The 576716-nt window shown below is 45.2% G+C and overlaps 1 protein-coding gene and 2 long non-coding RNA genes across 5 annotated transcripts; 2 read left to right on the forward strand and 1 right to left on the reverse strand.

The window, feature by feature from the left end:
- Positions 1–109070: 109070 nt before the first annotated feature.
- COQ8A (coenzyme Q8A) lies at positions 109071–439919 on the reverse strand. Of its 3 annotated transcripts, XM_085613035.1 has the most exons (16): positions 378222–378367; positions 376291–376385; positions 355294–355493; positions 331066–331467; positions 315748–315814; positions 296843–296917; positions 259561–259683; positions 229332–229417; positions 224925–225065; positions 222033–222114; positions 201881–201974; positions 193883–194024; positions 164765–164872; positions 130888–130953; positions 129034–129120; positions 109071–112088 (listed from the first exon to the last, which is right to left on the reverse strand). In XM_085613035.1, exons 3-16 carry the CDS (start codon positions 355468–355470, stop codon positions 111798–111800), a joined length of 1941 nt encoding a protein of 646 aa, XP_085469161.1. In that variant the 5' UTR covers positions 355471–355493; positions 376291–376385; positions 378222–378367; the 3' UTR covers positions 109071–111797. The 3 variants fall into 3 exon arrangements, with proteins under 3 accessions (XP_085469161.1, XP_085469159.1, XP_085469160.1); XM_085613033.1 differs by lacking the exons at positions 376291–376385; positions 378222–378367 and adding an exon at positions 439683–439919; XM_085613034.1 differs by lacking the exon at positions 376291–376385 and having other exon boundaries at positions 378222–378418.
- LOC146821947 (uncharacterized) lies at positions 263910–274361 on the forward strand. Its single transcript, XR_014963208.1, has 2 exons — positions 263910–264150; positions 272515–274361. It is a non-coding gene; the product is annotated as an uncharacterized LOC146821947 (long non-coding RNA).
- An 18588-nt stretch (positions 439920–458507) lies between the features above and the next one.
- On the forward strand, positions 458508–471212 carry LOC146821948 (uncharacterized). The gene is made up of 3 exons (XR_014962792.1): positions 458508–459182; positions 459269–459505; positions 470548–471212. It is a non-coding gene; the product is annotated as an uncharacterized LOC146821948 (long non-coding RNA).
- Positions 471213–576716: the final 105504 nt, after the last annotated feature.

Below are 576716 nucleotides of genomic sequence, written 5' to 3' on the forward strand. Positions count from 1 at the left end.
AGTTATTTTAATAAGTGTGATACCTACAATGTAATTGGTAATGTATTTGATAATGCAATGTTCACACATGATCATGCAGTAGTATTTTCTCTACCTCCATTTATAATTCAATCACATGCTTGAACTCTGTAAAATTTGCACTGTCACTTTAAATTCTGTGGTCTAACGCATTCACATTGTCATGTGAACAAGGCTCGGACGAGCCGAAACGTTATGGCGACATACCGCACGAAATAAATCTTTTGCACGAATTACCTGGTCCGTGTCCGTGAATGCTTCGAGGCTGATCTACGGAAGTTGGTGATATATATATATATATATACACGACAGTATATATCACCAATACCCCAAAATGTTATTTAATAGCTAGTGTTTACTCATTAAATCTGGGTGATACACTCAGAGGTAGTCCTAACAGCACCTGAGGTGAAAACACCTCGCTATCCTTTCAACTCTATATGCTATCACTGTTACAACAATATTTGGAATTCATAGAGACTCCGCTATACGAAGCTGTCGACGCGGACGCGTTTCAGCCGTCTATTTCTTCTGGCTTCCTCAGGACAAGGGCAATGAAACCAATCTAAAATATCCATGAAAAATGTAATAACATAAATATAGAGAATCCACATCTGTCCCATATATTACACACAGTGTGCTGGTATAGTACCACTATCAACCAAAGACACAGATACGGGTTCACCACCGAGTGAAAAACTAAAGGAAGGTGAATTAATAAAAGTGATGGTAGTGATAATAACACCGACTCCGTGTGAGGGCCAAGAAACACATAAATTCTTTGGTCCAAGATACTACTATGACCTGGACATCCACCCTCTGTATGTGCTCCCCTAATGGTCAAGCTGTATGTATCAACAAAACCGTACCTACAATACTGGATTGCGCTTTAAAATTCACACTGCAAACCTTCTTCTATCAGGTCGCGATCCATAAGTACAAACACCCTTACTCGTGTTGCACTTCTACCCACGGTGTGGTCACCTATACATGTGGGAACAAACGAAAATGTAGGACAATTCCCTACTAACCACTGTTGGACATTGAGAGTTTATGGTTGCATAATATAAAAACAGGGAGGTTACCTCTTCCGATGGTGGCCGTATGCTCTATATGGGCCTCCATCTCCCATACGCCAACTCCCTTTCCTAATCAGCAAACCGGGACAGAAACAAGAAAAAAGAGAAAAACTAAATCGCTCAGTCTATAAAGCCTATGATCTGGCTCTTTACTCAAACGCCAAGAGTGCAGTAAATGCCACAAACTCACCAATTTTTAAGACAGTCTGCATCCGCAATAGTCAGAGCCCTCTCCTTAGTGGCAAATCCATGTGTGCCAGCTCAAGCCCCGGGAAAACAAATATTTAAAGGCTGGCCAGCCGATGTAACCAATCGCGTGCCGGCGCTGGCTGAAATGAACATAGAAAACAGACTCGATAGAATCTGAGCCGTCACAGGTTCAAAAGCTATCTACTACCTGCCACCAGCAACTACAAGAGAAATCGCAACCAGACTCCACGGGTCTGTACTGTAAAAGTGCCCTCTACCGCAATTCAATACTATAGTGTCCGTAGGCTCAGTCAGGAACTGTCTTAAAATCCTCTCGTGATGCCGGCAAATACAACGCGGGACTGACAAATCAGGGCATTAGATGCCTAGGAGTAACAACAGACTCACTTAAGACTCTGATGCGGGTGAGCTTCTCTGACCACCCAAAATTAATAAAAACCCCAAAATGATGTGTAATAATAAAGTACAAATGATGCGCATGTTGATGTTATGTATGCATGCCTCCTAAACATCCGGTCTCCCAAGTCCCTAACACAGTGAAAACAAACCGGGGAGGAAGAGATCAACGTGCACAAGTTGAATACAAATAATAAATGAACCACTACTTAGCATCTACTTCACCAGCGCACTCTGTGTAATATGGGCTTACAGTCTAATACACAAACCTACAATATATACAAAAAATACACAATAATGTATTTTTTATATGTGCACATATATACAGAGGTCACACCTAACATACCAGGGAAATAAAATAAATCTTCTGATAGTCCTCCACAATGGTAACAATATCTTATTCTTACATTCCCCGTACTACTACTGCACATTTTAATATGAATGAATGAATGAATGAATAGACTTTTATATAGCGCATGGCTACCCGGAGGCATCCCAGCGCTGTGGCAGGACTGAGGAGGAGGGGGGGAGGCCCTTAGGGGAAGAGCCAGGTCTTCAGTTGTTTCCGGAATGCCAGGTGGCTGGGTTCTTTCCAGTGGGAGAGAGGTAGGGAATTCCAAAGCTTGGCCGAGTTAAATGAGAAGAGACGACCACCTGATCTGGCCCTCGTGATTCTGGGGACATCTGCCAGGTGGAGCTCGTCGGAACGGAGTCTTCTGGGGGCCTTGTATGATCTAACTAGGGCCTTGGTGTGGGGTGGGCCATTTCCCTTCAAAGATTTCTGAGTGATGCATAGGGCCTTAAAGTGGATTCTCTCCTGTACCAGGAGCCAGTGGAGGGAGCGAAGAGCGGGTTTGGCTGAACAGCGATTGCTCGTTCCTGTGAGTAATCTGGCTGCCGAGTTCTGGACGACCTGCAACTTGGTGGTTACTGACTTTGGGGCACCTAGATAGAGTTGCCAAGATCTATTCTGGACAGGATCAGAGTCTGAATCAGAAGCTTTTTAGTTTGACCGGGGAGCAGGGGGAGGACTTTCCGGATCGTTCTGAGAAGGCCATAGCACACAGCGGCAGTCTTTCTCGCTTGGGTCTTGAAAGAAAGATCTTGGTCCAGCCAGATTCCCAGGCTTTTTATTTCAGTTTTTCAGATGGGAGCTGGGCCCATACAGGCTGGCCACATGGTGTTAGATTTGAAGCTAAGCTGGTTGCCGAGCACCATCAGCTCGGTTTTATCATCATTGAGCTTTAGATGTGATAAGGTCATCCAGTTGGTGACCTCCTTAAGGCAGGTGTGAAGATCTCTGGGTGACTGTTCGGCCTGATTCAGTGCTACAACCAGATGGGTGTCATCGACGTATGTAACTATATGCACACCGAAGGGGGATACAATATCCGCCAACGGGGCCATATATACGTTAAAAAGAGTGGGACTCAGGGACGAGCCCTGAGGAACTCCAAACTGCAAAGGGGGGGATTTAGATAAGGTATCACCATTGAATACCTGAAAGTATCGGTTTTCCAGGAATGATTGAAGCCATGCAAGGGCTGTTCCTGACACTCCCACCTTTTTGAGGCGGTGAACCAAGGTACGGTGGTTCACCGTGTCAAAGGCTGCGCTTAGGTCGAGGAGGATTATGGCAGACGAACTGTCAAGAATTCCTGTCATGCGAGGGGAGGAAAACGGTAACCAGCGAAAACTGACTACATCTCCCAGGATGCTTAGCGGTTGAGAGTTATGTAAACAGGAGAGCTGTTACATAACTCAAGGAAAACACGCCCTTATGTAAACAGGAGAGCTGTTACATAACTCAAGGAAAACACGCCCTTATGTAAACAGGAGAGTTGTTACATAACTCAAGGAAAACACGCCCTATAAAGGGAGGAACCGGGAGGTACAACGCTGTCGGATATTGTGTTTACACCGACGTACCTGCTTAGTGAAGAGCAGTGTTCCAGAGTGGTGCTCCAGTAAGGCAAGAACGGAGGTAGGTTGAGTTGTTACTCCCTGGGCCGTGTCTTGCCCCATCGTCACCTGTGAAGGACCCGGAAGCTCTACCGGATAACCATTGAGCTTCGCTTTTTGACTCGGCTGAGTCAAAGCGCAGTGGCGCTTTTGCTGGTTGGAGTCGTAACTCCCAGCCCGACCAGAGATACAGGGACTGCCAGCTGTAACGCACACCAGGAGGTGTTTGCCGCGTTACAGACTCGGAAGTCCACAAGATCGATCGAGCGGCTGCTCTCGGTTCAGTCTTCTTTGCTTGTGATTGGGGTATCGGTGACGCATCACCAGGAAGTGACTCCGCGTCCCGGTGCAGTCTGAGGAAGAGGTTGAGCGGCTGCTCCCTTCAGGTAGAGACCCCGGCTGGGTGTTTCCCTGACTCCTCGATTCTCCCCAACACTCTTCGTGCCCCTCACAGCCTACCGATTGGCATTGTCGGCCATTTCATTTCTGCCCTCTGTTGGCATACGCCGGGATCGGCGTATATGCAGAGGACGGTTAGGACCATCCGTGCTGTGGGCTGGTAACGTACTTAGCCTGGAGGATTCCAGTGACTATAACCTTTGTTTATTCCTTGTATTATTTTTGCCTTCATTAAAATAACTAAACCTTCACAAGTGGTTGCGTTCTCATTATCGTGTCTGTTAAACGATCCTGAGACGTTCAGGGCGTTACACGACCCTCCCCGGTCGAGGATCTTTCTTGAAGTTTCCACGACCGCTAACAGGGCTGTTTCGGTGCCTTGGTGGGGCCACAAACCTGTTTGTGAGGGGTGGAGATGGTTGTGGAGTTCAAGGAACACCGAAAGTATGTTGTTAACGTGTTTTTCTGCCAGTTTGCTAATGCCAGGGAGAAGCGAAATGGGCCGGTAATTGCCGAGTTCGGCCGGATCAAGGTGAGGTTTTTTTAATCAGTGCCTTGACCATTGCTTTTTTCCATTCAGGAGGGACTGTTCCCGATGTTATTGAGGCATTGATCAGGTGAGTGATGGGGGGGAATAGTTGTGGGTAGAACCCGTTTGAGAATGTTGAGTGGTGCCGGGTCGAGTGGAGACTCGCTCTTAACAGAGGATAGAATGGGTAGGAGGGATTCATGGGTGAGAGGGGTAAAAGTATCCAGGAGAGGCTTATTCTCATGCTGTTCCGGGTCTTCAAGTTTAAGTGTGGGTGTGGTGTCTGGGGGGAAATATGTTTCAGAATGTATTGAACTTTGGTAAAGAAGAAATCTGCTAGTTCATTGCAGCGTCGTTCCGAGAGGTCTGGTGCAACCGGAGGATCAGGGAGTTTGATTAGTTTTTTAATAATGAGGAACGAGTCTCGAGGGGAGTTGGCTGAGACCTGGGCTGTTTTTATTTCAGCCTTATAAGTTGCTATGGCTGCCCTATAATCTACTTTCTTATTAGGTGCGAAGTCTTTCCTCCATGTCCACTCCAATTTTTTGCGTGTTGTATCAGGAGGCGAAGCTTGGGAGTGAACCATGCGTGTTTATTAGGTCCGGTATTCTTCCGGATTGATTTTTTTGGGAGCACCGTGTTTAGGGAGTTCTCGATCCAGTTGGAGAAGTTTCTGTAGGCTACGACTGGGTTGGTAACGGTGAAGGGTGTGGTCTTATCTAGTTCACGAATCCAGTCTTCTATGGGGAGTTTGGACCAGGGGCGTGTTTTAGTGAGTGTTGTCGTAGTGTGAGAACCCATTTTAGATTATTTCATTGTCAGGCACCAACCTTAGATTAATGACCAAGTTTTGTCACGGTCGTTTAAGCCTTCAGTCGCTGTTTGATATCTTTCAATCATACGTGCTTCTGATCGATTCAACGTCATTTGGAGTTGGGCTTTGTTTTGAGCTTTCACTACTAAGAGTACTGACCAGCTTAAATCATTCTCATTGTGTCCACATTGTACATAATGCTGAACTAGTGGGGCTCCATGAGTTCTACATCTTATGCGTGATTTATTTTGTAATATTCGCATTTTAACAGCCTGGTCGTGTGTCTGATGTATGTCTTCCCACATAGACATATCACAGAGTACACAACATTTTTTGTGTTACTATTTGATAACGTCTGTTGGATATGTTTCTTGTTATTAATCATCACAAACTTTGACTCATTCGTCTGTTGACATGCAGTGCAATTATTTCATCGGTAATGCCCTACCAACGCTGGGAGACCCAATAAACCCCTCACATCTTTCTTAACAGGTTGTAAACGTGCTGCTCTTACCAAATATTGTCGTAGGTGTTTTCCTCCTCGGAACGAGGAGAGTGGTTTGGGTATATTGAGATGTTCAACCAACCTCAAGTTACATGAGATGATTTGTTTTACTTTATTCGCTTTAGGGATAAAAGTGAGAACGCTTGTCAATTGTTCAGAGCCTTGTTTACTCTTAGGTGTAAGAAGACTTTCCCGGGGTGTGTACCATGCCCTTTTAAGAGCGGCCTGAACCAACTTTTTTGGATACCCACTATCGCACAATTTATGTTGTAAAGATTCCGCATTTTTAAAGTAGTCATTTTTAGGTCTCGCCTAGCGTTGCAGCGCACACATGCGCTGTTTGCTCGGCGAGATTTATTGCTAACAAGGACTTTCAGAAGAGGGCTTCAAGCCCCGCCTCTCATTTCCATTGGCTGGCTTCACCGTTTATACTAAACGTTGGCCTGCCATTGGAAATGGGGTATATTGGTTGCAGCTCTTTCGCTTTTTGGTCCGGCCCATCCGGACTGGATTGCGTGAAGCAATTTCTTATCTGAAGGCGGCGTGGGATCCAGCCTGGATGGGCCGTCCCAAAAGGAGACAGGGCATTGTGTGTTTATTTTTGCATCGTGCTTTCACTTAGTGAAAGCGCGATGCAAAATAAACAGCGGGAATGGCGAGCGCTTGTTATTTAACGCACAGCGCTAACTGGCTGTAAGGAAAGCATAAGACGCTATACAAACCGAGCCAAGCCTGTGGAACGTAAGCGCATACATAAGTATTATTATTTTTTATGAAACCATAGAATTGAACGTTAAGGAATTACTCGCACAGTTTTATGGGAAATAGCAAAATCTGAAGCGTGAAATGGACCTGTGTGGTTCCTCCTTCCATTCCATGTAGCGCCTAGGGGCGATGTAGCTTGCTGGGGGCGTAACATACCATGCCATAACGTAACTAGTGGGAGACAGAATCAGGAGTGCGTTGGGCCACGCTGGGAAGAGAGGATTAGAAATATTAGCGGACGCATTTCATCAGCCGTGCCCCAAACGCACAGCTACCCGACGAGGCGCTATAATTTATGATGGGAGGTTTTCTATGGCGCTGCGACCACTGGGGACTATTTGACTCTGTAATATATTCACGTTGGGTGCTAGTATTGCGCTTTGTGTCATCGTGGCTGCCTCGCTGCACTGGGTGTGGATTCGTGCAGGTGGGGGCCAGATATAGGGCTTGGGAGGGGCGGATGATACAACATGACTCCCACCATAGGGGGCTGAGGGCAGAGGCTGAATACACACACGAATGTGATGTATGGGGCACCACTGAGAGAGTTTTGTTGGGTGGCGGTGGGGGCCACAGAGGGGAGTGGGTTCAGGGAAACTTTCGCCACCGGGTGATGGGGTGTGGTGCATGGGCACGGGTCAGCGCCCTCTATAAGTCCAGCCTGAGAGAACAATCACTAGTGTCACAGCGCGGGGGTGCTCTGGGGTAGGATGTGACCGGATGGGTCTTACCTTAATTAAACACTGCGGGTCGCGCCCTCCGTTTCGGGGTGTGCCGTTTTCGGAGCTACAATCTGCGTGCCCTCACTGCAGTGCCAGACCAGGGGTTTTAGACCTTCGTGCTTCGGGGCTCCAGGGGTCCTACAATCCGGGGACCCAGGGCTCTGGTGACCGGTGAGAAAAGAAGGGCTCTGGGATCTGACAATCCAGGGGTCTTCAGTGCAGGCCTGGGTTTCTGGAGTCTGGGGGCTATTTAGCGGCAATTTACTTAGTGGAGTGTAGCACCGTCAACCGACACGCCTCAAGGCGCTTTCTAATAGACAGCACTATATAACCTCACACCTTACAACCATGCAGAACAAATGCAGTAGCATATTACAGTACTACCCAAAAGCGCTTCGAGACTTTATGAGGGTTCCACATCGCTATACATTTGCTACACTATCACTAGGTGATGGAGGGCAAAGAATGAAAAAAATGGCCACGGCGATGACTGCCAGCAGCGAGGGCAGCCACAGAAAGCCACACTTCTCTATTCCAAGAAAGAACCTCTATTCCCTGCCCTGTAACACAACAGTCTTTTCTTACCCACCCCTCCCCGCCGTCTCTCCCACAAGCGCTTCCTCTGTTCTGGACAAGCAGCCCTACCCTCGCCTCCTGTCAAAATACTGGTGGAAAATAACGCGCCAGGACTTGCCCTCGACAACGGCTTCTGTGCGCTAGGCAGAGCAGACAGGAGGCCTGTCTCCACTCGGCTTACCGAGACCCCACTCAGTGGCAAAACTACTATAAAACAAGGGTTCTCTGGCATACACCCTTCAAATCAGGTCTGTTCGACTACGTGTGGTCTGTTTACAACACTGACGTGCAGGAAAAAAACATGAATTTAGTAAAGTTCTTCACAGGGTTTAACTATAGCACTGTACACTTTAAGCAACATTTGTGTAGCAGCATTTAGGGGACCGACAGCCTCTGGCTAAGAGGAGCATGTATTATGCTGCAAGGGAGCAGAGGGCGTAAAGCAGGGCTGTCTCTAGTGAAACAAGCATTTGCAATGCAATAGGTCTCGCATTTACGCGAGTTTAAGCTATTGGCATTGTAAATGACTGCATTTTAATGATGTTTCAAAAACCAAAACATAAATAAAAGGCATTGCCATTAACAATGCCAATAGCTCAAACTCGCGTAAATGTGAGACCTGTTGCATTGCAAATGCTTGTTATTTGAGCAATTCTGGCAGATTCTCATTCGGTATTGATGTGTTTTGGAATAATTTATGGTGGGAGATCAGTCCCATGGCATATATGTGTGCTAAATTAATTTTGATAAATTGTCCATGGTCCGTGTAGAATTATATACTCATGTTAGGGTAATTAACTGTGCCCTACATTGAAAATAAATTGGATATTAATCCCTCCGTACTCTTTTTCTCTGTCTTTGTATGATGTTCTATGTCCTGGTATAGGAGGGTAATTTGGGTTTACCCCGGGTCTTTTGTTCTACTATCTTTAAAGTGCTGTAGTGCCGAGTCTGCTTTGGTACCAAAAAGACGGGAGCCATCAAAAGGCAAGTCCAATAGGGTGGCCTGTACATCAGAAAGACCCCCTTAGGCATGCCTCCTGGTGGCCTCTGAGGAACCCATAACTCTAGCAACACAGTCCGCTGTATCAAACCCTGACTGTATGACTTGATGGGCCAGAGCTTGTGTGTCCGATAGAACGCCCGCAAAATGGCGCTGAACGTCCTCCGAAAGCTTGGGGATCACCTCCTTTGCAGAATCAATCAGGGCATGGATATATCGATCCAGCAGGCACGTTGCATTCGTGCATTTCAGAGGCATGCTGGCTGAAGAAAACACCTTTTTAGCCGATTGCTCCATCCTCTTAGATTCTCGATTTCCAGGGGTGGCTGGGAAAGAGCCTGTAGACTGCTTAGTAGAGCATGATGCCTGGACTACTAAACTCTCAGGAGAGGGGTGTGTGGAAAGGAAAGCTGGATCTCCAGGTGCTACCTTATATCTCCTTGCAATGATCTGGACACAGCAGAGGCAGTCATTGGCTTCTGCCAAACCTCTAAAATGGTCTTGGTCAAAGCCTCATTAAATGGAAGCAGGTGTTTCGACGGAGAAGGAGACTGAAGTACCTCTGTTAAAATATTCGACTTTATCTCTGCACTAGGCAATGGCAAGTCCAACAGATAAGCTGCCTTTCTTCTTTTAGATTGGTATGAGGAAACCTCCTGCGACGGAAGGCCTTTTGGTGAAGAGAGCTCCCACTCTGTCGGTGGCTCTAAACCACTATCCTCCTGCAGTCCCTCAAATTCCTGCATATGGTCAATAATTTCCCTTTTCAGCCTCTTCCTGCTGCTCCTGATATTCTTCCTACTCAAGCAGCCTCTGTGCCTCCATTCTAGATCTCATCCTGGGTGCCGGTGTCAGGAGCGGCACCGGTGACTTCGGACCGGCAATGATGGAGGCTCCACAGCATTAGATCAAGGCACCAGGCAAGGCTGAGTGTGCACCGGAGAGGACTCCAACTGCACTCTTTCCTCCAGGGATTTCACTGGTGTCGAGAACCTCAGCGTCGGGAGAGGCCACTACACGGGGTCATTGGCATATAAGGCATGAGTGGCACCTGTGCAAAATGAGGTGGCAAACCTCCAAGGTTGTATGAAAGCGGTCCCATGGGGCCAAAAGGCACACCAGCAGGGCTAGCCGCCTTGGCAAACATGCCGAACATTGCGTTCAAGAAATGCGAAGGATCCGTACCTGGAGCTGGAAAGGGTGGGTTTGGATCTGGTACTGTCGGTTCAGAGACCGCTCGAGAAGGCTGTTTTACTGGCTCCAGTTGCGGTGCCGGAGACACTGGAGCCGGGGATGGAAAGGATGGTGGTGAAGGCGTCGCTTCTCTGGGCACCGGAGAGACTCTCGGATTTGTAGAGTGTGCTGGAGTCACCTGAGGCGACAGTGACGCCGAAGTACGTGCGACCCCCGACTTCGGTGATTTATCCTTAGATGAAAGAAGTCTGGATCCATGACGCCTCTTCTTGTGCTTCCTCGACAACTTCAAGGTATGTGGAGTCGTCGACTTGGACTTAGATCTCATCCTTAAACAGCCCCTTTTCTGTTTCTTCGCCCTGGCCATAAACAGCTTGGCCTCCCTCTCTTTCAGGGTCTTCAGATTCATGCTTCTACATGACGAACACCCTTCGACATTGTGGTCTGACAAGAGGCACCAAAGACAATCTTCATGGGGGTCAGTGATAGACATATGACCCCCACATTCCCTGGAAGGCTTAAAACTGGACGTCTTCTGGGCAGCCATATCACTGCTACAATTTCAGGAAGAACCTGCAACAATGAAACTCCAGAAATGGAGAGCCTTGGAAAAAAGCGTTACACAACGATGGCGCGGAAAAAAGGGAACTGACGTCAGCACCCCGACAAGACCTTCTGGCTCTGATGACATCACGCGGAGTCGCTTGCGGAGCCGTTCCGTTGTGATGTCCTCGACAATGTGGGAGAGCAATGGAGAAAGGTTTCCGTGGAATGCTGTGCATGGAGTAGTTCAAAAGGTGAGGAATCCACAGGCAGGTGTATCCATCAGAAATATTTAACCGAAATCCATCACCTGCACATACTCTACCACAAAAGTAAGATGGAAACCTCTAAAAAAAACAAAAAACTGCTAGAGACATCGAGCTGCAGATTCCTTACTTTAGTATCCTACAGGCGCGAGACTGGATCTGGAAAGTTTTTCACAGCACGCCCGCCCGCCCGCCGACAGAAGAGGGTGCTGCGTGACTCCGCATCGACATCATCATGTGATGTGCAGTCCACAGAGTCTATATAACCCCCTTGCCAACACTCTGACGTCAGTTATTTCTTTTCTGAGCTTGCAACGTGGATCCGGAGCATTTAGGGGGCTGTTTTCAGCCTATCTCCACATTCTGTGTGAGCAATTGTGTGCTTTTTGGGATGCCTTCAGGGTTTCAACCCTGTGGCTCTTGTGACAGCCGGTCACAAATCCCCATACCATCTGTTGTAGCACCTGGGAGACCACCATGATTCCGAGGAGTGTGGTTCCTAGCAGTGTCTTTGGCCGAAGGCTTTGAGAGAGCGCGTCAAATGAAAATTCTGGCAGCACTACTATCTGAGGCACTGTTGCATTATCAGTCCTCGACCAAGTTCAGAGGCTGGTTGAAGAGCCTTCTCCGTCGACGGAGGCTCCAAAGCACCAACCACCAAAACGTAAGTACATTTGTAATGCAGACTCTCGACCTTTGGTTGAAGAACGTTCTCCGGAGTTCACCTCACGCCTCCCTAAATATCCTGGATCCGGGCAGACTCTAGCCCAAATGCAGGAAAATTACATATCCCTGCATAAATCCCCCTCTGGTGCGGTGGTGCCCCGACTGAATCCTCACTGGCGGGTTTGCCTTGAGAGCCAGTCGGGCCCTCTGAATCCGTTATTCGTACAACATTTCGAGGTCTTCACGTTTGGCGTTGGGTCAGCCAATTATTCTTCCCAACGTTGACATATCGCCTCACTGGCGCTGGACACTGCGCTGATTGAGGCATCTGCTTTAGGTAGCTCTGTATCTGTCCCTACCCAGCTGATTTCTGCTGCTCCTACGGAAATGCACAGTTTGTCAGGCGAAGAGGAAAATATAGGGTGTCAAAACCCTTTGGGCAATAGTGACCACCTCCCAAGGAGGAAAATAGGCTGACTGAACTGGTTGAGGCTAGTCCTCCCCAGTTACAGATTTACTTTCTCCCCCTGCTATGGCAACAGAGGTGAGTTCCTTGTATGCTGTGGTATTGAGGAGGGTAGCTGTTGTTTTAGAATGTTAGCTTCCCTCAGTGTAATTATCCACAGACCCTTTGGTGGATGTTCTTCATCAGGGTAACACGGGGTGGAGCCCATACTCACTTAGAATGAGTCTTTACACAACATATTGATAGGGGCTTGCGCAAGGCCGGTAATGGACCTGCCTGTAGACCGGGCTACATCCCGTAGGCATCTGCCCGACCATGGGGATACGGATTTTCCGGATTCTTAAATATCTCTCCACAAAAGGTATGGTTGTGCAAGTAGCTACAGCCTCTGCTGACACAAATATCCCACCTCTGCTTCCCCTGAGGACAGATGACTGGAAACTTGTGGGAGGAATATTTTCTCATCTGTTTGTCCAGAATTACAGACAAACGAAAATGGGTGGAGGGTCTGAGGGAGTTTAAAGACCAGCACGGACAAATCCCCAAATACTAAGACTAGGACAACAACAGAGTCCGTGGGTCTATACAGGTCTACCTAAAAATGAGCAGAAGATGCCAGCTACAAACCTAGATAAGGGAATCCTTTCAGAAAGGACCAAGTCCCATCACCCACCGAAGTGGCATGCTTCATCATCTGGGACCTCCCTTAACCGCACCTGGTGCGGTTAAAGAGCTACTACTCCTTAAGTTACTATAAAAAGGAGGAGCTCAAGGATGTTTTAACTAATAAACTTTGAGGGAATTACTCCCAAAATAGGAGGAAGCTGCCTATAGTGTAGTGAAGTGAGGTGCAGTGTGTGAAAACGTGATATTAAAATTGATTATCACTGGAAAAATCCTTTATTCAATATCCGGTGATATCAACAGTAAAAGACGCAGAAATGGTAGAGTAAAACGTGTACACCAAACAATAAGGAACACGTACTCTAGGTGTAGGTCTACATGTTTCAGCCAACTAGCGTCTCAAAGAGATGACCGTGGCTTTCTTCAGGACCATAATAAAACACTACTGCAATGTGATAAAGTGTGCACAGGGACTTAAAAGGAACGATACAACCAACAATGGTACCTGCTTATCAATTGATATACGGCACCGTCGGGAAGTATTAAGGTCACCTGTTGAGAAAAACAAAATAGTTTCTACTTGGATAAAATCAACTTTGACCTGGGACAAACATACAAAATATTGAGAGCTCATTTTTAGGTAGACCTGTATAGACCCACGGACTCTGTTGTTGTCCTTGTCCAGAATTACAGTCTTTGAACACTTCATGTGTTCTCTGCAGGTATTCCCATGCGTTATGGGACTCAGTGGAGAGTTTGCTGCCTTCTCTTCGTGGAAAAATGAGCTGCTACACTTGGTGGCAGAATTCACCATAAGATGTAGTATGGACACAACCGATTTCGTGGGTAGAGCTATGGCTCAGTCAGTTGCACAGTGCAGGCATGCATGGCTGCATCAGTCTGGGTTTTCAGAGCCTGTACAGAATAACCTGGAAGATATGCCATTTGATGGTGTACATTTATTTTGTGTACATGCTGATTCGGCTTTAGGGTGATTTAGAGCTGCACGTTGTGATGAAAACAGGTAGACATTTCTTTGCAGGATCTGGTTGGATCTTTCTGACTTGTGTGGACAGTAGTGATTATAAATGACTTAGTTGCAATGTGTATTCATCTAGTTGCAACCTGTGTGGTGTTTCTGCTTACTGCAGGAGTTTATAGTTGTTTAACTAACCTTGTCGTTCTTTACACGTGTTTACTTGAGCCTTACTTCCAGTCAGTTACAAATATAGTAGAACATTTATTCTGCAGAAATATTTCAGTAAAGTTTTACTCTAGCGAGTATATTTCACATCAAGTCACTTTCTGGATTACTATTTTCTGCTTGGTGCAGTAGTGCTGACTTTCTCCTTCAGCTTTGTCGATGACAGTTTTCAGACGCTTCTTTATGTTTGATTTTTTGATTACCTGATATACAGCTCTTGCATTTCGCTCCACTCGGCAGAAAAGCTCATGCTCAAGGGTTGATACCCTCATGGTACATTCCATACTCTATGTGAATTATGTTTTGTATGCTTTGTGAGCATTTCTTAATATATATATGCTGAGTTGAGTTTCTAGGCTTGTGCACTTTTGCACCCTCATAGGGGGGTGCAGAGTTGACATATATTATCATACACTTATGAAGTTTGGTACCCCTTCTTAGGTACTTTTAATATTTGTACCTCCATGGGAGTCTCAGTATGTGTGATCATTGTTGGCCACAAGAATATCATCTTGTGAACCTCACAACACTTTGTGTTTTGCTTCTTCAGGTTTATCTAATAGCCATTGCTATTTGATTGACTCTTCCACCCTTTCCTGTAGGCATGTTTGGTTTGTACATGTTTCTTGAACACGATTGTTTATTTTCCTGGGAATGTGGCATGCTTTTGTTGGTCTCCAGGGAGACCTTGTCTCCCCTTGGAAACTATTCCTTCTATCATGAAGGGCCCTTGATATTATTGACTCTTTGTTGGTTGTTCCAACACTTTGTGTTATTACTAAAGATTTATTCTTTCTCTATTTCTCTAATGATATACCTTTTCATCTTTATGAAGGTATTTATATGAGGGGACTCATAGCTTCTACTTTTTTTAGATGGCTTTTATTCTTTTCTTACTGGATCATTGCTCTTCTAGGGGGCAACTCTTTTCCTCATTTACCTAACTGTAGTTGTTTGTAGTTAGGTTCACACTTTGCAAAGCGTGGTCCCTAGATGATATTTATATATTGATGTTTATTTATATATCAGTCAGATCCTTTTAATATGGAATCCTTTAACTTTTCCTGTTCCAATATAAGGGACTTTTTCTAGATCATCTGAAGATGGGTCTCTATTCATAGCGAATTATCACACATTTCGCTAAACTTCAAGATTTCTTTTTTATACTTATTCAACTTTAACTCTATTGCTTGTTGATGCCGTCTCTGGCGACTGGCATTTCGCTAAAGTGTTGGATGGATGTTGCTTTCCTACTTTGTATTATACTCATTATGGTTTCCATACTGTTATGTCAGACCTGTCTGACTGATTATTCAGTTTTACTTCTAGCTATATGTTATACTTTCTCTTGTTGGTACATAGGAGGTTCTTTATTTTACTCCTCAGTCTGTGCATATCTTGGAGATATCCTAGTGGTATATGTATTGTCCCTATAACCTAGGGATATTACTAGTTCTATGCCACTACTTGCTCTTTCCGGTCTGGTGTCTTAGTGTGTGGAAATGAGCCTTTTAATGAGCACACCGGTGCAGGGGTCACCATTCTCTGTCCACGGGTCCGTAGACCAACAAAATAGAGATTGGCACTGAAGCTGGAATTCAAATAACAAGTTTATTATTTCACTCGTGAGTGGGACTACGTCCACACAGCACTCTCAAGTGCTGCCTGAGGTAGTACATTGAATACACAGACCATGGTGCTTATATACAGAGTTTGCTGTAGAGTAAGCATGTAGATACAAATAGAAGGTACAAGCCTACAGAGTAATAATTACAGCCAGACATGGGCAGATGGGTAATCACTTAGTCAGCAAAGTGGGAGGGAGAACAGAACTGTTTACAACAGCACAAATGATTGACAGTTACATCTTTAACCAGGTGTATTTTAGCAGCTACAGGCCTTTTCTCAGCACGTACATTGATTTGGCTCAGTACAGAAGGAGTTAACTAGAGCTGATGACACAAGCAGAATAGAAGAGCAAGCAACAGTAAAGATGGGAGAATTACACAGCTAACAAAATGGATGACAGCTTATGCTAACGGAAATTATTTCCGATTTCCACAAGTGGACTTGGCGTCCACAGTAGGGGCATGTGTAAGATCTCCGACCCTCGGTCTAGGTCCACTCTCTCCCTGCAGCTCTGCTTTGCCGTCTCTTGCTTCCAGACCCTGACCTCCTCCTTGGGAGGTTCAAGGCTGCTGCCCACTCCTGCGCCTGCTGCCCGCTCCAACTGGGACCAGACTACCTGCAACCACCGTAACCTTTCTCAGCCATTTTGTTTTCTTAATTTTTCCCTGTTGTTCCACTGTTATTGTGCCCATCTGTGTCGTGCTCTAATTTCATCACAGTTTTTATTTTCTCGTGCATGTCTGTTCCTTTTCCCGCTGCTGCCACTGCGGACCCTCCCCTCCCGAAATTCTCCCCGGGAATTCCCCCGCTCCCGCATCCCAGCCTCTCCTCCCTCCCATCTTCCCTACTTAATGGCGGCCGCTGTGCGGTCACGCAGCGGACGCAACGGCAAGCCCGTCTGCGCCTGTCTGCGGCCAGGAACCCTGGACCTCCCACTACCCATCGCTATGACACCACCACCCTCCTCGCACTGAACCCTGGAAGACTTAGAGTATGCCAACAGGCCTCGCCGAACACGACCCACGGCCAGTTCTCCTGCCTCCACTGACGCCAGCCCCTCACTGCCACCCTGGCCTCCAACACCGCCGACGCCAGCACCGACGACACCCTAAAATGCATCCTCCTCAACGTATGCTCCGTACACAAACATGCCATGGAGATCTAGAACCTACTCGACTCTCTCACAGAGACCTGGATCAACGCATCCTCCGCCCCCGACATCAGCACCGCCATCCCAGACGGATACAAGATCCAGAGGAAAGACCGCCCCAACCACCCAGGAGGGGGCCTCGACATCGCCCACAAGAGCACCCTCCGCCTAATCACCTCCAGCGAAACCTTCGCCTCTGCCGAACACCTGCACTTCCAGATCCAGACCACTCCCAAAGCCACACTCCGAGGAACCCTCATCTAAAGACCCCCCGGCCCCCGAACACCCTTCGCCACACCCATCACTGACTTCATCGCACCCCACGCCATCACCTCAACAAACTACATACACATTGGAGACCTGAACTTCCACCTCGATAACCCCAGCGACCCCAACTCCACTATCCTTTGTGACAACCTCACCAGCACCGGACTTAAACAACTCATCAACACACCCAGCCACAGAGCAGGACAAAGCGTCGACCCCATCTTCACGGCAGGAAACAGCGTCCAATTCAGCCACACAACGCAGCCGGCATGGACCGACCACCACTGCGTACACTTCGCCATCAACAAACCCAAGGCACCCAAACCAGCCCCACCAAGAAGGAACTGGAGCAAGGTTACAGACGAGCAACTTAAATCTACCCTCACCTGACAAAACCACACCTGGGCACCCGACGCAAATGACGCAGCCAGAGTACTCCACACCTGGATCTCCAACTGTGCAGACGAGCTCGCCCCGCTAGGCAACCCCGACAGACAACGCCCCAGGAAAGCCGCCTGGTTCACCACCGCTCTTCAAGAAGCCAGACGCACCTGCAGATGCTTGGAGAAGAACTGGAGAAACACCAAGACAACCGAAAACCACACCACCTACAAGGACGCCATGATGGACTACCACAACCAGATCAGAGCCACCAAGAGGAACTTCATCCATAACAAAATCCTGGCCAACTCCACCAAACTTCCCAGTCTTCAGTGCAGCCATTATGGTGCTGTGGAGTTCGTAATGACAACCTCCCAGCACCCTATACTCTTAATGGCAGCACTGCACTTACAGGGCCCAGGAATGGACCTGGGCACTGTAGGGGTACAGGGCTCATGCACCTGTACCCTCACATCTGGCATAGGGCACCCAGCTAGAGGGGTGACTGGTGGGAGGTGATGAAAGACTATGAGCCTTTTGTCCAGCAGCATGCCCTTAAGCACATGTCGGCTACTTTGATGGGGCTATGGGAACAGTGATTTATTGAGGCAGCGCCACAGATTATCTATGAAATTAAGGATCATGTCTATGTAGCTGATATAGCGCCTGGTCAGGTGTTTGGTAATGTTGCGACGATGGTTGTCTACTGGAGTAGGCTACTTGATAGGAGCCAGATGAAGGTGTCTCAGTTTCCGATGAGGTAGGTGCACCCCACATAGCACCCAAAAATACCAGAGCAGCGAGACCAGCATGATGTCTCTATCAGACCAAAGGTAGAGACTCGGTTCCAAGAACAATGGGTTTACACTCCATGGAAGAGGAGTGAGGTTTTGTCCCTTAAGACTCAGTTACCCGACCCTAGGAAAAATCCAACAGCATATTATAAGGAATTGACTGAAGCAGCTTCTTTGACTATAATAACGCTTGCAGACATTGAAATGTTCTTTGGTCTGCTGGTGCCTGTCAACATTTGGAGGCAGATGCACACGCAGGATCACGTTGTGGAATTGGGTGGTACCTGGGAGCAGATTGAACAGTGGGACAAAGACCGGAAACTTGGGAAGAAGCCTAAGGCTGTGATACTAGCTTTACCTGGTCGAATTATTACATATATGTATTCTCTTATTCATACCGAGAAGGGTAGATTGGGACAAGTTAACGGCATGTCGCCAGAAGAAAGATGAAAGTGTGTCTGATTTTCTCACTCGGTTAGAGGGTGTGTTTTGGGATTTTAGCAGACATGATCTGTCGGTGCAGAGGGGAGTCAGACTGTTTGTTAATAGATTTGTTACGAACCTGCTTCCTGTCATCACAACTTGGTTCCAGGCTTCGGAGAGTATGTGGACTACCTCCTCCCCTTCTGTAATACTGAGTATGACGCAGTACTATGAACACAGGGAGAATGAGGAGAAAGAAAAGGTCTAGAAGAACCACAAGGAGTTGAAGACGAAGGTGTTGTTGCAGCAGGCATCTATGGGGAATGGCAGGGGACGAGGTACTGGTCCGGCCCAGCAGCTTTCTCGTATTAGTAGGAACGCTCCCCCAGTAGGTGCCGAATCATTGTGCCTACTATAAGGAGGAGGGGCACTGGCGCAGTGAGTGCCCGGTGTTATTGCAGAAAGTTGCGGCACCCAGAGGACAAGGTTCTCGTGGATGGGGCCATGGAGCAAGTGATCAGGTTGGGGTTCAAGAGGATGGTACACTGCAGAGTCGCTCTGACCAGAACTATTTTGATGACCTCGAGTTAGACCGTATTATCATGATGATTATGATCTGGACGAGGTGACAGGGATGTCTCACAGTTGGGAAAGCCAAGCGCAGGGTGAGGTACCAGTTCAGATACCTGTAGATCAGTGCGGTCCTTAAGTCACTGCGCATTTGCAAGGCTCAGTTAAGAAATTCTTGGTGGATACAGGTGCAATGATAAGCTCTGTTTCTCGTTCGCTGGTCCCCGGGGCAGCTCTGTCTGGCTAAAATAATGTTTCGGTAGGCTTTTCAGTTGTACCGGGTGTGAGTCCCATTTCCACACCTCTTGCCTAGACTAGCTGTCCTTTTACAGTGGATTTGAAATGTCTATTGACATCCAATTGTGGAGAAAATTGAATGGACCTAGATTTATTGAAGAAGTTGAATGCGACAAATTTTTGTTCTCCAGAAGGTGTCTATATGACGATGGGACCAAATGTAATCAGTTCCAAGCAGTGTGTGTCTAAAGATGTGCCCCTTCCTGTTGAGTTTAAGGATGTGCCGCCCACTTTGTGGGTGATACGGATGTGGGACTCTTGCAAATTTCCCCAGTTTCCAACAAAGTTAAGCACAACGCTGTTTTGCCCCGTGTTCCCCAGTACAAAATTCCTCAAGCGGGGGAGGGAGCTTTGTTATGCATTATACAAGATCTGATTGAGTCAAGGGTTGTTGAGGAGATAGCAGAGAACGTGTGTAACAGCCCTATTTTTCCTATTCCCAAAAAGGCATCCCCAGACTCCCCCGATGACAATGCAGATGTTTAAAGTTTTGTGCTTGATTTGCTCGTAGTTAACAAAATAGTAGTTCCTCAGTTCCCGGTGGATGCTGACATTCCTGCCCTTCTCACAATGATTCCTTCCTCTGCCAAATTTTAAATGCGTTCTTCAGTATACCAATTCAACCGGATAGCCATCATTTATTTGGTTTTACACTAGCTGGCAGAGGTTTCAGATTCTGTTGGGCTCCTTAGGGCTATACTGAGAGCCCTAGTATATAAAGCCAAGCCTTGAAAGCCCAATTGGATTCCCTCACGCTGCTCCTGGTAATGTATTGCTCCAGTACATGGATGACATATTGATTGCTTCGGACAGTGAACAGGGATGCAAAGACAGTACGGTTAAGTTGTTGCTCCATTTGGCTCACATTGGACATAAAGAGTCCAAATTTCAATATTGTCAACAGGAGTTCACCTATTTAGGTCACCTACTGTCGAACGAGGGTAGGAGATTGACACCTGAGCGCATTTGTGCCATTGTTAAAATGCCCATCCCTAAAACACAGAGGGTCGTACACGACTTCATTGGCATCACTTTCTACTGTCAACATTGGATCCCTAATTATTAATTATTGATAAAGAGTCTGCTAGTGCTAACCACTAAAGATGTGCATGAGCCCGTGCCTTGGACCTCTGAATGTCAGCAGTCTTTTGAGCAATTAAAGGTTGCACTATGCTCTGCTCCTGTGCTTGGCACGTCTGACTATATGGAGCCATTCGTGTTGTCCGTACACGAGACGGCTGGTTGGACGCTTTCTGTTTTAACACAGGCCTTTGGAGGTAAGCAACGGCTGTGTGCTTATTTTTCCGCTTTGCTTGACCCAGTCGCCAGAGCCCTCCCGAGCTGTCTAAGAGCGGTCGCGGCTGTGGCCATCTCTATAAGGCAATTGGCTGGGCTAGTCCTTGATACTGACCTCACAGTCATGGTCCCCCATGCTGTGGACACTCTCTTGAATAAGACCAAGATGCAGCACCTTACTAGTGCACGTCTGACCGATTATGAGCTAACTCTTTTTGCCCTGCATATTACGATAAAAAGATGTGCCACGCTGAACCCTGCCACGTTACTACCCCTCCCTTCTGAGAGTGCGGAAACAGACATACATGATTGTCTCTTTCGGACAGAAGAAGAGATGAAGGGACAGGTAGATCTGACTGATGTTCCCTTATCTGACCACCAAGGGGAACTATATGTCGATGGCTCTTGTTTCAAATGACCAGATGGCACTACCACAGCAGCATATGCACTCACTACACTGCATATGGTAGTTGAGACATCACGAGTTCCTTATCAGTCTGCCAGGCTGCTGAGTTAGTCGCCCTTATTAGAGCTTGTGAGAGCGAGGGATTCGCTGTTAATATTCATACTAACAGCCAGTAAGCCTTAGGGGTCGCCCATAATGTTGGGCGGCTCTGGGCAGAAAAGGTTTCTCACATCCCATGGGACACACATCCAGAATGGGCCCTTTGCTCATAGGCTTTTGTCTGCCCTGACCCTCCAAAGTAATTGCCCATGATTAAGTGCAGTGCCCACAAGAAAATTACTGATGATGTTCGAAGGGGAAATGCATTTGCAGACCAGACAGCTAAGGAGACAGCTCGAACAAAGATAAAAAGGATGTTTGTAGCGGGTCCTGTTAGGTGGGTACCTGAGGACACCATTTTTGTGGATACTCTAGACAATGTGAAGGAGATACAGAGTGAGGCACCGATTGAGGAGTTGGCAGTATGTCAAGAAAGTTCAGCACTCTTAGATGAAAATGGATGTTGGACAGATAAGTCCGGAAAACAGAGATAGATGTTACCAGATGCATATGTGCTCCCTGTAGTCACTATGGCCCACGGGTCAGCCCACATTAGTGCGAAGGGCATCTGCAAATTGTTATACCCTGTATGGCAGAATGACAACATTCCCAAAGTTGCTGCTCACTTACTGAAGTACTGTATGGTATGCATGATGTATAATCTGGGAAAAGGCACCACTACACCTTCTGGTAATTTTGCACCACCTTCCTTCCCATGGAGATTCTCCAGATGGATTTCATCAAAATGGAACGAGTCAACAATCTGAAATATGTGTTCAAAGTTGTTTGTGCATGCAGTAAATGGATTGAGGCTTACCCCACTAAAGAGAACACAGCCATGGCGACGGCAAAGGCACTCCTAAAGGAGCTCTTCCCGCGTTTTGCTTTGCCCTGTTTGAATTGCAGTGACTTCCGTTGTCACTCCAAATCAAAGGTTATCCAGCTGGTGTGCGACGGTCTGCACATCAAGCAGAGATTTCATGCTGCGAGCCACCCCCAGTCGGCAGGTTTAGTTGAGAAGTACAACGGTACTCTCAAACTGAGACTGGCAAAGATCAAAGAGAGCACAGGATTGCAGTGGCTAGATGCTTTACCATTAGCTCTTTTGTCTACAAGAGCTACAGCTCACTCTAGGACAGGATTGTCACCGTACAAAGTCATGTTTGGATGCCCGCTGAATGTATGGGGCGTCCCGCGACCTCGTCGGTTCTCTGAGATAGAATACCCGTTAGTTGTGGATTATTTATATGAGTTGACTAAAAACTTGCGCTCTATTAACCAACAGATTTATGAAGCCTAGCCGCCAGCTCCCAAGGGGCCATGCCTTGATATCTGGTCCGGTGACTATGTCCTGGTGAGGAATTTTCAGAGGAAAGGCAATTTGGAGCTGCGCTAGAAGGGGCCTGTCCAGGTCCTCCTGGCCACTCGCACGGCAGGAAAGGTGGACGGCTGGAAGAATTGGATTCATTCTAACCACTGCTGGAGAGTGCCCTACGATCAATGGGCACTTGATGGGATCGGTGACTCTGAAAGTACCTTGTTTTGTTCCCTTCTCAGATGTCCGACTGATGTGGGCACCCACGGAGGAGGAGAGCAACGCAGTGTTGAACGAGGCAGTGGCACCTGAGATCAAGGCTATCCAGGAGCCCCATCTGTGTTTGAGTCCCTTGGCCCCTCTCTGTCTGAGCCCCTCTTTGCAGACCCATTTGTCCCTAGAGCAGTTAGGTACAATTTGCGCCCCCGAGGGAGTAACAGTGCACCAAAGGGAAAGTCAGATTAGCAGGGATGGACTCGACAAGTTAGGCCACAGTAGAATAGGGAGAGGTGACATTGGTGCATTGTTCGGACATTGAATAGGATTGCTTGAGTGTGCTCCCCTGGGAAATGGAGTTCCTCATCCTGTGCGCTGCAGGATTTCTTCAGAGAGTTAGGATTGGCTAGCTCCACCGCTGGTGCTCAATAACGCCAGTACTTGATGAACAATAGGAGTCTACCAGCGAGGCTCTGACAGATGCTGGGAACATTGCCTCTTTCTTGTTTTTCTCATCGTTGGCTCCATTGCATGTCCTTTCCTCTGATTTAAAAATGTACCTATTTGGTCACCCTATTATGGAGGAAGAGCAGCCCTTTGCATCCCCACGTTTGAGGCAGGGTGGTTCCGGCTGGTCTACCAAGAGAAAGATAGTTTTCGTAGTAATTGTCCTGATTTTTTTTATAACAGTACTTGGAATAGCGTGGTTCCTTGAGGAGAAATATCCTGTGCACTCTTTGATTGTTACAACGCCCGCTCCCCCTGAGCACATGTTTGTTACCTTGGTCCCTCATAAGGGCAAGCACAGAAAAACATATGTCGATAATGTCTTCTTACAGATGCTTCACCAGGCACATAATACATCGACTGTTACTAATTGTTAGATTTGTGGACTACTCCCTTCTGTGACCCATAAGAACAATATATTACTGTCCATGCCATTTTCTTATCTTGGGACTTGCGAGTCCTGGTTTCAACTGTTTAATATGGTGTATACTCACTACCATTCTGATGCCATGAATATGACATATGCTGATTATGACACTGTGTTAGAATATATTCGTGGTCACCAGGGGTTTACTCCAGGAGAGCAAGGGGCCCCTGATACCTTGTCTCTGACAGCCTGTATGAGCGTATATGAGAACAAAAAAAATTTAACATGGCTTCAAAACGAAATGATGGATTTTCAGGGCTTTAATGTTACTGAATATTTCAAGTCTTTCCGGATGCGCAATATTACTCAGGAGGAAGCAATGCCGGTGCCGGTAGTTAACATGACAGCCAGTTTTTGTTTTCAAGGTTTTGGGAATGTTAACGTGGGAAGGAGTAATTGCAATTATACTTATGTGTTGAGCATGACCAGTAGCCCACCTTTACTCCCACCCCATAATGTTTATTTCGTTTGTGGGTCCCAGGTTTATGTGTGGCTTCCTAGGGGGTAGTCTGGCATATGTAATGTCTCTTTCCTCCTTCCCCCAGTGTATTAGCACCGTCCAACTACCATATTGATCACCGATTGCACGGTAGGGGTATCCATCTATCCCGTATTAGAAGGGTTATCAATACAGAAGACATTGATCAGACACCACTACTCTGCAGCAGTTCACTAATGCTATGAAGGGTATCGTTCCATTCTGGGGCCCTATGTCCAATAGCCTAATATCCTTCGTCTCACCAGGGTGGTGGAAGGAGTCAATAATACTACGGCTGCAATTCTGACCAATATTACAGCTGAGCTCCAGGCTACGAGGCTCGTTGCTCTTCAGAACAGGATGGTGTTAGACATCATCCTTGCTGATTGGGGTGGGGCCTGCCGTGTCATCGTCAGTAGCTGCTGTGTATACACACCGGACCACGCTCCTAATGTATATGCTGCAATACAGAAGTTGCACAGGCTTGCATCCGACATTCACCAGGAGATTGGCACTTGGACTCTTTCTGGTTGGTATTGGGGTTTAATAGCATCCTGGGGTTGGAAGGTCCTTATCTTTCTAGTAGTCATTGCGGGTGTCATTTTTACTTGTTGACTGCATCCATTGCCTTCCTGTCTGTTGCACATACTGTGTTAGAAAGTTAACACCTACACCAAAGGCCCCAGAACATGATACTAAGTCCTCAACTATGATGATGCAAGCTGTCCACAATTTAATGTCAATCTTGTTGGCAAGTGCTAAGAGGAAGGGTCTGTTGGAATGAAAATGTGTCTAGCTGATCTCCTTCTAGCATTGTGCGAGTTAAGTTAGCATTTGCGGCACCATTTTGTATTCAGCCGCCATTTTTTTACTATGATCGAACATAAGCTTCTTCTCATAACGTTTGCCTCAACAGAAAGCAGCCTCGATTGTTTCTCGTCTTCATATTCAAGGTTGAGCTTCACTGCACTAATGAATAGATTAGTTCTGTCTCTGCATGCCTTTTCAATGGAGTAAGCCCTGCTCCCACCTCAGAGAGACAAGCACAGGCTGAGTAACCTTGAAGCTAAGACAATGTGTACCCGGTCTCAGTATGATAGCTTGTCCGTCTGTACCACCTTTGTTCATCAGTGCCCAGGCTGGAAAATTCTAGTCTGGGCGTGTTTTAGGGGTATTGGAAATGTATATTTTACTTTACCTTGTGAACAGGGGTCAGTCCCATGGCAGCTATCCTGAGGCTAGCCAGACCGGACTCCGCTTGAGCGAATACTAATAAAATAACGTTGATTTGTATTCTCTACTGTCTGACCGACTCTTCATTTGTATAGAAGGCTGAGAGGTGGTCACAAGTGACCTGGGTGGCCCTAATCGGGTCACTTCCTTCAACAGCCTGATGCCTTCTCAAATCTTGAGGAAGAGAGGTAGGTTGAAAATGATCTGAAGGCTGGTTTGCGAACTCCAATCGATACCCTTCAGTTTTTAGATTGACTGACCATAGATCTGTCACAGATTGAGCCAAGTAATCCTTTAAAAGGGACAGCCGCCCCCCCCCCCCCCCACCTGCAGCTGAGGCTGATTGTTATGCTTTTGATGGACCAGGTGTGGCTGGGATCAGGGCATCTCGATGGGCTGTGAAACTCCTGTTCCAGTTTTAGATGGGAAGGCCCTTTTGAATCCAAAACCTCACCCTTTAGGATAAGACTTCACTGGAGTAATCCGCTTATTTATTTTTAAGTTTTCTTCATCATATCCTCCAATTGTTGGCCAAAGAGTGAACAACCATCAAAAGGTAATTTCATGAAGACTATTTTCTGAACAGAATCCGCCTTCAAGGACTGCATCCATAGGTGCTTCCACCGCTGCTCCAGATTCAGCCTCTGATGTACACGATTGTCAAATCTGTTAGAGAAATTAACTGTTGCTCTATCATACCATCCAAAACTGAGGCCAAAAGGGGAACTCCTCAAGGAGGGATTGCACTGTATACGTCATATATATTAACCCACAAAGCGAAATTTCAGGCTGCATATGCTCTTTTAACCACTAGAAATGTTTTCTTGATGGTAAGCAGCCAGAGGGGACAGTTGTGTAAAGGCTCGAAGGGAGCACACAAAATAAGTGAGGACCAAAAATAAGGTCCCACTGCGGCATAACAAAGAGCGAGGGCGGAAACAAATGAGCCAGCCCCTTCAAAAACCTATTTACCATTGGAGACCTAAAGAGAGAGGGTTGGACTGGGAGTCGCAAAAAAGCAGATAGAGCAGAAAGATAACCCTTGAGAGTTCCCAAAGCAGAGCCCGGTTGGGCAAGGGTAAGAGTGGATTGAAGAACACTAGAAAGAGAACAGAAATAGAGTCAATAGACCTTTCTTTACAGTATAATCCAAATTTCTGCCAACGACTGGCATATACTGTCTTAGTGGAGGGCTGCCAAAATAACGTTACATACTCCAGGAGGAAGGTCAAAAGCTTTAACTGCCGCTACTCAATCTTCATGCATGGAGGCGCAGAGTTGACAGGTTTGGGTGGAGGACCCTCCTGTGCTGCTGCAACAGAAGATACTCCCAAAGGGGCAACCTGGTCAGAGGATGGATGCTCATTTTCAGAAGCTCTGGATAACACTCTCCTCGCTCAGTCTGGAGCCACAAGAATGACTTAGGCCCGGTCGCTGCAGACGATCTTTAGAACCCTAGGCAGGAGTGGTATGGGCGGAAAGGCATACAGCAGGCCTGAGCTCTACTCGCAACGAAAGGTGTCGCCGAGCGATAGCCGCCTTGGAAACTCCAGTGCGCAGTATTGCTATTGCGCGTTCTCTTTGGAGGCAAACAGATCTAACCAAGGATCCCCCCCACTGCTGAAAGAGACCTTGTGTCAGCTCTGACTCGAGACGCCATTTGTGATCCGCTAGGCATCGACGGCTGAGTTTGTCCACCCTGCTGTTCAGGGAACCTGCCAGGTGTTGAACCACCAGGGCTATGCCCTGCTTTTCCAGCCACGTACAGAGATGCAGGGAATCTCGACAAAGGGTCCACGTCTCCACCCGCCCTGCTTGTTGCAGTACCACATGGTGGTGGTGTTGTCCGTGAACACCTGCACTAACTTCCCCTTGACAGAGGGAAGAAATGCCTTCAATGCCAACCGAATCGCTCGAAGCTCCAGCAAATTGATGTGAAGCCCCAACTCCACCAGAGACCCTGATCTCCACCTCTCCCACATGGCTACCCCATCCTAGACGTGACGCATCTGTCACGACTGTGAGCTCTGGTTGGGGAAGGAAGAGGGATCTGCCATTCGTCAACCACCACTGCAGATCTCTCGCAGTTCCTTCCGAAATCTGGACCAGGTCGGTGAGATTTCCCCGATGCTGTGCCCACTGGAACTTCAGGTCCCACTGCAGAGCCCGAAAACACCACCTGGCATGCTTTACCAACAGGACGCATGAGGCCTAACAGTCTCAGTCAATCTTACCGAAATCCAGGATAGAGGCTGAAACATCGGAATCATAACCTGAATATCCTGGACTCGCTGCTCGTGAGGATAGGCCCGAAACTGCACTGTGTCCCGAACAGCCCCGATGAAAGGGAGCATCTGAGAAGGATCAGGTGTGACTTTGGCATGTTTATAGAGAATCTCGTCGAATGCAGTAGGTCCGCCATAGTCTGAAGGTGGGAGACGACAGCCTGGGGCGGGGACGCTGGCAACAACCAATCGTGGGGGTAGGGGAAGACTGACACCCCTAACCTGTGCAGATGAGCTGCGACCACCGCCATCACCTTGGTGAACACCCAAGGGGCACTGGTAAGACCGAAGGGGAGCACGGTAAACTGAAAGTGCTCGTGGCCTATCTTGAACCACAGGTAACGCCTGTGGCCAGAAGGTCCAATGCTACCATCCAGTCTTCTTGGTCTAGGGCAGACAAGACCTAAGCTAGAGTGAGCATCTTGAATGTCTCCTTCCTGAGGAAGAGATTGACGGTCGGAAGATCTAAAATGGGCTGCCACCCTTTGTTCTTTTTTGGAATCAGAAAGTAGCGGGAATAACAGCCACTGCCTACTTCTGAATCTGGGACCCTCTCTATAGCTCCCTTGGCCAAGAGAGGTGTAACTTCCTCCTAGAGCAATTTTAAATTACTCTCCGACAGCCGTTATTGATTTGGCAGAATGGGAGAAGGAAAAGAAAGGAAAGGCAGAGAATAGCCCTCCTGAATGATCTGCAAGACCCACTTGTCTAATGGCCCTTCAGCGGGGGAGATAATGGATGCTCCCACCAACTTAAGTGGTGTGGTCGTTCAGAGTCAGACTAGGAGTGCTTGGAGGCTGCTGAGGGCAGGGTGGCCAATGACTTCTGGCTTCCATTTCTTGGTCGGAATGAACCGCGTCCTCACACAACTTGGGAAGTCTGTGCAAGATGGTGGCTGCGATAGGGCTGACGCGGCTGGTATCCTCTTCCATTGCCACGAAAGGGACGAAAGCTAGACTGGCCACATCTTGAGAGTCCTTGAACCTCAATAGGGCCGAGTCTGCCTTCTCCCCAAAAAGGCGGGTTCTGTCAATTGGCATGTCCATCAAATTTGCCTGGACATCGCCTGGGAAGCCAGTTGTCCTAAGCCAGGCCACTGTTGAAGAAGGCACAGCGAATCAGTCATGTCAAGGCCACACCTTATGGTAAATTTTGCTGCATCTCTCCGGTCATTAACCGCCTGAGCGAGCACAGCCTTGTGGCAGAACTTGCGCAACAGTCTCCCAAAGGGAGTGAAAGAAATGGCCCAATAAGCATGCGGTATTCACCAACCGCAATACCAGACTGCAGGAAGAAAACATCTTCTTCCTAAGTGAATCCAGCCTCTTGGATTCCCTATCAGAAGGGGCAGAAGGGAACGAGCCCTGGGATGAAGAAGCCTGCACCACCAAGCTTTCAGGGGTGGGTGTTGGCTGAGGAAATTTGGGGCGCCCAGAGCTGGCCGATGGAGGCGTGCACTATTCACAGGAGCTAGGCTTGGACCACATGCCTAGGAGGACATAAGTTAGTGGCTCATTGAAGGGCAAAAGGGGTTTAGAGGTGGAAGCCCCAGGCTGAAGCACTTCGGTCAGGAGATTAATCCTGACAGTATCTGGGGAATTGCCCAGCCTACTGGCCTCCTTAAGTTCCCCATACCAGGCGATCTGCTTTGCAGACATACCCTGGTGTTCCAAAGGGTCCATAGACCCCTCCCATTCCTCTCCCAACCCCAAAACATCTTCAAAGTGTTCAGGCAACACAGAACCCCTGGTTTCAATTGACGTTGGAATCGGCGTCGAGTGATGCTGTTCCGACTCCGTGTCATCGGGGATAAGGATTGGGTCCAATGCCAGGGGAGGTCACGATGGCACGACCGGCATCGTCCTGAATCCAATCCCTGAGGCCCCCCGCCCCCGGTGCTGTGCAGAGCCGACGGTGTTGAATCCAATGGGGCTCCATCCAACCTCGCGCGGCCCAAGGGCTCACCATAGGGGTTGGCCTGCTCAAAAACACCGTGCATGGCCTCGTAAAATTCTTTAATTTGAGCGGAGGTCACTCCAGCTCCCGGAAAGGGAGGGATGCACGAAGTCGACCCCGGCTCTGCAGGACCGTACCTAGAGAGTTGGTGCTCCTTCCCTCCTTCATTGAGGCAAAGATGAAGTCCGTTTGGCTCCTACCGCTTGCCTCTTCCCCGAGTGTCTCAAAGACCTCGAGTGTGATAAAGAGGACTTGGGGCTCCGGGAGCAGTCCTGCGACCTCCTCTTCTTTGACTGGGATCCCTGCAGAGTCTTGCTGGACAGTGTTGTCTGCTGGGCCGCAAGAAGCTTCATAGCCCTCTCCAGCAAGGCCTTCGGAGCCATGGCCCAAAAGTCCGAGCATGACTCAAATTGTGGTTGCGCTCGAGACACCAAAGACAGACGAGGTGGGGATCGGTACTCGACACCATGCGGTGACAGGCACCGAACGGTTTATACCCTGTCTTCCTCAAAGGCATCCCTACACACAACGCTGGAAAAAATTCAGAAGTCGACAAAAAGTAAAAAAAAATACCTGTCACAAAGCGATAGACGGGTAGCTCTTTTCTGATCGGTGCTTAACTGGTGGGGAAAGAAAAGAACGGACGTCTGTGCACCTGGGTGGTGCCTATATAGGTGACTACGACATCATAAACGACCCCGACATCACGGGGAGCTGAATGGAGCCACCTGACAGGTAGCGCAAGAGGTTTTGCTCGAGCAAACATTTCCGGGTGCAGGCGGTGGGCTGGGGAATTCAAAGGTAAGGAATCTGCAGCTAGAAGTCTCTATGAAATCTTTACAAATTACTGTTTTAATTTTCTTTAGCCCCAGAATTACCAAGAAATCAGAATCTCTGGTAAGACAATGGTTCAAAATGAATACTCTTAACTTGGTGTCCACAGTAAAAGTATCACCGTTCATGTACTCCTGTGATACCACCTCTGCTGCTCTATTGTTCAACAAATACCTTCTCAATGTCGTAAAGGAAATAGCACCATATAAGGTATTCAGCATCCACCATCAGACCTTTCCCTTGGTACTGAAAGGACTTAGATCAGTGTATGCAAATACCTGGAATGTGCATGGTGCCAATCTTATGCTCCAGTGCATATTCTGAAAGGCTTGCGTAGAGTAATACGCTAAAAAGGTAGAATCCTTTGGCAACGCCCCTCAGGAGATTTTCTCTGTTAAAAGTCTCTTTAATCCAGCTGCATGCACGAACACTATTCAAACCTCACAAGAACTTTGTTCTTAACTCACTGACATCTTCCACAACAAAATCGCAATCGTCTAAGTTATGTTTTATCCTTAAACTTCTCCCATCACCTTACTTTCTAGTGCAGTCTGAGCATCCTGGTACTGTTTTCATACTGCTTTTGACACTATCCTGCGAGAACAAATGAAACACGCCCTTCTCTTGTTAAATCTAGCTCTGCTTTTGACCAAAAATCCCCGACATCCTAGCTCGTGTTCTGATGGACCTGTGTAACCTCTCTATTAGATCTGCTGTGGACAAAGCATGAACATGTTCTTTCACTTCTGAAAACATCTAATGCCAACTCCATGGTTTACAATTACTAATGACACATCTCTCTTCTTCTCTCCACCTAGATCTTGGAGAAAAATCTTAGCTTCCCAACTTTCCCACTGCCTAGAAAGCAATATTTTACTTGACTTCCCTCAGTCAGGCTTCCATCCTCTCCACAGCACAGAACCACCTCTGGTCTCCATAGCCGATTACCAGAGAATGCTGGTGGTTGAGGGAAATTCTAAATTACTTGACCTGTCAGCACCATTCAACACTATCACTCAGTGTTCTGAATCAGTGGCTTTTCAGTTAGGAGTCTGTAATGTGCCTTGAAGTAGCTTGGATCCTTCCTCCTCAACAGATCTCCATTCTCCCTGCCAGGCTTCTTTCAAATCTATCTAGCAGCAGATTCCTCCCCTCCCCTCATTCTGTGGTTGGCCTCTTTCTCCTAATAATATCCCAACTTTAGGAATCTGCACACTGGTCACAGCAGTTTGCTTTTGGGGCTCTGCGTCTGGGGACGCAGATAGTCTCGATAGCAATCGATGTCAGCGCATGGGAGTGATGCCTATATAAGCCCTGCACATCATTTCTGAAACAGAACAGCATTAGTGCAGCGCCATACGGCAACACCTACAGGCACATAGAGGTACTACAGAAAGGTTTCCGGATACAGTCTGATGCCAGGGAAATATTTAAAAAGTGAGGAATCTGTGGCTAGATAGAGTCTCTACCAGAAAGAGCCTTATCGAAGGTAAGTAACTTGTTCTTTACATTTGCTGAGGAAAGTCCGCCCTCCTCTACCTGACTCAGCCTTCAAAACTGTGGTACACTGACTTACCCCTTTGTGACTAAAGTATGGCAACATAGAGACTACCTTCTCCATTGGTTGCAAATTGTGTAAAACTCAGCGGCAGACTCATTCTTCATCACCCAGCAACAGCTTCCGTTTCCCTTTCTTCATTGTCTGTGTCTACCTAACTGGCACTGCATACCTTAGGAGGAACATCATCTGCTATCTTATGTAATGCCACACACAAACATTTTCTACTCTTACTCGAACCATACCATCTACTTTTTTCACACATTTTTCAGTGGGGAGGGCCAGGCAGCAAAGTGCAACCAGTCCTTCCGTTTTACAAATCGCTTTTGTGCTAGTTCATGTAGATATTTGTTTTGACCGCATCACACAGATACATCACGATGCATGGACGCCTAGAAAATGATGCAGCATCATTATCATTGCACTTTTGTTCATGCTGTATAGCCGGTGCTTTATTCCTGTACCTCGACGACTGGCTTTTGAAGGCAGGCCCTCCGCAGTCAGTCGTGGACCACTTCTGGATGGTGGTGCAGCTCCTGACTTCATTAGGTTCACCATAAACGAGCCAAAGTCCCACTTGACTCCCTATCTGAGGCTTCCATTCAGTGGTGTGATGTGATCCTGAATATAGTGGAGTTCAAGGCCTTTTCTCTGAAGCAATGAGTACAGACTATTCAGACTATAGTCTCCATGTTTCAGGATCCCTTCTGGATCCAAGTAAGGTTGGTTGTGAGGCTTATTATCGTCTTAGCCTTGTGCATCCCCCTGGTCATTCATGACAGATGGTGCATGCATATCTCTACATGTAACTTGAGGTTCTAGTGGGTTCAGTACCAGGGCTGCTTATCCTACGCCATCCATATTTCGGAGGAGGCAGCTCAAGATCTACAAAGGTGGCTGACCAGCCACAGTTGGTTCTGTGGCAGGCCACTTTCTCATCCCCATCCAAAGCGGACAGTGGTGATGGAAGCATCACTGCGGAGTGTATTGGGGGAGTTGTCACCTCGGGAAGGTGGAGGTCAGAGGACTCTGGTTTCCAGTGGATGTCTGGCTCTGCATTAATCTTGGCATTTGTCGGCCTCTGAAGGCCTTCTTGCTGTTCAGCAAGAGATCGGTGCAGTTTCCCCCTTATGCCACAGCCATGTGGTACTGCAACAAGCATGGTGATGTGGGGTCCTGTGCCAGCAGGCTTTGCATCTCACTTAGTGGTTGCAGCAGTGATGGCATCATTCTAATCACAAATCGCCGAGCAGAGGCTGTGAATGACAGAGTAAACAAACTGAGCAGACGTCATCTGGCAGATCACAAATGGTGTCTGCATTCCAAGGTGGTTCAAGGCAGATTCCAACAGTGAGAAGAACCCTGCCAAGATCTTTTTCCACCTATTCAGAATATGCAGTGCCAACAGTTTTGTGCATTGCACTTTCCACAAGAACATTCATTAGGAGGTGCTTTCTGCTGGAATGGAACAAGGGACTCCTGTGTGCCTTCCTGTATCTGCCTATCCTGCCCAGAGTTCTGAAAAAGATCAAGAACGACCTGGTTTAAGTCATATTAGTGGGTCATTTCTGTGTACGTCCTTCAAGCTGATGGACAGCTGCTCACTGCATCGCCTTACTCTGAAAAGTCTTGCTAATTGAGATTGTCAGCTTGTCGAGTGAGCAAACCTCAGGAACGTTCAGTACAGTTGCCCTACTCCACCTTTTTCCTGGACAAATGTATTTATTTAATGAGTTTTATATAGCGCTGGCTAGACCCGTAGGTATCACAGCGCTTTACATTAGGTTACACAATGTTACAGAAAATTATAACAATTACACATTACATCAAAAATAAGCAACTCATTGAGAGAGGAAAAAAGGTGAAACAAATATAGCGGAGAGGGGGAAGTGTGAAGGGGGAGGATGAGGGAAAAGACGGCAGGAGAGACGAAAGGAAGTGTGCCCAAAGACCAACTGGGTAGGTGACATACGTGGAGAGAATCCAGAATCCAGGTAGCTTCATCGGGCATCAATCAACTAGCTAGGTCTCAACGGACGAGGGAAAGTTCACAGAAGAAAGTCCAGTGGATAAACAGGATGGGCACTATGAGCAAGGACGGGTGGGGGCAAAGGTCAATAGCTGGAAAGAGGAGAAGAGTAGAGCGGAGAGGGGTAGAGTGAAGGTGGAGGAGGGAGATAAGGTCAGGAGAGACCCAGGAGAATTTGCACAAAGATCGGCTGGGTAGGTGATGGTCAAGGAGGGAATCCATTGCCCATCTCCCCTTTAGCTCACGAGGTAGCTCCACCGGGCATCAGTCAAAATGGCTAGATCTCAGCTGTAGAGGGAAAGTTCTCAGGGTAAATGTCATGGTGGGTGAGCAGGAACAGGGTCGGGTGAGGGCTGATCAAGCTCAGGACGATGACCAATGATTTTAGACCAGGAGAGATAGAGCATCGAGTAGGATCCCACTGAGGCGGCCATCTTGAGTCAGGCAAGGGGATGAGTCCTTGAAGTTCGAATTCAGTCGGTCCCCATTATTCTCTATAACCAGGAGGAAAGTGGGTGTAAGCTAAGCAGTGGATCGGTAAGGGGACAGAGCCAGGGTCCGCATGTCTTCAGAGGGGGGGGGGGGCATGATGTCGAGAATATCCGCCCATGGAAGAGACAGCCGCCATTAGCAGGTCAGGCGGGGTGCCTCCGGGGTCTTTCTTGCTTATTCATAGCGCTAATCAGGGTCATCCCCAAAGGTCAGAGCAGTAGTTGCAGTTTCAGTTCAATTTTGTGGCCTTTACGCTATAGAAGGAAACGGGGGGGGTCTCCTTTGGGTGTTGCTATGACCCCTGCCGACGATCGACTGCCGGCGCCATTTGGGAGTCAGACGCGATACGAAAGCGGCATTCGATTAAAAATACTTTGCGCAAAAGGTCTTAAGGAGGACAAGGTCAAGAGCCCCAGCCTTCTGGGCTTACCATCTGGACTCCCAGTGCTCACGGTGATGTTAACAATGTTCCCGCTCACCGTCTTCCATCTCCCGATAAGTGTTAGAAATGGCGGGGGCTCAGGGGATCGGTGTTGTCTCCATTCCGCGTTGTGAGCGTCCCCAACCTACCGGCAGGCTTCTCACTGTGCCTCCGCCGTGTATCTCTTTGGTGGGCCGCTGTTCAATAGAGAGCGATGGTGCTGCGCTTCAGTTGCTCCATTAGCTCGGGACAAATGAGCCCCGGCGAAGTCGATGCGCCGTCAGCACTAATATCTCCGCGATGATAGCACAGAAGATTCGGGCAGCCTTGTTACCAAAAGCGAAGACTCTTCCACATTGATTGATCAATCAACCAGCACTCTTTTTTCCCATTCACCTCTTGAAGGAGGAGAGGCTCCATCGGTTGGACCTTAAAAGTGCTTTAGGGCTTTTACAATTATCGTAACAAGAAGGGAGCTGTGCAAAAGAGGACCTCATCGAAGTGGACAGTCCTCTGCTTTAAGATCTGCAACACGCTGGCCAAGAAACAGCTTCCGGAAGACCCAAGTGCCCATTTCACCAGCGCTTTGGCTCATTACCACTGCATTGGCACAAAGAATGCCACTCCATGACATCTGCCAGGCTGTGATGTGGGCTTCAGTGTATACGTTCACAAAGCACTACTACCTTGACAGACAGGAAGGACATTTTGCCTGCTCAATCCAGCATCACTTTTTGGTCTGAAGCCACTCCAGAGACCTTACACCTTGGAAAGGTATTACTTTGGCATCTATTCCATGTGAAGAATTTACAGTTAGAAGTATCCATCAGAAGGACAAGTTACTTACCTTCAGTAAAGCTCTTTCTAGTGGATACTCGAACCACATTCCATACTGCCCTCCCACATCCCTGTTCTGTGGAAAAGGCCTGAAAAGGTCCAAAGTTAGTATTCGTACACTGTAACCAAACATTATCCACCGTCTGAGGCAGTGGAATGGGTAACAAAACTGATATCAGTGGCGCTTAGATGTAGCACTGCTTCATGACAGTGTGGAGCCAAAGCAGAGCCGCCGGACGCCTCCTAGCAAAATGCAGAAGCACTGCTATGACGAACATCTCTGGATCAAGTCTGGCTTCAGGAGATATTCTACGGTGAAGAATCTGCAGTTAGATTTTTCCACCCGAAAGAGCGTTATCACACTTAATATCCAATTCAGGTTTGTTGTACCACATTGATCGCACAACAGCCTTCAGCACATCAAATCAGCTATTTGTGGGCTCACAAGCAGGAAGCATGTTGAAGACTGAGCCTAGACCAGTGAATCGTACACTGTACCCAGTTATGTTTCTAAGCGGTGGATCCCCAAATCCTTTTGAAACCTTGCTCACTCGCCGACTATAGGAAAAGAGGCGCTGAGGCTGCCTTTGGGGTCATATCGTTAGCGGACGTTGGTTAACCTGGACCATCGTCTTCAGTGATGCACTTTCACAGAATTTTTTTGTTGTTGATATTCATGCCAGATGGGCAACCTTTTGTTTACCATTTCATAACTACTCCATGCTATGTAGACCACATTAAAAGAGCAGGGTTACTGCTTTTGTAGTCAATGCAAAATATATATAGATACATGATGCAACAGAAATAATCTGTAACTTTGAGTTTGTAGATAGTTTCTATGTTAGATTCATGTGACCAGCCCTGCTTCGAAGGAAGTGGACACAATCTGCAATATTGTTACACACGCATGCTTTGGTCACAAATGCGCCACTGAGTGGGGATACAAACATAACCAAAGTGGAGCATGTCCAGAGACATTCAGGGTGACAGGGAGGAGTCATTGGGCTTGGAACAACTTGTAACACTGGATGGCAGGATTACTGGCTGTATTGAATGTACAACAGAATAAAATCTGCACAGAAACTTTTACAGGTAGGTAACGTTTTCCTTAATGATAATGTTGGGCTTTCCTACCAAGAAGAGATTGAATTTGCCTTTGTAATCGGTGTGCTTGAATATGTGTCTGTGAGTTTGAGTTTGAGTTTAAAAATTCTTATATAGCGCTCTTACACCAGCGGTTTCATGGCGCTGTAACTGGCAGATCTCCTCAATAGGCAAGGAAGGGAGGTCGGGTAACAGAGGATTAAATGAAAATTTTGCTGAAGAAGTAGGCTTTAAGTTTCTTTCGAAACTGGGAATATGGGGTTAGGGATCTGAGATCAAGGGGTAATGAGTTCCAAAGGGTTGGGGCAAGGGTCGCAAATTTTGAGCCCCCCCACTTTTTCCGGCGAAACCGGGGAACTATCAGGAGGGATTGGGAAGAAGATCGGAGCTCCCTAGTTGGCAAGTAGGGGATAATCTCCGAAGAAATGAATGCAGGGGCCGTACCCAATCGAGCCTGGTAAGTGATAGATGCAAGCTTGAATTGGATACGTTCCCGAACCGGAAGCCAATGTAAAAGTTTCAGAAGGGGGGTGACATGTGAGGGTTTAGGAAGGTTAAAGACCAGCCGAGCCGCCTGGTTTTGGATCATCTGCAACCGCCTGAGACTATATGCAGGTATACCTGCATATAGGGCGTTGCCATAATCCAGGCGGGAGATGACCATCGCAAGGACGATCAACTTCAAGGCCTCAAAGGTGAAAAAACGAGAGACCCTGCGGATGGTGCGAAGAGACAGAAAAGAGGAAGAAACCACAAAACTAACCTGGGAGTGAAGGGTAAGGTGAGAGTTGAGTTTAATACCAAGGGTTTTGACCGAAGTAGAGGGCACCGGAGAGGGACCAAGGGAAGGGGGCCAAAAGAGTGAAGACCAGGGACTGGAACAACCACCCGTCAAAACCAACTCGGTCTTATCAGGGTTGAGTTTCAGGTGGTTGAAATCCATCCAGTCCCTGATGAAAATCATAGTGGACTGGAAATTAGAGATAGAGGCAGAAGAAGAGGACAGATTAAAGACAAGTTGGAGGTCATCCGCATAGTTGTATACGGAGACCTCCATTTGTTGTAAAGAAAAAATGAGGGGAGAAATGTAAAGATTAAACAGAAGAGGTGAAAGGGAGGAGCCTTGGGGGACCCCGCCCAGAACTTTCCGAAAGTCCGCAGTGAAGTCACCCAGGCGAACTGCCTGGGTGCGGTCCCTCAGGAAGGAGGACAACCAAACCAGGGCCGTACCCCCGATCCCCGCCGCCGCGACACGGGAAAGTAAGATGGTATGATCCACCGTGTCGAAGGCGGCAGAGAGATCGAGGAGGACCAGTGCCTGGAATTGATTGGTGTCCCTCCCCTCCCTGAGGTTGTCAAGGACCGAAAGAACTACGGACTCCGTAGAGTGTGCGGGGCGAAAACCGGCCTGGCGGGCAGCCAAAACCCCATTTTCTTCCACAAAGGTGCTCAGAGACCTGGTGACATGGCGCTCGAGCACCTTAGCCAAAAATGGTAGGAGAGAAATGGGGCGAAAGTTGGCTGGGATCGAGGGGTCTGCGCCAGGTTTTTTTAAAATGGGTAAAATGATAGCTGATTTCAAGGGGTTGGGAACAACCCCCTGAGAGAGTGAACTGTTTAGTAAGTGAAGGGGAGGATCAGGGCAAGAAATGTAAATGTGACGAAGTATTTGAGCGGGACAGGTGTCAAGGGGAGAGCCAGATTTTACAAGGGGGATTAAGGATGTGAAGGATTCCTTGGTCAGAAGAGGGAGAGAGTTTAATTGTCCTTGGGAAGGAGGGCACTGAGGATCAACAAAAGACGGGGAAGGTGCAGGGATATTAGCTTTAATGGCAGCAATTTTATCAATGAAAAAGCTGTTCAGAGAGTGACAAAGGGCAAGGGAAGGAGAGGGCTTAAGAGAGGTACGATCTGAAAAGGCTAGGTTCTGAACAATCGAGAAAATTTCCCTAGATTGGTTCTCGGCTGTGAGGATCTTGGAGGAGAAATAGGCCGTTTTAGCGGCCAAGATGGCATTCTTATATTGAGCTAAAAGGGTGGTAAAATCAGCTCTTAAGATGGGACAATAGTTTCTCCTCCAGGCCCTCTCAGCACGGCGTACCGATAATTTGATGGTTTTCAAGTCATCGGTAAACCACAGGTTGGCATCTTTCTCTCGCTTGGAAGTCAGACGTTTCAAGGGGGCAATGGACTCACTGGCTGAGGAGAGCCATTGTTCAATGCTATTAACCTGAGCCGAGGTGGAAAGCCCGTGTAAGACGGGATAGGAAGCACTTAAAAGAGCTGATAAGTTCGCCGGGTCAACTCTACTCCACGAGCGGACCCAGACATTATTAGGAAGGGGGGCCCTAACTGGAGAACTGATAGGAAGAACAAAAGAAATCAGGTGATGATCAGACCAAGTGCAAGGAGAGATAAGAAGGGAGTCGACAGGGCAGTTCAAGGACCAAATCTGGTCCAAGATATGCCCCTTGACGTGAGTTGGGGAAGATACGTGAGAAACAAAATTAAGAGATAAAAGTGTGTCTGAAAACTCTCTAGAAGATGAACACTCTGCTGGGTCGGAGGGCCAGAAATTAAAATCACCCAGTAATAACACTGAAGAGTTATTGACAGAGAGGGTGGCTAACACCTCCTGGAAATCAGGGAGAAATCGTAGAGGCGACTGGGGAGGTCGATAAATGAGAAGACAGGTGAGAGGGGGGGATGTGGACGTGGTTCGAATAGCAAGATACTCTGTGGTGGCAATATCGGGGAGAGAGAGCAGTTGAAATGGAAGATCAGAACGGGCAATGACCGCGACGCCACCCCCCGTTCTGCCGGATGAACGATCGGCCCGAAGTGCATAGTAGGGGGCGGGCAATGTAGCTAGCAAGGTGGGTAGGGAGTCATCACAGAACCATGTCTCGGTTAAAAGAAGAGGATCTGGTGCATGATGATCTAACAACACTGATAGTTCATGTGAATGAGCCACCGCCGATCTGGTATTCAGATAATACGCCTTAAGGGTCTTAACTGGGGCAGTATTGACGGCTTCTGTGGAAGGGGGGACCGGGATAGGAGAAGTGAATGAACAGGAACAGTGAGAAGGAGGGGATAAATCTAGCTGGGATATCCGTGAGTGTGTGGAGGCAGATAGAACCCACGGACCCTGTAGCCTGTGAAGCTGGGAAGGAGTGTAAGAAGTGATTTGGGCAGGGAATTGTGCCCCTGGCCCCGGACGGGCGCGGACGGGCTTAACTTAGGCGCAACTTCGGCGCGCCTTCGTCGCGCCCGCTGCGCCCGCCCGCTGCGCCGTCGGTGAGGGGAAGTGATTATATAGGGACACATGTGGGGGGAGTTTTGAGTGGGGCGTGGCAGGGGGTGGAGGAGCCAGAGTAGTGCACGCCCAGCCCAGACCCGCCCAAGGTGTACTGGCCGCCCGTCCCACTCCCCACGCGAGGCAAGGAGGGGGCGATCAGCGGAGGCGGTCTGGCTGTCTGGGTCGTGAAAGCAGGCGAAGGGGCAGCCAGGAAGTTGCTGGCGCTGGTTCCTGAGCGCTGAGCGAGATGCGCAGGTAGGCACAAGTCAATTAAAACAAGACGTCAGGGAAGTAAAAGAAACACCGTTGCTCCCGGCGAAGCCTCGGGAGATCTGCAATCCTGCAATCCTGTGAGCCATGCATTGTCTAAGGTACCCTCAGCTTTCTATTTTTGGTAGCAGACTGGAGTAGAAGACTTTACTGTAAAATCGATGTAGGAAACATAAGTGTATTAACTAATCTCGACAAAAATTTTAAAGGAACAATAATAACCCTATCTAAAATTGTCTTAACACTCCATGTTGTTTTAGAATATATATATTCAGGCTGATGGGTCCATTAAAAGCTATAGCTGTCGTAAAGTAATTAAGAAAATGTCTATTTAGATAGAATTCCTTATTTGGTGAAGACTCAGTCTACTTGGCCACGCTGGAAAGACTGGGAAAAATTACTTTCACATTGAGCCTTTCTTTTACAGCAAACATTATGTGCTTCTAATGCAGATGCTAATGGTCTTCAGAGATGTTTGCTCATTTAAGAGATGCAACTGGCGAGGGGCAAGTAAGAGTTTTCAATTAGCAATTGCGGTTCTGGTAGTCATGGAGGGGAAAATATTTAGATGGTTGGTCCTGGCTTTAAGTCTCTAATAAAGCGGGTTTCTCCCTAAAATTAAAAATACTTACTTGGCTTACTACGCAGCCATGCTGTCTCCAGATGCCAGTCTGCTAAAATGCCTGGTTAGATATGGATCAGTGAAATAGTTAAGATTTCAACCTGTTTGAAAATTCCACAGTTAGATTCCTGTTTTCTAAAATGAGCCTAAAGATGATCATAAGCAGTGGTGGAAAAATTCAAATGAGTTTTGCAACTAGAACTTTGGCCTCATGATCTCAAAAGACAAACAGTTTTATTAGGGGCTATCAAGTCAAGAAAACAAGACAATAAGCAATTACATATAGCTCTACTGACCACTGGAAACCATCGGTGCTTCACCAAGCTAGTGAGATGGGATAACTCTTTCAGAGGGGTGAACAGGAGCCTACCCCCCTGTAGTCTGTGCATGCCTAAATTTGCTAATTTCATTCCTGTAGATTACTAGATCAAAGCTGTTTGCGAAGCCTTATCAGGAGTTAAGTAGCCCTCCCTACCAATCAACTAAAGCCAGAGGGGAATATGTTTGTAACTGGAAAGTTAGGCTATAGTTCTAAATGTGTTTTTACCGGCTCAATGTAATCGTGGATCCAGAGCAAGGGCCTTCAACTAGTAGAAAGAGTGGAGAATCTGATCCCAATGAGCATGTGGGGTGTCACTGGAGAAACAAAAATGCCTATTTTGAGCATTAACCCTGTAACCAGCTTCAACTCATTCAGCCATTGGTCTGAAAGAAACACTTGGCAAGATTGTTTCATTGGTCTTCTTCGCTTGTGACCTCCACACAACCATGGGTGCCTTAGCCTTTGACTTAAAGTGGAGATTTAAGCACTAAACAAGTTTGATCAAAATTTTAATATAAACGTTTGGCAAAGGTGAAACCGGTGGCACACCATAGTTAATCTAAGAGGGTGAGGTGTAAAGGGACCTGGATTTAACAACCTGCTTACAGTCTGTAGAAAGCGAAGAAGAACATGGTGCTGCTATTTCGGCGACGCCTGCAATCATATCCAGATAACAATGCAGCATAGGTTGATCCACTTGACCAGTAAAGTGGACCAAATACAAGTGGCTATCATCCTGCTGCCTTCAGCAAACCATCACAGCTCTCAGCCAATTGCGTTAACTCGTATTCGATCTGCCACAAGCTTCTGAAGAGGGATGGCAATAGCAGGATGATTGTTATGGATATCTGATGTGTGAGGCTGATTTATTTTAAGCAATGTGGTGATTTTGACCTTTTTCAAGCCACTGTATCACCACCTTCCAGGCAGTGGTGGTGATGCCAAGGGAAGCAGCAACCCTATGTGGGCCAATCCAATGGGTTTAAATCATATTTAGGGCTGACGTTTTTATGGTATTTATATTTTTGTCATTTTCGTCTGCGTTTATATGTATTTTTTGCATATTTTACCTGTATTTATCCATATTTATTGTATGTTTTGTGAAAAAATGAAGCTGAAATGTGTATATTTCTGCATTTATTTAACTAGTTAATGTGCACTCGTGCCTGGTGGTAAAATATGCACTGGTAAGAAAATATGTAATTTTTAGCATCAAGGTTGTGGAAATCTACTGCTGTTTAAGGCTCTTTACTAAAATCCCTATATTTTTTTTAATCCCCTTATCTGTCAATCCGCACAGAGTTTGGCCTGGCCGTCATAATTGACCGCATTTAGAATCACTGAAAAACAACCCAATTTCTGTTTTTATCCACAATTAAAAATAAATACAGACAGGAAAATAAATGGTTTTCTGCCTGTATTTATCTGTACAAATCAGTGAAAACAGGGAGCCTTAATCATATTTAATAACCAGGTGCAAACCTTAGATCTGGAAACACCTTGGGGTAATGACACAAAATAGGGCTCTGAAACAGAGAAAGAGAATATGCATTTTCAAACAGCCTCAGCTTTTGTATTTACCCTGATGTCATCTATACACCTAACCTAATTGCCAGAAAATCATGTCATAAACAGGCTAAGGAGAGGTGACTTTACCTAAAAGCAAATGTACTGGATTTTTGGGCCAGTCACAGAGGTAAATATACCCATGTATATTTACACGCATGTATATGTGCTCCTACCCAAAAGTGTACATTTCCACTTTACAACCATATTTTACGTTCCTACTACTTGCGCCCATGTTTGCAGAGACCTCCACAATGGAGATGGAGAGCTCCTCATAGTAAAGTATACAGAACTTCAATAAAGTTTGTTTAAAAAAATGCTTTTTAATGTAGAATATAAATGTAAATTAATTTAAAATATTTATTAACCTGGGGAAAATGTAAATATCCAACTGAATGCATTAAAAAGAAGAACGTTCCTGGTTTTTAGACTGTTTTAGGATATATTTGTTTGTATATTTATTCACAGCTTTTTTGTTTTATGATTTGCGTTATACTGTGTTTTCAATTGTACTTTTATGATTATTAATTAATAATCGAATAAAGAATGTGATTGATTTAGCCTGGGGGAAAACATTTTACAGCACAGTAACAAATTAAATAATATATTATAAATATATTCATTTTACAAATATTTTTTTAAGAAGATAAAACAATTACTCTCCCGAACTAACATGTTACTAACTTCAGTGATGCTCTTTCTGTTGCATACTCTAACTACAGATTCTGTACTTTTGAACACTTCCTAGGTGCCAGACTGGATCTGGAAATTCTTCTCCAGCAATTCTCCCTTCCGCTAGGCGGCGCTAGGCTGCTCCACACTGGCTTCGTACCACGTCGAAAATGAGAGAGGGTTGCATATAAGTGCCACCCCTAAGTGCGGACGTCAGTTTCTTGTTTTTCCCTTGACGCGCCAACAAATGTGGAGAGTGAACAATTGTTAGTACAAGTACACTCATTCCTAACTTGAGACCTTTTTAGATGTTAAAAGAAGACCACTGTACAGAATGGGAGTTGGGAGGGCAGTGAGATATCTGCGGTTCGATAGTCTGTACCAGAAAGTGCATTAGCAAAGGTACGCGATTTGTTCTTCTGATGGATACTTACTTTCCCCCTCCATGTTTATTCATTTTGATGGATACTTCTAACAGCAGATACCTCACCTTAGAATAGATACCAAAGCAGTACCTCCCCTACATATCACGGGCAGGCACTCCGTGTGTCAAGGCAGTGGTAGCAGCCTTAGCCCTTGTGGAATGAGCAGCAATATCTTATGGTAGTTGCTTTTTTTGTCTAGTGCTTAGCCGCTCTTAATGCAGAGGACTATCCACCTCAGAGCCTTCTTCTGCACAGCCTTCCCTTTCTTTGCACCAGAGAACCCTACAAAAAGCTGATTTTCCTCTCGGTGTTCCTTTGCTACGATCAATATAAAAGCTTAAAGCCCTTGTGGGGTCCAGCCGATGTAGTCTCTCCTCCTCTTTTGAGAGTGTGCAGGGGTGAAGAATGCTGGTAAGGTGACAGAATGGCCAGCGTTGAAGGCTGTTCCAACTTAAGGTAAGGAGGACACTCAAGTCTTCGGCTCCAGTTTGTCTGGGGGAAAAGGTGCTTTAAAGCTGGTCCTCTCACATCACAGGCTGAAACTCTTGTAATGAGGAAGACTGTCTTAACACTCAGGGGACGCAGCTGTGTATCGGCTTGAAGGGAGTAAAACCTAAGAACTGTCAACTCCAAGTTAAGGTCCTACTACCCGGCAAACCTTTTATAAATCTCATCACAACAGGCGATTTAAACAAGTATGGTTGGTCCATCAAATGTAGAAAGGCCAAAAGGGTTCTACAAAGGAGTCAGGTGAGACATCAGAATGTATGGCATCATCTGGAAGTGATCTGTGGTGATCCAGCCTTCAAGTGCAAGTTGTCCGGGTAGCGGAAAAGTAATATCTAATAGGTGCTTAATTTCAGGCGGAGGTTTCCAGTGCTCGGCACCAGCACTTAATTCTTAACACCAGCACTAATGCAGAGTGCCACCAAGTGGTGTACTGTAAAATTTTGAGATGAGCACAACATCAGTATTTAATAATTCATCATACATAAAAAATGACGATTCAGACTATTCCAAGCCATTCTTATTACTTTGGTTGGCCTAAACTAGTTTGAATTCTCACACTTGTAAGTGTGTAGTGGTTAGTAGATTTGCTGATACTTGCAGAGGCAATGGGTGGTGCAGGCTACAGTGTTTTTTGTGTGTTTTGTTTTACACAAACAAAGCATTGGTGGGTGACGACCACAGCCCTCACTTTCATGAATACTGGAGAGGCTCTGGTGAGGCCAAAAGGGAACAACAACCTGAAAATGTTTCTGGCCTAACTTGAACCACAGATAATGTCTATGGGACTGCAGGATCCATATATAGATATATATGGATAGACAGACAGTTCTCCTGCAGGTGCAAGAACAGCATCCTGTCCGGAAATCTAAAGCAGACAAGATCTGGGCCAGCATAACCATTTTGAATTTGTCCCTCTGCAGGAAGATAATCATGTCGAAAATTTGAAACAGGGAGGAGACCCCGTCCTCCGTCAGCACAAGGAAATATTAACAGTAAAAAAGCCCTCTCCTTTTTCCGAGTCCGGAACCCTATTGATAGCACATTTTGTGTGTGCAACCTTTCGTAGGAGAATGAGTATTGTATTGTAATTGCATTTGTATAGCGCTTACTACCCCTGATGAGGCATCAAAGCGCTTTCGGCGAGTAGCATGCTACTCCGGTACCCATAGAGGATTAGTGTTGAATTAGTATAGGGAAACATGCAAGTAAATTTTAAGTGGTGGATATGTTAGTCAGTTATATGGATTTGGAAGGATAGCAGAAGGATAGAAGAGGAAAGAATTGTTGTATTTAAATAGCGCATCTTACCCCTGATGTGGTGCTGAAGCGCTTTTTTTTTTTTGCGAGTAGCACGCTACTCCGGAAACCCATAAAGGTTTAGTGGTGAATTAGTATGGTGAAATATGAAAGTAATTTGAGTGGTGGATATTAGTCAGTTATTTGGAGTGAGAAGGATAGCGGAGGGATAGAAGGGTAAGAAAGGTTTGCATTCATATAGCGCCTGTTACCCCTGATGGGGTGTTGAAGCACTTTTCTGGCAAGTAGCAGGCTACTCCGGAACCCATAAAAGATTAGTGTCGAAAATTAGTATAGTGAAATATGAACTAATTTGAGTGGTGGATATTAGTCAGTTATTTGGATTGAGAAGGGTTGGGGAGGGGTAAAAAAGGGAGAAAGGTTTGCATTGATATAGCGCTCTTAACCCTGATGAGGTGTTGAAACGCTCTGTAGGCAAGTAGCACGCTACTCTGGAACCCATAAAGGATTAGTGGTGAATTAGTATAGTGGAATATGGAATTAGAGAAGTAAACATGTTAGTCTGTTATTTTGATTGAAAAGGATAGTATGTTCTTTTACCCTTTTGTCTTTGGCTGCAAAGCGCCCTGAGACCGTTTGGTGATATGCGCGCTATATAAAAATATCTGACATTGACATTGACATAGTGGAGGGATAGAAGAGTAAAGGATTTCTTTTTTTAGGTCATAGCAGTAGGAGGAGGCTTTTGGACAAGTAAAAAGTGTTTTTGGAGGGGAAGAGTCAGAGGTGTTGTGTTTCGATTTAGATACCCGTATATAGGTTTCCCTGAATCATGTCCTTATATAGGCACAATTCGTATTGCCCTTATTTAGGCATAGAATCCCTGTCCTAATTTAGGCATTAGCCATGCTAACCAAATACAGGCATGGGTACCTACATCCGTCCATCCCACATCACAACAAGTTCTTAGAAACCAGACCCTTAAGCCGAACGGGACTTTCCCTAGCTAGGATTATTGATTTCTCCAAGAACTCATCTATTATGCATGAACTATTACTTAGGGGTTCATCCATGACGTCTTCCTCTGCCCGCATTTACGTCAATGCTAGCATTCCTAAACACCTTCCAGGTATAAATATACCTTCCCTTACCATGGCAAACCACGGCACGACTCAGCATGACTTGACTGCACGGTTCGCCACGGCAAGTTCGGAAGAGACCATTTCCCGGCCTGACGCACTGACCAGACGCTGTCATCCCTGCTTGCAGAGAATCCAGCTTCCAGTGTTCTGACTCCCTTCGCGGGGTGTTAGAGTTTGAAACCCAGAGAGAGATTCCCACCTCGCTCATTCTAAAGGTATGGAGCTGACTAGAACCTAGAGGGATTCTTGGCATATAAACTTAGTATATACCATACTATAGAAAACAGCCCCTACTTCTTACCTCGTACTACACTTAGGTTAGGTACACTGGGGTAGGACGATTTAGAAGCATCAGAAGAGTATTCACTTTGTAGCATGTGTTATTTATGTATGTATATATGAATATATGTCATAGCTAAAAGACAATGCTATTGCAGTATTTCTTGTTACTGCTTACACTGTGCGTATTATATCTTGCTTACTGTCTAATGATTGTAATAGCTCATATCTCTTACACGAGAAACAAGACTGTTCAATAAACCCTTTTATTGAAACGCCTGTCTATCGTCATGTTTATGCGGTTGTCAGAAACTGATCCCTTCTTGTTCATTCGAGAAGTTTCTAGTGACCTCTGAGTTAGCTGGCACACATAAGTAAATAAGTTTAATGTACTCGATAGGAGCAAACTGACCTTACTCCCATGCAAAAACTATAGTGTATATTATTCCAATGCGTAGAGCCTAGAAGGGAAATAGGAACTACACTACATGGCGCCCAACTGTTTGGTAAGGCACTAATTTAACGCTAGATACTGAAGTAACTCAGTTGTGCTTTTCTCAGAGACCCCTACTCATAATACTCCATAAGACGTCTGGAGTGGGTAGGGATAATATCCACCATAGCTGAGTAGGATGAGACTCCTATGTATTGACTGTTTGGTTTGTTCAACGTTGAAGGATACAGTGTTCCAAAATATTGTGCACCTTATCTTTGTTCCCTTGAAACTTGTTCTACATTTTTCATCAAAACAAAATGCCTGATACAGAGACTGCGTCTGACCAAGTCACAACAGGTTTAAATTCTACAGGTTTAAATGAAACCGATGAGGGTGTTATAAACATCCATCCATATTTAAGGCAAGCCATCACTCTAAAACTTATAAAACATGGCCTAACGCCAAGAGGTGTTAGAGCGGTTTTTGTGATAAAGGCACATGAATCTTTTCAGACAGAGGTATTCTATTCATGGATAGTATTCCCAGAATCAAATCCAGTAACAAAAATGTTTCACTTCTTCAAAAAAGATGAACCACCTGAGGAATACATTCCCTTTGAGGATTTAGAAATTCCACTCACATACCAGGAGCATCAGCTCTGGTTTAAAGGCGCCCTCAAACATTACAATTACATAACCAGGCTCGGTCCACTAGGTAGACAAGGAGCAACATGGCCGATTTTATCCGGCTACACACCTCATCCGGATACTGAAACAATGTCAGACGAGGAGTTACTCACTCAACTTAGAGTTGATAAACATTTACAGGCAGTTAGTACCATATGTCATGCAGACTTTAACAGTCCAACCACCATTAACCATTCCAAATCGAACCCCTCACCAGGGGAATACACTGAAAATTACTCCACAGACATTACACGCAGTCATGGATAAAATGCCCACAAAACGTGAACAAATTCCATTCAAAAAATTACTCAAATCGAAGCAGTATTTCCTAATATTAGCCCTTACGAGAAACACAGAATCCTAACAATCTGTTTACCAATGGGGATCACACGACACCTGGAAGACTGCACCACTTGAGGCCCATCTTTGCTGCCATCTATTCTAAAACACATGATGTTCCGTCTATTGCGGTAATACCGGATATCCTGAAACAAATTCAAAACGAATACGGGGCAGAGCCTGCTCTGAACTTAGGTATGAAATTACTGTAAAACTTCGACCAGGTCTCAACAATAATATTATCTAATATTAAAGGGGAGGCAGCATCAGTGGCGATCCGCCAGAAATTAAGGGATTTGATGTAACAGAACATCAACATAAACTACCCAGAATAATAGAAAAATCCTATGAAGAATTAGGCAGAGACAGTTTAGGTGGGAAACCAGTTAAACCACAACTGTCTGAAGGTCCTGAAAAAGACTATTAAAAAAAATCCTACAGCTTCTAAAAAACGAAGTGGGGAAACAAAAAACAACATTCAAAAGAGAAACGTTCTCAATCCCGAGGTAGGTCTCCTCAAAAGGAGCACTCTGAAAGGAGGTATAACCTCGGGAATAGGGATAATTTGAAAAAACCTGACCGGTATCAAGATACTGATGCACGTTCCTCTCGTACCTTTCAGACGTCTTCACAGACATCCGAAAGAAGAGGACGGTCAGATCATAAAAAAGAACGCGTGAAGTCCAGAGACGATCAGCACGTTCAGAACAAACCAAAACCTCAATTCACTAAGAAAAAGGTAGCTGAAGATCAGACATGCTGAAAATCCTGAGGACACAACTCAACGGAGAATGGGCTCAGACAATGCTGGACAGTGCAGCAGAAGTAACAATAGCTCGCCAGAACCTGAAGAAACTTCTGGAGACAGTGGACTTGAATGAGTATATAACAGTTGAAACTGTAGACACCAGGGTTAGTTCTCAACAAAAGTTATATGATATAACACTTCGGATGGAGGGAGACATACCAAGAAAAGTGAAAGCACTCTTTATGGAAAAGCTTTGAAGGGGTTATGACATACTTCTAGCAGAAAGAGACTAGCCACCAGAATTTGTCAGGGAGTGCCCACATTGTGAAGACATCATTATGCCAGCCTTCTACAACCATGTTCCTATACATTTAAAATATACTTATGCCAGCAAACAAATTGGCAGTAGCCCAGGCCCCAGCATTATACAAAAATCATGTATGATGGGATGAGGACTCACCTCACCATAAAATCCATTTAAAATGTCAACCTACTGCACAAAGGCAGTACCCAATTAAGCAAGAAGCTAAAAAAAACAGGTCAGGGAGATCTTAGATCAACTTGAATACCAAGGGGTGATTGAAACATGCACCTCATCAATAAACAATCCTTTGTTTCCTGTTTCCAAACCAGACAATACATATTGTCTAGTTTTGGATTACAGACACCTGAACACTTGTTCTAAAACATTTGCTGTACAAAATGCACACAGTACAGCATTAATGAATAACATTGTGCATAAAAAATATAAAACCTCGTTGGATATTTCAAATGGTTTCTTTTGTCAAAATATAGCACCTGAAAGTAGGTACTTGACAGCTTTCTCAATAATGGTGTCACTTCTGTCGACTCCCACAAGGGTTCAAGAACAGCCCAGGGTTATTCTCAGCAACAGTAACAGAGTTACTACAAATTTATGATGACGAGGCATTGTCATATGTCGATGATATCTATCTGAAAGACAATGACCTGGATAGGCACTTGAACAGGGTGAACACCATTATACTGGGCTTTGCCTCTGAGGGCTACAAATTCAATTTTAAGAAATCAAGAATTGCCCATCACAATGTCCTTTTCCTAGGATATGAACTTTCAAGTGAAGGCAAAAGCCTGGCAGCAAACTTTTTAGAAAAGTGTGCACTGCTCCAACCTCCAAAAACGCTGAAAAACCTAGTCGATTCTAGGTTTCCTCAATTTTGGAAGAATTTACATTCTAAATTACGCAGAAAGGGTTAAACCTCAACAAATTAATCAAACCTGATTTCAAAAACAAAGATTGGACACAGAGACACACAGAAATTCTGCGTTCACTACAATTTGACTTGTTAGCAACAAATCACTTACAAACACGCGGAAATACACGTAATCTAGTGATCCGAATAATTTCGGGGCAATGCGGATTCACCTACTTAACTTTTAATGAAGGTGAAGAAGTACCAATTGCATACAAATCACATTTGTACACACAAGCGGAAATGCGCTTCACTTCAACAGAAAACATTCTGACAGCAGTTCAAACCTATGTAGTAAAAGAAAGAACTCTAGCTCAGGGTAAACGCATCATAGAGGCGGTTACAAAAGCGAGCATTCCGAATGCAAAAGCTTTACATCCAAGATGGATACAATGGGTTAATTCTCTTGCTGAAACAGATGTTGAATATGTTTTTGATCCTTATTTAAAGACACAAGGATTCCTGCAATTCGAACAAGAATGCCCTCTGCCTATTGAGATTCTTCCTCTTGACCAGTATGAATTCATAATTTATACTGACGGATCAGCACAACCCACTACGGGGAGTAAACAAGCTTACAGTGCAGCCTGCACGATCGTTAAAGGTCGTATGCGCAATGGTAAATTCTGACCGATGGTCACTAAAACACAATCTTTAGAAGATTGTACAGCTCAGCGAGCTGAACTACAAGCATTCAAATCGGCACTTGAAAATACGGATCGCCAATTCCCCTTACTTATAGTGTGCGATTCTTTTTACTGTGTACAATCATACAATTAATATTTACCGAATTGGCTTCAAAATGGTTTCAAAGATGCAAAAGGTGGCACATTCAAGCATGAAATGCTTTGGGAACAAGTAGTTCAGTTGCGAGACGGACTACAAAACACTCACGTCATACACACGCTGAGTCATCAACGTGATGGCGTTCACATTGCAGGGAATTCATTGGCTGACGAAGCCGCAAAGGGGGCTGTGCAAACGGTTTACTTAGCTGCGATCACTCGTTCAAAAACGAAAATAGACAGTGAGATATTGTTGGCTGTCAATGCTTCAAGCAAAGGCAGTGGTGCAGTGTTAACAAAAAAGTTTTCACTCAAATACTCGAATATAAGTGATGCGAACAGCGTTCCGTTTGCTCAAATCCCTGGAGTGGGGGATAGGGTAATTCCAAACATGGAACGTAGAGCAGCTTTGATTTATGAAGCACATCTGGGAGAGGGTTTGTCACATCTGGGGATCTCTAAAACAATCTTAACATTAAAAGAGATGTACTGGTAGCCTGGAATGAATACACTTCATCAATAACTGCATAGACTGCAATAGAGATCTCAGCGCAGAACGCCACCAGACTACGAAGTAGCCTGCCCAGTACAGACACCATTGTTAGACAACATTAGACTATCTACATGCAGACGTCCTCTTGGACGAATGCAATCCCACAAACACTAAGTCAAGGTTCCTATGGATGTGGCCTCAGCGCTCGGCTGACTTTCGAACTGTTATAAAAGATTTGCGAGTCTCTATCGGCACATACGCAATAGGCACGCTGCACTCTGACCAGGGCCCTGCATTTAGCTCTCGGGCTCACAAAGAAGCCATGGCCAGTTTGGGTGTTGCATTGCGGTTCTCCTCTCCATTCCATCCTGAGGGAAATTTGGTTGTGGAAAGGAAAAACCGGGACATAAAGCGGTCTATAACAGCTAGGGTATTAGGTTCGGGTGATGGGTGGGTCAAACATCTTTATGGGGTCCAACGCTCATTAAACAATTTGCCAAGAAGTTCTCTAGGGGGTCACTCCATATGAGGTCCTATTTGGGACAAGAATGTGGGTTCCTGATCTCGAATGTAAAGGCACAGTGGTGGAAAATAAACCATTTGATATCAAAGATCGTTTGGCTGTTTTACAGGACTTAAATGAACTAAGATCGAAACAAAGTAATGTGTTCCTGAAGCCAACCATCACTGGGGATAATCCAGCCGTCCCAGCAAGGCCTGTGTCAGGATCTCACAGCTCGGGGATCTAGTCAGAGAGAAGATCGCAGACAAGAAGGAATTTGGGCCTTCTTACAGACAATCAGTACCTGTCCTAGCAATCCACGGATCAAGAACAGTACTGCTGCCGCCCCTTGCTGGTAAAAAGGAGAAAAGATTGGTGTCCATTGACCTGATCAAACTACACTATGTGGCCAATACTAAGCACTAGGCCATGTGGACTCTGACCAAGTAGCAGATGCACTCCTCTAGCTACTATCCAAGAGGTTCAAACTGAAAGACCCATCACCACTGAGAATCCAACAGTAAGAAATGAAGGACTAAGCAACAATGCTATGGAACTCATTTCTCTTGAAACCCAAATAACAGTTCGTCCTGATACACCGGTCTACACCAACGTCGCAAGTGATCCACTGGTTCCAGCGATTTCAACAAATCCTGATGCAATTTCAACCATTGACAGAACTGCTTCTGGCTATTTCATTAACTTTGATACGTTTTCTGAGGATCCCAGGGAGCCTGAAACGACGCCAGCGAAAAGAACTTTCAAAGATCAATCACAAGACTTTTTTCAACACGTAAAAAAGACTTATCTGGTTTCACCATGGATTATTTCTGGTATATTTTTCTTTCTACTTTGGCTAGCTTTAGTAATAACTCTGAGCATGTTGATAGATGGACGATATAGTCATTTGGACACAGGAAGGAAGTAAAAATGTGAACTTACTTTTGAAACCACACAAATCATTCCACCGTGAAGCAAGAGACTTGCCAGCAGTGAACATCACAGCTGTTCCTATACAAGATGGTATAGTTTGGGACAAAACGGATTATGATATATATGGTCCGTCGGAACTTTTGAAGATTCCACACTTATTCAAGATATCATTAAGTGACTTTATTACCTCTAGTACCTATTCTGATGATTGGGACTTTGAGACTGTTAATAACATGCTGTATGATCTAGAAAGATCTGCTGCATTCTCTAACCACGAATACTTAGAGGGTTCAACAGACTATGAGCAGCTTTTTTGTTACAACCACTATGGTCATCATTTCTTAGATAAATCTGCAACACCTAGAAATGTATTTATGTATAACCAATGAGAACATTGTCCTACACCACCAAGGGGTAGCTCAAAAACGTTTGAAATTAAGTTTCCATATTTTTCAGGGTACAATAAATCCAGTCCAGAAACATTTTACGTTAAAAATGTGAACAAAACGGGTACGAAGAATATGTTAACAAATACCAAACAGATTTATTCTGCAGCCTTTATTGCCCAACACTCTAGACAAGGTTTCGTCTTTTGGAAAGACACAATTGACAAAATATGTCTGGGGTACAAAAGATTGGCAAGTGCAGGGGATAGAAGCTTTGTTTAGAGCCTGCATCATCTCACAGCAGATAATGTTTTTGAATGACACTGTCCAACAAACATCTTGCCTTGGGTTAGCCAAGATCAAAGACATGAACAAACCGTCCATACCATCACACACAAGTAATAGCACTACACAGGGGGTGGTCGACGTACATACTATCTTACAAAACAACAGATCAGATTCCGAATGGAAAAAATAAATGGTTGCTCTGGCCCACAGTCACAAACATCTGTCAAAAAAGATTCCTGAACAAAACACAAGGGTTCACAATCAATAGGCCAGACCCACGCTATGTTCAAAGACAGCATCCAGGGGTAGTAACAACATACTGTGAAGGAAAATTCTGCCTTGATTGGCTGCAGACATTTACACTAGAGGATGTGAAACAACACTTATCTTTACTTATAGAAGACGCAAACCGTAGGGAATTCTTGCTAGGTCCAAGAAAACCGCATCAAAAACGTTTAATATATGCCGGCATCTATGCTGCTTATAATGAAATATGGAAGGTTACCCAAGCAGACGCTGCTGAAAGAATACGAGAAATTGATCGTATTAATTTAGAGAAATCTCTCGCTGTGGTTGACAATGGTTTAACGACTGTCATCCAGGATATATTCATTGGGCAACATTGTATCCTCTGCTATAGACATTGTGGAACAAGATTTGGTCCTGCTGCATAAAGGCCAGTCTCAATTACGTTCTATTCTGTTATTAGGCTGGACGCTACAAAACTTGCGTGCAGGCTATGTGCCTTGGCGTTTCATCAACACGTCTTCTCTGTTTTCTGATTACAATCTCACTGAAAAACAACTGGCACAAAGGGGAGCAAAGTACACAGTACTGAGCATTGAAAAACTGGAAAAATTGCCATTTACGGTAGCAGAAAAACCAGCTACAGAATGGATCATACATGGCAAAATAACTGCCTGTCACAACTTTCCATTTTCAGTATTGCCTTAAACACATGCCAATAGGAAAATATGAAAGGTTGGGTAAAGAATACATCAGGACATCCTGGGATTTACCTTACACACACAGATGTTGGAGTGGGGGGCGTGAAGTGTTTACTAGCGGTACACACTGTTAAAATGCACGGAGCGGTTCACTCATATGTTGGGATATTAGTTTACACGGTGCCTGTAGCGGTTCCACTGCAAATTTGTCCTGCCACCTGCAAGGTTCACCAGCCGCTGTGATTAATCCAACGTTTGGACAACTTTCAAATGGGAGTTACCTTATGTTGAATGATCAGTGCTGTTGTGGCATGTTGACAGGTATTCCATATCTAGTAACGGTTACTTCCAGGGTCACTTGCTGTATGCAAGTCTTGCCCCACCAAATAGACACCTTTATGGCCTTCACTGAACATCTCTTCCATACGAATGGATACTTTAAGCAGAATAAAAGCCATTCTTTTACAACAAACAGTGCCTTTGACCTCGGACAAAGAAACCTATGATCTACAAGTCACAAGAACGTCGGCTGAGATACAGGCTCTGTTATAGACAAATTGCCCTACACATTTTACAGAAATGTTGGGACGTATCTTAAACATGTCTGACCTAAGCGGTATTGTGCATGTATTTAAGACAGTATGTTCGGGACTGTTAACACCTTTTCAGGCAGTCCTCGGAATCATTCCAAACTTCATGCACTCGGTGTTTGGTGGTCTGCTGCTAATTCTAGCACTCGTTGCAGGAATCCTGTTTTTATTCCTTCTGCTTACGCTATGGCAAGCCAATCCACCAGCGTCACTCCCAGCACCTTGGAGAATGCTCTACTGGAAAGGAAGTGTCATGAGCGCATAGTGCAACTATTGGGTTTACCTCGTCTATGAGAACTAAATACCACATGGTTTCTGTCGTTCAGACCAATCTGGCAAGATTGCATCTTACCTGTTCTATGCTGCCTACTTTGCAATGAAGAATGCGTGTTCATCAGTCTAACACGCCCATCAGTCGTGCCAACGGATATCGATACTCTGCTGGACCCGATAACGGCCCATGCTCTGTGTTGTCCCCAGAGGCTACCGATCCTGATGACGTCATTCATTGAGATCTCACAGATGCAACATGCTACTGCTGAGGTACAATATGGATCAACAGGCACACCGGTATCAACGAACACTGCTACTGACGATGCATCACATCTATGTGCAGTTAGTCTTCTAAACGAGGTAATCGACCTATCACCGACAACTTAGACGACTTTTTGTCTACAGGATTAGAGGATTTCATGTTTTACCCAGCATCCTCAAATAACTTTTGATTTGGCTCACAGTGTACCATATAATCTATGAATTTGGCCTTCATTTTTTCAAAACAAAAGACTAAATTTGGAACTTTCCTAAGATCACTATTGTAAATATTGACTTTTTCTTTTTTGGCTGAAAAACTCTGCTTACAGTAGAGCTATTCAGGGAGAACAGACTTCTTTGAAACACTTCCAGGGACACATTGTCACCTCTTTCCACATTTATGTAATCATGTCGTGAAATGGCTCTAGAATGTTTTTTTTCCTTACTGTACAACTAGCCTATGTAATTACATATGTGTATATATTTCTGTTCATTCACTTAAGCATTCACTGTAAATATATGCTTAGAATGCAACATTGCTTTGATATGTACAGCACCTTTGCATTCCATGCGTAGCAAACTTTTAACAACAAATTATTTTAGTATGCTTTTACAAATGTTTTTAGTAATCATGTGATACTCAATTTTATGTGCTTAGCATGTTTAGCATTTAGTAATATCGATCATTCGTCAATGGAGTGGGTGCTGTGTTTCGATTTAGATACCCGTATATAGGTTTCCCTGAATCATGTCCTTATATAGGCACAATTCGCATTGCCCTTATTTAGGCATAGAATCCGCGTCCTTATTTTAGGCATTAGTCATGCTAACCAAATACAGGCATGGTTACCTACATCCGTCCATCCCACGTCACAACGAGTTCTTAGAAACCAGACCCTTAAGCCGAACGGGACTTTCCCTAGCTACGATTATTGATTTCTCCAAGAACTCATCTATTATGCATGAACTACTATTCCTTAGGGGTTCATCCATGACGTATTGCTCTGCCCGACTTTACGTCAATGCTAGCATTCCTAAACACCTTCCAGGTATAAATATACCTTTCCTTACCATGGCAAACCACGGCACGACTCAGCACGACTTGACTGCACGGTTCGCCACGGCAAGTTCGGAAGAGACCATATCCCGGCCAGACACACTGACCAGATGCTGTCATCCTTGCTTGCAGAGAATCCAGCTTACAGTGTTCTGACTTCCTTCATGGGGTGTTAGAGTTTGAGACCCGGATAGAGATTCCCACCTCGCTCATTCTAAAGGTATGGAGCTGAGGCGGAAGCCGGGAGACGCTTTGTGTTTTACTCTGGAAAATTGTGTTTTAAAACTGTACCTTGCTGCTATTTGCTCTTTCCACACCGAGGGCTCCGTGTAGCGGTTCCAGCGCTCACGTGACGCCCTCCTGCCGGCTGGCCACGCCCACATCCAGGCCACGCCCCCTTCCCGCCCTTCTTAAGCGCCAGCTACCGAGCGCTCACTTGGTTCTTTGCTCCTGAGGCGGAAGCCGGGAGACGCTTTGTGTTTTACTCTGGAAAATTGTGTTTTAAAACTGTACCTTGCTGCTATTTGCTCTTTCCACACCGAGGGCTCCGTGTAGCGGTTCCAGCGCTCACGTGACGCCCTCCTGCCGGCTGGCCACGCCCACATCCAGGCCACGCCCCCTTCCCGCCCTTCTTAAGCGCCAGCTACCGAGCGCTCACTTGGTTCTTTGCTCCTGAGGCGGAAGCCGGGAGACGCTTTGTGTTTTACTCTGGAAAATTGTGTTTTAAAACTGTACCTTGCTGCTATTTGCTCTTTCCACACCGAGGGCTCCGTGTAGCGGTTCCAGCGCTCACGTGACGCCCTCCTGCCGGCTGGCCACGCCCACATCCAGGCCACGCCCCCTTCCCGCCCTTCTTAAGCGCCAGCTACCGAGCGCTCACTTGGTTCTTTGCTCCTGAGGCGGAAGCCGGGAGACGCTTTGTGTTTTACTCTGGAAAATTGTGTTTTAAAACTGTACCTTGCTGCTATTTGCTCTTTCCACACCGAGGGCTCCGTGTAGCGGTTCCAGCGCTCACGTGACGCCCTCCTGCCGGCTGGCCACGCCCACATCCAGGCCACGCCCCCTTCCCGCCCTTCTTAAGCGCCAGCTACCGAGCGCTCACTTGGTTCTTTGCTCCTGAGGCGGAAGCCGGGAGACGCTTTGTGTTTTACTCTGGAAAATTGTGTTTTAAAACTGTACCTTGCTGCTATTTGCTCTTTCCACACCGAGGGCTCCGTGTAGCGGTTCCAGCGCTCACGTGACGCCCTCCTGCCGGCTGGCCACGCCCACATCCAGGCCACGCCCCCTTCCCGCCCTTCTTAAGCGCCAGCTACCGAGCGCTCACTTGGTTCTTTGCTCCTGAGGCGGAAGCCGGGAGACGCTTTGTGTTTTACTCTGGAAAATTGTGTTTTAAAACTGTACCTTGCTGCTATTTGCTCTTTCCACACCGAGGGCTCCGTGTAGCGGTTCCAGCGCTCACGTGACGCCCTCCTGCCGGCTGGCCACGCCCACATCCAGGCCACGCCCCCTTCCCGCCCTTCTTAAGCGCCAGCTACCGAGCGCTCACTTGGTTCTTTGCTCCTGAGGCGGAAGCCGGGAGACGCTTTGTGTTTTACTCTGGAAAATTGTGTTTTAAAACTGTACCTTGCTGCTATTTGCTCTTTCCACACCGAGGGCTCCGTGTAGCGGTTCCAGCGCTCACGTGACGCCCTCCTGCCGGCTGGCCACGCCCACATCCAGGCCACGCCCCCTTCCCGCCTTTACGGCCGCCCTTATTAATGTGTCAATACAGAACGCGCAGCGGACGAGCGCAGCGGGAGCGCCGACTTCGCGCCGAAGTCGCGCATAAGTCAAGCCCGTCTGCGCCCGTCCGCGGCCGAACGGGGCAAGGGGCACGACGCTATGCTCAAATAATATCATACTCCTCTAAAGACCTTATCGCCCTCCAAGGCACCTGGCCCCTTCCGAACCCTGTCCGTAGACTCGTCGATTCATTGGACCTTGCCCCCACCCTCCCTGCACTGCCGCACTCCCCACCGCAATCTCCCCTGCCACCTTGCCTCCCCTGCCCTGACCCACCCCCCTCCACCCCAGCTCTGTCCGTTATTCTACTCAATACCAGGTCGGCGGTCAAGCATCACCACGAGCTGTTCGTCTTACTCGATACCGAGAAACCTGACCTACTGCTCTTGACCGAGACCTGGTACTGCGATACCTCCCTTCCCGCTCTCCTGGCCACCCTTCCACCGTCTTATGTGGCCCTACGTGCCGATCGACCGGCCGGCAGGGCGGGCGGTGGGGTCGCGCTAATTACTAGGTCAGATCTGCACTTCCAGTTACTTCCCTCTTCCCCTATGGCCCCTGTCGACTTCCTGGTGGCCCGTTCCCTCCAGACCGCCCCTCCCATCACTTGTCTCCTCATGTACCGCCCCCCTCAGCCCTCGCCTTCATTTCTACCTGCCTTCCAAGACCTGCTGGCAAACCTGGCGGTCAACTTTGCCTCGGTCTTGGTGCTGGGGGATTTTAATTACTGGCCCTCAGACCCACACGAGTGCTCCGCCTCAAAAGAATTTACTGAATCTCTGTTTTCCCTCAACTTTGTCCCACACATTTCTGTCCCCACTCATCTTCACGGGCACACACTTGATCAGGTCTGGGCTCTTAACCTCCCACTGGCTTCGGTGGCGGTCTCCCCTTGTCCTTGGTCCGATCATGCCCTCATCTCTTTCTCCATTCCCCACAACTTGTCCCCCAAAACCCCGCTTGCCAAAAACACCTGGGCGCGGAACTGGAACAGGTTGGATCTCCCCTCCCTGACCTCCCTGCTTCACAATTCCATCCCCCCCCTCTCTGGCTTATCATCGGCCTCACAGGCCAAGGCCATTAACACCTGGCTGGCTGGAGCCTGTGATTCAGAGGCCCCCTTACGACGCATCTCCATCCGCCGGCTTAAGGACTCTAACCGATGGTTTAACGACCATCTAAAAGAACTCAAACTGGGCGTCCGGAGGGCGGAGAGGCAGTGGAGGAAGGACTACTGCCCGTTATTAAAAACCTACTTTCTGACACTGTTGGCTGATTACAAATCAGCAATTCTAGCTGCAAAGACCGACTACTTCTCTACGAGAATAATGTCGGCCGCCAACAAACCCAGGGCTATCTTTGACATCGTAAACGACCTGGCGTTCTCAGATCGAGCCTCGCCCCTAATCCCTCCCTCCCAGCTTCTCTGCGACCAATTAAACAAATACTTCGTGGATAAGATCACCAATATCAAGGCCAATATCCCTTTACCCTCGCCTACCTTCGTCGATCCCTCCCCCCCCCCAGTACAAAATCATCTCACTGTCATCCCTCCCCTTACTCAGGAATCCTTTCTGTCGATTCTCCCCAAAGTTAAATCAGGGTCCCCGGGGGATGTCTGCCCCGCTCGCATCCTACAGCAAATCTATTCTAGCTGCCCTGATCCCCCGATTGCCTTCCTCAACAGCGCCTTGGCACAGGGTGTGGTGCCCCCGGTACTAAAAGCAGCCACCATAGTACCACTGCTGAAGAAACCCGGCTCGGACCCTTCTATCTCGTCCAACTTTCGCCCCATCTCCCTGCTGCCCTTTCTGGGCAAGGTGATGGAACGCCATGTTACCGCGGTTCTGAGCACCCACATTGAGGCTAATGGGGGGCTGGCTTCTCGTCAGGCAGGATTCCGCCCCAGGCACTCAACAGAATCGGTCGTAGTCGCCGTCCTAGACAACCTCAGAAAGGGCATGGATGACAACAACCACCAGGCACTGGTCCTCCTCGATCTTTCCGCCGCCTTTGACACGGTGGACCATACCATCCTACTCACCCGTGTCAAGGCGGCTGGCATCAGGGGATCAGCTCTTGTCTGGCTCTCCTCCTTTCTGAGGGACCGCACTCAGGCGGTCCGTCTAGGCGACTTCACCTCCATTCCTCTCCTTGTCACCTGCGGTGTTCCCCAGGGTTCCTCTCTCTCCCCTCTTCTCTTCAACCTCTATATCTTTCCTCTCATCTTTGCTCTCCAGCAGCTGGAGGTCACCGTCTTTAACTACGCGGATGACCTCCAGCTCATCTTTGATCTATCCCCCTCTTCTCTCTCGGTCTCCAATTTCCAGTCTACTATGACATTTATCAGGGACTGGATGAATCACAACCATCTTAAACTGAACCCTGATAAAACTGAGCTGGTTCTCACTGGTGGTTCGTCCAGTCCCTGGAACTCTCTTTTCTGGCCCCCCTCTCTCGGCCCTGCACCCTCCCCCTCCACCACTGTCAAAACACTGGGTGTCAAAATGAACAATCAGCTCACTCTTCACTCACACATTAGCTCCGTGGTCTCCTCCTGTTTCCTCACTCTTCGAACCATCCGCTCTGTCTCCCGCTTCTTCACCCCTCAGGCCCTCAAGACCATCATGGCCGCCCTGGTAATCTCGCGTTTGGACTACGCCAACGCTCTTTTTCATGGCATCCCTGCCTATAGTTTGCGTAGACTCCAAGCCATCCAGAACCAGGCGGCCAGACTGATATTTGGCCTCCCACGTTATCACCACTCCACCCCCCTCCTAAAGAAACTCCACTGGCTCCCCGTGAAACAACGTTCCCTCTTTAAAATCGGGTGCATGGTCTTCCAGGCCCGTCAGGGCACTGCCCCTGCTTTCATCACTTCACTCATCAAACCCTACGTCCCCGCAAGAAATCTCCGGTCCTCCTCCAAGTCCCTTCTTCTGATCCCCCGTTTCTCGCGCAAAAAGTGGGGTGGATCCAATTTCTCTACTCTGGCCCCTTCCTTCTGGAACTCTCTCCCTGATAACCTCCGCTCCGCAACTCAGTACCTTTCCTTCCGTGGAGACTTGAAAACCTTCCTATTTAGCCAGGCTTTCCCCGCCTAAATTTTCTCCCCGGTCTTCCTTCCCCTCAGCCACTGAACCTTCAGCGCCAAGAAACCGCAAGGTGTATGCTGCGCTTTATAAGCATTTTAAATTAGAAATTAAATTAGAAATTACAGGGACTCTTGGCAAATAAACTTAGTATATACAATACTATAGAAAACAGCACCTACTTCTTACCTCGTACTACACTTAGGTTAGGTACACTGGGGTAGGACTATTTAGAAGCAACAGATGAGTATTCACTTTTTAGCCTGTGTTATTTATGTATGTATATATGAATATATGTCATAGCTAAAAGACAACGCTACTGCAGTATTATTTCTTCTTACTGCTTACGCTGTGCGTATTATATGTTGCATACTCTCTAATGATTGTAACAGCTCATATCTCTTACACGAGAAACAAGACTGTTCAATAAACCCTTTTATTGAAATGCCCGTCTATCTATTTTTGTGTAAACTCTGGAGAAACTAAGCATGCACGATTGACTGAGTGAAAGTGTTCTCTATTGTTTCCACGATTCTGAGACGCGTTCCGATTCTAAGGGAAACAAAGTTGTCATGTTTATGCGGTTGTCAGAAACTAATCCCTTCTAGTTCATTAGAGAAGTTTCTAGTGACCTCTGAGTTAGCTGGCACACACAAGTAATTAAGTTTAATGTACTCGATAGGAGCATACTGACCTAAGTCCTATGCAAAAACTATAGTGTATATTATTCCAATGCGCAGAGCCTATAATGGAAATAGGAACTACACTACAGAGGGAAGAGTTTAGAAAGGTTTGTTTTGGGGGGGGATCGGTATAGTAAAAGAAGTGTCAGATGATGCAAGGAGGGGTAGAGTAGGAGAGAGTCAAAAAAGGGTTATTTTGGGGAACATAGTGGTATGGGGTTTGAGATAAATGAGAGAGTGGGTGTAGAGGATGTAATGACATATATATAGGGTGATAGATAAGGTAGTGCATTGGAAAGAGTAGCAGAAAGAAGTTTGAGATGAGTCAGAAAGTTGGGCTAGAAGATATATTGAGAGAAGTATAGGCTGAGAAATAGGGTAGTGCATTGGAAATGCTAAATTAGACGAAAGTGATAAATATATAGATCCATAAGTACATTGAAAGTATATAGATGCATAAAGGAGGTAAGTATATGCAGATTAAAGATATTGATAGCGGTACAGGATGAGAAATAGGGTAGTGCATTGGATATGCTTTTTCAGGAGAAAAGTAACAGACACACAGATCCAAGTACATGGAGGTACATAGATGCACAATGCAAGCAAGTACATGTAGAACATAGATTTTTTTTGTTTTTATAACATAATTATTCTGCATGTTTATACAAAGCAATACACAAAGATAGGTACATATCTACAGTGAAATGAATGCTTATATACACAGAGGGACACATACATAGGGTGGGTATTAATGAATGGGAAAATGGGCAGCATTTCTGGACCAGGGTCCAACCAGTCTCGAACAGGCTCAAACAGGCCCTCACCATTGTCCTCTCCACCCTTAGCCTCGACGCCCGGGCTGGGACTCCTTAAGCCTTGGCCGTGTATAGCCCTAGTAGTCAAGTGATCCGTACAGCCAATGGGAACCCTAGCCCTAACACTATCTAATCACAACACTAGCCCTAAAATCTAGAACCAATAGGAGACCAGGACCTTACAGCCAATCTTAGCACTAGTCCAAGCTCCCAATCAGTTTCGAAAACTCTGATCTCTACATCCAATAGAGGCCCTAGTCCTACCAGTAGTCCCAACCCTAGCTGCTCTGAAAGGTAGGTGCTGCTCAGAAATTCACTCTGACTGGGGGAGGAAGAGTTGTGAGTATACAATAGACATACTGAAGAACAAGTTACCTACTTTGGTAACGATGTATCTGGTAGAGACAAGTTAGTTGTAGATTCCTTACCTTAGAATTTCCCTCAGGCGTCAGTCTGGAACCGGAGAGTTTATTCAGCAGTACCCCTGCCAGTCATTAGGTGGCGACAGTCAGCTCAGCGGCCATCGTCGGCATCTTGGGCACGGGGATGATGTTGCGGGACCTACATAGATGCCGCCCACTGCCGTCTGTTTTTTTGTTTTTTTAAACATGTTTTTATTGGCATTTGCAGTTTCCAGAAACATGATGCATTAGGATACATTTAGTTTGCTTGCATTCTTTGCATTTTATAGCATTATACATTTCACTGACGTCTAGTGCCCCTATCCATAGAAATCAGTTTGCAGGGCGGGGAGGATGGGTGGGGCAGTAAGGAATCTACAACAACATATGTCTCTACCAGATACATTCTTGCCAAAGGTAAGTAACTTGTTCATCTGATAGATACTGTTAGTTGTAGAGTACTTACCTTAGAATAGATACCCCAGCAATGCCATCCCCTTAGGAGGATGTGCGAAGCAAGATCATACCAGAAAGTACTGAAGGACCGAATGGGCAAAGTAGCCATCCCTCCAGACTTGGCTGTCCAGGCAGAAGTGTCTAGGTAAACGTGTGCAAGGATGCCCATGTTGCTGCCTGACAGATGTCAAGGACTTAAACTCCACGTGCTAATGCAGTGGTTGCCGCCATTGCTCTGGTAGAATGAGCACTCAACCCCACAGGAGCGTCCCTCTTCGCCAAAGCACCGTCTAATTTGATTTCAAAGGAAAACCCATCAGGAGATGGTACATTTTTGAATAGCCCGAACTTTCTTGGCACCCACAGAGCCAATGAAGAGTTGATCATCCACCCATAAGTCTGTTGTGCGATCAAGATAAATAGACAATGCACGTTTTGGGTCCAGACTGTGGAGTCTCTCCTCCTTGGATGGATGAGGATAAAAGGAGGGCAGAGTGATAGATTGTCCCACATGAATTGGTGGACCGGCCTTAGGAAGGAATGAAGGCTTGGCTCAAAGCACAACTTTATCCACATAGACAGATATAAATGGGGGCTTAGAAGATAAAGCCTGCAGCTCGCTCACCCTGAAAGCAGAGAAGATGGCAACAAGAAAGGCAGCAACCAGAGAGGACAGTTATGAAGAGGCTCGAAGGGAGAACACATAAGAAAAGTGAGAACCCGATTTTAAGTCGCATTGGGCATTACAAAAGGAGATGGAGAGAACAAATGAGTTAGGCCCTTTAAGGAAGTAGAAATGGCTGCAAGGTATCTTTTCAGAGTGCCCAACGCAGATCCCTGCTGTGTCAAGGAAAGAACGGACAAAAGGACCTCAAAAGAGGAGCAGAAAGGGGGTCTACAGCCTTTGCTGTGCACCATGCCATAAATCTGTCCATCTAAAGGCATATAACAATTAAATGGAGGGACACCTGCCTGCCAAGATAACATCACAAACTTCTGGCGAAAGGTCAAATGCTGTCAACTGCCACGCTCAATCTCGATGCAAGGAGGTGGAGGCTGGACAGGTTCGGGTGAAGAACCCTCCCCTGCTGCTGAGATTCTCCCAAAGGGGCAGTCTGATCGGACGATAGATGGCCATGCTCAGAAGGTCTGGGTACCAGACTTTTCGAGCACAGTTCGAAGCTACTAGAATGACTTGAGCACACAGGAGGCCGAAGCTCCACTTGCTACGAAAAGCGTTGCAGAGCGAGCGTCCCCTTGGAAACTCCAACGTGAAAAACTGCTGACATTGCGTGTTCTCTTTGGAGGAAACCAAGGCTCTCCCCATCGCTGAAAGAGACCTTGCGCCATCTCAGGATGGAGACGCTATTCCTGATCAACTAGGCACCAATGGCGGAGTTTGTCCACCCTGGAGTCTGCCAGGTGTTTAACCACCAAGGTTATGTCCTGATTTCCAGCCATGTCCAGAGGAGGAGAGCCTCTTGACAAAGGGTCCACAAGCCCAACCTGCCCGGTTTGTTGCAGTACCACATGGCAGTGGTGTTGTCGGTCAACACCTGCAATACTTTCCCCTTGAGAGAAGGAAGGAATGCTTTCATTGCCATTCTGAACGGCCAGAGCTCCAAACGTCGATATGGAGGCCTTAATCCACCTGAGGCCAGACGTCTCTGATCTCCGCCTCTCCTGAGAGGCTGCCCCATCCCAGAAGTGACACATAAGTCACCACAGTTAGATCTGGTTGGGGAAGGGAGAGGAATCTGCCTCTGACCCAATCTTGGTTTGTTAGCCACCACTGCAGTTGGTGCGCAGTTCCCTCCGAGATCTTGACGAAGTCGGAAAGATTCCCCTGATGCTGCGCCCACTGGAACTTCAGGTCCCATTGCAGAGCCACCTGGCATGATCCACCAGCAGGAAACAGGAGGCCATTAGGCCCAGCAGCCTCAGTCATTCTCACTGAAATCTTGGATAGAGACTGAAACGAATATCCCAGACTCGCTGCTCGGTACAATAGGCCCAAAACTGCACTTTGTCCAGAACTGTCCTATGAAAGGGAGCCAGGGAGAGGGAGCCAGGTGTGACTTTGTCACATTGATAGTGAACCCCAGGGAATGCAGGAGGTCTACCATAGCCTGGAGGTGGGAGACGACAGCCTGGGGCGAGCCTGCCTTCAACAGCCAGTTGTTGAGAAATAGTTAGACTAGAACACCTGATCTGCGCACATGAGCTTCGACCACCGCCATCACCTTTGTGAACACCCGAGGGGCACTGGTAAGGCCAAAGGGGAGGATGGTGAACTGAAAGTGCTTGTGGCCAACGGTGAACCAAAGGTAACATCTCTGAGCGAGCAGGATGGGTATATGAAAATTAGCGTCCTGCAACTCCAGTGCCACCAGCCAGTCTCCTGGGTCGAGTGCAGACAGAACTTGGGCTAGGGTGAGCATTTTGAACTTTTCCTTCTGGAAGATGAAGTTGAGGGCCTGGAGGTCTAAGATAGGATGAATGCCTTTCTCCTTCTTGGGTACCAGAAAGTAGCGGGAATAACAACCATGACCTACTTCTGGCACAGTGACCCTCTCTATAGCTCCCTTGGCCAAGTGAGCTGATACTTTATGGCTGGTGATGGGCCTAGAGCGTCGGACTAGGAAGGTTTGGAGGCAGTGGCACAGGGGCAACTGGCTTGCCCGCTGGCTTCCTAACCCACAAGGGTTCCACGGCTACGCAGAGGCAGGACAGCTTGCAGGACTTGATGGCTAGGCTAGTTGTTGAAGCCGGTACTTCACTGGGAAGTCCTCGACGCACCAGGAGTCTACGACTCGAAAAAAACATCAACAAAAAGTAAAACAAAATGTTAGCCAAAAAGTGGCTAGGGGTAACTGTCTCTGCATCTGCGGTTGGCTGGCGTGGAAAAAAACTGACATCAGCGTGCATGGGCGGCGTCTATGTAAGTCCTGCGACGTCATCCCAGCGCGCACATCGCTGATGAGGGACTGGGCTCAGCGGTATGGCAGTTGGGCAACTGGCTGGGTACTGTCAGGACAAAGAAGCAGCTGCATGATGTAAAGAGGGAAAGGATAGGACAAGTTTCAGATGTCTTGTAAACTACATCTCTATAACATGACCATTACAATGTGTGGTTTGAGACTAAAATCTACAGGATGCATAGGTTGAAATATTCAACCAGTTCAGCTTCTGGAGTGGAGATGGTTTGGTCATTCAAAGATGGAGGTCTTCATGAGTGCTGGAAAGTATCTATCAGGTTCTTTAGCTGGAATACCCATAACCTGATGGGCTCGTACGAATCTACAACTAGAAGTCTCTATCAGATTAAGTTATTTATTAATATTCTGTGCACCCCAAAGTGAGCAACATAAAGGTAAGCTTGGGTGTGGGGATGGGGGTAGAAGAGGCAACACCATATAGGCCACCAAAGGGAAAATGAACCATTGCAGAATCCACTGCCACAAATGCAAAGCCTCCAAATATAGGAGTAAACAACTCACACCATCATCTGCCTGTTGATTAAGCAGACAGTGGAGGTGCTGGTCGAAAGCACTTCAATAAATGGCACCCCGATATGGAGGCAGGAAAGACTGTTAGGGCTATCTAGACAACCGAGGGGAGAGGAGTTGGCCTAATGGCTAGGGCACTCTACCTCGAACCTGGGTTCGAGTCTCGGTAATGACGCTGAACATCCTGTGATTCTGGGCAAATCACAATCTCCCCGTGCCTAAGAAAAAATGAATGTGTGTCCTCATGTAACGTAACTGGTGCTATGTAAAGCGCTCTGATACCTGATTGGATTCGGGTCAAGTTAGCGCTATATAAAACTCTGCAAAACTCTGCACTGAGGAGCTCAAGTTGTTCCAATGAGGACTATAGGGTCGCACCATCATTACCCCTGATGAGTACCCGACCTCAACGTGGAGGGATCCATGTCAACATTGGCCTTTGTAAACATAATAGCTTTCTGCACTGTAGGAACCCGGTCTATGTAGCCGTTCCTCAATGGAATGGGACTAGAGGTAGAATGTGGGCAGAGTGATGGACTGACCCACATGGAACGGGCTCAACACCTTTTGCAGAAAGGATGCCTTGCTCAACATCAGCTTATATGAAAACAAGGATATCAGAGGCTGGACACAAAGCTCTTATAGATCACCGATGGGTATCAAAATCACCACCTTCAACTTCAAAAGCTATGACTGGCAGCTATGAATTTTCGCAAAACAAAGCTCCGACTGAGAATTTCAGAACTATGAAAAGACGCCACTAAGGCACAATAAAAGGGAAAAGGTGAATCATCTGGCAGCCCCTTCAGAAATCTCATAATGATCGGGGACTTGAACAGAGCTGGCTAATCTGGCAACCCAATGAAGGCTGATAAAGCTGAAACATAAGCTTTAATTATGCACACTGCACAAACTTGCTAGGGAAAAGAAAACAAAATGCATCAGAAAGTTGCACTTTTTGAGAGTCAATACCCTCTCGGGACACCTGGATGAAAATGGTTTCAAAGCCCGCAAAGACTGACCTTGTGGAAGGATAGCTCGCCAACAGGAGGCCTTCCACCACTCCAGACAGCGAATGGAACTGAAATGTCCTGGTCAATCTCCAGAAATGAAGGTGAAGGCACTGGAGGTTGCGTTGCAAAACGTGTCCTCCCAACTGCAAGAGGAGGAGACCCATCTTGAGCCAGAGCAGAAGTTGGAGGAAGCATGGTGACGTCAGCAGGAGGTCTGCATACCACACCCTATGTCGCCAGGCCAGGGAAACCAGTATCACTTGTGCTCATTCTTGGTGCAGTTTCCTAAATCAATTGAGGAATCCAGTGAATGGGGGATATAATGTACTGCGGTGCTGGGGTTCCATGTCAGAAAAAAACATATCTCCAGGTCTCCTTGCACCAGAAATTAGAAGGCACAGGATAGTGGGCAATGCACAGTCTCACAAGTGCCAAATATTCACCTAGGGGTACCCCATAGGATAAAGATGGCTTGTACCACTCCCGGGTGGAGAGACCACGAATGGTCAGGCAGCTTTTGTGTTCAAGAAGCCTATTAGATGGTTGACAGACAGACCGATCCAGTGCGTAGTGAGGTTGCTAAAGCACACCCAGCCCTTCTTGGTTGCATACCACATTGCCCTCGTGTTTTCAATATGGATTTGGACAAACCAACGGCAAAAGTGGGGTGTGTGTGGGGGGGGGGGCATAAGTCATTCAGGGCCAGGTTAACTGCAAACAGTTTGAGTAAGTTGCAATGCAATTTTTTCTCCTTTGGAGACCAGACATTTGACCAGAGTTCCTCAGTCCCTAAGGTGGTTGCATCCATGACTACGGTGGCCTATGTGGGTGGTGGTTAAAAGGAATTCTAACAGTAGAGGTACTCCTGTCCCATCCACAGCTGGAGATCCATTGTGGTGCTGATGGCTCAATGTCAGTCACCCACCCATGTTGGAACCATATGCATATGGCAACACAACAGCAAAGCAGTCATGCGTCAACATGCATGAGTGACCAACAGTTAGCAAAAAAGCAGGCAAACCAGCATGCAAAGGACCATCAGGGCTAGACTCAAACAATGGAATCCTATCAGAATGCCCTGAATTTTCTGGATAATCAGAACCCAGACCTATGAAGATATGCCACAACTACAGCCATCACCTTGGTGTCAGTAAAGTGTGAAAATCTAGGACAATGTTGTGAAAGCCTTGTGAACAGAGTCAAGATTGACATTACAGAAGAACCTCTGCTGATAGTTGTTTTAGTGTACTCTGGCACAGCAAGATATTCATAAGTTAGGCTTTCCTGTTTTCACTGTTTATGTGTTGTGAATTCCGATTGTTTTTTGTTTTATAATGTTTTTCAAAATTGTAAAAATCAGTGGTTAAGAATGTTTATTTTTTTTTTATCAAAAAACTAAAATATCAGGGCTGGTGTTTTCCCAATGCTAATAAAGGCCTTTTGCTTTTATTTCCTTCCTTCACTCGTTCATTCTTCATCAGTTCTACCCTACTTAAATCTTGTGGCTAGCTCCTTTCTTTGTATCCTTGCCTTGAATTTGTTCTTAGAAGCAGTCAGTCGTTCCCCATGTAAGGATATGTATGGATAAAGGTATATTGCACCTCATTTCAGATTTGGCTGCAGCACATAAAAGGTTAAGGGTGGGCATTTAACAACTATTCTTCAAACAAATCGCAAAGATTAGCTAAAAGCAAATTTTCTATTAGGACAGGATATTTATAAATTAGGGGGCATCTAAGGCTCTATTATTGCAAGCTAACATCATACGGTCCTGTTGATTTCGAGATGCGAGAAAGAGACTGGGATAATTCATGTATTATAAAATAAATTAATAAACAAAGGTTATAAACCTGCTAAAGAATTAATGCAGAACAATCCGGATACCCGAGTTTTCAGAAAGCAAATCTCTGTCTTAAGTGAAGGAGGGTGACATCATTGTGATACCGCTTACCCTGGACTCGGACACTGCTCAGAGTTCGGCTAAGAACTTCTGACTACTAGACATCAATGTGCAGTCAACAGTGATGGAAAGCCACAGGACGTGAACTTACTATCCAGAAAGGGAGTACTAGCAGTATCTGGAACTCCAGGGACATTGGTTTCTTAGTATGATGTTCTGGTCATCTGCAATCATGGCCCGAGTGGGTGATTTCGGGAGCATCCATCATAGACGAGTACAGAGTACATGATGAGAACATTGTTAACAAATCAACTATGTTAAACTGTTGTACTTAGCGTTAAAAATGCTAGCAAATATTAAAATAAAATATTAAATTATTATGAAGGGTTTTGTTACAAAGTTCTTTTTTGTATGTGTTATAAAGTTTGTAAAACCTATGCAATGAACATATTTTATAAATCTAATACCCTTGTTCTTGGACCGACCACCATGGTATTCTTCTCCCAACTAATGCACAGCCTTACTATAAGCACACAACAAGCAACCAACCTTCTTCACTAGCCTAGATGCAAATATGATTGCCACTGCCCCAATTCTGACCCCATACCCAATAATGACAATCTCTTGGTTAGACCACATGCTCACCGAAGCCCTGAACTCACTTAACCCATGTAGCCAAAATGTGCCATCAAAAGACCAGCATCACCAATACGTTCCAAAGACTTGGCCGCATTAAACACCATGAACGACTTAGGCAAACTAATGAAACGGCAATGGATGAAGAGAACAAACTTGGCATTACTTTCAACACAAATTCATAGAGAGTCCATCAAGGAAAATGGCAAAGCTGTAGTTCCATACACATTACTAAGACAGAGTGCACTTCCAAGGAGTTGTCAGAATTCAGGGATGGTATCAAGGAAGACATCACACCTTAAGAGAACTTGACACATTCCTGTGGTCTGAAGTACTGCTTCTACATGCATCGTGACCTTCTGATCTATGAACGGACATGATCAACTCCAGCATCAACTAATGTTCTTTCTTTGCTATGTCGGCATCTGAATTCACGACCTTGTAAAGCCCTGCACAATGTCAGACTCTCCAATGGACGCTTACAACATACATTAGCTACACCATGATAATCTCCCCCACTCAAAATGGTACAGTTTATTTATAACTTGGAATCATCTTACATCAAATCCTCTCACTAAAATCACAGGCTATTAACAAAGGAAACTATCAAAACTTTTCAAAGGATTATTCTTGGCTTCCTTGCAAGTTTCTGGATTCATTGAAGATAACATCTAATTCAAGTGAAAAATCCCTGTCGTAGGGCGAAGTTGGCATCCGTATTGTGTGGAATGATGTCCCTGTAGGAAGGCGTAAAAACAACTGCTAATTAAAAAGGGGAAACTACCGTCCTACCTGTAGATTTCTCAGCACCTTTCAACACTCTATGCCCAACCTATGCTTTTCTGCCAACAGGACCAAAAGGGCACCCAAGGAAAGGAGTCGCATTTTATTCATGTAAGATTCAGATGTTCAACCTCTCATCACACTCACCCCCCTAAAGTACATCCCGCTTGAAGAACATCCTGCCTGAAGTACACTCAGGTGTTCCACAAGGATCCATGATTTGATCTCTGCTGCTAAAAGCGCAGCTGATCAGTTCATTTTAATTTGCTCCAACTATTCCTGCAGCCACATAATTTCAGGACTAACAAAAGTCTCAAACACCAAACATTACACTCTGGGACAATGCCTGCTGACACATGGAAATGGAATGAGCCAGGACCACCTTAACTTAATTTAATCAAAATCCTCACTTGCACAGCATGTTGTTGGAACTGTCCTCTTTACTGTGGTTGCCACAGCTTGGAGAACCACCATTACTTGACATCAGCGTCAGAAGAAAATAAGTTACTTACCTTTAACTTTAGTTCTCCAGTATTGGTAACTTTCATAGATTCACATGCTTGAATCATTCCCTGTCATTGAGATGGGAGTCCCGGTATATATAAAAATAGCAATACAAACTGTAGTAAGGAATCCCTTAATACGTACATACATTGTTAAGTTAGCATAACCACGTTAGATGTTAGAAAGCCATCTTGCTGCTTTTGCGCACGACACTGCATCTACATGTTATTGTTTAAACAAACTGCTGGCTCGCGCTTTGCCTCACACGAGAGCAATCTGTTGTTACCATCCCGAGCTCTGCGTAGCGACCTTGGTCTGTACATGGTGTAACAAGAACAGTCTGGGTCGTTAGACAATGCATGTTTTCCACTCTAGGTTGATCGACTCACTATTTAGCCATAACATATAGGCAGCTGCGAATACCTGAAAGTTGGTGCTTTTAATATTGTAGACATCATGTTTAATATTCAGACCGAAGACGAGCCTTCCTGCGAGAAGACTTCTGATGCTCCTGTGATGTGATTTCACTAAGCTGATCTTTGAGGTATGGGGTCCCCTATTCAAGCCTAAGAGACCTTTTATTAGCATAATAATAATAGTAGCTTCTTAGTAAAGGGAAGGTGGTAGTATCCACTGTCATTTATAACATGATCACTCCCTTTATATTCTATGGTATTGTAACGATGCTGATGGTTTTAATTTTAATCATTTGTCTGCTTGTATTAGCCAAAGTACTGCATCTTAGGACACGTGGTCTATAAAATAAACTCTTTTTATTTTCACCGTGTCTTTGTTTATTCTCGTTGTGGACTGATGTGAGAATAATATACGAACAGGTATTTCCGATTCCCACCATTCCTGAGAGTACACTGAGTCGCTTGTTCTGGGTTGTCTTTTCATTGGGACCGCCGAGCTAAATCTCGGATAACGAATGGGACACTTATGCTAGCCGGATACTGGGTTCTGTGTTCTGAGGTGAGTTTCTGGTACACCACAATTCACTGAGGTCCTGGGGTTCTACGCATAGTTCTGTGTATAAGCAGAATCCCTGCAACAAAACCATTACAATTAGAAACTAGGCCTAGGCCCAATATAGTTTTGTAACATATCCACGTCATTTTGTAAAAGAGACCAAATAAAATCAAAAATCAATCAGATCAGCCTCACCCTCTAGAACCCTCCAGAGCCTCAGACCATCAAATTTTCGTAGCCGTAGTGCCACAGGATAACCATAAAGAAGCAGAACGTCGAGCTTTACCAGGGGAGGAGGGTGAGTCACATGTGAATCTATGAAAGTTACCAATACTGGAGAACTAAAGTTACAGGTAAGTAACTTTTTTTCTTACTCCAGTATCGTAACTTTCATAGATTCCCATGCTTGAATCAGAGTAGTTAGCAGTCATGAGCACACTTCCTTTGTATCATCTTCATCTAAAATCCTGGTAAATACCTGTAGTTTCGTGCTACCAATATATTTGAGTTTACAAGAACACTCAAGTACATATACTGCATGGTCAGATTTACATGTGTACAGACCTTTGAGACTGATAGGGGTATGATCAAATGCACTCTCAAATTCAGAGGTGTTAATGCCGAATTTGAAAGCTCGACAAGAGCTGCATTTGAAGAAACCCTTGCGTTTGGATAACCAGGTATTAGTAATGGTTACCTCAGGGCTGGTTTTCACCAGGGCATCCCTCATGGATGGTGCTCTTCGAAATGTGATTTGGGGTAGGTCTGGTACCATTTGTGACATGGTCAGATCCGTTTTCACTATAGGCCAATTTTTATATATAAGTTTCCTTATATCTTTATCTTGACTACTGAAAGTAGTTATGAAGCGCAACAAATCCCCCTTGTTGTGGGGTAAACTGCTTGTGTTGTCAGTAGTAGTATGTGTAGTGGTTTTGCTGACTGTTGCAAGATAGGCATTACGATTCATCATTTTTGCTTGCACCATAGCTCGTTCTAAGTCTTTTCTTTATATCCCCGAGCTAAGAATCTTGAAAAAGATTCTGCTAGACAAATGTTGCAGTCAGACTCTAAGCTGCATATACGTCTGATGCGCAAAAATTCTCCATAGAGAATGCTCTTTAGTAGATGGTAGGGATGGGAGCTTTGCGCATGGAGTATAGAATTACCAGCTGTGCTTTTGCGATGTAGTTTGGTTTGTATCTTGTTGTCACTAACATACAATTCTACATCCAGGAATTCTACTCTTTCTGCATTGATCTGAGCAGTGAATTTTAAATTCAACTCATTCACATGAACCTTTTTTACGAATTCGTTAGCTGATTCAATTGAGCCATTCCAAATGATACATATATCATCAATGAATCTCCACCACTGTATAACATGGGCCCTGTAAGTTTCACCATATGTGTGGTTGAGGACATGCTCCTCCCACCAGCCAACGTGTAAACACGCATAGCTAGGGGAGAAGCATGCTCCCATCGCTACGCCCTGAAGCTGTTGGAATAACTCATTGTTGAACATAAAATAGTTGTTATACAGACATAGTTCGATCTTAAGTATTAACATGGCGTTATGTTTGAGGAAAATAATGTTTCTCTTGTCCAGGTAGTATTTCACTGCCTGTAAGCCATCAGTATGGCGTATGCTTGTATACAGGGAACAAATATCCATGACAATGAACACATATCCCTCTTGCCAGGATATGTTCTGTATGGTGGAGAGAAAGTGTCCAGTATCTTTGATGTATGATGGCAGTTCTTCAACAAATTCACATAGAGAAAAAAAAACGTACTTCGAGATGTTTTCACATAAGCTGCGTTGAGCAGAGATGATAGGTCTGCCCGGAATGGGATTTTGTTGTTTATGTACTTTTGGCACAAAATATAAGGCCGCAGTGGTAGGAAACTCAACCTTCAGATAGTTGTACTCATTTTTGTTGATCAGGCCGACTCTTTTCCACTGTCCAAGTTCACCATGGACTTGATCTTTCAACTTCATTATACCATTGACGTTCGCCTTCCTATAGCATAATTCATCATCTAGATGGCGATAAGCTTCAAGTAAATAAAGATTTTTAGCCCACAGGACGATGTTGCCTCCCTTATCAGCTTTTGATATGATAACCTCAGTCTCATTTTTCAATTTTTTCATTAATGTGAAGTATTTCTGGTTCTGGTAAGATTGATGTTTATTCTTGGCCAAAATCCTTTTATTGAGTATTTTGAGGTCTTGAATAACACAATCGCTGAATATATCCAGTGCGTCTTTCGGCATAAGTGGGATGAATGTGGAGTTAGGTCGAAATGGGCGCGTGATAGGGGAATTACCACTGGTGCCTAGGCTGAGTAGTTGTTCCTGAGTTGAACACTCGACATCATCCAAGTTGGTGTCTAAGGCATATAGAGTTTTGAGGTTGGTTACATCACTCGTGGTCAATCGTATGTTGGGTGTGTCCAAAGTAGTTATTCTTGCAGCTGCATTTGATGCTTTATTTAGTTTGAAGTGTTTAAGCAATTTCAATTTCCTAATGAATTTGAAAATATCTATTCGAGTTTGAACATATTTGAAACGGCTTTCATAGATTCCCATGCTTGAATCAGAGTAGTTAGCAGTCATGAGCACACTTCCTTTGTATCATCTTCAAAAGAGATCAAACAATACATTAGTAAGATTAAAGAAAGAAAAGAAATTGCCTATCTCGCAGTTTAGATCTTATTTTTTCTTTCTTTTTTTTTTTAAGTGAAATAAAGAAATCACTAAACATTGAAATGCGAATCAAATAAATGTATATATATATATATATATATATATATATATATTATATACACACACCGGTGATCAAGGCTTAATGGAGAAGCCGAAACGTGTAAGGAGGAAGAGTGTGTGCCTTCTTAAAAACAAGAATAAAACGCCCTGTTTGTCTATAGAATCTGGCTTCAGCGCTTTTCTTCTGTTGTGTGTGCACAAGTAACAGGAAGCTCCGTCCCTGTAAACCATCTGAGGTCGCCCTGCAGGGTTGGTGGCTCCCGACAATGGAGGTGTTTCGTTTGTGTGTATGTGTATATATATATATATATATATATATATATATATATATATATATATATATATATATATATATATATATATATATTACCTACTGGCTGTCGCCAGTAGGTAGTTATAGTTAGGACCGTGTTTCCATAGGAAATCTCAAAATTCTATTTTGAATAACTTTGGCGCCGGTAGACAAATCCACGCGAAATTTTCAAAACTAATGGGGCGCTCCGCTCAGCTCCTACCCTGAAAGTTTCGGGGTGATTCGCCAAGCTGGGGCCGAGAAAAAAGGGGGGTCCCAAAACGCGTTTTCCTAATGCATTTTTCCATAGGGACTTTAGTCGCAGCTACAGCCCGAACGGCTGAACAGAATTATGTGAAATTTGGCAGAGAGGTAGCCATAAGGTCCATGAAGTGCCTTTTGCAGGTTTGGTGTAAATCTGTTCAGTATTTCCTGAGAAATTAGCATTTAAATCCATATATATATCTGTACACGCGCAGCGTGCGCGCACTGAGCAAGTCCTGTGCGCGCACCCTGCCGTGCGCGAGCGCACTTCTGATTGGTTGTTAGATGTCAGTAAACATTAGAATCGGTGGAAATCAGGAAGCGGCGGCCGCCATTTTGTCTCTCGCATAAAGAGGGGGTGATAAACAAAGGGGGAGAACGTGAAAAGGGGGCAGAGTGGGGAGATATTGACCCACTAGGCATTGTAAGGGGGTCACAGTAGGACCTTGTAGGGCAAAAAAAAAGATTTATATTTTGAAAAAAAATATCGCCGAGTGCGCGCACCCAGCGCGCACCCAAAATTTTTTTAAAAACAAAAAAATTATAAAAATTCGCAATTAAGTGAAAAGATATAAGGTGGCTCTAAAAAGAGCCCTTGTGTTTGTGTGTTTTTTGGTACCTACAAGTAAGTACCGATGCAGTCTAAAGTTCAAGAGGAAGACTCTGTTGCCTTCATCAGTGAAGTGTACACCATCTCCTCTATAAATGTCTTGCATGTTGTAACGCAAGTTGTTGTGGTATATAGAACCCATACCATAGTCTCTGAGGAAAGCAGAAATAGATTTGTTGACGTGCTTCCTTGCTTTGTCAATCTGCGGACAAAATTGGTTGGACCAGTTCCACTTTTGCCTTTGGCATATGTTAGAATATACAAAGGCAGTTTGTGGAAAAAGCGACATCAATTGCACAAAGGTGTCCTTAATAAGCATTTCCAGACCTACCCCAGTTAAAGTGCCTAGGTCATTACCACCACAGTGCACAATAATAAGGTTAGGCTGTGGGAGATGTAGAAAGGTTTTCACCAAAGGCATTAACTGGTGCCACTTTAACCCTCTCTGACCAATCCATTTAATGTCTACATTTGGCAAAGCAAGATCTCTCACCATACCTCTTTTTTCTACACATTTTTCACTCCAGAAGACATAGCTGTGACCTACAATCCACACTGTGAACATCTTCCAAGGAGATCTGGATGCACTCAGGAGGTGTCTTTCAGTAGAAAGGCAATATGAAATGAAAGACAGTTGAAAAATGGAGGCACACATAGTTTTTTTTATATAAAAAAGAACTCATTGGCTGTTTCAAACCATTCTACACTAAAAACTAGGCTGTATGTTTAAATTTTAAAAAGCATGTTTTGTATTGGTTCAGAAAAATGTGTTACCAAAGAACATTACTATGGATTTGCTGTTAGGTTTGAAAAGTCAAGCACTCTTGCTCTTTGGATATGAAACATTGTCTGCTGAACTTCTGACCTCTCTCCTCACAGCAGTGTTCCATGACCTGTTGCTATGGTAGCAGGCAGGAGACAAGTTGGGGGAAGGGTACATTTGGAAAGGGGATGAAGTTTTCAACCAATAGAAATGTGTGATTTCATTTGAAAAAAAGTGGGAAGCACTGAGATTTGAAATTAACATGTATATGTGTGAAAAAAGAGAGGGAAACATTGCCATTTACTGGTTCTGGAGAGAGGAGAGAGGTGTGGAGCTCTGATATTCTGACTCTGATAGTCTGCTGTTTGAGTGGCACATTTCTTTCTCAACTAACTATTTTAAAAGGTGAGTTATGAGTTTGAGAGGGGATGTATGTGGTGATTTTTTAGATAAATATTAGAATTGTGAATCTTCTTCAAAAGTTATGTTTTACATTTTGAGGTTTGCGAGATATTTAACTGTTTTGAACTTGTAAGATATTATGGAGTATGTTTTCACAATAAGTTTATGTGTACTGGTAAGAATGAGGAATACTGTTTTGTGCCTACCATCAAACCATGAGTCTGTGTGCAGAGAAGAATTGTTGACAGAGATTTAATTTGCGTTGCTGTTGAAAAGTAAGACTTGCAGTTGAAAGGAAAGGACAGCTTGTTTTTAATTGTGATGGTTAGGATTTAGCAGAAATCACTTTGAAAGAAAAGAGAGGAAAATGGCAGCACATTTGAAATTAGCATTAGTTCTGTAAGAATTGCTGACCCAGGAAAGGGGCAGCCTGTGTTTTGTGCCTACCAACACAGCATGAGTCTGTGTGCATATAGGAATTGTTGTCTGAGATTTAATTTGTGAATTTGTTGTTCTGTAAGGATTGCAGACCCAGGAAAGGGGCAGCCTGTGTTTTGTGCCTACCAACACAGCATGAGTCTGTGTGAATATAGGAATAGTGGCCAGAGATGTATTTTGTGTTGCAGTTGATTTGTAAAACATGCACTTGCAGGAAAGGGGCAGCTTGTTTTCTTCAAATGTGGTGGTTAGCACTCAGCAGAAATCACTTCATCGCAAATGAGAGGCAAAAGCTAAAACATTTGAAACCAACAGGGTAGATTTCTCTTTCTAAATAGAAAAGGCACAGGTAGTTGCCATATGTTCAAAACTGAAACTAACCTTTCGCACACATGCACTGTTCCATACATCCCAGCAGTCTTCATGCAGTTTTGAAGTCTATTTGCTCATCTGTCTTGCAGCTGACAATACATAGTCTCCAGAAACACACTCTTGGCACACACGCAGCAGCTTCTCCAACACTCATGTGTAGTACTCAGCTCTGCGTGATGTTTCAGATAGCATTGTGTAATGCAAACACATTCAACGTCACCAAGGCCTCATTTTCATTGATCTAGTCTAATCACTCACCCTGTAACACATGGTCATGGTCTCAAGGAGCTGTTAGGACATGTGCTGTTTTCTGCCTCTGTAAATGATAAGGGAAATGTGTCAGGCTGTAACTGTAATTTGGTACTATTCAGGAACACTGTTTTGTTCCAAAAAACATAGCATGAGTCCGTGTGTATACAGGAATTAGAAATCACTTAATAGCAAATGAGAGGCAAAAGCTAAAACATTTGAAACCAACAGGGTAGATTTCCCTTTCAAAATAGCAAAGGCACAGGTAGTTGCCATATGTTCAAAACTGAAAATAACCCTTAGCACACATGCACTGTTACATACATCCCAGCAGTCTTCATGCAGTTTTGGAAGTCTCTTTGCTCATCTGTCTTGCACCAGACAATACACAGTCTCCAGAAACACACTCTTGGCACACACGCAGCAGCTTCTCCCACACTCCCATGTGTAGTACTCAGGTCTGTGTGGTGTTTCAGATAGCACTGTGTAACGCAAACACATTCAACGTCAACAAGGCTCATTTCCTTTGCTCTAGTGTAGTCACTCACCCGGAATGCACATGCTCATGGTCTCAAGGAGCTGTTAGGACATGTGCTCTTTTCTGCCTCTGTGATCTACAAGGAAAATGTGTCAGGCTGTAACACTAATTATCACTTGCTCTACCATAGTAGTAAATGTGCTTTGAAATTGCAAATCAAATTCTGTTCTCTGCTTAGAAGCACACTATGAGGCTGTGTGCATATAGGAATTGTGGCCAGAGATGTAATTTGTGTTGCAGTTGTTCTGTAAAACATGCACTTGCAGGAAAGGGACAGCTTGTTTTCTTCAAATGTGGTGGTTAGCACTCAGCAGAAATCACTTAATCGCAAATGAGAGGCAAAAGCTAAAACATTTGAAACCAAAAGGGTAGATTTCTCTTTCTAAATAGCAAAGGCACAGGTAGTTGCCATATGTTCAAAACTGAAACTAACCTTTCGCACACATGCACTGTTACATACATCCCAGCAGTCTTCATGCAGTTTTGAAGTCTCTTTGCTCATCTGTCTTGCAGCTGACAATACACAGTCTCCAGAAACACACTCTTGGCACACACGCAGCAGCTTCTCCAACACTCTCATGTGTAGTACTCAGCTCTGTGTGATGTTTCAGATAGCATTGTGTAATGCAAACACATTCAACGTCACCAAGGCCTCATTTTCTTTGATCTAGTCTAATCACTCACCCTGTAACACATGGTCATGGTCTCAAGGAGCTGTTAGGACATGTGCTGTTTTCTGCCTCTGTAAATGATAAGGAAAATGTGTCAGGCTGTAACAGTAATTTGGTACTATTCAGGAACACTGTTTTGTTCCAAAAAACATAGCATGAGTCTGTGTGTATACAGGAATTGTGGGCAGAGATTTAATTTGTGAAGTTGTTGTTCTGAAAGAAATGTAGTCCCAGGAAAGGGGCAGCCTGTGTTATGTGCCTAAAATGACGATATGAGTCTGTGTGCACACAGGAATTGTGGGCAGAGATTTAATTTATGAAGTTGTTGTTCAGTAAGAATTGCAGTCCCAGGAAAGGGGCAGCCTGTGTTATGTTCCTAAAATGATGGCATGAGTCTGTGTGCGCACAGGAATTGTGGGCAGAGATTTAATTTGTGAAGTTGTTGTTCAGTAAGAATTGCAGTCCCAGGAAAGGGGCAGCCTGTGTTATGTTCCTAAAATGATGGCATGAGTCTGTGTGCGCACAGGAATTGTGGGCAGAGATTAAATTTGTGAAGTTGTTGTTCAGTAAGAATTGCAGTCCCAGGAAAGGGGCAGCCTGTTGTCTTTACACAAATTATCCCTTAGCACACATGCACTGTTACATACATCCCTGCAGTCTTCATGCAGTTCTGGAAGTCTCCTTGCTCATCTCTCTTGCAGCTGACAATACATAGTCTCCAGAAACACACTCTTGGCACACATGCAGCAGCTTCTCCAACACTCCCATGCGTAGTACTTAGCTCTGTGTGATGTTTCAGAAAGCAGTGTATAACGCAAACACATAAAAAACATAATCAAGGCCTCATTTTCTTTGCTCTACTCTAATCACTCACCCAGGTTGCAGATGCTTATGGTATGAAGTAGCTGTTAGGAAATGTGCTCTTTTCTGTCTCTGTAAACTATAAGAAAAATGTGTCAGGCTGTAACAGCAATTATCAGTTGCTCTACCACAGTAGTAAATGTGCATTTAAATTGCCAATCAAATATTGTTTTCTGCCTAGAATCACACATTGAGGCTGTGTGCACACAGGAATTGTGGGCAGAGATTTAAAGTCTGTTGCAGTTGTTCTGAAAGACTTGCAGTTGCAGGAAAGGGGCAGCTTGTTTTTTTTCAACTGTGGTGGTTAGCACTCTGCACAAATTAGTAAATTACAAATGAGAGGCAAATGGTAAAACGTTTGAAATTAATGAAAAGCTTAAAAAATATTTTAATGAATTATAATTACAAAAAAGATTTTTTTTTAAGTTTCTTGCAGGTATTGCTGAGCAACAGTGTAAAAATTAAAAAATGCCTTTAAGGACAAGAAAGAGGAAAGAAAAGCAACAACAAGTATATCTGGACAAACTGGGAAAAAAAAATAGGAGGAGAAGCATGTGATGGAAATAAGAAAAACTCTACTGGTAAGAAAAGTAAAGTTTTCTTTAAAAATATCTTCAAAAAAAAGAAAATGGCAAAAATAAATGTAAAACAAACAGTGTTTTATGTACAAAGCAACAACAGAGTCAACAGCAAAAAACAAAAGCTAATGTACAATCAGAAGTATGTAAAACTGATTTAACACGAAAATTAGATTTTAAAAACATTCGTCGAAAAATGTTTCAGAGAAGAGTGATATTAAATTTGCTAAAGGATGTGAAAAAATATAAGAAAAAATCAAAAATTATTAAGAATTTTTTTTTTTATAGAAAATATTGTAAGTAAGTCTTTGGAAATAAAAAGAAAACTTTTTATTCTAATTTTGAATAGGATGCGTAGATTAGATAAATTAGTCAATGCAATGAAGTCACAAAGCAAAAGGAAAAGAGAAGTCAAAAAAAGTAACTTTTGTAAAGTGTTCTTGGGAGAATGGAAACACAGTTCAAGTACTGAACCATTTTTTAATGGAGAGAGTTATCTTCAAAGTAATAGTTTGTTGCATGCAGTTGACACCAATGGTAGAGCATATGAAGTTAAGGATGGTTGTGTGATGGAAAAAGAGAAAATGGTTCCAAGAAATGAGGAAGAAGTAATGGCTGCTGAGGCTATGGGGAGACGTCCAAAAGCCCCAGTGTACACTTGGAACTGTAGTAGTATTTGTACTGTGCGTCAGGAATCTATTGATAAATTACGTGACTTTCTAAGAGAATATAGTAAAAAGAGTGTAAAACAGAAGATGAAGGTGCTTCAAACACTAGATCCATGCAGAGTGAGAGAGAACACTGGTTTGCAAGGACATTCTCTGGCTTGTCTATCTAGAAAAGTGTGTAAAAGTGTTTTTCATCATTTTAGGATGCTGGCTGTTCATCATACTGAAATGAGAAAGTTTGTGAGAACATTGTATTTTGCTAAAAGTCCAGCAGTAAAGTTGAATGAGTTGAATAATGCTCTGTTCCGTGGATCTGTATCAGATGTAGTGAAGGTTACTGATGAGATTCAGTTTTGTTACTTTGGTCCAGAACAAGAAAGTGCAGAAAAGGACACAGTTAATGAGGAAAATGAGGAACAGAATGTAGAACTCATTATTACTAAAAATTTTGAGGATGAAATGACAAAATTTACTATCATCTCTAATGAAAGACAAAATATTACTTGTATTTGTTGCCGCAGAAGCCATTATAAAATTCAAACAAGGAATGTTGATCTGTATAAAAAAAGTGAAAATGAAGATAATTATAAGTGGAAGGATTTTGCAACATATATAGTTCTGGAAAATTGTTTTGAATTGGGTGAAGATCAGCGTATTTGTAAATACTGTTATAACAAGTTAGAAGAAAATAGAATGCCGACCAGAGCTGTACATAATAATTTAGAATTGGATGCTATTCCTGCCGAACTTTCTGATTTAAATACATATGAGTCTATACTCATTCAATGTGTTCATCCGTTCCAGACCCTAGTACGTATGGAGCCCTAAACTGGTAAATTACCTCCTTCAGATTTACTGAGAGGTTTAAAAGGAAGAGTGGTGTATTTGCCCTTGGATTTGAAAAAAAATATGAAAACTATTGATGCAGATACTTTGGAAACTGAACCATTAGTTATTCTGGTTAATGGTGTACCTACAAAGAATAAGAAGATTTGGCAGGAGCTGGTAGATGTACGGAAAGTACAAAGAGCAAATTTATATTTGAAAAGGAATAATAAATGGTATGAATCAATTTATGTAGATGAAGAAGAAGAAGATTTACAAGAAGACACAGAAACACCAACTGGACAAATTGAAAAAGTGGACAAGTCAAAGGAAGAAGAAATTTATGAACATTTTAGCATACATCCTCTTCATTCAAAAGAAGTTATGGGAGACAATATTGATCTGTTTCAGATGAAGAAAGCAAAAGGAACTCCCGTGAGTGTATGGGAGAAGAGCTTGGAAGCTCGATGTTTTCCTCAGCTGTTTCCTACAGGAAAAGGTGGACGATACGATGAACGCCCAGAACAGATTCCAGCTTCTGAGTATCGGACTACAAGACTATATGCTGAAGATTCAAGATTTCGTCAAAGTATTCCTTATTTGTTTCATCTTTTATTTGAAAGCGACTTGTCTGCATTATCTTATGCAGTAAATCACATTTTAAAAAGTGGAGTACATCTACATAATGTGTCTGCTAAGGATTTTATGGAGAAAGTGCAGCACCGAGATGATCATTTGGAAACACAACTGATCAATCCGATGGCTTGTCAGCGTGGGACAAATGAATATTGGTACCGACGCCATGGTGAATTAAATTGCATGTTACGGAATTTAGGAACTCCTACATGGTTTGTAACCCTAAGCTGTGCCGAGTACGCTTGGGATGATTTATTGGATTTTCTACGAGAGGCAAATTCAAACATTAAAAACATTGAATACAAGACAGCAGGAGAACTGTGCTCATTGGATCCGGTTAATGTTTGCAGATATTTCAATCATAGATTTGAGGCTATGATGTCCTTCATCTGCAATAAAAAAAATCCACCTCTTGGAGAAGTAGTGGATTTCTTTTGGAGAAAAGAGTACCAGGCAAGAGGTGCTCCTCATATTCATATGCTGTTGTGGATCAAGGATGCCCCAAAATTTGGAACAGATGCTGATGAAGCAGTGTTATCTTTCATTGAAGAATATGCAACATGTGCTATACCTAATAGCACAGAAGAGAAAAAGTTAAAAGAACAAGTTTTACGTTTCCAAAGTCATCAGTGTGGAAAATACTGTCGACGGAAGTACAAGACCAAAGATAAATTCTACACAAAGTGTCGATTTGGATTTCCTAGACCTGTTCTTTCTAAAGTTTTATGTCAGCTGTGCGACATACTATAACCAGAAAATCTCCCAAAAATACATACAACCTAAGAAGAAAAGAAGAGTCAAAATTTATAAATGACTTCAACCCAGTCATTTTATCCATGTGGAATGCTAACATGGATATTCAGTATGTGGCAGACAATTCTATTGCTGTTGCTCGGTATGTCACATCTTACATCACTAAATCTGAGAAAACAGAATTGAAGGAAATGTGGGAAGAGATTTCTCACGAGAAGACTGTCAGTAAGAAGCTGTACAGTTTCAGTTTAAAGATGTTATCGCATCGAGAAATTGGATCCTACGAATGCTCAGATAGGTTATCATCTGCAAGTCTTTACTCGAAATCCAGAAGAATAATTTGGGTAAGCTTAGGCCTTGCAGGAATGAGAAATCGGGTACTGAAATCTGTTGGAGAAATTGAATATTTGGCCGAGAATGACCCAGAAAGTACAGATATTTTGAAAACAAACATGTTGGACACATATTACCCAAAAAGAAGTCATCATCTTGAGAACATGTGTCTCTATGAAGTGCTGCAGAACTACATTTTTTCACGGAAAGCCACAGAAGACATCAACAATGGAAAATATAAAGTCATTGGTGAGGAAGGATGTTTGGTCAAGCAAACGAAAGGAAGTTTGATAAATCACAGGAAGCTGAGTTGCGACACTACTGACAAAAAGGAATTTTACTACTTGGCTCTTTTACAGCTGTTTAAACCATGGCGTTCAGAGGACGAACTACTGGGAGAATTTCAAAGCTATGAAGATTCTTTTAATGCTAGCAAAGATAGCATAGAATGCAGTACTTTCACAACTTATGTCCAAATGTTAAATGAAGAAAATGAACAGGAAGCAAAAATTGCAGCTGAAGTAGCTAGAGACAGTTCTCAAGACAGCCAAAGTTCAGGAACACTTAGTCAAGATCCCCTAGGACAGTGTTTCCCAAACTGTGGTCCGCGGACCCCCAGGGGTCCGTGACACATTCCCAGGGGGTCCGCAGGAGGCAGTTTTAAAAGCACTGCAAAGTTCCTTGTCTAATTAGTTTTCGAGCAGCAATAAAAGTGTCAAAATAAAGCCAGTGATTAATGCACCTGCTGGAGAGATGAGAGTTTGTCCAGTGGCAGCTTTGAGTTATCTAGTGTAGCACAGAGGGTTAATATGCCTGCTGCAAAGAACGTGTACCATGCATTTTGAAAAACAGTATTTTATGTGCATAGGTGAGTGTGTTACTGCTTTTTTCACAGAGATTATTTTGTTACTGTGCAGTGCATAAGTGACAACCAAAATCTATCACAGTGACCTATAAACTGTCATCAAAGAGCTGCTTGCAAACTGCATGGTACAAGTTAGTAACCTATGTTTTTTCCCAGTCTTTCATTATCCTGATGCTGCTAAAAAGGTTTATTTGGGCGGAAATATATTTTTATTGTTAAAGTCAATGCTGACCACTGGGTGAAGAGAGGCACTGTTGAAGGGTGATAATAAGGGAATCGTTGAAGAACCCCAACAAAGAATGTCATATCCTAGTGTAGAGTAAGGTCTTCATTTACTATTCGTTAAAAGCTAATACAATTTAATATACAATGATAAATCTGTTTTAGAATGCACCATTGTTTCCTACACCGTATGGCGACTGGTTTGAAAACATTTGCCAGGGCTGCTTTGGGTTTCCAGTCTGGCCCAGGGCTGCACCATATTTACAAGAATATGGTGAAGCCCTGCGTTTCCCCCAATGCTGGCGCTACACTTAGCAGTTTAGCGCCAACGCAGGCTCCCTTGCACTATGTGCATGCAGGGGAAGATTCTTTATGTACAGGAAGGTCCCACTTCCTGCACATAAACAATCTTGAAATGCCGTTTTGTCACTTCTATGTGTGCTGCCTAATGGTATTTTTTAAAAAGATTGTTTATGTGCAAGAAGGGTCACCTTCCTAAACTTAAACAATTCAAGGCGTTTTGCTTTTTCCATGTGTGCTGTACAAGGCAAGCCACATGGAAAAAGCAAAAACGAGGAGAAATAAGGGATTTCTCCTTATTTTGCCAAGTTAAGACCTGGTTTTCCCTGGTCTCAATTTTGGCGCTGCCTATTTATGCTGCCCTTGTAAATAGGGGGCAATGTCAAAATCAATGGGTGTTGCGGTGGCATTGCCTGACAGGGGGGCCTTATTTAAAAGGCAGTATTAAGCCATGTTATGTGGCTTAACGCTCCCTTGTAAATAAGACAAAGCCTCTATCGACACGGTAATGTCGCAAAAAGTGTGCACATGTGTGTTTATTTTTTGGGAATTACTGTTTTAATTTTGACAAATTGCTTGGGGGTCCCCGACTTCCAGTGGTGACTCAATGGGGGTCCTCAGGAGTCAAAAGTTTGGGAACCACTGCCCTAGGACAACCAATCATAGAAAATGAAGCTGCAGTAGCCATGACTGAAGTAGAAACGGCTATGAATCAAGCACAGGAAGATTCAATCGACTTACTAAATCTGGAACAACAACTGAATGAAGAACAAAAACAAATTTATGAAGAAGTCACCAAAAAAATTGATCATGGATTACTACATGAAAAAAACAGTGCTCATGCACATCATTTGAACCAATCAGGATGTATGTGAGTGGACAAGCTGGAACTGGTAAAAGTTTCTTAATAAAAGTCATCAGAAGCTACCTACAGCAAAAAACAGCTTCAAATTTCTCTTGTGTGGTAACTGATCCAACTGGGTTAGCAGCCTATAACATAAAAGGAATTACCTTACATCGCTTTCTAATGTTACCAGTGGAGCATGAGAACAAAATAGAATACCACAAGCTAACTGGAGAAGCATGCTTCGAAGTTTCAAGAGTGTTGAAGAAGATGCAAGTTCTCATTATTGATGAGGTGAGCATGGTTTCAAACTCAATGCTTGCCTTTGTGCATTTAAGAATGCAACAAATTCTTAAGAGAAACTATGACGTGTTATTTGGAGGTAAACACGTCATAGTTTTTGGAGATCTTTTACAGCTCACTCCAGTTAAAGGACAGCCAGTGTTTAATACTGTAACACATGAAGACACGAAGTCATTAGGAAGCATTGGTAATGCGAATATTTGGTCGTTCTTTGAGTACAAAGAACTCACTACCAATATGAGACAAGCAAACGACGAAGATTATGCAAGTATTCTGAAAGATATCAGAATTGGACTACTCACAGAAGTTGGCAAAAAAGCATTACAGAGTAGGATGCTACATAATTTATTTCCAAATGAAGAAATAGTTGCAGAGAAAATATACAAGAACATTGCTGAAAAAAATACTGTAATCTGCTTAATGCCAACACTACGTGAGTGCTCAATATTCAATGAGGAAATTTTGAAATTGGAAAAGGAAGAGATTAAGAAAATGGAAGCAGAGGACAAAATTCAGCATGAAAGAATTACTTTTACATTAACAGGCAAACTGAAAAATAAATTGGATTCACTAGAGAAGAACATTTCCAAAACAGCTGGATTAGAAAAAAATCTATATGTTTGCATGAATTGTCGAGTGATTTTAAGGAGAAATTTGGATGTAGAAAAAGGTTTAGTGAATGGAGCTATGGGAAGAGTTGTGGGTTTTATTAATTATCAGAAAAAAGAAGGCATTGAATGTTTAAAAATAAAATCTGATCAGATAGAAGAAGTTAAAGACATTTGTCGTTGTTCAGTTCGATTCATGCTTGTGAAAGACTTATATGTGCGTAGAAAGCAGTTTCCATTTTCTCTAGCATATGCTGTAACTATTCACAAGTCTCAAGGATTGACTGTAGATAGTGCTTTTGTAAACATTGGTTCTACTGTGTTCAAAGAAGGTATGGCATATGTTGCTCTGTCACGAGTAAAAACGTTATCTGGTTTATTTATGATAGACTTTGATGACTCAAAAGTTAGTGCTGATACAAACTGTGTAAAGGAGTATAATAGATTAAGAAGAACCTATGCTCCTCATTTAGGACAGTATCCTGTGATTGAAAAACATGTTTCTCGGAAAAGGAGATTTGAAAATATCTGTAATGTGGATGAACAGAACAAAAAAAACAAAAAAAGGACAGTGATGTGATAGCAAGGAAAAAGAAAAAGGACAGTGTTGAAGAGGTTGTTGGTTGCCATTTTGAAAATAGCTCTGGTGTCAACTGCTATGCAAATGTAGTGCTGAATGTTGTATTTTATCTTGAAAAGTTGCTAGAACAGATAATAGTAAATCATGGAAAAAGATTGTGTTCTCTGCTGAGTCTCCTTTATGAGAAGCTGAGTACTGATAAAACTGAAATAGAAAGTGCTACTGATGTTAGAAATCTTTTAGATGTATGTTGTGGTTCTACACAGTTTAAAGAAAATGTCCAGCAAGATGCACAGGAATTCTTAATATATATTTTGAGTGTACTTGAAGATGGAGTAGAAGTAGAAAACTTATTTGTTGTCTCTTACAAATGGGAACATTGCTGTGAAAACTGTATGAACACATGTAGTAGTAATGTTGATTCAGAAAGGTTCATATTTTTACCATTACCACAAAGTAAATCAGTGACTTTTAGTAAATTAGTTAAAGATGCCAATCACAACATGGAATGTTCTGAATGTAAATCTGACATGTTTTCAACGTTATTTTTACAGAAATATGGTCAGTATGTAATTTTAATGATGCAACGTTGTAGAGCTGATGGTTCAAAATTGGATACTTTAATAAAGAAGTTTACAGGACAACAATTATCAATTTCTGGAAAAACTTTTGTTACAGTTGCAATAATTTTTCATGAAGGACCTACTGTAACTTCTGGACATTACACAGTTTATCTTAAATGTGAAAAAGGCTGGACACTGTGTAATGATTCCCAATTGATTTTCAAGCAACGTTTGCCTTATGATTTACCCAATTCTTACTTAATTTTTCTGAAACCTAAATTTTGAAAAATAAAAACTGCATCTGAAGAAAGCATTTTTTGTAATTTTAAAGGATTAAAATTGAAGATATCACTTAAAAAGAATTTTTAAATTACTATTTGGCCTAAAGGAAAAGTAATAAAAACAATTGTGGACTCCTTTGACAGAAATTATTTTGGCATGTGTGCTTTTGCGACAAGGTTTAAAGACGGTTTATCTAGAAAATTTTTATTCATCTATAAAAGTACTTGTAATATATATGTAATATTTCTAACAAGATATATTTTAGTGAGGATAGTTTTGGGGCTTTTTTTAAACAATCTTTTAGATTGTTTTTTTTTGCCCGCTGTTAAATGATGAATACAATTGTTTTCACTATTTTAAGTGAAAATTAAAAAATTCTGAAAACAGCAAAAAAAGGGCAAAAAATTGCTTTGTAAAATATGTAAAAACATGTAATGCTTTTTGTAATGTATGATTGAATATTAATACTTTTTTTCTTTTTTTGCAGAACTAGAAATAAAAAATAAAAAAAAGAAATTCTGTTTCCTTGCAAAATACAAAAAAATTATTTTTTACAAATAAGTTATTTTTTTAAAAAAATAAGTGAAAAATATTTGTATTTCTCAATCCTCCCTTTTCATGCTTCCATTTCTTCACCTCTTTTTGTACATTAAATTGTTTTTTGTTTTTTTAAAGTTTTTTTAAAAAACATCCTTGGGTGCGCGCAGGGTGCGCGCACCCAAAAAAAAAATAATAAAAAAAAATTCCCCAAAACTTTTTGGGGGTTTAGTTTTTAAGTGGCTCTTAAAAGAGCCCTTGAGTTAATGGAGGGAAACAGGAAGAGAAAAACGAAAAAAAAGAAAAAACATCTATGGCCTACTGCACTCATGCGCATCAAATTTTCTCTGAATGAGATCAAGACTGGTCTCACCCACAGAAATAAGTCGACCGCAATCAGTGCAGCGTGTGGACAACCTCGCCAAACAAGGTGGTCCAAAAAGAGGTGTGGAAGAAGGCAAAGGCACCACTGCAGAAGAAGTGCTCGCCTGAGCTGCCGAAGATGTGCTCGGCTGAGCTGCTGCAGATGTCGTCGGTTGAGCAGGTGGAGGGTTTGCTCCAGAAGCTCGACGAAAAGATACTGGATGCATTGCCTCAACATGCCTCGTCATTGTGTGTATGCTAAAAGAATATTTCTTGTTAGCATTCCCACGTGATAAGACTTTTTGACACAATGTACAAGTAACTTTCGGTGCATTTACCTTTTTTTGTCCCTCTGGGAAAGTAAAAAACTGCCATATAAAGTTGTCTTTCTGCTTCCTGTTCCTCTGCCTCTCAAGAGTGTCCTGCTCAGTGTCTGAAGATGGTTGCTGTTCAGCCATTGTCTCTCAACAACAGAATAGCTCTTTCTCCAAAGGAATCAGAACTAATAATGAGGGGAGTAGGTGTGGTTTGGGAAGAATCTGGAACTGAAAGTACTTCAAACCAATCAAAAGTGATGATTCATGATCACATGACTTGCCATGAGGGGATTGGGTGTGGTGTTGAAACAATCAGAAACTGAAAGTAATGTAAACCATATAGAAGTGTTGTTTTATTATGCATATAACCCGAGGTGCGCGCACTGAGCAAGCTCCGAGCGCGCACCTTGTGTTTACGCATGCGCGAACGCCTAGGAGCGCATGTGCATACGTCATATGCGCGTACGTAACGCGCATACGTTGCACACGCGTATACGCGAACGTTAATGCGCGTAATTTAAGCGTATGCGGAAGTGAACCGCGTGGAGCGCGTACGACGCACACACGCATGCATGCATACGTACGTACGTACGCATACGTACTGGGTGCACGCTCCCAGTGCACACTAGAACGTATGTATGCGTACATAAATAACGTACGACGGTATTCATAAAAAACTTACGAAAACGTACTAGGTGCGCGCTCTGAGCGCGCACCCCAAGAATTTATATAAAAAAAAGTGGAGAAAAATTAATTGAAAAAATTAAATAAACTGTTCAACTTTATCCTAATTGAAAGTTAAAAAAAAAGAGCAAAAACAAATAAAAGGATACAGATAATATATAAATGAATACATAGGAATTTTATTTTATTAAAAAAAAAAAATGTTATTTAATAATTCAAAAATTAGCATTTAAAAAACCGTACAAATTCACTGAAAAAACCATAGGTTTCACACACGTTATAGTTAGCTGGACATTTCTCTCATACAAAACCATTGAAATTCCCCCGTTATAGTTAGTTCAGCTAACTATAACTCGCGCGCCCGCAATGCACTGCTGATGACGTCACATATTACATCACTCATGACATGGTCAGTGACATCACTCATGACATCACTGATGACATCTCAAATGACATCACTGATGACATCACTGATGACATCATCCTTGTGATAGAGTGGTAGACCTCCTCTCACCCTAATATAACCTTTGATACACACATTCAAAAATAGAGACTAAAATTTTCAAAACAATGGACATACCAATACCAGTTACAACAACCTCTTCAGTAATTCTAAGATCCACATACACATCCACTCATTCACCAACAGTCCTATACAGTCACTCATACATGTACTCACTCATCATATGTACTCATACACCTATACATCCTGTTACACAATGCCACTCATCCATAGAGTTACTCACACACAGTCACTCATGCTAATAAAGAATCAAACATACATTTACTTGCATATACAGTTATACACACACCACCACACTTACTTCTATGCAAACTTACACATACTTAGTCTTTTAAACAATCACTTATAGAAACACATACTTATTCATACAGGAACTCTTTCAATCTCTCACTCTCACATATACTCACTTATATACAACAATAGTAATAATAATAATAATAATAATAATAATACTTTATTGCTTAGTTAAAATAACCTTTGCAATCCACTTCATTATACAATAACATAAGCCCAAATAGATTGGCAACGTTTTTTGAGTAAAAAAAAAAAAAAAGATTTAATTAATTACTTTAAGAGGTTGCGATATTACCATAAGACTGTACTGATTCTTAAAATGACATTCTGTGCAATCAATACAGTGCATTAAGTGACTAAAAGTGCAGCCTTTCAGGTTCGGAGTCCATTCTCCTTTCGCTCTTGCTAAAACATTTTCAAAATTCTATAATAAAATTTTTTGCAAAGTTTTGGTGTGGGGTGCTTTCAAGTTCATTTAACCTCGCCCCTCAAGAACAGCCACCCAGCTAAGTCCATGATGATGATTTCAATTTTTTGACCCTTTCGTTATTCTTTTGTCGGCCTGCTCCATGAACCTGACTAAGGCGTAATTTAGCTCCGGGTTATGTGAGTTGAAACTTGCTAAAACTGCGGCTCTGCAGGATCTGATTTCCAAATTTTCCTTAGGAGGGACCTTCTATCCTGCATCAGGCATGTGCATAAACAGAGAATATGGATTATATCTTCTCTGTGTTTCCCACAAAGGCGGCATAGCTGCTGTGTTTGATCTCTTTTCCACTTCGGCAGATGACAAAGCAGGTTGAGTACTCCCAGTCTTAGTTTTAAGAAACGAAGTTTAGTATGTGCCGAGAATGGTAAAGTTAGGTACCCCTGAGAAGACAATTTGGAGTACGTGTTGAGGGTTAGCCATCCATGTGACCTTTTTGCGAGGCATGATTTGTCCTCTACTACAGAAAGTTTTTTCATGCTTATTTTTGCCAATCTTATACAACAATAGTCACATATACTATTTTAAAACATATGTAGTTACTCATGAAGACACTATTGAGACAGTCATTCACTCACTAACACACCCATACACACACTCATCCACCCATACAGTCCTGCACACATGCTGTCTTCAACACATACAGTGAGTCACTCATTCATGCACCTATGCACTACGTAATACCCCTCACCGAACCATGCAGACACTCAGACTGATACTCAAAAAAACAACTAATAATGGTAATTGTAATGGTAATTGTAAAGGTATTTCTAAAGCGCTAATATTCATCCCAAAGGATATCATTGCGCTAAGATTGAACAATATACAGCGAGCGTTTTAGTGAGTGTTAGGGAACAACATGGTTTTAAGTTTCTTTCTGAAGATGAGGTAATAACCTATATAGACACCCATGTAGCTACTCAGCAACCCATACAGCCACTTATACACAAAGTGAGAGACTGATACAGATATTTACATATTTAAACATTACTCACTAAGCCATGTATTCACTATTAGAACATTGGAATGTTGGTAGCTCCATTGAAAACAATGGAGTGCTCCGGGCTTATAATGGCTGGTATAAGCCCGGAGCTCCAACATTCCAATGTGTCTTTGTTCACAGCTCTGGCTGTGAACAAAGGCTTCAGGGAGCCGGAGGGGATTTGAATCCCCTCGCGCTCCCTGAAGGCTTCGTTTTGTTAGAACATTCTGCCCTCTAGTGGCAGAATGTTCTAATAGCCTTATAGCCCTTCGTAGCAGGGCTATACCGGCTTTTAAAGTCCCGCTGCTGTTGTTAAAGTCCCTCGCCTTCGGCTCGGGCCTTTAACGCTGCAGCGGGCCTTTAACAGCCGGTATAGCCCGCTACGGCGGGCTATAAGGCTATATGATACACTTAATCAGTCAGTTACACAATCAATTTTTCAAAAACAAATCATCCATTTAGACACTTATATACCCATTTATTCTTCCATCGACCTTGAGATATACATATATAAAACATATTTAATTTTCAGAAAAACACACATTCACTGGATGATGTCATCAGTGATGTCATTTGAGATGTCATCAGTGATGTCATGAGTGATGTCACTGACCATGTCATGAGTGATGTAATATGTGACGTCATCAGCAGTGCATTGCGGGCGCGCGAGTTATAGTTAGCTGAACTAACTATAACGGGGGAATTTCATTGGTTTTGTATGAGAGAAATGTCCAGCTAACTATAACGTGTGTGAAACCTATGTTTTTTTCAGTGAATATATATATATATATATATATATTTTATCTACTGGCGGTCGCCAGTAGATAGTTATAGTTAGGACCGTGTTTCCATAGGAAATCTGAAAATTCTATTTTGAATAACTTGGGCGCCGGTTGACGGATCCTCGCGAAATTTTCAAAACGAATGGGGCGCTCCGCTTGGCTCCTACCCTGGAAGTCTCGGGGTGATTCGTCAAGCGGGGGCTGAGAAAAAAGGGGGGTCCCAAAACACGTTTTCCCCATGCATTTTCCCATAGGACCTTTAGTCGAAGGTACAGCCTGAACGGCTGAACAGAATTACTTGAAATTTGGCAAAGAGGTAGTCCTCAGGTCAGGCATGTGCCTTTTGCATATATGGTGTCAATCTGTTCAGTAGTTCCTGAGAAAATTGCAGTTAAAAGTACATAAATATCTATAAGCGCACACCGTGCACGCACCTTAACGTGCGCGAGCGTAATTGTGATTGGTGGTTACATGTCAGTCAACATTCGAATCGGTCGAAATCAGGAAGTGTTGTCCGCCAATTTGTGTGTGACAGTGAAAAACAAAGGTGGAGAACGTGAAAAGGGGGCAGGGTACAGAGTTCCTGACGCCCTAGCTTTTGTCAGGGGGTCCCTGAAGGACCCCGAAGGGTGAAAAATACATTTTATTTTTTTTAAATCGCGAGGTGCGCGCGCGCACCTTCGCGAGGAGCGCGCACCTTCGCGAGGTGCGTGCAAGGCGGAAAAAAATCATTAAAAAAATGGGAATTAAAAATCAAATTTAAGTGTTTAGATGTTAGGTGGCTCTAAAAAGAGCCGTTGTGTTAATTGAGGAACAAAAAAATGAAAAAAATTATGGGGTGCCGCATGTGTGCTGTTGTATCTTGCTCTCTATTAGGGGAATGCTGGTGTCACCATAAGAGAGAAGAGCATTGCATGCATTGCACCGTATATGCACCCTCTTGAACAGAGGGTGTATATCCAGAGGAACAGAAGCAGGTGAAGCTGCGGCCGCAGATGAAGTGCTCGGCTGAGCTGCCGATGTGCTCGGCTGATCTGCTGCGGATGTGCTCGGCTGAGCTGCTGCGGATGTGCTCCGCTGAGCTGCTGGAGGGTTGTCTCTAGCAGCTCGAGCAAAAGCCACAGGATGTACTCCTTTAACGTGCCTGATCATAGTGAAAATACTAAAAGAGTATTTCTTTTTAGGATCTCCTCTTGATAAGACAACACCACAAATAGTGCAGGTGACTTTTGGAGCATTCACCTTCTTCTGCCCCACTGGAAATGTAAAAAATTGCCATATAAATGAGTCTTTCCGTTTCCTCTGTCTCACAAGGGTCTCCTGCTCACTCCCAGAAGATGACTGCTGCTCTGCCATTCTCAAGTACTGGAGTACTGGAAAAGCTGCTCAGCTCCTTCTCCCAGGGAATCAGAAGAAATAATGAGGGGAGTGGGTGTGGTGTTGGAAGTTTCTGGAACTGAAACTACTATAAACCAATGAAAAGTGTCGTTTCTTAATCACATGATCTGAAACTACTATAAACCAATGAAAAGTGTTGTTTCTAAATCACATGACTTGCCGTGCGCGCACGGAGTACGCGCGTTTGGAGCACGCGCCCATGCGCGTACGGAGCACGCACAGTCAAAAACCCTTAAAAAAAAAAAAAGTGTTTATAAGTTTATAGAAGATATTAACTATGCTGTTCAACTTTATCCAAATTAAAAAAAAAAAAAAGAGCTGAGCCATTCTATATTACAGGATAAAGTCAATCTATAACTATATACAGGTAGCTTATTGTAAAATAAATATTTAAAAAATATAATACATTCATAAATTAGTATTTAAAAAACCTTACAAATTCACATAAAAAACCATAGGTTTCACACACGTTATAGAGTTAGGAATTAGCATTTAAAAAACCTTGCAAATTCACTGAAAAAACCATAGGTTTCACACGTTATAGTTAGGAATTAGCATTTAAAAAACCTTGCAAATTCACTGGAAAAACCATAGGTTTCACACATGTTTTAGTTAGCTGGACATTTCACTCGTACAAAACCATTGAAATTCCCCCGTTATAGTTAGTTCAGCTAACTATAACTCGCGCGCCCGCAATCCACTGCTGATGACGTCACATATTACATCACTCATGACATGGTCAGTGACATCACTCATGACATCACTGATGACATCTCAAATGACATCACTGGTGACATCACTGATTACGTCATCCATGTGATAAATTACCACATCTTCTCACAACCTAATATAACCTTTGATACACCGACTAAAAATTTCAGAGTTCCATTCTCAAAACCATACATACTGCAATACCAATAGCTACATACCCACTTATTAACTCTTAGGTCTACATACACCTCCACTCATTCACCTGTACAGTCACTCATACTTACAGTCACTCCATACAAGACTATCAAATGCATTTATACACCTATATAGACACTCACACACCACCAATCATCCATAGAGGTACTCTCACACCTAGTCAGTCATGCAAATAATCACACTCCTATTTACTCACCTATGCGGTTATACACACTCAAGTTCACTTACTCATAAAAAAAGTACCACATTCTTACGCTCTTATAGAATCATTGATACAAGCACACTCATCCATACAGTCACTCTCACAATCACACACTCACATCTACCCACTTATATACTCTTACACGCATATATACTGCCTTTCACATATGTAGTTAGTCACAAATGTACCACTGAGATATACATTCAATCCCTAACAAACCCATACATACACTCACTCAACCATACAGTCCATCACAGATGCACTCTTAAAACCATGCACCCATAGAATCACCCACTCACACATCTATGCATAGTCACACACACCCTACCCACACAAACACTCAGGAACCCATACAGATACTGAGACAACCAATCAATAACCCATATAAACACTCATAGCTATTCACAAAACCATGCAGTCACTTATACACCAACACACAGACACATACAGACATTCACACAGTTTAGTCACTAGTCTGCAGTAAGATACATTTAATGACTCACTTATAGAGTCAGTTACGCACCTAGAAAATCACCCATTCACACACTTGTACACCCACTCATTCTTCAACAGGCCTTTCCCTATATATATTAAACATATTAAAATTGTTCAGAAACACATACTCAATGGATTATGTCATCAGTGATGTCATCAGTGATGTCATTTGAGATGTCATGAGTGATGTCATGAGTGATGTCACTGACCATGTCATGAGTGATGTAATATGTGACATCATCAGCAGTGGATTGCGGGCGCGCGAGTTATAGTTAGCTGAACTAACTACAACGGGGGAATTTCAATGGTTTTGTACATGTGAAATGTCGAGCTAACTATAACGTGTGAAACCTATGGTTTTTTCAGTGAATATATATATATATATATACACATATATTTATATACACACACACACACACACACACACACACACTTACATGCACACACACACAAATAACAAGAATCAAAGTAAATGATGTGCAAGCGCAGGACCAACTGTTGGGAACAATCGGGAAGGGCACTGAAAGCGTACTAAGGCAACAATTTACTACAAATCCCAGTATGCCGCATTTGTGGATTCAGCAGATGCCTAATGAGGGGTGTAATAAATTACGTGCTGGCAGAAGTGCGCTTTCTGTTTTCTTGCGCTTACATTTGGAAATGCCTATGAACAAGAAAAGATCGCCCTCGTGGAGTGAGCACAGGCTTTTCCTTCAAGGGGCTTACCAGCCGCTTGATGACAATATTGGATAGCGCTGGAAATCCACCATGCAATCCCATGTTTGGAAAGGGGAAGACCTTGACGAGGGGCGCTGTAAGCCACGAAGAGCTGTCGTGACTTTCTGAAGTCTTTAGTCTTATGAAGATAGAACTTCAGGCAACAATGAATGTCCAATGAGTGAAGTGACCTCTCAGCCGGGGTCGGAGGTTGAGGGGAAAAAGGTTTTAAGTATCACAGGTTCATTTAAATGAATGTCCAAGGGTACCTTCTGGATGAACTTTGGATTGGTACGGAGTACTACTGTTTCATTTTTAAATTGAAGAATAGGCTCTTGAATGGTGAGAGCCTGCAACTCACTGACCCTTCTAGCTGAAGTCAAGGATAAAAGAAGGGCCACCTTCCAGGAGAGAAATTTCAAGTTTGCTTTATGTATCGGCTCGAAGGGATGCTTCATGAGCTGGGTTAAGACCAGATTAAGGTGCCACAGTGGTGGAGGAGGCCTCACTGAAGGGAAGACTCGAAAAAGACCTTTCATAAACTGTTCAATTATTCTTGCCGACTAGAACGAAGAGCCTGAGGAGGTCATCCTGAAGTGAGAAATGGCCGCGAGATGCACTTTAATAGATGAATGCGCAGGGCCCGCCTTTGCCAAGGAAAGAATGTAATGAAGGATTTCATGCGCCGAAGAAGCGAAAGGGTGAACCCCTGAATCTCTGCACCAGTGACAAAACCTCTTCCATTTCATCCAGTAGGTTTTGTTTGTACTTTGAGCACGAGCCTGAGTCAGGATGTCTCTACATTCTGCAGAGAGCTTTAAGTCGAGAAACTCTCTGTGCTCAGTAGACACGCCGATAATTGAAGGGATCTGGGATCCGGATGCAATACTTGTCCCCGGGACATTGTCATCAGCGATGGAATCGGTTTCAAAGGAACCGGATGCTCCAAGGATAGGAGAAGAAGCTCCGTGTACCAGTACTGGCGAAGCCAAGATGATGCTATTAGGGTCATCTTGCAGGGTTCCGTTTTTAGCTTTCTGAGCAGCCTCGGGATCAGAGGAATGGGGGGGAAAGCGTAAACAAAGGCGCCTGACCATGCCATCGAAAACGCACTCCCCGAGGATCCCGGATTGGTGATACCAGCTAGCGTAGAACCGGCATTTCTTGTCCTCTGGTGTAGCAAAGAGATCTATGGCTGGCCTGCCCCATAGTCGCAAAATCTCCTCCAGAGTCCTCTGGTCTAGCTCCCATTCGTGTCTGACTGACTTTAGTCTGCTCAGTGTGTTTGCTGTCTCATTGAGATTCCCTGGGAGATGCTCCGCTTTTAGTGAGACTTCATGCAGGATCGCCCACTCCCAGACAGCCTGAGCTTCCGCTGACAGCAGACGAGATCTTGTGCCGCCCTGCTTGTTGATATAATGCATGGCTGTGGTATTGTCTGTTCTTATTCGAACAGACATTCTTTATCTTCAGGAGGAAAGCCTGTAGGGCTAGGCGAATTGCTCTGAGTTCCAGTAGATTGATGTGCAATAGGCGATGGTGGTGTAGCCATTGCCCGCTTATCTGGAGGTCCTGCAAGACTGCTTCCCAGCAGTGACGTTGTGTCCATTAGGGCGCTGGGGCGTTGACCCGCAAGCCGCCCATGCCCGCAGCTCCCTCGGCGGCTGACTGAAGCAAACTGACAATTCATGTCAGTCAGCATGACGCCAGACTGCCCACAACCCTTCAGAGTCTGAAGGGGGTGGGCAGTCCGGCGTCATGCTGACTGACATGCATTGCCAGGCCAGGGGGTGGCGCGGAGTGCACAGCAGCACAAGTGCGCATGCTGGGTTTAGGTCGGAGATTTTTTCCGACCAGCCCAATCATGCACACTAGTGTTGAGTCTGTTGATCAACGCCGCAACCCTCGGTCTCCTATTGGCCAGGCGGACAGCGAGTATCCCTGCTAAGCCAATCCTGGCGCTGCAAGAGCAGCGTCAGTATTGGATGAGAGGGGTTGTGACGCGGCTGTTCCTGTACGCGCCAACACGGGACCCCGGTCCAGGAGCAGTGGGCATGTCAAGCCCTCTGCCCGGAGGATACAGTATCTACCCCCCCCTCCACCCAACCCTTCGGGTATGTAATGCGTGTATGTACTATTTCTCTACCCGCAGATACAGACCCTTGTGTTCACACTTCCCGTCATTAACATCGCATGACGGGAGCTGCGAAGAACATATGTGTACATGCTGGTATATAAAGGTGGGAGTTGCTTTTAAGGTCCGCTGTATTCTGGCACTCATTACTTTCAATTTATAATAGGACAGTACAAAACCACCAGTCCCAGAATGCAAAGCGAATAAAAACGTGTGGGTGCGAATAAATTGCAAGAGTCGCAGAGACAACGCATCTCTAGAAAAACTGCCAGTTTCTCCCTCGAGCCTCTGTTGTAACGTGCAACAAGAGCAGGCAGGATGCACCTCGGCAGCAGGGGAAGTCATTTGACGCAAACATAACATTAGGATCTCAAGCAAGTAACGGTTCTTGAGTCATACTAAGCGTCTCTACAGGGAGGTCTTGTGAATGTCTGACAAAACGGGGGGCATAACTCGGTTTTTAAACTGGGCCCCGTCCGCTGCGCCAGATAATCCAGGCTGTTGACGGCGTTCAGCTGCATAGAGGCCTGCATTTGTAAGGCAAAGGCACACTGAAAACCGTGAAAAGGAATCCCCTAGACTGGGTGAGCTGCGTATAGCTCGCACAGAAGAACGTATGCGCATCTAGCTTATGTCTCTTTTATTATGGTGTAACCACCACAACCGCATGTCACATAAACGCATGCAGAGCCATGTACGCTGATCACAGCACACATGGGCTAGCTTGGCATTTTTAACAAGTCATTGTAAAGGTTGGGTGTCAAGACTCCAAAGTGCTGATGGCTGAAAGGCCAAAGTCTACTGAGATGGCACACAGGACAAGGGTCCGTCCAATGCAAAGTAGCGAAAGCTTAAAAAAATATACCTGGCAGATGTATACAATCGCTAGACCTGAATGAATGGCTATAAAAACATGAACATATGTGTGACCTGTGTCAAACTGCCAAGACAGGCACATTGCAGCAGACAAGGCTTGGTGCTATACGTCACCTATAGGGGCAAGACCACAAGTACCAGAATGCAATGTGATGAGAGGTAACAAGATGTCGCATGCTCCCCAGGGTATCTTGGCAGCTATGAATGCAGGACTTCCCACTAGGCCCTCCCTATGAGACCACAACAAAAAAACAGCGGCAATGGAGAGCGTAAATAAGGTCGTTTCATTATTGTGTTTAAAACAGATAACTGCTCACCTGATGACAAGCACTTCACACCCTTTTTAAATGTTATTTTGAGAAGTTGAGCATCTTCCCAATAGTGCAGATTTATATATACTGGGCTTAAAACTACTACTAATAATGGCCAGGGCTATAGAACACAACAGAATCCTGCTTAGAAGAATGAAAGATTAATTTCATTTTGCAGGGGCGCAAGCTTGTGCCATTTGTACCATACGTACACTTTAGCATTAGGTGTAAAATGAAATGTAACCTGCAGATTATACACAATGCACTTTGGCAGATACATTAAGCTCCGAGGTATTTTACAAGTATTAAAAGTTAGCTTGAATCCACATCTCTTCAGCAGGTGTGGTAACCCACTGAGCTGCATTATTCAATGTGCTAATGAACTTGGGCGCGCAAGTCCTTATTTCAAAGATGACAACCGAACAGTGACTGTTAATAATGTAATTGCGTGGCGCTTCATATATTTTACACGTACGTCTGTTGTCCTACTGCTATAGGCCTAGGACAAGGGTGCCATAAAATGGTAAAAGGTATGATGCTTATAGAGTCCAGAGATTCTCCTTGTAAACAAAAGCTTAATTTCCCCCCCATCCCCCTCTTTAAAAAAGGGCTTGATAGGGTCACTCACCCAACGGAGAGCCCACATACCCTTTTCATCCACTTTCAGCACTGAGTACCACACAGATTTAAATTCAGCAGTACAAAATCCCAGAATACAACTTGATGTGGGTTAAAAAGACAAGTGTGTGATACTGAACCACTTACAAGTACCCAGGGCAGGGTGATACGAGGTAAAAAGCCAGTCTGTGACAGAGCCGCCGGGGAGGGGTAAGGACAGGATTACAAACACAGTACAAGTGATGCAAGCAACAAAGGCAGGACCGGCAGACATCCATGTCCCTGTGAGAGCTGCCACTTCCTGCGCAGCAGCAGGTGCACTCACCTTGCACGCCAAGCAGCGAGCTGTTCAGGGCCCCCTTGAGCTGCGGGTCCCCCACCCGCACCATCAGCCGGAAGAGCCAGCTGAGGTGCGCCTTGAGGCCCTCGTGGCGCCGCACCTCGGCCCAGATGGCGTCCGACCTCTGCTGCTTCTGGGCGTTCATCCCGCCGGCGAGGGCATCGCTGTCCCAGGTGTCAGGGCCTGCCCATCGGAGCCCCGGGACCAGAGGCGGCGCGCAGTGTCAGGTAAGTTAGTTTTCTTTTTATGGCATGAGAGTTCTTATTGGTCATGCAGAGTGTGTGAATGTATAGGCAGTGCTTATATGGCAATGGCATGGAAGATGCTAGTATGTATAGGACGTTCTAACGAGATGGAGAATACAAGTATGTACAAGGAGTGGTTATGTGGCACGGGGAATGCTTGTAGTTCTGTAGAGGTGGTTATTATATGGCAAGGAAAACCCTTGCAGGTATAGGGAGTTCTTACGTGGTATGAAGAATATTGTATCTATGGGTAATTGTTATATGGCAAGGAGAATGCCTTTATGCATAAGGAGTTCTTATACTGTACAATCAGCAAGTGCATGGTGTAGAGAATTCTTCTATGAGTGCGCACTTGTGCTGAACCGGCTCTTCTGAGGAGCGGAGACAGGGTTTACATGACATGGATACTTCGTATGTGATAAAGAGCATTTTTATGTGGTGTGGACAATGTTGGGGGAGGTGTTGCTGCTACTCTGCCATCTAAGTGTAATAGTTTTATGTTCATGAGCGAACCGTGACTAGTGTGCCTGGTTTATACCTGGTCCACCATAAACGACCCGACGCTCACATTTCGGTCCACTTTCTAGAAACACCATCACATTAAAAAACATACACAGAATATGTCATAGGATGTTAAAGCTGGGCAGGACAGCAGACACGTTCCGGTGCAGGCATGGTCTAACTCTAGTTGCAATTGATATGTGCATAGAAGCAGACTGTGTAGATCTGTGGGATGTGCCGCAAGCGGCTAATGGGGAAAGCAGCTGTGGTGTAGCATGCAGTGGGTGCCTGCACAGGCAGTAATGATGCAACAGTTTGCAGCACAGCCATACGGTGGGTGCAGGCAGATTTTAAACAAGCTGTCATGGTTCAGCAAGTCATGGATGGGGGCAGTGCTCGTATTGCTCTATTAACGTTCCTGCTTCCTCAAATTTGCTTGAAAATGCACCATTTATCCACTCTTTTTTTCCAAAATTTTCTCAGGGGGAGAATCCCTCCGAACCCCTCGTAGGTTGTTCGGGCGCGTTCGCTGCACTCGCCCGCCACGGTGCAGTACGCCAATAATTTTACGCCTCACCACTTTAAAATGTCACCAGACGCCACTGCTCCCCAGCCTTCCAGAGACACATCTGTAGCAATAATCTGAGGAGCCGGAGTGACCATGAAGGAGAGACCTTGGGAAATGTTCTCCTCGAGAGTCCACCATGAAGCAGTCTCTCTCATTGACAGTGATTGTGATCATGTCTTCGAAAGACCCTTCCACTTGGCACCACTGAAGGTCCAGTTGTTCCTGAAGAGGGCGCATTCGTAACCTGCAGTGAGGAATCGGAGGAATGCAGGACGAAATGGACCCTAGAAGGGACTTGTAGTGGCGAACTGAGAGTGACCTTTTTTGAAGTAGACGGGCCATTGACATCAATTTGGCTTGTCTTTCCACTGACGGAAAAGCTTTGTTCAGGGATGTGTCCAATATGGCTCCTAGGAATTCGGCTTTCTTTGAAGGGTACAAATTTGATTTTTGCCTGTTGAGGGTAAGACCCAGACAGTTGAACAGCTTTGCAGAAGCTGTCACTGACCTCTCGGCCGCTGTCATGCTAGGAGCCTTTAGCAACCAGTCGTCCAGGTAAGGGAAAACCTGGTGCTGTTTCTGTAGAAAAGCAGTTACCGGAGCCAGTATCTTTGTAAAAATCGGAGGCCGAAGGGAAGAACCCTGAATTGAAAGTGGCTCTTGGCTTCTGTGAAGTGAAGAAACTTCCTGTGGCATGGATGTATGGGAACATGAAATTATGCATCCTCTAGATCCAAAGTGGCCATGAAATATCCTGAAAGTCGAAGTATGTCCTGCAAAGAGATCATCCGAAACGACTGCTTTATGAGATAGGTGTTGAGCTCCCTCAGATCTAGAATAGGGCGCTACTTTTCTACAGTCTTTTGAACTAGAAAGAACCGGGAGTAGAAACCCTCTCTTCTTTGCGAGACCGGGACCGCCTCTATAGCCCCCTTCTGCAGCATCTGTTGGACCTCAAAGCTCAGGAGACGAGGATGTTTTGTTATGTTGGCACGAGGGGGCTTGGTTGGAGGAGGATGGACAAACTCAAACGTGTGACCGAATTGGATTAGATTGAGAACCCAACAATCCGATGTTATCCCTTGCCATTCCTGGAAGTAACGTGAAATCCTGCCCCCCACAGGTGTTAAATAAGGGGTAGGAACAGTAGACAGAGCCAGCAGGCCGCCACTGGCGCAGAAAAGACTCCTTCACCTGGCGCCCCCCTCTTCCTCTGTTTGATGATCTCGAATATGACGAGGAATGCCCCTGCCACTGGTTATATTGCGGGTGGTAAAATTGCGAAGCCGGCGTATACGAGGAGTACCGATATTGCTGGCAACCTCCCTTGTATGAGGGAAGACCGCTGCCCCTTGTGCCACGAAAAGGGACCTTTCGGTATTGAAGTGTCCCTAATCATTTTGCTGTGTATCTTTTTTAATGTCCTGAAGCGCATCGTCTATGTGCTTCCCAAAGAGCGCCTCCCCATCAAAGGGGAGGTCCAGAATCTTGTTCTGAAACTCAGGCGTAAATGAGGTCGCTCGCAGCCATCCCTGGCGACGGACTGCCGTTCCAGCTAGGGAACGGAACGAATTGTTGCAATGTCCATTGCGCAATTAATCACTTCTAAGGAGGCCCTCTCCCCTTCCTGGAGAATGTTTTTCGTTTCGGCCCTGCTGTCATCAGGCAACTGGTCAAGGTAGGAGAGAGGTCACACCACATCTGGTGACTGTAGCGCCCCAAGATGGCTATAGCGTTAGCCGCTTTCATGAGAAGGCTTGACATTGAAAAAAACCTTTTGCCAGCATTGTTCAGGCGTCTGCCTTCCTTGACTGGAGGTGTTGTTAGAGGAGCTGCTGGATTTTTAGACTTTCTCTGTGCTGCCTGTGATATCACTGAGTCCGGTTTAGGCTGACTCACCAGGCATGCTGGGCTATCCTCCGGGGCTTTATACTTTTTCTCTAAACGAGGAAGCACCGGAACCACTGTAGCCAGGGTCTTCATAACCTTGAGCCAGTCTTCCCAAACATGACCAACAATAGGAATTGATCTCATAGATTTCTTAAAGGGCTCTTTGAAATCGTATAGGAAGCACTCAGACTGGACCGAAGGCATAAGAAGCTCAAATCTTTTTGCTGCTCTTTCCAACAAATTCTAGAAACCGCCCACATCTCCAGGCGGAGAATCCACTGGCACCGGTGAAGGTGATGCAGGAGTAGGGATAATATACTCATCCCATTCCCTGTCTGGATCCGGGGGAATTGCATTTTCCTGGTCGTCTTCAAGGGTATCCTCCTGAATAATCGGAGTCGACGGTGGTGGAGCCACAAATGATTGCAGAGGGGGTGGTGGGTCTGCAGGTGGAGCAGCCGGGGTTGAAACCTGCTCCTGATGTTGTTGGAAACAAGATGTAGTTGGAAATCTACTTTTATAGTTTGAAAGCATGAGCTGCAAGTCCGAAATCAAGGAGGATGGCATACAAACCATCTCTTCTGGGTAACCTCCACGATAGTCCTGAGGAGGATCATATTCCTGTTCTTCATACTCTGAATCTAGGTCCTGGCACTTCATGTGCAGTTCAGAAGGGCTATGAGCATACCCAAATGGACCTTCATCCTCCGAATACTCCTCCTCTAGAAGGGGAGTAGGCTGGGCGAAGTGAGATCTGGAGAAATGCAACGTTTCCTGATGATTACTCCGGAAATTTGTACCGGTCGACGATGAAGGTATCGCCATCGTCGCCGATAGTCGTCATCACCGTCGACGTCACCACGGCCGTCGTCATCCTCATCGGAGTTGTCGACGACAACTTCACCATCACCGTTGCATCCGTCGTCGCTGGCATCGACGATGAAAACTGCATCGCCGTCGAAGACCAGGAAACTCGTCGACGATCCAGTCACTGGAGTATGACAAGACTGAGAAGACTGTACCTTTTCGCTGCACGTCGACGAAAACGATGACTGTTTCTCTGTCGACGGTATCGTCGACAGCGGAATCCCCTCAGAAGGTACAGAGGAGGACTTTTTGAAGTCCTTTTTCCTGTCAGGAGGCGAAGATGGAGGAACAGAACTCTACTTCCTCACTGCAGAATCTCCTTTAGATAGTCCTTCCCTCTCCTTTACACCTCGGTGAGGAGATTTGCTTGGACTTGGCCTGTCAGACCTATGAGAGGTCTTTTTAGAGACTTTACCAGGTCGTTCTTCAGAAGAAGAGGGGTCAGATCTCTACCTCTTCAGGGATCTCTTGGAAGAGGAAGCTGATGAGGCCTCATCACTATCCTCACTGGATAAAGGGTCCCTCCTGGATTTCAGCTTTTGGAGCCAGGTCAGAAGACGTCTCTCAGGGTTTTTGTGGAAAAAGTACGACAAACCTTGCAATCTTTAGCCTTGTGATCTGGATAAAGGCAAAAGATGCAGTCCTTGTGAGGGTCATCTATGTTAAGCCTTTTTTTAGAGCAGGTGCAACAGGCTTTAAACTGTCCTTTCTTCTCCTTCTCAGACATGTTGACATGAAGCTGAAGAAGTTGTTGAAGAAGTTGTTGAAGAAGCTGTTGAAGAAATCAGTTGAAAAAACTAAGAGTAAGGTAATTAGGAAACAACTGAGCAGAGCTCAGTAGAGACTCCCTAACACAACACGCAGTAGAAAATCTGATGGTCTGAGGCTCTCTCAGGAGGGTTCTAGAGGGTGAGGCTGATCTGATTGGTTGTTGATTTAATTTGGTCTCTTTTCCTTAAAGAGGTGGATATGTTACAAAACTATATTGGGCCTAGGTCTAGTTTCTAATTGTAATGGTTTGTATTGCTATTTTTATAAACACCGGGACTCCCATCTTCACAACGGGGAATGATTCAAGCATGGGAATTTATGAAAGTTCCAATACTAGAGTAAACCTTGGATTTATTATGTGGACACTAAACCTCTTGGGATCTCTGGCTGTCTCATATTACATGAAAAGAGGCCAAACTGAAAACAGTGTCCAGCCCTCAATATCAAAAGAAGTAAACTCCACACACATGGAAGACATTTCATAGCTATCAGAGAAGATGGGCTCAGATAATCGCAAAAACAATAGGGGTTCACAACAATCCCAGGTAAGTCAAAACTAAAGAGGACAAACAATTTATAAGCACAACTCATAGGTCATACAAAATTACTAGATCAATTACAAAAAACAAGCCAACAAACAATGTTAATCACCCATGCCTTTCTTCTCTTACATTTGCACTACTTTTTAATTTTTTTAGATTTACTTCTCCAAAATGAAGTGGCAAAATAAATGAGGAGGCAGTTCATTTTAACAATGAAATACAAAAGGAGTTTAAACTGCAATTAAAATGTAATGTAAGCAGTGTTACTATAAATTTGAAAAAATACACCAGGCAAACTTTTTCATAAGTACTTTTTAATTGAAATCAAGATCCATAATGTTACAATAATTGTACAAAAACCTTCCAAAAATACATTCTTTGCCTATGTGACTAAATCATTTAAAATTGTGCGCAGTACAACCTTTCGTTGAAGCATAACCTTGAAATGCCCCATCGACAGGAAGAAAGAACATCTTACTTAACTTTTAACAGTTCTTTATTTTTCACACTTTACCAATCATATAAATCATTACACTGCCCAAGAGGATGACACATTAGAATAAAGAGGAAAATGCCACAATGCCATTACCTATTACCGCTCACTTTTCCACTGCAGAAATGGATAAAACTGCAATTTAAACCACAATTTGGGTGCACACTTCTCCATTAAGAATAACTACACAAGTGTTAGTTATGAGCCTAAATTAAGGAGAGACATGTTAAATGTGCACTCCAATTAAAGTCTATGAAACAGCAGGATACTTTGAAAAGGTATGTGGACTATGGAAAGAAATGCTAGAATGAGTTTCAACAGATATCCTGTTGATCTATTTAGCAAACTCAAAGCTTGCAGATCTCCACTAATAGAGGCTATAATACAGATTTCTGGTAAAAGGAAATCCGATGCTGGTTGAACATCACATAAAATGGTTTTCACCAGTTAGTAGCTATGAAAAAAGCCAAAAGTAGGACACTGACAATCAAACAGGTGGACGGCATTAAGCAAGTCTGCCTTGCAGCATTAAAGGATAATTTGAGATTATTCTGCGTACATGCAGAATTTGAACTCTGCATACATATTAAAGAAAAAAAATCAAATGAAAAGCACAATCCACTCCCAATAATGGGGCAGAAATAAACACAGAATATATTGGTCTTGCCAAAAGACTGTTTAGGCAGGCAGATCACCACTTTCTCCAAAACGTAGCCATCACCTTCCATGGCCAACCATTTATAAAAATGACTTGTCGTGGAATCTCTATACTTGATAAAAGAGGTGTAAAGGTATGTTGCCATCCTTCACGCCAATCATACACATGTAGAGCTGAAAAAGATTGTATTGCTCCTACAATACAATAAGGAGCCAAGACAATCTCCTTGAGTAGCCAGAAAAAAGGACCTTCCAGGCTAGAACAATGACTTGTATATAATTCTGCATTTCTGGTAGTAAACACGAAAAGCACGAGTGATGTAGTGCTCTGCAGAGAACCTGCTAAACAAACATGTAGTAGGTACAAAGGGAAAACAAGGATACAAAAGTAATCCAACGGTTCTTGAGAACTTAAAACCCAACAATTGGACTGCTGGGGGCTCAATTACAATCCACCATCCCAATAAAACTAAGAGTTCAGAAACCGATTCACTGGTCTGGAAGAACACCTGTACACTACTGCAGACCGATTCAATAAGCAAAGACAAACAGGACATTTTCATCTATCTTTTAAGATTACATCCACAGCCTCTTTAGGCAGTGGAAGAATTGAGAAGGCAATGACCAGAAAAGAGGATATTAGGAGATAAAGAAAGCTAAATAGAAAAAATAGCATTTCATCAGAACAAAACCTCCATGGTGCAGCGTTCACTGCACAATGTGATGCAAGCAAGCACCATCACCGGCAGTTTACTTACAGATTGATAGTTTTAATGAAAACATCACGCTTTTTGGGGACCCAAAACTGATGCTAAGTTACAGCTCTTCTTTTCCCTATTCATATACATTCAACTGTCAACACAAAATGACAGCTGCCATGTTCCCTAGCATATATACAATATCCATCTAAGTTTTTGGCACAAGTCGAGATTAAAGCTTTCTACTGTCAATGAGATCAATTCACCAGAGCATATAAACAGATAACCACTCACTCTATACTATATGCCGGGTCAATGTACGAGTAGGATTTCAAAAACAATCACAAAGTCGTTCCTCTTTTAGATTTATCCTATACAATCCATTGAATTAGTGGGTCTGGAGGGAGTGTGTATCAATTAATATACTTTTGGAAGAGTCACCAGTACCCTGCCATAAAAGGGTGGTTCTGGAGAGACCACATCAACACAAAAATGCAAACATAAAATGATTTCTATTTACATCTGATAGACCAAAAGCCATAAAATTCCTAGCTGTATCCTAGTTTTATTTTAAACACCTTTTGGAAGCCGCAACATTTGTTGGTTTGTACAAAAATAGGGCTCCTTGCCAAAAACAAAAAAAAAAAATTATTGATTTTATCAGTATCCGTTTTTTATGCTGAGTTCACATTAATACACCTACAGTCTAACTCATGAGAGAAAAGCAAACAAATAAGTAAAACCCTAAGTTTTAAGTAGAATACCGGTTAGTAAATATGTTCTTTTTCCTGCAGTACTTCTCTCAAGCAAAATATCTTCTCATGGAAATCCATAATCACTGTAAAATCTGCATACAATTTGCAATAGCTTTGCTTCAATGATAATTTTAAAGTCCTTTACAGTGCCAGGAAGGATAAAAACGTACATTTGGGAATTCATTAGTTAATACAACTTCATTAACTCGAGACTACCATAAAGTCCGCAGAACTGCAGCAAATACACATAGGCACTGTACGGGGAATACGTCTCTTAAAATCCTCTACTGCGGGGTCTGGGACACATGATTTAGTGCACCTGGAAACAGTCAGCAGGGCAATGCCAACAGGATAGTATAGCGTACTGTGTAGCATCTCTCTGTATAATGCGGGTCTAAACACGCACACATCGATGGACTCGCTATTCGGGTTTATCATCTCTGCCGTCCCAGTACTTTTTATAAGCCTCGTCAAACATGTTCTTGCATGGGATCTCGGCTTTCAGCTTGGAGCAGATGAGGAAGGAGCCACCCATCTTTCGGTGCAGAGAGTAGGTTTCCTCAGGTGGAGGGATGAGACGGTGTTTCAACATAACCGGTATTAGGCGGTGGATCCGCTCTGTGGTACTCTGGGACCCAAAATTAAATGGTACATCCGATTTGAACGCCTCTCCCAGGATTAATATTGCCTCCAAATGAGCATTTTCCATAACCTGAACAAATGAAAACATACAGTCAAACAGAAAAAAAGTAGTAAACACACAAAGCATAGCTGTATAAAGTGTATTAAACTCAAAATAGAGAATCCTAAAGTTTAGGATGGGTTTAAAACGTTCAATAATTCTATATGACAACTTTTAAGGAAGGCTCAAATTCTAACACTCATAGAAAACACCCACAGAAAATATATACCGGAAGTGCAATTCATTAGTAAGGCAACGTGACAAAACTGATCATATAAACCTCCCCTGACTCCAGAAAGCCACATGTATGGAGGAAGTAAACAAAGCGTAGTCTAGCTATAAAGAGCAACGGAGGGAAAACACTACATGTGTACTTTCCTGCCTGTTGGGATGAAAATGTCCTCTGCCTGGTGATGGACGTGTCCCCCTGTTCCGAATGCCCAACTATACTGCTGCCTGGATCCCTAGAGCTGATTTTTGTTGTTTCATACAATCAAGGGTCATGTGTGTGCACCATATAATAGGCCTGTCTCAAGGATTGCAGTTGTGTTGGTATGGTTACCCAAAGCGCTACCCTCATAATGGTGAAAGGCTACTGCCTTCACCAGGAGTTAAGCAGCACATTCGTGGTGGTGGCAGAATATCATTTAGTGATCAGTAGGAGTGAACAGCTACTTTTTAACCTGTGTCACTGGAGTGACGCTTACAGGCTCACTCACTTTTTAAAAGTCCCGCTGCTGTGTGCTTAACTCACCCTTGGCCTACATCAGGTAGATAATTGCAGTGCAGGAGTGGGGACTCTGCACTGCTTGTATGTATGTATGTATGTATGCCTAGGAAGGGGACTGTACATGAATAGTGCTGTGCAGTGTATGCATGAGTGCATATGTAACTGAGCAGATCAGTACATGAAAGGTGTAGTGCTATGCAGTGCGTGTATTGTGAGAAGTACAGAACATAAAGGGTGTAAAGTTTTGCAGGGCGCACAGGGCGAATGTGTGCTTGAGGGTATGTTTGACTGTGGTGGTACAATACATGTAGGTAAGAGTACTGGACAGTGTATGCACTGTGTACATACACTGGGTGCAAGTGACACTGTAAGGGTACATTACGATGAAGACCCTTGATTCACTTTTGGGAGGCCCTGGTCTGCCTGGTGCAGACATGAGGAGGTAGAGGATCCCCCAGACAGATGTGTATTGCTGCATTCTTGGCAGTTGAGTGCGACACATGGGAGAATGTAGAGAGACACTCCCCCTGTACACTTCAAAGGACTCACTGATAGATCACAATGAAGCGCCAGGACACATCTCAGGAAGGAGATGGGGCTGATAGGGCAATGATACAGAGTGCGACTGGGAGGCATAGATTAATATTTTAATGCACATATCACTGTGACTGACATCCGTGTGTCAATTTAGTCACTCCAATGGCCTGTGTTGTGGGACTATCAGCTTCGTAGTCTCTCCTGCTGTGACAGACTGCTTTTTAACAGGAATAGGAGAAGATGTACTTCAAATAAGCAGAACCCCAACATAAAACTTTAAAGACCCGGACCCTAAATCACAGTTGGTGTCTGGCAGTGAACTATAAGAAGGGGAGGTTGAGACCCCAAAAACGGTCATCTGCCAAGCAGCCAGATGGGCAGTGAGAAGGAGAAGCTCTACGAGACTTTTGCCTGTGACCAGGGCTCCGGGAGCTGGGGGAAGGGGGTTGGGGAGGCTAGGCAGGTAAGGCCTGCTAGTCTCCCTGCTGGGTCAGGGGACATCATCAAGGGAAAACAAAATCACCTGCTCTGGTGTATCAGCGCCTGCCTGATTGCCAAGACCATCGTGCCCGGTCATGAAGAGAGCGTTTGAGGGAGAAAGGTCCAGTGGAGAGGCCTGTTGAGTTGAGTCCTGGCATGAGCAGACAGCTGCTGCACCGATTGGGCTGTTGCCCTAGTATAGACTTAAGTCGGTGACCTCCACATGCTATGAGAGGGCCGCCGTGGCAAAAATGCCATGTTGCAAGTGCATAGGTCTGCATGGCACCGTTGCGGTGACTCCAAATGCCAGGAGGGGTTGCTGTGGTAAGGACCAAAGCCTTGTGTGACACTGATGCAGCAACCCCATATGACAGGAGGCACAATCTGGAAATGTGGGGAAGCCGGGATTAACCTCCTGTTTTCTAGTTGTACATTGTTTCCCAATTCAGCCACTAAATGTATATCCTATGTATATCCTTTGCTTCACCGACACCTAACTTACCCCCAAGCCCTCACCCAACCGCCATCCCGCTGGCATCAATGCACCCCTTGGGCTCAACATGACCAAACATTTTGGCCCTTGGGAAATGGTTTGAGAGTACCCAGGATTAGACGTTAAAAATAAAATGCTTATTTTTATAATTAAAAGTATTTAGTTGGACAGTCATTTATTGCTGCTGCGAGCTCTTTAGTGAATAAGGATCGTAACTTAGTCTGTATCCCCAGCTGCCAACCATCCCATGCCCCCAAAGGTACCTTTGATTGCTCGTCCACAGCTACTGCTGAGAGTTAAGTGCAGAAGACGTGCTTGGTACAGTTGCTGGGGATCCAAAGTAGGACGGGCCCCAGGACAACAGGAGCAAAAGGCCTCAACCCCCCACGGTTGTTACAAGTAACCTCTGCGTACCCTTCTGATGCTGCTATTCTCAGATGTCTATAAACACAGCATTACACATGTAGAATAAAAATATATTAAAGCATTTATAAAAGAGCATACAAGGAATTTAATGTAAAGGTTCCAGACAGACTGTACTGATAAAGGAAGTAATTTTGTACCAGCCAGTCAGTTTTCAGATTGCAGTAGTCATGGGTCACCCTCAAGGTGACCCATGACTACTGCATTTTAAGGGTGGAATTTTTTGTAAATTTTTTTTTTTGATTGTTTTCACAACAGTTAGAACAGGAGGACATCGAGACAGACCTTGTTCAGAAATCTTATGACAAATTCCCACCCAAATGCACAATTCCTCAACCAAGCCCACTTCCAATGCAGTGAGAAGGACCATATTTCCCCGTCTCCCCACAAACCAACCTAACCATCCGAATCAGAGGAGTCCCCATCAGACACAGGCGGCGGATCACATAGTCCTCCCCTGTACCTGTTCCATGCCCCCCAAACCTTGGCCCACTTGCGAGGGCATCCCCGCCTGACGAACACTGACCGCTCAGCAAACATGGCTGCATCCATCTCCCTCCTCCACACAGACAGCAACGGCGCCTCCGCCGCTCCCCACCTCTGGGCTATATTCCGTTTGGCCGTCATGATCCCCAGAGTCACCCAGCCCTGCGCCTGACGATCAAGATCATTGGGCTCCCACACATTCAGCAAACAGCGCCGGGGCTCCGGCATCAGCGATATCCTACACACCTGTGACATTGTACGCAACACCCGCTTCCAGAACACCTGAAGAACGGGGCACTCCCAGACAGTGTGGTAAAAGGTTCCCTCCTCCCCACAACCCCGCAGGCAGAAGGGGTGAGTCGCTCTACCCATCTTGTGTAGCAAGCATCTGGTGAAGTACGAGCGATGCAAAATACGTAGCTGCACCAGCCGCAGTCGTGAAGATATACCCGCCTCACGCGGCGAGGCCAGCGCCTCAAGCCACTCCGGATCATCAAAGTCACCGATCTACGCAGCCCACCGTTCCCTCAGGAGCCCCAAAGGGTCTGGCAAGTTGTTGATCAGTTTGCGGTACGTGAAGGACGTAGCCTTCTTTGGCATGTACTCCGTCAACAGTCTATCCTCTAACGGGGACGCCTCCGGAACCTGGGCGCCAGGAGTCAATTGCGCCATCAGTGCATGCTTCATCTGGAGGTATCTAAACCATTCTGAGGGAGCCAGCTCGTATTGCTGTTGTAGACATGAGAACTGGACGACCGCCCCTTTTTGCCACACGTCGCCTACCACCGAGATTCCGATATTATCCCAAGCGTCGAACCCTTTGCTATCCCTTAAACGGCCCAGCTGCTTGGCGTCCCAAAGGGGCGTAAGTTGAGTTAAGACCCCTCGCCATCCCAACCTGGCCTGTGCCGCATGCCAGATAACTACAGTCTGCTTAAGGGGGCCAATCAGCTGCGAGGCCAGTCGGGCATCATATAGAGGGGACAGCATACCCCTCTCCCCCAACACATCCCTGTCCGCCTTAAATGCGGGATCAGACTGAGGCGCATGAAGCCACTGGTTGATCACCTTAAGCTGCGCCGCCCAGTAATAGAGTTGGATATCCGGGAGCGCAAGTCCCCCATCGTACCACCCGCGAACTAATTTTGATTGCGCAACGCGCGCCGGTTTATTGCCCCAGAGTAAGCTGGAAACCTGCGCTGCTATCGTGCGGAAGTAGGTCGGAGGCACCGGGTACGGAGTATTCTCCAAAACATAGAGAAACCGCGGCAGGGCCATCATTTTGAAGAGCGCCGCCCTCCCCACCAGGGTCAGAGGCAACACTCCCCAGTGCTGCACATCGCGCCTGAGGCGGTCCACCTGAGTGCCTAAGTTACGCTTGAAAAACTCCACCTGATCCATCGTCACCTGCACCCCTAGATATTTGAAGACCCCTCCACCCCACCTGTAGCCGGCATCCCGCCGGTAGCCGCGGAGGGGGGCCCCGTAGCACCAGGAGGAACGATTTCGACCAGTTTATTGTATAGCCCGATGCCCGGCCAAATATGTCGCAGATGTTCAGCAGTGTCAAAATGGAGCGTCTAGGGGAAGACAGGTAAAGCAGTATGTCATCCGCATAGAGGGAGACTCGGTCCTCCCAGTCGGCGGACCACCGAAGGCCCCTCATCCCAGGCTCCCACCGTATCCAAGCTGCGAGCGGTTCGAGCACTAGGGCAAAAAGCAGTGGCGACAGTGGGCAGCCCTGACGCGTGCCAGAGGGAAGTCCTCCGACATGTGTCCTTTGGCCGCAACATGGGCCAGCGGTTTAGTGAAGAGGAGCCGGACCCAGGCACAAAATTTCGGTCCAAACCCTAGGTGCGCCAGCACCGCAAAGAGAAAGGGCCATTCCACCATGTCGAACGCCATGCGCGCGTCAAGGGAGAGAATGACAGCCGGTTCTCGCAACCGCTCCACCCGGGCCAGCACACCATGCAGCCACCTCAGATTGTGGGACGTACTTCTCCCGGGCATAAAACCCGACTGATCCGGGTGCACTATGTCAGCTAAGTGTGGTGTGAGCCGGAGGGCCAACAATTTCGCACGGATCTTGGCCTCTGCGTTGATCAGCGAGATGGGACGATAAGAGGTACATTGGTCTGGGGGCTTACCCGGTTTCGGTATCACCACGATAGTGGCCGTCCGTTGGTCAACGGGGAGCTCTCCCATCTCCAAGCTGTGCGTGAACATGTTTAGCAAGTGCGGGGCCAGCGTCTCCGGCAGCCGCTGATAAAGTTTTATCGGGACACCATTTGGCCCCAACGCCTTACCGGGCTGTAATGCGCCAATAGCCGCCTGTAGCTCCTCTAACGTGAGCTCGGCCTCAAGAGTCTCCCGGGCCTCCGGGGAGAGCTTGGGCATCTGCAAGTCCTGGATATAAGTCAGTGCCATCTCCTCTGACATGGAGGAGGTGGAGGAGTACACTCCCCGAAAGTGCTCCGCCAGGGCGCGCACTATGGCTCGTGGGTCCGTCGTAGTCAGCCCTTCTGCAGTGTCCAGCTGCACAATGCTTCGGGAGCCGTCGTCACGTCTGTCAAGCCACGCGAGCAGCCTACCGGTTTTATCGCCTACATCGTAGACTGTGTGCCTCGAGGCCTCTAGGCGCTGTCGGACACGCTCGGTCAGGTACTCTTTGTATTTCATCTGCACCACATGCAGGGCGTGCGAGGCCTCACGGGAAGGGGCCTCGGCCTGGCGTGCCTCCGCTGCCTGGAGTTCAAGCTCCAGCGACCTCAATTCCGCCACCTGTTTGCGCTTATACTCTGCGACCATCGCCCAGCTCCGCACCATTGTCTTATACGCCTCCCAAAGAATCGTAGGGGAGTCGACCGAGGCGGCATTTTCATGAAAGTACAGTTTCGACGCTCGCGCTAGTGACTTACCAATCTTCGGCAAGCGCATGTAGCTGGGGCGTATCGGATAGATGCGGCGACGCATCATGTGGTAGCAAGTGTATTGCAAAAGAATTGGGGAGTGATCCGAGATACCCCTGGGTCTAATATCAATACTTTCAATATTTTGGAGGCAACCCGGGGAGCCCAGAAAGTATTCAATGCAGGTTAGACTATCGTGCACCCCGGAGTGGTACGTGTAGCACTGCGCCGTCGGGTGATGCCGCCGCCAGAGATCTGTGAACCCGATCGCCGCCGCAAAGCTCGCGAGGCGGGACACCCCCCCCCCACCCCGCACACGAGGCGGAGACCGGTCAATGAGGTCATTCATCACCGCATTAAAGTCGCCCCCCAAGAGCACCTCTCCCTCCGGTAGTGCAAGCAAAAATTTGCTAAGCGCCGGGAATGCCACAGCATGCAACCCAGGTGGGATATAGACGGACACTATATTGAGGGACCTCCCCTCCCATTGAGTGTGGGCCGCCGCGAAGCGCCCGTCCCCGTCCGTGTGCACACTGAGCACGCTGAGGTGGGACTGTTTGCGCAGTAGTATGCCTACCCCCCGGGACCCCGAGGTGAATTCAGAGTGCGCCACCATCTTGTACCCCCACCTGTTCAGCGCTTTAGTAGTGGTGCCAGTGAGATGGGTCTCCTGGAGTAAGACCACTGCCAGGGCACATCGCTTGATACTATGCAAAACCAGGCCCCGCTTGATCTCGTCTCCCAATCCCCGCACATTCCACGTAAGCAGAGAGAGGGGCTGCACCGGGGTCAGAGCGGTGTCAGGGGATGTGTCATGCATCGAGCCAGACATTATGGTGGCTGGAAGACGGGACGGAGCCGGATGTGGACACTATGGAGTGAGACACAAGACGCTCGGTGGGATCGCGCATGGTGTAGGTCGTGAGCCTGTGTCCTCCAGAACCCAAACATAAGAACAAAACTAGAAAACTTTCCCCAATCCCCTAACCCCCTCCCTGCCACACAGACTCAAAACTGCCCGCCACCCCAACTCAGCAGAGTGCTCAATCCCCATAACCCCAACCAGTACTTGCGCTTTAAGGAGCGTGGAGTCCGAGGAAGACCATGACATCCCCAATCCCCAGGTCCCATCGTTCATGCCCTGTAACTACAAAAAGTAGGCCGGTCCAGCAGCGCCATGCCATGGAGGTCAGTCCCCAACTTCGCGTCGAAGGCAGTTCAGGCCAGGATTTCATCCGGCAGGTTCCTCCCCAACCTCCTCTAGTCGCCGGTCGTGACCATCAGAGTCTTCCGCACCTCCGGTGTGCCTCGTCCTGCGGCTCGAGCGCCTGGCGCCCTTGGCCGGTCGCCACCCCTCCAGCCAGTCATGAGCCTTCTCGGGCGTGTTGAAGAATACGGTTTTGCCCTCCGCCACAACACGAAGCCGCGCCGGGAAGAGCATAGCGTAAGGTAGTTCTCGGGCCCTCAGTTTCCTCTTGACCTCCAAGAAGCTTCGTCGCTGCGCCTCCACCGCCGCCGTATAATCCAGGAAGAAGGACACCGTGGAGTTTTGGAGACGGAGAGGCGACCACCCGCGCCGCCTGAAGAATAGCGTCCCTGTCACGGAAGTTGAACATGCGGGCCAGGACAGGCCGCGGAGGCGCACCCACCCGTGGTCGGCCACCTGGTACCCTGTGGGCTCGTTCCACCGAAAAGACGGCCGAGAGGCCCTTGGGCTGTAGCTTGGACTTAATCAGGTCTTCAACATAGAGGTCCATGGCTTGGTGCCCCTCACTTTCGGGAATCCCGGTGATGCGCACATTGTTGCGGCGGGAGCGCCCCTCCTGATCGTCCAGCCGGGCCGCCATACGTTTGTTCTCCGTCTCCAACTGCGACACCTTTTGAAGGAGGTAGTTCGAGTCTTTAGCTAGGGTCTCCGTCACCTGCTCCACGTCCGCGACCCTGGCGGACATTTTCTGGAACGCGGAGCAGAGACACATCCGTAGAGATTGACCCCCACAGTGGATTGTACTTGTGCCAGGGCCGCCATAATGTCTTCGAGCGTCACCTTCGGCGCCTCCTTATCCGCTACCACCTTCTCTGTGCGCCCGCCGCGGTCCGGCAATGCGGGGGAGTCCTTGGTGTAGGCAAATTTATCAAGCTTGCCTTGCGAGTTCCCTTTGGCCCCTTTCCCGCTCATGGTCCCGGCAGAAGGCGTCTCCAGATTCACCCTCCCCCAGACCGCTGGAGAATCGGCGGAGCGGGTCGCCCCGATCAGGCCGCGGTCTGTGCAGGCAGCACGGGCACGTCCTCCGTCCCAGGTCGCGCACCCCGGGGTCCGCAGCGGCGTCCCAGGCAGGACCGCGCCCGACACAGGGCAGGGTCACCGCTCGCGTTCCTCCCCGCCACTCCCGGCCGACGGCGAGCGCTCCGGAGGTCCCACCGGCGTCGGTCCAAGGCAGCAGTAGTTGCGTCCCAGGCCTTCGGGACGGGCGGCAGATTTCGCGCTTCTGCGCATACACGGCAGTCAGGCCCCGCAGCGGGGGCTAAACCGGATCTCCAGGCTAGGATGTGCCTCCTCCCAGGGGGACTCGCCTCAGTGCCGCCCAGGCAGCGTCCCTCCACTCGGGCGCCGTGTCCGCCCCGGGCCGTCAAAGCTCCGCCCTCGCTTCAAGGCCGATCCCGTCCAGCCGCGCTCTGCCCGGGGTCCGCTCGCCACTCGAGGCCCCGGCTCACCACGCCAGGGTGGGCCACAAATCCACGGGACTCGTCGCCCCTGCCCCAGGCGCCGGAGAGACTCGGGAGTTGGACCAGGCGTCGTCGTTTTCTCTCTGCCACATGCTCAAGGACCCTGGGGCCGGATCAGCTTACGGATGTCCGGGGAGTCGATCTCACCCTCGGAGCCCAACTAGGATGCGGCCATCTTGCTTGGCTGCAAGCCACGCCCCCCAAGGGTGGAATTTTTAATACATTTTTTTTTATTTTGGGCTGTACTGAACCAACATTTTGAAGGCCCATACCTTTTCAGGGGAAATTTGCAAATCAGGTGCATAAAGAGAAGGGATCTCCTTAGAATAACATTGTGCTGCACCATGCATAATAGTTCTTAGCAGTCAATGCCGTCGTAAAGGGCATTACAATATACTATTGCAATAACGTTCCCTCCCTACCCAAGATTTATTCGCAGCACAAACATTCAGTTGTGTGGTCTCTTGTCAGTACAAACTAATTGCAAAAACCAGGAAAGAGACAATAACCAAATCAGTCTAATCTCTGTGGACGGTAAAAAAACAAAACAAAACAAAAACTCCTTCATGCGGCTAACGGGTTGCAATAACCGTACTGAAATGTGATGCTATTTGCAGCTCATGTGTGTTTGAATAGGTCTCCCACGATTTATTTAATCCTAATGGCTGCCTGCTTTTTTTGGTTTTATTCAAGAGACTCCTCATCTCACCCGCTGCTCACCTGCCTCCTGGTCCCTGCATGTTTCACTCCAATCTGCCATATCTCCCAAACATTCTATAATAGTAACAGTGGCTCTCATTGGTATCCTTTCAAAACATTTTCTTACTAGAGAAACCTCTGCAATAGATACAATACCAAAATAGAAAATTAGCAGCCAACACTCTTTCTTTGTTATATATAAAAGAAAGTGAATCCAAAATTGCCAACTAGTAAGACTTGACCTGGACTTCCAACAATAGTGCAATGTGACCCATGTGAAAAAAAACACCTAACAAGCATAGAAGACAGAGCCTCGGTGAGACAAAAAAGTATTTGAGAGTTCTTTTAGCAAAACGTATATTGTCCACTGCCCATATTAGCAGAATCGCTTGTTTGTTAATCTTGCAGACAGTGTTTTGACCCATAGGCTGGATAAAAGAGTATCATCGGAAACTAAAAAGATGGGCATCATAACAGCCCGTATACTATGTGGATACGTAAAATCTAGCTCAACCTAAACGGGGTACTGGGGGAAGTGCTCACTCGTCAGTGGATACTATTGTACTTACTCAGGGTGGTCGTAATACCCCCAAGTAAGAGTAACCAGGACCCGCGGTAACTGCCTGATATGTTTGTTGTTAAAAATACGTTTTCGTAGTATGGAGAGCGAGTCCAGCTGTGGGGACTGTCGCCGTCTGGCTGGGCAACCAACTTTGTTGGACATCTATTTAGATGCCCAGCAGACAGAGACATTCGCTGCGCTGCTGCAAGTCAGGAGGATTTGCTGCTCCTTTTGTGCCTGCCCCGCAGTACTTGTGGGTGGGGGATTTCTCTGGGGTTTGGCTGGCCTTGCTTAATCAGCTGCCCCGTCATTTTGAGTCCTGATGAGACCCTCATATACAGCATAAGGGTCAATTTTAACAAACAAATAACTTGGCTAGTATGGCCAATGGACTATCAGTAAAATTAGAAGTTTGTTAAAAGAACATTAAAATAATGTTCTGCCTCCCTAAAGGCCTGTCAGCTAGGTTTGTTTTGTGGTTCTCTCACAGGGGGCACATTACACTATTGTTGGAAGTCTATTTCACATCTTTGTAGTTTCCAGTTGTGTATAAACTTTTTTTATATTACAAAACTAATGTGTTGGCCACCAATTTCTATTTTGGTATTGTATTTATTGCAGGAGGTGATTTAGTCTCTTATGAAAAAATGTTTTGAAATGATACCAAAGAGAGCCCCTGTTAATTTTGAAACTTCCCTTACCCAGATCCCATGGGTTTAAAGGCAGCTCTTGTAACACATATAGCATCTCTCTCCAACATGGCCCCACTTTACCCCCAGATTATACAAACCTGGGCCTACACCTTGACATTTTTTCGACAGGTTTTAACACAACAAGACTATCTGCTACCAAGTGTACACTTATGCTTCAAATGATCTGCATTGTCTCATTGCTTCCCCTCATGAATCGGAAATGCCAACCAGCGCCCCCATGTCGCCCTCACTGTTAACATTGTGCCCTCCCTCCTGTCTCACTCCGTATCCCTTCTCCGGAGGTCCCAGGCAGCTCTGAGTGCATTTTCACCCTGCCTTAATCATCCGGCGGATTCCACTACCCTCGGACCGGAACTCCAGGCCCGCAACAGCCAGTTTGCCTCGCCTCCTTACCGTCCTCTCGACTGGATTAACCCTTTACGGCATTGGTTCCGTGGCTTGGCTCAGCTCTCCTGCACTGCCAGTGAGCCTTCTTCCGACCCCTTGGTTTCCCTACCCTTGGACAGGAACTCCCTGCCTGTCCTCACACAGGTCAGCTACACCTGACTTTGCCCCCGGTTGAGCCCTGCTTAATTCAGCCGGCCACCTGGCCCTGCTCCCGCGACCAGTGGGCAATTTCTTATGCTCAGGCCAGCTAATTATTCTTGTCCTGATGATGATCCTAGTATTTTAGACAGGATCGAAACGTCGTCGACCCAAGTTACCAACTTGCACATTAAGCCAGTGTGTTAAAAAAGTGCAACTGTTGTTACTCAAAAAGCTTCTACATTGGATTTGTAACAAAGCTCATCACGTCTTGCCTGAAATGCCCCTTTGTATGTAATTGTTTTACATGTATTGTCTTTTTTTTCCCCAAAGGATACAGGATTGTGTCCCACCATTAGTATGTTATTGTAATTGTTATTTTTAAATTCTAGAAATAAATAGGGTTGTCCGGCTGGACATCCCATAATATAATATAGCTTCGATTCTGGACTATATTTATCCCAAGTGTATTTTCCCTCTCTCCAAGGACCACTGTTTCTTTTAAAACTCCCTCCTGTCTCAGCCACTTACATTTTGAAAACATTGGACAGATCAGGGCATCATCACAGTATTCATGAACCATTTCTTGTCAACAACAGTTGGACTGTAAGCACAAGGGATTGTTTTTCAGAACTTCGTACCACTAGGTTTAGAGACTCTAAGAAGTTAATTGCCTTCGGTAACATTCTTTCTAGTGGAACTCTTAACTACAAATTCCTGCCTTTTTGCAAATCTTCAGGTGTCAAGAGGATTCATAGACGTTTTAGCCACAGCTTCTGCGTGCCGAAGAGTGGCATCCTCAGACTCTGCATTCGCTGCCAGCCACTCTGAGAGGGACATCGGGGAGCAGAATATCAGGGTCTCCCCCACACGCTGAGGTTAGTTTCAATAACCCATTCCAAGTGTCTGTAATAGACAGAGAACCGCAAAAGTGTGCAGCATCTAAAAAGGAACCTTATTAATACGTAGACGTCTGCTCCACTGAAAGGGAAGGGATGCAGATCAGTGCCGAGTCCTGCAATTAAAATATTCACTTGAAAGAGCTTTGCCGAAGGCAATTAACTTTCTTCCGATTGATGCTATTAACTAAAGATTACACTTCATTTGAATGGATACCAAAGCAATACCTCTAAAAAGATGGAAGGTCTGAGGAGTGGAGTTAACAAGAGGAAACTCTGCAGGATTAAGCAGGATCTGAGTGCCACAGTTATGCCTTGTGAAGGTGTGGCTGGACGCCCAACATGGCAACTTGGAAGATGTCTAGAACTGGAAAACCCCTTGCGAAGGCCACAATGGCAGCCTTAAGTCAGGTCAAATGAGCCAGATGTCCCTCTTGAGGCATTACTTTATTTAATGCAGAGGATCATAAACGTGGACATGATCCATTCCTGGACGGACTTTCTCTCCTTAGATCCACAGAATTCCACAAAAAGTTGGTCATCCACTTGGTGCTGCTTATTCTGATGAATATAAATACAAAGGGCTCTTTTGGGTCCAACGGGTGCTACCACTCCTCCTTAAAGGGATGTGGAGAGGAGAAGAAATCAGGGAACATGAATGACTGCATCACACGGATATAGAATTCCACCACCTGTAGAATTGATTCTTCAGTCTGAAGCACCAGCTAGTTTGGAAAAAGGGGTATATGGCCGTTGCACTGACAGTGTCTGCAATTCACTGACATGGAGGGCAGATGTAGTTGCAATGAGGAAGACAAGTTTTTTGGCTCAATAGCCTCAAAGGACAGGTGTACTCAGTTTCTAAAGGTGTGCAGATGAAAAAAGTAAGAACCATATTAAATTCCCACAGCAGTATAACAAAAGGCGCAAGAGGAAACATGTATGTAAAACCTTTCAAGAAAGCATTCCTACTAACAGGAAGGGCTGATCAGGTGAACTTAAAAGTGCCAAAAGGACTGACAAACTTTAAAAGGTGCCCACAGCAAAGGTTTGCCAGGCTACAGACCGGGCAAACAGAAGTACATCACAAAGGTTAGTCTACACCAGATCAACCAGACAGTCCTCACACCAGGCTGCAACTTTTGCCCATCGTCCAGAATAGACTGACACAGTGGACAGATGCCTAAAGGACATTCACCATCTCCTCAGGCAGAACAAATCTGCTCAGCTGATTCTGGTCAATCTCCATGCAGGAGGTGCAGGTTGTGGCAGTTCAGGTGCAGCACCCGGGCCAGCGACTGGGACAGTAGGTAGCCTCAAAGGGATAGACTGACTGGGTAGCAGATGCTCAGACTCAGTACATCAGAGTAACAAATCCTCGGAGCCCAGAATGGGACTATCAGGATAAACTACAACCAAATCTCCTCTTGATCTTCAGAACCCAGGAAAGAAGCAGCAGAGGCAAGAATATGAAGAGGAGACCACAGTACCACTGAAGACAGAACGCAATCCCTAGGGAGCACTGTGGTAGAAACACTAGCATGTAAAAGGCTAGACAAAGAGTTCTTTGCGGTAACTGAAGATCCATCCCAAGGCACACTCCACTGAGAAGAGAGGCCTTCAACTACCTCTAGGTGCAGATGCCACTCGCAGCCTGCTACATGGCGTCTTATGAGCTTACCTGCCCTGGTGTTCAGAGGCCTTGCTAGATGGCTAACTGTCAAATTCCCTTAAGGTTCAGCCAGTGCCACAGCCTCAGCGCCTCCTGGGCATAGACACACAACCCCCACTCCGCTCCATTTGGTGCAGTGACATCTACCATTGAATTTTCCAGGCTGCCTTGTCTGACACCTGGATGCTGACATGGGAGCATTGTAGCATAACTTGCAATCACGCTCGGATCTGAGACACCAGGCGGGTCTGTAACATACATTTGCTTCCTGCAGGCGCAACATGCCTTGAAGCCTGTAGTCATTAAGGGTACAGTTGGAGAGGGGGTGCAGTCCCTTAGCATTTACTCCCCAAAAAAATTATTTTTAAAGTTGGTAAAGCACCACTGAATTCAGTAGCAAAGCTCTTGATACACATCAAAAGGCACTGGAAAAAAACGAAACATCAGCACGCGGGGTGATGCCTTTATATGGGTCTGTGCCATCACTTCAAGAGGCAGGACAAAGCTAAAGTTTGATGGCACCACTTATCTGTGCAGTAGAGCAATGTAAAAAGGTTTCCACATACAGTGTGGCTCCTGGGCACAATCAAAAGTTGAGAAATCCATGGTTGGAAGTCACCATCAGAATTTGGATTTGCTCATACATAAAATCGTTTTTTCCTCACGCTGAACTGTTTTGCTGAGCTGTTTGTATCACTGATTTTTCTCATGCATTTCCACCACTGGGTTACCTCTTAATTAGCAAATGTATTCCTAAGCATAGATTGGTTTTCTTGAGTGTTTAACTGTTCATGTGTATCATTAGTATTTTTGCATCCAACGTACAATACTGTTCGGATTTGTTTGCTGAATTGTTGTTTTCTCTGCTCAGGCTCTCTGCCTAGCTAATAAAGCCTTTAAGGGCACTGGCCCTACCCAATTGTCTAGAAAAGTTTGTCTTTATAAGCCAGGTCGGGCTTCCCACTTCTCTGGTTCTATGCTTCTGCTGGTGTCAAAGTTTCAGAGAAACTGAATCAGAACACGTTCATTTTCTCACGGCAGCTCAAAACTGGAAATACTTTCCCTCTCTTTGAGGCTTACCCTAGACTATGCTGGATTTAGAAAGGGTCTGTAAACGTGGTTATTCCAACAGGTAATTGACTTGCTCTCTTCTAGGATTTAGGTGCCAGGATGCCCTTTTTGTGGGGTAGCAGTGCACCTAAGAATTATTCATTCATTTAATGTGCAACCAAGTCCACTTAAAGGTCACACCCCATAACACATTGGGGCACAGGGGTAAAACTGTACATACCTAATGAGCCTATACTCAAAAACACGGAACGGTGGGACAATTAATTAAGGAATGTACTACACTTGTGTTTGAGAACTGCCAAGATATTAACGTTTGATAAAGGCTTCAAGGAACAAATGTGCATAGAATGATATGAATCAAGAGACAAATATCAATATAGATCTGTGCTTTAAGAGCATCAGGAGTAGCACCTAATTACTAGGGGCAGCTACTCGTTGCAATGGCTGAAACATGAGCAAGCGAGCTGGCAGATGTGGGAAGGACCTGCAGCTGGACGGTGAGTGGTGGGACTATACCATTCCATAGAAGACCACTGCGATATATGGTACAGACAGTGGTGGTCTGCCTGAACCCGGAGTTCTGCTGTGTTAAAAATAACCATCTGGAAGCAGTAGACCGTGGAGAACAACTATGTCACAAAAGCATAAGAAGGTGCTAAGGTGAAGCCTTCTTCAAACCATGAACTCGTATGCCTAAAAAGCCCTTGCAGGGTGCAGGGTAGACGGACTTCGCCAATGGTGCAAGATTTCCTAAGGTGTGTAAATTCCTCACAAAATCACAGCAGCAATCAAGACTATGGAATCTAAAATGGATGCTCAAAGTGGATTAAAACGTACATAACACGTAAGCTTGAGCAAATGCCCTGAAGCGCTGTTGCGCCAGGGCATTCTCATTTGAGGTATGCAAGATTCTAGTGACAGTCGTGGGCACCCTGTTTAACGCCGAGGCAAAAATGGGAACTTTTGAGAGCACTCAAGCTTGGATATACACATTGTGGAAAGCACCCAACATAAAGACAGAGGTGGACGATATGGTCTCTACCCTGCCGAATGATGTACAACGGACCAGGAGGATTATGGAGAGGCACGCACACAAAGCCTTCAGGCTGCCCATGAGAGTTCCATCAGGGGAAAGAGGGTGGTGGTACCATTATGCTGGTCTTGCAATCAGCCGGCCATAGAGAGAAAGACTTCTTAGGCCGGTAGTGAGTCAGGGGAACCTAATCTTTACAAGCCACTAGATTTAAACTTTTCCTCACCTGTGCCCAGCGACTCTGCAGATGCAACATGAAACATTACTGACACTGGAGGTACCAGCGGCTGTGAACCGCCACGTTGGAGGGGGGGGAGGGGGCGGGAGGGGGGAGGTGGGGTGAAGGGGTCGTACTCCAGTTAGTTGTCAAACTGTACTCTAGAGAACTACTATCCATTGGAATGCAGTTGGGACTCTGTCCTGATGTTGGCAAAGTTCAACCCCTCTCCCGGCCGCACCTCTCAGGAGCACTGCAAGTATTCCAGCTTATACATCACGTTTTATTTCGATTTACTTTTCCCCTCATCTACTAGTGCTCCAGGCAAAGCTTTACACCGTAGTTATACAGAACAGAACCTTGCTACATGACCGTTGCCCGGTGGAGATACCCGGATAGCTATAGGGGAGATGGGCTGTGAATTCCCTCCTCGGCTGTCACCTACCCAGCCGGACATTGAGCAGACCTTCCTTCGTCTCTCCTGCAGTTATCTCCCTCCTTCCATCTACACCCTTCCCCCTATCTGCCCTATTTATCCTTCCTCCATACTATTTAAATGTGTTTCGTATAACCGATGTAACCTGTAACTGTTTTTAACTGCGTACTAATGCAATTCCTAATGTAAAGCGCTCTGATACCCACGGGTCTAGCCAGCGCTTCTTGTAACTTCTAGTAACTGATGTAACTGATGAAATTTCTGTTGGAACCTTATGTAAAGCGATCGGATACCTCCGGGTCTAGCCAGCGCTATATAAAACTCTAAAAAAAGAATAACAGAACAGCAGACTGTATTCCATACCTTTGTCTCATAACCGCTGAGAAATTTCATATCTATTGACTTCTTCAGCAGCAGGTCTCGGTTTTGGTCAGCAGCTGCCTTGATTATCTGTGAATAAGTAAGAAAATAACAGCCCACGTTTCAAAAAGAATAACTTTTTTGTTGCAAAGAATCAAAGTTGAGGCTCTTCCACATTTAAAAGCATTTGACATCCATTACTGTTCAGTGATGTACTGATCTCGTTATGAGATTTTGAAGACTGCGCACCACATCACCAACTTAGCCAGTCCCCTGGTATCCACTACACTCCTTTCATTTCCAATGCTCTCACACTACTCCTTGTGGTTGCCTTACAGGCCAGCTTCAATTTCTATGGCCCTCCAGAAAGTTTCAGGTTGAGGAAGATCAGCAAGTCTCTTCTATTACTAGTGTAGCAAGTACTATCTCTATAACCTTGACAGAGAAAAGCAGTGAGTGCCTCTTCTATTTTTATGCTTCAAGCTCCAATCTGAGGCACAAAATGCCAGTGTTGTAGGAGGGCAAATGGCTGCCAGTGAAATGTAAACTGTAAATTCCAAACGGGGACATGTAGAGTCAAAGAACTCCAGGGGCGACGTGTCAGTCCCTATTCCGAAAAGCAGTGTAGAACATACCCAATGTATAGCCGAGGAATACCCAGAGCAGAGTTTAGACAGCGTGAGCCCAGGTACAGCCACAGGATTCAGGGAGAACTCCTGGTCATCCCGATGCTCTTGCTCACAGAAAAATGTAATTGGGATTAGTAGAGTGAGATACACATCCTTATAGTGTCGATACCTCAAGGAACCCTGGTTTACTACAACATCTGGCACCATTAAACAATATAGTTTTGGTCTTTAACTGGTTGTTAAATCCTAGTAAACTTTCATATAGACTGGACTCCTTGGCTCCAACAACTATGAACAGTGAACTCCAGCATCAGGTTTGGGAGGTGGTTTTTAGGGCCTACACATTTTTAAACCATTTATATTTTTGGTGCTGGAAATCTTCTCACCTAAGACTTCAGTCCTCCAAGATGTTCAGCCTAATTAGTGCTATGTTGTACTGGAGAGGGGTCACCATCTAATCCGCACATTTAAATGTACCACAGCAGCACATTTTATAGATTGTAAACAAACTTGGGGAATCCTTTGTAGTTGCAGGTCTAGAAGACTAGTGAGGTAACTACCTTTCACACCCCATCATGGAGAGAGCTGGTGCAACTCCCATCACAGTCTCATGCCAACTCTGGGTGCTAGATCAATAAGGAGTAAGGCAACAATTACTCATACAAGTATATATGGGACCAGTGCCCCCTGCCCCTCTTAGCGCCAATCCTCCATGTATCAGGCTTTGCTTGTTATCCCTATTTTACAAAGGCAAGCGAGGATGGTGATGAGGCAACTATCTAAAGCTACTGTCTCAGCTGATTTGAGGACATATCATGCAGAGTGGATTAAACTGCACTTGCAACAGGGGATGAGGATGGAGGCCTAGATTTGCCAGATGTCAGAAAATAGCATGTGTTTGAAAAGCCATATGCTTTTGCATATGTTTAAACCTACCAGAATGTGTCAACCCTTTACCAGGTAGCTCAGAGAATCAACACTGCCAACTGACCTCTGAAGACTGTAGTGATGCATTATATAAAAATAGGAAAACAACCTTCTGAAATGTATCTAATAGGGTTATGTTTTCTGCTCACTTTGGCTTTGGGAATTGACATTTACCGGAGGCATGAACAGAAGCGGTGTCTCTCTGACAACAACTTTCTACTTCTTTTTCTACTGTACCACTGCACAACATGCTTGATCATTGCCAGAGCTCTCTCGTGATGCTACAAGGGTGCTCACTCACCTCAATGTATAGATCGGTGAACTCTTTATCGAACCCCCTGGTGGCTCCAAAGTCCAAAAGTGCAACCTGAAACAATTGAGAATGTTACATTCAGGAAACTCAAATGTGTTTTCAAGTAAAAGTAGATGGCAAAATAAATGTAACGTTTTAACAATTATTGGCATTTCAATTTTCGAACTTTGGATGTAAACACAAAGATGCTTTGTTGAGTTCCTGAACACTGCCGGCATTAACTGATCCAGCTACTCTAATACACAATCAAATCTATTCCCCTTGCTCAGCTTACTAGTTGAAAATGATTCATACACCAGTCAGACCAGTTACAAGGTAAGATGCCCCTTCACGCGAATTGACCTGATGCTTCGTCACTTAATGTTTGAGAGTGAACCAATCTATAAGGGAATACTAAACCCATGGGTGTGTGATCTCTTTTACACTGATAAACAATATTCTAAAACAACTTCATAGTACGCTTTTTGGGTGTTTATGCAAATGTTCACTAGAACACACATTCTGGTTACAGCCAAAGCACAAAAATTGTAGTATGCCAGATTAATGACAGTCCATAAAATATTCCAAGCTACTACATGCTTACTCATGCTAAGGACGGCTTGATACTTTATATGTCCTAAAATAGGCTAACAATACTTCACTTTTAATACTAACTAAGGATATTATGAAACTAGAAAATGCATGCACCATAGAGCCTAGACTACTGGTTCTACCAATCCAAAACATTAAGAAAAATACCATGGTTCCTTGGAACAGCTATAACCAATTTTCTATCTTTAGGCAATGGGGGCCAAAAGAATAATAATGATGCTAATAACGACAATAATAATTATAAAGTACATCAGATTCTTCCCTCATGAAAACACCAACCACAATGTGTAAAAACATGCCCGAAGTCTTCATATTATAGGCAAAAGTAGCGAGAGGAAGTATACCAAGGCGACTCTCTAGGTTGAAACATTTTGCAATTTGGGGCTTAATCCAGATAACATTAAAAAATGGCGCTGCATTTAGTCACCCTAAATTATTCACCCCCAATGCCATATAGCCCTTCCGTAGGGTGAGAGCTCATTAGCTGACCTGTTAGAGGCACAGTAGAGTAGAGGTCTAATGCTAAAGTAAGGTATCTGAATTTCTGAGACCAAGTTCTAAGCATAAAGGAATCGCCAAGGCATTGGTAAAGTCACAGCAGGAATTTTATGAATCGATTCACAGAAATGGTCAGCCCTCAAACATTCTCAAATCCACGAACATGGGCTTTGACCTTCTAAATCTTTAAAACAGCAGAAATAGCTCTTTAAAACAGCAGAAATAGCTCTTTCAACTCAATGTAATGCATTTCATATTACCTAGCTGGGTTCACCAGTTCCTATTAGCACTCACTCTAATAGCAAGCTAGTTTATTTCAGACACCTTATCTAAAACAATGCCATGAGAAGATACTTATCTTTAAGAGACTTGTGTGGATTAATTACTAAGAGTTTAGTCTTGGTAGCATGCATAGAAAAATAGACAACTATAAAAAATAATGAATAATCAATAGGTTTTGCGGATCCAACAGCGAGAGTGAGACTACTGCTTAAAGTATTTGCATCTTTAATGCAGTCAGCCAGGAGGGGAAGAGAAGTGAAGGGAAGAGAAGTGAAGGGACGCGGCGTGCAAATTTCAATGTCGAACACTCTTGTAGAAATAAGTCTTTCTTGTTTCACCAATAATGCTCCACACTACCTCACTCTAGAACAATTATGTTCATAGGAACATAATATAATGTATATGAGGCCATCAGGGATATACATATCTCCCAGTACATTTTAAAAAACGGTGACACAAGGACTTTTAAAGAAGTGGTTTCCTGATCATTCACGAAAAGAAACGCTATGAAGGATGGTTACAACCAATGGTAACAATCACCCTGATCTCAAACAATGCTTAAATGAGGCACCACAGCAATTTGCATCTTCATGGACATAGCATTCTTAAAGACATAGTGGTAAAGGTACGCTTATTTGTGTCAATATTTTAACTGTCACATTATGAAGATTCAGAAACCTAAAATGCTACACTTATGATCCCTGAAAATGGGTGAAAGGCAAGTAGTATGTAAGGCTCTTGCCTTCCTTCCCTATGCTTAAAAATGAATATGCTACTTACCAGTATGCATCTGTTCTTGGCATGTAGGGCTGCTGACATTCATATCTGTGCATAGATCGCCGCCTAGTGTTGGGTCCGGATGTTTGCACGTTGTTGTCCTGGAAGAGTCTTCGAAGTATCCTTGGATAGGTGACTCCTCCCCTGGACTACAGTGCGCATGGGCATCCTCTCCATCCTCAGATTGTTTTTCGCCATTGTGGCAGTGATGGAGTAGATACAGAAAGTGATGACCATGCTTGTAGTAATTCTGAGAGCTGCAGCTGCGACAGGCGCCGGGGAGGAGGGAGGGCGATATGAATGTCAGCAGCCCTACATGCCAAGAACAGATGCATACTGGTAAGTAGCATATTCAGTTCGAGGCATGTGGGCTGCTGAATTCATATCTGTGCATAGAATACATAGCAGTGCCCTCTATTAGCGGCGGCTACCCGTGCCAGCTGCAGCGGTCTGAAAAAGTGTCTTGAGAACAGCCTGTCCTACAGCTGCCTGCTGTTTTGACTGCACATCTACGCAATAGTGTTTTGTAAATGTGTGTGTAGTGGACCATGTGGCTGCTCTGCATATATCATGCAGGGGAATATTTCCTAGGAAGGCCATGGAAGCCCCCAACTTACGTGTTGAGTGGGCTCGTGGTGGAATAGTTAATGTGCGTTTTGCCTTTTGATAACAGATTTGAATACACTTAACTATCCATCTGGCTATCCCTGCTTTGGAGATGGCGTTACCTTTGTGGTGTGGGGCAAAGGCAACAAACAGTTGTTTTGTCTTCCTGAAGGGTTTAGTCCTGTCGATGTAGTACATGAGGGCCCTCCGCACATCTAGTGTATGTAGTGCCCTTTCTGCAACAGTTTGTGGGTTTTGGAAGAAAACGGGCAGTTCAATTGTCTGATTCATGTGGAACTGCGATATTACTTTGGGCATGAATTTGGGGTTGGTACGTAGTACGACCCTGTTGGCGTGAACCTGTATAAATGGCTCTTGAACGGTTAGTGCCTGGAGTTCACTAACTCTCCTTAGGGAAGTGATCGCCACGAGGAAGGCCACTTTCCAGGTAAGGAATTGAATCTCGCATGAGTGTAGAGGTTCAAAGGGTGGACCCATCAGGCGTGTGAGGACCAAGTTGAGGTTCCACATTGGAGCCGGTGGGTGGCGTGGTGGAATGACTCGTTTGAGTCCCTCCAAGAATGCTTTGATGGCAGGCACTCTGAATAGAGAGAGATGCTGCCTGGTTTGCAGATAGGCTGATATTGCAGTCAAATGGACACGTATAGAGGTGTACGCCAGATTGCATCGGTATAGGTGTAATAGGTAACAAATGATGTTGTGGATGGATGCGTCCAGCGGGTTAATGTCATTATTACTGCAATAAATGACGAACCTTTTCCATTTGGCTGCATAGCAAGCTCTGGTAGTGGGTCTCCTGGCCTCCTTGATGATGTCCATACAGTCAGGTGGCAGGTTGAGATAGCCAAACTCTAGGACTTCAGGAGCCAGATCGCTAGGTTCAGCTGTTGCGGATCTGGGTGTTGAACCTCTCCATGGTTCTGCGTCAAATGCGCGGGTTTGATCCGCAGCCTTTGATGCGGCACCACGGAAAGTTCGAGGAAGGTGGTGTACCACGGCTGGCGTGCCCACGTGGGAGCAACTAGGACGAGTGTCAGGGAGTGTTGTCGGAGTTTGCGAGCCACCAGCGGTATCAACGGCGCTGGGGGAAAAGCGTACGCAAATCTGCCGGACCAGTTCATCCATATCGCATTGCCCTGCGACTGCGGATGTGGGAATCTGGCGGCGAAGCTTTGGCATTTTGCGTTTTCGCTTGTCGCGAATAGGTCTATCTCCGGATGACCCCACTGCTGGAAGTATGGTTGGAGTACTGATGGGTGTAACTCCCACTCGTGCATCTGGTGGCTGTGTCTGCTGAGCAGATCCGCCATCTGGTTGTCTTTGCCCGGGAGGTGTTCCGCCATGAGGAACATGTTCCTTTGAATGGCCCACTTCCACATGCTCTGAGCCAGATGAGACAACTGTGGAGAGTGTGTCCCTCCCTGTTTCTGTATGTAGTACATTGCGGTCATGTTGTCCGTCCGGATCAACACGACCTTGTTGCATAGATGTACTTTGAATGCCTTCATGGCTAGGAAGATTGCCATCAGTTCCAGAAGGTTGATGTGCATCTTCTTTTGTTGCGTTGTCCATAGTCCCTGCACTGTGAAGTGGAGTACATGAGCTCCCCATCCCTGGAGAGACGCGTCCGCTGTCAGTACTATCTGTGGGACAGGCTCTTGGAACGGTCGGCCCTTGCAAAGGTTTCGTGGATTCCACCAATGCAGAGAGTTGTATGCCCGACCGCTCACCAACACTAGGTCTTTCAACTGTCCTTGAGCCTGATTCCACTGACGTGCTAGGCACTCCTGAAGCGGGCGCATATGTAATCTCGCGTGTGGGACTATGAAGATGCAGGAGGCCATCATGCCTATCAACTGCATAAACACTCGCGCTGGAAGTGAGTGATTGGGTTTGAACTTGGAGATCAGCAGTTGTATGCTGTTGATCCTCACTAAATTTGGCTGAGCTGTGGCCGCCAGAGTGTCTATAGTCGCACCTAGGTACTGTTGTACGTGTGCGGGCTGGAGATGGGACTTTGGGTAATTTAGTGAGAATCCCAGACTGTGAAGAAGGTGAATGGTGCGTGACATGTGGCTTGCACATTGCTGGGCTGACTTTGCTTGAACGAGCCAGTCGTCCAGGTAGGGGTAGACGTGTATATGCTGCCTCCGTAGATGGGCTGCCACCGTAGCTAGGCACTTCGTGAAAACCCTGGGCGCCGTTGTCACGCCGAAGGGAAGGACTTTGAACTGATAGTGCTGCCCCTGAACAGTGAACCTGAGGTATTTTTTGTGTGAGGGGTGGATGGGTATGTGAAAGTACGCATCCTTGAGGTCCAGTGTGGCTAGGAAGTCTCCCTGCTTGAGAAGCGGAAGGACTTGCTGTAGAGTGAGCATGTGAAAGTGCTCTGAAAGAATGTACTGGTTCAGGGGTCTCAGGTCTAATATAGGTCTGAGCGACCCGTCCTTTTTTGGAATTAGGAAGTAAAGGGAGTACACCCCCGTACCCTGCTCGTGGATGGGTACGACCTCTATAGCGCCTTTTAGAAGCATACTTTGCACCTCTTGCTGTAAGAGCGTTAAGTGCTCTGAGGACATAGGACGGTTTCTTGGTGGTATTGTGGGTGGAGTGGATTTTAACTCCAGACAGTAACCGTATTTTATAATATCTTTGACCCACCTGTCTGTGGTGATGGAGTTCCACGTTGACAGGAACCTTTGTAGCCTTCCCCCGACAGGTGTTATGTGGTCGGGAGGAAGGGAGAGGGCGTCACTGCTTGTTCTTGGGGGAGGACCTGGTGTTGCCGTAGCCACGTCCTCTGCCCTTTGTACTGGAGCCACGATATCCACCTCGGGTGTTTTTATCGTAGGTGGTCTGTGTATTGCCCTTGGTATATGTTTGTTGGGACCCCTGTCCTCTACCTGCCCCCTTGTTTCCGGGGCGACGAAAGGAGCCGCTCCGAAAGGACTGAGTTTGGAGGGCGCCCATGGACTTTGCAGTGTCCGTGTCCTTTTTTATCTTTTCCAGGGTGGTGTCAACCTCTGGGCCGAATAAATAGTCTGGGTTGATGGGCTGGTTCAGTATGTTGTTTTGTACCTCAGGCTTGAATCCTGAGATTCGTAGCCAGGCATGTCGGCGCAGCATGACGCTTGTGTTAATGGCCCTGGCAGCTGTGTCTGCAGCATCTAGTGCACACTTGATGGAAGCGTTTGTGAGTAGCTGTCCCTCTCTGATAAGAATTTCTGCACCTTCTTTGAACTGGTCAGGGAGATGTTGGAGTAGTTGCTCCATTGTGTCATAGTGCGCCCTATCGTATCGAGCGAGGAGCGCTTGAGTGTTGGCTATGCGCCAGATGTTGGCAGCTTGGGCGGCAATTCGCTTGCCAGAGGTCTCCAGCACCTTGGACTCTTTGTCCGGGGGAGGAGCGTCACCTGTCGTTTGCGAGTGTGCCCTCTTGCGAGCATTCGCCACGACGATGGAGTCGAGTGGTAATTGTCCCTTGATGTAAGTAGGATCCCCAGGTGCTGATCTGTATTTTTTATCAATCCTGGGGTTTATCACACGCGCCCTGGTGGGTTCCTTGAAAATGTCCTTAGCAGGTTTGAGGACCCCTTTCAGCATTGGCAGAGTTTTCACATGTCTTTCTGAGGATGCAAAGGTGTCCATGAGAAAGTCATCCTCGATGGTATCTGAGTGAAGCTGTACCCCATGGTTATTAGCGGCACGTTCAATAAGTGCGTTGAACGCCGCAGTATCCTCCGTGGGAGATGTTTTTGCCCCATAGAGTTGTGGGTCCTGTGTATCGAGAGGTGCACTGGGGTCTGCAGGGTCGCCCCAAGTTTGATCAGGGTCTTGCTGGTCATCAGGGTCTGTGTCTACATGGTAGGGTGCTTGGTCCCCCATGTAGTCCTCCAAAGCATCCGTGTCGGAGCGTGAGGGGGAGAACCGGTGTGGATCCTGGTAGGGTGAATGGAAGGGTTCGTAAAGGAGAGGTTCTGACTCTAAAGGCAACTTCCTCTTTAGTGGGATCCTGAAAGGGTCCAGTGGCGGCTCCGAAGTTATCCTTCGGTCGTGGAGAATCATCCTGCCAGTGTCGGCGTCGATGACGCGCGCCGGAGACGTCTCAGCGGGTGTGACCGTAGTTTGGGTGACCCGTGTCCTGAGTTGGAACATCTTCGGGATCGTTGACGGAGGCAAGCCGAAGGTAATGTTGGCTGGCCCCGTAGAGGGTGCTGGAGCTCCCATCGGCCCGGAACCCGACGGGTCTTTGAGTGTCGCCGAGGTTTTGTTGCTTTGCGTCGCACCAGGCCGCACGTGGGGCGTCGTTGAGGCTTTGGCACCGGGCAGGGCCGTAGAGCCGGGCGTGGATTTTTTCGGTGCCGGCGGGTCTTCGAGTCGAGGTGTGGAGATCACCACCGACGTCTTCGACACGTGAGGCTTCGGCGTCGGCGAGGGAGCGACGCGTGGCGAAGCAGGCGGTATTGCCCTCGGTGTCGTTGGCGTCGGTAGCCGAGTAGGTTTCTCGGTGCCGATGGCCTTTTTCCGTTTGTCGACCCCGATGTCGCCCGATTCCAGTTCGGCACCGAAGTCCCTCTTGGTGCGGTCGGTGCCGACGCGTTGCGCTGGCGTCGAAGGCGTGGAAGGCCTCGATCCGACCAAGGCCACTTTCAGTTTCGGTTTCGTTTGAACCGGAGCAGCTTTTGGTTTCGGTTTTGTGGTAGGGAAACCAGCTGGCGTATGCAGCAATGGCTGCCGCCGAACGTCCGAGGCCGGGCCCGAGGGCGGGGCCGAGGAACTACGGGACGGTACTCGGGTAAGGCCCGAAGGCGATCCCTCGACCGGAGCCAAAGGCTGTGGCGCTGGTGTTTCCGTGGTGTGAACAGGTAGGCCTTGTTCATCATCGGAGCTACTCTCCTCGGCCCCTAAGGCCTCCTCGTCGTCTCCTACCTCGGTGTCGTCTTCACCTCTGTGGAAGAGCGACTCGTCGCCCTCGTCCGATCCGGGGTCGTGTTCGGAAACGGGACTGGAGGGTATGGTTTCTAATTCTTCGACGTCGTCCTCGTCGAAGATGTCCGTTGGGGCCGGTGCCGCGTGCCGCGCCTCGAGTCTCGCCGCTCTTCGGTTCCTCAGGGTCTTCTTAGAACGGAACCGGGCACAGGCCATGCATGTCGATTCGTCATGGTCCGGTGAAAGGCATTTGTTGCACACCGGATGGACGTCGATGTGTGGGTACTTCGCATTGCATACCGGACACCTTTTGAACGGCGTCCTGGATTCCATCGTCGAAGTAGTCGATGGACAGGTGAATGCGAAAGAAGTCGGTGCTGAAAAGTTAGTAAACTAACAAATTCTATCGAAACCCGATCGATAAACAGTACCGACGCGAACTAAAGGCCTTTTGGCCTCGACCCAATATTTTCCTAACTTGAGCTAAGATAGCACATCCGAACCCAATGGCGGAAAAAAACAATCTGAGGATGGAGAGGATGCCCATGCGCACTGTAGTCCAGGGGAGGAGTCACCTATCCAAGGATACTTCGAAGACTCTTCCAGGACAACAACGTGCAAACATCCGGACCCAACACTAGGCGGCGATCTATGCACAGATATGAATTCAGCAGCCCACATGCCTCGAACACATCAGTCTGCATATTCGTTACAATGTTTTACACCTGCTACGAATTATCCTCGAGTGCACTTTCTCCATGAGGTGACCATTTATTCGTTTTAGTACATCTTTATACGTCTTAGCACTGTTATAAAATGAAATCTGACATTATATGAAACAATTTGTTTGTGGCATTCTGCTCCAAGGAAGTTCTAATGATGTGTAACAGTACACTAGCACTACATTTCAAAACCTTCCATCTTTACTATTATGTATGGATTGCTTCTCTCATTTTTCTACTCCGATTTAAAGTAGAGACCATAATAGCTACCTGTGTGAAAGATGTTAGTCCCTACTTTAATTGACAATTTGATACTCATTCGAAGAATGTTATCTGCCTAAGAGTAGAAGGCGGACAGTGGATACTCAATATTATTCCAAAGATTCTTGAAACTTCAACCCTTCTTGGTAAATCCAAGAAGATTTCACTCATCTTGTTACTCATTGGTGGCAACAATTAATGGTGTACGTGTTGTTACTGCCACTAACAACTGTGTGGGTTCACTTTGTGTGACAATAAATTGTTTCTGGTGAGGCTCTGCAGTGCACTCATCATAACTTCAAAAATATTGGATTCTGAATCCTGGGTATTGGAAAACATCAAAAACAAATGAAGTCTAGCGAAATAGATAATACATCAATAAAGCTCACTGTCACCAAATCTTGACCCATTCCATACGAAGAGCAGTGGGGCAAACTATCATTGAAGACCAGAAGGTCAAACACCAGAACTTTCTTTGCTTGGAAACTAGAGTCCGTTCCAGATTTGAAGAGTACGCTTTCACCCTGGAGGTCATCCTGGGGCTGAGCCTGTGTGAGTCTAGTCAAAACTAAGGCCTACACAAAATGCCCAGTCTTCAGTTCCTTGTAGAAGTCAATCAGTAAGGAGGAGGCTCTTACATATAGTGACAGATCGTTCCACACCTTAGGAATGACGTAGGAGAATGCTTAACCTGCCACCTGGTCTTCCATATGCGTGGGATGTGTTCAAGTAGTAGTCTGGATGAGCAGAGGTGTCTGGAAAGTTTGTAAAGGAGACCAAATTGCTGAGATATGCTGGGCCAGTGTTATGTAGTGCCTTGAAAATGTGCGTGAGGAGTCTGAATTGTAGTAATTTCTGTATGGAGAGCCACTTGATCTTCAGGTGCAGTGTGATGAAAGTGTGGTGTGATGAGAGTGTGGTGTGGGAGGTTGAGAGTGATTCTGGCTGCCAAGGTCTGTAACATTCAGGTGAGTTTTTAGTTTATCCCAGCTTAGTGGGATTTCCCGTAGTCCAGCTTGCTTGTGAGAAGGGCATTTGTGATTTTGTGTGTGTGGAAGTGTGAGGCAGTGACGCTGTTGACTTGGGCAGTCAAGCTGAGTTTGCGGTCCATGACTATCCAGAGGATCTTGGCATGGGTGTCATGTCCGTGTTCTGCTTCAGACAGCTGGTCTTCATACAGTGGGCGATTTCAGTCAAGCAGGCACTCAACTTGATCAGGGTACTGGGAGTCTTGTCCAGATAGGAGAAGAGATAGGAGAAAGGTGGCACATGGGAGGTCTTATCACTTCTAAAAGCATACAGCATTGTTGCAGCATATTTATATCACCATTTATCTTCTGCACACCAAGGGACTACATGCCCCAGGATGCATCGTAACTTTTGTAAACCTGCCTAAAGGTGCCAGTTGTTGCACCTGAAACCATAACATCCACTGTATTAAGTGTGCTTATGAGGCCAGCCGCGCGCCCTCACTCTCACTCGGTCACCATCCATATACATATTTATTTTTGTTTCATGCACCCTTAACCAGGCCACTTCACATTGAAAAAGGCCCACTTTAAAACGTTCTTAAACAAAGTTTTCTTGTATTGTTGTTGGTGTTATCCTGCAACAGATAAAGATATGTTGTTCTAAAATGCAATAAACATTTTCTCACAGCTCAAATGCACCAGCAATTGGCCAAGTTTAGGTCCCCTGTTTAGAAAAGCACCCCTACATAAATGTTTATTATAAGCTGTACATTCCCATCAAGTTCAGTGGTCCCTCAACCCGCTCCATCTAATTGTAATTTATTAGGAATTATTTACCGGGGCCAAATAGTATATTCAGCTTTTCACCAAATCTATTCTAACAAGAGAATTTTATAAGTTATACTTGCTTTCAGTTATCTATTTAAAGTTTGCAGTGTTGACAACGAGAGAGGTGCACATTGGCAAGCATGTAATGATCATACTAGGGGATAAACTTAGCCTGGTTTAAAATGTGCCATGAATTCAGTTTTATTTATAGCAATATTTAGTGGTGCCCCTAAGGAGTCTCACAATGATGTGCAGGAATTAATATTTAACAAGTATTTTTTAAGAACTGTTTTTTTTTTTAATTTAGCTTCTGAACTAATGCCTTGTGGTATATACACAATATATATTGCACACACCAACTTGCACTTTCCCCAGACCCTAGCTAGGAATAGTTGAGCTCTCGCTTCAGCCGAGTTGTTTAAATGTAATCACGTTGCATGTATCACTAATTCACAAAGCAGCAATTCTAAGTATTTGGTTTCCTGCTTAGTGTCAGTCACTTAGCCCGTCAACATATAGTTGGGCCAGTTACATGTTGTAGGGACAGTTTGAAAGGCAAATAAGGTGTGCATTTTGAATACTGTGCTCATGTTCCTGGGTCTTGTTTAGCAGGCCTCAGCCACTAGTGCCAGGTGTCCAATAAATATTTGAGGGGGGAGGGGTGCGTACAGACCAGATGGAATTATTCACAGTAGCATACCAAATTCTAGGTACAAAATAAAACAGTGGAGGTGCTGTGCCTTATGTGACCCATATGTAAACTTCTTAGATTTAAATGCTCTAGAAATATTAGCATTCCACTAGGAGAAACTGAAGACTGTACGCTATAACAGCAGATGATCAAGGGCTGCTTGCACTTTCTATACGGCTCAAAATCCAACTAACGCTTGCTATACATAGATACTTTACAGATTACAGTCTTGGAATATTTTTGATGAGATCAGTATGCAGCTTCATCATATGAAGCACTTCAAATGACCAATGGGAAGCATTTCATCCTAAAAAGAAACTTTTAGGTATGAGACAAACCACCCAATTGCTTCACTTATGCACCCTCAGCCACAAGTACAATCAATTAATCCTAAAATGATGTGTTCGATCCGTGTAAAATAACCTCAACATCCAAAGTACGCAGTCTCCTAATGGGATCAAGGAGCAGTGACTGCTAATTAACTTGAATTTCACTAAATCATGTAACCTAAGTGAAAACTATAACAAATGCTACTTTACAAGGCAACACTTCTAATTCAGCTCAAAGTGAATTTTAACAGAAACATTAGGTTGCCAAGTAGAAACACAATTGCAAGGCATAAGAAAATGCTTTCAAACATTCCACATCACTAAAAACTGCAAGTCAAACTTGACAATATACAAAAGGTACTGAGAAACTCTGTGTGACCGGTAAGAAGGCCAACTTCTTCCAAAGACCATATGTGCAACTCTTCTACCTGAATGCATGACAAGCAGGCAGGTCACCTTTCCTTCCTTAGTTCACGTAAGTAGTTTAGAGACTTGTATATATGTTCAACAGTGATCAAGCTGCCAAAACTGATGCAAGAACCCTTTCCCAACCTCTTCTTTATATATCGATAGAAGATGCTTGCACGGACATTTGATGCTAACTATTTATTGAAGGAGTAGTCAATGGAAAATCAACTGTGGTTCAGCTCTGGAGGGACAATGAAGCAAAATACTTAACACTGTTATTTGGAAAATCACCGAGGATGAAGAGATAAATTCACAAAGGGCACTGCCCTCAAGCATTAACAGGCAGGACTGGAAACCACAATCTGTCCTGGCAAATACTCCCAAACTGTGGTTCTGACATGGTCGAACAAATTGCTCTGAGAGCAATCCCCCCTTGCCAGCAGCCCACCTGGAAAGTGCCAGTGTCGCCAGTCTGGCCATGATCATCTTTCTGGGAATCAAGATATAAAGCTTTGAAATTTGTGTTATAGAAGTTGACAAACTAATTAATTGACAACACTATCAACTGTGTTCACAGGATCTCTGATTTAAAGCATTTGTGCCTCCAAGAGATCATAGTAAGAGACTGTACCTCTCTGCCTCCTAAAAACACAATGCTCTTGTAAAGTATGAACGAGAACGGTTTTGTTTTGTAAAGAGGAATCCCAGACAATGGACTGAATAGGCTCTCCTGCCACCAACCCATTCCGTCATATCTTTCCACATCCTGCAGTCAGCACACCTCGTTACTATCTCCAGAGAAGCCTATTCTTCTTTGGAAGCGGAATTAAAGGAATTCATTTGGTTGTGCTGCCCACCACTTAACTGGACCGTTGCTTGAAGAGACCAGCTAATCCCAAGATCTGGTGCTTGGAGTCAGCCATTGGAGGCAGCATTACAGAAGTGACCTTTCTCTGAAGACGGGAATGAGATCGATGCAAGAAGGTATGGAACTTCACACTCCTATGCAGCAATAGCCCATATGCCTTGAATGGCTAGTTTGTTGTTCAAAGCACCAAAATCATCTACTCCATAGGGAGAAGAAAATCACCAAGACTGTTGGACATCACAAATTATGCAGGCAGCACAGATTAGAAAACACGAAGCCAATTCATCTTGGTGTAGACCAAAGCTTCCAAATGACAAAGGCAGTAGATTTTGCCAGCTGACTAAAGCAAGAACCTGAAAAATGTAGGCGAGTGGAAACGTTGAGAGAGAAAGCGGCATGCACAAACGTGGCTTCCCATCAATGGACGATAGGAGTAATTTTATAAAAAAAATTTATAATTAGATCATTTGCAAAAGACGGATGTATTGCAGCATTTTCCTGCAACCCAGAAAAGATTAAGAAGATTATCGCCACTTAGATACAATATTGGAATCACCAGCCTGACAAGGATGTATCACAAAACATGGAACACGGGAAAGGAACAACCTCTACTAAGGGAAAGTCGTGTGTTGAAGGGAACAAGGTAACTATTTGGAATAAGTAACTTGGTGCACACTACTTTGAAAGTGTGGGGCACACCTGAAGGTGGATTGACCACACAGGCTACAAAACTAGCTACAGGGATTATAAATTAATTACTGTACATTTTGTTCTTTGGTTACAGACTTTATACTTCAGTCGAGCTTTTCACTTTGGCAAAGGAGTTGGCTGCGAGTGTAAACCAAAGCGTTGTCTGTAAACAGTGTGAAAAGGTCAGCTGGTGCTCAACAACAGGTGCATGAACTAACTACAAATAACACTCTCACCTCCCTAACCTCTAGGCCATTCAGAACAAGATTAAGTCTTTTGGAAGGGACCTGAAATGTCAGACGGCATTGAGATGCTCAACGCCCATTCCGGAGACGACTCTGATTAAGCGGCATTGCAAGGAAGAATTACTGAATTGGCACAGAGTCTTGAAGAAATTGGAATCACAAAGTTGAGATGAACCTGCCAATGTCACTTACACAAACAATGTGATGAAAATTAGATTTGTGGGAAGTCCAAGAGCAGAATAACTGCCCACATAATAGACAATATATCAAATTCTCTTATTGTCCTTTGTTGGGTCCGAGGCCATTTCCTACAAGCTTACAATAACACAATTCATTATAAACAAAGGCTTATTTATCACTGCATTCTTTCTTCAATAAAGTGAGTTTGGCCTGCCACAGCACGTTCAATACAGAAACAAAGTGTGCCCTGATAATGATGCTAGCTGGCTGGAGGTTAAGGGCTGGTCTACCTGTAGATTTTCTTGTTCCAAGGTGGAAGCAGAATGTACCACAGCTCACCTACAAAGTTATCTCAGCTGGTGGTTAATTTGTCAGAAGAATCCGGCGCCTCAAACATCAACCACGATAACACAATTTGCTATTTTTAACAAAGGAAAAATTATGAATCACGCCGCAGATGAGAAAAATGTGACAAACATTTCAGGACACTCTGGAACTGCTTGGATGGTTGACTCACTTCTTTACCTACAAGAGCTTGCAATCCTCTCACACTGTACTCATCCAAGGATGCAGAGAAGTTAGCCATGGATGTGCCTCACCCTGGCTTCACCACAATCCCCAAATTTGGCATATGCAACCCTTCTCAAAATATCTCAAACACTTCCTGTAAATATCTAATCATTTAGGAATTCTCAAGCCTTTGCTACTCTGGAATCCCGCACTGCTTGAACCTTTACGTCCCTACTGCCCTCAGCTCCTTGACTTTCTTCTTGTAAAGCCACAGCATACCATTTGCTCTCTCTGGGTAGATAATCCTCCCCATCAACTTCTACTACCAACCATCTCATCTTCAAATGCTTCTGTGCCCTCCTTATGACTTCTCACACATCTTGAATTGTATGGTAATAGTACTGTTTTGAGTTCCTCACCCTCCAGTTCAGGCTCTAGCCAGGTCGCCGTTATTCCACCCTGCTCCATCCTTGCACACACACGCTCAAGCTAACCCCATGTCTCTCAACAGCTCATATAATCTTCAGTTCTTTTAAAAGCTCGGACTCCCACTCAAATGTTTACTGTTATGATAGCCACTTTAAGTTGCAATTATCTGCAGAGGTACCTCGACTTATGTCAGGGAATAAAACACTCCGTATACTGCTCAAAAGTAATTTGCATTTCCAGGGATTCTGAACTCTGTGTGACTAACACTTCAAATAAATGGTTGCCCAGCTGTAAGATTCCTCATATGAAAACCAAACTCCTGGTGGCGTCATGGGACAATCTGTAGCTCATACACAAATCTAATCAGCAACGTGTCGCTATCAAGCAACCACATTTCTTCTCAATGAAGAGATTAATGCACTACTGGATGTCTATATGAAATGCCGAATGATTAAACAGGTCTTAAGACATGTAACACAGATTTTTCCGATCTTGATTGCTATGGCTCCCGAACACAGACTAAGCCTGGTTTCCAGAATATCCCGTTCTGGTTGAAGCCTCATGTAGCTGTCTCCAGCAGAAAAATTCAATGTGGTCTCACTGGAATCTTTCACACTACAACATCATCACATTCATCAAGGCTAAGTTATGTGTCACAACAACAATAAAACAGGGAGTGACCCCACTGACCAAGAGACAGGGTACCACTGTGTGAGAAAGTGCCATCTTTCTTACATGGTATGCCCCCACTTTTTGCTGAATTGCTGAATGCACTTTGACTGAGTGTGCCCTGGACTCCTGCGAATCAGGTGCCCAGGGCCTATGTTCCTTCCCTAAAAACACAAAACCCAAATTGGCAAACCCTGGCCACTTGTCAGACCCTGGTAAATGGTACCCTAGGTACACAGGGCCTTGTGACCAGGGAAGGCTTCTAAGGGCTGCAGCACTCATTGTGCCACCCTTAGAGGCCCTGTACCCTTACACACACACTGCCCTTGCAGGCTGGGTGTCTGGGTGCGAGACAAAACAAAGAGTCGACATGGCACACATCCCTGTGTGACATGCCCATCACCTACACTGCCATGGCAGATATCAGCCACCCCTCTAGCTGGGTGCCCTATGCCAATGGTGTGGGCACAGGAGCAGGAGCCCTGTGCCCCTACAGTACCCAGGTCCATTCCTGGGCACTGTAAGTGCAGTGCTGCCATTTAAGAGTACATGGTGCTGAGAGCTCGTCAAACACGAACTCCACAGCACCATAATGGCAACACTGAAGACTGAGAAGTTTGGTATCATACTTCTCAGCATATTAAACCCACACTGATGCCAGTGTGGGATTTATTGTACCAAGCACCCCAGAGGGCATCTTAGAGATGCCCCCTAAAACCTAACCTACAATCCACGTCTGTTCTGAGGCTGCCTAGGCTACCACACAGCAGACATGTTGCTGGACCCCTAGGTAGGAGAGCCCCTGCTCTCCTGGTCCTGCAACAATGCACATCCTGGGTGAGGTGCTAAATCTCCTCCCCCAGGATGGGCAGGGGGGGAAGCTTCAAAGGCATGCCGCCTCTGTGAGCTTCCCCAGGCCACTGCAACCCCCCACTCTGGCAGGAAGCTTGGCCAGAAACCCCAAATAAGGACAGGGGATGTGCCAGCCTGCCAACCCCACCCCTCAGGTGGGGGAGGCAAGGTGAAGCACATCTCCAGGCTTTCGCCATCTTGAAGATGGGAAGCCCTGACCAATCAGGACTAGGCTACTGCCCCCCCTCCCACAGGAGAGAGGCAGGATAGGGGGTGTACCCACCCCAGGACAAGGACCCATTGGTCCCTGGCCTTCACCTACCTGTAACGCCCCTAAATCTAGTATTTAGGGGCACCCTGAACCTTCCTTCCCCAGATTCCAGATTCCAAAGAAGAGCTAGAAGAAAGATGACCTGCCCTGCAGCTGCTAAGAAGAGGAAGACACAAACTGCTTTTGCCCCAGCCCTACCGGCCTGTCAACCCTCGAACCTGCTCCTGCTCCTGCTCCAACCCGGCATCTCTTGTGGCCAGCAACCTCACAAACCCCGGAGGACCTGGCTACCTTTTGACTCTAAGCCCCTGGGACTCCCATGAGTAGAGGCTCTACTCAAAATCTACTTCTAATCCCTGGCAGCAGCCCGGAACCGTGAACCCAGCACACTCTGCACCAGCCAAGCCTGGCCTGTGCCGGAGTGAACAAAGACCACGAGGACGACCCCACGGCGACTGTGACCCGAGTCCGGCACCCAAGGACCTCCCTCGACACTCCTGAAGAAGCCTGCAGCCTCAGAACAAGGTGCCCCCCAACCACGATCAACACAGGGTAAGATTTCCAGACACCAAAAGGCACCCCTGCACCCGGCGCCCCGCGGCCCCAATCCCGGGGTACCTACCTATCCTCCAACTACCCAACTTACCTCTCGAAGTGGTGGTGGCACCTGAAGAATCCTCGTCCCCGAGCTTGCAGTCTTTTTCTAAACCGGAGATTTCCCATTGAAATCAATTGAGCGCCCGAAGGCTCAAAAGCACCATGCACCCAGCCGCCCAAGTGGCCCTGGCAGTGCAACCTCTACACCTATCTACTTCCCCACTTGCCCTGAGTAAGTGACCAGGAGCCCAGCTCCCACAGCTGCGTGGCCTGCTAGTCAGCAGCCACCAACCAAGACCGCCCCTATCCCTCATAGGATAACATTGGGCCTAACTCTTTCTGCACCCGGCCGCCCTAGTGCCGCTGAGGGTGAACCAACTGTACCTACCTGACCCTGGGAGACCTCTGAGTCTATGCCCAGAACCTTAACTCTGCCAGTCGAGTACTTACCTTTAAACCGATAACTCAATTTTCTCCACAGGGTAACATTGACTGGCTTTTCCTGAAATTTCTTCTAAGTGTGGACTTTTCAAAACTTAAAATATTCATCAAAAATCAGCCGAGTAACGAAAACGAAAATACTCACCTGCTCTTAGGTGAGCTCCCAGTGCTGGATCTTGGTGCCCAGCACTGACTCTGAAAAATACTTACAACTGTACTTACCAGTAACCCAATTTTCTCCCATAGGAAATCATTGACTGTTCTGTGAAATTTGTTCTGTGTCAATTTCTGCAATCTTTAAATATTCTTTAAAAATCGTATAATATCTAAAAACATAATTACTTACCTGTTTTGGATAAAGGTCCCAGTACGGAGCCTAGGCACCCAGTACTGGATTACAAAAGTAACGAGAACATACTATACCTGCAACTTGAATATTCTGCCATAGGGAATCATTGACTGTTTTCTATGAAATATTTTCTAAGTATCAACTTTTAAAATAGCAAAATATTGTCTAAAAATCCTCACACTAATTAAGTCAACTTTCATCACTTGATTCCAAGTACTGACCCAGGACTGAATCTAGGATCCAGTCCTGGAATTCCAAAAGTAATCCTCAAAGTAATCTGTGACAAATAACTTGAAACTTCCATTGAACTCAATGCATTATTGTGTTTAGAATTGTGTTGCCTATTGCAACCACTTGTAACTTTCTACAAAAGTCAATTGCATATTGCAAAAGTGTTTATATCAAGCATCTCATTCTGAGAAAGTATATTTTAATACCTATTGTTGGTTCTAAAATAAAACCAGCATATATTTTTTTATATAAACCATTGGCCTAGAGTTCAGTTATTGAGTGTGTGAGACCATTTGCTGGCTGAGTGTGTGCAACAAATGCTTTACACTGGCCTCTGATACTGCCTTACTGCTCGACCAAGCTACCACTTTAGAGAGAAAGGTTATATCTAACTTTAGCATCTGCCAAACCTCTGGGGACTGTGGAATCTGTACACCCTGTACCTATTTGGGAACAGTATATACAGAGCCACTTTCTCACACACTGGTAAATGTGAAAGAAGAAATTCTCTTGGACCTATGTATTTATAATTCAATATTCACACATACCCAACTATACATACTTGTGTTATCTAAACAAGGCCATCCAAGTAGGGACAAAGATTTAAACCCAAAAAGACAACCACATAGTACACAAAGATAAAAAAAACTACAATATATACTGCAGTCAAGGTTTATTAAAAAATAATATAAAAAATGTTTTACAAAGTTAATAATGACCAACAATGAATAAAATACACAAATGTATACTGAAAATAAAAATAAAAAAATCATTATGAGAGAAACAAACTTATATGTGAAACACTTAAATTCATCAAGTGGAGGTTATTGCTACCAACAGGAATCGAACACATAAGCACCATCAGTCTATTAATTCATGTTCGTTTTTAGACATGAGTCCAGCCAATGGAGAAGAGGGGAGAAGAGGGGCGGGTGCAAGCCCCTCTTCTCCAAAACATTAATTTTCCGACTTCCGGTTCTGCCTTCGGCAGACCAGACGGTCCTCGACCTAAAAAAACTACAATATATACTGCAATCAAGGTTTATTAAAAAATAATATAAAAATTGTTTTACAAAGTTAATAATGACTAACAATGAATAAAATACACAAATGTATACTGAAAAGAAAAATTAAAAAATCATTGAGAGAAACAAACTTGTATGTGAAACACTTAAATTCATCAAATGGAGGTTATTGCCAACAGGAATCGAATACATAAACACCATCAGTCTATTCATTCAAGTTTGTTTTTAGACATGAGGCTGTTCCTGGATATAACCCAATACAGAAGTAGGCGTCGACGCGTTTCAGTGGTGAAAGATTATTGCAGTACCACCTTCACCAGGACTTAAAGAATACTTGTCTCTCTCGCAACAAATGTTATTAATTATTTGTTACACCGCTAATCGTGTAGGAGGACGGGATGTTGATTACATCACAGATCCTGTCGCTAATGGTTTAAAAATTGCACGTGGTCAATCTAGATCCAACTGTTTCTACAACGTAGCAATAGTTTTCGGCCTTCATAATTCTGAGAAATGCATGCGAATTTGCTGATCAAATATCCACAAGTAGTTTAAAACGAGGTTACATTAGTAATCTCCGCTGAGTATATCCCGAAATAGGGCCACGGGTTTCACACCTTGAAATGCGGTGAACACAGAAAACCGCGTGTAGCTGGATCGTCTGCCTTTCGTCTCGTGTATGGAAATGAAGTGGACTTCATTTCCATACACGAGACGAAAGGCAGACGATCCAGCTACACGCGGTTATCTGTGTACAATAACCTCCACTTGATGAATTTAAGCGTTTCACATGTAAGTTTGTTTCTCTCATAATGATTTTTTAATTTTTCTTTTCAGTATACATTTGTGTATTTTATTCATTGTTATTCATTATTAACTTTGTAAAACAAAGTGGGCTTCATTTCTATACACGAGACGAAAGGAAGAGGATCCAGCTACACACGGTTATCTGTGTTCACCGCATTTCAAGGTGTGAAACCCGTGGCCCTATACTCAGCGGAGATTACTAATGTAACCTCGTTTTAAACTACCTGTGGATATTTGATCTGCAAATTCGCATGCATTTCTCAAAATTATGAAGGCCGAAAACTATTGATACGTTGTAGACAGTTGGATCTAGATTGACCACGTGCATTTTTTAAACCATTAGCGACAGGATCGGTGATGTAATCAGCATCCAGTCCTCCTGCCCGATTAGCAGTGTACCAAATAATTCTTAACATTTGTTGCGAGAGAGACAAGTATTCTTTAAGTCCTGATGAAGGTGGTACTGCAATAATCTTTCACCACTGAAATGCGTCGACGCCTACTTCTGTATTGGGTTATATCCAGGAACAGCCTCATGTCTAAAAACAAACATGAATGAATAGACTGATGGTGTTTATGTATTCGATTCCTGTTGGCAATAACCTCCATTTGATGAATTTAAGTGTTTCACATACAAGTTTGTTTCTCTCAATGATTTTTTAATTTTTCTTTTCAGTATACATTTGTGTATTTTATTCATTGTTAGTCATTATTAACTTTGTAAAACAATTTTTATATTATTTTTTAATAAACCTTGATTGCAGTATATATTGTAGTTTTTTTAGGTCGAGGACCGTCTGGTCTGCCGAAGGCAGAACCGGAAGTCGGAAAATTAATGTTTTGGAGAAGAGGGGCTTGCACCCGCCCCTCTTCTCCCCTCTTCTCCATTGGCTGGCCTCTTGAATGCTGGCCAGCCATTGGAGAAGAGGATCGTCTCTCCGAACAGGCCCCGTCCTTTTCGGATTCGGGGGCGTGTTTTTTGCTACTTTTCTCATTTTCTCCTCCAGCCAATGGCAAGAGGAGAGAAAAGAAAAACACGCCCCCGAATCCGAAAACGCCGCTGCCTTTCTCCGAGGCAATTCTGCTTCGCCTCGGAGAAAGGCGGTGGTGTCTTCCGGTGCCCTCGGCTTGTTTTACACTAGCTACCTGCGGCTAAGAGACTCCTCTGCTTTCAAGTGCACACAAGGGACGAGAAGATGGGAGGGGCGAATACTCACGTGAAGAGGTTACCGGCACTGAAGTCCGCGTACACAAATGAAAGCCTCCAGCATACAGAGGCCGGAGCCAGCGAGGGATGCGAATCTTGGGGCAAAACAAAAAAAAAAAACGGAAGGCCTTGGAAAGGTTGTAAATAAACGCCTCTCAAACACGGGCTGCCTCTTGGACGGCTGACAACGCGGACACGAGGCTCCGCTCGAGCCTGTGATGGCGACTGTTCATTTATCACATTACCTCAGTACACCGGGAGACCGCAGCAGAGGAATCCCCTGGAGACAATCCCCTGAAAGAGGGCCCCACGTTCGCCCTGCCCTGAACCTGCTTTTGTTCTGAATGCACTCCTTCGGTCACCCAAGCCCCTGCAGCCAGTGGGCATCTGTTCCCCCTCCACCCAGCACAATCTGCCAGGGCGGCCTGGCAGCCATCAATCACGCGGCAACGTGTGGACCACAAGACGCACTGGGACGCGATTTTCAAGTCAAATTCAGTAGTTAGCATAAATAGAGCAGTGCCCCGGTTTATGATTCCTTAGCTGCCCCTATAGAATCCGCCTGAACAAAAAGTGAAAAAAAAAAACGAAAGCTAGCGGCCGGGCAGAAGCGCGTCCTTATATGAGTCAGAACCAGTGTGACGTCGAGAGCAGATCCTGTCAGGCGGCCATTAGCAGGCCCCCGCCCGCACCCCCAGGGAGAGAAGCAACCAGGAACAAGATTATCAACTATTAGGATGCACACAGGGAGCAGGCATCGGATCTGACGAGCCTTACCATGTTTTAACAATGGGTTCATACACATTAAAATGGTAAAATTAAATCAAGTCACAACTATTCGACAGCTCCTTAACCAGGCGACTGTGCCTGCATTAAAGGCCTGCACACTGATAACTGATCAGCCATGGTACGTTGTACCTGTGTTTGGTAAAGCCAGCGCTTTAAAACATACAAGTGCAAGGGCCCAAGGTGTCTTAGGAGGCTTTCGAATGTCACGGCGTCTGTACCAAAACTGCTTAGTCTTGATTCTACCACAGGCTGCCCCCTAGTGATGGCGCTAGAACTGCCCTCCCGCATGAATAGGCCTGTTCATTAGAACAGCTGTTGGTCAGCAGCACCTATCAGCGGTGCAACACTCGCTAGTGCAGCAGGTGCAGTGGCGCCAGTGCCCGCGGGTGTGAATGTCCAGCTGCATCCCGTTCGTGACTGCCCTTTATGACCCACCAAGAGGCGAAAGGACATATTTAGTTACATTAAAGCCCACGGCATCCTTGCTGAGCCAGCGGCCGCCAATCCCAACAGTGCCCGAACGGATCCATTCCATGAAAGGTCCGCGTGCCTCAGTCCGGGCCGCTTCAGATGGAATACCTCAGTCACGACTTGAACCCAGTCTCACGGACTGGACCAGAGGCCTCTCGAGAGACCCGCCCGGACCGGGCTAACCCCGATAAGGAAAGAGGATGAGTTAACACCCCAAGAAAGGTGCTCTGATTCAACCGGCCTGCACGGAGAGCCGCTCGCCGTCTTCCCAGGCCGGACGAGTCACGGGATTGAATGTCCTCACGTTTCATCAGACTGACTGATGCATTTATTAATCCTGGAGACCTCACCGAGGTGCTGGGGGTTGAGGATGGGGAAACATGTGCAGGGCCCCTCTCACAAGGATTGAGTCATGTCACTTGGAATGAATCATGCCCAGGATTACGCGGGGGGCGGGGTGATTATGTAGTAGTGTTCAGTAAATGATGTGAAATATGAAGGGCAAATTGTTCAACAAGGCAAACGGCAAACTACAAGTCATGTTGTTTGATGTAATGCAAACATGTGGCGTATTATGTGATATTAATAGCTATTTACGATACATCTATACATTGGCAAGACGAGGCATATCCAAAATACACAGAAGTTTAATAAATAAAACTATGAACGTTCACCAGACCCTATTCAAAACTGCATTCACAAACAATTTATAATGTTAGCAGTAGTAGCAACCTCGAGTAATATCAGCATCGTTTGTTTGCACCACTTAGAATCCTCAGAAGTCTGGCGCGAAGCGTATGTAAGAAGTAATATCAAAAACCAATGCCTCACTGTGAGCACTGGACTGAGGAGCGTTTTGTGTGGGCGCTGCTGAATTAATCTAACGTTTGATTAAAGTGAACCTCAGTAAACTAAAATTGAAACATTGCGGTGGTTAGCAACCAATTGCATCCATTAACTCTCGATGCAGTCAAGTGTTTTAATTGTATTTCAGATTCAGTTTAATTACATTTGGCTACCTGCCCTTTCCGAGAAGTCAGTGTGCCCTTTAATGTATCTTTACATATAGCTCCACCGAGGGCTCGAGTCGGGGTACCACTATCACGCGGGTGGACGGCATTCCCCCACTTAATTTACCGGGAGCTCGATAACTGGAGCAAATGGAGCCACACATTCACTCTTTGGCCTCTCTGGGGTGAGATCGGAGCTCATTCAGAACGCTGCTCACACGCTGGCTTCTCTGATGCCATCGCATCTAACGGAGTGAGCGAGGGGAGGCAATGAAACGGATAGTGCAAGCCACCTTTCGTGACGTCACTTCCCTAATGTCATGAGCAATGCCAATAGCTCTAACTTTAACAATGCCGAGACCGTTGCATTGTAAATGCTTGTTATCTTTGTGTGCTATGTGGTTGTCTTTTTGGGTTTAAATCTTTGTCCCTACTTGGATGTCCTTGTTTATATAACACAAGTATGTATGGTTGGGTATGTGTGAATATTGAATTATAAATACATAGGTCCAAGAGAATTTCTTCTTTCACATTTAAGTTGTGTCAGACAACTACAAGTCGGCAGTCAAACACTGTATTGAGATCACTGATCCAATAGAGGGCTCAGATCTCAAACTCATGATTCCAACAGAAACCCCACTCCAGAAAGAATTCCCATCTCTCATGGTTTTCCTTATTCTGCTTGACTACTCCAGTTTATGTCTTGAGAAAACTGGAGATGGGATCACCGTGATCTACACAAATTCTATTCACTGTCAGGCTGTGGCTTCTGCCACTCTCCCTGCATTAAGACATCTCAATGTTGAATTAAAGTCTCACATTTAAACTTACTTGAATTTCTAATCATAGGCCAGGTGATAATTGCCTGTTTGTCTAACATAACCATTCAAGTTAACTCCGCCAACAATAATCACATCTTCGTCGGCAAGGAATATGCTACTTACCAGTATGCATCTGTTCTTGGCATGTAGAGCTGCAGATCTACACACTATGCATAGATCGCCATCTGGTGTTGGGCCCGGATGTTTGCACTTGTGTTTGTCCTGCAAAGTCTTTGGAAGTCACGAAATAGGTGACTCATCCCTAGGATGCTAGTGCCCATGGGCTCCATCCTCAGATTGTTTTTCGCCAGCAGGGAAATGATGAAGCTTAGTAAGAAACAGTAAATATGCCCATGTATGGTGTATCTAAATAAGATCTTACTGGAACAGATCAAGGTAGCCAGGGAGGTGGATGGGCGTGTGTAGATCGGCAGCTCTACATGCCAAGAACAGATGCATACTGGTAAGTAGCATATTCCGTTCGAGGCATATGAGCTGCAGATTACACACTATGCATAGATTGTATAGCAGTACCCCTCCTTAGCGGCGACCACCAGTATCTGTTGCAGTAGTTCGAAATAGTGTTTCGAGTACAGCCTGGCCCACAGTAGCTTGTTTTGTTTGCACATCTACACAATAGTGTGTTGTGAATGTGTGCGGTGTAGACCATGTAGCTGCTCTGCAGATGTCATCTAAGGGAATGTTCCCTAAAAATGCCATGGAAGCCCCTATTTTCATGTAGAGTGGGCTTTAGGAGGAACAGTTAAAGTACGTTTTGCTTTGTGGTAGCAAATTTGTATACATTTAACAATCCATCTATCTATCCCCAATTTTGATATGGGGTTGCCTTTGTGAGTTGGTGAGAAAGACACGGAAAGTTGTTTTGTCTGACGAAAGGGTTGTGTTCTCTCGATGTAATATAGCAATGCTCTTTTAACATCTAAAGTATGAAGAGCTCTTTCTGCGACTGTGTGGTTGCGAGAAAAATACGGGCAACTCTACAGACTGATTAAGATGGAAGGGAGAAATGACTTTAGGAAGGAATTTAGGATTTGTTCGGAGAACAACCTTATTATGATGGATTTGCAGAAAAGGTTCCTGAATAGTTAGTGCTTGTAGCTCACTAACTCGCCGTAGAGAGGTAATGGCCACCAGGAAAGCAACTTTCCATGTGAGGAATTGAAGCTCACATTTATGTAAAGGTTCAAAGGGAGGACCCATCAGATGTGTGAGAACGATGTTCAAATTCCACACAGGTGAAGGTGGTACTCTGGGAGGAATTATTCTTTTGAGGCCTTCCATAAAGGCTTTTATAGCAGGTACTCTGAAAAGTGAAAGAGGCCATCTATTTTGTAGATATGCTGCTATGGCAGAAAGATGTAGCCTGACAGATGTATAAGTTAAGTTGCATCTTTGGAGGTGTAGCAAGTAACCTATGATGTGTTGGATAGATGTTATTGTTATGGCAATATATCACAAAATGTTTCCACTTGGCTGCATAGCAGGTTCTAGTGGTGGGACGTCTAGCTTCTTTAATGACGTTCATACAGTCAGGAGGAAGGTTAAGGTAACCAAATTCTAAGACCTCAGGAGCCAGATCGCAAGGTTGAGCTGAGCTGGGTCCGGGTGTCTGATCTCTCCACGGTTCTGGGTTAAGAGGCGTGCTGAGAGGTAACTTTTGGTGCGGAACTACTGACAGTTCCGGCAATGTGGTGTACCACGGTTGTATGGCCCAAGTTGGAGCAACTAGAATGAGAGTTCGTGAATGTTGCTGTAGTTTGTGCACCACCAGTGGAATGCGTGGGAGAGGTGGAAAAGCGTACGCAAATCTGTCTGACCAGTTCATCCATATTACATTGCCTTTGGACAATGGGTGTGGATATCTGGCGGCAAAGCTTGGGCATTTGGCGTTGTCGTGGGTGGCGAAGAGGTCTATCAGTGGTTGCCCCCACATTTGAAAGAATGGCTGAAGTACTTGCGAATGAAGTTCCCACTCGTGGATCTGTTGTGTTAACGACTTAACAGATCGGCGATGGTATTTTGGACTCCCGGGACATGTTGGGCAAGGAGAAATATATTCTGTGGTATAGCCCATCTCCATATGCTCTGTGCTAGCTGAGAGCTGCAGAGAGCGTGTCCCGCCTTGCTTCTGTATGTAATACATGGCTGTCATGTTGTCTGTGCGGACCAAGACAGCTTTGCCTGATATTTGCTTTTGGAATGCTTTTAAGGCTAAGAATATGGCTAGTAACTCCAGGTGGTTGATGTGGAGTAACTTTTGTTGAGGTGTCTATCTGCCCTGCATGGTGTGATGTGATAGGTGAGCTCCCCATCCGGAGAGTCGATGTGTCCGCTGTCATGACAATTTGCGGAACTGGCTCTAGGAGCGGTCACCCTTTGGAAAGGTTCTTAGTGTTCCACTACTGCAGAGAGCGATGAGTGCGACTGTCTACCAACACCAGATCTGTTAGCTGACCTTGAGCCTGGTTCCATTGGCGTGCTAAGCACTCTTGTAGCGGACGCATCTGGAGTCTTGCATGAGGCACAATAAATATGCAAGAGGCCATCATCACTATGAGTTGCATGAACACTCGAGCTGGAAGGGAGTGTTGAGGTTGAAATTTGGAGAGGAGAGCCTGCATGCTTGCTATCCTGGCTGGAGTGGGATAGGCTAGCGCTTTTGAGGTGTCTATGGTGGCACCGAGGTATTGTTTGTGGGACGGTTGCAGATGAAACTTGGTATGGTTTACTGTGAACCCCAGGTCGTGGAGTAGATGGATAGTCGTGTGAGTGTGGTGTACACACTGGTTGTATGAGCTGGCTTTTATGAGCCAGTCATCGAGATATGGGAAGACGTGAATTTGCGGTCTTAAGTGGGCTGCTACTACCGCTAGGCACTTGGTGAATACCCTTGGTGCTGTTGTGACTCCGAACGGGAGTACTTTGAATTGATAGTGCTGCCCGTCCACTACACACCTGAGATACTTCCTGTGAGCTGCGTGAATGGGAATATGGAAGTAGGCGTCCTTGAGATCTATGGTAGCAAGGAAGTCGCCTTGTGAAAGAAGAGGAAGGATCTGCTGAAGTGTGACCATGTGGAAATGGTCTGAGTGTATGTATAGGGTTAGGGTCTGAGGTCTAAAATAGGTCTCAGAGAGCCGTCCTTTTTTGGTATGAGAAAATACAGGGGGTAGACTCCCGTGTTTTGTTGGCGCAGGGGAACCAGTTCTATTGCATTTTTTTGTAGAAGGGAGATTACCTCCTGCTTCAGCAGAGATAGATGTTCTTGTGACATTGGACGCTGTTAGGGTGGTATGTTTGGGGGGGGGGGGTAGAGGGGAGTTCGAGACAGTAACCGGATTGAACTATCTGTCGCACCCACCTGTCTGTGGTGATGTTGTTCCAGACAGGAAGGAACTGTTGTAGTCTTCCCCCGACAGGAGTGGAATGGTCCGGGAGAAGCAGAGGGAAGTCATTGGGTAGGGGTGGAGGCAGAGCGGGTTAGTCTTGCCTCTGCCCTTTTTATTGTTGCCTCTGTACCCTCCTCTCCGGTAACCTCTGGTGAAGGTTGACTGGGTGGAAGCCTTGTAAGAGGTGGAAGGGTTGTCTGATGAGTATCCTCTGGATCTGCCTCTGTAGGAGGAGCGACGAAAAGAACGTCTGGGAGCTTGCGATTGCAAGGCTCCCATTGACCTGGCTGTGTCCATGTCCTTTTTCATTTTCTCCAGGGAGGAGTCTACATCAGGGCCAAAGAGGTGCTGCTGGTCGAATGGCTGGTTCGGGATCGAACTTTGTACCTCAGGCTCAAAGCCTGAAATGCATAGCCAAGCGTGCCTACGAAAAAGCACACTGGTATTTACAGCTCTGGAGGCGGTATCTGCCACATCAAGAGCGCAACGAATGGAGGTATTGGTGATTAGTTTACCCTCCTGTATGAGGTCGTTGGATTTGTTTTTATATTTTATATTTGTAGGGACTCTAACTCGTCATAATGTGCCCTATCATATCTGGCAGTGTTGGCGATGTGCCATAGGTTAGCCGCTTGTGAGGCTGTCCTCTTGCCGGAGGCATCCAAGAGTTTAGACTCTTTATCGGGTGGGGCTGCGTCACCTGATGTTTGAGAGTTAGCTCTCTTCCTGACATTGGATACCACCATGGAGTCTAATGGAACAGGGCCCTTAATGTAAGCTGGGTCTGTAGGGGCAGCTTTGCATTTCTTTTCTATGCGAGGGTTGATGACCCGAGCCCTAACAGGATCTTTGAATATATCAGGAGCATGCGTAATAACCCCTTTTAGAATGGGTAAAGTAGATGTTGACCTTTGTGTGGTGTCAAAAGTGTCCAACAATCCTCCTCGACGGGTCTGTGTGTAGGTCGACCCCGTGGTACTGGGCAGCTTGTTGTACGAGCCGATTAAAGCCCATGGTGTCCTCTGGTGGTGAAGGACTCGAGGGGTAGATGTCTTGCGGGAGATTTGGGACATCTGGTGTATTATAGTCATCCCAGGGGTCAGGGGAACCAGGTGGGCTGGGATCCCCTAGTGGCACATTGTCCGCTCACCCCCCCCCCCCCCCCCCCCCCCCCGTGTCAGAGGGGTCATCTTCATCTACCGGTGTAGGAGAGTGAGGTGGTGGAGGGGGAGGAAGGGGGTGGAGGAGGTGAAGGGACTCTTAAGAGGGGACGTGGCAATGTCCCTCTTTTTAGGTGGTAGAGCAGGTATAGGCTTGTCCAGTGGTCTTTCCCTGGAGCTTAGTTTTAGGGTCTTTAACCAGAGTCTTTTGTGCAGGATCTGGTCGAAAAAGCTCTTCTGATGAATCTTGGTTTTTTGTCGCCGAGTGTTTCGGTTCCGAGGACTTTTTAGGCATCGACTCCGGAGTGTCCTTGGGTTTGGACCAGTGTTTTACAGTCTCTGAATGTTTTTTGGGTCCCGATGATTTTTTCGGCTCCGAAGAGTGCGTGTCTGAACTCTTGGGGAGTGGCTTCTTGGTCATCTTGGTCGGCTCCGAGAGCAGCGGTTGACACGAAGGAGGAGGGCGGTTTCTTTTTCGGTGCCGAAGATTGAGTTTCGGCACCGGATGTAGGCTGGCTCGAGCCAGAGTCGCCTGAAGGCTTGGTGGGCTTCTTTGCCGGGCCCGAGGGCAGGGCGTGGGAAGCGGTGTGTCGGTGTGCACCTGGGGCCGAAGGTGTGACCGAAGCCTTTTTTGTATGGAGGGGGTAAGGGGTCGACGTCTTTACTTACGACCCTCTGCGCCGGAGTGATTTCTTCGATGTCTGAGTCATCGGCTTCGGAAGCGCTGACAAGGCCGCCTTCAATACTCTCCGGCACATCGACGCCCTCTTGGAAGATGTCGTCCAGGATTGCTGTCGACGAGCAAGCCATGGTCCTCCGAGCTCACCGATCCCGAATGGTCTTCTTGGAGTGGAAAGAGGCACAAGCTGGACAGTCTCTGGCCTCGTGCTCCAGTGACAAGCAGAGGTTACACACCTCATGCAGATCGGTGTGGGGAAACTTCGACCCACATCGAGGACACTTTTTGAATGGTGTCCTTTCCATGAGCCAGATGCTAAGGCTCAGGTAGGCCCGAAGGCCTTCGTCGACAACCGGAATCGAGGACTTCGACATGGAGAGATACGCGACGAGTAGAGTTCGCGAGCGAGACAATACCGTAGAAAGGGTGAAGGATTGCGCGTCGAAATGGAATCGGTAACGGTTCCGAACTGGAGCGCGAGAAACACATCCGAGCACGATGGTGGAAAAAAACAATCTGAGGATGGAGCCGATGCCCATGCGCACTAGCATCCTAGGGTGGAGTCACCTATCTTGTGACTTTCAAAGACTTTCCAGAACAAATACAAGTGCAAACATCCGGTCCCAACACCAGATAGCGATCTATGCATAGTATGTAATCTGCAGCTCATATGCCTCGAACATACAATTAGTTTGAATGATGGGACAAGATTCCTCTATGGTTAAAGCTGAGCACCATCAGGATGGAAGATGATCTTACGAAGCACACATCTTTGAAGCTCAATCCCTATAAATTCAGACTCTTAAATTGTTAAATCTCTGACTAACTTCTTGCCTTCTTAATACAACAGGTCCAGACCAGAAATGGTAAGAATGTAGTTTTTTTTCTGATAACTTCAAAAGAGCTAAATTTTTCTTCCATGTTTCTCCAGGTTCTTCTGACCCTATTAAGGCCAGAAAATCCCCAAACAATTGGTCTTTTTCAAAGAAATACTGCATACTGATCTTGCTTACGTTATTTCTAATATTCTACAAACCTTCTAACCACATAGCTGTACAGTTACCATCAAAATCGGCAAATGTCATGCGTTCTAACCTTATCCTTCACTGGTCAAACACAACTAACCTCACTCTAACTCAGTTTTCGGATGGCTAAAAATAAGCCAGGTAGATAGCTGCCAAGGTTTCAGATTGCTTATGGGTGACATTGTCATAATTTCAGTGTAATTATGAGTGACATTCAATGACTGAGTGACACTTTCTCGCGAACAGTATAATGTCACCCACACTTAATAATGGCATGGCACAGTCCACAGAATAGGTGGGACACCTGTTGCCAGTTGAGGCGGCAGAGAAACAGTAAATTAAACAGATACCCAATCTTAGCCAGCCTGTGCCTCCCTGGCTGGCAACCAATCAAATCAAATTAATGGCATAATCAAATCATGATCAATTGAGTTTGTCCAGGCTCTCTGCCACGAGGGACCCGAGGCAGACTACAGGATATGAGAGGGTCCCCAGCGGGGATCTTCGCCCTGTAAAATTCTCAAATAGGCCCTTCTTTTACAGGAGTTTAGACTAGACCAGGTTTAGGCATGTATTTAGACGCTTCGTTTTACGGCTGGACAGCCACATCTGTTTGATATTAAGATTGAGCAGGGGGTGCTTTCTACATTAATTAGGGGTGTGCGTGATTTTGTGTTTCGGTCTTCAAATCTCTGAAGTTAGTTTGACTTGTATGAGTTTCTGTGATAGCTGGATAGTTCCACATTATAATATATTGAGACTCCCGCTGTACACTAGTGCCATCTTGTGGCTTTTGAAAAACAAGCTCAGCTTTTATGCGCCCATCCCAAATAAACGAGAAACTGGAACTACACTGTTTTATCGAACTTCGGGACACTGTTCTTTTGCGTGACAATCTCTGCAATTGTGGTAATGTGGGAAAATTATCCGAAATGCGTTATTCAATGTGAGCTGCGTGGCACTTGGCAGGGCTGCATGCATATCCTCTCAAAGAATCCCTATGCAGGTCCAAGAAACCATAATTTTTTACTTTTTATTTATTTTACAGAGTTTTATATTCCGCTAACTTGACCCGAAGGTATCGGGTATCAGAGCGCTTTACATAGCACCAGTTGCATTACAGGAGGACACATTCATTTTTGTTAGGCACGAGGAGATTAGGTGATTTGCCCAGAATCACAGGATATTCAGCACCATTGCCGAGACTCGAACCCGGTTCCCCAGATTTGAGGCCGACCGCCCTAGCCGTTAGGCCAACTCCTCTCCCCAACATTGTCCTCCTTTTTGTCAAATTGTTGGAAAGCTGTTTGAACAACCGACTGAAACAGTTCCTAAAAGGGAACTATCTCCTTGGCAATTTCCCTTCAGGCTTCAGAATTGGTTGAAGTACTGAAACTGCTATCCAGATAAATGTAAATGCTTTATACATTCCCGCAAATGGAGACTCCTGTTTGTTGATATTTCTAGAATGGTCTGTGCTCATCAATATTGTTGACCAGAAGATTTTTACAAGAACTTAAAATGAATGCATTGATTTTCAAAGACCTGGTTTTGTTTAAATTGTAACCAATTAATCAAAAGACATGACTCATCCTACATGGCTGCCCTTCTTCAAACTTCTACAGGGTTTAGTTTTAGTCCCTTCACTCCTAAACCTTAATCTCTTATCCTTAAAGACAGTAGCAGAGTTGAGCATCTTCCGTCATCAATACGCTGATGATACCCTTCTTTACCATAACCTTTATCTCCTGCTAATATTTCCATAGCAGCTTCAACAACTGACAATACACTATCCTGGATGACTACTCAAAATCTCAATTTCAATACTTCTAAAAGTGAGTTTTTACTTCTCTTCTCAAGCCAATGCCACTAATAGTGCTGCATCCTTTTTTTTTCTCATGAGTAGCAGCTCCATCTTCACAAACGTATACGCTCTTGCCAACAGGGCTAAATGACCAATGGAGACTTATTGGGGGATAAAACCTTTCCTCCCAGGATCTTGACCTCCATGATTTTGGTGGTCACTTTGATCATATCACTCCGGTATTCAGCTCCAAGTTGGCTCCCTGTAGATGGGAGACCCACCTTTAAGCTTGCGGGTCTAGTGCACAAATGTCTACTTGCTAATCAATCACACTACTTTCCCAATAAACTGAAGACCTTGTCGGCCAGGGAGTGGGTGTAAATAGGGCTGTTCAAAGTCTAATTTGTAGCTCAAGACACTCTTCTCCTTGAAACCCCCATCTCCAACAAGAAAAGCACCATGAAACACTTGTTCTGATAGCAGTCACAACTCTGGGACTCCATTCCACTTAATATCTTTACCTCTGCTTCAATTGCCACTTAAAAAAAGAACTAAAACTATTATTACTGTCCATTCTCTTAATAAGTACTTGACCCAACCCCCTCTTCCCCTCACCTATAAAATGTTACTGGCGCTTTTGCAGTGATACAGATGCTATTACTTTTGGAAGATAATTCCATGTATTGTGGCTTGTTCTGACCTCGGATCGAACAGAATTCTTATACCTCTATACACACGGATGTCCTAATGTCCTGATATTTGAACATTTCTAAAATGTGACTATCTATTTTGGTACACTACTATCTTTCACAGACCTCTGTTTTTGAGACAGCAGCCTTGGTCACTGCCACTATTATCATTTGGTTTGTTGCTCTGCATTCGTTCATTCACTCCTAAGTGCTCTGAGACTCTAGGACCTTTGAATGTGCTATATGAAAGAAGCATAAATAAATAAAAAAAATACAAGACCAGAAAGAATGCTTCGCACCAGCAGATGACTTGATATCCATGACCAGTTTTGGAATAAACCGGTCAAGTTGTTAAAACTTCTCGAAAGGAAAGAACAGCAGAGATTCACAAAGCCAGAATTCCTTAATTGAACTGTCCGATTGTTTAGGAGAAGAGGCACATTTTGGCTTCAGCAGCCACCTTGGACACAACCTGGGTTTTGGAGGCTTACTTTCTGCAAACAGAGGGTACAATGAAAGTAGATCATATCATTACAAATGCAGAGTGATACTAAGTGTTATTTGGGATGCCATGCGTGAAGTCACAACTAATGCACGCTGGATGAGAGGTATATTTTGACTTAGATAATGGTACACTGAGAATCTTGGGCGTTTTGAGAATTTACACTAACCATAATCTCTTTACAACACACGTTTTAAGGGAAGAGTTAACAACCACTTACCTTGTGCAGGTCAGGGTCATAGAAAAAGTTGGACCAGTTTGGATCGGTTTGCATGAAACGAAACTCAAACAGTTCCCTTAGACACAGGACCAAGATGTTGTGGCATATCTACAATGAGGAGACACGAAACAATTGTAAGTACAAGTTGCAACTTTGACAGTGTAGATTAAAAACGTATTGTACAGTGCTGTGTCAGTTAATTCTGTGTTCTACTAGTTTTGAGCATACTCAACATTTGTGGCTACAAAGGGGTACTTCGTTATTGCACAGTCCACCACATCTGCAGAAAAGCAGACATTTATATCCCCCCTTCATAGTGTTCGTAACCCCTCTGTCCCTTCTCAGTCTATACTAATGTCCCGGTGTCTACCGGTTTCCAGTTATAGCGTAGGCGCGACCTAACTTGATGTAAAGTTTACCCTTGACCTAATGTTGGTAAAATTCAGTCCTAGTACACTTGTACACCCTCTCCTAGCGTATGCACCTACTCTCACTCATGCCCAGTTTTCATTCACTATGTCAATGTGATACTGGTATTATTGTTTACCTTTTCTATGCAAATGTGTTCTACTGCCTCCCTGACTCTCCCTGTTCCAGTGTCTGAGCTAGGCCCTTTGTAGTGCTTCTCTCTATCCCTAGTGTACAACTCATTATGTTCAAGTGTTTATGTCTGTGCCTTAATTATTTTGATCTCTGGTTGAATTCAGTATTGTGATGCAAACCCAGTGTCCTAGTGTTGACACAGTACCACCACCCCAGTGTGCAATCACCACAGCTTGTTAATCTTCACCAACTGATATTGATTCATAAGAGCGCTTGACAAACTGTTCATGTCAAGTGCACTAATTTTGAATTGAGCTTGACGTGAATAGTTTGTCAAGCATACTGAAAAAGAAAGACCTTCTGGAGCTTGGTGCACGCACCGGAAGGATTTTCTGTTAAAAGAAAATATTGGGATGCAAGACCTCCTCAACGATATATTTTCCCCCAATCAGTGACACATGCAGCTTGTGGACGTAACACTGATTGGAAGCAAAACCAATCTGGATCTAATGGGGTAGACTGGTTTTACTTTCATTGGTGCTCGGGCACAACTTCACCAGATTCAAGCAGGAGAGATAAAGCTGGAAAGAGGACAATGTTATTCCCCAACAGGGCAGAAAGCCCACTAAGGATCTATTTAAAAAAAAAAAAAAACAACAATTCAGAGTGGTCTACCCAGTCCATACCCCCACTCTATAACCACCACAGCAGTCTTTCTGTTTCCCGCCCACAGATGGGGGTGGGCAGATTGGGGAGTGTTTATTCCCAATCTGCCACCCAAGGAGCAAAGGGTTCCAAACATCAAAAAATGGGTGTGTGCAGAATTTCCATCGCCGACGCCCAGTAAATTTTTTGGGGTCAAAGACATCAGGTTTTCATGTTTATTTTGTCCACTAAACAATGGTCCAACTGACTTAAGTCCCTACGGTCTGACTCCATCTTAGGTAGGCCCCGACTCCATCATAGCTCCCGGAGGCCGCCATCTTCCTCAGCTTAGACAATGGATACCACCATATTCTTCGATTTATTCAGAATCATGGTCATGCCCGCCTGACTTTTAACACAGTTGTCGCCAGACCTCATCTTTCTAGGAACTGTGATATCGCAGAGTTCTTCGACAAATGACACAGATACAGCTTGGATCCCACTGGGCATTGCAAGACCGGCCCTACGAAGAGCTGCCCAATGAAGCATGACACCCATTTGGGTGTGTAAAGGCTCTTGCTTCTGAGAAATTGGATCCCCCGATCTGCTTGTTCAGGCATTTCCAGACCTACTACTTTATCGGTTTCTTTTCTTGGTAACTTGAACAAACGGGATATTCAGTTGTATTTAAGTAAGAACACATACAGACATAACCAAAATAATGTAGTCTGAATTGACGTCCTTTTGCCTTAAATGTCCATAAGGAGAGGACAAACGCAAACCTTGATGCACATAATCTATATCCGACATACCTAAACTAATGTCAGAAACAGGTTGTTCTCAGGAAGCATGGTAATATTTGACCCTGGGATTATTCTTTGAGGGGCAGGAGCATAGGAGGATGCGGACATATCGGACATGATGTGACCTTGCAAGCTCGGGTAAGTGTTTGCAGTAATCCTGTAACGTGCCCTGTAGGTCTAGTAATAGAGCGACATGAAGCTGATGCATGCTCTGAATTTGGAGGCGGAGTCAAGTGGTGAAATTGCTCCACATATTGCCTCTGCATATATTGCTAACTGTTGTAGACATGCTCATATTATTCCCCTCAATTCTGGACATTAAGTTATTCTGGATTATGGGTCTTTTATTCTTGTTGATGACTACAGTGCTTTCGCCGTCACTTTTATTGTCATCAAGATCGTAGTCGACGAGGCGGACATAGGCTACTAGGATGACGTTGACAATGTTTGTCATCAATGAGGATTCTGTCGTAGAGGAGGCCATTGAAGACGGGGCCGTAATAGTCTACATTGTTGTGGTTGTCGACGCGGTCATCGTAATTGTGGTTGACGATAATTTTAACTGTGGTTTTGCCATAGACGCCTCATTGCCAGGTTATGAGGATTTCCCGGATGTAGTGTCAGGGCTGAAGATGGAGTTGTAGGGTTTGCCTCTGAGGAAGTTTTCCCTCCCACCATCCCATATTCTCTCTCTGTGAGAAGTGCCTTATCAAGACTCATGGTACTCATGGTAAGTCTTTTTTATGGCTTTTCTGCATGCCTTCTGGAGAACCTTGGTGCGACCTCTCCCTTTGACGAGGTGAAGGAATACTCCCTGTCCTCATCAGAAGAGGCAGTTTTAAGTTTGTTTTTTCAGTAATAGCCTGATATTTCTGAATATGAGTTTTTGAGGAAAAGGTTAGACAAATTTTGTAGTCCATTACCTTGTTTTCTGCTACTCTGGCATTAGTGCCAGGAACAGAGAAATGAAACACCAAATATAGTAATGGATGATCCAAAAAGAAGAAATAGCTGAAGAAACTGAGCAGAGCTCAGGAAGACTCCCTTCACATGACGTGCGTTAGAAAATCTGAGTGACTCCGCATCTATTAGGAGTGTTCAAGAGGGTGCCATCGCCTGATTGGTTGTAGTTCATGTTTGGTCCTTTCTTAAAAACATAGGTAGGCTGTTAAACTTTTTCTTGCTATTGTAGACTAGGATAGTGATACATACTGCTTTATTATGGTACTGTGGGACTACCAATTCTACGACGGGGAATGATCCAAGCATGTGAATCTATAAAAGATCCAATACTGGAGAAGATTTAGGATATAAAGACTGTAATATGACAACTTTCAGGAGATGTCCTTCGCCCAGATTATTGCCCCAGATTTTGCCTCACCAGCAGTCAGCACATTTCACAGATGAGGAATCTCTCCTGAAGAATGAAGCTGATAAAATCAAGTTCTGTAAGAAGACCGACTGACCGCTACTGGTTGCCCTTCACAGGGAACACTGTCTTCATGGCTCCGCTGATGAAGACAGCCTTTGTGTCAACAAGGTATGCAGTGTGTCTCTTTTCCCTAAGAAAACTCTGGACTGCAAGATGCTCTGCCTTTCATGCTCTCATAGTATAGCGCATAGAAGTAGACATCAGGGTGTTAGGTTCTAGATGGCATGTTAAGGACATTCTAACAAAGCTAGAAGTTTTCATTTTATTCTTGCGGTTTAGAACATGCCTTGTTGCTGTTTTCAGAATATTCTCTGCAGTTGTTTTAGAGGTACTGAGAAAGGAGTAGTTTCTTACCTGTAACTCCAGTTCTGTAGTAGGGGTATCTCTGTTATAGTCATAATCTATGAATAGTCCCGCCCATGTGCGGGGACCCCGGAGCAATCAAAATATCTCTTAAGCTGTCCTGCATTTGCAAACCTGCAAAGACACTTAAGAGACAGACAAAATAATACAGCCTAAGAACAACATGGCTGCACTGGCCAGCACTTCCTCTGAAGTGAACACAAAAGCCAAAATAAAGTTTAAATGACATGTTCCTTTATTGTATCACACTCCCTTCACCAAAATCCCTTTAAACAATAGAGAGGAAGGGGTGAACGGACAAGCCCTATAGGCTGTCATTATGTGTCTGCTAAAGGGATACCGTGCCTTTAAGAAACTCTCCAGAGACCCCCGGTATCCCAGGATTCACAGCCAAAGCAAGTTACTTTCAGTTCTTTTTGAAGGTGTACAACAACATGCCTGATACTGTCAGTTTACTCCACCGGGGAGGAGGGAGGGTCGCTTATGACTATAACAGAGATGCCCCTACTACAGAACTGGAGTTACAGGTAAGAAACTACTCCTTCTGTAGTAGGGGATCTCTGTGTATAGTCATAATCTATGAATAGAATGGCAAGCCCATCCCAACCAACAAACAGCGGTGGAGTAAGACCAAACACCAACAAATCACTGTGCAAACAAATTCCTCAGCGAAGCCTGTCCAACCTGCGCATCTGCCCTAGCATCAGAGTCCAGGCAGTAATGCTTTGTAAACGTATGGACCGACTTCCAGGTGGCAGCCTTACAAATGTCAGCAATAGGAACATTCCTAAGCAAAGCTGTAGTAGCTGCTTTGCCCCTAGTCGAATGCGCTGTAGGCTTACCCCCTAACGTCTTATCAGCTTTCTGATAACAAAGCTGAATACAGGACACAATCCATCTGGAGATGGACTGTTTTGAGGTAGCTAGACCAGTTCTTACCGAACCATAATTTACAAATAGTTGATCCGACCTGCGGATGTCTTTTGTCTTATCTAGATAGAATTTCAACACCCTACGCACATCTAGTGAATGCAGAGACCTCTCCGCCGGAGAGGAGGGATGCTGAAAAAATGTAGACAAAGTTATCATTTGATTTACATGGAAATCAGATATCCCTTTAGGCAAAAATTTAGGATGAGTACGCAGCACTACTTTAGACGCATGGAATACAGTATACGGCTCTTGACAACACATAGCCTGAATCTCACTCACCCTCCTGGCCGATGTAATGGCCACAAGGAAGGCAGCCTTCCAGGACAAATGCTGCAAAGAAGCCTTATGAATAGGCTCAAAAGGCTCCCTCATCAATCTGGACAACACCACGTTCAATTCCCATGGTGGAGAAGGTCGTCTAACAGGGGGAAACACCTTACGCAAACCCTCCAAAAAATCTTTAATCACAGGGATTTTAAAAAATTAGGTTTGGGAAGGGCCCTTTCTATACGCAGTCAAAGCTGCGAGATGAACTTTAATAGACTGAAAATTAAGCCCAGATTGAGCTAACTGCAGCAAATAAGGCAAAATATCTTCTTTACAGGATGTAGGGTCAATGTCCTTCGCCTTGCACCACAAGCAGAACCTCTTCCACTTATAGGCGTAAGAAGTCCTTGTAGACGGTCTCTTCGACTCTTTCAAGATCTCCATACAGTCCTGAGGTAGGTTCAAGTGTCCATACTGCACTAGCTCAGGAGCCATGCTGCCAAACTCAAGGACGAGAGATTGGGGTGAACCATCTGTCCTCCGAACTTCGTGAGAAGGTCCGGCCGACACGGCAGGCGCCGGTGTGGCAGAACAGACCGGTGAAGAAGGTCGGTGAACCACCATTGCCTCGGCCACTCCGGACCAATCAGGATCATCCTGGCTCTGGATTGCGACAGCTTGATCAGCACCGCCGGAATCAGGGGAATGGGTGGAAAGGCGTAGAGAAAGCTGTTGAACCAGCTAATCCATAGGGCATTCCCCAGTGTCCCTGGTTGGTAGTACCTGGACGCGAAGTCGCGGCATTTGCTGTTTTCTGCCGTAGCGAACAGATCGATATCCGGAGTGCCCCACTCTGCGAAGACGTCTCCGAGCACGTCGTCGTTTAGCACCCACTCGTGATTTTCTTGAACGAGCCTGCTGAGCGCATCGGCTTGGGCATTCTGCACTCCCGGCAGATGGGTTGCCGTGATAGTCAGGTTCCTGGCCACCAGCCAATTCCTCCCAGCCTCCCGAGACAGCGTGCGTGAACGGGAGCCCCCCTGCTTGTTGAGGTAATACATGGTAGTAGTATTGTTCGTCTGAACAAGCAGGGAGTTCGTCGTGAAGGAGGGATGGAACGCCTTCAGGGCCAAGTGTACTGCTCTGAGTTCCAAAAAGTTGATGTGGTAAGTCATCTCCGTCTGCGACCATATCCCCTGAATCTGAAGAGGGCCCGAATGCGCTCCCCAGCCCTGGAGAGACGCATCGGTCACTATGGTCTGGACCGGAATATCCTTGTGGAAAGGAGTCCCCTTGCAAACATTCTCTGAGGAGCACCACCATTTCAGAGATTGGAGAGCGTGTTGGGACAGATAAATCTTGTCCTCCCAACGCCCCCGCCTCTGGTCCCATTGATCCTCCAGACATTCCTGCAGAGGCCTCATATGCAGACGTGCATTGGGGGTGAGAAAGATGCAGGAAGCCATCGACCCCAGTAAGGAGGACACCGTCCTCACTGTAGGAGAGTGGGCTGAGAGGAGGTGCAGGGACTTCCCACGGATCGATAAGCGTCTCTCCTCCGAAGGACACACGCTTGCGTTCAAGGTATTGACTGAGGCCCCCCAAGTACTGGAGACACTGCACAGGAACCGGCACTGACTTTGACATGTTGATGTGCAGCCCCAGGCGATGAAGCAAGGCAGCTGTCCTGTTGAAGTGACACTGGGCTTCCTGGTACGTGGAAGCTTTGATCAGCCAATCGTCCAGGTATGGATACACAAACACTTTGGTCTTCCGCAAGTGTGCTGCCACCACTGCCATGCACTTGGAGAACGTCCGTGGGGCAGACTTCAGACCAAACGGGAGTACTGTATACTGGTAATGGTTGTTGCCTACCAGGAACCTCAGGAACTTGCGATGCTTTGGTGCGATCGGCACATGAAAGTAAGCGTCCTGCAGATCTATGGCGCACAGCCAATCTCCTCGATGCAACTGAGGGTAAATCTGATGCAGGGACAACATACGGAACTTTTCTCTGCGGATCCACTTGTTTGCTTGACGCAGATCTAGAATAGGCCTGAACTCGTTTTTGTCCTTTTTTCGGACGAGAAAGAACCTGGAGTAAAGGCCTGTTCCTCTTTGCCTCAAAGGAACAGCTTCTATCGCCTTCTTCCTTAACAGGACGTCCGCCTCCCCCTGGAGCTCCCGTACCATGAAGGGAGAGCGCACTGGTGGAATCTGAGGAGGCGGGCTGGTGAAACGAAGACTGTATCCATTGCAAACAATATTCAGCACCTACTTGTCCTGAGTTATTGTCCTCCACTCTGCCAGGTAGAACGGAATACTTCCCCCCCCCACCGGAGCGGGTAACGGACGAGGGGGAAGTGACCTTTCAGGGCTTCGACCCGGCCGGGCCTTTGTTCCCCGACGAGGATTGATGCTGGCCTCTGCCCCTCTGGCGCTTCTGAAAGGACTGCCTCGGGAACTGCTGTTGGTGCTGCTGTTGGTGACCAGACTGGCGCCCTTGACCGCGTTGCTTAGAGTAACGCCTGCCATAGGAACGGAAGCACTTCTTCTGCTCCTTGGGTCTTTCCAACCCCACGGCCTTCAGGGTTTATGCTTCAGCCTTCATGCGTGCCATCTCGTCGTCCGCATGAGACCCGAACAGCGTCGAGCCAGAGAAAGGCAAGTTTGCGATCTTCTGCTGCGCTTCAGGCTTGAGAGAGGTAAGCCTCAGCCAGGAATGTCTCCGCATGTGCACTCCATGACAGTACCCATGGGCCGCCAGCAACGAGACATCCCCCGCCGCACTGATGATCTGGTTGGAGACCATCATGCCTTCGTTCAGCACCTCCTGGAAGTCCTCTCTTTTGTCCCTAGGCAGGAAGGCAGCAAACTGTTGCAGAGAGTCCCAAAGCGATCGGTCATAGCGACCCAGCAGGGCAGAGGCGCTAGCGGCCTTCATAGTCGTGGCCGACGTAGAGCACATTCTCCTCCCCAAGGAGTCCATCTTGCGGCTCTCCTTATCCGGAGGAGCCGTGGAAGAGGGCGTCGTGGAGTGTTGTTTACGAGCTGCCACCACAATGACAGAGTCCGGGGGAGGGTCCACCCTGAGGAAGGCCGGGTCCGAATCCGGGGCCCTGTACTTCTTCTGCAACCGTGAGGGAGCAGACTTCACCACCGCAGGAGTCAATAAAACCTCCATGGCTGGTTCCTCCAAACCCGGAACCAAAGGAAGGAGGGGGCGTGAGAGATGAGCCTTGTGCAAGGTCTCAAAGATCACCGAAGTAGTGGGAACCGGGACTGCTACGGAGATCCCCAATTTCGCCGCCCCCCTCATCAGCACATCCTGGAACGTGGCAATATCATCCACCGGCGAGATTCGGGTAGGCGGAGTCTCCGACAGTGAGGGGGAGAGCCGTCCATTGCCAGAAGAGTCCGTATACCACGTGCCTCTGGAACGAGATCTATACCTCCGTCGCCCATGCCTCGTGTGAGTGGACGACCTGCGTCTACTCCGTGACCTCCGGCGAGATCGAGAACGCGACCTTCGTCTGCGAGGAGCCTTAGGAGCCGCCGGTAGCAGCTGCGGCAATGGCGGTGGTGGAGGTGGAGTAGGCTGCTTAGGAGGAGGAGGAGGCGGAGGAGGAGGAGTCGTTGGAGGCTTCCGAGGCAGCGGCTGGGGGAGAGGCTGCGGAGCCCCATCACTCCTTGCAGGGGAACCAGGACCAGCACTGTCCGGACTCCCGTCCACCCTTCTCTTCTTGGCGGGCCTATCCCGTGTTGAAGTAAACGAGGGGGAGCGCCGTCGCCTCCTAGATCCACGACTGGAGATTGGAATCACCGAAGACGTGTTCCCCGATGTCACCGACGTCGAACTGATCGTCGACCTCGACCGTCGTCTCCTCGCCGTCCGGCGTCCCCTCGACGTCGATCGGTGGCCCCTCGACGTCGACTGTGAACGACGTCTCCTCGACGCCGATCCTCTTCTTCTCGACGTCGATCTCCTTCGCCTCGACGTCGATCTCCTTCGCCTCGACGTCGATCTCCTTCGCCTCGACGGCGATCTGTGCCTCGACGGCGATCTGTGCCTCGACGGCGATCTGTGCCTCGACGGCGATCCTCTCCGTCTCGACGGCAGTCGCCGGTGCCTCGGCGTCGATGTCCTCGGCGTCGATCCGTCGCGGGGCTCGGTACGACGTCGATGGTGTGTCGACGACGACCGTGGAATCCTCGACAGCGACCTAGTCCTAGGTCTCGCCGGCCCCTCTCTAGACGTCGAACGTCGAGAACGCCGCGATCCCGAGCCCGGGATCGACGGCGAACACACCGGTGCTTTACCTCTCGCCGTCGACGTCGAACGCGATCTACCAGCCGGTAGGCGCCGTTTCTGCCCGGAGGTCCCTCCAGTGGCTGAAGCATGGGCAGAAGAAGGGGAATGGGATCCTCCATGCCCCGAAGTCCCACCGGTCCTCTGCTTCTCCTGTCCCTGGAGGCGAATCTTCTCCCTGTCCCTCAGGGTCCTCTTGGAGAAGGTCTTGCAGATGGCACACGCAGCAGGGACATGTGAGGAAGACAAGCAGAGGATACAGACATCATGTGGGTCCGTCTTGACCTTCTTCCTCCCACACTCAGGGCATTTATCAAATAAAGCCATGCTAAGAGTGAGCAAACTGCACCAAAACTCAGGATGCAGTACAGAAAGGCTCTAGACGTCGAATGAAACACACTATATATCCAAAAATCTAAGATTTATTCCAAATAACCACCCAAAAGGGTAGAGCTGAAGCTCCAGGGTCCTGCTAGCAGGAAACGGAAAAAAGAACTGAAAGTAACTTGCTTTGGCTGTGCATCCTGGGATACCGGGGGTCTCTGGAGAGTTTCTTAAAGGCACGGTATCCCTTTAGCAGACACATAATGACAGCCTATAGGGCTTGTCTGTCCACCCCTTCCTCTCTATTGTTTAAAGGGATTTTGGTGAAGGGAGTGTGATACAATAAAGGAACATGTCAGATGTGAATAAAAATGACATTTAAACTTTATTTTGGCTTTTGTGTTCACTTCAGAGGAAGTGCTGGCCAGTGCAGCCATGTTGTTCTTAGGCTGTATTATTTTGTCTGTCTCTTAAGTTTCTTTGCAGGTTTGCAAATGCAGGACAGCTTAAGAGATATTTTGATTGCTCCGGGGTCCCCGCACATGGGCGGGACTATTCATAGATTATGACTATACACAGAGATCCCCTACTACAGAAAAGATTGTTCCTGTAGTAATAAATACTTTTAACATGAAGTGTTAAATCTTCTTAGTACAGTGTGCATGATGCAGTGAATAACAAAATAAGGTTTGTTGCTTTCCACAGTGCCCCTAGTCCCGTCATAGGACTGTTAGCAACCCAAAAGCAATACTTCTATGTCAATTACACATTGAATAGTATTTTGTGGGGCTACAATAACTTTTTTCACATTCATTGCTGGTGCACTAAACCAAGTTCGCCCATGTCACCCGTAGGTGGGAAAGCACCGCTTGTACAGTTAAGCCAAAGTCGTAACCTATGCAACACAACTTCCTTGCCAAAAGGCAAGCTGCGCCTCCATACACACAAGTTGGTCAAGTCTGTATGCATGATTCGCAAACACAAAGACTTTACTATTAGGATGAGCGCTCTAGGGAAATGCAGTGAGCTCTGAGATCTGCTTGCATCACTGACAGTGGTTCAAGTATAAAAACCATCCTCACAAATGTTTGAATGCTCCCAGACTTCTTCCAGATTATGTGCAAGTACATGCAGAAACATGACAACAAGAGTGGCAAGACTGGTGATGACGCATGTAAAATGTAAACAAAAACCTGCAGATCGAAAACAGGGTTTGAAAAACTATTGTGAAACACTGTTGAACAAGTTACTTACCCTTGGGTAAGGCTGTGTTGCTGCTTTCTTTAGAGCAAGCAAGGGCAGTATCAGACATTTCTCCAAAGAGGCAAGACCCATCAAAATGCATATGCATTAAAGATGTCTGCACATCTCCAGAAAAGCCAGTGTATCAAATTGACACGTGGCGGCGAAGCACCACACAAGTGCCCACCACACGCCTCCAGCAGCCACCATATCCAAGTCAGACATAATGACATACTTTGCTGCATTCGGACTGTCCTGAAGAGAGTGAGCTGCCAAAAAGGCCAGAAAAGTCTCCAGAAACATCAGCACGTTCTAGGCAGCCATAGCCACAAGGGCGTGCAGATTGCGGCCTAATAGGCAGATAGCATTGACAGATCTTTTCGCCAAGCTGGTGGAAGAAAACACCTGCATTCTGAACACCGCAATCCGCTTTGACTCCAAGTTCAGAGGGGAGTATAGCAAATGCATTAGAGTTAACTTTACTGGGGATGATTGGACCACCAAATTTTCAGAAGTTGGGTGCTGTGTAATAAAGCCTAGATTGCCCAGCGCTGGTCAATGGCACCTAGCCACCTGCCTGTTCACCTGTGGGCAAGAGCAGAGCTTCGTCCAAGTACCCATAAGGGTGTCAAGTCAGGCTGTCATTAAAAAGAAGTAAGGGCTCAGATGAGGTTGGTCTTGGCAAGGACACCGGTCTTGACCTCAACTGATGGCAGCTGTAGATCCAGGACTTCAGCTGCCCATATAATCCCCACACCAAAGGATGTAGACTCCTAAATAGGGGGTCCAAAGAAAGACTCCAACCCTGAGTCCTGGCACGTATCCAGCACAATGGCCTCCTGAAAACCCATGTAAAAATCATTCTTCTCATCGTAATGTGGTGGTAAATGACCCCCATCATCACAATTGTTATTGTCAGGTGGCTCAGAGTCCAAAATAAAAAAAGGTTGTGTGAAGCTTGTGAGGAAGTCGTTGTGGGACAGAAAGGGTTTTGTCAGAATCTGAGCCTACTGGGCCTGGGTATGTGGAGTGGAGGAACGGCATTACTTTGGTTGCAGTCCAAGCAGATTCGTTTCAAGGTCAGACAGTTGGCAGGGGCTCTACCTCCAGAGGATTCGTACTGGAATCAGGAAAAAGGGACTGGCGTAGATCTTGGAGCTGGAATGCAAGTTCACACAGGGTTGAGGTAAAAACCAAAGTTGGTTCGAGGGACATAGATGGCACAGACTATGGATTTGCAGTCCATAACCCGGCTGGAGGCCTCTGTGGATCCCTAGGCCCAAATGCAAACTGCAGAATGTCAAAATTATGCATAGTCTGACACAGCGTCGCCGATGGCCTGGGAAATTTAAGATGCAATGGGACCAGTGGAAGAATCTGCACAGCACTCTGGGACCAGGTGCGAGATCTAGTGGCACCTTGACGCTCTTCTGACTGCTCTCTGGACTGAGTGGCGGGATGCAGTTTAGTCCCAATTCGACTTACTTCTTTTTTAATATTGACTTACTGGACAACTTCCATTGAGAAGAGGACCTGTGGCCTTGAGAGCCGGAACTAGTTTGCTCCCTTGACTTGGAATAGGACTTAAGAGAGGTCTGTGACTTCTTTTGGTATTTGGAGATGTACAGCCCTGGACATCTTCCTGTGCAGGAGTCATGCGCCAAGTCCAAACACCAGTGGCAGACCTCAAGCGTGCTAGTCACAGCACTAATAGCCACAGCACAGTTTGAACCCTGTAGTCTTCGGTGAAGAAATCCTCCTACGCAGTGAAAGAATTTGTCCACTGACCAAAGGAAGTGGAGCCCAGGATCAGCAGACAAAGACATGGAAAGAAAGGAACTGACAACCCACATGGGTGACACCTATAGGCTGCTCTGCCCCATCACTTCCAGGTAGCATCTATTCCACTCCACCACCTAGTGGTGCACAGCAGCATAAGCATGTAAACCTCCAGGTGAACTCTGGTGACAGGGGAATATTCTTAAGACTAGGGATCGGTTGTTACTAGTATCCACCAGAAGGAAAATGTTACTTACCCTGTAAGCATCTGTTTGTGGCATTTAGCGGTGAAGATTCACATGCTCAGCATTCTCTCATCTGGCAGACTTCTAGCCGCAGAATCCTTACCTTTTGAATTATCGCCAGGTGTCCAACTGGATCTGGAAAATGTTCTCGAGCAGTACCCTGCGCACCGGCATGTGGTGTCATTCAGTTCAGTGTGGCGTTGTGGTCCGCACCAGAAGTGATGTGCTTGATGCTTATTTAGGCACCACCCCAGGACGCTGATGTCAGTTCTTTTCTTTCTGCAACAGTCAGCACAGATCAGGAGAGAACTACCCCTTAGGCACTTATTAACTAAACGTTTTGGGACTTTTGTCAAAGTGTTTTTGAGATCTTCATCTGATGTGGCGAGGGATGTCATCCCGGAAGGCCAGTTTCAAGCCCTTTGGCTCCTATCAATGCTCGAAGTCTGTAACAGACCAGCATCTTGAATGCCTTTGGTGCCTAGAGCACAACCATGATCTGAAGGCCTGCTCTGATTGCCGAGCCATGCACCCGAACACCTTGAGGAAGCGATACCTCAAGCTCGTTGAGGCTCGGCGTGTGACATCGTGACAATATCGATCCTGGTCCAGTGGAAGGTCCCAGGAGCGGTCGCCGAATACGAGATCCTTGTAGCACACAAAGATGTCGGGGTAAGTCACACCGCAGGAAGAAGAGCAAGAAGTCGAAGAGGTCTTCGACTTCACCTTGTTTATCAGCCAACGAGGGAGCATCTGCATTTGAGGGCTGGCTCTGCAGTTGAGCCAGCGCCTTGGTCAGCTCCACGCTTTCTCGAGTTTCTGACCCTCACTCAACTCCAAGAATTTTATGAGGACATGCGCCTCATATTTGAACGGCCGCTTCTGTGCCTTTGGCCCATGTGGGTTCGGGAGGGGCCCCTACTGGACCCAAGCTGGCAGCCCCAGTGCCAGTCAGGCCCCTTGGAACCACAGATGGATCTGGACCAGTGCTGATCATGCCACCTCAACTTTCCCCAGTGCCGATCCTAATGCGGACACTCCTGGTGCCATAATCCCCATTCTGATTCCCAACTGACACACAGCCGGAGGGGCGTTGTCCAACGTCAACTCTGACACAGACTGGAGCCATGCCTTCCAGGCTAGAGCCTAAGCCGTATTCTTATGGGCTAGGACTCTCGGACAATTGGGAGGGGTTGTTGCACCCTAAAGAATGCTAGCCTTTTGGTACCAATATGGACTGGTGTGAGGATATTGCGGGAGCCAGCTGACTGGACACCTCACCAGATACTGACATGCTTTCTCGAACTTCTGTGGCAATGGAGGAGGAAGCGTCATTTGGTAGGGTGGTGAGGAAGGTGGCAGAGGTCCTTGACCTTAGTCTACCCTCTGTGGCAGTCAAGACAAACGTCTTGACGAAGGTGCCTCAGCCGGGAGGGAGAACCTCAGAACTGCTACTCCCTTTTAATGAGGCCCTTACTGACATCCTGCTGGGGACCTGGCCCAAGCTCAGCACAGGAGCTCCTGTAAACAGGACGATTGGTCACCGCCCCAGGGGACTCCAACTTCCTCACACAGTACCCTGCCCCAGAGAGCTTGGTGGTCCAAGTCTCCACTTCCCAGGTAAATCCTGGTGCATTCCCAACCGCACCACCGGATCGGGAATCCAAGAAGCTGGACGCCTTGGGGGAAAAGGTTTTCTTCCACCAGCCTGGCACTGCGGTTCGTTAACACTGCATGCTTTTTGGGCTGCTATTCCCACCCCCTGTGGGATACAGTTCCGCAGGTGCTGCCAACAGTTCCGGAGTAGGCCCTATTCTCCCAGGCTGCTGTCAACAAGAGGGATGCAGCTAAGGTCACAATAAGATGTGGACTAGACACCACCTACTCACTTGGCAGAGCGGTTTTGCGAATAGTGACCTCGCAGCGCCACGCCTTGTTGAGGACAACTGGCTTTTCTGGGGATGCCCACGCATTGTTTATGTACATTTTCTTTGATGGATCCAGTCTCGTCGGAAACAAGGCAGATTCAGCGCTGGGGGCGCTTTAAAGACAGTAGGGCTACAGCTAGGCCCATGAGCCTTTCCATGGCCCCTCGTCATCCCCAATCCACCTTTCACGGCCACAGATGGGGCTTTTAGCCGTGTCTATACCCTCCCAGCCACTGCGACTTGCAAGATTCCCAGCCTCTGCCTGGCCGAAGAGGCGATACCCACAGACCTTGTTGGTTGGGCAGGGAAAGGTCAGGCCAGTCCACCACTTGCCGCAGCCTCCAGACCCTTATAATCTGCCCTCCTACCATCATGGGCACCCAGTGGGTGGCAGGATCTGCCATCACCAGCCCTACTGGTGGTCTACAACGTCAAGCGGGTGGGTTTTGCAGATTGTCTATGGGGGCTACTGCCTCCCCTCTGTGCCATCTTCTTACAACAGGCTGACAGAGGACCACCTATCCCTTCTCTGCCAGGAATTTACATCTCTCTTGGCCAAGGGAGCTACAGAGAGGGTGCAGACGCCAGAAGTGGGCCATGGTTGCTATTTCCGCTACTTCCTGGTGCCCAAAATGGATGGAGGTCTTCGTCCTATCCTAGGCTTGCACCCTCTTGATTTCTTCCTCAAGAAAGAGAAATTCAAAATGCTCATTCAGGTCCTGTCTGCGGGAGACTGGATGGTAGAGTTGGACTTGCAGGATGCATACTTTCACACCCCTGTCCTGCCTGCCCACAGGCGTTACCTGCGGTTCACAGTAGGTCACAAGTATTTTCAATACACTATGCTCCCCTTTGGCCGTACCAGCGCCCCTCAGGTGTTCACAAAGGTGATGGCAGTGATTGCAGCTCATCTGCACAGATCAAGGGTAGCAGTCTTCTATCTCGATGACTGGCTGTTGAAGGACGCTTGCCCCAAGCTGTTGTCTCCCACCTCCTGACTATGGCGGACCTCCTGCACTCGCTAGGGTTTACGATCAACGCGCCAAAGTCCCCTTTTATCGGTGCTGTTCTGGACACGGTGCTGTTCTTGACAGTGCAGTTCTGGTCTTATCCTCCGAATGGCGAGTCCACAATATTCAGGCTATACGGATGTTTCAGCCTCTATCCAGGATTTCAGTGAGACTGACTGAGGCTATCGAGACTCGGGGCCTCTTGCATCCTGCTGGTAACACATGCCCGCCGGTACGTGCAGGCTCTGCAGTGGGACCGGATGTTCCCGTGGGCGCAGCGTCAGAAAAATCTCTAAAACATGGTCCAGATCTCAGAGGGAACTGTAGAGGACCTGCAGTAGAGGCTAACGAACCACAAATAAGTCAGCGGTAGATTCCTCCATTAAGGGAAAGCTAGTGCAGGTATTCATGGACAACACTTGTGATGACACAGAGGGGACCCAGAGAAGGTTTTAACATCACAGGCGGAGCCACACGTGCCGTTTCCCCGCAATTCGTACCATGCTTGCCTTAACCACGCATATGCATGATTAAGGCAATGCGCTGTCTAGCTGCAGAGCGGAGGCACAGGAAGGGGAAGACCGGAAGAGGAAGGACTATCAAGAATCAGGAGAGGACACGGTGAGGCAAGTGGGACTGGGTCATGGTCTTGGGTGGGTGGAGGGGGTCGTTTTTCGGGGTGGGGGAAGGATTTAGGACTCAGGAGGGGGTCAGATTAGTTTGTAGGGTGGGAGACAGTTTTTAGGGCTAAGGGCGGGGAAAAAGGGACACTTACAGGGCAGGGAGCAGGGTCGGGGTAGTTTAGGGATGTAGGGGATAGGTTTTAGGGCTCAGGGCAGGGGGGATGGGGTTGGGTAGTTTTCTGGGGCATGGGCTTAATTTTTAGGGCTCATGGCAGGAGGACTGGGGTCAGGCACGTTTTTGGGGCATGGGCTCAATTTTTAGGGCTCAGGGCAGGGAAAGAAGGGACAGTTAACAGGGCAGGGTCTGAGTATTAAAGGATAGTGTGAGAAAGTGCCATCTTTCTTGCATGGTATGCCCCCACATTTTGCTGAATTGCTGAATGTACTTTGACTGAGTATGCCCTGGACTCCTGCCAATCAGGTGCCCAGGGCCTATGTTCCTTCCCTAAAACACACAAAACCCAAATTGGCAAACCCTGGCCACATGTCAGCCCCTGGTAAATGGTACCCTAGGTACCCAGGGCCTTGTAACCAGGGAAGGCCTCTAAGGGCTGCAGCACTCATTGTGCCACCCTTAGAGGCCCTGTACCCTTACACACCCACACTGCCTTTGCAGGCTGGGTGTCTGGGTGCAAGACAAAACAAAGTCGACATGGCACACATCCCTGTGTGCCATGCCCATCACCTACACTGCCATGGCATACATCAGCCACCCCTCTAGCTGGGTGCCTTATGTCAATGGTATGTGCCCCTACAGTACCCAGGTCCATTCCTGAGCACTGTAAGTGCAGTGCTGCCATTTAAGAGTACATGGTGCTGAGAGCTCGTCAAACACGAACTCCCCAGCACCATAATGGCAACACTGAAGACTGAGAAGTTTGGTAACAAACTTCTCAGCACCTTAAACCCACACTGATGCCAGTGTGGGATTTAATGTACCAAGCACCCCAGAGGGCATCTTAGAGATGCCCCCTTAAACCTAACCTACAATCCACGTCTGCTCTGAGGCTGCCTAGGTTGCCACACAGCAGACATGTTGCTGGACCCCTGGGTGGGAGAGCCCCTGCTCTCCTGGGCCTGCAACAATGCACATCCTGGGGGAGGTGCTAAATCTCCTCCCCCAGGATGGGCAGGGGGAAGCTTCAAAGGCATGCCGCCTCTGTGAGCTTCCCCAGGCCACTGCAACCCCCCACTCTGGCAGGAAGCTTGGCCGGAAACCCCAAATAAGGACACGGGATGTGCCAGCCTGCCAACCCCACCCCTCAGGTGGGGGAGGCGAGGTGAAGCACATCTCCGGGCTCTCGCCATCTTGAAGATGGGAAGCCCTACCCTATCAGGACTAGGCTACTGCCCCCTCCCACAGGAGAGAGGCAGGATAGGGGGTGTACCCACCCCAGGACAGGGACCTTCACCTACCTGTAACCCCCCTAAATCTAGTATTTAGGGGCACCCTGAACCTTCCTTCCCCAGATTCCAAAATACAAAGAAGAGCAAGAAGAAAGAAGACCTGCCCTGCAGCTGCTAAGAAGAGGAAGACACCAACTGCTTTGACCCCAGCCCTACTGGCCTGTCGACCCTCGAACCTGCTCCTGCTCCAACCCGGCATCTCTTGTGGCCAGCAACCTCACAAACCCCGGAGGACCTGGCTACCTTTTGGCTCTAAGCCCCTGGGACTCCCATGAGTAGAGGCTCTACTCAAAACCTACCTCTAATCCCTGGCAGCAGCCCGGAACCGCGAACCCAGCACACTCTGCACCAGCCAAGCCTGGCCAGTGCCGGAGTGAACAAAGACCACGAGGACAACCTCACGGCGACTGTGACCCAGAGTGCGGCACCCAAGGACCTCCCTCGACACTCCTGAAGAAGCCTGCAGCCTCAGAACAAGGTGCCCCCCCACCGCGATCAACAGAGGGTAAGATTTCCCGACACCAAAAGGCAACCCTGCACGCGGCACCCCGTGGCCCCCTGTGCCCAATCCCGGGGTACCTACCTATCCTCCAACTAACCAACTTACCTCTCGAAGTGGTGGTGGCACCTGAAGAATCCTCGTCCCCGAAGGCTCAAAAGCACCCTGCACCCAGCCGCCCGAGTGGCCCTGGCAGTGCAACCTCTACACCTACCTACTTCCCCAATTGCCCAGAGTAAGTGACCAGGAGCCCAGCTCCCACAGCCGCGTGGCTTGCTAGTCAGCAGCCACCAACCAAGGCCCCCCCTATCCCTCATAGGATACATTGGGCCTAACTCTCTCTGCACCCGGCCGCCCTAGAGTCGCTGAGGGTGAACCACCTGTACCTACCTGACCCTGGGGGACCCCTGAGTCTATGCCCAGAACCTCAACTCTGCCAGTCGAGTACTTACCTTTAAACCGATAACTCTATTTTCTTCATAGGGTAACATTGACTGGCTTTTTGGACTTTTCAAATCTTAAAATATTCACCAAAAATCAGTAACGAAACGAGTAACGAAAACGAAAATACTCACCTGCTCTTAGGTGAGCTCCTAGTGCTGGATCTTGGTGCCCAGCACGGACTCTGAAAAATACTTACAACTGTACTTACCAGTAACCCAATTTTCTCCCATAGGAAATCATTGACTGTTTTCCTGTGAAATTTCTTCTAAGTGTCAATTTCTGCAATCTTTAAATATTCTTTAAAAATCGTATATCTGAAAACGTAATTACTTACCTGTTTTGGATAAAGGTCCCAGTACTGAGTCTAGGTACCCAGTACTGGATTACAAAAGTAACGAGAACATACTGTACCTGCAACTTGAATTTGCTTCCATCGGAAATCATTGACTGTTTTCTTTGAAATATTTTCTAAGTGTCAACTTTTAAAATAGCTAAATATTGTTTAAAAATCATCACAGTAATTAAGTCGACTTTCATCACTTGATTCTAAGTACTGACCCAGGACTGAATCTAGGATCCAGGCCTGGAATTCCAAAAGTAATCCTAAAAGTAATCTGTTGCAAATAACTTGAAATTTCCATTGAACTCAATGCACTGTTGTGTTTAAAATAGTGTTGCCTATTGCAACCACTTGTAACGGTTTACAAAAGTCAATTGCACATTGCAAAAGTATTTATATACAGCATCTCATTCTGAGAAAGTTTATTTTAATGCCAAGTGTTGGTTCTAAAATAAAACAAGCATATATTTTTTTTATATATAAACCATTGGCCTAGAGTTCAGTTGAGTGTGTGAGACCATTTGCTGACTGAGTGTGTACAACAAATGCTTTACACTGTCCTCTGATACTGCCTTACTGCTCGACCCTGCTAGCACCTTAGAGAGTTAAGGTTATATCCAACTGTAGCCTCTGTCAAAGCCTTGGGGACTGTGGACTCTGTACACCCTGTACCTATTAGGGAACAGTATATACAGAGCCACTTTCTCACAGATAGTTTTTAGGGCTCAGGGCAGGGGACAGTTTAAGGCCTCAGGGTGTGTGGGCGACTGGGGCGGGGTCCTTCACGGAGGTAAAGAACAGTTTTTTGGGGCTCAGGTGGCTGGGGAGGTTTTTTGCGGCGGTGGAAAAGGGACTGTTTACAGGGCAGGGGTGGTTAGTTTAGGGATGTAGGAGATTGTTTTTAGGGCTCAAGGCAGGGTGTCTAGGTGGTTTTTGCGGCGTGAGCTTAATTTTTAGGGCTCAGGGCAGGGGGAGAAGGGCCAGTTACAGGGCAAGGTCGGGGTAGTTTAGGGATGTAGGTGGTAGCTTATGGCTCAGGGCGGGGGCTTGGGTAGTTTTTGGGATGTGGGTTTAATTTTTAGGGGGCAGGGGGAAAAGGGACAGTTTACAGGGCAGGAGGCAGGGGTATGATCTTTAGCCCACATGCCCCTTTACCCATCATGTCTTTACCACAAAATTGTGTGGTAAAGGCCTGCGTGCTAAAGGCACGTTAGTGGTAGAGACCGTGTGGTACAGGCATGCGTTGTACCATCATACAACCAACGCTGAGAGCTGCTGTGAGTGTGCCTCTCCATTTTTCTGGATGTATCGTATGATGGTCATCATGTCTGTTCTCCCAAGGTCTACCTTGTGTTGTAGGAGGCAGAAGAGAGCTTTGAGAGCCAACTGCACAGCCAGTAACTCTAGAAAGTTGATATGAAAACCGAGCTGGTGGGGTGCCCACATGCCCCGAATGGCCAAGTCCTGTTGATCTAACCCCCTACCTTGTCAGGTAAGTGTCTGTCAAGATGGTCACTTGCAGCACTGGGTCGGGAAAGGGCCAGCCCTGCAACAGATTGTTGCTGTTCTACCACTGCAGAGAGCCATGGGTGCTGGCCTAATTCAACACTAGATCTTCTCAGTGACCCTCCGCTAGTGACCATTTTGTGGCTAGACACTCCCGTAGTGGACACATGTGTAATCTTGCATACGGAACTATAGCAATACAGGAGGATATCCTGCTGAGAAGGTGCATGACCATTCTGTGATCTCGTTGAAAAAGAGGCAGTAACAACTGGAGCGCTTGCTTGGCTGGGGAAGGTTTTCCTGGTGACTGGGTTGAGAACCACTCCCGGAAAATGCTGTATATGAAGGGGCTAAAGGTGGGACTTGAGGGTATTGATGATTAGCTGTAGACTGTGCAATAGGTTTATGGTGGTCTGACTATGCACCAAGCATTGTTGTTTGCGCTCTCAATCAGCCAGTGGTTTAAGAAAGGGAGCACATTGAGGCCGCCTCTCCTGTGATGAGCAGCTACCACGGCAAGGCATTTTGTGACCACCCTGAGGTCTGTGGCAACGTCGAAGTGCAGCACTTTGATTTGATAATGGTGGCCGCTTACAACGAACCGTAGGTACCGGCAGTGTCCAAACTGGACTGGGATATGAAACTAGGCGTCCTTCAGGTCGAGTGCGGTCATGAAGTCACCTTGCTGCAGAAGAGGAATGACATTCTGGATAGTGACCATGTGGAAGTTCTCTGACAGGATGTATTTGTTGAGCAGCTAGAGGTAGAGTATAGGTCTGAGTGTCCCATCCTTATTGGGAAGGAGGAAGTATAGGGAGTACACCCATTTGCCGCGTTGGTGTTGCGGCACAGACTATTCGGTCCCTTCGCGAATCAGTGCCCCTAGTTCCTCCTGAAGGAGCCGCTGATGTGCTGGGGAGAATGTGTGTTTGCATGCCAGCAGTGTTTGGTGTGGTTACAGGAAATTCTAAGCAGTAACCCTGGCTCAGGTTGTAGAGAACCCACTGATCTAAGGTGATTTCGTCTCACCGAGAAAGAACCCCTGCAGTCTTCCCCAGACAGATGTAGCGCGATAGTGAGGAAGGAAGAGGGAGTCACTGTTGGGGGTGGGGGGCTCGCTTAGCCGCACCCCTCTCTGCCTCTACTCCTGGAATTGTTACAGCTATTGACTCCACCAGAGTAGCCCCATCTACGTGATTTTTGTTTTGGTCTCTGGTATGAGGCAGATGCTTTGTGGGAGATTGCATTGGCACCCCCCTTTAAAGTGGGATCTACAAAAAGAACAACAACCGCAAAGCCTTGGCCATATCATTGTCTTTATAAATATTGTACAGCATCTGATCAACCTGCAGTCTGAAGAGGTGCTCCAATTCGAAGGGCAGGTTGAGCAGATGCTGTTAAACCTCCGGCTGACGAGCAGCCAGACATAGCACCCAATAAGGACACTTGAATTTATGTCCCACACTGGATCAGCTGCCTCTAGGGCACACCAACAGTGGTATTTGAAATGATCTTACTCTCTGAAACAAGCTCCCCCTTCAATAAGAAGAATTTATGGCACTGGTGATGGTGGTGAGGAAGGAGGGGGACAGCAGAATGGAAGAGGAGATGGACGAGGGGCAGAAGTGGACAGGGATGAGTTTGTAGAGGACTCGTGACCCTTTCCTGGTGTTTCTGGTCCTTGGCTGGAGGTGTAGGCTCCCATGCAAGCTCCTCCTTGAAGGTTAGTTTCCTCTTGTGAGGGAGTGTGTCCTGGACCTTTGAAGATGGTTGGTCACAAACCTCCCGGTCTACAGGTGGGTGAAAATCCGCTTTCGAAGGGTGTTGAGTACCTCTTGTAGGCGCTAACGAATGGGCTGTTCCAGTTCCTCAGATACAGTGGAGGACAGGGCATTGGGTGGCAAAGAATGTTTTGGGCCCGGGGGCTTCGAAGGAGCTTTTGGCGGCGATCGAGTTTTCAGAGTCAGGTGCTTTTGGTACCGGTGTCAAAAGTGTTGGCAGAGTCAGAGCCCAGGTCTGGTCCGGGTGTTTCGGCACCAGTGGCTGAGTTGGATCAAAGGCCTTCTGTCGGTGAAATCCATGACCTTCAGGCAGTGGCGGACTGGAAGCATGGCGTTTGGCTTTGCTGCTTGATGCCCAACCTTATCAGGGCCAGTGTTTGGCCTGTGTTTAATGTTGGGGCGGTAGCGAGGGGAGGAGTGATGTACTCACGGTTGAAATTTTTTCATGGATGTCCCTCCTGAATCGGTCGCTCCTCCGTCTCGGACACCAAGTGAGAGCTCGGCTCATCTGAGGTCCATGGTTCTCCCTCAATGGCGAGGTCCCCTAAGAGGTCAGGGATGTGGTCCTGCCGCTGTGCCATGGTGCGTTGAGCGAGCCATCGATATCACTGGTTTCAGAGGGTCTTTGTAGTTGAAGGTAAGGCAGTGGGAAAAGGAGGCCTCGTTATGCTCCAGAGACAGGTGTTGCAGACTTGGTGATATGTCATGGGGTATTTCGAATGACAGTTTGGACAGTACTGAATTGAGTCCTTTCCATTACGGAGTCTGCATTCTTAAAGAGGAAGACGGAGCATAAGATACCGATAGGGGCAGGGACCTTGAGAGGGGCGTCAAAAGAACCCAATTTCCGAGTCTGACAAAGGTAGCAACGATCATCCACAATCGATGATTGGCTGAGCCAACGGGAGTTGATGAAATGAGAACCACAGACAACTAACACCACAGGTTGTCGACCTGGAGCTCAATGGAGGCACATCAGACCCAGGCAGCAATAAAAAAAAAAAATCTAACAATTAAGCTGATGCCCGTGCAATTACTATTCATAGGAGGAGTCCCTATAGCTCGTGACTCGAAAGACTTCTTCGAAGAAAAACAAGTTGCGCACGTTGGAGCCCAACACTAGATGGCAGGAGTATGCAGAGCAAGTAAACCTACAGATTTGCGACTTTTAGGAATTCACAAGGTAATCAATGTAGGCCTGGAAACTGTACCCCTAGGAAACTTTTCTAATATCCATGTCTCCTGAGTAAATATGCACATGTATATTTGCTCATGTAAAATCTGCTAAGCAACTGAAAATCACTTTCTCTTCACCCTCTTTTTCCACACCATGATAAGCTTTACTTGTGCTTTGTCAGGAATACATTCCCAACCTTTCCCAATGGGGAAAGAGATTCGAGAGGAGTTGGTAAATAGCCTTTGACAGATATGTTTGCGGCTGTGCACAGACACTCAAGGCATTCCAATCCTGAAACTACCTTCCATCTTACTTCCAAATCCCGTATAATCCGACTGAGTGGCACAGTACTGGGGACATAGGAAATTCCCACTCGTAAAAACCGGTAGCATATGGTAACACCCCATCAGTATCATGCAATTCCGAGTGTATCACCCTGGAATGCAGAATGACAATACAGACCCAATTTTCAAGGAGGAATTACGCGCAGTATCCCTTTTCTGTGCATATATTATCGCTCACATTCATCATTTGATCCAAGAATGTTGTAAACAGAGTGGCAGGGGGGCTGATGCTGGGCAAGTAGGCGAGTGGTGGTGGGAGGGGCGTGGGGAGACTAATCTTGTCCCATTGTGCCATGGCTGAGAGTTGAGCGGGGGCTGGAAAACTGGTCCAGGCTACGATGCAGCCGGTTCCCAAAGTGATTTTACCAGGAACATTTTCCAGTCAATATAAATCCATTCTTTCACCCAGTAAATCTGGGTGCTGTAACATGGACAGCTCATGACTAAGAGGAGTGGAATTTCATAAGTTGTTGCACAGTGACAGCTAGCTCTGTCACTGCTAAGAGTCTCACAAAATCTGCTCTGCCTTAGCTCACTAGATCAGGGATACACCTTTGAAAATAGCTTGTTTAAGCTGCCAATAAACAGTGTTCTTACTGCCAACATTGTGCCTAATGTAGGCAGATAACGTATTGAAAACAGTTCAATGAGGGGGGGGAAATATAAACATAAATTGAAGGTTTTTTTTGCCATTCTATTGCAGTTTACTTTTGAACACCAGCTTCATAAATAAGACTTGTATGGTTCATTTAGTTCACGTCATGTGTTTTCGTAGCTGCTTGTCCTACATTAAGCCCTTGGACAGTGAACTATATCTGGTATCTAGCAGCACTTGAAGCTGCAATGAGTTCTCTTGTTCCAAATTAGCAGCTGCAGATTGTCACACAAGCATAGCTGGCACACGCTTTTCAAGGACGTTCACATGTTCACCCTCTTAAGAGAGTTGAGCAGCAGAAACTGAATAGATTTGTTGCCATAGATTTATGCCCTAGCCATGTGGGCACAGGGCTTAAAGTGATCCACACTGGAATAAACGCTAAACATGGTTATTCAATTTCTCTATATGTCCAACATCAGTATAAAAACAGCATATGAAAACAAAAGCTTGTACTTAGTCTTCAACAAACCAGAACACCTAGTTAACAATTGAGAAAATGTTTTAACATTAATTTAGGAATGTTAATGTGATTTCATTCCAAATCTTTATTTCGGTCACTATGGACCATAAAAGAATGCAACTGAATACTGTTAATGTGATTTACTTTACATGCTATGAGAACATTAAAATGTAAACAGTAAAGTTAAAATCTAAACTAAAGTTTAAATTTATATTTTATGAAAACGCAGTACAACTGCACATTACAAAGGAGCTCAGCACAGGAAACGCACAGGTAGAAAAAGCTGGGTATGCACAGCGTCACCAAAAGAATAGGGCGTGCTGGCAGCATTTAGTCCGCTCACTGCTACCATTTGTGCGGTACTATGATGTTTTGGTGGGACATAGTACGGAAAATCAAGACAAACGTCTGATGTGGTTTAATAAGCGAAGCAAGGACATTAACTTTTGTTAATGCCCAGACATTAACTTTCTTCTCAAAGGCACAGTACCAGATACAAAGACACTAGCTTCTCTAATTTGCCTTAGTGGATCGCGACCTTCCTCGCCACTTCCACTACCGCAGAAAAGTACATAAAATGAAGATTAGTGTTCCATATCCAAAGAACTTTAGTTAGTAAATGAAGTGCATTAGCCCTGCAAAATCTTCTGTTCTAGTCTTAGACCAGAGAGCTCTTTATATGAGGTAGATGAAAGATGCAGTTATTAAACAAAGAGTTTGCGTGAAAACCACGTTTTCAGAGGCCTACCAGCGAAAAATAATTATTCTGCAAGGCTAGCACACTGTGCGCACAGCCAGCTTGAAGAGGGGGGTGGGGGCAGAGGGTCAGAGAAATGAATATTTGTACAGGAAATTATCCTGTACCAAGGAGCAGGAAGGCATTCCTCCAAAGAGCCACAACCTCTAGCCACACAAGATGTTGCCTAATGGTATTTGGATTAGTGATGGATGGCACTGAGCTCAAACGGGCAAGAAGGGACAGACACTGATGAACTAGTGGACATTTAGGCTGGATCACAAGACAGATGCCAGCAATGGCAAATGTAAATCTTCAAATCTATGGCCAACCAGCAAGAAATGACGAGCAGAGAGCTAAATAGAAGTTCAAGCTTGTAGGACTGATATTTATCTATCGCCGAAGGCCACAATGGTGTAAAGGACTTCCCATCTAATCAATTATGGGTACAGGCAACATGGTATGGTTGAGTCACTACACCTCCGGTCACACCTACAGTTTGACTAACGGGCAGAGGCATTGTTCGTGAAGGCTGGTCGTGGTCCTGGATTCACTAGAGCAGTTCCGGGAGCAATGGCTGGCCAACAACATCCGTTTCAGTTCAAAGCTTTTGGGAACTGGAAGTTCAGCCTTACAATTAACTGCACATCCCATTCAGAAGCAGCCTTGCATGTGCTGGCAATTTGAGACAGGCCTTTTTCCCAATTATTGTTGCCTCTTTACTTTCTTAAAAGAGACACTAGGCCGTAGATGCTCCTGTAAACGAACCCAACATTGAGACTTTAATTTATGGAGGAACACCAAATGGAGGATAAAGCTAATCTCTACCCCATCAGCGAAACATTTAGAAACCTGTAAATGCAGACACAGTGTGGCTGCTTAGAACAACACAGGAGAAAATCAACTGCACCTGACCCAGGTGTTAACCTAGCTATTCAAATTCTAGAGGGCATCAGGAAAGGTGGAATCCACTCACCTTTGCCTGAAATGGATGCTAGGTTTCTAGTCATCTGGCCCCTACTCCCCCTCGGCCCCTACTCCCCATCAAAGCCAACTCCCCCAGGCCTTGAATGATAAGACAACACATCTTAGAGTGATCATTTGGACTTCCCATGGAGAGATCATAACCTGAAACTAGAATTCAAACACGCGCATGGTAAAATCTTTAAGAAGTAGGATTCAAAGTGGATAAAAGGAAAAACAGAAGTGCTGTGACTTTTTAAATGTTTCAGCAAGCAAATGTTTCTACAAGTGAGGAGAAAAGAAGGTGCGATTGTCCGGTCAGGTACTAGACTAGGTCTATCAGATGGTATTGAAAACAGTTCACAGTTTTGGGTATTTACTCTAAATAAATACAAATTGCACTCCACGTAGCTTTCAGTGGATTGTCAAATGTTTCCTGCATGTTTAGGTTTATTCTTCTTTCAATGGCACGGTTACGTTACAATTATTTGAACGCTTAAGCCTAAATCAAACCAAACTTTAATGTAGCTCAAAGATTGATAAAATGCTATTCGCAAAGTTTATCCTTGACAGAATCAAATGTGAGCATTTTGTGAAATAACTCTTAAATAGGCCAATGTTTCTCCCACAAACAAAGCCATGTGCTCAACCTGTCTAAAGGTAATGTAGGGAAGCATGCAGCTTATTCCAAGTGTGTTCATATCTTTTGTCCCTTTTCAATGGTGGATTCAATTTCTTACCGTCTCAGTTGAGACCTAATTTGTCCTTCTAAATTTCTTTGAAACAACAATGTAACAGTTCAGAAAAGCATTTCTTTAAAATTTCTGGCAAAACACTTTTGCATACATTTCAGCCTGGTTATTAAACATATCTTTGGAATTAACTTCTAATGGTTATATCAGACATCCCTTCTGTAGTCAATTGTGTTGTGAGGCATTCCAGTGAGTCACTGCTGAGAACAAAGTTGCATGTGGCAAGTTATATGGCAGATCTTCAAGTGTCCCCAACATTTAAGTTAAACGTTTTACACCAAGTTAGGTTGATGATTAACGTGTTTAACCATGAATGGACCACGGGGTAAAATTGGGCCTTAACACCAACTATGTTCCTTTCTAGGATCAGAAATAGTGCTCCACAATATAAATAGTAGGGAGTGCAGAACAGTCAATGCCGCAACATGGGTAACATTTCCCACTTGGGGGAAAACTACAGTGGTGTAAGGCTCAATTTTATAAGTCTGCAATGAAAGTGTGATGCTGGTCATTTGAATGACCAATAGGAGACACTCCTCAAGCGTGGTCTAATGTGATCCCTCTCCATCCTTCAAAGTTAGCCGGATTGTGACTTTCTACATCTTTTAACAAAACTACATCAAAGTCTTGGCTGCCACCTGTGCAAACATTTAAAGAAACAGGGGCAAGTAAGCAGAAAAAGAAAATAAATTGTTCCATCCACATTTCCCTTTTGGCGAAGAAAGGTGAGGAAAATATGAAAAACAGACTGAAAGATGCGATTGCCTATGGATGTAACAAAGGTTCATGGATCTGGCCATGACCCTTAAATGCCATGGCGAATGTATCTCAGATCAATAGCCACCCTCCTAACTTTTGTGTGCTATCAGTGAAACTTCATGTGTGTCCCCCTCAAATGTGGGAGAGTAAGGCTTTTAACAAATTTGCAAGACAATTGTGAATTCCAACTGTGCACTTGTAAGGATAAGGTTCTGCTTCGAAGTACCATATCCAGAGCCATGGAGAGGATATCTTTGATAAATTAAAGTGATACAATTACTTGTTAAGCCATATTTAATACTTATCCTCATATGTATAAATTTGTATTGAGTATTAAGGTGAGGAAAGAGTTACTTCTACCCCACATACATGCCCCACTTTCACCAAAGTTGCACGCTCGGCACAATACCAAACTCCCTCCCCCAGGACCAGGTTAAGGGGTTGCTGGACTATGTTTTCCCCCTTTATTTCACAGCACTGACAGACAAATGGGCCTTACGCCCGAATAAGTGAGCCTGCACAAACTCTGCAAAAGTGCTTACATCAGTGAATACAACTTGTGTTTATTTCACATCTTTCTTCACGGTTTAACGGCAAGGTCTTTGACAAAGGCTGGTAGATAATGATAAAATAAATAACTCATCAGTTTTTTCACAGCAACAATTCCAGCTACGCCAAAACCCCCCCCCCCCCTTGTTACAACAACCTTACGAGGACGTTCATGGTATATGGTATTTTTCTTTTTTGCACCAGCATAACATAGGCATCAAATGAACTATGTATTACCTCATTTCGGATTTCTTGGCTCAGCCCTTCTGCTTGGTCCAATGGAAAACCAGACACTAGCTCTGTTGTAAGGACATGTTGACTGCAGAGTTCATCGACTACAGCAGGTACGTAAAAGAAGGGATGATCCTTTAGTAACTCCCTGAAGAGAAAAAGGAAAAAATGTAACTGTAAATAATGAACTGCAGCACAAGTGAAGTTTCTTTGGAAATCAAACCAATTTTAATGAAAATACCTAAAATAAAGATAGATTGGTTGCCAACAAAGATATGTTACAAACAAGAACTTGTCCATCTACTCAACAATTCTTTCAAACATAGCATACTCATCTAATCAGGTTAGTACATTATTTAAGAGTGCACAAAAGATGGGTGTTTCCCTGGGACAATGGTTCTCCAGCACTTATTTTCTGGAGTTTTATACATTTGGCAGAACAATCTTTTAGTGGCAGTGGAGAACCATGGAATACATACACAAACGTCAAGTACCCTTATGACGTTACAAACTATCAAAACCCTCCTCGTAAGTGCCACTTTACTTGGGTACTTCATTAGAAAATTACAGAGGGTTCAGGGAAGTTCTACTGGAGGGAACACATTTTATTTATGCTCTGTTTATGCTCTCAATGAACATATGGAAAGGCTTAGGCAGTACAAATAACTTCAATAAAGTTTCATATGCAAATAGATTTCACTGGATCTGACTATGGTCATTGCTGTTCTTTACTTTTACTTTTTGGAAGAGTCAACCCTTCTGGTAGTAAAAAAATGATGATTTCTGGAAAGTCACTATTGGCCTTTGCCAGTACCTCTGAAATTCTGTAAATTAATTTCTTGATAGCTGATGAACCCTTGAAATTCCAAGTACATGTAATAAAATGATTAAGAGCAACTTGTTCAGGTAGACAGTATCAAGGTAAAGATAGCCCTTGATATCATTCCAACTATCTTTATGGAAGATGAACTCTTCTACGACTAAATCTTTACAGAAGGGGAACATTGTGCAACAACAGAAAAGACTTCATCCGAGTACTGTGCATGGTTCGCACTACCGTCTCTCTTGTAACGGTTAGCCAGGTCTCGTGCTCCACAGAGCAGTTCACATTTATATTCTGTTTTTGAGTTCTCTTTAAAGAAGCGTCTCCACGAAGCTTTGTACACCAGGATGCCTTCTGAGGATAGTCACTTGAATTCTACACCAGGAGATTTATTTTCGTAGACCATATTTGTGTTTTCTACGTCATGGTAAACAGTTACAAGATTGTTGCTACATAGAGGACCAGTGTTCTTCAATGCTGAAGCCAGAGGAATTTCAGCGATCCCCTCATTAGCCACCACTGAAAGTTTAATAGTCATGCTGGTACCAACCCACTCGGCCACAAAGCTATACACTTGGCTAATCCGAAACTATTTGGGCCATAAATCCTGGCAGATATTTTTCAGTAGTGTAGAAATTTCATGGGGCAAAGGATTATGGTGTGGTCTTAGTTTGCTTCCAAACAAAGTTTATTTGTATACATTATCCAATGGCACACAAATTGCTGTATAATCAAGACTGCAAACTGGAGTTGAGGGGTAGAGCTCCAAATCAATATTCTATTAACGTTTCTGAAAAGTACAAATGAATTGCACAATTGCAGAGGCACACTAAATTATAAGTCCACACTGTAAAGTGGGCATTAACCCATGCAGTAATCAAAGGAAGTCCATTTAGGTATTTCTTTCTCTCTATTCTTCTCAATGGTTCATGTACAAAAGCAAGCAATGGCAGCCGACACGTGTTTCGTCCAAAGGACTTTTTCAAGGCTAATTAAGATAGGCAGAGAAAGTAGACACCCCCAGAGTATGGAGTCCTGGAAACCAGTATAGACACACAAGTTCTGAGGGCCTGTATGTAGATGACCTGTAAACGACCCGTCATCTGTTGCTTCTCTATCAAACATTGGATCAGCATACAAATTAAATTAGTCCAAGTCACCAACCTTTGTTCCCACACGAATGCCTGCAAATATAGTTAGTGCAGTATGTGCAAGAACGTGGATATGGAGTACCGTCTGAGGTTCCAATAAACCTAAAAAAGATTGCACCTATAGGGATTTTCATTGTAATGTGGGTGTCTGTTTGATAGCGAAGTTTGTCCAAAAAGTGTATCCTAAGCACCTAAGGAGCAGTTACCCAAGTCTTTCTTGCGATTGATGAAGATAGAAACCGGTAAGAGTCCTGACTACAGAAATAGAAGGACCGTACGAACCACCTTATAGTTAGCGTGGACCACTAGTACAAGGGCCCTGATACGTCCAGCAGGAAGGAGAGCTCTAGAGCTTCTGGGCGTATCAGGGCCCTAGTACTAGGGGTCCACGCTAACTATACGGTGGTTCGTACGGTCCTATTTCTGTACTCGGGAAACTTACCGGTTTCTATCTTCATCAATCACAAGAAAGACTTGGGTAGCACCGCTCCTTAGGTGCTTAGGACACTCTTTTTGGACAAACTTCGCTATCAAACGGACACCCGCATTACATTGAGGATCCCTATAGGTACAATCTTTTTTAGGTTTATTGGAACCTCAGATAGTACTCCATGTCCACGTGCTTGCACATACTGCACTAACTATATTTGCAGGCATTCGGTGTGGGAACAAAGGTTGGTGACCAGGAATAATTTCGTTTGTATGCTGATCCAACGTTTGATAGAGAAGCAACGGATGACGGGTAGTTTACAGGTCATCTACATACGGGCACTCGGAACTCGTGTGTCTATACTGGTTTCCAATTATGCAATTCATTTGTATACTCCACGGAGGCATCTGCCTGTGGAGCGGTTGGTCTCTCTTGGTGGAAGAAGACTTGTTGCTTGGAGAGCACCACATTATACTAAATGGATTGATTTCATCTTTCCGGTTATTATATGATCTAGATGTGCATTCGCAATTTGGCATTTCCACCTCCGTTTGTGTCTGAAAAGTATGCCTGAGAGAAACACACATTAGTCCAGATCAAGGATTAGGTAAAGGCAATGACACTGGACAGAGTACCAGTCATACTAAGGATGATAATGCAGGACACATTTGAGGACCAGAGGACTGAAATCAACAATGCCCTGTGAGTGGTAAGGTTGGTGGAAAGAATTGGCGGATAAACAACAACAAGAGAACTTATTTTTATACATTCAAACACAGTGACACATCCAACTGCCCTTAACATTGTCTAAATCTGCATTGCAAAACTTGTTTTTTGCTTCTGGTTAAGTTATGTGAGAGTATGTCCCATGTGGCAATGGTAACAACACCAGCTTGTGGGAATACAACAACAGCAGAGCATTCACTACTTACAGTTCGGCACAACCGTGTTTGACAGACTTATATTTAGTGCTCTGACTTCTAAAAGCCAAAGATTAACAACAGTGTATTCAGCACCATTCGTTCTCAATGCACGTGTATTACAGCAGTGCAATCAGTACCATCAATACTACAAACCCATGTATTACAGCCGTGCATTTAGTAGTATCAGTTCTGCACAGCCATATATCATAGTTGTGTATTCACTTCTGAATGTCCATGTATTCGAGAGAAGCATACAGTACTATCAGTTCTGAAATAACATGTATTTCATCATTTCTGCATTTAGAAACACAAGTTCTCCATGTACCACAGCCATTTATTCAGCACTATTAGTTCTGCATACTTACGCATCACAACCATGTATTCAGTACTATAATTTCTGCATTCAGTACTGCTACTTGTGCATGCTCATTTATCACAGCTGTGTTCAGTGCCATCAGTTGTTCATGCCCTATCACCACTATGCACTGAAGACCATCTCTTCTGCATGTCTCGGAGCCAAGCATTGGGGCCAATAGTTCAGATCTAACAGGCATCCCAGCTGTGCATTTACTATTAGTTTGACATGCTCAAGCAGCAGAGCTGTGCATCCAGGACCATTATCTATGCACAGCCAAGTATCACAGCTGCGCATTCAATTCCATTTGTTTTACAATCCCATGTAGCACTGCTCTGCATTCAGTACCATTAGTTCTACATGACCTTGTATCAGCCACGCATTCAGCATTATTAGTTATCCCTGGCCAGAAATAACAGCCGTGCATTCAGTACTATCAAATCTACATGCCCATGAATCAGAGGTGTGCATTCAGTATTATCAGTTCTGCATGGTAAGATATCACCGCAGTACATTCTGTACCATTAGTTCTGCATGGTCCGGTATTACAGCCAAGCATTCAGTGCCATTATTTCTGCATGGCCAAGTAACACTACCACCATATAAGATACAGAGAAAGAAAAAGGCACTATCGGGTTCACGCCTGCCTCAGAGAAACCATCAAAACACAAAAAGGTAGCGTGACACCTCTATTGGTGCGTGGAACACTTTTCTTGGCACACCTATAGCTAATGTCAGTCTTACCGCCTATTGCTACACTCCCTCCAGGTAACACAAGGCAATTCCATGAATTGGACGAGGTGGGCTCACTCAGGTAATGTGACATGCTTCGTTTGCCTCCTCGGCCCACCCTAGTGATGGTACGACCAGGGCGAACTCGAACTCAGAGTGGGGCTGGCCTGAGGGAGTTCTTAGAAATTACTTATTTTTTTCTAGATAAAACTTGGATCCAGCTCACGAAGTAACCTTTAATAAGTTGGAATCCTAGGCTTATTTAAAAAAAACATAAGGTGTTGTCAGAGGACTTACATGGTTACTATGACCATTACGTGTGACTGACTGAACTTGCCAACATGTTTCTGCCCTTATATTTGAGCCGGGCGGTCTCGGGCATTCATCAGGGCCTGGTGTAAGTTTCCTCACCAATAAACAAATACTGTAGAGTACCAAAGAATGTATTAAGAGAGGACCTACCTCTCCTTTAGAATAGCATTAGGCACAAAAACCTAATGTACAAAGGCAATTGCCTCATTTTCTGTTTGGGGTGGACGCCTCCTATAGGAACACTTGCATCAAGATAGAGTGCCCGCGTTAGTCCTACCGTGCCCCGTACAACAGTCAACTGGTTCCGAACCAAAGTGCATTCAGTACTAGTATCAAGGCAGTGCATTCAGTTCTATTAGTTCTGCATGACCAAGTAACAGTTGTGCACTGAGCACTATGTCCATATATTACAGGCGTGCATTCAGTACTATCCGTTCTACATGGTCAGGTATCACTGCCGTGCATTCTGTACCACTAGTTCTGCATGCTCAGGTATCGCAGCCGGGCATTCTTTACCATTAGTGCTGCATAGCAAGTAACACAGTTGTGCACTTAGCCCTATCGTTCCTAAATACTCATGTAGTACAGCTCTGCATTCAATACCGTCAGTTCTTCATTCCCCTGTATTACAGGCGTGCATTCAGTTCTTCATGGTCAGGTATCACCGCAATGCATTCAATACAATTTGTCTGCGTGTACAGGTATCAGAGCTGTGCATTCAGTACCACTGGTCTGCATGGTAAGGTATCACAGTCCTGCATGCAGTACTATCAGTTATTCATGGCCGGATATTACAGCCGTGCAGTCAATACCATCAGTTCTGCATGGCCAAGTACCAGAGCCGCGCACTCAGTACCGGTATCACAGCCGCGCACTCAGTACCGGTATCACAGCCGCGCATCCAGTACCATTACTTCTGAATGGATAAGTATCCCACGCAGCCCTATCAGTCCTAAATGCTCATGTAGCACAGCTCTGCGGTCAATACTATCGCTTCTGCACCAAGCAGCACACAGCTCTGCAGTCAGTACTATCGGCTCTGCACCAAGCAGCACACAACTCTGCAGTCTATCGGCTCTGCACCAAGCAGCACACAACTCTGCAGTCCGTACGATCGATTCTGCACCAAGCAGCACACAGCTCTGCAGTCAGTACTATTGGCTCTGCACCAAGCAGCACACAGCTCTGCAGTCAGTACTATCGTTTCTGCACCAAGCAGCACACAGCTCTGCAGTCAGTACTATCGTTTCTGCACCAAGCAGCACACAGCTCTGCGGTCAGTACTATCGCTCCTGCACCAAGCAGCACACAGCTCTGCGGTCAGTACTATCGGCTCTGCACCAAGCAGCACACAGCTCTGCGGTCAGTACTATCGGCTCTGCACCAAGCAGCACACAGCTCTGCAGTCAGTACTATCGGCTCTGCACCAAGCAGCACACAGCTCTGCAGTCAGTACTATCAGCTCTGCAACAAGCAGCACACAGCTCTGCAGTCAGTAATATCGACTCTGCACCAGACAGCTCTGCAGTCAGTACTATCGGCTCTGCACCAAGCAGCATACAGCTCTGCAGTCAGTACGATCGCTTCTGCACCAAGCAGCATACAGCTCTGCAGTCAGTACTATCGGCTCTGCACCAAGCAGCACACAGCTCTGTGGTCAGTACTATCGGCTCTGCACTAAGCAGCACACAGCTCGGCTCTGCAGTCAGTACTATCGGCTCTGCAACAAGCAGCACACAGCTCTGCAGTCAGTACTATCGGCTCTGCAACAAGCAGCACACAGCTCTGCAGTCAGTAATATCGACTCTGCACCAAGCAGCAGACAGCTCTGCAGTCAGTACTATCGGCTCTGCACCAAGCAGCACACAGCTCTGCGGTCAGTACTATCGGCTCTGCACCAAGCAGCATACAGCTCTGCAGTCAGTACTATCGGCTCTGCACTAAGCAGCACACAGCTCTGCAGTCAGTACTATCGGTTCTGCACCAAGCAGCACACAGCTCTGCATTCAGTACTATCGGCTCTGCACCAAGCAGCATACAGCTCTGCAGTCAGTACTATCGGCTCTGCACTAAGCAGCACACAGCTCTGCAGTCAGTACTATCGGTTCTGCACCAAGCAGCACACAGCTCTGCATTCAGTACTATCGGCTCTGCACCAAGCAGCACACAGCTCTGCATTCAGTACTATCGGCTCTGCACCAAGCAGCACACAGCTCTGCAGTCAGTACTATCGGCTCTGCACCAAGCAGCACACAGCTCGGCGGTCAGTACTATCGGCTCTGCACTAAGCAGCACACAGCTCGGCTCTGCAGTCAGTACTATCGGCTCTGCACCAAGCAGCACACAGCTCTGCGGTCAGTACTATCGGCTCTGCACCAAGCAGCACACAGCTCTGCATTCAGTACTATCGGTTCTGCACCAAGCAGCACACAGCTCTGCATTCAGTACTATCGGCTCTGCACCAAGCAGCACACAGCTCTGCAGTCAGTACTATCGGCTCTGCACCAAGCAGCACACAGCTCGGCGGTCAGTACTATCGGCTCTGCACTAAGCAGCACACAGCTCGGCTCTGCAGTCAGTACTATCGGCTCTGCACCAAGCAGCACACAGCTCTGCGGTCAGTACTATCGGCTCTGCACCAAGCAGCACACAGCTCTGCAGTCAGTACTATCGGCTCTGCACCAAGCAGCACACAGCTCTGCAGTCAGTACTATCGGCTCTGCACCAAGCAGCACACAGCTCGGCGGTCAGTACTATCGGCTCTGCACTAAGCAGCACACAGCTCGGCTCTGCAGTCAGTACTATCGGCTCTGCACCAAGCAGCACACAGCTCTGCGGTCAGTACTATCGGTTCTGCACCAAGCAGCACACAGCTCTGCATTCAGTACTATCGGCTCTGCACCAAGCAGCACACAGCTCTGCATTCAGTACTATCGGCTCTGCACCAAGCAGCACACAGCTCTGCAGTCAGTACTATCGGCTCTGCACCAAGCAGCACACAGCTCTGCGGTCAGTACTATCGGCTCTGCACTAAGCAGCACACAGCTCGGCTCTGCAGTCAGTACTATCGGCTCTGCACCAAGCAGCACACAGCTCTCGCACTGAAGCCAGCACAGTAGAAACGCTTGACTGTTTAGATTTCTTTGGCCCAACTCCAAGCATCGAAGCAGGTCACCCCAAAGGCCCAATCAGTGCCCGTGGAGAGGTTTCCCTCTGGGATCGAACCACAAATCCCTACTGACAAAGGAAGTCGGAGCAGTAAATCCACTTTGACCTACTTGAACTGCTTGGCGCAGGCAGCTTCTCTTTTGTAATCGCACTCCAGGGCCAGCTCCCGGCTGAGGACGTCAATCAAGTGTTCGGGGAAGAGGCCTGCAATAGAAAAGCAGAAGGAAGCCCTGAGGAAATAGGTCGCGTTTGCAAAACCGAAAGAACGCCTTGTCCAATGTTCATTAGATAAAAACAACCCTCAGCTGCCGGGTACACACTGCACCGAGCCGAGCTGTGCGGTGCAAGAACACACCATTAAACCCTCTCAAATGTCGATTGGAAACTACCATAGGCAATGAACAACAATGATAAAACTTTGCAAAAAGAAAGAAAATAAAACTATGCAGCCTATAAATGTCACAGTCGGAAAACCTGGGGACAGAGAAGTCTGGGGTACAGCTTCCGGCCAGAACTTAGCTAAATTATTATCCAGCCAATTAGCTTTTGGCATCATCCTCTGCAATGCCCACCAATCCTGCGGCGAGGGAGGCGGGAAAAGCACATGGTAAGACTATGCTTGGCTCTGCAGCCCCTTTGGCGGTATGAAGACAAGTTCAGAGAATCCAAAAGGTCTGGCTTTCATGTACCAACAAATGTAAACACGGGCATTCACACGTGGTGTTTGCATGCACTGTATGCACAAATGTTTATCACATTAAAGCCTGCCACACTGGCTTTGCCAATGCAGGTAAGAACTGACAAAAATATTGCTTTCGTTTAGAACGTGTTTAGGAGTGGAGTTTATTTTTCAGAGTTAGAATAATCCCTTGTGCATTCTTATGGAATAACTTATTGGAAGGATACATCATCACGTTGATAGCACATGGTGAGAGTGAAATAGTCCTCTGAGTGGAGACCTGGCAAAGCCCACTTTATGTATATAGCCAGATCTAAAAGGGTAAATTAACCTAAATGGATTATCACGAAAAATGTCAATAGTCATGCACTAGCATTTGGTGTGTTTTATCATTGAAAGACGTACTACTTTGGGGGTCATTTAGAATATGTGGGTAGCAGTATAAAAAAATCTGGTAAAATGTGGAAAATAAGGGACGGGGCCAAGATGGCGCTGAGAGCGGATGTTCCATGCTGAAGCTCCAGCGCAGCCCTCGGGCCCATGGTCATAATCCTGAGCCACCGGAGTATGCAGCCGCCCACCCAGGGTACAGTACACCGGCAGTAGTGGGGAGGTGGCGATCGGCTGCGCGGTTACTCCCTACAGGCCGTACGATACGCAAGGATACGGTGACCAGATTTTGAGAAGCAAAAACTAGGACAGGCCAGCCATAAAAGTAGGACTAAAGCCTCTAGTCTTTAATATCTGGTCTGCCCCGTTTTTTGCATAGTCACATATAGAAATATACACACACACAAACGGCTTTTAATGTTTATATACCAGTGGTCGGGAGGTGGGGGGGGGGGCGTAGGAGTAGGGGGGTTGGGGGACTGTGGGCGGAGAATCAAGAGGGCTGGAATAACCCGTGGATTGGGTCAGTGGGCGGAGTCAGAGGTGTGGCAGAAAGAGCAAAATATCTCAATTTTTAGTATTTGTTTCCCAGTTCACTAACCGGTTACAGCTTATTACGTTATTTAATTTAACAAATGGATGCATATGTTTATTTAAGGTTTAATATGAGTTATTGACATTAAAATACATTCACAAAGAGGGATACGTTTCCAATCACAGAATGTCCCGAATATCCTTAAAAGTGGAATCGCAAGCCATTTATCTCCCAGCCATGGAGTTTCGGTCATCAGCACTTTGCCCCCCTTTTTCCACAAGAGCAGTTCAAACATGAATGGCAAAATATCCTAGTTTGCAAATGTTTTCCACATAATTATGGTTCTGCCATATTTGCCACATAATACATAATCTGCTGCATAATTAATACATCTGCCGATTTTAACTAATAAATTGTTTATAGCTCAAACGGATCAAAAGTTTAAAAAAAATGTGACTTGTGCTGCTATGAAGCAGAGGGCCCTTTGCAAAGGTTGACTGGTCACCTTTCTTGCTGCTGCAGTTTTATGTTTCACTGGTACTAATAACGAAAAATCTTTGCCTAGACTGTTGGCATATGTAAAAAAGTCAAAATAATAAAGAATGAGAAAATGTACAGCACCACTAATACCAGTGTAGGGTGTCAAAGCACTTTACATCACCCATATTACACAGAGACAATCAATCATACGTTTGTAAATCACTGTATAGGAAATGTTACAGAAGACAAAGGACTACAAGGTGTAGGAGTCACATGACAACCATACTAGTAGGCAGCATAGTTTAATAGTGATTGGTCTGGAGAAACACAAACTCAGAATTTAAAACGGAATACCATGGTTGGGGGTTCTCTTTAATAATAAGAATTGATTTCTACCCAAATGAACCTTTTTTTGCAACATTAGGATAATTAAAGACTGGGGAAAAACATAATGCTCCAATTTATACCTTGCAGTTTGTATGTAGCTCTTACATGACAGTTACTAGCTCACTGTTCTATGTTAGGATTTTAACTTATAAACTGCAAGTAACAATAGGGTCTCTGTGACAAAAGCAGTAACCCACTGACCCATTTACATTATGTGCACTTTGTGACCTGCATGGTACATGTTCTTAGCAGCAGGCACCTTAACCCTCTGCGCTTCCTTTCCAGGAGTCAAAATGTCCCCTAGACAAAACACCATCTCTCTCTACTAAGAACATTAATCACTGGAGTTATCATGACATTTTTATTATTGCCGAAAATTGTTGGAGTCTAGGAAGGAGTCAGCAAGTGCTTTTAAAACCATATTATACTTGCAAGCACGACACCCTCACCTGAAGTCAGCCCCATCTGTGGTTCATGCAGGTAACAACGTTTGAGCAGTGGGGCCGGGTAAGGGGGGGGGGGGGGGTTTCGAGGGACAATGCTGAGGGAAAATTAACTTTATTTAATTTTCCGTCTGCATCGTCCCTCGAAATCACCCCTTACCCGGCCCCTCTGCCCCACCGCTGTTACCTGCACGAACCGCGGCTGGTCAACGCCTGGTGCAGTCGCACTGCCCTAAAGCCACCCTGCTCACGGGTTCTGTGACCTCAGTGACAGAATCTCTGTCACTTTATGGTGTGCTGCTCAATAGGCCTGCCAGCAAGACTGGAGGTGAACTTCAGAATGAATTGTGGCGGACAGGCCTTCAAAGTTAACCCACACTTGCCACGGTTAGGGTCCACCTGCTGGTGCTAATACACCAGGGCTTTTGAGATCTTGTGGGGCCTTCTAAGGTTTAGCACCGGAATATGCTCCCTCTGGGGGAGTGGTCTGGTGGACTGGTCATGAAGGCTGAACCTGGTTCCCAGTTCCAAATTCAGCAGCTCTGACCATAGTGTCACATCCTCTCCCCCACTACCATACCGCCCCACTGAGAGGAACTTGCACTGCACGGACCCGCTGTAAACACCTGGATGTGACTCAATTCAAATTACGCACTAGACAAGAGCAATATGCTACCTACATTTATTTTTTAAAACATCCTATAAAAAGCAAACACTCATAGGGAATGCAAGATTAAGTAAAGAATGTGAAATGTAAGCAGGAACAACATGGTTATCTTTTTCCTTTTACACTCAGTCAGAAATTAGCGAGTGCCTTTGCTTGAAAAGTTAAGGCCATGACCGCAGGGCCAAGAAGGGACCCGTTTCAATTCCCATTGCTTATACCCTTACAAAACGTAAGCAGTATGGTTTAAAAAGACCACATTCGTGAACACACAGCCGCTGTACACATTTTGGTGCCAGATGTACGATGGAAAATTCCATGCGCAAACGGGTTTGCCAACCATTTGCGCATGAAATTTTCCCCTGGGCCATGTAATAACACTATTTTGCGCGTCGCAAATAATTTGCTTCTCACAAAATAGTGTTTTGTGACTCGCTATTAGGAAGGTGTGTTCCGTTCCTAATAGCGACCATGTATGAATGTTTTGCGACCGCAATTGCGGTTGCATAACACTCGCAATTTACCGCCCTCTTCAAGAGGGTGGTAATGCAATGGCAAAAGGGAAGGGGTCCCCAGGGGACACCGTCCCCCTTGCAAATGCAGGGGAAAATATTTTTTAGGGGCAGACAGAGTTCCCAGGGACCACTACCTGTCCTTAGGTCTCGCCTGACCCAGCGCATGCGCTGGTCTGGCGAGACTTATTGAGAGGGCTCCAAAAAGTGCTACCAGGCCAGCCTAGAGCTACAGTGCATGTGCGCGGGCGCCGCGCTTGAGCGCGATTACTTTCACTTTCGCGGCCGCACGGCCGATTTGAGTTTTGATCGCGATCACTTTCACGGCCACACGGCCTCTTGGCATAGCCAATAGGTCTCGCTTTAGGGACCTTATAAGTATTTAGTTATGCAACTGTTGCATGGCTAAACACTTATAAGGTCCCAAAGGCGAGACCTATTGGCTATGCCAATGCTTGTTTTAAATATGTACAGTTTTCCTTTATGGCAGCAGTCCCAGACATGGAGGTCTGCTGAGCCCAGCAGGCAACCATCCCTGTGAGGGCCAGCCATTCCCAATGGGTATGCAAACTGCGAGTGCCTCAGTAATATTTATTTTGCGACCCCATTGGGATTCACAATCAGTGTCTCAGACATTGCGAAATTGCGACTCGCTAATCGAGCGCAATTTGCGCGTGGCAATTTCAAATGGTCGCACATCTGGCCCTTTGTTTTCCAATTCACCCATCAAGCAGGTATTTCAGTACCTCCAGGAATAGTGCAATTTCCAGCCCAGGGAAAACAATGATGTTCAAAGAGTGATGAATAAAAAAAAAGTAGGGCTTCACTGGAAAACACTGTAAAGAGGCGCTAATGTGTTTAGGTGTGAATAAATCAATCTCGCCACCTTGCAACCACTCGGTCTTGCTTTAGTTAGTTATTTTTCATATTTTGAATGTTTTATTTCTCTCCAGCACGAGGCTGCACTTAGAAATTGAAAAATGTCACAAAAAGGCATTTCCAGTAAAAAAAAAAAAATATTTTTTGGATCCATTTCACAGGTGAGCAAATAAACGAAAGGAGGAAAGAGAAGGTAATCAGAATTTCTTGAAGTGTCGGTTTTCACTAAATGAGGAGGAACGAGAGAGGGAAGAGGGGGAAGCAAGAGGGGGGGGCTGTTGCCAGCAGCAGGAGAACTGGACACTGTCCTCGTCTTCTCCAGGCACGAAGAAAAAGACAGTCCTTTTCCTTATCTGCCCCTTCCGCCCGTCCCCAAAATCCGAGCTTTATCTATCGGCCTTAGCGATTTCTGCCGTCCGGGAGGCATGTTTGAAATAAGAAAGTAGGGGAACGGGCTCTATGAAATTAGAGAAGTAGGGGCACGCCGTGCCCTGCCGATCCTGCCCACTTCGACCATTGGTATACACACACACACACACGCAAGTTTTGCAACTGTGTGTGTATATCCATAGCAGGATCCCTCCACCATGAACTCCCCTTGCCCCTCTGTCTCACTCTGTCTCTGCTAGAGGCAGGCAGCTGTAAACAGATGGGGACGAGGCCACCGCCCTCAAAACTCGTGCCGCCACTTGGGGTGGACCAACCCGCTCCCCCTTGCTACGCCACAAGGTCAGAACGTTTGCTCATTTTTGCAGATAGATAGGAGATAATGTAGACCCCGCTCACCCCACAGCTATGTGTCTGCCATAGCAAAAATAAAATAACTAAACCTAACTTGGACCACTTACCTTCGGCCACAAGGGAGATGGCACCGCCAGAACACACAATAATCAGCCATGTGGAGGCCACGCTGGACTCATACTTCCAAATGTGACGCTATCTTGCAAACTATTCAGGCGAAACAATCTCCTTCAAGAGGATAACAGAAAGCTAGTAGACACGGTTGATGAGGCTGAATCCACGGTCACGGTGCTGAGACCCATGGTGAGTGAACTGCAGGACCAGATAAAGGGGAGCAGGGTGGAAATCACGACCCTCAAACTCCGTGGGAAGGATGATGAAGGGGTCCTCAAGGCGCAACATGAGGATTGTGGGGGTTGCCAGAGCGTAAGGAAGGCCCCAGCACAGACCCATTCGTTGAGACTATGGCGCTACCTGACTAAAAGTCAACATTTTTCTCAGTTGAGCAGGCCCATGGGGTACCTGGTCATCTTCCCCCTCCGGGGGCCACTTCATACCAGATAGTGGCCCATCTTTACAATTTCAGAGAACGAGATTGGTTGCTGCAAATATCTCGCACCAAAAGTTCTGGAGGATCAATGGATAAGAAGTGAACATATACCCAGACTAAACCACAGCGCTCCAGCGCCAATACGCTAATTACATTGAAATCACAAAGCACTCAAGGGCGCTGGTCATACAATACTCCCTGGTGTACCCAGCCAAACTGAGGGGTGACATTTTGGAAGAAGGTCTGTAAATGGGTTGGGTAGACCTATGGGACCACATTATGCATATGCACGAGAACTGTTCATCTGGGTGGCATCAGGGGTCTCACCGTGGATGGAGAGCACACAAATAGAGCTAGCCAGTAGATATGTGGTGATAGAGGGGCTCTTTGATGGCCAATTATTGCTAGCCACTTGTTCCCACTACTGCTTATCTGAGCTATACACCATGGGACTGCCCATCATTTGAGTGGCTGCACCAATGTTTTCACGGCACCGACTACTATGCTGGATGCCACTCCGGCAACAGGAATTGGTTGAGAAACTGCTTACAGATGAGATGCGTACGGCACTATTTCACATAGCACAGACAAGACACCATGTGTAGATGGGCTTCCTGCAGAGTTTTATGCTACGACCAAGTTGGCTGAAACGCTGCAACCAGTGTATTAAACGACCTTTGACCAGGCAGTACTACCCAGGTCAATGAGAGTAGCCCTGATTGTGATGCTCCAGAAGGAGGGGAGAGATCCATTGGATGACTGCTCCTACTGCCACCGTATCTTCTTAATCAAGACTATAAAATACTAAACCTTGCGTTGGTTCCTAAGAATGCATAGATTATTCACTATGATGGACATGTTGGGTTTAACGGGCGGGAGTGAAGTTCCGGTTTCCTTGGACATCGAGAAGGCCATTGACAGCACAGTTGGCCCTGAGTGGAACTGGTCCTGGAGCACATGGGCGTAGGCACCGTGTTCCAGAGGTGGGAGAGTTTGCAATACGTGAGGCCTTTGGCTAGAGTGACCATAGGACATGCTGCATCGTCTGAATTTCCTATAGCGCGTTACTCGGCAGGGATGTCCCTTGTCCTCAATGTTATTCGCTCTAGCAGAGAGTCCCAGAGTGCGGCATTCCGCAAGGCGGTGACCACCATTTGTGCCTTAAAGTGAACCTGGACTAAGTCATGTATTTTTTCCTCTTAGGAAGCAGTCATTCTATGTTGGGATAGTACTACAGGATACTAGACTGACGGGGGCATAGAATACGTTTAAATATCTTGAGGTCCAAGTACATCATGATAACAATGACTTGGTGGAGTTCAATCTAGACAGGATCCTTATGACTTTTAGACATTCTTAGCCATTCTGGTGTGCACTACCTTTGTCACCAGCGGGCTGTATAGCAATTGTCAAAAGGCCCATCCTACCACAGTTACAGTATATGTTCTCTGCTATCCCGCTTCTGTTGCCATGCACCTTGTTTCTGGACTTGCATAAAATGTCATCAGACTTGTTCGGGAGGGAGGGTTGGGGCACCCAACTATTAATGATCCTACGCTGTAGCACAACTGCAGTGGCCACTCCGCTGGCTACATGCCCCAGCCAACACAGACTGTATTGCACTGAAGCGAGAGATGGGGCATAGCAGGTTAGGGGAATGGCTCTTTACCAGTTAGCCCACTGAAATACAATTGCTCAGAATTTCTCCTGCTGTGAGAGCTACCGGGCATAAAAGCAACTCCGGCACGTTTGATATGCACCTTTGGGTAGCATCTGGCATCATGAAGGTAGGGAACTTGTATACACAAGGCAAAATGTACACATTTGCAGACCAATGGACACCTATGGGCTGGTACCGGATCTTTTTTCTGGCATATGGACCATTGGCTTATGCGCATGCGGACATTTGGGGCTAGGTGGAGCAGCAGCAAACATGATTTTGCACTGCCTACTATAGCACAGAGGAGGCCCCCGAGCTGTAGCAATCTTGTACGCTGCAATGCAAGTACAGCTAACGAGACTTTGTGACTATGTACGAGCCATGTGGGCCTAGTGCTTGCAGATTGATATGACGGACAAACAGTGGACAGATATCAAAAGATGCACCAAATTAGTTTAGCTGAACTCAAGTTTTAAGTTGCTGTAATTTAATTATTTGCACTAATCTTGCCTTTCTTCAAAGCACACTGGTCTTATATATTCCCAGACTTACTCTCCGTACGTCCTCAGTGTAATGTCCCAAGGAGTCCTTTTATCACATGTTATAGAAATACCTGGATATTTGAAAAGTTTGAGCTAGCGTGCTGGTCCAAGAGTCGGACCTGGTGGGCAAGCAACGGAGTCTTAATCCAGGCTTCTGCATATTAGGCAGAAAGAGAGAGAATAAAAAGAATACATTAAAAGTGCTGCAAGATTGACCTACAATTGACGATGAATAAATACCATATTGCAATGTTATTGTAAGCCCCCTGAACAAACCCCATCAGACATCGCTGTGGCTCGCAGACCTCCAGAAGTTGGCTGTAGCAAAACAGGCAGCCATACATTTAACGTGTCGAAGTTCTGGGGCACTGCAGTCCATTTCCCCATGGGATGCATACATCAAACTAGAGGCTCAACTGGAAAATAGGCCACCCTAATTGCCACAAGTGTGGAACGTGGCCTATTGAGAAGGAGGGTTCCCTTAAATCCCCTTGGGGTGGTGTCGCAGGGGAGGACGAGAAAGGCGGTGGACTTGTAAGTGGAGGGTTGTTAGGGGAGGTCGGGGGGAGCAGTAGACTAACTGACCTGGACAATCTTGTAAAATAACATTGATGGTTTATCTTAACGGGCAGTGAACTGGGGAGTAAGCACGACCAGCTGGGGTTGCCATATTAGGGTCCTGAGTTATGATATGCTAATCTGATAAGTGCACAAGGTCTACGGTTCTGTTCATTTCAGAATATAATCATTTACTGCCCCCCCTAACAAGATGTCGATGTTACAGAGGGAAGGGCACGGTTATATAACCTACTGCACACAAACACCAATTCCATGCTTTGATATGGGGAAAGAGATTACAATTCCCTAAGTTCCACTATTACAAACTTGTGGGTCTTTAAATAAAAACTGTTCTAGGAACAAAGTTGACCACCAAGGTACTGTAGGAGCTGGACAAATTAATTCACTAAGCAGTTTACACATGCGACCCAAGATGAAGCATTGCAGTGTCAATGCACTCTTTGGTGGCATTCATACCTGTGCACTAAAGAACAATCAGATATAAGCAAAAAAGGGCACTATACTGTGGACAAAAAGTGTAAACATGTAAATGGAAATCTTGTTACTCTAGACCCCTGCAATCCGGTGATATCGCCAAGCAACAGAGTAACGTCCAATTGCAGCCCAACTCCTCCCTAGAGAGATGGAAGGAAGGTGGATCAGCCAGTGATGGATATAAAAAACTAAAAGAAAGATATCTAGATTAAGCAACAAAGCTAACTGGGTGGATTCAATCATGCTATAAAGACACATTTAAATGAACATTCGCTACAAGGTAAAATTACACCACCAGGCCTTTAGAAATAAACAGGGATGTTTTTATTAGGAGCAAATCTCAAAGGGTGCTTTTGGCAACACCACCCTTTTGAGTTGAGTTGCTAATCCCTTGCGCTTTGCATGTGTAGATTCGCATCCCATCCTCCTTGTCAAACTGAAGCGACACCACCAGACCTCCGGAAGTAAATAGGGATGATTTTATCAACAGCAAAACTGAAGGACTGGGTCTCCAAAACCATAAACACACATTAAAATAAGAATAAGGCTGGTTTAACTATTGTCATAAATCAGGGGGGTGGGGTTGGATGGAAACTGGGAAAAGCCCTCAACCCCAAGATTGTGACAGGCTTCATCATTGGGATTCCCACTCCTAGACTTTTGACAATCAAGGTGGGCTTAAACCGCCGCATGGTGGGAGAGAGGGTTTATTTTTCTATATAAAATGTCACAAATAGAAGAACTTCTTCTAGAGCCAGAGAGAAAAATAAACTGCAAACCCAGAAAATTGAACAAAACTAAAGTGAGCAGGAGGGTATGGGGAGTTCCCACGCCCCTTTAAATGAAAAGCCTGAAATTAATGAGAAAACCTACTACTATAAGCAAGATAGTTCACCAGCCCTCAACTGATAAGTTGCGAGTAAAAGGATAGGTTAGTAAGTAGTATTATGATCCGTAAAGTAGGAACATTTCAGAAGAAATTTGATGTCTCCCCTTGACAGGAGATCCAATTCTGATTCGGAGGACCACATGGGAAAGTACACGGGTCAGAATCCCTTTCATGGGCTTGACAGTATGCTATGGAAAATTATGGTTATCAATCTGACCGTATTAGAGTGATGCATGTCTATTAGCAGATGCAAGACGGTGTAAAGACTAAATGATGTAGTGTGTGTTAACAGGCGTCTGGCCACATTGCTGCACATCCCCCAGCCACCAATAAAATCTAGTCTGGCAGAACCCATGCAGAAGTCACTCAATCACTCCACTCCAGGCAGTGGTTCATCTATTGACCCTCTCCTGCAAAAGGAAACACTTCATCCTGGTGGTGTTGGAGAGGCGGTAGTGAAGTGGGGGGAAAGCACTAGTAGGGATCAAAGATTTAAGAAGACTTCTTAGCAGAACATACTAAAGGACAACATCTCAAGATAACTTGACAACAGGCACATCTATATTAGTGGACAGCTATGCAAATGTACGACAAAAAACCTCACAAGCCTTCTCTAGAAAAAAGTCTTCTCTAGTCAACTCCTTGCACCATTATAGCTTAAATGGTGAGGATGTTGGGTCTAGTTAGGACATGCTCAACTCAGCACTTTCTTGTGGTAATCTTCTTAACGACTCCAACATGGTTCAAGGTTTAAGTAAACTCTGCTTTTAAAACAGAATGAACAAAAATCGCAGCACAGATCAGAACGGAAATGTTTGCCAGAATTTCGGTTCAAACATTCACTGTGACGACGGTGATAAAATCCTGAATATTATGTTAATATTTTTTTCAGGCTTGTTATAAACTCCCTAGAGTTACGGACTGAGATGAACATTCAAGTTTCAGAAAAAATCTAAAAACATCTGTTCAAATAATTTAGGCGGATCTTATTATATCTTACTATTTTTCTAGCTCCAGGACACCTTTGGGTAATTGCACGCTTAAGGAACTAACAACAGTATGAAAAAAACTAAATACATGTCTTTGCAGGCGCCAACAGACAGGCAACACCTACAGTGCATTTCAAGTGATACACTGAAGTTGAAACTGAGGACATGGTCTAAGATTACCATCTCTGAAAGAAAGCATGACAAACAATGACAGGTGTTATGGAAACAGGAGCTGGTCAGTGAACAGAGGAGAAACAAACAACTACAGCAGGTTGATGGGTTATCGGGTTGTCAGCTTGTCTAGGGAGGGCAGCGTACACACAGGAGGATGGAAACTCATCCTTGAAGGAGCCTGCTCCGGCTTGATTGAATTACACACGGCTCAATGAGATCGAAGAGCAGTGTTCAAGGACTGGAAAGACCACATTAAAGGACTGTGGCCATCCTCTGCATGTCTGTGATTGAATGCTCTGATGCCAAAGGGTTTCCTCAAACACAGAAGGCTGCAGTGACCTCACAACATGCTACTTCTGTTCCACAACCACAATGGATGGCAGCATTTAAGAAGCTATGGTTGCATCACCTTCCTGGGGCAGAGGCGACCATACACTGCAGACTCTTACAACTGGATAGGAAAGTGAAAATAATGTGTTCCAGCAAAATACCAAACAGTATTTGAAGAATGAGATTACAACCCGTGTGTACTTCTCTTAACACGGAAATCCTCTGACAAATCAAACATCAAGACATTTTGGAACTGCTGCAGCTCAGCTGCGCAGCACTATACCAAGAGCCTAAACATATTTATTCCCTATGTAATCTCTAGATAATGCTGGATTACCAGGTACTAGCCCGGAAGGACGAATCCATGGGCAAAATGGAGTTATACAAATATTGTCGGAAAAGAAAATGTACACAGCAATATTAATGTTCAAACAGTAAAAAAAAAAGGGACTCAAAATATGGCAAACAAAACATACAATGCCCAACACTAAAATGACTGCTGTAAACACCACACCTAGAGATTCATCAGTAATAACAAGACCCACGTCGATAAGACTGGCATTAAGCTTAACCTGAAATAGCAGATGTGACCGCTGGAGAAGACAGCAGTTCTTTAAAAGAGTGAGAACAATTTCCCAACAGTGATCAAAATGGCAAGTTTCTGGAAGTCTTCTGTAATGGAACGTCACGTATATTTCTACAAAAAAGTAACATTTTTGTGCAGAAGATTTAATTTTGTTTTATTCTTTAACTGCACTGGGGCAGGGGGTACACCCTTCCAGTGACCGCAGTTTCCCTTGCCATGCTTTAGCCTGCATAGCTCTTTTCACTTTAGCATCTTTTTATTACTTGGCGCAGAATCCTCGTTCCCTCTCTCCCCAACTCCTCTTTCTCTTCCTGCAGACTTCGCTTGAGTGATTTCTTTTTTTAGGTCTCACCTACTAGACAGCGCAAGCTCTCTTGGTGAGAAGATCTATTGTACGCTTATAGTGGGGTTAGAGTCCACCCATATCTTACCATTTGTCCAACCACAGATGTTTTTTCAAGCTCTTAGGTGAATACTTAAATTTAAGTAGGGGGAAAATACAACTACGTTTCGTTGCATTTTGGCAAATAATTTTCTAAAAAACCTGATCAGTAACTAAACTGTATTAATATCGACGAAGGCACTTTATGATGCACTGGGAAATTTATGTTACAACCCTAACCTGAATCGACTTTGGGACATACAGCTCCAGAGATTAGAGGTGGTGGACAAGTCTCAGATGGGCACACAAAGAGGGAGAAACTATTTTAGAGGCCCTCTGGGACAGCTAGACTCTGCTCAGTCATTTGTAGGCAAGAGCCAGCATTGGTGGCAGAAGAGACATAGTAACAGAAAGCAGGCAGGCGGTAACTGGGCACTGTACCAAGAAGATGTGGTACAGTTATAGAAAACAGAGCACTAAGAACTATGATGAAAGCTATTTGTTGCTCCACTCCAGTGACTTTCCAACTGAATTTATTTTCAGACTGGAGTTTTGCAGTGCTATCTGGAGTGATCTGGAGATGGGATGGCGATTCCTCAAGAGGTCGAAGCTATTCGATATTAGTCCACACCAACTCAAAACTAATGAGGTTCCAAAATGCATCTGTTTTGTCATCAGTTTCAAAAAAGATAGACTCTGCTTCAAGATTAAAAATAAATTTAAAAGATTGTTAAAAAAAATAAAAATAAATAGAAAATAAAAAAAGGGAGAGGGGGAGGGGCGAGTAAAACTAGACCGGGAGAGGGAGGAGAGGAAAAGCCAAATATCCACAAAAAGAGAATGTTGTATTAAAGTTACAGAAAACATAATTGCCTATTTATTACGTTGGAAAAGAGCATGACTCGTGCCACATGTACGTGGCACAAAAATGCAGTCTGCTTGAGAAACAAAAATCAAGGACATATCACAGCTCTGCAAGTTTTTTTTTTTTAAAGTTGCTTTTCCTGCTCACTGGGTTAAAGTGCTTATTGAACGATCTGTGGTTAACCAATTTAAATGCCAGTAGGGCCAACTACAACTATACGCACCCCATGGTTAATTAAATGAGTATAGTTGAATTTAGCAACATCTCCAGTAAACAGTGCTGTTGAAAGTACAAGACTAAAGCAACAGCAGGTCCTCCTCAAGAAGAATGTTAGGATTCAACAATTAACAATGGGCCTTTTTGGTACAGGATAGCTCACCAGCGCAGTGTGCATCCCTACTCATGGTGCTCTTCCTTTTGTGTTTAGAGAAATATTGTGCTCCTGGTACTATTAAAGATCTTACCTAGTTCCATTTGTGCATGTGTTCTGCAGGTGTCACCATCTCGAGCTCAGCCACCAACAGCAGGACCCATGGGTGTTAGGGGTCCACTAAACCCAACGCATGGCTGTATATTACTATTTAACCAGCAGACAAGGGGCCACTTCCCTGCTTGCATCAGGGCCCATGGAATCCTTGCTACACCACTGTCCACCAACAAAACCATGCACTGGTGCCAGCAGTAGAGCTGGTTGCTTCCACAGGATGGGGAGCAGAGGAGCAACAGAGGTAGGAAAACAGTTGAACACAGGGATACTGTTTATCTGTGTGCATTGTTTACAACTAGAACAAGCAATTCAGCAAAGAAGAAACTGAATGTTAAAATTCTGCTTCTAGGCTTTTGAAGACGTGTGAATGGAAACAACTGAACAAATGACAAATTTTGCTCTGAATTGTTGGTACTACCAACATATTTTTAGTAGACCATCTTCCAACGTAGAGGAGACCATTTTTCCATCAGACCTAAAGCAGCAACAACAGGCATTCATCTTCTTCCATTCAAAGTGTGCACCGTTTGTATTAACTTATCTTTCCCATAAATTAATGAGTAGCCAGAGAACAGTCTTTATCTCAGCAATTCACACTGGGTGTGCCTGGATACATGGGTGCTGGGAATGCAAACTTTCAAACAGAGAGAGCAGTTTCCTCAATTGAAATGTGCCGGGAAGTCCTCACAAGTACACATCTGGATAACCACACTTCTACTGATATGCCAAATAGTAGACAGGCTCACTTTTTTAGTTACAGTACTTGCTTAATCAAAAACTCCACCCTTTTCCACGGTTAAAAAGGTTACTCGAGGCAAGTGTTGATGCAAGATTTTTTTAATAAACAGAAGTGATATTGCATAATATAGGAACAGCAGCAAAACAAGTGATCTAAACCCAAGGCGCCGCCATGTCACTACAGCACTCGACCACACAAGAATGTAGCTCCACCACAAAATGAAATATTGTTAGAGCAAAGATACATACTTTAAAATCCTTTAGGCACAGGATTACCTATAAACAAGGATGGTAATTCTTCAACCTGTCTGCTAGCAGGACTCAAGTGAATGGTTTTCATATTATATAAAACTGGGAGGCGCTACGAGATATTTTAGGTGACATTTTCACTTCTTTGCTTTAGGGCTTTTGTCATGAGTAAAAACACAAAAGAAGTGGCACGCCCTGGACTTTCCAAATTTCTAGATAGTAGGCAGGGCTTCCCAATGTCAGTACAAAGCTGTGAATGCAATGGATGTGTTGCCATCATTTCACCCCAGTGAGATCACAACATTGTCGAGGTGCCGTAATGAAACCCCTCCTTGCCTGTGACTGAAAATGGAGTGGGTGTGGCATCTAAATATTTATAATTAATGGTATGTTAAAAATGCTTTACATTTGTCATTGTGGCACTTTGGCAAATTTTAAAGTGGGGAAAAGCTAGTGACTCAGATTCATTGGATGATGTGTACCTTCCCTAATATTGAATGTAGTAGCTTCCAGAGTGTTATTTTGTGGCACTTAAGGTGTGTTGTCCACAATATGGGTTGTGGCAATCCACCCTGTGTAGCTCCTGCGGGTGGGTCTGTTACCCAGCACGCGACTTGTGTTCTCCTGGGCTCATGCAGTATTACCCACTGTGGGTAATATTGTGCATAGCAATGGAAGTCCCTGGAATATGGCAACATCGTGGCTGCCTTTAAAGTAAGTGCAAGGATTGTGAAATGTCGAACCTCATTGAGCTGATATTACAAAGAGGTCGCGGACTACGATATTTGAGCTTGTGTTTAACAAAGAGTTTGGCCGGCATGTTCACACCATGTCTCTGCCAGCAAAATATACTAATGTTTCGTCAAAAGCCATACCAAGCCAATAACCAGTCAGAATCAAGAAAAAGCAAGCAGAGAGATTTCTGAAACTGTAGCTGAAAGTTCATAGAATGCAGAGCATGAGGTCTTGTGTGCAGAGACCGCCCTGGAGCGAGCCAAGAGAAATGTTGCTCTTCTACTTAGAAAACACTTTCCAACGTTGGTTCAGCGAGGACCCGTGTCTGTTCCTCATGGCCATCATTGTGCAACGAATTATCCGAGTGGGGTCTAGGTCTTCCTTAGGAATGCCTTACACTTTAAGCAAGCATTAAGCAAGCCTGAGAGCTGGCCGGGCTGGTTTCAAAGCAAGCAGCGAGGCGTCAGAAGTCCCCAACCATATTCTTAAACATCCGGGGAGACCAAAAACACCAACCAGTGGGAACATACACTATACCAAATTATTTAGAATAGCAGGTTACAGCCACCCTGCCAGAATGCCTAAAGCCAAGTATTGAGAATTGCACGAGTACCTTTTAAGGGGTATACAAGAGATAGTTGCCCAGCACAGACAATTCTCGCCAAAATGCACTTGCTGTACAAGAAATCAAGTGAATGGGGTTTCCCTGATGAAAAAGTCTGAGAGATTAAAGGGAACTTATTGGAGAACTACAAAAGATTAAATGGGAAACACTATTATAACTGGATATACAGTACATGAAAGCTAGCTCGATTTTATCTGGTATCCCAGTGTAACTGACAATCAGCTTATTGAGAACTGTGGAATTCTAAAACTATTTAATTCCTTGTGAAAGAAAATAGTGCATCAAGCTTGAAGCAAAACATTTGAAATGCATAGAATACCTTGGGATTGAGTTAATGATTGACTTTTTAGATGAAAAGTTGTAAGGAAATGGCACTTTAAGCATCTTGTTTTGTTTACTCGTGATAAATGCAGGTATCTGAAGGACTCAAATACCTCTGATTAATGCCGAAAACAGTTACACATAATATGTGGTGCTGCACACGCTAGCAGTCAGATATTCCATCACTCTTTGGACTATTCTTAATTGTACATTACATTTTTCCGTTCTGTTGAAAGGTCCAGAAGACATGTTACCCTGCAAGTCCAAGATCAAAGTAAATCAATCCAGGACGACAAAGACCCAGCTTAGAGTGGGGAGAGCTTGTGTGCAGTTCACTGCCTTGTGCTAAGGCATGGGAGCCTCCCCCAAAGAATATTTTGCAAAATGAAGAATCAAAAGTAAGAACAGTAGAAAGCTGAGAACTACAAACTAACAGCTAAATTGGAGGAAAATAGCAGCAGCCACCTGTCTCCATCACAAGAGAGCCACTTCCTGGAAAGCCATACATCACTCAAAAATCCATTTCGCCTTTCTATGATAGATGCCAATGAAGCGAATGAGCAGGGCTAGCAACAGACAGACGATCACAGGAGCTTGTAAGAACCTCCACCATAATAACATAACAAATTACTGTCAAGATGCTGCAGGACTACTGGTCAAAAAGAAGTCGTAGAAAAAGGGATCTCAATGGCTCATGCCATGACACTATGAACAACTGGAATGCACATCGCGGTATCGTGACAAAGCCATGACAATAAGTCGGACTGTGGTGTCGATATAATTAACCCCTTCAGTGCCCCGCCCTTTCCCCGCCCTGTGCCGGGCGTTGCATTAGCGGGCGGGGTTCATGACGAGATAGTCTCGTCATGGGCACAGCGCAACCGTGCTCCATGACGAGACTATCTCGTCATGGGCACTGAAGAGGTCAAGATCAGAATGGCAGAGTTAAGCACAGGATGTAAATGGAATCCTAGAAGGGAAATTCACAACCTTAATGCGCACTCCGGCACAGACAATGGTCTAATGTCGAACAGACTCTGTATTCACTTACTGGAGCTGCAGGTAAACCTACAGTAAGATCTTCTTACCTCGTGGCCTCAGAATGGCAAATGACATAATGGATGATAATCCAGAGAAGCTCCTCCTTCATCCATCTCCTCCCTCCCTTATCCCACAGTCATAAATCCCTGCAGTGAACCAGGGCTGGAAGGAAATGCACAGGACCTCTCTCAGGTTCACTTGGACCTGAACAGTCTACTTGATCATCAACTGGGACATAGAGGTCTTTGTTATAGCCTGTATTACATAAACGCCTGACACCTCGAAGAATGACAGAACCCTGCTGAAGGGTGAAGAGTGGTTCCACCCCTAGCTGGTCAAGGAGCACATTCAGGAGCTGCCTGTAGGTGGATGGTGATGGGGAGCATTGTTTGCCTTTCACACAAAGGAGGTCAGGCATGACTGCAATGTGAAGATTTCTCAGAGCAAGTCATAAAGGCACACAGGAGAAACATCACAGTACAGTGACTGACTAAAGGACCATGCACACAAAACTCTAGATAAAATCATGAACTAAGCTTTAAGTACAAGTCCTGAGACTGAGATCAAGTTTCAAGGGGTTGCCGAGATCATATAGAGGGAAAACATGGGTCTTTGAAGTGAAAAGGTGTGTGGGAGTCCCAGGTCATACGACAAAAGGCTCAGACCCCAATGGGCAAATAAAGTAACAAAGAGGGAAGTACCTCGCTATCTTGGAGCAAGAGCGCCACCACAGTGCACCTCAGGGGAACTGGACTATGTTTCAAAGAGTGCCCTGGGTAGAAAGCTGTATGTGCTGAACGACCCCTTCAGGATTTGTGGTGCTAGCGAGCTACTGTATTTAGAAGGGTACTCATTATCACAATACATTAAAAATCTAAGCTTTACCTACTATAGTAAAGGGTCTGAAGCAGCAAAAAGCACCTGGGTCAAAACTAATACCAGCAGTGGGAACCACTGTTGTACTATTTTGGAAAATAGATAAATACAGTGCCCTAAAAGGCTGAGGATATTACCCATCCTCGAGACATCAACTGGATGTGTACTAAAGTAAGATGTAAGGCATAGTCAGTCCGAGACACTCTAAAATTCATGAAGACATTGACCAAATGGAATTGTTAGACAGGGCGACGGTCTCATGTGAATAGAGGTGGTGGACGGGCCTGCCGGGAGGGAGGGGTAGTCGAGAGTGGGTGGAACAAGAGAAGAGTGTCTTTTTATTTAAGAAAGATGGAAAAATATGAATTAAAAGGTCTTTAAACTAGAAATCTGAAAAGACTGCAAATGACATATGCGACCCAACACATACACACCCAGCGAAGCCTAGCATTAGCCCCCATAAACCCTAAAGAAACATCAGCATTAGGAGTGAAGTGCAACAACACGGGGCAGTTACTTTTAAGTGTTCCTTTTCTTTAAGACTAAAGGTCACAATGAGAATTAACCAATCCAAATAGCTTTATTCAACTTTTGTCATAAAAGCACTTAACAATCAGCATTAACAACACAAACCAGGTTACATTTTGCTTTAAATGGTATAGAATACTGAGGAGTACAAAGACTACCGCACATGGCCAGGTTGAACAGAGGGAATTGGTCAAAGGCTCAGCGTGTGACTTAGGTTAAAAAAGAAGCCTGTGGTGAATTCAAAACTATTTTGTGCAGGGCCAAATTGATCCCTGTTCTGCAGTAGGAACTGGAAGCAGGGGGTTTGGGCGTGTCAGTAAGTAGCTGCAATGAACAAACCATCTTTTCATATCTTAGGAAGTCTCCAGATAAAAACATACTGGAAGATCAAATGATACATTCACTCCCTCAGCACTTAGTCCAACTCGATTTATGGCCATTACATTTTTTGTCTCAAGCAGAGTTAATTCCACGGGATTTAAAAAAAGAGAATTTCAGATGGGAGATCTTTCACATCAAATGAGTTGGCTTTATTTCTCGGATTTATAAGCTAGGATCTAACAATAACAGATTCCAAAACAGATTTAGAAAATGTAAGGTAGGAAGAGTTTGAGGTCTTTATTTAGCATAAACGTGTGATAATACCAGAATTATTCAGGAATGCCATGTAGGAAAAGTGAAAAGAGACGCCAGATATTCTCAACAGAATGCTTAGTAGCTGTGTGGCAAGAAACCAATTATGCATTGTAAAATAAGTATTTAATTCTTTTAGAAAACAGATAATCTGCACAATTGTTTATGGTTACACCAGTAGCACAAAGGAAAACTTTTATTTCTTAAATATTTTCATGACGTCATCAGGATCAAACTGCATTCAAGAAACGATGAAAAATCATGACAACATCAAAAAGCATGGTCTACAGCTCGCGTACCTTCTGGAAGAGCATTGCTCATACTCAGAACTGCCAGAAGATTGTTCACATCACTATGGATGCTCTGAGCAACTCCAGGGTACTGTGCAAAAACAAATGAAAAATTAGAGAATGGCAGGAGATAGAAGAGGCCACGGTATTAAAACATTTAAAATCTTTACCAATTTTGAATATCAATCTACATGACACAAAGATACATGTTTAAAGATTTTAAAAGCAATGCTTTCTCGCTCTCACCTAACAAATTCTTTGTATGGAGCCCTTACCGGACCTAAGTTAATGGCCTACAAATTAATTCATGTATATTACTCTTAAATTAAATGAGTATACAATTAAGTTAGGGTCAAGACACAGTAGTTACACAGTGTGGTACCATCTTCATGCTTTAAAATAATCTGCTGCTCCCTTAACCTTAGACTAAAGTCAAAGTAAAACTTGATGCTATCGACGGTCAACCAAGGTTTGAACAAAGATGGTGCCACATTGAACCACCTGCCGTTCATTGAGTCTGGAGCATATCATTTTAGGAAAAAGTGTTGACTACTAAAAAACACAAATCTATAAGGCATTATATAGGTTTTCTAGGAACAAATTAATTGGTATAAAATGTACCCTTTGCCTTTATCGATATTGGCAGAGAAAGAGCATGCCAAGGAAATTTAGTTGACGAGAAAAACAGATGACACTGTATGGAAAACTTACATAGCTTAGTCCCTGCTCTGCAACGATTAACAGACGTGAGATTAGGCAATAGGCGTCATTTAAGGAAATCCTGCCTGGAGTCAGAAAAAGTCAGTAAAAGCCTCAAACCAGCGTCCATCACCCGGTTTAGGTGGATGCCACAAACGCATGCATGTTTTAAGATCCAGATAACAGACCAACACAACATCAGAAGTAATGAGCATTAGATCTTGTTCTTCATCACGCTAGTATTGTACTTCACCTGCTGAAAGTATGGTTTCTAGAGGATGTTGCCTTTCACCTTGTCGCCATAGGAGGTTGATATAATTTCTGTACAAAATTAAGAGCATCAACTTTTTCACAGAAACATTTCACGGATAGAGAGTTTCAGTGTAGCAAATTAGTCCCCTTATAGCTCATCCTCCGAAATATCTTTTACTGTAAACAATAAGGTATGCGTCTGCGAACTAATCTGCAAAATCCTTCCAAATATTTAACCAAAAGTAAGACACTGTTTAGTTGAGGTTATGAACAGAGCTTATCAAACATCTCAATTTATTGCAAGAGCACCAACAAATGTGCTTAAATATCAGAAAAATATCCGGATTCATTGTAAAGCAAGTTAGTGACCATTACCTGCCATATTTTTATTTTCTAAACGCAAATCAGATTTTTCACAGGAAAAATTCTCTGAGTAAAACAGGGCTAGATCTCATACTGTCACACAGAAAGATTTAGACAAAAACGTTTCCCATCTCTTTTAGGGAAAAATGAAATTGAAATCTGCATAACTAGGTTGGACCCAACACTGATGTGTGCCACACAATCCACCATTAGACCACTGGCTAAAATGTCAAAAGGTACAGTGATGACAGAATGCGCCTCACGAGCGACTGCCAGTGGCTGAGACTATGTACAAGTATTTCACCCATAACCTTTGTGTTTTCCTCAGTGCAACAGCTATGGTAGATGTGGCTCCTGTGGTCAGCGTGCAACAAGACTCAACTAGGCTGCACCAGTCCGGGGCTGCATGTGTTCCAGTTCAGAAAGGACTTGGCTTGGCACCGCAAACTAGACTGCTCCACCTGGAGCAGAACCAAGGCTGATTCACACACGGCTGGTTTCTGTCTGAAGAAGCATAAAGGGACAAAACCAATAGAGCTAAATGTGGTCCTGAGCAAATGCAATGGCTGAGATTATTTACAAGCAATCCACGGAACACCTTTCTGTTTTCCTCAAGGACACCGGATACACACATCTTGAGACCGTCAATGGGAAATATGTGAGCAATGTGGAATGTCTAGATAAGCCCTCATTTGGATAAAGGAAAGGTGTCTTTCATCGGACTTTTCAAAAACTGATGTTCTAACAGTAGACAGGGCTGATTCAGAGTCACCACCTCTCAAGTGACCTAACCTGGGCCCTTTCACACTTCTTCCAAACAGATTTGAAATCCGGGGATCATGCATGATGCGGAACTTAATTTTTCCCTGCAAACATGCTGCAGCTTCATCAAAATGACCACTAAATAGAGAGAACGGATGCCATGGTCCGAATGAATTCCAACAGTCTACAAAGATCTCCCCCCACCCCCCTTCCAAAAAACAAATTTTCTTTACCAGACTGTGAAGCTTGCAAATTCAGGCAGCTAAAATGTGACCACATTAAGAAGGGCCCAGATAGCACCCCATTGGCTTCCTGTTGAATTCATGATCAAGTTAATAACACTATGCATTATGCGCAATGCATAATTTTCCAAAAGTCCCAACTGTATCTATAGAGCTGGAACGCCAAGATGCTCTATTCAGGCAGCTAGACACCATTCACACTGCTCATACACGACGTAAGAAGTTCTGTGGCGCCCCTAGGATCGAAAATAGAAAACAGTCTTAGCCCAACGTCAGAACCCTGTTATCTCTAGTTCCTGAATACTGACAATTTCAATGAAGTCTTTATCCACAAGGTAGTGACAGGAGAACATCGGATTTAGGCTCTTTCTATGAATACGAATGGACTCTACATCATGCTCTGTTCTTCAAATAAGTTTCTTTGTTCATTTCTTGTAAGTACTCTGGAGAGGCCATGTGACATGAAAAGTCTTTATAACATTCCTATATAAACTGGCAGCTTGTGGTCCCTTTTGTTGGCATTCGACAAGCTTTTCTGCTACAGCTCTTAAACATACAATTTGACAGACGCATTTTTACCAACCTGAATCTTCATTGCCACCTCTCTTCCATCCTTAAGACGAGCCAGGTGAACCTGCCCAATTGAAGCTGCAGCGAAGGGGCGCTCCTCAAAAAAGTCCAGCTTATCCCTCCAGTTGGGTCCCAGGTCATTGTTCAAAGTTTTCTATAGAATACAAAAATCAGCTTCAGTAAGAAAAGCCGGAACCTTAAACACAATGCATTTCATAATCTATGGCACAGAGTATTACTTCTATGTGCTCAAATTCACACATGTGCAGCAGAACCAGGGTATTTCTTTGAAATGATTGAAAATTGCTATTTGGGAGCGCTTTGAATGCACTCTGTATTGAACGCGATCTGCTAAGCGCTTTGCACGCAGTTGCTCTGAGCGGCCTTTTAATCTGCCCTGTTTTGTATCTTTGTTTATTCTTAGTTACTGTACCCCTGATTTTAATTACCTGCCCCTCACTTGCACCATAAAACAATTTGATCTCACCGCTGTTTTGCGGACCCCTTCACGGAGACGCGGAGATTTCCTAGCGGCCATATTGGGTGTGTATTGGGGTGGACTGTGACGCCTGGCGGCGCCATTTTGGAGGCTTGACGTTCTAGTCATCATAAGGACGCTAGACGTCTACATAAGGGGGTCATGCTTACGCGCAGCGGTATCGCGCAGCGGGGTCGCCGGAGTTACGCCTGAGTTCAGCCCGTCTGCGCCCGTCCGCGCTGAGGACGCGCTGGACTCAACGGGTCAGGTAAAATTAGCGTACACGCAACTTGATATGCGAGCTCTAAAACCCCTGCCAGCGCCTTGTCATCACCGTTTTTCGCCTAACGGTATTCGGCATGCCATAGCATGTCACTCGTGTAAGGTATGCCTGTCATTCTCCCGTCCCAACTATGAGGTTAACCATATCTCTCACTCTCCGCCAAATATACTACCATTGGGTAGTGGGTTCCTAATCAATGCTAGGTCCTTAATTAAAAATAACGTTGCTTTCTATGATTTCGTGACTGTTAGGGATCCCTCTTGGGTGTTTGTCACCGAAACATGGGCCTCGGATTCCTCGGGCCATGATCTGCTGTTGGCGATACCTGAGGGCTATGCTCTCCAGAGACTGGATAGAACTAGATGTAGAGGGGGTGGGCTGGCCATTCTCTATAAAAAGTCATTCATCTGTAGTATAAGGGCTCTATCCGAGTCCTCGGATTCTTTTGAAGCTTTATACTTTTCTATTTCTTGTTCTTCGTCGGCCTCCTTTACTGGCATCCTCATATATAGACCTCCGGGACCTAGATCCAATTTCAGTAATGAGTTGCTCAGAATCTTAGAACCATATTTTGGTAGGCCCTCTTTCACCATACTTGGGGACCTGAATTTTCATCTTGAGGATACGGGCTGTAAAGATACTCACTCCTTGTTGGATTCGCTTAACGCATGTGGCTTTTCCCAATTGGTTAGTAGCCCTACTCATCAGGCCGGCCACATTCTAGATGGAGTATTTACCAGTGATCTGAGACTGTCGGTCGATTTACCTATTCGCTTGGCCTGGTCTGATCATCTGGCAGTACCCTTGGAATTAAAAGCTCCCCTAGCATGTGTGCCTTTACGGAATACCTGTAATAAACAACTTAAAAGGAATTTCAAGAATATAACCAATGAATCCCTCTCTCCTTTTATAAGGGCTGGGCCGCCTTCCTCTCTTGGGGAAGCTGGGGAAGCTGCACAAGTACTTGCTAATTCTATCTCTAGAGCCGTAGAAGCATTGGCACCTGCTTCTTTCCGGTATAAAGCAAGGCGCAGTCCCTCGGCCCCCTGGTTCACTGACACACTAAGACTCTTGAGACAGACCTGTAGGAGGCAGGAGAGAAGATGGCGAAAGACATGGGACCCCTCTGAAGGCGAGGCACATAAGCGTTTGTTACGAGACTATAAGGCTAGACTAATAAGTGAAAAGCAGGAATTTTTCACCAACCTTACTGCCTCCCTTACCTCATCTAGGGAGCTTTTTAAAATTGTGGACTCCCTTTGCTCTCTGCAAATGCCTGATCCGGTAGTAGGATCTCAGGAGCTCTGTAATAAAATCTCAGACTTCTTTCATAATAAAATTGAGGACATATTTACTGCCCTGGAAGTTCAGAGGAGCACTTTGGGTCTCCAACCTCCTTCGGCATATCTAAGTTCTGAAGCCTGGACGAGAGATCCTTCTAAGACTCTCTCTTGTTTCCCGCTGTTATCTTCTGAGGAGATGGACCTTCTCTTAAATAGAATAAAATCGGCCTCCCCTTTGGATCCCTGTCCTTTGAAAGTGCTGAAAGCATGTAAGGATACCTTAGCACCCCCTCTGATGGAGGTGATGAATGGTGCGTTAACACAGGGAGTCTTTCCGGCGGTCTGGAAAAAGGCAATTGTGAAGCCCCTGCTTAAGAAGCCCACCTTAGATCCGGAAACTCTTAAGAACTTTCGTCCGATATCTTTGCTTCCAGCACCTGCGAAAATGCTAGAACTTCATCTTAATTTGAATCGGTCGGTCTTTTTAGATCTCTCTGGATATCTGGATGACTCCCAACATGGCTTTAGGAGGTTTCACAGCACTGAATCGGCACTTACTATGGTGACAGACTATATTCGAAAAAAGGTGGATCAGGGTCAGACCACTCTCCTGGTCCTCTTAGATCTCACAGCAGCATTTGATACCCTCTCTCCCTCGACTTTAACTTCCCGTCTGAGGGAGTTAGGAGTAACGGGTACTGCCTTAAGTCTTTTGTCCTCTTTTTTAGAGCAAAGAGAACAAAGGGTTAAGCTCGGCGAGTTTCTCTCCCCTGCCAAAGCCTTGCAATGCGGGGTCCCACAGGGTTCGGCCCTTAGCCCGACCCTGTTTAATATCTATATAGCCCCTTTGGCAAGGCTTGTGAAATCGCAGGGGATGGAAGTTGTGTCATACGCCGATGACACCCAAATCATGGTGTCCCTGACCCACTCAAAGAATATCTCAGCGTTCAACTTTAGGAGCTGCATGCAGGCAGTCTCCGAATGGATGATTCTAAACTCTCTGAAGTTGAACGGTGATAAGACCGAAGTCCTGATCTTCGGGAACAATCAGGATTGTTGGTCTAATGAGTGGTGGCCCCCGTCTCTGGGTTCTTGTCCTACTCCATCTCATTCCGCCAGGAACCTGGGCGTCATATTTGACACCTCACTGTCAATGACCCTCCAGGTTAAAAGAACGGTGTCTACATGCTGGGGGGTCATTTTAGATTCTGAGGAGAATTGTCCACTATCTTTCTCCTCAGTCACGGATGCAGATTGTGGAGGCACTGGTTGGATCAAGACTAGATTATTGCAACTCTTTATATGCTGAAATTAACAAGGGTCTGATTCATCGCCTTCAGGTGATACAAAACGCGGCAGCTAGATTTGTTCTATCTGTTCCTGCTGCATCTTCGGCCACCTTAGCCAGGAAAAGCCTTCATTGGCTCCCCATTCAATATAGGATTTCTTTTAAACTTCTGACTCTGGTTTTTGGAGCCCTAAGGGCAGATCCTCCTAATGCTCTGGGCTCTCTTTTGACTTGCTATGCCCCTAGCAGGGCTCTTCGTTCTGCAGATCTGCACCTGCTAGTAATTCCTCGTTTTAAGAAAGTTAGATGGGGAAGTAGGGCCTTTTCTATCGTGGCTCCGCGGTTGTGGAATGCTCTTCCCTTTGACATCAAGGTTCAACCCTCTATGACTATGTTCAAGAAAGCATTTAAAACCTGGTACTTTTCTAAGGCCTATCAGTAGGCAACTGTGATGGTGGATCCTATATTTGGTTAGGCGCCTTGACGCCCATTGGGCTAAGTTGCGCGTTATAAATTAATCTCATTTCATTTTCATTTCATTTCATTTAAAAAATATTCCTCCTGTAACTGGGGCATTTAAACGCTGCAAGCATTATATAGTAGTGTACTATATTCATCCATCGACAGCCAGAGTTCACTTGAGTCTTCTGGTAGATTACTGCAAGAATGATCACACATCTACTGGATTCCAGGATTGAAAGACTGGACACTCCACTATAATTTCCTTTATTCAGACTGCAGTAGGGGGCTTACAGCAAGGATTTTTTCTAATTTATACAGAAACATGAAAAACAGCTTGTTTACCCACCGACCAACATCAATACAGTTTACAGGGAACCTGTGCTTGTTGCAAGATTACAAGCTAAATGTGAGCAGGGTATACAAATGATCTGAAATTAGGACCAGCTAGACACTGGGATGGTGTTTCGTCAAACCAGACAAGGTGAGTAGCACTGATACCTAGTTAACATGGTCACAGGAAACGTTTGAAGTATCACAGGACCTCTACAACAGATGGACTGAAGACACCGTCCAAGATCACATTCACAAAAACTAAAATCACCCAGGAGCAGCGGTTTAAGACTTACAATCATCTGCTTAATTGGCATGAAGTCAGCACTCTGACGAACACGTTCAAAAATCTTCTGCAATTGTGGGTTAATAAAGGCATCATCTAAAAAAAAGCATATGAAATAAAGACCAGTAATTTATCAATAGTTAAGGCTACAGGCACAAAACAGTGATGAAATAATCATATGATAATTGATACATAAACTTAGATCATCCTCAATGGAGTGAACGGGCTGGATAAATCCACTTCTAACACATTAATGGGCAACTTCAACCTCAATTAAAAAAATCCAAATTGCTGTACCCACGGGCTAATTTTGAAGTGCATTTAATGGCTTGACTGACTGAGATATCTGGTTATACACATAAGCGTTCTGGCACACACCCTTTAACAGTTCTGAGGATGAGGGTGTTGTATTCACCATAAAATCTCAAAAAGAATGGATACAACAAATGCATGCCATTTCGATCAAACGTGCTTTGGAACCAATAAGTTCTTCAGCTTGAGCAGATTCTGACCCGGCCTCACACATGCATCCAGACACTGGTCTTTGAATAGGATGTCACAGGTTACATCTCAGATTGCAGCGAACTGGCCCTAAGTGATCAGGAAGAACATAGGTCGGTCCACATTTCTGGTCTCTGTGAGCTAGCATGAGTAGTTTAACTTTTCCCAATTTAAGGATGGTCCTGCAAGTCCCAGCATGGAGGGCGTCATTGGGTAAATATAAAGACGGGCTAAAGATGGTCTTAATGATTTGGCTTAGTCTCTGATCTCTGCTCTGCTAAAGGCCACATCCAAAGTAACGGTTTATAAACAGGCACAAACGCACTCTGTGTGCATCACAATGGTCTACACCGGTGGTTTTTAACCTTTTAACTTCTGTGGACCTCCAGTGAATCATTACTGGAACCCTGGGACCCCCACTGAGTCATTATTGGGAGTTGGGGACCCCCAGCTCAAGCAATTTCTCCGATTACAAAAACAAGCATACACCAAACAAATGCTCAAATACTGAAATATTTTGTATAATTCACAATCAAATATAGAAATCGTTTTCAAAGTTGCTTCAATATTTGTATATACTTTATTCATTGTAATGAATTAATAATATTATTTCATTTTGTAAAACAGTCACGGACCCTCGGAGTTTGCCTTGCAGATCCTCGGACCACAAGTTAAGAACCAATGGTCTACACACGGATGCATATGTTTCCCTTTCCTATCATTATTATGACAGTGCTACCTCTGGTCAGGTCTTGAAAGGGTCATACAGCAAGATTCCACAAAAAAGTCAAACAGATCTTAAACCAAGTCGCTCTAAATTGGCTTTCTTTGGCTTAAAAAACAAATGAAAACATTCCAGCAAGTAGTACCAAGCGTAGAGTCCCACCTTTTACTCAACGAACTTGCAAGGAACACTACTTTGTAAGGCTGGCATGCCTCTTGCCAGTGGGCTACCAACTGGCAGCTATTCCATGTGTATCCAGGCATCACCACTTGTAGGTAATCCTTCTACATGAGTCAGTGCATCAATGGCTTGGGAGCGAACAAGGTAAAATAAACGTATTGCTTTCTATGTAGTCAACATGTCCATTATGTTATCTGATGTTTAACTTTAGGTTTAGCAATTGTCTGAGAATCAGAAATTCATTGAGAGGACTTCAGAATATCAGCTATTAGTTAGGTATTCATCATATGCACAGTGAACAGCAAGTATGCACTTTCAACACTACCATACGTAGTCAATGAAGTTATGTCATAACCAGGTTTGCTCTAGTGTATATGCAACAAAGCTGAAACAGTCCAAACAAGCACTGCACAACCAACAGGTCCGGAGTTGGCTGCCAGCCATTTAGCTTTGTCAATGCTGGTCTTGTCAGTTTTGAAAAGCTATTGTGAAGGGTGCTACCTGGCACATTATAATTGTTATTGCATTTATATAGCACTTTCTACCCCCGACGAGGTGTCAAAGCACATTTCAGTGAGTAGCACGCTACTCCGGAACCCAAAAGGATTACTGGTGAATTAGTATAGGGAGATATGAAATTAATTTGAGCGATGGACATGCGAGTCTGTTAGTTGGATTGAAAAGGATAGTGAAGTGTAGAAAGGGTCATTTTACGGATCATAATAGTAGAACGGGGTTTGGGATGGGTCAGAGTGGAGGTAGAGGATATATTGAGAGAGGTATAGGGTGACAAATAGGGCCACGCATTGGAGAAAGTAGTAAAATGATGTTTGGGAAGAGTCAGAGTGGTGGTATAGGATATATTGAATGAGGTATAGGGTGAGATATAGGGTACTGCATTGAAGATGGTGAATTAGAATTACGGTAATAAATATAAAGATATACAAGTACGTGGAAGGTATACATGTATAAAGAAGGTAATATATGTAGATTTAAGTTCTATTTAATAAACTCAGACTTTCAAGTGTTGCTGTACTTTAAGCAAATGTATTTGTTTTATAACTACATTTTGAGGGACATGCTAAAACAAAATAAAAATTGGCTATAAGCAAAAAATATTTTTGTTCTCAAAATGTAAATATTGGCATTGTAGTACTTGGAACTGAGGGGAAACTACTTTGTGTGCGAACGTGCTCCTTTTGAAAGGGCAGAATACTGTCAATCACACTCAAGTGGGCAGATTAACAGTACTGACAAATAGATGAACAGGGCTGGAAGCCTTCCATAAAGCAAGTACATAATTTTAGTAAAACTGAAAGATCTTGGCTAACGCCAGACCTAATAAACAATGCATACAAAATTCAAATAAACATTAGCACACCCTGTCTGACATCTACCTCGTGACCTGTGCAGCGGATTCATATGTCAGCGTTCGATATGGAAAAGTCCTGACACAGCCTTGAAAGCATTAGGGAAGAGTTATGTCTCAGGTCATCTCAACTATTGCTGCCCATCAGATTGGAGGCACAGATGGGGGTCGCCTAGTTACCTGGGCAGCTTCCAAGGTGAGGCGACTATGTTCTGCTGGACTTGTTTCTTTCTACTAGAGAGGCATGAGAGCTATTGAACAAAGCGTTGCACACAAAGCATTCCTTTTCAGAACAGACTATGTTCTGCTGGACTTGTTTCTTTCTACTAGAGAGGCATGAGAGCTATTGAACAAAGCGTTGCACACAAAGCATTCCTTTTCAGAACAAAAAGTGCCTTTACAAAGTTCAGAACCAAAACCTGGCACTGCAGAGAACTGGCAAATTTCTGACAAGCAGCCTACAGACAGAGTGCTCACATGCTTACTTTGATACACTATAAAGTTATTTTGGTATTTAAAGAAAATGATCACATCCATGACAGGAGAAGTAGAATGCATTTTATAAGATTGACCACAATTTAAAAAAGCAACAAATTGTGGTATAAAAATCCTACCTTCTCCCCTAAAAAAGTTTCATGTTCATATGCCGAAAGGTAGACAAAACAAGTTCTACTTTTATGCGGATACTCGTCTTAAATTGAGGCCGATTTACATAAAGTTGAACTTCATTACTCCTTACAGGTTCAGTCATGTGAACTTCTGTCCAACTTACCAGGGTGTCTGTTTGGTGCATGTCGGCACATACCCTTGCATCCCATCCCAGACGTCAATTTTACAAATTTTTTATGTATATCGTTGTTATATAATACATATAAATAAATTTAATGCCCGCAATAATGTTTGTATGTATGTGGTAGATACACAATACGTATCAATAAAAATAAGCCTGTAACCCCAATACAAAAACCTGACGCTAATTTCCTTAAAGTTGATTTGCAACCTCTTTAGTAACTTGCAATAAGAAATAAAAACAAAACTGCTAAACTTTAATAAATTATTATGGTTGAGTTTTGATTTCCTAATGTCTTGTGCCGCAGCTAGCAAAGGTGAAAGGCAGGCCACAGATCATTAAACCAGCAGTTTACACCTTACGCACGCTGGATGTACAGTTTACGTGCAGAGGATGTGACCAGTTCAGCCACTACATAGGAGTTGCTTTTTAAAAATGAAATTCACATCCTGAGGGAAGAGGATCCGCCACAAACCAAGGATTTTTTTTTTTTAGATTGTGTGACTAGCAGCACACTGACTTCACCTTCTTTTCAGTTAAAGGAGTTGAAGCTATTAGTGGAATCTGTGGGAGACACAAAATTCTACTGCCCAGCTTTCCAGCACATCTGATAAAAATAAAATACCTCACTCTTATGGGCTGGGTCAACGACCAAAGATGAGAAGTGCTGAAAACAGGGATCATGTGAATTCACAAGCCACCAAAGATTTAACTAGTTTGTGGAAAGGTTGATGGTGAGACCACGTATTATAAGAAATAAAATACCCTCTGTTGTACATTATAAGGACATTTCAAGTCACCTCGGAGTTCCCCAAAAAAAAAAGAAAAAAGAAAAAGAAATTACCTTGGAGTTCCAAGACCTTAAAAGAACTTTGTGTTCGGCCTCATGCCTCTATATGGTCATCGAACACTTCAATGCCTAAAAATATCCTTATGAAGAATGGCAGGGGGTACTTTGTCCCATGTATAACAGGAACTTACCCGTTAAGCCTGCATCTTTTTTCCATAGAGGTGCATTCTTGCTAGATTGAGTCAGGAGGGAAATAAGTAAAACTGACTTACAAAGACCGTTCAGAAGGGCTATTTACTTCCAAATATCAAACACAGGAGATGTTCTCAGAGGAAAGCATTCAACTTTGTCTAGAAAATCTCAAGTATTTTTCTGCATCCATCCAAGATTAGATCAGCATCTGGTGGACAGTGAAGCTCAACACCCCAGTGGTGCTGGCTGTTATAAAGAAGGACATGGCTGAGAAGCAGTGAGAAGTTGGCCTGGCATATGCTGTCTCCTAGTTATAGGGACACCTTGCACCAGTCCAATTCGACTCTTATTGATGATAGGTTTAAGACAACCTTTAAAGAAAGCTATCCTAGTGGTAGCTGTGGAGAGCAGCCTTCAGGCCAAGTCTTGGAGTGTTAAGCTTATTGTTTTACCATAATAACCTCTTGAATAACCAAATGAAAGAGTAGCCCACACAGGTATATATATATAAAATATATGTATTTATTCTAGACAGAATCCCACAGTCTCTTTATGAAGCTGTGGCAAAGTTACAATATCAAACAAGCATTGATAGACACAATAAATAGCACTAATAACATTGGGCCCCGGGGGGGGACCAAACCATATACTAAAAAAATGGTATAAGAACCACGACAATTCTACAGACAATGCCTAGGGCATTTAGGATCGCTGGCCCCTTAAGAATCCACCCCAGGTTATGAGGAAGGGGACCCACGGGAGGCGCGTGCAGTGGAAGTTGCTGCTATCGGGATCTCTATTACAGCCTATGGAGAATGTCGCGGTTGGAAATAAACAGTTTAAAAATACGTCTAGCAGGAGTACAAAGTTAAAACTTTAGACTTAAGCTTTTGAGGAGCCCACTACCACGAGAGTACAGAGGTACCACTGTTACCTGCCCCAGGGAAGCCGGGTGCATAGGTCGTTTCTGCTATCGGGTCGCGGGCTGATTTTCAATGGGAAAATAGTCAAAAGTTCTGCTAGCCAAAAGCGTCGATGATTCCGTGAAGATCAAAGATGTGAAGATTGTAGAGAAGAACCTGAAAGCAGAGGGGACAGAGTCTGGGTCACGGCAAAGTGACCAGGAGGCTCAAAGCAAAGAGCCCTTCGATGTCGGGTGCTTCTGGTGGAAAGTGGTGTAGCTTGGATCTGCAGCCACGAGCTCCGGGAGGCTTCAAGGAAGGCCAGCTTCTGGAGGGCGACTGTCCCACGTCGGATGAGGGTCGCTGCGGTGTTAGTGTCCGGATTGGATCCACTAAGCCTTGGCAACCGCAACCCACGAAAGATAAACAAATCTGCTACAGTGCAGACCCACAAGGTCTGGGAGAGGTCTCCTTCGAGGAGACTGTAGAGCAGGCCTGGAGCAACCAGGGGAACTCTTGTTTGTAGAAATAGACCTCCGCTAGGGCCCACAAGTTGAGAGACAATGGACCGCGGGAGGCAGCAATTTGGAGTGCGTAAAAGGGCACCCACGGGCCACCGGAGGGGGCTAGGGCGCTGGTCTTTGGCACAATTGCTGTAGAGTGGTTGGCTCGAAAACGGCCAAAGCACAACTTCCCCACTGGTCAGGGTCGTGTGCTATGCAAGAGGTGGCCGGTGTCCTGGGGTATTGGGGATCTCGGCACCCACGCGGTCCACGGTGCCCAAATTCGTTGAGCACACTCACTGGCCTCTGGGATGCGCTGGAAACCCACCTCAAGGGTGCTGGAAGTCGTTGAAGTCCGTAGGAGCAGCGAGGTTCCAACCGGGTCACTTGCAGTGTTTCAGGTGCCTGCCAAGCAGGGGGGTAACTCCTTTATCCCAAGGGAGATTTCTTCCGTCAGCTGGGCAGCAGCAAGTCGAAGGTCAAGACTGTAAAGTTCAAGATTAATCTGAGGCTCTGGGGCCACGTTATTCACCTTTATCCCCAAGATTAGGGGAGTGTCCAGAGTAGTGTCCACCAATGAGAGGTGAGGTGAGGCGGGAAAGGCTGGCCACACCCTCTCCCCTTTGTGTTTCCCGCCTGGGCGAGGGGCAGGATGCCCCTGAACCGGTTCCAAGCGGTGTATGCAGAATGAGGTCTCTGCAGCTGCCTACGTGCAACTCTGAAAGGACATTTGGTGCACCCACCCTGTTCCAATCCACATTATCCTGTCTGGGGAGATGCTAGCACCTCCCTGCCACAGGAGCCCTATTGTCCAGCTGGCGAGGCTGGGGTTTTCCCCAGCAACAGCCAGCCAGGGTCGTGTAGGTGGTGGGTAGTAGCCATTTTGTACTGCTTGTACACTTTTAAATTGGTGTCTAAATTCTGCCGCTTTTCCCATATCGCCCCTCTAGCAGGGGGGAATCGCACCCTCATGCCCATGGCTGGACTGGGGGTATGATTCCTACATGTTTGACACCAAACACGATATGGTTCTGTGTAGCCATTCTCAAGTTATCGCGTTAGACTTATAATGCGGTTAAGAGTATATGGTATGGCTACACTACAAACAACCCAGCAATGATTTTACGAAGGTTGCAGAGAGGCCCTACTCATGTAGGGGTCCCCCCTCACACATACCTCAGCACCCTGCCTTGTAGGATTACCAAGGCCTGCTATAGGGTGACCTATGAGAGTATATGTGTTGTAATAGGGTGGGATATAGGGTACCTATATCCCTGTAAGGGGTGCTAGCACCACCTTACCCAGACTACAGTAGTGGTCTGGTGGTGTCAGGTTGTATGGCTGTCCCAGGGTGGCACAATACATGCTGCAGCCCTGGTAGGCCTACTGAGGGACCCATGCCCTGGGTACCTAGGGTACTATCTACAAGGGACTGTCAGGGCATCCTCAGCATCCAATTGGTTTGTACCTAGGGTACTTCACATTAGTTTTAGGGAGAAAGCAGATAGGCTGGGGTCCTGGATAGCAGGATCCCAGCCAGACTAGTCAAAAACCACTCAAATGCCAGGCAAAAAGTTGGGGGCAACCATTAGTCAGATTCCACCTTCCTACAGGTGCATTCTTGCTAGATTGAGTCAGTAAAACTGACTTACAAAGACCGTTCAGAGGGGCTATTTACTTCCAAATATCAAACACAGGAGATGTTCTCAGAGGAAAGCATTCAACTTTGTCTAGAAAATCTCAAGTATTTTTCTGCATTCATCCAAGATTAGATCAGCATCTGGTGGACAGTGAAGCTCAACACCCCAGTGGTGCTGGCTGTTATAAAGTATGACATGGCTGAGAAGCAGATCGGAATTAGCGGGTTCTAAAGCCAAAATACCCATACAGGCAACACTGAATCAGCTACTTTTTGCTGGAAAGTTTCTGTCCCGTTAAAACAATCTAAAATACCAAAAATTTACCTAACAAGCAAACTTTATTTTCAAGATCTACAAACATTTAAATTATTCAAGAAAGAAAAGAAAAAACACCCACAAAATATAGTTAGGCTAAATCTTCAAAATTAAATTTTCAGGCGATAATGAGAATTTCAATGCTTTAAGTGAGTCTTGGTTCTACTGTTAAATAAAACTTATGGCTGAGCATGTATTTCCTTCTGACTACTTGTCGGTCTTTACTACCCCTTCTCCGATATCCTTGGATGTCTATTCTCTTCAATCAAGGAGCAACCTTCTACCAATCACCTTCTTGAAGCAGTCAAAGTTGACCTTTCAGGCTCTTTATTGTGCAGATTTCTCCCACAAGCCCCCACCCCCACCCCATATGTCAGTGCTTCACCACAAATTCCAACATACAAATACACTTGCTGGTAACATTTAGTCTATTGCTTAGCTGAGACACTATGGCATGATATACAAACTTATCATCACTTATCCCAGTTCCATGGTGTTCACATTTTGTTAGTTCAATGAGTGTATGGTAACCTGTTAAGATTTCATTACATCCATCTCGTTCCCAGTTAAGTCTCTCCCTCAGGTTTGTAACTCTTCCTGCTGTTATCCTCACTGCTGGGTGCCATCATCTCTTGATGGCTTCTCTTATGGCCTCAATGCAGTTCGAGCAGTAGCTGCACCCCCACCCCCACCCCCGCTCAGCGCCTTGAGACCCTCACGGGCGATTAGCGCACTCTACAAGTAAGTGATTGATTGATTGGTTCACCCACCTTCTTTTCCTGCTCTATTACCTCAGATCTATTCTCGTTTTCAACTGAGACTGACAACAAACCGCTGATTACACTAGATTCCAATAGTCTCAATTCATTCAAAACAGGAATTATCTGTACTCCTGCATGACTAATCCCCTTTCTATAAACACAACAGATCTCCCACACAAATGCTCCTTCTCACTAACCACAAGAAATCTTTGCATGTTTAACTTGCACATGAGAAGAGACTACCACCAACATGGCCACAAAAGCAGGATACCAGCCATGAAATACACCAAGCACTCGCAAAGCCAATAGGTCTCACCTTGGAGACTGGCTTTGCCAATAGTTTCAGCGATGTGGAATTCCTATAGCCCGACACCCAGGATATATTGTTTGGGGTCAAGGGCAGCAAGTTTTCATGTGTATTTTGTCCTTGAGACGAGTAGACCCAACCCCCTAGATTATTTTGTCCTTGGGACAAGTAGGCCCCAACCCCCTAGAGCACAAACCCTTTGGCTGCCATTTTGCAGTACCCCATTATGGATAAAGGAAGGGCACTGTCTACAGTTAAGGTTATACGTTTGCCCATATGGTAATGCTGTTCAAACTTGTATTTATGGTTCGTTAATTGAAAGCCTTTATTATTAGGGTGAGCGCTCTAAGTAAATGTTATAAGCTCTGACTGCACTACTGACCGTGGTTCCAGTATAACAAGGTGTACACTCGTTTTCAAACTTTAGCAATATGAGGCTATGTATAATGCTCCCAGAATGCTCTTCGATTTGATGCAAATATTTGCAGAAGCTTTAAAGCAAGACTGATGATTCTTTGCTTTCAAAATAAAATGTTCCTAAAAAAAATGAAGGCAGGAAAAAAAAAAACATTTTGTTAAACTACTGTAAAATTTCAGGTACCATTTCTTTGCTGCATCATTTAGTAACATGTGTTGATGCATGCTAGTATTTCCCAAAAATATTCATAACAAAAATCAGTTTAAAACAGTTTCAATAAGATTATGGGAAACACAAATAAACAAGCATTGGCAAAGCCAGTAGGTCTGAAATTGATGGTCAGCTTTTTAGTTTTGTCAATATGTGACTTGTTTTGGCATGGTTTTTGTAAAACCTTATTGGTGTGGGAGCGGACGGGCCCTCACCATTCTAACCTACATTGGCAAAAGCAAAAATAGTTTTTCGTTTAAAAAAAGCACACACTGCCACAGTAGTTACTGGCACTGAACAAAACTACTTAGTTTGCAGATATGCTCTTTGTGAAAGATCAGAATGCGGTTTAATAAACACAAAAGGTCACGGTCAACGCCAGACCAAATTAGGAGCCCAATTATTAAAGAAAGTCTCAAACGTTCACCCATGGTATATGTCTTTGCATTAAATGTAGCTTTATGGCTTTCGTGAATTCCCAAGAAATTACAGAAGTAGGACAAGAAATTGTACTCCTAGAAAATATCTGTGAGCTGCATTTTAGCATGAGCAAATATGCATGTGTAGATTTGCTCATGTGAAAATCTGAGTGTTTCCAACCACTTTTTCCCCCAACTCTGGAAGAAGATTTACGTCTGCCATGGTCAGGAATACATTTCTCAGTATGGATAAAGATTAGAGAAGAGTTGTTGAAAACTCTTAAAGCATGCAAGTTAGTAGATTTGCACAGACTCAAAAGGGCATTCTAACCCTGGAACTATTGCTTACCACTACCTTCAGCCACAGTATGTAGATCTGCTGATACGTGGCAACATAAGGGGATTGCAAGTATTCAAACACTACTATGTTATGAGCCCTGGCATAATTAGAGGCTATATTCGAGCTCTTATATAATGAGATTGCTGCCATAATTTGTTGCTGGACTACATGGTACCAAAGAAGCAAGTGGATTGATTTTTACAGGACAAGTAGACTTAAGAAGCAACCTGCCGCATGGACATGTAGTTATTTTACTAAATTCCACACCCTTGAGTTTATACCCAAGCTGTACAGCATCCCTGATGCTATGAAGCATGGCTAAAAAAAACACCCAAAAAAGGCCACACAAATGTGTATGCACCTACAAAATGACAAACTTTTTGTTACTTTAAATGTACCAAGTTGGATCAGTAAAAAAAAATAATAATTATCGTTTGTTTTTTTGGGGGAAGCACGGCGAGTGGCAGTAGACGCATGGAGAACAAGGGTGAGAAGAAGCATCACAAGATGCAGGTGGGGCAACATGAAGGGCGTGGGAAGCAACACAGAGGACACGGGTGGGGGGAACTCAAGCAACAAACTACTGGGCAGAAGCAGCTGGCGAGAGCAACGGGGAGTTGGCAGGGGAGAAGCATATGGGTGAGAAAGCAACTTGGGGCCGGGGAAAGTACATGAGGGAGAGTGCAACACAGAGGGAGGGGGACAAGTACACAGGCAACAGATACCAACACGGAGTGTAGCTGAAGTAAAGAAGGAACTTTCGCGACCCTGTTTTTAGCCATGTTCGCTGCCTAAAATCAAAGAGTGCCTCACATCTCGTTCAGTGAGCACAATAGGAGTTAGGAGTCTGTCGCTGCGGAGAGAACATTATTTTTGCCTCTAGTGTTATTTGAGTCTTAAAATAAACTTTGTGCTTAATCTAATCTCACTTGGCTGTGTTTAACAAAATAAAACATTAGTAGAGGATACAGAAACGGCCACAGGCTTTTGATCAGCTGAGTCTTGCTTCAACTCTAACTTCTAAACTGGTGTACTGTGCCAGCATCATCAGCACTCTTTCTGGGATATAAGCAACCCCAATTTGTTTTTAATAATTTTAGGGGTTTGGGAGAGTAGGCTGTCAACACTGCCCATGACAATTCAATCAGATAATGGTGTGTTATTTTTCACCTGACATTCAAGAGTTCTAGTATTGATGAGGGGGTATCCCTTTTCTCTTTTGCCATGTTTCAATTTGTGAATTTTCGTAGTCTACAAAAGAATATGGAATTTGGGATGCCATGTGTACTGGATTAACAATTAAAAAATGTAACTATTATTTAGCTTTGTTTTTGAGCTCTGAAAAAAAAAAAAATCACATCAAGAATTATTTTACCATTTTTACAGTGAGTTAAAATAAAAATCAAGGCTTAGGTGAACCAATAAAGTTGCAAAAGGATTGTAACCTGTACTGTACAAGTGAAACTGTGTGATTACATTACTTTTTTTCACTAAAACGATTAGTAACAGCCAGACAACAGTCACTGTGTCTGATTGTTGAATTCTGAGAGGCCTCAGACTGCTCCGCCGTACTACCCCGATTTAAGAACCTCAACAACTACAGTAGTGGCCCCGGGGCAGTGCCCGTCTGCCCACTCCAATCTCTAAAAGGAGAATGATACTTTTCATGTAAAGCCACAGGGAGTGGATTTTGATCCAATTCAGTGCATGGCAAAACTGCAGAATCAGTTCGCATCTAATGAGAGTACAGAAGTGGGCAGTAGGGCATAGGGCAGGGGTCTCCAACCAGTAGATGGTGAGCTACCTTAGCTCTCCAGCTACCTCTTAGTAGCTCACCTGTGTGCAGCCCAGCTTATTAAATTAGAAAGCTTTTGCTTGGTTGATTTATTATACATATAAAAATATTGAAATTATAAAGCAGTAATTATATTAGTAGCTGTTAATGTGTTTCTTTGAACATAAAGTTGCTCTCAGTACAGAAAAGGTTGGAGACCCCTGGCATAGGGTAATACATGATCAGTGTCGAGTCCAGGGATAAATGTACAATGGGATTGGAGCCTATGAGCCAGGCAAAAGCGGAATCAAAACGTTTCTGTTCTGATGAGCATGTAAAAGATACAATGACTATTTCAGGGACCAAATAATGAGGTATATATAAAAAAAAAAAAAACGTAGCAAGTACACCCTAATGAGAAATGTGAGTCCAAAAGGAGGGGGTAAGGGGCAAGAACGAGGGTTTGTGGAGCTCACAGAATTATAAAGAAGCAATATAGAGGGAAACTTCTGGACTGAGGCGATTTTCTTCCCTGCACAATTTCAACCACGACTACTTTCATTGAACCATATCGGAGGATGGATTGGGGTAAATAAGTGAACTTGGGGTGCTCCATTCATGAGAGAGAGAAACCCTCGTTTTTTTTTTAAACCTTCTCTCCACAATGCAAGGATGATGAACACACAGGAACAGATAAGATGGAATTATCAAAAATTGTCCGACAGAACGGGACAGAGGCAAAGTGGGGTCCAGATCTGGGGTGGCATAGAGGAAGTTCGAAACCTTTTTCTATATAAAACAGGGCTGGGTTCACAAGGGATACTAATGAAAAGAATATGTTTTATTGCACTAAAATTCCCATCTTAACCCTTACAGAAGACAGATGGCTCCTTCAGCTCCCTCAGACATAATGAGATCCTACTGGACAACAATGGAAATATTCAATTGATGTCCAGATGCCTTTTGGCTAGGCTCGCACTACAAAAATACCATATACACAAATGCATATTCATTAAAAAAATGCTAATCTGTGGCTTTATATCAAATTTAATGCTGGAATAAAAGCATACTCACACTATACAAAAAAATAAGTTGCTAAACAACCCCTGAGTAGGTTTGGTAGACAACAGCATATCAAGACTATGCAAGACTTAAAGAAACAAAGTGAAATGCACAAGAGACTATAAATAGAATATAAATAGATGCGAGTTCCTTAGTGATCATGATTAGCTTGAGACCAATGGACTATCAATGAAAATGCTGATTTCTAAACCCAGAAACACAAAGATTTTGTTGGGCATTAACAGGAGTGAAATAATGATAAAACACACATTTATCCAGCTATGGAACTGAAGCCTACACAGCAACCACAGACATATTGAACTTGAGAAGAGAGCTAATTTTGCAACCAAACTGGTCTTTCTAATGTCTTGCCCCAACAGTCGCATACTGCTTGGTGCTCCACAGCACTAACGAATCACACAAACAATCCAGCCAGGTGACGTTTATTTTGTGATTTTCAAGTAACACTATAGAAGCCAAAGCTCCAATGTACATCAAATACCAGGGGTGCGATAGATGGTGATAGAAATACATATGGCACCTAGGGGCTTGCTGAGACTAAAATTCTGATCAGTCTGGGGACATTGGATATTGGTGGAGCTGGAGTGTGGCTGTGAGAAGACACATGCAGGATGCTCCGACAAGATCTTTGAAAAGGACAACTCTTATTTTGTTACGTCATTAACTCTAGCACATCTGTGACAGTGATTTGAGTGCCTATCAGGAACCTGCAACAGCCAAGAACCGTCCCCCCATTGCAACCAGTTAATCTCTGCTCACTCGTACATGTAAAGAGTATCTCACATATGTCTATTGTGATCAGTATACCACGGAAGACAATGCCAGACAAGGAGGAACAGTCCAGTAATGTTTTTTGTAGTCTGGCGAGTTGACCAACGAGCGAAGTAGCAGGTATTTTGTAAGTACGAAACAGAGCCAAATCAAAACTGTAGAGGGTCTTTTAAAAGCAGACAAATATATTTGCAAGCTTTCAGATTCTTTTCCAGCCGATTACATATTAGCTGCTATCAGTTGGATCACAAAGGTAACAGTAAGGCAGATAAAGAAAATCTGCTCTAAATTACACAGCAGCTGGTGGCTACGACGCGCTGCAGTATGGCCGCCTGTTGAAGGGGCTCTGCAGGTCGGGCACGAACATTTGGCAAATACCACCGTTAGAACACCGCTATTCTTGCTGGGCTACAGAGCGGAGCTGCATCTGCACCCATCGCACCTGGGGTGCGGATTTCGGCGACATTGGAGAGGGAGCAGTTGGAATTTGTTAGCGGCGAGGCGCGGCAGCCAAGGCAGCGTGTAAAATGGCCACCGAGCACTGGAATCCGAAAGTATAGCCCGGTTGCCTGGTCTACGGTGAGACGAGGAGTCCGCTGCTGCATCTGGAGGAAGACCTGCATTGGCTATATTGGAATCCACTCCTTACTGTTGGGCCGCATCGCCCTTGGGACACAGACAGCTGCGACGTGCCGCCGCCATCCAGGGACGCTGATTGGCTCCCGGCGAAGGCAGGGGAACTCGGCCCGAGACCCTGGGGTCTGCCAACTATACGCACCGATCCTGGTGCCACATTTGAATGAGGTAGAGGACTGCTGGTGTGGCCCGACTCGTGTTGCTGCGACACTACGTCACGGGACCTGGGCCTAGGCGGGCTTCATGAGCCCGGCGGGGACTTGGCGCCTAAGCGCGGTCTGTGGGGCGCGAGTGGGAGGGCGCACCTGAGCCTACCCCCAATGAGCGGCAGAATCAGGGAGCGTGGCGGGGTGGGGGGCGGGCAGCACCCTGCTAACGTGGATCTGGGCTTAGTTGCCCACAAGAGTGTTGGGAACTGAGCGGGGTGCTGCGTAGCTCGAGCGGGGGCCCTTACCTGCCTCCATCTGGTCATACCGAGGCCTGTTGTCCTGGTCTACCAATGGAGATGGGACGCTGTGGCAAGCGCCGTGATGCTCTCAACTGCACTAGTTGAGCCCCCCTGCTGACTGGCCCCCCCCTGATCAGAACACTGTGGTCATACACCTGGAGGAGGGCTGCGGGAACGGTGTGGCGAGCACTTTGGCCACTATTTGGGATCGGCTCCTCGACCCCTGAGGCGACAAGAGGCCTGTCTGTATTCTCTACAAAACGGAGGGAAGAGTCCAGTTGATCACACACTAATCGTTGGGACTCCTAAGACCTGATACTTGTGCTCGCGGCTTGAACCTAAAGTGGTTGGGGCTACTAACTGCACGGCCAATCATCAACAGGTGTGGACTGTACGCTACGATGGGCAAACCAGATCCTAGGCAGCCCAAGATCCCTTTTGAGAGAAAGCGCCAGACGCGCAATATGGATACGACCATCGAGCAGGGTACCACTGGAACTGGTGCAGATGCATCTGACGCCCCAGAGGAAGACATGCGCTCCATTCTACTTGATGTCCGCTCAAGTCTAAATACAATAGACTGTAAAACAGACGCCCTAACCTCTGGACTGAATGGAGAAAAAAGTCGAAATACACGAAACTCGACTAGACAGGCTTGAAAATCGACTGTCTGATACACAAGATTCCCAATCTGAAACAAGGGCGCAGGTATCTAGCATGGAAAAAGTCCTTGAACTTATAAAAGCTAAGAATGAGGACTTAGAGGCGCGTTCCCGTCCGAACAACCTCCGCATAGCGGGCCTGCTGGAGTCAACCGCCATCCAGAAAATGGAAACCTTCATCACGGACTTGCTGCAGGAACTCTTTGGCGCTGCATTATCTAAGGTCATGATTGTGGAGAGGGCCCACCGTTCGCTGGGCCCCAGACCGAACCCGGGGGCACCACCACGCCTGGTCATAGCACGGTTGCTAAATTACACTGACAGGGATGCCATATTGAAAGAGGCGCGGGCCAGAAGTCCGATTGTCTACAAAGGTAATACACGGTCGTTCTTCCCAGACTATACCCCAACGGTGCAGGCTGCACGAAGAGAGTTCCAATCAACGAAACGCATGTTGCAGAACTCTTTCATTCCATATGCTATGCTTTACCCAGCTAAACTGAAAATTACCCACGACGGCCAAGCCCATTTCTTTACGGACGAGAAGTCGGCATTTAAATTTGCCAAGCACATTTGTCCTAAAAACTCCTCTAAAGGCACACGGAGCGTCGACAACAACGAGAATACACTGGACGAGAATGACTGAACTAATGTGCCTCACAAGTTATATTCCTCTGCTTTCCACCATATTGCTTCTTTTATTTGACACAGTAGTTGTATCTCTACATCCTACCCTTAGGTGGCCTGGATGCATAGTCATGCTAGAACGAAAATGTTGGTTACTCTATTGGGCAGCAGCCCTCATGTTTACTTTGCTTATTGCACGGTGTTCTAGAGTTCGTTTCCAGGTTTGCCCGTAACCCTGCCACTGGCAGGTCTCTGCTGTTGTTCCTCGCCCCGCAGGGAGATCTCCCATGACTTTACTTTGGTTCTTGTTATGGGGGGGTACATATGTTTATTCCCCCGTTTGTGTTTTGGGGGTATTTTAGGGAGGGGGAAGGGCTCTAATCCTCGACCTGTTTAGGAGGTTGCAGTGGGAGGGCGAGGGTTGAGAACGGGGAAATTTGTTTGGGTGGTTACAGAGAGCCGGGGTGGGTGTTTTGTTTTTTGGATGAGATACAAACAAACTACAGGTTGGGGACAGCCACTTCAAATTCGACTGACATGCAGGGAGTGTGGGTGTGCACTGGGCACGGATGCCCTGTTGGTCGGGGGGGGGCGGGGGGGGGGGGGGGTCTGGGAGATACTGGAAACAGGATACAACATGACTGCATGCGCAAATCACAAGCTGCAAATACAAATGACAGACGCACGCTTTTTAACATGGAACATACGCGGTTTAAATGATCACAAGAAGGCTAGACTAGTCAACTCTTACCTACGAAGACACCATATTGACATATGCTTCTTGCAGGAAACTCACTTATGCAACCTGGCTGACTCAAAATTATTCCCTCTCTCTTGGGGCGAGGTCCACTCCGCCACCTTCTCACAATATGCCTGGGGCATTACCATCTTGATCAGACGTGGTCTTGGTTGGCGGACGCATCATACCACGATAGACTCGGACAGACGATTCGTTATAGTGAGAGGTCAGCTAGCATCTAATCCAATTACACTGGCTGCTATATATGGTCCAAATACAGATGAACCCTTGTTCTTTCAGCCAGTGTGGGCAGGATGTGATACGGCCATGTGGGGCGGTGACTATAACGCTATCCTTAATAACGCACTTGACAGGGAGGGCGTAGCTCTTAATCTCCATCGTAACGCCACATTGTCCCTAAACTCTATTATATCTGAACATAACCTGTATGATACCTGGCGCCACTTCCATCCACTCGCACAGGAAGGCACGTGTGTAACCTCATTCCGACAATAATTGTCGCGGCTCGACTATTGGTTGGTGTCTGCCAACCTGATCACATGGATTACCGACACGCAACACCTTCCACGTACCCTCTCCGATCATGCCCCGGTACTATTAAAGTGGCAAATTCCAAATACAAAACCATGCGCCTTTGTGTGGCGAGTCCCGCCACACACCCGCTTAGATTCGGTCTTTAAGGCCAAAATAGCCACAGAAATTCAAAACTATTTTTCTATCAATGAGGGTTCAGTGGACTCCCCATCCGTATTATTGGCAGCTTTTAAGGTGGTTATAAGGGGAGCCTGTATCTCCAAACAATCAGGTGTTCTTAAATCCATTTGCACAACTCTGGCTAGACTGGAGCAAGACATTAAGGGTTTGGAAACACAGTTTCATGCAACCAAAGATGGAAACACAGTTTTATGTAACCAAAGATATGCTGCCTATCTAGGATCTATTCGTACTCTCATCACGGAGTTTGAGCAAGAGGCCGAGATATGATTCTTGGGAAAGGAAGACAGAGCCCATGGCTATGGGGAAGGGGACAGAGCTGGCAAAACTCTTGCCAATCTATTGCGTCAGAAAACTGCCCCCAAGTATAGTGGAGCTCCTAGATGCTGAATCCATTCCCACCCATGGACAAACAGGCACACGCCAACTTCTCACCAAATTCTACACGTCCTCATATGAGGCCAAACAAAATTCCATACACCCCGATCTGATTGAATATCTAGATTCCCTACAACAGTTATGGCTGAGCTCGAGACACAGACCGTACCTAGACCTCCCCTTCACGATAGAGGACATTACCCAAGTGATCAGTGCTCTCCGAACTGGCAAGGCACCGAGATGGACTAACCACCCTTTTCTATAAAACTTATGTCGACACTGTAGCTCCCAGACTACTAGATGCCTACCAGGAATCACTGGAGGCCGGGGTTTTACCCCAGTCCATGCGAGAAGCGGTAATCATCGCACTGCTCAAACCAGATAAATCCCCAACACTCTGATTCCTACCGACCCTTGTCCCTCATAAACATAAACACCAAAATCCTAGCTAAGTTAATTGCGAACCAACTACAACCCCTTCTACCTATTATTGCTCGCACTGACCAATCCGGTTTTATTCTCGGGAGATCGACAGCCCAAAACCTGCAAACCTTTTTTTCGGTCCTACATCAAATGGATCCCTAACTTCCGGCGGCGGCTGTTTTTTTTTTTAGACGCTACCAAAGCATTTGACTCCCTTGAGTGGCCCTATCTATTCACGATCCTGCCGCGCCTGGGATTTAGCCCCAACTTCCTCAAGTTGATCAAAAATTGCTATATACTAAGCCAACAGCACGACTCCTAGCCAATGGTCTCCTATCAGATGCCGTCCCGATATCTAGAGGCACGCGTCAGGGGTGTCCCCTCTCCCCATTCCTATGCGTGATTGGGATGGAGCCTCTGTCAGCCCAGATCCACCAACATCACCCCTCCCGAGGTGTAATATTTACTGATCGCAATCTTACTATATCTACGTACGCGGATGACATAACATATGTAAGACACCCAGACGAGAACCTTAACCCGCTACTTAGGGAGCTGTTAAGATTTGGGGGGTTGTCTGGGATTGATATCAATTGGGGAATATCTTCCATTTTGCAATTAGCAGATGCACCACTGTGCAGAACTCTTGAGTTCCCATTACAGTGGGCAGAGGGAGAGATGAAGTACTTAGAGAAGTTTTAACTCCTGAGGCGGAAAGCCGGGAGAATCGCTGTCAGTATTTTGATGCTTGCTAGCATTTTAAAACGTATGATTGTTAATATTGTGTTTTTACTCACCATTTCCCTCTCGCACACTATCTGGTGACAGGGTACTTTCTAGGACCACCCGCGGAGGGTAACGCTGACGCGGGGCCCTATTATTCTTGCCGCCATCTTCCCGGGACACACAGTAGCCACGCCCACTACTGCTAGGCCACGCCCCTATCTCTCCTCATAATTATGTGCCTTGCAAGGAAGCGCAGCGGACGAGTGCAGGGACTAGGCAGAATGGAGAAATTATCAGCTACACTTCTTTTGAACTCCTCTCTCTGCAACACTCTGGTACTCCCGACCCCGATCCTGCAACACTCACCCGCTTAAAGGCTAATAATATTTATCCTCTCCATCTGATAGAGGAGAGCTCTTATACCACTTCTCAAAGTCCTTCCTCCACTAGCTCTCCTCCAAGCCCAAAAGCTACGTCCCTCCATTGCCTTTACCTTAACACCAGATCTCTGGTAAAACACCAACTAGACATCTTCCTATTACTTAAATCCGATACACCAGATATACTATTTATATCTGAAACCTGGCTCACAGCGGATTCTTTACCAGATATTTTCACAGCTCTTACGGCAGACTATTACATTCTATCTGCAAATAGAGTACCAGGAAAACCTGGGGGCGGTGTTGCCGCAATCATTCATAAAAATCATACGTTTTCCACTCTACCCCCTCTGGACTTACCAGACACGGAAAACCTCGTAATTAAATCCAACTCAGACAAAGCAACTATGGTGCTGGTATTGATTTATCGTCCACCCAAAACTATGCCTACATTCCCAGTCTCGCTGTCCGAGCAAATGGCCAGCCTAATTGTTAACTATGATAAAGTCATGCTGATCGGGGATTTAAATTATTGGTACAATGACCCGGAAGCAGGACCCCAGGCTACAGAACTTTTTGAGCTTCTCTCCCACATGAACTTCTCTCAATCAGTTCTGATTCCAACTCATAAAAGGGGACATATTCTGGACCAGATTTGGTCTTGCAATGTCCCACTATCCACTCCTACGATAATGCCCTGCATATGGTCGGACCATCATCAACTGCATTTCTCCATCACCTGTCAGGGCCACCTAAAGGCTCCCGCTTATGCAGGGGGGCTAATAAGGAAATGGAGCTCATTAAATAAACAGGACTTCCTGTCCACCTTGGCCAACTCTCTTCCAGCTTTTTCCCCAGACATTAATCGCATGGACAAAGATCTTACTGAATGGCTCCTGACAGCCAGCAACGAGCACGTTCCTTTTACCAAGTTCTCACGTGCTCGCCGCATGGATGCCCATAGGTTGTTTACTACAGACCTGAAAAATCAAAAATTAGAATTGCGCCAATTGGAGAGAAAATGGAGACAGGGGTACTCTGATGAAGACAGATCATTATATACAGCCGCCCGCAGGAAGTATAAAAACTATCTTATTTGCTAAGGCAGCTTTCTTCTCCGAAATAATCTCTAATGCCCAAAATAAATCCAAAGAAATTTTCAGGGTCGTTAATGACTTATGTAATGATGTCAGAACCTCCCCCTCTCAAGTTCCCACTCAAATGATGTGCAATCAACTCAATGATTTCTTCAAGGATAAGATTGCCAAGATTAAAGCCAGCATTCAACCTAGCTCAACTACGGCGGAAATAGTCGACATCTGCAGAAATCCTCACGAACTCAAGGCTATCCCTCCGATAGATCAATTGAGGTTAGCTGAATTGATGAACCGAGTAACGTCCGGGTCCCCCAACGACCCCTGTCCCCCGCACATACTGAAGGAAGTCTATACTACATTACCCCAAGGAATACTTCCCCTTCTGAATGAGTCCCTATTACAGGGAACAGTCCCCAACTCTTTTAAAAACGCCGTGCTGGTCCCATTAATTAAAAAACCTGGTGCTGACCCTTCCAATCTATCGAACTACCGGCCCATATCACTTCTCCCTTTCGGCGCAAAGATTCTAGAAGCCCATGTGGCCAGCTGTATCTCTAGTTTTATAGAGACATCTGATTTCCTAGAGCCTAATCAAGCCGGCTTTCGCCAGGCGCACTCTACCGAGACGGTGATCCTAGCTGTCCTGGACACATTGAGGTCTAATGCCGATAAGGGTATACATCAGGCCTTGGTGCTTCTGGACTTGTCGGCAGCGTTCGACACGGTGGATCATTCCATCTTATTACACGTTGTCGAACAGGCCGGCCTGCGAGGCATGGCTCTCGGATGGGTCAAGTCCTTTCTGAATGACCGATTCCAGGCTGTCAAGCTTCAGAACTTTACAGCGCCCAAACTCTCCACCACCTGTGGCGTTCCACAGGGCTCGTCATTGTCCCCCCTTCTGTTTAATTTATACCTCAAACCGTTGCTGCACTCCTTGAAAAACAGGAAGGTTACAATATACAACTATGCGGACGACCTGCTGCTCATATTCCCACTAAACTCCACAGATTCCGTTGAGGAATTTCAGGCCACTGTGTTGCACATTCAAGGTTTGATGGAGATGAACCATCTAAAACTCAACCCTGGAAAGACCGAGCTGGTTCTACCGGGTAAAAGTGCAACTAGCTGGGGGCCTCATTTCTGGCCGCCCGCTATGGGATCTTCCCAGTCTCCCTCCCCCTCAGAAAAAAGTCTTGGGATCACCCTTAACACCGATCTCTCTTTAAAAAGTCAGGTGGGAACTGTGATCTCTTCATGTTTCTTCCAGCTACGGAAGATTAAGAAGATTGCTCATCTGCTCACGCACTCCGCCCTCATCCAGGTGGTAATCGCCTTGGTCCTCTCCCGCTTAGATTTCTCTAACTCCATTTATTTAGGCATTCCCTTGGCTCTTTCTAATCGCTTGCAGATTGTGCAAAATCAAGCGGCCAGACTAATTTTTAAATGCAATGGTAGGAGTTCGGCGAAACCACTGCTAGCCTCTCTTCATTGGCTACCTTTAGCCCAACGGGTAACCTTTAAAGTGGGCTGCCTAGCCTTTAAGGCTCTTCATGGAAAAAGCCCCAAGTTTATAAACCATCTCATAAAGAAACACGAACCGACTCGCAATCTCCGCTCTGCCCACCTGTTCCTCCTCACCTGACCCCTTGTTAACAAGAAACGCCTCGGTGGATGCCGATTTGCCTACTGGGCCCCAAAGATCTGAAACTCGTTTCCTTTATCACTCCGGAGTTGCACTAATCTTATGATTTTCAGGGGCGCATTGAAGACCTGGTTGTTATAACAAGCACACGGTTAGGATACTGCTTACCATCTGTTTTTGTCTCTTCTCTAGCACCATGAAACCTCTGGGTGCCCGTGAGCTTTACAAATTATGAATAACATAACATAACATAGGAGTGTGGCTCTGAAGAGATCTGCAACTCCTGTGGAACCTACATTTCGGCAAACTGTACTCCTGGCTGGAAGAAAAAATTAAAATCTGGTCACTGCTCCCCTTATCATTGGCAAGCAGAATTGCCGTTCTTAAAATGATTGTCCTCCAAGTTTTTATACTATTTTGTAAACATCCCAATTCCTCTGACCAGGCCTTTTTTTAACACATTACGATCTGCAGACATATCGTTGATTTGGGCTGGCACACAACCAAGGATTATTTGGGATGTCCTAACTCGCCCGTTGAGCGTGGGGGGCCTCGGTGCCCCTGATTTTGAACTATATGCCCTAAGCGCTTAGGCTCAATTTATTCATTACTGGACCTACCCTGTCCCGTTTCAGCCCAAGGTTGCCACAGAGAGAGACATAGCGGACCCCATTCTGCTTAGCACAGCCATCTACTATCCTTTTCGACGTACCCCAAACAAAATTAATACCGTAGAGGTGGAGCGCTGGGCTTGGGATGGGTTGAGGAGGCGAGTCCAGGCCCCACTGTTATATGCTCCATCGGTGCCGCTGACGAGACATCCCCACTTCCCCTTCCTCCATGATAGGGGCGCAAATGGCAGAGCCACACGTATGGGTATAACTACCATGGGAGATTTCTACCCCAATTATGTCTTTTTACCAAATTCTGCTGGGCGGGAGGGGGAGGAGACCCCACTACTGGATAAGCTCCTCTTCCACCAATTAAAGACGACCTGTAAGGCATTACATCCTACTTTTCTGACACCCCCAGCAACATTACACTCCCTTCATAATTTATCGAGTACACCATTGCCGCGCAAACTTGTAACCAGGCTGTTCACTAACACACAAACTCACACACCATATTCAGACCCTGCAGCGCTTACGCAAATGGCGTCTGGACCTGGGTGTAATCCCAACAGATGAGGCAGTGGGCCCATTGATGCTCTCACACAAAATATTTACCTCCAACTATAAGCTAAGATTAATACATTTCAAATGTATCCACAAATTTTATAGACCCCCCCCCCCCCAACAACTCTTCAAAATAAACCTTAGATATACCTCGAATTGTTGGAAGTGTAGACGGGAGGGAGCCGCTTTCCTCCACGTGGCCTGGGAGTGTCCCGCGGTCTCTGACTATTGAACAAAGGTAACTGAAACTATACAGGAAATTACAGGACAGCCCATTGACCATACTCCCTTGGTGTTGCTTTTGGGCTACGTAGCACAGACACGTCCTGAATACCGGCGCTTAACGGCAATGATTGTCCTAGCCAGACGCAGGCTCGCAATACACTGAGGAGCCACCCGGGGACCCAAAATCAAAGACTGGTTACATGACATTGCCTACCGTCAAGAGCAGCTGACCCTTTACTGGGACCTCATGCCGATAGCATCCAGACCAAAGATATCTGGGAACCTTTCAGGACATGGCTTCGCGCCCATGATGCGCCTTCAGACTCTGCTGTATCACCACCCATCACAACTACACCTAACGAGGATCAGACTTCCGACTGACCAGACATTATTTTGCATATTGAGCTTTTGCATAGGTGTGAGAATGTAGATTTGACGACGAGGCTGGTGTATTCAGCTGTAAGTTATCCATAATGCTAAAGTAAATTTGCCTTTTCATGTATTCAGTCTTGACCAATCGCTACATGCCCTGCTATGTCTCCCTAGGGCGGGGTTCCCTGACCGATTACGGGGTAATGAGAATACTCGCCTATGTACACTATATGTAGTCTGTTGCCATCTATACTCCTGCTATATCTGTTTACACTGTGTATGATCTCTCCAATAAACTAATAAATAAAACGTTTTTTTTTTTTTAATTACACAGCAGCTGGTCAAACACCTACAGCAGCACTTGCCACAACCAGCCCGTGTGCTACTGTGCTTTACACAACACCAGTAGGAAGCCTAGGGCCCAAACCACATAACATTCAAGCTACCCGTTTGTTATGGAATCAAGGTCAGCTGAATCCACATCACTAACTCCGGTATTTGACTCTAATGATAAATTGTAATTTCTCATAACAAAATAAAAAGTAGAAGCGGTGGCTTGATAATGATACAAAGATTCCACCATGATTAAGAAGACCTCTTCACAAGATACTTAGGATGTGAAACCTTCTTATATACATGCTCACAGTGCCACAATAATACTTGGATATTTCCACCCTTAATTGAAAGTAAATTTGCAACACATTTCGTTAACTTATCTGGGATCTACGTAAACGGGATGACCAATTAAGGATGGGATTGTTTGGGAAGAAAACTCCCAAAAAGGACAAAGCTAAATCACTCTTCAATTTAGTCAATTGGTGGAGCTGTACATGCTTATTAAAGGGCATATCCTAAAGTCAGTATTTTGAAAGGCCAGTCAAGCTAAAGAAAGAGTTTAGGCTGCCATTCACTCTATTCCACTTTCAGGAAAGCAATTATCACACTACAGCCATGCTGTGCACTTAGGTACTCCAATAACAGAACTGAGCTCCCAGACCCATGTCAAATTAATTAGAAATGTAATGGAGTTAATGATCCAGCAAATTCCCTTATGACTAATGGCTGACTAATGCGCACACACACACACACAAAAAAAAAGTCTTTCCTTAATAAGGACACCACAGTTTACAGTGAATTGTACTATCCCAAACTAGCAATATACCAAAATACCAATGGGAGGGTAAATGGAATATATATTCTAGACACAAATACAAAAATCAGATAGGAGCATGGTAAAACAGGAAAAAAGTTCATGACACTAAATGTGTTCGGAAACACCTGGCCCGTATTTTTTTTTTTTAACTCCCTTGTTGCTGTCCCCAAGCGGAAGGTGTGTCACTGCAAAAGACTAGATGGCTAAAAAGTGCCACTTGGGCAGAAACATCCATTACCCACAAGCTGCAATAGTCACAAAACTAACAGTGCTTTCTCTTGAAGCTGATAAACCCATAGTTTAAACTTCAGAACCAGGAAGACCAAAACATTTGTTTATGTTAAATTGTGTTTTGTGTGGTGTTAAGTACATACAACCAAAACAGAAAAACAATCACAGTAGAGAGTGGAATGGCCTGAAGTTTGGATAGGGAATCAGAGAATCAGGTTAATGACCAAAACAAAAAACCCACCCAATAGGAACCTGTTTAGGCTACGGTGCATAACTAGAAATGCACCAGCTGCATTGCATCATTTAGGAGAAAGGTGAATCTAAATTCCACCCATATCAACCAGCGTTATGGAATGCCATTTTACTCTACAAATATGAATAAAGCCTCACCCTTTCCAGCCACTGATGAGGTGCATGAAAGCCTAATCTTTTCCTGAAATTGCACGCCTAAGCTTTCTCGTAAATTCTGAATGATCAATCTATTTCAGCTCTGCCGCCCAAGGAAGAGGAGTTTCTGGTAATCTTAACTTCTGGGAAGATATGTTAAACATCATTACCCTGTAGAAAACTTACTACTCTTCCCAGGATTGCGTGCTTTGCCCGAAAACTTACTTTTAATACTGCTTCACAATGGATTAGTGAAACTCTGTTTAAGATGATGCAAAGTCACCATTAATCATGAAAGCCCAACAAAGGCTGTGCTTCTGAAGGCCCTAGACCTATTAGGATGAGCTTGTTTAATTTGAATAAAACTATTTATTTTGTAAGAGGCCCTGCTTCCAATTTTTATAACTTTATATGACCTCCACAAAGGTTTGTAAATGTAAATGAGCTAAAGAATGAGGATGGATTCAACCCAGATCTGTGACGGGGGGGGGGGGGGGGGGGGGGGGGGGGGGGGTGTACGAAAAGTTTCAGGGGTCCGCCCATCATCTTCTGGTGTTTGCGGAGATCTAAATCAGGCCCTACGTTAATAGACCTGCAGGTCTAGTGGTATTTCTGTAATTTGAGGCCTGTGAAGTCAGTGTTATCATGCACTTCATTTACCATGAAGCAGTGGGGAAATGGAGTGTTGGGATGTGAGGCAGTGTACTCCCACTCTCCTCCCGACATGGACGAGTTACTAGAGGCGAACTAACACGCCCACTGGGTCCCTCCCCTGGTTATTTTCAATATTACATTTTATGATTAAGAGATAGGTTGATGAAGGTAAGACTGCCCACAGTGCTCAAAAGTCAGTGCGCCATTTCTTTGGGTCAGAGGCTACACGATTATTTCCTGTATTCTGCATATCTATTTTAGTTTGGTGCTACTGTAGGGTCAAAGGTCAAATGTTCAACAATGAACTAAACATTTCTTTAGGTCCCAACTATGTAAACAGTTCATTCAAAAATGAATGCTAAATGCTTGGAAGGAAAGTAGATTAGAGGAACACCAACATACTAACCACCCAAGTCACTGAGCATTTTCTGGAAGTGTTCAAAAAGGTCTAGGTGTGCAAGTAGCTTACAGTAAAGGAGGGAGACCAAAAGAATGGTTAGAGCAATGCCTGTACCGTTTGGCTAAGCAAGGCAGAAGCCCACCAATAGCAAGAGTCCAAAAGGGCATTACAAGGCACTAGTCCAGCCGGGCCGCAGACAGTGCCAAACTAGTGTGCACCCAAGTAGAGCTCATCTTGTTTAAGAGCCTTTGTATCATGAGGTGGCACACGCCCCTGCTCTAAACTGGCATCTCTTGCAACAGGCCAGTAAATGAGATAGTCACTTTCCAAAATTAAATGGGTTGCGCTTGAGTTTCCAACTAAGACGCCCCCATCTGTTTATCTGCTCTCTAGTAGATAATCGCAGAGAACTCCAACGCTCTGGCTTAAACATATCTCCCATTACACGTACAGTATGGTGTGGACTTACCAAAAAACACTGTTTAAAAGCAAGGAAAGGAAGTTGCTAATCTATGGCTTAGGCAGCCAGGAATTCTACAGCCACACCCAGGTTTCATGAACTTCCTAGTTTTTGTTGCCTCTGTGTCCGCGTACAGTGCTTCGAAGGTTCAAGTAGCCAGGAGGCTTCATGTTACGTCATGTTATAAAACACCCAAATATTAATTATGTAGGGAAAACTTTTACATTTAAAAATAGGTAGCTAAGAGAAGTTCTTTCGAGGTGGCACTGTACATAATTAATCTTTTACAATGGTGCAAAAATCATCTGTCAGCCACCGCTCTCTATTTCACGGGTGTGCAATAGGTATGGGAGTAATTGTATTTATGCCGGAGCAATTTTAATAATTCCGTTATTACTCGGACATGGAATTACTGACAATAATGCAATTACTCCGACTCAAGTAATTAAGAGTAATTGGGTGAATCTATTGCGAGAGCACATTTACCAAGCACAAGAGACTGCTAGCACTTTTGTTTGTTTTCTGTTGCATTTAGCACTATCTTCTCACGGCATAGTGCACTTTGCGCTAAGAAACTAGTGCTAAATGCCAGGAGTGGGTTAGGGGACAATCCTATCCCAAGTGCATACTTAGCGAGCGTGGGCAGTTGCTTATGACACTGTTCATGTTCTGTTTCATTTAGAGCACTTCCTTAGTGCAAAATGCACACTCACACCGCTTTTTCGACAAAAGGGGCATTAATCTTCTTGCTTAATTCTTGCAGAACCCATAGGTAATTCCAAGTGATTATGCTGCATGTAAACATGATCCAAGATTTATGCAGATCGACACTATGGGACTTTGTGAGAGCAATAGTGACCTTCAATCGCTGGAATTATAAATCTAATGCCTTGTTGAATCTAGTCTATAGCAGGGCTATCACTGTGAGGCTAAACAGAAATACCATTGCAAACACAGGACATGAAACTGCCAGATAATTTTACAATACGTACACACAGCTAGTCTGAATAATCTGAAGTTAGTATCAGATACCTGGATTCATGTTGAAACTACGCTGCCTTGGAGACGCTCCTGTTGATGTAGAGTACCTTCTCCGAGGTTCTGCATTATAATTTCTTAATTTATTCTTGAATCACAAATGTTCTCTCTATACAAAAACTTGGCAGCAAGCCTCCCAAACATCTCCTAGTCTAGGTATTCAGTTTGAGTTGGTGACCTATTTACTTACCCCCATCGTGTGCAACTGCTCAATTTAATGTAAATTGAAAAGAAACAAAATGTGAGCTGGAGGTCTTCCACATCATCTGGTTATTGCAAAAAGGGTACCATGCAACATTGCAGAAAGGTTAGGAAAGCAACTCAGTGAGTTAAATACTTACTGCTCAACACTCCTTTCTGTTTTTTAGTGACCCTCCTCGTACCTTTCATCCTATGCATGCCTTCTATTTCGGAGTATAGGCTACTCTAAGTCTCATGCCGGTCTGCCTAAGTCCTTCTTATTCTAATTCTACAATTGACTGATACCTCAAATCATAGATCACAACATCTCCTTTTTAAAACCCTAACCCTTTAAACTGGTCCGTGTGCCATTGCACCTGCTGTATCATTTAAACCATGGCTCTAGTGCTAGTATGGTAACTGGACTTGTGACTGCTTGTTTAGTAACAATTGGTGTTCAGTGGGTTTCCTAGGGCTTTTGGCTGCTGTGCTTCTGCACCATTCAAATCAATGCCCCTAGTGCCTGCAAGGTAATTGCAAGTGTGACTGCTTGTTTAGTAGTAAAATATTGCAATAATCAGTGTTTCCTAAACCTTTTGGCCCCTGTGCCACTGCACCTGTTGCACTATTCAAATCATGACCATATGTCCCAAGGACAAATGAGGAAATCCCTTATATCCAGCAATATATGTGCTCTGAAAAGGCACAGTAGCATACCCTATTCCTTGCCTTTTCAATAACCTTCATGTGCTAAAACGTTCACAAAACTGTGCTTCTCAGTACTTCAATCTGCTGCCCGTGGGACCACCCGCAAAAAAAGTGAATCAAGACAGCTCTATATCTCCCAGCCACACAATATATTTCAGAATGACTCATGGTCCAAAATTTCAGTCTGCACCCCTCAACTTCCTACTAATGGCCCACTCCAGGATGCTTAATCTGAATACTATATGTATTTATCAAATGTAGCAGGTGATTGGAGTTAATACTGTTATCTTATTAGGAAATTATCATTTTATTAAACTCTCTAACTTAAAAACCGAATAGAATCTGGGGGAAAAAAAGACCTGAAACAAGCAACGATGTAGCCAGGCCAGTCTCTCCCTCCACATCTCTCCTGCCAGCTATAAAGTCTGTGAAGGGAATGCGCATAACCTAGGCAACACATCACATTTAATCCAGTTCTGCTGGGGCACAGAGCTTGGCGACGTCAACAGAGCTGTTGTAAAATTAGTTTTAAGTCTCTGTAATCCAATTATGGACAAAAGCACATCGGTAAGCATTCTTCTTTGGCAACAAGAGCACGACAAAATAGACAACCAGTCATTTATTTAATACAGTGACGCACTAGAGTTCATGAGTAGTAGTAAGGAGGGTAATCGAGGATCTGGAGTGACCCTTCTTGCAAAGGCTGAGGGGGAAGTAAACAGGTGGCCAAGTGGTCACTAATCGCTATGAGCAGAGGAGAGATGCACCTACCTTGAATGCTCAGCATCTGACCCAGCTTCAGGGCGGCGCCACGCACCTTGCACAAGGTGCGAACAATTCTCTCAGCATTCGCTTCAGACAGGAATGGGCTCGAGTCCAGAACGGCTTTCTTCCCTAAAGTGCAAGAAAAAGAGCACAAAAAGTTAGTTCTTTAGTCCTCCTTTTAAGGATATTGTACAATACTCAATTCCTGCCAAGAACCCTTCATAGCAAGCTCAGCCTTGAATCCGTATTGTAAATTTAATAGCACTTACAAAAAAAGGTTTTTGGAAAACCACAAGTCCCCAACCTAGCTCCGACAAAGAAATCCACTGTGGCATTTCTGTAAGATAGATGGTGTCATTTCTATAACCGACCCATCTAATAAGAAATGACACTACTTTACCCATCCACCCACACAGAACATGCCAAGTAACATAGGCTACCAACACAACTGGAGATATCTGTGGGCCAACAAACCTTACAGGGGGCCATTCCGTGAAAGATGCCCTAATGCATCTCAAAACCCAAACAGACGTCCTCAAACAAAGCAACATTCTAGAAAGCCTACGACTAGGGATGGTTAGTGAAGCAGGACTGTGGAAAAGGATTTTTTCCAACACACCGAATGGCTCCTCTAAATTTAGGAGATGGATAAAGATGTTGATAACGTTAGGAATTAAAACATCCGTTTCACTTCACCACCAGTAGCAAGCAACCCTAAAAGACTAAATACTGCTCAAATCGGCACAGCTTTCCACAAAAAGAGCCAGTTCGTGTTGCAGAACAGTGTGCGAGTAACTAGATGTTAAATAGCTGATTTGGATACCAGTTTTCAGGGAAGCGGATTTATGGATTACACCCACATAAAAATTGGCCAGCATACTAAAATCTATTTTTGAGTCTCTTGTAAAGCATACTCATCATTGAGCAGGAATGAAGACAGGTCAAACGCACATCAGAATGTTTTGTTGTTGTTGCTAAAACAGCACTATGACCAGAAATTCCCACGCACTAAGCAGTCATGCGCATGAAGCAAAAATATTATTCCCGCACAAGAAAAGGTTGGCTCGCCCAATGATGCAAGTTCTTCCGATCCATGCACCACGAGAATCTCGACAATGGGAGTTATCTGCTCAAAGGTGACTCACGCCTTTTAACAGACACATATGCCCCATGCAAGACAAATGAGCATAGCAGAAGAGTGACGCAGAACCTCAAAGATGGCCAACTGGAACACAAGCCTGGTAAGCTATACGAGGAACTACAGAAGGTATTAGGAAAAGGACACATCATCCAGGATGCAGCAGCATGCCCTGTGGTATGCACCAAGAGGTTACCGCAAATGAAATGATGCTAGACTGAATATTGGGAAGGAGTGCTCAGAGAGAACAGAAATTCTTAACTGCAATTTTTCACGATGAGGACACAGACGAGAAGATGAATGGAGGTCGGAGAGCAAATCACAACTAGCCAAGCACTGAGACCAAGCCTTGTTAAAAAACAACAACTTAAAGATCAACAGTAGGTTACAGGAAGATGTACTTTTCAACCAGAAACATGTAGACAATTATTTTCTCTTCAGAATATCTTGGATAAGAACATCTAAATAACAGGTAACTTTACCTCATATCTTTTGAGATATAGTCTGTTGTAGCACTTAAATATGTAAAATAGTTGGACAGTACAATGTATCCACTGAAACCATATGCTTACTAAGGTGACCTTAATAAGGTCCTAGTCCAGTAAAGAAGTCTGACTTGATGGCATTTTCTTTCCACTCTTCTATGAAGCACAACTTGCTATCTGTAATGGGCGAGAGGGAGAGCGAGCTGGGAGAAGCACATGGAAAGTAAAGCAGCAAAGGCGGGGGGCACAAGAGGGCAACCACCTCATGGAGAAGTTCAGGGGGAGAATTACACGTACGAGAGAGAGAGAAGCACGGAAAGGTGAAGAGAAGCAAGCTTGGGAGACAGCTGAATAACACATGCAGTCTCATGGAATGCCTAAACACAAAACTTTTGAATTTCTGACAAAAAGAAAAATAATATCACTAGATCAAAATGTCAATAGAAACTCAATGAAAATAAATTCATATAAACAAAAAGCGAGAACAGTGGAAACTAACATTAAGCTAAGACCTATGGTTGATTGGTCAGGCAAAGCAGTTGGGAAGATGCGAATTAGAAATACTCAAACATCAAATATTTCAAGCCACTGTTGCAGATTCCCAGCCTTCAATTGCACAAGACAAATCTAATGCCCGAGAACCTCCCGATTCAGATTTTTAAAAAAGTGTTATGTGAGCCGTGTGTTCATGGAACATCTGATCAGCTGCCTAGGTGGCCCAGGACATTTGGCTTCAGCAGCTGCCTCCAGAAACAAATACCTAGGATGCTTATCATGGTGAGCTCTCTGACGTATGCCATAGTGCTACTTTTTCCAGTGCATACAGCCTGGCAGCGGCACTAGTACCCTCAAACACCAGCAACTCAAAGCTCCTCAGTGCCTGGCTGGAGCAAGCAAACATGAAGGGTGGTATAGAGTAGCGTTGAACTGAAAGGTTGAAAGGCACTATTGCTTGCAAAGTGGTGCAATGAGTTAAGCAATGCTGGCGCACTTTCCACCAGATCACATTAACTAAAGCTCACCTGCAGTCTCCATGTGTGCTTGAACTAGGGAGATCTTCTAATGTCACTCTTGGGGCTACACCTTGGTTCGGCAGTCAACCGGGTGCTAAACCTTGGTTCATCTGGCTTACAGAACTGAGTGTGCTCCATATTCTGCACACACCTTCCACAGAGGCCCAGCTTTCATGAGCAGTCTACACTGGTCCATATAGGTCTCAGATACCCTGCTCTTCCATCTCCACAGCATACTTCTCTGTTGTTCACAAAGCGCTAACCAGCAGGGTCAGGGAAAAGGGTAAAATGTTCATGAAGAAAACCCTTCTCTTCTCTTCTCTTCCCTGTCCTCTAGGGCATTCTAATGCTAAAGGAAACAGCGAGGCTCACTTGAACAGGAGATCTAATACATCCTGGAGGTGCTGCCAAGGGAGCTAGTTTGGCTGCCCAAAGGTTACATCCAAGCTACACAGGCTTAAAAGCATAGCTGGTGAAGCACGAGAAACAAAGGAAATGTGACTTCATTACTAATGGAGAGGAATGAGCAAGAATGCAAAAAATACATACAAAAGCAAGTCACTATTGCACAAAAGAGAACAGAAGAAGAGACGCATCATAATGAGCAAGAACAAGGATGCACAAGGGTGAGTCAGCTATTTTTTCATGTTGACTGCCCTGCCCCTCCTGAGGCCAATAGGTTTGTCTACGGTTTCTAAATACTTATTAAAAACCTATTATTTATCACAGGCAGTCCCCTGCACAATTACCACAATGTTTTTAGAAAACTCAGACATCGTTTGACATTTTGGTCTCCGCTGCCATTACCAAGCCCCAGGTATTATTTCCAATAAAGCTGTATGCCAGGACAAAGCCAGTCATCTTGAGGTCATCTGTGTGATTCCCCTAAAAGGAGGATACTTAGAAATCATAGTATGGTCAAGGGATACTGGGACAAGCCAGACAATCCAAGGAATCAGGAGCTGCCCACAAGCCACTCTGTGCAGAGTCCAAACGCTCATGCTCCTTTTCCCGGTCTAACCCCAGCATCACAAATGAAGAAACAGGACATTTTACCCATTACATACCCTCATTGATGCCCTCGAGTTACTTTGCTAAAACAGAGCCCGTTAAGTAGAAGAATATTATCTAGGTTCGAACTGTGAAACCTTAAAATCTGAATCTCTCATTTTCTTAATTTAGCTGTGATTCATTCATACTCACCTTTGATCTGTTTTCAGCCTGATTCTGTCCCTGACGCTACCTGCATAAACATTAGGTCACAAAGCTAAAGTTGAGACATTGTACGCTGCGTAAACATGCAGAGTCAGCTTGCTCTGAGATTTTCAGGCAATAGTTAATCCCTAAGTAAAGTCTACTCAGAGTAGCACATTTTGTTGTTCAGCCATAAAACGTAGAAATTGCACAAAACACCGAGGCTGTCAGATTCTTGCCTTAGCTCATTTGTGTGTTCTTTCCAAAGTTCTATTTACCTCTGGGCATTCCTTGTTTGTCATCTTCCCTATAAAAACCCATGTAGCTATTGTTCAAGTGTGCTCCTTCCTTGAGTAACTCCAGGGTGCTCGTTGGATGGAGACCCATTCTGAATGCTTAATAAATTACCTATGGTTTGTACTTCGCTCCACTGTTGATTCCTCCTTACTTGATAAGAACCCGTGGTGAAGTGGTGATCCCTGCACCAGCAGGTTATTAATTAATCTGCTCCACAAATTGGCGCTCAACGTGGGTCCTCATCAAGCGCTTGCAGTCGGACCAGGGCAGGAGATCAGGTTGGTAACATGAACTTCGCTGAGGAAGCGCCCCACCAGATGAGATTAGTGTTGCTCGTGGTCCAAGGTGATTTTTCTGCTCTCCAACTCTGATCTTCCTGGCGGCTGCTAGCCTTGACTGTGGCCTTCGGTTGGTGATTTTCTTTGGATCAGGGAGGATCGACAGGTGGGAGGTGAAGACTACGCATGAGGTAAATCTGTATTGAACCGGTTCATTTGTTCATTTGGTTAGGATTTGTTTGGTATTTGCTTGACTAGATATTCGTCTTGACTTGGTATTTGTTTGGTAATCCATTCGGAATTGGTACTCCGTTCGGAATCTGTTTGGAATTTTGAAACCTAGGATCAGTTTGGTATTTTGAAACTTAGACTCTGTTTTGGAACTTGCCATTTGTTTTTGCTAACATTTTTTCTTACAGGTGATGTGGGAATATTTTTTATTTCTCTCTGTTTACAAGTCTTTTTTAATCTTATATAACATGCCTGTGATTAGCACCCTTTGGAAGTTTTGTTGTTGCTGCCGCGATAAGCAGAGCATTTTGGAAGCAAGTTAGCCAGCGCCACCAGAAGGTATGCCAAATATAGAGATGTACATCAAATATGCTATTTGTTCCATCATGTATAAATGCATTTTGGAACAAATTTTTAAAAGGGGATCCCCAGTTATACCATGGACCCTCACAAACTCGAGTATTTAGAGATTCAATTGTTTTTGAAGAAAGTTAGGCCGGCTATGTTTGACAGTTTGCGCATGTGGAGAAAAGAAGTGAGGGAGCGGCAGAAAGCAGAGAAGGTACAAAGGAAACAGTAAAGGAAGACAGTATCAGAAGTATAAGGAATTGAAGGATAAGGAAGTTCAGGAGAAAAAGTCATGTTTAGATAAGGAGCATAGATTATTAATATCTAAGGAATATATAGGTAGACCAATTGTAGCAGTTGAGGTCCACCAAGAAGATGTGGATTCAGATATTGATAGGTTGTGGATAGAACGACCCCCACCCTCATATGTACCTTTAACACCTCTTCCCCCTGCATCATTGAATGTTGTTCCCCTTGTACCCCTGGTTCCATCTCCTTTGCCTGCGGTTGTTCATCCCATTATTTTTCAACCAGTACCGGTACACTCTTTACCCTCTCCAACTCAGGCCACTGCACCCCCAAGCCACTGCACCCCCATCCCAAGCCTCTGCGCCTCCACCTCAGGCCACTGCACTTCAAATGTCTAATGATTATGTACTTTCTGCATCTGTTCTAACCCCTCGAGTTCTTCGCTCTACTGTACCTCAGTTTCGTCAGGATGCGATAAGATTGAAGGTATTAAATTGGTTAAGTGATTTTGAAATAGACGTAGAAGACATGATAAACCAGATTCAGGATTTTTTCTGAAGGTGAGCTTATTGGTCTTATAAATAAGCTCTCTCATCAACTTATGGTTCAATGGGAGATGACTACAGGGCGAAATGGCCTGGATGATGTTGGAGCAATTAATAGACAGGCCTTCCCTGTAGATAGAATTAATTATGCTATTGCAATGATAATTTGATAATTTAATGAACTCTTTTCCTCTCCTTGAGTAAAGAGACCTATGAGGGAGGCTGCGCCACAGTTCATTCCTGGAAGAGGGAATGAGGATAATGATGACCCAAATAGTCCTACTGCTAGAGCCCATTTTTTATACAATTGGATATATACGCCCTGGAAAAGGATGGATGTACTTACTTTAAAAGCCTCCTTACCAGACATAAGGAAAAATCCTAGGGGATTTTATGATCATGTATAGGCAGCCATTGATTCCTGTATCATGACTTTAGCGGATATCGATATTTTTTTTGGGGTATGATCCTGCCACCAGATATGTGGCGATTTACCTGGAAACAGGATCATGCTGTTGATTTGGGAGGAGATTGGACTGCCATTATAGCAGCTGATAGAGATGGGAAACTTGGTCAGAAACCTAGTCAGCTCATTCTGGATCTACCATGGTAACATACTTACTTATATAAAAACGATGGTTCCAGCTAGGTAAATAGATTGGACACTCCTTACTGCTTGTAAACAGAAACGGGGAGAGGCCGTCCCCGATTTCTTTACTCGCTTTGAGGAAGTTTCCTCTAATGTAAGTAATAGCCCTATTCTTCCTGTCCTTAAAAGGGGGGATGAAATACAGGATAAAAGTTTATCAATTTATGATTGATTTGAGAAAAAAGTAACAAGATAGTAGTCCCTCAATATCCTGTTGTTTCTCAGGTAAAGTTAATACACCTATGGAATTTTCTGACATCCCCGTTCAAAGCCCTATTTCACAACAACTTAATGTTAGTACAAGGGTCTCCAACATTTTCTGTGACAAAAGTTACTAGTAATGTAAAATGAGCACCCCATTCAAGAGTATCAGCAGTGATCACATTGGTGCATTAGGAAGGGTTTTCAGCAGTAATGAAAAAAAAAAAAAGCAAGGCTTTGACAATTTGAACTGAAGAGCTGCATGTGTAGTACATGCAAACCATAGCTACAATACCCCTTGCACCAAGGTATAAAAATGAGTAATAAACATCTCCAACTGAAATAATAGTTTTAAACACATTTTTAAAATGTTACCTATTTTCTCTGTAGGCATCAGTTTATGAGTTGTGAAAATATAAAAGAAATGTTGTTTTGAATGCCAAAGTTTTATTTTTTTAAATACAGGTTGGACCGTACACTGGTAAGCTACTCGTTGGAGACATAGTAATACAGCAGAAGGTTTGAAACAAGTTACAGTGAAATCATTGCATCACTTAGTATCCTTGGGACATAAAGTATCTCTTTTTCAATAACAGTATTATCAACAGAAGATTACCTATTTAGGTCTCTCGTGTCAAAGGGGGGGTGAGACGATACGACAACATAGGATATAATTGGTGTAGAACTTGCAGAAACCACTGACAATCTAATATCTATGCATTTATTACCAAATTTTTCATAATTTGCAAACCCCCTGCTTGCCTTAACATTAAAGCACGTATGCATGCCGTTTTCTTTGGACTAATCAGTGTGAAGCTGTCTTTATGTAATTTAGAAATGCTTTATGTAATGCTCCTGCTTCAGGTAAAACTTGATTATTACTAATTTTTGCATGTAAAATATGGTTGCAACTTGGCACGGTCCCATGTAAGAAGGAATAGGTCATGTGCATATTTCTCCTCCACATTGGACCCCACTGCGATAAAGCAATCTGAAGTGTATATTTAAGGTCACAATTTGAACAATTCTAGTACCACATTTAGTGGATATCTAAACAATTATTCAGACCCAGCACCTGACCAGTGCAATATTAACAGGGTATGAGTTACTTTTTGCTCCAAAATATCACTCTGAAATGCTGTAACATTTTGAATCCACCCGCTGTACTACCCCTCTTGGAGTCCCAACAAGATGAGAAGCATGACTGCATATTTTAGACTCCTTCTCAGTAATAAGGGACAGGTAGACCTGACACATACCCCTATATCTGATCCACCAGGGGAACTGTCTGTGGATGGTGCATGTTACAAACTACCTGATGGCTCTAGTACAGCGGCTTAGACAGTTACTCCCTTGAAATCTGTGGCTGAGTTATGTAAAATACAACAAATGTCAACGCAATTTGTGAAGCTGACAGCTTTGACTGGAGCTTGTGAATTAAGTAAAGATTTGACTGTAAATATCAATCAATTGAATCTTTATTTCGGCAATATTTCAGCCATAAAAGAACACATAAAATAATATATACATTAAAAATACAATGTTGAAGGAATATCTAAAAATACCAGTCAAGTGTAAAGCAGGGGTGGAAGTCACTGTTAAAAATACATTATTGCAGCAATAACTGGAATTACATAATCAGATATGAGCCCGGGCTGCTAGGCACTATTTGAAATTATAAAACTCCTTTTAATCCAGATAGCATGCAAGTACTTAGCAAGAGCAAACACAATATGTCCTGCAGTATCAGTTTTAAAAACCCTTAATGCATCTGAACACTTCCTAAATCCTAGATTCCTACAGATGGGTACAATCCAATTCTTCCTTGCTCTACTGTAGAGAGGGCAGAAAAAGAGAATATGACATTCATCCTCTTTATTCATGCCACAGCCAAGACAGTGTGATGACCTGGACGGGGACCATTTACTGGTTAGGCACGCTAAAGGAAGTGCACCAAACCTCCATTGTATGTATAACTTCCTGGCCATGACAGGAAAAATTACATCCAGGAAATCTTCGAATGAGTATACAGATTTAATCTCTATGAATGATTTTACCATGGTACCATTCTGTGAGTCGTGGAGCCATGCATTAGAACATCGAGATCTGTATAACTCTGTGAATAGATTCCCTGAGATCTCACTACAGGCTGTTGCCGGATTCACCCACATGTCTGCAAGACCCAATTTCATGAGTTCGTCTTTGATATAAGAGAGCCAAGGGATATGCACTGCCTTGCCTAATCTCAGTATTTCTTGTAGCTCAGTTTTGTACTGCACAAGCTCGGGGGTCAGCCAAATCCTCCTCCAGAACCTGAGGGGTTTGATGGCTAGTTCCTCCTGGATGGGAAAAATACCCAAGTCGAGCCTCAGCGGTAATAGAGGTGTGCTTTGGGGGAGCGAGAGCAACTGCCTCACAAAGTTGTTCTCAACTTTAATCAGTCCAGGTCTAACGGCATGCCCCCAAAGTTCCCCTCCATACAGTGCTGCCGCTCTGGCCCTCATTTTATAAATTTCAAGACTAGGGCTGATGGGTTTATAAGTGGAGACATTTGTCATTTTTAATATTCCCCCTGCTATTTGGGTCAGTTTGAGTTGTGATTTGGCAAGGTGTGGGCCCCAGGAAAGTTTTTCACTTAGTGTGACACCTAGGTATTGGAAAGTGTGAACTCTCTCGAGTGCGACCGAGTCTAAGGTGGGGGGTGGTCTGGTGTGTAAGGGCGGATTAAAAATCATGTATTTAGTCTTATCTACATTTATCTGTAGACCATGTTCACGACAGAAGTTATTAAATCCTTCCAATATACGTTGGATACCCATTGGTGACTTAGATAAGAGCAAGGTGTCGTCAGCGAACATTATGGCTGCGACTTTCCTGCCTGCCAGCCTGGGTGCATCGTTGTTTAGAACTGCGTCCAGGCTAGCTAACAGTCCATTGACATATATGCAGAACAAGGTGGGGGCCAGGACACACCCTTGCCTGACTCCCTTGTTCACGGTGAACCTGGCGGACAATACACCTCCTCTTGCACACCTGACCTGAGCAAAGTTCTGGGTATGCAACCTCACCAATATTCCCAAAAGAGAATTGGGTACACCCAAGTCTCGTAAGACAGCCCAAAGTTTAACCCTAGGGACAGTGTCAAACGCAGAGCGTAAGTCAACAAATACCATGTGGAGGCTGCCACCCTCTATTACCACAGTCTTCCAATACAGCATTATTAAACGGAAGATCTGGTCCATGGTAGATGTTTTACTTCTAAAGCCAGCCTGATAAGGAGAAAGGATTTCATTCTCATTGATCCAGTCCTGCAAACGATCTAAAATAAGTTGTGCAAATATTTTTGGGGGGACGTCAATGAGACTAATGGGCCTGTAATTGACGGGGAGCAGGGGAGAACCCTTTTTATATATAGGAATGATTTCCGCTCCCAACCACGAGCCCGGAACCTCTGCACCGTACAAAATTGTGTTGAAGAGTGCACATAAGTACGGCGCCCATATCTTAGGCTGTTCTTTGAACATAGCCCCGGGTAGCTTGTCTATACCTGGTGCTTTGCCCATTGCCAGTTTTCCTAGGGCAATGGTAACATCCTCTACGGAGAATTCCAGAACTTCGGCATCCCCAGTAGGAGGTAAATGAAAGGGCAGAAGGTCTAAGTCAGAGGTGGCTGCATATAGGGATTTAAAATGGGATTCCCACACCCCCGGATTAAGGTTGACTTCAATTGCATTGCGGGGTTCCGCACACCCTGAATTCACAATAGCCCAGAATCTGCTCGGTTCCTTGTTGGCAAGAGCAGAGGCTAAATTTTCCCATCTCTCCCAATCCCAATCTATTTTTGCCTGTTTTAATACTTGTTAGTGGGCAATCCTAAGTGAGCGGATCATTAGCTTGTCACTGCCAATTTTGATGGCATTAATCAGATCAGATTTAGCTCTCCTACATGTGGCATTATACCATGACGAGGAGATAGTCCTGGGTTGCCTGGGGGGAGCGATAGGATTTAGAATGCCTGCAAGGGTATCAACCAGATCCTGATGAACAGTAAGCAGGTTTACAGAAGTGTCCGAGGACCACCCTTGAGCCCAGATGTCACTTGCCATTTTGAGCAGGGGAAGGATGGATGAATATAAACTAGAAAGTACATCCCTCCTTTCACGCAGGGTCGCCCACTTTACCCTCCTCCTGTTAGTAAGAACCAGGCCTGGGTCGGCGGTTGATTCCATGTGGGCTTTCGCAGATATGGGCAATTCCATTTTCAACAGCAGTGCGTTATGATCGCTGTCCGTTCTATTCACAACCTCCAGATCCACAATCTTAGACCACATCCTGGTCTGGACCATTACGTAGTCTAAATGGGATTCCTGATCTTTTTTATTATAAGTACATTTGGAGGGAATATCTGAGGGCATCCGACCGTTAACCGCCCTGACTGAGTTTTGCAAAGTTAGGGTCATAATCTGCATGGCCAATGGGGTCCATGCCTTTGCGAAAGTGGACCTGCACTGCGGGATACCCCAAAACTCATCCTCATCCAGCAGTGCCCCCTCATTCAGCCCTTGAAGGGGCTCGTAATGGCAATTGAAGTCTCCTGCGATCACATAGTGAATGTCTCGGTTTAAAGATTCAAGAAAAAACGCTAGTTCCCCAACGGTGTTGGATTCCTTTGCCATAGCAATAGGACGTGAGTACACATTCACTATTGCCAGTTTGTGAGAGTTGGGCCAGGTCATTAGGACGCATAGAATGTCGTCCGAATTTGTCTGAATCAGATCCACCCTGCAGCCCAGGTGTACACCGATCCATGTTGTCAGTCCACCCGAAGGGCGGCCCTTGCCTCCCCATCGGGCTGCGATGTTAAAGGTCACGAACCCAACTCTATGAACCTCCTCCCTTGCCCAGGTCTCCTGCAATAAAATCACGTCAGCAGTGTCCACAAAAGAGCCCCATGCTGGACATGCTAGCTTATTTTTTAGACCTGCCACATTCCATGATAATAAGTTCATACACTGAGGATGACACGGGTGATGAAGTGAGGGGTCCGGTAGAGGGGAAGAGCTACTCTGCTGGTGTGGATCAGTTGGCCCAATAAGGGTGGTACTGGCACTTTGGAGAGTAACTGGCGATTGGTGGGGAACAAAAGACAATGTAGAGTACTCTTGGGGGATATTAATACTATTACTAGTACTAATCCCCACAGTAATAGAGGTGCTCCCCTTGTTACCAGGAGACAAGCTCCTTTCCCTAGACGACTCAGTGGGCTCTAAGCCTAGGATACTGCCCCCCGGTGGACCCTGAGCTGTATGGTTGTGCCTAGCCAGTCAGTCAACCTGGTCAAGGCAACTGAACCTGTTGGAACAGAGGGGATAGGACCATTTTGGGTCAAAGGGGGCTTGTCTTGATTTCCCAGCACCACCCCAGAGCGGATGCGAAATATGTGTCCAACCACTTACTTCTGGCCTCAATTGACCATTTGGATAAAAGTAGGAGAGGGGACGCACCCCAATTTTTGTAAATATCAATATATATACCTTTGGAGATGCCCCCTCATTCGGATGACTTTGAAGGGAAAAATAAAAAATAAAAAGGTTTTATTTTGCATGGTGATAAGATACAGTTTGGGGAATGAGCAGTAAAGATACTGGATACCTTGATGTTTCCAAAAAGAGCTGCTTTTGTTAAATATTTTGTCCACAAGAAAATTATAGATGAGGTAATACAGGGAAATACTTTTGCCAATGAAACAGCTAAACGATCAGCCTATTTAGAGTATAGTTTAATGTATATTGTAGGGACAGTTAGATGGACACCAGAAGTGACTATGTTTAATCAAACTCTAGATTTCATTAGGGAAGTACAGGAAGAAGCTACGGAGGAACAGAAGGAACAACGTAAAAAATATAGGTGCCAGGATGCAACAGGATGTTGGATAGATCTGTCAGGAAAGCCAAGATGAATGCTTCCAAATTATTATGTGAATGTTGTTGTTATCATGGCCCACAGTTTAGCCCATATCAGTGCTAAAGGACTAGTGGCCATGTCAGATCATGTATGGTTCAATAATCTGATTCCCAGGGTGGCAGAGTTCTATGTCAAGAAGTGCAGGATGTGCCATACTTATATTATAGCACATGAAAAGGTACCCCATTTCAACAGGATATTTTGCACCCCCAGATCTGCCCTTTGAAGGTCTTGCAACCAGTTGAGGTGGTTATGGGGAGGTCAGCAAATGTATAGGGTGTACCAAGATCAAGGACAATCTCACATTGAATTTACCATTCTTGTTGATTACTGTATTGACTAAAGATCTGCATTTGATCCATTCACAGGTGAAGGCCAGTCTCTCTCCCAGTCTTAAAGGTCCAGGTCACAAGCGGAGGCCTAGAGACGGTGTCTTTACCCTACAGTTTTCAGAGGCCAGTCCATGTTTTCTTCGCCATCCAGACTGCTATTAAGCCCACAGGCACCAGCTCCATGCCAGTGATGTGGAGAAAGAAGCGCCACTCCCTTTGCCATATGATCAGTGGATAACAAGAGGAATACCTGAATATAATCAGATCTCTCAGCAAGTGCCTTTTGGAGATGCTGATCTTTTTAATTAAATGGTGGAGTGGTGTCATTGGAATAATAACTTGCTGCCATCATTCCTGACCCAGATGAACAGATTCTGTTTGAACATCCTGACATTGTTCAGCCCTGATACAAAACGTGGCCAAGGGCCAAAAGAACTATAGACTTTGATAGAAGAAACTATCTGTGGAGAGATGGCAACCCATGCCGGTGGTCAAGACCGCCAACGTCCGGACCAGTACGTAAGCTTGCAAGTGAGGCTTTGAAGCAAAAGACACCTGGGACTTAATACTCTGATAGTGTAGAGAGGACATTTTGGGAGAATTGAGACTACATTGCTCTGTTTCTGGCCGATCGTTACGCTACTCTTTGTTATCTTGGCAATCAAACAACAAATACTACACTAAGAGGAAGGAAGGTTAAGAAACATACAGGTTGGATATAAAAGATCAGTATAGGGAATAGTGTTCGGTGTTCTTCTGAAATAGGTATTTGTATATAGATTACGTTGAAATAGGTAGAGTTGTCGGTCATTAAGGCCCTTTAGGAAGGTGCCCGCTAAAAGCCGACAGTCTTGGATTAGAAAGAGAAAAATAGGGATATTTGTATGTTTTCTATTGTTAGTATTGGTATTTTTCTTTGGGTCTATTTTTGAGGCTTAAAACATATTACCCTGTTCATAGTCTAGTGCCCCCTACTTCTACCGCATCTGAACATTATCACTTCACCTTGTCCTCTCTTAAGGATTCACACTGTCAAATACATAAAACACCCTTAATGTTAATTGAGCCACACAAAAGCTTCATCAAATAACTGCAGAATTACACCAGGAAAAAGGAACATGGATTTGGTCAGAATGGTTTTGAGGTATGGTTTCTGCTTGGGACTGGACATAATTAAAGGGAATAGTGATTATAGGAGCCATCTTTCTCACTTGCTGTTGCTGCATTCAGCATGCCCCTGTGACATGTACAGCTTATATAGCTACCTGTAACCGTATCAAGCCTTCCCCAATTTATGTTCATGAATTAAGTAGAGAAATGATGATACAACTTGAAATTGATGAAATAATGAAAATGTATTTATGTACCTTCCTTATGTATTCAGCACAGCTGAAAAGGAAGGACTGTGAAACCTTAAAATCTCAATCTCTCATTTTCTTAATTTAGCTGTGCTTCATTCATACTCACCTTTGATCTGTTTTCAGCCTGATTCTGTCCCTGACGCTACCTGCATAAACATTAGGTCACAAAGCTAAAGTTGAGACATTGTAGGCTGCGTAAACATGCAGAGTCAGCTTGCTCGAAGGTTTTCAGGCAATAGTTAATCCTTAAGTAAAGTCTACTCAGAGTAGCACATTTTGTTGTTCAGCCTTAAAACGTAGAAATTGCACAAAACACCGAGGCTGTCAGATTCTTGTCGTAGCTCATTTGTGTGTTCTTTCTAAAGTGCTATTTACCTCTAGGCGTTCCTAGTTTGTCATCTTCCCTATAAAAACCCATGTAGCTATTGTTCAAGTGTGCTCCTTTCCTTGAGTAACTCCATGGTGCTCGTTGGATGGAGACCCATTCTGAATGCTTAATAAATTACCTATGGTTTGTACTTCGCTCCACTGTTGATTCCTCCTTACTTGATAAGAACCCGTGGCGAAGTGGTGATCCCTGCACCAGCACGTTATTAATCTGCTCCACAGAACTGCACAGTGTACCAATTTACAAGTCAAATTAATGCCTGGTAAAACTTTAGCTGTAAATAAGGTTTGCATCCAGAGTCGAAGGAACAAGCCAGTCACATGACATCTTTCAACATGGCCCTTGAGTTTGTCAAATATGCTCTGCAAATACCCCGCGGCATTGTTCCAAGATGTAAACAAAAGGCTCTAGAAGCACTGGTGTGCTCATTACAATTGCACCTCAAGTGCATCTCCAATGCATGTGTATTCAGTCCATACATATCGAAACATAATTCGGAAAGATAACCTTTTGTTTCCAAGTGTCCTCTTGGCTACTCCTTCAAACAGAGGTCCAGCTTCCCGGTGCCCGATGTTATTACCAAAGGAAAAGCGCCAGGACAACATCCAACTGTAGACAAACAGCCTATCTTACCAAACGATAACATGGGTGCTTGTGTCAGACAACAAGGGAAATATACAAACGCTCATTACATGATCTCAAAACGAGATCAATTTTACTACATCTGTAATCTGGTTCACATAAGCAGTGACCGCCACCCATCTCAAAATAGAAAAATTACACCTTTAAATAATATAAGCCTTTGTACTAAGTGCTGCGAAGAAAACGCAAAAATGCTGTAACTGCAATCATTTTAAAAATTAATGGATTAGGCCATTTCAGCTGTGTTTAAAAGAAAACACAGCCTGGCTGATAACACAGTGTGTCCCTGAGAAAGTAATTTTAGCAAACCGTATCCCTGTTCGCAAACGCAGTAACATCTCTGCATCCACATGACCTGTAGAAAAAATATTTGTAACAGTGACAGACAAGCATGTGCATTTCAAATGGGGTATGTTTGAAAACAAAAGGAGAAACCTGTACCCAAAGATAGGCTTTTGAAATCTCGGAAAGAATATCAGCGTAAACTGCAGCCTGTTTTTATATACAGAGGAAAGAAACAGTTACAAACTGACAACAAGCATTTGCAATGCAATAGGTCTCGCATTTGAGAGAGTTTGAGCTATTGGCATTGTAAATGACAATGCCTTTTATTTGTGTGTTGTTTTTAAAACAGATAAATAAAAGTCATTGTCATTTACAATGCCAATAGCTTAAACTTTCGCAATAGCAAGACCTATTGCTTTGCAAATAAGTTATGATTTTTTTTTTTAAAACCGTTAAGAGAGCGTGTCCTGCCTGAAACAGAAGGCAGGACAAAGCTATTTGAGAATACAGAGCATGGAGGAGGTAATTAAAGCCTAAGGAGTAACAACACACGTAACTGGGGGTGTCCTCATGGAAGGTTACAAAATGAGACAAGGTGGTACTAAGGAGGAACTACTAGCCTATTGACCAATGAAAAGCCTCAGTTTACAGTGGACAATGACACAAGCCAATGAAAAATATGGTCGGAGAATCAAGTCCATACCTGAACACAGCATGCCTCGCAGAGCAGCTCATGAGCTGCCCAGGATCGACCTAAAAATGGGGATATTCTCACTGAAAAAAGCTTTAGGCTGCATGTTAAACAAGGACATATTCTTTGGCTGAAACAAAGTCTGAAAACTCTCAGCCCGAAAGGTAGCATCAGTGAAGCTGCAAATAGAAAATGCAATTTGTATAGCATGAACAATTTTAAAAAGGTCTCCTACAAAGTCAAACCAGGGGACTGGTGGTTCAGATACAAGGATATTTTCAGGTTGAATACTATTTTAGAATTATCACTGGTGGAAAATGGGCTTACAAAAATGAATACATAGCGAAAAGCATATTTCATAAAAGAAACCATGTTGATGCATTTAGTCAGCCAGCAGTAGAAGGACCAAAAAAAACTTTCAAAGTTGTGATAGGTTGAAGGATGTGATGGTGGCGAGGGATAAGAAAACCTGAAAATATGCTATCCGGGAAGTAAACTACAGGACATACATTTGGCAACACTCCTGAATATGTAGATATATAAGGCATGACCGAGAGAGGTCTCTGCCCAGCCAGAAGCCTCACACAAATTAAACATGATCAGAGAACCTGCAAACAAGGCATTGTTTAGGCGCCATCACACAAGAGACCAAGAAGGAATTCTTCACCTGGAAGCGTCATGCTGCTTTCGAGAAGGTGGGCAGGTAGACACTTTCATGACAAGCTAGCACTGTCATGATCCAGTGTTTCTGGAAGGCAGTATGAGACTCGGACTAGCACTGGGTTACACAGAGAAAGAAGGAGGAACCTTTGCACCTAGGTAGAAGCAAGGAGCAACCACAGGGTTTGCGAAGACTTGGAAAATTACTGAACAAAACAGAAGTACAGAGTCAATATCATGTAAAGAAAGATGTGCATGCCTTGACAAAAGTAAAACAAATATACAACAAGCTTATTTAGTGGACTATGAACATTACCAAGCACGTAGAGGTCAGTTACTCTTTTTTTGGAAAAGTGGTTTTATCACTTAAAGAGAAGAGACTTAGCATTAAAAGAATGAAACAGCTTAAGTCACTAGCTATTGGCAATTCGAGGAGAGATGGGAGGACAGTAATTCCGCTAATAAAAGGAAATTCACCCTTCAGGAAAATGGACATTCAGACTCTTCCAGAAGACTGCGCCTACTAAGATAAACCTTTGACTCACAATTAGAGAGTCCCTCTCTGTATTTTGGTCCTGTCCACTCACTGTCAATACTGCCTGCATGAGTTCAAGGCTATAAATACACGTCTAGATATTACTGCGTGTCCAATTGCTATGGTAGATTTCCGCACAAAACTCTGAGTCGACAGAGCAAGGGCAAACGTTAACTCTGAACTATTTTTAGTCTGGCAGCTTGGCAGCCACGGAGTAGCTGGTCATTCACTCACATCACAGCAGTAATGGCTGCATGCTTCTTTAAAACCGTGCCCAGCAGATATATTTAGATTCCTTTAGTATCAACAACCTTTCCTCGTATAATAAAAAAAAAATCTATTTTGCCCACAAAATTACACCCCAGACAACAGGCATACCACATAAAATGTAATCCACTCACTAAAAAGATTAAGGAGAAATTCGAAATAAACTTAGTTTAAGTTCTCCATTACATGAACTTCAACTTCCAAAAAAACAAAAACCGTACACCCTACAGTAAAATCATAAAAATGAAACCCTACATGTTGGCAGGCCAACGAGTTTTAGTCCAGCTTCAACTACCGGCCCCCTCTGAACAGTGCAAAACCAACACCAAACCTGTTTCGGGTTATTTGGGATTTGTCAGAACAGGAAGACTAGTGTCCTCTGGCACATAGAGTAAGGAACCTACATCTGGACAGGTTTGTCGTAGTGAGGAAAACAAACAAGTGAAGGGTGAATTGTTTGAATTAGTATTAGTCATTGGTAGGTTCTCTGGCGCATAATCCAATCCATTTATTTTGTCCACCATACACCTAAGACTGAAACCAACCAAATGAAAACCAGCCTTGGTCCTGCTCCAAAAGGAACAATCCAGCCTGAAAGGTATTATTAATATCTGTGAGGAACAGAGAGAAAACTGATGCAGGTTATGTGATTTTGTAGAGCGTGGCTAACCAACCGTGAGGGTATCCAGATGCATCATTTTTCCAGGTCAAGCACAAGGCCAGACTGGAGTTCCAGTTGAACCCTTAGAAGCAGAGAGTTTGAAAAGCAGTGAGGCTACACCCTTTTCTTAAAGCACAGGCAAAGGCCCTAAACCAAGAATGCTACAGGAAACTGCCAGGCCCATGACCCGGAAATTTAAGACCATTGAACCACATACCAAATGTACAAACAGTTAAAACCATAAGTACATTAGGGAAAAAAGGCACAGATAAACCTGTATCTATAACGGAGTACATTTCTCAAAGCAGATTCAGGATAAAAACTCAGTTGTTAAGGAATATTTGCTGAGAGGGAGCAGGAAACACTAGAGTAATAGGTTAGAGTGCCTCCACTGTATGAACTAGCAGACTGGTCAGAAAAAGGGTACAATGATAAGTATTCAGAGAACATGCCAAGCTAGAACCACAGAGAATATAAAACAAAAAGGGAAGCAGCACAGCAAACTCACGGAATAAACAGCATCAAGTAAGAATCAGATAGCGATGAACAATGGATTGTTTACATTGTAAAATATGAATAAAAATACGACAAAATTGAAGTACAAAATACAAATGAATCCAAAGCAGACGAGAAGTATAGAAGGTAACCACTAACAAGGATGAGACCAGTAATGCTTCAGGTGAAACCGCCGGGGCTCTTTAGTCCAGAAAACCTCTGATCAAGGTGAACATGGAAATCATACTGGCATAGACTGTACAGAAAGTCTGCCTTTTCTGCAAAGTCATCCCCATATTTTTCACCTTTTGCTGGACCCTGTATTTGACCTGGCTTTAGAACTGTGTGCACTTTAACCTTGCTAACCAGTGCTAAAGTCCCTGCGCTTCCCCTATTGAATATGGACGAAGTGGAACATTCCCAACGGATATATTTAACTTATACGCAAGTTTCTAGTATATAGTACAAAATGTACCCATGGCCAGCAATTTAAAAGTCACTAGTGGGCTGCAGCACCTATGATGCCATCCACTACAGTGACAGTATAAAACATGGCTTAAGGACTATTAGTGTACCCTGTGTGTATCAGTGTAAAAACTGCAATTCGAACTGTCAAAATAAATTCTCTTCACAGGTCATACTTCCTTTTTAAATAATAGTAAGTCACCCTTATGTAGGCATTATTGCATACAAAGCAGGGTGCTTTGTATTTAAAAGCAGGACCTGCTGAAATGTAATGTTAATGTGTCCTTACAGTGACTAGCACCCAAAATCTATTTTCACTTTTGGAAGGTTGATAAGTCCATAGAGAAAACCAGAGTACAGATTAAAATCATAAAACTGCATCTTGGGAATGGGACTAGCTACACAAATAGGGGGGCAGGGAGATTAAGTCAGTTGTGTGCGGTGGGCATGGTGAAAGCAAGTTGTATGCAGTGGTGGTCGGTAAAGAGGAGTTTGGCGGTGTGGCTGTAGGTGATCTTCCTGCTGGCGGAGACAACGGGGTCGAGGGCATTTCCGGCTGAGTGGGTTGGTGCGGTCACTAGCTGCTTGTGTCCAATGTTGGCAAGGTTCTCTAGTTAGGGAGGTGGTGTCCTGGTCACTTGGGTTGCCCAGGTGGCAGTTGAGGTCTCAGAGTAGTATGTATTTGGTGGATGCAAGAGCCTGGGGTGCGATCAAGTCTACAATGGCATTGGTGAAGGGCGGGCAGGGGACCTGCAGACGAGGGTGCTGCGGAGGGAGGTTTTGGACTGGATCTGGAAGTGGAGGTGTTCCATGGTTGTCGTTGAGTCGTTTGGGTGTGTAGTTAGTCGGAGTGTGCTATGTGGACGATGACGCTGCCTCCTCCTGGTCGGTCGGTGCGGTCCTTGCGGGTGATTTTGTAGTGATCTGGGATGGCGATGTCCGGTCCAGAACTTGGGTTGGCCGTGGAGAAGTGGCAGCGTCAAGGAGGTCCCACATTTCTGTGGCGTGCTTGTGGAGGTAATCGCACATTGCGGAGGATGCAGTTGAGCGGTCAGGTGCCCTGTTGGTCGGATGGGGGGGGGCGAGAGGAGCTGGCGTGTTGGCTTGGGTGAAGGTGTAGTTGCAGTTCTGGCAGGCAAAGGGTCCATGGGTCAACTTCGGCGAAGCTAGGTGGCAGGTGGTGTGGTGTCTTGAGTTAAGGACAAGGAGGGCGCTTGCGTCATAGCAGTGGAAGATCTGAGAACCCGGGTCCCTAGCGCTGGGTGCGGTCCAGGCACGGATGGGCTTACCTTTAATGCGGCAGAAGGGCGGCCGCACAACTGCCGACATTAAGTAGTGCTGCTGGGAATGTGGGTGTGGGGGGCCGGACAGCTGGAAGGCAGGAAAATGCGGCCAGGGTCACTGGAGGGAGGCGGGGCATCGCAGCAGCAGGGGCGAAGAAGGATCAGAACAGGAGAAAAAAGCAAAAAGTCTGGGGAAAAGAAAAGGAAAATAAAAAAATAGAGAGACAGAAGGGCAGAAACATTTTCCCTATTGGTTAGGGCATACCCATGAGTCATTCTCATCCACTAACTCATGCCAAGCATAAACGTGGCAACCTCCAGGAACCCACTCCTGGACCTGAGGAAGTACAGAAGACGACTCGACCTGCTGTCTGTGGCCGGAGAGGAACCCTCAAGGCCTGGAGACCCGCTCTCTTAGGACAAAGAAGTGGACTCAGGCAGTTGTAAGGCTGAGCTGTTCAAGCTACAAGGGATACAACTAGCTACAAAAGGCCTTTCCTGCAACTACCATGCTGACCAGTGGCAAATGGAACCTGCTGCTGACCTCTGCCTGACACCTTGTGAGCCTCTAAAGTGCCTCCCCCTGATGTCCTAGCGGGCTTTATAAGTGTACTCCTCCAGTGGATTGAAACTCAAAGGACTAAAGTTAGAAGGTACAATCTTTGATCAGGACAAACCTGGTTGGGGTATGCGACCCGCGCCACAACGTGGTCGGCCTCAAATTAAGCCTAGATCCTAGTCTACCATGACCATTAACTACCACTTTGTGCATATCGGGGCAATTCCTACCTAAAACTTCACATTTTACTCTATTTCTCTCCTTCGGTTTGGGATATTTATGGTTTTGCATTTGAACGTCATTATGGTTTTTGTAGGAAATTGGGTTACTGCTGGGGGCATTAAACCCTACTAAAGCAGCAACCACAATTCCAGTCAGGATGAAACACAAGGAAACCCCACAATAACCTGTGCTTAACGCTCTGCACAAAAGTAGTACGGCGTAACTTTGAGGCAATGTGTAAAGAAATTTTGCAGCACTTCAAACCGTAATAAAATAAAAACACAACAAAAGAAAAATCCAACACCAATTTTGAAAAATAGAGTAAAATGTATTATATCATTTGAGACCAAAACAACAAGAATTCAATCAGTAGAACCTAAAATATACAATTTCAAAGATTTAAGTGATAATAGCACAAACTTCCAACTGATGTTATTTGGTCGCTCTCGACCCGGATTAGTCACATGTTCAGGCCAACCGAGATGGATCGCGGGCAGGAACCCAGTTAGGCCCGCTAAACAAAACAAAGTAACTTAAACCCCGGTTTGCAGAGAGTTGCAAGAGCCCGTGTTGAGGATGCGACATTCACCTGCAGTTATAAAGAAGCTACGGGGTTGCGAAACGAGGTCCAACATCGGGGATGAGTGACGATGTGGTGGTTCAGCCCACAGGATTACAGCTGGGCTGGCAGATCACCTTCAGGATCACTTACAAAGGTCCAAGACTGGGGGGTAGGACTCGGGACAGACAGAATCCAGGTGCTGGGTTCAAGGTGGTTGGAGCCTTTTCGGTCACTGAGGCTCTGATCAGGAGGCCAGCCAACTAGCCTTTTCAGCCACTCCGGTGGTCCTGGGTTCAAGATGCAGGACCACTCCTTTTCACTAAGGCAGCAGAACAGAAATCCTTCTTGCAGAGCTGTCCTATGAGTCTTCCACACATCCAGAGGTGTACTGAAGAGTTGGGTCGGAGAGTGCATTATTCATACCTGGTGCCCACTTTGGGGGTGAAAGCCTCCAGAAGCTCCTCCTACTTCAAAGGGGCTTGGAATTTCCTGCCTTCCTTCCCTGGCCACCAGGGGTCACAAAAGACTAGATCCATTCCCTTTGTAAGTACAAGTGTTGTAGGTGACAGTTCCACCCCCTCATCAAGTCAGAGACAGCCCATTCTTACAACACCGAGACCCCCTTTCTTCCACTTTCTCGGAGCAATACACAAAGATGAACTGCCTGCTACACGGATCCTTGTTACACAGGGAACAGACTGCTGGCACTAAATAGTCAAGGCAGGAAAATGCCAACTTTCTACAAGTGCCATTTCGAGAATTGTGACTCAAAAGTCAACTTTACAATTAAAAAGGGTTCTAAATTACAATTCTTTAGACATCAAACAACTTTTAATTGGGAGCAAGTAGTAATGGTATTTATTAAATGTAAAAAGTTAGCCCACTGTTATTCTAAGGGATTAGAATGCCTCACAGTAGTGAAAAATAAATTTGAGAATTTTTCACTACCATGACATGTAGAACTAAAAATTAAATGTCAAATTTTTCTTAATACACTGCACCCTGCGCCACGAGCTGCTTAGGTCCATCCTTAGGGGTGAATTATATGCATTAAAAAGGAGGATGCGGGCCTGGCAAAAAGTTTATCTTGCCAGGGCGAAATGGCAGTTTAAAATGGCACACAGAGGCTGCAATGGGACGGGTATGCCCTGAAGCAGGTCCCGTGCTCTCCATGCCAGTGGAGTCAAGCTATCCCGGCTGATGAGGGGTGAAACCCCAAAACCGGTCCTAGGATGCTTGTTTTCAGTCCAGGGAGGACCTGGCCTGGCAGTTCGGGCTGGACTGTTCCCATGGGCGTATGGTCAAGACTGATTTGCATATGGCTTGGTTAAAACTGGAATGGCACGGGGAGCAAAAAAACAACAGATTTAGTCCCAGATCTCTGTACCGGGATGAATGTATGACATTGTTCTGCAATCCGTCCATCAATTGTTCTTTTTAAAACTTTCTACAAGTGGCATTTTGAGAATTGTGATTCGATTTTACAATTAAGAAAGGGTTCTAAATTACAATTCTTTAGACAAAACTTTTAATTGGGAGCAAGTAGTAATGTTATTTATTAAATGTAAAAAGTTAACCCAATATTATTCAATGGGATTAGTAGGCCTCACAGTAGTGAAAGATACATTTGAGAGTTTTTCGCTACCATGACAAGTAAAACTAAAAATTAAATGTCAAACTTTTAAATACATTACACCCTGCCCTATGAGCTGCTTTGAGGCCATTCTTCGAGGTGAATTATATGCATTAACAAGCATTGGCATAGCCAATAGATGTCACTTTTGGGACCTTATAAGTATTTAGTTATGCAGCACAATATCCTTGGTGCAACAACATGAACTGTTGCATGGTTAAACACTTATAAGGTCCCAAGGGCGAGACCTATTGGCTATGCGGCGTGCTCACACTGCTCACTTCTCACTAGTGGATAAGTTACGGCATGAAATCATGCAAGGTGAGCGTTGTAGGTGAAGGGAAATCCTTTAAAGAGTTATTTTCTCTCTGGATTTCCGTTCTCTTTTTGAAACTCGGGAGCAACAACACAGTCCTGGCGTCACCAGGGTTCTAAGTGGAAGTTTTTTCAATATTACATACAACAAGCCATAGTTGCTTCTTATTTATCTAATGCAACTAACAATCATTGACAAAGTCAATAGTCCTGACTTGTAGGTATGATCTTACTTGTATGATATATCTAGATGCAATGACAAACAACAAAATACAAGTCGGGCGGCACACTATGCTAAGCACAGGTTTTTTAGTTTAAGTGGTTAAGCCACGCCCTTAATTACATTGACCACGCCCCTTTGAGACACCCTCTAGTTTTTTCATCCCACTTAAAGCCCCGAGTACGCGCTATATAAAAACGCATAAATAAATACTACCCATGCGTGCTACATGCCTGGAAAGCGCTTCAGAGATTTCTCAAGGGTTCTAAACGCTTTACCGTGCCACATGCCTGGCCACATGGGTGTCAATGCTGCCCTAGCAGATATCACCATAAATGCAAGTTGGAGACCGAGCAGAGATGCTCTTGTAATTTAATTTTCTGGACAGGGAAATGTATCTTTTCAGTAGTAATTTGTTTTAAATTGCCGTTCACTTCGTAATACCAACTATTAGACACTCATGACCTTAATAAGGCCATCAGGGTAGTCGCAAGGCTTTTCACTCTGCACGCAAGCCTTAGTCGCTACTTTATTCTGGTGGCCAAACATAGTCTTTTCTTTCGTGTTTAAACATTGGTTGAACGAGAACACTGGAAGTGACGTCGACGACCAGCCGCTATCCGGTATGTGCCACTTGTCACATCAGGAAGACCTCCGCTAGGCGTGTTAATAGATTACATATATGTGTTTTCGTTGTCAGTAGGGGAAGTCTAAACTTCTGCCTTTTACGAGAAAGCAAGGACAATTGAAAGGGGGGAATAATATGCGGCGAGGGGACAGCACAGCTGGGTGAGGGCAACAGAGGAAAAGCAGAAAGGGGAAATGGTGGTCAGGAAATATATCAGCGACATTGATGAAGGTAGTAGAAGAATGGGAGGAGAAAAGCGCGCGCTGAAGCGGACGAGGAGGGAGTGGGTAGGGGAGGGTATTCACGCGCGCGATCAAGAAGCCAAATGCCAGCTGTGCATGTCGCACGCGCTCTTGTGCGCGTAATAGCAAGCTGGTGGCCGGCAATGTAGCACTTTTAAAAGCAGCTACTAAATGTTTCGCCAGCGCATGCGCTGGCTCAGGCGAGACCTAAAAAGGAGGACGAAGGCCTGTCAAAAGGTTTATTTTGCCAGGGCGAAATGGCAGTTTAAAACTGCATACAGGGGCTGCAATTGCAGGCCTGTGAAATATTTCAAAGGGTTACTTAGATGGGTGGCACAATCAGTGCTGCAGGCCGACCAATAGCATCTCATTTACAGGCCCATGGTACAAGGTGAACCACTTTACAAGGCACTTAGTAAATTAAATGGGCCATTTGGGTGTAAGCCAATTTCACATGGTTTAAAGGAGAGAGCACAAGCATTTGATCAGAAGTTAGCAGTGGTAACGTGTCCAGTGGCCTAAAAGCCAACAAAAACACGAATGAAAAGGCAAATAATTTGGGGAAGACCCTCCAGAAAGGGCCAAGCCTAACAGTTTTGTACTGCATAAATACTTTACACAATTCCCCAAGTTAAACCGGTCTCTTCAGTGCCATAGCTGCCAGGGGGTTGAGTTCAGTTTATTGTAGTGACTTCGAGTGTTCACCCTGACAAATGTAGCGATTATTCCTAGAGGTGAGCAGTCACCCAATCTAAATAATAAATAATCCAGTTTCTTACAAAGAGCATGATCTTTAATGAATGCCTTAGTTTTAGATCCTCTAATGTTGCTTTACTCTAAGAAATTATTTTCTTTTACCTATGACGTATCCAGAACGACTCAGTCCATTTCTTACAAATCCCAGCGACTGCTGTTTCAGGCATTCTGCTTTCAGTATTAGTGAAAGGACTTCAAAAACTGCATGCATGTAACCTCATGACTGGCGTCTACCACCATCCAGTATTTGAGGCAAGGGCAAACATTTTTGATGACAGCAGAGCCTACACTCACATGAAACACACATGCCCATTAAAATCTAGCCCATAAGTCCAAGTATAAAAAAAAACACACCTCCAAACGCCTGTACAGACCAGTGAATTTAGCAATGTTATTCAAGCCAGTGAAATCATTCGAAATTACAAATTGTGGATGATTTTCAAAACTAGTAAGGAGGGGCCCATGTTATGCACAAGGAGGAATCTTGCTAAGCTAACCCAAGTGGTCGCAATTTTATGTTTCAGTATCGAAAGGTGTATGTGTTTTTTTGTTTCAGAAATACAACCGACATACAGCACCGAACAACAAATTTGCAGGTGGATTTTATCAGTGCATTAAAATACAACAATGAGCAAATACACAGGCTCTTAAAGTGCTGTAGTTACACCACAGGACGTTTGCCACCGCTTCAAATGTCACTCACTGGCGAGATTGTAGTAAGAATATCACCCAAAGACACAGTACACTGGCAGTGCAGCTTTTTGCTCATATGTTGTCCAAAGTTGAGAAAGTTAACCACTAGTAATTGGCAGCCACCTTGCCGGCACGATGAAACCACTTAAGCCCAAAAGCCTTTGGATAAAAGAATGTATTGTAACCTGTTCCTGGACCCACATTCTTAATCCAAATAACTGACTTGCATAGCCACCACTCAAATCACTTTCATATTTCACTAGACTAATTCAGCACTAATCCTTTATGGGTTCCGGAGTAGCGTGCTACTCCCCAAAATGCGCTTGGACGCCTCGTCTGGGGTAGTAAGCGCTATATAAATGCAATTACAATGCAGTACATGCAGACATGCTCAGTACTTCGCTGTTCTCAGGCAGGTTCAGAATGGAGGAAACTACAGCAGGTATTTAATGCCTTTATTACAAGCATACGTACTCACGGATTCCGATGAAGGGCAACCCAAGGAATGCAGCTGTCACCAGGCCTTGAAGTTAACACAAGCAGCCTTGCCATTTTACAATACAGAAGGAGAGGTAAACCAGGGTCACTTTTCGCTTTTCCAATCCTTCAAGGATCAGTCAATGCCAAACCTGTACTCGCGGTTAAACTTTAGTGTACTGATCTTTGACACAAGGACAAAGATTCATTGTGTGAAAGAAATGGCCCTGCTGAAAAAGGCAGGGCTCGCCTGACTCCCTGGCACAGATTAACACTGTGTACTTAGCGTGAATGCACTGTTACAGTGACACAGGCCGAACAGAAGGTGAAAAACATTTACACACAAAGCTAGTGTTAGCATTGCCAGAAAGAGAGGTGGGGCCAGAACCAACAATAAAAAAAATATAGGCGTGCAGCCTTATCCACTGAGCAAACAAATTACAGAGCACAATAATGAAAACAAAGCAGCAAGGTTACAGCAGGCAGTTCACTATAGAAAATCCCCCAAAATGCGGTTTCGATAGAAGCACATTCTGTGCAAATGGGACTTTATACCTTCGATTTTGTTTTTGCAAGGAATGTTCTGAACTGCTGCGTCAACTACCTTTTATCCTCGATTTTATCACTGGTGTTTTACCCATTTTGCTAACACGTGGCATTTGCTTCCCAAAAGCACCTCCCGGCCCCTGACAGCAGAAATTGGCATTCTTAGGCATGCACACAAACTTCACCCAAAGCAGGCAGGCCAGGAATGAGGCTGGGACATAAAGGAGAAAACACACACAACTTTTGATGAGATCAGTTTGCGCAATCTGCACAGGTTGTACTCCTTCAACGTTAAAGATAACCGAGCAGGTCACAGCTGCCAAGTTCCACAGGTCCATGCGTGATGTGCTACTCCAGTCCAGATTTTTTCCCTTTGAATTATCGAATTTGTAGTTCTGTTTTCTAATGAAACAAACAAGACTACAAGTCCCAGAATTCGAAGAAAAAAACCTTGACAGGGGCCGAGCATCATGAATGGCCCTTAAAAAATTGGTAGGGCTGCCCGGTATCTGCATGCAATATGAAGAAGTTTCGACTGCAGCATAGGGTCACTAAAAGGGCATTCCAAGAGACTGCATGGGATATGCCTACTGCGAATTACGCGCAATGTACAGCTGCCTTTAACCTTTGATTTCTTTACTCCTATAACTAATTCCTGCAATTCTCACACGTTGCGGTGCAATTATAGTATCAGGTCTGATAGACCAGGGTAATTGCAGATTCATCGCCCTTTTAACTCCACCATGCAAAATAAAAGATCTCGAAGCGTTCTTCAGCAATTGCTCCTGCATGCAGATAGGTGGCGCCACAACAGTCTGTGGCAGCTTCATCTCGCCTCGAAGTGATGGTGCAGAGCTCTAAAGAGGTACCACCCTTGCGCGCAAAGATCAGTTTTTCTTTGGTACGCTTTGACATGGATCAGGAGCTCCACTCCCTAACTCCGTCAGGGTATTACTGACCTCCAAAATTAGTTTTTGTTTCAGAAAACAGTGTGCTATGGACATCACCCCTGAAGACTACAGGTGTCAAGCTGTGCTAGAACTGCAGTAAGTAGATGTCCATACGTCTGCCTTCTGTGTACTGGATCCAAGCATGATGCAACGTTGTGTGGCAAGTACTTCCCGATGCATCCGAAGGTCATCAAGGAGTGAGGCGAAGCTTTACGTCGCAGAACCTCAAAAGCGGACCAGGTCATGCTCCATGTGTCCATCCCCAGGTACATTGAAGGCGAGGTTCAAGAACAATTCCTGATGGAAACACAAGTCCAGATGGGAGGCCACTCTATCACTCTCACTCCAGAAAGAGATGCACAGTTGAGTCTCTAACGGTATGACTTCACGCAGATCATACAATTTCAACCCCAGTCTGCAGTTGTAGCCAATGGGCCCAGAATTTCCAAGGCAAATTGCAACTCCACAGAAAACAAGCATTTGCAATGCAATAGGTCTCACATTTATGCGAGTTTAAGCTATTGGCATTGTAAATGTCAATGCCTTTTATTTAGGTTTTAAAAACAAAAACAAAAGGCATAGTTATTTGCCATGTCAATAGCTCAAACTCACGTAAATGTGAGACCTATTGCATCGCAAATGCTTGGTTAACACTGTGCACGATATATGTTTCAATCACTCAATGTAATATTACTGTACATTTTTTCAAAAAATACTTGTCTCAGTCATGACCTAAGCAATAGAAAAGAGAAACAAAACAAAAGAAAAATAAAGAGGCTACAGTTTGAGGAAGGTCCCTCAACATATGCAAGAACTTTCTGCACTATAGTCGATCAGCGGGCATTTACTCTAATCTCAGCCATATAAACTTAATCTGCTAGTAATCTGATCCAGTCCTCGTGAGATTGCTCCTCACCAGTGTAGAGTGTGACCTATAAATAAGGTGAGTTCTACAGCAAAAAAGAGAAACCAATGTAAACATTTACCACAAGAATGCACCATTGTTCAACCTAGACAACTACAGTAGCCATACATTTCAATACTGAAAGACATAACATGGAACAATTGCGATCTCCAGTATAGGCACATGTCACTCAGAATCCTGAAATAAAAACACATAAGAGACTCCTACAAAGGGAATTATATTGGATACGGACAATTAACTCGGAACAATCAATGGGACTAAATGACAGATAGAAATGACCTCGTTCTTAGATGAAAGCTAACACTTGTGTTGGAAACACATCATTTTCGAATAATGATTAAGATTGACTGAGTGTTTAACGGACTGGTTTCCATTTTGGTTCGTCGCGGTTTGATTATTGTAAAATATTTGTATGGTTTTATATACAATCGAATGGTTACCTTAATGTTGATTTTGAATTAGGAGTCTAATTAAGTTTCTAAATACGGTCTCCCACCCTCATGTTTACTGAGCATTTTAGAACATGAGCCCCATTTTGCATCACTTGCGTTCTTGGACATGCCATACAGGTATGCAAGAGACCCGTTTACAAGGTACCACTTGATAATGGATACAAGGATCAGTGAAAGGGAGCCACGTCCGTGGACCTCTCAGCCATGATCCAGCTCTGCGTGGCCCAACGCAGTGGATGCCACTGTCCTGGGCAGCGAAGCTGTGGTGTGGCAATTTGATGATAAACACTGGCGTGAGCCCTGCTATGCCAGTATGATCTGGCTACTTCAGCCTCCACTGACACATTCCCTCACCCTGATATACATGCTTTTGCTTCCGTTTATAATTACAAACGGCATGTCTCCATTGGGCTGTGCGCTATGCAGAGGGGCCAAGCAAGAAGGAGGAGCAGCATTCTGAACACCTGTGTGACCCTCTGCCAGCCACTGGAGAACCTCCCACAGCCTCTATACTTCACTCCAGTGCTCAGACATGCCACTTTTGATTCCTGAACACATCTCCTCAGAAGCAAACTTTCAAAATGTTTAACTTGGTCCAAGTTCTGTCTGCTCTGGCCCCTGGGGAACTCCATGGTGCCCTTGCAGGACACGTATGTCCTTATGCGTGTCATGCATGTTGTTCTTTGGATTGGTTTTGGAGATAGAACACTTAGTTAGCCCTTCTGCATTTTGGGGTCACCATTGGGCTCATCAGTGCAACCTTCACCATCAATGGGCCCAGCATTGGGGTTTTCTCAGAGACAACCACGTCTTAGAGAAGGCAGATCAGAGCCTTCAATGGTGATAACCGGACGTGTTGCAGGCAGGCAGAGATAGATAGATTTTTTTTTTTTAATTATTATTATTTTTAAGGATTCCCTGCCAGGACCCTCTTAACTAATGCGCTCATTGATAGGGCTCTACATAAAACTAAAGTGCTTTTTTTATACCACATTAAGGTTTTTTTGCTTGCACATTTTCTCCAGTACTAAGTACTGGAAAAGCAGCATTCTCCACCAATTGTAAATGGGCCACCTTATTTCTTTCAAGTTTCTTTGCTGCTCTCACATCAATTAGTCTAAATATTAGACTGGGAAACAGAGTTGCAAATTCACATCACAGGGTTGAAGCCGCAGCAAGCATCAAAATATATGCATCTGCTTCCAACTCTAGCCCCAGCTCAGAGACATTTTAAGGCATGGGCAAAGTGGGCTCTGGCCTAGGGCCCCAGATTTCCGGGAGGCCCCGGATACAGCCAGCTCTGTTCTGTATAGTCTAGCCACGGCCTTCAATAATTCTCAAACAGATTGTTTTAAATACATTATCCTTTACTTAATTTTTCATGTGGGTTATGTGTGAGAGTCTATTACAGACATTTTGCAGAGAAACGTTGTGCTTAAGTTTCATGCAACATCCATAAAAAGTTTTTTAGATCAAAATAGGACCTCGTATATGAAAAATGGAGGAAGTCACGGAGATTATTTGCAGTAATAGTAGCGAGCTGCAGTTTGTATTAAAATATTGAAAAAACACATCACTATCCCTGAATATTAGAGATAAACTAAGGGTTTGGACGAGTATGCTTGTGCACTGTCAGTGGCCTGGCCAAAGAAGCCATGAAAGAGCTGAAATTAGTTCCTAAATTAAAAGCGGTTATGAACAGGAGCCTCCAAAATACATTTGCCCCCGGGCCCCCAACACCCTTAAAATGTCTCTGCCCCAGCTGTTCCTCCTCCTACTAGGCAATGAAGAATACTGGGACATCATCCACTGCACCCTTAAGGATGATTAAGGCCCCAACTGGTTAATAACAGTATTTCCCAGCAGCTCTGTTCTATAGGTCAGGATTCTATTTTCCTTCAAGATAGCATCCATCCTATTGTCAGTGGCCAAAAACATGCAGTAGTGTGCCCATGCCCCTTAGGTACAAGTCCTTTGCAGTCATGTCCAACGTGGTCGACCTCCAGTGGCGGATGGCGGGCAACGGGGGCGGCGGGGTGGGAGAACGGGATAAAAAAAATTAAAAACAAAACGCACCTTTTCACACCCGCTTTTCCTCAGCGTCGGTCCCAGAAGCACACATGCTCTCCTAAGCCAATCGGAACACTGCAATGTAGCGCTGTGATTGGCCCGAGCGCCGTGGTTCATGCTCAGACGGGGAGACGGAGCCTGTGCATGTTCCCCATCAGGCTGTGCATTACAGCCTGGTAGAGAACATGCAAAGTGTGTATTACTGTTTGGCTGGCCCAAGACAGCTGGCCAAACCACCATGCGCACTTTGAGTGTGCCACCACTACTCGCCCTGGGACCCCATTCCCAACCAGCTCTAAGCCAGCTCCATAGCAAAAAATAAAATGATATTAACGAGGTTATCATCATTTTATTTTTCATGCTCTGACAGCAGTGGGGCGAAGCTCCTCCGCATTAGCGGAGAAGCCGCCCCTATCGACCTCTTCTCCGATGTAGCTACTCTACTGCTGAACTAATTCAGAGTGAAAAGTAACCTTGAAATTAACTGGGTGTATCACCACCACTTCTTTTCCAACTATCAGAACTTACTTCAGGACCACCTTCTTGCAGGACTTCAGGGCGTGTTGGTTCCTAGCCTACCATAGTCCCTCTTCCTCGTCAGGTTATGCTGAGGATTTCTAGCTTTTTTCTTGTTGGCTGGAGTATGTACTGAAGGTAAGATCAAAGAGACCATAAGCTCTTCGGCCATCCACTGTGGTCAGCTACTTGGCCAGTTTACTCCCACCCTATTCATTAAACTTTAATGTTGGTCCCTTGACAGGATGTTATAACTAACTTTTCCTGTAATTATGCAAATAATACACTGATGTTCACATTTATTTTGCTAAAAACAAGTCTGCAAGATGCTTGTTGGCAACTGAGAGTTGGACGAATAACAAGAATTAGAAGCACAACCCACCCAAAAAAATAGATCAATAAAAAGGCCCCTCCAGAGCGACTGCCACCTAAGCCTCTGTGCATCTGCAGGTGAAGTCTTCAAAAGTACCCCAACCTTGACCCGCACCCAACCTCTCAGAATTCAGACGGGTGCTGGAAAGAATAAGCATACAACACCAGCCTTCAGGCATTACCCTTGCTAACCATAAGAGTGTTTTTTTAAAGTTATGTGACTTAAACATCGAGCACTATACAGGCCAAGTTTAGATCAAGCAGATCTATATCTAAACGACTCAGACCAGCAAAGAAAAGGTTGTTGATAGTGCCTGTATTACTGGGGAGAGAAAGCAGTAGAGCATGTCGTGTAAAGAGCCAGAATACTAAGCAAAAAGATAAAACTCTTTTTGCACAACTGGAAGTCAAACATGTAAAGGATCCCTTAAAGCACATTAGTTTCCAAGTCGTACTGGCATCCTGCCTAATCACCTGACAGCTTCTAGCGGTCAAGGGAAGAGTGAACACAGCGCTTTAGAAAAGCGCACATAACCTACCAAATGAAATGAAATCCTATATGCACGCCTGCATACTAAGCATACTGCACCAACGTCTGTAATAAGAAATGTATTGTATCAGGAAAGGACAAAAATGTCCACATATTTAACCAGAACCTCATCGCATCCTTCTGGATAAGCTACGAGAGATTGGTGTCAGAGGCATGGCATTTAAATGGATACAAAGTTTTCTGATCAACAGAACACAATGTGTCCAATTGGACTCCTTTGTGTCTCAGACCACGCGGGTGGATAAGGGTGTCCCGCAGGGATCCTTCTTAAGCCCCATCTTGATAATATATATGTGGCCCCGCTGGCCGTAATTATTAGAAGCTGCGGGTTCAAGACTATTTGGTACGCTGAGGACACGCAGGTGATAGTCCCCATAGAGTCAGATCCTGCAGTGACCAAAGCGAAGTTTAAAAACTGCATGTCAAATATAGCCATATGGATGAAGCTGAAATTTTCTTCAGCTTAATAACATCAAAACCGCGATACTGCTGTTTGGTAAAGCTGAGGAATTGTGGACTCCAGAATGGTGGCCATCAGAACTAGGGGAGGCTCCCTCACCCCCAAAAAATGGGCAAAGAATTTAGGCATCAGAATTGACAATAATCTCTCTATGGAGGAACATGTGAAGACGTTGTCAGGCACCTGCTTCGGAATAATGCGGATATTAAGAATGATGTTCCCTTGGATCCCTCTTATTGCAAGGAAAACTCATCCAGTCGCTCTTGGTTAGTAGACTGGATTATGGTAACACTCTACTAGTCGGAATCAGGGAAGACCTATTATCAAAATTACAGGTGGTTCAGAATACTGCAGCCCGCCTTACCCTCAATAAACCGGTAGGCACTCCATCACTACCTCTCCTACGTCAACTGCATTGGCTTACTATTCGAAAACGAGCAGTTTTCAAGCCTCTATGTACTGTTTTTAAGTCCCTTCAGTGGACCGGCCCTGCCTACCTTAAGAAACTTAAATTGTATCAACCCGTGCGTCAGTTGAGATCTAGCAATCACAACTTGCTCTGCACACGGAGAATCAGGAAAGCCAAAATGGGCAGACGTGCTTTTTAGGTCTCGCTTAGCTATTACGTTTACGCAATCGTTATGCGAGACTCTAGTAAGAGGGGCATTTCAAAGTGCTCCCAAAAGTGGATTGCATGGCGAGCACGCGCACAATCACGTGCATCGTGCCGCCATGCAATCCGTTTGGGGAAGCGCTTCAGCCCACTGGCGCGTGCACGTGTAGCCACAGCCTCGGCATCATACTTCAAAGGGTCCGCTCCCCTGCCTGGAACGCGCTCCCCCACATGCCGAGAGATTGTTTCCTCATGGTGATCTTACAATGACAAACCCCAAAACACTAGAAAATCGTGTTAATGGGTATTCTTGTTTCCATATTGTACTTTACGTATATTTAATCTCTGCCAGTGTGTATGCTTCTGTGCCATTCAGACACTTTGATTAGCCCTTGTTGCCCTGGCTTACGTTAATTTGTTTCATGCAGTGCTCTTTAATAGCGCGAACCTTGCAGAACCATACTTTCGTTTCTATTTTAGGCACAGGTACATTAAGGAGTTTTGTCAGCACCACAGGGTTTGTGCCGAAATCAGGACTCAAGCCTAGTTGTCCATATACCAAAGTTTGCAACTTTACCCTGTAGACCACAGCTCTTCCTCAACTATCAGTTCACCTTTATTTTCCAAATTATTTGATTGAGATTCTGCAGACAATCCCCAAAGCCATTCTACAACTCGAATATTTGAGTTCTCCCAGTGAACCAGGTGCTAAGGTTCCCGATGGCTCAATCCACTCTACCACAAACTTCACAATCCCTCTCTTTGCTGCTTTGGGATTCACAATTCCCCATCCTTATAAACAAGTATTTGCAATGAAATAGGTCTCACGTTTGCGAGAGTTTAATCAATTGGCATTGTAAATGACAATGTCTTTTATTTATGTTTTGAAAATCAACACACAAATTAAAGGCATTGTCATTTACAATGCCAATGGCTCAAACTCTCGCAAATGCGAGACCTATTGCATTGCAAATGCTTGTTCTCATCTAGCCCCCGTCCATTTGAACAGTCTCCCTGATGAGATCCAGGCCTGTTCTAACTGGTCTCAATTTAAGAAACTGCTAAAGACTTGGCTGTTCTAAGAATCAGTTTCTTTTTAGGTGACTGCTACTCTGGCGCCGAGAGATCCCCCTGGGGATGACTCGTTGCGCACTACAAATGAGTATAATAATATTATAATAATAATTTACGCACAGTTTGCTGGTCCTGTATCAGTGCATGAGGAATGTGCACAGGGTCGTGCCCCACTGGGAGAAAAGAGGACTTTAAAGACCAGCTGTTGATTCCTCAAAGTGGAGCGACCAAGGCTATTTTGCTACATCACCTGCCTTGAAAACACTAAGCAGGGACACCCTTGGAAGCAAATTATAAACCCCTGGTTCATATCCATAGTACTGCAACAGCTTGGGGAATAAAGGGTTAACTTACCTTTTGTAGACCATCTTGGGGGGAAAAACAGGAGGGCTAGAAAGCAGGATAAAACCAGGATAGAACACAGATGCAAAACATTCACAAAAGACATGGAATGAGCGTAATGACAGTTTACCAAAGAGGCATCTCTGGAAAGCCAGATAAGCGGTTAGTGAGACATTGTACTAATTAGGATTGAAGAACTAGGAATTTGAGGCGATTGGGCAGGAACTGGTCAAAGCATCCGAGGTACTGAGACACCAACAAAGGGCCCCGGTATGAGGCTGGTTTCAATGAATCATTAACAATTTTTTGTTTTTAAGAAACATAGCTTATAGTTCGTTCTCACGCTGTATACAAGAAAGCAGTCTATGTAAAAACACAATGAAGGAAATAATGTAATTATGATATAAATAGCAAGGCATACATTTTGGCAATAATTAGAAAGCTTGGCAAGGATGAACGTCTTGAGTAACTTGCCAAAAGGCAAGTGGATCAGAGAAAATGCAGCACCTTCCAAGTCTACAGCGCACGGTATGGAGAACAAGGGATGTGGGCTTTCTGGCATGAATGTTACAAGAACCCTCCAATGGCCGTGCCCATTACTTTTCACCATTCTCCAAAAGCAGGATTGGTATTTCAGCAAGAAAGATCTCTCTTATTAATAATCCACCCCAATCAGTGCCTATCAAGGGTGATGCAAAACAGTACAAAGGGTTTAGAAATATCAGTCACAGGAAGTTAATCCCGTTAAGTTTAAAATTATGTGGAAAGCAAAAACCATGCAAATCCAAGTAACTGCCTGCACTCCTGCAAACAGTCCAAAAGGAAGAATGTGAACCAAAAACCTAACAAGAAAGAGGTGTACAATTTACAAGTATTCAAGTGGAAGAGAGCATGGTGAATCACGTTGCCTGTTTAGTCAATAATTAATAGAAGTACAAATGGAAAATTAACTTCACCTATAAAAGGGATGGTGGAAACCCTTCAAGTGAAATGAACTAAGATTTTACTAAACACTAATCACATTATCTTCTCTGGAGTGGGTATGATATCCAGTCTCAAAGGCATGCCCAGAAAAGGTCACAAAGCTCCTAAGAATTCTTGTAGCAGCTCACCTGACTGGGAATGACAAACACTACAGCATTCTTTCTTTACAGTCACTCAGGTAAGTCTAGGATGCTTTGGGAATGGATGTGGCCACCTACTGACTGCCATCGGTGGGAAGAAGGGTGCATGTGAACACGAAGGAATGAAATGAAACAAACTTTACCCCACAGCCACAATAATCACAAAATGCACATACACTGTCGACTATCCTGTTATTAGACTGTATAATTTCATGGAAAAAAGATAGTAAAAAATAAGTACACAATGCAAATTGTTTTAAAAATATGCTTCTTTCCCCTCTTATGTCAAAGGTCCAAATTATTTCAGCACATACATCACTTTTCACTAACCTTTAGAGTCGTCTGATCGAAGGCTTTTCTTTGCAACTTCTGCTAATGCCCCAAGACCTAGCCCAACAGCCAGACCTAAAAAAAAGCAGATTAGAAAAGACAAATTAGGCAATTCATTGTCTTATCACACAGAGGCTCCAACTGAAGGACTTGTGCCCTCAATTGACTTTTCCTGCACCATTCAGCTTTTTGTGATCAGCATACAGAAGGTAACCCAGAAGGAATCAAAGCATAGCATGTAACTAACCTGAGGGAGGGAGAATAGAATCCATATAAGTTGTGGGTAAACTTGAGTAAGCCTTGCACACAGTTTCATTAAGAGTTGGAAGGAGGAACGAAGCCTAGAGATTCCAGAAGATGTTTTTGCTACTGGGTGGTTTTGAGCATCAACAACATACGTGTCTATGTCCACAGCAAAAAGAGAATGCCGATAAAATCACCATAAGATTGTACGTCAGCCCTCTCTGATTTAAGGCAGGACGGTGCATGGTGATCTTCTACACATAAAAACATGTGTAGAGAGCCTCCATGATATTAAATATAATGGGTGTGGGGTTCACAACGGATGTTCTTGGATTTCTTTTATGTCACTACAAGATGTGTGTATGGTGGTCAAAACTGCAGATTATGTATGTGTAGAGAAATGGAGTAACAGCTATGGTGAAAGACTTGAAAAATATCGCAACCTGTGGACACCCCTATGAACTTATATTTGCAGATCAAGGTCTCAAAGCTTGGGTTCCACTCCTATGTCAGAGGCCTTTATAAATGTTCATCTTATGATTTGACTCAATAGTCTGAGCAGTTGTTCAATCACCTCTACATGTACAGTTTGCATTTAGTCCCCATGAGATGAGCTAATTGTCACTGAAAATGTCCAAAGATATTTTTTATTTTGCATGTGTTGACAGCCCTGTGTACTTTTGTACTTTGCACGGACAATACATAATATATATATTTTTTTAATCATTTACAAGTTGCATGCTTCTTAAAGAACTGTAAAAGATTATGTATGTTTTCTAATTATGTTGTCACTAATAGTTCTCTCACGGCGACACTACTACACAACAGGGACAATGATTGGGCTTTCCAACTACTCACTGCACCCTGGAAAATATACATAGCCTTATCACAAACCTTTTTTCATTAATGGAGCCACCCTTGATATCAAAGGGCTCATTTCAAAGTCTAACATTATAATCTCCAGTGACTCTTCCAAGCCAATTTCCACTCCCATCTCTTTAACCCTTAATTACTTTGGAAAAAAAGAATTACCCTAAACTACACCAGTCCTCAAAACAAAATAACTGACCTCTGTTATGGCATAATAGGTTCACTGTGCATAAATGCTCTAGTTCTCCATAGCAGCATTTATATTTTAACAGTTATAAAATGTTTGGTAGTTAGCGAAAGGATCCCACAATGATATAAACTCAAACCACGTTATGCACAGCATTTGTTTTTTGGCCTGGGTTTCTTATGTTCAACTCCCAACATGTTGTTTTGAACTAACTTTAATCAGGGGACCTTATTTGGTCAATTTCCCATTTAAAGAACATGCACTGATGACCCGCTTAACTCAGCGCAGTCCAATATCATACATCAGCCCACCATTTGCTACCGGTGATCTCAAAGCTCCTACTCACAGAGGTAAAGTGCCTAAATCCAGAAGTGTTTTTGTGTGTCTCCTTAAAAATATTTTCAACAAACATCCTCCAGGGACAGAGAGATGTACCAAACAACCTATAATTATGGGGCTTGCCTTTTTTGTATAGGACTATATACAAAAATGTTTAAAGCAAGGTGGCTACTTCTTCCAGAGAACAATTTGAAAGTGCTAGGTTGTTGAAAAAGATTGTCGGGAGTCATATTTTTCAAGATAATAGGTGGTTAACCTTGGCAGGAGTGTCGCTTAGAAAAAAAGAGCACATTTAAAAAGGTGTGTCAAGACTTGGGGTGGAGGGGCCATATTAATGACTGATGTGGCTCTTTTTATTGAGATCGAAATCCAAGAGAGTAGGCGGGTGTACACACCCAACACCGAAGCAGGAACTGCAATGGAATACACAAATGATCCGGGAGACTGGTTATTCATGTGTTTTTGTGGTGTCATGGGAAAAGGCTGAGCAATTAACATTTTGAATAAGGCTTACAACAAGGGAAGTAAGAACACTAATTTGTGATTCCATTGCGAAATTGATAACATTGCATTCTGCTATTTCCTCCGTGATACGCCACAACATGTTCTCCTTCACCAAGGTCTGATTGAGCTGCCCTTGTTTTCTTTTAAAGAAAACAAACAACGCATAAGTAGTATGTGGCACCGCAAGGAACTACTTGTTTTTGTGATGTGTATAATTAAACATTAACCTACATTAACTGATTATTCTATTTCAGTCCTGGTGTTTACACATTTTACTTTCTTTGGTCTAAGCCAAAGTTCACCTTCAAATCCAGTCCCCTTTCAAATGGAGTGTTCTGGCAGAGAGAGGGTGTAATAACATCAGACTTTGCCCGAATGCTTGATTACAGGTGGAAAGGTGGTTTACCTTTTTCATATTCTCTTTTCAGGGTTAACAGCACTTCAGAACTCAGATTCTCCAACCACCAGGAATAGATTAACATCCTACAGCCAGATTTACCCTCACCTGGAAACACCTTGCTCACTCCATGGGGTTTTTATGAAAGCCTGTCACATCCCAAGCACTGCTCCAAAATACATGTTTTACTATCAGACATCAAGCCTGAATTTTCTTCTTGCTATGTAAACTTGGCTTAAATAGTAGTCCCCTCCTGACAACCTAGCCCCCATACCCGACTAATATACAGTCTTCCAGGTTGACTATCTTTACCACACCGAAGACAGCATTTCAGTCTAATATCAGTTTTCAGCTCATTCCAATGACTGGACCTTGAACAATAAACCTGCAATTCTAGCAGCCCAAGTTTCTACATCAGACAAATACTTAAGCAAGGATTGCCTTTACCAACCTCCTAGGGTCCACCTCGAATGTCGGTGCAGACTTAGCGACCCTCTTCACCTTTTAAACTTCAACTCATCCATCTTCATTTTCTTCAATATCCAGGCAGAGCTCACCCACAACACAGCTTTGGCTAATATTATGGGAGCATGCTTCATGTGTGGTCAAACTCACTTAGCTCCACTCTCATCCATTCTGGCAGTCAGACAACAGAACTTCTATTTGCCACCCAGAGCATGGCATCAGTTGTCCCAGCTGCCACCTATCCATTGGTTGATCATTTATTATTTTAAAAACGTCTGGAAGGTGTCAATTGAACATATCAAGAAGTATCATGTGGCAGAATTTGTTCAGCGGGTCCCCCGACGGATGCAGAAGTGTCTCCAGATTACATGAATACATCCTTTCCCTATTCTGGAGGTACGTCCAAGACGACATCACTAGAGTTTGGGATGGCCACCCCTATCGGAGGGACTCCAGAGTCTCCAACTTAATGTTAGCTTTATACTGACAAGTTCAACCAATAAGGATTGATTTGATGCACACAGCGAAGGAAACAGCTTCAACATGAACTGCAGCCGCAGCACCATCACAAGAATCACCAGTGAAAGATTAGATTCCTTTTCAAGTGGCTGCATTATCAGAAGATCTTCCTGAAACTGCCTTAACAGAGGTTTTTCTTCTTTATTTCTCAAGTAAAGGTGTCACCTGAAGCCAGCAGGCAGTAATCCATATGAATGAACGACTGTTGCTGGCATAGTAGTGGGTACATCCATCCATCATGGTCTTAGATTTGCTGATTATTATTTTGAAAATGGTGCATGGAAACCAACTTTCGGAGTATTCTCCATAGGCTCCTGTTCTACAACAGCAGCAGCCACATTCAACTTCACAACATGTATTAAGGAACTACAAACCAGATCTATTTTTTGGAACGGGTTCCATTTCAGATTTTGGGGCCAAAGAAGGTGGTATAGATACCTCACATTCTGCATATTTCGCTGGATAACATTGCTATTCCAGGTTATTTTGCAAGTCTATAGGTTTAAACAGCAGCCCAGCAACACCTACTCTTCATTAGATAATTTTTTATTGAAATGGGCAATTACGAAGAGGCATTTTGTTTTCATCACTATGGACGCCATTACATTAATCAATCGACTGGCCAATGTGAATTGTAAAGTTTCACTCAATAGGAGCACTGTGAGACTCCATGTGCTCACCGCTGGAGGGACTATCAGCAGAAATTTGTTTATTTTGATTTCAATAGAAGATCAGATTCATTGGCTTATTTTTAGTTGGAAGATCTTGATTTACGGTCCGAGATTCTGGTTACACAACATAAAGCTATTTATTCTCCTCAAATGTTATTTTCTTTTTAGAACAAGACTACACATATTGGCATTAAACCATTCCAACGAAAAAGTACTTGGGGTACAGAGTCAAAGCTAATTAAGGGCTCTGACACCCTGTAACCTTGTTTATATCCAAGATATTTTTCTCTTTCAAATAGTACACTAAACAACTTGACTGGGTTTTGCTTCACGAGAATATTTGAAAATTCCATTAAATCCACAGGTTAGTTGCACAGATTGGACATGGGAAGTGCTTTATCCAATGATGAGATCAATACATTAATTAAAAATAGTCTACTTAGTAAGCAATTATATGCCTCAAAATGAGTGGCATTCTGACCTGTACATACTAACAAGTGTGCAGGAAGATTTTTGTTAAAAACTTCCGGGCCAATCGTTAACATACCTGATTGTAGGAAATTCACCAGTTACTGTTACTGCCTATAGTATTTTAAAGTAATTCCAACAATAGTTATCAAAATTCAACTTCAATGTGTGAATATCACGATTAAAATGCAGGATATAAATTTGACTGAATTTCTTTTATGTCCTATTCCTGCGTGGGGGAAAATGTTTTCTTCCTATTTTAATTTACAGATTGATACAAGAGGGTGATGCCTATTCTAGAAAAGAGGATACCCATATGAAGGGTACTGATGAAGAGGGGTTTCAGTATATCTTTCCAGCTATGGATAATAGTTTCTGCACACTATCTAAATGGGTCTATTTTAGATCTATTACAATCTTTTGTCTGTTCAAAACGCAGTAAAATTACCATTTTTCCCTGCTAATGATCCTAATGTAATATGGTTAATAGATGGGACTGTTTCACTGTCCATAATAACGAATAGTTGAATAGTTTCTTACCTGTCGGTGTAGTTTTGCAGCTTGAAGATCTTTCTGGATTCACTATGCTGTGCATTATTCCGCAGTCTGGTGGTTGGGTCCGGAATCGTAGTCTTTCTTTTGTCTTTTTTTTTGTTTGTTTTTGTAGCCCAGGTGGGCGTGGACATCCCACCATTTGGTGTACTTCTCGTGACGTCGGCATGCTTCCTGCGGAAGTCCCACCTTGGGGCGCCATCTTCGGGTTCTTTTTTCCCTTTTTTTTTTTTAACCCTAGGTGTTCTTTAGTATTTTCCTTTTTCAATGTATCCACTTTCAGTATTCTTTTGTTCTTTTACTCTCTGTCCTTCCACCTTCCTCTCCGGTCTCATCTTTCTGGCGGAGGTGGGTTGGTTCGCTAGTGAATCCAGAAAGATCTTCAAGCTGCAAAACTACACCGACAGGTAAGAAACTATTCGTTTTGCAGCGTGAATCTTTCTGGATTCACTATGCTGTGCATAGACTTTGTAGCGGTTTGTCATCTTTGTGGCGGCTGGGTGGAAGATGAGCTTTGGTCGTTGAATATATGTTGAAGCACCCTTTGCCCTACTTGTGCCTCCTTGTTCATTTGTATATTCACGCAGTAGTGCTTAGTGAACGAATGCACTGAAGCCCATGTTGCCGCCAGGCATATGTCTTGAATGGGTGTGTTTGCCAGAAAGGCAATCGTTGCTCCCTTCTTTCTTGTAGAGTGGGCCCGTGCCCCCTCCGTTAGCTATTGCCCTGCCTGTTTGTGGCAGAATTGTATCGTTAGTGCGAGCCATCGCGCGATGGTGCTTTTTGTTACTGGTCTACCCAGGAAGCTGGTTGCGAAGGAAACAAAAAACTGCTTGGTTTTCCTGTGCTCCTTTGTTCTCTCGATGTAGTGCATCACCGCTCTTCTAGCGTCTAGAGTGTGTAGTGCCCTCTCTGCGCTTGTGACTGGGTTTTGAAAGAAACTAGGTATTTGAATAGTTTGGATCATATGGAATGCTGACACATTATCCATGAAGTGTGGGTCAGTCCTCATTACGACTCTGTCCTTGTGTATTTGGATGTAGGGCCTCTTGCAGCGTTAACGCTTGCAGTTCGCTCACTCTGCGCAGCGAGGTTATTGCTACCAGAAAGGCTGTTTTCATTGTCAGCATTTGTAGTGAGGCCTTGTGGAAGGGCGCCTTCATAAGTTCCGTCAGGACTATGTTGAGGTTCCATGCCGGCGGCGGAATCCTCTTTGGTGGCGCTATCCTTTTTGCCCCTTCCAGGAATCTCTTTACCACTCGTGACGTAAAGAAACGTTCTCCCGTCTCACCTCGTGTGTAGGCCACAAACGCCGCTAGGTGGACTCTTAGCGAAGACGAACTCAGCTTGGCTTTTAGTAGATGCGTGAGGTATCTAAGCACCGTTGATTCCCTTGTCAACTTATTTTGTAGTTTATTTTTTCTGCACCACAGTGTGAACATCTTCCATTTTTCCCTATAGCATTTCCGTGTTGTCAGTCTCCTTGCCTCCCGGAGCACTCGCATAGTGCTTTGGGGTAGCTTAAGGTGTGCGAACTCTATGTCCTCAGGAGCCATGCCGCTAGGCAGAGGCTCTCTGGCTCTGGGTGAAGAACTTCTCCATTCTGCATGGAGAGTAAGTCTTTTCTTCTTGTGAACTTGTGTGGTGGCCCCTGTGCCATTTGCACTATTTGCGAGTACCATGTCTGTCTTGCCCACAGTGGTGCCACAAGGATCAGCGTCATGTTGCTGGTCCTGCACTTGTTGAGTACCCGGTCAGTGGTATCGGTGGAAAAGTGTAGGCAAATGTTCTTGACCAACTTATCCATAGGGCATTCCCCTTGGATAGTTTTCCTGGTTGTCTGGATGCGAAGTTTTGGCATTTTGCATTCAGGTGTGTTGCAAACAGGTCTATTGTCGGTGTGTCCCACCTCTTGAATAGTTTTTGTGTTTCCTGCCCATTGAGTTCCCACTCGTGGGATGCTGAAGTCTGCCTGCTGAGCCAGTCTGCTTCTACATTGTCCTTCCCCGGTAGGTTTATGGCCAGCAGGTCTATTTTGAGCGTGATGGCCCATCTCCAAATTTCCTGTGCCAGGTTGGACAGGGGAACGATTGTGTCCCTCCTTACTTGTTTATGTAGAACATAGTTGTAGTATTGTCCGTTTGTATCAACACCCCTTGGTTGTACAGTTTTTTCTGGAAGGCCTTCAGTGCTAGCAGTACGGTCTTTAATTCCAGATAGTTGATGTGTCTGACCGCATCTGCTGGAGTCCACAGACCCCTCACTCTGAGCTTGTTCATGTGTGCTCCCCATCCTATCTGGGATGCGTTTGTGGTGATGGTCACTGTTGGGCTTGGTGGTGTTAAGGGCTTCCCTATTGTTATCTTCTCCCTGTTCCACCATGCTATCTCTTCTTGCACTGCGTGCGTTACAACCACTAGATCCTCCCAACTTCCGTTTGCTTGTGACCATTGCTGTTGCAGCCATTCCTGGAATGGTCTCATGTGTAGGCGCACATTGGGAACTAGGTGAATGCATGACGCCATTATCCCCATGATCTTGCTCGCTGTTCTCACTGTCAGAGCTCGCCCCTTCTGGTAGAGGCGCGTCTCCTTCAGCAGGGCTCGTGTCCTCTTCTCGCTGGGCATCACCGTTTTCTCTACGGTGTTGATCTGCGCCCCCAGGAAGATCTTCACTTGTTCTTGTTCCATTGATGATTTCCCCCAGTGTATTGAGAACCCCAGCTTTGTCAGTGTCCTTGTGACACGCTGTGCGTGTTCCTCGCATTTTTCGCGTGAGCTTGCCTTTATTAGCCAGTCGTTGAGGTAAGGATACACGTGAATTCCTTCCCTCCGCAGGTACGCTGCTACTGCAGCAAGGCATTTGGTGAAAACCCTTGGTGCGGACTTTAGACCGAATGCCAAGGTTGTGAATTGGTAGTGATCCTTGTTGATGGTGAACCTTAACAGATTCTTGTGCTGCCTGTTCATTGAGATGTGCAGGTAGGCATCTTTGAGATCCACGGTGGATATGAAGTATGAAGTCTCCATATCTCATTTGAAGGAGTAATTCTTGTAGGGATGTTATTTTTAATTTTTGCGTCCTTACGTACTTGTTTAGGAACCGTAGATCCAGGATGGGTCTTAGTGTTTCGACCACCTTTGGTACCAGGAAGTAGTTTGAGTACACTCCCTTGTTCCTTTCTTTGAAAGGTACTGGTTCTATGGCCTCCTTTTGAAGTAGCTGTAGTGCTTCCTCTACGAGTTGTGCTAGCTCTTGTCCTGTGTCTTCCCTTCTCTTTGGTTTTTGTTTGGGGGTCTCCTTTCCAACTCTATGCAGTATCCGTTCTGTATAATGTTGAGTATCCATTTGTCTGTTATTTTTCTCCATTCTTGGAGGAAAAATCTGAGTCTGCCGCCCACAGGTGTTGCATGCTCATAGGCGTATGGTTCGTGTAACCCTCTTTTGTTGGTTCCTTTGTGCTCTACCCTTGGAGGGATGTTGTGGGTGAGCACTCTCCTTCGTGCGAAGTCACTTTGAGGCGGGTTGGTCTCCCCCTCTTATTCTTTGGCCTTGTCCGTTTCCCCTACTGCGAAAGGACTGGCTCAGAGGCTGGTACTGCCAGTTCTGTTTCTGCTGCCCCTGTTGCCCGTGACCCTCGCCTTGCTGGAATGTTTGATGTGACGTTCCAGGCTGGTTTCCTCCCCTTCCGCAAGGTCTCCGTGTCGGGGTACCTCTTCTCATCCCTCTGAATTGCAGGGCCCCCATGGACCTCGCCGTCTCATTCTCTTTTTTGAGTTGGGTGAGTCTCATCGACTGGTGCCCCCGAACAGCGTTTCTCCGTTGAAAGGGGTGTTCAGGATGTTGTTCTGTACCTCTTGCTTGAATCCTGAAATTCTGAGCCAGGCCCGTCTCCTTTCAGTGATTCCTATTGCCATCAGTCTGCTTGATGTCTCTGCCCTGTCCAACGCTGTTTTAAAGGCATGAATTTGCTATATTCTTCCCCTCTTCCACTAGATGCGAAGCTCTTTGTTGGTATTGCTCGGGGAGATGCTTGATTAGGTCCCCTATTTTGTCCCAATGTTGGTACTGGTGCCTGTTCAGTAGTGCATTGGAGTTCGCCATGCGCCAGTGCATTGCCGCGTTTCTCTCCATTTTCCTGCCAGTGAGGTCCATCCTTCTGCTCTCCTTGTCAGGAGGTGGCCCAGAGGTTGCCGGAACATTGGCCCTCTTTCTGGCTGTAGATGCGATAATGGAGTCTGCTGTGACAGATCCCTTGATGTATGGAGGGTCCTGAGAGGAATGCTTATATTTTTTCTCTGTTCTGGGTGTGATGGCTCTGCATGTTGCAGGGTCCTTGAACGCTTCCTTCCCCTGGTTCATGACACTCTGAAGCATGGGGAGGAACTGGCTCCTAGTTTGGATGGGGAGCAGTGTCTTGAGTAAAAAGTCCGCTTTCGGGTTTTCCTCCTCTAGTTTCACGCCAAAAGCTGCAGCCGCGCTCTTTACGACCATGTTGTAAGCCCCAATATCATCTGGCGGGGAAGGCCTCGAAGGGTTAAGTCTCCACGGGCTCTTCTGGATTTTCGGCGTCGAGGTCCCGCCATTCCAGGTCTTGCGTCGTCGACCGCGCCGAGCCGTAGTTCGATTGCTGCTCCTCCTCTTCTTCTTCTTCTCCCTCATAGTAGAGGTCATCTTCCTCTTCTTCGGGAGTTTTCGACTGCTCTTTGGCGTTGAACTCGTCCTGGCCTTCGACCTAGATAACCGTTGTTGGTTTCGTCGGGGATTGTAAATTTATTCATCTTTTCATCAAACTCCTTCTTCCTTTGAAGGATGCTCTCCATCTCCGCCTCGAGCCTTCTCTTTTTCTTCTCCATTTCGGAGGCATGTTCGGCGGAGGCGCTGGCCTTTTCCACGGAGCTTGCATCGACGCGACCTTGTCCGTCGTCGAACTACCAACCTCGTGGGCCTTTTTCGTCAGCCTTCAGCACCTGGGAGTCCTTCTCGAAGGATCCGCTGGGCCTTTCGTCCTTGGATCCACTCGCGGTCGTCGAAATTTTCGGCGCCGGTACTCCTTTCGAGGACGTAGACTCTGTTTTTCGAGAGTCAGTCTCTGGTTTTCGGGGCCCTTTCAGGGTTTTTGTGCTCGACGTCTCTCCTACCTTGTCAGACGTCTTCTTATCGGTCTCTGCGACCGTGAAGTCATCAGGTCCCTCGGCGACGTTGTCTTCATCGTCGGTGGAGAGGCCCAGGTCATACAGAGACGGTGCCTTACCCTTGCCTTCCATGTTGTAGTTGACTCTCCTCTGCCTCTCTCCCACCCAGAGTGTCTTCAGTGCGAAGGCGGAGCAGGCATTGCAGTCTTTGCTCTCCTGGTCGACTGGCAGGCAGACCGGATGTTGGTCCTTCTGCGCGTACTTGTGGTGGCAGTTACGGCAGAATTTAAAAGGTGTTTTGTCCATTCCTGCGCTAAGTGTCCCTGAGTGCGCATTCTCCGTTGGACGTCAAAGATAGAGGTTCTCCTCCTTCTTCGTCGTCCCGGCTCGATGTTCTTTCTGTCTGTAGTCTCCTTTAATTTTCCTCCGATGAAACTCGTGCTCTTCTTCTTTCTTCGTTAAAAAAACTCTGGAGCTTCTCGGTGACGATCCAGACCCAACGGCGGAAAAAAAGAATCTGAAGATGGCGCCCAAAGGTGGGACTTCCGCAGGAAGCATGCCGACGTCACGAGAAGTACACCAAATGGTGGGACGTCGACGCTCACCTGGGCTACAAAAAAAAAAAAAAGACAAAACAAAGACTACGATTCCGGACCCAACCACCAGACCGCGGAATAATGCACAGCATAGTGAATCCAGAAAGATTCACGCTGCAAAACATTTCAATTCTACGGCTACATGCTATTAACTTCTTTGCGGTCTGGCTGAGAATGACAATATTTTTTACTTGTGCTTTTTTATTTGCAGAGTAATATTTTAATTGTGCTATTGGTACGTGTTTGCGGAGCTGGGGAACGAGTTGATGGGAAATAAAAAGAGCGAGCCTAAAGGAGGAACAGTGTGTCAAGTAGAGCGAAGAGACTGCTATGAAGTACTGGTGGGAGAGCCGTATAGAGAGACCGAATGGATGAGATGGACAGACTAAAAGGCTGGGATGAAAAGAGGGAATGGCTGAGCCTCTTGTGAAAGGAGGGACAGAATGACGAGGGGAGAGATAGCCAGTGAAGTACCAGAGGGTAGTGGCATTAGAAGACAGTTAAAGGCTGAGACGTCATGCCTATGGGAGAACTAACTTTATTAGTGCTGAGCGGTGGACGCAGTGGAACAGATGGCACGAGATGACCTCACGGCATTCACCGTTTTCAGGCTTCTATCACAATGAATGACTGAATGAATGAAACAGCACTTCTATGGCGCATGGCTACCTGGAGGCATCCCAGCGCTGAAGCAGGTAACTGGGGCAGAAGCAAACACCTAGGGGAAGAGCCACGTCTCTAACTGTTTTCGGAAGGCCAGATGATTAGGTTATTTATTGGTGGGCCAGTCCCTTCCAGCAACTTATGGGTGATACTCAGAGCCTTGACATTGGCTCTCTCCTGAATAGGGTGCCAGTGGAGGGAATGCAAAGTGGGCCTTGCAGAGTGTCGATTCGGCATCCCCATAAGCATCCTTGCTGTGTAATTTTGCACAATCTGCAGTTTCGCAATTGCAGAGATCGGCGCGCCTAGGTTCAGGGTATTGCCATAATCCATCCTAGATAGGATAAGTGCCTGGATCATCAGATTTTTAGCCTGGAAGGGAAGAAGAGGGAGCACTTTGCGAAGAATCCTAAGGATGCCATAACAAGAGGCAACAACCTTCCTGGCCTCAACTTTAAAGCTGAGGTCCTGATCCAATCCTTGCTCTCATTATATTTCTTCAATATAAAATGCAAAACCATGCTTTTGAACCTCATGCAGTTTTCCCCATCCCATGCCTATCCTACGGCCCTGCTTCATTTCTCTGTGCTTGCTCTGCCACCATGGTGGCTGCTTCTGTTAACTTAAGAGTCGCCGAACTTGTATAAGTCATGCGCTTTTGTTCCACATGGAGGAAGAACTACGGAGCAAAATAAGAGACTCACAACACCAAATGTGCCCGTGCTATAAAAAACAAGTAGTCCCCAAAGAACACACAACACTTGTGTGTAAAGAATCTGTAATTTACCAGTGCTCCGCGCTGTAAAACCGGAAATTATCCATCAGAGGTCTAACGAGTAAGGGGCCAGGAAATGCAAGAGACGGAAGAGCGAACCAATTGCAAGCAGCAGGCGGGATTACACTCAGTACAAGTGATCCCAACAGGTCTTGCAGACCGCGCATGTGCAATGACGCTGGAACAAAAAAAAAAAAAAAAAAAAAAAAAAAAAAAAAAAAAAAAAGCACATAATGAAAACCCTCCTAAATCACTTGGAATTTCGGTTTCAATTTCATCAATTAAGGAATGATGGTTCTACCCTTTACTCTTCATGCAGTAACCCATTTCCACACTAGTATGAGACCATCAAAGTGCAGCATTGCTTCGCTTGTAAATTTCTTGCTGCATTGCGGTTATTCCTTCTTACTATGCGCTTCTCAACAATGGTGGTTCTGCTTTGAGAATGAATGCCTCATGTTGGGAGCTGGTTCAAGGCTACATATGTCAGTTTACTGTAAAATGTTCTGTCACATGTTGTGATGTAACATTCTATCCTGCTCCAGAAAAGGTGTCTGATATTCCAGTTTTCTCAGGATTAATTCTAAATCCTACACACTTTGATAAAGTGAATAAGGCTCTAGCAATATTAATATAGGGAAGTTGTTTGAACTTCTGCATTGCAGGCATTTGATCTTCAGCACAGTCTGTAACAGAAATGGATAGGCCTTTTAAATACTCAACCCGAGACATTTTGGTGCCCATTCGATGCATCTGGACTCTTGTCACTGTTTGGTGCTGTCATTCATGCCTTGAACACTGCCGGCATTGCAACGGTTTATGAATGCAGGTGCTGGACTATTAAATGTCTTCAAATATGGGCTCACTATTTTTGCACTGGTTTGACAGATTTACAACAGTCTCTTTTTCACAGGGATGGTCTTCTTAATCATTCTGCTCAGACGTGTATTTGCTGGATTTATCTGAGCAGCACTGCTGTCATGCAATGGCTTCATACTTGGGAGTGAAGCTACTTCTAAACTTAGAGGAGCACTGATGTGTGGGATTTCATAATCTTTGAATAGCTGGAGTTTAAACTCCTCAATCAACAATTATGGAAAAATTAATATCAATTGCTATTCCTCCTGAAGCACCTAATGACAATCTGCAAGCACAAGAGGGCTTCAGACCAGAACGAGTACAGAAATAATTGTGGTATCAGCGATTTACAAATTGGTAGACAAATGCGTGGAGGGGATGCAGATCCTTTTAGACCTCTCCACTGCCTCCAACTCCATAGTCCACTTTATTCTTTTACGTAGTCCAAAAGGCTTGTGTATAGGTGGGACAGTCTTAAATTTGATTACTTGATTTTGATTACTTCCTTTCTACATGGAAGATCTTTTTAGGTGGTAATGCAATAAGTTACCTCACAAAAAACCAAAGCATGGAGAGAAATGCTACAAGAATAATTTCTTTCCCCTTACTGTTTAATTTGTATTTGTGCCCTTTAGTACACATATTACTAACGTTTGGTATTAAGATATATTTTTATGCTGATGACACCTGTTTTTTCAAACGATTAGCCTATCCTTTAGACTGACACTTTGGATTGGACACAAAAGAATAGGATTTATATCAGACATTTGAGGTACATCAAAATTGCAGTAACTAATTAGTTTTAACTTAAAAGTAAAGTGACCATATATGCAGCAGTTACAATAGCTTCCAGCCCAAAAGGGGGTACAACTCAAGGGAGCATGCACTTTATACAAATGAAATAATGAAACCGGCCCCACGTTCAATTCTTACAAAATAATCAAATACAAAACTCCCCAATCTCTAAGATCAGAAATCAAGTGTCAGTTCACGGTTTGCAAGCTCAAATCTAAATATTGGGGAGGGTGAGCCTTTGGCACTCTAGAACCAAAATTAAGGAATTAGTAGCCCCTACGAATATGAGCAAAGGTGAATTTGTTAAAGTTCAGAAAGCAATTAAAAATCTATCTGCACAACAGAACTCTTGTTCAGTTCTTCGAAAGGTATCTTTAAATGACTTTGAGAATGCAAAGAAGAGAAATAATGTGCTTTACAAATACCTCCAAGTAAAGACCTCTCTTCCAGTGCACTTGTTCTTTTTATACGATGGTGCTAAACATCCTGTTAGAAAGAACATTTGGCTGCGTTTACTGCAAACTGTCTGGAGCAAACCCACCTGCTGATTATTCAGCTGCCCACCATCACATCTGCTTCCTATGGTGGAACTTTGTTTTTGTCTCACGTGCCAGCAACTTAGGGTATGCTGCTGATATCACCATAATATTTGATGTTTACGGCTCTCCACTTCCTGTTGCATCATCAATGAAGACTTATACACCTGCAGCAAATCGGATGCTTTCATTACCTGCTGCACCTTAGATTGCAAGCTTCAAACATTTTGAGCCAATGGAGATGCCAATTGAAGAACAACTAAAGTGGCTGAGTTAATCTCAGCCACTGAAAAATTACTCGGGCTGCATCCCAGTCCATCGTTATTTTTCACACCGTAGCACCTCAGTTTGGACTAAGCTATATGCAAATCAGTTTTGACCCTGTTCCAATGGTAACAGTCCAGCCCGAACTGACAATCCAGGTCCTCCCTGAAATGGAACACAAGCAACCAATGACCAGTTTTGCTCTGGTTATGGGCTTATCAGTCATTTGTAGCTCAGTGGCAGTGTGCAGGGGACCCACGTCAGGGCATACCCCATCCCACTTACTTTAGTATGTCACATTAAGAGGGACAGGTATGCCCAGACCCATGTCTGGGCATACCGGTGCACAATGAATCTCTGGGACCAAGTTATACCTGGCTGATGAGACCTAACTAGGGCAAATTCAGTCCCGAGTTGCTTGTGTTCCGGTTCAGGGAGGACCTGGTTTGGCAGTTCGGGCTGGACTGTTTCCATTGGAACAGGGACAAAGCTGATTTGCATACAATTGGGTCCAAACTGAGGTGGCATGGTGTGCAAAATAACGATGGACTGGAATACAACACAGAATAATTGCCAGTGGCTGAGTTTAATTCAAGCATTCCATCCATTACTTTTTGTATACCTTAGTATCTCACCCCAAGTAGGGCAGGTATGCCCAGATTGAGTGCACATTTTCATGGAACCAAGATGTATCAGACTGATGAGGCCATAACTAGGGTGCAACAGAGACTGGGTTGCTTGTGTTCTGGTTCGGGGAGGACCTGGCTTCGTAGGCTGGGCTGTTCCCACTGGAACAGAGTCAAGACTGATTTGCATTTAGCGGAGTACAAACTGAGGTGGCACAATGTGCATAATAACGATGGACTCTGAAGAGGCCCCACAAAATTACCAGTGGCCGTTATTAATGAAAGCATTCCATCCATTGCTTTTTGCAACTTTTAATTGAAGTTCTACATCAGTTCCAGTTTCTTTCATGTTCACATGCTTCTCATCATCACCACTGACCTCGAATCAACATTTGATACTTTGGATTTGGAAGTTCCAGCACCTCAGTTTAAAAGAGAACTAGGTTTAGCAGTTGCTGCTGTCATAGCAGGATCCTATTCTTCCGGCTTTTCCCCCCCAATATTTGCACCTTCCTACATGAATTAAAGATAAGGCTGTTGCCTAGCTTGATCATCATATATCAATGTGCATAGTAAACTAGGATGGTTAAATTGGAATAGCTTACTATCATTCAGGAGGGTCATTCTGACTTACATGTCATTTAAGCTACCCTCTCCCCCCTCCCCCAATCATATTAGGTTATTTGCTCGGTGTATTACGTTATATTAATTTGCAATAGGTGATAGCTGTATTTATATTATTGTACAACAAAGTGCATTATATTAATTGCATGATTTGATAGTGTGCTTTCATTCATATATTCATTTGAATAGTTGGTGATTAGGAGAAAGCAGAATAGCTTTAGATTTTCGTGAGTCTATGAGAGAATTCTCAAGTTATGTCTATCACAAGGTTTATTTTTCTCAAAATACATGGCTCAAAGGGTATAGGATGGCTGTTCAGAGTCCTCTCCATCAAAGAGTTTGGGACTTCAATAACACTCCATTAACCAGAACAGCACAGCTCCCAAGGCCAACTAGGCTTTTTGTGCCAGAACATTTCTTCACACAGACATAACTCATGTGTCTTGTACACAGGCCTACAAACCTAAATGAAGTACATGTACGACCTCTTCTGCCTGCTGTCCCTGGTGCCATACAGAACAGGCGGACTTTCAGCATATGCTGTGGACTTTACCACAAATTCATGGCTTCTCGACAGCAGTTCTAGGAGAGATAACACCGGGTAATAGGTCGAGAGAACCGCCACTCCGTAGATGGCTACTTACTAGGCATTTATTCAAGGCTGAAAGCAGCCAAAAATCTTTCATCACTCTTGGCAAAAAGAGCAATTACCATGAGATGGAAGTCGCTTAGACCCACTGGGTGGAACAACGTAAGAAATACATGGGGCATTGGTCAAATTTAGAATATAGGGCACTAGCGCAGGAAGAACAGAGGATGGCGTAAAAAACAAAACAAAAATAAAAACAAACTCAGATCGCTAGGAAACCATTATGCAGGGATTAGTGAAAGCGGATAGGGATGACACCATGCACCCCTAGACAAGGCGAGTGCTAACATTCTCAGAGTAGTCTGAGCACTCCATCGGGAGAAAGTCCCATCTACCTAGATTTGACAGGGACATACGCCTGTGCAGGACCCACACTCAGGATATCTTGCAGCCCGCAAGTAACAGGCTGCAATGGTCAAGCCATTCACTTACATACTACCTTCCCCCAACATACTGCACCAGATGTAAGTGCTATTCCCATCCCCACATCTACTACGGGAATAACGGCTGCCCTGAAGACTGGTTGATTCACGCACAAACAGAAACGGACTCTCATTGGGGGGAGGGGATTTGTTAGAGGGACGTTATTCATGCTTTGTATTCCAATGGCAAAAGATTAACTGATTTCTCCTATGCTAATCACATCACCTGTACACACAAAGATAACTACACACTTTGCAAATTAAAATGTACTATTATGGGACAATGTTTTGAAATGTTTGAAAATCAAAATACAAAATATTTTTAAAATAAAATGTAGTAGAGGTATGAATGTGAATTGTTTCTGTTGAAATACAGACCCTCATTATGGCAATACTTTTGATGCTTTAGATCCCAGGCATACTGGGATTATTAAAAATGCACTGAATACAATTTGTTGACCATTTAGATTTTCTTCTAATACTATTGTTACCATTGATTTCAGCAAATCATTTTGTTTGATTTATTCTGCACTAAAATTGACTTTCAAGCAATCTTTAAAAATAACAATGAAGATTTTTCATGTACATGTGCTTGTGGCAAAAGGTTGCCAGAATTCATAATAAATATGGCCAACAGTTTGACATTGTCGCATGCCTAACACACTTTATCTACGGGCAAGCTGAGAGAGAAGCATGGGTCATAATATGCGTGTTTCCTCAGGCCATAACTAGTAAGCTGATTCATACCTGTGCTTGCCAAATGAATGATCTACCAAGTTAGATTTATATAATGCTTATAAAAATGTAATATGTTTTGGTCTAGGTTGCTGTCTGCAAGAAAGTTATGTATGTAATGAGCTTGCTCGGTGGCAGACCTGATATTTATCAGGCATGGTCTATGCCCACGTAGCAGCACTGGTTTTCGGCATGGGGGTGTAGTAGTATGTTAAGCAAATAGCAGATTGTGTGATAGGAGCACATTTCTTCAAGATGTTCTGCAAAGTTATCACAGTAACTGGGAACTATTATTATATTTTGCAGATAGGTGATTCAGTCATAGTTTCAGACATCAACCCTTCCTGCTCCCAATGGGCCCAAACTGGTTAGGCCATTAGCAACATTAGCTCTTCGTAATGATGACCAGATGGAAAGCAGTGAGTGGCCGCCTTAAGAGGGCCTCATGATTGGCAGATGAAACTATGATCAAATGCTTAGACTGGCCAATGCAATTATTGGAGCAACAACTATGTTAATAAGCCAGAGGAAGGCTTAAGAGCGAGTATTTTCAATGTCTTAGTCACAAGGACATAGCGGTATAGACCAAAAATTAAAAATCAGGCACGATTACAGACTCCGCTCGCATTCAGATAGCAAAACTACAGGGAAAACAGATTTCATACTATACGACACAGTAAAGCACAGCAGTTAAACTAAGGTTGACCAAGGGGCTGATAACTTACAGAAATGGACCATTGTGGCAGTAGGCATGCGCTATTTAAGTCGCAGCCTGTCCTGTTTAAACCATATAGACAACTTATATCCATCACACTAAGGAAGTCCCAATAGTTCTATAACCAGTAAAAAAAGGAAGACAAATTGCATCTCAAAAAGCGAAAAATGTCCTTAAAAGCATGAGTTGTGTGCCAAGTGTCTCTTCATACCTAGGGAACACAACTGGTCTTTGTTAACAAACACAAATTGTTAACGAATATTTAAAGAAATAAATGAGACATGCATAGAACGTTACCTCCAAAATTAGCTAGTCTTCCAATCCGAGTGACAGGCACCTTTCGCTCACGTGCTCTTTCACTAAGCTGCAAGACAAATTAGAACAAGTGTTTGAAAGTTTCAACCAAAGCAAGTTCAACAGTTTCATAAATGTTGTGTAATTTCACTTTCGTCAAATAAACCAGACCCTTCTATAAATACAAGTGCTCTTAAACAACATTTATGGCAAAACCTTTTATAACCATCATTTGTAATTTTTTAAAAGGAAAATAGCAAGTTACCTTCAGTAACGCTATTTCTTGTGAATACTCTATCTAACCACAGATTCCTCACCTTTAGAATATCCCAGGTGCCAGACTGGATCTAGAAAATTCTCCCAGAAACGACTCCCGAGCTTCAACAGGTGGCGCTACAAGGCTCTGCTGCAATTTCATACCACCTCCGAAGTAACAGAGCAAAGCCACATACAGGCCCCGCCTGTGTGTGCTGGCGTCAGTTTTAGGCTCTCATTCTACGGACATGGATCACTGTAGGTGACAGTGTTTCGAAACCTAATTTGGGACCTAATTACGCAGTGCAAATGTGCACTCCACAGAATGGAGAGGAGGGAGGGCAGCGAGAAAGCTGCAGTTCAAGTATCAATCTGAATGAAATGTTTTAATTGACTTTTAAGCATCTGTTTGTGGCATGTAGTGCTGTAGATTCACATGCTCTGCATACTCCTGCCATCTACAGTGGAGCTCAAACATGTCAAACTTGCCCTTCTTCGAAGTCTTTTGAGTCACGAGGTATAGTGACTCCTCCTACAACCGGCAATGTGCATGGTTATCAGCCCCATTGTTAGATTGTCTTCCTGCCCAGTGGGTGAGGATGGATGGAGAAGGAACAGAGAAGTAACAGAAGATGACCATGCGGGTGAATGTTGAATAAAAAGTAAAGCATCTACAACAGCCGATGGCTTCAGGGGAGGAGGGTGGTCATATGTGAATCTACAGAACTACATGCCACAAACCAATCTAAACAGGGTAGGTAAAATTTTCAGTTCACAGCATGTGATCTATAGATACACATGCTCTGAATACACTGTGAAGCAGTTCACCCCTAAGCAGTGGCTAGGCAGAGATTTTGCAGAGGATTGAAATAGTGTACGTGGTACAGCCAGGCTCACTTGAGCCTGTTGACATGCTAGTACATCCACACAGTAGTGTTTGGTAAACGAGTGTAAAGTGGATCAGTTAGCAGCTTTACAGATGTCAGCTATAGGGATGTAGCCCCAAAAAGACCACGGAGGCCACTTTCTTGGGTGCAAAATGTGGCCTAGGAGCAGCAGGGTCAGGTCTTTTGATTTAGGAATAGCAGGTCTGAATGTACTTGACTAGCTACTGAGCTATCCCTGGTTTTGAAATGGCACTGCCTTCGTGTGTTTTAGTGTAGGCAACAAATAGGTGTTGCGTTTTAGGAAATGGTTTCTTCCTATAGATGTAATATAGGAGAACCCCTTTTGACATCTAAAGTGTGAACGGCTCTCACTGCCACCGAGTTCGGGTGTGGGTAGAGCACAAGGAGTTCAATTGTCTGGTCCAGGCAGAAGCTTTGGATTAGCCTCAAGTACTACTCTGTCAGCGTAGACCTTATTGAAAAAATAAATAAATGAGAGCTTGGGTGTCATACATGCCTGAGTGAAGTAATTGCAACTAGAAAAGCAACCTTCTATGAGAGGAACTGGAGAGGGCACTTATAGAGCAGCTCAAAAGGGGGGCACGTGAGCCTAGTGAAGATCACACTGAGTGTATATATAGATTGGGGCTGGGAGCTAGAACAGTCTTAAGTGCCTCCATAAAGGCCTTAATGATGGGGACTCTGAATAATAAAGAGTGCTCTCTGTTCTGTAGATATGGTGCCACTGCAGCGATACGCAAACAGAACGGAAGTGTAAGCAAGACCAGAAAGTTGCAAGTGAAAAAGGTAGCAGACAAGGTCTTGTCCTGCTGGCTTGAGTGGATATAAGAGTTTGGGTAGGCAGTAGTGGGCAAACCTTTTCCACTTTGCCACATACCAAGCTCGAGCAGTGGGATGGAAAGCCTATGAGCATAGACATACACACAATGGGCATACGGAGGTTGCCAAACTCTAAGACCTCAGGAGCCAAATCACTAAGTTGAGCTGCTTGGGATCGGGGAGCCTGAGTGTGCCCTGGTGTTGAGTGAGAAGATTCATCCAGACTACAGGCAGCTCTAGAAGGGTTGTGAACCAGGGTTGTATAGCCCGCATGGGAACCACCAGGATGAATGGGAGGGGGACATCTGCTGTAGCCTCCAGAACACGTATGGAAGAAGTGTGAAGGCGGGAAAACGTAGGCAAATATCCCTGACCAGTTCATCCACAGTGCATTGCTCATGGACTGTAGGTGCGGAAATCTGGAGGCCAATCTTGGGCAGCTGGCATTTTCAGCAGTTGTGAACAGATCCAAGTTGGGGAATCCCCAACGCTGGAAGCAGTGCAGGGATCAGGCCTTGGGATGGAGTTCCCACTGGACTTGTTGCAGCATCCTGTTGACCGAGCGAATCTGCAAAGTAGCTGACTGCTCCTGTAAGCAACTTAGCTAGCAGATGTACTTTGTGGTGGATCAACGAAATCCAAATGTTCTGCACCAGCTCTGGCAGTGAACAAGCGAACAAGAATGCATGTACACTTGTTTACAAATGAACTACATTCCATACATGTTCTCAGATTTGATCAGAACTGTTATGTGATGGAGGAGCCAGAAAAAGCTTCGAGAGCCAGCTGGACTGCCAGTAGTTCCAGATAAATGCTGTGAAAGTTATGTTGAGGGGGTGTCCACATGCCTTGAACGGTCAAATCTTCGAAATGAGCACACCCTACCCCTGTGAGAGAAGTCCGTGGTGATGGCCGCTTGGGAAACCAGGTGTAGGAAGAGCCTGCCCTGCAACAGGTTGTTATTCAACCACAACAGAGACCTTTGAGTGCTGGCCCAAATCAACACTAGATCCTCCAGGAGACAATCCGCTTGTGACCACTTTGCTGCTAAGCACTCTTAAAGTGAACGTATGTATAAGCAGTCGTGGAGAACAATGGCGATGCATGACACCATCAGGAGGCGCATTACTATCCTGACTCTTAGCGGATGATCTGGCTGGAAATAAAGCAGCAGAAGATGGAAAGCTTGAACCTATTCAGAACTGGGATAAGCCTTCCCAGTGACTGTCTATAATTGCCTCTAGGGAGGAGTGTATCTGAAGGGGTGGGAGGTGGGACTTGCCCGCGTTGACTACGAACAAGAGATTGTGAAGATGATCTAGGGTGATGTGGGTGTGGGCCAACAACTGCTATCTGCCTGCACACTTTATCAGCCAGTCGTCGAAGTACTGGAATGTGTGCATGTCCCTCCTCCTGGCAGGAGAGACTACCACTGCAAGGCTTTTGGTAAAGATAATGGGAGCTGTAGTTACCCTACAGGGCAGAACCTTGAATTGAAAGTGCTGACCGTTTACCTGGAACTGAAGCTAAGTCAGGTAGATCAGGGTGTAGAAATAGCCGTCCTTCAGGTCAAGAGCAGTCATGAAGTCGCCTTGTTGCAACAGAGGAACGACGTCCTTGAGAGTGACAAGTTTGAAGTGTTCTGACAGGATGCATTTGTTGAGCGGCCAGAGGTCCAGTATGGGCCTTAGGGCCGCGTCTTTCTTTAGGATACAAAAGTACACTGGTTACCGCATTGTTTTAGCAAAACCATCTTTATGGTGCCTTTGTATAGTAGCACGTCCACCTCCTCCTTTGGAGAGGGAGTGTTAGCTGGGAGTGTGGGGGAGTAGATGGGGGGTGAGTGGAGCAGTGAGTTCCAGCCACCAGCCCTGTTCTACAATGGACAGGACACACTGGTCTGAGGTGGTGTTTTGCCTTTGTATGGGGAACTGCTGCAAGGGATCCCTAGCAAGTGTAATGTGGTCGGGGGTAGGGAGAAATGGAGAGGGAGTCACTGCTTGGATAGAGCGGCTCCCTTTACCTCATCACCTCCTCCATTGTGGTCATTTCCCCCATAAGCACCTCTGGAATAATCATGGGAGGTTTTGGTGCTGCTGCTAATGACTCTGGTATGAGGTAGAAGCTTTATGGGAGGTCGCCACCACGTAAGTGACTAATGGAGCCACAGGGCAATGGGGACTAAAGAGCCTCCATTACCTTGGCCATGTCCTTCTGGATTTTCTCCAGCATCTGATCAAATTGAGGCATGAAAAGGTGTTGCAGATGTCCCCCATCAAAGGGCACGTTGATCAGATGCTGCTGGACTTGTGGCCTAAAGAGGGGGACAAAAGACCAGGCATGTCGGTGGAGGAGAATGCTGGAGTTAATACACCTTATGGCAGTGTCAGTCGTGTCCAGAGCACACCTAATGATTAAGCTAGGGATCGTCGGTCCCTGAGGTATGAGCTCTTAAGCTCTTTGCCTGTACTGATCCAGGCGGTATTGATCAGGGCTCCCATCTCATGCTACTGAGCTCTGTTTTACCTCCAGATTAGACAGGACGAGTTGGTGAGGCATTAATGTGTGACAGATTAAGTGGCCACCTGTTTGCCCACTGCATTTACCTTTTTACTTTCTAGGGAGGGCGGGAGGTCTCCAGTACCCTGTGCATTTGCAGGCGGTATGGCCAATCAGGGGATTTAATGGGGAGTTGTCCTCTGATATAAGGCCCCCCCCGTCGTACCAAATTACTACTTTGTGAACACCGGATATAACTACTCGGGCCTTAAGTACATTAAAGATATCCTGAGTTGATTTTAACATTCCCTTAAGCATGGGTAGGCATTGTGCTGAGCGCTAAGTGTATGAGAGTGTTTCCATGGTGAAGTCATCCTCCTTGGAGGAGCAAGATCGCGACCGTATGAGGACAGTCAACTGGGCCCTCCTGCCAGCTTGCGACGACCAGGACAGTGAACATCTTAATGCCACTCCTTACTACAAGGATGCACCGGTGATGTGCGGCGTCAGGCTGTCAGAGGTAACCCAATACGCAGAGTACTGCGGCTACTGCAAAGGTCGATCATGCCGCAAAAGTACTGTTTGGGTGGTTTCTCTCCCATGTGCTCAGGAGGAGGCCATGGTACAGAATCTTTCTGGTAGCAGCGGTGGGCTGGATGACCCCTAAGGCAGCACGGGAAGTTAAGCCCTGTACAGCCAACAGCAATGGAGGTGGGCCGGAGTGAGGGAAGCTCTGCCCGTGACGGAGCGAAGAGTCTACTAATAAAAGGCTCGATGGGAGTGGCAGCTAAGCCGGCATGGAGCCCTCCTGGCACTTAAGCAGGGACGGCAGCACATTTCTTTAAAAAGCTTGGCTGGGCACAGTGTTGGACAATGCTGGCACCCCTTGGGGTTGATGGAGGAGCGACTGACACAGTGAGTAATCAGGGGGACACTAGTATCTCTTCAGCTGGTATTTCTATGGCACAGTCCAAGTTGCCCCCTCCAGAGCCACTAGGTGAAAAAGCAGGCCAACTATGAATGCTGATTGAAAGCAGCCTCTGATGCAAGGGAAATACTATCTGGTGAGATGGCCCGGGAGTTGGAGGGTAACTAGGGCAGCGAGAGAGGACTCTGCGACTACGCACTGCAGGGCAATGTGGAGCCCCTAGCCACACTAGAGGTGTTAGCTAGCCCTACATTTGGTTGTGCTTTATCAGGTAAGACTGACGGGCACCAAAATGCAGCATTAAATAAAGGCAATAGCAATGAGAACAACTCGAGGGCAGAAGCGGATACAACAGAACATTATTTCTCTCTCTCGGGCCAGTGTGATTGGACAGAGGAGGATAAGGAATCCCTTGAGGAATGTCATAGAAAGGGCTTGGAAGACAGCACTTCGAGCGTCACAAGTGGACCAAGTGAGGGAGGGGCTACTGCACTGACTGAAGGGGGCAAGAAGGATCCTGGTCTTACTGCCAAGAAAGTAAGTCTACAAAGCAAATTCGGAGGGTCTGCTCGAGCAGGTACAGACTTAAAGTGGGACTACTCAGCAGGGCCTAATCTAGAGGGGAGCAGGCCATGCAGTCAGGAAAAGGGGGATTGGGACACTCCAACACTGCCACCCTGGAGGCTATATACGACGGAATTATGGCACATCCACAAAAGACCTGAGCAGATAGCTGCGAGGCGCAGACCACCAACAGAAAACTTCAAGGCACGATGCGGAAAGTGCCTAAACTAAAGCATTCTCCGAAAGAATGGTTGAGGTGGAAAACAGGAAGGTTACCCTTGAAAATGATGCGTTAGCCAACAAGAACTTTACTGAAGAACATGAGAAATGATTGGTTGACACCCAGTGGAAGTTAGAAGAATTTCAGAACAGGCTAAGGTTCAACAATCTTAGCGTGCTGGGTGTTGCTGAAGGTGCGGATGCCCTGAAATACATAAATGGGCTATTTAAGAATGACGTTCCAGAGCTAGCTCATTGGAACTAGGATTTGTTAATTCAAAGGTGGCACAGACATCCGATTAAACAACTTCAGCGTCATCTGCATGAGAGGGGAAAGCCAAGGACAATTTGGTATTTTTTGGCAGCTTCCTACTTCGAGATGCTGTATTTAACTTGGCTCGCACGGAACAGAAACACACTGCAGATGGATGTACATTTTTTGTGAGGCTGGACTTCTGCCATGCCACTGTGGAGAGGCGATGGCAGTTGAGGCAGATGATTTAACCTTTTCAGAGCAAGGGGGTTCAAGTCTTTCTGATGAACCATGCTAGATTAAAAGTTATCATGCAAGACAAGATCCTCTTATTCACTTCTGAGATCAAGACTAAGGAGTTCCTCCAGAGTCGGAGTCCCAAATAGATTTAGACTGAGTGACTAACTGTTTATAGGATAATAGTGTTGCGTCACAATGAATTCTCATGGGCTGCAATATAACTTAGGTAATTTAAGGGGCATTGATTGGCACTATGCAAGCTGTGCTGGAGCCAGTGGGGATTCAGTGGTTATTATTGTAGGATTGTTTATTCTGCTATAAAGCTTGCTGTAGAGGATTGGGAGGTAGTGTGTTGGTAATCACGTTTCCTATTTTTTTTTGTTGGTGTAGACATGGAGGCACCACCATCTATGGACCTGGCTGGTCCAAATACTTTATCTGGGTGGAGGGGAGAAGCCGGGGATGGAAAGGTTATTGGGGCGGCTGGGGGGGGAGAGGGGGGGGTGTAATTTCTGGGATCCTGGAGTGGTATGGGTGGGGGTTTGTGATGATATGGGGTAAAGATGTTTGTCACAGCGGAGCAAGGAGGCCTGAAATTGTGTGCCTTCAGGAGACTCGCATCCCTTGGGGGAGCGGTGTGGGGGATGGAAGCTGTGGACAGATCTGGGGTTTGAGCTGCTTGGCTGTACTAAACAGGGTCTAACATTCCAGGGTGTGGCTATTCTTGCTAACAGGATTAGCTGCTCGGTTACATGGAGCTCTACAGACAAACTTGGGAGATGGGTGTTCTCGGAGTGCCAAGTGGGAGGAGGGAAATTTACTCTGTGCTCTGTGTGCAAATCTAACTTAGAGGAGGCTGATGTTTTTGATCGTTTGGATCCCTTATTGCAAGTGGAGAATTCAACATACATTGAGGAGTGATGGGGAAGTCGCTGAGACCTAATCCATACTCAGGCCGGAAATCTCTGGTTTTTAAAGCACTCCATTGGTTGATAAAAGAAAATGGGCTGATTTATGCTTGGAATAAAAATAAAAAAAAACGCCCCTGACCCTGGGTATACAGTTTTTTCCTTCCCTCATCATAAGTTAGTTCACCTCAATTATTTTCTAGTCACAGCTGCGCCTGGAGGGCAGATGGGAATTGAGCGAAATCCTAGGGTCTTATCGGATCATAATCCATTAGTGATTGAACTTGCGGTTAAGGGGCTAGCCAAGACGGATAGGGGCAACTGGACAATATACATAAGAATACCTCCCGCTCCCAGTTAGCTATGCTGCGTTCTTGAGTACTGTAAATGGGCTTGGGTTAAAACAGAAGACTGAGCCGCTTTGGAATCTCCGTTTGCTCCTGAGGAGTTAATGGGGGCGGTTCAGTCACTGGCCTCGGGGAAAGCTACAGGGTCAGATTAGCTACCCCTGGAGGTTTACGAGATATTTTAATCAGAACTTGGACAAGAGAGGATTTTGACCTTTCTGAAAGTGCAGCGGGAGCGGGAGATTCCTACTTTTAGGGAATCAACAAATATTATTGTAGTTAGGAAGAAAGGTAAGGCTCACGTAAACCCAGGGTTATACAGGTCAATTTCTTAATTATATCAGTGATGTTATAACCTACACTAAGGTTCTTGCAAACCCTTTGGGTAAGGTTATATATAGATACTTTGGTTTAGCCCCGTTTACATGACTTCATCCGGGTCAGGGCACTGTTATACGTCCAGGTCAGTAGGGTTATTACTCGGTTTGATGCAGCAAAGGCATCAAGAACACGTATGGGCCGGGCCTAGTGCTATTAGACTCCGAGAAAGCCTTCGACCGGGGTTCTTGTGGATACTTGTGGGCAGTCTTGAAATGGAACGGCTTTGGCCACGGATTTATAAAAGCTATCGGGGCCTTCTGTCCGGCCCCGAATGCAAGACTGCAGATGTTGGGAATAAAGTCGGACAGAATTTTAATCACTAGAGGGACAAGACGAGGGTGCACATGATCACAATTTTTATTCTCACTGTATATTGATCCCTTTAAATCATTATTGTAAACACTCTGGAATAAGGCTGGTGGTAGTGCACCAGGTTGAATATAAAGTGTTCGCTTATTACAGACAATATCACTGTGGTAACGACAGATCCACAAAAGGCTTTAAAGGAAATGTAGAGTGAAGCTAAGAAGTTTGGGGCACTGGCAGGTTACCTCTTGAATGAGTGTAAGACACAGATTGTTTGCACAGGAGGAATAGCCATTAGTGACCAGCAGGTGGTTGAGGACGCAACCTATTTGGGGGTTAGGATAACTTCAACATTAGATCAGCTACTAGAATTGAATCTAACACCCCTGCTGCATAAGATTAAACTGGAGTTTACCAGGATCAACCAACTGCATCTTTCGCTGGTAGGGAGGTGCAGTGGATTAAAGATTTCCGTTTTACCAAAAGGAGTTGTATGTCTTTAGGGTTGTTCCTTTGGAAATTAACTAGCAATGGCTTACTAAACTTGAGGGGTATGGGTTTTAGTTTTTTAGGGCAATTTAAGAAGCCAAAAAGGGTGTCTAAGTATATGATTCTTCCTAAGTGCCGGGGGTGGGATGAGGATGGGCAGTTCCTCATCTCACATTTTTCGAATGGTCCTGCGTGTTACTGCATAAGGGGGTTTTGATCACGGGCAGGAAATCTGATTTAAGTTATTACGAAGCACCAATGATCAAGGAATTAACACTGGGAGCTGAGGCGAAAGGCTGTTTTTTGAAGAACACTTAACCTAGCTACTATAAAAAGACCAGGTTTAAGACTGGAGGGGGTTATCGGATATGGAGGCAAGTGGTGAGGAGATCTTGAAAAGTCAAATATAATGACTATACACCCTTATTGGACTCTCTCGCTTTGCCTTCTATATTTTAAGATAAATTTGGCACGAGATGGTGTTACTATGCTCTGCGACTTTGAAGATGGGCAACTGTACTCATTTGGTGAGATGGAGGAAATTTATGGATTGCCTAGAGAATTTTTTTTCAAATATCTGCAGGGACTGTTTTTAGCAAAATGGGTAGGAATCAGATAACGACAAGCAGGATCCCAATTACAGAAGCTAGACAAAATGGAGCCAGGATTGGGCAGATTTACAACTTACTTATACAAGCATTACCTGATTATTTGGAGGCTCAGAATCAGAAATGTAAATGGGAAGAAAAGCTTGCGCTATATGCATTGATAGAGCAGAAGTCAGTGGAGATTAGCTGTGGGGTACTCTTGACGGCTGGGTTAAAGAGCTGGCATTTTAAGACTGTTAGATCCATTCTAAACTCCAGCTAAGCTATATATTTGGGATAGGAATGTCATCAATGTGGGGTGGAGCAGTCAGAATTCATGCATATGTTTTTTGTTGCCAGCACGGATTACCTTTTTAAGGGAAAACCGGGGCCTTTGTCATCAGGATTTGAAATGAGGAGATTCAAATTACCCTTCAGATGATGCAGTAAGGGATTGCGGACGGCATCAGATGCTCTAGTAGAAAATCCTTTCCGATACTGGAGGTTATGGCGGTGGCACATCCAATTGGCTAAGCCCAAGACCTACAACTTTCTTTGAATGGAGGTCTCTGCTTTTAGCAATGTACACCATGGAGAGTAGTCTATATGAATGTAAAGGTCAAAAGGCGCGCAGGCATGGGGCCATGATTTGGTCCCCCATAGCTAACTGGATGCAGAGCATTAGTAATGGATGTAATTCTGGAGCAGACTAATCTAGCGTCCTCGTAACCCTCCATCAGAGGAGCTAGTGTTAGCTCAGCCTTGTACTCCCCCGATTATGAGAGCAGATTCACCGGGGAAATAACAATTGTCGCTCCAACTCTGTTGCAGTGTGGGGTTCCAATTAGTTAGTGGGTAACTGTGGGTAACTGTGGCTAACCTACTACCAGCCGTGACTTTTTTTCTCATATTTGGTAAACATTTGGTATACAGCGTTCATTTAATTTGCATGACAGCTCCGTCTGAGATTATGCATTTGCACTTTATGCCAGCCGCAATGTATGATTGCACGGAAGGGGGTTACAATGATTGAGGTTTCTCATGAAACTGAAGCGTATGTTGTGCCACTACTGTGCTTTTTTTTTTTTTTTTTTAGAAATCCAAGTTTTGCCTCTTATCTATGGTATAGCTGCTTGGCACTTTTATTTTGTGATACCTGCAGCATGTGAAGCATGTGAAGTGATTACGCACTTGCACGATGTGCCTCATGACTTTTATAAACGTTTTCCATATCACCTGTCCTATTTGTAGGAATGACTGATGCTTTAGCATGGTATGTATATATTTTAAAACTGCTCCATTTTGGTAAGGCATATGCACTTTACACTCCTTCCACTTTTGTTTGGTAATGTAATTACCTATTTCGGTGAACTTCCCATGATTATCATCATATGGGTTATTCTGGGAAATTGTACTGCTGGTTTGCTTAATGTTGACATTGTGGTCGATACTTTATGCTATACCCGAGGGGCAATGATTAGCTTTCGGTGGGGTCGAATACAGATCTAATGGAACACAAATGCAGATTTTGTATTGCAAATATACCTGCTGTGTATGCTATATGAACTATCGTGTATAATACCTGCAAAAAAATTAATGATAAAAAAAGTCATCCTCCTCTGTGGTGGAATGCAGGTTCACCTTGTGAAAGGTGGAATCCCTGAGAATGACCTCATGATATGAGGTGTTATTATCTGGTGGAGAAGGCCTGGGGGGTACAACACCATAATCATCCCATGGATCATCCTGGGGCTTCAGGTCGTATGGGACATTATATGGATCTGGGGGAACTACCCTTCCCATAGGACAAATGAGGGTATCCTTCTGGCAAGGATGGAAGACTTAGCCTATGTGGTGGAGGAGGAGTAGAGACTTTAGGTGGAAGGGTGGGTAGTCTGAGTGGGAAGGAGGGGGAATTGAGGAATGCAAGGGTATAGGGCTAGCGTCCTCATCTTAATGCTTCTTCGACTTGGGAGGTGGTGGCTCCAGTGCAAGCTGCTCCTCAAAGTAAACTTCCTTTTGCGAAGAGTTTCCTGCATCTTTGGTGGCGCTTTGGCAGAAATCTTGCCCTTTTGTGGGTGAATGAATATTCTCTTCTGCCTACTGCATTCCTCCTGCTGAAGGTGCTGCAGAATGGTGGAATCAGAATCTCCAGAGTCTGCTAAGGAATGTGCCATGGATGGGCGAGATGGCACTGACAGCTGTTTTGAGTGTCAGAGCTGGCTTCTGGGCATCGAATGATGCTTCGGCTCCCGAAGAGCCCATCTGCACCGGTGCAGAGGGCGCAGCCAGTACCAAGGAAGGCCAGGACTTATGCCGCTGTTTCAGTGTAGTGATCGGAGTTGGCGCCAAAGACTGGCTGGGATGCAGTGGCAGCCCGGAAGGCTGGTGAGGTATTACTGGACTCAACGTCCGACTCCATTAGGCGTGGTGTTCGACCAGTTGTTTTTAGTGTTAGAACACAGTACTCACTGTCAATATCGTCAGACTTGCGCTTGGCAGGGGTGGATGATCTTTAGCATCAGAGCCATATGGTGAACTCTGCTCGAGGCTAAAGATTGCTGGTTGGTCAGTGGAGGTGCCCACTTACCCTTCTACGTCCTCCCCCAAGATGTGTAGGATATGCTCATCTTTGCGCTCTGCCATCTTGCGTAGAGCGAGGAGTTTATTGTGTCAGTATAGGAGGATCTTCTTCGACTGGAACTGGAGGCAGGCAGGAGAGGTCTCCTCATACTCCGGCGATAAGCAGAGATTACAGATCAAATAATGATCTTGCCACAAGTATTTTGAGTGGCATTCTTGACAGTACTGAAAGGGGTCCTATCCATTATGCCCTGCACATTATCAAGAGTGTGACCAAAGAGAAGGGCCCGAGGGAGGACTAGGTGCCAAACGAGGGAAAGTTATCCCGGGCACGGAACAAGGATGGAATCGAAAAAACTGCTGAATACGCTTGTTTTTAGCCAAAGGAAGTGGAAGCACTGAGAGGACCTGAAAAGGAGTGCCATGCGGCGTCGACTCAGAACTTCAGCAACACACGTCTGAACCAGAGAGCGGAGAAAAACAATTTAACAATAGAGCCGATGCCCATGTGCATTATCAAATCACAGGAGGAGTTACTATAGCTTGTGACTGGAAAGACTTTCAAAGAAAAACAAGTTGTGCACGTCCAAGCCCAACACTAGATGGCAGGAGTATGCAGAGCATGTGTATCTGCAGTTACACATGCCCGCGAACAGAGTGACTGATAGTATGGAACTTGTTCTTCTGATTGATACTTCCAACTACAGATTCCCCACCTTTAGAAGAGATACCATAGCTAATCCGCCCAAATGGGGGTCGGTGTGAGCAGTGGACTCAAACCTAGAAGCCTTGCAGGACCTTGCACTGTGGACCTGGCTGTCAAGGAAGTATGCTTTGTGAATGTATGAACTGATGCCTATTTCGCAATCAAGCCTATGTCCAAGACAGGCCCTCTGCCAGCGCAGGTGCTACAACTATGGCTCTGGTAGAATGGACCCTTGGGGCTCTTTTAGGACAAAAGAATAACATCTCTATACAAATGATATCCATTGCAACAGAAACCACTTCTTTACCGCTCTGCCCTCCTTAGTCCCATCCAGACCAATAAAGAGGTGGTCGTCCACACTTTAGTCCATTGTATGGTCAATATAAAAGCTCACTCATTTAGGGTAAAGTGGATGAACCGTCTATACTTTCAAGGTGTGTGGAGGATTGTAGAATGGGCAAAATAACTTTTGGTCCTCAGGACCAATTGCCTTGAAAGGAAGTGGTGTAAGAAAGTTGCACTGACAGCCCCTGCAGTTGACTCATGCGACACACAAGTTTTCGCGATGATGAAAGCAGGAAGCTATAGGGAACAACCATGCATCAGCTCAAATGGTGTGCACATGAAAAATGTGAAGACCACACCGAGCTTTCGCTGTCACACGACAAAAGGTTTTGGATTAAACAAGTGAGTCACACATGTCAGAAAGCTCATCACAACAGTTGACTTGAAAAGAAAAGGATGATCTGGTACACAAAATGGCTAACATACAACCTTTAGCTGTGGGCACTGTAAGAGCATGCTAAGCCCAAAACAAAACAAAAACACTTAAGAAAGTTAGACCAGGAGAGCATCAAGATGATGGTTCCGACACCACAAACATCTCCCAGCATCTTGAATAAAGGGATATCATTGAAGGACAACTGACTTCAATGATGAGAACCACTCTCTCAAGGAAGCAAATCAAAGGAACTCAGCCTAACTACTTAATCTCCATGAATGGAAATGTAGGTTGCAGAGATTACAGTACAGAACACTCCACTGTTGCAGAAACAGGAGGTCCTTCAGAAGAGGTAGCCAGATCTGAGGACAGAAAATTATGCTCAATCGGAGTATCACATCGTCCAGGGCTATCAAAATGACTAGCTAGGTCTGACCTGATTTTCATAAGAACATGAGGCGAAATAGGTAAGGTCAGAATGTGTTAGGCACCTATGTCTAATTGCAGATGGAATGCAACTCCCAGATGCTCTCTGCAGGGAAAAAGCAGCACACAGCAGTGGCAGCTGGTGACTTTTCAAAATAGTGGAACAATCAAAAAATAACTCCAATGTTGCAATATAGAAATGTTTTTAGGTATACACTGTTTTCAGGTACACTAAACCAATTTCGTAAGAAAGAAACACACTAAATTGTAAAAACTATTTTTGGGGTAAGGACAAAATACCACAATTTTTCTTCATTTACGTAATATAGTATGTCTGTAACAATTGCGCAGCAAATTAAAAAAAAAAAAAGTGTAAAGACAAAACAGTAACTGTCACCAGCAGTAAAAGGCATTTGAAGCAAAGAAATTCAGTGAGAAGCGATAATGTGCACGAGGTACCAATTAAAAAATTTATTTTCAAATATATTTTCTTGACATACAACCCCTGTCCTCAAAATGTTAGGGCTGTCAAAGACACACCAGAATATCTATTCCATACTGAGGTTGCATATCCCCATGTGAATCTATTTGAGAGAAAGCAGATTATTAAAAAAAAAAAAAAAACACTAACCTCATTTGTACTCAAACATTACTGTACATTTTGCTAAGAGGTCGCTGTTTTAGAGTCTTAACATCAATAAAAATCAGTCTAAAAAATACTACATTCATTACTGCCGAACATAGATGCTCAATTTAATGCACTTGAATTCAGAGACCCTGCAAGATGGTTGGCAACCAGAAGATGTTCTATTTGTCCAGCTACATCTAGAGGTGTGGAGGCTTTCTAAGCAGGCTCCAGCATCCCACTCCGCCCTGCTTCTTGCAGTGCCACAGGGTGGTCATGTTATCCATGAGCACCTGCATCAGGCTGATTGATGGCAGGAAGGCATTTAGGGCCTGAGATCGCCCAAAGATCTAGAACACCAACCTGTGGCTGCTCTGTACTGGAGACCACAGGCTCCTGATCTCAACCTCTTGCAAGAGTTCCCCTACCCACCAACCCAGCAATTATCCTTTTAAAAAAAATAATAATAATTTAACAGTGAACCTTTCCAGCAGTTACTTTCTTGGGTCCCAATTCAATCTTGTTGACAATAATAGGGAAACTGGAGATTAACTTACCATCTGCCTGTGCGGTTTATTCTCAGTGTTACTTTTAGCCTCTCTGGCCTTGTCAATATCTTCAGCAGTTAGCCCACTGACTGAGGAATGATCCTGATGGAAGGTCCGGTACTGCCCCGGTCCAGAAAACGGACCTCCAGAGTTCGTGACGCCTTTGAAAATTGTTCCACCAGCAGAAGCAGTAGGAGGTGGGAAAGCATGCTCTGCTTCACCGAGGTTACCAAAAGGCTTGTCTGGGCCGGAGTTGTAAGGTGGCCCATCCGGAAAGTTTCCACTGTCCTGAACTTGGCTTGTATGAGTAGCATGGTCCTTCATGGATGTGTCTGGGGCGGCCTCTGAGAAACTGTACTCCATGCTGTCAAAATCATTTTCTTCTAAATTCTCCTGCTTCTTACCTAGATCCTGTAAGAAAATATTGACAACATTTCAGAACAGAAAAAAAACCACACAATATCGCATACCTTAAAGATACCTCCACAAATAAAACTACCAATGAAAAAAGCACTTTGGCAGCTGCAAACATCCGGATGTAATCCCCAAGGAATATCATTCCATACCAGCCCCCCTAAAAAACAAAAAAAAACTCAATTGGCAAGCTACTAGTTGGCCGAAATACCAGTGCTCTCACTATTTATCATGCAGTAATGTAGAGCTGTACACTAGATCAGCAACGCTTAATCTTTTGTGGACCCCTGCTGAATCACTACTGGAAGCCGGGGACCCAACCTGTGCAATTTGTATGATTTCAACCTCAAAACAATCTACACAAATACCAAAACAAGTACATCAAATACACAAATGATGCAATAGTGTATTTAATTCACAAACAAAAACATATGCAAAGATCGAAATTTTAATCAGAAGGTTGGAGGATTCCAAATGTAAGTATTATTTCTAAAAGATGCATTGACAAGCAGGACTCCAGTATAGCTTTTTGTCTCTAGTGATCCAAATGAGTGCTCGGTTTGTCAGCTTTTACCAGTGCTAAAACTGGGGCCACCAACCGTCCATTCTAGATTCCTTTGCTGTACTTGCGCTGCACCCACAAGTCGAGTTAAGGGCATCCATTTAAATTTGTATCCTCCAATTTCAAAATCCTTAACACACAGCTATTTAAACTTTTTTAATTTTCTTTTTTTTAATTTGTATACACTTCTTTAATCTGCTAATATTAAATTTTCTCAACAGTCGTGGGCACCCAGGGGTACGAGACCACAACCAAAAATTAAGAATCACTATGCTAGATTACACAAAATTAACAACTTGCAACTGCAAGATACAAGCGTTTGGAGATTGTGGCGTTAACTCATGAAATAGAAAGATCATCGATATTAAGAAGTTGCTTTTCAAGGCAAGTAGAGAATGCAGTAAATAAATGAAATTTTCAGATTTTTCTGTTATTACAGTTAGAACGAGTCATGAAATTAATTTCACAAGTAAATAAGAAATAAACGCTGGAAAACCCATTAGTTTAATATTGTCCACTCATTAATGGTTGACTGTACGAAGTCTCCTACGACACAAATGTGATGCATGGTCTACAAAACTAGGCAACAACAACAAGCCGGGCATTAGATACCAACCAGTACGTTGGCTGAGACAGAATATCAAAGTAATAGCAGCAGTAGCATTAGGAGTGGGACAAGTGATAAAAATATATTTTTTAGCACTTAATTTCCAAAGACTGGGTTTTGTGTGCCTGCTTCACCATACCAGTTTCGTCTTTCAACAAAAGGTCAAGGTGACTGGTGCCCCTACAACAGCACTTCTTACAACTGGTGTATCAAACTTTAATCAAGTTTAACACCTGCTCATTTACTCAGAACTATCAGGTTGCAGAAAAGCACTGGTATAGACCACTCACTGAGATGCAGTATAAACACAATACAGCACCAACGCTTTTCCCCTTGAACAGCATTTGCACAATCACACAAAATCGTATGACAAACGAATACTTTCTCACAAGCCATTGTTCACTATATAATATTTCTAAAGAGACACACAGACTAATGATCATCGTACAGTGTTCCCCATTATTAGCTTGGAGAGCAGTCCAAGTCCACATGCAATTAAAAACGTAATCATATGTTTTGTCTGTTCTTGCCAGACTTCTAGCATGGTTCTGTCTTTTGAGAGCACGCTAAGGTCTGGGCTCAGTTAGGCACATGCCACACACATATGGAATTCTTCTAGTACGAATATTGTTTCTGCGATTGTTTGTGTTCTCCAGGTCCTCACATTGCTCTAGTAAGAGGATGTGTTGCTCCTCAAGTAAAAGCAGATGTTGCTTCAGTTTTTACAGTCAGCAATTTGTTTGCGTGAGTCTAACTCCACCGCATGTACTTGCCGTGTTAATGCAGCATTTCCCTGCATTACTATGACTTGAGGATGGAGACCAGACTCTGGGAGGGAATAAATGGTGACCGGGGTCCCCTTTGAAATTCAATGAGGCTCTCGTTAGGGAGTGGATGCTAATCGCTTGGCCTTCATGAGCACTGCCTGCTTGACACATGGGAAGTGTGAAGAGCTGGACAACAGTTTCTACTGCACGGGTGAGGAAGTTTCTAGACCGGGCCTTTCCTCTGTGCGTCTAATTACTGCTACATGAAGGCTAAATGACAGTCAAGCGTAGGATCGCTAACTTCATTCTGCCCATGTTGTGGGTGCTTCAGCCCCAGTGTTACCTGCCCTGAGAAGATTTACTTTATACAAATCCACTTCGACTCTGCACTCCTTCATCCCACTCTGATCATTCAAGAGAAAGGAGAGGCACATCTGTAGCACCAATTGAGATCGCACCTAATTCATACCATCCACCAGAAACTTGAGTAAAGGCATGGAATGGTTCCTGTGGAGCGCAAGACTAATCCCAATAACCAAAAATACCTACCAAAAAACAAAAACACTAACCCCAGGACCTGGAGCAGCATGCAGCTCACGGTAAAAGCACAACAATGCCTTGTCAGAAATAGTAAGATCTATATGGACAAGTTACTTACTTGGTAAAGCCTTATCTGGAAGAGACATGATCTAGCCACAGATTCCTTACCTCTGAATTTACCAGGCGTCAGGCTGGCTCCAGAAGATTTATTACCCTTGAACAACCCTTGAGTGCCGGTAAGTGGTGTCGGTCAGCTCCACGTGATGTTGGCATTGTCTCCGCCGTTGTGATGTCCGCATAACCTATTTAGCCGCCACTGTGGCGTGCCGACGTCAGTTACTTTCACCACTTTCCACGCCAGAAGCATGAAGCCATGAAGTGCACTGACATCGGTGTGTTTTGAACAACTAGGGACCTGAGAAAGGGTTCAAGCCCCAACCCTAGGCACCTGTGCGCAGAGCAGGAGGATGCGTTGGTCGGTAAGAAATCTGCGGCTAGATCATATCTCCCAGATAAGGCACTACCGAAGGTAACTAACTTGTCTATCTGCTAGAGACATCTAGCTGAAGATACCGGTGAATGGATACCCAAGCAATACCATCCCTGGAGGAGGGACAAGTTAGAACGACAATGCTCTTTTTATGTCCAGACCGTGGCGTTGTTCCTCTTCCTTAGAGGTGTGCGGAGGAGGATAGAAAGTGAATATGGTGACGATTGCCCCACATGTAAAGGTGTTACCCCTTTCAGTAAAAAAAGAGGCCCTAGCGCCAAGCACCAACTCATCAGGGAAGATGGTCAGGTATGGAGGCTTTTATGAGAGAGCCTGCAATTTGCTCACCCTTCAAGTAGATGTTATTGCCACTAAAATTGGGCTGTTTTGATGGTACGCAGCTGGAGAGGGAAGTTGTGCAGAGGTGCAAACGGAGCACACATCAAGAAAGTGAGAACCAAATTGAGGTCCCACTGAGTCATGATAATAGGGGCAGGTGGGAACATAAGTCCAAGCCCCTTAAGAAACCTATTTACAATGGGTGATTTAAACAAAGAGGGTTGGTCTGGCAACCTCAAAAAGACAGACCGGGCCGGAAGGTACCCTTTGAAAGTACCCAGAGCAGAGTGGCCGGCTGGTCAAGGCTCAAAATAAAAAGTAGAACTAGAGAGAGGAGAGCAGAAAGAGGATCCGATCTTTCTGTACATTATTTTACAAAGTTGTCCCCTGGCAGGCGTACACTGTCTAGGTGGAGGGCTGCTTGGCTGCCAAAATAACATTGCAAACTTCAGGAGGAAGGTCGATTGCTATCAACTGCCACCACACAATCTCCACACAAGAAAGAATAGAGTTGACTGGTTCGGGTGGAGGGCTTTCCCCTGCTGCTGTAACAGAAGATCCGGTCAGGCTTCCCCTTCAGGTGGAGGATCAATGCTCAGTTGGAGCAGCTCAGGATACCAGACTCTCCATGCCCAGTCCGGAGCCACAAGAATGACTTGGGCCCGGTCACTCCTGATCTTCTTGAGCCTGAGCTTCACTCAAGCCAAAAAGCATCTCCAAGCGACATCCGCGTTAGAAAGTCCAACGCGCAAAACTGCTGACATTGCACATTTTCAGCAGAGGCTAACATCCAACCAAGGCTCTCCCCGCCGCTGAAAGAGACCTTGTGCCACCTCCTGATGGAGGCACCACTAGTGATCCGCTAGGCACTGACAGCGGAGATCACTCATCCTGGTGTTCAGGCAACCTGGCAGGTGTTGAACCACCAGGGATATATGCCGTGATGTTCCAGCTGCAGAGCTTCTTGACAAAGGGTCCACGACCCCACCCCACCCCACCTGTTGAGGTAGCCCATGACAGTGGTATTGTCTGTGAACACATGAGCCAGCTTTCCCTTGATGGAAGGAAGGAAAGCTTTCAATGCCAAGTGAATCGCTCGGAGCTCCAGCAAGTTGATGTCAAGCTAGTTGGGGGAAGGGAGAGTGGCCTGCCTATGACCCAATCGCAGTTGATCAGCCACCACTGCAGGTCCTGTGCAGTTCCCTTCAAGATCTGGACCATGTCAGAGAGATTTCCCTAATGCTGCACCCACTGGACTTCAGGTTCGACTGCAGAGCCCGCATATGCCTTCTGGCATTTGTCACTAACAGGATGCAGAAGGCCATGAGGCCCAGCAGTCTCAGTCTAACCGAAATCCAGGATAGAGGCAAAAACATCAGAATCATAGCATGAATATCCTGGACTCACCACTTGGAAAGATAGGCCCAAAACTGCACTGTGTCCAGAAAAGCAGAGATAAAAGGAGGAGTCTAAAAGGGAGTCAGGTGTGACGCCAGCACTTTGATAGCTAACCCCAGTGATAGCAGGAGGTTCGCAGTAGTATGGAGGTGGGAGACGACAGCCTGGGGCTAGCTCGTCCTCAACAATCAATCGTCGAAATAGGGGGGAGACTGATTTGTGCAGATGAGCTGCTACCACCGCCATCACATTGGTCAACACCCGAGGGGTGCTGGTAAGGTCAAAGGGGAGCACCGTGAACTGAAAAGGGGGAGCTCCTACCATGAACTGCAGATAACGCCAACGAGCAGGCAGGATGGAAATGTGAAAATACGCATCCTGCAAGTCCAACACAACCATCGGTCTCCTGGGTCCAGAGCCGGCAAGACCTGAGCCAGAATGAGCATCTTGAACTTTTCCTTTTTAAGGAAGCAGTTCAGGGCTTGCAGATCTAGGATAGGACGAAGACCCTTGACCCTTTTCAGGACCAGAAAGTAGCGTGAATAGCAACCACAGCCTACATCTGGCACCAGAAACTATGGCTCCCTTAGCCAAGAGAGACCCGACTTCCTCATGAAGCAAGTGCAGGTGGCCCTCCATCAGCCAGTCTGAAGTTGGAGGCATGGTGGGAGGTGTAGTCTTGAAAGGGAGGGAGTAGCCCCTTCAGACTATCTGAAGAACCCACCTGTCCAACATGATGTTTTGACAATGGTGGAGGTTATAGAAGATCCTGCCACAAACTAGCCACCCATGATCGTGACGGGCCAGACTAGAAAGGTTTGGAGGCGGGAGGGGAGGAGTGGACTGAGTCAACCTCTGGCTGCCCGACCCACAAGGTTGAAAGGAGTCGTACCCACGGCCGCGCAGAGGTGGCTGAACTTGCAAGGTCTTGTGGCTGGCATATGGCTAGCGCGGCTGACAATCCCGCCCATATCCACAAAAGGGGCGAAAAGCAGACAATGACCGTTTGGCCACCGAGAAGCCCAAGGACTTGGCCGTAGCCCTTGAGCCCTTAAAGCACTCCAGGGCCATGTCTGCCTTGTCTCTGAAGATGCAGGTGCTATCATAGGGAATGTACATAAGGGAATCCTGCACATCCACAGAAAAGGCAGAGGTTCTCAGCAAGGCATGGCGTCCAACAGCCACCGTATGACATTGCTCTGCCCAGAGAATTGGTCGTGTCAAGCCCACAACGAATGGTGAACCATGCTGCATCCCTCTCCATCCGATATAACTTGGAGGAGAATGGCCACGGCCTCCTCTGGGACCCGTGGCAGCACTAGCGCAACAGTTTCCCACAAGGAGTAGGAGTAATGGCTGAATAGGCATGCAGTGTTCACCGACCGCGGCTGGAAGAAGAAAAAACAATAACTTTCTTGCCCCAACCAACCACCGTCTTGGATTCCCTCTCCGGGGGTGCGGAAGGGAACGTGCACTGTGAGGTAGAGGCTGGGCTACCAAGGTCTCGGGGTAGGGTGATTCGAGAGGAATTTTAGGGCACCCGTTGCAGGGAGATGGCAGCAGGTGGTTGTCCTCGTCACAGGAGCCCCTGTGCTGGGCTAGGATAGAATGATATCAGTCAAGGCCTCGTTGAAAGGCACGAGGTGTTACGAGGAGACACCTAGCTGCAGGACCTCAGTCAAGATGTTCGCCTTGACTTCCACAGAAGGATGCTGAAGGTCCAGGACATTGGCTGCTCTCCTCACCACCATAGCGTATGAATCTCTCTCCTCTGTAGCAACGATACGGGAAGTAAGCAGGCAAGAATCTGGAGAGGTATTCAGTCCACTGTTTTCACTTAATTCCTCATACCAGGCTGGTCTTGTAAAGGGTCCAGCGACCCCTCAACCTTCCTTCATTCCTAGCCCTTCAAAATAAGGCTGAGGAACCAACCTAGGACCCAAGGGTGCTGTCTGCGCCAGAAATTGTGTCGGTAGGCACCAATCCGGGTCGTTAAGGATAAGAATGGGGCTGGCGCCAGAAGTCTCGGTACGAGGGCCGGCTCCAGGGCAGGGGCAGATCTGCGGCCAGTGCCGGCCTGGAGTCACCACCGATTCATGGGCAATGTGTGTTGTTATCCCTAACTCTTTTTGTTCGCAGGAAATAACGCGGTAGTTACAACGACCGCATTGCGATTCCGCATACCATTACTCCGCAAGTCGTAACAACGACTTGCGGATGGGGGGCGCTGGATGTTGGAATAATATAATTTACTATTCCAACTCCAGTCTGTGCGGACAGTAGGGAAGGTGTTGGATTTTAAATCCAACACCTTTCGTTCCCCCCCCCCCCCCCCCCCCCCCCCCGCAAGTCGTTTTTCTGACTTGCGGAGTAATGGTATGCGGAATCACAACACGGTCGTTGTAACGACCGCGTTGTGATATCCTGCAGGCAAAAAGTTTCGTGGTAAACGTTGTTTACCATTCATGGGGGAAGGGGCAAGGGGGAGGGAAATCAGCTCAAGAGCCGCTGACACGGAACCCAATGTAGCCCCTTCTGAGCTTTGGGGCCCTGGAGGTGCCACCGGGAGGGTCAGGTCGCCCAAAGATGAGGCACAAGGTGTCATAAAATTCTTTAAGCTGGGCGGGGTCGCTCTGGTACCTGTAAAGGCAGGGAAGCGCAGAGCCGACACAGGGCCAGGTTCTGCAGAACGAGGCCTAGAGTGTCAAGCTCCCCCGTCAGCCGGGGAGACGCTAATGGATGCTTTGACTTCTTGTATTTCTGATGCCTCCTACATGACCGACCCGATTACATCGAGTGGGAGGACGAGGAGTCCAGAGTAGTGCCCAGACCTTCCTCTCGGCGAGGACCAAGAACGAGACCTCCGGGGCAATCGGTTCAGTGCTGAGCACCGGCCACAATCAGCTATAGGGACCTCTCCCACAAGGCTTTCAGAACCATGGCCTGGCAGTTGGAGCACGACTTTGAGCTGTGGTTGCGCTCCAGACACCAGAGACAAATCAAGTGCGCATACATTACCGACGTGGCGCGATGGCAGGCACCGCACGGTTTGAATCCAGAAGTCTTCTTTGCCATGTTGGAAGACCTACACACCCCAAAAAATAGAAAACGTCGAATAAAGCCTGTCAAATAGTGACAAAGGGTAGCTTGCTTCACAGATCTGCGCTAGCTGCCGCGGATACCTATATAGGTGACGCGGACTTCACAACAGCGCTAACACGAATGTCACGAGGAGCCGACCAACACCACCTATTGGTGAGAAAGGGTATTGCTTGAGTGAAAAATCTTCCGCATCCAGCCTAATGCCTTGGAAATTCACAGGTAAGGAATCTGCGTTAGATGTCCATCAGATAATGCAATTACAAAACAAAATATAACCCACACTAAAACCAATACCAAAACACTCAAGTCAGTCAATTGTACTTTATACAGGCTACTTAATTCCCTTTTACTGCTCGACACTCTCATAAACATAACGGCTAAAGGTCATATCCATCACCCAGTACTATATCAGTACAGAGCAATAAACAATGCATCACCAACCAAATAAGCACAGAATGATTGAAGAGATCTGCCATATACCTCTGGGCAACAGGACTATAATTTTGTCCAACACTGCATGTCCCGGCTAGCAACATATTATGGCCATTTCCTGGTATTTCACAACGATAATCAGATTTGGGATGATTGTAACAAAGTAGATCTGTTCACCACTTCTCCTTTTAACCTAAGCCTGATCAGGACCATCAAATGTAACAAAAAATCTCGGAATGGATAATCCAGTACAGTAACCAGGGAAGTGGATTATAAACATTAGAAATACCAAGAAAGGCCCTATGTAGCTGCTCCAAGCTACCAGCTTACTGAGAACCGCAAACTGTGCACTTATCTCACATACATATTATCCATTACACTGTGCCTCTGACAGACATTCAACCCCACATCTTGGGTCTGCTTTTCTCCATTGGTGCGTAGGCCTCTTCAGTGTCAAGGCAACAACAATGGTCAAAATACTGACCAACGAGGTTAGTACTTATGCCCAAAGTCTTTAGGTGGATTGCAATAACCTACCACTCATTCATAGGTTTGAGAGCTCCTCTGAATGTGTAGAAGCATTCTGTTGCTGGACAGATTTTGGAGGCTCCCTGTTCGGTGACCACACTGAGACCAGGTCTGATGGTCCCAGGTTTTATGCATACATGGCTCATTTTGTGAGCTGGCCCTACGCTCGATGAAAAGGGAGATTTGACAGCAGCGGAATTCTGGAGGAGGAGATTTTCACCCTGGAAGGGGAAATAGTATGGACAACACTAGCCCAGCACAACAGAGACCACTGTTGTGGCCGGCAAATACACATGGTGTCCAATGGATTTGTGCACTCACTAGTATGCTCTTAACTCACTGTTACCAAACATACAAGCATATTTATAAATGTTCCCACATGTGATATAGACAGGATATCCATAACATGTTTACAGGGTAGAACTAGTAGGCAGTCTCCCAACATCTGTACACGCTAAAGTGGCCCACTTTCACAACTATAATCAATCTGCCATTACAATATCAGAATGTAGTGCTGGTTGAGACGGAGGTAGACAGTTTCACTCAAAATTGGGTTAACACCTTTGGTTGGAAAGCCCAGTTTTAATGCTGGCCACGACATAAAAGACAAGGGTGGCCCACTGGATAACTATTTTAGAACCTGAAAAAAACTCCTCTACCCTCTGCTCACCCACTCAGATCAGTGCCTGCTTCTAATCTTCCTAAGAACCATTCCCCAATAAAAATTGGCATCACCAGTGGTCTATGTGGTTGTCAATCTAGATGTCTGGCCACACTCAAGGAGCTTGTACCCTAAGGGAAGGAGCAGAGAGTGACAGCAGAGAATTCACGGGCCTCAAAACCCTGAAGAAGGATGAAGAGGAAGTTAAGAGACACAAATCAGTCACCAGAAATTCAGATTTGGATAAAAAGGAATTTCCCCTAGCATTCGCAGATTCTGGCACACAATTTTTATGGCAACACACACAGACGAGCATTAACAGTTTTTAGGTCTTATGCACTGTAAATCAGAAAGGACCGAAATTGCACAGAAATAGAATGCTTTTCATTGCAAACTGATGAGATATATATAAATTCTGGCATTAAAGAGGTAAATGCAAAGGGCATACTGAGAAGGAAGTGACAGGCCTGTTAAAATACAGAAGTCAACAAACAGGACATACTGTGTCATTTTTGGGCATCATAAAGTAAATGTTCCACAAAAGACAGGTACCATTACTACAGGTGTTGTACTAAGCTAGCTTGGGCCCTAGATTACAAATAATTAAAAGGCTCCATTTTCTTTGCAGTGTACTAGTCAAAATTAATACTGATAAGCAAGGTTATATAGCAACCTTTTCATGCAGAGCATTTTCCTAATTACTTGATGACCTCAACAGATTCTACCGTAACATCAGGCATCTCAGACACAAATCTTAAGCATGAGCAACATGCATTATCTGAAATCTAGACAGGAGTTTAGAACTTTGTGATTCATTACACACTATTGCATAGTCTCTTTCACTGCAGAAATTAGGATATGGCTCTGAGTAAATAAATAAAAATTAAACATTTAAAAAAATATATACACATCAACAGGCGTTGTGCCTTCAGCAGAGGCCGAAATCTGAAAGTCAACCTCTTCACGCTGCAAACAAGTCTGTGAGAGGGAATCAGAAACACACATTTTTAAGTTGAAGCCTACCAGGCAGTGCAGTGGTCTGGTTTGCAAACTACTTCTTGTGGGCATTCTGAAAGCCTCCCTGGGAATGCGTTCTGCCCATTGCAGACCATTGGTTTTGTGGTAGGTATTTGGCATTTGCTTGCTTTCTACTTGCTAGTTTTATTGGTTTTAGGCTGACCAGCTTGAGTTCCTCCATCAGGTGGAACACTGCCTCTATACTGTATCCATCCGAGTGCTCGTTTTCTGTTAAAAGGCCTTTAAATCTGGTTTTATCTCATATATGTTGTGTATTCAAAGACAGAGGTCAAAAGTCAGGTTCAGTCTTCCAAGAGAGCATGGTGTTTACTTTTCCTTCTCCAGCTTCAAATTGAGAGCATTTATGGGACAATCTTGCTGTAAAACAAAAGTTTTTTTTTCTAGCATACAAAAAAAATTAACTGAGCTGATATTTCAGAATTTGGGAAGTACAATTTAAGATTATTTTGATCCACTGATGTGTGGTGGGAAACAAATATTTGAATACAATCAAAACATCAATGCACTGAGTGACGGCATTTCCACTCATCGTTAGTGCGCAGTAAAACTGTATGCCTTTGCAAATGCAGTGGCCATTTAAATTGAAAGTGCGTGGTCTGTAATGGCAACGCGCTGCCACACCTTGCATACTCCACACAATGCCACGCCCCGCCATTCTACCCCACGCCACCCCACTAACTTCTAGCCATGCTGAACAGCAGCCACACCGATATACAACATGGCTAAAACATTGCCAGAGCCAACAGATCTTGGATAGGAGAAACCTATTGGCTTTGCCAATGCTTGTTAAAAGCAACAACTGTTGAAAAAAGAGAACAACAACGGCTCTTCATTGAAAACAGCAGCATAAAAAAAAAAGGAGGGAGGGGAATGTGGCAGAGTAGGGTGGCCAGCAGCAGAGCGGAGTTAGAAAAAGGAAAGCCAAGTCAAAAGACAATGGAGCTCACAGGGAGGAGGCTGAGACAGTGGGCCTGTGTTCTCGCAGGCAGTGGGATTGGTACGCTGAACTAAGCGAGGGCAATAAACAAAATACATCTCACACATGCCTAGAGCGCTGCTTTAATTAAGTGAACAAGGACATTTAAACTATTTCATAAGCTGCTGGTAACTCTCTAAACAGTGTGGGAGGGGAAAAAAAATTACATCTTCTAAACAGAGCAAAATATGGCAATAGAAAGAGGTGTAAAGTGGAAAACTAGGTAGGGTTCCTCTCAGCCAGCCCCTCCCAAACCCACGGTGCATCGACATTTCAAACATGAAGTCAAGCCTCCACGAAATGGAAGGTTTGGCACCAGATTGGACTTTCACTGATCAGGTTTTCTTAAGACATTCCTGTTTATCCGGTTTCTGCTTCACTCGGTGCTGTTCAGCGCAGATCAGAATCATTATCTGCTACCTTACACAACAAACATAATTAAAAGCAAGCACTGGCAAAATCAATAGGTTTGATGTCTATATGGTGTGCAGATCGAACATGCACGCGTATAGAATAAAGCATCTTACAAATGGATTCTACAGAAAATAAAACCACCATTTCCATCCTATGGCATCCATTTTCTTTTCAGATGCTTTTGCTAGGTTCTGAAACCAAAGTAGTCAATGGCACACGTCCCTTTAAGTATTGGCTAAAATACATTAGCCATAAATTCAGCTACCTACACGTTAAACCTATAAAATGCAAGTTACTAACGTATTTGCATGGAATGAATAATTCTGTAACTATAATAGGCAACAGTGACTCCGCGGAATAGACTACCTGCACAACCTTTCATGGATTTCACCAAATTATCTGGTGTAATCAATTCATCCTACATTATCCCCTTAAGCAGAGAACCCAGATACTTACCCCTACACTCTCTTCCCCTTGGTACCCTAGTCTCAATTACAGTGGTCGAAATACATAAAAAAAAGTATGGCAACTGTGATTCTGGGTACAATGGGGCGTGGTCAGTGAGTGCCGGGGGCGGGGTCAAGATGGCTATGAACTGCAAAATATTCTAACTATTTTTGTTGGCCTTTCCCCTATTGGTGAATGCCTATAAGATATAATGAACACACCTTTGATGAAATATTAATAAAACTTAAATTTATCCCTGGGAAATGCAGTTCTCTGGTAGGCCAGATTGGTTGGTTGGTTAATACAATCACCTCAGGTGTCTGGGGGTGTAAGCAAATGGTCAAAGACTTGAATTCTTGTTGGTGTACTGGGGAAATAGCAAAGTGTATTTATAGTGCTTAGCGGTCCTAGCCTGTAACAAAAACACTTTTTAAAAGTCATTAGTTAAAAAAAAAAAATGTATATATAAAAAATATCAGATAGGTTGCACAGCGTGTAAATAGGCTGTCGGAAAAGGATTTAGTTCAAATGATTACAGTGGTTTTAGTAGTTCTGTTTTAAGTAATATGCTCATTATACGTAGTGCAATTCCTTTTATTGGTTTCCATTAAAAGGGAAAATTCTATCAATTAAAGCCTATTCGCTATGTGATTAGTTCTTAGGTTTGCTGAAAAACAAATTACATATATTTGCACTTCTCTTCAGGGTGCCTGCTACCTAAAAGAAGGCTTGCTTCTTGTTTAGCTGTGTCTCCCTTCACTCACTTCATAGAAGAATCCCTTCTCACCCAGATCAGTTAAAAAAAAAAAAAAAAAAGTAAGGGAACTGTATAAAGCAAACTGCTAAAGCTTTGGAAATTCATTCCCCATTCCCCTGTCCACTTAGATTTCTGCTCATTTATAGAGAAATAAGTACTTCGGCTCGTCATTCCTGTCAACAAAGGAATATTTAACACTTTAAATTCTTGACAATTTACAACCTCGAGAAAGTCTGTATCTGAAACACGTGTGGACTGTTTTTGTTGCAAGTGATACTCTATTCTTTATGCGGACATATAGGGACTAAAAATGAATAATCCCACTGTTCAAAATGGGATTCCTGGTTGGCAGAGGTGTGCACACAGGACAAGCAGGAACCACCACTCTAGTCAGGGTAAGCTAGGTACACACTAAAAGATAGGCTGTGCTGACCCTCCGAGGTTGGCACAGAGGAGTCAGGCTTATCTAAATAGGGAATGTGTAAAGTATTTGTGAAATACACACACAGCAACACAATGAATGCACCACAAAGACTCCACACAGGTTAAGAAAATTCGAGAATATTTATCAGATTAAAACAAGACCAAAATGTCAAAAATCCATTCGAGAGAAGTTGGGATATGATTTTTGAAAGATTAAATGCAAAAAACACTGCTTAGAAGTCACTAGCGGTCAAAAGGTTACTTGTGGTCACAAGGGACTGGTGCAAATCTAAAGTTCAGGCTGACTGCAATGGAGGGCAGGCCGAATATAGGGTCCACGCAGGGCCAGCTGAAAAAGTACCTTGGATGGAGCAAAGAGTCGACGCTGAGGGCACAATGCGACAATCTTTTCCAAGCAGTAGGGTTGTTGCATTGTTGAGCTTCGCTAAGGTGAAGGCAATGCTTCGTCATCATGCAGCGCAGCGCATTATTGGGCTGTAGAATCGCTGTCAAACAGCCTCTGAGTCAAAGGGCGATGCGTCAGTTTCAATCAGCGCAAAGGTGACGATGCGTTGGTTTTGCAGCAAAGCAGCTGCAGAACCCACTTCCGAGGCCCAGGACTTTGAGAGGGCACCTCAGGGAAAGGCAGGACTCACAGAAGCCAGAGTCTAGCAGAAAGTCTTTTGTGTCCCAGATACTTCAGAAAACAGGAGGCAAGTCACCAAGCCCTTTGCGATCACTTGAAGAGAAGGTAGAGTCCAGCTCTCAGATTCAGCAGAGCCAGAGAGCAGCAGGCAGAAGGTCAACAAGCAGAAAAGCAGTCCTTCCAGAAAGCAGTCCAGTTGAGTTCTTTAATCAGCACACCAGTCCTTCTGACACAGGTTCAGTTCAAGATCCAGAAGTGTCTGATTTTAGGGGATTAGAGACCCAGTACTTATTACCAACGGTTCCTTTGATGTTAGGGGTGACTTCAAAGCAGCTCTCTGAAGTGCACAAGGATCCATTTAAACCCAGCCCTGTCTGCCAGGCTATCTGTGGGGTGTAAATCAGTGCTGTGTGTGGGGGACAGGACACTACCTATTGAAGTGTGTCAGCCCCTCCCATTTCTCCCTGTCCAGGAAGACCCATTAGAATACAGATGAGTGCTCAGAATGCAGAAGAGCCTCACCTTCCTGTTGTTGAGTCGGCTGCCGTGGGTAGGGTGCAAGGCCGCTAAGCACTTTTCGAAATGAAAAATGGCAGCACAGGCTCGGTATGGTTACCCACTGGCTAAGGACCATGAGGTCAGGTCCTGACTATCATTGCTTTTTGCCATGCCGTCACAGCCGGGACCAACCAATGCCTACTCATGTGGTCCATCTGTGAACACCCCTACACAGTCTTTCACCATGGGGTGGTCGATCCCCAAACAGAACTCCTGCGTTTGTGGCCATTGTGGCCTTCGAGAAGGAATGCACAATGTGCAGTCACCCAACCCAGACGTGTACTGGAGACATGCTCTTAGGCACAAAGAGCAGCAGGTTCAGAGAAATGTACACTTCCTAAAAGTGGCATTTCTAAAACAGTGATGTTACAGCCAATTTCACCAGTAAAGAGGATTTGGCATTACCATTTTAAAGAACTGAACCATGGAAAAGCTACTCCTCTCTGATCCCGAATTACAGCTTAAAAGTGTATTAAGGAATTCCCAATGCTAGCCTAGGAGAGGAGTCGGCCTCACAGTAGTGAAACACGAAATAGGCTGTTTGTCACTACCAGGACATGCAAAACCAAAAAGTATACGTTCTACCTTTCACTTGCATAGAACCCTGTCCTACCTTTGGGGTGGCCTATATGTAATAAATAGCGGAGTTTAAGGCTTGGCAAAAGGTTTCAAACGCCAAGTCGAAATTGAGGTAAACTGTACACACAGGCACTACAGTGCCAGGCCTGAGACAGGTCTGAAAGACAACTTCTGTGGGTGGCACACCCAGTGCTGCAGCCCACTAGTAGCATTTGAAGTACAGGTCCTGGGTATATGCTATATCATTTTACAAGTGATTTGCCAGTACCACAAATATGCCAATCAGGGATACACCAATGTCATCATGTTGAGGGATGATGCACATGCACTTTAGCACTGGTTAGCAGTAGTAAAGTGCTCAGAGTCCTAACACCAACAAAAAGAATCAGCAAAACAAGAAGCAAAACGCATAAAGTATGGGGGAAAACCACCCTAGGGATGACATGTCTAACACCCACCCAAAATCCAATTTCTTGTGCTTTGACCAATAATATGGTAACCATTTCAATATTACTACACAGGTGTGCTCCCATCTGTCCGATATATAGCTTTGATTGACAGCACTGTCCAGTCAATCACATGACACCCTTATGTGGGAGGGTGTTAGCTTGGTGAGCACTAAGTGTATAATTCAAACATGGGTTACCTCTTACTGTACGTGCTTCATACTTTAGCCATACCCTTTATCTGTATGTGCAATTCCTATCCCACTGCAACCGTTTAAATAGTTAGCATCTTTGCATATAACTTTAGACGAGAATAGCGCTTTCCAATAGAAACCATTTTAAATGGTTAGAGAAATGGAACGCTTCTCATTATGCAAACACCATTCCAATAGAGCCGTGATGGGCGATCTGTGCTGAGGTCTGTTCAGCCACTAAATAGATCACACACGCTTTTTAGACTAATAGACAGCTACAGGTCTTGTTAACTGCAGTTGTAACTTAACAGCTCAATAACTCACTGCAGAAATACCATTCACCAATGGGTGCCTGGTGATGTCACATGGTAACACTGCAGTGAACCGGATTTCAACAAACCAACAGATAATTAACCAAGACTGAGAAGTAATCAGAGATGCACAGACTGCATTCAAGCAAGAAAGGCCACATCTGTTAGTGCACAAGGTTATGATCTGAAGTACTCCCGTCTGATGAGATCCAAGTACCAGTGACAATGCACAAGTAAATAGAGTATAAAAATGTCTTTCCCACAAGTCTCTGGGAAGTATGCCCTTCTTCAGCCCCAGGTACTGGAAGGGACAGCCTATTCGTAGCACAACAGCTCGGCTAGGGGAGATTCCAAATTGACCAAATATTTGGTGTAAATCAGACTAATCACCTACGGTAACAGGTACCCTTTAGTTTCTGAATAATGAATGCAGGTGTTTGTGATCATTTCTGCGTTTGTTAATGGAACAGAATAGAGAAACCTATCATCGGAATGAACTCAGCAAGAAATACAACCGCAATCTCCTCCTGATGTTCGAGCAAGAAGTAACCCAACAAAGTTCCTTAACATTCAAAACATGTCGAACAAATACAACTAAAACATTTTTATTAAAAAATGAACTCAGCAGAAAACTATCACAACTATATGATCTATCTATCTATCTATCTATCTATATATATATATATATATCTATACACACACACACACACAAAATGTTAAAGGATAATGTTACATTGTTAGATGGTTTTCCCGCCGAGGGGGAGATTGGAGTTAGTAAGTGTAGAATAGAAATGTCCATGAGTATGAATGTAAATTGTGAACTACAACTACAGGAGACCGGAGAGGCTGGTGGTCGCAAGTGAATCTACAGCTCTAAGAACAGATGCTTACTGAGGAAGTAACATTATCCATTTGAGGCATGTGAGCTGTAGATCTCGTGCTTTGCACAGACTATACTGCAGTATACTCCCAAAGCGGTGGCTAACCTGTAGTGGTTGTAGTTGTTTGAAACAGTACTGCTTGGCCTACATTTGCTTGCTGGCTCGCGAACACATTAACGCAATAGTGCTTGGTGAATGTATGCAGTGTAGACCTTGTTGCTGCCTTACAGAGGTCGGCTAGGGAATATTCCCTAAGAAGGCCATAGTAGCCCCTATCTTGCGAGTGTAATGCGTTCTAGGGGGTATTATCAAAGTTCTATTTGCTTTGGCATAACATGTTTGGATACATTTCAAAATCCATCTTGCAATACCAGACTTAGATATGGGATTGCCTTTGTGTGGTGGAAAAAAGCAACAAGTAGCGGCTTTGTTTTTCGGAATGCTTTTGTTCTTTCTACATAATATAGTATAGCTCTTCTAACATCAAGTGTGTGTAGTGCTCGCTCTGCTACAGAATCAGGTTGAGGAAAGAAAACTAGTAACTTAACTGATTGATTAATAAGAAAGGCAGAAACTACTTTAGGGAGAAATTTAGGATTGGTTCAAAGAACCACACTATCTTTGTGAAGTTGAAACAAAGGCCCTTGTATAGTTAATGCCTAAAGTTAACCAACTCTCCTTAGTGAGGGTATTGCTACTAGGAAAGCAACCTTCCATGAGAGGAACTGTAACTGACATTTGTGCATTGGTTCAAAAGGTGGACCCATGAGCCTTGTAAGGACTATGTTTACCTTCCACTCTGATGCAGGGGAACTCTTGGTGGTATTACCCTTTTTAGTCCTTTCATGAAGGCTTTGATCACTGGTACTCTGAATAGAGATAAGTGCTGCCTATTTTGCAAGTATGCAGGAACTGCTGCTAGGTGTAAAAGAATGGATGTGAAAGCCAATCCAGATTGCTGTAAATGCAACAGATGACAAATGATGTTCTGTACAGAAGCATCAAGTGGATTGATGTTACAATAGATAAACCATTTCCATTTTGCTGCATAACATGCTCTAGTAGTAGGCTGTCTAGCCTCTTTCAGACTATGCATACAGTCTGGTGGTAGTTGTAAGTAACCAAACTCTGACTTCAGTAGCCAAATCGCTAGGTTCAGTTCCTTGAGATTTGGATGTCTTTTTTCTCCATAGCTCTGAGTGAGGAGACTATGGGTGTGAGATGTCGTTTTTGATGTTGAACCACCAACAGTTCTAACAGGGTGGTGTACCAAGGTTGACAAGCCCATGTGGGGGCTACTAAGATTAGTGTGAGGGATGTTTGTCTGAGCTTCCGAACCAGTAATGGAATTAGTGGGAGAGGCAGAAAAGCGTAGGCAAATATCCCAGACCAATTCATCCATAGGGCATTGCCTTTGGACAGATGGTGTGCGAACCTGGATGCCAAGTTTGTTCATTTTGAGTTGTATACTGTGGCAAACAGATCCATCTGTGGAAGTCCCCATTGTTAAAAGTAGGAAAGAAGAACTTGGGGATGAAGTTCCCACTCGTGAACTTGCTGCCTGTGTCTGCTGAGCAGGTCGCCAATTTGATGGTCTACTCCAGGAAGGTGCTCTGCTAGGAGATAAATTTTGTGATGAATTTCCCCATTCCAAATGCTTTGTGCAAGACATGACTGTTGGAGAGAGTGGGTTTCACTCCCTGTTTTTTAGATAGTACATTGCTATCATGTCTGTGCGGACTAGGACAGTTTTGCCTACAAGTTGAGTGTGAAAAGCTTGGAGTGCTAGGAACACTGATAGAAGTTCCAGGTAATTGATGTGGAGATGTTTGTGATTGTCGGACCACAGCCCTTGTACTGTGTAATGTTGTAGATGGGCACCCCAACCGGTTAAAGATGGGTCTGCTGTCAGTACAGGCTATGGAATCGGGTCTATGAAAGGTCGTCCTTTTGATAAGTTTTGAGGATTCCACCACTGCAGAGAGCAATGGGTGCGGCCGTCAACCAACACTAGATCGGTTAATGGACTCTGTGACTGTTCCACTAATGCGCTAGACATTCTTGTAGAGGACACATGTGAAGCCTTGCAGGAGGTACGATTGCAATGCAGGATGCCATCATTCCCAGCAGTTGCATGAAAACTCTGGCTGGTAAGGTTTGATTGGGTTGAAATTGTAGTAATGTGGAATGAATATTGGGAATCCTGGCTACAATGGGAGATGCTAGCGCTTTGAGTGTGTTGAGGTAAGCTCCCAGATGAGACTGCACCTGTGCAGGGCACAGGTGAGATTTCTGTGCATGGATTGTGAAACCCAAAAGATGAAGTACGTGTACTGGTGCCGGAGTGTGTAGTATACAGTTCTGGTAAGTGCCCGCTTTGATAAGCCAGTCGTCTAGGTAAGGGAAGACATGGATACACTGTCTCATGAGATGAGTGGCTACTACTGCGAGCCATTTGGTGAAAACTCTTGGGGCCGTGGTGACTCCAAATGGAAGTACCTTGAACTGCTAATGTTTGCCTGCTATCACAAATCCGAAGTATTTGCGATGAGCCGGATGAATTGGAATGTTAAAGTAGGTGTCTTTTATATATAGAGTAGACATAAAGTCGCCCTGCTGTAAAAGTGGAAGTACTTTTTGAAGAGTCACCATGTGAAAGTGCTCTGACAGTATGCATTTGTTTAACTCTCAGATCTAGACTAGGTCTTAACGAGACGTTCTTTTGGGGTATTAGAAAGTAAAGGAAATAAACCACTGACCCTTGGTACTGTAGTGGAACGGATTCTATGGCCCCTTTGAGTAATAGAGATAGTACTTCTTGTTGAAGCAAGTGCTGGTGGTCCGGAGACAATTTGTGGTATTGAGGTGAAATATTTAGAGGATTGTGGTAAGCTCCAGGCAAGAACCATGTTGGATAATTCCAAGCACCCATTTGTCGGTTGTTATCGATTCCCAAATGGGGAGAAATTCTTGAAGTCTTCCTCCGACAGGTGTGAAATAGTCGGAGGGACGTGTGGGGAAGTCACTGTTTATTTGGGGAAGAGGGGTGGTGTTCTTACGTTTGCCCCTGGGACTATTTCCCCTATAACCTCCTCTGAAAAATCCACTTGTAGAAGATGATTGAGAATTAACTTTGTAGGAGTAAGTGTTTTGGTCTGGCCCTGTAGACTTGGACCCTCCGCTGTAAAAGGAGCGCCAAAAGGAACCTCCTCTATTTGAGGGAGATTGAAGCGCTCCCATCGATTTTGCTCCATCAGTGTCTTTTTTCATTTTTGAGCCGGCTTGATCTACTTCAGGGCCAAAAAGATGTTACTGGTCAAAAGTTATGTGGACAATGCATTGTTGGACTTCAGGTTTGAACCTTGAAATCCATAACCTGGCATGTATTCGCAGTAGGATGCTAGTATTCACCTCTCTACCTGCAGTGTGCTCTGGATGCGGATCTAATAGAAGCGTTGGAAATTAGTTTACCTTCTTGAACCAAATCCTGAGCTTTTGTCTTATGCTTATCTGGGAGAAACTGTAGTAATTTCTCCATTTCGTCCCAGTGGGCCCTGTCGTATCTTGCTAAGGGGCCCTGCGTATTAGCAATACGCCAATGCTTAGCTGCTTGCGCAGCTATACGTTTGCCAGAAGCATCAATAAGCTTTGACTCTTTATCTGGGGGAGGAGCATCCCCAGACACTTGAGAATTTGCTCGCTTTCGAGCATTATATATTACTAAAGAGTCAAGTGGTAACTTACCTTTAAAGAAAATAGGATCTGTTGGGGAAGGTTTGTATTTCTTATTGATTCTAGGAATGAGGATTCTAGCACGAACCGGATCTTTAAAAATGTTGCCTGTGTGCCTCAACATACCCTTGCGCATAAGCAGTGTCTGGGTGGACTTTTGTGTTCCTAGAGTTTCAAAGAGAATGTCCTCCTCTAAGGATTCCTTATGGAGCTCTACACCACGGTATTGTGAGGCTCTAGTAATGAGCTCTTGATATGACAGATTGTCATCAGGTGGAGACGGCCTGGCAGGGTAAAGATCTGGGTCTGTATCCTGTGGGGGATGAACTGTATAAGCCGTCTAAGGATATATTGGTCACTGTGCTTCATCGTCATCAGTATCACCTGCACCAAGGTGAGGTAGAGGAGACTGATGAGGTGTGATGTGTAAAGGATCAAGCTGTGGTGGAGGAGGAGGAGGAGGAGGAGGAGGAGATGGTAGTGTGTGGAAAGGACTATTACCCACATTTTTCCTCTTTAATAGAATTTTATAAGGGCTGTGGTCATCAGGAAGCTTGTGCTTGGATTGCGGTTTAGCGTGAATATGCCTTGTGTCAGAAGTAATATAGAGTTTTTTCTGTTTTGGATCAGACTTAGGTAGTATGTAGTCTATGTTTGGATCCGTTTGTGTTACTGGCAGCTCTTTAGTTTTTGTCACCGAAGCTTTCGGAGCGGAGATGGAATGTCCTTCTGGTGCTGAAGATTTTGCCTCCAAGGAATGTTTCTTCATTTTCGGTGTTGAAGGTTTCGTCTCCAAACCGATTTTGCGCTTAGAGACCGAAGGTTGCAGCTCGGAAGTGAGTTTTAGCCGACTCTGTCCCGAGCCAGAAGGTTTGTCAGAGTGTTTCAGTGCAGAGCGTCAAACATCCTCTGTGACAACCTAGTCCTGGAGGCAGAGGTGGTGCCGAAGCATTAGATTTTTTAGGGACGGCGGGGGAGGAATTGTCTTTTGTACTCACGTCCCCTTGTCCCTGCGGCACATCGTTGTTGAGGTCAATCTGCAACTCTGATTCAGAGTCAGACGCGGCTGTGGGCTGTTCTTCTTCGGTCGCTGAGATCTCCTCTTGCTCAGAGTCTTCGCCGTAAAGATCCGGTGTATCGTCTAACTGCTGCCACTGCATCTCTCGACGTTGAGCCAGACTATCACGGAGAGTGTTCTTCGATCTGAAGGATCTGCACGCGTCGCAGTCTTGTTCTTTGTGCTCTGGAGACAAGCACAAGTTACAAGTCCGTACACAGATACAGGGGGAAGAATTTGAATGGAGTTAGTTCCATCGACAAGGAGCCGGACCAATGTGGATAGACCGGAAAGCCACCTGTGAATTTTCTGAGCAAAAATGGGAGATTTCTTGATGATAGAGTTGAACCATGGAGAAAAGGAAAAGCGTTTGAAAACAATACGGTTGAGGGTAGAGTGGATTGCGCAACGAGGGGAACCCAAGGAACGATTCTGAAGCGGAGCGCAGCAATACACGTCCGAACCCGACGGCGGAAAAAAACTGTAACAATGGAGTCGATGCCCATGTGCACTATCCCCGAAAGGAGGAGTCACCTGACCCCGTGACTGCAAAAACTTCTTCGAAGAAAAACAACTTGCAAATACTCTGACTCAACACTAGATGGCAGGAGTATGCAAAGCATGTGATCTACTGTTCACATGCCTTGAACATGGGTATTAAAGAAGCATGTACTTCTCTACATATAAATATTAGCAACTGAGCGCACAGTCTGAAGTGCACCACTGGTTCAAGGGGACACCAGAGACGAACATCGAGGACTGGGTTATCTGGTCGGCGTTTCTTGCTCCAGCGAGGGGTCTTGAAGCTTTCGGAGATGCTATTTTTACACACTGTTTAAGGTGGTGCCATGCTTCTTGATCTTCCTCAGTAATAACTGGTAACACAGACTCTTCATCAGAAACCTTTGGATGATAATAAGTGACTAATTTTTTTGTGTGAATAATGCATTTTGCTGATTTTACAGAAGTATTAAAGGGGTTATGAGGCCCCGATATTTGACTGGAGAGCACCAAGTTGGAGTGAAACTATACATTTTCAATTACTCTTTGATGACATAGCTGAAGAGGACAAATTCAGATTCACACACAATTTTAGAATTTAGTTACTAACTGGGGCATTTTAAATAGTATGCAAGATGGACTGACTGCTCTACAGCTTGCACTGCAACTTAGGATTTGTCTTCCTCGCCTCAAAACCAACCCTCCCAGTTCCCAATATTAACAATCAAACCCTATCCGATGCCACTGAGACCCCCTGTAGAAATGACCATGCTTGCACCAAAGGCTATGCAGAATTACTCGTTACTATAAATGATCAGTATCCGAGTTCAAGCAGGATTAATAAAATTAAACACCGGATATAAATCACTCATCACGGACGTGAACTAGTGGGTCAACCTTACCAGCACAGTATCTTGCATTACCCACTGCAAAAGACAAAGCCATGTTCCCCTGCCTCTACAAAGGTAAAGAGATCTACACTAGCTCCAGAATGCAACAATATTCACAGATAAGGCGTTACACATTCAATAGTATAGATGCCACAGGGGGTATTATGGCCATTGGGAGCAACATAATTTAATAAAAGATGAAAAGCATGTGAAATCTCCTCTGTTCCAAGAACTCCTAGACAAAGGACTCGCTGCAAACTAACAAACTCCTGCTATGTATTACATCAATAGCGACGATTCCAAACAAGGACAAACCAGGAGCATGTGTCTAAATCTATATATGCCCATGGATGCCTTGAAAAGCTTCCTGATCTCTTACAGCTAAAGACAGGTAGTGAACAACGTAACTTCAAAGACCAACACAATATTCGGCAACTGCAGCTGGTGGTGAGGCTCCCACACAATTTCCCTTGATGGAACCCACCTTCTGATTTCCTTACAGGAAGGTACATCCTAGGACGGAGAAAAGAACCAAGTCTGCTTTTACCTGCATTTTTTCCATGGCCGAACTGAAGCGGGTCTCTGCGGCCACCTGCCAGTTCCGTGCCATGGCAAGAGCTTGTCCCCCGAACACTGCATTTCTGATCTGTCCAGATTGGGTTTCCGCAACTGCTTTGCTGAGCTTTGAAAGGCCCCTTAGAAGCATGATGGCATCGCTTGCCATGGTGGACGTTCTTCTGTGCCTTCCTGTAGGACGGATACAAAGAACAGGAGGTGAGAAAAGAGGAAGCAATAGGACAGGGTTACACAAACTATAGACAAGTTCCGCTTAATAAAGAACGCAGGCAAAAACAAATACGCTTTACATCAACCAATGAACAAGGGAAAAAATATGGAAGATATTTCAATTCATACAAAAATATAATTTAGAGAAGCCACGAGAAGCAAAGTAATGCAAAATACAGACTGTGATAGTGATTATATGGCTAGTCTTGGCAAGGCTTCAAAAGTACTTAAGGTATCACTAACATGCACTGGAGAAGCCTTGCAAATATTTAAGCCCCAACTAAAACAACCAACAGGCTACTGCAGTGAAAGGAACAAAAGAAGTGATCTCTGTATAAGATGCATCTATACGATAAAGAATTTATATAGTTAACAGTCAGCATATTTCTGAGATGTACACTATTGTGCCTGCATTGCAACGAAAGCACTCTATAGGTGGTGGATCTATAGACTAAGCAGGACAGTGAGTGAGAAATACTTCTCTAGGAGGACCTTGAGGCCACTACTATGGAGTATATTTTAAAGACTCGTGTATGACAGCACACAGTTGCTGTGTTAAGCCTGGCCGAATAAACGATTGCATTCTCATCTCTGTATAGGGCACAAGCCTCTAACACGTGCACGCTCTAAAAGACTCCTGGGGGGAAATCAGTGCAAGTGAAACCCAGCGAATAGGCAGCGTCACCCAGAGCGGCAAAGCGCGGAGGCCTGTTTAAATAAGACGTGTGCACTTTTTCCCCTCCCAGCACGCTGCCGGGCCAGCGTATTGTGAGGTATAAACCCCCCTACATTCTGAAATTCTTAACAAACTGCGCCTTGCGTTCATCACTATGCAAACGATCAGACTCTCCTTCGAGTGGTATCTCAATAGACTCCAAGTTAGCTATTTTTTTCAAATTCCTACACAAACACAGAAGGAAAACAAAGGATTTACTGTTTGCAATTATTTTTTTTCCAAACAGAAAAATACGCAGTCAGTCTTGTTTTGAGTGATCCGGCCTGTCCATCACGACACACAGACCAATATTTGTGCTGATTGACAAAGGAGGAGGAATCGGAACATTTCTTAAAATAACTACAAAGATATACCTGTTGAGAGCTACAAGCTCAGGAGTATCGTTTTTAAATATGACCGTTTCTGGTGCTAAAACGGTGCATACATGTATCAGATACAAATATGTGGGAAAATACTAGTAGCAGCTGTCTTTTTTTTCACAGTATGCAGAGCATGATAAACGTGCATTTTTTGCTTATTGTTAAGTACAGAAGCAAACACAGAAACAAAGTAAAACCGAAAGCTCTACATATAAATATAAACGAGAACGCACTTCATGCAAGACAACATTGTTGATCATTTGCCATTATGTGAATAATGAAAATCCAATTAAAAACACTTCAAATCTCTATGATGAAATAAACTGGTCAGAAAATACAACGGAGAGAGCGCGTGCCAAACCCAAGGTTTCGCAGCAGCTTGTACACAAGGCCAGAGCGGGCACCGCATTACCCAACTGTTCACTGCAAGCACTTTTTATTTATTATTCTGAAGAGTTGAAACAGAAAACGGACTAGCCATCCCGAGCTGGGCAGAGGAAATTGATTAGCAAGTGCATATAAAAGAGATGGAAGCGGCGGAAATGAGATATTGGTGGACTATCTCAAACAGGAAATTCGCCAAATCTGGGCATTCCTTAAAAACTACTTGTTCCAGTTATATTGTGCTAATCTCATTCAGCAGCGTGGTACGCTTTATTTTCCTATGGCTACCACAAATATAAAATGGCCGTAAGGATAAGCACGTTCATCTTGAATACAATAGAAAATTTAAATCTTACAGGGCACAATGATTTAGGCAACTCCTACCAATGCATCCAATTGTCATTATGCAATTGATACCCAACCTAGAGGTGCTCGTATTAGACCTCACAGAGTTGCAGACATGAAGTATTGTCATACTTTGGATTTAGGAGCGTGTATTAGACCTCACAGAGTTGCAGACATGAAGTATTGTCATACTTTGGATTTAGGAGTGTATGTGGGTAATCAGGCTTGCATTACAGCATCCGGACACACAGGTAGGGGCTAGATAAGCTATTTGAGTCTTCTTGGTCTTATATGATCCTAGAATGGAAAGTGTCCTGTGTGGGACATCTGACTGGAGCTTGCACCCAAGTCAACCACTGTTCAAATGGTGCAAGCTTGTTATCATAAGCATACAGCCAAGTTGACATTGTCATAACTGGAAGATGAGAACACCTCGTTGGAGGAAGCAAACCATTATAAAGGAATTCACAAAACACAACAACAGAAATACACTCCCTGGTAGCTTTATTTGAAATTGTGGCATCCTTAAACACCGCAGTTCTTCAATTCACATTACTAATCATTTGTAGGAATGCACTTAGACCAAAACAGTCTCATGGCGCTAGGTGAGTGGAATACAAGTTCAAGCCTTCCACACTTCCACTGAATGTAACACCCCATGCCGCTCTGCAGGAATGCAGTACAGTAGCCTACTACACTGGCAATAGCAATGTGCTTAATATGCACGATATCATGATATGCATCCAAATCTAAAGATCCGCAAAACCAGTCTCATGTCCGCTGATTCCAATCAGGGGCCATGCCCATGCATCATCCTTCCAAAGACCATGCATTTTTGCCCAGCACTACAAAAACTTCCCATTAGGCAACGCAAACTTCACACTCGTGGAGTTAATTCACACCAAGTGACATTTCAGCTACAATGTCTTGGTGAATGTTTGCACAACAACATTGTTAATTTCACCATAGACAGCGTGGAATTAAAGCATACCGAACACCAAAGCTTGTGTAAATAGTCCAGAAAACAAAGCATAAAGCAGTGTAACTTGCGCCACAATTCACCCAGCCTATGGTATAAGACACAGCAATAATGTAAACAGTTAAATCTTTATGCAGCATCAAACTCACCACGTACAGCTTTGTGGGTAAACATGCTTGCTGCAGGAATTCATAAATGACTTTCAATGGACAGATGCACATTCTTGTGGACTCCCACTTATCCAAACCAATAATGACTGTACCCAGATATGACTCATTTCCTTAGCCCCAAAGGGAGACACCCACTCTAGCCAGAAGTCAGTCAGTGACTCGTGGCTTCATCCCTGAAAGGTCTATAACAACAAAACCTTCAGTAGAAGCAACAGAGCAGGACATCCACCTATGCTGCGTGGTCACCCTGGATTGCTTGCCTTTTGCTGGACCCTATATTTTTGCTGGCTAATTGTCATATTCAACTTCCTGCAAGTCCCTAATATGTGGTACAAAATTCCCAGGGCCCATAGGGTAAACACCACTGGTGGACTGCAGCATCTACTGTGAAATCACTGCAGTGGTAGTACAAACATGGCTTCAGACCTACCTTGTGAAGCCCAACAGAAGCAGTAAAAAAACTGCAATTCAATCGGTCAAAATAAACTCCTTTGACAGTTCAAACCCTTCCTTGCAAAACCAAAACATAACCTCCACATAAGCCTTTTAAAGGCGGGACATGTAGAAATGTAATGTTAGACATGTCCTTACAGGGACTAGTATCCCAAAGCTATTTTCACTGTGGCAGACCTAGCGGTCTTGCACAGAAAAACAGAATACAGATTAAAAAAACTGATAGTGTATCTCTGGAATGGGACTAGCTAGACAAATTATGAAACATTTTTAATAGTAAAAAAAACAATTCAATGATGAAGTCAGATTTTTACTAATTATTAAGGAAAGTAACTTTTTGAAAGTGACCTATTCCTTGCCTGAAAATCATGGAGCTCTGGGGCTTCTCCCAGCCAGTGGTTAGCATTTGAATGGGTGTGAAATGCCTCCTAGGAGCAAACAATAGGCTGACCTGAATGGGAGGAGAAGACGCCTCTAGACCTCACAGAATATGTAGAATGGAGCAGTGGGCATCCTTTTTAGGTCAAGCCTAGCGCAGCGCGCATGCGCTGCTCTAGGAGAGGACCTCTTGGAATCACTCCAGACATTCAGAAAGCTTTCAGAAAGCTCATAGTGTGGTTGTCGCATTCTATTGGCCTTTGTGTGTGGCTTCCAAAAAATGAAAGCACGCAATTGGCCAAAGGCGGGTGCATGTTCCACCTCTTCTTAAAATGTTCATTCCCATGGCGTTTTGCTGTCGGGAGCGAGCAGCCGCACGCAGGGTGCCATCTGTTGTGGATCATGTTACTTTTCCCTGGGACATGTCGCTTTCATTTTCGGGGCCGCACTTGTTTATTTTATTTTCAGCATTATATTCCGCCAACACGGCCCAGGGGCATTGAAGAACTACAAATGTGCATCAGATTAAATTACATTCCACATTCCACCCGTATTCCTCTGTTTTATGTTCTCTTGTGCCCGTCTCCTGCTCAGAGCTTGGCTCGGTTATCTGTGCCTCCTCTTTCACTCATTTCTCTCATGAGAATATCTCTTTTTACCCTCGCCTCCTCCCCTTCCAATCGCTTGCTCGGTATCGGCTGCTCCTATCTCCGCTCCTGCTCGCCCCCCTCCCCGCCTGGCCCCTTTGCACAGTGCCCCTTTCATGGGCAGCAACGCCCCTCCCAGAGGACGCCGCCAGCCCTGCCAGTGCCTCTATTATTCGAGCAGCTGGTGTCTGCTGCAGTCGGGGTCAACACACCAGAAGGTGAGATTAAATATTTACCACTCTGAAATGAAGCGACAAGTCGCGCCAAATAATGGTAGGTGTAGAGCCCCGCACCACCGTTTCTCACTTTCTGCGTTCATTCACGAGTCTGTGCCTTCCACACGATCCCTAGCTTTATCTTAAAGCGCCTTCCTCCTCTTGATCAAAATACTGCATTCACAGCTACAGTTCAAACTTCACACCGCCAACTCTTCCGTGTCGCCGTATTGACGTCAACGTCTGCCACATGAAGCTGCCTTCAAGGTGATGTGATTCAGCCAGAGTGGCTGCCTGCCTTATAGATAATCTGTAACCCATGACTAACAGTAGTTGAAATAACTTATTGCTTTTAATATACTGTAGTTATGCTGCTTCATAGTGCACTAAAGCATCAGGTGTTACCAAAACCCGTTTATAGCCAAGTCGTACACAGAAAGCTGCTAAGTCACTTGCTGAAGCAACTTGCCTGTGCAGCCTCCCAACCCCTTGCTAAAGCTTTCTGCGTGGATATACTTCACGACCCCTCTGTCTCCGTCCCCTCCCGCGATATGACACGAAGAGAAGTTGCTTCTTCTTCATTCTAGTTTCCAAGTTGTGCCCCTTACTTTGAACGTGGAGCTTGCAGATTAAAAAATATAGATAAGAACGGAAAGACTGTTGCCTTGAACGTGACCCTGGTTATAATAGGAAATGAATCGTACTTGACATAGACCTTGAAAGCCTAAAGCATGTGTTGTGCACATCCAAGTGACAATGCGGAAAGAAAGCCAATAGCTCTAGCTAAACGCTTTAAAAAATCCTAAAGGCAAGACTTATTGGCCATGCCAATGCTTGTTTACAGTAGTGTCAAATCCAGCTTGGTTTTTATATAATACAATACTCTGGCACACCTGGAAAGTAAACAGGATGCTACAACAATTCTTGTGTATCCCCTGTATAGTTGCTGATAACCCTTGCTTTTATTCTACCAGACTTCTTTCTCTCATTTTATTGGGGTAAAGTGGCTGCTTCAAACTGAATTTTGGTGTTAGAGGCGTGTGTGTGTCCGAGTGGGGAGGGACGCACCAGGTTTGCCACAGTACATTTCCAACACTCATCCCCAGCCCGAAGCCCAAGTTTAATGTGACCGAAGACTTACAACATCTTGAATATGCTTAAGCAGGTGCTATTGCATAACTTTTATCCCATTGCACAGGAGTCAATTCCACCCACTAGCTGGTGCCATGGATAAATGTGGCATCTCCAGGCACTCACTTCAGAAGATTGCTGGACCCGCATGAAGAACATAGGAGGACTGGACGTGATGTCTGTGACCGAAGAGAACCCCATAAAAACTAAATGAACCTGCTCCCTCTTGTACTCAGGACAAAGAGGTGGAATCCGAGAGTCAGAAGACTGACTTTCTGTTCAAGCTACATGGATATAAAAAGCTATAAAAGCCTTAACTGTAACTGCCCGTATGACTAGAGGCAACTGGAACCCGCTTTAGGCCTCTGCTTGACACCCCAAGTCTCTAACAGCCTCCCCAGATTTTCGGGGGGCCTGCATAGGTGTGCTCCTGTCGTGGACTGGGGTTTAAAAGACTAATTCTGAATGTAAAATCTATGACCAGGACGAACCTGGTTTGTACATCAGACCTGTGTTCCAGAGTGGTCGGCATCAAATTAAGTCTATCCTGATCACCGACAGACATTGGCACTTTGTGCTTTTTGGCACAACTGAACACAACGCTTAATTGTTTCTCAAATAAAAGAGAAGCCCTAAGATTCGAGCTTACTGGAAACGGGTGGGTGCTAGAACAGCAGAGGTTTGGGCTATGAAGTGGGGCTTACACCCCAAATGGCCTCACTAGGCATTTGGAGAAAGCAAACCCTAGACCACAATGCCCTTCAATTTTGCAATATGGCCCTGATGGTAGCCTGTAAGGATAGCCTAAAGTACTGGGGAGGGCCCACTCTACCTACCATATGGGAGTAGGATGAAGGTATGGATTGGTGTATGGGGCGGAAAAGCCGGTATACCAGGCAAGAGGCTGCACACGCAAATTGGAGAAGATCTGGGATCCCTGAAGAGAAGTGATGGAAGGGAGAGAATGAGGAAAGGTGGAGCATGTCTAGCAAATGGAGGGTGGAGAGGGCTTGAGCCACAAGAAGAACTGGTGGGTTTCTATGTTGATGTGAACAATGAAAGCAGAAAGGCTCCGATTGGTGTGCTGGTGGCATGTTCGGACCCAAGCCTTTGGTAGACCTATGTAATGTTTGATGTACGTATTGCTCACGTCTTCAACATTTGGAGGGTATGTTATGCCGTTTGTTTTTCTCAGCAAAAATTGAATAAATAGATATTTTTTAAAATGTGAAGGCCTCATCCTCACATGGGGCCTAAAAACAGTAGAGGAATGATCTAGTATACCCTCCCTTTCCAACCAAAGAGTGGGCAAACGAGAACAATGAGCAGGTGAGGGGGGTATATTACACTGCCCGCAAAAAGGAAAAGTGGTGTGAAAGAAGAGAGAGGGGCAAGGTAAGGTAAGGCTGAATATCTCAACTACACCGTAACATTTGAGGGGCCTAATCTGGGAGAAAGAAATGGAGATTAAAAATTGAGCCTGGCAAGAAAACCCACACAGACAGTTGAAAGAATCATAACACCACACAACTACAAGCAAACAGGAGCGAAGCAATCAAGTCTTTTGGCGGGCAAAAAAACAGCTGTGTGGTAATAAGTCAGTCGGGAGATCATCAAATGGCATGTGAAGGCCGGAAGGGGCAGATATCAACATGGCAAGTTTTGGGATGCCAAAAGGCAGGGCCGGCCAGGGAATGGGGTAAAAAGGGGGACACTGCTGCAAGGCAAACCACACCTGGCGGGAAACTGGCTGAAATGGACAAACGGTAGCAAGTTAAGGCTAGAGACCGTAAGAAAAGAGGAGGTCCTAAAAAATCCTGAGAGCATCCAAAGCTTACCAAATGAGACTACTTCTTAATAACTGCTTAAGATGAAGCTACAATATTGGTACAGTGAAGAACACTGTGAACACTGCTATATTAATTGGATGCTTTTCCCGCCTGCCAGCGAAGGCAGTCACTTGTAATAAAACTGAGGCTTGCCGACCTTCAGAGACTGCACCAATGTATTCAATTAAAGAGGAGTTCAGCTGACTGAGTGATCAGAGGGAGCATGTGCATCACTGTGGAGCCCTTATGCCTGCCTGCAATGGCCTTTCAGCTCCAAGTAAAACAAACCCCAAGGTTGGAGGAGGGTGTTGCAGGTCCCAAAACAAAATCCAACTTACCGCAGGAGGATAACGCACCTTCCTAACCGCTTCCTCTCTGTTAATCAACAGAACCGAAACAAGATCTACAAGGTGGGCACATGTAACGGAGAAACAGATGTTCACAGAGAGGATGGTGTGGTATGGTCAGGAGTGATTTTATTTGTTTCTTTGGGGGGAGGGGGGAGTTTAATATGGTACGAACTACACCCGAAGGTATCAGAGCCCTTTACATGAGCACCAGTTGCATCACAGCCGGACACATTTCTTTTTTTTGTTAGGCTGGAGCGATTAAGGGACTTGCCCAGAATCACAGGATGCTGAGCAACCCTGCCGAGACTCGAACCTGGTTCCCCAGCTCCAAGGTCAACCGTCCTAGCCATTAGGCTACATCCCATCAGTCCTGGTCCCTCATAGCAGAGACGAGCTAAAAGGTGATGGATTGGAATGCGCCCAGTTGATCACTAGTGGCTTAAACTGATTTTGTTATGTCCAAGCTGTGCAAATGCAGAGTATTTCTCTATCACTCAGTAAAAACTACATTATACAAACCCGTCCGGTTACCTGAAAGTGTGAATGGCCAACATGGTTTTGTGGCAATGAATGACTATCCTACTTCAGCCCAGCAGTACTAGCCCTGCTAAGAAGGAATCCGGTGCAATTACCATGTAAGGCTTCGCGATTTCTGAACTACGCTTTTAAGATGCTGGAAAGGCCCAGTATCTGAACCGCAGGTTTCCATAAAACTGATTTGGCACCAGTCATCTGAGGGACTCTCTTAGGAGAACTTTAACATTACTTTGACAGAAATCCAGCTTAGGTTCAACCTCACCTTGAGATGGTGCTGTCATATTAACACATCAAGCACTTAATCCGTGGACTGGATGGCGCCGTTATATTAATGCACAAAGCATTAAGCACTTAATCCCTGGACTGGCCTTCCCAACTCCAGCATTTCACCCTCTAATTGAGGCTTTTTATTTAAACATGGCGGGTCCATTTATGTGAATTATACATGAGATGGATATAGCTGCCCTGGACTGGCTCCAGGATTTAACGCCCCAAATAGGTTTTATCCTTTTATGGATTGATGCCTATGTTTACTAATGCAAATAAAAAAAGATTTTAATTAATCCATCAATACATTTTTATTAAACCCGACTGGTGGCCTGAAAGTGTGGATGGCCAACGTTGTTTTGTGGCAATGAAAGACTATTTTTCTCCACACCAGGCTTTGCAGATAAACATGTACCCATATTTGAGTACTACACACAAAGGAGATACTTTCTCACTGCTGGCAACATGCCTCCCAAAGCAGGCGGCTTTAGTTGTGGCAACAAATGGCTAAGAAACCCAAAACAAAACACACTGCAACTTTGCAATGAGAGTTCCTGTCAAAGAAACCCCCATCGACCTGTGCCCCAAAAAAACAAAGGATTAAAAAACAAACCACAATATTCGCTGAGGTTTACAATACTTCTCTATATATCGTCAAACAATTCGACGTAAGAAGCATATCCACTTTAAAATGGTTGTAAACAAAGACTATTTTCGGCTTGTCTCACTTGTACAACTTCAGAAAAACCTGCACATAATTTTCACTTTTCTACACCATTGTACCAAGATCAAGCCAGAGACCGCCTCCCCTGCACAAACCGTTTATGCAACACAGAAGGAGTCAGAGTTTCACCTGAAGGGGAGTATATAAGCTTTTTTCTACTCAAACAGGAGCAAATCCGGTTTAGGAACAGAAAAAGGGCGTGGAGGAGAAAGGAGAACATTGAGACAGTAGACATTGGCCTAACGGTTAGGGCGCTCGACCTCGGGGAACTGGGTTCGAGTCTCGGTAACGACGCTAAAACATCCTGTGATTCTGGGCAAATCACTTAATCTGCCCATGTCTAACAAAACAAAAAAAAAAAAAAAGCATTGGCATAGCCAATAGGTCTCGCCTTTGGGACCTTATAAGTGTTTAGCCATGCAACAGTTGCATAACTAAACACTTATAAGGTCCCAAAAGCGAGACCTATTGGCTATGCCAATGCTTGTTTTAACTACTGCAATCTATTGAAGCCTCACGGAGAACATCAAAGCGGCCGTGAAAGTGATCGCGATCACGATCAAACATCACAGCGGCCTCCAAATTGAAAGTAATCGCGGTAAAGCGCGGCGCGCGCGCCCGCACACATGCACTGTAGCTCTAGGCTGGCCTGGTAGCACTTTTTGGAGCCCTCTCAATAAGCCTCGCCAGACCAGCGCATGTGCTGGGTCAGGCGAGACCTAATGAATGTGTGTCCTCAGGTAACGTTACTGGTGCTATGTAAGCGCTCCGATACCGGATTGGATATGGGTCAAGTTCGCCCTATATAAAACTCTGCAAAAAAAAAAAAAATTTATCAAACTGAGATATTAAGGCCCTAGGCTCAGATTTGTAACTTACTGTCAGCTTTTGTGAAGTGCTTCACGCAGCTGGGGTCGCATCAGTGCGCTCTGAGAAAAGTAAGAGGTGCAATGGTGGAATATATACTTTACTTTAGAAAGCACAGAAAAAGCTTTGTTGTGCGACACATATAGGAGTAATATCTCATGACTGATTCTATACTTTGAAACCTGCAATACTGTCCAGCCTATTTTGCTCTCATGTCACCATCTGATAGTCCACATCCCTGCCTCTGCGCCCACAGAATCCCCCCACACATCTAAGAAAGTTTAATATATTTTACCTACACCTTAATAAATCATATGGTTTCAAAGTCGATAGACTTAAAAAAAATCCATTGATCAAGACGGTAGGTATTCTTGGCAAGCTGGGTACTTTAATTTTTAAAAACCTGCTGCTAGCATGCCACAAAAAAATAATAATAATAAACACCGCCATAAACGTGGCAGTTACTCAAAACACAAATCTTAAATGGAAAACTTTTTTTTATTTTTTTTTTAGCAATTGCTTAAACTTGAATAGAACGCTGCGAGTGCTTCCTAGCAGGCTGGCATGCTTATAACGGGTAAATAAACTCGTTTTAATGAACTTTGCAGGAAAATCTGATTCTTATGGTCACAAAAAGCTACTATTGATTATGAAAGATTGGAACCAGGAAGCATAGTTCTAACATGCAAGGATGTGCAAAAAAAAAAAAAAAACTAAGTATCAAGAATAGAAAAAGATGCATTGGAAAAGCAAAGTATTGGGCCACTATACCCTGGCACAGACACACATTTCTAATTAGGTGGATGCGCACAAGTGATCAGGATTATGCGGTTACTACCAGTGCAAGAGAGCAGAAGTGGGGTGACCCATTGCCCCTTCCGGCAGCCTGGGAAGGCATAACGTTAACGAAAGCTGAACAGGCCAATGGATGAGGAGGGCCGTCACATCCATCTGTAGATAGATAGATTATATATATATATATATATATAGGTTTCAGGGGCGTTATAGTTAGCTGGACTTTTCACCCGTACAAAACCATTGAAATTCAACCGTTATAGTTAGTTCAGTTAACTATAACTCGCGCGCCCGCAATGCACTGCTGATGACGTCACATATTACATCACTCATGACATGGTCAGTGACATCACTCATGACATCACTGATGACATCACTGATGACATCACTGATGACATCACTGATGACATCATCCAGTGAATGTGTGTTTTTCTGAAAATTACATACGTTTTATATATGTATATCTCAAGGTCGATGGACGAATAAATGGGTATACAAGTGTCTAAATGGATGATTTGTTTTTTAAAAATTGATTGTATAACTGACTGATTAAGTGTATCTTAGTGAATACATGGCTTTGTGAGTAATGTTTAAATGTGTAAATATCTGTATCAGTCTCTCACTTTGTGTAGAAGTGGCTGCATGGGTTGGTGAGTAGCTTCATGAGTGTATATATAGGTTATTAGTTGGTTTTTTGAGTATCAGCTTGAGTGTCTGAATGGTTCGGTGGGGGGTATTACGTAGTGCATAGGTGCATGAATGAGTGACTCACTGTTTGTATGTGTTGAAGACAGCATGTGTGCAGGACTGTATGGGTGGATGAGTGTGTGCATGGGTGTGTTAGTGAGGGATAGACTGTCTCAATAGTGTCTTTATGAGTAACTACATAGGTTTTAAACTAGTATATGTGACTATTGGTGTATATAAGTGAGTATATGTGAGTGAGAGATTGAAAGAGTTCCTGTATGAATAAGTATTTGTTTCTATAAGTGATTGTTTAAAAGACTAAGTATGTGTAAGTTTCTGTAGAAGTAAGTGTGGTGGTGTGTGTATAACTGTATATGCAAGTAAATGGATGTTTGATTCTTTATTAGCATGAGTGACTATGTGTGTGAGTAACTCTATGGATGAGTGGCGTTGTGTAACAGGATGTATAGGTGTATGAATACTTATGATGAGTGAGTACATGTATGAGTGACTGTATAGGACTGTTGGTGAATGAGTGGATGTGTATGTGGATCTTAGAATTACTGAATAGGTTGTTGTAACTGGTATTGGTATGTCCATTGTTTTGAACATTGTAGTTTCTATTTTTGAATGTGTGTATCAAAAGATATATTAGGGGAAGAGGAGATCTGCCACTCTATCACAAGGATGATGTCATCAGTGATGTCATTAGCGATGTAATATGTGACGGCATCAGCAGTGCATTGCGGGCGCGCGAGTTCTAGTTAGCTGAACTAACTATAACGGGGGAATTTCAATGGTTTTGTACCAGTGAAAAGTCTAGCCAACTATAGCGCCCCTGAAACCTATGGTTTTTTCAGTGAATTTCTAAGGTTTTTTAAATGCTAATTCCTATCTATAACGTGCCTGAAACCTATGGTTTTTTCAGTGAATTTCAAAGGTTTTTTAAATGCTAATTTCTAACTATGCCTACAGAGATAGGACATGTGAAGAAAGAAGAAAAAACGCACAGAAAGAAAAAAAAGAAATGCAGAAAGAAGCAACAGAAGTCCTCAAAGACGAAGAAAAGTGCAGGAAGAAGGATAACGAGCAAAAAGAACAAACAGAAGAGCAGAAAGAAGCCTTGTTGCAAAATCATCCTGTACCATCAACTTTTTCAGACGGATACTGGTGGTAACTGAGCCTGACTAACCAGTCCTAGAGCCAGTGCTATGTTAAAAGACACTCAGAATACAGTGAAAACATCTACATACACTAGGGAACACTATGCGTTGGGGTCCCCCTGTGATCAGCATGACCTCCTCTGTAATCCCCTAGTATATAATAGGGAAGGGGATTAAAACTACCTCTTAAAACGCGCCACAGGGCGTGTTTGCACACGTCACCTCAGGCCCCGTCCCCTCACTTCCCCACTGTGTAAACACGCTCTGTGGCCGTTTTAAGTTGGGAGATTAAGTCCCCTTGAATCCTGTGGGTCCCTAGGGTACAACTAGCCCACTAGGTACCTCCAGTATGCGCCACAGAGCTGCGTTGCAGAGAGGTGTAAAAAGTGGCACGGCCTGCACCACCTCTCTGCAACGCAGAGCAGTGGCACTTACTGGAAGCACCTGGTGGGCTAGTTAGCCCCCAAGGTCCCTCAGGATTGAAAGGGAATTATTTCCCCAACTTAAAACGCGCCACAGGGCGTGTTTGCACACGTCACCTCAGGCCCCGTCCCCTCCCTTCACCACTGTGTAAACGCGCCCTGTGGCCGTTCTAAGTTGAGAGATTAAGTCCCCTTGAATCCTAAGGGTCCCTAGGGTCAAACTAGCCCACTAGGTACCTCCAGTAAGCGCCACAGAGCTGCGTTGCATAAAGGTGTAAAAAGGGGCGTGGCCTCAGAACACCTGTCTGCAACGCAGCTCCCTGGCGCGCACTGGAGATACCTGTTGGGCTAGTTGGCCCTCAGGGACCCTCAGTATTGAAGGTGAATTAATTCCCCAACTTACAACTGGCCAGGGGGCGCGTTTGCAGAGTGCTGAAAGGAGGGGGCGTGGCCTCCAGCGTGATGCCGGTCTTTTATTTATTTTATTAAGAAGGGGGGCTGTGTGGCCCCCCTTCTTTTTCTAATTTACTGGCCCTGGGGACCCCATCCCCCAGGGCCTGCACCCTAATTTCTTTTGTTTAAAAAAATTAATTCGGCCCTCCCAAGGCCTTAATCGGCCCCGGGGACCCCAACCCCCGGGTCATGGCCTTTTTTTTAAATTTAAATTCTTTAGGAGGGGGCTGCGTTGCCCCCCTCCTTAGGCCACTTATGGCTCCGGGGACCCCATCCCCCGGGGCCGGTCTTTGTTTTTTATTATTTTAAATATATATATATATTTATAAAAACACCTAGGACATGCTGGACAAACCGTATGTACCTATCACCATGACGATTTGCGTGATATTCATTAAAAGGCGACTATGCATAGAATGAATCCACATGGAAGGTATTTACACCGCTAGTGAAGCTCCGACGTGTCTGACGCCCTACCGTGCCTAATCCGGCGCCCCCGCCGGTGGGTGCTCTCCAAGTAGACACCCTTGTCGTTTATGTATACAAACATGGGTAGCTATTGATGGGCACATTTAATACACACGCACACCAAGCCATTCAAAGGGGATTCGACAAAAATTCGACCAAACTATGCAAGAAACCCCCCCTCACGGTTAATAAAAAAGACATCCACCGCCGGATGTGTAATACTTTTTATTTTACTCTCTGGAAAGGAGACTAACCTCACTTGAGAGTCACAGCGTGCTCCTGGCTGAGCCCAATGCTGTGTTACACCCACCAGTGCCCGCCGATTGCCTCACACCTCTGTGTTGTATTCCACCAGCTAGTGCGTATGCTATGACACACTCTAGCCCATGTGCACTGTAACACCACCCCGTGAATATGTCATGCCACACTTGCCTTCGCACGGGTTATATTGCCCCATCTAACGTGCCTTCCTCGATGTGTATGTTATAACGCACAGCGCTATGCTATACATATTACAATCTGGGATCCATATCTTTGTCACAGTGCATATGCAACGTTACACTCCCCAGCACATATTTTATATTACAACTTTAGAGACTAGTTATGTTACACAACACTGCCCTGTGCATATTACACTCCAAGGCGCATATCGCATAGCACGCGCTAGTGCCTGTGCTATCTCGCGCTCTCCAATGAATCGGTCATTGCGCACAATGTATTGCATATTATATTTCACGCACCGGTTCATCTTAGATCACACTTTTTGGTGCATAGTTTATACCATATACTATATCTAGTTTTCATTTTCAATCGTGCTCTCAGGACTATGTTCTTTATAACACTGCGTCCACCTACCCTTTTCACGGGCATTACATTTTGCAATGGGGGTGGTGGGTCAGGGGGTGTTTCTGCCAAGTGAGCCCGGAGTCACAGTCACAAACGTCCTCTTCTTCCTGAATAAAAGTGAGATTATGCTGCATACTTGTTCATATTTTAAGTAGTTCGCACAGACACACATTTTAAAAAAAATAAAGTTTCTAATACCCACCTTCTCTGAACAGTTAGCCTGCTGCCCCATCCACCTCCTCCCTATCCTGTTGTCTGAATCCATGGACTAGCCTCCTCCCTCCTGCCATGCATGGTCTGATGTGCTGCCACTGCCCTCCATTTAGAATGATGTACCAGTCCACTCCTCCTGCCCTCCATTGCCCAATTCTATGGCCCATCATTGACCTCCTGCTTAGCCTCTGCGCTTAGCTTGCTGCCCCTATTCTCCTTCCCTCCGATGTCTTTGTGCATGCCCCTGCTCCATCCTTTTTGCCCACTATGTTCCATGGACCTTTCACTCCTATCTACTCTGAGTGTTCTGTTGAGCTGCCACTCCCCTCCCACCTGCCTAGCATTGTCAGATGACTGTAACCTGTCCCTGCCACCTCAACCCTGCCTGTCCACATGCCATGCCCCATCCCCTTCCTCCTGTCCTCCATGGTCCATTTTACTGCCACACCCTTCTGCCCTCCCTGATCTGTTGTGCTGCAACTGCTCCTCCTGCCTGCCCCGCGCGGTCTGTTGTGATGCCCCTTCCCCTGAACTCTCTGGTCTGTGCCCAGGTCCTGACCCTCCCTTCTATCCTCCATGGTCCTTTGTGCATGCCCCTGCACCCTCCTTCTTGCCCATCATAGCCATTGTGCTGCCACCAACCCTCCCGCTTGCCATGCATGGTCTTCTGTGCTGCCATGGCCCCTCCCACCTTCCCTGTGTGGTCAGCTAGCTGCCCCTGACCCCCTCCCACCTTCCCTCCATGGTCTGTGTGTATGCCACCATAGTCTCATTGTTGCTCTCCATGGTGTGTTTTGTTTCTAGTGCCCATCCCGCCTGACCTCCATGGTCATCTTGCTGCTCCTGCCCTGCCACCTTGCCCCCAGCCCTCTGTTTGCATGTGCAGACCCCTATTCCCTCCCTCCTGGCTTGTCTGTTCCATTGTAATGCCCCTGATCCGTCCCTCCTGCCCTTTATGGTCTGTTATGCTGCAGCTTTCTCGCCTGTCTGTCCATTATGTCAAGCTAGCTACCATTGCCTCTTTCCCATCTGTTCTCTGTTGTCCATGTGCATGGTCCTGTCCCCTCCCTATTGCTTTCTATGGATTGTTGTGCTGCACTCCCGTTCCGCATGCGCTGTGTGGTGTATTGTGCTGCTGCAAAACCTGATGCCTGCCCTGTAGGGTCAGTTTGGTGCACCTCTCCATGTCTCTCCTGTCCTCTGTTATCCGAGTCCATGTCCCTACCCCAATTCCTCCTGCCTACCATGATTCAATGTACCATACTTGCGAACATTTTGAACTTTGTAAGAGGGAGATTTTGAAACAAAACTGGGGTACTGATTTTCCCCTTTGAGTTACATTGAAAAAGAGGAGATTGTAGACAGGAGACAGATCAAATTAATCCCATTTGAGCTTAAAAACATTGGACGTTTCCTGGCTGAATCGGGTCTGTTGGCATGTATGGTTGTACTACCACTGCCTCTTCCTTCTGCCCACAATGGTCTATTATATTGCCACAGCCTCTCTTGCCAGTCCTGTATTGTTGGTTTGTTGCCACTGCCCCCCTTTCCACTGCCCTCCATAGTCTGTTGTGCTGCCACTGCCCTTCCTGCCTGCCCAGTGTGGTCAAATTGTTGCCTCTGCACTCTCCAACCTGCCTTCAATTTTCAGAGTCCGTGCCCCTGGCCTCTGCCTCTCAACAGTATCCCAATGAACAACTAGATTGCTAACATTCTATATTTATTACAAAAGTGTGGAACGCCTGACGTCATCTTGATGTAATCAAAACTGTGATACCTAGAGTATTTCCTTTAGAAATTACATATATGAGAGGGTCTTATTTGCATCAAAATTATGGTTAGTGCTCTAAAAAAACTAAAATGAGGACATATTTTCTGAGTTTTCAAATAGCGACAAAGAACTTTTAAATTATTTGTAATCTTTATGTTTTTTTATCCAGTTGACCACTTGATTAAATGTTGCACCTTGGCGAGAGGATGTGGTGTTACTTCCAGAGCTGCAGACTTTGCAACTGGGGAACCAGGTTGGAGTTTCTGCTTCAGCTCAACATTCTGTGATTGTGGTCAAATCACTTAATTTCCCAATGTCTACAACCAAAATGAATTTGATCTTGTGTGATGTAACCAATGCTCATGTAAAGCATTCCAATACCTGACAAGTCTGCACTATATAAAACTGCAAATACTCAAAAAATAAGTGTTTTGCACACTTCTGTCATTGGGCTACATGTGGGCTACATCTGGGTGATGTTTGTGCTGCAGTTAGGCTCTTTTGTGTCTGGTGGCCATCTTGGGAGATTTATTTGTTATGAAGTTTCCTAATTTCCTCATTTACTGCAGTCTCCTCAGTAGGAAATACTTCCAGTTTTTTACTTGGTTCCATCAAGAAGGCATTCAGATGTGTCACACATTTGCCATAAATTCTGAATGTTAGCACTCTAGTTGCTCATTAGATCACTGTAGTAAAGCTACTGCTCACCAGGGAAGTCTGCTGCTGGTATTCAAAGTGCATGTTTCAGTCTGCATGTCAGAATTTTTTTATGGCATAGAAGAGGATTGGAGAAGTCAAAATGTGCCCTAATTTTTCTATCTGCAGCACTAATCATAATTTCTATGGCAAAATGAATCCCCTCATTGTGTTCCTTTGTATATTAAATGTTTTAAGTGTTATAACTTTATTCCATTCAAGATGGCTTTAGGTGTGCCATACTTTTGTCATAAGTAAGACTGTTAGCGCTCTAGTTGTTCGTTAGAACACTCTGGGCCATTCTGTCATTGGGCTATACTTGGGCTACATCTGGGTGATATTTGGGCTACATTTGGGCTCTTTTGTCTCTGGTGGCCATTTTGGGAGACTTATTTGTTATGATGTTTCCTAATTTCCTCATTTACTACAGTCTCCTCAGTAGGAAATACTTTCAGTTTTTTACTTTGATTCCATCAAGAAGGCATTCAGATGTGTCACAAATTTGCCATAAATTCGGAATGTTAGCACTCTAGTTGCTTATTAGATCACTGTAGTTAAGCTACTGCTCACCAGGGAAGTCTGCTGCTGGTATTGAAAGTGCATGTTTCAGTCTGCATGTCAGAATTTTTTAATGAAATAGAAGAGGATTTGAGAAGTCACTCAAAATGTGCCCTAATTTTTCTTTCTGCAGCACTAATCAAATATACTATGGCAAAATGAACCCCCTCATTTTGTTCCTTTGTAAATTAAATGTTTTAAGAATTACCACTTTATTCCAACCAAGATGGCTTCAGGTGTGCCATACGTTTATCATAAGTAGGACTGTTAGCGCTCTAGTTGTTCTTTGGAACACTCTGGGAAGCTGCAGTAGAACACAAAGTAATCAACTGACAGTCTCTGCCCTTGTTGGATGTACATGTTTTACTGAGAATGTCAGACTTCATTCTCACATGACTGAGAAAGATAATGTGAATTTACAGAAAATATGCTCTCAGTTAGCTTATAGATCACCTTCCAAACCTCTGTGGGAAAAGCATGAGAAAATTCTCTCAAACAGGATTCATGATATCACAGCAGAAGGCTTTTTCACATGGTAAAATCACCTTAGCACACACCACAATTCCTAAAATGAGTATGGTACCATCAACAAATGATTTATAATGTAACTAAAGTCTTAAAACCTTCTATTAACTGCAATGCTTTTTAATGAGGTGCTATCATGTATATTGGTCCCAAGATGGCTGCCAACACTTCTTGGATGAAGTGCTGACAGCCAATCAGATCTCACGATGAGATGTGTGGTTAGGTTCCGCCCAGATATACATGTGATTTTACTTTTGATTTTCTCAGGAACTACTGAACGGATTTACACCATTTAAGCAAAAGGCACATGCCTGACCTGAGGTCTACCTCTTTGCCAAATTTCAAGTAATTCTGTTCAGCCGTTCGGGCTGTACCTTCGACTAAAGGTCCTACGGGAAAATGCATGGGGAAAACGTGTTTTGGGACCCCCCTTTTTTCTCAGCCCCCGCTTGACGAATCACCCCGAGACTTTCAGGGTAGGAGCTGAGCAGAGCGCCCCATTAGTTTTGAAAATTTCACGAAGATAAGTCAACCGGCGCCAAAGTTATTCAAAATAGAATTTTCAGATTTCCTATGAGAACTCGGTCCTAACTATAACTATCTACTGGCGACCTGAAGCTTTCAAAGGGAGCACTCGACCATGCTCCTGACCATCAGGTCACTTCTGCCTCTCCGCAGCCTGCCCCTCCTTTCGCCATGAAATTTCATTCACTGATGCAGACGCGTTTCGAGGCATTGCGCCTCTTCATCTAGGGCACAAGCAGCCATTGGAAACTTAACTCCATTCCCCTTTCCGGTTTTTATTCAAATTGCCCCCAGTGGGCTTGGCTTCACATTGAGTTCTTCCGAGCATGATGGATTCCAATGATGGATTTTCCTTAGTAGGATAGGCAAAAGCGTGCCCCGACTTTGCCTATCCTACTAAGGAAAATAAATAACGGAAAATAATGGCAAATAAGACATTGAACCTACTAAAGGATGTTACTAAGCTTAACCCACAGGACTACAAAGTCCATCATGCTCGGAAGAACTCAATGTGAAGCCAAGCCCACTGGGGGCAGTTTGAATAAAAACCGGAAAGGGGAATGGAGTTAAGTTTCCAATGGCTGCTTGTGCCCTAGATGAAGAGGCGCAATGCCTCGAAACGCGTCTGCATCAGTGAATGAAATTTCATGGCGAAAGGAGGGGCAGGCTGCGGAGAGGCAGAAGTGACCTGATGGTCAGGAGCATGGTCGAGTGCTCCTTTTGAAAGCTTCAGGGCGTTTGTTGTTCAAATATATATATATATATCGATATCTATGGATGCATTTGTTTCTCATTTGATTTGTTTCGATTTGATACTAATAAACAAAAAGCTCACTCTACGCCAGACCTAAACATAAAATAACCTGACCACACTGCGAGCTACTCAACTACTAACTACCTGGAAGAAGAGTCAACAGTATTTCCATAACACAGGCTTGTTTTGGGGTGGTTGGACTAAAGATGATTCTTTTTACAATGTCCTCATTTGTTCGGTGGATAAAAGGGCCCTGGACAGGAGCCTTGTGTTCGGATACCACCGCCTGTCTAGGAATGATCTATTCAGAGCAGGTGCTCTGCATAAAGAGGAGGGGCGTTGCCAAGCTCCACCCACCATTCATCACAGGGGGACATGTTTATAGTACAAAAAGGTCTATTTCATAAACATTAGAGGATAGACTGAGCCAAACACCGCTCATAAGCAAAGTCAAGCACGCGTCTCTGAAACACATCGCTATCACACCAGCAGCCACAAACATAACATTTACCTCAAAGCACAGTTTTCTCTCCAGCGGTGTTAAAAATATAGAGCAGCTGCAGCAGCTGGGCGGGTCATGCAGCAAGTTTTATCACTAGTGGGTTTCTGAAGAGGAAGAAGGGAGGGAACCGAAGCAGAAACATATCAGTATTAAACTAGTGGCTACTATGGCTGTAGCAATTTGTAGGATGTATGTTCAAATACTACCAAGGCCAGTTCAGACTCCCAGAGTCCGTACAGTGATTATCAATACATTCTGGGTAATAGCCATTGTTTATAGTGCTTAGAAACTGTGCAAGTGCGATATAAAACTGTTTCAAAAGGACTGTACCATGCGGTGCTACAACACAAGCAAGAGCTGGGAGTCACCTGGTCTTTTTGACTTGGAAGTCATGCATGTGTAATATGGCAACAACAGTAACAATCTGTAGGGCGTGCGGTCTTCCTTGGAGTTGCTAAAAAAAAGTTATTGGGGGGGAGGGGGAGGGGGGGGGGGTTGTACATTGATGAAAAAGGAGTTTTTACTTTAACCAAGCAACTAATATGGAATCACTCAAAATGAACAGATCCATATTTGGGCAAGCCTGCACTCGAATGATACGCAGAGCACCAGGGAACGTTCTAAAGTGTTGACATGTTGCCATCACTTGGTTTCTTCTGCCAAAATGTTCTTAGCTATACCCCCAATCGAAAGAATACTCTGGAAAACAGAGGTAAGTGACCATACAAGTGCAACCATCCAATGATCACCCAACCATGAAAGCGATCTACGTACGGTGAATGCCTCACTCTGCTGGCCATGCAGACGCCTTCACTGTTGCCATGAGCGGGATACGTCTGGGATACTGGCACTACTCAGCACCTACAACCCAGACAGCGGTCTGCTTAACAATGTCAACTTGGAATCTTCGTTCGCAGTGGAGGGAAACCCCACTGACCTCCATATTCCGGACTTGCACCGTCTACCACTCTACACTTCAGCCCTACAACCCAGAAACACACATTTTGGTTTCACACTGACCAGGGCAAGCGAAGGGCCGAATCTTTGTTCAAGGAGGACATTTTAACTTGATCACAGGCCAGATGTTAAAATTACTCATCCAGAGAAATCTACAAATATCAACGTCATATAAAAAAGCAGAGATTAAATGTGAATTTCGGAAGATGATTTTTGGCGCATTATGACTAATTTGAACGTGTATGGCATGCAAAAAAAAAAATTCCATTCAATACAGCTGAAGGTAAAATATTAAACTTTTTTTTTTTTTTTTTGTTTTTTAAACGTTGAGATGGGAGTTTTTTTTCTGAAAGATTTTTTTATTGGACACATTTTCAGTTCTATTCAGTTTGACTGGCAGCAATTACCTCCCGAGGCCAGTATGCCAGGGTTAAACCTATCAGGAAAAAAAGACACTGCCAGAGTGGCCTATTTAGGAAATGTATCACTCGACTACAAATCAGCACCACATATTTTGCTTCGTGATCCTAACAGGATGGATATATTAAACCGCAAAGGCAGATTCCAGCATTAACTGAACAGTTTTTATTAAAATTAATTTACACTTATATCGAAACAAAAAATGAAGCCTTGGGTTGTACTGAAATATGACATCGAGTCAATTGCATTAAACATGCATGCCTGAAAATGAAGATCAATCGATTATCAAAGAAAATGATTCGGATGCACGCACTTATGTATAATGCATTATGTGGCAAAGATGTACCCGCGTGGCACGTGACCTTTACCATAACAATCACACATATGACCTTGAGAAAAATATCGTTGTTAAATGGCCAGGATATGTTTTAGAGAGCAACCAGGAATAGACGGCATTGGTATCGCAGCAGCATCTAAAGCAGCTGCGACGCTTCCAGACAGAAAACGAAAACACACCGGGCACGGTCGAATTAAACGTTTTATAATCCGAAATGTTCATTTACCTTTCAAAGCCCGCAGCACGGCGAGGCGTCTAGGGCGCTATCCCATCCCCGGCACCCGGCACTGTGAAGACCCTGCCCCGCCTCAGTCGGTGGCATGGAGCGGTGTGCAGATCTGCACGTTCGAGGGGCTCGTATGATGCATCTCCCCGCAATGCATGGCGCGGTGGCCTCGTCCGGGCGGTGCATGCGTGCACAGCGGGACGCAAAGGGTGCGCTGGGATTCAATGCATCCGAGCGGGAGCCTCGGTAATTACACGGCAAACGAACCCCCCTACGCCAGATTACACAAAAACAGACGAGTCATAGTTTCCAACCACAAGTGTGCCAAGCTGCGGCGGCAGCGGGGCCCCGGGCTTCCAGGACCGGATTCAAACCGCGGCTGCAGACGGGGAACAATGCAAACTACTTCCCATGTACTCTTTTCAACTCGGCGATTGTGCGTTTATGCACGGCCCCACTCGCTTCCTTTTTGTTATTTTTCATGATAACTACTATGTACATAGCTCTTCATGTCACGCTCTGCACTGCTAAGCGCTTTAAATAACGTAACTTAAGGAATTCCAAAATGTTGACCAATTTCCAAAAAGGTGGTCAGCCTAGCGAACTCAAACGGACGAAAAACTTAGGTTCGGAAAAATGTCTTAGTGCTGTAATGCCTTTTCAACGAAAACAGGTTTTCGTGGAAAAACTAAAGGTACCATGGGAGAAGGAGGTGGGGGTACTGACGATAAAGAGTGGCGTAAATAGGTCGGGGGGATTTCATGGAAATAAAATGGGGGCTTAAAGACTGGTGGGGGGGGGGTGAATGGGGATTCAAAACTAGAGCGGACACTTTTGCCTCTTCCCGTACAAGTCTTATGACATGACATTCCAGCTACATCGCTTTAAAATGCTTCGGAATTTCTGCAAATATAGTTCAATCGAGGCCCTTTCTCCAACATGTTCCTTAGTTTTTCCAGGATCCCAACTGTTGGATGGTACAGTCCATTCTCAATGTATACCAATATTTTGTGTTGTTTCAATTTTGCCTTTGACCTCTCCTGTGGCAGCACTCACCCCATCCTGTGAGTTGATACTGAATTTTTAGGTGTGACGTTAGCAAAGACCTTTTGTTATATCTTTATGTGTAAATATACACGCATACATACATGTATACATACATATACACACTATAATACTTTCAGGTGTTTTGAGTTCGCTTTCTTTATCCATTGGTTGGCTGTAGTGTCATTCACATGTTCCTTCTGCCCACCCACAGCATACAACAAGGGTCACAGGGCTCACCTGACTGAGTGATGCTATTCTGCTCATGCACACAATAAGTACTGCTCTTCGAGCCTGTGACAACTGGTGTAATGTGTCCTTTTACATAAAAATATTTACATTTTGGCACTTAAACAATTCAAGTTTTCATACAATGCAGGACGTATACAAAAATCATTCAATACAAAAATTAAGTATTGACAAAGCTAACATATCAACAGCCAAAACTATTGGCATTAACAATGCTTGTTAACACCCTCTACAGAATTTCCGTCATTCAGCTCTCCTCAGAGGACACTGCCTCTGCTCAAATCCTGGCCTCCACTGTTCTTACACTTTTATCATATGTGTTGATCGTCCTTTACATTCGGTCTTTAGATCATCCAATTTACACGGTGTAGGTCTCCTCAAACCTTATCGTGTGAGACTCTTCAACCACGGCTTAATTTTCTTTTACTGAGTCTCAAGCTGCTTACGCACGGACCAATTGTGCTACAAACCTAAACCATTCCCTTAAATGGCATTCTGGTTACAAATGTGCACTTACTACCAGCAAAGGAGGTCGCTTTGAATCATTTAACCCTCAGCTGGCGAATCCACAATGACTTGACTAGTAGTCTAACAACTTCCGCATGACCCCTTGCAATATTTGACTGCTTTTAATTTCTCTCCCCACTTTCTAATCAGTGCATCTCTCACCACTCCAACCCAGTTTCTTACACTCCTCCACAAACAACCCCTTTGACATAATCTGCCTTTTTAACTAATCTTTGAATCCGACATTTCTCGCATTACCACTCGTGCCAGCACTACAACATCACCTCTATATCTCACTCTGGTTAATTTGATCAAGTCTACTTTTTCTCTTAATTCCCTTTTGTTAAAATTCCTTGCTAGGTTCCGTTGTTTACTCCATGTAACATACGTCTCACATTGTACACACATAAAAAGGTTTATGACCTCCTTTAGTCCCACGCAACCACCAAACTTCTTCCCTGATCTTGGTAAATTTGTATAACCTAGACTTCAAGAATACAAAGAGAGGAAAGAAGGGTCTAAGGGAACTTTTAGAGATCAAGCATGGATATATCCATGGGTCTACAATATAGTAAGGTTTTCTGAGCCACACAACACAATATATAGGATGACCAAAACATTTGTCCGGGCATACCTATTGGTAGGACGGATTTCCATCACTCACCGAGGTGACATGCTTCATCAACTGGGTCTCCTCCTAGCGCCACTCTAGTGACGCCAAGGGCTACAACCCCTCACCTATGAGGGGGAGCTCACGGATGTTTTTATAGGAGTAATCTGATCCACTAGATGTGAAGGAGTCTAGTTATTGGGGGAGTGATGGACGCAGTGTGAAGTAGTCTTTGAGTTTCAGACCTATAACATGTGTATTTGTAAAGCTCACGTTCACCCCTGACGGGGTAGCTGGGCACTGAATAACAGATGTTTATTGTTACCCAACTCAATGGTACTCCTTTTAATCCACCTCAGATGGATGAAAGGCTGGGTGGACCCGCCGGGATTTGAACCTGTGACCATAAGGTCGAACACAGGCCCTTGCAGTGAATGCATTAATCCACTGAGCCACCAGACCCGGCAGTTGCTGATGACAAGTCTTTCTTTTCCATGCTTACCCAAAACTAATCACAGCCAAAGTGTTGATGGTAACAACTGCTTGTTTACGGAGAAGCTCACCCAGTGTGAAAACAGCATCACTGAGGAGACAGCGAAAGCCTGACTGTTTGTCATGGGAGAAATTAGAGAGTCAGGAGGGATGGTATCCGCTTAATGCCCACAATAAGTTGGGTGTAACATGTTTCCACCCCCCCCACCAACCCTCCTAATGAGTTATACCAATAATCTTGACCAGAAATTGTGAGGTGGTGAACAAAGTGTCAGAGTTAACGCAGAGTGAGTCAAGAGTACAGATTGTTCCAGCTTACCTACCAACGGAGGATGTTTGAATGGCACCGGATGAAACTTTTGACAACAAACTACTGTTTCTTTTAGTGGAAATGGCACCAAAAATAAATTCCGATATAAAATACAACTGGACACTGATTTTAGAGATTAAATTGTTCTGCGTTCTAGGCTGGCCTTGCAGCCTGAAGTTGACTTCCCCTTGTCTATTGCACATTTTGTTACTCATTCATCTTTTTAACCCCGCTTCCTTTCATGGTCAATTTCCGTTTCTGTTTTATGTTTAACTGTCTTTTCCTGCACACTTGCCATGACCTTCAACTACACACCAATCATCACATACTCACATTTCTGAAGCCCTCTGGTCTCCCTACTTTAAACGCTTTTGAACAGGTCTACAGTAAAAAGTAGAACCAAGCAATCGCACTTAAGTGAATAAAACAGACTCGCACATTAAAACAATTAAAAACACTGGAGACCCATAGCACACTCCTAGCACATCTGCGATTGTTAGCAGACTGATCTCGAAGACTAGTGAAGCAAGTGCTGAGTACGAAGACCACAGCCTGCGAGGACAAGACAAGATCATTAACACATCGAAATTAAGATCTTCACAGACTATGTTTTGAAGTTAGAGTTGCCCTGTATCTTAACAGCTGCAAATTGTGCAACTTAAAGGAGCTGGTAACAAAAGGTCATTGGCTGGACTACCAGGAGCAGCAGATGCTGGTAATGCAAGGGCAGACAGGAGACGGTGTACAACCCCCATTAAACTGGAGTGTGGGTGCCAAAGAATAAAGGGCACATGTACGAATCTCGCAGGACTCGCTTTAGAATCTGCACGGCACGTAAGCATGCAAGATCCAAATCTCTGCACTGCAAAGGTTGTACCGCAATACATTACCCCCACAACCTCGCTTGACCAGTGCATTGTAGGATGTTTCATATACATTAGCTAAGGATAAATTAAAAATAAGTTTCATTAAAAAAAAAAATCTTTTCCTACTCCAGATATGATGCAATGCCTCACAGTGTCTTGTAGCTTGTTGAGTAGTCAGCCGATGTACAAGTAGGTGAAACAGGGTCCCCAAAATTGTGGGTCAAAGAAAGTCCTCCCTCCACTGAGGTGGGGCTCCAACTTAAATTTTCAGTGTCTGGCACTTTGAGAACAGTCCTCTCTCAATCCTTTCAGGTGCATTTTTTCAGTTTGTTAACCCAGCCAGTCAGGCTGTGCCGCCATTTTTCCATGTTTGACATTTCGGTCTCTTAAGTGATCGGTTAGTCAGGAATTGTCCCTTTTGGATGGGGAATGCCCGGTGCAGGCGTGTGTATCTGCGCATCTTACCACTATCTAAAAGTTAACCTACTGTGCACACCTTTGCTCTGGTCCGTGCAGCTGTAGCCATTTACACCCGGTCCCTAAATCCAGGGAAACACCACAATGATATCACCGGTGTCTATCCTTGAGTATTTCAGACTCTAATCTAGCAACATCAGACACTGAATAAAACTTTGTGGTTTTCAGTGTAGCATTTCAGCAAGCGACACTGCGCCCACTGAGCTGCGGAGAGAGCAAGATTCTCCAGTGTGCAGCCCAGTTGGCCATTTTGGCCGCCCTTTGGTCACCCCTTGGACCTGGACCAGCAGGTCATTAGCTTTGTAATTGGGCTCATCCAAGCCAACCCTGGTCTCTTGAGAGGAGCCGCCCTAGTTCTACCTCTTCCTGAAATCAGTTCTATTAATATCGACACAAGCGTTGAGAGAATTAACTAAGATACTTCGATCAAATCCATACTCTACCTTAAAACGCTCAGATAAAACCAATATTTTTTGTAATTTTAACTGCATACATACGCATAGACTCGAGACTGAAGTTGTCCAAGTTCGTATTAGTAAACAGGTAATGAGAAAACCACCAACCAACCGCAACCACAAACAGTCCAGCTACCAATAACCTCCCAGACACATGGACACTAGGAATGCGTTCTCAGAGCCGTCACTGTCAAAATGTGGTTGCTCGTCATTACCCACAAAGGTTTCACATCAAAAACAGAGTCAGTTCTCAACTATGGACTTACCACAGACCCCGGACATGAACTGTTAAACTGAACTGGGGAATACAGAATGCTCGGGATATAAAGAGATTATAATTCTTGCTGACTGCGTCACTCTGCGCCAGCAGATAAAGCCTCTTTTGTGCTGGGGGATGCATATGGTGGCATCAGGACTCATTTTTAGGAAGCAGGACTTGTTTTTGTAAACAGCTTGACCCTTTTTCAAACGGAAGAAGACAGAACAGGTAGGTCACAGGAGGAAGAGAAAAGCAGTGACGTAGCAGAAAGCAGAGATGAAGACAACCTGCAAGAGAGAGAAAGTGACCAGAAGGGTAGTAGGGGGATGGAATGAAGGGGTAGGAGGTGGGAACTGCGCTTTCCTCGACCACGCAATCGGCAGCACCACTGGGTGGCCCCTGCGCCGTCTCACAATAACCACTGCGTTATAAACCAGCAGCAGAACAGACATGAAGCAAACCACGAGCAGGCAGGCCTTTCTTGGACAAGGGTACCTCTTGATCGACCACTCGTCTGCTGCACACCTGCGAGACTTGAATCTACTTCACATGCTCCTAAAAGTTTTTTTTTTTTTAAATTCTTTATACCCGTGACTTTATCACTTTTTTTCCCGCCCACATACCGCGCATGCAGGCTACAATTTACTGTCAAACAGAAACTGACCTGGTAAAACCGGACATTTGCTGGCGGCAGGGTGGGTCAAAGTTCATGGACAGCTTTTAAAAGTGTCATTATGCTTTCAACAGAGTCACCAAGGGGGCTCCTCGGCCGGCTGACCTCTGGCCACAAGTGTCTGTGTTGTCATCATGCCCCACCTGTTACTGGCTCAAGGGATTACCAGCCAACTGTGTTGCTAAAGAACACGCCAGCTGACCTCTGAAGTCACTGGGAACAGAAAGGGGTGAGTCGCGGGTCCTTCTGAGTTTTTCTTTTTTTACATATTTATATAGCGCTTCTTTTTTTTGCATATTTATATAGCGCGAACTCGACCCGAAGGTATTGGAGCGCTTTACATAGCGCCGTATTTACATTACACATTCAGGCACGGGCAGATTAAGTGATTTGCCCAAAATCTTCCTGCACCAGAGGCGGCAGCGCAGCCGACGGACCACATCCTCTCCCTGAGTTGGAGGTGTTCAGCAGATCTCTCCCTTTACACAACACCATTTAAACTAGCATCCTGTGGCACTAGCAGGTTCTCAAGCAGCTGAATAACTGCACTTAACAGCATCTGTGACGTTATAAGAAAGATACTCTGTTGTGGCCCACGTGCAAGCATGAACCACGACTCAGCTCAACTGCAAAATAGGGAAGTCCAAAGTATGCGTGGAAAGCGAGACATGTGCCGGACTTTCCAGCTCTATAGAGATGCAGGCAACTATTTCAAGTTTAATATGTTTTAATCCGTGTGTGTGTAAAGCCGGTCAAGGATCTCGCCCTCCTGGTCTCTGGCAACATCTCCGATTTAAAAAGCATCGATTCTGGGCTTTGACCCATCCAATCCCACAAACTGGCCACCTGGAATCGCTTGAGGAGCAGCAAGTGAAGGTTTAAATGATTCATATGTGTCCAGTGGCCTTCGCACTGCACCGTGTATTCTACCCACCAAGAATGAGCTAACAAAGGTAATCTTATAAGGCAAGCAGGGCAGTCTGAAAAGAGGTAGCCAAATTGGACGCTAAAACATTAGTTACGCGAATATGAGTAACAATCATTAAGGAGGGAAGTTTCAAAATAGGACAACAGCTTTCAGGTTCATAGGGGTCAGGGACTGGCTTCTTGTTTGACGGCTGGAGGAGGTTAGTAACTTGTTTCAAAGTTAGGCGAAAGGTACTATGTATTTGGAAGCTCTTGTTCAGATTAGTGGATGTCTGGGAGGGACATGGACAATCGCAGGGACTGACCATTGCAGCAAATGCAGGCAAGGTGAGCAAAAAGGTCCCTTCGCATGCGCACGGATATCAACTAAAGGCAGAGGCACAGCTTACAAACATGCCTTACATTTCTAATAATCCTAAAATTAAACAGGCTGTCAGTCTGCGACGGACTGAGAGCCTTTTTCTGGGACATGTTAACACTGAAGCAGCGCAAAATGACACTAGCCCCCAGTCTGTCTGTTTTTCACAGAAACGCCGCAATGCAACACTTGCTTCAGATGTAGGCCACAAGAAGTCCGTAAAAGGCACTCGAGTAAGCAACAGAAAAGAGGGATTTTAATTTTCCTAAGAGTGAATAACCTACCTGCTTTTCATTGTGAAAAATATTACAACTACAGCAATAGGCATGCACTGGGAGCATTAATTTGTCCTAGCAGTGGGGTTATCATTAATGAATTAAAATATGCCATAGTAAGTTACTCGTTCGTAAATAACACCTTAAAACCGATATGAACGGTAAATGCAATTTCCAATAGATTTTTGGTTCTATAGGATGTAGGAAAAATTGCAATTCAAGACATGCCCTAAAAACATTTTTTGAGCATCATGTTTTGATTGACGATTGAGGGGACATGTTGAGGGGCTCCTGCTCCACTCTGCTTCATCCTGAGGTGTCCTGACATTTGAATTCCCAAAGGCACAGTGATTTACCACAGGGTCACCCTGAAACCATAACAGCTCTGTCCCCGCTTGCTATGAGCTTCATAGGGCCTACCTTGCTGCTGACCGAGTGGAGGACCCAGTGGTTAGAGCCTGCAATTGGCAGCTACGTTGCTCCATGCCACCAGGGCTTCTCGTGAGTGAGAGAGAGGTGAGGCCTGGCGAGTGGCTGAGTGGCTCCCAAGAGTCGGCACAGTGGTGCTCCTGCACTGGATTGATAGTCGCAACTCGCAAGCAGTTAAGCGGCCGTCGGGAGGTGCAGGCACTGAGGCGTGCTGCTCGCACTACAAGGCCGTGAGTCCATGTCCACAGGTGGGGGCCTAGAGAGTACATGGGTGGATTACGTTAGAGAAGAGCCCTGGAGGTGGCACGGCATTGGGCCACACTAGTGGGAGGCTCAAGCATCGTGCGGCAAAGACTGCCTGGTGCTCTGTCAGGAAGGGTGAAAGTACAGCGATCTTCACAAGGGAAGGGGGATCAAAGTGGCAGGAAGACATTCCACCTGCCCAGGTTTGTTGTAAAACGGGACTTAAAGGTGGAGAGACTCTGCCTTTGCGGGGCAGGGTGCAAGATCCTGCCAGCTCATAAACCTGGACATTGTCTGCCTCCACCAAATTAGAAGTACTGCATTGAGGCTTGGTGTATAACTGGTCTCTGTATGAAGGGTGAGCACTTTTACTGCACCCTTGCGGATATACCCGTGAGGGATGGGGTGCTGGATTTGCTGGCTGCCCCGCTGTTACAGGAATTAAGATGGCTGCCCCAGGGATACTGTGGATAATGGAGTGAGGGATCTTTGAACCATTTTGCGGCTGGCAGGATCATTCTCTAACAGGAAATATTGATATGACTAGTTATTTATAAAACGCAATGAATGCAGAAGAGCGTCTTGGCACGAATGTCGGTAAGAAACTGTAATGTGGTAGAAAGAGACTTAAGCGAACTAAAGAGTGGTGGAATAAAGCCAGATTTAGGTGTTTCTTAAAGATGCTCAAATGTGGCTGACCTCTTAGATGCCCAGGTAGCTGATTCCAAATTAGGCAGGAGGAAGACACATAACTCCTACCCCAAGAAACTTTTTTGGTTTTGGGGACGGTCGCCTTTTTAGAGGTTTGTTTCGGAACACGGACTTCTGCATGGGGTATACCATAAAAAAAATCCCTTAAGCACTCTGGGCCAGTAGCATGGAGAGCTCTGTGCACTGTACATAGTGCTTTAAAGGCTGCTCTCTTTTTTGACTGGGAGCCATTGAAGCTCCTCCAATGCCTTCGAGACTGAGTGGCATTTCACAATTTTCTTGAGAAGCCTAATCGCTGCATTTTACAGCCTCTGCAGTCTATTTAAGGGGCCCGTTGAATGGTCAAATAAAGGGGTATTACAATAATTAAGTCTCGACAAGACTAGGGGAATTATGGCTATCTTCTGTAGCTCAAATGGAATGAAAGGCAAAAATATTTTCAGTCCTTTCAGCAGGAAGAAGCAGGATGAGGCAAGTTTGCTAATCTAATCTGTGAAAGAGTTGGGAGTCAAATATTACCCCCAGATTTCTTACGCCGGGTGCAGGCATGGGGACAGAGCGCGATGAATGTAGCTACCAAGCCGCGTTTCAGAAAGAGGTGTTCTTCCCAAAAAGGGGCACATCCATTTTCTCTGAATTCGGCTTCAGGCAGCAACTGCTCATCCAACTGACTACTGATCTCATGCAGTTGTTAAAACGGTGTGCCACCCTTTCACCTTTACTTGTGATTTACACTATGATCTGTGTGTCGTCAGCATAAGACATGGTTGAGAATCAGAAGGACTGGATCAGCTTGGTTAGGGGAGCCACAAATATTGAAAAGTGTAGGGCTCAGGGAGGACCCTTGTGGGACACCACAGGGCAAGGAGAAGGAACAAGATGTGAACTCCCCAAAAGTGACCGATTGTTCCCCGTCAGTGAGGAATGAACAGAGGAGATCGTAGGTAGAACAGCCGATCCCAATCTCAACAAGGACTTCCTTTAGGACCCCATGACTGAGTGTTGAAGGCTGCAGATAGGTCCAGAAGGATCACCACAGCCTTTCCTCAGTTGTCCATGATGTGGCATATTAAGGGCAAAGACCAAGCCCTCAAGCCCCTACAGGGCAACACAATGTAGTATTCAACCCCCAATCTCCGCCACAACTAAACAAATGGGCATGCAGAATGCGGCTGACCAGGAGATAACTGAGGATGGGCCTTCAAGGGCAGATACTATGGCATCCGAATCATATCATTGAGAACAGCACTGGAAAGGAACATTGACCACTCCGTAAACCTGTGAAAGGTGGTAGAAAGAGTGCACTCTGCAGAGAGCACCATCACAAAATTGAAGCCTGAAGTAGAGGAGCCGCAGGAACAAAAAGGCACAAAGTGGACCCAAACAAATATACTGGAAAACAGGGCCAAAGATGCAGAGGCCCTCTTCTCCCAAAATAATCTGGGCCTTCTTGGATTGCTGGAGTGCGCTGAGGGCACATCGATGGAAGTGTTTCTGGAGGTGGGTCTGGCGGGAGCTGCATGAAAAGGTTTGTGGTGGAAAGAGCAGATAGGATTTTGGGGCCAGTCTCACAGCAAGGTGCCACCTAGAGCCCTTTAAGCCCAGATTTTTAATTACAGGGACAGAAACACCCACGTGCAGGCAGCCAGCACAACTGCAGTTTGAAACACACACCACAGCCATGTACCCAGACTACACCAGGATTGTTGAAGCACAGGGAAAATCATTTATGAAGTCAAGCAAAGAGTTTGGGCAATGCACCTCAAGTATAAGTTGCGATCGGCCCAGCTTAATCAACGCTCAGGGGAAAAAGTCACTTTTTTCGACACGTCTGAGGACATCTGGGCTTAGCTGGAGATCTGCAAGAAGGTCGGACCTCAGCCGACTGGCCTTACACTGAGACAGATCTGGGCGGGAGAGCCACAGGCTCAGGAGGCCATGAAGACTTGTATGATCCTGAGGCCGATGAAACAGAGAAGGCTGGATTCCCAGGGTGGTGGTCCAGGAGGATGGGACCAGGAGACCAAAGGCTGTGTCCTCCTGACCAGATGCCCACAGTGAACGCTTTCTGCTTCTAGATGCTATTTTTACTTAAACCTTTAAAATGGCACATCTCGGATTCTACCAATGGGATTGGTCATTGTGGTCTAATTTGTTTTATTAAATGTATTCTATTTTTCTAAACTGGTGTTGAGTATCTTGTGTGGTGTTTACACTTATTTATGGTTTGAGTGCTGTATAAAAACTTAACAGTGCTTCTTAGTTCAGGCCGGACTGCTTTTGTGCCAAGTTACCAAAGGGTTAAGCACAGGTTAATTTAGTGACTTTTGTGGTTAACCCTGACAAGGATTGTGGGTGTTGCTTGAGAAGGGTTTTCACCCCCTCAATCAAAAAACAAATTCCTTACAAAGACACACAACACGCTGTTTCTGAACACGACGGCCAACTTGAAACTTTAAAACTACAATACACCGTGCACAAAACTCTTCAAAGATGTCTGCCCACTGCTATGTTTAATTTTCCTTATATTATTTTATTGTAAGCATGTGTGTGCCACATTTAGCTGGTGACATAGTATACAAAAAAGTGACGATAGAATGCTTGAATTAATCTTAGCCATGGATAGTTACACAGGCCACATCCCAGTCCATTGTTATTTGCACACCATGCCATCTCAGTTTGGCTAATTAGCCAGGTATAGCTTGGTTCCAATGGAGCACTGTGCATGGGACCCACATCTGGGCATACTTGCCCCAAACATGCCAACATTTTAGAAGAGGAAAGCGGGAGATTATTTAAAAAAATAAAAATACAATTGGGAGAATGTGTTTCTTCCATTGACTTTTGTTGAAGCAGGAACAATTTCAGATGAAAAAAAAATAATAAAGCTCATTTTGGCTTCAAAATTTGGGAGTCTGCTGCCCGAATCAATGTCTATTGGCAAGTATGCTGTCCCACGAGTCCTGTGCACTCTATCACTGGAGCCAAGTTATAACTGGCTGATGAGCCCTGACTAGAGCAAAACCAGTCTTGGGTAACTTGTTTTCCAGTTCAAGGAAAACTTGTCCTGGCAGTTCAGGCTGGAATGTTCCCATTGGTGCAGGGGCAAGGCTGATTTTCATATGGCTGGGTCCAAACTGAACAGGCATGGTGTGCAAAAGTATGATGGACTGGAATGCGGCCCGAGTAATTACCGGTGCCTGAGAAAAGTTAAAACATTCTAACCATCAACTATTGTAGACTTTATGATAGGGGTTCTTAACCTTTTCTATTTCTGTAGTCCCCCACTTAAACATTACTGGCATCCACAGACCCACTGCATTCTTATTGGAATCCTGGATCCCTGGCCTAAGCAATTTTGCTGATTTTAACTGCAAATCAATACACAAAATTAAGGAAAAAAGCATCCAAACAAATGATAAATATCTTATTTAATTCACAAACAAATATGTAATCATTTTTTTTGTTAAATCTAAATTTTAATTAGAAGGTAGTAGCTTTATTAAAATCGAGGCCACTCATCTTTCATACTGCATTCTGTTTAACTGCGCCTACAAATCACTCTGAGGCTACCAACTTAATTTTAGCCACAAATTTCAAATTCCTTCACACTTATAGAAGGTTTTAAAATTCAGTTTTGCTTCTTTATTTATATACACCTTATCAATCTGTTATTTAATTTTCCAAGCAGGGGCAGACCCCCTTAGTGGGCATGGCGGGCCCGAGAGGGTCCAAAACCACAGGTTAAGAACCACTGCTTTGGGACGTTTAGTTGGGAGAAAATTTTCTTTTGCTGATTTTGCTAATGCTTACACAGTTTGCGTGCGTCTTTATTATGGATAGGTGAAAATGAACACAAGCAAAGACCAGTGGGAGGATGAATGGAGTGATGAGTGTAAGTCCCATGAGAGGGACAAGTTTAAAACTGCTTTACACAAGGAAGCCTATTGACAAAGGCATACATTAGTAATCCTGTGGCACTCTTAAGTACTCTTCAGTGCCTTTGTGAATTGGTCCCAAAACATTAACGGAATGATCATATATTAGCACAAATAGGAACGACTGTGCCAGCTGTGCACTTTTACTAATAAGGCGTTGAACTTTTCGGGGCTGGCTCTCAAAGATCTGTTTTAGTACATTAGATCTCTCCTGTATTAGGACTTCCTGTACACAAAACCTTTTCGGGATTGGCACCAAGATCTTTAAGGTAAGTGATCAGGCTACCAACTACACTTTATCAAAAACATTGAGGACCAGGAATACATTGACTAGTAGATTTCCCAAGTGAAATCAGATCAAACATAAAACCCAAAGTAGGAGATTTTGTAGTATCAGCTCACACAAAAGAGACTGCTCTGTAAGAAACACATATGTAATATTGTTCAACGTTTTCAGAAACTTTTTGGGGGAGGTAGGCCAAGTAGGGGTTACTGGGCTCCATCCATCAGTGTTGGGGCCTTTTACCACAGATGTCCTAGAGCCTGACCTACAATGGCACTACAAACAGGGTGCCAAGTACATTGTTTCCACGCTTACCTCTCCGCATAGCGAGGCCGGTCAGTCTAAAGCGTTCCAGTAGTTTGCGAGGGAGATGGCCCTCAAAACTAAAACAGTTATTCAACAGAGACAAAAAATGCTGCCCAGAAAGTTACTTTCTTTACAGGAAAAAAACTATTTTTCTTATACAACAAAGCATAGTACTAAACAAACAAAGTAAGGTGAATCAGGCACAGAGCTGTAAACCAGGTGGTACACCATTATAACCATATAGGTTTTAACAAAGTGAAAGTATGGCACAGGTGCGAGCTCACAATGGCGTGAGTGAGTAGCCTTCCTATTTAACTCCTAACTCATTTCAATCATGTCACACGACTTCTTTCAGGGCATCAAGAAGAAAAATACTCATTCATTTTAGTTGTCGAGGCACAGTCCATATTCAAATTCACTAGGCTGAAAAACCAGGCTCTCATGAATGGTCTTAACCGTGGTTCACAGCAGCATATGTTAAGTTTCAGTCAAGGCATCAGTCGGCGCCAACAGAGTAGCATCACATGCCCAGGAGGGCCCATCACCCAAACCACACGTGGCCCCGTCCCCAGCCACTTCAGGTGGTCAAAGGTCCCCGGAGAGCACTGTGAGCTCCCAGCAGAGTCAGCACAATTCAGTCCACTCAAGCAGGTGGGTTTTAATGTTGCAGTAGCCCTGATGGTCACACTTTCAGGCTGCTGGTTGTGTAGGCCTACAAAGCTTGATCAGCTTGCATGAGGCCCTGAGATCCACTCATAAGACTCAGTTCTGCACCATTTACACTCCCTGGATGAAGTCTGCTCTTCTGGTCTGTCCGATGCTCCTGGCACAGTGGCAGTTTCTCTACTCATCGGAAGGTTGTCTCCCTGGAGAGTCAGACACCGTTTTCCCCACTCTCAGTAGGTAAGGCAAGCTTCCAAGCAGACCTATAGATTCTCTAGCAAGATGGCACATACTTTAGATAAGGTCACCATCCCTGCAAAACCGTAGTTCTTAAAGTACTCTGTGGAGCACTACCTCCCTTTTTCAGAAACTTGAAGCTTAGTGAGATAGTTTGCGTCTCCCTCCTCTAGTCCTTATCCAAACACAGGAAGTTGAGCCCAAGGAAGGTATTCTGGAGCAAGTCTGAAGCAGTTCCCTTTCAAAAGTACATTTTCACTGTGCAGTGCAAGCAGTCTTTCTTTCAGGGGATTGCTCTCACACTAGATGGTGATGATGCGGTCTTCAAAGTGTTGCACCCAAAACATAAGCACAAGGAAGTGTGACGGCTGCATCTGGCCATCACCAGCCCTCTGGACTAGCACTATGGGAAAAGACAACGGGATAGGCCCTGTATAGAAGACTCCTTCTGCATAACAAAAGGGAGACCGCCGTTCTCACCTACCTGTACACACCATCACCCAAACGGTAGAGTTCAGGAATCGATAATCAACCGGCCCTTGCTGACAAAGGTGACAGTTTCGTTTCTAGAGCAGCCAAGTCTATATACGCTCACACTTCAGAGTCCGAGGCTAAACCCTTTTACTCTGGAAATCAAGCAATGCACTATGGCTTTTGGGAAGTGGCTCGATCACCAGCTCTCTTTAGCTTTGCTTTACGAGGGGCATCAAAAATGGATCCTATTAATCCCCGCAACCATTCACTCACAATAACCATGGAGTCCTGCTACCAGTCACCATCCATATGGACGTACAACACATGCAAACTGGTATGTCAACGCAGACTGTGGGCATTATATTCAAGCAGAACATTACTTCAGTGGTGCTTCTGGGTACCACACACACATACCTCAAGAAGTCAAGCACATTTTATACTCGAGGAAAGTAGAATCCGCAAGGACTGGTCAGTGCTGTCTAGTGCCTTTGTCTATGTTACTTCTGAATGTATAACCAACTAGGACAAAACTCTATATCATATCAAAAGTTGTATAAATCACATATAGACATTTCTAAATCACTGAGTTAACTGCAAAACTCAACAGGGCATTGTAGAAGGCCGATATGACAGAGCACCACAATGCTGTGTCCTCCTCTGCATGATTTTCTGTCCAACACCTTCTCATGAGGCACCTCATTTTCATGATGCTTGGGTCACAGTTTTCCTGTTACAGTGACCTACGGCACTTGGTACGCTAACAACCACCACAATACACTTGTCCCACAAACAATCCCTTGAAGAGGTAAGGAAAATCAAAACATTAATGGTCACATTGCGCTTCAATCTGTGTATAAAATAAACAGAAAATATGTATATAAACTAAATACTTGGTTAACAAATTTAAGAAGATGTTTTAACTCATTTCCTTTCATTGCAGCGTCTCTCCCTTAACACTCCGAAGTTAAACGCTCTTGAACTTAAGCAACCATAAAAGCACCACTAATGCCACGCGTTAGAACACCAAGGAATCATTACTAATCCAGATCGCATGTGCATAAAGGCTTATTTGAAACTATTTCACGATGCGGACAGTTGGAGACCTCAAAAACAGGTATTCCTCGTTTTTTGCCCCTGGCTGTGCCCTCCGCGCATCACTTTCTGCTTTTCAACCCTTCCTAAAAATACTCGTGAAATTTATAACTTTTCCCAAAATATCCCAGAACTGGATTTAAAGTAGTAAATAAGCACCAGTCAATTTTTGGGCGAAAGATGCTCTTTCCCCAAATATTCTAGGACTGGAGTCAGAATTGTAAATTTGACCTTCAGGTGTCTGCCACACTCGCTGCTGTCCTGGAGTAAGGTGCAAAGTAGGGCAAAAGGCTTGTTTGCCGATTTCGCCACTGCAACAATTACTTCTATCAATGGCCCACTCAAGGTCAAAAACAGTAGCGTGAGTTGGAGTGTGGAGTCACGCTTCCAGTAAATCCTAGAAATGCCCTTCAAGCCTCAAGTGTAATGACAAGCACGTTTCAGATTTAGTGCGTCTGAAGTTCACAAGGCACAGCACAGGACAAGCATCGCATTTCAAGTCCTGGCACAGATGCATGGACGTCCCCGGATACACTCAAGTCCAGCAGTCAGACAGGGTTGATATTCACAGAAGGGTGACACAGGCTGTAAACCTCCCCGGCATGTAGCTCAGGCCAATAAATTCAGAGGAGTCGTTCATGTCTTACGGTCTCACCCAGTTGAAAATGTGCGTCCAAAATACACGTCATTGATGGTATGTGAAATTTGTAAAGTTCCAAAAAAAGAATTACATTTAAGTATGAAAATGCCACAAAAGGGTGGCTTCTTTACGCGAAGAACAGCATGGGCTACTAACTAAAAGAAGCGTTTTCATGGTGCGAGTGTGCAAGAAAATGTTAATGTTAGACATGTTGCTCCCAGATGAAGGTTTGTGAAGGCGGAGACTTGGTAGTGTGTCGGCTCTGCAGGCAGAATTAAAAAAATGCACCCACTTGATACTAATAAGTTATTCAGAAGTTGGATCCACAAGAACAAATGCGCTCCTGGAAGAGTGCCTCTACAGACTAAGCGCTAAAAATGCAGCATCGGCCATCTCTCCAAACTGCCAAGCATGTATCTATAAACCTTCATCCCGCCATCACATTAACACCATACCTTAGTTAAATGTAATACCTCACTGGTGCCCACATACAAACACGCTTAATGACTGAGTGGCTGCTGGATGTACCACCCTTTGAGTAATGGGGAGCTTACAACAACCTAGAAGACATAAAAAAATAGTGGCGACCCAATAAACAGCCCAGATGCCGTGACAAAATATCTGAAGTCCCAAGCACATAGGGATTTTAAATCAAGGCCACTCTCTTCAACTACTATGACACATGGTCTTTGCATGCAGTCACCTTTTGTTAAGGGTATAGTCACCTGCAACAAATTGAAGTTGTATTTTTGCCACAATGTCGGAGCCAGGTCCTGCTGCACCAGTTCCTGCCCCTCAAAACTGCTGTAATTAAGAGAATTCTGAGGTACCACAAAAGGAATATGCTACTTACCAGTATGCATCTGTACTTGGCATGTAGAGCTGCAGAGCCACACACTTAGGATAGTAGATCGCCATCTGGTGTTGGGCTCGGATGCTTGCAGGTTGTGGTTGTCTTTGGTCACGAGATAGGCGACTCCTCCCTTGGACTACAGTGCGCATGGGCATCCACTCCATCCTCAGATTGTTTTTCGCCATGATGGGAAATGAGGGAGTTTGTAAAAATAAAGAAAGGATGTCCATGTGTAATGTCTAAGAAAGACGATGCTGGAACAGATACAGGTCCCGGGGAGGTGGGTGGGCGTGTGTGGCTCTGCAGCTCTACATGCCAAGAACAGATGCATACTGGTAAGTAGCATATTCCGTTCGAGGCATATGAGCTGCAGATCACACACTTAGGATAGACTATATAGCAGTGTCTCCCCTAGCGGTGGTCACCTGTATCAGTTGCAGCAGTTTGGAATAAAGTTTTAAGGACAGCCTGACCCACAGAAGCTTGTTGTTTGGCTTGCACGTCAACACAGTAATGTTTAGTGAAGTTGTGTGTTTTAGACCATGTGGCTGCCTTACAAATATCTTCTAAGGGAATGTTTCCTAAGAATGCCATGGAAGCCCCTATTTTGCGTGTGGAATGCGCTCTAGGGGGGACTGTTAGAGTGCGTTTGTTTAGCCTTGTGGTAGCATATTTGGATACATTTAACTATCTACCTGGCTATCCCGGATTTGGAAATGGGGTTGCCTTTATGTGGTGGAGAGAAAGCAACAAACAATTGTTTGGTTTTGCAAAAAGATTTGGTTCTATCAATGTAATAAAGCAGGGCTCTTTTAACGCCTAAGGTATGAAGAGCTCTTTCAGCTACCGAGTCTGGATTTGGAAAGAACACTGGTAGCTCGACTGATTGGTTAAGATGGAACGGAGAAATGACTTTTGGTAGGAATTTAGGATTTGTTCTAAGAACCACTTTGCTACAGTGTAGCTGTAGGAATGGGTCTTGTATGGTTAAAGCCTGGATCTCACTTACCCTTCTAAGGGATGTGATAGCAATAAGGAACGCTACTTTCCATGTAAGGAACTGTAGTTTGCATTTACGCAGAGGTTCAAATGGGGGACCCATGAGCCTTGTGAGAACAATATTTAGGTTCCACACTGGAGAAGGTGGTAATCTGGGAGGAATAATCCTTTTAAGACCTTCCATGAAGGCTTTGATCGCTGGTACTCTAAATAATGACAAGTGTTGTCGATTTTGTAAGTAGACTGCTAATGCTGCTAGGTGGAGACGTATGGATGAGTACGCTAAATTATATCTTTGCAAGTGTAGTAAGTAGCAAATGATGTTCTGGATGGATGCAGAGAGTGGGCGTATATCATTGTTAGTGCAGTAAATGGCAAGTCTTTTCCATTTTGCAGCGTAGCAGGCTCTAGTAGTAGGCCGTCTGGCCTCTTTTATAATATTCATGCAGTCTGGTGGTAGGTTGAGGTAACCGAACTCTAGGACTTCAGGAGCCAGATCGCTAGGTTCAGTTGATGTGGATTTGGGTGTCGGATTTCTCCATGGTACTGTGTTAGTAAGGCCGGGGAGAGGCGTAGTTTTTGGTGTGGAACTAGAGAGTTCCAGCAGTGTTGTGAACCAGGGTTAACGTGCCCATGTGGGAGCTATTAGTATCAGCTTGAGAGACTGTTGCCCGAGTTTGCGTACCATGAATGGAATGAGTGGGAGAGGCGGAAAAGCGTACGCAAATCTGCCTGACCAGTTCATCCATATTGCATTGCCCTTCGACTGTCGGTGGGGAAACCTGGCAGCGAAGGTTGGGCATTTTGCGTTTTCGTGTGTGGCGAACAGGTCTATGTCTGGTTGGCCCCATTTTTGGAAGAATGGGAGTAGGACTTGTGGGTGTAATTCCCATTCGTGGATCTGTTGAGTTTGTCGACTCAACAGGTCGGCAATCTGATTGTGAACCCCTGGAAGGTGTTCTGCAAGCAGGTATATGTTCTGGGGAATGGCCCATCTCCAAATGTTCTGTGCGAGCTGGGACAGCTGGAGAGAATGAGTGCCTCCTTGTTTTTGTATGTAATACATGGCTGTCATGTTGTCCGTCCGGATGAGGACAGTTTTGTTTTGGAGGTGTAATTGGAATGATTTAGTGCTAGGAATACTGCCAGTAGCTCCAGGTAATTGATATGGAGCCCTTTCTGTTGAGGGGTCCATGTGCCCTGAGTGGTGTGTGTTAAGAGATGGGCTCCCCATCCTGTGAGAGATGCGTCTGTTGTCAGCACTATTTGTGGAAAAGGCTCTAAGAACGGCCGCCCTTTGGACAGGTTTATGGTGTTCCACCATTTTAGAGAGCGATGTGAGCGGCTGTCCACCAACACCAGATCTGCCAGTTGTCCGTGAGCCTGATTCCACTGACGTGCTAGACATTCTTGCAAGGGACGCATTTGAAGTCTTGCATAAGGCACAATGAAGATGCATGACACCATCATGCCTATGAGTTGCATGGACACACTTGCTGGAAGAGAGTGTTGGGTTTGAAATTGTGCGATCAGAGCTTGTATTTTGGCTATCCTGGCTGGGCTGGGATATGCAAGTGCTTTGGAGGTATTAATGGTGGCTCCCAGATATTGATGTATGTGGGAGGGTTGAGATGAGATTTGGGATAGTTTATTGTGAATCCCAAGTTGTGTACGATTTGAATAGTTTGGCGAGTGTGTAGGATGCATTTGTTGAATGAATTGGCTTTTATAAGCCAATCGTCTAGATATGGGAAGACATGAATTTGTTGTCTCCTGAGATGCGCTGCTACTACTGCTAGGCATTTGGTGAATACTCTGGGCGCAGTTGTTACCCCGAATGGAAGGACTGTAAACTGAAAGCGTTGACCGTCCACCACAAATCTTAGATACTTCCTGTGAGCAGGATGCATGGGGATGTGAAAATAGGCGTCCTTGAGGTATAATGTGGCCTTGTTGTATTAGTGGGAGTACTTGTTGAAGAGTGATCATATGGAAATGATCTGAGTTTATGTACTGATTTAGGAGCCTGAGGTCCAGTATTGGTCTTACTTTCTCGTCCTTTTTGGGGATTAGGAAGTACAGTGAGTATACCCCTGTACCCTGATGTTGTAAGGGAACTGGTTCTATTGCGTGTTTTTGAAGCAATGAGAGTACTTCTTGTTTGAGGAGCGTAAGATGGTCTGGTGACATATAGCGTTGCTTGGGTAGAATGTGTGGGGGGGTAGTGGGGAGTTCCAGGCAATAACCATACTGGATAATTTGTCTTACCCACTTGTCTGTTGTGATGGAGTTCCAGACAGGTAGGAACTGAGTCTTCCCCCGACTGGAGTGGAATGGTCTGGGGGGAGTGGAGAAAAGTCACTGTTTTGTGGCGGGAGAGGTACGGGTGTTGGTACTGCCTCGACCTCGTCCCTTGGTGTTGTTTCCTCTATATCCTCCTCTAAAATATCCTCTACTGGGGGATGTTTGTGTAGAGGATTTGAATGTGGAGGTGGTGTCTGCTCCCATGTTTTTGGAGGCTCCTCTGTAGAAGGCGCGTCGAAAGGAGCCACGTGGTTGTGGAGACTGCAATGCTCCCATGGATTTAGCAGTCTGTGTCTTTTTTCATTTTCTCAAGTGCAGTGTCTACTGCTGGCCCAAACAGTTGTTCTTGATTAAATGGTTGGCTAAGTATAGTAGTTTGTACTTCTGGCTTAAAGCCTGAAATGCGTAGCCATGTTTGGCGTCTAAGGAGTACACTTGTGTTTATTGCCCTAGAGGCAGGGTCTGCGGTGTCAAGTGCACATTTAATTGAGGCGTTTGAGATAAGTTTTCCCTCTTGTATAAGGTCATTAGCCTGGGCCTTGTATTGGTCTGGTAGGTGTTGTATCAGGTCTTCTAACTTATCATAGTGAGCTCTATCGTAGCATGCTAATAGGGCTTGGGTGTTGGCGATACGCCAATGATTAGCGGCTTGTGCTGCTACTCTTTTGCCCGATGCCTCTAATAGTTTGGATTCCTTGTCGGGGGTGGTGTATCTCCCGTAGTTTGGGAGTTGGCGCGTTTCCTTGCGTTGGAAACGACCAGAGAATCCAGAGGGAGCTGTCCTTTGATGTAACAAGGATCTTCTGGGGCAGGTCTATATTTTTTTCTCAATTCTTGGGTTGAGTACCCTGGCCCGTACGGGGTCTTTAAATACTTCTGTGGCGTGTTTTATGACCCCTTTTATCATGGGTAAAATTTGAACCGACTTCTGAGACTGTTCAAAAGTGTCTAAGAGGAAGTCTTCCTCGGGTGCATCGGAGTGCATGGTGACGCCATGATAAAGTGCTGCTCTGTGTACTAGTTGTCCAAGCCCCAGGTGGTCATCTGGAGGTGATGGTTTGGAGGGATATGGTGTAGGGTCAGGCATATCTGGTAGAGGGTATGCCCAGTCGTCCAATGGTACGGTATCTGGATTTGTGAACGGATCATTAAGATCATTTGGATCATTCGGATTACCCCCTCCCCCTAGGTCATCATCATCATCCTGTGGGGGTGGTGTATGTGATGGAGATGGTAGAGGTAATGGTGGTGTAGGCAGAGGGGGTGGGGTAGGAGGTGGTACAGGAGAGGAAGGAGGAATTGGTGATGTTGCCGATTCCTTCTTCTTTACAGGAACTGGGGCAGGTGTGTCCAGTTCCCGTTTCCTACAAGGTACAGCAGTGACATGTCCAGTTTTTGGATTAATATAGATCTTTTTTTGTGTTGGATCTGGGTGGAAAAGTTCTTGGTCTTCAGGAACAGACTTTGGCGCTGATTTTTTCAGTTCCGATCGAGGTTTTGGGTGATCGGTAGAGTCTTTGGCTTTAGGAGGTGTATTATATTCCTTAGCCGGTGGTTTCGGTGCCGAAGTTGAGTCTTTGAGCTTGGGAGCTTTCGGTGCCGGTTTGTCTATGGGCCTCGATGTTTCGGTGCTGAAGGCGCCGGAGCCGGTTTTGGTGCCGAGAGGTCTTGTGTCTACGGTGCCGAAGGTGTCGGTGGCACAACGATATGTGGTTTGCTCGGGCCCGAGCCACCGGAAGGCTTGTGTTTCTTCGGAGCCGAGCCCGAAGGCGGGGCTTCTGAAGGGTGTTTTCCGTCTCGACTGAGGCCAGCTGGCGAAGTCTTGACCAATGCCTTTGGTTTTGGAGGGGTAGGGGCAGTGGTACTCACGCGTTGCCACAGAGTAATGGGGTCGTCTGAGTCGTCTGCTTCTGAGATAATTTGAAGTTCCTCGGAATCTTCTTCCGGGAGATGTTTTCTGGTTCCGGGGCTGGTTTGTGTGCCATGATATGGCGTCGAGCTCTTCGATCCCGAATGGTCTTTTTGGATCGAAATGCGACGCAGGCTGGACAGCTGGACTCGTCGTGTTCCGGCGACAGGCACAGGTTGCAGAACTTATGATGGTCACTGTGTGGGAATTTTGCTCCACACTGGGGGTATTTTTTAAACGGCGGTCCTTTCCATGAGCCGTAGGCCTCACGGCGCGGATAGGTCCAATCGCCCGCATCGATGTCCGGAACCGGTCCGATGAATTCGATGTCGAGTGAAGGTGCCTCGATGTAGTTTTGTAAAAGTTTTTCGCTTCGAAAGCTTGTTTTTGAAGTTTTCTACCGGAGTGGAAAAGTTACATCCGAACCCAATGGCGGAAAAAAACAATTTGAAGATGGAGTCACCTATCTCGTGACCAAAGACTTTTTCCGAAGACAACAAAAACCTGCAAGCATCGAGCCCAACATCAGATGGCGATCTACTATCCTAAGTGTGTGATCTGCAGCTCATATGCCTCGAACAAGCTGGTTTTACTATTTGGCAAAACCCCCAAGGTGCGGGTACCCCAAATCCTTGGCTTAAAAGAGCTAAATTGCTATGCCCTACAGCATTAAGGCCATGTTAATACAATAGCTGGCAGTATTTGATAGGTTGGAGTTCAATGCAATGGGAAAGAAAATGAGCAGAGCCATTGCACATCACTTATCAGGGATAGAAATAGCACTGGATCTGCAAGATCAGCCAGCAAGATCAAGCAGTCCAAACAGTAATAAGATCTTGAATCCAAGCGACTACAAAGCAAATCATGATCGCCCCTAAGGCACTGTTGATCATGCCAACAGTGGCCGAGTTAGAAAATGCAAAGCCAGGAGTTGTCCAACATCAGCACTTGTGATGCCAACAGTACCTACCTACTTAGTAAGAGTTCAGCAAGCCACTGTCCAATAAGAGGACCACAACAGAAAAGGCTAAAGTTCAAGTATCCCTTGAACGTCACTCCCATCACTTCCAAATAAGCCAACTATGGAACTTCAGATTCGAAGAGTAAAGTAGAATTCAGAAGTATCAACTCCTGTTCTTAGGTCATGGATGGAATGATCCCATAAAAAAAACCTGTCTTGCAAATAGCGTTACTGGGTGTTTTTTAAAGAAGGAATACACACTGTATGGAGACAGCAAGATTTGACCAGGCGCAGACTACTTCCTAACAAGAAAAGATTCTACACCAACTAGACAACTACCAATAATTCTGGAAAGTTACTTAGAGATGAAAGAATATTCAACCTGTACTGATATCAAAGTGGGTGTGGATATTAATTAGTGCTTGGAAACCTCAGGTAAAGCAAACAATAGAGCAAGTCCAGCTCTGCAAGATACGTAGGGAAAGAGTCCAATCAATCAATGCCAATTACACATGACATGCAGGGTTCTAAAGGGAAGAAAAGCAGCCCTACCAACCCAATGGATAGGCGGCTCACTAGTCTCGGTTAGTCAATTTAAAAAACAGGCCAACACGCCCAACCAAAAATACATGAATGCTCTCCCACACATCTGTTACTCCTCATTTCATCATTCAGTCATATTGGTCTGATAACACCGAGTAAGAAAGGCCTTAGGTTGCTTAATGTGATGGATGCCTCCCTGCGCACTACCCTAATATGTCCAAACTAGTGACATCAGCAGGAATGTGCCACAAGAAACAGCGCAGGAGGGGAGTAAAAACAAATGGCTTGTGAGGGGAACACCTTCACACAGTTACAGCTGGACTTCCTTTTTGTTCGGTATGAGAAGGCCATATTTAATAAGGTTACGGTCCAGCTCAGGAGGCCTGTGACCCTTCTTAATCAGGGATGATGCACTCCTCCAAACTGCCTGCATTAAGAAGTGAACTCTTACAGCTTCAGCAGTAGGCGTGGTAGAATTTGTGCAAATCTGATATTTCAAACAAAACAATTCTCCTGTCTAAGGTTCTAAAGGGTAGAGTGAATAAAAGCTTTCAACTTGGTCTCAGAAGCGCATTCCTAAATGTTAGATCATTACCACAACATAAGGATTAACTTTTCCAGAGGATGTAATGATTCTATATTAGACTTGCGCACGTTGACTTCAACCTCAACATACGGGGCTTTAGGACCAGACATTATGAACGCCATTCACCAAGCTTACAATATAGTGCATGAAGAGGGGAAGGAAGGGGGTGATTTGATCCATAAACAACAATTAAAGGTTCAATTGAGGACAGTGTAAAACTTATCTATGGAGGTGAAGCTATAGGATGTAGACTCAATCGGTCGGCCTTTCTCTCCAATAATCTTCTTACGTCTCTCCAATTCGCTCACTAATTGGCTATAACGGCTTGCAGTCTAGTAACTAATGGCTTGACCTCCACCAGACTAGCCTTAATTCAGGTTTCTTTAATTCATTGTCTTTTTGTGGCTTTTCTAGGATTTACAAACTAGCTCATATAGCAGGAAAGTCGTATATTTTACCTTATTTTAGGCACTCCCAACCTAATTAAGCTGGAATTTTCCACTATGTTCGGTTTGGCTGATCATTTTCTCATACAATTAGACTTTCTTGTTGCTACTAAAAATAAGAATTAAGGCGAGAAAATATCCAGTCCCCTTGCGGTGTTGGCAAAAGATTAATCTCAGCAAGGTCTCGAAGAAATGTATTGACGATTGGCCAAATTTGCCTTCTTCTCAAGACCTTGTAATTCCCACCTTACACTTTTACTCTTTTTTTGTCAATTCTTTTGAACAAACGATCCCACTTTATTGCTGAACTTGGGGAAATTAAGGGCGAGACTGGCAGAAAGAAAACCTCACTTGTCATATGACAATATTGTGTTCGAGATTCTTAAAGCCCAATTTAAAGCATGTAAAACTTGTTTTTGCTAGTTTAAACCTCATACCATAGAAACCACATGCAAGGAGCCGCCAATTCAACATGAGCCCTGTCAGAAACATTAAATAACTCCTACATGCACAAATAATTCCCCTCCCCATTCTCAGGAATTTTTTGAAGTGATCTCTTATCTTGTACATACCAACATAGAAAGTGACATTCACCATTCCACAGATACCACTGAACTGCCTTCTGAGATTAAAACAGCAATTACTGTTAATGCAATGTCTTTGAGTCAAGAAATATCAATTCTATGGACAGCCATAAAATCGTGTTCTCCGTATAACCCCTACCATCTCAAAATATTTCATGATATGCAAGAGATATAGTGCCTGTACTTCCAGCTGTTTTAAACTATTGTTTTGCAGCTGGGTAGGTTCCTAACAAATGGAAAGTGCGATCAAGCCTTTATGAAGAAATAATCTTAATCCAATACTGAGGGTAAATTATAGCCATTTCCCTTGTAGAAAAGTATGAGGCAATATGGTTATCAAACCATCTTAAGCGAAAGAACTTACTGGACATAGCACAGAATGGCTTCAGGCCAGAGAACTGTGGACTGTCTTGGTCACCCTCTTGAACGATCAGAATAAAACTGGACAAAGGGCATCCAGTAGTTCTATTACTTTTAGACCTTTCGGCAGCCTTTTACACAGTCTGTATGATCAACTATATAGTGGGAGTCAGCTTCAGAGGAACCGCTTTGTCCAGGTTCTTCTCCTTTCTTCCGAATCCAAGTCAAACTCTCCCTAGGTACAGTTTTAGGTCTAAATCCAGCAAGGTGACATGCAGATTACCTCACGGCCTGTCACTATACACCCCTTTTATTTAACGTCTAGATATAGCCTCCAATGAACTTCATTTGGTCTGCATATGCTTTTTAGGTCTCGCCTAGCAACGCAGCACATGTGTTGCTCACCATGGCGAGATCTATTGTCGTCGATTTTTCGGCGGACGGGGGTTAGGAGATGTGCACGCGCACAGACAGGCGATGTACACGTGTACAGCTCCTGCCGCGCTTTCACTTTCCTAGGGCATGCTCCCTGACAACAGTGAGCGCAGCACCCACTTCAGGGACATCGCGCTTGGTTTATTTATTTATTTTTATAAAAACTGTAACACTGAGCGCGGCGCCCGCTTTTGGCAGCGTAAGTAGCCTCCGGTCGCCAGGCAGGTGGAGGACAAGCTGGCAAGAGCAGCCCCTCCGCTACTGCAGCTCGGCGAAGTGCGAGTCTTACATCCCTCATCAGATAAACGGAGATTAGCAACCTCTGTGGGATTTCCTCATTAAAGCTCGGGGTGCCGGGGGCGGTCAGCTGCAGCCTTGATACACATGCGGCAGCGCCGGGCTTCTTCAGTCACACCACCCCTCCCAGTCTCTTTCCGACTGAGACTGACCTTCCCCAGCCCTACCCTGCCCATTTCCACTAGATTCGGTCGTTGGCATATCATTAGGGCCCGCGCCGGTAACTTTTCATGATGCAGCCGCACTTTCATTAGGGCACGTGCCGGTAAGTAATAGTGTGTTCCACTGCACAGCACTGCAAGAATAGATACTTTATCTGTGGCATGATAAAGTCACTTGACAGGAGTAGAAGTGGGCAGTGCTTTAATTTTGCTTAAGGTTGATGATCGAGCGTTTGGATCAGATTTCAGCTTTGCGTGTTGAGTAAATGCATTTAAACTGGGCTTTTATGTAGGTGAGAGAGCAACTCTAGGCCAATAGGCAGCAATGGAGGACCACATTATGCAGTAGGGTTTACTAGATTATGCGGCATGAAACACAAATTACGTAGCATAATGCTGCACATTGTGAGGCAGTTTATTTTGCTATTTTGAATCGAATTAAAACTACTTGGGTAAAAGCGGTACATTGGTAGGACTAGTTTAACAAGTTAACACAGAAATTAACTACTAAAAAGTGACCACTCTGTCTTTACAGAGGGCCTGCCACTGCGCAGCACCACTGTGGGTAGTAAGGCGCAATGTCGGTTTTATTCCAGGTTACCTCTCGGTACATTCTGTAGCTACGGTGTGCGGGACAAATGGAGCTGGGCACTAGCCCTTCAAATACTTTCACTGGCTAGGACAGGTCAATGCAAAACCAAAGCACCATAATGCGAAGGAACAATCATAACTGAACTGTCTCCTCCCACGGAGCACAGGACATCTCGAGGTCTCTAAAAAAAAAAAAAAAAAAAAAGATCTTCATACAGGGTTGTTTTAAGTTCGCCCACCGCCCTCCTGTCTTCTCCCCAGAACACGGACACTAATGTTTAGCGCTCCTCCCTCAACACATCACCCACGTGTAAACCTCTGGCTGAGGGTTCCAGCTGGCGTGACTCCTCCCCCCGCCCTTGCTCCACCACTTCAGCATACAGTGCTCTGTAGCCAGAATAGCGCCAAGTAAATCCATCCACCTTCAGAGGGGTGCTCCGTCCCTACCTACACCCCTTGCAAAGGCCTGGGGTGTAAAGTCACTGCAGGCGGGGGTGGGCGGGCTAACCACAGCTCAAGTCTCAGACACCAGGATGAAGGGGGCAGGGGGCAGCAGTGGCCACGCTGGAGGGGGTGGCCCTGCAGGGAAAGAGCTCACGTGCAGCACTCATAAAAGATTAAACTGGCAGGGTGTCTCTCATAGGGCCGTGGCCACTGTAATTAAGCGTGTGGCTTAAAACAATGCTAAAAAAACTGCGCTTAGCATAGTATGCCTTCCCACTGGTATTTTGCTTGATCTGTCCATTGATCCCGATATATCACACAAGTAACATCATACCTACAACAAGCCAGGACTATTGGCTTTGTCAATGGTTTCAAGTTGCATAAGATAAATAAGCAGAAACTATGACTTCGCTGTATAGAATACTGAAAATGCGACTGGCTCTTGCGGGCGAGGTTGTGGTAAGATAAGAGGAGCTGACCTTCGAGCTGAGAAAACCGGTTCGAGCCTCACGGGTCAACATCCTGCGATTCAAAAATGAATATACCCCACCTTGTGTAATGTAACTGGTGCTCATGTAAAGCGCTCTAAGTTTGCGCTATATAAAACTGAAAAGTTAGTCACTTTGAAGTTATATCAAAGGCAATGACGGGTTGTATTATTGCAGAGTTGAGGTCCTTTTGTTTCGTAACAAGCATTTTTCCCGTGTTTTTAACATTGCCGGCCACGCTTACCTGCATGCTGTCATCCTTACTTGCACGGTAATTTGGAAAAAGCACCGCATTTCGCGGGTCCCTCGCCATTGTCTCGTTGGCGGCCATATTAGGTGAGGGGTGAGCCACATCGCGGTCTAGTCCTCATTTAGGAGGCTCGACCAACATAAATAGCAGCCATGCCTACGCGCAGCGTCATCGCGCAGCGTCATCGCGCAGCGGGATCGCCGGAGTTCCGCCGGAGTTACGCCTGAGTTCAGCCCGTCTGCGCCCGTCCGCGCGGAGGACGTGCTGCAGGGCGGGCTGGACTCGGCTGGCACCCCCCCTCCACTCTATGAGGTGCCTAGGCAATACTCTATGTCGGAACTCATGGCTTTTAGGCCATCAGTGCAGCAATGCTTTCACCGCTTTTCTCCTGAAGGCATCTTACATTCCCAGCGATGCAGGACATGTAAGGTTTCCTTTCGCTGCCCCGCTCCCAGTACTATTAGATCCCATTTGCGCTCGGGATACCTTTCTGTTTCGCTGCCTAAAACCGGTTTCCTAATTAATGCGCGATCGTTGATCAAGCACAATGTTGCCTTCCACGAATTTGTGGAAGAAAGACAGCCGGACTGGGTCTTTATCACGGAGACCTGGGCTTCGGATTCCTCCGGTCACGATCTACTCTTGGCCATTCCTGATGGCTATTCTCTCCATAGGCAGGATAGACCACTGCGTAGAGGTGGAGGAATTGCCGTTCTTTTTAAATCTTCTTTTTCTTGCACTGTTAAATCTCTATCAATGCCTGGAGATCGCTTTGAGGCACTCTATTTTTGCTTTTTGTGTGCTCCATCTGTCTCTTTCACTGGGATACTCATATACAGGCCACCCGGCCCTAGGGCTAGTTTTTCTTCAGATCTCCTCAGAATCCTAGAACCTTATTTTGGAAAATCCTATCTTTCCATCTTGGGTGATTTCAATTTCCATCTTGATGAAATCCACTCAAAGGATACCCTGACATTAATTGAGTCACTCGGAGCTTGTGACCTCGTTCAGTTGGTGAGCAGCCCAACACACAAGGCCGGCCATATTCTTGATGGGGTATTTTCTAGTGATTCTAGGCTATCTACTGGCCCGCCTCTGCCGTTGGTCTGGACAGATCATTTTGCAGTACCGCTTGAACTTGCTCTTCCTGCCCTGCCCTTAGCTAATCATGTCGCTACTTCATTTACTCTTAGGAGAAACTTTAGAAATATTACCGATGACACTATTGCTTCTCACATTCGGATCTCGGAATCTTTCTCCTTGAAGGATGCGGATGAGGCAGCTCAAGAACTTATGGACTCTATTACCAATGCAGTGGAAAAGCTTGCCCCCGCCTCCCTTCGATATGTAGCTCGGCAGAAACCCACTGCACCCTGGTTCTCTGAACATCTGAGACTCCTAAGGCAGGGGTGTAGGAGCAGCGAGAGAAGCTGGAGGAAATCCTGGGATCCGAAAGATCGAGAGGTTCATAAGTCCGCTTTACGGGACTACAAACAGAGAGTTGTAGTGGAAAAGCAGGAGTACTTTTCCAATCTTACAGGTTCCCTAACCTCTTCCAGGGAACTCTTTAAAATTGCTGATTCACTATGCTCTCTCCAACTCCCTGATCCTGTAGTTAGCTCTCAGGATCTTTGTAATAACATCTCTGACTTCTTTCACAGCAAAATCTCGGACATTCACATCGCCTTAGAAGCCCAATGCCACTCCTTGGATAAGGATATTCCTTCTGCTATAGCTGGACACTTTGGGTGAAGGCCCTTCCAAACTAATCAGGCAATTTCCCTTATTGTCTTTGGAAGGACTGAACCTCCTACTCGATAGGACTAAATCTTCCTCCCCAATGGATCCTTTACCGCTAAAAACACTGAAGGAGTGCAGAAACAGCATTCTTCCGCCCATGTTGGAAGTCATGAATAGGGCTATTGTCCAGGGTTCCTTTCCACCAGTGTGGAAGAAGGCTATTGTAAAGCCTCTCCTTAAGAAACCGTCTTTGGATCCTGGCCTTCTTAAAAAACTTCAGGCCAATCTCTCTGCTCCCGGCCCCTGCAAAAATATTGGAGGCACACCTCAACTCCCACCTCTCCTCTTTTCTTGAAACCAGTGAGTATCTTGATAACACACAGCACGGATTCAGAAAGTACCACAGTACCGAATCCGCACTTACTGTTGTAGTAGACAACATCCGACGTAAAGTGGATAGTGGCCAAACTACAATACTGGTCCTATTAGATCTCACAGCCGCGTTCGATACCCTGTCTCCCGCCATTTTAACATCTCGGCTTAGGGAGGCAGGGGTTACTGGGCCGGCCTTGAATCTTCTTAACTCCTTTCTCCTTGGTAGAGAACAGAGAGTAAAGCTTGGAAATTTCCTCTCCCCTGCCAAGTCATTGCAATGTGGGGTGCCACAGGGGTCGGCCCTTAGTCCGACCCTGTTTAACATCTATGTGGCCCCCCCTTGCTAGACTAGTAAGATCGCAGGGGATGGAGGTGGTGTCCTACGCCGACGACACCCAGATCATGGTGTCACTGGCTCATTCCTCTGTCCATACATCCGCCATTAGCTTTAGGTCATGCATGCAGCATGTGGCAGATTGGATGATCATCAATTCCCTAAAACTAAACGGCGACAAGACAGAGGTCTTGGACTTTGGGAAAGACCAAGATGTTTGGTCGAGTGAGTGGTGGCCTTCATCTCTTGGCACCTGCCCCACTCCCTCCCAATCAGCCAGAAACCTCGGCGTGGTTTTTGACACCTCACTTTCTATGATGCTCCAAGTAAATAGGACCGTGGCCACATGCTGGGGTGTTATCAGGATTCTAAATAGGATCCGTAACTATCTTTCTCTCCAGGCTCGTAAGCAGATTGCAGTCGCTCTTGTTGGCCCCAGGCTCGATTATTGCAACTCCCTGTATGTGGAGTCCAACAAGGGCCTTATCCATCGACTGCAAATCGTGCAGAATGCTGCAGCACGTTTTGTTCTGGCCCTTCCCTTGGCATCTTCAGCCACGACTGCTAGGAGAGATCTTCATTGGCTCCCTGTTCAGCATAGAGTCTTTTTTAAGATTCTATGTCTTACATACAGAGCTCTTGCGGCTGGCACGGACGATGCACTTGGGTCTCTGCTTACCCGCTATATCCCAACCAGATCTCTTCGATCTGCTGGGTTATTTCAACTGGTAGTGCCCCGCACAAGGCTAGCCAGATGGGGAGCGAGAGCCTTTTCTGTTGCCGCTCCTAAGCTCTGGAACTCTCTTCCTATTGAGGTCAAAACCCTTCCCTCAATTGATCTGTTCAAAAAGGCCCTTAAGACGTGGTACTTTACCAAAGCCTACTAATGAGAGAATGCTGGTTTGATTTGCGAGCTGTATTATTTGAATTAGGCGCCTTGACGCCCATTGGGCAAAGTTTGCACATGACAAAACTCATTTCATTCATTCATTCATTTGCAATACAGTAGGTCTCGCATTTGCGAAATTTTAAGCTAGTGACATTCTAAATGACAATGTCTTTTATTTATCTGTTTTTAAAACCAATACATAGATAAAAGGTTTGTAATTTACAATGCCAGTAGCTCAAAGTCTCGCAAATGCGAGACCTATTGCATTGCAAATGCTTGTTAATCCTTGCATTGGTCAGGGTGGAGGTTCATTTTTTTCTTAAGCCATGTTTGTCAGCAATTCACTAGTGGATAAGCAAAGACAGCTCAATTTATACACTGACAAAACCGAGATCATCATCTTTGGATCCTACTCTCCTTGGAAAGAGGACTTCTGATCGTCCAGTTTAAGATCCCCCCCCCCCTATGCCCCCCCGCACGTCAGTGTACGCTATCAAAAACTTTGGATTCCAAGTAGACAAAAAAACCTCTTGAGGTGCAGATCAATTTTGTGACATTTTCCTGTACATTGCAGTTGAAACTGAAGGGTAATTTAAAGCAAAAGTTGTAGCAGCATCCATCCGTTCCAGGCTGGACTATGACAACACATACTAAACTGGGCTTTACGCTAAATGTCTAGCGATACCGAGACTAATTCGTAACTCCACCATCAAACTCAACTGACCTGCACATGTTTGACCATTTTGCTGACGCCTGGTGGAATCTGCACTGGTTGAAAGTGAAACAAGGGTTTTTTTTTTTTAAATCTCTTTGCCTGAATCTGCAAGCTTTATACAATACCAGGCCTCCGGTAACTAACGTGCTTATTAGCAACTACAACCGCAAGCATACTCTTCAGGTTGTCTTACACACTTATGGCAATAGTCTTTGTTTTGGGCAAACTCAGCTTGAAAGAAAATTTTTAGCAGCTCCAGCATCAAAGGGCTTGAAGCAACTATCTGTTTACTTGCGAATCACAGCAGAGAAAAATTTTCTGTAAATTAATATTTTTTTTATACTATGTTTTTGAATAACCACATAAGCGACAGGGGATTATCCCTGATCTGTATTTATTTTGATGCCACCCGTGTCTCCTTACTTACTAAACACTAAGACACGTCAGGTGAACATTGTGCTGATAAATGCTTTATTCTTTCAAGGCCCGCTCCTTTCTATAAAAATTACCTCTCTACATCATTCCCCCCTCCCCCCCCCAAAAAAAGTAGCCTACTTTACAAAAAAACAGATTGTAATAAAATCTGGTAGCACCAAGACCTCTACAATGTATACGTTTACAGCCACTGTACTTAGGAACAGAAACTTTAAAAATTCTCCATTTAGGAGGCTCTAAACAAGCCTCTTTAGCCTCCCATCAACGTGAATACAGTAGGACAGCTCAGCATCGAGCCAAAACCTGCAGGCTAGGAGAATTGTATTTGGCTGGTAAAAACCCACTACTGTGGTTCAATGATAATGTCCTACTGCATTAAACCAATCATTCACTGGGATTAGCAAAATACAGATTGCCACACAGTCCTCTTTATAGGTTTTAACAGATAAAAAGAAGAAAAAATAACACCGCTCCTTCTGATGAAAAGAGAAAGGCTAGCTGAAAGAAAAGACGGCTGCTATACAGGTAATGTATCTGATCATTTCTATAGTACTTTCACACTCATGCCAAGGGTCCCAAGAGCTCTTCAGCACGTCACGGGAGAAATTGTTTCTCCTATAGTGCATGGATGCAAAGACGTTGGTTAATATTCATTTGTGTTGATATATGGTGTTGTTTTGAGGCCTGGAGAGTGTGCTCCCATGTTATGTGGTTGTTTGAGCATCTTACGCATGGGATAGTAAGCAAAAGGAATAAGATAATAGTTTCATAAACTGCATATACACGCCAGCCAAGGTTGTGGTCTTAGGAGCACTTGGGTACTGCTTTTTGTAAATGGCAGCTTCTTTACTTTTATGAATTCTTGGAGATTGTTCGTGTTGTGCATTTGCTTTTGGAGTGCCACAACCACACGTGCCACAGCCTACATGCATATACTGAAAACAAACTTACTCCCAGAAAGGCTTTTAGAAAGAAATAAAATAGGAATTATAATGAGTGGGATCATTCATTCATTCATTTCATAAGGCTTTATTCGGAGCAAAAAATAATGTCCATATAAGCACATACATAGTAAAGATTGATGGCATTACAGATCATCACAGTAGTCAACAAATAATTAATAAACAAACATATGAAACTAAACAAGAGGAGAATAAAATAGTTAAAAACTCATGCTTTTCCTGATATAAATAGCTTTTAGTAAAAATATTGCAGTAAAAAACAAATATCAGCATGATGCAGATTAAAAAGCAATTTAAAAGAATCATGAAGTGTCCTAACACCAAATTTTTTAAAAATAGGTTTTAAAAAAGCTACACGTAAATTCCCATACAATGGGCACATCAAAAGAAAGTGCACCGTGCTTTGTGCTGTCAAATGGTAACAGGGGCAGGGACCGACAGGCTGTTTATTCACAGAAGGGAAAGCGACCAATTTATGCACCATCCCCATTCTGAGTCTAGTTAAGACAAACTTGTGGGAAACTCTGTTCACCATGGTGAGATACGGCTGGTAACCCTTTAATTCATTCATAATATTATATTGCACACAGGTAGATAGAGTGCCATAATTACCAATCCTATTCTCAGATTTACTCAGCAGAAAAATATGCTTCATTTCTGACTTCGAGATTACTGCGGCCCCATATCTATCAGTTTTGATATCTATACCATAAATCTCCTGGAAACTGTTGACAATATACTTAATCCATGGTATCTTTAAATGATTGTCAGCAGTGAGGCAGTCATTGATAATGGCTCTATTTAGTGACGTCTCCTCTTTAAGCCAAATTGACCACCACTACAATAATGGCCTAAGGAGAATCAAATCATTTAAAAAAGGGATACCAAGTTCACTATGGACTAAGTCATTTGAGGCAGATTTGGGTAGGTTCAGCAGTTTTTTCAAAAAGACATTCTCCTCCACCTGTAGGCACCCAGCCGTAGTGAAGCCCCAGATCCCTGCCTCATAAAGCGCAGTAGAGAGGCAACGTGACTGGAAAATCTTGAGCATATCGCTTATTCGTTTATCACCTAATTTAGTTGCAAAGGTGAACACCCCATTAGAGCTTCTAGCCATCTTGGCTCTAACACTGGTGTGCTCATTAGCCCAACTACAATTCTTAGAAAAAACAATTCCAAGATAGCTGAAATTATCAACTAGTTTAACCCTGTGTTGATCAATATAATAGGAATGAGGCTTATTCTTTCCGCGACCACATTCCATGGTATAGGTTTTGGTTTTGTTAATCACAAGCTTTCTAGATGTAATAAACTGTGAAAACCTATCCATTAGGCGTTGGAGACCTATCGGGGTCCTAGACAATAAAACGGCATCGTCCGCATAGAGTAGAACGGTACATTAATGTTATTGACTCTGGGTGCGTCGGCCGCTACTGACTGTAGGACACAGTCCACTTCGTTTATGAAAAGGGTAAAAAGCAGGGGGGCAAGAACACAACCCTGCCTTATGCCCCTGCCAATTTGGTGGTACACTCCCCATTTGAACCGTACCCAACACTAGTTCAGAGTTTTTCATAAAGACGGGCCAGGAAAAAGATGATACCCTCAGGGGCCCCCATTTCGATCAGCTTAGCCCAGAGAATAGCATGATCCACCAGATCGAAGGCGCTACTTAAATCTGCAAAGCAGAGATAAATAGAGCCCTTTCTAGCCTGGGTATATTTCCCAATTATAAGTTCAAGATTCAAGCATTGCTCGATCGTCCCACGGCCCTTTCTGAAACCATACTGGCAATTTGCCAGGATGCCATTGGTTTCTGCCCATTCTTCCAGCCTTACCAGGAGTACCCTACTCATTATTTTTACAGAGGAGTCCAACAGGGAAATGGGGCGGTAATTCTTTACATCCCCCCTGTCGCCTTTCTTATAAATAGGTATGATAATTGATTCCTCCCAAGTTGGGGGAACCCCAAGGCAGACTGCGGCATTAAAAACCTTAACCAATATAGGTCCCCAAATCTCTGGTATAAATTTGTAGATATCAATGGGCACTCCATCAGGGCCCTGGGCCTTACCACCTTTACTTGTGGTAATACTATCTAGAACCTCCGTGATACTAATATTCAGGGGCACTATAGGCCAGCAACCATTTTGGTTGAGCAAAACATTACCTGTATCGAAAATAGTAGAAAAATGGGAAACCCAAGAGTCCATACTAACCATTGAGGTTAATTCCGGAACCTTCTCATCTTTAAAAAAGGGGCAATTAACCGTAGCCCAGAATAATGAACAATCTTTCAGTTCAGCAGCCTGTGACAATTTATCCCAGGCCTCTTGTTGTAATTCTATCTTCCTGCGCTTAACAGTGTTCTTATAATAAAGTCTGAGCTGACACACCTGGTCCCTATCTCTAGGTTTAATTGCCAGAGCATCTTTAAGCTCTTTAACAGCGCAGGTACAGGCACGGTCAAACCAACCCCTTGGTTGTTTAGACTTACCCTCACTTAATTTTGTAAATTTTCGGGCTATTATAGTGTTGATTCGGACGAAGTGTTGGACAAGATCGGCAGTGACGTCATCCTGCACAAGGATCTCCGTAATTTCAGGTAAGCAACTATTAATAATAAAATCGGACGTCATTTCCGATTTGTCACCTTTCCATCTTAACCTAATACCATTCGGTCTATGTGGTTCGATATTATCTATAGTCTCTTGTATGGATACAGGTTTTTTGTTCCACAGGACAGCCTCTACAACAATACAATTATGATCGCTAAGCATGATATCCACGACCTTAGGTGCCAAACTCAATGGGACAAGACTTGTAGACATACAAATAAAATCAATAACTGTGTTTGCCCCCCTCCCTGTAAATGTCGGGATACTCTCATCTTGATCGTTCTTTTCATTAACCAATATTTCCATGTCAAGGGCCGCTAGGAGATAATTCAAGGAGTCCCCATATTTATTATGAGGAAAATGAAGATCCACGTCCCCAAAGCGGTTGGTAATCCCACACAAACTATGACTTGAGAGGGGGCAAACAGTATTAAAATCCCCTGCAAAAATAAATTCAAAAACAACATTAGAATCATTGACAATATCTTCAATTGCACTACTCAGAGCATCTACCACCAAATACCTACTGCTATCAAAAATATTATTATAAAAATTAATTAAAATAATATTTCTTCCATCCTTCTCTGAAAGCCATACAATCTGTGAGTGGGCTCCCACTAGAACATGTTTCTTAACAATAATGGGGATTTGGATGGAAATTAAAACCAAGAGCCCTCCCTTAGCTCTACCGGAAATGGATGCAGTTGCAGGTAACTGGTAAGAAACAAAACCATTATAACCTAAACAATGTTTACACCATGTTTCTTGGAAGCAGCAAATGTCAAAGAGGTTAATAAACTCTGACCACCCCAAGCTAGTTTCTTTTGAGGCTAGACCAGCAATATTCCAGCTTACCAAAAAGCTACTTATAGAACCAGAAGATGTTTCGATGCCTTCAACCAGGGGGGAAATGCTTGGGCTCAAGCTGGGATTGTCAACTACATGAGATACTCCTTTATCCCCCTCAATATCGTCCGCAGAACTGATTAACGGGCAGACGTCAAGGGGAGTACTAACATTTTCAGACGTCCCAGGAGTATTTCCTTCTAGCGCCACCCCACTGAGTGCTAATCCATCTTCGCAGGGTGCCACATCAGGAACCAGTCAGTCATTACAGTCTAGATCACTCAAACATTGAAACCGATTAGATGTAACTACCTCAGACCTATTGAACACATTAGAGGCACTGCCACTACCCCTTTTAAAAACATTAGAGGGTTTACTAATAACATGTTGATAGAAAAACCCCAGTGGTCTGAGTAAAATACCCTGTTCATTCGAGGATCGAGAGGTGGCTCTAAGCAGAGTGGTGGTAGCTAGTTGTGGGTCGTTAAAATTGACGATCACACAATCGCCACCATTGCTTTTGGGAGAGTTCCCTATCCAATTCGCTCTAGTAGTAGTTAAGATTTGATGAGACAATGCTACTGGGTACCCACACTCTCGATTTAACCTAGCCACCGTTTTGTTCTTAAGGGACTCATGGGTTTCTGGATTACTACAGGACCCATTGACCTGAAGTGGTGGAACATTAGTCAGAACCACCACATATGGTGCACATTCCGGGGTAAATTAGGTCTAGGATGGCCATGACTTTTAGTCTTATTGGCAATATTCCCTGACTTATCCACCACGGTGGATGTAAGAGGTGTATTTGGACCCACCGCTAAGTTCAGTATGGCTGTAGTATTAGGGCAAGGATCCTCGTTATTAAGAGTTTTCGGTTCTGGTGCCTTAACCATTAATGGGTCCTTTGTATTAAGCTTAGCCCCTGGGTGGGAGTTTAAAAGCCCGCCCAGCCTCTTAATTTCTTCTGAAAGAGTATCAAGTTAATCCATTAAAGGCAAAACGATCTTATCAAGTTTCGTATCTATTATACTGACCAAAAACTCTAATTGCTTAGAATCTAATTTAACTTGGGTGTTTTCAGTTTCTATGACTGGATCACTCACTATGCACTTAGATGGGGGGGGGGGGGGGGGGGGGTCTAATCTTTTTTTGTTATGGTTCCCCCCCCGTTTTGAAATAGTTGGCCTACCAGCGCCCTTCCCTGATCTTAGCACTCTCTGTGCTCTCGGAACCGGAGAGCATAAAACCAATGGTACTTGGGGTGGATCTGACATAGTCGATATGGACTCTGGTTCTGGTTCTGGAACGGACTCTGGTTCTGGGACGGAAACCATACTAGATGGTTCGAGGCATTTTGAATTGTCACTGCCACCCCCGGGTAAGATAGGCAAAGAGGTGGGTGGATTAGGAGTATTAGAAAGAGGATCCAAAGTACACCCCCGGCCTAAGGAAAGTCGACGTTCTTTGTTAATTTTATCCACTACTTTCACAAGGTAATTGTCAAGGGTGGCTATATTGGATCGCACAATCTCCTTAGTAGCTGTTGACATGGTTAATACACTTAATAAACAATCAAAAAAGTAATAAAACTGCGCACTCTGAATAGCCTGGATCAACCAGAATCTCTATATCACTAAAATAATAAACCAATACACGACAAGTATCTGTCCGTGTTAAGAATTAAATAATTCCTGGTGCACTTGTCCACTGGCCCAGCTCCAGGCGCGAAAGTACACGGGGCGGCTTCCTCTTCCGCCGCAGAGGATGCTGGGGGGTGTAGTCTCCTCTCCTCACAGCGGCCGCGGTGAGATGGTGGCAGCGGGAGGGAGACGGTCAGCAGGCACAACGATCCTTTCCAGGGCAAACAGGTAAGGTGACAGCTACCAACACACCAGGAGAATAAGGGCGCTTTCAAATGTACGTTTTCAACACTGCTCAATGGCCTGCTGCACCTCGGGACTAATACAGCCTCCAGGTCATCCACCACCTGCAACTCTTCCTCCTCCAAGTGCCAAGTCACAAAAGGAAAAAACACTGACTGCTCATATCTTGTTTTCCCCTCCGTTTTACTTCTCACCTTGCTGTTCAGCCAGCCGCGGCCAAAGAGGGAATCTCTCCTTTCAAAAACCGGAATCTCGCCCCAGCCGCTGTAAACCGCTCCGAACCTTGATTCCTTCGCTGCAGCCTTAGTGGTAAAACACCGGGTCAGCCAACCGTCCAAAGCAAGTCGGGCCCTCCTCGATTAAGCAGCCTGCCCCCGACGCCGCCCGGGTCTCTCAGCACCGGTAAACAAGCCTGTCGAGCGAAGCAACCACAGCAGGGGCAGACACCACAGTCAGGACCGGAGCAACGCGCCCCTCTCTTCCTTGCAGCCTGCAGCACCCAAGGCACAGAGCAAGCCGCAGCTGCTGAGAAATCCGCTTCTCCCCAACCCTCACGCCATCATCAATCCTCTCCAACGGTCAGAGCTTCCAGGTACGGGGCGGGGCCTCGTGTCATTCTAAGGCGCGCGGTACTGCTTTTTGTAAATGGCAGCTTCTTTACTTTTATGAATTCTTGGTTATTGTTCGTGTTGTGCATTTGCTTTTGGAGTGCCACAACCACACGTGCCACAGCCTACATGCATATACTGAACACAAACTTACTCCCAGACAGGCTTTTAGAAAGAAATAAAATAGGAATTATAATGAGTGGGATCATTAATTATCTGAGGTTTCTACTTTCGCTGTATAATCATAGTTCAAATTACAGGAAATTTGGACCTATTCCTTAGTTCACACGGTGTGCCATGAAAAGGGATTTGAGGAATATCCTTCTTGCAACTAGTAACCGTAGTAATGTTTTGAGCACAGGGGTATTGTGGTCCAAATTATTTAGCTTTGGAATGGTCTATGTGCAAAGTACAGTAAGCTGCAAATCGGGTTTCTCGAGATTTCAACTTCAAAACCATTTGTATTCTCAAGAGATGACATCATTAAGACTTACCTTAATCCGGTGTAAGCACTCTATGGAGGGTAAGGAACGAGAAGTATTTTCATCGAGTAGAAACAGTGTGTAGAAAATTTGTGGATTTGGGATTGTAGCGAGCAGTTGGAAACCAAGATCACAACAAGGATTATCATTTCAGTTCTTGCAGGCGATCCAATTACAGTCCAGCTGTGCCGTCTATTCTGAACACAACAGGATTATATTTACTAACATGTGCCTTCAGCATAAACTATAATAAGGGTGCTGAAAGGATCAGGCAATCCAAGCTACTGGGTTAGTCTCAAATTTAAAACTGCCACATCATAGCCACTTGAGAGTGGCAAATCTCCATCCATTTGAAAATGGAAATGTAACAGCTGGCCAGCAGTTAAATACCTACCTTTAGGAACTTCTGGGAATAGGTCCTATGACGGTGGTATATGTCACTACATAACCAGTTTCGACTCATGAGTCAGGATTCCATCACCTTATCCTTAATCCATATTCCTCCTCCTGCATCTTCTGGCAGGAAACCGAGCGGTTTAAAAGAATAGAAGCAAATTCCTTCGAAACAATGCAAAACACCGAACAGTATATTTATACTCTGTCAAGCACAGCTACCTTTTTCTAGTGGTAAACTGAAGACCGATTACTTGCAGCTCCTTTTCTGAACTACTCCTGTAATCCTCCTTTATCACCGCCCCCCCAAGCGTAACATTCAAAGTGGCCAGAGGTCTGCCTAGACTTGGGTGTAGCGTCACTGGAATCACCCTGCACCGACTGAAGAGCACCAATCAGGGCAATAACGGTCTTGTTTTGCGTGTGTTCCTGGTTTCGAAAGGCCATAGCTTGACAGTTCGGGCCGGACTGTTCATATTTAAACAGAACAAAGACTGATTAGCAGATAGGTAGCTGGGTCGAATCAGAGCAGGCATATTGGGCCAAAATGCTACCCCAAGCGAATACTAGTGGTTAGAAAAATTGCATGCACTCCTCTCATCACCTTGTGTGTTTGATGAAATGCCCTAAGCTGTCATGGGTGTGCCTAACTTTAGCCACTTGCTCACTGTACCACAGGAGCCAAGCAGCCCCGACTGAAGATGCCCAATCAGGCTTACAACAGTTGGAATGCAACCCCAAGAGGTGCCGGTGGTCAGAAAAATTGCAAGCATTCTCCGACCGCCTTGTGTGTGTTATACGATAGTGGTCTGCTCATCAATTCTGCCTCATAGGCTGAATCTCGAGCAGATGCAGGAGCACCACAGTACTACCAACCTGCATAAACTCATAAAAGTCTCATTCTGGGCAGGGAGGATGCAGCTCCCCCCCCCCCCCCCCTTTCCAGCAGGTTCGGACAATCCCCACGCTCATCCCGGCTTTTCACACACACCACTAATGCTCAGTTAAAACCTCTCATCAGACTCCTAACCGTGCATAGGTTTTCCTCTCATTCTGTGCTGCCGTGTAGCATTTAAGAGCCAATTTAACTGCTACCTACCGTCCAGTGTCAACCAAATCTCAATCATAACAGCACCGACTAGGTCTGGCATACAGACAGCTTTAGGTGGATTGCTAGCTTCACGTACTAACAAAAACGATAACAATATACACACATGTATAATAAATACATACAGGGGCTTTGGGTCAGCACTCTTCCTCCACTGGTCTACTCAATTGGCATTCAAATTTTGATTGCCTCCAACTGCATACAGCGTGCAGCAATGTGTCCGCCCACTTCAGTCATTGGCTCTCTCGCACTGAGTGAAGGTATTTTCCCTGATCACATGTGCAATTCACCACACAAGAAGCACACTTAGTGCCAGGGCTGGTGGGGTAAAAGTGTACTTTGCTAAAGCTTGGTGCCTTGTAATCATTCGTTTACAGTCACATTTATATATTTAAACCATGTACGCACGTTTTGGTAGCAATAACGTTTTTCTGTGACGTGAATTTAAACTAAAAAGGATTTCTTGAGTTGTTGTAAGTGCACCTGCACGCACTCAGTTTTATTAAAATTAAATACTATGTTAACAAATAAAGAACAATAGATCAGCTAGCCGCGTGAGACCCAATGGCTTTGCCAATTTTTTGTTTAATCTCTTGTTGCCACTAACACTCAAACTGAAGAGGCCTCGAGCCCCAACTGTCCATCCTCGAACTGCAGCATCTTCATTATTTTCTGAATGGGAGACAATTAAAAAGAAGTGCAAACGGTCTAACCACTCCACCCACACCCAGCATTAAATAAACAATTCCAGCATTCTGCTCCGATGCCCACATCATCCATTTCTACTGTGCTGTGAGGTCCATAGAGGGTTTGAGGTGAATGTTTTGTATAGGCAGATAAACTCAATTGAAAATTAAACAGTAGGGTTTGTTATGCCTTTAAAAGGTTCCTACTTGATATTAAGAAAATGGTTAGTTCTATTTCTGGTAAATTTGAATAAATCTTCTCTTTAAACCCAAACTGTGCTGTTCGGTTCCATGCAGAAGGGCCCTTATCTAGTAACAATCTACTCGGGACGAGCGCATGGATTTGGTCAAGTATCTAAAATGTTTACTGTGCTTTGCAACTAAAAAAAAGTTACAAATATTTTTTAAAAAGCAATCACAGTTTTATTGCACAATTACATCAAGTTAAAAGCAGATGTGATATAACCAGCTGCAGCAAGAGCAAATGGCGACACGGAAACTTGCCGAGGCGTGTGAACATTATCTTCTGCTGACAAAGCCAGACTTTACGATAAAAATGTTAATTTCTACAGATTGCAATTATAACATTTACCAATCAACTCTGCCAACTGTACGATGCTCGTTCAGTTAAGAGGAACATAGTATTCATTAGGGAAAGTAGATCATTGTGTAATCGCAATAGTTCATTTCAGAAGGTTACTCATCTATTTAAAAGCAAATTTTGTAGAAGCAAGTGGTTAGTCTGAGATCATGTTTAGCAAAAAAAGGGGGTTGCTGGAAGGAATGAAAGCAGTGGTCATAGAATTGTCAAAGGCAATATAAAGATATAGCTGAACTCTGCATGTTTCTAGCATATCTATAATGAGGTTATTTTCAACAATGATTTAGTCGGTCTGGAGATCCGATATTTCTAAGGTCATTAGTTGTAGTGGTCATGTAATGCTCAAGCTCTCAGGATTCAGGGCAAATAGACATAAAACAAGCATTGGCAATGCCAATAGGTCTCGCCTGTTTTTAATTGTATTTACTCATGCTTTAAGAAAAGACATTAAAAATTGATAGTTGCGGGAGAGGGGGTGGGGGGGAAGGAAATCACACATAGGTACACCCCTGTTAAAATTATGCATAGTAACCATGACCTGTATTAGCCACAGTAAGATTTTTTTTAATGGAAAGTGTAATCTAACTTTTGCAAATAGCAGCTTTTGGAACAAAAAATAATTGTTAAATACATAATGACTTAACAGGAAGCTCTGCAAGGTTTCAAATAATATTTACAAACACAGAACTGGGAAATGCTGCCAGAAAAAGCATTTGAAAGCAACACCTACAAATTATAATGTAACCTGAATGTATTGCCTTAAATCATTCAGCTAATGTGGCTTGGAGAATTAAGTGCAGAGATTCTGTTGTTCACAATAGAAGTTATGAGCGCAATCTGCAGTACAACTGATGCACGTGAAAGCATGGGCAAAAGATAGTGCTTAAGGCGCAATTCCAAAGGAGTTCTCAGAGAATGCGATATTTTGGCTCAAAAACAATAGCTGAAATTAGAAGTATTATAATGGGAATGGGAAATGAGCTACTCTAAATAAAATACTTCCTAAACAGAATTTAATCAGTCAATGCAGATTTTATAAAGGAACCTTTCACAACATTATAAATATTTAAAAACGTAAACCCATACAAGATCGGGGTCAGCTGGCCTATTTTGGTTCTGAAATATATGGACACGGATTCTCTTGTTAACATTACGTTTGACGCCTGATTGTTTACTGAAGAAAGAGGGGAGTTGCATGTACAGTCATACATCTCGGGAGGGACGGGGAGGTAGAGAGAAAGAGAGAATATATATATATATATATATATACACACACACACACACACACACACACATACATATATATATATACACATATATACACACACACACACACACACACACACATAAAAAGAGCGCCTGCCAAAACAAAGAGGCACAGCTGGGCAGGAACCAGTGTGAAAAAATAGCTGTGCAGCTATGCCGGGCTCGTGTGTGAGAAGAGTGGTAAAACAAAGAATACAGAGGAGCAGAGCAGCATATCAGCTCCCTCGAGCGAGGAAAGAGCACCTTTATACTAGGCTACCGTGTACTCATGCAATCGTGTCCCACGCGACTATTTTGCACTCGAAGACTGAGCTGAGCTGAAGTACAATAAAAAGTGCACACTTACACACCTCTAGACGCTCTTAAAAGGCACATTCGCGTCTACCCCTCACATGCAAATGCATACTTAGCCCTGCGAGTGATTTGGACGGCAGACTCAGTTCACAGACACATTCAGTTCCAGTGCTTAATTAAGAGAGGATTTCTGATCCTTGTTCACCGGCATCTTGTAAAATATAAATCACAAAAAAGTAGGATTAAATGGCTGAGGACTCCCATAACAAGGACTGTCGTTTGTCTGTATGCAGGATGATTTACGAAATTGCAATATCTACATAAAACCAAAACAATTACTAGTACAGATCCACATTGTTGCCACATGGTGTTTACAGACCCGGGCTCCAAACACACTCACTCTTTCTTTGCGGGCGCAGTGCAGGCTATTAGTTGGAAAACGTAGCTTCCCTTCATGTCAATTATTTTTTATTTTACTTTCGCACAGCGGATGTACGTGGCAGAGACAGCTTCACACATAAGCCACACTTTATCTTTAACAATGCTCGCTAAGCGGGCGACGTGTTCGTACACAAGCCTTTTTAAAGATGAAGTGAGGCGTATGTGTGAGGATGTGTTGGTCCACGAAACACCAAAAATAAACTAAACGTAGTGCAGTGAAATCAAATACCTTACCCACACTGAAAGGATCCATGTAGCAGGGGCGTTCGCCAGGGTGGGGACTAAACGCCCACAAGGCAGGACAAAATGTACCCTGTGCACCAATCAAAACAATGGAATTTATAATGGCACGCCAAGCAACCAAAAAAAAGCGGTAGGCGAGTTTCTTTCCACAGAGGAATTACTAAATGCCTCGCAGAGCAACGCATGTGTGCTGCCTCTAGGCTCGACCTAAAAATGGCTGGTGGTTTAGAGGAATTTTACGGGAAAAACTAATTACAGGAAAATTGAAATACTGCAAATTGGTTAGGGTAAGGTATCGGTCAGAAGCTTGAGAGACAGCTAAACTATAGTCCCCAAATCTAGAGAACATTTCATCCCATAATTTAAAACAGTCAACTTCAAGTAGAGATAGGGACATCCAAAGGGACTAGGCTTGCACCAGTAGGAAATCCACCCTCAAAAGTGTTTCTTTCAAGGTTTATGCTCTATGAAATATTATTTGGATAGAGGTTAAAAAAAACTTCAAAAAGGAGTTATACTCTGCTGCCTGTTTACATCTGAGAGATTATCCATTTTTTGTATGAAAACATCTAACCTTTTGAGTTCAGAATAAGAAGCTGTTGCATTGGATCAATGTTTATTGATGGAAATAATGTTTTAACGTTCTACTGGCATTTATTTTTAGGTTGAAGCCTACCAGTCAGCTCTGCTATTTGGTTGCAAAGACATACTGGGACATGTTGAAACCTTATCTGAGAATACATTCCGCCCATTGCTCACTATTGGCTTTGTCACTCACATCTCCTTGGTTTCTATTCGCTGGCTTTATTTGTTTTGGCTAATCCAGCTTGTGCCCTTTCCTTCCACTGAGCAGTGCCTAATTTACCATCTCTCAGTGGCTCCTTCTAAGATTCCACCAGTGTCCGATTTTCTGACTTTTTTCTCTTTAGTGAAACACTCCATGAGAACACACACACTGAATTAAAAGCTATATATGTTGTTTACGCAGTCTAACAAAAAAAGGACTCTACAAGCACCATCACCAACAATGTAAAAAAATAAACAGGACAACGTACCATATCAAAATAATATGGTTTGATGGACAGCCTATTCAAGCAATGGCAAACCATGAAAATTCCAAGAAAGCAAAAGGGTGAAGTAGGGTTCCAAAAGGCCCGCTCTCTGTGCTACTTCTTTCATGCATGCTCAAGCTAGGTATGGGTAACAGAAGGTCTTCAACAACTAAAGCTGCATGGAACTGGACCCAAAAAGGGAGAAGGTGCTAAAAGGGTACAGCACGAGCAGGCGGCTGGCATCTGGGTTTTTAATGCAGTAAAAGTGAGACAATTTTTAGTTTTTTCCATCTCTTTAGCTCGAAGCACATTTTGGGGATTCTACAGGTGAATGTCTAACAGTGCAGCAATTTAACCATATAGTCCTGGCCCCTGGATATACCTCCATAAAAAATTGTTGCCCAGAGATTTTAATTTGGGTTTTGTATCACGAGTGAAGTAATTTAGCTTGAGCAGACATTGCTAATACAAATTTTTCTATATGACATTTTTTTAAATGGATGATGTGTTGCACTGATGATGTACTATTTCAGAAACCATGAGACCTATTTACTACATTTTGGTGTCAAAATATAGGTTTTGGGGGTCAAGCAGTCTTATCGAGCCAGAAAAGAACTCCTCAGAGCAACCCTTCAGCCACTTTCCAAAATGGCAGCTCTATAATGATATGATTTAGCCATCATATTGGCAATTTGTTTTAATATTGTTTTTGTTTCTGGTTTTTCGGTTGTTTAAAATCTGCAAACACAAGCCAACCAGGTGGGAGCAGAGGATCTTTACCTCCTGACTGTTGCTAAATACAAAATCGGAGGGCTCCTTCAAAGAAAAATGTGTCATATGCCAAACTAATCCAAAAGAAAAGCTAAAATCAACTGCGGCTAGACAGAAGAGAGTTCGAGATGCTGCAGAAATACGGCAAGACGAAGTTCACAAAATATAGAAACTGATGGGAGAAGAGGATCAAACATTTTATCATTGTAACAAGTGCTATAAGTCATATACAATAGAAAGAAGCCTGGGAAAAAAATTGTCAAAAATAGCAGAAACCGGTGAGTCTCAATAGGAATCTGAGTCTTCTAAGAAAGCGACGGCAACCAAACCCAATGTCCATCCGCTTAGAAGATAGATTGCTACCCCTCGTCCACCTGCAACAACTCCTCAAAAGCAGAGTACTTCAAAGTGTTATCTGTGGTTTAGTCTGAACAAGAGCCAAAGGGATTGATGAAAGAACAAAGTACAGAGCCTGTGAGTCTCAAAGGGCAAACAGGTTTTTAATCTGCAGCTAATTTCTTCCATGATGAAATGTTCAGCCGAGTAGCTGATCTAAACGGCGATGTCAATTTATTGGCAGCAGACTTGTATGCCCACCCGAACTGCATGCATGCATACATTCGAAAATATAAATGTACAAGGATCTCCCAGCAGCAACATAACTGCCAGCCATCAGTTAAGTTTGCACTCTTTGAAAAAAGCTAAATATTGTTTTAAAGTCACTCTTGAGTGCTGACTACAGGTTCACACTCGGTGAGATCAGAGAAATAATGGTCAACATTGACGAAACTGTATCGATCCATAATGAAATTAAGATTTTTCTGGTGAGAATGTACAATAGCAGAATTTGTTTTTGTCAGACTAACAAAAAGAATGAGCTACTTATGGTGTTCGCAGCAGATTTGACTCCTGAAGTTCTCGCTGCCAAAATAAGATCACAGGATGCAGGAAAATCAGCAGGAACCATTTTAAGAAATGCCCTGAAAGATTTAGATTTTGGACTTAATGAAAACTTTTGTGATGCACCATAGCTCCACAAATCATGGGAGCCAACAAGAATGCCAGATGTGGTCTTAACATTTTTTACGTCATTGCTTAATATCAGCAAAGCAAAACTGTTACAAACGAAAGCTCTTGAGTTCAGAACAGAAGCCGACAACATTGATGATGGCTGTGAAGATATAAGCAAAGAAGTGGAAGACAATCCCATGAACTGACACTGTGCAAATGTACTGTCTTTTCCAAATCAGGTTTTATGAATTGCATCAAGGCAAAAAGAAAATTCTGCTACACATGGTGACTCCCCACGCAACCCATGACAGGTGCAAAAGTAGAGAGCTAATCACTTCAATGAATAGGATTGGTGTATCAACAAGTTATAATGACAGTTCGGAGATGGAACTTGTTAGCAGCTCATGCTGTAAATTCTTGCGAGTCTGACAGCACACAATTTCTAAATCACCTTACCAGGAAAGGATTTCCAATAGATGCTCTTGATAATTTTTGATTTTGAAGACAGCTCTACTTTGTCTGGAACATCCAGCACACGATACTGCCATGGTGCTTTTTCAAGATTGTACCAATGAAGTAGCTGCTGGAAAACAAGATGTGTCAGCTGTAGGCATAAACAAATGGAAGCTGCAAACTTATAACCCAACTGCCTTGCCAACGTGTGCAAAATCACTAAAAGCAATCAACACGTCCCAGTCTACCAGAAAGTTTCAAAGGGACTTGGGACATGGATCTTCTTCTACCTGATGGTGCGGTCCACAAAGCTGATTTAATTAAATTTATCATATCGCTTATTCGGTGTGGAATGAAGGATGAAAAAAAGCCAGTTCCTCCGTGGCCTGGAATTGATGCTCTGATCTCCTAGAACACCGTCCCACTGAAGAAGGTTGGGTTTTTACCAGTAATACCAACTCCAGTCATAAACTTTGCAATAGTATACATAGCTCTAAAAAAACATCCAAAATGTGTGTGCTCAGTTTAAAGACCAGCCTATCCTGCCAATTTTCTGTGATGGCGTTTTCCGTATTTTACCCGATATTTTTTTGAGCAATCCAGTAGAATTTGATGATCTTTATCCAATGATGGGCGTTTTCTACATCACAAAAGTTGCGGTGTGCAGGAAGTTAACTCAGTGGATGTGGCATAGGTGATGCTGAAATCTCTGAATGCAAAACTTTCCAGTCACTATTGAACTGAACTCATTAGATTTGTTTGTTACACAATATGCTCATCATACCAGAGGCTATAGAAACATGGTTTTGGAATGCTTTCTGGAACACGAAAGACAAATTAGGTTTTGCATATCTAATCTCAGAAGTGAACAAGGCACTGAGTGCCCTTCATTCAAACGACATAATGTAAAGCCAGGCAATGTTCAATACACACTGTTCAAAATCAGAAAACCTGAAGCCCAAGTTTGTAAAGGAGTGGGAAGAACAAGTTGAACTTTGCAAGTTCTAGGATTTTTTTTTACTCATGATAGCTCTAGTGAAAAACTTGGTACGTGCTCATCGGGAAAGTGATTGGGAGCTGCACATGAAGGCTATGGAGTCACAGATTACTGTGTTTTGCTAGTTCGATTGCATAGACTACCCAAGATATGGGCCCTGCTATTTAGAAAGAGTAAAGAAGCTAGAAGTGGAAAAACGATATCTCTACAGAAAATTCATGCAAAGACATTTTGTGGTAAAAGACAGGAAGTTTCAATGCTGTGGCTCCAGATATAAAACTGGAACATACAATTCAGAGATCACAGAAAAGCTCCATGGGAATAGTTGGTCAGACATGTAAAAGTGAATATGTTGATCAATGGCAGCTAGTTTACCATGAAGTACTTTCTATTTATAATGTTTTCAGAGATGACAAATTCAAAATTAATGGACCGTCATGAAACTGTTCTTCACCACACCTTGTGGGAGAGAGAAGGAAACATTTTAACAAACATGTTGACAGCCTTCTTTATTTCACGCAGCAACAAAGAAATCCTTTTGAAATGACAGAGTCTGTACAACTGCACAACTTTGTGACCAAACAATATGTGGATAACAATATAAAGACATCTATTAGATGTCCTGGAACATGGATCAAAACTACTAGATGCAGAACTGAAGGAAGAGAGATTTGTGCTGAAAGAAAAAAACCTGTTTGACAAAATCACTAAAGCTAAACGTTCACACTTTAATTGCCATAGTAACAGTTTCGGCCAACCAGTGACTACAAAAAAGGTTACAAAAAAAAAAAAAAAGAACTTTTGCAAGCCCAGAGATGGATACCACAAAAGAAAAGGGGTGAATTTATCTAGGACATTCTGTTGGATGATCTTCTTCCAAACAACACATTTGATGGAGATGCTGCAACCAAACCAGTGAAGCACAAACTTGTACAAGAATTTTAAAAAAACTTTTACGTGAAGAATTTCAATTCGGAAATGTGACCTCATTGAAAACTGCTGTTGTTGTGGACTAGATGTCACAATTGCGAATAGTCAAGATTTCATCTATGCCAAACTTCGGAGAGGTTGTTCAGACTGTTCTACAGCTAAGAAAGTCAGTGTGCACCTTGCAAGAATATCTTTGACAGCTATCTTGGACTATCTGTCAAAGAATGTGAGAGAATGAGACAAAACACTTATACCTGTGCAACTTGACAAATTCTGGTCATCAACCTCGAACAAGATGAACTTGGAGATGTTAACTCGACAAAACATTGCTGATCCTTCAGTGAACACTGAATTTTCAATTATTGCAAGTGGAATGATAGTCTTCGAGGAGTTGGTGCCTGCAGAGATATATTCAAAGGGTACGGGACATATTGTTGAAGAACTTAATAGCAAATTGGAGGAAGCCGACCTTTGTGTTGTGTCACATGTTGTGTGGGCTGTTTGAAATGGTTCCAATCGAATCACTGTACTGTCAAATAACATGGATGTTATTACTGTGCTACTTAGATTTGTTGCAATGTTCATAAGTCAAGAACTTTCCGAGTTATGGAACAGGCAAGAAAAGACACAATCCTGCTTCATATTCTGGACAAGAAACTTGACCCAGAGATGCCCAGTGTTCTTATCAGGGTGCATATTCTTATGGGTGATGACACCATGAGCAAAGCAAAATTGGAACAAAGTTTGGAGTTTTAACTGGTGAACCTGTGAAGTTCCTCAAAGGATTTGCTGAGACGGAAGAAGAATACGACTTTAAAGACATAGAAAAATACCATGCGCGTGTCTGGAAAAGAGATCAGACCCGCTAAGTGGCCTTCCACCAACATCATATTCGGTGCGTGGACACATTAAAAGAGTGGTCTACTTGATCAGAAGATGTGTTAATGTTTTGTATCATACATATGGAGCGAAAGATCAGTGTGAATTTAGTTGGGAAGATATTGATGGGGTGCTAAAGCCTACGAAATTTGTAATGCCTCTACCCACAGAAGTTACTATCTCTAGCCTCTGACTCTCTACTCGGCAACTCTCCTTAGAAACCAGTAGTAATGAAATGAAAAAATGCTTTTTGAGGTTGTGGCTTGCAGTAATCCCGCTTCCCTCTGTGGTTTGTTTGGTAATCGCATTCCTGGCACAGTTACCACCAAATGTGTTACTTGAAAATATAACTAAAAATCACATAGTGCCTAGGGCATGGGTTGGGCCTTACAAGTGAGCCAGGTCTGCAGCCGGCATGGGAATAGACTTAACACCCCAAATGTTGGGTTAGGAGTGAGGCCAGGCAGTCTATATATCCCAAACCAGGAGGCTAAGCACCATGCCCCACCCCTACACACAGACGCATACAAACCCCACCTGTGCTAGCAAAATGGCAAAATGGCACTATGAGCCTTTGCCACGCTGTTTCACATGTCGGGTTCCTGGTGCAGCTGTCACACCCTGCGAATCTCACAGTACCGTCTAAGCCAGCAGATACTGGGAATGTCTGCCACATTACCACAGTGTGCCAGTAAAGTCAGAGCTTAATCATAATTCACACATACTCTTGTTTGTATGCAGACTTCGGAGTTCATAATTAGGTAGCAAATGTAGTTTACTAGGATCACACAGTTTCTCCAGAGCGGCAGGGCTTTAAGTAGGATTAAAAAACTGGGGGTCTCTCAAAGGGGTGTGGCCAGTGTATTGAAGGGCGTGACTTACAAACAAGCTAAAAATCTGTGCTTTGTCAATGCTTGTTAGTTGCATAAGATAAATAAGCAACAACTACGGCTTTGTTGTATATAGTATTGAAAATGCATCAGTTCTGAAATGGTGAGACTGTGAAAGAACTATAATCAGTGTCTTTGAAGTGACATCAAAGGCAGGGAAATGTGTACTGCTGCAGAGTTAAGATTTTTTTTTTCCACCCTGAGGGTTAGGGCAAAAATAGAGAGCCAGATATGGACCAGAATCAGCACCCGATTTTGAGAACAGCCAGGGCTGAGCACCAGCAGGACTCAGCCTACTTAAAGCCCTGCAGAGCGGGATGGTATGGGGAAGAGCCACTTTCAACAGAAAGTTTCTGTTGGGTGTATATGGTTTATGGAGTTCAACTCCTCTCATTGCTTGCTATTGCTTTTCCATTTGCCTATATCAATGTCCTTTAAAAATCCTTGCTTGCTATTAGTCAGTCAGGCCTCTTTGTCCCTCCTTGTTCACTTCTGTTCCATTTCACCACTTTGTGCACAAATTACCTAGCCTTCTACATCTTTCTATCTATTATGTGCAGCTCTCATCCCTATCTATTCATCATCTCACATAATTATTCTACACAAATGCACTACACAATTCCACCCAACACAATTCCACAGCAATTCTAATTAAACCCACACAATTCCACTCCAAACCATGTACATCTTCTCCAACTCAAAACAAAATACAGATAAAAGCCATTGTCATTTACAATACCAATAGCGCTCTCTTTTGAATGCAAGATCTATTGCATCGCAAATACTTGTTAATAATGTTGTCCAGAAAAATTTAACCCAGATCAGCAACGTCTACCCAAGCTAAATTACTTCTCTAATGATCTAAAAACACAAATCAAAAATGAAAATCTCTGGACAACTAGGTACAAGGAGAAATATCAGGGGCCAGGATTAATATGAATACAAAGTGCAACATATTAACTTGTTGCATCCCGTGCAAAGAATTAGATTCCTGTCATTTTACAAAAATAGCCACAAAGTGTAAATTGGAAACCCCTTCCAGTGCCCAGCCAGCTGGGCGCCCACCTCGTAGGCTAGGCAAAAGACAAGCATGTTTTGCATTCTACACCTTATCTCTTTTTGCATTCATTATCTGCAACAAGATTCCAGGTCTGTTTTCACTATTAGCTTGCAAGAACCTCCTGGTCAACCCATGAGGTGCAATAATAAACCTAAAACTTCAAATAGCCAACTTGCCTTCATGACTCTGGGGCAGTTGTAGCCTATAAACCCAAATCTGGGAATATTTCAAAATACCAGGTTGTCTGGATCATAGTGGAAGAAGTAGTCAACACTGCTGACCGAAATGCCTCGCTTGCTTTGAGCCCGATGGGCAGATATACTATGTGGTGTGCTTAAGTGGTCTATTTTAGTCACTAAACAGAAAAGGTGGTTGTTGGCAATTCAGACAAGGCATTGAGTCAAGTGATAACATTAAAACGGACACTATAACGCTAGCCCAGGCTAGTGGCCCAACCCTGGTAAAGGGGTGTCCAAAAAGAGAGTTAAAGAGTCAGACATGCAGCTGGCATTGTGGTCAGTGGTCTCATACTCTGCAAGACCACAAAACATACCAATCACTTAAGCAACCTCCTCCAACAATAACCATTTCTACCCTTACTTGTAGATTAATTAAAATCTAAAAAGGATTTTTTTAAGTGGGGAGCCCATTCTTGAAATGCATTTTCATAACCAAATTCCATATTCTTTGAAATGCTTAATCAGTCTTCTCACTAATGGAGTAACAGTACCCTGAATGTATAAATGTATAAAGCTACTGTGTTTTTTACACTGTGGTGTAGCAAAGCAAGGTTTTTCCAGAACATCTTAAAACACACATTCAACAGTTATCTACTGTGATGCAAGCCATATATTCAATTTCAAATCAGTTTAAATCCATTTGCGCACAATTATATTGCACTTTTGACCACTTAAATTTGTTTAAATATTTGATAGTACTCCAGTCCCTTTGGTTTCAGTCGAAGGGGTCTCTCTCTACTGTTTATACACTTAAATTTGTTAACAGTCCTGAATAGCTGTGTTGTGCCCACATGAAGGTCAAACGGGCGCACCGACTCCACTATCTAAAATTCAACCATTGTGTCCACAGGACTGGAAAGGTCATTGCACTGCCAGCCACAAACTGGATTCACACCATGTACTTTAAAGAACTGGGCCCAACACGAAGGTCAATGTACTATGCTTATATTCATGGGCTTTGGGAAATGGCTGAGAGTTCTTCGCAGTGAAGTCATCCACAGAAACGCAACTGTCTCCAAAATGGCCAGAATGTGAAGCCCTCCATCTCAATTTCAGGGACACAAGAGCGGACTTCTATTTCTTGGACAATTTATCATCGCTCTTTCTATAGACATCAATGACATTAAACAGCTTCCCAAGAGAACATTTTTAATCTGCCCTCAAAACGTACAACAAAATTACTTTTGGAAGGCAGCACCCATATCAAATAACGCTACGGAAACAGGAAACCAATAGCGGTACAGGAGGTTCGCCAATAAACAATAGTCGAAAAACTTCTGCAAAACAAAATATTAGCAATGCCCAGAGTTACGCGTCTCAAAATATTGACATATTTAAATTTCCCACGGATAACAACTACAACCATGAGAAAACAATCTTTTTTCAAAACCAATTACCTTTTTCCACCAAGGCAAACTAAAAGCCTCACTGGTATAGATATTTAATCTAGAAAACATCTGAATTGCTAACATGTCAACAGAGCCACCCCAAGAATGAATTAAAGGGCACAAGAAAACAGAGGCATCACAAAAAAAAAATGTAAAGTTAAATGCGTGCCTAAACAAAGTTAACTGTGGTTTCTGGGTAGGCACTGGTCCAATTCAGATTCCGGAGGCATTTCGAAGCTGGGTGTGACCCGAACACAAGTCAAAAAAAAAAAAAAACGATTCCATCAGGTTGTTTGGTTACCCTTGATCTGACGTATGCCAGTTCTCCCAGCAACAACACGTATTGTTCTACTTTATCAGTGAGATAACTAAGCAGGTTACCATAAGCGAGAGATAACGAAATGCGACCGGAAGTTGACAGCTTCAAACTCTGTCAGTACCGACCTGCCCATTTACCGCTCTTTGGTAAATTTTATAATTGCTACCAAGAGGTGGTTTAATAGCAGCAGCGACGCTCCTAAGGGAACTTAATACAACGTCACTGCTGGAGGTGGGCGAGTAAACACTTCAACAGGGAGAGCTGAAACGGAGTCGAGCATCCGCCTAGGCTCTAGCAGACCATGCACGATCCGAATATAGGATAATATTTGGCATGTAAATAAATAATGCAACAAATAATGTGTAAAAGTATGATAAAGCCTCTCCAAAATAAAAATTAAAAAAATGTATTCCATATTGCAAGCGAGTCACCTTATTGTGTTAAATTAAAGAGGTGCTTTTTAAAAGTGATAGTTTTTAAACCTGAACTTCGAAACTTTAGTGCTCCCTCCATGACAATTCCATTAGGAAACCAAGAGGCAAGTCAGTTGTCATGTATGTGGTACAGACTATAATAATAGATGCAACAAAATTCTAGTCTAGTGAATCGTGCACGTTTTTCGTACTTTGCGCTTCCTAAACTCTCGTTTTGTATGAACTTTCATGTCTGAATGAATAAATAGGATCACACGGTTTGCAAGCGGGGCACGCAGGAAGGAACACAGGTTCTTGTTTGACATTGTGCAGTTCAGCTTCTAGCTGGGTATCGCTTTCTCCTCCCCACTTCACAGAAAAGGTTACAGCTTTCTCTTTAATTCTTAGCACATGAGGTTAAAGCGTGGCTGGCTGGCGGAAACCACGTGAACGCTCGGGTCGTTTGGGGCTCGAGTGTCCAAGACGACCTCGTGCAGAGCCAGGCATCTGACTAGCTTTCAGTGGCTTGCCCACCTCTAGATATTATAAAGTCCCTCAATGGTTGTTAAAGTTGTGTTGCAAAGATTCGTATTGCCATTAATTGAACTACACACCCTGGTCTTGAGGGTTCCATCACAAACAGACTCGGATTTCTAACTTTTCAAGATCAGAATCAGGCTTGTGGGTGTCTTAATTATATCGCTTTTGGGTATTTGTTCGGGAGTATTTGCCTTGGAATGGTTAGTGCTATGGACTGTGCTTAACAGCAGGTCTTTACCAATGTGGGAACATCATGTGCGAAGCTTTGTGTGTGCAGTGCTCGGTATGATCTATACAGAGGTCGCTGGTGTGGCTTACTCGTAAGGGTTCACTGTACTCTGCAAGCCAGGCCCACAGTGGGAGCTAGCTCAATGCTGGTGCAGCGTGTTATGAACCGTCAAGGAAAAGTGTTTTTTTGATGAATAGTTAAACAGTGAAGTGAGCTGGGTTAAGTCTTGAGTGCGCTTTAATTGTACTGACAAAAGTATTCTACAAATTGTTTTGATTCCGGTGCATTGCTCCCAGAAAACTATGAGAAGGATAGCAAAGTCAATACTATAATTCTTAAATGATATACTTAGAAGTGAAATAGTTTATTTGGCTTCCACCATCACAATTCGGGATACATGCTAGGGTTTTACGCTCGGTACTCTACTGATTTCCTACAACAACAAAAAAATCAGTTTCCAAGCCACCACAAGCCCAGACCAATTTCCAGGTTTAATTACAGAATAAGATGAAGGTTTAAAGTCCTTTCCCTCGGGTGCCTTTTTTGTATCACTTATATAATCGGCTAGGATGTACTGGAACAGACGACTGTGCCGAAATACACAGCACTGCATATGTGTTCTGATAAAAACTCATAACATAGGTTACAGACTTCTTTCCTCAGATCCACCATCCACTGGTCTTCCCAAGGGGCAGTCACAGTAACTAAGCTGCCCACAGCGCCACAATCAGTTGTTTCACTCCTCACAATCAGCGTTGCCATACATATGCCATAATCCACGGTCTAGCCCTTGCTTAGGTACCATAATCGCACAATGATAGAGCCACGAGTTTGGGTGGACGCACCGTACTTGCCACAATTTTTCTCAAAGAATTCTTGTGGAAGTTCTAATAGACATTTATTGGGTATGCAGGCACGTTTATAGCAACCACTAGAAGAATCGTAATGCGTCTTGACAATTGGACACTGGCCTTGTAGGAAACTGAAATGCATATATCTTACGAACTGCTCTTTCATCTTACACCCACAGTTGATGCATGTACAAATACAACCCACGTAATGGCGGATCAACTTTCAATCTCGAAGGAGAGGCAGTACCTTACCCTTGGGGAATTGGTATTACCATTGTATCCTCATAATAAACGGCTACGTCTTGCAGAAGGAAAAGGCATAAATGTGTGTCATTCTGTGAAGAAGAAAAAACTTCTAATGAAATACCAAATAAGACACTGCAACAGAAAATAACAGATATTGCAACATACAGGAGAAAAGCCAAAAGGGTGGAAACAGTTAAGGGGAGAGAGCCAGGTAAAGAGAAATTGGCAGCAAGCGCTGGCAGCTGGAGCCTGTCTGAAATATTCTCAAACTTTGGTCCCAACGCTTTGCTACTCTAATAATAATCAATAGCCGGTGGCCCCCTCCTACTTTCACAGTATGACTCTTTGGAGATCACACAACCTGAACATTACGCAAAAGCATGTACAGAGTCCAAAACAACCTTCACTCTTGCCTCGTTTGAACCCCTGCCATGGAGTAGTCAGAGATAGGGCGGCCACAAACATTTTAGCCTGGTAAAGACTTTGACCGTTATTATATTCTGCAGTCAGAAGAAGGCTATACTGGGGAAAGAGGAAATCCCTTTCCAAGCGCTAAAATGTTAGTAGAAGGAAACCAGAGTGCGCGCACACAAAGCGATTACCCGGGTATCCTGTAACGTGATCCAAGTGGGGAAGAACACCATAAACCAGAGAATTCCTTCCTTCCATACCTCCTTTTTCAGGGTGTCTTTCTTAATTACATTTTGCCATGTGGCTGCTTCTAATAAAGTGTGTTGTCACCATATTTCCAAGTAGCCAGCACAAGATTGTAATTGAAATATAGGCACTGCTTCTAGCTCACGAGGGGACTACTGATGATTTACGGCTAAAATTATTGCTCCATCTGCTTTTTAATTAAATATTTTCAGGTGCTTGAACTCTATGGCACACTCTTATCTCCAAATCTTTCTCCCTCGAATTGAATAGTCTACTCACGCGGCCATCTTTGTTTTCCAGTTAACCCCTCCTCTTAGGGCGTCAATCCCAGGCATCTAGCTAAATAACAAAGGTTAAGGACGTCTTCCATGTTTGAGCCTGGAAAGGGTATAAATTCAGGGCTTCTGTTCTAGCCTTACCAGGCCCGCTTCCTTTAATGCCCTCCACGTGTCAGTATCATGTTATGCAATATAACTCGACCCTCCCACACACTTAGTGAACAATTCAGGCTCACCTAGTAGCACCCATCCTGAACCGTACACCTGTGGAGAATAGACCAAACTTGGTTGTGCAATTGCCTTTCCTATCAGCAGGGAAGTAGCTTGGTTAGTAAAATAGGGGTGGCGTGCGCATAAGATTACCCAACAATGGCGCTTGCACATAAAATGTTAAAATACATTATACGACAAAGAGGGCGCATGAGAGGGGCGAAAGGAGCAATGGAAAGGGAGACAAATGCGGATTGGAGGGGTACTATGTGAGTGAAAACACATCATTTTGTAAAATAATCAACATTGCCTAAGACTTTCAAAACAAGAAAAGGAAAAGCTTTTGTTGTTGTGTGTAGTAGGTAAAACTTCCTGTTGGAATCCAACTGACACCTCACCATACTCAAAGGACATGTATCCAATATTTAGCAGAAAATACATTTATTAGGGGTGTATAACATCCCAACCACCACCCCTGAAGCTACGCCCCTGCCTATGGGTTACTACCCTGCTACTTCTGGAAGGACACAAGAACAGTGACTGGTTGCAAAAAGCCAATTTATATTAATTGCTTCTATGGCATTCCTGGGAGCACCCCACAGGGCATTTATTATGAGCTGTACAATACTAAGGGTTTCTTTACCACTCCTACATGTAGATCGGGGCACATACAGTAGCTGGTTGCATATTGCCCATTTGTAACGGTTTCACTTCTTGGGTAGAACTGTGAGCATATTTCAGTGACTGGCTGTATAATACCCATTCCTTGCTCCTCTGCTAGTCCAGAATAGAACCCAACGCACACACTATGAATGGTTGCATAATGCCCATTCTCAGGAGTTATTTCTTTGCTGCTCCCGGGTGGACTTAGATAGTGTATGTGCTACGGCAGTTTCTATAACACCCATTCCTAAGGGTTCCTCCGAAGCCACTGGTGATGAACCCCACAGCATAGTTAGTGGCTGGGTGCATAATGTCCTTTCTTGGGATGCTCCACAGCCGTTCCTGGGTGAACCACCAAAAGTTATACTATAGTCAATAGAATCATGCACCACCAATGGAAGATTCTTTCACTTTTGAGGTATTCCATGGAGTCCTTCTCAAATAGGCTGACACTGTATGACAAGAGAGCAATTAAAACAGCAGGATGGCCATGTCTAATCTCCATTTTTTCATAAGCGCAGCCTCACACGAGCAGCATTACGGTTTGAGCATGGTTTCCCCTTTGTGGCTGTGCTCACACGCTGTACTCATCTAAACATCAGCTCTCACATGAAAGTATCCTATGCCCGGCTCCTTTTCGGTTCAACTTCACGCCTGTGCATTGCAACAAAACACGTGAAGAGCAGGAGTCTAGTACCCACACGTGATATCCAAACCCTACCCATTAAGATAACATAGCGATTATTGTTCTTGCTTCCATCGCACTAACAGAAGAAAGCAACCAACCATAAAAGCAGCTTACCGCTGTATCTGGGGCATAAAGCGCTATACGAATGCAGCTACAAAGCTTGCACGCTCTCGCAGTGGTTCTTAATGGTTGTGATCCGTTTCAAAAGACACAATACTGACATATGTAAACAGAGGATTAAGCAATGCGTTTGACCAAATGGAGAACCTGGGATTACATCACCTCTCAATGCGCTACAATACATAAATTACCTACAGGGTCATGTCAGTTAACTCTGGTTACTTCCAAACACTACCATGCAGCTATTGTTTACTGTAAGTGATTAAAGAAGCAGTTATTGTTTTTGTTCACCCTCAGTAGGCATTCGCTGCAGGATGAAAACAAACATATGTTTAAATTCAGAGCACATGGGCTGCCCTGGAAAAGAGCGAATGTGCGTATAAATGTAGCTAGCAGATAGCCTTTCTGTATAAAAATGGCTGAGTCATTTTACTTTGTGGATTCTATTAGAAATTACTTTTCTAGTCAAAATACACACCACTTGAATGCACTGGCAGAAGCCTTTCTTTAAACACGTTAACGGGGCTCTATGTGCCCGTCACCGGAGCTCCACAGGACAGACCGACAGCTCCACCGTTACTGCACAGGCGATGAGCAGCCCTGCAGCTCTGCATTAACCAGAGCCGTGCAGAGCTCTGTCGCAGCAGCTGTTGTGCACTGACAACAATGAAGGAACATGGAACCTTCGAGATATGCTTAAAAGGCAGGGGGCAGGCCAAGGTCAGCAAAGACAACTGGCAACAGCAGGGGGCACCAAGTGTATATAGGGCGGGCGGACACACCCACTTCTGTGCACGGTGACTGTTTGGAAGGCCTCTGCGAACAGCGGGCCCATAACCCCTTAAACCCCGCTCCAAGGCACTACCACCATCTCCACCACCAGCGCCCCCATCTCGCACATTGGGGTGCAGCCTGCGTCGGTTTACCTGGCGCATGCGGTGTCCAGAGCTCGCGCCTCTTTACCCAGCAGCAGCGGCGGCAGGCGCTGGCAGGGGGTTCCTCTCGGCTGCAGCCACTGTTGTGTCCGTGCGCGCGCTACCCTCGTACTGGGTCCGGTCTGCACGCGACCCTAGCTTCTTTCTCTGTTTACCTGTTCCTCAAGCGACCGCGCTACTGAGCGCACGCGGGACACACGCGGCCCCGCCCATTGGCTGAAGTGGGCTAGGTCTGCTGCGCATGTAGCACGAGGATTGGTCGAACGTGCTCTCACTTTGAGACAGTCGACCAATCCAAGGATTGTTAAGTGTGTGCTGGAATAGAAGGCGGGCTTAAGACCAGACAAGACTTCACAAACAACACAGTATCCTGCGGCCAATGGCAAGTGAGCTTCTGCAGAACTCCCTGTGCAGAGCCCTCGACAACAGCGGACGCGCCGTCCGGCCCGTTCCTCCCGCCCTCGACGCCTTGACGTGTCCTGTTTATGTTTGGAGACGGTCCCGGTGCGGCGAAGTGCTGGGAGTGTCCCTAACTGCTCGCTGTGTTCAGCCTCGAGAGAGCAAAGTTCTAGGAAAGGATGGTCCATCCATTTCACACTTCTGCGACATTAGTGGTTTAACACATTGCCCCATTTGAAGGGAACGACCGGCTGCTTCCAAAATATCCACGTGGGCCAACTTAAAGTACAGAAGAGACCAACATGAGTCCCTAGCGTTTCCACCCCTAGCCCTTCTGTCATCTGACATACTTTTGCAACAAAATACAGGTGCATCATAATCAGAAACAAAACAGACCACACACTGGGAAAACTGTAATGAGTTTATTCATACTCTGTTATGCAGTAGTCAGGTAAGGTTAATTTACGGGTGATCCGAAGAGTGGAACGCCGATTTGTACAAACCTCTGACACCCATCCTGAAACAATATCTAGCCACTGGGCATTACATTGCCATGTTATTCATCCGGTGCTGTATAGTTTGCATATGTGCTGCTGACCTGGAAGGGACCTCATACAGAGGTCACGGGGGAGGTGAGATCTTGCACCCACAGTGGCCAACTTCAAGGCCAGGTGGCCAAGGAAAAAATACTACCCCTGGGCAGTGAGGAAACACTAGGGGGCCGCCCCCTCTAAAGAGTTTAGGATCTCTGCCTTCTTAGGGGTTGTGACATTTAGCCTTCTGCTAGTTGTAAGGTGAGAGCTTAACCCAATGCCCAAATGTGTGTCTGACTCCAAATTAGAGAGGATTAAGGGTTCTGTCACCAAGGCTGAGCAAATCTGGTGCAGATGTGTACATTGGGGATGAGATACTATTCCCTAGGAATAGGGTGAAGTTGTCATTGGATGGCTACATGTCTCTAAAGTGGACTGTGAGGGTATGGAAATCAAGAGTGATCCCCTCGTGTTGACGCAGGCCTTTTGCAGGGTGCCAATCTCACTATCTCAGTAACTCATGCGTCGATGTATATGAGGATTTTCTCTTTTCTTTGCAGGCTTCACGATGTGGTGCAAGTCTCATATGTAGTTGTTTATAATTAGCAAAACGAGCTGTAATGATAAGGAGGCACAGGTAAAGTGGAAGGTCTTTATTCCAGAACAGGTCTTCACACAATGCCTTTAATTCAACCAACAACCGTTAACCCTCTTCAATTTTCTATAACTTGTCAGCGTGCTGGCCCCAATTGCACTCACACGAAAGGCAGGAAGGATTGGGGCTGGTGAAGGGCACGGGAGGAAACAAGGTACATAAAAGCATACAACTACTCAGCATATTACATCTTTTCCTCTAATCAACAACTTATTCCAGTACATAGTCTTTAAATCGAATTGAAGAAGAAGCATTTGTTCTGGCACAAACACTGTCCACAGGATTGGTTCATTCATTTGGCAAGGAAACATTGATGGAACATTCATCACTTGTTTTTACACCTTCATCACCACAGTGTACGTCACTTGCAGCCCTGTCTACTACTTCTGGTGTTAAACCACGATCGAACATGGGTCTGACTGAGGGTTCAGTGGGTTTCATGACAACAATATTCGACCCATTCCACTACTGGCCAATATTACCTCCCACACCAGTTAAAGGTGTGGAGGTATGATTCCAAGGTGTTTGATACCAAACACAACATGTTTTGTTTTAGCCGTTTTTGAGATAGCATTTATCTCGAGGATATATTGCACCTCTACCTATATGTCTCTGCAGGGGCACCCTCTCACGTAAAACCCAGCACCATGCCTTTAGGATTGTTAAGGCCTGCTATAGGGACGACTTATAGGTTTTAAGTGTAGTGACCTATAGATATAGTAAAACTATATCGTAAGTGGTGCAAGCATCAGCTTACACAGGCTGCAACTCGTGGGTGGCATAATACATGCTTCAGCCCATGGTAGGCCTCTGGGGAACCTATGCCCTGGGTACAGGTGTACCATATACTAGGGACTTATAAGTGTACCCCAGTATCCAAATCTGGAGTGTACCTAAGTTCATGTCAATACATTTTACGTAGAAAGCAGATAGACTGGGGTCCTGATTAGCAGGATCCCAGTCAGACTAGTCAAAAACAGTGTAACCTCAAGCAAAAAGTGGGGTTAACCATAAGAAACAAATCCTACTTTCCTACTCTGGCTCTGCATATACCACACTAAAAAAGAGATATATTGTGTATAGTCTAGTGAGTCCCCAAAGGTTTGGCAGAGGTTAAATTAGATAATACCTTACTCTCAATCTAGTGGTAGCTGGGCTGAGCAGTTAGGCGCTTATCAGAGGGTAGTGTTAAGCATTTATTGTACACACTCCAGGAAACCAACGATAGCACACACTCAAAGACTGAATCCAGACCAATTGGTTTGTATAAAAAGTTGTTACTTTGTTATTTTTGTCTAGAACCAAGAATCACTAAGTGCAGGTAAGTTGTACAGTGTTGTAAAAGTAGCAATACTTTTCAAGAATGCAGTAATGTTTTCTAAATTCAGTTAGACGTTTTATGAATGCTTCCAGTAAATGTAAATAAAGTACATTTGTATGCTTTGGCAGTGATACGGCTAGACAGTTCAATGCAACAGATAGACTTACAATGCAATCCAATGGAGGAAAATAATGGTAAACAATTTGCAGATAGGTACCCGACTTACTTCTCCAGGCTTTGGGGATTTTGGACAACACAGGGCAAGGTTCAAGACTAGGTAGGTACTGCACCACTAATGTAACTGGGGCAGCTGGGTGCAGAGGTCACTGGGCCCAATGCTATCCAATAAAGCCGGGGGTACATTTAAGAGGCATGGTTTGCAGGTAGGTACCCAGGGTCTTAGGTCAAGTGCCCTAGGGGTTGAGGGGAGCACAGAGGGGAGCCACAATGCAGCACCAAAGCTACACCACCAGCGGCACAGAGGCAGCCGGGTGCAGAGTGCAAATCAGCATAGGGCGCCCAATGCTTTCGAATAGCAGTCACCGGTTTCAGAAAGAGGTTGCAGGCTTGGACCAGGAGGCTGGACGAAGGCGACCAATGGCGGGGCAGGTAAGTTGGATAGCTGTGGGACACCTGGGCACTGACAGCTGTGTTCCCCAGAGTCGGAGGGTGGAGGCTGTAGGCTTGCCTTTTGGTGTCTGGTTTTCTCAGCTGGTTCCTGTCGCGCTGGAGGGGACCCTCAGAAAAGCATCTGCATGCGTCGAGGGGCAGCTTCTGGAGAGGTCAGCACTGATGCCAACCAGGCAAGGATTGCCGATGAGACTTCGCAGGATAGGCGAGTCACTCAAACTCAAGCTATAGGCGTCAGGTGCAGAGTTGCGTATCCGCCCGGATCTGGAGACTAGTGTCGGTTTCTTTGCTGGACAAATCCGGTGTCCACAGGAGACGGGAGTCTTTGTCAAAGACAGCACAGGTCATCTAGGGTTCTTGAGGTTGCTGGTTGCAGGAGCATGCTGATTTCTTGAAACAGGTTCGCTGGAGGAGGAGACAGGCCGGTAGAACTAGGGCCAAGTCAGTCGTCATCTTCGTCTCCACTGCTACACGGCTCTTAGGTCCTTCTTCTTCTTAGGTCATCAAACCTAAGGTGCAAGGTTCAGGGGTGCGCTTAAATACTATATATAGGTAGGTACAGGGGTGTGCAGGTCGGGACCAATAGGTCCCTTCCCTGCGGTGTCTACACCAACTCTCATGCCACCCTCCAGTGGGAGGCATTTGCCGCATCCTGATTGGGGGAGTCCCCTCATCTTCCAGATGGTGGGGACTGAGTTGTGTGCTTCACTTTGCCTCCCCCACCTGAGGGATGGAGTTGGCAAAAGGTGGGCACATCTTCCTTTCTTTCTAGGTTGTCCTGCTGATTCTCCTACCCAAAGTGGGGGCCAGAACCGGTGGGAGCCAGCTGCTGATAGAAGCTGAGGCTGGGGCTGCTAACAAAGGTGGAAAGCCTTTGAAGCTTCCCCTTTGTGGATCCTGCCCATCCTGGGGGAGTAGGCATGACACCTCTGTCTAGGATGGGCTTGGTTTCAGGACCCAGAGAGCGGGGGCTCTCTACTCAGGGGTCTAGAAACATGTCTGGTGGTGGCAGATAGCCATTCAGGAACCACACCAGGGCTGTTGGTTTTCAGGGGGCATCTCTAAGATGCCACTACTAATGAACAGCGGTATAATGCTTAGGTATATTGGCACCACTCCGGAGAATAACACATGTATTTGTACATAAAACCACTTATTTGGAAGACGGTGCTGTAAGGTGAGGAGAACCACCAACCTCCCCAAAATAGCGGCCAAAGCCAACAAAATATACAAAGAAATCCTCAGCACACGTCATATGTGTATCAACAATTTGTTAAGTGCACGATGTAAGCACATATTATACACAAGTTATTTCAATTCTTATTTTCTTTCTTTATTCTTATGGTCTTGTTTCAGACAGCCAACACGTGTTTCATCGCTTACAAAAGGAAATCGTCCCGCAACTTTCTTAAGGCTATGTCCTCTTTGATAAAGACCCTTCTTTTGTGGTGATATTTCCTACCCACAAAGGGATTCAGTATCTTGCGCAATGTCAATAAGGCAGTCCATGCATCTGAGGGATCCTATTTTGTCCCCAAATCTTGAGCTTGTGAGTCTGACAGTCTCGTCCCAAACGTCACCCTCTGGTTTGGGACGAGACCGTCAGACTCATGAGCTCAAGATTTGGGGACAAAATAGGATCCCTCAGACGCATGGACTGCCTTATTGCCGTCGCGCAAGATACTGAATCCCTTTGTGGGTTGGAAATATCACCACAAAAGAAAGGACTTTATCAAAAAGGACATAACCTTGAGAAAGTCGCGGGACGATTTCCCTTTGTAAGCGACGAAACACGTGTTGACTGTCTGAAGCAAGACCAAAAGAAAATAAGAATTGAAATAACTTGTGTATAATTTGTGCTTAAATTGTGCACTTAATGAATTGTTTATACACCTACGACATGTGCTGAGGATTTCTTTGCATCTCTAAGATGCCGTCTGAGCGCATTTTACATTAAATCCAACACTGGTATCAGTTTGGGTTTAATATGCTGAGACGTTTAGTACCAAACTTCCAAGTCTTCAGTGAAGCCATCCTGGAGCTGTGGAGTTCGTAATGACAAACTCCCAGCCCCTGCTCTCAAAATGGCTTCACTGCACTTACAATGCCTGTGAATGGCACAGACACTGTAGGGGCAACTGATGCAAGGCAGCACCAAAACCACAGTCTTTTTTGCAGGGTACCAATCTCAGTAACTCATGCATGGATGCATATAAGGATTGTGTCCTTTCTTTGCAGGCTTCACAGTGTGGTACACATCTCACAAGTAGTTGCATATAACTGGTGTAAGAAGCTGTAATAACGAGGAGACGCAGGTAATGTGGAAGGACTTTATTCCAGAACAGTTCTTCATGGAATGCCATTAATTCCACCAACAACCATTAACCCTGTTCAACATTCCATAACTTGACAGCATGCGGGCCACACATGCACTCACATGAAAGGGAGGGAGGACTGGGGCTGGTGAAGGACAAGGGAGTAAACAAGGTACATAAAGGCATATAAATACTCAGCATATTACATATTTTCCCTCTAATCAGCAATTTATTCCAGTACATAGTCTTTAAATCGAATAGAAGGAGCAGCATTTCTTCTGGCACAAACACTGTCAGCAGGATTGGTTAGTTCATTGGGCGAGGGAACATTGATTGAACATTTGTCACTTGTTCTCACATCATCATTACCACAGTGCATGTCACTTGCAGCCCTGTCTACTACTTCTGGCGTTCTACAAAAATCGAACATGGATCCGACTAAGGGTTCAGTGGGTTTCATGACAACGATATTCAACCCATTCCACTACAGCCCATTGTCTAGCAAGACTGCTGTGCCTTAATGTTTGACTACCCACCTGGTTTCACTGTATTTGCTCCAATTGATTTTCTTTTAGGGATATCGTACTCTTACTAGGTCACCAATTTGTACAGACATACTACTCAAATAGCATTGCCACTTGGAAACCATATTCCGTGTGTGGGCATATTTTCTCTGCCTGACTCTTACTTTCCCATATTGTCCATGCTAATGACCAGTAAGGTTGCAACAGTGTAATGGCCAGTCTACCCCAGAGTAATTCAAATGGGGTTCTGGTTCTTCCTTTGGTGCCCAGCCGCAGTTGACGCAAGGGGGAGAAGCGAGCCATGTTTTGTTCCCCAGCCCCAGTCCTCAGCCAAAGGCACAACACTTCATGGCAATAGAAGGAGAACTGAGGCCTGAGAGAATCTGTCACCTTTTTCCTTTGGGACATTGTTGTAGGGTATGTTTATGTATTTTTTGGTAATGTTACTTACTGTATTGTGCTTACTATAGCCTTATAGCCCACCGTAGCGGGCTATACCGGCTATTAAAGGCCCGCTCCAGCACTAAATGCCCGAGCCAAAAGCGAGGGACTTTAACAAGGGAGCGGAACTTAAATAGCCGGTATAGCCCAGCTACGAAGGGCTATAAGGCTATTAAAACATCTACCACTAGAGGGCAAAATGTTCCAATAAAAAAAAAAAGGCCTCTCGGAGTTCGAGGGGTTTACATTCCCTCTGGCTCCGAGAGGCGTTTGAAAACAACATTGGAATGTTGCTTTGCGGGCCTTTACCGGCCCGTAAAAGCATGGAGCACTCCATTGTCTTCAATGGAGCTCCCAACATTCCAATGTTCTAATTGGTTATGTGGCACGCGAGTGTCACAAGGGAAAGTGGAATGTTGGTAAGGTTCGGACGCCGACTGTTACAGCAACTGGCAGCAGACCGCAGATATTGTGAGAAGAGGATTGTTGGGCTCTGTTAACATATACTTGTATGAGAAATAAATGTACTTGTAAACTGCAAAGACGACTGAAGAAATGTGTACATCATGATATATGGCGATGAGCGGGATCGACTTGGAGAAGCGTTTTTGTTAGGCGCTTAACAGTGAGAATTGTTATCTGTGCCCGGAGCCCATTGGATCACTTTGCCAGGTGTGGAATATATATATTTTGTTTATGGTGCGATGTGCGAAGCGCTTAAAGATGGCTCCGCCATTATTTTAATTAACGTGGATTGAAGAAGTGTTTCTATATCAGCGACTGGCACAGGAATGAATTGATGATGCTCGTGTCAGTCTAACGCTGTTCAGACTCATGCAGACGTGCAAAGCAGTATGGTGCGAACTAAACGGAAGACAGCCATCTTAAGTGTTTTTGACTGCGATTGTTTCAATATGGCTGCCTGCAACACAGCGTATTGCGTTTCAAATGTCCGACAGCCATTTTCTTTGCTGCATTGGCACTAAGTTTATCGCGTCACCACAGCAACGCATGTAACGCTTATATTTGCTACACTGCTAGTTATTTATTGCTCCAGCGGTGCTGCATTTATTATAAAGTGCAGCATGAATTTTGCCATTGAACATCCTGTGAATTGAACACGCAAGAGGTAAATGTGTTAATTTGAACTCTTTATCAGTTTGTTTGATTTCCACCAGGCTAAAAGTACTTTCTTGGTTGTGCTTTTTTTGTTGCGAAACCACATTATTTTATTTGCCAGTCACGCTCATTAATATGGCTTCTAGCAATAGTATACAGCAACCAGTAAATATTTTACAAAATACAGGAAAGCCAGTCCAGAAATGGAAACATTGGTACAGAGTGTTTCAGAACTATATTGTTGCAATTGATGGGGTCGACTTTGTGCCTACCGAAAACAATCACTGTTATTTAATTGTCTTGGAACTGAAGCACAGAAAATGTTTGACAATTTACCGGAAGTGAGACCTTCTGCGGCAAAGGCTGGAGATGCACAAAGATAGAATGCCTAGGTGGAATCAATGAAACGACTTGAAAAGCACTTTGCTGATGAACCAGTGTTGTATTAGAATGTTAAAATCTTTATTCCAGGAAACAGAGTGCTGGTGAAAGTGTGGCTCAGTATGTGGCAGCTTTAAGAATTTTAGCTAGCACTTGCAAATTTGAGAAATCTCTAGAGCCATATATATGAGATCATGGGGTGGTAGACTGCGATTTGAAAAAAGTCCAGGAGCATTTACTGTGTTGTACAAATCCTATGTGGAAATGAACCATCAAGATTGCATTAAGAGATCAATTGAGTCAGTGAAGTTGATTGAGGATGAAAGCAAAAGTGTGAATGTGGTGAGTAAAGGAAGTGAACAGGAGGGAAGGAGTACATTTAACAAAACATCTACAATAATCTGTTATAGATATGGATCTACTACTCATATAGGGAATAGGCCTAATTGCCCAGCACAAGGTAAAAGGTGCAGTAAATGCAGGAAGATTGGACACTTTATAAAAGTTGGTATGGCTGGTAATCATGTGAAGGTTAACCCTTTCGATGCGCATGACGGAGCGGTTCCGTCATGCGCATCGGTTGCGCTGTGCGGATGACGGAACCGCTCCGTCACGGCCCCGCCTGCGCAACGAACCTTCAGCACGGCGCGGCAATCCGCGCCGCGCTGAAGGGGTTAATTGTGTACATCAATCTGATGTACATGAAGTAACTGAGGAATTCACGAAAGTTGTGCTGATGGTGGGTGTGGATGGCTCGAAAGATAACGATGCACATACATACCGAGGTGGTGTTGTGAGTAAGAAAGGTCTGTTGTGTTCCACCGTGATTGGTGATAAACAAATCCGAATAATGGCTGATTCTGGATCCCCAGTCACTGTGCTGTCAGAGAATACTTTAAAAATTTACTTACATTTTTTAAATAAGAATATTGTTGTAGCATTACATCCTTTGCCAAACATTCAGGAATTGTTGACTATGATAGGTGGAGCCAAGTATTTTAGCAATATAGATTTGAAAGCAGCATATCATCAGATTGCTTTGGAAAAAAATTCACAAATGTTGAACACCTTTATCACGCCGTTTGGTGCGTATAAGTTGTGAGACTGCCATTTGGGCTGGCCTCAGTGGCCAGCATTTAAAAAAACATGTATATTGCTTATTTAACTACGTAAACGGTGTTCATGCATTCTAGGATGATATCCTGGTCTATGATTAAACAGTTGAAGAACATAATGAAATTCTTGACAAAGTTTTAAGGATCTTTGGAGAGAGAGAGTTATGACAGTAGTTAAAGACAAATGTAAATTTCTCACTAAATCTACTCCAAAAGATGAGTTGAAGTCTTTGTGGGTTTGTCTGATTACTATTCTAGATTTGTGGAGGGGTATGCTGTCATCATGGAACCCGTCAAGAGGATGTTATGTAAAAGAGGAAACGTTGTGTTGGGAAACTTGAGGAAATGTGTTTCAAGTTATAAAATTTGTTGATGAATGTGCCTACCTTGAAAACGTATGCGGCTGGTGTGGAATGTACTATTCGGGTAGATGCGAGTGCGTTGGCATTGGGGCTGTATTATGTCAGAATGTCAATGGGATGGAGAGTATGGTTGCGTTTGCATCTAGAGCATTTGAGGATGCTGAGCGGAGATATAGTATCATAGAGAGGGATGCGTTGGCATGTGCGTGGAGCATTGAAAAATGTAAGACGTATTGTCAGCGAGTCTCGGAATCCGAGGCGTCCTCCATTCACTCCCTCGCTGACGGCTCCTTTAAACCTTTCATGCAGGATGCTGGCGGTCCCTTTAACGTGGACTGGCTGGGAGCAACTACGGACCCGCCCCCGATGACGTCACGGATATCCTGCCAATCGGAGAACAGCGACGACGCTAAGACGGAAGCCGGACAGGACACCAGCGCGAAAGCCCGAGGAGGAGACGAGGCGAGTGAAACGAATAGGACGGAGGAGAAGAGAGGAGCACGAGAGGCGACGGAGAAGAGAGGAGCACGAGAGTCGGAGGACTGGAGAGGAGCGGAGGGAGTTGCTGAGCCAGGAGGCCAACTACACCACGTCTCGCCCCGCCACGCGCCCGGAGGAGCGTGGCTGGGAAAGGTACGGGGTCGTATCCTGGGCTTCTTAAACACACGGGGAGGGCGCTAGGGGAGGTTGTTCACTGTTGGGAGGGCACCTGGGCTGTGGCCGTTTTTGTTGTATCCAGAGAGCCCTCACTCACCTACTGACTCCTAATCACACGAGTGTTATTTTGGTGCTGGAACCCCGGTGACTCCTCACTCCCCTTTCCCCCTCAGAACCCGAGAAGACGAGAAAGGTCCCCTAAATTTGGTATTGTTTCCCTTCTTTGCATATTCCACGGAGACTTCGGGCAGACACCGACTTCCGCAGACCGAGAAGAAGAGGGGGACCAAAACAACCAGAGGAGAAAGAAGAAGTGCCAAGAAACTGTCCCAACCCACCGAAATAAAAAAACGTTACTACTCCTACGTCGTCTCTTGGGGTCCTTCCTATAGACAGGGGAGCATAGCGCCCAGGCGACAAGTGGCAAGCCAGATAGGAGTAGTAAGTAACCTCCACCCGACACAGGATGGAAGCGCTAGTTCACCAAATGAGAGAGGGACAGGCTAAAATGGAATGGGCTATAGAACAGACTTCCACACAAGCCGAAGCCGACAGGGCCGTCTTCACGTCAGCCATACAAGCGCAAGCGGAGAATCTGGTGAAGTTGACAGAAGGACAAAATCTCCTTATGGCTTCTCTAGGGCAGGCTAGAACCCCCGCCCCTCCAGGAACGGTGGTTCCCCTCCAAAAGCTTACACCCGGAGAAGATCCGTTGGCCTTCTTTCTCAACTTTGAACGGGCCGCCCGCGCTAGTGCTTGGGCAGGGGAGCGGTGGCCCTTTTATCTTGCACCTTTGCTGGTAGGGGAGGCCCAGGCGCCATATCAGACTGTGAACAAGGACGGAACTGCCACCTATGCCCTAGTGAAGCAATACATTCTTGATCGACTGGGAGTGGACGAAGAGGCTCACCGGTTGCGATTTCGACAAGAGCGTGGCGCTTCCGGGGATCTACCCAAGACTCTCTTCTTTAAATTAAAAGAGGCGGCAGATTTGTGGTTGAAACCCCACGAGTCCACTATGGAAGAAGTGATGGGAAAAATATACTTGGAACAATTCCTCGAAGCTCTCCCCTATCCCAGCCAACGCTGGCTGAAACAACATGCCGGCTTAACCCTAGAACAGGCCGTGGACATGGCCACATCGTATGTCAGAGCCCAAGGTCGAGCCCCACCTAAAGAACCCGAACGCTCAACCAAGCCTCTTGTCCCGGGAAGAGGAGATCGCAGGACAACTAAAGCCCCCCCTGAGCCAGTACGACCCCGAGGAGCCAGGCCAGAAAACCCACCTTTTTCCGGTCCCCAGTGCTATGACTGTGGGGAGTGGGGACACATAGCTCGCTATTGTAGGAAGAAGAGGGAAAAGGAGGAGCCCATGGATGTGAGCTACGCACCCCATTCCCTTCTCTTCGCTCAGGAAACAGGCCCTGTGTTTTATGTAAGTGTCAAAATACAAGGAAAGGGAGTTAGGGCATTACTTGACTCAGGCTGCAAGCATTCCATAGCAAGACAAGAACTAGTCCACTCCTCTTGGGTTCTACCAGGCCGGAGAGTGGGAATCAGGTGTGTGCACGGGGAGGTCAGGGACTACCCTCTAGCCACCATCCAACTACAAACACCAGCAGGGGCTACCATGACTGCGATAGTGGGCGTTCTTCCAGACCTCCCCGAACCTGTTATAATAGGAACCGACAATCCCTGTTTTACTTCAATGATGTACTAAGTATTAGGTACCCCCAAGCCTTGTCCTGTCTCGGTATTGACCCCAGAGCCCTGGGCGAAAGACACCCACTTTCGTACGGCCCAATTGAATGACGCCAGCCTAGTCCATGCCTGGAACAAAGCTCGAACAGAACTAAACCAGCGGAATAAGACGTATCCCACTTTCGTTGAGCGTAATGGTCTCCTATACCGGCTAGCAAAGGAAGGCGCTATTCCCCAACTACTGGTTCCCTCCACCTTTAGAGATCAAATTCTTTTTTTTGCACATGCCCATCTTTTGGCAGGGCACGTGGGGGCAGAAAAAACCGGACAAGCCATCCTCCAACATTTTTTCTGGCCCGGCGTATATGCTCAGGTCCAGAAATATTGTCAAGAATGCCACATATGCCAGCGGCGCAATCCATACACTCCTCCTGCGGTCCCTTTACAGCCTCTCCCGATCATAGGCAAACCGTTCGACAGGTTAGGCATGGACCTCATTGGACCCTTGCCCAAATCCAGTCGAGGACACCAATATGCCCTTGTTTTGGTGGATTACGCCACCCGCTATCCAGAGGCCTTCCCCCTTAGGGCAGCCACCACTACTACCATTGCACAGCGTCTAGTTGAAGTATTCTCGAGGATGGGCTTCCCTAGAGAAATAATCACTGATCAGGGTACTCCCTTTGTGTCCAAACTTATGAAACAAGTATGCCAGCAGCTCAACATCCGACACATAAAAACCTCAGTATACCACCCACAGACAGATGGGTTAGTGGAACGCTACAACGGTAGCCTCAAACTGACCCTAAAAAAAACTTCTGTCTGGGGATGGGAGGAATTGGGACCAATTGTTACCATTAGCCCTTTTTGTACTAAGGAGCCAAACCCAGTCTAGTTTAGGAGCGTCCCCTTTTGAACTCCTATTTGGGCGGAAACACAGAACCCTCCTCGAGATAACGAAAGACAGTTGGGAAACAGAAGGGAAACAGGAAGCCGAGGCCCTGCTTGATTACACCCGCCAATTACAATCCCGGCTGCACAAGTTGAGAACCCTAGCCCACGAACACCTACTTATCGCTCAACACAAACAAAAATCGTTTTACGATAAAGGAAAAAAATGGAGGAACCTAGAGGTGGGTGACTGGGTCTTGGTGTTGTTACCCACGTCCACACAAAAGATGAGGAAGGAGTGGCAAGGACCCTTTCAGGTACAGAAAAAATTGGGTAAAACCACTTACGTGGTACAGACGTCCCGGAACAAAACCCAGCTGTACCACATTAATTTATTAAAGAAGTGGCTTGGAAAACCTCCGGTTTCTTCCCAAAACGTCTCCCTCACCGTCCCCCTGTGTCATACCGTCAAGGAGGTACCTATCAATCCCAGTCTCTCTACCAGTCAACGGGGTGATGTAGACGCTCTTCTACTCCGGTTCGCGGGGGTGTTCTCCGACCAACCAGGACGAACACACCTAGCAGAACATACCATCCCTACCCCAGCCGGTATCACCGTCAAGCAAAAACCCTACCGGATACCAGAGGCCCGACGAGCGGCCTTTCAAGCCGAAATACAACAAATGTTACAAACCGGAGTTATCACCCCGTCTCATAGCAACTGGTGTTCTCCGGTGGTCCTGGTGCCGAAACCGGACGGAAGCATCAGGTTTTGTATAGACTTCAGGGCTGTAAATAGGGTGTCCAAACAGGACGCCTATCCTCTTCCCCGGGTGGACGAATTGGTGGAACGCCTTGGGGAGGCCAGGTACATAACGACCATCGACCTCACAAAAGGGTACTGGCAGATCCCACTGGCTCCTGGGGACCAGGAGAAAACCGCCTTCTCAACACCCTCAGGGCACTACCACTTCACTGTCCTCCCATTTGGGCTGCATGGCGCCCCTGCCACCTTTCAACGAGCCATGGATTCCCTTCTGAAACCCCACCTTCCTTATGCCTCTGCTTACCTGGATGACATTGTAGTATTCAGCAAAACCTAGCCCGAACACATACAACACCTGACCAGGGTTTTAGACAGCATTTGTCAGGCGGGTTTTCATATCAATGCCAAGAAATCCCGGTTCGCTTATCATCAGGTAAAATATTTAGGGTTTTTATTGGGGGACGGGACCCTACAACCACAGAACGAAAAAGTAGCGGCTATTCAGGCATTGACCTACCCCAAAACCGAAAGAGACCTAAGGGCATTCTTAGGATTAGTAGGTTATTACCGACGGTTCATCCCGCAATTTGCCGATCTAGCCGGACCCCTGACGGATCTCCTGCGCAAAACCCAGGCTTCGCCCCGCTTGCGGGCCCCCACGGACTTAGAGGCTAAAGCCTTCCAGTCTCTCAAGGACGCTCTCACATCCTCCCCTGTGTTAGTGTCCCCTGACTTTCAGAAGCCCTTTATCTTACAGACAGATGCCTCCGGTGTTGGGATAGGGGCAGTGCTCTCCCAGGAGGATGCTGAGGGGTGTGAACGCCCAATTCTCTACATCAGCAGGAAGCTGTTTCCCCGAGAGCAGGCTTACTCCACGATCGAAAAAGAATGTCTAGCCGTCCGTTGGGGAGTGGAGAAACTACGTTATTATTTAGAAGGTCGTTCCTTCATTCTCTTTACGGATCATGCCCCTCTCACATGGCTCCAGCGTAACAAAGGCCATAATGAGCGAATCCTCCGCTGGTTCCTGGCCTTACAGCCCTACCGCTTTGAGGTTAAGCATCGAAAGGGGTTGGACCAAGGGAACGCAGACTTTGTCTCCAGATATCCGATTTCCCCCGATCGTGAAAATCCGGGGGATGGGATGTGTCAGCGAGTCTCGGAACCCGAGGCGTCCTCCATTCACTCCCTCGCTGACGGCTCCTTTAAACCTTTCATGCAGGATGCTGGCGGTCCCTTTAACGTGGACTGGCTGGGAGCAACTACGGACCCGCCCCCGATGACGTCACGGATATCCTGCCAATCGGAGAACAGCGACGACGCTAAGACGGAAGCCGGACAGGACACCAGCGCGAAAGCCCGAGGAGGAGACGAGGCGAGTGAAACGAATAGGACGGAGGAGAAGAGAGGAGCACGAGAGGCGACGGAGAAGAGAGGAGCACGAGAGTCGGAGGACTGGAGAGGAGCGGAGGGAGTTGCTGAGCCAGGAGGCCAACTACACCACGTCTCGCCCCGCCACGCGCCCGGAGGAGCGTGGCTGGGAAAGGTACGGGGTCGTATCCTGGGCTTCTTAAACACACGGGGAGGGCGCTAGGGGAGGTTGTTCACTGTTGGGAGGGCACCTGGGCTGTGGCCGTTTTTGTTGTATCCAGAGAGCCCTCACTCACCTACTGACTCCTAATCACACGAGTGTTATTTTGGTGCTGGAACCCCGGTGACTCCTCACTCCCCTTTCCCCCTCAGAACCCGAGAAGACGAGAAAGGTCCCCTAAATTTGGTATTGTTTCCCTTCTTTGCATATTCCACGGAGACTTCGGGCAGACACCAACTTCCGCAGACCGAGAAGAAGAGGGGGACCAAAACAACCAGAGGAGAAAGAAGAAGTGCCAAGAAACTGTCCCAACCCACCGAAATAAAAAAACGTTACTACTCCTACGTCGTCTCTTGGGGTCCTTCCTATAGACAGGGGAGCATAGCGCCCAGGCGACACGTATGTATGGTGTGACACATTTCATTTTGTGTACTGATCACAAGCATTTGACCTTATTGGGTGAAAAAGGTATGTCTGGGACATCTTCTAGACTCAAAATTTTGTCAAAATTGCAAGAATTCGATTTTGATGTTCAGTACATTGCTGTATCTGCTAATTGTAGAGTGGATTGTCTGTCACATTTGCCTCTCGGAATCAAAGTGGATGAGTCGTATCTGGTTAATGATGAGAGTGTTGTGGCTGGTGTAGATATTTCGGAACAATGTCAGCAGAATTGATGAAACAGAGCGGTACAAAGCATTTGAAGAGGATGTTGTATTGAAGAACGTCTGTGAATTTGTGGAGAAGGATTGTCCTGGTATTATAAATTTGCAAGGTTATTTGAAATGTTTTTTTCAAATTGCTCAGAAAAGGTTTGACAATTTACCGGAAGTTAGACCTTCTGCGGCAAAGGCTGGAAATGCACAAAGATGGAATGCCTATGTGGAAGCCATGAAACGACTTGAAAAGCACTTTGCTGATGAACCAGTGTTGTATTAGAATGTTAAAATCTTCATTCCAGGAAACAGAGTGCTGGTGAAAGTGTGGCTCAGTATGTGGCAGCTTTAAGAATTTCAGCTAGCACTTGCAAATTTGAGAAATCTGTAGAGCCATATATATGAGATCATGGGGTGGTAGACTGCGATTTGAAAAAAGTCCAGGAGCATTTACTGTGTTGTACAAATCCTATGTGGAAATGAACCATCAAGATTGCATTAAGAGATCAATTGAGTCAGTGAAGTTGATTGAGGATGAAAGCACAAGTGTGAATGTGGTGAGTAAAGGAAGTGAACAGGAGGGAAGGAGTACATTTAACAAAACATCTACAAGAATCTGTTACAGATATGGATCTACTACTTATATAGGGGAAAGGCCTAATTGCCCAGCACAAGGTAAAAGGTGCAGTAAAGGCAGGATGATTGGACACTTTATAAAAGTTTGTAAGGCTGGTAATCATGTGAAGGTAAATTATGTACATCAATCTGATGTACATGAAGTAACTGAGGAATTCACGAAAGTTGTGCTGGTGGTGGGTGTGGATGGCTCGAAGGATAACAATGCACATACATACGAGGTGGTGTTGTAAGTAAGAAAGGTCTGTTGTGTTCTACCATGCTTGGTGATAAAAAAAATCCGAATTATGGCTGATTGCCAGTCACTGTGTTGTCAGAGAATACTTTAAAAATGTACTTACATTCTTTAAATAAGAATATTGATGTGGCATTACATCCCTTGCCAAAAATTCAGGAATTGTTGACTATGATAGGTGGAGCCAATTATTTTAGCAATATTGATCTGAAAGCAGTAAATCATCAGATTGCTTTGGAAAAAAATCACAAATGTTAACCACCTTCATCATGCTGTTTGGTTCGTATAAGTTGTGAGACTGCCATTTGGGCTGGCCTCAGTGGCCAGCATTTAACAAAAAGTATATATTGCTTATTTAAGGATGTAAACGGTGTTCATGCATTCTAGGATGATATCCTGATCTATGTTAAAACAGTTGAAGAACATAATGAAATTCTTGACAAAGTTTTAAGGATCTTTGGAGAGAGAGAGTTATGACAGTGGTTGAAGACAAATGTACATTTTTCACTAAATCTACTCCAAAAGACAAAGATGAGTTGAAGTCTTTGTGGGTTTGTCTGATTACTATTCTAGGTTTGTGGAGGGGTATGCTGTCATCATGAAACCCGTCAAAAGGGTTGTTATGTAAAAGAGAAAACTTTGTGTTGTGAAAACTTGAGGAAATGTGTTTCAAGATATAATTTTGTTTTGATGAATGTGCCTACCTTGAGAACGTATGTGGCTGCTGTGGAATGTACTATTCGGGTAGATGCGAGCGCGTTGTCATTGGGGCTGTATTATGTCAGAATGTCAATGGGATGGAGAGTACGGTTGCGTTTGCATCTAGAGCACTCAAGGATGCTGAGCGGAGATATAGTATCATAGAGAGGGAGGCATTGGCATGTGTGTGGAGCATTTAAACATTTAAGACGTATGTGTGCGGGGACACGCTTCATTTTGTGTACAGATCACAAGCCTTTGACCTTATTAGGTGTAAAAGGATGTCTGGGGCATCTTCTAGACTCAAAACGTTTGTCAAAATGGCAAGAATTCGATTTTGATGTTCAGTACATTGCTGTAACTGCTAATTGTAGAGTGGATTGTCTGTCACGTTTGCCTGTTGGAATCGAAGTGGATGAGTCATTTCTGGTTAATGAGGAGAGTATTGTAGCAGGTGTAGGTGTTTCGGAATAATGGCAGCAGAATTGATAAAACAGAGTGGTACAAAGCGTTTGAAGGGGATGTTGCATTAAAGAAGGTCTGTGAATTTGTGGAGAAAGATTGGCCTAGTATTAAACATTTGCAGGGTTATTTGAAATGTTTTTTGCAAATTGCTCAGGAACTATTGGTGGAAAATAATATTTAACTTAGTGGGGACAAATTCGCTCCACCATGTAAATTACATAATATTATTTCCTTGGCTCATTCTGGTCATTTCGGTTCAACTTGCACTAAGAAGATTTTGAGACGTACATTTTGGTGACCAGGCATGTATACTTGTTTGAAGGAGTTTGTTGAATGTGATCAGTGAATATTTTCTAATAAAGATTCGAAATTGTGTGATACACCTATGGTTACTGTACCATTATCTGATGCACCTTGACAAAAGATTGCATTAGATTTTCCTGGAACCATGAATACTCTACCAATCATCAAAAGTATTTGAATGTTTTGGCAGACTATTTGTCATGGTGGTGTCAGGAGGCAAAGTTATGTATGTGCGAGGGACACACAAGCTAGCCAACCCCTCTTTGCGCTATTGCGGAATGACTGGCAGGCGAATGAGCTTACTAAACTACATGCCCCAGAATCCTCTGGGGCGGTCTCAGTAAGCGTGCTGATATGCATCTGCTGATGGAGGGCAGGATATAAGCCCCTCCTGCATGCTTCTCTGGTGCTTGTCAATCTTCATCCTGATAGCACCTGAGAAGGAAACTTACCCAATTCTTTCTGTTTCACTCCTGTGATTCCGGATACTTTCCCTGTGCCCGGTCAGAGCGTGTGCTTAACTCTGACTCCCGGGGCATTTCTCAGTCTGCGGCGCCGGCAGTTCTGTGCTGTTCTTCCAGGACAGCTGGTGTTACTTGCTGCTTCCTTCGTTTTCAGCGTGACCCCGCTCGCCTGCCTAAGGAGATTGAAGGCAGTGCGGGGAACTGAAGCCGTGTTGCTTTCTCTGGTGGCTTGTGTTATGGGCTGCATCCCCTGCTTCCCAGCGGAATCTACCTGACTGCCTGAAGAGGTCGAGGGCAGTGCAGGGAGTCCTCATATCAGCTTTACCCAGAACCCACACCCACAAACAACGGCTCCTGTGAACTTAACAAGGAGCTACGTGCACAAAGTACCCCAGATAAGTAGGAACATTGATTTTCATTTCTTTTTTTTCCCTTTTGTTCATTCCTGCATTTATCTGTGCTCACAAGACTTTTGTCCAGAACTTTGGTATGGACTCTCCTGGAGGGGAGAATTGATTTATACTTGCTGGAAGTAATTCCAGAAGTGCGCTTGGGCTCAGGATAAATTCTTCAACACTGCAAGGGGACTCAGTGTCTGCCTGATTTTTAGCACTGCACGCTGCTGGTTGCATGTGAGTACAAGAACCCAGGGGTGTGTTTGGGTAATGGGGCTTGTGTGTGTATGCTGGTAATAACGTTCCTCCTTTCTTGTATGCAGGCCTTTCCACACGAAGTTGGGGTTCCTTGCCACACGTTGGTGATCCACTTCCTCCAGAGGGTTCCTGGACGTGACTGCTTTCGCAGTAGGCAGCGCCTGTTGTTTTCTCCCTTTCCTTGTTCTACCCGGTGTGCTTGCATACAGGGCAGTGGGTTTAGTTGCACTACCTGTGTGGCAGCTTACAGAGGAATCAGGGACCTAGCAGCCATCCATCACCGACGCTGGACGACTCCGCAGGTCAGTGGTATATGCAGGGGACTGATCTGACAGATTGACAAGCCCACAGTTATTGTACAGCCTGGGTGATGGAAACCAACAAAATGTTTGCCACTGTTCTTGAGACGCTGACCACCTTACAAATTGAGGTGCAGGCCTTTTGGGCTGAGAACCAAGACCTGCGCAAAGAGCTCGGGTCTGTGCACAGAGTAGTGACAGGACTATCCAGACAAGGGAAACCAGAGAGCAGCACCAGATCCTTTATCAAGGATTGGACACTGTCACCTCCCTCACATGAGGAAGGGGTTCCCCCTGTGCATAATGCCCATACCGTGTTAGAGGGCCCGTCACCTGTTTCTGGGGGTTTTGGTGCTAGCCATACTTCCTCACAAGGGGAAGGCAACACAATTCCTATCAATATAATACAACAACCTCAATTACCACTCGCCTGCCTGAACGGTTCTTTGGGGACCCAAAGAAATTTGGCATATTCCTGAATCAGTGCCGATTGCACTTCCTCTGCAAACCTTAGGTGTTTCATGAAGATCAGGCCAAAACCACATTCATTATGTCGTATCTGAGTGGTAATGCTGCCAGCTGGTCTATCCCCTTGATCGAGAAGGACGATCACCCTAAAACAAGGCACGTGGGACCTCTTGACGTACATCACAACTTTCAATCTGTTGCTTATCGAAACAGACTGGCTTGAGAGCAAACGTACATCACTCTTCTATCAGGGGTTACAGGGTGAACTGAAGGACGTCCTCGCTCAGGTAGTACACATGCCCCAGTCCTGTGATGAGTTGATAGACCTCACTGTGCAGCTGGACCATCGCCTCCAGGAAAGGAAAGGGGATAAAGGGAAGACGGAATCACAATACTTCCTACCCCGGCCCAAGCCAGTAACCAAAGGCGGATCCCGGCTTACCGACGGTGTGGAACCCATGCAAATCAATGGAATTTGGTGTCCCTTAACCATGGAAGAGAGGGAAAAGAGATGCAAACAACAGCTCTGCCTATATTGTGGCAAGGGAGTACATTTCCTCAAGGAGTGTAAAGCCCGGATGAGGACGGCGGAGAAGACACCAGTGGCACGAACTCAAGCTGTTCTTCAACAAGACTGGGACCTGAGTGGGAACTCGGGAAACTAAAGAACTCGAATAAGACCGAGATCCCTTATTCGAGAGAAGACCACCTTGAGATCTCCCCCAGTGTGGCCAATACTTTGCTCTGACAGGAATCGACGGGAGACGCTTTCTTTCACACTGCCCGGATTATTGAGACAGGTAACGGCAAACAGCCACTTCCCTGGGCCTACGTTAAACTGGGAGGGCCCAGACTCGTCATTAGTTGATCCCTAGCATGTACATTGTACCTGAGAAGAACTCTACCATACCTGCCATTTCGTATAACCCGTTTACTTGTTTACCACCTCTTATTGCATATCAACCATTAATGCCCTGAAGAAGTCCATGTATATGGACAAAACACGTCGGCTGTTTGACTCGTCAAGATCATTGTTTTAACCCTGTTTAAATAAAAGAAGAACCTTTGAAGAATACACTTTTGGACACAGATTGAATATTTTTCCTTGTTTTGTGGTGCACCTTTGCTTTTGCTTTAACTTTGCAGATCTCCGTAGCTCACCTCAACGTGGATGTGGTTTTATGGGTGGGACCAGAACGACCTCAGAAGGTACCAGCATTACTGGATTCCGGTGCCACCGGCAACTTCATGGATCAAACCTATGCACAACAATTGGGCATGCCATGCGCAAAGAAGGGAATCCCAGAACCTGTGAAGGCAGTGGATGGAACGGCTTTAACATCAGGTACCGTGAAATACCATACCCATCCCATGTGGATGCAGTTTGGGACGACCACCACGAGTATATACAGTAAGATCTGATAGATGCTCCTCATTTTCGCCTGATTCTAGGTATGCCCTGGTTGACTCTACACGACCCCTTAGTGCGCTGGGCTGATCGCTCTGTAACCATGAATTCCACATTCTGCAAGGACTACTGCAAGAAAGACGAAGTCCTGCAACGGAAGAAACAGGAATCACAGTCCAGTTATCTGGCAGCGGGATGCAGTTCTTCTCTGATGTGTTCCGCTGTATCGTTGCCCCTGGATTACGATCAATTTCTCTCCGTGTTTAGCAAACAAGCCAGCCAGTTACCGCCTCATCAAGAATACAACTACCGAATAGAGACACAACACCTGAGGAAATACATCGATGAGCTCCTCCAGTCAGGCTTTATCCGACCCTCCTCGTCCCCTGATTTTGTCGCCTCTGTTCTTCATCCCTAAGAAGGAAGGGGATCTTAGGATCTGTATAGACTACAGAGCGCTCAATCGGATCACTGTGAAGAATCGCTACCCATTGCCTCTTATTCCTGTGTTCTTGGAAAAGCTGAAGGGGGCCTGTATCTTCACCAAACTAGATCTTCGTGGGACTTATCATCTGGTTCATGTTAAAAACGGGGACTAATCGAAGATGGCGTTTAGAACCAAGTTCGGACTCTTCGAGTACCAGGTGATGCCCTTTGGGTTGTGCAACGCCCCCGCTGCCTTCCAATACTTTATGGACGAGGTCTTGCGAGGGTACCTCGACCTGTTCTATATCGTCTACATTGATAATATTCTCATCTACTCCGCCACTTTGGCAGAGCATGTGGGGCATGTTAAGGCTGTACTGACTCGGTTACAGAGGTATTCTCTCCATGCCAAACTGGAGAAATGTTTGTTCCATGGCCTCGAAATAGAGTTCCTGGGGTATATAATAAACAACAAGGTACTACGCATGGACAACAGAAAGGTGTCGGCTATTACTCAGTGGACCTCCCCTAAGAATGTGAAAGGGTTGCAGAGCTTTTTAGGAATTGCAAATTTCTATAGGAGGTTCATTAAAGACTTTTACCATATCGTACAACCCATTACCCGTCTGTTGAAGAAAAATGCCACTTATGTGTGGGGTTATTAAGCCGAACAAGCCTTTCAGGAGCTAAAGGAGAAATTCACGGAGGCTCCTATTCTACGCCATCCTGATGTCCGTCTGCCCTTCACAATGAAAACCGATGCATCCCAGTATGCATTAGGGGGTGTGCTATCACAAAGGCATCCTGAGACCGGCCAGCTACACCCTGTGGCGTATTACTCTCAGAAGTTAGCCCCCAGTGAAATCAACTACAGCATCACCGACAAAGAACTACTGGACATAAAAAGAGCATACGAAGAGTAGAGACACTACCTGTTAGAGGCCATACATACCATTGTGATCTTTACTGACCACAGGAATCTGCTATTCCTAAAAACAGATAGGGCCCTGACACCAAGGCAGCTGAGATGGGCTCGCTTCTTCTTCGATTATGATTTTATGATCAAATACCGGCCAGGTCCACAAAATGGCAAGGTGGACGCCCTTTCTCGGGTGGTTCAAGAACTGGATGGAGACGAAGAACAGGAAGAACCGCTCACGATTCTCCAGAAAGCCTTATTCCCAGGCTCGGTGCAAACAGCCATTTCTACCGAGACCTTTCTGAGGGATCTGAGGGCTCAAGTGGCCTTGGTAGACTACCAAGCATGGATTCTGGAGGAGCCAACCCTCCGCAACCAGAAGGATAACCTGTTGTACCGAGCTCAGGCGCTCTTTGTACCGGATGAATCACGATGAAATCGAGCCTTGTCCTGGACCCATGACTCAATAGTAGGGGGACATATGGGCATACACAAGACCACTGCCTTGACAGCACAATACTTCTGTTGGCCCACATTGCATCAAGACATTGTGCGGTATGTAAACAGTTGTGCCGTTTGCATTCAGGGAAAATCCAGTCATACCAAACCTGAGGTCTTTTACGCTCTATTCCCATTCCCCCGTCTCCATGGCACACTGTATCTTTGGACTAGGTTGGGAGATGCCCATAAGTGAAGGCTACACTGTGGTTCTGGTGGTGGTGGACCATTTAGCAAAGATGGGTCACTTTATCCCTCTGAAAAAGATTCCGTCTTCCTCTGAGCTAGCGCAATCCTTCCCACAACACGTAGCACATCTCCATGAAATACCAACAGTACTAATCACCGACAGGGGAACACAGTTCACCTCCCGTTTTTAAAAGACGTTGTGCGAGGCCATGAACATTGGCGCCCGATTGTCCACAAGCTACCATCCTCAGATAGACTGCAAAAGACCGAACGTCTCCACCAGACTCTTGAGCAGTACCTTCGATGTGTTTCTCTCCAAACTGAAGACGAGTGGAGTTCTCTCCTCTGGATAGCGGAATTCTCATAATACAATGCGGAGCACTCCTCGTTGGGGTGTACTCCTTTCTTTTTCTTAAATGGAGTCCATCCCAACATTCTTCCATTTGCATGGCCAACTACCTCCAAACAGCCGTCTGTGCAAGAACACCACGCATGTTTGTGTGCGACCCTCATAGAGGCGAAGGAACATTTGACCAAGGCTCAAAGATACGACCAACGCTATGCTGATAAAAAGCATATAAAAGAACCAGACTACCAAGTGGGGGACAAAGTATGATTGGCAACCAAAAACGTGCACATAAAGGGAGCTAATAAACTGAAACCCAAATGTATAGGTCCCTAGCCCATTGAAAAAATCATCAACCCAGTGGCTCTTAAATTGTCTCTGCCTTCCACATAGAGGATCCATCCTGTCTTTCAGGTGTTCCTACTTCGGCCCTTCAATGCTCAGACACGATTACTTGATAAACCACCTCCCGTAGAGATAGAGGGCGAAGCGGAGTATGAAGTACAGAGTGTGATGGATTCGAAGGTAGTTAAGGGACGGGTTCAATACTTAATTGAGTAGAAAGGATATGACCCAGAAGAGAAGTAGTGGGAACCAACCCAGAATCTTAACTGTCCACTATTGCTTAAGCGCTTTCATGATCAATTCCATGCACAGCCAGGCAGACTGCCGAGACGACGGTCCTTGCAGGGGGTTACTGTCATGGTGGTGTCCGGAGGCAAGGTTATTTATGTGCGAGGGACACACAAGCTAGCCAACGCCTCTTTGCGCTATTGCGGAATAACTGGTAGGCGAATGAGCTTGCTAAACTACTACTTTCTGTTTCAGTCCTGTGATTCCGGATACTTTCCCTGCGCCCGGTCAGAGATTGTGCTTAACTCTGACTCCCGGGGCATTTCTCAGTCTGCGGCGCCAGCAGTTCCGCGCTGCTGTTCCAGGACAGCTTGTGTTACCTGTTGCTTCCTCCGTTTTCAGCGCGACCCCAGCCACCTGCCTAAGGAGATTGAAGGCATTGCGGGGAACTGAAGCCGTGTTGCTTTCTCTGGCGGCTTGTGTTACGGGCTGCACCCCCTGCTTCCCAGCGGAACCCGCCTGACTGCCTGAGGAGGTCGAGGGCAGTGCGGGAATTCTGTATATCAGCTTTACCCAGTGCACACGCCCACAAACAACGGCTCCTGTGAACTTAACAAGGAGCTACGTGCACGAAGTACCCCAGATAAGTGGGAACATTGATTTCCATTTCTTTTTTTTCTTTTTCTTCATTCCTGCATTTACCTGTGCTCACAAGACTTTCGTCCAGAACTTTGGTTATGGACTCTCCTGGAGGAGAGAATTGACTTATACTTGCTGGAAGGTATCTCAGTGTATGCCTGATTTTTAGCACTGCACGCTGCTGGTTGCATGTAAGTACAAGAACCCAGGGGTGTGTTTTGGGTAATGGGGCTTGTGTGTGTATGCTGGTAACGTGCCTCCTCTTTGTGTGCAGGCCTTTCCACACAAAGTAGAGGTTCCTTCCCACACGTTGGTGATCCACTTCCTCCAGAGGGTTTCTGGGTGTGGCTGCTTTCGCAGTAGGCAGCGCCTGTTGTTTTCTCCCTTTCCCTGTTCTCCCCAGTGTGCTTGTATACAAGGCAGTGGGTTTAGTTGCAGGGACCTAGCAGCTTTCCATCACACCCGCTGGATGACTCCACAGGTCAGTGGTATATACAGGGGAATGACCTGACACTATTTTACTAAATGAGTTTATTATGATTTTGTGGACAGCATGACTACTCAAGTTGCAATAACTTTTTAAACTAAAATATTTGCGGTTGAAGGTTCACCATGGAACTTGTTACGGACAAGGGTATACAGCTAATCTCTGAAAAAATTGAATTGTCTTTCAGGAAGAATGATGTTAAACATTGCACAGTGTCATTTTATAGTCCACATTCCAACGGTGCTTTGGAGAGAGTGAACAGGTTGTTAAAGGAGGGTATTCAAACTGCTGTAACCTGTGGTTTGGATGTTGCAGAGTTTGTCACTGAGCAATTGTGGGCATATCACAACATGCCACATTCAGTTACGGGTGTGTCTCCTTTCATGTTGTTGAGGGGAAGGTGTTCTCGCTCCAAACTTTTTCCTGAATGGCTGCAAAGCAATACTAGTTTGTTACCATAAGCTTATGTGAACTATGATATTGGCAAATCTTGAGTGAGAAAATCTAATCAAAACATGAAGGCCTGTCATGAAGATAAGAGAAGGTTATTTAATTAGGATTTTAGAGTTGGTGCATGGGTTATGGTAAAGAACATGTGTGACAAAGGCAGGAAGTGTGAATTTAAATTTTGTGCACCACATAGAGTTGTTCAAGTAAAGAAAATGTTCAATGCGACTTCCTGATGGAAGATGGTGGCCTCCTTGGAATTTGGTTCTGTTTAAAGACTTTCAAAAAAGACATTATAGAAAGGAGTTTGAAGTGTTCTGAAAATTCTCAATTGTATTCAGTCTTGTTTTACAAACAGGGTGATTGCGCAAAAAAGTACTCTGGTAACTGTTGTGGTGGCCTTTCTCCTGATGATAGTGGTTTATGACAGTACGGAATGGGGTTGACTCTATTGGATCTGGTACTAATCAGGATGATGGTGTGGTTGCAAGATGTGTGGAGGAAGTTACAACCAGGTTGGGATGTATCTTCAAGAAACCTGGTTATTTACAGTATTTTTGCACTTAGATAAAGGTTATTGTATTGACATAAAAATGTTACGTTTGTGTTTTTTTGGGGGGGTTTTGTTGGTAAAAGTCGGAGATGTTCTTGGGTATGTATATGTTGGTAATGTTACTTACTGTATTTTTCTTACTTGGTTAATGTGGCACACGAGTGTCACAAGGGGAATGGAAAGTGGAATGTTGGTAAGGTTCGGACGCCTTTGGTTACGGCAACTGGAAGCGGACAGCGGATGGTGTCGGAAGAGTATTGTTGGGCTCTGTTAATATGTACTTGTACTAGAAATAAATGTACATGTGAATGACAATGACAAGTGGAGAGCATTTGTGCATCATAATAGAGACTATATTGTGCTGGTTTGTTTGTCACGTCAGCACATGCACAGTTACAATGGCAATGATATTGGAGTCAGTTACTCAAAAACCACTCACTGTAGGGCCCCTGCTGGCATACAACGTGATCTTAGGTCAAATATCCCCAAAAAGAGAGGGGGGTAGAGAAAATAGGAGGCATATTTGATGATTCAAATATTTGGTTTGTTTGGTGAAGGAAAATGGTAGCTGAATCAGCTCCTCAGGGCCTGCCTTCTTTTGGCTTGAGTCAGGATTTGCTTAAGAAAATACTTTAGCAAGAGTTGAAAACTTCCCTCAAGGAAGCAGTGGCAGCCGCTTTATCTAAGCAGAAGAGAGATACACCTGTTATTATTAAGAAGGGAGTTAAGGTGTCTAAGAAGACAAAACACCTTGAGAGAGAGAGGAGGTTGTTGTTGTGAGAGATACCTCTGTACAGGGAGGTCCGTCTCCCTGTTTGATGCATGGTAGCACTAGGGCTACAATAGAAAATGGTGTTTCCAGCAGCAAAATAAGCAAAAACTACCGTACTGGTGCAATACTTGGATTAGGTCTCAGGGTTGCACAAACAGAAAGACTGACCTTACTGGCATGAAATGCAGCCAACCCTCCCTGAACATAGGTGAGGAATTAAATGACAATGATTAAATGGAACTAGATGGATTTTCGCTTGACCCACAAGAGGCCCTGGAAATTACAGAATCCCTCAATGATGATTTAGAACAGCCTTCAACCTCTAAAGCTATTAAGACCTCTTAATGGGGTTATGTTTAATCCCAATTCTGTCAGGCACCCTTGTAGTTCGGATTGGTGGCCAATGGAGCAAGTTGCTTAGTGTATTAAGTTTTGGTTGCAAAAGCCCCAAGATAAAGACACTCGCAATTTAATGAGGGCCAAATGCCCCAGACCTTTCATTGAGAATAAGACCTATATTACTCCAATTCTTGACCCAGAGCTCATGACGTTCCTTTTTAAAACAGGAAGGGACTCAAGAAAGGAAATTGACCACTGTCTGAAACAGTGCCAGGATAGGTTATTAGATATTCTGGGCCCTTTGGCTTGTATTTTGCATATGGCTGAAGAGGCACATTATAAAAACATAGTTGAGGATATCAATCTCTTGAGGGATTGGAGACAGTGGGCTGTCTGCATGCTTTGGAATGCTAACACAGGACTTGTAGCCGAAAGTGGAAAGTCCATCCTTATGAGGATGAACCCTAAGCTTGCAGACCTAGAAAACAGGGAAGCTGTAGATGAGCCGAAAACAGTAAGAGATTTTAAAATAACTATAACTATCTACTGGCGACCGCCAGTAGATAATATATATATATATATATATATATATATATATATATAGTCAAACAAAGTTCCCAAAGCAATGAGAGATCACTCGACAGTGCTCAGCCATCCGGCAATTTAGATGCAGCTTGCTTAATTGCTCCAACTGAGTATTGTATGCCAACGCGTTTCACGGCCTCACGCCGCTTCTTCCAGGGCTGCTGCAAACATACAAAGAGGCACGCATTCATTTCTTTGCATTTCCGGTCAATTTATTACCATGCTCGCCCCCAGTGGGCGTATGCTAAAAAGCACTATTCTTAATGCATGATGGGATGTGAAGTCCCTAAATGCGCGCAGAAAATCTCCTTTTAGTAAGTTCAATGTATGTTGAATTTAAAGCAAAGTATCAAAACCTTTAGTAGGTGTCGAGTGATCTCTCATTGCTTTGGGAACTTTGTTTGACTATATATATATATATATATATATATATATATATATATATATATATATATATATATATATATATAAATCTTCCTTAGTTGTCCAAAGAACGAAGACGCACTCCAGAGCAGAAATCTATCTGAATTCTTTAATGAGGGAAACCAGCATTTGCATTCCTGATTTTCTTTCCTTTGCCTGACAGGTTTCGGAGCCCCCAGCTCCTTATTCATAGGCACACTGAAATCTTGCAGACGCTGCCTGTATGCTTATTAATATATTGCCCTCCGGTGGGCCTCGCAGGTGAGTGTTTCACAAGGCATGCTGGATTTCGTAGTTTCTTGGCAGCCAAATCTTACCCTTTAGTGGGTTCTACTTGATTGCAGTTTATTAAAATTTATATTTGCAACCCTCCAGTAGGCCTCACAAAAACAATGGCGTGGTTTGAATTTCAAAGTTGCTCTGCCACTCGTGGGTTTTCACCAGTTCCAGCCCATGTGGCCCCATCCTGATTTCGAGGGTAGTGCTGTCCTCCACGGCATGGACTGCCGTTATTTATGCCTTCATAGAAACTACAAAATCCAGCATGCTTTGTGAAACACTCACCTGTGAGACCCACCGGATGGCTAAATGTGGAGAGGTGTGGCTCACTGGTTAGAGGTGGCAGATCCGTAAGCAGAGAATCGGCCAGGGACCAGGGTTCAATTCCCGACGCGGCAGGGTCGTGGACCAGGGTCAAAAACGGACTCGATAATTCTCGCCTCGGTACCTACTCTAACCAGGAACACACTCGGCAACTCTGGGCATTAAGCTTGCCTCATCTCTACAACGGCCCCCCACAGACGCCGGGGATGCATGGTTTCACCTTGGAGATACCCAGAAAGGGACCATCTCACAGGGATAGCCAGGACGGGTTCCCCAGCGGTCTATAGCGCCGGGACACTTCCGAGTAGCTGTGCGCTGTGTAAATGAAAATAACAATAACATATATATTAATTAGCATGCAGGTAGAGTCTGCAAGAATTCAATGTGGCTATGAATAATGAGCTTTCCACACATGCGGGCGGTCCCAAGCCTAGGGCACCAGGATCAGGAGAGAGTGGCATAGTGCACAAGCCACCTCTAAAATTGTTAAATTTCCCCCAAACCTTGACCCATTTTCCAGGGCCGCCTCTTTCTTCTTAAACAGCCCTTTCCCAGCATGCACAAATCCATATCAGGTCCCCAGTCGAAGCTCAGATTGTTCTTGGTTAGTTGGAGGAAACGGAAGGCTGTTGAGCTTGTGCTCAGCAGAAGTGACTGAATTTGGAACTGAGATGGAATGCTGCCTTTAGCTGTATATAAGAAACTGCTCTTAGTTCAGGTAATTAGAAATATACTTCATGAACTTTGTTGATAAGTGTCAGTAAGTGCCTTTCCATTGGTAAACTTATTCTATACAAGGTTTATTGAGTCAAAAGCTGTAGAGATGCATGTTTATTAATATAGGTTTTGAGAGGTAGACTTTAGAATGTGTCAAGATATCACCAAGTATTGGACGTTATGTAAAAAAATGAAATGTATAATCTGTATGTAATTGTACGTAAAAGAGGCCATGTTTCTGAAATTATAAAGCAGAGCATCTGTAACCTGTTAATACAAGGCCTAGTGTTTTTAGGCACCTTACTGTGCACATATTTTACCCCTATGAGATATATGAGTGGAGATAATGCCATTTCTAGAGTGAAACACTGTGCTTACTGATAGGAAAGGTGTGTAAAGAGAAATGTAGTATTTTACAAATTGTTATGGAACCACGTTTGATGGCATGTTATAATTAAATTGTGAAAAATGCACTGGTTTAGGGTGTTACATTCCTATAGAAAGGAATATGAAGATAGTGGTAATTACATATAACTATGATTGTGTGTGAAAAACTTAAAGAACAACTTTAGAGTATATAGTGATGTATCACTGTTATCAGTTATTGCTCATCGTGAAACTTTAAATTGTTTGGTTTTCTTGTCTTTTCTTAGGTGGAAAATGGAAAACAGATGCTCTGAAAAACAGAATTACCATGTCACAATATATGGAGGAGTAAAACAAAAATTGTTTACTTTGGAAGAAAGATGGAACAGTAACTGTGTGGAAAGTCAGGAAAAAGTGTAACTGTACAACTGATGTTGTTCTTACTGCCTATGGTGATATTTATACCCTCTGAGAAGATTGCTCTGTGTAGCTCTATTCTGCTTGCTTTTGATGACAAAATGACCTCCTTGCTTAAGCAGTAAAAAGTGCTTTATTTATATAAGGAGGGTTGTTATCTGCATGTGCACTAAGTACCTGGGGAGGCACAGTATCGCCAGGTTCAAAAGATAAGGACACCCCTGCGGGGGTATTAAGCTGTGCAGCACACGTTAACTCAGCCCGAGCAATGTGTTGAAGATGCATAGTCACATGCCAGTGGTACTTATGGTGTATTCCTTGTCCTTGCTGCCCTGCTGAACTCCTTTTCGTATATTTTACAAATCAGCAAAGATAAATAATAATTTATAAAGTTTGTTGTTTTTACTGTTGTAGTTTATTAATGTTTTTATTTTTTTATGTTGTTTTTTTTTAAATAAAAAGTTTGAAGTTACTATTGATTTCTTAATAGCTTTTAAAGATTTGAACATTAATACAGTCTTCTAATGTTGACTTAAAGTGGCAGTTCCTTCTTCAAGAACTGTAACTTTTCTCCTGCATGTATATGTATGTTTAAGGAACTATAATGCTTCTTTCCACTGTGCAATAAAAAGATTTATACAAGAGGCAGGTTTTGGTACCGAGGCGAATGTATTCACATAGTATGCTACGCACTACTGTCTGCTGGTGGAGAGGGCTGTTCTTTTGCATATCTTAGTATATATGCTTGTCACTCTGGAGAGAAGTTTCAGCGCAGAGCTCTGTCATTGTGTATACTATACTACACATGCCTGTGTCCATAAGGGGTAGTCTGAGAGAAAGGTGAGTGTGTCTAATTTGCACAAACATCATTCAAGAAGAGGCACATCAGAGCAGAGAGGCAAGTCACTCTATACACTATACTATGCAGACTTATCAAGCAAGAGGCTTGTCTCAGGAAACAGGCTACTACCATGAGAAGAGGTATGATTAGAGAGATGCATTTCTCACAAACCCTTGTAAATACACCTCTTACCCCTTGACCTATGAGATTGTCTATCAGAAAGTGACATCCATGCCTTCCTCCTCACTTACCTCCCCACTAAAGATACCAACAAGGTCTATCAGGGTCAAATCCAATCCATTCAGGCTAACCCGTACAGAGAACCTAGCTACAACTACATAGTGGTAAATAAGGCTAGTATCGATCGTATTAACCTTGCTCGCCCTGCTATGGGTACACCAATAACCACCTGAAATGCATGCTCCTCAATTGCAGATCGGCTGTCAGTCATGCGTCTGATATTTATGACCTCATCCTCACACATGAGCTCTTTATCATTATTGTTACAGAAACCTGGCTAAACAATTAATCTCCCCTAACTCTAGACTTGCTAGTCCCCCCTAGTCAGGGCATCATTAGTCTTGATAGAACTATCAGATCGGGTGCGGAAGTACCTTGCATCTACTGCAACACACTCTCTCTGTGAATCAGTCAGAAACCACTGCTCTTTCCACTTGTGATTATCTATGGATCAAAATCACTACCAATGATAGACTCACTTGCAAACCTCACGGAATTTATCACCCTCCTGGAGACTATCTATCTTTTATTGAACAAGTAATGGAAGGCAGTGCTCGCGACGGTCGTTCGCCGACGCACGCATGCAAGGAATTAAGGAAACTAAACCCCTCCTCCCCATAGGAAGACTTAAAATTTGTGGCTCAAGCTCTCTTCTTGACCAGGGTGGATTATGTACGTGCTACAGTCTGTGGCTTGCCTAAACACAAGCTGGCCCAGTCTAAGGGCTTATCTCAATTCTGTGGCCAGACTCGTCACCGGAATGAAAAGGAACAAGCATATCTCACTGGATCTAAAATCCCTGAACTGGAAGTCTAGTTTATCATCTTAATAATCTTCGTTTGCACCTCTTTCGTATATGAGATTGTTGTTTTTGTCTCTTACTTATCTCCTACTTCACCCCCCTTATAAAGTGCTCTGATACCCTCAAGGGTCATGTTCGTGCCATATAAAACTTTATAAATAAATAAAAATAGATAAATAATATGTGTTGGCAGAGGGATGACTTTCTTCCCAGGCAGCATTACATATCGTTATTGTTCTAGGGAGAGGTATAAGAACAGATGTCTCTGGTTTACTGCACTGTATTATATATCCAAGTTGTCAATTAGATAGGATTTAGTGCAGAAGATAATGTTTCCATACATACTACTGTATATTTCTAACATGCTGGGGAGAGCTGTGAGTGGACCGAGAAATCCAATCTCACATAATAATAAATATTGTCATTTCCCTGCGGAGAGGTGTCCATGGGGAGACTAGTATTTGTTATACTTTTATGGAATAGTGAGGTCTTACATGTGAGGTGAGTATCATCCCCAACCTATTAGGATACAACTGAACCTGGGAAAGGTGTAAATGGAGAGGCAGTGTCTCTTTACACCCTACTCTAAACACCAGTTAAGTTCATGCAAGGTCTCAGTGGAGTGGGCAGCGCCCCCCATAGTCTAGTAGTGGGGATTGTAAGAGGTACGTTTTGTAATGAAGAAAAATGTTAGTTCCTCCTCTAAAGTATTTTTATATACTCGTGAGAGACTTGCAGGATTGTATACAAAAGGGTAGCAAAAATCTGCTGCATATAAATCCTACCTATTACAGCAGGATATGTTCAATGAAATCACAAATTCCGTCATAAAAGTATGTTCTTGTGAGAGGCTCGTGAGTGTAAAGCAGCAAATACTGTCCCCTCAGGGTGGAAGCAGGGGACTGTGTGCCTCAGTCTCTCAAGAGGCCAGCAAAAGTCAACCATGCTGTGTATGAGAGCATCATGGCTCTCAAGAAGGTTTTGGGAGAGTCATCAAGTGGGAGAAAAAAGGCTACTTAGTAGTACAGGGTAGCTCTGAAAAGAACTTTTCAAGTAACATTTTCAACATGTGTGTATTTAAAAAAAAAACTTTTTGTATTTTTTTTTAATAAAAAAAGGATAGAACAAAAACAAGAAACTGGGAAAACAGGAAACTATGTCATGAGTGGTCATAAATGATGTAATTGAACATGTCACAAGTGATGTCATAAGCAGTGCATGACGGGGCACAAGTTATAGTTAGTGCTGCTAACTTTTACTGCTGAATTTCTTTTTTTTGTTCAAAACGTTAATGTGGTCACTGAGAAATTCAGCTAACTATAACCTTTAGTTTTTCTGTGAATTTCTAAGGCTTTTTTAAAAAACAAAAACTGACATCTCCATACTGCACCATGGCTCGCCTCTGGATTTTGGGACACAGCTTCGTCCACTGGGCTAGAGAATATGCCATTAATTGTGGTATTGACAGGAATCTTGGATTTCCAAACATGGACATTACTTGGATTGGCCATCGAGGTATGAAATGGTATCAATTGTTAACAATGGTTGAGAGCATTTTGGATTCTGCGCACCCAGACCTGATGATAGTGCACTGTGGTGGCAGTGACCTAGGCACAATCACTGGGTTGTTCTTGAAATCCAAATGACGGAGACCTTTTCACAATTGAAGTCTCTCTGTCCTCATTCTGGGCCATATGTAGGTAGGTAAATACCGGTCGGTAACGGCCGAAATTTGGTAAATATCCCGTTACCGACCGGTATTTAGTCAAGTGAGATGTAGGAGGGCAAAAAGAAGGTTTCGGTAAATATGAATCGGTAAATATTAATTCATATTTACCGAATTCTAAATTACCGATTCATATTTACCGAATACATATTTTCCGATTTGGTAAATATGAAGTGGTAAAACGAGAAAAGAGATGTAGGTAAATTCGGTATTTAAGAAATCCATGAAATTCGGTATTTAAGAGTCGGTAATTAACACAGATTGAAAGCAGGTGGTAATCAGCAACAGTGCATATAAGCAATCCCAAAATGCAACAGCGTGGACACCAAGGCCTCTCTGTATGTGATTGCAAGGCGGCTACGTCTACAGGCAGCAGGTCTGAGGATTTGGAGACGGGAGGAACGCATTTACAGACAGCGCATCACACTCTTTCAACAGACTGACGCAGAGATACATGAAAGGTACAGGCTACACCCACAAACCATCATGGACCTGATAAGGGACCTGCACCCACTCCTGGACCAGCCAACAACAAGGGCGCATACCATACCACCACATGTGCAGGTTCTCTGTAGCCTACATCTACTTGCATCTGGCAGTTACCAGGGGGTGATAGCTGCGGTAGGCGGGGTATCCCAGAGTTGCCTGTCCCGTTTCTTCAGGAAGTTCCTGGATGCCATGATGCAGAGAATGCAACACTACATCAGCTTCCCAAACACACAGGCTGAACTGCAGAAAACCAAGACAGACTTTTACCAGATGGCACAGTTCCCGCATGTCATAGGCTGTATTGATGGCACACACATTCCAATCTGCCCACCAGCAGCCACTGAGCACATCTACGGGAACAGAAAGTCCACCCACTCCATAAATGTGCAGGTAATCTGCGATGCAGGCAACATAATCACTGATATCGTGGCTAAGTTTCCTGGGAGCACCCACGACTCCTACATCTTCCAGAACAGTGGGATCTACACACGCCTGGTTGCCGGAGAATTTGGAGAAGGATACCTGCTAGGTAATACACTGTGACGCTCCCTAATACAGATTGCAAATGATTGTGTATTGAGGCATGTGACTAACGCTACTCTCTTACTCACCTAGGCGATAGTGCATATGCCGTGCGGTCATTCATCCTCACTCCCCAACTACACCCATCAACCCTGAGTGAAAGACGATATAATGTGGCACACAAATCAACACGCAACGTTGTGGAGCGCACGTTTGGACTATTGAAAAGCAGGTTCCGCTGCCTCCACAAAAGTGGCGGCGCACGCCAGTACACACCCATCATCTGCTGCAAGATCATTGCCACTTGTGCAATGGTGCACAACCTTGCCACGAAGAGAGGTACAGAGGTGGAAATAACTGATTGTGAGGACAATGATGATGAGTCTGCACAGCCAGAGGCCAACGCAGCAGGAGTGGCAACAGCAACAGATGGGAGAGAGAGGCGGACAGAGATCACATGCAACTATTTCTGAGTAAGTAAGGGGACACAGCCAGTAGTTGGATGCCATGACGTAGTTTAATCATGCGGCACTACGCCACAACACAAAGGAAAACCTGTCCCATCAATATTGTGCAATCACTATTTGTGAGTCAAGGGTTACTTCACCCAATTGTCTCATGCTATTGTGTGCAGCATTAGTGTCTGCGCCCACGCACTCCAGTGCGGGATGCCATTGAGTGTGCGTCCTCACTGGCTGTGGGACCAGTGGCAGCCCCATGCCGCCTGCTGCTCCTCCGTGTGTCTGGGACAGGGGCGGTAATGCTGCGCCTGCTGGTGGTTTCTTCGCTGTCCCCAGCATCCATAGCACCAGTTGTGGCAGACTGGCTGGTGAGCAGCACTTCTAGTGCACTGGTGACCCTCACCATCCCCCTTGACACGTCAGTGCTGCAGTGCGCAAGGCCCTCCTGCATTGCCACCGAGCGCCTGCAGAGCAGCGAAGTGGCAGTTGCCAGCCGGTTCACTGCCCTTGTGTGATGGTCTTTCCTCTGACGTTCCCTGTGCCGTGCTGCCCTGTCCTCATCAATCTTCGAGCACAGCAGCATGACGAACTGGGACATGTCCCGCATGCCCGCAGCCATCTCAACCATTCCCTCAGCCATAGCGCTGATGCCCCTGTCAATATTTACAAAAGTATCATTGAGGCCCCGCATTTGGCGCTGTACCGACATCATTGCCTTTGCTTGTAGGCGCTGTATTTTTACCATGGTGGCCTCAAGCCCTGAGAAGACTCCATGGCTCTCACCTTGTGGAGGTGGACTTTGCACCCCAGCCCTGCGGCGACGTCTGGCACCTGTGTGTGCTCCCTCAGAGGCGGAGGGCACACTGGCATGGCTAACATCCAGGGGCACAGTGGACGTTTCCGCACCCCTCGAGTCTTCAGATGAGGACTCCGATACATTCAACCTGGCAGCAGCACGCCTCCTCGACCTGAGCAATGCAGGTGGTGATGATGCCGGTGACTCCAGCAGGAGTGGCGATGCTGGCTGTGGTGGTGAGGCTGGCTGTGGTGGTGAGGCTGGCTGTTGTGCTGATCCCTGCCCAGAACTTGTGGTGGCCTTCTCAGAGCTGTCCTTCCGGTGTGCCCTCTCTCCCTTCTCATGTGCAGTTCTGCGCAAAGTATCGCCTGTGGACAGAAATGCAACATCAGCTAAGTGTACCTGAAGCACAGCATTGCTAGCATCACAATACATTTCTGAAACACTCTCTCATTGTCCTCTGCCTGCTTCTTGCTAATGTGTGTAACATGCCTTGTTGTTCTGTGCTATTCGTCTCATGTTTGGGGTTTCAGGGACTACATCTCCCATAATGCATTGCTAGTATGCACTAACACCTGTACTGGAGTGGGATTCTCATTGCCCAGTTGGGGAGTTGGGATAGGGGTAGGGGGGGCCACATTGCTGTGCATGCGTCTTACCTTGTTTGGTGGCGGCTCTGGCAGAGCTGTCTGCATCCCCAATGCCCACGACACTCTCGGGCTCAATTGTTGTCTCCACCAGCTCCTCAAGTTCTGTCAGGGCAGGTGCCCTGTTCCTTCCCTCTCCTGTCCGGCTGGCCTCTTTCTGCAGTTCCCCCATCTTCCTCTTTGTGACGATACAGAGGTCGTACCACCGCTTCTTCAGCACGTCTATGTCCCGGGGGGTCACTCCTATAGCATTGACCTGCGCCTGGATTCCCAGCCAGATCTTCCTTTTCTCGGACTCAGGCACTTGCAGGGACTGCTTCCCGAACAGCTTCTGGTGCTGCTTGACCACCTCCTCCACTAGTACCTGCAGTTCCTTTGGGCTGAATTTTTGTTTTCTCCTCCTCTCCCCTCCATCTCTCTCTGTCTCCTGGCTGGACATTGTCAGTTTGAGGTTCACAATCAGGCACTGGCTCCCTTGCTCTGCTCTGCACTACCAGCCTCTCCAGAGTCTGTTGATTGTGTGCACCTGCCTGGGTGTGGCCACTTCCTGGTTGGGTGGGGTTGGCCTTGCACAGGATTGGCTGATTCATCAAGTGATGTATATTTGAATTACCAATTCGGTAAACTCCGATTCGGTATTTACCGATCCGGTAAATACCACCTCAGTATTTACCGATTCGGTAAATACCGATTCATGATTCCGGCCGGTATTGTGGATTTGGTATTCATTTACCGAATTTTACCGAATCGGTAATTTTTACAGAATGTTTACCTACATACTATTTACCGATTCATAAATACCGATTCGGTAAAATTCGGTATTTATGAATCGGTAGATGGTATGTTACCTACATATGGCCCATAGTGTTTGTATATTCTAATATATGTCAAAGCTAAAAATGGCAGTAGTCTAAAGAAGTTTGTGCTAAGAATGGCAAGTCCCAGAAGCATGTTAATAAAAAAAGATCTGCATTTCTTCGTTGTCATGACATGGGCTCTTTATATCATAATACCATCTGCTTCAATATACCAGGTGTCTATAGGCGAGATGAAGTGCACTTCACTGCAGAAGGGAACAGGATCTTCCTTAATAACATCAAGGAATGCATCCAGTTTTATGTGGAACTACACAGTGCACACTTTAAACTCAAAGGCAAAGTCAGTGCCACCCTATTACAACATTATGTGATTCTTTCATGTTATAACTCCTTATTTCCTGACACCTGCAAGAGACTCGAGAACTGGAGCACCCAAATGCCTGCCTCTGCCCCTGTATTTTTCTGATTTTCATGAGATGCTCCTGAGCCTATTTAACCTATATTTCATTAATAATAGTTCTGTATCATAGGGTGTGTGTATTAGACTCTACAAACACACAATCCTCTACACTGAAACCTCTTTTTTGAGAAAGATTCTCTCTAACTCCACCTTATTTAAAAAAAATGTCATGAACCCGTGAGAGTCTGGCGAGATCGTGAAATTGTTTATGGGGAGGATTTTGCACTTTCATGCATTACAGTACATAGTCCTTGTAGTCCCCACTAGAAGGGTGTGACAAGAAGGTAGGCTCTCCACCATTTCAATGTCTGACAGGAGTGCATAGTAGGTTGTGAGGATGGACTGGGCTCTTTGCTGACACCTCTCACCAGGGCAACAACTCCAGATAGTAGGGTTTGGGGAGTGACTGTCCTCTCCTGTCAGACCTCTCTCTCAGATGACGGGTCTTATTAATAGGGTGTGTGGATGGACTGGCCTTTCCTTTCAGACCTCACTCTCAGGTGAAGGGTGTGTGAAGTAGTGTGTGCGGAGGGACTGACTTCTCCTTTCAGACCTCTCGCTCAGATGACAGATGTGTGTAGTAGAGTGTAAGGGGAGTGACAGGCCTCTTCTGTCAGACATCTCTTTCAAATGACAGGTTGGTGTGTGCATGGAATGGCCTCTCCTTTCAGATCTCTCTGCCAGATGACAGGCGAGTGTAGTAGTGAGTGGTGAAAGACTGGCCTCTCATAACAAACCTCTCTCTCAAATGACTGTTCTGCATAGCAAGATGTGTGGATGGACTGGCCTCTCCTTTCAGTCCTCTTTCTCAGATGACGGGTGTGCATAGTAGGGTGTGTCAAAAGCAACAGACCCCTTTTGTCAGACCTCTCTCTCAGGTGATGGGTATGCATAGTAGGGTATGTGCATGACTGCCTTCTCCTTTCAGACCTCTCTCTCAGATGATGGGTAGTAGGGTGTATGGGGAGTAATAGACCACTCCTGTCAGACCACTCTCTGAGATGACGGGTGTGCGTAGTAGGGTGTCTGGATAGACTGGCCTCTCCTTTCAGACATCTCTATCAGATGCCATATTTGCATTATAGTGTGTGAAGATGGACTGCCTTCTCCTATCAAATATCTCTCTCTCAGATGACGGGTGTGCGTAGTAGAGTTGTTAATGGGCTGGCCTTTCCATACAGACCTCTGTCTCAGATGACGGGTGAGTGTAGTATGGTGTGTGGATGGACTTGCTTCTCCTTTCAGACCTGTCTCTCAGATGACAGGTGTGTGTAATAGGATGTGTGGATAGATTGGTCTCATATTTCAGATCTCTCTCTCAGATGACCGGTGTGCATAGTAGGGTGTATGCTGAATGACAGACCTCTCCTGGCAGACCTCTAACTCAGATGAAGGGTGTGCGTAGTAGGGTATGTGTGGGAAGAGCCTTAACTCTACTTACAACTCTTTCCAGACCAATGGGGGTAAATAGTAGACTCTGATAAACGCCATCCATACTACTTCCTACAGTAAAAAGTGTGCATACCAGAGGGTATTGAAAGATCACCTACTCCTGCCTACTTTTCACGCTCCATTGAGTCCCGTGAGATCACAACTTTTTTTATAAGAAATAACCTTCTACTCATCATAGTACTTATCTCTTACACACTTCCTCTCAAAAACAAGGAGCACAATATGCATCCCGACTAGTAGAATGTATTTAGACTATTTAGACTTCATCTACTCCTTTTTACTATTCACGATCCAGCAAGAGTCCCACGAGATCATAAAAATTAGTGAAAAACAATATATATTTATTTTCTTCACAGTAGTTATCCCTTAGACACCTCCTCTCTTAATCTAGGGGGACAGCATACCTTTCTGCTGACCCCTTATATAGATATTTTTCTTCATTTCCTCCAATGTTTCACCGTAAACAGTAATGGCGGCCATTTTATTTCTAAAATTCTGACAGCCAGCTGATTGGAGCGCTCGCTGTTGCGGGACTCGTAGGAACCTCTCTTAGTTAGAGTGGTGCTTCCATAGGAAATGCATTTTTTGTGTTGCGAATAACTTCACCACTGTTTGAAGAATCTCCACAAAACTTTCCAAAAAAGTGTTCTTTTTGACTGGTTTGCTCACAGAAGGTTTCGGGGTGACCCGTCAAGTGAGCACCAAGAAAAACAGGAGGTTCCAAAATGTATTTTCCCCATTCATTTTTCCGTGGTAACTTTAGACACAGCTACAGCCCAAACCGCTGATCAGATTAACACCAAATTTGGTAGAAAGCTAGATGTTGGTCCAAAAGAAGTGCTTTTGAGTTGGTTTGAATCTGACAGTAGTTTTTAAGAAATTAAGGTTAAAAAACGTTGTATATATCATGCCTTGGATCCTTCACAATGGATTTGCAAATCTGCAAGACACTCCTCGCAGTGTGATTAGCTGGTCACAACTTGATCAGCAAGTTGTAGCTCTCACCTTAAGACTCGGGGACTCAATCCCTGTGTTGTCTGTAACATTTTGAAATGAGGTAGAAGGGGGCAGGGTACAAGTACCCTGACCCTCTGGTTTGGTTGAGGGTTTTGTGAAGGGACCCTCTATGTAGTTGAACCTAATTAAAAAAATGATTTATTGTATGGTGGATTCGCAGAACCAGCGCAGCGCTCAGCATGGCCCCTGAGACTTCGCAATGGATCCAAGAATCCATACAATCATTAAAAAAAAAAAAAAACGATATACACCAAGATACACATTCTCTACACACACACTTACACACACCCACACAAGTCCCTGTAATACACAACTCTACACACTGACACAAGACAGACATCCACACATACACAACACTCACATACAACTGCTCCACACCGTTAGGCATCCCCATCACATTGCATAGATTGAGTCACACACACAAGTCCAAGCAAGGCCACAAACTCATTCACACATACACACACACATACAACAACCCCACTCAGACATAACTACCTACACAGATGATGCCCCCACAAAAACAGAGTTACAGCTAATCTCACAATCCTGAACACAGAATCAGACATACATGCATACACACAACTCAACACATACACACATGACTCACACACACATACACAACACCCCTTACACACAACCACTCTCCACACACATAGTGCGACCCATGAAAATTGGATAAATATAGTCACAAACACAAGTTCATGCAAGCTAACATACTCCCTTACACACAAACACATACACACACGTACACTTATGCCATCCAACCATCACAGCCACACAACACCCCCACACATATGACTCCCACTATACTTGATGCTTCCCTATACAAAGCCACAGCCACCCTCACAATCCCATACACACAATCACACATACACACAACTCCATGCGCACACATATACATAGACATATGACTCACAGCCACACACACAATACCCCCACTCCTTACATACACACAGAACCACCCCAACACACACACACCGGGGTACATACATGGAGATAGTGAAACAACCCTATACACAGTTTCACACAACCAGATACTAACTTACAGACATGGTCACACAACTGAGTAGCTAGAGCCTGAACCATCCCATCCACACTGATACAGCCACTCATGCAGACGCACAGCACCTCAACCACACACACATACATATACACATACAGAATAACACATGCAAGATGGCACACACATATACACACAGGCCCCTACACTGACTTACTGACACCCCCATACAAACACAGACATATCTATAGTGAGAGAGACACTGAGATACACATACACCCTTACACATTCATTCATATAGTCACATATATTGACACAGTCTACAACATCTACTCTCTTTTGTGCACACACAGACACTGTTTTACACAGTTCTGTAGAAACAGTTTAGAAACTTGAATTTTTTTTTTAACTGCGATCCATTGATCCACCATGAGCTGTTATTTAGCACCATTCGTTTTAAAGCACCAGTACTTGACCTCACAGTGAATTTGGTTAATATTTGTTTTTTAAATTAAATATAAAAATATAGTTATTTGTTAACTGGGTGTCTCTGAAAAGAGTCTTTGTGTTTAAAATATGTTGTGCACACTCATCGATAGAATTGGATACAATTGTTATGTTGTTAAGAAGATCTGGTTTCTTTCTGCCGTGAAATGGACCCCGTCTTTTTCGAACACACCGAGCATATCGAAGGTGGTAAATGTAGCCCATGTTATGGTCATGGAGAAATGCTGAAATAGTTTTTATTGACATATTCCTAGATTTCTCAATCTTTGGACAAAACTCAGATGACCACTGCCACTTCTGCCTTTGACAAATATTGGAGTATATAAAAGCAGCGTGAGGATATAGAGCCATCCATTGTGCCAATGTGTGCTTCATTTGGATTGCAAGTCCAGTTCCTGTAATTATGCCTAGATCATTGCCACCACAGCGCAGAATCATGAGGTGTGGGTGCTCACAATCTAAACTGCTCTTAAGCATAGACAACAATTGATGCCATTTCATACCCCTCTAGACAATCCAAGTGATGTCCACTTGTGGAAATCTTACATCTTTGTCAATGCTGCAATATTTTGAATGCTCTCTGGCCCAAAATACAGAGCTGTGTTCCACAATCCACACTCTCACCATGATGCTGGTATGCAGGAACCAGGTACAGGAAGAGTCAGTAGCAGAATGAGAAATTTTAATATAGAGCATAGATAGTGATGAAAAATAGGGAAAAGAAACCTGCTAAGGATGTGGTTGGCTTAAGGTTTACTGTAGCATAGATGGTGAATAACTGCCATCTAAATTGATTACTCAGATTGGGAGATAGCAAACAGTTTGTGTTCTGCATTCTTTCATAGGTTTACTGTTTTTCTGTGTATACAGTGACGTCCAGTGAGATTTTGTTTTCACATTTACAGAGCAGCTTACACTATATGAACTTCTCACCTGGACCTTGCTTCTAAGGATTTTCAGATCGGTTGTCATTGAAATTGGGCTGGTAGAAAAGTGTATGGTGGAAGGGTATAATGGAGAGTGCACATATTGAAAAAAACCAAGTAAATTGGTTCACCCACTATGATTATGGATTTTAAGAGAAAAGAAGAGAATATGTATAGATAAGGATGTCAAATATATACGTTAACTTTGGTAATTCATAGTTTCTAAGGGTGTCCAAGAATCCATCTCCAATTTACATGGGGCGGGGAAGCCATGATGGATGCGCAAATCCAATAGGCAAGCTTCAGAATATGAATTATAATATGTTTTAATATCTGTAATGAAATGACTGTAATGAAATGTAGTGGTTGTTTGGCCATTTATTAGGTAATTCAATTGGAGTTGCACTATGATATTTGCATGAAAATTGTATGTAACAGAACTTTGAAAAATAAAAAATATAATGGTGTTGTTCACATTGGTAGATGATGAGCTATGTTCTGGGTGAATTGTGTATGTGGAAGAGGCTCGGAGGAGTGCCTTGTGGGGGACTACGTTTCTTGTGATAACTTCTATAGAGGATTGCAACAAATTGTAGATTTGGATAATAATAGGTTATGTATTTTATGGTCCAATGTTGTGCAAGTGAGTAGATCTACTTATTTGTTAAAGTACTAAATAAAATTGTTGACATAAGATGCAGTTTTTCATTGTTCAAAAATACTAGTCTGCCTTTGAAGACATCAATTCAGAGCTGAAGACTTCTGTTCAGGACCCTTCTGAAGCTATGACGTTTGTTCTGTTGTTTAGTAATGATGTATTTGTCAACATTGAAATATTTTCTTTTTTTTTTTTTTTTTGAAACCGTTTATTGCAATCTCAAGAATATACAAGTATGGGCCTACAACCTTCCGGCCGGCCGCTAGAATGACAGGAGCATATGACATACATACAAAAACACTGGGCGGTGCAGAGAAGCAGAATCAGGAGGTATCAACGTCGTGGGCCACATCACTCTGACCCCACAATACGGTTTCATTTTATACACACAACACAAAAACCGCACCCGCAAGGCAACCCGCAATCGAAAGTAACAGCACGTGCTCCCCGAATGGGGGACCCCAGCCATCCACAGGAGTCTAAAGAGGGGAAGGGGAACAGATCGAGGACTGGGGGAACTCCGTGCGCGGGGCTATGGAAAGGAGTCAACTAAGGGGACGGGGCTGGTGAGGCCGCAGGCAGCAATGGTGGCGCGCAGATACCCCCGCGGTAGGCGTTCCAGGGGCCCCATACTTTCACCCATGCCCCAGGCTTACCCCTCGCCACATACACCACCTTTTCTCGGAACATGCACCAATCCATGTGTTCTTTCCAGGCCGACACCGCCGGGGGCCTCTGGGATCCCCACAATTGAGCGATGTCACGCTTAGCTATCATATATCCCAGAGTCACCCATCGCGTCTGCGGAACCGAGTAGTCAGTTGGTTCCCACACATTCAGCAGGCATCTCCTCGCTTCAGGCAGCAGCGCGACATGCGTAACCACTCGCAGGACCTCATGCACACCACGCCAGAATCGCTCCACCTTCGGGCATTCCCACAAAATATGCAAAAAAGTCGCCAAAGCACCACACCCACGCTTACACAACCCATCCTCAGCATAGCCCATACGCAGAAGCCTTGGCCCCGTCATGTAAACCCGATGGAGTATCTTAAGCTGGACGAAGCGAAGGCGAGCCGGTATGGCCACCTCCTTCGGAGAGGCCACCGCGGAAATCCAGTCTTCGTCGTCCAACTCCAGCCCGTCGGCAACCCAAGCCTCGCGGAGGCCAGTCAGCAAGCCCGAGCGATCATTAATCAATTTTTTGTAAATGAGGGAGATCGTGCTGTCCGGAACGTGGCCATCCAGCACTCTATCCTCCAGGGGGGAAGACTCTGGGATGGAGGCGACGTCTGGGAAGACTGAGCCCAGCGCGTGACGGACCTGCAAGTACCGAAAGTATTCACTGCCCTGCAGCTGAAACTCCGTCTGCAGCGTCTCGAATGTTTTAAATCCCCCCCTCGTCCAGAGGTCCCCCACTTTACTGATGCCGATCGTGTCCCACTTCTCGAAGCCCTTCGAGGTCCACAGGGAGCCCAACCTCTCAGATGCGTACAACGGTGATGCCCGGGTCAAACGGTCCTTCCACCCCATAGCTGCGTTAGCCGCGTGCCATACTCGTACCATGACACGCGTAGGTCCCGTCAGGCGGGGTCCGGGCGCGCCAGAGTAGAGCGCTCGATTATAGTCGCCACCAGGCAGGAGCATCTTGTCCATTTCAAATGCCGGGTTTAAGGCGGGCCCGTAAAGGCCATGATTAATTGCAGCTAGCTGGGATGCCCAGTAATACCATTTAATATCCGGGAGGGCAATCCCCCCGTCGTACCATGGGAGCGTCAACTTCGCCAGGGCAATACGCGGCCTCCCGTCCCAGAACAGGCGGCGCTGTAGACTCTCCACCTCACGGAAGTAGCGCGCCGGGACTAAATCCATAGTATTCTGGAGAGCGTACAGGAAGCGTGGCAACGACATCATCTTAAACAATGCCGCCCGGCCGAGCGGCGAAAGCGGCAGGCGCCGCCAGCGCGCGACGTCCTCCTTCAAGCGCTGGAGGGGGGAAGCAAATTCCGCTCGTAGCGGGCCTCCGGGTCCAGAGTAATGTAAACCCCCAGGTACCGAAACCCCTGCGAGGCAATCTGGATCGGACAGCCCCGCGGGAGGACGGGAGCCTCCCCGGAAAGCACATACACACATGATTTAGCCCAGTTGATGACAAGGCCTGAGTTGCGGCCGAATGAGCGCAAAACATCAACCAGGACAATCAGTGATTTACGCGGGGAGGCTAGATACAAAAGGATATCGTCAGCGTATAGGGACACGCGGTCCTCATACTCGGGGGTCCAACGGAGACCACGGATGGAAGGGTGCCACCGCAGCCACTCCGCCAGGGGTTCCAAGGCCAGCGCGAACAGGAGCGGCGACAAGGGACAACCCTGTCGCGTGCCCCGTCCCAGCTCGAATGGGGCCGATACTCTTCCATTCACCACCACCTGCGCCAATGGGCCCGAATACAACAATTTGACCCAGCTGATGAAACATTGAAATATTTTCAATGTTCAAACCCTTTTAATATACAAGTTTCTCCCTGAACACAGCTGAATGTGTAGTGTCCAGTCTCAGGCTATTCATACCTTGTCCTGGTAGGTGAACGCACTTGCACATAGATCTGTTACTGTAGACAGCACTCTGCATGAAAAAAACAGTTGCCAAGTGCACACATCACCTCATACCAGGTACCCCTACTGCTGCATACATCTCATACCGTAAAGAAAGCTGACATTTTTCTGTAGTCATTTGGTAAACATGTTAACATGGATATCCTGTGGAGGTCACCAGGGGTCACTGCTGTGACCCCTGACATGCCCCTTGTGATCCCTGGCACTGCCTTTGTGACCCTAACGCCAGCAGTGGCAAAACCAGTGCCAGGAACAGAAGCACTCCGTTCTTATTGATGTCGGTAGGGGCTTCACTCCTTCCTTTTTGTTAATTTTCTATTATACTAATAGTGAATAACATTACATTATTAGTTATTAATTTAATAACAAATACAGTTCAGATAGCTGGAATATGTGTGTTTATGCAAGAGAGAGTGTATGTATGTGTGAATGTGTGTGTATGTGTAGGCAGAGTGTGTGTATGTGTGAGTGCGTGTTTGTATGTGTGAATTTGTTTTTATATATAAGCATGTGTATGTGTGAGTGAAAGTGAAAGTGAAGGTCAAGGGGCATGTGAAGTCACTCCCGCCACCCCAGGCATTTTGGTGAATTGATGTCCATGCATGTTATGTGTTAAAAAAGCATGGGATGAGACTCGCTTATATTGACATTTGTCTCATAGCAGAGTTGAGCATGAAAACTCCTGTCAGCTCCCACACATAGCAAGTACTGGTAGGTGAAATCACCTGTCCACACAGTTGCCTCATAAATAAAGTTGTGCATCAAAAGGCACCTCTCCTAGTGAACTTACCAGTTCATTCTATGCCCTAGCACTTCTGCTTACAACTTTCCCCCTAAGAAAAGCTTACAAGAAAGTGTCTACTGCCCTACTAGAAACATTTCTTGTTGAAAGGACCAACCCTCTTTAAAATAGATGTTCTTCCCTGAGCAGAGATGACCAAGAACACTCCAGTATCAGCTCTTAATTATTTTGTACTGGTAGATAAACCCACTCTTACACATAGGTGTCTGCCTAAAGAAAGGTCTGTATCAGAAGGCCAGTTCCAAGGTACACACTTCACCAACTAACACAAACAAACCCTTCTGTACAGAACTGTTCCCCTAAGGAAAGTGATCCCCTAAGCAAAGCTCACTAACTACTTCCTGATTACACTGTGTAGGTGTTAACAGGTGCAAGCCTTTCTAATGCCTGAACAGAGCTGGTTATGTACTGTCCAGTGTCAGGGTATCCACACTATGGGTCCGATTCCGATTCCGGCCGCAAAACGTACCGACCGACACGGACCCGGAATAGAGAACGAACGACACGTACCGGCGCCGTACGACCCGTGCAGTACAATGCAACGCATGTGAATTACAACAGACACGTACGGAATACAAGCCGTACGACCGAGCCGTAGGGAAAACAGTGATTCGCCAGGAAAACTGACGCGAGTAGCACCGACCGACACGTACCAGGAATGAACCCGACCGACACGTACCTGCGATGTCCGATCCACGCAGTACGATGCAATGCATGTTAACCCAGACCGACTTGCACGGAGCCCAAGCCGCATGACCGACATGCACAGAAAAAGGACATCAAGCAATAGAGATCTCCGCGACCGACGCGTATGAAACACAGAAGAAAGTCAGTGTGAACGAGCCGGAGAAGCACGCACAAGCCAACATCAGCATCCGTCTCGGTCAGAAGAACGTCTCCTTCATGCCCAGAAAACCCAAAGGAAAAAATACAAAAAAAGGACGAAACAAGCAATGACAAAGTCAATAAATAAAAAATCAAAAAACCTGGAACAAAGACACACCCACAACTCCACATATATAAAGGACATCAATCACTACCATGATCCTTTGCAAATAGGAGACAACAGCCAGCAGAAAACACCATCACACAGCAACCACAGACACACTCACAACTCACCCATCACACAACTTACACACCATTAGCACCTCACCAAAAGCACACACACATACAGCTAGCAAAACAAACAATAACCCACCCTCACTTGCACCCTCACACACACATCACTCACCACCACCAACCATCACCATGCCCCCAAAGAAGAATCCAAAGTTCACAGATGATGAGTTAGAAGTGCTGGTAGACAAGATCATCAGAGTAGAGCCACATTTGTTTGGTACATTGGTCCAAAGGACCCCCATGTCACAGAAAACAAAGATGTGGGCAAGGATCGTGGACAAGGTGAACGCACAAGCACCAATGTTGCGCACAAGGACGATATCCTGAAAAGGTGGTATGACGTGCGCAGGAGGGTCAAGAAACTCATCGAGAAAGATCACGCACTGGAGGTGGCCCTCCTGCCAAACCAGTATACTTCAGGACCTGAGAGGAGAAGGTGCGGAACATCCTACCACCAGAGAGCGTCCATGATCTAGCAGACATACCAGAGCCTGGTGAGTACACAAACAACATACTCAATATTGTGTGGCAAGGGGACAGTGAAACCATGCACTGTTAGTCAAGTCACAGTAACCAATAGATAATCATCCCAAGATGTGTATGCTAGTCAGACAAACACAATACTTGCCATCTCATAGTGACTTGGAACTGTGTCATGACATGTACCAACCTACAAACAAATAGAGCAAGGCAGTGGCACAAAGCCAAATAAACACTGCCAGACAGTTTGCCACCACAAACACACTACCTCACAGTGCAGCTGACTGACAGGAAGGAATAGTGGGTATGCAGGTGAAATGAGTGTATCCAAAAGCATGATGGGGTTTGTTGTCACAGATAATGCTCCCCCTCCAAATTGGCCCATCAAGACCCCTCTGAACCATGCCCACATCACAGGGAGTGGAAAATGACTGACAAGATGCCTGACACTCAGTCCTGCTGTGGGGAGCACAAGGCCCTGGTAGGGCTTGTGCGCCAATCAGAAGCAGGACACCACTGACTGTCATCCTGAAAGAAAACTTGCACGCCTTCCAATGGAAGCACGTTTCACGGTGGGATGTCTGGCTGGGTGGGAAGGAGGACTGACAGCTCAGACCATACTTACCAGCATGTGGAGACACACACACCCCTCAACACAAACTCCACACAACTCACCGTGTAGAATGCATTGACTCACACCGTAGTAAAATATAACCCAAAGAGAAACCGTATTGGGTGCTAGTGTAAAGCACAGGGGCTCTCTTTGGACTTGTAGCTAAACAAACACAAGGACTTCACAGTCAGTCATCTTGCCATTGCTGTCACACCCCCTCACAGGGAAGCAGAGTCAAAAGGAAGGAAGTATGGGCATGCTGGGAAGGGGGGTGTAGTCAAGAGCATGATGGGAGTTGCAGTCACAGGCAATCCCCACCCACATACATGGCCCAGCAAGCTCACACTGAACCATGCTCACCTCACAGGGAGTGGGAATGGACTGACAACATGTCTGACACTGGGATCTGTTGTGGGGAGCACAAGGCCATGCTGGGAACCACTGGGCAACAACAAACACCAGGACTGCACAGTCAGCCATCTTGCCATTGCTGTCACACCCCTCACAGGGAAGCAGTGTCAAAAGGAAGGAAGTATGGGCATGCTGGGAAGGGGGTGTAGCCAAGAGCATGATGGTAGTTGCAGTCACAGACAATCCCCACCCACCCACATGGCCCAGCAAGCTCACACTGAACCATGCTCACCTCACAGGGAGTGGGAATGGACTGACAACATGTCTGACACTGGGCTCTGTTGTGGGGAGCACAAGGCCCTGCTGGGAACTGGGCATCAACAAACACCAGGACTGCACAGTCAGCCATCTTGCCAGTGCTGTCACATCCCCTCACAGGGAAGCAGAGTCTAAAGGAAGGAAGTATGGGCATGCTGGGAAGGGGGGTGTAGCCAAGAGCATGATGGGAGTTGCAGTCACAGACAATCCCCACCCACCCACATGGCCCAGCAAGCTCACACTGAACCATCCTCACCTCACAGGGAGTGGGAATGGACTGACAAGATGTCTGACACTGGGCTCTGTTGTGGGAAGCACAAGGCCCTGCTGGGAACTGGGCAACAACAAATACCAGGACTGCACTTACTGACATCCTGAAAGTTAACCTGCACCCACTGCAATGGTGGAACGCTTCAGGATGGGATAACTGGCCTGGGGGAGAAGGAAGCCCTGACTTGAAAACAAATAACACCAATGCTGGCCATACACACACCTTCTATGCTAAAACACATTGCACACATGGTACCAGTCACTCACAAAGATGATGCCCGGGCAAGATGTCTAACACGTGGGCCTGAGAAATGATGTGGCTGAAAATCACACATATGCACTGGCCAAACAAAACACGGTCGCACACACAGCAATTGTAACCGTATGTTTAAACGCACTGTCTGGAGATGCAGTGTCCAGGGGTGCCCCCTGGCCTGTTTGGGGAGGTGTGCCTTGCAGATGGTAAGTGTGGAAAGCCATATATAGTACATTGCATCAAACACACAGGAACTCACATCATTGACAGGGGACATCTGACAGTGAGTGGAATGGACTCACCAATATAGCTGACACCATAGCATGGTCTCATTCACACTCGGTGCTGTTGTGAGCTGCATTCCACTCCTACATCGTGCTGCAACATATGCATCCTTCACACAACACACCACTCACTGACATAGACACTGTAGACACAAGGTCTAACCTGGACTCCTTTGGAGGAGACATGCTACTCACAGCAGCCAAACTGCAACACACACACCAACGGCTCTCACTGTCATGAGCATTGGAAAGCCAGAGTGACTCCTTGCCCAATCCATGTCCCCATGGAGAGCATTGACAAGTCAAATCACATGTGCACATACAAAACTCAGCACCAGACTCATTAACGATGGTGACATCATCACTTGTATGAAATGAGATGGGAACTAGGAACACAGGAAAAATACACTTTCTCCAAAGAGATCACAGGCATACCGGACTGTGACCATGTCGTACCAACACACCAATGTGACACACAAAGACTAGCAAAATCTGCTGCCACACATGCCCCAATTTTAGAACATCTCCTCAGTGGAATTGCACGTATGTCCTTTTTAAAGCTCAAATGTGTACAGGGATGATACACCTGTGTCAGCAACGTGATGGCCCTTGAGTAGTAATGGCCATGTACAGACAAATCTATACATGAGCTGGGCATGCACACACTTCAACATGCACATTGAAATGTTTCTTTTTGGCTGGGCTATGTGCCACAACAATATCAATCTCTGTCCGTGACAACCTTGGAAAAAGCAGTGTACAGGCGCGCATCCTGACTTACAGTAGAAAATGTCCTGTATGTGAACCATTGATGCCTGTAGAAACATAACTCACATTGTGTGTCTCTTCCAAACACAGGTGGTGCTGGGGACACAACACCAAATGAAGAGGAGTCCCTGTCCCAGACTCCGGTGGACCCTCAGCTCTCTGGTGTGGATCCGTCTCTGTCCTCTTCGGATGACGACGAACAACCTGGCACCTCCGGTGTAAGTCATCATGCAGCACCAGCAGTACTAACATCTGCACCCCCTGTACCCACGCCTCCAGCATCTGGCAACAGACAGGGCACCCCAACCAACACGGACAGACCAAGGCCACAGAACACCGACAGCACAGGGACACAGGCCACCCAGGAAGCCACGGACAACACCACCAGCAACAACACCCAAGGGGGCCCAGTGTCACCTGTGCGTGCTGCCGCAGGTCCTGCACGTGTGGATAGGGGTGCTGGGTGGGGTGGTAGGCAGAGGGCGCGCCTTGCAGAGGGGTCTGGACTGCATGATGACCCCCAACTGGCACGCATCATAGAAGCATACCAGGATAGCACTGGAGGATTTGGCCAGGTAGTGGGGATCCTCAAGGACATTCAACAGAAGCAGGCTGCCCATCATGCCCGCATGGAGGCAAAGTGGGATGCACTTACTGCGGTGCATCGGGACATACTCCAATGCCTCCGCCAGATAAGCACCAACATGTCCACACCTCCCTATGTGGCCACAACATCTGTTGCCACACCATCTGCCAGTGCCACTGGGAGGGAGGATGAGTCTGGCGGAGAGTCCTCTGCACCGCAGACGCCTGCACCTGAGGATCCCCCCCAAAGAAGAAGAGGGGTCGTCCGAAGAAGGACAAGTGAAAGGCAGATGTCCATGCACAACCCCCAGGGCCTCAAAACCTGTTCTGGACAATGTCCTTTGTGCGCAAACCGTTCACCTTGTCGTATCGAACACAACTCGCCTACATGACATGGAGGGTCCATGTTGGTCCAATGTAGCAGATGACTGTGGACTTTACTCTGGACATTTCAGCTACCAGCACTTCCAACTCTACTGTGAACTTTGGATTCAAAACCCAATGTACAGCACACACCATCCTGTGCACTATCCTCACACATGTTTGTAAATAAACTCACCAGTACACTATACTTGCCTCTGTTGTGATTCCAACTTGTCATGTGCCATGGAGATGTTGATCTGCTAAACAACACAGTGCATGCCAAATACTACAACAATGTGATCACCGTTATGTGAGTCATGGTGATGTGACACATGTGAGAGAGACACCACTATGGCACCACAACACATACTCACCATCGCCATGTAGCTCATCCCACACAATGATGTTGACCTGAAATACATTGGAATGCACAGACACCACACCTATCGACAGTCAGTGGTAACAATCCCACAGGTGAGGTAAGCAAATGTCAGTCAGATGTGGGAAGACAGACAACGCACATAACAAAGCGTAGCAGGTTCATTACACTTCAGCAACATGTTTATTCCACAATAGTTGCAAGGTAATTGTACGTGACAGTGGACACATGGTCACAAAGTGTCGGAGAATTGAAGTTCAGGGGTGTGTGGTACATCACTTGATGGGAATTGACAACTTCCACACTGGTGTTGGATTCTGGGTGTTGGGGGTCAGTGTTGACCAAACAACAGGCATAGTACCCTGGGAAGGACAGACACATGACAAAGTCAAAAGCACAGCAGAACAGGAGGGAAATGCAATACACATTGTTAGACCCGGCCTCGTGGCATGGCCATCCCTGTCCCCGCACCACATATCCTGACCCATGCACCTCATGCAACCCCCGAGCACACGGCCTAGCCGATCCTTCCCACCAGGACACACACACACACAACCAGGACTTCCCCGTCCGTGGCCTTCCTCCTTTTGGCCACACCGGGCCCGCGTGCCCACTTCATGCGCCATGATGGCCGCCCGGCCCCAGCGCGACCCTGGCCTAGAGGCGCCACTCCGGCGGGAGGACATCGCGCTCCCATTGGGATAAGAGAGGGAGGAGCAGTTTCCATCGCACCTCTGAGCTCCCCTGGGAAGGTGGGTTTCGATCGGCCCTCCGGCCTCCCCGAGGGCTGGCTCCACGCCTGCTGGGTGTCTGGGACTCCTCCCGGCCCGGCCCTGAAAGGATCAAAAGACAATGGCAGGAAACCCCGACAAGCGACCCCCAGGTGACAAGACCCCTGCCTGCACAGACTCCGGACATCAAAGAGGAGTCGACCTATAACAAGGGGTGCTCTGGGACTATCCGGGAGATTCGCCTTTGGAAACACCTGAGCCCTGCTGAGTGACTCGCGGCTCCCTGAAGATCGTAAGACCTCCGAACTTGTGCTTGAGCCCTGCTGAGTGACTCGCGGCTCCCTGAAGATCGTAAGACCTCCGAACTTGTGCTTGAGCCCTGCTGAGTGACTCGCGGCTCCCTGAAGATCGTAAGACCTCCGAACTTGTGCTTGAGCCCTGCTGAGTGACTCGCGGCTCCCCGAAAGATCGTAAGACCTCCGAACTTGTGCTTGAGCCCTGCTGAGTGACTCGTGGCTCCCACAGACTCTCCTGGTCCCGCCGGACCCCGACGACGACAAGCGTATCCCCCAGCTCGAGGATTGTGAGCTGTGCACCGGGTACGCCCCTGCATTTGATCCATATCCCCAAAGACTGTCCCGCTACCTCCTACCCCCCCGAGACTCTATGAGCCCGTGCTCTACTTGTATATATTTGCCTTGCTGATCATAAAGATCCTACGACTCCGATTTGATAAAGATTTGTTCTTAAGAACTCACGGTGTGGCGTCTCTTTGTCGTGTGGTGCCGAGTGTACGATCCTAGATACGAGATTCCTCCCCTGAGGAGTCTCCCGCCAGTGCCCGGCTACGATACCTCGAGGGTTGGTCTCAGGATAGTCAGGGCCCCCTCCGGGCTCCCCTGAGGTCGCCTTCTAACATTGGTGGCAAGCGACGGGATTCGGGCCCATAATCTAGAGATCGTACCGTGAACGGCTGACGCACTACCGACAAAGATGGCAGAAGGAAACGCCATGAGTCTCACAGAAAACGACACCAGTACCGTGTTCCAGGCGGAACAACTGGAAGAGTACACGCACAGAGAACTGAAGCAATTCTGCAAAGAACTAAAAATCGCTACCACTGGTCTCAACACCAAAGAAGATATGCAGAAGGCACTGAAAGCTTGGGTGGATTCTGGAGCCCCCCGCCCAGAAGGAGCGGTGGAGCTCCACGACGAAGCTGGAGCCTCCCAAGGAGAACGCAGCAGCAACCAGGTGCGAAGCTTCGTACCAGACGGGGGCCTATCCCCAGAGGAACTCGCAGACAGAGAGAGAAGTCGCCATCACAAACTCGAATTGGCCAAACTTAAAATCGAGGGCGAGTTGAAATTAGCCGAGAAAAAGCTAGCAGTGGAACAGATGCGAGTACAAGGAGAACTAGAAGAGAAGAAACTCCAACGGGAACACGAAGGAAGGAGACTTCAACTGGAGCACGAACGCAGCTTGAAGGAAATCGAGCTAAAAGCAAAAAGCGAAGAAGCACGGCCCCCGGGAAACCGAGAGGCGGCCTCCCCGGCGGAGCAGAAGGTCCACATTCCCAAGAATGTGGTCAAAGAATATTACAAAAACGATGACATCCAACAGTGGTTCAGGGCATACGTGGTCGCCATGACCTCCCATCGGGTCCCGCAGAAGGATTGGGGGGCCGGGTTGTGGGGACGATTTCTGAGCGAAGGGAGAGACACCCTGCTCGACCTACCAACCTCCATGCAGACCTCCTACAACCACATGAAAGAGGCCCTCCTCACAAGGTACGGCCTCACCCCGGAGATGTACCGCCAGCGGTTCCGGGACTGCAGGAAGATCCCGGGCACCACCTGGGTGGAGTATGTAAACTTCTTCAGCCGTGCATTCGATGGGTGGATCAAGGACAGCAAGGTAACCACCCTAGAAGAACTAACCGACCTCATGTTGTGGGAACACCTGGCTGCGAACTGCTTTGTGGAACTACGCCAGCATCTGCTCGACAGCAAGCTCACGGATCCGAGAAAGCTGGCTGTCGAGGCGGATCGCTGGACCAACACCCGGGTCTCCCGGGGCCACGTAGGGGAGTACCCCCGAGCCAGTCAGGGACCACCCCGTCAGAGAGGGGGGGGGAACCAGGGAGGGCAGAGAGAGTCCCAGTCCAGTCCCCCGAAAACCCAACCTCCGCCTTTCCCGGCGCCCCCACCAGCTGTATCCGGCCCACCGTGAGACGGGGGCACCGGGTGACCATCACTTGTTTCCGTTGTCAGAAGCCCGGGCATTACGCCAACGACCCTGAATGCCCCATGGCCCCACACATCACCCCGACAGCACCCCCCGCTAGACAGATAGCCAATGTAGCACTGGAGGAGGAGGTTGAGGAGACCGTAGAGTGGGAACCCGCCGCCATGGCCCTAGTATCCTTAGGAGATAGAGAAATGGTCCCTGGAAGCCTCCTGCCCTCCAACACAAAGAAATATGCGCAGCTCGTAACAATCAATGGCCACCAAGTAGAGGCCCTTCGTGACACCGGGGCCAGCATCACCGGTGTCCTCAGTCACTTAGTCAACGAAGACCAGGTCCTCCCCAACGTCTTTTGCCCGGTAATTTCCGCTGACAATACGGAAAGTCTGTGTAAGGTAGCCCTGGTGCCTTTTGAATGGGGAGGGGTGGTCGGTAAACTGAAAGTCGCAGTGAGAACCTCCCAGCCAGTCGACTGTCTCCTGGGGAACGACCTAGAAAGTTCCCCCTGGAAACAAGTCGAGCGCAAGACCCACCTAGGGATGATGGGTCTCCCTGAGTGGGTGTGCGCCACCACCCGATCTATGGCAGCCCAACTGACCCCCCTTGGGGAAGTCGAAGATGCCCCGACCACAGAAGACAGGATGGTCCCCGCCGAGGGGCCCCACATCCCCCCACAAGGAGGGTCGGTCGCCAGCGACGAACCCCCACCTTCCGACTCCGCACAGGTCACCGAGTTAGGCGATCTGCCCGAGTTGGCCCAGTGGCGCCACGAGGGGGGACCCTCCCGAGAGGAGTTCTGCCGGGAGCAAGCTACCTGTCCTTCCCTGGTCGGGCCCCGGCAACAAGCAGAGGCCCAGGCCGCGGGCGACCAAACTGGAACGCACCGGGTGTATTGGGAAAATGACCTTTTGTACAGCGAGCAGAAGGCGGTGGAGCTAGGATCCGCCCGGGTGCTGGTGGTACCCCTACGCTTCCGAGACCTCCTCCTGGGCTTGGCCCACGACGTCCCCCTCGCAGGCCACTTGGGCCAGGACAAAATCTACAGTCGCCTCGTGACTCACTTCTACTGGCCCAGAATGAAAGCGGATGTAGAAGCCCACTGTGTTAGACCTGGCACCATTGGCGTGAGTCTCCCTTCCATTTTTTCGCTGTGTCTCCTCTGTTTTTGCTGGTTATAGATGCTCTGGGCGCTGTGCCACTGCCATTCAGTGCCACAGCGCGAATGCTCCCTTTGTAAAGATGACATATGAATTGGTACATCCATGATTGGCTTATTTGGTTTACCTGTTAGTCCCTAGTAGCGTGGCCTGTGTGCCCAGGGCTGGTAAACCGAATGCTGCTGGTGGGCCTGCAGCACTGGTTTGTGCCACCCACAGAAGCAGCTTGTAAAGTGTGTCTCAGACCTGCCACTGCAGTGTCTGCGTGCAGTCCAGAACTGCCATCTTGGCTGTGAAGTGCACCCACTTCCCAGCCCCTAAACCTTCCCTTGGCATCCTGTAAGCCCCCCTTATGATAGGGCGCATTGTATGTGTAAGGTAGGACATGCCCTGATGTATGTAGCATGTCCTAGTAGTGAATTATACCCCATTTCGTTTTTCACTACTGTAAGGCTACCTGTTCTCCATAGGCCAGAATGGGAGGTTGGGGCTATTACATTCTATAGTCCTAACTGACCCACAGAACATTGTAGAAAAACGAATCTAGTATGCCTGAGCTCAGAATATTAAAATACATCTTTTAGTGAAGGTTATTTTTATATTCTGTGTTTGAAACTACCACTTTTAGAGTATAGGTACTTTCTTGCCTAAGCCTTCCAGTTTGCTCTGTTATGATGTGTATTGGCTGTCTGGTTTTGGAGGGACAGGGCAGGCTGAGTCAGACCTGGGTTGAATAGAGCGACCTGCCTGGGTGTGAGGGGAGGGGTAGCTTCTGCACTTGAATAGGGCTGTGCCTGGCAAGGTGAATGCTGGCTCCACCTCCCACTGTGCGTCTGAGGCAGACCCCCTCTTTCTGAAAGGAAGGATGCAGCCTGATCAACAAAGTGCTCCAGGGCTGGGCAGAACTGGTTCTGGCTGGGTTCAGAGACTTGGGACCCCTAAGAACAAAGACTTTGGGGGTATAAATATTTGTGCACAAACCCCTACATTTTGTATTGCTCCTGGATAACAAGAAGAACCTCTGTCCGTGTGACTACAAGAATCTGCAGGAGAAGGACTGTCCTTGTGCTTGTGTGCTGTTTCTGGGACTGGCCTGCAGCTGTTACTACTGGACTTCAAGAAGAGGAAAAGAACTTTGATTGGACTTTTATTTTTGTGCTACAGCAATCACCCAAGGGCTAGAAGAGAGCTAGCCTCCTGCTGGAGTCTCAGGCACATCAGACTCCACCATCAGCCTCCTGTTTCCTCCCAGCGAGGATTACTATCTGCAGGTGAGGCTCCTGTGTGTTCCAGGGCCTCTAGTTCTACTGCTGAGAAGAGAGCGCTGAAAATCGTCGCTAACCTCCGTTAGCGAGCCGCTGCAGCTGGTGAGCGTGAGAAAAATCGCCGCTCCGCTGTCGCCGAGTGCTCGCTAACCCCGAAGATCGTCGCAGCACCTGTCTGCGGGCCTGAAAACGCCCGCTATCCGAAGATCGTCGCAGCACCTGTCTGCGGGCCTGAAAACGCCCGCTATCTGGAAATCATCGCAACAGGATCATCGCAGCGCAGACGCCGAGCGTTCGCCATTTTCCCCGCATCGAATCCGGATCGTCGCTTCCTCGCGGAGCGCCATCTTTGTCATTGCAGCAAGATCGCACACGCAACAGGCTCGGTGCATCATCCTCCCTTCGCGGCAAGGATTTAATCGCATCACCGGCTTAGCGTAAGGAAGTTTGTCGCTTTGTCCTGCCCGCAAGCCAGCGCATCATCCTCCCTTGCGGTAAGGATTCAACGCATCGCTGGTTAGCGTGAGGAAATTTATCGCTACAATGCCTTAGCGACATTTTTGTTGCTTTGCTCCAGGAACCAGATACTTTGTGAGTAAAAGGGTCGCAGAGACCACTGCCTTGAACTAAACCTCATTTTGTGCATCCTGAACTATTTTTCCTTGCAGCATTTCTAAAGTAATTATATTTTTATAGTATTGTGGATTTTTACTGTTATTGGTCTTGTGATTAAGTCTATATAAAAATACCTATTTTTCATAACTACTTGAGTGGTGTCCATTTGTAGTGTTCCTCATTATATTACTGTGTATGGTAATAAATGCTTCACACACTGCCTCTGAGATAAGCCTAGCTGCTCGTGCTACGTTACCACAGGGTTGAGCAGGGGTTGTTAAAGGGTGTAGGCTGCTTACTCTGACTTAGGAAGAAGGGTCCCTACTTGGACAGTGGCCAGCCATTGCCAACTAGAGACCCCGATTTCTAACATTGGTGGTCAGCGGTGAGGATCTGGACTTGCATTTATGATTGCATACAGTAATTATAGTGTACACTACTAGTGAGTGCAGACCATAACATAACCACGTACGTTGTTGAGATTTTTTGATTCTATTTTTGATCGTTATTGCCAGTTATTGCCACAATGGGCAAGCCCAGATCCAATGCCCCTGAGGATCTCTACTGGGAAGAAGAGAAATTAGACACCTACAATGCCAAGCAGCTCAAATATTTTTGAAAACGCTTCACAGTCCGTATCACAGGTCTCACTAGAAGGGAAGAGTATTACAAGGCGTTGATGGCCTGGCTTGAAGCCAGGGATGCCCCTAGGAATGAGGAAGGGCCTGTGGAGGGGGGAGAGAATGCAGGAGAGCAGCAGGAAGAAATTGTAGATTTGGTAGGGGATAAAGCAGTTTCCAGCCCGGCCACTAGTGTGTCCTCAAGGGGCCTGACTCCAGAAGAGATGGAGGACAGGGAGAGAGATAGGCGGCATAATATGGAGATAGCTAAGCTTAAATTGGACGGTCAGAGAGACCTAGAGAATAAGAAGTTGGAAGTTGAGATAATGAAGATGAAATTTGAACATGAGAGAGTTTTGAGGGAGTTGGAGATTAAGGCCAAGAGTATTGAGATCTCCCCCTCTGGTGGCAGCATACCAGTAGTGCATACTGAGAGTAGAGTGTATATACCTAAAGAGGTTATTAAGGATTTTCATAAAAGTGAGGATATTGGGCAATGGTTTGCCGCTTATGAATTAGCCATGGTGTCCCACCGGGTCCCTGAGAAGGATTGGGGAGCGGGGTTGTGGGGACGCTTTGTGAGTGAAGGGAGGGATACCTTGTTGGACCTACCCCCAGAAAGTAGGATGATTTATGCCCACATGAAGGAAGCTTTGATTACCCGCTATGGTTTGACCCCTGAAATGTACAGGCAGAGATTTAGAACCTGCAAGAAGATAGAGGGTACCACGTGGGTTGAATATGTGTCTTTTTTTGGCAGAGCAATGGAGCGCTGGGTAAAAGGCAGCAAAGTAGAAACTTTTGAGCAACTGTATGACTTGATTGCATGGGAGCATTTTTCTAGTAACTGTTTTCCTGAGCTACGCCAGCATCTGATAGATTGCAAGCTGACTAACCCTAGGAAGCTTGCTGAGGAGGCGGACCGCTGGGTGAGCACCCGGGTTCGCAAGGGTCCAGTGGGAGACTTCGCCAAAGGTGGGCAGGGTCCCCAGCAGAGAGGTGGGGGGGACAGGGGTAAACCAAGGGAGTTCTACCGAGGGCCCCAAGATAATTCCCAAGGGAACCAGGCAGTGGTGTCCCAGCCTCCCCAAGATAAGAAGCCAATGCCCCCAACAGGTAGGCCTGTTCCAAGGGGGCCCCCTACTTGTTTTAAGTGTGGCCAGGTGGGCCACAGGTACTTTGATCCCCAGTGTCCCCAAAGGGATACTCCTGCACCACCCCGTGCACCACCCCGCCAGCTTGCTAGTGTAGCCCTGGGGGAAGAGGAGATGGGTGCCCAAGGTGGGTGGGATCCCGTAGAATTGACCCTTGTCTCACTAGGAGACTTTGAAATGGTTCCTAAGCCTGCACTGCCTGATAACACTAAAAAATACAGGCAGTGGGTAACCATCAATGGCCATAGAGTGGAGGCTCTGAGGGACACCAGAGCCAGTGTAACTGCTGTCAGCTCCCGGTTGGTGTCCAAAGAGCAGGTCGTGCCCCATGCATTCTACCCAGTAGTGTCTGCAGACGACACAGAGAGCCAATGTGAGGTGGCTCAGGTTCCCTTTGAGTGGGGGGGGGGGTTCTCAGGAACTCTTCAGGTGGCTGTGAGGCCCGCCATGCCTGTGGACTGTCTGTTGGGCAATGATTTAGAGAACTCACCGTGGGCTACAGTGGAGAGGAGAGCTCACTTGCAAATGTTGGGACTGACTGAGTGGGCATGTGCTACCACTCGGTCCATGGCAGCCAAAGAGAGTGTTTAAAAAGACCTGGAGCCTGAGAATATGGCCCAGGTCCCTGCCTTAGAGGGAGGGGGCAGGGGGCGCGGGAAACCGGCCCCCTTGGTTCCCACGGCCCAGGAGGGAGCAGACCCTGAGGGGGATGCCCTGGAGCCTACCGGGGAGCAGAGTACCGACCTGGGGGACCTGCCTGAGCTGACCCAGTGGCTGTGATAGAGATCAGGGTGTGTATAATATTCCCACTACCACGGATAGAGTAATCTCACAGTTACACGCACATGCATACATCATACGCTAGGGCCCATTTCACTACACTAACATACGCTCAAATACTCTACCAGCAATAAACCTGTGGAAAGAAAACTCCTAATCACCCTGCATCTATATCGAGGTCGATAAGACCTGGTTTTTGTGACTGTCCTTAAACATAATCTATACAACATATACAGCAATGATCAAAAATGTAAATCCAATAATTGACAAGAAAGAATATCCAACACCATGTTTAAAATTATATTGCTTTATCTAAAATTAGTCAAAGGAAATCAATCAGAGAAAATCATTTTCTCATAGTTACCTATTCTAGCTAAATGTCAGAACGGGTCAGGACAAGTCTCTCGGTAAATGTCTCTCAAGACGAAGTCCCTTCAGCATCGATCCTCAGCAACGCAGATTCGGTACGCGGCAAAGGCAAAATGGCAAGTGGCAAAAACCCTCTCTAGGCTAACATTTCTTATAGTGTCTAAAACAATGGAAAGATACTTTGGAAACATAGAAAAAGTTGTAATGTCCGCCGGACCTGCTGAGCAGAGCGAGAAGGAAAGGATGTAACATCGCTACATTTGAAAATCTCCGCTCAGGAAAAGTTCACAAAATAAAGACTACGGACCAGGAACCAAGAAATAAAAAATGTATCTTGTTAGTTCTACTTCTCCTCGGCAATCGAGCCACAGTTCAGAGTTTTTCTCTAAGGCTCCTTTGTTTCCCAAGGCTGCCAAGGACATTTTCATTTCACTTGGAGATCTCCCAAAACTGCTGCTGTCCTCATGGAAAATTTTCAAACAAGCAAGCAAGGACCATGGTCAGTTAGCTTCAGGACCATTTCCAGCAGGGGTCTCCCTCGTCACAGTTTTCATATTATAAATCACAGCCAGGCTTACAAATCGGCCATCTTTTCTAGGCCATCATAGGCCTCAATAGACCATCTTAATTAAAGAGACAAAAACAATCGTTACTACAGCATAGTGATTAAACAGTGTTAACCCCACTAATACCCTTATGTGTATGTATTTATCTAGCTCTTGCAACATAGAAAAGCATTAATTCGGAAAGCGTTTTGTGCTCAAAAATAAACAGCACATAGCATCGTTTAAACATGAAAACACGCACTTTATAATTAATCAGCACGTTTATGCGTAGCCTCGTGTAACTCTCTCTCTTGTTAAGACAAACGGATTGATTAATATAAACACACTTGCACAAGACAAATAATTAATTATTAATTATTAATAAATTAGTACAACGAATAGACATGCCAGAGCTTCAAAAGCCACTGAATTTTCAAACTGAAAACTCCGCTCCAGCAATCCCCCCTTTGGTGATTTTATCACCAAATAAACCCAAAAAAAAAAAAAATTAGTGAAAATTTAGTCCCATCCCATTTTAGGAGAAATCGGAAATGTCTTTTTCTCCTCATACATCATTACACACCAGTCACTCTTTCATCATCCCTTTTTGTCTCTAAATAAACACTCTCCCTCAATTCTTCTAATTCAATTTCTTGCGGTTCTCTTTTCAACCTCTTGTTTTTCTTTTCTTTATCCAATTTCTTTTTCCCTCCCCTGTTTTTACAACACACACACACTAATCTCAGTATCAATAAAGCAACAATTATACAAGTTAAAGGGAACAATATTCAGGTGAAGAAGTTGTTGATGAGCTGTGTGCGGACGTCACCCTCATCATCATCATCACTGGCATCGTGGCCCAGGCCTGGATTCTCCACAGGTGGCGGAGGTAGGTCAGCGTCATCCTGGATGAGAGGTAACTTCTTCCGCACTGCCATGTTGTGTAGCATGCAGCATACAAGGATAATTTTGCACACCTTTGCAGGGTCATATGGGCAGGCCCCTCTGGTCTTGTCCAGTCAGCGGAAGCGGGTTTTCTGGAGACCAAATGTCCGCTCAATCACCCTCCTGCTCTGACCATGTGCCTCATTGTAGTGCAGCTCGGCTGGTGTCACAGGGTTCCGGAGGGGTGTCAGCAACCACGGCGTGTTGGGGTATCCGGAGTCACCTACATACAAACAATTGAACAATTAGCTGAGTTTTGAAAGAGGGTGGAATACAACTTTGCCAAAAACACACAATGGTAAACAGTCAGTACACACCGACAAGCCAGGCACGCTGGTCTGGCATCTGTGACATCAGCGTTGCAATGCGACTACTCCTCATGATGTAGGCATCGTGCGCAGAACCGGGGAAACGTGCACACACATGTGTGATACACATGTATGCAAGACATACCACCAGAGCATTGATGGAGTGGTAGTGCTTCCTGTTCCGGTATGCCTGCTCATGTGCCCGTGGTGGTACCAGGGCCACATGGGTACCATCAATAGATCCGATGACGTTCGGCATCCTCCTCAGTGTATAAAAAGCATCCTTTATGTCAGTGAGTTGACCTGGGCTAGGAAACTTGATGTACAGGTCAAGGAAATGCAACATCCCCTCCAAGCACGCGACTGAACATTGTTTGCGACATACCACCAGCAGTAGCCACAGTGTACTAGAAGGTACCAGTAGCAAAGAAGTGCAGTGCTGCCATCACCTTCACCTCTGGGGTCAGTCCTGTAGGGTATGTCCGGCCAGGTAGCAGATGTGGCGCCAACTGCTCCGCCAACTCATCAATCAGTGGCCTGGTGAAGCGGTACTGTCTGATGCAGTCGTGTTCCTGCATGGTTGCAAGGTCTGGGAACAGTCTATGGACAGCTGGTGCCCTGCAGTACAGAGATGAATAAAGGAAGATTGTTGATTCATCCACCCATGTCGCTATGACCAAGCAAAATATCACATGATACATCATGACAATACACAATGTACTGAGGTGTGTGCTGTTGGGTATGGACACATATGTCACCTACATGCACATCACCTCACATCTCAAGTCCACATGTCTATATAAGTTCCATGTAGTGCAATGGCCAATCACTGGGCTGTGTCACAGTACCTATTTACTGCTGTCACGTTACAAACACACACCACAGTGACAAGTGAAGCCTGATGTCTCCCAGGCATCACAGCTCTTTGACATGCAGATAACCAGGGTCCCTGTATTGCCACATGGACACCGGCATGACATGGCGTATCATGTACACGCCACAAAACAACCTTGAGTCCCACAGGTAGTGGCCACTGTTGTCTCTGCAGGCCCTTCATGTACGTCTCGTAAACACACAGACAACATCAATGTTGATGCACAAACTACATGGATGTGGAGACTGTCTCCCATTGGGCACATTTGATCAGCCACATCTGAGACACAACATGCATACAGACTGTGGGTGTACATCAGAATTGTGGCTATAGGTCTCACTGTGACAAACATGCCATCACCCTCAGGACTCAGGGTGTATGTGACATGTCCTAAACATATCCAACATGAAACTGTGTTCATGACTCATGCCCATAACTGTACAGTTGCACATCACAGTGGTAATGTGCACAACACACAAAGGATTCTGTCCCTATGAACACGTGCACAGCCTGGGAGTGGCTGCACAAAAGTGCCACACAACAAACCAAATGTTCCCCCCAAACACACAGGGAATGCAGCCTTACATGCCATGGGACACTATGTGGCCAATGCTGTAGTGTGGTAGGTGTGCACCTGAGGCCCTGGCAGGTGATTGTGTGTTAAAGCCGTCAAATAGTCACACCAATGAGGAACGACACGGGGGACTATGCGTACGCATTGCACAGTTCAGGACCGAGCCGTGCGTACGCTTAGCCATTGACTGCAATGAGGTCCGACGCGGGTGACTATGCGTACGCATTGCACAGTTCAGGATCGAGCCGTGTGTACGCTTAGCCATTGACTGCAATGAGGTCCGACGCGGGTGACTATCATGCATACGCATCGGGCAGGCATGGTCCAAGACTGGCGTACGCCTTGGCCATTGAATCGTATGGAGACGGGTGTGCATGTGTATTTTCAAACTACACGTTGTACAGTCAGTTGACCGAGCCGGGCGCACCCATTGGCTCTGGACTGTCATGGAGACAGATGCAGATTCAAAACTTGTACGAGTCGTGCGCAGGAAATTCAGTTGGATGCCTACAACAATGTTGCAATTACTCGGGTTTTATGAAGGTGAAGATTTGAACGATGCGGAAGACGTGTACGACTCGTACATTTCCATGGATTGGCCAGATTCATAGAATGCAACTGTGTTGGACCTATCACTTGGGACACATGGCACAGAGTCTGCCTCTGTAGCACAGATATAAGGCTAGCTGGCCCCCAGGGAGCTCACTTGCCTGCACTACATGCTACTGGACCACATCCCTGCTACCACTGCTGCTGTCTCTGCATCCTATGGCTACTGCTATGGCATGTGCTCTGGAGAGGGCCCCAGCCTTCACTGAGGAGGAGAACCAGGCCCTGCTGGACGGGCTCCTTCCACAGTACAGCAAGCTGTATGGGAAACCAGGGGAGCAGGTGAGTGTGCAGTAAACTGCTTTCCTAATTGTGCATGTTGTCTGACTGGCAGTACTAACAGTGTGTACACCAGTGGCAAGCATACTCACTTAGTACTTTCATTCCCCAAAGTGTGCAGGTACATGTAATGAACAGGTGTTCTGCAGCTAACGTGCATTTGTGAAAGCTTCAACTTCCCAGGCATTGTTAACATGTCAGGCATGCAGGCCATTTGTCCATTTCCATGGGTGCACTACCTGTGTAACTCATTTTCCTTTGTGATGACAACATGTATATCCAACTTGTGCAGCACAAATATGGGGCATGTGTGTTAATGGACTTTTAACTTTGTCATCCTCACAGGTTGATGACCACCAGAAGCAGGAGATCTGGCTGACCATCGCCCGGGCAGTTCGATCGGTGGGGGTCTACAAGCGCCGGATCCGCAACTGCCAGAAGAGGTGGCAGGACCTTCGGGCTGGACTCGGAGGATCGCAAGGGTCCAGCTGAAGCTGTTGCCTCCTCGCAGGAGGGGCGGACACCGGACCCTGACCCCCCATATGCTCAGGATCCTGGCGGTGGTCTTCCCGGACCTGGATGGGCAGCTGAGGGCCAGACAGCAGCAAGGAGGGGGTTAGTCCATGCCTAATCTGTGTACTATGTCTGACATGCTAATTGCAGTCTTTTGGCCTGGTCACACTTCCACATTACGTAGGTCTTGTAGCCCAATACTCATGTCCCTCAATTGTGTGATGCACCCTCCTCATCTGATCCACAGGTGTGGACCTTACAGTCTGTTGCTTGTGTCACTAGGCCACTGTGTCCCTGCAGTCAGCTATGCTTCAGCTTCCAGACAGCATCTGTTATTATGACTCAGTTGTGGGTTTCATGGGTGGGTCAATTGTTTACACAATGCCTGAGATCTGACATGTGATCTGTGTGTGCCCTTGATATGTGTTCACATTGCTGGTCTGACTCGCCACATGTGGCTGGGGTATTTCAAACAAACCCATGCAGCAGGGGACTCCAATTTGTGTGCCTCAGGAGTATGTATTTCAAGTGTGCCACACTTGCTTAGCCACCTGACTACTGTCCAGGGCTAAACACTGTTTCACGTAGACCTGGGCAGTCATGCCTACTCAAGAGCATTTAGAAGCACTCTGTAATCCCACTCCTGTGTATCAACTTACAGGTTGTGCTGAGTGACATGTGCCTTCAGGTGTCTGCCTCTGTGCTATTGTGGTGTGGCTTCCTTTTCCGTACAACTGTGGTGTTCATGAGTTTGAGGGGCAGCAGGACATCTGAGATGTGACTATGAGAGACAAGACCTGTGTGACATATAGGTGTGTGATCACTTGACAGTGCACAATGGTGTATGCAAGTGTGCACTTCAGGCAGCTGTGTTACATGCACAGCAGACTGTGATGTGCTAATGTACAGGGAGTTGTGTTCGCAGAGACTCATATGTCTGTTTTGTATGATGTGGGGTCTTCTGGGTCCGGGATATGTTGTTTGCAGGGGATGGGCTAGTGCACTTGTCAGCTGCCGAGTTAGCTTTAATCATGAGCTACGATTGTGACACAGTGCATACTGTTGTTGTCTGGATGCCCTGCCACTGTGACAGGAGACAGTGTTGACTGACTTTCCAGGAATGCCAGTGCCATGGCATTTAACTTGCTATGAGTGGTCCTGCATTGTGTTCAAATGTTCTCCATGCACCCCATTGTGGCACTGACTATCAGGACATGAGAACATCATAGTGTGTGTTGCTGGCATGCATCACAAGCATGTGAAATGAGACTCTGCCCTTCATCCTGACACCTGTGCTGAGTCAGTGGCAAGAGATGTGATGTGTGTATAGTGACATCCTCCTACATGTTCACTTGCATGTCCAAAAAATGTGTAGGTGGTGCATGTCGGCACATTGGGGTGTTAGCATCCAACATGCAGCAGACATATGGGGCAAGTCCAGGAGGGATATGAGTGCCATGGTTGATGGTGAGACTGACAATTGGCTACTTCTAAACAGTGTGAGCACTTTGAGCAGTGTTCACCTGATGATGCCAGGGCTTGCCCTGTGATGTGATGTACTCACTGTGGTGTATGCAGTCAGTGCAGGTGACTGATGTTGTTCTCTTTTTTCCTAATTCTATCCAGATGCATCCATGGCCACAGGAGGGGACAGCTCCACGGACCAGGAGGAGCCACAGAGCCTGATTGGGACAGAAGGCGAGGAGTCGGACGGACCCAGTGGCACGGAGGGCGAGTGAAGCCACACCGAGGAGTCCTCAGCAACATCCACCCCAGCTGAGGGCCACAGCAGCTCGGAGGATGACTCCCTTGTGGAGGCGGGTGTCAGCAGCCACCAAACCCCAGCTAGTGAGGCTGTCCCTGCCACCACCATCACCACCCTCCCATCGGCTCCCATCCCAGAGGTCCGTGGAGGCTCCCGTGTTCGGGAGCATGTCTCCTTTGTGCCAGGCACTGCACCCCCTGCCCCTGTGTCCCCTGCTGCCCTGAGTGAGGAGTCTGTGGACTTGCTTCGACAGATCCATGTAGGGCAGACATCAATGTTGAGTGTCCTCCATGTACACACCAGTCTGTTAACACAACTGGTGTCGTTCATGGCGGGCATTTCATCGGGCATGTCTGCCCTACAGAGGACCAATCAGTCTGTGGCCTCCTCCCTGACGGCAGCAGTGTGCCTCCTCCAACAGTCCTGCACTCCTCCTACCCCTGCACCACCCACGATTCCTAGCACCCTACCTGTCCCAAGTACACACACACCTGCACATTCTCACAAACCCACAGTCACGTGCAGCACACAAACACCCAAACCAAGGTCTAGACGTGCACACAAGCAAGCGCAGGGGACTGATACCACACTCACGGGATGGTTTGCAGACACACACACAGTCATCTACAACCACTCCGCAGTCCTCCGATACCTCTCCCTCCCGCCCCCCTTCCCTTGCCTCACCTGCAACCTCATCTCCACAGAAGCTCTTCCCCTGTGACCATGGCCTCTTCCCCACCGACCCAGCAGATCCATCTTACAAGGGGAAGGGGAAGTCCCCACACACAGAGGGGAGTGCCCCTCACACTCGGACACCCTCCCCCAGGCGCAGTCAGACTGAGGCCCCCACCGCAAGTCCCCCCGGAGCTGAAAGAGCAAGACCCCACCCCCACCCCGCAGCTCCACGATGAAGTCTCCGTCCTCCATCCCCCAGGCCATGACTCCACAGGTTCCCCCGCCACACCCTGCCCCAGGTTCCCCCACCCACAGATACACCATCCCCAAAATGCTGTGGCCCTCCCCCCCACCACTTGCTCTTCCACCCCCGGTCAGACAGTTTGTGCCACTGATGTGGGGACCGTGTCCCCCACCTCTGTCCTGCTGACCTCACTTGAACCCCATTCCGCTCCCATTGAGTTAGGCACTGCAGTGGAGTCCACGACCACCCCGCCTGACTTGGGCACTGCAGTGGGGAGCCAGTCCACTCCATCTGACCTACCCACTGCAGTTGTGCCGGCACCCACCCCATCTGACTTGTGCCCCACAGTTGTGACTGCATCCATTACTTCAGTCAGCTCCACTGCAGTTGCCAGTGACTCTTCTGCATCCACCACCCCTTCACTGCCTCCTTCTGCTGCGCACTGATCCTGTCCCTGCGGTGCCTGGCCTGCCCCCATGTATGCCCCTCCGAGGGGATGTCCCCTGTCCTTATCAGTGCAGGCAAGCAACGTGTGACAGTTGTCACTCAAGTTAACTGTTTGTCATTTGGATATGGACTGCCCATTGTCCTTTGTTTCGAAAGGTCTTTGCATTTTAAAATTGCTGAATAAAGCTATTTTCTTTATCCTTGTGAATTTTATTTAGCTGTACATTATGTTGATGATGTTTACCATGGCGTTGCAGTTGTAATGCTGGATTTCAAATGTTGAATACTGAGGTGTTGATGTGAGGTACTCCATGTGGTCCATGAGATATGTATTCTATTCTGGTCGTTATCCATATCATCCTTAGCAGCTAAATGGGTGTGTCATGATTAACAATTTGTGGACATCTCTGTGAACATTGCATTTACATGGTCACATCTGTGGCTTGCACACATGCACATATGATGTGCTTCCCATTGTCCAATTTGTCTATTTCCCTGACTGTGGGCGCATCTCCACTGGACATGTAAGTGTGGGCATCATTGGTGTAGGAGAAACTGGGTCCTCTGTGCTACTTGCTGGATATATGTATTGAGTATGTGAGGAGGACTTAAGGGAAACTCCCGTACCCAGGCTGTTGTGACCAGAGCCTTCATTGTGTGGTAACTGATGGCTGACTGACCAAGTGTTCTGCTGACATGACTGAGACCTGCCGGGACTATGTTTAGCACAGCTGAGCTTCCACATGAGTTGAGTCCCCTCAAGTAAGTGTGTTGTTCCGTGACATTGCCTGGAGCCATGTTGTGCATTGTGTGGGCATGTATGTGTGTGTCGACATCCCTTTTCATACACAGGCAGTGTTCCCTTGATATGTTCCTGTTGTTGATGCTTGCTGAGTGGTACTGTGTTCATTCCACAACTTTACCATGAGCTATCAGATGTGTGGGTGCATGACACACTACTGTTAATTGGTGTTTCATCATTGGGATTTGTCTGTTCTGAGTGGTGATGATGTGTTTAGACGCAGATGGGACACAGTCAGGGTTCCCCAAGGCACTTGTTTGTTCGCAATATCATGGAGTTGTCCCTAGGTGGTACCTTTCAGTGATTGAGACATGTGTATGTATGTGTGAATGCTCCCACTAGTCCGGTTCAGGGCTGCAATGTTTGCAGGTGTCAGCATGTGTGCCTTGTGGTTCTCCTTGGCTTCTGCATTGTCCTGGGACTGTGGTAGGTATTCGGAAGGTTACGTGAGCTTTGACGTCATGGCCATGTACCACATACTGTGCAGTATGTCTGTCATTCACCAGGGTTGTAAACTGTCCTTGTGTGATGAGTCTGTGCACCTTAGTTCCTCCCAACATTAGTGTGTTTGTCATGGGTGCATGTGCAATGTCACATGTCCATGTGGGGTTCACAGATGCATATTGGTGCAGTTCAGGGTGTGTGGTGTTGAGGGTGGACTGATGTAAATGTTTGCCTGGATGGGCCCCTGGCTCCCGTTTGTCCATGGATGAAGGGCCATGCTGAGTGATTTGTGTTTGTGTAGGTGTGATGTACGTTTGTGGCACAGGACACATGTCTGGGTTTCGCAGTTTGTACGACATCTACCTTTGTCATCACAGTGGACGTGTCATGCATGCTTGTGTCACCCCAATGTCTGGTCCCTGGGGGTAGTGCTGTTGTGTGTCAGTCTCTTTCTGTGTTAGTTGCTGTTCATTCCAGCTTGTGTCACATGTGTCTGTTGTGCTCCCTCTCATCTCACAATGCCTGATTGCCCACTAAGGGGGGACCATTGATGGTTTACTTTTGTATGGCACTGTGTCCACATCTGTCTCACTGTGGTTCAGCCCCCCTCATGTGTTGTGTAATTGCCTGGGGATGCTGAGACACACACACACGTTGTGTCAGATGTGCAGTGTGAGGTTGCCTGTTTGTGTTTCTGCATCTGCACCAGTGCATTGGTATTGCTGTTGTGGGCCATTGTCTGGATGTTGTTTTTGTGATTTATCCTGCTGTCCCTGTGAGTCATATCACATCATTCTGCACATTCATCCTGGTTGTTAGGTCCCATTGCTGGCATGGAATGGGAGTTTGTGACCTGACACCTACAGTCTACACAGGTTGGTTTGATTTGTGTGTCTAGATTCGAGATGTGTGTATGCTTTGTGATGGTCAGTTCTGCTTTTGTGTCATTGTACACTGTATGCATTGTCAGTCCCCATGGGTGGTGCTTGTCTGCACATGGCCGAGAGTATGTTTGATTTTCACAGCACTGTTAGCCTCACCACATCTCTGTGGGTATGGGACACAACCACTACATTGCCCCAAAAGGGTTTCATGTGTTGGTACCAGAAATTCACTAGCTCATACGTTTGCGGTGGCTTTTCTTCGCTTTGGCTTGCAGTGGCCACGGTTACCCTGTCCCTTTTCACGCATCGTCGGTAAGTTTATTTCTGCTTCTTCAGTCATCTTCGTTCGATTATTTTTTTCACACACACTGGCAACTGTTTGTTTTTCTTCTTTTTTCACCTCTGTTCCAGCTTCCCTTTCCACGTTTGAAGTACGTGCGTTTCTCCTGTTCAGGTATTTTTTAACGTTTCTCCTCAGCATGCAGTCTTTGGTGACACGCTTATTGCATTTAATTTTTCTCGCATCTCTTTCTGACACTCCGTTTATTTCCTTAGTGTAGTGGCACTTCCTGCCACGCTGGTTCACAGTGTCTCACAACTTTCTGACCAGCAACCTATGGACATTCCTCCCAGTAAGTTTTCTTTAACACTCTCTATTCACTCTTCGCAGCCTTCTTTCCTCCTCTTTCTGGTTGTCAACAGTATGTCTTCTGTGTTCTAGAGGTTTGCTCTTGAAATCTCTGATTTACCTGACTGTCACTGCGGCCTTCAGTTTCAAGGAATTGTTTCCTTCGTCGCTTCATTTGAAGTAAGAGCCTATTTAGTTCCTTGGGAGTCATTCTTCTGGGTTTGCTCGTAATCACGCATGCTCCATCACTATTACCGCACGTTAGGTATTTTACACACGGATGTCCACACACCACCCTCTTTCAGCCTTCGCTGTCACTCTTGCATTTATGTAACCATCAATGCATTTCCCATTAGTTCGTGTGTGTTCGCTGTTTACGCATGTGTTTAATCTGTGGCTCTAGTCTTAATGATTCCCATGCACTGCGCACGTTGAATTGCCTTGGTTTGAAACAGACCAGATGTTCCTTTCCGTTGCCCCACCCACGATGCATCTTGTACCAGTTTTCTCATATTTGACAATGATGTCACAACATTGTTTTTTGTCATAATGAAATTTATTTTCTTCACAGCAGCCCCTGAAGAAGGGATGTTGTCCATCTCGAAATGCATTGGGCACTTCTTCATGAATGGACGTTTAACTCTGTTGCTACTTTTGTAGTTTGCACACTTGAATGTATTCTATTTTCCAATGTTATTCCAACATTGACGCCATGTGCAATCCTTCTGTTCGTTTTGATCGGATTATAAAAATTGTTTTCTTTCAAAAACCTTTGGTTTATTGTCTCATAGATACATGGTCTGTTGAGCCAATGCTGATGTTGTCCTTTTTCATCACTATATTGTAAATGTGAAATAATTGTTCTCTCAAGATTTTCAGCTGTGCACTCAGTATACTGGTGACAGTACACCAGCAGTTCACATATCATTATGCGAGGTGGGCTCCCTCGTCTCTGAGTTGCACGCCTCACTGCCTTCAATTGTATAAATTGCTATCTGTTTATCATACAGCAGGTGTGCGCTAACTTACACAAATACGCTTATCATCCTGACAGTCCGTTCTTAGTTAGCTGCACCCCTTTAATTTGTTTAAAAATGTCCTTTGAGAGTATTGCCAATCTTACTGACAATAGAGCAGACACTCTCACGTACTCATCATCACAAGTCAACGACATTTATTCCCTTATACAAGATGCACCGTCCTTTAATGCTCAAAGCGGCTCTGTCTCACAACAAATTCGCCAACTCAAATTTGTTACACGCAGGGCTCTCAGTCAAAGACTACATGCCTCCACACTCATTCAGTACCATAAAGTTCAACGCATTCCTCGTGGCTTACGGTTGCCCATTAAACCACTGTTATACAAATTCCAATTCAATAAAGTTTTTATGGAGAAATGGCAGGCTGTGCTTAACAAATGCTCACTTGACCTTATCCTATTACTTATTGAAGAACTCGCTCGAACAATTCGAGAACTCGATGAAGAAATTGATTCTATAAAATCTGATCTTTCCACTCGCTGCGAGGATGATTATTGGAAATTAACTCTTGATGACATCAACAATAAACTTGAAACGTATGGTAAAGAATTGCAAGAGCGTAAATTACGCAAATTCCGGCGAGATACAATAGATTATAAGCTGAATGAGGTTTACACCTGGGCGGAGGTATATGCCCGCAGAAGACCATTTAAAAAACCTAACACCTCATCCCAGGAATCTGTTGTCTCAGACCGCGAGCTTGACACCACACGCACACCAGTTTCGCTTCCAAATGAGTTACCCACCACAAGTTCTCAACCTCTGGATAAGGATTCAAATTCCCAATCAACTTCTTTTTTAGCCAGCGGACCATCCTCCAGCCGTCCACCAGACCCAAAAAAATCAGGAGGAGCAAAAGAAAAGGAATCAGAGGCCCGGAATTTAAGGAGCAAAGGCAAACCCTTACCATAAACATCTCGTCTGTTGCTTTATCTCCAGCACAGGAACAAGTTCTTAATAAAGGCATGTCCTTTGTCCCCGCACACCACACCAATCCTCTTGATGTGGAGGTCTCTGTCTTTAAGTTTATGAGAAATTTGAGATTGAAAAAAAATTTCTCCAACGTTATACCCTCCCAAGACCCTACTGATGGACAAATAGATGACCTTTGTTCAGAAATGCAACAATTCAAACCTAAAAGCACTTTTATGCCACCAGTTTCTCACAAAACTCTTGATTCCTTTGAAACTCTTATTCGCAGTGACCTCACCAAATTAAAAGTTTTTTCCACCCGTTCCCACTAATTTGAAAAAACATGAAGTTGCCATCATTAACAAACTAGCCAAGGATGACAGACTTACATTCCAACTCGCAGACAAAGGCGGGGCCTTGGTCGTCATGGATCGCACATTCTATGAACAGAAAGTCAGCCTTCATCTTCAGGACACCACTACTTACATAAAACATGATCAAGATCCTACCATTCTATTTCAAAAGACTTTGTCTCAAATTCTGTATCATGCGGAAGAAATGGCTTGGATTACCCAAAAAATTCGGAGTTTCCTCACTGTGTCTCATCCCCGACGACCCAAGCTCTATATGCTCCCGAAAATTCACAAAAATCTTCAAGATCCGCCATTTAGACCCATTGTCACTGGGTGTGATTCCATTTTCATGCCTGCGGGTCAATTTGTTGATCATTTTCTCCAAAAATTTGTACAAACGTGGAAAAGTTTTATCAAGGACACTACTCATTTTCTAACCCTCCTCTGTGAGGTTAACAAGAATTTTTCAGAAACATGGTTACTTTGCACCATTGACGTTACATCTTTATATACATCGATTCCATTGACTGAAGGCATTGAAGCCAGTGAATGGGCCTTACTTCAACTACCAGAAATAGCCACAGAAAAAGTTTTTGTCTTGGAGCTCCTCACTTTTTGCCTTCAACATAGTTATCTACAATGGAAAGATGACTTCTATCTTCAAATAAGCGGTACCTCAATGGGTTTTTCCGGTGCACCTGCCTACGCGAATGCGTTCATGGCCAAGTTCGAACATGACTACATTTTCTCCGAACGCTCATGGAGTGACAATTTAGTATTCTATGTGAGATTTATTGACGACATTTTTTTTGATCTGGCAGAGCTCTGAAATCTCATTGGTCAAACAAATTGGTGAATTAAACCTCAAAAATCCACGCATCCAGTTCACATACAACATCAGTTCTGAAAACTTGTCGTTTTTGGATGTACTTATCACCAAACAATCAAACACTTTGTCAACGTCAGTTTACTCCAAACCGACTGACAGAAACAACCTCCTGTTGCATTCCAGCTTCCATTCACCTTCTCTTATTCAAAATTTGCCGTATTCACAGCTCATCAGTATCAAGAGAATTGTCTCCGAGCACCAACATCTGGATTCAGCACTCCAAACACAAGTTGCTAAATTCAAAGAGCGGGGTTACCCCCAGACTGTCCTTGAGTCTGCTATATCCAGAACTCTCAACAAAACACGCACAGAACTTCTATCTCCTTCAGTTAAAAATGTTCAAAACCGTCATGTTTTTGTATCGACATTTTCCACCAGTTCTCGACGCATTCGTCAAATCATCAAAAACAGATGGGATATTTTAAAACATGAACCGGACTTCAATGGTTTGTTTTCAACAGATCCATTATTTGCGTACACTCGCAGCAAAAATATCAAAGACATGCTGTCATCCACCATTAACGTCAATCCAGATCAGTTTAAAGGCATGCAAAGATGTCATAATTGCGTCAATTGTCACAATGTCATCACCGGCAATTCTATTCATCGTTCAGGTAAAACCATCAACCTCAGATACACCGGCACATGTGACAGTACCAACGTCATCTACACCATCAAATGCCCCTGTGGTCTATTGTATGTCGGTAAAACCTCACGCAAAGTGAAAGTCAGGATCTCAGAACATAAAAGTTCAATTCGCACTAAAAGCCTCAAATCTCATTTCGTTACACATTGGTTAGAACACCATCACACCATTGCACAATTGAGATACACCATTCTTGAAATCTTGCCTTTGAAAACGCTAGTTAACACTGAGAGGCTTCTAGCGCAGAGAGAAGTTTGGTGGACCAAATTCTTGCAGACTCTGTCACCCCATGGGCTCAATGACAAATTAGAAACGCAATGTTTTTTGTAACAATTCAGACCGCCAGCTTGTTTCATTCCTTTCCGTTCCATCCAGATTGTACGCCTGTTCCATTCCGAGCAATTCAACAATTCCTGTCTTTTTACCAGTCACGATACTTCTATCATTATTCATTTTCTGCCTTATTCCTTGCTTCATATTTTCTGGTGCCTTATGCGCGTTTTTTCCAATCCCTGTCTTCGTTTCTTTTTATTGATTCCCACTGTATCTTTCATCATCTTTTCTATTATGTTTGTAGTGTTTCCCTTCAGTACGTTTTTCCGGTTTTCACCAGTCTGACCTTTCGTCTATTTTTTCTATTCAGTCTGTCCCCTATTCTTTCCCCTCGCACATGTCCTTCTGTTATCAGTACCAGCACATTGTTGTCATTACTGTTTCCCTTCTTTTTTCCAATTTGATCATTATCTTTCTTACGTTTCACTTTTCAGTTACTTGTTCACAACATTCTGAGCATTGCGCTTATTTTGGTTTATGTGGAAGATGGTGCTTCCCTTCATGCTGTCCCTTCTGTTTTCAATTTGTTTTCAATTTCTCTACCGTTTCACTTTTCAGTTTCTTTGTGCACTTCAGCTTTTTTTCATAACACTCTGAGCACAACGTTTATCTCGGGTTCATGTGTAAGATGGCGCTTCCCTTTCATGCAGTCCTCTTTCGTTTTCTATGTTTACTCATGGTTCTCACATGATTCTGTTTGTGACGCTTTTATTCACTAGCTCATACGTTTGCGGTGGCTTTTCTTCGCTTTGGCTTGCAGTGGCCACGGTTACCCTGTCCTTTTTCACGCATCGTCGGTAAGTATATTTCTGCTTCTTCAGTCATCTTCGTTCGATTATTTTTTTCACACACGCTGGCAACTGTTTGTTTTTCTTCTTTTTTCACCTCTGTTCCAGCTTCCCTTTCCACGTTTGAAGTACGTGCGTTTCTCCTGTTCAGGTATTTTTTAACGTTTCTCCTCAGCATGCAGTCTTTGGTGACACGCTTATTGCATTTAGTTTTTCTCGCATCTCTTTCTGACACTCCGTTTATTTCCTTAGTGTAGTGGCATTTCCTGCCACGCTGGTTCACAGTGTCTCACAACTTTCTGACCAGCAACCTATGGACATTCCTCCCAGTAAGTTTTCTTTAACACTCTCTATTCACTCTTCGCAGCCTTCTTTCCTCCTCTTTCTGGTTGTCAACAGTATGTCTTCTGTGTTCTAGAGGTTTACTCTTGAAATCTCTGATTTACCTGACTGTCACTGCGGCCTTCAGTTTCAAGGAATTGTTTCCTTCGTCGCTTCATTTGAAGTAAGAGCCTATTTAGTTCCTTGGGAGTCATTCTTCTGGGTTTGCTCGTAATCACGCATGCTCCATCACTATTACCGCACGTTAGGTATTTTACACACGGATGTCCACACACCACCCTCTTTCAGCCTTCGCTGTCACTCTTGCATTTATGTAACCATCAATGCATTTCCCATTAGTTCGTGTGTGTTCGCTGTTTACGCATGTGTTTAATCTGTGGCTCTAGTCTTAATGATTCCCATGCACTGCGCACGTTGAATTGCCTTGGTTTGAAACAGACCAGATGTTCCTTTCCGTTGCCCCACCCACGATTCATCTTGTACCAGTTTTCTCATATTTGACAAAGATGTCACAACATTGTTTTTTGTCATAATGAAATGTATTTTCTTCACAGCAGCCCCTGAAGAAGGGATGTTGTCCATCCCGAAATGCATTGGGCACTTCTTCATGAATTGACGGTTAACTCTGTTGCTACTTTTGTAGTTTGCACACTTGAATATATTCTATTTTCCAATGTTATTCCAAAATTGACGCCATGTGCAATCCTTCTGTTCGTTTTGATCGGATTATAAAAATGGTTTTGTTTCAAAAACCTTTGGTTTATTGTCTCATAGATACATGGTCTGTTGAGCCAATGCTGATGTTGTCCTTTTTCATCACTATATTGTAAATGTGAAATAATTGTTCTCTCAAGATTTTCAGCTGTGCACTCAGGATACTGGTGACAGTACACCAGCAGTTCACATATCATTATGCGAGGTGGGCTCCCTCATCTCTGAGTTGCACGCCTCACTGCCTTCAATTGTATAAATTGCTATCTGTTTATCATACAGCAGGTGTGCGCTAACTTACACAAATACGCTTGGTACCAGAAATCATACATGCTGTTTGTTATTTGCAGCTTTGACCATGATGACACTTACCTTTTGGTCACTGTGATCAGGGGGGTTTTGGACCCCATCACTAGGGGTGGGCGGAATTTGCGAAATTCACTTTTGCAAATTATCGCGAAAATGTTAAAAATCTCCGCAAACATGTGGAAATATCGCGATGATGCGGAAGTTTTTTTCCCGCCCGTTCGCGGTATTTTCTGCGTGGTCACGGCTCGCCAACTTACCCATGCGGTTGCTCGCGGGCGCGGCCATCTTGTTTTCACTTGTCTCGCGGTGCATGATCGCGAGAAGAAAGACGTGATCGCGCGACGCATGACGTTACTGCGGGTGCGAACTGTCGCGAGACAGCGCAAATGGCTACCAAAAATCCAACATCGCGTGGAGAATGCAACCGGATCGGGAAAACTTGTCGGCGAACGCGGGGATTCAGGTAAGGCGATCGCGCGCACGCGAGAATGTATTATTTTACAGCGCGAGCAAGAAACAAATTATCGCTAAGCTGCGGAATGCTAAAATTTTTACATTTTCACGCTTTCCGCGGAACGCGAAAATGCCAAATTATTGCAATTTCCGCGAACGGAATGGAATTTTGGCCCAGGCCTACCCATCACCACAATGCTCAACATTTGCTGCAGTTTGGAACCACACACTTAACTTTTGTTCTACACAGTGAGGGGGTGTTATTTTTACATTGACACGGTGCTAGTGATGCTTGCCTTGTGTAGGCCACACTCAGTTTTTGGTCACGTATGTGATGGTAGTTACACTATATGTTCGAAGTCATAATCACTGTTGTGGACATTTGTCACAGACTACACACTGTTGTCATGATGTTAGGGGGGATGTATTTTGCTGACATACCTAATGTTGGTGTATGATGGATGTGTGGAGCAGGGGGTGGCAGTAGTGATGGGCAACAGGTCCCCTATGAGGGGGTGGCAGTAGTGATGGGCAACATAAGCCCTATGAGTGGGGGTGGCAGTAGTGATGGGCAACAGGTCCCCTATGAGTGGGGGTGGCAGTGGTGATGGGCAACATAAGCCCTATGAGTGGGGGGCAGTAGTGATGGGCAACATAAGCCCTATGGGTGGGGGTGGCAGTAGTGATGGGCAACATAACCCCTATGGTTGGGGGTGGCAGGAGTGCTGGGCAACATAAGTCCTATGAGTGGGGGTGGCAGTAGTGATGGGCAACATAAGCCCTATGGGTGGGTGTGGCAGGAGTGCTGGGCAACATAAGCCCTATGAGTGGGGGTGGCAGTAGTGATGGGCAACATGTCTCCTATGGGTGGGGGTGGCAGTAGTGATGGGCAACATAAGTCCTATGAGTGGGGGAGGCAGTAGTGCTGGGCAACAGGTCCCCTATGGGTGGGGGTGGCAGTAGTGATGGGCAACATGAGCCCTATGGGTGGGGGTGGGGGTGGCAGTAGTGATGGGCAACATAAGCCCTATGAGTGGGGGTGGCAATAGTGATGGGCAACAGCTCCCCTATGGGTGGGGGTGGCAGTAGTGATGGGCAACTTAAGCCCTATGAGTGGTGGTGGTAGTGGTGCTGGCCATGCAACCCCTATGGTGGCCTGTTGCTAGTGGCCAGGATATGGATCCCCTGTGTGTGTGTGACATTTTGCGGGTACGTGTTGTTTGTTTGTGTGGTGGGTGTCTGACTTACTGTCTGCGCCGTCCGCGTCGGTTCCTGATCCGGTCATAGATGTACAGTACTGGTATAACCTGCGCGATGGGTTCATGATGTGTTCGTCTCCTACACGCTGCTTGTTGCTCCGTCTCATACCCGTTGCAAGCGGGTCCATCTCGTAGCCGTTGATTGAGTTCTGGCGCGAATCGACCGTATGCTTCTTTTCTGGATGCTGTAACGTGCCGTACGTGGCAACCCGTCCGGCGCGTATGATGTGCGCATCGTACTTGTAAAGCCGGAAACTGCTTCCGGGCGACTCGGTTCGGCGTTCGGCGGTACGGCTCGGACGGAGAATGAAGCTTGAATCACAGCCTACATGTCGGACGGATTTTTGTCAGTTATGTGCATCGTACTTCATCGCCAGGACGGACCTGCTCCGGGTACGCAGTCGCAAGGTAAGGCTACGAACAGCTCTCGGAGAGCTGTCCGACCCGGATTGGAATCGACCCCTATATAGTGGTAGGTGAAACCACTTGCACACACACCACTGTTTATAAAAAAGCTCAGCATCAAAAGGCCAGTCCCCTGGAGCACACTTCTCCTAGTAGCAGGCCCCGGGCACTTCTGTATCCAAATATCCCCATAAGGAAAGCAGGTCAGTGACTAGTTTCCTGTACCCACATTAGGAGATACAATGTTCAAGTCTCTTTAATATACAAGGTTCACCCTGAGCACAGCTGAGTGTGGAGTGTCCATTCTCAGGCCATATATTTCCTGACCTGGCAGATGAAAGCACTTGCAAACACAGCTCTCACTATAGACAATGCTTTGCATGAAAAGAACAGTCCCCAAGTGCATACATCGCCTGATACCAGGCACCCCTACTGCTACATACATCTCTTGCCCTAAAGAAATCTCGCAATTAAGTCTCTCGTCATCTAGTGGACACGTTACATGTTAAAAGGCATATACCTCTTTTATATTGAAGTTTGTCTCACAGCAGAAGTGAGTGTGAAGACTCTTGTCTCCTCCCACACATAGCATGTCCTTGTAGGTGAAGTCACCTATACACAGAGTTGCCTCTCTAAACAAAATTGGGGCATATCAACAACAACCGGCGATAATTATCTCTAAGCACACTTAGCGCTAGGATAATTTTCGCCGGCTAGCGTGAATTTTTATCGCTGAGATAGCGTGCTATTAGCAACGCTTATCTCAATAGCGATAAAAATCCTCACGCTAACAGGCTAACGTGAGATTATCGCTGGAAACCCAGCGATAATCTCACGTTACCTTGTTGATAGGGACAGGCAAACTTAGCCATGATATCCTCCTTCCATAGGATATCATGGCTAAGTTAGAAAAATACCAGACGTAAAAAAGCAGCGTTAACCGCGGTTAGCGCTGCTTTTTTTTGTCTCTAACAGGGTTAGCGACATTCTTGAAAATAGGAGAAATGTCGCTTAGCGACATTTCTCCTATTATTTTAGTCTGGAACGCCCCCTTTGCATCTCATTAGAGATGCAAGGGGAAGCGTAGAATAAAAGGGTGCTAACATGCAAATTTGCATGTTAGCACCCTGTTGTTGATAGGGCGCTAGTTTTATCTCTCCTTTTTGGGCTTTTAAAGCCAAAAAAGCAGAGATAAAGCCCTTGTTGATATGCCCCTCTGTGCCTTAATAGGCAACTCTCCTAGTGAACTCATCAGTTCATTGCAGGTCCTGACACCTTTGCGTACAAATCTCCCCCTAAGGAATGCTTAGAAGAAAGTGTCTACTTCCCTACTAGAAAATATTTAATGTTGAAATGACTGACCACCTTTTATGTAAAAGTTTTTTCCTGAGCAGAGATGACTATGAACACTCCAGTCTTAGCTCTTAAATCCTTATACTGGTAGGTACAGACACTTTTACAGACAGCTGTCTCCCTAAAGAAAGTTGTGCTTCAAAAGGCAAGTGCCAAAGCACACACCACCAAATAAGAGGACGACGTACTTCTCTACAGAACTGTACCCTTAGATCAGTGGTTTCCAACCTTTTCTGTAATGTGAGTTACTTCTGATCATTGAAAATCAGCGTGAGCTACCAAAGGCCAAGTAGCTCACCCATTGTTACCACACACCCCCTTGCCCAGCTTCATTGATTTCAAACCTAATTTCTATGAAGCCCGATACTGTGACTAGGGATACTAATATAGAGCTGCCATGTACATCAATGAGTTCATGGTCTGTGGGGATGTATGAACATGTGTGTGAATGAATGGAATATATGTTCATGGGTGACTGTCGGAGTCTGGACTGTGCGAGCCCAGCTCCGAGCCTACCTGATACAGCCGCCCTTTCTTCCCCTTACAGCCACCGAATACAAAGCCCACCCTGGCCGGATCTTCGCGCTCCGCTGTTCCATACGCCTGGCCCTTTAACGGGGATGTGGAGGTTCCTACATCCAGCCTCTGGGGGTGGAGTCAAGCGACGTCACCATTGGATAAAGGCCTGTCAGCCAATCCCGCAGGAGGAGAAACCTAGAAGCAGGAAGAAGCCGTGGCAGCCGATCCCGGGAGACAGGAGACACCTCACGAGCCGGAGTTCCCGAAGACGCCCGCAGTTCCTGGAGACGAGAAACCTGGAGGCCAACGTTCCTGTGAGCCGCACAGCCGCGTTCCAGGAGGGACGTGGCTTGATCAGGTGCATCAGCGCTTGCGGGGAAACCGGGAGACGGGTGGTGGGTCCGTTAGAGCAGGGGCGCTGTTGGAGTGATCGCGTAGTGGCTGGTGTATGCAGTTCAGCCCCGGATACCTGCGCGACCTTGGTGACGGTTGCCCTCCTCACACTGCCCTGAGTGAACCTGGTGTTTAACCCCCCCCACACCCTCTCCTACTAAAGAAACAAAAACCCCAAAGAGCACCGTAGCCCTAAAACGTGCTGTTTTCTTCTTTGCTTTACATATATCCTCCTATGTTGGTCCGGCTGCCCTGGTCTACGCCCTGACGGAAAAGGCCCCAAGGAACAGCGCCCTGGTGGAGAAACGTATTCCCTGAAGGACCACGTGGGAGTTGTCCCTGCACTTTGTTTTGTTTCCTTTATCCTACGACCCTCCGAACTTTCCTTTGGGACAAATTCATTATTAAATAACACCCTTTCAAGCAACATACGTGTGGCACACTTCCTCCTTGCGACAGTGACTGAGAGCCTTTTGTATGTACTTGTGACACTGGGCATACCTTTCATCATATGTGGCACTGTTACATGTACAATACAAGCATACAATATTTGTTTTAATGGGAAAAATTTAAAGTGCAGAAAAATGTTCTGCAAAAATGCTTATATTAAGGAACATTTTTAAGGCACTTTAACTTTCTCCCTTTTTAAAAAAAAGTGGCTGTATTTTTCAGTTATAAATATTATTCAGTTATAAATATGGCAGCGTGTCTACCAGCTACTGGGAGCAAGATGTCTGCTGTGTCTAAATGCAACACTTTGAAATGGGAGAAAAATCATCTGGAAATGTAAATTTAGGTTAAATGCATTAGATAAAACCTATCATTTTAATTTTCATCCATGTCAATGGGTCTTTACAAACAGCAGGCATATTACTTCCAGAAGCCTGTCGACATGGTGCCATATTTATAACAGGAAAATACAGTCATTTGTTTAAATGTGAGGAATGTAAAGTGAAGAAACATGCTTCATAAAACATTAGGACTTACTTGGCTTAATTTAAAGTAGAGAAAGACATTAAGACAATGTTTCATAGAAACATTTCTCTTCACTTTAAAATGTTCTGATTAAAAAAATTACTGTATTTTTCAGTTATAGATACACACTGTATCTACCAGCCAGAGGGAGGAAGATGCCTGCTGTTTGTGAATGTGACACTTTAAATAGGGAGAAAATTAAAATGACGAGTTAACTTAAAAGCATTCAGAAATATCATTTTGTTCTCATGCTCCAATTTTGAGTTGAGAACAACCTTTATTTAAGAGTTAAACACCTCAGTGCTTCAGTTCTGAACCTCTGTGACCTACATGGGTCATAAATCTGAGTAGAGCACTGCTCTTTCACACGCTCTACTATTTGGAGTCTGTTAATAATGTAAAATAAACATAGCCTTTCCTTAACTTTAAAAGGAAATTAACTCTAGGATGGGAGCTACTCTGAAGGTTTCTGGAGCTACTGGTAGCTTGCGATCGACTGGTTGGAGACACCTGCCTTAGATAAAGGTTAGAGTTCACTGACTACTCCCTTATTAGACATTTTAGGGGTTAACAGATGCAAGGCTTTGAAATATAAATGTTTCTGCTTGAACAGAGCTGGCTGTGTACTGTCCAGTGTCAGGGCATACACACTATGTAGCCGGAGTTGAAACCTCTTGAACACACAACTATCTGTTATAACAAAGCTCAGTATCAAAAGGCCAATCCCCATGGCCACACTTCTCCCAATAACAAGCCCTGGCAAAGCTCATAGGTAACTGACTACCTTTCTGCTACTGATATTTAGAGATAAAAGGTTGTAGCCTTTGCAATATACAAGTTTCTCCCTGAACAGAGCTGACTGTGCATTGTGAAGTCTAGTCCCATACATACCATGCAGTGGCAGGTGTAAGCACACACCTCTCACTTTGAAGAATTCTCGAAATCAAAGAGGCCAGTTGCTAAGTGTGTACATAACTAAATGCCAGACCCAAGTATAATGTGTACTCCATTACTAAAAACATTCCATTTTGATGGACGTCAGCTTTTATATTATAAATGTATCCAATATCAGAGCGGATCATGAACACTGCAGTCCCATACCATACATTTGATGTACTCATATGTGAAGTTAGTTTGACTACACCCATTACCTACTGCTAGGCCCACCCACTTCTGCATATAACTCTCCCCTAAGTAAAGATCCTGTAATGGTGCACCGAGCCATTTTTATCAAATGCTTTTTCTGATAGTAAAGGTATGTATACAGAGCTGAGTCCCCTAGTAAACAGTTCACCTAATATTGTCCGTTATGAGTTAAACAAAGATAAACATGATATAAAGATGGATTATTTGAATAACATAACATAGTTAAAATTATTTATTGATTTTTTTATTACTATATTAAGTTTAAAACATATATTTTTAACACATTTGTTTTTGTATCGCGTATTCCTTCTTCTGTAGCTGTTTTGCATATATTAAAATGCCTACTAAGCAGCAGCAGAAAAAGATGATGGAGCTTGGCTACTAAAGGAAAGGAAGTGATATTACAACTGAAAATAGTGAAGGAGGAAGACAACAGAAAAAACACAATATTATATAGATTTCTCACAATCGGAAACAGGGGACCTGGCCCATCTGCTACTATTCTGTAAATGCGTAGTGCCATTTTGGGACAGGGTATTCGATTTCATCTCTGAGCTATTTTCATGCTACCTTAAAAGGGAACTTTCCACGGTGATATCCGGCTTCCTCCGGGTGGACACATTAAACGATAAGGATAGAGTATTATTGGACCTCCTACTGACAGCAGCGGTCATTTAAAATAATTGGAAAGATACACAAAAAGCGTCATTTAAATGTTGGTTAAATTGGGTCTCTCACCTTAGGGGCGCTGACAATATTGCTCTCCAAAACTCACCATGGAGACCCCCCCTAAGACATATGTGGAATAGCCTTGATCTATTCTTCGAATCACATAAACCGCCTTGATTCACAATAATCAATGAAGAGAAAGGTCCTCCTTCCGACCTCACCTATGGGTTATCCGCCCTGCTCAAATATCCCCTTTCAAAGTGTTGCAATAGGTCAATTATGTTATGTTATGTTATGTTAATTGCTGCATACTGTTAAATTACAAGATGTACTTTTGTATTTTATACGTTTTTAGGTCTATTTCAGGTGGCCCATGCAACCCATCACCTTTCCTTTCAACGTGTAATACTGCAGATCTTGTAACATAATGTTTGGAATTAATGTTGCCACTTTACTTTCACCCATCAATGTAATTTTTATTGGTTTTTATGTTGATCTTTTTGTCAGATTTTTATATTTGTATTTGCTTTCTAAGAAAACAACCAATAAAAACATCAATGAAGCCAGAGAAGAAAAGAGGAACTAGAATTTGTCAAAAGGAGTATGTTGACAGCATAGTAGGGAAGGATTTTGTACTAAAAGGGAAGTTATTCATTCTGATTCGAATGAGAAGTTTAAATAGATCAGTTCTTGTCTAAAAAACAGAAGTGCTGACAAAAGGTACCACACACACACGCACGCACTCACACACACACACACACGCACACACACCCACACATATTAACATACATGCTATCTGATTTAGATTTGAATTAGTCTAAGCTAAATGTAATCTGAGGCAACTGCTAATCTGAAGTAATTGATCCTCTTTCAGGCATAACAAATTTCAATATCTGATGGAACAAGCGCACACTCTCTACATATATGTTCCATCCTGCCACACGCTCCATGTACACTTAAACTGCATACCCAGTCATCTTCTAACTATAATTATTATTGTTATTGAGTGCACTGATTCCATTCAAGTACAGGAATATTACAACTCCCAAATGTACTTATTTCTTAAATGAAAGACTAATTACAAATATAATCCCTGAAGTACATTGAGTAAACTAACGACCTTACTACAGTCTGCAAACTTTTGTTTTACACACACGTTTGTTTGGTGTAAGCCTGGCGTTGGGAGTAAACTACAAGTCCATGGAAAGCATATGTGTCATATTATGGCAGCAAAGCTACCTGCTTGAATACCTATCAAACATCAATCACATTTATTAAAAAGAATAACAATGAGGTTTCATGTGCATCAAGACTGAGGGTATAACAATTATTAGGGTGACCAGACATAAAGTATAACTTAAATAACAAAAAGGTTAAACTGTAGCTAAAATCCAATCACCAGCCACCCAGGTCATTAAAGGCAAGAGACTTAAATAAAATGAGGCGGGTAGACGGAGAACTGTTCTTGTGGAAAAGGAAAAGGGATTTGGATGGTTCACGAGTGTTACAATTAAAGGGATAAATTAACATACAAAGGCTGAGAGATCTAGTACAAACATTATTTATGACATTTTCTATGTTATGGTGTCTTCACTACGATGGCAGTGAGACAAGGCTGCAATTTCACCTGGGCACATCTGTTCACTTCAGTCGGTGCATAGGTTAAATCAATGTATGCTCTGATAGAGCAAGATCAAACCTACCAGATAGCAGACCACCCTGCAAAAGTGAGGAAAGTGTCCAATTCTCCAATGAATGTAAACCCATGAGAATTAGCCCAAAAGATCCCGAAAGTGAACTCACCTGTAGAAAATAGAGTAATGTTTAGTAAGTTAAATAACACCAAAACAACAAAAATCCAATACATTGGATACGATGGCATCCCCTGCCGCCACCTAACCATAGCTGCGGTAGTAGAGTTAGAGTTATTCTAGATTCCCACATAAGGTGTACAACTAGGTTGGGTGGCTGGCTGGTGCACAAGGGGTCCTCTGCGCCTTCCCCCTGATGGCTCGACCAGGCAATTGTCTTTATTATTCATGTGTTTAAAAAAACTACAAAGATGACTTTCAATGCTAAACTTTAAAGACTTGGGGGCCTATGTATCAAGTTCCGTTTTTGCAATTCTCAAATAGCGAATGAATGGGAAGGTATTCCTTAATTGCGATTAGCAATTTGCTAATCGCAATTAAGGAATGCTAAGAAATCGCAAAACATTTGTGAATTTTTTATTACATCCCGTTTTGCAATTCTCAAATAGCGATTCCCTAAAAATCACTATTTGAGAATTGCAAAAACGGAACTTGATACATATGCCCCTAGGTTCTAGAAGTGGGCAGAGAGAGGCCTGGGTTTGATACACCTTTCTCCTTAGTGATACAATTCTCCCGGCCCATTCCATCTTTTTGCTAATTGAATTTATTGCTTTTCTTCACATTGTTGAATGTTTGTTGAGGGAGCTCATGTTAGAGGGCGGCAGATGATTCCTTTCTAGAAGTGTGGGATAGTTCAATTTGAGGTTGCTGGTTGCACTCTTCATTTAGATGAGTTTGTGCTGTTTCATTTACACTGCCAGCAAAACTTTTTCAGCCCTACCGCAATGCACAAATCCCCACAACAACACAGGCCGGCATAGATAGGCAACACCGCATCCTCTCATGAAATGTCATTAGACTCAACAATAATTTTGAAAAGAGCTGCTGTCCTTGACTATGGGACGAGTTGGGCTCCAGACCGCCTCCTATTTTAGGAAACACATCTGTTAGGTAACTTTTGGCAGTGATATGCACCTGTGTTTACCATGCTGGGTACACGCGACAACTGAACTAATAGTATGGGGCAACCCGGTATTCCTGGGAACATAATCAAAAACATCAGTAGTGGTTCTGTTGGAGATGGCTTATAGACTAAGCTTCCTAAGAAAAAGCAAATATGTAAACTTCCACAATTAAAAAGCTTTTTAATTACTGCATTTACACATCATATAGACAGAATCCAATTAATAGGTGCTGTCAGCGGCACAGTGAAAGTGATAAGTGACAAGATTTGACTGCAAAGTGCACTAGTGCTATATATAAAAGAAATATATCAACAATGCAGACTAGGTAGTGTTCGCACATACAAAACGTGACTGAAAGGTAAAGTTCAATTTTGTTCACTATAGTTTATAACAGTCAGCAAGTTAGTACGTCAATGTTTCGATCCATATATTTTATTGGAGAATGGTCTTCATTAGGGCAATAAAGTAAGTAACCTCTCATACCATGTATGATTTATAATAGTAGACCTTTTTTTTGTAGACAGCACAGATCTTTTCCAATCCGCTTCATGGTCACAAATGACCACATCACTTAAAAAGTTCTGCAAGATTGCGCTGAAGCAGCAGATGCTGAAGAATTGAAAGGTGCTCTTCCCCCTCGCTGTTCACTCGTATGAACTATAATGAGCAAAACTGAACTCTGGCTTGAAGTCACTTTTTGTATATTTAAACACCACCAACTCTTTTCAGACTCCCACTTGGTCCCTTTTTGGCCTCATTATCCTAGTCACTAACTTCTTATACCACCATTGCTCATCTTCCCGCAGTAACCCATCACCACCATTACTGCTTCCAGTTATAAAGCCCTAAAGAGACCCTAAACCTATCTAGCCAGGCACAGTTTGATCTACTCAGTAACCAAAGCATAAAAAAACCTCCTTTAGTACTGCTGCTATTACTTGTAAAACATTCAATAATGCCAGCCTCGGAAACCGCCTCACTACTCCCATTTCCCTTGCCAAATCTCCTGACATTTTTCATTCCATCTCATGTGCTGAATGCTTATAACCCCAAAAACACTTACTCTGAAGGGCCACCTGCTCCTTAAACTAAAACTGTAACTGGTCTCACCCATTAGCATTCAAATCAAATGTATAACAAAGCCACATCTTCTCCTTTGTACTTTCCTATCACCTCTACATCTACATCTTCTATCATCCATCTGCACAGGCAGTGACATCACTCCCCACCAGGACCTAGTTAATGGCTTCCACAGCATGGTTGCGTAGTAGATGCGCACGGCTGGCATGCCAAAGGCAGGCCCGTCTGTGCCCTTCCTCATCTGAACCATGCTCGGCACCAGGAACCCTGTTCCTCCATCCTCCCGTGGCTCCCAAGCTGTGACTCTCTGCACCTTTAATGCTGGCCACTGGTCCACATGCTGCTGCCTAACCCCACCACACAACACATAGGGAGCACTTCCTGCAAGTTTTCATGCACTTACCCACACCCAACTCTCACTGCACCCAACACCCCACTCTCTAAAACAGAGACAGTCCTGCAACTACCCACACAACAATCCACACTTGCATGCTCCTCAACACCCGCTCACTCACCAAACACGCCACAGCGATCTGGGACATGTTCCACGACAATGACCCTGACCTACTCTTCTCAGAGAAACCTGTCTGAACCCTGCTTCGGCACCTGACTGCCACAGCCATTCCCCGGCTACAAGATTGCCAGGGAAGACAGACTTCACAAGCACAGAGGGGGAAACGCCATCATCCACAAAAACTCCATCACCTGCACCATGTCCATGGACACATCATCCTCCAACATCTAATACCTGTCATTCAAGCTTTACGTCAAAGCCAACTTCACCCTAAGCGGCACTCTCATTTACAGACCACTGGGACTAGGCACAAACTTCACCTACACCATCACAGATTTCGTCGCATCGCTCACCCTCTACGCTAGCACTTCCTACTTGGAGACCTGAACTTGAACCTGGAAACCCACGCCGACCCCATCTCAAGAGCAGTCATTGAAGACCTTTTTAGCCTGGGTCTCACCCAGTGATTTAAAGGACCTACCAATGTCGCTGGGCACCTCCTGGACCCTATTTTCACCAACATTCGCCACATCCGAGTCAACGAGCCCACACCAGTTCCCTGGATGGACCACACCCTCATCAAGTTCAGCATCTCCGTCCAAGGCACATGCACCATTGCAGACCAGCCTGTGAAACTGGAACACTGCTCTCAACACCCACCAACCTGAACACAACAACAGCCTCCTCAAAGCCATTGAGAATTTCAACAATTAGATCACTTCCTGTACAGGCTTTCTTGCCTTTCTAAGACACAACAATACAACAAGATCCAGACCCCAGGCCACTTGGTACACAGAAGGACTGAGACTGATGAAACCCCATTGCCAACAACTATAGCACAAACGTGTATGTACAGTTGGAACTTCCTGTTTCACACAACACTCTCATTGGAGAACGGTGGATAGCCACACTCACCATGTGCATAAGATAGGAAGTTCCCCATTCATGTCATTCTATCATTAGAGAACTGACGGTGCTTCACTTTGGGGCCGATTCCGATTTCGGTCGGAAGGGCTCCGAACGATGGTCGGAGCCCTTCCGACCGAATCGGAACGTGTCGGCCGGATTCCTTTCTGACTGAGCCATTCTGATGGGCTCGGTCGGAAAGGAATCTGACTTGGATTTCCGGATTGCTGACGACAGGCTCGGTGAGCCCGTCCGCCGTCCGGAAATCCCTCAGTACTCCCCCGGCCACCTCTTTGCGAACAAGGGAGTGCGATGGCAATTTTTCACTGCCTTTTCGTGCCGGTCTTTCTGGCATGAAAAGGCAGTCGGAAACTGTCTTTGGGGGCCCACAGTAGGGCCCCCATGGGTGCAAGGCTGCCGAATGGCTGCCTGGGGGCACCTATGGTGCTCCTCTGTTGATCCCTGCACCTGGTGGCAGGCACCTTGGGGTGCTGGCCACAGGGTGCAGGGATGAACTGCACCCCTGCTTTTCACAATGCAAGAATGCATTCCGCTCAGAATGCATGCTTGCATTGTGAAGTATACGAGTGCGACCGAACCCAGTTCGGTCGCATCGTACTTGCAGATCCGTAACCGACGACAGCAGGTCGGTCGTTACGGCTCCTGACCGATGTCGGACGGACCTGAGTCCATCCGACATCGGAATCGGCCCCTCTGTTGTTGTCTTGACATTGAAGTGCAGCAGTGTTCTACATGTACTCCACATTAGTCTCTCCATTCTGGTCAGTCTGCGACTGATGCACTATGGTCATAGGCTGATACCTTCCTCTTTTGGTCAACATCAGGGGCACCACTGGGAGGGGGGTAACTTCCAGGGCTATCATGCGCGATAGTGCAATGTATACATTTCTCCATTACTCCCCTATTTTTGCGCAATTCTAGGTCATGTGGGAAAAGTCCACTCGCTGTGTTCCGCATTTTGGACATGTGTGGGGTCTCGCAGGATCTATGGAGTTGAGTTTGGCTGGTGACATATATACTCTCCAGAAGAACTTAAAGTGTAAGAGTTTGTGTTTACTGTTTAGGGAGATTTCTTTAAGTTGGGTACAACAAAAAGTCCAATGTTCATCTTCTATGGGGTGGCCCAAATCTCGTTCCCAGTTCTCAAGTATCTTAGTATCCCTACTAGGGGCAAGTGTTATGGAAGGTTTGTATAACTTGGAAATAAGATGGCCTCCCTCTTTGTGTGTAATGAGTAAGGTCAGTGGTGTGAAGGATTCAGGCTCCAAGGGAAATTCCACTACCATAGCCCTCAATGCACTGCGGATTGTACAGAGTATGAAGGATGCCTCAATTAACCTATCCTCTTCAGTGCTGTAAAAAACATGGCTCCCTGGGAATAAGTCCCCCATAATATCTAAAGAATATTTATTAAGTGAGTGTCTCAATAATTTTTCTTCTGTGATGGGTAACCATGGGTTATTACCAACTGGTATGGCCGAAGAGCATAGTGAGTGGTCTCCCGTCACTCGCGCTAACTTCTTCCACGCCCAGCTAGTAGTGGACACCATCTGTATGTCATGGGGATCCTTAGGAAACCCCTTTGGCAGAATAGTTTTAACTGAGGCTGATAACATCAGGTCAACTTCAGGTCTGGAATAGTGAAGATGTGCATCCGGGTGGTACCATGAATGCGCAAAGCTGCACTGCGACACCAAATAATATATCTGGAAATTTGTGATCCCCAGTCCACCCATCTCGTACGGCATGGTTAGTGTGTCCCAGCTTATCCTAGCTCTGCCTCCACCCATACCAATCTAATCAAATGCGATAGAATTCTACGGAAGAAACTGTTTGGGAGCAGAATGGGAATATTCTGGAACAAATACAAAAATGTAGGGAGCACCATCATTTTAATAATGGCTGCTCTAGCTGCCAGCGAAAGGTGGAGTTTAATCCAAAGGTCAACCTGTTGTTCCAATTTGTATAATGCTGGGCCGTAATTCAGTAGAATAATTTGATCGACATCCTTGTGAATTTGTTTGCCCAAGTATCTGGTGGATTCATCACACCACGCCAGGGGAAACTCACATTCCCATCTGTTTGTTCCGGATGTCAGTGGGAAAATTTCCGATTTTCCCCAGTTGATGCCTAAGCCTTAGAATCTCCCGAATCAAATAATCTCTCTTATGAGTGGTTCTAGGTTCTCCGGGCGGGTGGCGGACATACAGTATGATATCGTCTGCGTAAAGTCAAATAAGTAGGGGGCCTGTATTAAATTGGAGACCTCTATGAAGGTGTCTCTCCTGTAAATGTCTAACCAGGGGGTCTAATGCTATAATAAAGAAGAGTGGTGACAACGGACAACCCTGCCGTGTGCCACGGGAGGGTCGGAATTGGGAAGATAGTGTGCCATTAATCCTGAGCCTGGCTGTTGGGGAGGTATATAGCAGTGCAACAAGGTCAAGAAATCCCTTCGGTACCCCCATCCAGGTATTCGGAGTCCAATACGTTTTTCTTTATAGTGACAACCTGACCCACCCATTGACATTTGGGTTTACATGATTCAACATCATTACAGTGGGTTTCCTGCAAAAAAGCAATCTGACAATCAAGTTTTGATAAATGAAAAAGTTCCTTTTGACGTTTAACAGGATGATCCAGACCACAGACGTTCCAGGATACAACATTAAACATGTTAATGTTTATGAAACAGGGGTATAGTCACAGTGATGATGAACTGCATAAAATAACAGTGGAGACAAAAGACTCTGGTCATAAAAGACGGGAAATATATTGGAATTAGCAAGAATATAAAGAAGTAGATAAAATAATCATTCATATAAATATAAGGAGGGGTAGGGGAGGGGGAGTAAGAAAAAAAGAGAGAAATGAAAAAGAGGATATAGGAAAGGAAGGAATGAAAAGAGAATAAACGAAATAAAGAAGAACAGGGACAGATCAAGGACAGAAAGCCAGATCTGAAATATGAATAGAGAGAAACATGAATTGGGCATGTCCACAATTAAGAACAAGAACAACAACGGAGGAAGAGGGAACTGAAGGAAGTAAGATAATAAAGAAAATAAGGTACTTAGGACGCACAAGCCATATTTAAAATTTTAGAGAACAAAAACCACAACAAGAAATCAGGAATTCCGAAGCATTAACAATTTTAAGAAATTAGAAAATTGAGCATTTGTGTCCATAGGTGTTCTAGTGATAGATTGCAAAAACAGTCTTAGCTTAGACGGATCTTCAAACGAGCTAGAGACACCTTCATGGGTAATTTTGCAAAGACAAGGATGTAAGATGCTATAACGGATATTCATGGATCTTAACTGTGGATGAAGGGTTAGAAATTCTTTGCGTCTGGCATTGGTGGCATTGGAAAGATCCTGTGAGATGACGCTGTTGTGACCAGACCAGACAAGACTAAGTTTTTCACTGGCAACTTTAAATACAAGCATCAGATCGGTGAGCATTAGAATACCACGTGGTTTGTTGGATTGAGGTTGAGGACGACCAAGACGATGTACCCATTGGATATTGAGAGGAATCCAAGATTGAAGGTTGAGAAGGTCAGACAAAAATTTCTTTAAAAAAGAAAGAAGATCCAGACCTTCAACATTTTCAGGTAGGCTATACAGTCGAAGATTGTTTCTTCTGTTGCGATTTTCGAGATCCTCGGTATGGAGTTTGAGATTGTAGATTTCTTGTTCCAGTAAGGGTACTTAAGTAACCATATCCTGAAGATTACTTATACGTTGTTCCATTTTGGATATTTTACCTTCCATGCTGATCCAGCGGTCCTCAATCAGTTGTAGTTTCTTATTGGTGGTATTCATGAACAGTTTGAGTGCTCGTAATTTATCTAAAATTGAGACCAAGACCGGATTAGAGGATGACTGCACCGGAGATGGGGGATCATTTTTGGCTCTTTTTGGTTTAGTGCCTGATGAAGATGTTTTCGTGAGAGAGAGAGTCACTAGCCATCTTGACAAAGTGTAGTTGTCGGTGAGGAAGATTCTTAATAGTGGAGATCCTGCCCATAAAGTAGGTGATCAATGATAGAGAACTCAATAAGGATATGAAATGTTTCAGTCAAAATATTGATGAATGTCACAACCAAGTCCCAGGTGACAGATTATAACATATGGCAAGATATAGAGTAGAGAGTAATAAAGGAATCCACAGATTTGTAGAAATGCAGGAAACCGGATGTGAAATGACTACTGAGGTAACAGCTCACAACAAGTGCATATCTATTCATATCCCCTCAGGCTCAAACTCATGAGAGATTAAAAGGATGGGACCATTACAGTAGTGACATTATGACCCATATACAAGTCAATTATGCATCATGGTATGTGTAATAGGGTAATTAAATATGAAAGTTGAAGAGAATATAGAACAATGTTTCACTTGGGAGGGACCCAGAGGTTGTCTGCCTCAATAGATACCAGAAAATGAACAATAAAAGAAATGCATTAACATAATGGTGGCACATTCCTTTAGGGATTAGTAAAGAACAAACAACATCCTAAGCAAAAGAAGGATATGGATAATGACATTCCCTGTTCATTTGCACCAGTCACCTCTAACATCTAAGAAGGCGCCTTCTAGAACCTATTGTAAGATTTATATAGAATCTTCATTGTTCAAATGCCAATAACAACCAACGCAGATTGAAATAGTCCCAGGAGAGGACAATTTGACTGCTTTTTACACGAGGTCTTCCAATTTTAAATATATTTCCTGCTATGATATATAAGGAATTCCTTCACTCAAAATTTGGATGAAGTAAAAACGAGAGGAGGCTCACCCAGGTCAATACCTCCGCCATAAATATTTCAAGGATGCATATTGCGAGTGATGCGAAGGCCACGCAAACAAAATGGCGGCCGCTCGCATCAGTAAGATGACGTCACAGTGAAATTAACCAAATGGTGAGTTGCAGACTCACCCGCTATCACAAATGTGAGCCGCCATGCAACAGGAGGTGTACTCAGCCTGGGGAGTGCAGGACAAGGTCTTAAAGCGGCCGAAATTTCCTTTGTGAGCTCCACGAGGAGACGGATCTCAGCAGTCCGCCGCCATCTTGTCCAAGCGCGTAAGCCACGCCCCATCAGTGCACAATTTGTGAATGGAATATTTGTACATCAGGTCCCAAATACAAGAGAGACTCTGAACCAGATGTACAAAACCATTTTGCATTTTAAAACCCTGATAGTCCTAAACTCACAGGGTTTTTTAACACAAAGGGGCCGACTCCGATCCGGGTCGGAAGGGCGATCTGGCCGGAAAAACTATGAGTCGCACGCGTGTTTTCCGCCCGACTCGTACAGCTGTATGAGCGAGCAAGTATGATGCGAGCTACGTGAAATTCACCGACCGAGTCGTTCCCGAGTCCGACCCGCTCCGTACGTCTCGGCCGTAAGCTAACCGTGGCGTGCAATAGATGCGATTTACAACCGAGCCAGTACGATGCACGCGTCGGACAGCCGGAGCGAGCCAGAGTGTCCGGCTCGCAAAACGTCCGGGAAGTTGCCTTTGGGGGTCCGCGTCGGACCCTCTGTCACATGCAGCCCTACGACTCGGACACAGGGGGAGAGGGGTCTCCCCAACACAGGCATGTACGGTGCGCATGGCACCGACGCGTACCCACTGTAGGTGGCGCCCTTTTGCGAGACGTACCCATTCAGTTAATGGGAGCCTATGTACGCGTCGTACTACCGGCTCCCATTAACTTCTATGGGAGTCCGACCGAACCGAGTCCGGCAGCATATGGCCGCATCGTACTCGCTCGGTCGGACTGCAGGTTTTCGGCTCGGTCGGAAAACATCCTGGATCCGGCTCGATCGGAGAGCTTTCAGACCCGGTTCGGAATCGGCCCCAAAATGTTTTTTTACTGTTTACACCATTTTGAGAGTCAAAAATCCATTTCTGACTCTCAAAATATGTTTGGAACCCATACGGTAGCGCAATTAGGAAGTGGCATAAAAGGGGAGGTTCCTTCCTAACTGCAGTTCAGTTTGCTATTTATCAGTGGCTTCTGACTGCAATTGCAAAATTTGGTTGGCTGGCTCGGGTCCGTACGCCACTATCCTGATATTTTCCTAACCAGGAATATTTTAGTTTTATGTTTTTTGAAGCAGCAACTGCTTACAAAAGTTTTTCTTAATTGGGAATACAAACTGCACCCTGCCTAATAAATATTCATTAGACAGGTAGTTGTGTGACCCCCTGCAGCTGTAGATTTTGCGATGCGACCTAATGGTACATAGTTCACATCACAAAATTAAAGTCTGGTTGCAACATGTCAGTGCACAATTTGCAACCACTTTTAGTAACCAGTCTTATAGGTACACTTTGCCCTCTCAGTTTGTAATTTATTCTGTGGTAAAGCTGCGACCTAACTCTTATGAAAAAAGTTTAGACAGTGGATGTAGCCAATTTTCAAAGATATTTCCATGACCGTTTTGATCTGGCGCCTTTGCATTAGTGTTTTTTTTCCATTCTCTCCTTTATCTATTATTGTGTGATATCTTACCCTTTGAAGCTCTTAGCCAGTCTTCTATCGACTTTTCCACAAACATCATGACATCCCTGTGAACAGTAAAATACCAGAGGACTCTCCCCCATAGACACTGTACATGTACTTGTGGATACGCTCAATATGTTCTCAGATGGCCATAGGAGGTTTAGCTGGTCATTTGTGCCATGCTTTATAAAAATGGGTCAAAAACATCTTGAGATCCTCGTCGCCACAACAGCCCTCAAAGTGCAGCCCAGGATGACGCATGAGCTGCCCATTAGAAGTTTCATCTTTGTGCTTCAGCCTGCTGTCAGTGGAGCGGTATCATACCCAATAGTAGAAGCATGTAACTTTTTTTCTCAACCATCTAAATGTTTAGCATTTTAAGTTTATATTTGCAGTGCTTAAAATTATAATTCAGACATTGGTGTATAAATTAAATGTACAGTCACATGTTTTACTTTATTACAAGGTGTTTATTCACGGAAAGTTTACAGCTTAAGTTTTAAAAGTTACAGCTCATCGCCATGTTTAGTTGTGATGTAGTTTATACTTTTTTTGTGTATAAAATGGGTGGAAAGTCCTGCGTCCTGTTTATTTCCATTTTTTATTTTAATTATTCAGGTATGTTAATCTTAAAATGTCCTCTTCCTGTTTGGGGAAACTTTGCTTCCCTTTCAAATGCTTTTCTTCCAGTTTATCAGTAAGCTATTGCTCAGTCATGGGCCTGCCATGTGCAAAGGTTTATTCTATCCTTCCACTGATGCTAGTGACAGCTACCTCTCTTCTCATTTCGTCTGTTTACTTCATGTTTGACATCGGCCTTGCATTTTTAGCAGTGTGGTCAGTTTGCCAAGTTTGTTTTCCAGGAGTTTCTGCTACATTTGCTGTTTGGTTGTGTCAGAGGTTGGGTTTTAACGCTTGGGTCATTCTATATAGTTGCAGTTTTTTTTACTGTAGGATGCCTTCAACCCAATCTGGAGGCGTTGCTTGGTTTCCAGCTCATGGGAGCGGAAGGGATATCATTACAATGTGTTAGGGCAGACCAGAGAAACATAAGCTCTTATCATTTATTGAATAAAAATAAAAAAAAGGTGCCAATCGCAAAACTAAAACAAAAGTAGAACTCACATTCTTATCGTGAAGTTCCGACAGGACAAGTGGTCAAGAAAGAATATTTTTTTTATGGACTGAGTAGAAGGGGATGGAGTGGTTGTAGCTGGGATCCTTGCTCTTGAGATGCTGAGGAGAGACACTTGGATCTAAGAGATATTTCGAGCTGAGCGTGGAAATAGTATAAGGTTCACCATGTTTTTCTAAATTTGTTGAGTATGAAATAAAATAATTTCAGACTCTCGGACAATGCTAATATTTATTAATTTATTATAGACAGGTTGCATGGGTCTGCACTTAACTGCAGTGTTAGTGCGCATGTCAGGTTGGGCGGGTGTCTTTCTACAGCCAACCTGACATGCGCACGTGAAGCCTCTTCTATCACCTTACTACTAGTGAGCTGGGGATTTTAGTTGCAGCCTCACCGGTCTCCTAAGGAGCGCTGGATTTGCCTGTTTAACCCTGGTGCTGTGTTCATGCTGTTTTCTAATTAAAACGGCATGGAAGCAGCATCTGGACTGGCTCAAGAGATGCGAGTAGGCCGAGTCTAGCCTTTTCCTGAGTGAGGCAGCGCGGGAGTGGGCATGTGCAGTGCACTGCACATGAGTCGAAGGCTGTAAGAGCGGGAGCCATAGAAAGGCTGGGTTGGAGTTTGGCACTATGGATGACTCAACTGCCCTATCTCGGTAGAGTGAGAGGTATTAGCGCCTAGTGGGCTGGGTTAGAGTGAAACTGGCGCTATGAATGACTCACTCATCCTCACCTGATGAAAGAGAGGTAGGATCAGTCTATGCTGCACTGAAGGTGGGAGAGAGGAAGAAGAAAGGATGGAGAAAGCATGGAGAAAGGATAGAGGAAGAAAAGAGGAGGGAGAGAGGAAGAAGAGAGGATTGAGAAAGCATGGAGAAAGGAGAGAGGAAGAAAAGAGGAGGGAGAGAGGAAGAAGAGAGGAGGGTAGGGATAGAGGAGAGAGATGAGGGATAGAGGATGGAGAGAGCAGAGAGAGAAGGGAGAGAGCAGGGAGAAGTGGAGGGAGAAGCAGAGTAAGAGATAAAGGAGACAGGAGGGAGAGAGGAGGTAGAGAGGAAGGTGAGGATTATAGGGAACTTCACAACAAGCGTCTGTAGCTTTAAAAATCACTCGTGATCGCATTACATTGGATGAATAACACCTGAACATAACACCTTTAATGTAAAACCAGGAGGGCCGGCTTTAGGGCAGTGCGACTGGTGCGGCCCCACTGGGCGCTGACCTGTGGAGGGGGCACTGACCTGTGGAGGGGACCCTGGGTTTAGCAATAACTTATAATTGGTGAGATGACGGGCACTTTTGCCCGGTGGTAGTGAGAAAATCCGAGGAGGCGGTCATTAGGTGTGAGGGCGCCGAATATGATCGTCGCACCGGGCGCCACCAGTGCTAAGGCCAGTGAAAACCAGTACTTACTTACTCTACAACGTGGAGTGACTGATTGAGAGATGCGATTAAGTTACTGTCTCTCAGTCAGCCCGCCACCTTGCCCTGGCCTTCGCCTTCCTACAGCCACCCTTTCACCAGGGGCATAGCAAATAAAATACCCAGCTCAGGGAGGGAGGCAAGTCATGCTGGGTTCCAGAATACCTAGCTCGGGTTGGGAACCTTCTCGTCCACTTACAGTGGGCACTGCGCACACCGGAATTACAAAGCAGTCCATAAGACCTAGCAGTCCCTAGAAAGCCCAGATGTCAATATTGAAGCAATATCCAGGAAGTCAAGCTCCCAGCACGCTTGTCCTCTTGTTCCGCCCCATCTCATTCTCCATTGCATTCAATTCTTTGTGAAGAAGTGGTCTCTGGTTTCATAGTGGAGAGCCTAGTCTAGAGCACTCCCATGGTGTTCTTGTTATTTTTCATTCCTATTTGTCACTTGGGAGCAGTGTGCGCCACTATGCCATACATTTTAAAACTTTACTTAAAAATATCAAAAATGATTTTCTTCTTTGGCATAATCTCGAGATCTTGCTAGTAGACCACACAACTATAATTAAGATGGTCCCATAGTCACAATGCTTGTTTTTCTACTAAAATCTCCCTAGCACTTTAAACATCAGGATTTTTTCTTCAGTTTAGTCAAGTCAGAGCTGTCAGAGGTTGTGTGCTACTTCTGATGGGTATCTGATCAGGCAGCAGACAGACAGCTGAAGAACAGCATCTGATGCCATGGTGGCATCATCTACACCAGTCGCAGCACATCTGGGGGTAATGAACATTTCCTGGGTAGGGGCACCTGGGGCAAGCAGGATATTCAAAAAGATAACATCAGTAGGATACACAGTGGTTAAATGATACAGAAGTAAGGTGTAAGTCTCAGAGTACAAGACAGGAATAGATGTTTAAACACCTAACCTCAGAAAACACCCATATGTAAGGGATAGTTAAGGAACTATGAAATAAATAAAAAATTGTCCTAGAACAGGGCCTTATTTAGACTTGTAATATCAACTGTATTTCATAAAGTGATAGCAGGAAAAATATTCCCGAACAAAACAAAAGGAGTTTGTACCTGGGGAAGCAGAATAACAGGATTTGTAAATCCAGAGGTTCAGAAGAACCACCAATAGCAGCATCAAGGATTGTGAGATACCTGTAAACAAGATTGTCTTTTTTTATGAAAAATTAGGAAATTCACTTTACCTAACCTGGTTTATAAATTGGGGACTGGGATATTGGATTAGCAAGCCTTCATGTTTCCCTATAGGAGACACCGTCTTGGACTAGGACCACCATCTTTTATTGAGGCCGCAATTTTGAATTGGAAACACGGAGACAAGGCCGATTTTGAGCATTTTCCATCCCTTTCTACTTCACCCACTGTCCAAGCCTGCTGTCACCAGCTCCCTACATTTCTCCTATACCACTGTGGCCGTTGTCTGCATTGTGGACCCGCACACCAGTGGAACAGATAAGCATGTCCAGTTCTCACCCCCTAGCAACATTGCCAAAGGGAAGATGGTGGCTCCCAGATTTTTAAAGTTAGTATTTGCCTGCTGCAGGACCAGCATTGAAATGGATTTTGATCCTGAAAATTAATTATTAATTTAGCAAGACTACTCCAGTGTTGATTTTTTTTTGTAAACAGAATTTTATTGCATTTTCAATTAAGCATTACAATCAAACAGTAGCAGGGTACTTTTCTCAACTTAGCATTTCAATGAGACTGTAGAGAATATGCTTCCCCTTAATGTTCTTGCCGGGATCAGGTGCTCACCGGTCAATTCCATAACCCCACTTCTGGACCAGTTATTATTTACTCATTATTAATATTGCATGTGTCACTGCAAGTTGTAAATCAGATGACTCAAACATATTATCTTAACCGCACCCCAACTATACCCCCCACCCTACCCTTCCATCCAGGTGTGTCTCTATAGTCGGCAACCTGCTCAGTCGTCTGCCGGGCCTCATATTTTAACTTTGAGGGTCACTAACATATGCTCAAGGTACTTTCCCTCTGTTCGGGGAGAGTATCTAATATGGGGTGACCTCGCTCCGTAGACCCAGCGCAGGGAAATCAGTCAGCCCCACCTTGGCCTCCTTCCTCTTAATCACTCCCATCCGCAACATTTGGATTTTTAAGTATTTCAAGCAATGTTGTCCATGCTTTAGCCACTTCCAGGGGCTTCTCACTTACCGTTCGTTTAGCTATTCTCAGTCTGACAATAGTTTCACATTCAGCCCATTTAATGAATTCCTTTTTCCATCTAGCGAAACTAAGACCAATTCTCGATTCCCAGTGACTAATAGTGTGTCTCTTAGTTAAACGAACCCAAGGTCTTTGAACTTACTCGTTACCTTGTTTTTAGTAGTATGGGGAAACCAGTGCAACAGACAGTATTCCGGAGTATTCCCTATTTCCTTCTCAGTCACTTCCGCCAATATTAAGGTTACCTCTTCCCAGAAGTCCCCTATGTTCGGGGCAGCTCCAGAAAATATGCAAAAAATCTGCTCCTATTGTATGACATCATGGGCAGGCAGCAGTTTCCATATTGAAATAGTTATTAAGCTTGTCTGGGGTAAGGTAGGCTCTGTGTAGCACATAGAAATTGATCAATTAAAACCGTGCATTTCTAGTACTCTTCCACGCCCTCTCCACTAGTATCCCCCATGCTTTATCTTCTATCGGCTTGCCCAGGTCTGCTTCCCATGCTCTATGGATTTTGGTCAGGGGGTGAAGTGTCATGTATGTAAGTCGCCTGTACAGACATGTAATTGCTTTAAAGGTGCCTGCTGCAGTAACTAAGTATTGGCATCCCATCAAGGTACCTGGCTCAGCCAGACCCTCATTCCAATGTTTCCTCATGGCTGCCATAAGGGCTGTGTGTAATAAAAAGTAATCCCCCGGTATATGGTGACGCTCCCTCAGCTCGTTAAATGGGATCAGTGTGCCCTCCTCATAAAGGTCCCCAACTTTAGAGATACCCAGATCCGCCCATGTATTCAACCTACGCCAGTCACCGCCATTGTAAGCAAGGGGATTTCTGGCGCATATAGATGTTTGATCTTGGCTCTCTGCAGACTTCTATTCCAGCATTTACACGCTGCACTGAGGTCCATTGGGAGGTCCACTTCACGGCAAGGAAGTCTCAGAATTATTTGCGACAGGAGCCGCAAGTCTGGAGCCTCACCCCTTCTTTCCACTGGTCCCCTAAGTTTATCTGGCACCCATTTCGTGAGCCATTGTAATTGCGCAGCTATGTAGTAGTGTTCAAAGTCAGGCACTGCTAACCCGCCTTCTATTCTATGTCTCATAAGTGTGTAAAGTGCTACCTGCCCCCTACCGGGTCCCCATATGAACGCCCTTGCCAATGATTTCAGTTGGGTGAACATTCGGGTCGGGATCCAAACCGGGAGAACTCTATAATAATAGAGCAGCCACCATTTTTAGCAGGGCCACTCTACCCGCAACTGACAAAGTTCCCCAGAAATCAAAGTTGCTTTTAACTCCCCGTAAAGCCCTCCCTACGTTCCCCTCCAATTGATCTTCAGGAAAGTAATAAATCTGGGTGCCCAGGTAGGCCAAGCAGCAGGGGGTGCCATTGCACGCCTTCCATTACTAAGAGGACAGCTAAATTCACCCTGACTGGGAACAGGGAGGATTTTGCCCAATTCTCTTTTAGGCCTGCTACTTGCCCCAAACCATGAAGGAGGTCCTTCACTCCCCTAAGTGCATCACGATCATCCGCCAGAAACAGCAATAGATCATCTGCATAGAGTGCAATGTGGTGAATCTGACCGGCCACCTCCAGTCCTGAGAAATATTGTCCTGTGCGAGCCCTATCCACCATCAGCTCCATGGCCAGGGCAAATAGCAGAGGCGACAAAGGGCATCCCTGCAGCATGCCCCGTTCTATTCTACAACTTTCAAAAATCAGTCTGCCCATCCTGGCCCGGGCCGTAGACTGCGCGGATAGCAGGGCCGTCCACTTAATAAATGCTGGGCCTAACGCAAACTTCCTCATCACCTCGAAGAGGTATGCCCATTCAAGGCTATCAATATCCACTGCAAAGACGGTCTCACCATTCTCACAGTCAGATCTCGCCTCTAGAATCCGAAGGAGTCACCTAACGTTTAATGAGGTGTTCCTGGTGGGAATAAAGCCCGCCTGATCCTGATGGATTATAGTTGACATATGGGGGAGAAGCCGAGTCGCTAGTATCCTACTAAAGACCTTATAGTCCAGATTCAGCATAGACAGTGGCCCCTGCTTCAGTAATGGGATGATCACCGCCTCCCTCATGGTGGAAGGGAGGTGACCCTCCTGCAGCGCTTGGTTATAGAGCTCCACTAACTTAGTAGCAAGTAGATCAATAAAGGTCAAGTAGAACTCCACCGGGAGACCATCTGTACTTGGCGTAATATTTATGGCCATAGTTTTTATAGCCCCTCACAAATCATTTAACCCAATGTCGGCTTCCAGTTCTTCTGCTATTTCTTCCGACACCACCGGTAAGTCCACCGCATCAATGAAATTAGCCAAGCCAACAGGAGTGGGTGATTGTTTGCACTTATATAACGTCTCATAGAATTAGAAGAATCTATTATTGATGTCCTGCTGGCGGTATAAGGGTTCCTCTCCTTGTCCCCTCAGTTCCAGTATCGCTGATCCCCGTCAAGCCGGGTTGGCCAGCCAGGCCAGCAAGGCTCCAGATTTATCTTGCTCAGCACGGGTATTTGCGCGCTCTATAAATTGCATAAACATAAACATGGGCTCTAGCTATATAATTTTTATAGTCGAAACAACAAAGTCTCTCCACTTATGTAGCCACCTCTTCCCTAGCCGCTAGAAGTTCCTCCTGCTTGGCTCCCTGTGACGGCCATTCCCTCTCCAATTCCCGAAGCCTGTTTTCCGCTGACAACATGTCCTGAAGTAAAGTCTTACGCACTCCCACACATTCAGAGATACCCTGCCTCCTAGTAAAGTCTTACACACTCCCACACTTTCAGAGATACACCGCCCCCTTAGACTACTCCAGTGTTGATGATCGTGCAATATGAGTCATTCAGCTATGCTACGCGATTAAATTCATAAGCCAAAAATATTTAAAGAAAATTTGGTTTTGTATGCTGACTACACAGTCAGTTGCAGAATAAATAGACCAAAAGAAGTATGCTGGCCCATTTCCTCCCTCATAAACCCACTAAAGGTTAGCAGTATGTTATTGGAGTTGAATAGAATGGGTATTCGAGAGGTGACTCGGTTAATAGAGTAGAGGAAGCTCCCTTCTTTCTCAGAAATGCAAACGTCAAGAGTCCACTCCCCAATGGGTGTCTCCACAGCACCATTGGACAATCCTTCTATAGTATCCTTGCAGAATTTTTTATATGTTGGTTCGTCTTGTTTGGAATTTAACAAAAGGTGGGAGCAAACTCGGAAAAGCCTGAAACTACATAATAGCAGAGAAATACGATACAGTCCGTCCTAGAAACTCATTTAGAGAAACTTGAGGAGATTAGACTTAAACATTAACAATACTTGCAAACGTTTTACTCCTAAGGGCCTTCACAACACACTGGAGTGGTACTCTTCCTCCAAACACATCTTCCCTTCATCAGATGTTAAGCGGGACAAGGAGGGTAGATACCGTATGATGAGGAGGATTTCAACATGGTCTGGAACCCTACACTTGATATAATTGAAACAGGCCCACATACAGGGGGCTTCTCCAAGGCACTTCAGAATATGCAACGGTAAATGGGGCTGTGCGACGTCTGAAGAGAACAACATAACATAACACCCAGCGAAACTACACAGTCACAAAAAGTGATGCCCTGGTGGCGAATGGAAAAGACACATAATTAATGGACGGAATGCAGAACAAATCAAAACATTCACCCCCAGTCACGATGATTGACTGGCAAATATTCTGTGGTACAGAGGCTGATTGTCAGATATTCTGTGGCACAGTGACTGGCTGAAAATTGTTCTGTGGCACAGTAACTGACAAATATTCTGTAGCACACTGAATGGCGAGCAAACATTCTGTGGCACAGAGACTGGTTGATAAAAATTCCATTGCACAGTGATTGACAAGAAAACATTCACTGAAAGCAAAAGACACACAATAAATGGACGGAATGCAGAACAAATCAAAACATTCACCCCCAGTCAAGAGATCTGGGTTAAATCCATCATTCTTTTGCTCACCATGCCACCCCAGTTTAGACATGGCATATGCAAATCAGGGGCTTGTAAATATGCCCCTAACTTCTAGAATGAGGTCAACAAACAACTGGGACTAATCCCACATCCCTCCCCCATTGTTCGCATCCACTTTAATCCTTCTTTCACTCCTGTATTGCTGCTGGGCCCATTAGACATCCGGCGGGAGGACGACTGCCGTAAGGTGAGTGATATGTTTAGTAAAGACAAAATTACATTCTTTAATAGCTGGAAGAAAGGATTTCATCTAAACTAAAGGGAGAGACTACATTATGCACAGATCCGACACAGGGTACAACAACCCTCAATCAAGACTCACTCCTATGGAGAAATTTGTACGCAAAGCCACTGGGGTGAGGGGGAATAGTTCTGCACTATACCAGCGTCTGATAGCTGCAACATTAGATAAAAACCCCACTTACAAGTATAAATGGGATATCCTGACAGGCGGAGAGACTCCTGACTGAATGGGAATAGATCTGGAGAAGCCAACACAAAGTGTTTTGGGAAGCGAGAAAACTTAGGACTTATGATTGACTGGTACCTACATCTGGCTAAATTTCACAAATCCTACCCCCCAGTCAGCCTGAAATGCTGGAGAGATTGCAGCCTAATGGGTGAGATGAGTCACAGTTGGTGGGACTGCCCAAGATTAAACCTTTTTGGAGCAGGGTGTTTTGTGGAATGAGAACTGTGCTGGGCTATCCACTTCTGGAGATTTTCTCATTCCTTTGACATGCAGTACCAAACCAAAGAAGACTAAATTCTTTTATGGAATTACTCAGGAGCAGCAAAGACCACATTGGCATCATTGTAGACGGAAAAAGAATCCCCAGATATTGCCCACTGGTGTGCAAGACTTTTGAATATTATGGCAATGGAAAAACTGACATGCAATCTTAGCCATACCAGGCAATCCAATATCAATAAAGACTTCTAATTGGTCTGGGAACCTCTTTTACAATACCTAATGAAAGGAACTCTCTTGACATCCTACAAGACGTGCTTGAGAGCTCACAAGTTGTTTTAGGAGTTGGGGTTTTAGGTTGCTCTATACACTGGACAATTTGATTTACTGTTCAGCATTAATGGTAACCAAAACAAAAACCATTGGGCCATGTCTTTAAAATGAAGGAGATCCCTGTAGGTATGGAACAATTTCTGGAGAATGTAACTGCAGAGAAAGTATTCCTATATGTGCGTCTCCACACATGGGGAAGTTGGAGTAGTTCGATTGTTGGGGAGATCACAACGTAAAAATGTCAATTACATTGACATTTTTCTTAGCCTAAGTAAAAATCCGAACAGCATCTTTCTTCTTTCTAGGGCACAGACACACAGGACTGGGCACCAGCAAGGAGCCAGAGGTAGTATGAAAAAATACAATAAGCGTCTTGCTCTTTTCATGGGCACAGACACGTTACTGTGCTACAGCAAGGAGCGAGATGCTGTTTAGATTTTTTGTAAGTCTAAGAAAAATCCATACAGCCTCTGCCTCTATTTTAATACTCTGGTTGCCGTTTCAGGGCAAAGGAGGTTTGGAATTCAGTGATAGAAACCTTAAGATGCGTAGATGTTAGAAAGGTCTGGTGGTAGTATGTTTCAGTACAGTACATGGGTGACATATACAACCACAATACAAGTCCTCTAAACTGACATTTTGCTTTCAGTTTGTTGTACCCTGTACATAGAGACACTGGTAGCCATGTAGTATTTTCCAAGTCTTCTTTATTGGTTCCATGTCAAGGTAGCATTAATCTCTTTCCAGCCAGCTCTGGTCAAGTACCAACCAGGTACCAGCCCCACCAGGAGCAGCCTGCCTAGCTGCTCAGCCCATCTCTATCTGTCACCACTCATCCAACCAGGCATTCCACGCATCACAGGCACACCAACATTCCGTTACCATCTCTCACTCTGGCTGAGCAGCTAGGAGGACCTAGGCTGATTACATGTAAATGTAATACTGAGGATATAACACACTTGCTTTCCAAATATAATAAATGGACTGCACCCAGTTTATCACCTGTGGACACCTGACCTCATAGAAAGCCTCTGCATGTTTGGTACCTTCACACTCAGGAGACTCAGAGGAACAGAGATTGGAGTCACGTATTTTCAAGTACGTGTTTCTACATGAGAGAGACGAGAGGAAACTGCCTTGTTGTGCAGCAAAAGGTAAACAGAGTAAAGGAAGCAAGAGTAGTCCTGCATCCAGGGCTTAATGTGAACAGGTGGTTTCAGGTGGGGGCCCACCAGCAGTTATTTATTGGTACAGGCACTTATTTTTCCCCATCAGACTGTGACCCAGAGCAGGGAAGAGAAAAATTAAAAAAGAGAGGGAAGAAGGAGGAAGGCATAGACAGAAAAAGAGTGATTAATGTATTTGGAACCACGATCTCCGGCAGCACCGGCAGCATCTTCTGAGCAATAAAAGTTTGGGCACCAGCACATATTATTTTACTAAGCACTGCCTGCATCGCTCTCTCGTGCCCAGCATTTAATCATTGCAAGAACTAGGAGAACGTGTCTTCCCCTCTTTTTTCATTCTTTCAAGGTAACATTACATTTGTACAAGTTGGTGAGTAGTGTTCAGCTGTCGGTGCATGTTGGTCAAGATCTTATGGCTACGGCTGTGAGCTGTGCTTAATTTGTTGAAGACTAATTGCCGGTGATCAAAGCTTTGCTCAGAAGCCCGCTGCCGGCACTGGTGCACAGAGTACCAAAGCGACATGGTCTGGAATCAGCGTCATGTCTCTTTAACCGACTTCCAGACACTCCCTGCCCCTTTATCTCTATCTTGCAGGTTCCTGCTTTCTCCCTTTATGACGTTTGTTTTTCACCTTTCTCATTCTTTCTCCGTTTTATATTTTCCCTCTCTTGTTCTCTGGAAATGTTGGATGAGTAAAGATGAATGCCAGACCCAAGAAATGAGTGCTGGTGGGCCCCGCTGGCCCTCACTGGCTCAATTTAAGCATTAGCTGTGAGGAAGAACACTCTTTGCCCTTCATTGCTGTGATTGCAGGGACGTAACACAGGTCCCTGCTGTCCTTGGGGTGCAGGAGGCCCCATTAAGCTCAAGGCAAATTTAAAACCGTGAGATATGGGAGACATTCTAGAAGGGACCCAATAATTTAGCATTACACCACTATGGGATTGCACCCTAAGCAGCTGAACCATCAAGATTCTGCTTTTGCTGATGCATTCCTTAGTGATTTCTATATTCTTTCACCTGTAAGAGAAGATAGAGGAGAGAGGAAAAAGGGAAGAGTGGAATATGACTTATAAGAGCAAAGACACCGGAATGTGTCATACAAATGGGGCACAAAGACAACAAAAGACCGTGAATATTGATATGGGGTGTAGCACGGAGCAGGGTCACTTGACGCACACACGAATGCATTCCCTGACCCCACATTGGTGGTCAAGGATAAGTTAAGAAAAAGGGGCCTACCCCACCCACGTAGAATTCGTACGGGGCATTACACGTACACTCTTCCTCTGCGTTGGTATTTACAGTGGCTGCCCCAACCCTGACTAAGCGTGTCATGCACCGCACCACAGTGGCGATGAGGAGGAGTCAACCCCGCAGCCTCCCAACTACACGCTCCAGCCGCTGGTGCGCGATGCACACATCCAGCCTCCACCACGTGGTACCATTCTAGGCCCAGGCACACTGACCTATCAAAACAGGAATGGCGGTGGCAATATCAACAGGGGCCCCCATCCCAAACCACCCATAGTTCCATCCCAGCAAGAGAGACCCTGAAAGACCATTGTGGCTACAGCAGGTTCTCCTTACACCCACTCCCGAGTGCCCACCAGAGGCAAAACCTGCTCCACATACCTTTGTCCCAATCACTTTGCCAAAGTCTTCTGATGCAGACATCGACAGCCCACATTCTGGGGCTACAATGTGCACAGACAACAAGTAGAAAGAGTGATAACGCAGGACCAACCACCAGACCCAGTGGATGGATCAACCACTCCCTTCCCAAGACACATCGCTGTCAAGGAGGAAGATGATGAAATATTCCTCAAACCATGCGCCTGAAGCTGGGGCAACTGACACGACTGATCTACCCTATCTGCCTAGTCAACATTGACAACACACCGATCATGTCATTCATTGACACAGGTGCATTATTCAACATCACCAGCATAGGGCAGTTCAACGCCCTGGATCCACGACCCACCCAACAGCCAACAACAGTCCGAACATTTGCCCATGGGAGTTCAATACCTAACCCGTTGGCAGAAGCCTTCAGCCGATTCCTGTCTAATGGCTCCCACTCCCGCCTGACAAAATTCTTCGTTACCTCGCGGACTCTGAGACACTCCTTAGATGCAACACTGCTAAGGGTCTACAACTCATTCACTTTACCACAGGCATTAGAGACCCCTGAGGCATTATCAACCACTAACTCCTTGGCATCTGTTAGACCTGGCACCTTGGCGTGAGTCTCCCTTCCACTTTTTGTCGCTGTGCCTCATGTGTTTTTATGGTGTTGGCCGCTCAGCGCACTGTGCCACTGCCAACCAGTGCCACAGTGCAAGTGCTCCCTATGTAAAATGTATATGTTGGTTGGATTCCATGATTGGCTTATTTGGTTTACTGTCAGACCCCAGTAAAGTGCAGCAGGAGTGCCAGGGCGTGTAAATACTATTGCCGCTGGTGGGCTTGCAGCACTGGTTGTGCCAGCCACAGAAGCGGCCTGGTAAAATGTGTCTAGGGTCTGCCATCGCAGAACCCGCGTGCTGATTGGCAAGTGCACCCACTTGCCAGTCCCTAAACCTTCCCTTAACTTCATGTTAGTCACCCCTATGGTAGGCCCAAGGGCAGGGTGCATTGTATCATAAGGTACGACAAGCCCTGATGTGTGTGGCATGTCCTAGTAGTGAATTACAGCCATTTTCGTTTTTCACTATTGTAAGGCTACCCTGTTCTCATAGGCTAGCATGGGCGGTTAAGATTGTTACATCCTATGATCCTAACCGACCCAGGGAACATGGTAGAAAATCAAGTTTAGTATGCCTGAACTCAGAATAATAAGGTACATCTTTTCGTAAGGTTTATTTTAATATTCTGCGTTTGCAGATGCCACTTTTAGAAAGTTGGCCTTTGCTTGCCTAAACCATTTCAGCCCGCCTCTGCATGATGTGTATCTGCTGTCTGGCTTGTGTGAGTGACAGGGCTGGGGAAACCCAGATGGGCAGGGCTAGGTAGCCTGGTGGTGAATAGAAAGATTGACCTGTAAATGGGTGGGAGGAGTCCACCTGGACTCTGAATAGGGCTGTGCTCTGCCACCACAATGCTGGCTCCGCCCCCTGTGGAGCGTCTGATGGCTCTGCCCTGCACCCTGAAAGAAGAAGCCTGCATCGCACCAACAAAGTGGTCCAGAACTGGACTGAACTAGGCAAGGCCCCCCCCTGGCCTGGAAGAACTAAAGAAATGGTGTATAAAAGAAGGAGCCCTGCTCCTAAGAAATCAGATCCACTTTGAACCAAGAAGAATCTCTGCCTGAGGAGGAGGCGCCAGAAAAAGCTGTAGGGAGGAAGACTGTCCCTATCCTGGGGGACTGGCCTGCAGTGGTGACCTTGCTGCCAAAGGAGAGAAGAGGAACCCTTTACTAAGACTTTGCTTCATTTGTATTGCAAGAACCTTGTGCTTTCAAAAACGATCTCCAATGGCCTGGAAGCGAGCTTGCCCCCTGAACTGAGCCCCAGGACCATTGGGCTCATCCTGACCTTCACTCGCCTACCGCTGGACTGTGGTGTTCCTTCCCTTGCCGGAGCCGTGACTCCCGTGCCCATCAGCCCCTCCTTGAGCCGTGACCGGACCGCTTAGCCGCCCCTGCCTTGGGAAGAGCCTTGCTCGATCCGAGACGCTCCCCCTACGCCGAGCTGGGCTGCCCTCGTCACCTCGCTCGCTGGAGGCCCGCTGCGCACCTTCACCCCTCCTGCCGGAATTGGCGCTGTGGGCATCTCAAAAGCCTCGGACGGCCCGGACGTGGAAAACGTACCCGGCTGCCCCGCTCTGCTCACTTGCCAACCTGAACACACCACTCCTGCTGTGAGCCTGAAGGACCAGATCCCCCCGTAAAGCGTGGGAGCCCCGGACGCCGCCTCGCCCTTCTGAAGAGCCGCTGGATGCCCCGCACCCGCCTTTACTAAAAGAAACAAGGTACTGTAACATAGGAACTCGACCGCGAGCTCGCATCGGATCCAGGGTCCACAACGTTTTGTTTTCCCTGCCGTCTGACGCGTACCACCAGGTCACCGTCTCAGCACGAAGCGCGCTAAGACCCACAGTTCACCTTGTTGCCCCGCATAAGAAGAACTTTCCGTATAAAAGAACTTTCCGTAACAATAGAGATCGTGGCCTCTCCTTTTCACCGTTACTTGGTCTTGTACTAAGTCTGCTTAAAATATATAAAAGTCTTATTTTTGTATACAACCTGCCTGGTGTCCGTTTGTGGTGCATGCAAGGTATTTGCTGTGTGCATAATTGCAAGTGCTTAACTGTGTACGCCTTGAAGTTTTGCCTTGACTGCTCGCGCCACGCACCTAGAGGGTGAGCAGGGGTTATTCCAAGGAGCCATCCTTCGCCCTCACTAGAAGTAAAGGGTCCCTGCTTGTCGCTGGTACTTGCCTGCGCCAACCACAGCCCCCTCATTTCTAACATTGGAGGCAGCGGTGAGGATTTTCGGATTTGCATTTGTAGTTTGTATACAGTAGATCATTGATCGCCACATAGTGAGTGCAGACCAGTAACGCAGCCACAATACTATTGATTTTTTGTTTTGCCAAGAATCTCCATTTTTGAGAAACCATGCTTGGTTCACTCCCTGCAGGAAGGGCAGCCTCTATAGTCTATGGAATAGATGATGTAGATTGGGGAGAAGGCTCACTTGAGAGCTACACAAATGAGGATTTGAAAGGTTTTTGCTCAAAGTTCAGAATTTCCCAAACTGGATTGAAAAATAAGGCCCAACTTGTAAAGGCGCTGAGGGCCTGGTATGAGTCAAGGGCACCAGAGAATCTGGTGGAAGTGGTTCCACCAGAAAGCGTCCATGAATTTACCAGAGGCCTGTCGCCAGAAGAGTTGGCAGATAGGGCAGCAACCAGGGTACACAAAGTGGAGATGGCAAAACTTAATGGGCAGATGGATATGGACAAACAAAGATTGGCCATGGAACAGAGGAAAATCCAAATGGAACATGAGATGAAGCTGCTGGAGCTGAAAAGTTTGGAGCTTAATCCCTCTGGTGGCAGCACACCGCCAGTGCCGGCGGAATCAAGGGTATATATTCCTAAAGATGTGGTTAAGGTTTTTTTTAAGAATGATGACATAGAGCAGTGGTTCAAAGCCTACGAAGTAGCCATGTCCTCTCACCGGGTCCCTGAGAAGGATTGGGGAGCGGGGTTGTGGGGGCGGTTCTTGAGTGAAGGGCGGGACACACTGCTAGATTTGCCCTCAGATGTGTAAAACTCGTACCCCCATATGAAGGATGCTTTAATGGCTAGGTATGGGTTAACTCCTGAAATGTATAGGGCGGCAGAGGTTCAGGGGTTGCACTAAGATTCCCAATAGTATGTATGTGGAGTATGTGACTTTTTTTTGCAGGGCACTGGATGGTTGGGTAAAGGGTAGCAAGGTTGATAATTTTCAAGGGCTTCTTGATTTAATGGCATGGGAGCACTTGTCCAGTAATTGTTTTCCTGAGCTATGCCAGCACCTGATTGATAGTAGGCTGACTAACCCTAGAAAGCTTGCTGAGGAGGCGGACCACTGGGTCAGTACCAGGGTCCACAAGGGTCACGTGGGAGATTCCGCCAAGGGTGGGAAGGGTCCCCAGCAGAAGAGTGGGGGGGACAGGGGTAACCTGAGGGAGTTCCCAAAAAGGCCCCAAAGTAATCCCCAAGGGAACCAAGGGAAAGGTTCTCAGCCTTCCCCACCCCCGAGACCGACCGGGGACCCGACAGGTCCTTCGGTTCAGAAGGGGCCCCTAAAATGTTACAAGTATGGTAACCTGGGGCATTTTGCCTCTGATGTAAAGTGTCCTTTGTATTGTAAACCAGCACCCACTGGTGCTCCACCCCGGCAGATGGCTAGTGTAGCCTTGGGGGAGGAGGTGGCAGTCCAAGGTGGGTGGGGTCCTGCAGAGATGTCCCTTGTCTCATTAGGAGACTGTGAGATGGTCCCCCAAACCCAGCTGCCTGATAACACTCAGAAATACAGGCAGTGGGTGATCATCAATGGGTGGAAGCTCTAAGAGATACAGGAGCCAGTGTGACAGCTGTCAAGTGTAACCTGGTGTCTCAAGAGCAGGTGGTCCCAGGAGCATTCTATCCAGTTGTTGCCGCTGACAACACAGAGAGTCACTGCAATGTGTCTCAGGTTCCCTTTGAGTGGGGGGGGGGGGTCTCTGGTACTCTTCAGGTAGCTGTGAGGCCCGCCATCTGTTAGGGAACGATTTGGAGAGCTCACCTTGGGCTAAGGTGGAGCGGAGTGCTCACCTGGAGATGTTGGGTATGCCGGATTGGGCGTGTGTCACCACACGGTCCATGGCAGCAAGTAGTGGTGCTCAAGAGGTCCTGGAGCCTGAGAGGGAGGCCCAGGAACTGGCCTTAGAGAGAAGGAGCAGGGGGCGCGGGAAACCGGCCCCTGAAGTTCCCACGGTCCAGGAGGAAGCAAACCTTGAGGGGGATGCCCTGGAGCCTACAGGGGAACAGATAGCTGAACTGGGGGACCTGCCTGAGCTGACCCATTGGCAGCAGGAAGGAGGCCCCTCCAGGGAGGACTTTTGTATGGCGCAGAAAGAATGCCCTTCTCTCGTGGGTATGCGGCAGAAGGCTGCAGACCAGGCCGTAGGTGATCAGTCTGGGTCACATTTCATTTACTGGGAGAACGACCTCCTATATACAGAGCCTAAGGTTGCTGAGCCTGGGTCAGCCCTTGCGCTGGTGGTACCCCAGGACTTCAGAGCCTTCCTACTGGGGCTGGCTCACGATGTGCCATTGACAGGGCATTTGGGGCAGGACAAGACCTTTGAAAGGCTTGTCACCCACTTTTATTGGCCTCAAATGTGCAGGAGTTCAGACACTCACTGCAGGACATGCCAGACTTGCCAGGCAAGTGGAAAGAGTGGAAGGAAGCAGAAGGCTTCACTCCAGCCATTCCCTGTGGTCGGTACCCCATTCCAGCGAGTGGGGATTGACACTGTGGGGCCACTGGACCCCAGGACAGCCATGGGCAACAGGTTCATCCTGGTCCTGGTGGACCATGCCACTCGGTACCCGAAAGCCATCCCTCTGAGGACAGTGACAGCCCCCGTGGTGGGACGTGCACTGATGGGAATTTTCTCCAGAGTGGGATTCCCTCTAGAGGTGGTGTCTGACCGGGGTACCAATTTCATATCCAAATATATGAAATCCCTTTGGCAAGAGTGTGGTGTAACCTACAAGTTCACTACACCTTACCACCCCCAAGGAAACGGGTTGGTTCAGAGATTCAACCGTACCCTCAAGGGCATGATAATGGGTCTGGAAGAACCCATGAGGCGTAAGTGGGACGTCCTCTTGCCATGCCTTCTCTTTGCCTACCGTGAGGTGCCACAGAAGTCTCTAGGGTTCAGCCCCTTTGAGCTCCTGTATGGCCACCCAGTGAGAGGACCTCTAAGTCTGGTCAAGGAAGGCTGGGAGCAATCTCCCAGGAAACCTCCCCAGAATGTATATAGCTACATGCTGGCCTTCCGGAATCAGACTAGGCGATTCAGGCAACTTGCTGAGGCAAATCTGGAAGCCAGCCAGGAGGAGATGAAGCGGTGGTACGACCAGAATCCCACTCTGGTAGAGCTTCAGCCTGGACAAAAGGTATGGGTCTTGGCCCCAGTGGAGCCCTGTGCGCTTCAGGTTAAGTGGACCGGTCCCTTTGAGGTGGTGGAGCGCAATAGTCCTGTTACCTATTTGGTGGACTTGCAGTCTCCAAGGAACCCCATAAGGGTCCTTCATGTCAACCGCCTTAAACCCCACTTGGAGAGGTCCCAAGTGGGCATGCTCTTGGCGACAGATGCTGGGATGGAAGAGGAGACCGAGCCTCTTCCTGACCTCCTGTCAGCCCAAGAGCAAGATGGGTCAGTGGATGGTGTCATCCTCTCTTCCGCCCTGACCCCTGAGCAACAGAATGATTGTCGCCAATTGCTGGGGCAATTTTCTGATCTGTTTTCCCTGGTTCCCGGTGTCACTGAATGGTGCGTCCATGATGTGGACACTGGGGATAGTCCACCCGTGAGGCACAAGGCCTACAGGGTGACTGACAGGGTGAGGGCATGCATCAAGGAGGAGGTCTCCAAGATGTTTGCACTCGGGGTAATTGAGTCCTCCAGCAGTCCTTGGGCCAGCCCAGTGGTCTTGGTCCCAAAGGCTGCAGCGCCGGGAGCCACACCCGAACTCCGGTTCTGTGTGGACTACAGAGGACTCAATTCGGTCACCAGGACTGACGCACACCCCATCCCCAGAGCTGATGAGCTCATAGATCGGCTAGGGGCTGCCAACTACCTCAGTACGTTTGATTTAACGTCTGGGTATTGGCAGATCGCCTTGACCGAGGGAGCCAAAGAGAGGTCAGCATTTTCCACCCCAGATGGGCACTACCAGTTCCGGGTTATGCCCTTTGGGATGAAGAATGCCCCTGCCATCTTCCAGAGGTTGGTCAACCAGGTGTTGGCTGGACTGGATTCGTTCAGTGCTGCCTACCTGGATGACATCGCAGTGTTCAGCTCCACTTGGGAAGAACACCTGCGCCACCTCTGGGAAGTGTTGATGGCGCTGCGGAGGGCAGGCCTCACGATCAAGGCGAGTAAGTGCCAGATCGGGCAGGGTTCCGTGGTGTACTTGGGGCACCAGGTAAGGAGCGGCCAGGTGGCGCCCCTTCAACCCAAGATAGAAACCATCCTGAATTGGGAGTCGCCCAAAACCCAGACAGAGGTGAGAGCCTTCCTAGGTCTCACCGGGTACTACCGGAGGTTTGTCAAGGGGTATGGCAACATCGTTGCCCCCTTGACAGTGCTGACTTCTAGGAAGCAGCCCAGGAAAGTGATTTGGACTGACACCTGTCAGAAAGCTTTTGAGGCCCTGAAAGCTGCTATGTGCACGGCGCCAGTGCTCTTGGCTCCCAACTTCTCCAAAGAGTTTATCGTTCAGACAGATGCTTCAGAGCATGGTGTGGGGGCTGTTCTTTCACAGATTAATGAAGAGGGCCTAGATCAACCTGTAGCCTTCCTTAGCTGGAGGTTACTTTCACGGGAACAGAGATGGAGTGCTATTGAGCGTGAGGCATTTGCTGTGGTCTGGGCGCTGAAGAAGCTAAGACCCTACCTGTTTGGGTCTCACTTCCGGGTTCAGACAGCCCCCAGGCACCTCAGATGGTTGATGCATATGAGGGGTGAGAATCCAAAGCTGTTGAGGTGGTCCATTTCCCTACAGGGTATGGATTTCACGGTGGAACATCGCCCTGGTACAGATCACTCCAATGCTGACGGTCTGTCCAGATTTTTCCGCCTTAGTGATGAGGAACTCCCTGGGGTAGGGTAGTTCTCCCAACTTTTCAGCTGGAGGGGACACGTGTTAGACCTGGCACCTTGGCGTGAGTCTCCCTTCCACTTTTTGTCGCTGTGCCTCATGTGTTTTTATGGTGTTGGCCGCTCAGCGCACTGTGCCACTGCCAACCAGTGCCACAGTGCAAGTGCTCCCTATGTAAAATGTATATGTTGGTTGGATTCCATGATTGGCTTATTTGGTTTACTGTCAGACCCCAGTAAAGTGCACCAGGAGTGTGCCAGGGCGTGTAAATACAAATGCCGCTGGTGAGCTTGCAGCACTGGTTGTGCCACCCACAGAAGCGGCCTGGTAAAATGTGCCTAGGGTCTGCCATCGCAGAAACTGCGTGCAGTCTGGTACTGACATGCTGAGTGGCAAGTGCACCCACTTGCCAGTCCCTAAACCTTCCCTTAACTCCATGTTAGTCACCCCTATGGTAAGCACAAGGGCAGGGTGCATTGTAGCATAAGGTAGGACAAGCCCTGATGTGTGTGGCATGTCCTAGTAGTGAATTACAGCCATTTTCGTTTTTCACTATTGTAAGGCTACCCTGTTCTCATAGGCCAGCATGGGCGGTTAAGATTGTTACATCCTATGATCCTAACCGAACCAGGGAACATGGTAGAAAATCGAGTTTAGTATGCCTGAACTCAGAATAATAAGGTACATCTTTTCGTAAGGTTTATTTTAATATTCTGCTTTTGCAAATGCCACTTTTAGAAAGTTGGGCTTTGCTTGCCTAAACCATTTCAGCCCGCCTCTGCGTGATGTGTATCTGCTGTCTGGCTTGTGTGAGGGACAGGGCTGGGGAAACCCAGATGGGCAGGGCTAGGTAGCCTGGTGGTGAATAGAAAGATTGACCTGTAGATGGGTGGGAGGAGTACACCTGGACTCTGAATAGGGCTGTGCTCTGCCACCACAATGCTGGCTCTGCCCCCTGTGGAGCGTCTGATGGCTCTCCCTGCACCCTGAAAGAAGAAGCCTGCATCGCACCAACAAAGTGCTCCAGAACTGGACTGAACTAGGCAAGGCCCCCCCTGGCCTGGAAGAACAAAATAAATGGTGTATAAAAGAAGGAGCCCTGCTCCTAAGAAATCAGATCCGCTTTGAACCAAGAAGAATCTCTGCCTGAGGAGGAGGCGCCAGAAAAAGCTGTAGGGAGGAAGACTGTCCCTATCCTGGGGGACTGGCCTGCAGTGGTGACCTTGCTGCCAAAGGAGAGAAGAGGAACCCTTTACTAAGACTTTGCTTCATTTGTATTGCATGAACCTTGTGCTTTCAAAAACGATCTCCAAGGGCCTGGAAGCAAGCTTGCCCCTGAACTGAGCCACAGGACCATTGGGCTCATCCTGACCTTCCCTCGCCTACCGCTGGACTGTGGTGTTCCTTCCCTCGCCAGAGCCGTGACTCCCGTGCCCGCCTTTACTAAAAGAAACAAGGTACTGTAACATACGAACTCGACCACGAGCTCGCATCGGATCCAGGGTCCGCAACGTTTTGTTTTCCCTGCCGTCTGACGCGTACAACCAGGTCACCGTCTCAGCGCGAAGCGCGCTAAGACCCACAGTTCACCTTGTTGCCCCGCATAAGAAGAACTTTCCGTATAAAAGAACTTTCCGTAACAATAGAGATCGTGGCCCCACCTTTTCACCGTTACTGGGTCTTGTACTAAGCCTGCTTAAAATATATAAAAGTCTTATCTTTGTATACAACCTGCCTGGTGTCCGTTTGTGGTGCATGCAAGGTATTTGCTGTGTGTATAATTGCAAGTGGTTAACTGTGTACGCCCTGAAGTTTATCTTTGACTGCTCGCGCCACGCACCTAGAGGGTGAGCAGGGGTTATTCTAAGGAGCCATCCTTCGCCCTGACTAGAAGTAAAGGGTCCCTGCTTGTCGCTGGTACTTGCCTGCGCCAACCAGAGCCCCCTCATTTCTAACAGCTTCCTTTGCCTTTTCACTGGCCTGCGCAACCTGAAGGGTCCTTCAATCCCTCCCCAAACTGATCCCTCTGTCTGCCTCGTTGCACTCCAACAGTGCAGAGTTCCATTTCATTTATGTCAGGCAATGGAAGCAGAGCTGCAAAAACCGGAGGATGCTGGAGTCATTGAAAGAGTACCACCATGGGTGTCATGTGGTAGCAAACAAACCCAACCAGCCAGGGTGTATCCGAAACTATATGGACATGTGCCTTCCCAGTAGAGGAGTAAAAAGAGAATGGCATATTTCCCCTGCAATTTATTATCTGATCGTTGATATCAGTGGCTCTACATGGTTTTCAAAACTAGACCGGAACACAGGCTAACACCAACGCAAGCTCCACAAGGACAGCTGTGACATTACAACTTTATCCACTCATGTTGGCCTCCGCCACTACAGAGGGTTCAACTTTGGAATATTGGCGGCGGCAAAAGTATTCCAAAATGCAATCCAAAAAGTCCTGGCAGGCCTCAAGTGGTCATCAATGTCAGTGACAACATTCTCATCCATGCACCCACCCTCGACAGCCATTGCCACCACCTGCATTGGCACTCACAAGAATTGATACAGCTGGCATTATCCTCAGTTGCACAAAATGACAATTCTTCTGTCAATAAATTGAGTTCTTTGGATACATCTTTTCCAAAGGAATCAAAGTTGATCCATCCAAATGCATTGACCTCAAGGAAGCAGCCACGCCCACATCCACATATGCAGGCGAAGTCAGTACCATCCTCAGCCTTGTGACATACCGTAGAAGGTTCCTCCCCAACCTGGTTACGCTAGCAGGCCCTCTTAGACACCTCACCAAGGCATCATCACCATGAGCATGGGGAATAACTGAGGATGACGCCTTCCAGGCTATCAAAAAGGCACTCCTCCAAGACACAGTGATAGCCTACTTCAACCCTACAAAGGACTCTGAGCTAGAGGTCAACACCAGCCCCATTGGTCTTGGAACCATCCTGATGCAGCATGGAGAAACGACCCTAGGGCACCTGTTTCTTTTGCCAGCAAAGCCCTCACTGACACTGAAAAGTGCTATGTCCACATCGAGAAGGAAGGTCTTGCCATCAAGCGGGGCTGCCATCACTTTCACTATTTTCTATACGGTCATCCAGTCTGAGTCCTAACAGACCATAAATCATGGATCCACTATTTGCTGGCACTGAGCCACACCCAACACACCGCATCGAGAAGTGGGCCCTGCAGCTCCAGAAGTACCAACTGACAGCAGGCTGCAACGCCCCCACTGACTGCCTCTCCATGCACCCACGCCTGCTGGCAGACAGCCCGTCCAGCTGAATGGCATAAATCGCCTGCCACAAGACCATTACCCTCCACGACATCGCCATTGCCTTGGACCTAGGCATCCAAAGAGCATGGAAAGCTGCTACATCCGGAAAATGGAAGGACGTCTTCAAAGAGATATGATGACATCACTCATTGTGACCTATTCGCTCTATGGAATATCCCTCATAAGCTCAGCACCTCACCACCAGGCCTCCTCCTGCACAGCCATTGAATCGTCAACCCTTACTCAATACGGACAACAATGCTAGCCCTAGCGTACCCAGGTCATCAGGGACCCAACAAAATAAAAACACGCCTGAGGCAGAAGGTCTGGGTCCCCACTTTAGACACAAAGGTTGAATACATGGAACCGTATCAGAGTCCTGCAGAGGAGCAAGGGAGAGGGCATGACTGGCTGAGCTTAAACACTGCCACAGGCTGCCTTTTGAAAGTATGTCAATTTACAGCTTTTTTATAGTGGTTCATACTGACATTTTCGCCTTCTTCTAAGCACTTTTGGGTCATAAATATGGGCCTATGGTCTGTAGCCAATCAGGCCTGGAGCAATGCCCCTCTAATGAGTGTCCCAAACCCCACTAGTTCAGGAGCAGGCCTTTGCTTGACCGGATACCCATGTGCTCATTGTCTGTCTAGTGGGGTAGCACAATACGCTGGCCTAAAGGCGAGATTGAGGTGCTTTAAAGACAAATAAAGATGCAGAGAAGAGAGACAGAGATGGGACACAGGGACGAGAAACAGATCGAGGGGGCACACGGGAATGGCGGAGTGACAAAAAGAATTACAGAAAGACAACCAGAGAGGGTGTGGCAAAGAAAGTCTGATGTTGAGAGAAAAAATGCAATTCAGTAGAAAGATACGCTGAGAATGAAGGAAGATACCGGGGCAGGGGGAGGTTTACTAAGGTTTTGTGCCGAAAGTGACACAAATTGGAGCAAAATCTTTTTTTCCAATTTACTTTCCAGCGCTAAACTTGGAAATAATAGAAAAGTAATGCGAAGCAGCGCGCATTACTTTGCGCGGCGTGCCAAAGGTGGTGCCTAGGCATTCCCACGCAACCACCCAAGGTTTCCCACGCTAAACCCAATTCACTAAATAAAGTTGATTGGGTTTAGCGTGAGAAAACTGCGCCCTTTTAAACTAGGTGCAAGGAAGGAGAAAGCCTTTCATTTCTCCTTTCTTTTCTCACTGTGCACGTGTACTGCACTGTGCAGCACACATACAAAGTGGGAAAATGGTTAAAGTGAGTCTGTGCGTAGTATTTTGTACTGGAAGGATTCCTTCCAGTACAAACCCTATGCTAGACTAACGGAGACACCCTTGGACCATAGCGCAGAGGTGTCTCCGTGGCGCTAGTAGGAGGGGAGGAGAGTGCCTTATTTTAGTAAATAGGGCGCTCCCCTCCTCTCTCTTTTTCACGCAGTGCAGAATTTGCGGCTGTTGCAGTGCACCACGTGAAAAAATAGTCAATCTGCCCGTGGACGTTTAGAAACGAAACCGGAATAGAGAAGTGACTAAGGAAAGGTAGATAGAGGGAGGGGTGATAGAAGACGGGATGAGCGAAGGAACTGGTGAGATGCGGGGTAAATAGAGAAGGACAGTGGAGGGGCCCGAATGACAGGATGTTTGTATGAAAGCAACTAATTCACAAAGATCCTGTGTGATTGTAATGTATAGACCGGGGTTGCATAGGACAGTAACTGATGGAGAAGTGTTTTGTGTTGCATGCGCACCTTATGCGCAAGTATTCTGTATTGCACTAATGATGGCGAAGCGTTCTGTGACTGACCCACAAACATTCTGTAATTCAGTGAGTGATTATCAAATACTCTTTGGGGCAATATCTGATTGACAAAGATTCTGTGGCACAGTGATTGACAAAGAAACAGTCTGTGACACAGTGACTAATTGAAAAAGATTTTGTAGCACGGTAAATGATTGACAAACGTTCTGTGGCAGAGTAACTGACACATATTCTGGATCACAGTGATTGGCGAGCAAACATTTTGTGGCACAGTGACTGATCGATAAATATTCCACTGCACAGTGATTGACGAGAAAACATTCTGTGAAAGCAAAAGACACACAATTGATGGACGGAATGCAAAACAAATCAAAACATTCACCCCCAGTCAGGATATCTGGGTTAAATCCATCATTCTATTGCTCACCATGCCACCCCAGTTTAGACCTGGCCATATGCAAATCAGTCTTGTGCCTCATGGGAACAGTCCAGCCCCAACCGCCAAGCCAGGTCCTCCCTGGACTGGAAACAAGCATCCTAGGACCGGTTTCTGGGTTTTCACCCCTCTTCAGCCAGGATAGCTTGAGTCCAGTGGCACAGTGAGCCCAGGACCCACATCTGGGCATACCTGGGGCACTTAGGGCGAGAAAGCAAAAGACACACAATTGATTGACGGAATGCAGAACAAATCAAAACATTCACCCCCCCCCCCCCCCTCACAATGATTGACTGACAAATATTCTGTGGTACAGAGGCTGATTGTCAGATATTCTGTGGCACAGTGACTGATTGAACATTGTTCTATGGCACAGTAACTGACAAATATTCTGTAAGCTGTAGCACAGTGAATGGCGAGCAAACATTCTGTGGCACAGAGACTGGTTGATAAACATTCCATTGCACAGTGAGTGACGAGAAAACATTCCGTGGCACAATGACTGACTGACAAATATTCTGTGTTACAGAAGCTGATTGATCGATATTGTGTGGCACAGTGACTGATTGACAGATATTGTGTGGCACAGTGACTGACAAATATTCTGCAGCACACTGATTTATGGCCAAGGATTATGCTGCTCAGTGACTGCTGGGAAGTGCCTAGTGCCGCGCATGTGACGCCCAAGCACTGCAAAGGACAGTAGTGAAGGGCAGACTTCCTGTAATCCTGCCGTGCACTGATCACCAGGGCCCCTGTAGTGAGAGAGGTGATCACCCTTGTAAATCTCAATAATGTGTCAGAGAGGGCCCTTTGAGCTGCATGTATCATCAGTGTTTCTCTGTATCCAGTGCGTCTGGGAGTGGTCACAGATTTATCAACCTTGTAGAGTGCACCTCGAGCATGCAGGAGAACAGCACATAGAAATGGACACTATTTGTCCGGTGCACTCTGTGGAGTTCTTGTGCCAGGAGATACAAAGTGGTACAAAAGGGGGTGGTGATGGACAGAGTTACAATACAGCAGAATCAGGGCCTGGTAGAGTAGGGAAAGGAAGCATCAGTCAGCATCGCAAAGGCTTGAGGCCCTGTGGTGACGGGTCGAGGGGTGCCCCCCCCCCTTTCAGAGCACCGCTTCAGTAGAAGTTCTTAAACTCTTCTGAAACAGAGCTAGAGATGTGAGCCGTCAGTGTGTGCCTGGAAGATGCCATTCCAAAGCGATGCATCAGTCTGTCCAGGGCTCAGCGTAGAACGAAATAGTGTTACTGTGCCCTAGCAGACAAAGCTGCTGCATACCCTTTCTACCGGCATCCCCAGACATTTGGGGTAGGGGAGGGGAGCACATGTAGGAGCTGCTTACCAGCATCTCCAGATATTTGGAATGGAGGGGGGGAGGCAGACAGCTGCTGCTTACCAGCATCTCCAGATATTTGGAATGGGGGGGGGGGAGACAGACAGCTGCTGCTTACCAGCATCTCCAGATAATTGGAATGGAGGAGGGGCAGACAGCTGCTGCTTACCAGCATCTCCAGATATCTGGAATGAAGGGGGAGGGGGGGAGGCAGCTGCTTACCAGCATCTCCAGATATTTGGAATGGAGGAGGGGCAGACAGCTGCTGCTTACCAGCATCTCCAGATATTTGGAATGGGGGGGGGAGACAGACAGCTGCTGCTTACCAGCATCTCCAGATATTTGGAATGGAGGAGGGGCAGACAGCTGCTGCTTACCAGCATCTCCAGATATCTGGAATGAAGGGGGAGGGGGGGAGGCAGCTGCTGCTGCTTACCAGCATCTCCAGATATTTGGAATGGAGGAGGGACAGACAGCTGCTGCTTACCAGCATCTCCAGATATCTGGAATGAAGGGGGAGGGGGGGAGGCAGCTGCTGCTGCTGCTGCTTACCAGCATCTCCAGATATTTGGAATGGGGGGGGAAGGCAGCTCCTGCTTACCAGCATCTCCAGATATTTGGAATGGGGGGGCAGACAGCTGCTGCTTACCAGCATCTCCAGATATTTAGAATGGGGGAGGGGGGGGGGGCAGACAGCTGCTGCTTACCAGCATCTCCAGATATTTGGAATGGGGGGGCAGACAGCTGCTGCTTACCAGCATCTCCAGATATTTGGAATGGGGGGGCAGACAGCTGCTGCTTACCAGCATCTCCAGATATTTGGAATGAGGGGGGGAGACAGCTGCTGCTTACCAGCATCTCCAGATATTTGGAATGGGGGGGGAGACAGCTGCTGCTTACCAGCATCTCCAGATATTTGGAATGGGGGGGGGGCAGACAGCTGCTGCTTACCAGCATCTCCAGATATTTGGAATGGGGGGGGAGGCAGACAGCTGCTGCTTACCAGCATCTTCAGATATTTGGAATGGAGGGGGGGGGCAGACAGCTGCTGCTTACCAGCATCTCCAGATATTTGGAATGGGGGGGAGGCAGCTGTTGCTTGCCAGCATCTCCAGATATTTGGAATGGGGGGGGAGGCAGACAGCTGCTGCTTACCAGCATCTCCAGATATTTGGAATGGGGGGAGAGATGTCAGAGAGGTAAGTATAAGAGAACCGCTAAAATGTGTTTGAGGGAAAAGACCAAACCGGCCAATTTGACCTCTTTTAATTTGTTGTCTTGCCAGAGGTAGGTAACATTGACCCTCTTCGCAAAGATGATAAACAAATGACAATGCACTGCTCCAGGAGCTTCCTTCCACCTCTAGATGTTTCTACCATCTAGGAGCACATTTTGCAACATCCTTCGGGCTCCTGTTGATCTGATCAGGAACAGGAAGGAACAAGGAATAATCTTTGGTCCTGGGTTCGACCCCTGTCGGTATGGACTAATTTCTTGCCTCCAGCTAGTTTAAATGGGCCTTTATCACAGCCAATGTGGTGCTGGCTGGGTAAATATCCTTTACCCTGAATCTGTACCACTGCATGCACTTACAACGTCGTTACGACTGCGTTGTAACAACGCATGCCATTACTATGTAAATCTGAACAACGGCTTGCGGAGGGGTCAGATCCAACACCTTCCCTACTGTTGCACAGACTGGAGTTGGAATAGTAAATTATACTATTCCAACAGCCAGCGCCCCCCGCCCCCCCCCCCCCCCCAGAGCAAGTCGCTGTTCCGACTTACAGAGTGTGGCATGCATTGTTACAACGCAGTTGTTGTAACGACCGCGTTGTAATTGCATACGGAAAAAAGCATGCGTGGTAAGGTGGCATATTCGCTGGCTGAGGGTATGATTAGAGGAGTGAAACAAATGTAGGATCTGTGGGTATAATGGGGTACTTGCTATGTGTCCTCCGCTTGCTGCTACTCCGACCCCCACAGCAGAGCTAAACTCGAGCAAAGAAGAACCTGCTATGGAAAAAGAAGATGTGACAAAAGCTGAACTTAACCGTGACTAATGCCTCTGCTCTCTCTGTGACTCAAAAGGGAGCCTAAAAATAGTTCTTGTAGCCTAGGAAATGTAAGTAATGGGATGGCATCACCGCTGAGTGTAATATTGCTATGTTTGGAACCCTGTATGTAACCTCTGTTATTGTCAAGCTGGTTTAGCCGGAATAAGGTGGCAACTTATGCGTGTAGTTAAGTTGTATAGCGAAGCCTGAAGTGGAAAAAAGCAAGCTCTGATGGTGCCTATCAACCTGCTACATCGCGACTGATATGACGACTACAGATTTTGTTCATTCCAAGAGGTGATTAGTACAACTAAATTAATTCTTTTTTATGCCTAAGGTACCATAGCAAGGCGTCGCAAGGACAAAGCAAAGGCTTCAGTAAGATTTACAAAGCCACACAAGGCATGGTTTACGTTGCCTTACGTGGCTTTGAAAAGAAAGGTAACGCAACGCAACACGTGCTGCGTTACATTACATTTTGAGACGGTAGGCGTCCTACAGGTTGTGCATGGGTGTGCCTGTGCATCCACACATGGATTTGATGCAATTCCTGATTTACAAAGGTTTGTAAACCTGGGATTGCATCAAATTGGTACCTCCCAGAGGATGGTGTAATGAGGATAAAATGATTTTTCTCTCCTCGTTATCTCCTCTTTCAATGCGTGATGCATTCTGCTTCATGTATCAAAAAAGGAAAATGCCTCCTTAGATTGTTTTTGTGCAGAGTGGTATTGCTTCCTCCACAGAAACAAAGCCTTTAACACAAGTACCCTTGCACTATGGTGCAAGGGTGCCTACCTTAGCCCAAGGCTGTAAGCAGTGCGCCAGTGCAAGAAGCGAGCATAACTGCTCCATATATTTGTAAATATGGAGTATTTCTGCTCTCTCCCTTTCAAGATCCATTGCTACGCTGTATTACGTTTCACAAAGCAAAGATGGAAACCAACGTTAGCCATTTTAAAATTAAAATTTATGCCTACATTAAATATAGCCAATCTAACTGTGAGTAAACATAGTTTTTCTCTGCAAATAGAACTAGTGTCTATATGTGTTAATGTCATGTTAATGCAAAACATTTAATATAAAACAACCTGTCTAATTTCAACCCTAATTTACACACTAAACACTGCAGAGTATCAACCACCGCCATGGCAAGGATTGTAAACCTACATACGAGGTGGACCAAAAATACACTGACTAAACTCTTCATCAGGCTAAAGTACTGGGCAGTACAACTATTTTCTGGTTTCTGCTGCAAATATATAAAATCCTGAAAGCTATTGAAACACAATCACATTTGTTCAGGCGCCACTAAAGCCTTGATGCTTGATATCTCTAAACTGGTCTGGGATTGCTCGTGGTCCCTGCAGGAGGGGGCCTCGCGGGCAGTTCTAGATAGACTGTTCCATGCAGGGTCAGCACTGATTTGCATATGGCGGGCCTTTGTCTAGAGTGGCACAGTTGGTGAAAAACAAAAAGTAGGAATGCTACCCCAGTCGATTGCCAGTGGTTAGACTATCTGCTAGCATTCTTCCCATCATCTTTTATGTGTATTATGCAATGCACTAAGTGGCAAGGGTATGCCCAGACGTGGCTACCTTGCTCACTGTGACATAGGATCCAAGCTATACCTCACTGACAAGGCTTAATAGACCAATATCAGCCTGAGGTTGCTTGTGGTTCTTTCTGAATGAGGCCTCGCCCCGCAGTTCGGGATGGACTGTTCCCACGAGGAGCAGGGTCAGTACTGATTTGCAGATGGAGGGCCTTTGTCTAGGGCAGCACAGTTAACAATAATTTGATTAGAAGTTCACCATTGAACGGTATCACAGTCTCAAAACTATTTATTTACTATTTACCTTTATAATACATGTTCTTTTGATGAGGTAGCTCCACTGTGTGCAGGGTAAATCACAGGGTATGAGTTCAAGGAATATGTTTGATCTCATATCTGTGTAGTTGCCTTGTTACATAACAAGCGGTTGGAAGAGTTCCAAGGCGATACACTTGGTGCAAATAGCTTGACCCCCTGATGGTCGTTAGAAGCTTTTCCATTGCTTGCTGCATCCAATAGCAGCCGGTATTTGCTACAAGTGGCGGGGCGGGCGGGAGGTGTCAAGATGGCATAGGGGTTGAGAAGAGAGTGGGAAAAAATAATCATAATTTTGTGAAAAACTTACCTTCAGCCAGCCGCATCCCACATCCCGCGTCTTGGTCCTTTGCTCCTCTTCAGGAAGGCACAGGCTCCCAGCATGCCCTGCGGCCAATCCTGAAGCTGCTCTCGAGAGCAGCTTCAGCTTTGGCCTGAGTGCTCTTGATTAGCGCTCCTGGACAGATTGGGAGTCTGTGTCTGCTCTCTCCAACCCCAGCAATGTAGCAGGGGTTGGAGAGAGCTTCACTGCGCATGGTGGTTTGGCCGGCCTGAGACGGCCGGCCAAGCCATCATGCACAGTGAAGGGAGTGCACTACCACTCCCCTCAGTGCTGTCACCCCCCAGGCCCACCCAAAGACTCGTCAGGAAAGGAGAAATAAAACAAGTGTCATTTTATTTTCTCTTTCCTGACGTTTTTGGGGGGTGACGCTCCTCCACCGTAGTGAAGGAGCCGCCACTGGCTGCATCGCACAACATCAAGGCTTGTTGCATCACAAGTATTGTTATTGTCTCCATACACCTCTGCTCTAGCAAGACTTACTGTGTCACAAGTTATAGGACTGTTTTCTCTATGTCGTGGGCCTAACACATTTTGTTTCACAAGTTATGTGGCTATCTATATGCGTCACCAAACTTGCATGTCTTATAGCATCTCAAGAACAGCAAAACACACAAGATGATGGAGGGAATGTTGCACATTGGCAAAACATTCACTCCCAGTCACAGATCTGGGTTTAATCCATCGTTATTTTGCTCACCACGCCACCCCAGTTCAGACATGGCCATATGCAAATCAGTCTTGACCCTGTGTCTCATGGGAACAGTCCAGCCTGAACTGCCAAACCATGTCTTCCCTGGACCGGAATCAAGCATCCTAGGACCGGTTTCGGGGTTTCACCCCTCTTCAGCCAGGATAGCTTGATTCCAGTGGCACAGTGAGCACGGGACCCATGTCTGGGCATACCCTTCCCACATAGGGCGAACAGCAAAACACACAAGATAATGGACGGAATGTTGCACATTGGCAAAACATTCACCCCCAGTCACAGATCTGGGATTAGTCCATCGTTATTTTGCTCACCACGCCACCCCAGTTCAGACATGGCCATATGCAAATCAGTCTTGATCCTGTGTCTCATGGGAACAGTCCAGTCCGAACTGCCAAGCCATGTCTTCCCTGGACCAGAATCAAGCATCCTAGGACTGGTTTCGGGGTTTCACCCCTCTTCAGCCAGGATAGCTTGACTCCAGTGGCGTAGTGAGCACGGGACCCACGTCTGGGCATACCCTTCCCACATAGAGCGAACAGCAAAACAAACAAGATGATGGACGGATGTTGCACATTGGCAAAACATTGTTTTTGCATTTGTCACCCCGAGTGGGAAGGGTATGCCCAGACGTGGGTCTCGTGCTCTCCATGCCACTGGAATCAAGCTATCCTGGCTGAAGAGGGGTGAAACCTCGAAACCGGTCCTAGGATGCTTGTTTCCAGTCCAGGGAGGACCTGGCTTGGCAGTTCGGGCTGGACTGTACCCATGAGACACAGGGTCAAGACTGATTTGCATATGGCTGGGTTCAAACTGGAACGGCATGGTGAGCAAAAAAACGATGTATTTAGGCCCAGATCTCTGTACTGGGGTGAATGTATGACATTGTTCTGCATTCTGTCCATCAACTGTTGTTTTTACACTTATAGCATCTCAAGCAATTTTCATTACCATACAAGTTCAAAGATTTGGAGGCGTTCGTTTAAGCACAAAGTACCTGAAGTCTCCAGCCAAATCTTGGTGCTCACAAAACTTGCAAGATGCTGAAGTTTCAGGAAGCTTCAGGCCGACTCATCGAGCCTTGATCCAGATCAAGAGAGCGAGATTGCCTAGCAACTCTCACACGTCTGTGTGGTTTATGTACTTTTGGTTCCTAAAATGACTGCAGAGACTTCAAGATTTCACACGCCTTGTGTGGTTGACCCAACTACAATAATGCACATAGAACGTCAGTAGAGTACACCATGATGCTAGAAATAAGACTTGGTTCCGGATTCACTTATGGCTAGCCAGCCTTCATGAGAAGCATTTAATTAGCCAGCTCCCTCCTCTAGAACCGCACTTGGGATATCCAGGACATGTTTGTTTGAGGGTGATGTTGATGATATATCCTAGAATACATATTTTCCTTCGGGACTTCAATGAGTGGCGGGCAAGCTATTACCGTGAAAGTACCTCCTATGAAAGACTGTTGCTTCGGTGGTACTGAATCTGGTCAGTATTTTTTGTGAAATCATCATAAAAGTTGGGGTGAAAGGATGATGGATCCTGGTTCCCATTACTGATCCTCATATCCAAATCCCTTCCAGTAAATTAAGTAGAAAACTTAAGGGGCATATCATTAAGGAGCGGTGATAATTATCGCTATGCGCACTTAGTGCTAGGATAATTATCGCCGGGTAACGTGGAATTTTATCGCTGAGATAGCGTGCTATTAGCAACGCTTATCTCAAAAGCGATAAAATTCCACGCGCTAACTGCCAAATGTGAGATTAGCGCTGGAAATTCAGCGATAATCTCACAAAGTTTGGAGATAGCTTGTTGATAGGGCAGGGCAGACTTAGCCATGATATCCACCTTACATAGGATATCATGGATAAGTCAGTTTTGAAGCAGGCGTAAGGAAAGTAGCGATAACAGAGGTTATCGCTACTTTGCTTGTCGCTCTGCAGGTTAGCGTGCCCATTGATAATTGGAGAAATGTCGCTTAGCGACATTTCTCCTGTTATGTCAGGGCAGGAACGCCCACTTTGCATCTCATCAGAGATGCAAAGATGGGCGTTGGGGGAAAGGGCGATAATGCAATGATTCACGCGATAGCACGACCTTGCTGATTAGGCGCAAAAGAGGCGAGAATTTTATATCGCCTCCTTGATGATAGGCCCCTGTGTTCCTCCTAAATTTCAGATTGAGTAGCTGATATACTTTGTATTCTTTTGCATCGGGATAAATATGAATGGGGAAGATTGTTCTGGAATCTGAGGCATGGAGGGCCTGATTAAGATCTTCGTCACAATGGTGACGGATATCCCGTCTGCCGAAATATAAATCTTATAGGATATAATGGGATTTATGTTTTTGCAGACAGGATATCCGTCACTGTTGTGACAGAGTAACCCGTCCACCAAGATCTAAATCTGGCCCGTAATCTAATTTAATGGCCACTGGGCTGACAGTTATTTTGATAAGGCACTTTGGAGTTTCTTGGGTCCCTGGAGAGGAAAATGTTTTGTAACTCATGTACTGTGTCACCTACCTTATAAGGCAGCGATGCACATATATGTTTATCTACTTGCACCTTATAGTTCTCTTTGGCTACTTCGAAATGTTGTTGGACTCTTTGCTGAATGTTATATAAGTCATCATGATATAATTATTCTTATGCTAAGGGGGAAGTGACGGGTCAGTCAAAGGGTAAGGTCTTAGAATGATAACCCTGAGAACAATAAAACTGTAACATTCCCAAGGTAGTATGATTATGATATACAATCTCTGCCACCAGTGTCTCACTCCATTCCTTCTTCTGTTGTACAGCTAGACAGCAGAGCTATTGTTCTAGCATTTGGTTTAAATGCTTGGTTTAATCACTTTGAGGATGCTAACTGGTGAAGAGTCGAGCATTAATATTAACTGCGTGGAATAAGGCTGTGGGAATGGGTAGTTGAGTAATGATAGGCAATTATGTACCTAAGAAATTCTACAGTATACAAATAGAAGCAACACCTCTCTAGTTTGGAGAGCAACTAATGGTTCTGTAGGCTTTGAAGCACTCTCTTACGCATGTTTCATGCTCATTCTGGGTCTTCCAGTATGTGAGGATGTCACCAATGTATACCATGCAAAACTTGTCCAAGTGCCCAAAGGACATTGGCCACAAAGTACTGACACCCTGCCGTGGTGTTGCAGAGTTTGAATGGCATTATCTAATATTCAGATTTTCTGGAAGGCGGGCCTCCATTCGTCACCTTCTGGGATTCTGATGAGATGGTAGGCCCTTTGAAGGTTCAGTGTGGTAAACACAAAAGCTCTTCTAAGTTGGTCACGGAGGACTTGAATAAAACGCTGCGGATACCTATTCTTGATGGTTGCACGTCTGATTGCATGATAGTCAATACATGCTTGTAACACCCCTCCCTTGTTGGGCACAAAGAATAGACGCAAATAAGTGGTTGACTGTTATTGTCTGATTAATCCAGTTCTCAGAATTTCCTTGATGTATTGTCACAGGTGTTCTAGTTCAGGTTATGTGAAGGTATACATTCTGCTACTTGGAATTGGTATCTCTGGTAGTAAGTCTGTATGGCAATCATAGCTGCAATGTGGTTTGAGGACACTTGTCTTTTCCTTACTGAAGATATTGCGATATTCATGGCAGCCTTCTGGTAAAGCAGACCCCACCCAATATGACCTATTCTGACAATTGTTGTTAAATGCCTAGGTGAGCTCTCAGCCATTTCTTCTGTTATATTTTGGAAGCAATGTATCTGATAATACTGAATTCCCATTTCAACACATCTGGCTGCCCAGAGTACCATAGGTTCATGGAGGATTAGCCATGGCATAAATAGGATGAGTTTAAACTGTGGAAAAATTATTATGTCATACTGGATTTTCTCCTCATACGTTCTGAGTGTACTCATGATCAGCTGGCAGGTTTGGTAGCAAATGGGATTTGAAGACAAATTGGTGTCATCCACGGCATTAACTGGCTCTTATGTTTTCTTCTTAATGCAGAGCAGTTGTAAACTGAGAAAATTGTATGTCAATGAAGTTTCCAGTGGCACCTGATTCAAGTAGGGCAACTATTTTCTTTGTGCCAAACTCGGATATGTCCAATTGCATTAACACGTTTATGTGGATTACTGATGTCTATTGTGTGTTGGCTAATAGTACTGAGACCTTTCATTATGTCTCTCCTAATGAATTGGTCATATACATCATTGAGGACTCTAGTTTTACAACTTTTCATTGTCCTCATGGCCCAGGGCCACCACTGCCTGAGTGTTGATAAATACGTGATGTCACTGAGCTTTCCATTCGGCCTTGCAGTATTTTATAAGTTGACCTGAGTGACCCCAATACATACTCTGATTTATCTTATGCCTTTTGTTGAATTTATCTCTGGAAAATGTATGCTTTATCTCACCCAATTTTATCTTTTCTGCCCTTCATCTGTCTTTGTGTCATGCTTCGACTCTCTTTTTCTTCCATTTAAGCAATGATCCAGTTATACCACTAGTATGATTAATTCATCACAGGTACACGGTATGTTTACGACTTGAGCTAGAATGTCCTTTAGTCCACCCATCAGCCCTTGATAAAATAGAGAGGGCTTTTATCCACTGGACATTCCATCTCTATAACCAATCAATTGAATGTAGTTATATGTGATAAGAGATTTTGGGCCAATTGTTTCAAGGTCAGAATCTCTGGGTCAAGAGATAAGGCATGTAATTTACAATCAAAGTTCTTTTTCATTTTGTCACAAAAGACCCCAAAATTATGCATGAGAGGATTATTTTCTGTGAGTGGAAGTGACCAATTTACTGTGTTACCGTTCAAGTAAAATAATAGAAATTAAGTCTTTGTCTGGTCATCTGGAAACACAGCTGCTATACATAGGAAATGCAAACAGCACTGTTTAAGAAATACATCAAATTTATTTTGGTCGCCATATAATCATTTAGGGGTGCTAACAGGAATACTAGCAAACACAGTATTTGTATTTGAGAAGTGGCCAGGGCAATATTCGGAGTGGGAATAACAGAAGGGCTCCCTGAACCAGGGGTAAAGTATTAATACTGGTGTTAGAAATGGAGTCCCTAGTTGGCAGTGGATTGCACCTTGCCCAAGTAGGGACCCTCACTCTAGTTAGGGTAAGGGAGTAACACAGCTAGGATAACCCCTGCTCACTCCCTTGGTAGCTTGGCACGAACAGTCAGGCTTATCTCAGAGGCAATGTGTAAAGCATTTGTACCCACACTCACAGTAACACAGTGAAAACACTAAAAAAAAACAGTCCACACCAGGTTAGAAAAATAGCCAATATCTATCTGAATAAAATAAGACCAAAACGATAAGAATCCAACATAAACAAGTCTAAATATCACTTTTGAAAGGTTAAGCACGTTTAGATCATGGAAATCAATGGATGCGTTCGTTTAAGCACAAAGTACCTTAAATGATTCAAAAATCAATGATGGTGAACAGTGCAAGGGAGGTGAGGTGTTGAAAAAGCCGAGCGATGCGTCAGGTCCTTTTACTACACAGGGGAGGTGATACATCAGGTCCTTACTGTCAGGGTAGGTGATGCGTTGGTTCCTTACTACTAGGCAGGGGAGGTGATGCACTGGTTCCTTACTGACAGGAGAGGTGATGTATCATGCTGCAGACACGCGGCCTTGGTTCCTTACTGTGGTGCTGTGTCGATTAAGATTATTCATTGAGGGGCGATGTATCGAAAAGCGATGGCAGCGCAGCGTTGATTTTGCAGCCAAAAGTCAGGAGCTATGTCGATTTTTCTGCAAAGAGCAGGTGCTGCATTGGAGTTGGAGTGGGTGCCAGGGACGATTTTGCAGCCAAGAGGCAGGGGCTGTGTTGATTGTTCAGCCAAGAGCAGGTGCTGCATTAGAGTTGGAGCGGGCGCCAGGGACGTCGGTGACATAATGTTTGGGACTCACGCTGCAGTGATTTTTATGTTGGCCTGCAACAGTGAGCTGGGGTCTGCAATGAAAGCTGTGGTTGATGCTTCCAGGAGAACCATGCTTCGGTTCAAGCAGCAGTGATCTTTTCCAGTGATGAGGTGAGAAAACAGGTGCTGGTGGTCGATGTGTGGATTTTCTCTTAAAGATCACCAGGTTACACTTTCAAGGGCCAGGAGCTGGACTGGCACCACTATGCAAGTCTGGGTTCTCAACAGAAGAGCCCAGGCACTGCCGGGTGTAGTCTTTGATGGCCCTGAGACGTCTTAACAGAAGGCAGGCACGCACAAGCCCTTGGAGTACATTTGAAGCGGGATGTAGAAAGCAAAGTCCAGTCCTTTTACTCCCAGGACAGAAGCAGCAAGCAGCAGGCCAGCACAACAAAGCAACAGGTAGAATGTCAGTTCCTCCTACTGCATCCAGCTCTTCTTCCTGGCATTCCAGAAGGGTTCTGATTTGAGAGCATCAGAGGTCAAATACTTATGCCCCTTTCTGCCTTTTAAGTA

This window comes from Triturus cristatus, chromosome 6, assembly GCF_964204655.1.
Source record: "Triturus cristatus chromosome 6, aTriCri1.1, whole genome shotgun sequence".
NCBI lineage: Eukaryota > Metazoa > Chordata > Amphibia > Caudata > Salamandridae > Triturus > Triturus cristatus.

What these genes read in the sequence shown, in the direction of transcription:
- COQ8A (XM_085613033.1), bottom strand. Translation starts at nt 355,470, where the DNA reads ATGGCAAGCGATGCCATCATGCTTCTAAGGGGCCTTTCAAAGCTCAGC. An exon ending in CGGCCATGGAAAAAATGCAG is followed by an intron (nt 331,468 to 355,293) that starts GTAAAAGCAGAC and finishes ATTTTCTTACAG; the next exon opens with GATCTAGGTAAGAAGCAGGA. An exon ending in ATAAACCGCACAGGCAGATG is followed by an intron (nt 315,815 to 331,065) that starts GTAAGTTAATCT and finishes TTTGTCTTGCAG; the next exon opens with CTTAGTGAAAGAGCACGTGA.